The sequence below is a fragment of the Homo sapiens genome, chromosome X (assembly GCF_000001405.40).
Source record: "Homo sapiens chromosome X, GRCh38.p14 Primary Assembly".
Lineage (NCBI taxonomy): Eukaryota > Metazoa > Chordata > Mammalia > Primates > Hominidae > Homo > Homo sapiens.
Window position 1 is genome coordinate 71880310 of NC_000023.11, and position 576716 is coordinate 72457025.

The following is a 576716-nucleotide window of genomic DNA, read 5'->3' on the forward strand; positions in this document are numbered from 1 at the left end:
AAAGGAAAAGTATGTGAGTTATATACTCTTATAATTAGAGCATATAAGGAGCTCAAACTCTGTAGAGCAAAACTCTACAGGAAAAAAATCTAATAATCCATTGAAAAACTGGACAAAAGATCTGGATAGACATTTCTCAAAAGAAGACATAAAAATAGCAAACAAGTATATGAAAAGGTGCTTACCATCATTGATCCTCAGATAAATGCAAATCAAAACTACAATATCATCTCACCCTAGTTTAAATGGCTTTTATTCAAAAGACAGGCAGTAACAAATACTGGGAAGGGTATGGTGAAAAGGGAACCCATGTACATTTTTTGAGGGAATGTAAATCAGTATAACCACCATGGAGAGCAGTTTGGAGCTTCCTCAAACAACTAAAAATAGAGCTCCCATATGATCCAGCAACCCCACTGCTGGGTATATGCCCATAAGAAGGGAAATCAGTATATTGAAAAGATATCTGCACTCCCATGTTTGTTGCAGCATTATTCACAATAGCCAAGATTTGGGAGCAACCCAAGAGTCCATCAACAGATGAATGGATAAAGAAAATGTGGCACTCATACACAATGGAGTACTATTCAGCCATAAAAAGGAATGAGAGCTCGTCGTTTGCACCAACATGGATAGAACTGGAGTTCATTATATTAAGTGAAATAAGTCAGGCACAGAAAGACAAACATCTCATGTTGTCACTTATTTGTGGTATCTAAAAATCAAAACAATTTAACTCCTGGACACAGAGTAGAAGGATGGTTACCATAGGCTGGAAAGGGTAGTGGGGGTCAAGGGGGAGAGGTAGGGATGGTAATGGTTATGCAAAAATAGTTGGAAACAGTGAATAATAGCTACTACTCGATAGCACAAATAGGGACACTATAGCCAATAATAACTTAGTTGTACATTTTAAAATAACTAAGAGAGTATAATTGTATTGTTGCTAACACAAAGGATAAATGCTTGAGGGGACAGATACCCCATTTTCCATGATGTGATTATTATGCATTGCATGCCTCTATCAAAATGTCTCATGTACCCCATAAGTATATATACCTACTGTGTAGCCACAAAAATTTAAAAAGTGCAATCTATACGAAAAAAGTTTCTACAAAGAACTTACATCATATTTTGTGGAGAAATGTTGAGAGGATTTGATTTAAGATCAGGAATAAAACTAGGATGTCTGCTCTCACCACTTGTATTCAGCATTGTACTCAAGCACCTAGACAGCACAGTATGGCAAGAAAAAATACATGGAAAGCAAAGAATTGAAAAATAAAGGAGTATAATCTCTCATTATTTGTGAATGACTTGATTGTGTCAATATAAAAGTCAAATGAAATCTATGGAGAAATTATAGGAATTAGTGAAAGTATTTAGCAGAGTTGTTTCATAGTCAGTATGCAGAAATCAATTTTATTTCTAAATAGCATGAATACAAAAAATAAATTTTAAAGTCCAATTTATGATAATATCTAAATTACTTAAATTACATCAGAATAAATCTGATAAAAGATATACATGATCTCTCTGAGGAAAATAATAAAACTTTATTGAAAAATTTATCCAAAAGGAGGACTATTCTATGTCTTCAGATTGGAAGAGTCGAATTTATAAAGATGTCAATACACTCCAAATTGGTCTATAGATTCAATGCAATCCCAATCAAAACACCAACAGGATATTTGTGGAACTTGATAAGCTTATTCTAAAATGTATATGGAAGTGCAAAGAGCCAAGAATGGCCAAGATTCTCTCATGAAGAAGAACAAGGTGGGAGGACTCGCTCTAAAAGATGACAAGTTCATATGGAACCAAAAAAGAGCCCGCATTGCCAAGACAATCTTAAGCCAATAGAACAAAGCTGGAAGCATCACGCTACCTGACTTCAAAGTATACTACAGTAACCAAAACAGCATAGTACTGCTACCAAAACAGATATATAGATAGACCAATGGAACAGAACAGAGTCCTCAGAAATAATACCACACATCTACAACCATCTGATCTTTGACAAACCTGACAAAAACAAGAAATGGGGAAAGGAGTCCCTATTTAATAAATGGTGCTGGGAAAACTGGCTAGCCATATGGAGAAAGTTGAAAGTGGATCCCTTCCTTACACCTTATACAAAAATTAATTCGAGATGGATTAAAGACTTAAATGTTAGACCTAAAACCATAAAAACCCTAGAATAAAACCTAGGAAATACCATTCAGGACATAGGCATGGGCAAGGACTTCATGTCTAAAACACCAAAAGCAATGGCAACAAAAGCCAAAATTGACAAATGGGATCTAATTAAACTAAACAGCTTCTGCATGGCAAAAGAAACTATCATCAGAGTGAACATGCAACCTACAGAATGGGAGAAAATCTTTGCAATCTACCCATCTGACAAAGGGCTATTACCCAGAATCTACAAAGAACGTAAACAAATTTACAAGAAAAAAACAGACAACCCCATGAAAAAGTGGGCAAAGTATATGAACAGACACTTCTCAAAAGAAGACATTTATGCAGCCAGCAGACACATGAAAAAATGCTCATCATCACTGGTCATCAGAGAAATGTGAATCAAAGCCACAATGAGACACCATCTCATGCAAGTTGGAATGACAATCATTTAAGTCAGGAAACAACAGGTGCTGGAGAGGATGTGGAGAAATAGGAACACTTTTACACTGTTGGTGGGACTGTACACTAGTTCAACCATTGTGGAAGACAGTGTGGCAATCCCTCAAGGATCTAGAACTAGAAATACCATTTGACCCAGCCATCCCATTACTGGGTATATACCCAAAGGATTATAAATCATGCTGCTATAAAGACACATGCACACGTATGTTTATTGCGGCACTATTCACAGTAGCAAAGACTTGGAACCAACCCAAATGTCCATCAATGATAGACTGGATTAAGCAAATGTGGCACATATACACCATGGAATACTATGCAGCCATAAAAAATGATGAGTTCATGTCCTTTGCAGGGATATGGATGAAGCTGGAAACCATCATTCTCAGCAAACTATCACAAGGACAGAAAACCAAACACCACATGTTCTCACTCATAGGTGGGAACTGAACAATGAGAACACTTGGACACAAGGCAGGGAACATCACACACTGGGGCCTGTCGGGGGTGGGGGCTGGGGGAGAGACAGCATTAGTAGAAATACCTAATGTAAATGACGAGTTGACCAACATGGCACATGTATGCCTATGTAACAAACCTGCACATTTTGCATGTGTACCCTAGAACTTAAAGTATAATAATAAAAATAAAAGAAAAGAAAAGTTTATGGGGACAATATTCCAAATAAATCACCAGTTTACAAATTGATAAATCTTTTACTTATTTTTTTTTTCATTTCCATAGGTTTTTGGGGGAACAGATGGTGTTTGGTTACATAAATAAGTTCTTTACTGGTGATTTCTGAGATTTTGGTGCACCCCTCACCTGAGCAGTATACACTGTACCCAATTTGGAGTCTTTTATCCCTCACCCCCTGCCACCCTTTCCCCCAAGTCCCCAAAGTCGATTGTATAATTCTTATGCCTTTGTATTCTCATAGCTTAGCTCCCACTTATGCGTGAGAACATGCAATGTTTAGATTTCCATTCCTGAGTTACTTCACTTAGAATAATGGTCTCCAGGCCAGGTGCAGTGGCTCACGCCTGTAATCCCAGCACTTTGGGAGGCCGAGGTGGGTGGATCACGAGGTGAAGAGATCGAGACCATCCTGGTCAACATGTTTTAGTAGACCCCATGTCTACTAAAAATACAAAAATTACCTGGGTGTGGTGGCAGGTGCCTGTAGTCCCAGCTGCTCGGGAGGCTGAGGCAGGAGAATCACTTGAACCCAGGAGGCGGAGGTTGCAGTGAGCTGAGATCACGCCACTGTACTCCAGCCTGGCAACAGAGTGAGACTCCACCTAAAAACAAACAAACAAACAAACAAAAAACGAATAATGGTCTCCAGTTCCATCTAGGTTGCTGTGAATGCCATTATTTTTGATCCTTCTTATGGCTGAGTAGTATTTCATGGTATATATACACACACACACATATATATACATATATACACATATATACATATATACATATGTGTATATACACGTGTGTATATATGTATATACACGTGTGTATATATGTATATACACGTGTGTATATATACCATGAAATACTACTCAGTATACATATATACACATATATGTATATATCGACATATGTACATATATACACATGTGTATATATGTATACGTATATACACACGTGTGTAAATGCATATATACACGTGTGTATATATGTATACGTATATACATACGTGTGTATATGCATATATACAAGTATGTGCACACATATACATGTATGTGTGCACGTGTACATGTATGTGTACACATGTACATGTATGTGTACGTGTGTATATGCATGTACAGATATGTGTACACATATGTGCAAATACATGTACATATATGCACGCACATATGTACATATGCATATATGTACGTGCGTATATACATATGTACATATATACATATATGTGTTTATATGTACATATGTACATATATGTGTATATATACAATGTACATATGTGTGTATATACACATATGTGTGTATGTGTATACGTATATACATATGTGCATATATACCTATAGGTATATATGCATACATATATACATATATACATTTATATACATTTATATACATGTAAATACAGGTATACCTATATACATATATACATATGTGTGTATATATGTATATGCATATGTGTATATATGTATACGTGTATATATGTATATGTGTATATATGTATGTATATACATATTTGTGTATATGTATGTATGTACATATTTGTGTATATGTATGTATATACATATGCGAGTATGTGTATGTATATACATATGTGTGTATGTGTATGTATATACATATGTATGCATATACATATATGTATAGAAATATCCACTTGTTGGATTCTTTATCCACTTGTTGATTGATGGACATTTGGGCTCGTTCCATATTTCTGCAATTGCATATTTTGCTGCTATAAACATGCAAGTGCAAGTATCTTTTTTGTATAAAGACTTCTTTTCCTCTAGGTAGATACCCAGTAGTGGCATTGCTGGATCAAATGGTAGTTCTACTTTTAGTTCTTAAAGGAATCTCTACACTGTTTTCCATAGTGGCTGTACTAGTTTACATTCCCACCAGCAGTGTAAAAGTGATCTCTTTTTACAGCATCTCTGCAAACATCTGTTATTTTTTACTTTTTTTAGTATGGCCATTCTTGCAGGAGTAAGGTGATATCACACTGTGGTTTTGATTTGCATTTCCCTGTTCATTAGTGATATTGAGCATTTTTTTCATATGCTTGTTGGCCATTTGTATATCTTCTTTTGAGAATTGTCTATTCATGTCCTTAGCCCATGTTTTGATGGGGTCGTTTGTTTTTTCTTGCTGTTTTGTTTGAGTTCCTTGTAGATTCTGGATATTAGTCCTTTGTCAGATGCATAGATTGTGAAGATTTTCTCCCACTTTTTTGTCTGTTTACTCTGCTGATTGTTTCTTTTGCTATGTGGAAGCTTTTCAGTTTAATTAAATCCCATCTATTTATCTTTGTTTTTGTTGCATTTGCTTTTGGGTTCTTGGTCATGAAGTCTTTGCCTAAGCCAATGTCCAGGAAGGTTTTTCTGAGGTTATCTTCTAGAATATTTACGGTTTCAGGTCATAGATTTAAGTCCTTGATCCATCTTGAGTTGATTTTTGTATAAAATGAAAGATGAGGATCAAGTTTCATTCTTCTACATGTGGCTTGCCAATTTCCCCAGCACCATTTGTTGAATAGGGTGTCCTTTCCCCACTTTATGTTTTTGTTTGCTTTGTCAAAGATCAGTTGGCTGTAAGTGTTTGACTTTATTTCTGGGTTCGCTATTCTGTTCCATTGGTCTATGTCGTTATTTTTATACCAGTACCATGCTGTTTTGGTGACTATGGCCTTATAGCATAGTTTGAAGTTGGGTAATGTGATGCCTCCAGATTTGTTCTTTTGGCTTAGTCTTGCTTTGACTATGTGGGCTCTTCTTTTTTGGTTCCATATGAATTTTGGAATTGGTTTTTCTAGTTCTGTGAAGAATGATGGTGGTATTTTGAGGGGAATTCCATTGAATTTGGAGATTGCTTTTGGCAGTAGGGTCATTTTCACGATAATGATTCTACCCATCCATGAGCATGGGATGTGTTTCTCTTACAAATTGATAACTCTTTTAAAGAAGAGATGAGATGCTATCGAAGATGAAGCCTGTAATGGCAGACCATCCATACCAATTTGTGAGGAAAAAATTAACCTTGTTAGTGCCTTAATTGAAGAGAACAGACGATTAACAGCACAAACAACAGCCAACACTGTAGCTATCTCAATTGGTTTAGTTTACACAGTTCTGACTGAAAAAATAACATTGAACAAACTTTCCACTTGATGGGTACCAAAACTGTTGTGCCTAGGTCAGCTGCAGACAAGAGCAGAGCTTTCAATTGAAATTTTGAAGTGGGATCAAGATCCTGAAGCATTTGAAGATTTGTAACAGGTGATGAAACATGGCTTTACTAGTAGAATCCTGAAGACAAAGCACAATCAAAGCAATGGGCACCAAGAGGTGGAAGTGGTCCAGTCAAAGCAAAAGTAGCCTGATCAAGAGCAAAGGTCATAGCAACAGTTTTTTGTTTTTTAATTCTCAAGGCATTTTGCTTGTTGACTTTCTGGAGGACCGAAAATGATAACGTCTGCTTATTACAAGAGTGTTTTGAGAAAATTAGCCAAAGCTTTAGCAGAAAAATACCTGAGAAAACTTCACCGGAGCGTTCTTCTCTACCACAATGATACTCCTGCTCATTCCTCTCAACAATCCAGGGCAATTTTGCAAGAGTTTTGATGGGAAATCATTAGACATCCACCTTACAGCCTTGATTTGGCTCTTTCTGACTTCATTTTGTTTCCTGATTTTAAAAAAATCTTTAAAGAGCACCCATTTTCTTCAGCTAGTAATGTACAAAAGACTGCATTGACATGGCTAAATTCCCAGGACCCTCAGTTCTTTAGGCACGGGTTAAAAAGCTGGTATCATGACTTACAAAAGTGTCTTGACATTGATGGAGCTTAAGTGAGAAATAAAGTTTATATTTATTATTTTTATCTCTTAATTTTGTTTTTCCATGAACTTTGTTTTTTTGAGACAAGTTCTTTGTCTGTCACCCAGGCTAGAGTACAGTGGCATGATTACAGCTCACTGCAGCCTCGATTTCCTGGGTTTAAGCAATCTTCCTACCTCAGCCTCCAAAGTAGCTGGAACCACAGGGGCATGTTGCCACACCTGGCTAATTTTTTTTATTACTGTTATTTTGTGTGTGTGTGTGTCTGTGTATGGAGATGAGGTCTCCCTATGTTACCTAAGTGAGTCTCAAACTCCTGGAGTCAAGCAATTCTCCCACCTTGGCCTCCCAAAATGCTGGGATTACAGATGTGAGCCACTGCACCTGGTCTTCACGAACTTTTTGAAGTCTCTTGTATTTTACTTTTTACAAGCTCTTATTCTCTGTTCCCATTTTAAAGCATGTATGCAGAATCTTCTCTCATTTATCTAGGATAGCAATTAGAGGTTTTGTCATTTATGGTTTAAATTTTTTTCTATTCCCCATATTGTGTGAAAATTTCCTCTGGATTCTCCTTTTCTGTTTGTCTTGATCCTGTAATTTTGGAGACCTTCCCAAATATCATGGGATCCCTGGTATTCTACTAATATTAAAATTTGAAGCACTAAAATGCTGACTGAAAGTTCTATTAATGTATATAGTGTCTGATCACAAACTCTTCCACCACACACTGCTTAGTGATTCCCAATTTGGAGTCTTCTTTTTCTTTCTTTCTTTCTTTTACATTAAAAATTTTTTATTGTGAAAAGTCATGTGTATACAGGTGATCACAGAACATAAATTGATATATCAATGAATTATCATGAAGCAAATACCTTTGTAATCAACACACAGGTCAAGAAATAGAACATTACCAGCACTCAGATGCTTCCCCTGTGTCTCTTCTCAATCACTTCATCTTCTGCTTTACCCCAAAGTAATAACTATCCTAAAATTTATGGTTATCACTTCTTTTTTGTTCTTTAGAGTCTTACCACCAGTAAGGAGCATTTTTGAACATTACAGCAAGTTTTTATTTTTTAACTTGGAATCTTATGGCATATGTGATTGTGGGTTTGGATTGTATGGTAGGCAGAATAATGGCCCCTTAAATGTCTACATTTTAATCCTTGGAACTTGTGGCAATGTTTGGTTACCTGACAAATGGGAATTGAGATAGCAGGTGGAATTAAGGCTGCTGTTCAGTTGACCTTAAGATAGGAAGATTATTTTGGATTATCTGGGTGGGCTCAATGTAATCACAAGGGTCCTTAAAAGTGAAAGAAGGAAGCATAAGAGGGAGAATCATAGAGACGGTAGCATAAGAAAGATTCAGTACAGCTTTGTTGGCTTTGAAGAAGGAGGAAGGGGGCCACAATCCAAGGAATGCAGAAGACCTCTAGAAGCTGAAGCCAAGAAAACATACTGGATTAAGAAAATGTGGCACATATACAGCATGGAATACTATGCAGCCATAAAAAAGGATGACTTCATATCCTTTGTAGGGACATGGATGAAGCTGGAAACCATCATTCTCAGCAAACTATTGCAAGGACAAAAAAACCAAACACCACATGTTCTCACTCATAGGTGGGAATTGAACAATGAGAACACTTGGACACAGGAAGAGGAACATCACACGCTGGGGCCTGTCGTGGTGTTGGGGGAGGGTGGAGGGTTAGCATTAGGAGATATACCTAATGTAAATGACCAGTTAATGGGTGCAGCACACCAACATGTCGCATGTATACATATGTAACAAACTTGCACGTTGTGCACATGTACCCTAGAACTTAAAGTATAATAAAAAAAAGAAAGAAACAAGCAAAAAAAGAAAACATATTCTTCCCTAGAGCCTCCAGAAGGAACACAGCCCTACCAACACCTTGATTTCAGTCCAGTGAGATCAGTGTTAGACTTCTGATCTCCAGAGATGTAAGATAATAAATTTGTATTAAATACTTAGTTTGTGGTTATTTATTTATTTAGTTATTATTTTTGAGACCATCTCACTCTGTCACCAAGACTGGAGAGCAGTGGCATGATCTTGGCTCGTTGCAACTTTCGCCTGCCGGGTTCAAATGATTCTCATGCCTCAGCCACCCAATGTAGCTGGGATTACAGGTGCGCACCACCATGCCCAGATAATTTTTGTAATTTTAGTAGAGATGGAATTTTGCCATGTTGGCCAAGCTGGTCTCGAACTCCTGGCCTCAAGCAATCCTCCCACCTCAGACTCCCAAAGTGCTGGGATTACAGGCATGAGCCACTGTGCCCAGCCAGTTTTTGGTAATTTATTATAGCAGCAATAGGAAACTAACACAGGTTACTTTCTCTCAGCATTATATTTGTGAGATTTGTCCATGTTGTCAGGAGTAGCTATAGTTTATTAATTTTCTTTGATCTATAGCAGGGGTAGGCAAACCCCAAACTGTGGTCTATAGACCAAATCTGGCCTGGTGTCAATTTTTGTATGGCTTGTGACTTAAGAATAGTTTTTACATTATTAAATGGTTGGGGAAAAATCACAAGAAGAATATTTTATGATATACAAATTTTAGCATCCTTAAACAAAGTTTTGTTTTTTGGGTCTTCTTTAGAGATTGGGGTCTCATTATGTTACCCAAGCTGGTCTTAAACTCCTGTGCTCAAGTGATCTTCTTGTGTCAACCTCCCAAGTAGCTGGGATTACAGGCATGTGCCACTGTGCCTGGCCATAAATAAAGTTCTATTAGAACATTTCCATGCTCATTAACTGGGTATGGTGTTGTGTGCCTGCAGTCCTAGATACTTGGGAGGCTGAGGTGGGAAGATCGCCTGAGCCCAGGAGTTCAAAGTTACAGTGAGCTATGATGTGAAAGAAAGGAGGGAAAAGAATACAACCACAGAAATTCCTTAATGTATCATTTATGTATGCCTTCATGCTACAATGGCAGAGTTGAGTAGTTGGGACAGACCATATGGCCTACAAAGCCTAAATTATGTACTGCTAGGCCATTTACATAAAAAGGTTGCTGTACACCCATTATGAAAAGCACTATGTAGGTTCCTCAAAAAATTAAAAATACCACTACCATATGATCTAGCAATCCCACTTCTGGGTATATATCCAAAGGAAATGAAATCAGTATATTGAAGAGATATCTGTACTCCCACGTTCATTGCAACGTTTTTCACAATAGCCAAGATATGGTATCAACCTAAGTGTCCATTGGTATGTTAAAGGAGATTCACTCATTTTGTTGCAAAAGACAAGATTTCCTTCCTTCTTTTTTAAGGCTAAATAATATGTATGTCTCCTTTGGAGTTAATATTTTTTCTCTGAATTTTTTTAAATTTTAAAAACTTTTAAATTAGGGTAAAATACACATAATACAAAATTTACCATCTTACATTTTTAAGTGTACAGTTCAGTAGTGTTAAGTATTTTCACATTATTGTGTAACTGATCTTCAGAATTCTTTTCATCTTGCAAAGCAAACTGTATACCCATTAAAAACCAATTCTTCATCCCTCCACACCCCTGGCAACCTCCCTTTTACTTTCTGTCTCTGTGAATTTAACTACTCTAGGCACCTCATATAACTGGAATCATACAGTATTTGTTTTTCTTGCAACTGGCTTATTTCACTTAGCATAATGTCTTCAAGTTTCATTCATGTTGTAACATGTGTCCGAATCTTCTTCCTTTTTAAGGCTAAGTAATATTCCATTATATAGAAATACAACACTTTATTTATTCATCTATAAATGGACACTTAGGTTGCTTTCAACTTTTGGTTATTGTGAATAATGCTGCTATGAAACAGCTGTCCAAATATCTCTGTGAGACCTTGCCTTCAGTTCTTCTGGGTATATACCTTAGAAGTGGAATTTCTGGATCAATACTATTGATTAAAATACTATTTTTAATATTTTTAGAGACATAGTCTCACCATGTTGTCCAGGCTGGGTGGAAATGGGGAGTTATTGCTTATTGGTTGCAGGGTTTCTGTTTTAGATTATGAAAAAGTTTTGGAAACAGCTAATGGTAATGGTTGCACAACACTGTGGATGTGGTTAATACCACTGATTTGTACATTTAAAATGGTTAAAATAACAAATTGTATGTTATATATATTTTACCACAAAAAAATAATTCCAGAAAATGGTCTATTAACCTATGAGAAGGGAGAGAAAGAGGAAAAAAGAAACAAAGAAAAGATGGAACAAATTGAAAACAGCTGGCAAGATGATATAACTTAATCCAAACGTATCAATAATCATGTTAAATGTGAATAGTCTAAATGTACCAGTTAAGAGACAGAAATTATCAGATTAGATAAAAAAGAAAGACCAAATCATATGCTGTCTACAAAAAAAAAAATCAACTTTAAATATACAGAAATAGATTAAAAGTAAGATGGGGGAAAGATATACCATACAGACGCTAACCAAAAGAAAGCTGAACTAGCTATATTAATTTTACACAAAACTGAGTTCAAAACAATGAATATTTTCAGGGATAAAAAGGGGCATTACATAATGATAAATGTGTCAATTTTTCAAGAAGGTATAACAATCCTAAATGTGTATGCAGGAATGGGAAGTACAAATTTTGCTAGTGGATCAGTAAAATGGATCCAGTAAGAACAAAACACTGCCCCTTCCATAATGGAAGTGGTCCTGTGTAATCAGCTTGCCACCAGGTAGCTGCCTGATCACTCCAGGGAATGGAACCATATGAGAGAGTCAGTGTTGGTCTCTGTTGCTGGCAGTTGGGCATTGAGCAGTGGCTGAAGCAAAGATGGCCTTGGAGGGTAGAAATTCATGTTGCTGAGCCCATGCATTACCTTGGTCCCTGCCACCATGGCTACTTTTTTCATGAGCCCATTGAGCAATGACAGGAGTAGCTAGGGAAAGAGGCAGACTGGTATCTGTATGGCAGGTAGTCTTAGCCACTTGATCATTCAATCCTCCACTGCTGAGGTCACCCTTTAGTGAGCATTCACATAGGACACAGATATCTTCACATTCTTTGCCTGTTCAGTGAGTTCTAGCCATATACCTCTTCCCCAGAACTCATCAATTTTTCAATTACATTTCTTCCAAGTCCCTGGTCATCCATCAAAGCCATTGGCCACAGCCCATCAACCTATAGACTCTTAGCTCTGGCCATTTCTACTTTCCAGGCAAAATGAATATCTAGGAGCACTGCTCAAAGTTCTGTTTACTAAGAGGATTTCCCTTCCCTACTGTCTTTGAGGGCTTTCCCAGAAAGGGATTGTAGTGCCACTTTCTAGTGATGCCTGCATATTTTGTAGAATCATCTGTAAACCAGGCCTAAGTTGTTTCTTCCTCAGTCAACTAGTTGCAGGAACCACTCATAGGTGCAGGCTAATAGTGAGAAGGTAATGTAGAAGGAGTAGGAGCCATGGGTATTTTGACTTCTTCCTCCTACAATGTACTTGAACCTTCAGGACCTGCTTAAGCCCAATCTCATACATACCTCTTCCATTTGACAATGGAGTGCTTAATGAGCAAACTTTGTGGCTTGGTAAGTCAGACAACACTTAGTTTATAATCAGCAGCTCAGATTGCCCGGTAACATGGTGACCCATGGGTAACATTTAGTCTCCACTGAAGCCGTGTAGCAAGTCAAAAACCATTTCTCAAAATGAGTGTAGTTATCTGCAGAGGATGGTAGGCTTTGCTTCCAAATCTTAAGGATCTACACTGTGATTCACCTACAAGGGCCTGCCAGAGTTTCCAAACAGAATGTCTATCTGCCACTGACATTGAACACCCCATCAGATCTGCTGGAGTATATGGGTGAAATGGCAGAGCAGCTTGCACCTGCAAGCTTGATGTGTTGCCAAGCCTTTTCTTGTTCATGGTGTCACTCAAAACTAGCAGTTTTTTTATCACTTGGTAAATGAAGCACACCCCAATGAGGTATATGTTGCCTCCAAAATCCCCTGGATTTGGTGTTTCTTTTGGTAGTAGGATGAGCCAGATGCAATAATTTATCCTTTACATTAGAATGAATGTTTTGACATCCCCCCACACTGCTGGACCCCAAGAAATTTCACTGAGATGGAAACCCCTGAATGTTTGTAGGATTTATTTCCTATTCTCTGGCACACAAATGTCTTACCACATTGTTTAGAGTAGTTGCTACTTCCTGCTCACCAGGTCTAGTCAGGACAGCATCATCAATTTCATGGACCAGTTGATATTAACTAGAAGGGAAAGGCAATAAAGTTTCTTGTGGACATGAGAATGAATAGATTTATCCCTGAGGTACAAGAGAAGGCTCGGTAACAGGTCAAGGCTGCACTGCAAGCTGCTCTGCCACTTGGGTCATATGCTCCAGCAGATGTGATGGTATTTCAGTGGCAATAGCAAATAGACACTCTAGAACCTCTGGCAGATCCCTGTAGGTAAATCACAGTGCAGATTCTTAGGACTTGGGGAAAAAGTCTGAACATCCTCTGAAGTGAAGGGGTATTGCTGGCCTTGCCAGAAGAAAGCAAACTGCTTCTGGTGGTCGTTGTTGACAGGCATACAGAAAAGCATTTACTATATTAGTAGCTGCATACCAGGTTACCAGAGGAGGTGTTAATTTTCTCAAGCAACAAAACAACATATGAAAAAGCAGCTGCAATTGGATTCACCACCTGATTTATTTCGCTGTCATTCTCTAAGATCTAATTGTCTTCTGGACAGGCAAAATAGGTGTGTTGAGTAAGGAAGTAACGGGAATCACCACCCATGAATCTTTCACATTCCGGATAGTGCACTAATCTCTGCAGTCCTTCCAGGAATGCAATATTGCTTTTGGTTTACTATTTTTGTAGACAGAGACAGTTCTAGTGGTGTCCATTTGGCCTTTCCAAATGAGGGCTAATGTAATAGCCTTCATTCCAAAATCAGGGAAATAATGTGAAGATTCTAACTGTTGCAGAATATGTCTCTTCTAAGTATGCATTCTGGAAATGGGGAAATGACCACAGAGTGGATTTGGGAACCCAAAGGGCCCACTGCAAGTTGGGCCTTATCTAAAACCCCATCAATCACTTGACCTCCACCAACCTCTAGTCTGACTAGTGGACCATTGTGATATTTTGGGTCACCAAGAATTAGAGTCAGTTCAGAGCCAGTGTCCAGTAATCTCCCCAAAGTCTGATTATTTCTCTTTCCCCAATACAAAGTCATAGGTTTCTTACTAGGAGCTTGTGGAATTCTGGCATCCCCTCTTCACTCTAGGCTATAGTAACATAGAGGCTGGAGGATAGATCATTTTACTCTTAACCTCTCCCAATCATGAGTTGATTAAGTAAAGTGTAGTGTGAGATGAGACGAGAAAAGATGGCAAGAATTGTGAGGGGTGTGAAATTTTACTTTATTTGCAAGCTAACAAGTTAGCCTGTCATAGTTTCATATATGTTTGTAAGAGACATGAGACTGCTGGATCAGAGACAAATGACTTTATTACAATGATAGCATAGCCAGAGTATTTGTATTTTCTGATGCTGGTTTCCTGAGTACCAATTCCCATAGAGCAACACAAAGAGGCCAGGTGTCACCTGCACACATAGTGGGTAGCATTACAGGAGAGGAACTCTGAGCTTGGGGAATCTGAATCTTTTATTATAATAAGCAGTAAGCATAGTTGCCCTTTATTCTGGAGGGAGACAAGACATAATCTTTATTATGCTGGACGGTAAGCACATTTGATCTAGAGGGCAACATTTTTTGTATCTTCTAAGGCTGTTCACTATACAAATGTCCTTGAAAAGATAGTTTGGAACAAAGGCAGTCAGTGCTTCTGCTTGCAAGATATGTAGAAGCATAAGAGAACAATGGGAAATTGTTTCCCAGCAAGAAGGCTAGAACTGAAACCTGGATTAGGAGGTGAAGCTATTAGAGAGCTAGGAAGAGTCAGGATATAGTAGCATTACGAATGTGAAGGCATTTGGGAGGCTGAAGTAGGAGGATTGCTTGAGCCCAGGAGTTTGAGGTTTCAGTGAGCTATAATTGCACCACTGCACTCCAGCCTGGGTGATAGAATGAGACCCCATCTCAAAAGAAAAGAAAAGAAAAGAGAAAAGAAAAGGAAAGAGGCAGGAAGGAAAGAAGGAAGGAAGGGGAAGGAAGGAAGGAAGGAAGGGAGGGAGGGAGGAATGGAGGGAGGGAGGAAGGGAGGGAGGAAGGAAGGGAGGGAGGAAGGAAGGGAGGGAGGAAGGAAGGGAAAGGGAAAGAAAAAAGAAGAAAGAGAAAGAAAAAAGGAAAGAGAAAGAAAAAGAAAAAAGAAGAAAGAAAGAGAAAGAAAAAGGGAAAGAGAAAGAGAAAGAAAAAAGAAGAAAGAGAAAGAAAAAAGAGACAGAAAAAGAAAGAAGGAAATAAAGAAAAAAGAAAGAAATTAGAAAGAGAAAGAGAAAGAAAAAAGAAAGAAAGAAAGAAAGAGAAAAAGAAAGAAAGAAGAAGAAAAGGCAGGATGAAGTTTCAAGAATGTGGGTGTGGTCATCATTGTCAAATGCTACGGAGACGTCCAGTATAATAAGGATGGAGAAGAGTTTATTGAGTTGGTTGATTGGTGATTGTTTGAGCCTAGGTCCTCTGAGAAGCAGATATCAAGACAGGATTAGATGTGCAAGAAATGTATCAGGAAAGTTCCCGAGAAAATACGTGGAGGGAACTGGGGGAGGCTAAGAGGCCCATCAGTCTATGATTCAGGTCAGTTATGAGGAATACTTGAGCTGTCAGTTTATCCTCAAGCCAAGAATGACCATCAGAAGGGTCTCATTTCTCCCTGGAATAGACCTATCTTAGTATCCTTGCTGCACTCAGTCATTGGGCTTTCCTCCTTCCTAACAGAACCTCACTTTTTTACAGGTATCCACTCCACACCTGGCTCTATGTGTGTGCTGATTAGAATGTGTCAGTACATTCCCCTGATGACACATAATGGTTTGAAGATGGGCATCTGTCCAGTGAAAATGGGGGGGAAATATTTATTCCATGTTTGGGAGAGTGCTTTTTTTATTCTCTTCCTCTGGATGTATATAAAGAAGTATATTGCTCCAGCCCCTAAATGGTATCTAGCCTGGGAATAAACCCAACATGCCAATGATGGCAAAGCAGAAAGACAGAGAAAACCTAGCTCCTGGATGATGTTGTCAAGCATCTGGATTAACCAAACTTAGTGCCTACCCTTTATTTCTTATTTTATGAGATAATAAATGTCCTTATTGTCAACTTCGAGTTGTGTTTTTTGTTGCTTACAGCCAAAGCATCCTAGCATACACAAGGTCAAGACCGAGATGGCTGCTGTTTCTTGGGCAGATTACTTTATACCCTCTGTGCTTCAGTTTACTTATCCATAAAATGGACAAGGCAAATATTCAGTTGGTGTGCTTTGATAAAAAATGGAATCCATTTCCCTTTGGAAAAAGAAAGCTTTCACTGTATTTTGGTGGTGGATAATATTTTATTGTCTGCAATTGATAATATATGAAATTGATCCTGCAATTGCATACAGTGATGAGATATTCATTTTTTTTATTTTATTTTATTTTATTTTGTTTTATTTTATTATTATTATACTTTAAGTTTTAGGGTACATGTGCACAACGTGCAGGTCTGTTACATATGTATACATGTGCCATGTTGGTGTGCTGCACCCATTAACTCGTCATTTACATTAGGTATATCTCCTAATGCTATCCCTCCCCCCTCCCCCCACCCCACAACAGTCCCCAGTGTGTGATGTTCCCCTTCTTGTGTCCATGTGTTCTCATTGTTCAATTCCCACCTATGAGTGAGAACATATCATGTTTGGCTTTTTGTCCTTGCGATAGTTTGCTGAGAATGATGGTTTCCAGTTTCATCCATGTCCCTACAAAGGACATGAACTCATCATTTTTTATGGCTGCATAGTATTCCATGGTGTACATGTGCCACATTTTCTTAATCCAGTCTATCATTGTTGGACATTTGGGTTGGTTCCAAGTCTTTGCTATTGTGAATAGTGCCGCAATAAACATACGTGTGCATGTGTCCTTATAGCAGCATGATTTATAATCCTTTGGGTATATACCCAGTAATGGGATGGCTGGGTCAAATGGTATTTCTAGTTCTAGATCCTTGAGGAATCACCACACTGTCTTCCACAATGGTTGAACTAGTTTACAGTCCCACCAACAGTGTAAAAGTGTTCCTATTTCTCCACATCCTCTCCAGCACCTGTTGTTTCCTGACTTTTTAATGATCGCCATTCTAACTGGTGTGAGATGGTATCTCATTGTGGTTTTGATTTGCATTTCTCTGATGGCCAGTAATGATGAGCATTTTTTCATGTGTTGTTTGGCTGCATAAATGTCTTCTTTTGAGAAGTGTCTGTTCATATCCTTTGCCCACTTTTTGATGGGGTTGTTTGTTTTTTTCTTGTACGTTTGTTTGAGCTGATTATAGATTCGGGATATTAGCCCTTTGTCAGATGACTAGGTTGCAAAAATTTTCTCCCACTCTGTAGGTTGCCTGTTCACTCTGATGGTAGTTTCTTTTGCTGTGCAGAAGCTCTTTAGTTTAATTAGATCCCATTTGTCAATTTTGGCTTTTGTTGCCATTGCTTTTGGTGTTTTAGACATGAAGTCCTTGCCCATGCCTATGTCCTGAATGGTATTGCCTAGGTTTTCTTCTAGGGATTTTATGGTTTTAGGTTTAACATTTAAGTCTTTAATCCATCTTGAATTAATTTTTGTATAAGGTGTAAGGAAGGGATCCAGTTTCAGCTTAATACATCTGGGTAGCCAGTTTTCCCAGCACCATTTATTAAATAGGGAATCCTTTCCCCATTTCTTGTTTTTGTCAGGTTTGTCAAAGATCAGATGGTTGTAGATATGCGGCATTATTTCTGAGGGCTCTGTTCTGTTCTATTGGTCTATATCTCTGTTTTGGTACCAGTACCATGCTGTTATGGTTACTGTAGCCTTGTAGTATAGTTTGAAGTCAGGTAGCGTGATGCCTCCAGCTTTGTTCTTTTGGCTTAGGGTTGACTTGGCAATGCGGGCTCTTTTTTGGTTTCATATGAACTTTAAAGCAGTTTTTTCCAATTCTGTGAAGAAAGTCATTGGTAGCTTGATGGGGATGGCATTGAATCTACAAATTACCTTGGGCAGTATGGCCATTTTCACGATACTGATTCTTCCTACCCATGAGCATGGAATGTTCTTCCATTTGTTTGTATCCTCTTTTATTTCATTGACCAGTGGTTTGTAGTTCTTCTTAAAGAGGTCCTTCACATCCCTTGTAAGTTGGATTCCTAGGTATTTTATTCTCTTTGAAGCAATTGTGAATGGGAGTTCACTCATGATTTGGCTCTCTGTTTTTCCGTTATTGGTGTATAAGAATGCTTGTGATTTTTGTATATGATTTTTTATCCTGAGACTTTGCTGAAGTTGCTTATCAACTTAAGGAGATTTTGGGCTGAGACGACGGGGTTTCCTAGATATACAATCATGTCATCTGCAAACAGGGACAATTTGACTTCCTCTTTTCCTAATTGAATACCCTTTATTTCCTTCTCCTGCCTGATTGCCTTGGCCAGAACTTCCAACACTATGTTGAATAGGAGTGGTAAGAGAGGGCATCCCTGTCTTGTTCCAGTTTTCAAAGGGAATGCTTCCAGTTTTTGCCCATTCAGTCTGATATTGGCTGTGGGTTTGTCATAGATAGCTCTTATTATTTCAAGATACGTCCCATCAATACCTAATTTATTGAGAGTTTCTAGCATGAAGGGTTGTTGAGTTTTGTCAAAGGCATTTTCTGCATCTATTGAGTTAATCATGTGGTTTTTGTCTTTGGTTCTGTTTATATGCTGGATTACATTTATTGATTTGTGTATGTTGAGCCAGCCTTGCATCCCAGGGATGAAGCCCACTTGATCATGGTGGATAAGCTTTTTGATGTGCTGCTGGATTCAGTTTGCCAGTATTTTATTGAGGATTTTTGCATCAATATTCATCAGTGATATTGGTCAATTCTCTTTTTTGGTTGTGTCTCTGCCAGGCTTTGGTATCAGGATGATGCTGGCATCATAAAATGAGTTAGGGAGGATTCCCTCTTTTTCTATTGATTGGAATAGTTTCAGAAGGAATGGTACCAGCTCCTCCTTGTACCTCTGGTAGAATTCGGCTGTGAATCCATCTGGTCCTGGACTTTTTTTGGTTTGTAAGCTATTGATTATTGCCTCAATTTCAGAGCCTGGTATTGGTCTATTCAGAGATTCAGCTTCTTCCTGGTTTAGTCTTGGGAGGATGTATGTGTTGAGGAATTTATCCATTTCTTCTAGATTTTCTAGTTTATTTGCATAGAGATGTTTATAGTATTCTCTGATGGTAGTTTGTATTTCTGTGGGAGCGGTGGTGATATCCCCCTTATCACTTTTTATTGCGTCTATTTGATTCTTCTCTCTTTTCTTCTTTATTAGTCTTGCTAGTGGTCTATCAATTTTCTTGATCTTTTCAAAACACCAGCTCCTGGATTCATTGATTTTTTGAAGGGTTTTTTTGTGTCTCTATCCCGTTCAGTTCTGCTCTGATCTTAGTTATTTGTTGTCTTCTGCTAGCTTTTGCATGTGTTTGCTCTTGCTTCTCTAGTTCTTTTAATTGTGATGTTAGGGTGTCAATTTTAGATCTTTCCTGCTTTTTCCTGTGGGTATTTAGTGCTATAAATTTCCCTCTACACACTGCTTTGAATGTGTCCCAGAGATTCTGGTATGTTGTGTCTTTGTTCTTGTTGGTTTCAAAGAACATCTTTATTTCTGCCTTCTTTCGTTATGTACCCAGTAGTCATTCAGGAGCAGGTTGTTCAGTTTCCATGTAGTTGAGCAGTTTTGAGTGAGTTTCCTAATCCTGAGGTCTAGTTTGATTGCACTGTGGTCTGAGAGACAGTTTGTTATAATATCTGTTCTTTTACATTTGCTGAGGAGTGCTTTACTTCCAACTATGTGGTCAATTTTGGAACAGGTGTGGTGTGGTGCTGAAAAGAATGTATATTCTGTTGATTTGGGGTGGAGAGTTCTGTAGATGTCTATTAGGTCTGCTTGGTGCAGAGCTGAGTTCAATTCCTGGATATCCTTGTTAACTTTCTGTCTCGTTGATCTGTCTAATGTTGACAGTGGGGTGTTAAAGTCTCCCATTAATATTGTGTGGGAGTCTAAGTCTCTTTGTAGGTCACTAAGGACTTGCTTTATAAATCTGGGTGCTCCTGTATTGGGTGCACATGTATTTAGGATAGTTAGCTCTTCTTGTTGAATTGATCCCTTTACCATTATGTAATGGCCTTCTTTGTCTCTTTTGATATTTGTTGGTTTAAAGTCTGTTTGATCAGAGACTAGGATTGCAACCCCTGCCTTTCTGTGTTTTCCATTTGCTTGGTAGGTCTTCCTCCATCCTTTTATTTTGAGCCTATGTGTGTCTCTGCACGTGAGATGGGTTTTCTGAATACAGCACACTGATGGGTCTTGACTCTTTATCCAGTTTGCCAGTCTGTGTCTTTTAATTGGAGCATTTTTCCCATTTACATTCAAAGCTAATATCATTATGTGTGAATTTGATCCTGTCATTATGATGTCGGCTGGCTATTTTGCTCATTAGTTGATGCAGTTTCTTCCTAGCCTTGATGGTCTTTACAATTTGGCACGTTTTTGCAGTGGCTGGTACCAGTTGTTCCTTTCCATGTTTAGTGCTTCCTTCAGGAGCTCTTTTAGGGCAGGCCTGGTGGTGATAAAATCTCTCAGCATTTGCTTGTCTGTAAAGTATTTTATTTCTCCTTTGCTTATGAAGCTTAGTTTGGCTGGATATGAAATTCAGGGTTGAAAATTCTTTTCTTTAAGAATGTTGATTATTGGCCCTCACTCTCTTCTGGCTTGTAGAGTTTCTGCCGAGAGATCAGCTGTTAGTCTGATGGGCTTCCCTTTGTGTGTAACCCGACGTTTCTCTCTGGCTGCCCTTAACATTTTTTCCTTCATTTCAATTTTGGTGAATCTGACAATTACTTGTCTTGGAGTTGCTCGAGGAGTATCTTTGTGGCATTCTCTGTATTTCCTGAATTTGCATGTTGGCCTGCCTTGCTAGATTGGGGAAATTCTCTTGGATAATATCCTGCAGAGTGTTTTCCAACTTGGTTCCATTCTCCCCATCACTTTCAGGTACACCAATCAGACGTAGATTTGGTCTTTTCACATAGTCCCATATTTCTTGGAGGCTTTGTTCGTTTCTTTTTATTTTTTTTTCTCTAAACTTCTCTTCTGGCTTCATTTCATTCATTTGATCTTCCATCACTGATACCCTTTCTTCCAGTTGATCGCATTGGCTGCTGAGGCTTCTGCATTTGTCACGTAGTTCTCGTGCCTTGGTTTTCAGCTCTGTCAGGTCCTTTAAGGACTTCTCTGCATTGATTATTCTAGTTATCCATTCATCTAATTTTTTTTCAAAGTTTTTAACTTCTTTGCCATTGGTTTGAACTTCCTCCTGTAGCTCGGAGTAGTTTGATCGTCTGAAGCCTTCTTCTCTCAACTCATCAAAGTCATTCTCCATCCAGCTTTGTTCCATTGCTGGTGAGGAGCTGCGTTCCTTTGGAGGAGGAGAGGCTCTGTGATTTTTAGAGTTTCCAGTTTTTCTGCTCTGTTTTTTCCCCATCTTTGTGGTTTTATCTACCTTTGGTCTTTGATGATGGTGACGTACAGATGGGTTTTTGGTGTGGAGGTCCTTCCTGTTTGTTAGTTTTCCTTCTAACAGACAGGACCCTCAGCTGCAGGTCTGTTGAAGTTTGCTAGAGGTCCACTCCAGACTCTGTTTGCCTGGGTATCAGCAGCAGAGGCTGCAGAACAGTGGATATTGGTGAACCGCAAATGCTGCTGCCTGATCGTTCCTCTGGAAGTTTTGTCTCAGAGGTGTACCCGGCCGTTTGAGGTGTCAGTCTGCCCCTATGGGGGGGGGGTGCCTCCCAGTTAGGCTACTCGGGGGTCAGGGACCCACTTGAGGAGGCAGTCTGCCTGTTCTCAGATCTCAAGCTTCATGCTGGGAGAACCACTACTCTCTTCAAAGCTGTCAGACAGGGACATTTAAGTCTGCAGAGGTTACTGCTGTCTTTTTGTTTGTCTGTGCCCTGCCCCCAGAGGTGGAGCCTACAGAGGCAGGCAGGCCTCCTTGAGCTGGGCTCCACCCAGTTCGAACTTCCTGGCCGCTTTGTTTACCTAATCAAGTCTCGGCAATGGTGGACACCCCTCCCCCAGCCTCGCTGCCACCTTGCAGTTTGATCTCAGACTGCTGTGCTAGCAATGGTCGAGACTCCGTGGGCGTAGGACCCTCTGAGCCAGGTGCGGGATATAATCTCCTGGTGTGCCGCTTTTTAGCCCATTGGGAAAGTGCAGTATTAGGGTGGGAGTGACCCAATTTTCCAGGTGCCATCTGTCACCCCTTTCCTTGACTAGGAAAGGGAATTCCCTGACCCCTTGCACTTCCCGGGTGAGGCAATGCCTCGCACTGCTTTGGCTTGTGCATTGTGTGCTGCACCCACTGTCCTGCACCCACTGTCTGGCACACCCCAGTGAGATGAACCCGGTACCTCAGTTGGAAATGCAGAAATCACCCATCTTCTGCGTCGCTCATGCTGGGAGCTGTAGACCAGAGCTGTTCCTATTCAGCTATCTTGGCTCCTCCCTGAGATAGTCATTTTTAATGTAAATATGTAAACTCATCTAAGATATTTAGTGACTGTTCCCTGGGTAACTCCAGAAACTGGGCTTACTAAGGAGTTGAGTGAACATCCATTTAGACTGTCCAAGGTGATGACTCTGGGCTAGAGAGTAACCAATAGAATCCTACTTATTTTTTTTTTTTTTTTTTTTTTTTTTTTGAGACGGAGTCTCGCTCTGTCGCCCAGGCTGGAGTGCAGTGGCGCAATCTCGGCTCACTGCAAGCTCCGCCTCCCGGGTTCACGCCATTCTCCTGCCTCAGCCTCCCAAGTAGCTGGGACTACAGGCGCCCGCCACTACACCCGGCTAATTTTTTGTATTTTTAGTAGAGACGGGGTTTCACCGTTTTAGCCGGGATGGTCTCGATCTCCTGACCTCGTGATCCGCCCGCCTCGGCCTCCCAAAGTGCTGGGATTACAGGCGTGAGCCACCGCGCCCGGCCCCTACTTATTTAAGATATAGCTAAGATGATTGGGAAGTGGGACAACCCAGACATAAAGAAGCAAATAAGGACCAGCACTTGTTATTGCCACAAGTTTGTAATGCAGTTTAACCTAATAAATCTTACTAATTTGGCTGAGAAAGGTTTGATAAATAAGTTGAGACAACCTGAATGTCAGAAAGCCTATGACAAATTAAAAGCTAATTTGGCAAGAGACAAGATCTAGACTATTCCTGATTTTAATAAATTCTTCAGAAACTCTGAAGTAAGGACTTGAGGCTATGTTGACCCAGGATGGAGAAGGGAGAAAAAAAGTCCCTTCCTTTTTTAAAAATAGGAAACTACTATCTATACTACTAATAATAGGAGCTAACATTTATTGAGTGCCTCCTACGTGCCAAGCACAGTGCTAAGCACTTTATGAATATTATTTCATGTAATCCTGAGAATAATCCTATAAGGTAAGTACCACTGTTATCCCCATTTTTAGGAGTGATATTCATAATGTTTAATGTATGGCATAAGCCCTAGCCAAGCAGGATGGACACCTATAGACAATCAGTACAGCCACACTCACACACACTAATTGAATATTGGCCACGTCCATTTTATTTTATTTATTTATTTATTTATTTTTATTATACTTTAAGTTTTAGGGTACATGCGCACAATGTGCAGGTTAGTTACATATGTATACATGTGCCATGCTGGTGTGCTGCACCCATTAACTCGTCATTTAGCATTAGATATATCTCCTAATGCTATCCCTCCCCCCTCCCCCCACCCCATAATAGTCTCCAGAGTGTGATGTTCCCCTTCCTGTGTGCATGTGTTCTCATTGTTCGATTCCCACCTATGAGTGAGAACATGCGGTGTTTGGTTTTTTGTCCTTGCAATAGTTTACTGAGAATGATGATTTCCAATTTCATCCATGTCCCTATAAAGGACATGAACTCATCATTTTTTATGGCTGCATAGTATTCCATGGTGTATACGTGCCACATTTTCTTAAGCCAGTCTATTATTGTTGGACATTTGGGTTTGTTCCAAGTCTTTGCTATTGTGAATAGTGCTGCAATAAACATACGTGTGCATGTGTCCTTATAGCAGCATGATTTATAATCCTTTGGGTATATACCCAGTAATGGGATGGCTGGATCAAATGGTATTTCTAGTTCTAGATCCCTGAGGAATTGCCACACTGTCTTCCACAATGGTTGAACTAGTTTACAGTCCCACCAACAGTGTAAAAGTGTTCCTATTTCTCCACATCCTCTCCAGCACCTGTTGTTGCCTGAATTTTTAATGATTGCCATTCTAGGCCACGTCCATTTTATGGATGAGGAAACTGAGGCACCAAGAGAATAAGTAACCTGTCCAAGACACACAGCCAGCAATGGAGCTGGGGATTTGAAGTCAGATCAGTGGATCTCCAAAGCCTGTGTTTGGCTGTTATCACTGTGTTTTGCTGCCTAGCTTCCTACAGAGAGGGAAGACTGATCATGTATCTAACCATATTTGGGTGCTTGATAAAACTGACACGTTAGTTATTCAGATTCAGTATTTCTCCATAATTAATCACAAAATCCTGATCTATATAACAACCTCTTCTATGGTATGAATGTTTATGTTCCATCCAAAATCCACATGTTGAAACCTAATTCCCAATATGATGATATTGGGAGGTGGAACCTTCGGGAGGTGATTAGATCATGAGGGTGGGACCCTCATGAATGGGATTAGTGCCTTTATAAAAGAGGCCCCAGAGAGCTGCCTTGCCCTTTTCCACCATGTGAGGACACAGCAGGAAGGCAACATCTATGAACCAGGAGGTGGGCTCTCAACAGACATTGAATCTACTGTCACCTTATCTTGGAGTTCCCAGCTTCCAGAACTGTGAGAAATAAATTTCTTTTATCTATAAGCCACTCAGTTTATTATAGCAGTTAGTTATAGCAGCCCAAATGGACTAAGACAACACCCAATGTAATGCTGTACATGGACATGGTTATTACCTAAATCTAGCCTTAATATCAAACACACTGAAGACATGTCATTACGTGGCATACATAGCCCATTCTGGGGGGATTAAGGACTTTTACTTACTGCTTTGGGATTTTGTGGGGAGACAGAGGTTTGCAGAGGAGGAATGGTGGTTGTCAGGTCAAGAGTAGGATAGTCAGGGAGTGGCTTAATATGATTTTTCTTGTGTAAAGTAAGCATGTTAAGATAAAATTACCTATTAAATGCAACAACATTCGAATGTTCCTAATTATAGTCTCATCCTAACAAGACAGAGCGGGTAAAACATGACGGTTGGGTGGCGGGTGAGGGATTGGTGGTGAAGGAGGATCTACATAGGACATGAAGATGAGGGACTGAAAAAGAATTTGTTCACATTCTGCTGAAATCTCCCATAGTTTCCTTCATAACGCCACAAGTCTTTTTTCGAAGTCTCAGCCTGTGCTCAGAGTCAGGGTCAAAGTTCAAACAACGTCAAAGTTTATTTTTGAAATAAAGGTTTATTTCCTCACGGAATTCTTGAAGGGTTTGCCCCATGTGTGTGAAGCATTGAGACTGGACTGAAAGGAATTTATTTTAGGACCCTGAGCCGTCTTTGGCTCACACGCTTACTGCCCTAGGAGATGATTGATGGCCATGTAAGTTTCCAGTCCACCCTTGGAGGCCCAGCTCTGGGGTTACATCCCTCCCACTCAGCGAAGCCTCTGTTGCCTCTAGGGCAGAAGCATGCTCTTTCCTCTCAAATCTTGTAGCACTGATCCACTCAATGTACCCACTCTTTTTTTTTAACTTTGCATGCTTCATTAATAATTTATCTAATTCTATATGTTTTGATAAATTGTTAATAATCATTATAAAGATAAACTCAATCCACAAATCCCTCTCTTTTCAGAGTGTAGCATTGATTAGCCTTGATACTGTCTGCATTGTTAATTGAATTATAGGCTCTATCTGACTGAAAAGCTGGCAGTTCGATTTCTTTGGGCTACTGGGCTGCCTATCTGAGGAGAGAGAGTTTAATTGTATTCTTAACTGCAGAGCCATGCATTTATACCAAAAAGGGTAAATGACATTTAAAAAGAGAGTCGATTCAATCTAGTATTTGCCAATTCTTGTTAATTTCTCTTGGTACAGACACTTAGAACCAGAGAACAGAATGTTAGAGTTAGGATTAATGAGCAGCCTTTTCATACCCCCACTGCCTGTATATATATTTTTATTGAGTCTCATGGCAAGAGGGTGTGGGGTGAAATATATATTCTTAAAACTTAGATAAAACACAGTGCGACCCTGTAGTTCCAGCTACTTGGGAGGATTGCTTGAGCTGGGTAGTTCGAGTTCAGTCCAGGCAACATAGCAAGACGTTGTCCCTAAAACCAGAAAAAAAAAAAAAAAACTTAGATAAAACAATTGACTGTAGAGGAATATCAAAGAGAAAGCCAACATCTCTTCTTAGCCACCAAGTTGCTACTATCTGGCATATTTGAGAGGTAGCAACATGGAGGCAGTTTTCTTGTTTCTCATCCTGAAATAAGACTGAGGGCTGTACTGGGAAGCTGGGTAGGTTACATGAGGTTTGCTCATAAATTTTCATTTTGCAGCTGTGGAAACTGCCAGCTCAAGGAAGGAGAAATGGCATATCCTGTGTCACTTATTTATTCTTTCAAGTTCATTTTTATTGAAATTCTAGGTTCTTAGCAGCAGCTAGGAAGGCAGATTGGGAGATGGGAAGGAAAGCAGAGGCCTTACTGGTCTTGAGTGGTCAATGCTCCCATTTCCTCCTGCCTCTCTGGCTACTCCTTCTGTCTCTGTTTCTAGGTCGGATCCATACCTGATTCCACAGGGGCTTAGGCTTAGGCTCAGAGTGCAACTCCAAAATCTGGTGTCAGGATGAACTGCTGCAGGCCTGGAGCATGGGAGTTGGTGGGTGCGTGGGAAGCATCCAGCACTTTCAGGTCTGGCTTGGCTGTGAAGGGCCTCCCCTTCTCTTCTTTGCACCTTCATTTTCTCTCTCTCCTTCTGAATGTGAAATGCCAAGGTTTATAGGCAAATCAAAGCAAATGTTGAATTCACAGAGCACTTTCTGGCTACTTGGCTCTGGAGATGTGAGCGCAGGTGGGGCGTAGCAGCCTTGGCCTCCACATGAAAAGTTCTTAAGCACTTCCTTCCTTGTGTCAGGCAATGTTCTACTCCAGAATCCACAACGACTCTCTATAGCCCCTTCGGCTGAGTTGAATCCTTTAGTAAGGCTCTTCATATCTTGCTCTGCCTATAATCCTCCATTTATTCATTCATTCATTCAGCAGGCATTTTCAGAGTACCTGTGGTGTACCCGTCACTGGGCTTGGCACTGGGCATACAGCAGTGAACAAGACAGAAGTGATTCCTGCTGCCATGCAGCTAACAATCATGTGGGGGAGACAATATTATTACAAAGGAATATTAGTATTACTATTAAACAAGGATGTTCATATCACCCTCCAGTACACTGTGCCAGATACTGTGCTAGAGGGTGATGTGGGAGCACAGGAGAGGACACTTTACCCTAGCTGCTTTCCTGCCCAGCCAGCTTGGCTGGAGCACGGTATTTCAAGAACTCTAACTTTCCCTCCACATACCAGAGCCTGGCTCCCTACGCTCCTTCCTCTGAGGCTTTCTGCATCTCTGCTCACCTCTTGAACCCAAGGCAGCCCCTTATTCGAGGTCTCACCTTTCCTGTTGGGAAGAGACTGGATAAGAAGCAAGGTGACAACTTATATTCCCTTGGCTTCTTCCATCATACATGCAGACCCACTCTAGTCCTGGCAAGGGAGGAGGGACTCTGCTGTGAAGTGACTCCATTGCAAATACTTGATGTTTCCTTGACGAAAGCCAGGGCCATCTCATTGATGAGGCTGGAGTGAGAGCAGACTAGGCTGGGGGAAAGGGGGTAGGGCCAAAGCTGGTTTGCTTGGAATTGGGCTTGTTATTATAGATCTCTGAAAGATTCATCAGCATCAGGAATCAGAGTAGTGAGGGAGGCTCAGCGACCAGGCCCAGTCCAGGCCTGCTGTGCTCAGGCAGTGAAGCTCTGACCACACAGTCTCCTTCAATCTGCTCGTACCTCATTTCTTCTTCTCCAGAGCAGAGATCAGTCTAAACAGCTCATAGGTCAAGGAAAAGTATCCCTGGAGAGTCCAGCCAAGTCCCTGCTTCCTCCCAGTTGCTCTCTTGGCTCAGGTTTGAGTTTGCCAAATCGAGAATTTGGGGTTTTTATTCTGCAACTGGATTTTACATTTCAGAAAGGGTACAAGTCTTTTGCCCATTTGTTGATTCTTATTTTAATCAGAACCCAACTTTTCTAATATCCATGTTCTAATTTACTAAACAAGAAACAACTATATGCTGAAAAGGGAAATCGGATTACGCTTTTACTTTATTTTTAATTGACAAACAATTATATGTATTTATGGGGCACGATGTGGTTTGATGTATATATATTAATACATTGTGGAATGATTAAATCAAACTAGTTAACATATCCATTACCTCACATATTTACCATTTTTCTGTGGTGTGAACATTTAGAATCTATTAGCAATTTTGAAATATACTAGTTGTAGAACCTTCTTGAACTGCTTCAGGGACAATTAATTATCTGAAGGAATGCATGAAAACAGGCCACGCTTAGAATCATTAATGTAGATGCAGGTATTCTGTTCAAAGTATTTTACTGGCCAGTGTGGTGGCTCATGCCTGTAATCCCAGTGCTTTGGGAGGCTGAGGCAGGAGGATTGCTTGGGGCCAAGGAGTTTAAGGCCAGCCTGGGCAACATAGGGAGATTCCGTCTCTTCAAAAAATAAAAACTAAATTAGCAGGAGTGGTGGCACGTGCCTATAGCCCTAGCTACTCAGGAGGCTGAGACCGGAGGATCCCCTGAGCCCAGAGTGAATTCAAGGCTGCAGTGAGCTGTGACCACACCACTGCACTCCAGCCAGGGTGACAGTGGTAGATCTTGTCTCTTAAAAAAAAAAGTGTTTTGCTAATGGATTATAAAGGATTATAAGGATGTGAACATTTGTAAGAGGAAAAATGAGAAGAGAATGAAGAGAAGGAAGAAACCGAAGTACACCAAAGTCAAAGAAGTGGGTTAGAGGAGAGTCAGATGGGAGCTCAGTGTGTTGAAAATAAGCGTTCTGAGTGGAAAGGTCCTAAGTGCATGAGGACATATGCTCACGTACTCTGGTTTTCTGAGGACAATAATGTGCCCCCTCTTTTCTGCCTTCTGGAATGGAGAGAAATCAGGCCGTGACCACAGGGTTGCCCGCACTGAAAGCACATCTCGGCTCCTGTAACCCTCTTCGGAGAGCATCCCAGCAGCCCAGCCTGGCCAGGGATAGAGCCTATCCCAGCTGGCGGACCCTACCAGAAGGAGGCGTCCCTGGGCTCTCTTTTTGCATAAACTATGGAGTGGCGTCCCTCTATCTGAATTAAGTCTATTGTTCCAGAAAATGGGTTTGTTTCTATTCATCCACTCCAATGGCTTTACAATGTCCAGCCACTGTGGGACTCCCTAGAGACATTGTCTTCTTGAACAGTCGAATAAGATATTTGGTTTTTTGGTCCTTATTTCCAAGCTCCTGGGTGCTAGAAGGTTGTATTCACAGCCTAGTCTAGCCCGTGCGTGGCACCGAGTACGTTTGGGAAAGGAAATCTAGATCAATAAAGTCAAACTATTCGGTCGGTCTTCGCTGATTACCCGCTGGTGTGGGCGCGGGTGTGCTTGAATTTTTTTTTTTTTTTTTGTAATTATGAAGAAAAAGTTTAAGTTAAAAAAAAAAGCAAAAAATAACTTTAACCATCAGAACTGGGAGTGGAGCTCCTCAGGAGGACCGGGGCACACATTCTACACCGTACCTTACGTCCCCCCTCACGCAGACATTCCTTCTTTCACGCTCCAGCTCGCTCTTTTTACTCCTACTTCCCTTTCTCCCTCTCCCGGATCAAGCGTTAATCTGCGAATCTCTGACCGCAAAAGAAGAAAAAAAAAAAAGGTGGGTGGGGGGATCCCGAAGTAGCAGAGCTAGGAGGAGGAGGAGGAGAAAAGAGAGGAGGAGGAGGGGGGAGGAGGAGGAGGAGCCCGGCGAAGCAGAGTCAGAGGGACTGGTGGCTCCGGCGAGTGTGCAGCCCCGGGGGAGCCGGCGCTCTAGGCGAGGAACCCGTCAGCCCGCCTACCCGCCCGTCGTCTTTGGCGCCCGCACGCTCTCCGGCCCGCGCCCAGGGGCCTGCTACACCCGGAGCTGGGGCCGCCGCTCAGGGGCGCTCGGGCCAGGGGCGCTGCTCGGGGTGAGCCCGCCGCGCCGCCAGACTGGTCCCCTGCGCCCGCGCCCGCGGCCGGGATGCCGTTCTACAGGCGCACGGTGGTACCCCAGCGCCTGTGCCCGCGCAACCCGCCGCAGCAGCTGGCGGAGCTCCGCGACGTGAGCCACCTGGCAGCGCTCAGCCTGCTCCGGCAGCTCGCCGACCTCTGTGGCCACTCGTTGGCTCTGCTCGAGGACCTCGAGGGGCACCTGCTGGCCCTGGGGCGCCGCACAGACAGCCTGTACCGGCGCACCGTGCGCCTCCGCCGCCGCCTTCCCTGCCGCCTGCTTGGCCCGGAGGAGGACGAGGAAGAGCTAGGTAAAAACGGCGCCCCGGTGGCTCGCGGCCCCGCGTCTACCCCGCCTCTAGGGGCGCCGGTCGGCGCTTAGCGCTGTGCCCACCCTCTCCCCGCCTCTCTCCGCCCCTCCCCTCCCCTCCATTCGGGGAGTGAGGGGATCCCATTTCCCCGACCCCCGCCTCCGCCCCACGGTCGCCCTACCGCTGGAACTTCCTGCTCTTGGACCCGGTCGCGCCGTCCGGAGTGGCCCCGTGCCCTTGGGACTCCCGACCCTGGGGTTGGTGGCCGCCTCCTGGGGTTTTGGCTGGGGACGCGCTGGGTCCAGGACGGCTTGGGCGATACTCCCCCTACCCGCCCACCTAGCCCCAGGCCCTCGGCGCCGTCCTCATCGCCGCGTCGGGAGCTAAATGGCCGAGCCGCTGGCTTCTTTGCTCCTGTCTAGGAGCTCGGCCACTTCAGAAAGCGCGCCGCAGCCGACCGCAACCTACGCGGCGGCAGGAGCCGGCGGTGGTGCCTACAGGCTTTAAACCTGTGCAACTTCCCGCTGGAGCGTGGACGCGGCTCCCACTCACAGGAGTGTCTGAGCGTCCTCCCGCTTGCTTCTCTCCGCACGTTTTGGGCCGCTGTGCTGGGGAGTGGCCGGGAGGGGGGAGGGGAGAATGTCCGGGGCTTTGCTGACCCCCTACCCACTACCGCTAGGGTCTGGCTGTTATTTGCTGGAGAGAATCATTTAAAGAAACTATCATCAGTTTCCTGAAGCGCATTCACTTTAGGAATCAGCCATGCCTGAGAAACCAGGTTCCAGTGGTGCCCTCACTGAGCACGCGGGACGTGTGAGAGGGTAGGGGGGCTACGCGAGCCCTTGTCCTTTACTGTTTTGGATCCCAGCACTTTACACGGGGAATCCTCTGTCTGTGGAAATGCAGTGCCCCTGAGAGTGTGGGACTTCTGCTGAAAGCAAGGGGACTGAGTAGGCTGGAAATGCTGACTACAGCTGGGGCATGCCAGGTACCAGGGCCAATCGGTTCCTCCAGAAAGCTGGGGAGAGAAGGAGCAGTGTGGCCAGAAAGTTTCCAATGGGGGCAGAAGATGACTGCTGGCTGATTTCTGAGTGCAAGCTTCCAGCTAACTTGGGAAAGAATTGCCTGGGCCAGCCCCTCTTCATTGCAGACCCCACCCCATCCCCACCCCTTCCAGAAGGACTGGAGTCAGGCCCTGGCACCTCTCTTCATAAAGGTCTCTGACCTCTGAGGTAGATGGCAGAGGTCTCTGGTGGAGATAAATGAACTGAGTCCTATTGGAAAAGAAAGGTGGAAGCCACAGATGACTGCCAGATGGAATGTAGACGTTGGACCAGGAGCCTCTGCATGGCAGGGGCTCAGTTTTTTGCTGGGGTCCCACTGATTACAGGATTAGTCTAGGAGAAATTTGATAAGTCAGCTTGAGGAGTAGTTTTCAAAATCCCTACACAGTTTGCAGAGAGCCACCTACTGAGTTCAGTAGGGTAAGTTAAGGACAGTTTTTTCAACTCTACCTTCCTGTCCACTGAATTAGCAAGCCCTTTCTGTGGGAGGGAAGGCAGGGCTTCACCAAGTCACCTTTGGGACCTAACCCTCTCCGGTGATCTGCCAGGTTAGAAGGAGATGGCTTTATGCAATGGATAGCTTGCAATGGAGAGGAACAATTGTTAAGTTAAATTACCACTGGTTTGGCTTCTTGGCAGTTTTCAAGAGCAGGAAGAGTGGCCATCTCTCATCCCTGGTGTGGCCTCTTGCTTTTGAGAATGTACATGTCCCACGGCTCAGAGGCACCCAAGGGACTGCTGCATAAATGGAACACAGCTACCTTCTGTAAGTTGGTGAAAAGGTCTGATTTTCCATTTTCTGGTCTAATGCCCTACCCTAGACTCCCCTTGAAGTTCTCAGTGCACACTTTTCTCTTCAGGAGCTGTAATTGGGTAGCACTGAAATTAGGCCTTCTCAGCAATGGTCTGAACATAAGTGCCAAATGCAAAGAGAGTTGGGGAGCGTAATCAGTGCACCATCTGGCCACTCCCTTGTCGCTCAGGCATAAGCTTCAACAGGGTGTTTAGCAAGCCGAATATTAGATTTTGACCGTAAGTAAGTAAATAAATGAACATTGTCATGTCTTGCCCTTTTTTCTTCCCTATGCGTTTTCCTCCTAGGATTCCCACTCCCTTACTGACCATTTTGCTGGGGGTCAGCATTTTACCCTGCATATCCTCCATCTGTCTGGATTGCCCTCAGATTCTTCCTCTAGCTATTTATTTTGACCATGGGGCAGGAGAAACCTGGGAAGGTGGGAGGAAGGTTGGAAAGCAACATGGCCAGAGTGAATGACAGCTGACAGGCCAGCAGTATATAGCCTCCCTGCAGTGACAACTTGGCTGCCACTGACTGAGTAGTGGCAAGTCAGACTGGCCTATAGCCTGCAGGCTGGGCTGGGGCCCTGAGAAGCAGCAGGGGAGGACAGAGAGAGGAGGAGCGAGATAGAGGAGGAGAAAGTGGATGCTGAAGAAGTTGAAGGTGCTTCTCTACACAATCACAATCATGGGTCATGCCCCCACCATCTTCAAGGTTACAGGGGTGGACTGGGCTAGGCTAGTTGCCTCGCAACATCCCACCCACTCCACTGAAGGCTGTTCTTTGGTAACATGAACCCCTTTGAGACTGCCCTAAAAGCTCTTGTAACTGGTATGGTGTGGGAGATGGGGATGGAAGGAGGAGACGGTAGACCACAGGACTGCCGAAGGCCCCTGTGGTTGTGGATCTGTGGCAGTTGCCACACCCTAGGCATGGCCCTGCCTATAAGTTGAGGTTTTCCCCACATCTGGTTTTGAATGTGTCCTGTTTTATGGCATCTGTGGCCTGTACACTGGGTTCTTCATCTAAAAAATGGTGTAGTCAAAGCCATTGGGAAATAGCTCCATGCCTGCCACCATATGCTGAGTCAATCTAAGCTTTCCAACTTCTCCCTTGGAGATCTATATAATGTTTGTAGGTGCTTAGATGATAATTACAAAAGCAATCAGGCCATCCGCGTAGGGATATAATATCTCCTTTGCCATCAAGGAAGTCACTGAAGGGCTAGATAATTCTAGGTATGTTTAATAACACTGGAAAACTATCATGTTACACTAGCTCATGAACTTGCTGTGGGAAAGATGTTCTGTTGCTTCTTACAATTATTTTGGCTTGAATACAGCCAGTTGGGTCCGTGGTGAAAACTCCCTCTTCATCTTTATGTAAAATTCCTACTTCTTGATTTTCCAACTTTATGGCAACTCTGGCTCCAAATCAGAAAGGACAGCTGGTTTATTTGTGTTTAAATCATAATTCCAGTGTGAGGATAGACTGTTGTAAATCTATACGGAGATGAAAAAATGAAAAAAGCACCTCCAGACTGCAATGAGTTTGCCATTAGATGAGGTGTTGTGGACCCTGAGTCTGACCGTCCTTGCTAATGAAGAGAAGAGATGGCCTCTTGAGTCAGATGGAGTGGGGAGGGTGGCAGGAATTTGGGGACTTGGAACAGGCACTCAGCCAGGGCTTACTTTGTCTCTGTGGTACGTTTCATCCCGAGGCTCTTGGGACAGAGGGTTGACAGAGTATGGAGGGAGAAGCAAACCCATTTTCTTTTCTCTTCCCACCCCACCCTGCTTTCCATTTTCTTTTTAAATACCATGAAATTCCTGGTCTGCTTCATGGTATTTCCATGTGTTGAAAACATCTTCCCTGGAGATTTGGATACCAAAATGTCCACTAGAATTTCTTCCACTTTAGAAACAAGACATTTAATCTTCTCTTTTTTAAGACACATGAATAGCTAAAGTGATAAAAGTGTCAGGATGTTGGAATAGTAGAGTAATAGGAGAAGATTCAAGTTATGGCTCTTGGGCTCAACCTTGACCTTGACGACATTGATTAGGTTTTAGGAGGAGAGTGGTATATTTACATCATCTGTTCCTGTACCTCTCTGGTGTGGTACCAACAATTCAGTCATTAACCACCATATGTGTCATAACACTTGACATCCCGGACCCAGAAAGGGGAAGGTACCTGTCCAAAGGCACCCAGCTGGATCAAGACCTTCAGTAGTCATGAGTGCTGAAAAGATTTTAGTGCCTCCCCATATGTAATTCCAAGTGAAAGCAATACTAAACCTTTAAACAAAAATGTTACTCTTTTTAAATGGCTCAAAGCTCACATGGATGTTGAAATTAAAATATCTTACTAGATTCTTTCTCCCTTCCTCTCTGTCTTTTGTACCCCTGCTGTTGGTGGCCTAATCATGTATTTAATCTGCTGATTTGGGAATGTGGTACCGGCTGGGTCACACAGCAGGTCAGTGACAGGAGGCCTCCACCTAGAAGCCATGCCTTCTGACAACCAGACTAGTGCTCTGCCCTCTGCAGTGATGCTAAGTTCAAAGTCAGTTGTTCTTCGAGAGTCATTTTCTTGGCATTTTCTCTAGTTGGAACTTGTCCAGGATGAGAAATAACTCCTGTTACCTTTAGTAACTGAGGGCACCCTGTGGTTCTGTAGTTGTGGCCGGGGGTGAGCTGAAGCTGGAGAGGAGAAAGGAAGGTCAAACTTTCTCATATAGAGAATATAGAGAATAGGTGTGAGGCAACAGGCTCTCTTGTTAAAGCAAAACATAGTCTTCTTTGAATGGAAAATTGCTCCAGAAAAAGGATCTTCAGGTGGGAAGGGGTGGCTGGCCAGTGACCCTGACACTGTTGCAATCCCTCCTGATCCCTCTGCCATCTTTATACCTGTTCTTCTCCCTTGTAGCTTTCAATCCAGTTGTAGACACTACTTGCCACACACCTGCATCCTGACTATTTTCTGTTATTCTAGTAGAGGCTGGTTGGCATTTCAGAAGGCACCTTTTATTAAAAACCAATGGGAACAAGAAAGTAACATTATTACCAAAAGTGCATTTAGCATACACATTTACAGGGTATGGATTTCTTATCCTTCAGTGCTCAAGTAGCTTAACAGGCTCACTGGCTTTGCTGCTGTATTCCCTTTCTGAAGGCCTCAAATCGTCTTTTCCTTAGATCATTATTTTCTAGCCTCGAAAAGTGGGCACAACTGCGTCTGGACCCTGTCTGACCTTTGTGCTGGGTGCTAAAGACCCAGAGGTGAATAAGACCCAATGTCTCCATTCGAGGAGCTGCCAAGCTGCAGAGGTAGGTGCCATCTCATTCCTGACCACATCAGCATGTGGTGCCTGGGAATCAGGTCTTATTTAGGTGGAGGAGAGCTGATAACCAGAACCAGGACCCTAGTTCACATACCAGAAGATTCTTCTGCTCAGTCCGGTTTGGCGTCCAAAGATGGAATTTGGACTTTTAGAATTCCCTATGGTAAAAACAAAAATAAAAACCAATCTGTCATTCTGTTAGTGTTATTGTGAATTTAGCAATGCTTTTAAATGAATTTGCAGTTTTAAACACTATAATGTTATCTTCATGCATATGAAGAGTAGTGCTTATTCAGTCCATAGACAATGCTTGGTGGATCTGCAAACTAACAGACTTCTTGTGATAACTCTATGGTCCTCTAGAGTCCTCTACTGTCAGTTGGGAATCGCTGGCCTTCCTGGTTCAAGCTATCAGCTCTCCCCTGCTCTGTGGAACTCCACAATTTCACTCAAATAAGCCCTCATTGAAGTTTTCAAGTTAGAGGGCACAGGATGGCAATCTTAACAGTCAAGACTACTTTAATAATGCCACAAACAGGAGGTATGTTTATTAAGTGTACAGGTAGTTTGCAGTAAAGTGCTTTGTATGAGGTCATGCACAAGACCACTAGGTATCAGCCAGTTAACTTGGGAGGTTTGAGCAATTAGGCAGCTCTTCCTCCCTCCCTTCCTCTCTCCCTCCCCCCTCCCTCCCTCCCTCCCTCCCTCCTTTCCTCCCTTCCATTCCCTTCCTCCCTCCCTCTCTTTCTAAAATGTAAGCTCCTCAATAAGATATAAGCTCCTTGAGGGTAGTAGTCTTTATCTGTTTTCACTGTTGTGTCTCCAGCTCCCAAAACAATGCTTGGCACCTAATAGGCACTTAATAAATACCTGTTAGATTGAATACCTTCTTTCTTTCTTTCTAGCTATCGCACACTCTTTGAGTACTTGACTCTGGGCCCTGCCCTGTGCTGATTTCTGGGGGTACAGAGTAGAACTAGGATGCAGGCCCACAGTCCAGTGGGGAGAACAGTGAGCCATAGTGCTGTGGAGATAAGGTCTAGGCTACCGGGGCAAGGCAGAGGAGGCACACCTGACTCAGGACAGAGGCTGAGCGAAGCTTCCAGGAAGATGTGATGTCTGAGTTCTGAAGGATGATCTGGAGCTGGCCGTTGAAGGTTGAAGAAGGTGGGGGAAGGAATTCCTGGCTCAGGAAGTAGCCTGTGCAAAGCCCTGGATATGTGAGAGAGCTGGTGTGGGGGAGGAATTCACTGCCAGTGATTCAGGAGGAGAGGGAGCAAGGCACCTCCTGACTCAGAATAAGCCCCCAGGGTGGAGGTGGGGTGGGAAGTTCCTCACATCCTGTTTGTTCGTCAGGGAGTTGGATATGAGGGTCTTGAGAAGGTTAAACTGCATGGTTCAAATGAAGTTGTAATATTAACTAACTGTGGATTTTCTTTATCTACACTCAAGTTTTCATTATCCTTGGGCAGATGAGACCCAGGCAACCTCGGCTCCTTCATGCTTTGCAGGGCCAGGCCCTGGGCCCCTCTAAAAAGGCTAGACAGAGCAGGAGGGGCTCCGAGCCACAGTGAGAAAGAGAGAGAAAGCAAGAGTCTACCTGCCTGTGTGTCCCCGGCTGTGTGTATCCAGTTGCACTCCAAAGCTAAATGTATTATTTATGCCCCTGCTTTTCTGTGAGTGGGGAAATTTGAGGCTTGACGATATCTTTTATTATTATTTTTCTTTCTGAATAGCATAGATTCTTCAGAATCGTCTGTAATTCATCAAGGGGAAAATCAGAATTTTTTTTTTTTTTTTAAAATGGACTCAAAGAGGAGATGAGTTTTTAAAAAATATCTATCATCTGTTTTTATTTTGACTGGAATCATTTGCTTCCGAGCACAGTGTAATTAGCTGCCTGACAATTTATAGCCTGATCCCCAGTAACTGAAAAATACCAAACTCAAATTATTCCCCCAGACTAGGAGGCCCGGAGGTGATTGAGGTCTCCTTACGTTAACATCCTCTGTCCTTGGGGGCTGAGGGGGAGGGCAGTTCTCTGCCCTTGCAGGAGGTGGTATCTCCGAGTTGTCAGCAAGACAGGCCTTGTTGTTATACACTGAGTGTCTCCTTTGACTCAGTAATTCCATTTCCAGGATTTTATGCTAAAGAAATAATCAGATATTGTGGGGGGAAAAATGTGCAGGGAACCCCCACTGCATTTTTTGGTTATTTGCATTAGCCAGAAAAAGGAAAATAACTTACACATTCAATAATAGGGGAGTGGTTATATAAATTTTCCTAGGTCTATGTGATAGACTAATATACAGCCATGAAAAGCTATGCTCTAAATGAATTATAAGGCTACATGGAAATGCACAAAATAATGCTGAGTAAAAACCAAAGATAAAATTTACTACTATATACAATATCGTCTAAAACAGAGCACCCACACAGACACATACACATAAGAAGAAACTGGAGAAGCCTATGCCAAAATGCTGACAATGATTATCTCAGGGTGATGGGATTATGGGGATGAGTGGTAGTATTTTCCTTCTACCATTCTGTATTTGTCAAAATTTCCCCAATCAACATCTATTACTTTTAGTAAATAGAAAAGACAATGGATGACATGTTAAGGAAAAGGATCTTTGGATTTGGAATCGTCAGCTTCCAGGTGAAGTCCCACTTGCCCAGCACCTACTATCTGACTCTAGTGTCTCTGAGCCACAGTTCCTCATCTGTAAAATGGGGTTAAATACTACCCAGTTCACAGGGTTGTTGTGAGGATCCAAAATAATGTATGTATTAATGAAATGCCTGGTGCCTATGCTGCAACCATGGACACCATCACTAAATACTAAGAAGGTGAAATTCCACGAAGCTTGCTGAAATCCCTGGATGGGGGTACTGTCAAGATGAAGTTATAATAAGAATGTTCCTAGACAGCTATGAATTGCAGCCATTCTTCCCTTTTCCAGAATATGTAAAGAATGTTTGTGTGCCCACGGAGGAGCCGCATCTAGCCTTTGAGGCTGTCAGCTCATCTTTCCCAACCCGAGGATTTTCCTTTCCTCTGACTCCTCCCTTCATTCTCCCCCACTGACATCTGTTCACTGCCTCGCCAACCAAGGGGGAAAACATTCTTTGGAACTGAAGCTGAGGCACCACCAAGAGTCAAGGCAGCTATGAGATGTTTATTGTCACAGAGAATATGTGGTGCTGGCTGACCACAGAACCTGCCAGGCTGGGATGCCAAGGAGGGACTTTAATGAAGCAGCAGAGGATGGATGCAAGCCGCATAGCCAGGCAGTGTCCCCTGCCTTTGGGCAGAGCTCTTGTCCAAGTGTCTCACTGGCTCTCTGTTTTCTTCCCCTTGGGATGTCTGCATGGCTCCTGGTTGAGCTCACCAGTTTTACAGAACCAGCCTGGTTTATGGGTGAAGAAACACCTTCTCACAGAACTTATGGGGCCTAAGCGTGTTTCAGTAAAGTACTGGGCAGTTTGCCTGAGGGCCCAGCATGCCTAACTCTCACCAGCGTGGATATGAAGCGAGGAAAACCTGAGCTCACAGCCAGGCAGCCTCAAGGACATAGGCACACCTCAGCAGTGTCTACAAGATGCCCTGGCCACCAGGCAATCCAGCCATCTCCCTGGGTAGAATCCTTCACACTGCATGTCTGATTGCATTTTTCATTTTTTAATTACAGCCGTAGACTCATATAGACTCTGACTGCCAATCTAAAGCACCTAGAGAGTTTTTTTAAATTGTTAATGTTTTGCTAAATTCTTAGTAATTATACAAAATCATTATGTAGACCAATAGATATTATTGACCAAGATATAGTGATGCTTAAAACAAAGTCCTCTGTAATCAGTACAACATGTTGGTAGAATTTACCCTAAATGTTAAAAAAAAAAAAAGTACTAATGCTGTGGCTCCACCCCATACCAATAAATCCAGAATTTCTGGGGGATGAGGCCCAAGAAACAGTACTATTTAAAAGTTCCCATGTGATTCTACCGTGCAGCTTAGGTGAAGAACTCCTGTTATAGATGTTAAAGCTGGGAGAGACCCAGTTTCCTGACTTATTTGAACACGCAATCCTTTACAAATTATACTTGTGGATAATGAGCATGAACTATGATGCAGACTTAGATTAAAGTAAGTGACAAAAAAAAATGATCTCGCAGATGAATTAATTGTAAGCAGTAATAATGCGAGGTTAGGTTACATATATATTTTGTTTTTGTTTTTTTTGAGACTGAGTCTTGCTCTGTCGCCCAGCTGGAGGGCAGTGGTGCGATCTCGGCCCACTGCAACCTCTGCCTCCCAGGTTCAAGTGATTCTCCTGCCTCAGCCTTCCTAAGTAGCTGGGATTACAGGTACCCGCCACCATGCCCGGCTAATTTTTGTATTTTTAGTAGAGACGGGGTTTCGCCATGTTGGTCAGGCTGGTCTTGAACTCCTGACCTCGTGATCCGCCCACCTTGGCCTCCCAAAGTGCTGGGATTGCAGGCGTGAGCCACCGTTCCCGGCCAATATATTTTTTAACATTATAAGAGAACATAGGGGTTGGGCACAGTGGCTCATGCCTGTAATCCCAGCACTTTGGGAGGCCGAGGCTGGTGGATCATCTGAAGTCAGGAGTTTGAGACCAGCCTGGCCAAACATGGTGAAACTCCGTCTCTACTAATAATACAAAAAATTAGCCGGGTGTGGTTGCGCATGCCTGTAATCCCAGCTACTCAGGAGGCTGAGGCAGGAGAATCACTTGAACCCGGGAGGTGGAGGTTGCAGCGAGCCGAGATTGTGCCATTGCACTCCAGCCTGGGTGACAAGAGCAAAACTCCGTCTCTGAAAAAAAAAAAAAGAGAGAGAGAGAACATAGGAAATTAGAAACATGAAACCATTTTATTTTATTAATAAAAAGGATAAATATATGATGAAGTAGAGTAAAACATCTTTTATTTTACATATTTTGGTTATAACACGTCATCAAAACCCACTAACATTTTAAACAAGAATAGCATTTTTGTTTTCTTACGTCACCGCCACTTAATATCACCCATGATGTTACTGGGTTGGATCCCTACACCAGGTCAATCTCAACTTATTTTTCTTTGCAACAGAATATAACGACTCCACTATGCACGAGTTCATCGGAGTATAGGCAAGAGGAAAGAAACTTCCAGTCGTAATATTTAGTGTTCTGAAATAGGCTGTGCCAGAAATTCCAAATAGAAGTTGGAATGGTTGCCTCCAAATCAACGTCTAGATCAGACTCTGTGCTTTCCCGTGTTCTCTGATGTGGCACACTCTTTCATGCAGGTAGATTATTGTGTTAATAATACGGCATAAGAGTGAAATGTATTATCCACATTTGTATTTTGTATTTGTATCCACAAATATAATTTGTAAAGGATTGTGTGTTCAAATAAGTTGGGAAACTTTGGAGTGGTCTCTCCCAGCTTTAACCATCTATAACAGGGGTTCTTCATCCCAGTTGCACAGTAGAATGTATAAATGTATTGAGTATTTTTAATCCCATTTATACTTCAACAAATGCAATGCAGAAGAAAGAGTATTTATCTTTTTTCCCTTCATGATCGCAACAGAAATAGTTTTAGAATGTGGATCTAGGCCAACACTCACCCAGAGAAAGGAAGAGGACTGGGGCAAAGGGATCTCTGGGTAGGTGGCTGTGTGTTTGGATTTCCAGTGCAGAACCTCTCTTGTGGCTATTTTGGGGTCCTGAGACATCCACTTATGTGACCCTGTCAGCAGCCCCCCTGGGAAATACGAAGGCAAGGGGGACAAAGGGAAAGGGAGAACTATGGGGGGCACTTTTGGCATCCCTCCATAGTGTGATCAGAGAGGGGAGATGCTAAAGGTAACCCCTATAGTTTGCCTCCCAAGCAATACTGTACATCGAGGATGATAAATAAGGCATCAAGAATAGGCTGTAGGTGGGAGAGGTGGCACGGGCCTGTAGTCCCAGCTACTTGGGAGCCTGAGGCGGGAGGATCCCTTGAGCCCAAGAGTTCAAGGCCAGCTGGGGCAACATAGCGAGAACTTGACTGTATTTAAAAAAAGAAAAAGAGGCTTCAGCATCTTCAGAGGAATCTGTTTAAGAAGGCTGAGAAGGGTGTGTTCAGGAAGAGTTCCACTTGAAATGCTGAAAATTGAAGAAAAGATTAAATACTGAAAAGTGGGAAACATTCCAGCTCCCAGGAAACTTACCCATTAAGAGAACTCATTTCTTGAGGATTTTGGATAGCAAAGTCTCCCTGTATTCCAATTTCCAGCCTGTATTACCTCTTGGAATAAAGAGTTACATAAGTTTACTGCCTGTTGCGAAATAGCCCAATGAAATCTTTTTTCCCATAATTCTGAGTTAATGAAAATGGTAGATTTAGGAAACAAATGTTATTGGCTTGCACAGAAGTTTTATATTTTGTGTCTGTAGCTTCCAGACTACCTAATGCACATGGGGTGTGGGGTCATGAGGGAAGGGGAAGAGCTAGTGAAGGAGAAGGTTCTCTTTGTCCTATTAAATATTTATTTCACTCTCGTAAGATGCCAGAGGGAGCTGGTAGAAATTTGGCAAGCAGGTGTCCCCTCCAGGTAGAGGGATGGCAAAGGGTGCTTTCCCTGGGTGGATTAATTAGGAGAAGCCACTCTTTTTGGTGGAATCTTTAGACAGGCACATCCTCTGGGAACAGCAATTAGAAAAAGTCCCCTTTTCTGGTAATAAGTATTAAAATATGGAGTATCCTCTGGGTGGACCAATTTTAAAAAGTCACCCTTTCTGGGCATAGTAACTAGATAAAGGTACTTCTTCCTCCATGTGCAGTCAGACAAGGCATTGGGCTTGGCTGAATTGTGTCTCCAACTTGAGACCCCTTTGCAGGGTACCCTTGTAGGAATACAACTTGCCCAACAGTATAAGTGGTCCTGTAGTGCCAGGTGCCACCAGGCACCAGGTATACAGAAATATGTCAGTGATATACCCTGTTCTTGGATAATTTATAGGACAGCCCCTCTAAATCCCCACTGGCTTTAACTCGCCCCATCTGCTGCCAGCTCCACCCCTCCTGCGTCCCTGCTGGCAGAGCTACTCTCTATGGTGATGAAACATCCACCCTCCAGATGCCCAGGCTGCAGGCTGTTGTTTGACGTGGCTGTGCTGCTCCTGTCTGGGGATCCAGGCTAAATGTCTGCTTTCCACAATGAACAGCCAGAGTTACTGGTTAATTGTGGTGGCTCATTGCTTCTGGGTTCTAGATGGGAAAACATGGAAATCATTTAACACTTCACTATGGCTTTAAAACTTTTCTGTGTTCTGTTTAAATGGGCTTTGAAATGGTGAGTTTTGGTGTAGCTGAGATATTTCTGCCCTTTAATTTTCCTGTTCTTTAATAAAGGAAAGCAGTTTATCTTTAATCTGGTGATTTAGAGCTGACTCTGAGGGGTAATTCCTACCCCACTCATTGTACTATAACTTTGCCAGGCTTTTTGCCAGGTATTGGTGATACCAAAGTGAAAAGACTTACCTTTTGCTCTTCAGTCTTAGCATTTAGTTGGGGAGACAGTATGGAAGAAGACAACTTTGCTGCAGACCTCGCTACAGACCCTTTCACATAGGGTCCAATGTGAAAAGCACAGAGTACTGAGGCAGGGAAGGTTTTCATAGCATTTTCCTCTCGTGTCTTCCGGAAAACTCTTATTCATTCCTCCAGATTTCTATTCAGGCATTCCTTCCTGTTTACGGCCCTCTCTGACTCCCTTCACTATGTTCCTGCTATACTTTTTTCACTATGTTCCTCCAGGTAGCCTACCCTATGGGTAGGAGGCAGAGACTGCCAGTATGTATTGACCATTTTTGAATTCATGTTTATTTCCTTCTTTTACCACCTCTTGAAAAGTAATATGACCCTCTTCTTTAGAACTTGAAAGAACACCCTGGCCATCCCTTGGCCTAAGATAAACTGGAAGCTAGAAGTTAGAGGTCTCTTCCTAGGAGAATTAAAGCCCATCTTAAAGGTTGTGAGGATTTGGAAACAGAGTAGAACTATTGAGGCCTTCTGATCCCAATACATTTAGATGAATATAAAGAGTTCCTTCTAGCTCAAGGGAAATCAGAGTTACATTAGGTGGTTGTAGGCTAGTGACGGGCCTTTGAGAGTAGAAAGAGCCCTGATTATGAACTTGGCTTACTTTGCTAATTTTGCCCAATGTAAGCCCAATTCCAGTATTTGCTAATGGAGGTAATTTTTGGTGTTGAGCCTCTGTTTTCTGTTTGTCAGGAGGATCAAATGAAAGCCTGTATGGGAAAAGGCTTTGTAAACAAAAAATCACCCCCCCTCCCCAAATGTTATGTATTATCATCTTTTAGGGCAAGGATAGTGGCTGACTCATTCCTTTTTCTTCAAAATCTAGTTTGGAAGTAGGCACACTGTGAATGTTTGTTGAATGATTAACTGGCCTAGTAAGAGATGAGTTTTTGTGTTTCTTTAAAGCTCTGCATGTTATCTAATAAATCCGCTATATTAGTTAATGCCTACCCTTAGCTTTTTTGGTAATTTTTGCCATTACCAATACTGTGAACCTCGTAACACCCAAGAGGTGGTTATTGACTCCTAGATATTTTGCCTGCAATAGGATATACCAGTGCCAAATTGACAGTGGTGTCTGGGCTGATGCCTCTTGTCTTAAGAGCTTAGGTTTCCCACCAGACTCCTCAAGGGTTGTATTTTATTCCTGTCTGTTTTCCCCCACTGCCCTGGTATGCAGTAAGTGCTCAATACATATTTTCTGAGTGACTAACAGAGAGAGGGAGTGGCATGTTTTTGCACTTTTTTTTTTTTTTTTAAGACGGAGTCTCGCTCTGTGACCCAGGCTGGAGTGCTGGAGTGCAGTGGCGCGATCTCAGCTCACTGCAAGCTCCGCCTCCTGGGTTATGTTTTTGCACTTCTATTTGGCCAGCCAAATAAACTCCAGATAGCAGAAAGTGACAGATGTCACAGCTAGATCACCCTCATCTTACTTTTATACTTGAGATGACACTCCTTTTCTAATTTAAAAAACCTTTGGACAAAAACCCATGTTTTTATTGTTATCTTTAAGAGCTTTCTGTGTGCCTGACAATATATACATCATTAACTCATTTTATCCTCACAATGATTGCATGAAATAGTTACCATTATTATCTCAATTTTCTTGATAAGGAAACAGGCTCAGAGAAGAGTAAACAATTTAGAGTTATGGAGTAAGTTGAGCATCCACAATTTGAATGCCCATCCATGTTCTCCATCACAATCAATGGGGAATAGATTTTACTGAAAGCAAGGATCAGAAAAGAAATGTGTTTTTACCACTATCAGGGAGGAGATTTTGTTCAATGCACTGAGTTGGGATAGGATCTGATGGAGGGCTTTCTAGTGGATTGCAAGAGATTCAGCAGGAACATATCCAATGAGATTAAAAAAAGAGTTAAAATGTCTGGGGGGGCACAGGGAGAAAAAACAGGAAATTGAGTTTTCTCTGTGAAATTAACTAGCATTTTTGCCTTTCTTTCTAATTTATGAAGCTCTTTTACATTTGTTATCTCATGTGATTCCCATGACAACCCTGTGAGTTATTACTTCTATTTGAGAAATGAAAAAAATAGACTCAGAGATATTAAAACTGACCTGCCCACAGTGGCAAGTGGGAAGTGAAAACCAAGAAACCATTTGCACTGTTTTAGGTGGTGGAGATACAGGAGTGAACAAGAGAGGCCAAAATATTTGTCCTCGTGGAACTTACTAGGTAGATAAACTATGACTTATTTCTTTTCAATTACCCTCTGTCAAGTAATAGATACTGGTTTTGGTTTTCAACCTTAACTGTATTTTAGAATCACCGGGCACACTTTGAACAAAACATTGATGTGTGTGTGTGCACACACACTCAAATTTTAAACCTGCTCTCGGGGGTTTTAGTGTGCAATCAAGCTCAAGAACCGTTGGTTTAGAGCAGTGGTTTTCAACCTTGGCTGTTCATTAAAATCACCTTGAGAATATACATATATATACATACACCAATGTCTGGGCTTTACCTCTGAGGCTAATTAAATTAAAATCTCTGTGGTTGTGTCCAGACATGTGTACTTTTAAAATGTGCCTCCTCAAATGGTGCTACTAAGTTCAGGGTGTGGGGTTTACATGAAGCACTTGAGATAAAGAATAGCTTGGTCCCATTTCACAGACTGTGCCCCTCACCTCTTGAGCATATGAATCATCGGTCCTTCATTCTTGCAACAAAATGTTTATTGAGTACCTGCTGTATCTCTGGTGAGTTCCTTCTCTTTCCTGGGTCCTGATTCCTCCCTTTGTAAAATGAGAGACTGGGGTGTCTCTGAGACTTATTGCAGCTCGGTCTATAATTCTATAAAGGAGAGTGGGCTGGGAATGTTAATGGCTCAGAGGACCCACTCTTGGAGACCCAGGTTAAATTATTTGTCCTCTTGACAGTACTGTATGCTTCATTTGAGAGACAGAAATTCATGAAATTCCAAAAATACGCGAGCAAGCCTTCTCTCACTAAGCAGTTTGTCCACAAGGAGCAGATGGAATCTTCTTCCTTCGTCTCATTCACCATCTTGCTGACCATCGGGTTGGCAGCACAAATGTGCATATGAGGGCCGGATCAGAGGGAGGGACTCAATGGGGTCAGGCTGTGAAAGTCAGCCAGAGGGAACAAGAACCAAAAATGTGCCTTGAAGATCAAAAGCACCTGGAAGCAGCAGAAAGCGAGCTAGAGGAAAGCAGCCTACCACTTGGCCTAATTTTCTTTTGCACCTAGAGTTGGTTTAACACTGACAGAAGACGGATAATAAGGATAGCTGTTGAGAGGTAGCAGAGTTAGCATAGCAGTGAAGTGCTTGGGCCTTGGGGCCACCCTCTCTGGGTTTGAATCCTCACTCTATTACTTGTTTTCTTTCTTTTTTTTTTTTCTTTTCTTTTTTTGAGACGGAGTCTTGCTCTGTGACCCAGACAGGAGGGCAGCAGCGCAATCTCAGCTCACTGCAACCTCCGCCTGCTAGGTTCAAGCGATTCTCCTGCCTCAGCCTCCTGAGTAGCTAGATTACAGGCGCCTGCCACCAAGCCTGGCTAATTTTTTTACTTTTTTTAGTAGAGACAGGGTTTCACCATGTTGGCCAGGCTGGTCTTGAACTCCTGATCTCAGGTGATCCACCCGCCTCTGCCTCCCAAACTGCTGGGATTACAGGCCTGAGCCATCGCACCCGGCCCTACTACTTGCTTTCTTTATGACCCTGGACAAGTAGCCTGACATCTCTTTCCATTAGTTTCTCTATCTGTAAGTTAGGGATCATTATAATAATAGTACCTACTTTATAGACATGTTATGAAGATTATAAGCCTGGCAGGCATTAAATATTTGTCACACAAAATTTATAAGTAATACTTCTAAGTGTTGAGCACTTTACTTGTATTTGCTTCTTAATCTTTGCTTTATTTGAAACAGGTACTATTTTCCCAATTTTGTAGATGAAGAAATCCAGGCATGGAGATGTTGTCACTGTGTCATTAACTAAGTTAGTAGTTATTGCAAAAAATGAGCTAACTAGTAAGCCACAGAGCCAGGATTTGACCCTGGGAGAATTGATTCTTTAGTGCCCACTCAACTGCAGGATTGTATAGGACTGCACACAGCCATTATCTTAGGCTTGATACCTGAAGATAAAGGAACTGAATTGGGCCCTGGAAATCCTGAAAAGGGGGAAATATGGGTCTCACCCAGAGGAGTTGACTCTGTGGGTAGGGACAGCAGACATATGCATAAGAAGACTGCAATAAAAGATGCTTTGTGCCTAATGTCATGGGAGTTCAAAGTGGCCAGTGACAGGTTTGTTGTGATGCTTGGCTTTGGACTGGATCCTTGATGGACATACAGAGTGTGCCCTGGGCAAGGGGAGTTGCATGAGCAAAGGCAAGGAGGTAAGGCTGTGGATGGCATTTTTGGAGTTGGGGAAAGCACTGTTTCCCCTCTACCATATGGTATAGAAGCCTGGGTGGCCCCTCAAACTTGGTGCCAAGGTCGAGGGGCACCTGGTACTACTGGGCCTCTTTTTGGGACCCCAGGGAAGCAGATGGTACAGAAGCATAAACTTGGGCTGTCATAGGTGGTTTGGACATCCAGTCCAAACCCTTCATAGCATAGATAGGGAAACTAAGGCCCGGAGAAATGAAAGACTTAGCCCCAGCAAGCCAGCAGCAAACTATGGAAGGTTTTGTCAGGCCAATATTTCTGCCATGCAGTGATGCATAAGAGAGCCTGGGCCATATCCTGGAGATATAATTGAGTAGCACACAAATCTACTGTAGTACCCAGAAGTCTTCTTCGGAACTTGATTCCAAGTTTTCTTCTGCTTAACTCCCCATACTGTCATAGATGGAGTCTTAAACATGAGGTTTGGCAGACCTACCGTGGAGGCAGTTTTACAGGGCAAGCTGAGAGGAAGACAGGGCAGGGACCCAACATGATGTGAATTATCCCCTAAGACTTTGAAGTTCTCAGGTGTTTTCATAATTGTTTTTTAAGCATGAGATAAAATACCTAGGCTTACAAAGGAAAACAATGGTACTGAAAGATAGTTATCAAAATACTTTTTAAATTGTGATATATAGTAGTATATGTGCTTCTTAGCATATTTCAAATTACAAGATCTAGCGCTGGGTCTTATAATTACCAAAATATTGAATGAGTGAAATTTCAAGATACCTTCAACAACTGTCATATGATCTGTGATTTCTATTACTGACAAAGGCACAGGTATTGCTAACACTTCTGTGGTTTGTTGCCTACATTCATCATTTCAATTAGAGTTTAGTGAAAATAAACAGTTAATTATTTTCACATACAAGTTCACGGGCCTCCTGAACTCTCTTCATGTAACACCTGGTTAAGAACTTAATTTAACTCATTAAGAATCCCTGTCCTAAGGCAAAGCCGAAGCTGGAGAACTGACCCAGCATGGGATCTTAATCCTGCTCTAAGAAATTGACTTGAAGGAGGTGCTTGAGTGCCCTGAAACTCTACTCAAGATTGTAGTGTGCATGGATGGTTTTCATTAGTGCAACTCACTGAGTAGTTCTGGCTCTCTTTCTGTTTCTTTCTCTTTTTTTTTTCTTTTTGGCGGTGGGGGACAGTGTCTTGCTCTGTTGCCCAGGCTGAAGTGCGGTGGCATGATTATGGCTCGCTGCAGCCTCAACCTCCCAGGCTCAAGTGATCCTCACCCCTCAGCCTCCCGAGTAGCTAGGACTACAGGTGTGTGCCACCACACCTGACTAATTTATGTATTTTTTGTAGAGGCGGGGTTTTGTCATGTTGCCCAGGCTGGTCTCAAACTCCTGGGCTCAAACAATCTGCCTGCTTCAGCCTCCCAAAGTGCTGGGATTATAGGCATGAGCCACCACGCCCAGACTCTGGCTGTCCTTCTTCCAGGAACATGGCAGGATTGCACTTCCTCACCCCCTTGCAATTAGGGGTGGCCATGTGGCTTGAACCTCATCATATTCAGAATTGATTCCACATTCTATCTGCCCTGCCCACCTCTCTTACCTCACCTCCCACCCGTTTCACCGGGTCTACTTCAGCTGTGCTGGCCTCATTTCTGTTCCTCACCAAGCTTATTCCTGCCTCAGGATCCTTGCACTAGCTGTTCTTTTTGGCTGGAACACTCATTCCCCAACTCTTAGTATGACTGGCTCATTCTTAGCCTTTAGAACTCACTGTTCACCTTATTTTTAACAGCTTTATTGAAAATAATTCACATACCATTTAATTCCCCCATTTAAAGTGTATAATTCAGTGCCTTTTAGCATGTTGGTGGAGTTGTGCAACCATCACCACAATCAATTTTAGAACATTTTCATTACCCTAAAAGGAAATTCCATTCCCCTTACTGGTCCAATTCCCCATCTTCCCACCAGTCCCTGGTAACCACTAATTTACTTTGTGTCTCTATGGATTTGCCCATTTTGGAAATTTCGTATTAATGGAGTCATATAATATGTAGTCTTTTGTGTCTGGCTTCTTTCACTTAGCATGTTGTTTTCAAGGTTCATCCGTGCTACAGCATGTATCAATACTTCATTATTTTTTATGGCTGAGTAATATTCCATTGTATGGATGGACCATAGTTTGTTTATCCACTCACACATTGAAGAGTATGTTTCTATGGCTTGTTCCTATCCTTTGGCTATTATGAATAATGCTCCTATGAACATGTGTGTTCAAGTTTTTGTGTAAACATATGCTTTCATTTTTCTTGGGTATGTACCTAAGGAATGGAATTGCTGGGTCATATAGTAACTCTACATCTAACTTTTGAGGAACTGCCAGACTGTTTTCTACAGAGGCTGCACCATTTGATATTCCCATCAGCAATGTACAAGGGTTCCAATTTCTCTGCATCCTCACCAATACTTGTTATTTTCTGAATTTTTTATTATAGCCATCCTAGGGAGTGTGGAGTGGTATCTCATTGTGGACTAAACATCTTTTCATGTGCCTAGTGGCCATTTGTATGTCTTTTTAGATAAATGTCTATTCGAGTCTTTTGCCCGTTTTTGAATTGGGTTGTTTATTATTTTGTTGTGGAATTATAGTTCTTTATGTATTCCGTATATTAATCCCTGGTCAGGTATATGACTTGTAAATATTTTCTCTCATTCTGTGAGTTGCCTTTTCACTTTCTTAACAGTGTCCTTTGATGCACAGAAGTTTTTTAAATTTGATGATGTCCAAGTTACCTATTTTTTCTTTGGTTGCTTGTCCTTTTGCCATCATACGTAAGAGACCATTGTCTAATCTAAGAACGTGCAAATTTACATGTTTACTTTTAGGAGTTTTATAGTTTTAGCTCTTATATTTTGGTTTGTGATCCATTTTGAGTTAATTTTTGTATACGGTGTGAAGTAGTGGTCCAACTTCATTCTTTGCATGTTCTTGGATATCCACTTGTTTTAGCGCCTTTTGTTAAAGAGACTATTCCTTCCTCCATTGAATGGCATTGGTATCCTTGTGAAAAATCAATTGACTGTAGGTGAATGGGTTTATTTCTGGACTGTCAATTCTATTACTTTGATCTATATGTGTATCCTTATGCCAGTAGCACATAGTTTTGAAAACTTTGATTGCTTTAATTACTTTTGATTACTTTGTAGTAAGTTTTGAAATTGGGACGTGTTAGTCCTCCAACTTAGTTTTTTATTTTCAAGATTGTTTTGGCTATTCTGGGACCTTTGAATTTCCACATGATTTGTAGGATCAGTTTCTTCATTTCTGCAGCACTGCCTTATTTTTGCCCAGCTGTTTACTGTTTATCAAGGATATCCACATTCATTTTTTCTTTCGACAAATATTGATTGAGCACCTACCATGTGCCAGACACTGTGCCAGGTGCTGTGAACAATTAGCCATGGCCCTTGCCTTCAGGGAGCTAAGCATTTAGTGGGAGAAGCAGACATTAGTCAAATAATCACCAAAATAAATTTTAAATGAATGATAGAAATGATTGACTTAGTCGTGGGGGACCAAGAAAATCCTTCCTGGAGAAATCAATAATTAGGAAGGTGCCTGAGTTGGAGGAGATGTATGGGAAGAGTATTCCAGGCAGCAAGAACATCGTTCTCAAAGGCGAGAAAGGAGGATGCTTTTAAGGAACTGCAAGGAGACGAATTTGATGACCTACAAGCACAAGAGAAAGAGCAGCATGAGATGAGGGCGAGCTGCCTGAGGGGGACCAATTCTACAGGGTCTGTGGGCCACCGAAGCAAAGAAGTAACATGATCTGATTTTGATTTCAAAATGCTCACTCTGGCTGCTGTGCTGAGAATGGACTGGAGAGGGGTGTGCAAGATCAGTGCCAGTTAAGAGGATATTACCGTAGTCCGAGAGAGAGATGAGGGAGGGCTAGATGAAGGTGGCGATGGCAACCCTGCAGAGGAGGTGGACAGATTCACAGATGCAAGAGAAATGGAGGAGGTTTCAGAGTCAGTCCTTGGTTCTTGAGGCCTATGTGATGGTGTTGGCAGGGGTGGTCTTCACCAAAATAAAGAGTACATGAGTGTAGGTGGCTTTGGAGGAATCATTGTTACTGAGTTTGAGATGCCTTCCAGATATTATTAAGTTATCTGATCCTCACTCCAAATCATCCCTATGAGAAAGGTGTAAGACTCTTCTCTTCATTTTGCAGATGAGGAAACTGAGTACCAGAGAGGTTATCATGGTTTGCCCAGTGCTGGCCTGCCAATAAGTGGCAAAGCCAGACCAGAATCCTGTTATTCTAAGAACAACCCTTGTGCTTTTTCTTTTCCATGACACCAGAGCTGACTCCCTAGAAAGGCCCATCCCAAATAGTTTCCAATAATAAGTGAAGATCACTACTAGGACTTCTCCCACAGACACCAAGTGTTTCCCAGCCCTCCACACCTATGCTCCCAGGGAAGCATTGGCCTCCTTTTTACAGAATTCATCTCTACAGCATTGCTACCAAGCCCCTCCAGGAGTGTTTAGATCTTCCAAGTATCTGATTTGTAAACCTGGATTTGTTGTTTGTGCACAGAGAGCTACACTGCCTCTTTTCCCAGTGAGAGTCGCCCTGTCCAAAAGCCTTCCTTTTTCTCTACTGTTAGAGACAAGGGTCACCTGTCAGTAGTCAATGTATGGAAAGCTGAAATGCTGAGACATTGAGCCAGAAGATGGATGACAGAAAGACTAATAATAGATGACATGTCAAGGTGCACTTAACTTTTTTTTTTTTTTATGTTCAAGTAGAGGACTGTGAGGAGAAGGAATTGAACAGGTGGCAGGAAATGGGGTGAAATGAAAAACTAGGAGAAAGTAAAACAAATACATAAATTCGAGGAGTAGGAAAAAGAGAAAATAAAGTAGTGAAAGACATAGGTTGGGGAGGAGATATCCTAGTTTCAAATCAGGCTCTGACATTTATTAGCTGTATGATCTTAGGCAAGTTGCTCAGTGTCTCTAAGTGGACATAAAATTGCACTAACTTTATGGGGTTTGTGTGAGGATTATAGGGAGAGCATGTAATATCCTTGCCACAGTGCCTGGCACAAGATAAGCACTCGATAACTGTCAGCTGTTACTATGACGTGGAAGCCCTTCCTCATTTCTGCTGCCTCTGCTTCCCCCAGCTATCCCCAGGCAGGTTCATTTTGGCCAGCTTGGTTCACCATTCCAGCCACTGAGCCAAAATCCCAACTGAGGCAGGAAATATTGCGTTGGCTTCAGCAGACCCAGGAGCTGGGGAACTTGTGACAACAGCTGGACTCTGCATTGGTTCCTGGGGCTTCTTGCTGCCAATTTGATCTGCGATCAGGCACCTCCAAGAGCGACCCTTGGAGATCCATGCTGCCTCTAGGTTGTTTCCTCCTCCCTTCCTTTCCTTCCTCTTTCCCTACCACCCCCACCATATTGACTTCTACTAAATTCTGCCTACTCACTCTTCTTTGTATTCCAGTTCTCCTCCAGGACCAAAGTCCTGTCCTCTATCCTCGTTTTGGTACAGATTTCCTGACTGCTGAGCAGCCTACTTGCTTGACTTCTTTCATCAATACCATGCCGCTTCCCAGGGTTTACATAACTAGGTTTGTTAATTGCACACTCTGAACATTGTACTTCACTCAGCCAGCTCCCTTTTCCTTGTAGAGCAGTGGTTAAGATAATCCTTTGGGATCTCACACTTCTTTAGGACTCAGTTGAAGCCATAATGCCTGCTCCCAAAATACACGTGAATTCAATGCACGTGGATAGGCTAAGTTATGCTCCAGTGGCCACCACTATCAAATTCTCACTCGCTGGAACTGTCCGATGTGGATTGATGGGAGGGATGTGTTCTTCTTAGTCACTCAGTAATCCAGGCTGGTGGAGCTTCCCTCTTGAACATGTGCTTCCATGGCATGAAAAAGAGGTATAGGATCTGACTTAACGTTTTTAAAAGATCCCCCTGACTTCTGTGTAGAGAATGGACTGTGAGGCAGCAAGGGTGGAAGCAGGGAGGCCTGGAAGGAGGCCTGGTTCAGAGGACAGCTGACGGTGACTTGAGCCACACAGATGGCAGTGGAGGGGGAAGAAGTAGATGGATTAGGATCTGTTTTGGAGTAGAGCAGACAAGATTTTCTGCTGGATTGGAGATGGGGAGTAAGGAGAATAAAAGAGTCCAGGATGACCTCCAGGTTTTTGGCTTGAACATCTGGTTAGATGGCGTCCATTCTTAACTAGCATCAAAACCACAGAATCCTTGACTTTGTCAAGACATACCTGAGTGATAACTGAAAGGAGCCTCAGCTTGGACTTCTTTTAGGGTGCCCTTCCAGCTGTTTTGTAACAATATAACTGGCAGGACCGTTTTTTTGTTTTTCAGGCAAGCTGTTCAGTAAAGGACACTCATGCACACCCACATGTTCACAAACACACACTCACACACATCACATGTCACACACTGCTGTGGCAGCCCTTTCTGGACCTCACACAGCACCATTCCCGGGAGTCCTTCAGGGTCTCTTACATGGTCCTGTCACTATTTTTGTTTCTTATACAAATCTTTTGCTAATGATTCTCAGTTTAAAAACAACAACCATGGCTGTACCCTCAAGGAGCCTCATCCTAGGAAGCAGCCCTCTTCTGTTTTGTCCCTGGGAGGGGGTCAGCAGCAATGAGTGACCTAGGTGGTCTGAAGGGCCTTTTATCCTATCAGAGTGGTTTCCAGCCTAGGGAAATGTGAAAACCATAGTAGTAGCACACTTATTAAACCAAATGTGCTGCTGCACCATCCCAAGTGGCAATCTGTGGCTGTTAAGTGCAATTGCTAACTAAATGTGTAGCCTGTTGCCTAGGCAGCTCATTTGAAGGAGAGGGGGTTGTGGAAAACGAAATAAAATGAAAGAGTCTTGGCCACTGACCTGGTTGGTTCCAGGCGGAGTCGGTTCTGAGGTACACTCTGTAGCTTTAGTGTTTCTAGGGCCTCAGGGTGGGAGTTCACATTAGTGGTGTAAACAGGTACTAATGGGTTCCATTCAGATGCTGGTTGCCAAACTTTCTCTCAGAAAAGGCCAGCTGGGCAGCCCTTCAGGCTGTGTGCTTGAGAGGGGAAGTGGAACAAAAGGAGGGCCCTGAGGCAGGGAGGGGTGAGCCTTAGTACAGCCAGGACTGGGAAGCTGCCTGTTGGCTAGGAAAAGCCTAGGGGATTTGTGAGAGGCCAGAGGCTTTTCATAAATAGGAATTAGGGTTCTGTGGAGGGGAGTGAATCTCACTCCTGCCTGGAAAAAGGAAAAATGTGTGAGGTGCCTATCTTCCTTCCCACCACCATTATCTGTGTCCCTCCTGGAAAGTCTGAAAGCCAGGTGTTGCCTATGAGTGTTTTGCGGAGGTAAAGGCACACACAGGTAAAGTTACATAAAGCTTCTGTGAGATAGGCATCATAAGCCTATTTGACAGAGGGAAGATGGAGCTGCAGAGAGAGGGAGTGATTTGCCCGAGGCCACACAGCTACCAAGTGGCTGTGTTAGGCTTTGAGTCAACCTCTTGACACTTGATTAGGGGATACTGCTTCCTAGGCATGGTGAGAGGCAGGCTGTGCTCCCGAAGCCTAGAGATGGGAGCAGGAGGCTGGTTCCCCTGCTCTCTCCTGCTCTGGGGCCCACCACCTGTCAGTCAGCCTGGGGGCCTACGTGACCTTCAGGGTTCTTTCCAGCCCTTGGAGCCAAAAGCTCTCTGAATCTCTAGGCATGTTTCCCATCCAGAAATTTAGGCAGTGGGTCAGTGGATGGCCTCTGAGGGGCCTGCCAGCTCTGATGTTCTGAAGACCTGGAAAGAGCAAAGAGCCCAATAGTTTTTAATGTGTGATCCATTGAGCCCTAGGGAATCCCACAGAGGTGTTTCAGGGGCTGCCATGAGCAGTTCTGATTCTGTCTTTTATATATTAGAGATCTACAGATGATTTTTGTTTGCAAGGGAGTGCCACTTCTAAATACAAACAAAGAGAAACAAAACAGAAACTTTAAAGCCCCTGAACTAGATAGTGAATGAGAGACAAGTTTGAACGAAGGTGTCTGCTGTGGTGAGAGTGATGATGGTGGTGTGTGTGTGTAGTGGGGGGAGTTTGAACTGGAAGGAAAAAGAGGAAAATGAAAACAAGAGGAAAGAATGAGGTTACAGTTTGGGTCAGTGGTATGGGTCAGTTGCCATTTTGAAAAGAGGAGAAAGTAGAAAAGGGAAAGGGAAGCAACAGCTACTGAGTGCCTACTTGTGTGCCAGTTTCTCTGCTTGCATCCTCACTCATAGGATGCAGACAGCAACCCCTTGAGTTCTAAGTATTATTGTTCCTATTTTAAAGATGAAGAAATTCAGACCCAGAGAGTGAAAATAACTTTTATAAGATCACATAGCAAGTAAATTGTGTTGCTAGGATTCAAACCGAGCTCTTTTTGACCTCAAACTCTACACCCTGTCCTGTTAGGAGCTCTCTCCTAGAAGACAGTTGAGGAGTTACAGGTGGATGGGCATCAAGAACACATAGTACCTTTCTTCGGCAGCAGCAGAGGTCTGGGAGTGCTTGTGGAGAACAAAAAGGTGGAGCTCATGTTCTCAGTAATTTGGGAATTTGAGAGAGGGGGCTGTAGCCAGGGTGGAGGGAGAACCAGGGGAGACTTAGGAAGAGAAATCAGTAGTTCCACAAGGCTGGAGAGTCAAAGCGTCACCAGGAAGGGCCTAGGTTTGGACCTGGACCAAAGGACCTAGAACCTCTTAGGACTTGTGTCCTTGAATGGACAGGTTTGGACTCTTGGACTATACTGTGCATTTCAGAATTGCTGTTTGCATCCAGATAATCATCACGTTTGTAGCCAAGTGTTTTTTGCCTCATTTGTTAATGTAATAATATTAATATAACAAACATTCATGAACCCACCACCCAAATCATGATCTAGAACATTGCTAAAAACTTACCCTTACTAATATGCTTAATATTTTTTGGTAGTCATTTTGATAAATGATTGTCTGTCTTCTCAGTATGGTGGTTGTGGTTTCCTATCTCTAATAATGCCAAACTCCAAAGGAAAGATGTAGCTTGTGTTATTGGTCAGGATGAACAACTTTGTGCCGTGCTAAAAGACATCCCCAGAATCCTAGTGGGTCATGACAACAAAGGTTTATTCTTTGCCTTTGCTTTATGTCTATGATGAGTTAGCTGAGGGCTGTGCTCCTTGTCTCTTTACCTTACAGCTCCGGTGATCAGAGAACCTACCGTTGTGAACATTGCTAGTCATTATGGGAAAGGGAAAGAGAGCCCTGTCAGGCAGCATAATGGCATAGAAATATTCCAGCTTGGAAGTCACATATATTTACTTCTGTGCCGTTGGCCAGAACTCATCATATGGTTCCACCCAACTGTAATGGGCCAAGAAGTGAAATCTCACCACGTCCCTACAAGGCACAGTGCTGGGAATATTTGGGAAACAGTGCTAATGACTATCATAGCCCACTTGCCCACTGTGGTACAACATATGAACATGACTTGCTCCTAGCTGATGAAGTTGTGGAGAAGGAAGGGATTGCATGAGCAGGGTTGAGGAAGCCCACCTGAGTTTTGTCCATCCCTGTGTCCCTTTAGGTGATACCGTTAAGGCAGCCTGCCCCATTATGCACCGATTTTCCAGCCAGAGCCCCCTTCCCCTTGGAAGTTCGCCATTCTGCTCTACCTGTTTCTGTCTGTCTGTATTTCACAGGCTTCAAGGACACAGGGCATTTGACCATAGAGTCTGACTAGCAGCTCACTTGAGATCTCCTTGGCGTCTTCTTCTCCCATGCATGATTGCTCAGATATCCAAGGAGCTGCTGCTACCTCATCCAGAATGGCACTTGACTTGACAGTGGTGGGATTGGATTTTGTGCAGAGTGGTGAAGGGAGGCGAGTAGGGTTGGGTGAGTCATCATTGTTATTTCCGTTGCATTCCCATCGATCTCACAAAGCTATTAAAAGAGTCAGTAACTAAGACATAGCTCGACTCTGGTTCTAAAAGTCAAGTGATAATTGAAATTCACATTGCAAATCCTGCCCAGGAAATGGAGTGAAGAGAATGCACTGGCTCTTGGCCCCACTGCTGGGAAGGAAGGTATGAGCTGATAGCTCAGGAAACATATCCTTAGCTTGAGAGCACAGGACCTGTTCCAGGCAGCTGGCCCCAGGATGATTCCTCTGACCACTGAGTGTATGGCTTGGAGAAGGCAAGTGAACAGAGAGGGCTTTGATATGGTTTATACCGTAAGGTGCGGAGATGAGCAAAACAGACAATGTCCCTGGTCTCACAGAAATTAGAGTCTAGTGGGGGAAGAAAATGATTAAACAAATATTATAGGGCATGGCAAGTGCTCTGACAAGGCTGAGTACAGGGTAATAAGGCAATGGCAGCTAAGCTGGACTTGGGGAGCCAAGGCCAGCCTCCTAGAGGAATAGTCCTTCATCTAAACAGAGGACTGAAGGATAATTAGGTGGTAGCCAGGTGAAGGCAGGTGGGAAGGAAGGAAGTTGCAGAAAGTTAGGAGGTAGAGGGGAGTGGGAGAATCGGAGCCTAGAGAGGCAGGCAGGGACTAGATCATGAAGGACCATGTAAGCCATGTTAAGGGGCTTGGACATTATCCTGAGGGGAGCAGGGGACCATGGAATAGTTGGCCATTCAGATCACACTTGCTTTTCAGAAACATCACTGTGGAAGCAGTATAGAAGGTGGGTTAGGAAGTTGTGACATTGGAGGCTGGGAGTGCAGGTGACCTGCTTAAGATATTTGTGATGGAGATGGGAAGGAATGGATGAATCTCAGGCACATTTAGAAGAAAGAATAGACAGATGTGGACAGTGAAGGAAAGTCAGGCATCAGGGATGATGCCTAGGTTTCTGGCCTAGACAACTGGAGAGCAGTGATGGGAGAATAGGTTGGTGGTTAAGCGTAGTGGCTCTGAAGCCAACCTGTCTGGATTTTGAATTCCAGATCTGCCACTGATTGGCTGTGTGACCTTGGACAAGTTCCTTAACCTCTCTGTGTCTCAGTTTCCTTACCTAAAACGAGAATATTAACACTACCTTCCTTTTAATGATTAAGTGAAATAATATATATAAAATGCTTTGAACTGTATCTGGAGCATAGAAAATGTTCGATAAATGTTAGCTATTATAGGCAACAAGGAAGAGGAACAGGCTTCATAGGAATGATGATGAGTTCAGTTCTGAGCATGTCAAATTTAGGTTGTCTGTGGGACACTCAAGTGCAAATTGGTTATATGGATCTGAGGCTCAGGAGATATTTGGCTAGAAATATAAATTTGAGAGTTATCAGTTTATAGATGGTAATTGAGACCTTGGAAGACTGTGCAGGGAGAATTTGTAGAGTGGGAAGAAAAGAAGGCCTAGGAGCAAGACCTGAGAACCCTCAACATTTGTGGACAGAGGTAAAAGAGCCTAACGAGGAAGCTGAGCAGCAACCAGAGAGGAGGGAGAAAAATCAGGAGAGAACACAGCATCATAGAAGCCAAGCTACAAGAAAGTTTCAAGATAGAGGCAGTGGCCAATGGTTGCAGTGCTTTGGAGAGGTCAGTATAAAAGAAGATCTGATAAACAACAATGGGAGTTAGCTACGAGAAATTGTTGGTGAGACTAGTTTCGTGGAGTGGTAGAACTGTATGTCAGACTACATTGGGTTGAAGAGTGGGAGTGAGGAAATGGAGACAGCAAGTGTAAACAACTCTTTCCAGAAGTTTGTCTGTGAAAAGGAAGGGTGAGCAGATGATTGCAGGTTATGGGAGAAGAGAGGGCATGCTTCAGTGCTGATGGAGAAGAGGCTGACAGTAGAGAGGGAAAGATGGGAGACACAGGTGAGGGAGGGGACAATTGAGGCTTGAAGTCCCTGAGATGGTGGGAGGAGATGGAACTCGCAGAGTGCAGGCCAGGTTGGAAGTGTTAATCTTGGTTGGGAGGAGTCATAAGAGGGAAGGCAGAAAGTATGGATGTGGTGAGTGAATGTGCAGATTTGGTTGTGGGAAGTTGCTGCCTGGTGGCTTTCTCTCTGTGAAATTGGGTGAGGGGGATGTGGCAAGGCTGGGGGTTTGTAGATGATAGAAGTGCTCAGAGAGCCACTGGATAAAATGGAAGAGAGAGCCCAATGGAGACGGAAAATAAAAAGGGTTGCCTAGTTGTACCAGAGGCCCAGTAGGTTCATAGCGGTTCCCAGCTGCATGGTTGGAGTATTTTCACCAAGGAGTGCTTAGCAATCCTGGAGTAGGAGCAGAAAGGGTAGACATTTGGATTGATTTAAACATCACTTGTGGATTTGCAAGATGGATGAAGGATGGGCAATGGAGTAAGAAAGGTGCGGATGTCGGTAAGGGAGTAGTTAAAATGATTGACTCATAATTCTCCTACTCTCTGATTCAGAAGCTTCTGTTTCTGCTGCTGCTTACAACTTCTCTCTATTCCCCACTCCATAGCTTCTGCTCATTCAAGGCTCTTATGCTCATGGCTTCTGCCTCTTGTGTATGTGTGTGTGTCTGTGTGTCTGCTTTTGCCTTCATTACTGACTGAAGACCCTCTCCCTGTCTCACATTCAGAATCCACAGGAAAGACTATCTGAGTGATTCTATGGGTCATTGTATTCATGTTTGACTGATAGGTCAGGTCACCCCTTAGGCTGCTGGCCAACCTATGGGTTTTCTGCCCTGAGTCAGGGATCTATGTCTGGTCCAGTCAGCGTCAACATCTTTCAGAAGGTTTTGTGAGTAAAACAAGCAGAATGGTTAAGGGGCTCTGGAACCTGATGCCTAGGCTTGAATCCAGGCTGTCCCACTTATTGTGTAACCTTGGGAGATTTACTTCACCTCTCTGATCCCCAGTTTCCTCATTTCTAAAATGGGTTCAGTAAGTGTACCTGCCTCATTAAGGTATTTGTGAAAATGAAATAAGACAGTACTAAAAAGCACTTAGCACAGTACCTGGCACATATTTATTTCCCTGTAAACATTACTTATTATTACAATCATTGCTATTATGATTATTTTACTATGAAAGCAGGCACTGGGGGCCTAATAGAATTTAGAAAAGACATTAGGGGAGATGGGATCTGAACTCCATCACCATTGAATAAACACAGTCTTCTTTCCTTCACACCAGCTCTTTACCATTTTCTGGTCTTCTGACCTTTCCTCAGGGAATGTTTGTCACCTTGTGGGCTCTAAAGGCCCAAAGCCTTTGGAGTACTGAGTCTGCCATGAGCTGGGGATCGAGCTGCTGGGTCTGCTCATTGTCAGCTTGGGAGGAATCCTGGCAGCGAGGCCTCTGTTGCTCAGTCCTCGGTTTCTATGAGTCATGCTCCTCTTATGCTAAGTCCAGCTCAGATTTGGAAGGGGGCTAGAGGAGTGGGGGTGGATGAGGGAAGGAAAGGGAAGAGGAAGGCAGCAGTTTAGCCTCTTTCTGAGTTTCTTGGTTAGCTCCAGTTATGGGAATCTTTCCTTAGAGCTCTAGTGAGAGGATTTGAGGCCCCACTGTGACCAGACTGCAATGTGAGGGGATCCTTCACCTGCATGGTGCAGCCTAAGATGCCTGATGTGTGACCAACCCCTCCCCAGGCACCCTGATAGTCAGGGCATCTTCTCTCCATCTCTCTTTTCCTTACAGCTTGATACAGATGGGTAAAGATTCTTTTTCCCCTGAAGATAATGTAACTTGCTGATGTAGGGGAAGGGAATGTATTAAGAGGCCCATTGCTCAGATATCAGGCTCCTTGAAATGACCTGGTCCCTGATGACTTGTGTCTGAGCTGATGTTTTCCTAAGGGTGGTGTTTAGGTCACTAGTGAAACATGAAATAATTTCAGGTAGTACCTGGCTGAACATTTTTTAACTTTGATAGTTATGCATTTATTTTCATGTATTTTAGAAGAAAATATAACTAACATACAAAACTGGTGGTTTCAAGGGTATTATTGTTTAAAGCCATGTAAAGTTTTAGAAAAGGAAGTTTATTTAAAGAAAAATACTAAGTGAATAGTAGTGTAGGTGTTAGACATGTAGCAAAAGTCATGAAGGTAGTACACAGATGACTGAGGTTTGGGAAAGAGTGGTCTTAACCAAATGACGTTCCCTTTTCTGCTGCCTCTTTTGCCCCCCACCCCCAGACTCAGGATGTCTGCGTTGGGAATTGTCTAATAGACATAGTAATCTGTGTGGTCAACTGTCATCTGAACAGGTCAAAGTCAAAAGCCCCATCTCCCTTTCTTGACTTCCTAGTCTTTGTCGAGGGCTCTAATGCTCTCTCTCTCTCTCTCTCTCTCTCTGTGTGTGTGTGTGTGTGTGTGTGTGTGTGTGTGTCTTTCCCAGCCTGGTGATTGGTAATATCCCTGGGATCCCTCCCTCTTCCATTTTCACACTGAATCTTGAACAAGTCCTGTTAATTCTTCCTTCAGAGTCTCTCTCTCCCTCTCCCTCTCTTTTTTTTAGAGAGAGGATCTCACTATGTTGCCCAGGCTGGATTCAAACTTCTGGCCTCAAGTGATCCTCTTGCCTCAACCTCTCGAGTAGCTGGGACTACAGGCGCACGCCACCATGCCCATCTCAGAATATCTCTTGCACTGTGCTCCTTCCAACTGTCATCACCCGTTTGAATACCACAGCCTCAGTCTATACTTCACCATCCAATTCATCTTCCTTAAGCACAACTTTCACCATGAATTTCTCCTGGATTGGTTTTCCACTGAGTATCAGATCATGGCCAGACTCCTGAATGAGCAATTTTCAGTCCTTGGACTATGGCTTCAGCCTAACAGTATCTGCACATATCGCCTGTTTCCCTTCTAGGACCCATCTAGGTCTTTACTATTCCACAGATGTACTCTGCTTACCTCTAGCTCTAGCTCTGTTCTATATACCTTGACTAAAATAGTTTCTTCAGTCCTTTCCATTTGGTTACTTACTTATTTTCCGTATATTGCTTTTTGTGTTTCATTTGTGTCTCTTTAAGTAGACTCAGCTTGCTGAGGTATAGGAGTGTACTTTTCATTTCTTTTGTAACCTCTTTGGCATTTAGCAACATGCAAGGCATATGGGAGGTATAACTGGGTATACTTTGGCCTGAAAGTAACAGAAAACCCAACTTAGAGTGGCTTAAACAAATAGAGGTTTATTTTTTGCATAACAAAAAGTTTAGAGTTAGGTGGTTGCCTGCTCTGCCATCCGTAGTGAATTGGCTTTCATCCTACGCTTGTTGCCTCATGGTCACAGGTGGCTGTTGCATCTTAAGGTATCACAACTGCATTCAAGCAGGAAGAAGGAGCAAAGGTTTTCTGCTCAGGGGGCTTTGTCCTGTTATTTGGGAAGGGAGACTTCCCCAGGAGACTGCCCCTTACATTTCATTATCCAGAACCCTCTCTCCACACTCTTGAGTATAGCCTGCTAGAGAAAAGACCCAAGTTCAAGTTACAAGAGTGTGGACTGAGAGACTTGGCCAATGCCTGCCCACCTCACTCTGCTTCTGTCACATGCTCCCTCTTAGACCAGTGACTGATTTAGACCAATCATAATTCAAGCCTGGGACTGCAGTTGAGTTTTCCCTCTCTGATATGAAAGAATCTTTGCCAGCTACAAATTGGAGTTCTGTTAGCAAGGAAGAAGGTGCAGAGGATGGCTGTGAGGTAGGCAACCAGCAATGTCTACCAAAGAGCTCAATAAAGACCAGTTTAGAGAGTAAGTGGCCTGCTCCGGTCCTGAGTCAGGTTCTAAGATTTGGTAGGTCTAAGGCCAGGAGGTTTCCAGAAAGAGCCATCTTCTCTGTGCCCAAACAACTGCACCTGAATTTCCCTGACTGTCCATTGGAAGGTCAAGCTGGTCATATGGGCTTTCTCGGCTGTTTCCCTCAGCCAAAAGGAAGAGCCTGTGTAGAGCATGGTGCTGTCCCATTTAGTTACTGCTAGGTGAGTAGCTTCTGCCTGTGGCTCTACTTCAAGGACTGAGGGGAGAATGAATGGATAGGCTTGCTTCTTCATGGAAAAATCATCCCTGCCCTTGGAGCTTTGGTTTTCATATGTTTTCTGGAGTAGTTCTGGAATTGAATTTGCACCCAAAGAAAAAAATCTAGAAGAGGAAATTTCCAAAATCACATTGTGCAAAGTGTTATTTATTATAGCAAGAAATAGAAACAACCCAAACAGCCAATAATAGGGATTTGGCTAAGCAGACTGTGAGTTTTAGTATATTAGGCTACAATACAGCCACCAAATGTGACTACTTCAGGAACTCTGATGGTACAAAAATATATATGGAATAATGTTAAGTGGAAAAGGCAGAAAAAAATAGTAGGTACATACTGGCTGTGTAAAATGTACATGTGTGCTTTGAAAAAGATCAGAAGACAGTTGTCCAGTTTGAAATCAAAGAGGAATTAGGCAACCAAGATGTATTTTTTGAAATTGAATGCCAACTCTGAGGCAGTTGGGGGGGTCATCCGTTGGGGAGTCCAGTTCAGCTGAAGTTTAAAAAGTGGGAGTTAGGGCATCCAATACTATTCCTTCTTTCACCATGAAGACGGAAAGGTTAAGATAGAGCTTGAACTTGAACTTGGGTCTTTTCTCTAGCAGGCTACGTTCCAAATGTGGAAAGAGAGACTTGGCCTCTGTGGGCCCACCTCACTCTGCCTCACTGCTGAGAAGTCCCCTTTCTTCTGTCTCGCAGCTGACGAAGCATTCTGTTGGAAGACTACACTTCCATTCCAGAACAGTGTGCGTTACTGTGTGGAGACCCAGTGTGAGTTCCTTCCTGAGGTTTCTTGGCACTGGCTGTGCTCCTGCGTCCCCCCACCCCGCAACCCCTGCCGTTCATCATCCAAGGTTTACACTGTAAATATCTGAATGGGGTGAAAAGAAAAACCAGACCTCCGACTTGGGGCTGGTCTGCTGGAGGCTGAGCCAAGGGTGTGTTGTTGATATAGAAGATAGTTCTCTCCTAAGAGTTTACTGAAGGAGATTATTTTTGCTGGTTCAGGTTTTCCAACTTTATTCAAGAGCCTGAAGACAGGAGGGAAGCAGGATGGGTGTGTATATGGGCTAGCAGGGAAGAGAGACTTGTTTTTCTCTTTTTTCCTGACCAGTTGCTGCCCAGCAATAGCTGCCATTTATTGAGCGCTTACTGTGTGCTGTGTGCTTTACACATGCCATCTTGTTTAACCCTCACAAGAGCTTTGCCAAGTATTACCCCCACACACACTTTACCTTTGGGGAAACAGGCTCAGAGGGGACTTAGCCAGAGTAACTTACCCAGGGAATAATGAAATCAGGATTTGCTCAACAAAAATGTATTGAGCCACCTACTCCAAGACAAGCCTCAGGCTGACATACCGGCTGTGCGGCTGTGAATAAGATCGGCTCATTGTCTTCAGCAACTTGTACCCATAAGGGTGGGTGTGACAGATAAGCAGGCAGTGATAGGACAGGGTAGTGCCTGTTCTGATGGGGAAGAGCCTAGTGCCATGGGAGGACAGAGAAGGGGGAACCCATCACAGACAGGAGCAGGAGGCAGGGAGTCAGCAAAGGCTTTCCAGAGAAAGTGATGAGCTGTATGGATCTGGAGAAAGAGTACAAGTCAGCCCAGTGAAGGAGATGGCCAATAAGCAATTCAGGCAGAGGGCATAGCCTGCCTGTTGATTAAGTATTCAAGAATTTTGCAAGCTGGTTATCAGACCATTGGTCACTTCAAATTGGGTCATGATGGAAGTGTTTATAGCAAGGAAGGGAGTTGGGAGTTCTCAGCTATAGATGTGAATGGGATTACCGTGGCAGGCTATACAGAGTGCCAGGCCGAGGACCAAGCCTTGGTAAATGCTAAGAGGCAGGCAGAGAAAGATGAGCTCACACAGGAGACTGACAGGGAGCGGTCGTCTGGCTCCACTTTCACAACCATCTCATCATTTCCAACTCTGTTACCACTGCCTTTCTTGAAGCCCATATCATCTTATATCTGGACTATCTAGTCAGATAGTCTTTACAACTTATCTCCTGGTTTCTCAAGTCTTTTTAAAAGTTCCTTATAGCTTTTCTGCTAACTGGGTAACTGGGTAAGTAAAATAATCTGGTTGGAGCAGACAGCTTATATAGAAGAGTATGGATTTTAGCATGTTCACTCCTACCACTTGCTGGCTATGTGAACTTGGGCAAGTTTCCTGGTTTTTCTGAACCTCAATTTCTTCATCTGTAAAATGGGACTAGTACTTCCTTCTGCTGCCAGGGCTCTGAGAATCCATGGAGACTACACATGTGATAAAGGGCCCAGCACAGGGCCTGGTTCACCATTGGCCAGTGGAGAGGTCGCCAAAGATTTTCCCATATGGTAGCTGGTATCCACAGGAAGGCTCATTGAGGACTCTGCAAACCTCCATCCTCAGCTGCGCACCCTCTACCTGGGCACTCCAGCTTCTCTCACTTCCCTTGTCTGCTGCTCCTGCCCCTCTCCTCCCTTCCATTCTGGCAAAATTGAACAATGGCCCCTTCCTCTACCCTCCCTGCCTCATGCTCAACCTGTTCACACTCCAGGAGCCTGAAGAATTCCTGTTCCTCACCAGCCCATCAGGGCTTCCCTCTCCTCACTCCAGCTGATCCTTGACTCTTGGCTCCTCCTAGAAACGTCCTTGGGCCATGGGCCTCCGTTCCTAACCTCGTCCTGCAGATGTACTAACTTTAGTTCCCGGAACCGGATTGAAAGGACTAGAATGAACCGCATCAAATGTTAAGGAACACAATTCAAGAACGCTGCAGCACTTTTCATGTGCTATACAACAGATTGTGCTGAGGCTGGGGGGCATAGATGCTTGTTGGCAGCAGGGTTGTTTTCCAAATCACTCCCTGATGCTTTGAAGAGGAAAAGGAAGTAAGTTAGGAGACTAGTATTCATTGAATGCCTCCTGGGTGTCTGGCCTTATGCTAGGGTGCTTCATAAATTGTGTCATTCATTGTCACAACAACCTTGTGAGATGATGATGTTATTCAAGTTGTCTGTAGTGTCCCTGCTTCCCTGTGAGCTCTGTGAGGATATGGAACACACTGTCTTCGACACTGCATCTGGCAACCTGGATGGAGTTGGAGACCATTATTCTAAGTGAAGTAACTCAGGAATGGAAAGCCAAACGTCGTATATTCTCACTCATAAGTGGAAGCTAAGCTATGAGGATGCAAAGGCATAGAATGACACAATGGACTTTGGGGATTCGGAGGAAAGGGTGGGAGGTGGGTGAGGGATAAAAGACTACATACTGGATGCAGTGTACACTGCTCTGGTGATGGGTGCACCAAAATCTCAGAAATCACCACAAAAGAACTTATTCATATAACCAAACACCACCTGTTCCCCAAAAACCTATGGAAATAAAAAAAGAAAGAAAATGGCCATTAAATAAAATAAAAAGCAAAAGAGATCCAAGAGAGAAAAATAAAAATAAAATAAAATAAAATAACAGGTGTCAACACACCTAAAAAGAAGAAGAACATGGAGTCTGTGCTCAATAAATACCGGTTGAATTGAATTGCTGACACTGTTGTGTTGAGGCAGTTTGGCCCAGGCAGGCAAATAAGCCCAGGATTTGCAGTCTTGGCCTGTGTGGCTTTGGGCAAGCTATTTCATTTTTCTGAGCCTCAGTTTCTTCATGTGTAAAATGGGAATAATGACACCTATATCCCAGGGGTTGTGAGCATGTGCAAGTGGTTTGGTAAACTCCAAGTGCTGCCCAAATTAGTGTGTGGGGTGCATCACATGCGCTCTAAGCTAGGCTTTTAGTTATCCAATTATCATCTAGGTCTGCAGTTCCCAAATGCAAATCAGCACTCATCCTTCGTAAAGTTTTTACTCTTCTGAATTAAAAAATGATGATGTAGGCCAGGCACGGTGGCTCACGCCTGTAATCCCAGCACTTTGGGAGGCCGAGGTGGGTGGATCACGAGGTCAGAAGTTCGAGACCAGCCTGACCAATATGGTGAAACCCCGTCTGTACTAAAACTACAAAAATTAGTCGGGCATGGAGGCACGCACCTGTAGTCCCAGCTACTCGGGAGGCTGAGGCAGAAGAATCGCTTGAACCTGGGAGGTGGAGGTTGCAGTGAGCCGAGATCATGCCACTGCACTCCAGCCTGGGCGACACAGCAAGACTCTGTCAAAAAAAAAAAAAATGTAGTTTTGTTTTTTTTTTTTTGAGACAAGTTCTCTGTCACACAGGCTGAAGTGCAGTGGCATGATCATGGCCACTAATTTTTGTACTTTTTTTTTGTAGAGATGGGGTTTCGCCATGTTGCCCAGGCTGGTCTCAAATTCCTGAGCTCAAGTAGTCCTCCCACCTCGGCCTCTCAAAGTGCTGGGATTACAAGCATGAGCCACCGTGCCCGGCCGATGTAGTTTTTATGAAGCCAAATTTGTTCAGTTTTTTAAATTCTAAAATTGTCATTCCAATTGTTTGATGTTAAAACATCATTTTGTTGTTTATGACATCTTGGTTTTAGTATATGGCAGTTTTTAAAATTAAAAAATGCTCTTACTTGATCAAATAAAATGTTGGCACAGCTATGCCAGATCCCCCAACAAGAAAAGTAGCATAGAGGGGCTGATAGAGAGGAACCTGGGCTGGGCGTGGGTGAGAAGGCATTTGAGGTGGGCTTCCTGAAGGCAAGGGGGCCTGAGGAGAGTTAAGAAGGGTGAATAGGAGAACATTCAGCAACAAAGGGTGGGAAAGACACAAGCTGGAGAGCTGGGCCAGGATGAGTCCAGACAACCTCTAGAAATCTGTGAAGTCTGGGCCGCCACCCAGCAGGTGAGCACCTCTGAGCTTCCCTGTGGAGTGTTAGGGTCGGGGAGTGAGCCGATTTGTCCCAGACCCGCCTGGCTCACACACGGGGATGAAAAAGTCCAGGTCACTGCATTGGACAGCCACTGAGCTCCCCCACCACAGCCCAAAGGGGTGCCTTGCGGTCCGTCCAGGCAATTGCTGCCACACTCTGCATCAAACCCCCAACTCCCCGTCTGACTTTGCCTATCCTCCACCTCCTCTCCTACTCTGGCAGCTTCAGTAAAGCAGGAATCACTCAGCTCTGTGTGTGGGAAAGCACAGAGCCCACAGCGCAAACATACAGGCTCATCGGAAACTCGAAATCCCCCCTCTGCCTTCCACATACCAAGCCACACACAAGGAGTGGCAGTGGGGTAGAGGCTGGTTCCTTTCTCCAGAATGCCACAGGGCTGGCCTGAGGTTGTGGTGGGGGAAGCACTTCCCCCTGGCCAGCTGTATGACCTCTGGATTCCCCAGACCACACGGTTGGCAGCAGGAGGCCCCTGGCGGCTGGGAGCGCCAGACCCATCCGCTGGGGCAGAGAGTATGACCACCTGAGCATGCGCTTTCGCATTCCAAGTGGTGGGTCTGGATTATCCATTTCTTGGTTTTCTCCAGACCTCTGCTCCATCCATCAGAGTATTTTTTTTTCCACCTGGAATCCTTTGGCCAGTGGGTGCAGCCATAAGTTTGTCCAGCCAGGGGCATACGCCAGGTGCCTGCCGAGCTGTCCATCTGGCCCAGGCAAGAGGCAAAGGATAACTTCCAGAAAAAGAGAAAGCCCATGAGGGCAGGGCAGAAGGCAAGGCTAAGGAGTGGAAGTAACAGTCCCAATGCCCAGCCCAAAGACCTAAGCCTGGCCAACAATACTCGGCAGGCATCCCTCGCTCCCTGTTTAGGGCAGGTTGCCATGGTATTTTGCCTGCTGGTGCACTGGGACTGGAAAAAAAGCAGAGTGAGCCTGAGGGTGGAGGATTGGGAGGATGGTTAATAATGGGAGGAGAGCTGGACTTTTTGCCCCAGTTCTAGCTGGAGTTTGCTTCAGCAGCAGAGTATTGTGGCTGTTTCAGGGAGAAGCCCTTGTGCCTTTATGACCCCAGGGATTCCTGCTGCTATAAGTGCCCAAGAATGGCATATGCCTTACAAGCTGCCCAAGGGCCGGGCATCTATGCCATGGCTCTGCTCCCACTTGTGACATGGTGGGTCTTTCTTATGGCTTGTAAACTCTCCCCATCCCTGTGGCTGGACTTAGACAGCTCTGTTTATCATTCTCACACTGAACCAACTAGCCATTTCTGTGGGTGGGTGTCAGTCACACCCTACTGATTTCTGGTATATCCTGACATTGAGTAGCAGCCTGTAGCTGTGATGGGGAGAAAGGTTAATGCTCATTTTGACAGAAGCATTAGAGTTAAGTCCAAACTCCCGGGCTTGGCATTCAAAGACTTCAACAATTAATCTTCTATAATGCTCAACATTCCAATGCCACATATTTGGACCCCAAAATACAAAATACACACACACACACACACACACACACACACACACAAATACCTGGCATCATGTTGAAAAAAAATAGTGGATAGAACCTTTTCAGTTTTCATTTGTGTGTTTGCCATCTCACAGTTACAGGTATGGTGTCAAATTTTATTTGCAAATTGACAATCTCCAACTCTGTGTGTCTAAATATATTTGGATTATCAGTACTTGATATAGTGATTGGTGTCTCTGTGTTTATGTGTCCAAGTCTTACCTGCACTGACAGGCCAGGCAAACTAATTTGTTCTCCCTAAGATTTTAGACATAAAGCTAACATAAAGCTTTGCTATAAGAAATAGGTTGAGGAGAATCAGCCAAGTCCCTGCTTTCAATTCTTCTGGATATATATCCAGAGGTAGAATTGCTGGATTATATGGTAATCCTGTGTTTAATTTTTTCAGGAACTGCCATACTGTTTTCCCTACTGGCTGCACCATTTTGCATTCCCATCAACAATGCATAAGGGCCCAATTTCTCTGCATCCTAACCAACATTTGTTATTTCTTGTGTTTCTGGTAATGTCCAGCCTATTGGGTGCAAGGTGGTATCTTGTGGTTTTGCTTTGCATTTCCCTAATGACTAGTGATGTTGAGCCTCTTTTCATGTGGCAGGCATGTAAGTTTTTGACCTGTTGATGAAACTGCGCATTTAGTCTTGTTTTCCAAACACTCTTGGACACTGGATATGGCCATTGTTTTATAGGTTAGAATGACCTTTACTTAAAGAATGCTTTGTTGTGCAGTTACCTCTGGACTCTCCACATGCTTTGAAGGCTGCAACCTTACAGCCAGTCAGCCCTGTGGCTTCTCTATACTCTCTGCCCCTCACTGTAGACTTGGCTTTCCATAAGCCCTAAGATTTCTTCGATTCTCTGTTTTCTGTTGTATTTAACCCTTATAGTCCCACCCTGCTGTGATAGCCAGCCAGCCATCCTGAAGAGGAAAAGATTCAGGGAATGGAGAAGAGGGGAAAAGGAAGGAGGTGACAGATTTCTCTGAACCCATTATCTGGTCAAAAGAGTAAGTGAATCTGGTCCTCCTTCTATGCAAAAACAAAACCAAAAACACCCTATTTTGTCTGTCTATCAAGCAGTTCTATGCCTTCTTAGAAACTTGCCTATTCTCCAATATGGGTTGAAGTATAGAAAATGTAGCTATGAGAGGGCAAGTGTCAAAATGCCTGGATTTGTCACTAAAAATGCTATCTAGGGATTTCCTTTACTGATTGATCTCTTAGTGAGTGTAAAGAGCCAGTGAACCTCATGGAAAACAAAAGTAAGAACAAAAAGGAAGCCCCTCCAAGTTCTTAGCATTACAGTAGGAGTGTTTACAGTTGGAGAAGGGATGCTGTCTTAGTCAGCTTGGGCAGCTATAACAAAATGCCATAGACTAGGTAATTTATAATGAATAGAAACTTATTTTTCACAGATCTGGAGGCTGGAAAGTCCAAGATAAGGCGCCAGCAAATTTGGTGTCTGATGAGTACCTGTTCCTCATAGATAGCACCTTCTACGTGTCCTCATGTGGGAGAAGGGGTAAACAGGCTCCCTTCCCTCAAGCTTCTTCTATAAGGGTACTAATCCCATTCATGAGAGCTGAGCCCTCATGACCTAATCATCTCCTAAAGGCCTCACCTCTTAATACTATCACATTGGGTATTGGGTTCCAACATACGAATTTTGGGGGGCTACCAATGTTCAGAGCATAGCAGACACGTGTCTTCAGTTTCACCTTCCTGTTGGGGTCCTCTCCCTGATCCCCACTGTCCACACTATACCAGGTGGCCTGGGTTAACCCACCTGGGGACCAGATCCACATTCTTCTCCTTTGGACTCCTGAGATATCTTGCATTCTCATCAGGAAATTTGTCAAATACTACAGGACAGCAAGGAGGAAATCATTGCAAAAATTACAATGAACAGCATATTAAATAGGCAGGTTTCCTGAGTGTAAGTTTTGGGTCCAACAGTGAATGCAGTCTGAACCACCAAGAGCCAGGGCATCGTGGCTGGTCCCTTGCCTGACGTCCTTCTGGCCCAGCTCCCAGCCTGTCTCTGGGGAGTGGGTGCCATCTAACTCTCCACTGTCTAGGAGAAGTTTCCAGGATAAGACCAGAAGAGACCATATTCCAAATTAGCTGTTCATTTGGGCCCTCTGGCTCTAAACCTGGATCCCTGTTTGGGAAGTAGCTGTGCCTCCCTGTATACATCCTCAAGGCAAATGGTCTTGTTTTCTAGAGCTGGCTTCCCAAGGTAGACCTGTGTCCCCCAGAGAGTGGGAGTCCATCTCGTGCTTTTGGATGGGACACGAATTAGTATTATGTTTTTAATAGCAATGTGTTTACTTTCGTAGTTTCCTTCTATTTAAGTCATGTGGTAGTGGTTTTCCATTTACATCAATGAGTCACAGATTTTTTAAGTAAAAGAGTAAGAAATTGAAAAAAAATTAACTAAATAATAGTTAAGGGGGTATGTGGATGTGACAAAAATTGTGAAGGTAGCCCCCAAGTGACTGAAGATTGGGACATACTTCCTTAGAGTGACTTGCCTCTCTAAAAATAACCTTTTAAGAGACAGTTGCCAGGAGGACTGTGTGAAAGAATTACCAACTTTGGGTTCCAGGGATCTTTCCCTTTCTGGATCTCTGATGCTCTCTGGTGAGAGCAAGGAAAGCCTAGAATATAATTTTCTCTCCCCTTTGAATAGTTCTACTAATAGGCTCCTCTGTGAGCACAGATAAAGGGGCCATTGACCATATTTTATTTCTTCATTAGCTTCCTGTAATGCTTTCCTTGCTGAAATTCAAGGCAGAAATGGTGTGCCTAAACCTCAGATTACTCTTCTTCAGAAGAATCTCTTCAGCTCAATAGTTTACCTTCTATCCCCAGCCTGCACCTTCGAGAAAGAGGATTTTTCAAATCTTTTCTCGTTTTGCTCCTCACTCTCCCAGCACATATTTTCCAGAAGCATTACATGGGAAGCATTCATAAACATTTTTTGCACTGAAGAAATCTGCACTAAGCTTGACTTCTGCTTATAAAACTACTCCTTGCTCCATTATGTTACAGGCATTCCCTGGGGGGCTGTCCCTGGCATGCTAGGAAGGGACTGAGGCATCTGGCGTTTATCTAGTCCCTGAGCCAGGCACTACATGAGCCAGGAGCTACACTAGGCCTTCTATTTGTTTGAATTCTGGCTGAATTCTCAAACCAGCCCAGTAGGTGTCATTTGACATCTGAGGAAACTGAGCTCAGAGAAGCTCAGTAACTTGCCCACCATCACACAGCAAGGAAGGGGCAGAAGCCAGGAGGACTTGCCCCCGGTTTCCTGACTCTCATGCACTGTGCACTGCCTCTGTGGGGGCTTGCTCTTTTCTGCCTGGCGTGTGCTGCTGCGCTGCTGTTTGGACAACTAGCAAAAGGTCTCAACACAGGGGCTTTCTCTTTTGCCTGCAACAACAATGAGCTCAAGGGGAAAACAGATTGATTAAAGCTGATTTTGCCCTAGTGAGAAACTGGCCAGAGCATCTCTGGAGGGCCTCGGGCTGGGCCCAGTTGGCTGTCAGGATGTGGCCTGGAGCCTCACTTCCCTTCCTGGCTCTCCCTTTATCTTCTACACTCTCCCATTGCCTTCTGCGCCCTGACCCTGCTGCCCTTCCATGGGAGCTGAAAAGCAAGCTGCTCAGAAGGAAATGGCTTTTGTTATTTAACCTGAATAAGTGTCACCATGTGCCTTCTCTGGAAATCTACTCATGGCTGAAGAGGGGGACCAGGGTTACCCTAGTGTCCTTTGTTTTGTTAGGGGCCTAAAGCAGAAGCAAAGGCAACCCTCATGTATACCACTGCTTTTGTCCCCACTTCCTTTCCAAACACTGATCTTAACCCTATTCCCCTAAAACATAGCTGATAAATGATAAATATTCAGGCCCTTGCCTGGCATTGCAAGCTACAAACAAGCTGGTCTCAAGCAGCCTTTCCAGTCTTGTGACCCACCACTTCCTTATACAATCCTCACTTTCCTGGTGGCCAGAATACCCACCATGCCCTAAACGCTCCTGGCTTTCTGGCCTCCTTGTTCCTCCCACCTCTGCCTATTAAGCAACTTCGTGAAGTAGGAACGAGCTCACATCCGAAGCGCCGGAGAGAGTGGCATGCCTACCAGCCTCATCTTCTATGTGCTTCAGTTTCCTTCTCTCTCGAATGTGCCTGATGGTGTAGCCCACTTACCTTGTCAAATGGTTGTGATGAGATTGAATGCTATGAAAAACCCTTAGTAAAATGTGAAACACCATCCAAATGCTGTTTTGTATTGGTAAAGGAAAATGACCCATCCTTTAGGGCTCAGCTCAATGGCACCTCCCCCGTGAAGTCTCCCCTGATTCCCTGGAGAGAGTGATCACTCTCTCTTTGTGCAGTGCTGTAGCACTTGGTGGTTCTTGGTGGTATGCATCACTTTTTGCCCAGCACGAGAGTTATTTGTGTCCAAGTTTGCCTATTCTGTCTTCAAGGCCGGGAGTTTATGTGGAGGGCAGAGAAGTGCTTAGGCATCTTTGTTTCCCACTAGGCCTAGCCCACACGTCTCAAAAAGCACTTATTGAACTGGGGAGGCAAAAAACAAAGTCAATTCTTTGACCTGGAAGCTCATCTGAGTCCATGTATGTCTCCTCTGGGAGCTGTGAGAGGAGGGAAAATGACAGAGGATGGGGTGGGGAGGGTAGGATGGCTGTAGAGGGAAGTGATGGGAAGCTTTCGAATGACTTAAATTGACTTTTTTTTTTTTTTAGTTTTCATTCAATTCTGACCACATGTTTCCCATGAATCCTTAGGGAGAAGGAAGTCAGAAAGTTAGTCCTTCGCCTCTCCCTGGCTCGCCCTGGAGTACCACATGGATGAGCCAAAGAGCAGGACAGCCTGAGGAACTTGCCTCGTGGGCCTCACGCTCTGTAGCAACTCAGAGGCAGAGAGAAGCTCCTGGGAGGCCCCATATGTGACAGCTTCTAAGGAAGCTGCTTGTGGTGCATCCATGAAACAGGGTGGAACAACTGCTGATTTTGAACAACAAAGCTACTTGGAGGCCACATTAGACTCAGACCCTGCTCAACATTTGGGTTCTCCCCACCCCGCTCTTCTTTTACATTATTGAGGTAAAATTGGCATTCACTAAATGGCACATATTTGAAGTATACAGGTTGATGAGTTTGATCATATGTATGCACCTGTGAAACCATTACTACAATCAAGATAATGAATATTTCCATCACCCCTAAAAGTTTCCCCTTATTGATCACCTTTAATCTTTCTTCATAGCCTAAGTAAGGGAAGAACATGGTTTTATTGTTGATGGGTTATTCTTATGTTAGAAAACTATCAGGAGCAGTGGCCTTGGGGACCTGAGTCCAACTTAACCCTCTGTGAGCCTCAGTTTGTCCATCAATAAAATGGGATAGTTGGACAAAAAAATTGCTAAGGTTTCCTGTCAGTCTGAGTGACAGGACCTTTCTATGATACAACCTTTCTAAACAGCAATTTTTAAAAAACATAAAAGAAGTGTAATCTACTTTGCTTTCTCATGCCCCCAAGTTACATTCTGGCAGGGTCATGGCTGATGGTCAGAGTGATGTCGGGTTCTGAGGGTTCTGGGTGGATTATTAACTACATTTTACAGATGAGAAAACAGGCTAAGAAAGAAGAGAAGATCGGCTCAAAGTTACACAGCCAACACGTAACTGAGCTGGGATGCAAATCCAGCAGTGACTCCTAATCTAATGTTCTTTGCACTGCCCCACACTCCATTCCCAAGAATACAGGCCTAGTTCCATGTTGCTGTCATGACTAAGGGTCCTTGCATCCAACAGATAGTTCTACTTTCCTCCTGGTTTAATCTGGGGACCATAGTTCACCTCCTCAGATCTCTGGTAGGTAAGGAGGCAAGAGAGGAGGCTCCCCTGCCCTCCTAAATCAGACCAAATCAGGCCACAGAACAGGAGTCTTAAGTTTTCTTAGACTGGAGGTTTCCAGAAAGCAGACGCTCTCTGGGCATGTAATTCATTGTATTCAGCCTCCTAGTACCAGGTACGGACAAATGTTCAGTAAACCCCATGGCGGGAACACAAGGTCAGCAGGACAGGATAGAAATCTTGGGATTAGGAGGGACCTCTACCTGGCACTTTGCCTCATGTTTGCCCTGGGGTACAATCCCCCAAGGGGACCTGTTATGGGCTGGGGTTGGGGCAGTGCTGGGCTGAGCTGAGTTGCACACAGTCATTATGGTGTGAGCACGTGCCCCAACAGTGCAGTGGCACGATCTCGGCTCACTGCGAGCTCCGCCTCCCGGGTTCACGCCATTCTCCTGCCTCAGCCTCCTGAGTAGCTGGGACTACAGGTGCCCACCACCGTGCTCAGCTAATTTTTTGTATTTTTAGTAGAGATGGGGTTTCACCGTGTTAGCCAGGATGGTCTCGATCTCCTGACCTCGTGATCCGCCTGACTTGGCCTCCCAAAGTGCTGGGATTACAGGTGTGAGCCACAACAGCTGCATCTTTTATAACTCCCTGGAGGAAGGGAGGGGGGCCAGTTACTTTCCCTGCCCTTTTTTTCAGACCCCCAGTCGGCCTACTGTGCCTCAGCGTAAGGTAGGAAAGAGTGCCTCCATGGGGAATTTGTGGTGGTAGCAGGGTTCTGAGCAGACCCAGGGTGTTTACTCCCTGAGTACTCAGGAAGTACCCAGAGTAGGTGCTCAGTAAATATCTGCTGACTGACTGAATGAACTCTAACTCCATGTCAAGCACTGTAGGGGGTACAACGATGAATTGGCCTCCATCCCTGACTGTAGCAGAGAAAGAGGGATAAGACAAGCACATAAATAACTGTTACACACGACAGAATGTGATAAATGCCTTGGGAGATGAACAGCCAATTGCTCAAAGAGCTTGGAGGAGGGACGCTCACATCTGGCAATGGTGGGGGGAAGGGACTCTAGAGAAAACTTCCTGCTTGAGGTGACATTCGAGCTGGTTTTGAATAGGGACGGGGTTTCTACAGTGGCTCAGGAATGTTTGTGTGGTGGGGGTGGGGAGTCAAGGCAGGCTGCATTCCAGGCCCCAGCAGCAGACTTAGGGCCAGAAGTCTCCCTTAGTATATCCTCAGAGAGCACAGAGAACTGCAAATCAGTGATAGTCCTAGAGCCTCACTATAACTGCGTGTTTTCAACCTCCATCCCACCATGCCTTGATTTGAGACCCCCTACAAGTGGCCAAATGGACTTAGCTGGGCTGCTTGCTGGCTCATGGGCTAGCTAGCCCAAACCAGAAGTGAGAGCCAGTCCTGGTGGCCTTGCAGACATTTCCTCATGAAAGCCTTTCTTCCCAGCTCAGCTCTTATCTGGGAACAATAAAGGTCCTCAACTCTGGGAGAAGGCCATGCAGGGAACAATAGTTTCTGGCTCACTTCATCCATCATTCATGTGGCTCAGATAGACCATTGCTGAGCAGCAGTGGGGACGAGTTGGGGGAGGGGGAGGGCACATTATTTTGCATGAGATTGTTCATTGGGCTGCCCCAAAACTACACAGTGGGGAATTGGGTAGCGACATTCCTGGGTGTGCTATACATAGGCATGAGCCTGGGCATATAATCCAGCCCTTTCTCTTCTCTCTGCCTCTTTGTTTCCTAATTTCTGTCCAGAGGCAGTTGGTTGCTGTTAACTGGTAAACTGAATGGTTTCACTGGACATGGGACAAGATATTGGATTCATTTCAGCAGATATTTTCAAATATATTATCTCATTGAATCTTCAAAACAATTTTATAAGTTGGAATTATTATTTTCACTTTACAGATGAGGAAACTGAGGGCCAGAGAAGTTAAGCAACTGCCAAGGATGCAGATAGGAAGGTGAAATTGGATATCAGGACTCCTAACTGCAAGTGACCTCAGCTGTACAGTCTGAAGGCTGGCAGTTACAAATTAGTTGCAAACGATCCAGGGACTGAACAAAGGAGAAAAAAGGGGAAATGCGAGAGTTAGGCAGCTACCAGTTAGGCAACCTATTCTCCTTGTGCCACCATGAAGAATAAGTTGATCAAGGGTGGAAAAGAAAACTCAGGGCTTCAATTCCAGTATGGAGGGGTCTAGAAGTCTCCAGAGGATAGGAAAGAGGATGGAGATGGAGCCCCCACTCATCTGGCTCTTGCCTGCCCAGGGTGCTACAGCGATGCAGCCACAGCCTGTCGGCTCTGTTCACCTCTTTAAGGTTGATGTCAGCCAAAGGCAGCCCCCAGAGAGGGACCACTTATCCTGAACAAATTTATCGTATGAATATTTGTTAATGTATACAACAGTAAGAGTCTTACTAGTATATTTCTGAAACAGATTTATACCAAAAATTAGTCTGGTTTTAATTAAAGTATTTTAACAGCTTTTTAAAAAAGATGTAATTTAAATACCACAAAGTTCACCCATTTAAAGTGTACAATTTAATGGTTTTTATTATATTTAAAGAATTGTGCAATCATCACTACAATCAATTTTAAAGATTTTCAGCTTCAAACCCCCAAATCAATATTGTACCCTCAAGCTGTGACCCCCCAATCCCTCAGCCTCTCTTACTCCTCCACTCCCCAGTACTAGGAAACGTCTAATCTACTTTTTGTCTCTAGAGATTTACCTACTCTGGACATTTCATATAAACGATATTATATGTCTTCTTTTTAAAATAGCTTCTTTTACTTAACATACGGTTTTTTGAGATTTATCCATGTTGTAAGATGTATCAATATATCATTCTCTTTTTTTTGTGGAAAGATATTCAATTATATGGATATACCATGTTTTGTTTACCCATTCATCAGTTGATAGACCTTTACATTGACAAGTATTTTTGCGGAGCCTAGGAGTGGAATTTCTGGGTCATATGCTAACTCTATGTTTAACCTTTTGAGGAACTGCCAGACTGTTTTCCAAAGTGGCTATACCATCTCTCCACATCCTCATCAATACTTGTTCTGCAATGTTGTCTTGCTTATAACCATCCCAGTGAGTGTGAAGTGGTATCTCATTATACTTTTAATTTGCATTTCCTTAATGACTCATGATGTTAAACATCTTTTGATGTGTTAGTTGGCACTTTGTATATTTTCTTTGGAGAAATATCTTTTCAAATCCTTTGCCCATTTGTAATTGGGTGATTTGTCTTTTTATTGTTGAGTTATAATTATTCTTGATATATTCTGGATACTAGGCCCTTATCAGATATCTGATTTACAAATATTTTCTCCCATTCTGAGTTGTCCTTTCACTCTCTTGATATTATCTACTAATGCTCAAAAGTTTTTAATTTTTATGAAGTCAAATTTATAGCTACTATGTATTTCTTTTGTTGCTTATGCTTTTTACTTCTTTTGTTGCTTATGCTTTTGGTATTATATCTAAGAAAGCATTGCCAAATCCAAGATCATGATGATTGACTCCTATATTTTCTTCTAAGAAATTTATTGGTTTAGTTCTTACGTTTTGGTCTTTGATCCATTTCTCTTTTATTAGGGTAGGAATCCAACTTTATCCTTTTGCATGTGGCTATCCAGTTGTCCCAGCACCATTTGTTGAAGAGACTGTTCTTTTCCCATTGAATGGTGTTGACACTCTTGTAGAAAATCAATTTTCTGTAGATGCATGGGTTTATTTCTTCACTGTCCAATTTATTCCATTTGTTTATGTCTTTCTTTATGCCAGTACCATATGGTTTTGATTACTGTAGCTTTGTAGTATAACTAGAAATCTGGAAGTGTGTGTCTTCCAACTGTGCTCTTCTTTTCTAAGAGTAATTTGTCTATTTGGGGTCTGTTGGAAGACCATGTGAATTTTAGAATTGGCTCTTCCATTTATGCAAAAAGGGATATTGGGATTTTAATGGGAATTGCATTAAATTTGTAGATTGTTTTCGGTAGTATTGACATCTTAACAATACTAAGTCTTCCAGTCCATGAACTTAGACTGTATTTCTGTTTATTTATTTAGGCTTCTTTAATTTATTTCAGCATTGTTTTGTAATTTTCAGTGTATGAATCTTGTACCTCCTTGGTTAAACTTATTCATAAGTATTTTATTCTTTTTGATGCTATTGTAAGTGGAATTGTTTTCTTAATGTCATTTTTGATTGTTTATTGATAATGTATAGAAGTACAACTGATTTTAACATATTGATCTTGTACCCTGCAACTTTGCTGAATTCATTTATTAGCTCAATAGTTTTTCTAGGATTTTGTATATATAAGATCATGTCATATGTGAATAGAGATAGTTTTACTATTTCTTCCTTAACTATGTGAATGAATTTTTCCTTCCTTCTGTTCTTCTTTCCTTTCTTCTGTACTTTCTTCCTCCCTCCCTCCCTCCCTCTCTCCCTCCCTTCCTCCCTTCCTTCCTCCCGCCCTCCCTTCCTTTCTTTATTCCTTGTTTTTCATTTATTTTATTTTTGCCTGAATGCTCTGTCTAGACGTTCCAATACAGTATTGAATAGAAGTGTCAAGAGAGGGCATCCTTGTTTTGTTCCTGATTTAAGGAGGAAAGCTTTCAGTCTTTTACCATTGAATACGATGTTAGCTTTGGGTAGGTTTTTATTTTATGCCTCTTACCGTGTTTTTTGTTTGATTTTTGTTTTTGAGACAGAGGCTCACTATGTTGCCCAGGCTGGAGTGCGGTGCCACGATGATCTCAGCTCACTACAACCTCCGCCTCCTGAGTTCAAGCGATTCTCATGCCTCTGCCTCCCGAGTAGCTGAGATTACAGGCATGCACCACCATGTCCAGCTAATTTTTGTATTTTTAGTAGAGACAAGATTTTGCCATGGTGGCCAGGCTGGTCTCGAACTCCTGGCCTTAAGTGATCTGCCTGCCTCAGCCTTCCAAAATGCTGGGATTACAGGCATGAGCCAGTGTGCCCGGCCATTTATCCTGTTTTGAAAATTCCCTTGTTTTCCTCATTTGCTGAGTGTTTTATTATGAAAGGTGTGAATTTTGTTTTTTGTTTGTTTTGCTTCATTTTCAAATGATCATGTGGTCTTTTTCCTTTATTTTATTAATATGACATATTTCAGTGATTGATTTTCATATGTTAAACCACCCTTACTTTCCTGGGATAAATCCTAATTGGCCATGGCATATATTCTTTTAATATGCTGCTATTGAATTCAGCCTGCTAATTTTTTCTTGAGAATTTTTACATTTATATAAGGGATATTGATCTGTAGTTCCTTTTCTTGTGATATCTTTGGCTTTGATATCAGGGCAATGCTGCCCTCAGAGAATAAGTTAGGAAGTGTTCCCTCCTCTTCAATATTCTGAAGAGTTTCAGAAGAATTGGTATCAATTATTCCTTAGATATTTTGTAGAATTCACCAGTGTAGCCATCTGATCTTGGACTTTTCTTTATTGGGAGATTTTTTTATTACTGATTCAATGTCTTTATTTGTTATAGGTCTATTCAGATTTTCTATATCTTGAGTTCATTTTGGTAGTGTTTTTGTTTCTAGGAACTTGGTTCTCTTATAATTTTTTTAAAATTTCTGTAAGGTTGGTAGCAATGTCCCCACTTTCATCTCTTTCCTTTTTTTTTTTTTTTTTTTTGAGACCAGATCTCACTCTGTCACCCAAGCTAGAGTGCAGTGACACCATGATAGCTCACTGCACACTCGATCTCTTGGGCTTAGACAGTCTTGTTGCCTCAGTCTTCTGAGTAGCTGGGACTACAGGCATGTGCCACTATGCCTGGCTAATTTTTTTTTTATTTAATTTTTTGTAGAGACCAGGTCTTGCTATGTTGCTGAGGCTGGTCTCTAACTCCTGGCCTCAAGTGATCCTCCTGCCTCAGCCTCTCAAAGCATTGGGATTACAAGCATGAGCCACCATGCCCATCCCCTACTTGCATTTCTGATTTTAGTAACTTGTGTCTTCTCTTTTTTTTTCCTTGGTCAGTCTAGCTAGAGATTTGTCAATTTTGTTAATCTTGTCAAATAACCAACTGTCAAGTCATTGATTTCCTCCATTTTTTTCTATTCTCTACTTCATTTACCTCTACTCTTTGTTACTTCCTTCCTTCTGCTAGTTTTGAGTTTAGTTTCCTCTTATTTTTCTGGCGTCTTGAGGTGTAAAGTTGATCTTCTCCCTGGTTCTGTCCATTATTGAAAGTGGTAAATTAATCTGTTTATGGTAAGCCCTAGAGCAACAGTTAATATGTAAATAATATAGTAAAATATTTATTTTTATTATTCAAAATAATTTTAAAAATCAAAGTGCTATGATAGAAAACATTCACTTAATGCAAGGAAAGCATAAAGGAGGAATAGAGAATAAAAAGCTATGAGACATATAAAAACAAAAAATAAAATGGCAAATGTAAACTCAATTATATCAATAGTAATCATGATATTAAATATAAATGAATTAAACAATCCAATCAAGAGGTAGAGATTGTCACACAGGATCCAAAAAACAGTGTAACAGTATAACTACATGCTGTCTCTAGGAGACACTCTTTAAATTCAAAGATACAAATAGATTGAAAGTAAAAGGATGGAAAAAGATATGTCATGCAAACAGCAACCTCAAGAAAGGTGGAATGGACCAGGTGCAGTGGCTCACACTTGCAATTCCAGCACTTTGGGAGGCCGAGGTGGGAGGATCACTTGAAACCAGGAGTTTGAGACCAACTTGGGCAACATGGGGAGACCCCAGCTCTACAAAAAATAAAAAATTAGCCAGGCATGGTTGCACACTCCTATAGTCCAAGCTATTTGGGAGGCTGAGGTAGGAGGATCACTTGAGCCCAGAAGGTTGAGGCTGCAGTGAGCCATGATCATGCCACTGCACTCTAGCCTGGGCAACAGAGTGAGACCTTGTCTCTAAAAAGAAAGAGAAAGGTGGAGTGGCTATATATATACACATATATATATACATATATATATATATATATGTATATACATATATATATGTATATATATATATGTGTATATATATATATATGTATATATATATATGTGTATATATATATTATTATTATTATACTTTAAGTTCTGGGTTACATGTGCAGAACATGCAGTTTTGTTACATAGGTATACACATGCCATGGTGGTTTGCTGCACCCATCAACCCATCACCTACATTAGTTATTTCTCCTAATGTTATCCCTCCCCTAGCCCCCCACCCCCAACAGGCCCTGGTGTGTGATGTTCCCCTCCCTGTGTCCATGTGTTCTCATTGTTCAACTCCCACTTATGAGTGGGAACATGCAGTGTTTGGTTTTCTGATCTTGTGATAGTTTGCTGAGAATGATGGTTTCCAGCTTCATCCATGTCCCTGCAAAGGACATGAACTCATCCTTTTTTATGGCTGCATAGTATTCCATGGTGTATATGTGCCACATTTTCTTAAAACCCAAAATCCTGTGTTTTGACAGGGCTCTCTTTGACTGAACACAGCCAGCTGTTAAACCCCACTAATTGCTGGCTGATTGTTCTATTGTTTTCAAAAATCCTTAAGGGCCTAAATTGTTCCAAAAACTGGTCCAATCAAATTCTGGCACCTTTGAAGCATAGTTCCCTAGATCAGTATTTGAGATTTGTTCTGATACCAGGAGGGCTCTTCTCAGCTGTCTCTTCTCTGTTTCTCTCCAGTGAACTAGCCAGCTTACAGTTAAGCCTGTATCTCCAATGAATATATTATTCTCCTACCAATTACCTTTTGCCACAGTCTCCACTGTTTTTGAGAACATCTCCAAACTCTTACATCTTTCATTCTCTTGATGGTGTCTTTCACAGAACAGAATTTTTAATTTTAATGAGTCCAGTTTATTAACTATTTTTTTTCATGGATTGTGCCTTTGGTGTTGTATCTAAAAAGTCATTGCAATGTAAGTTCATAAATTTTAACAAATGTACCACTCTGGTGCAGGATGTTGATAGTGGAGGAGATTGGTTGCATGTATATGGAGACAGGGAGTGTAGGAGGTATATGGAAACTCTGTACTTTCTACTCAATTTTTCTATGAACCTAAAACTGCTCTAAAAAAATTTTATTAATTTAAGAAAAGTTTAAATCCCTAGATGAAGATAAGGTGTCAAAATTACAAATAGACTAATAATCGAAGTTTTCAAAAAGCCATCACCATACACCAGGTCATTTACATGTTCTCTCTCGTGTTATTGTCTGGGAGTTTTATAGTTTTGCATTTTACATTTAGGTCTGTGATCCATTTTGAGTTAACTTTTGTAAAGAGTATAAAGTCAATGTCTAGATCTATTTCTTTTGCATGTGGATGTCCACTTGCTCCTGCAACATTTGTTGAAAAGACTATTTTTGCTCCATTGTTTTACCTTTGCTATTTTGTCAAAGATCAGTTGAGTATATGAGAGTATATTTCTGTGCCTTTTATTCTGTTCCATTGATCTACTTGTCTGTTCATTTACCAATAACACACTGTTTTGATTCCTGCAGCTTTATAGTAAGTCTCAAGGTTGGGCAGTGTAAGTCCTTCAACTCTTCTTCTCCTTCAATATTGAGGCGGTTATTCCATGTCTTTTACCTCTCCATATAAACTTTAGAATCAGTTTGTTGATATCCACAAAATAACTTGCTGGGATTTTGATTGGAATTGTATTGAATCCATAGATCAAGTTGGGAAGAACTGACATCTTGACAATGTTGAGTTTTACTATTCATGAACGTAGACTATCTCCCCATTTATTTAGTTATTTGATTTCTTTCATCATAGTTTTGTAGTTTTCCTCACACAGATCTTGTACAGATGATATTAGATTTATACCAAAATATTTCATTTTCTGTGAATGCTAATATAAACAGTAATTTTTAAAAACACTTTATTGATGTATGACATACAAAAAGCTGTGCATATTTAATACACGCAACTTGATGAGTTTGAGATAAATATACACCAAACATATGGAATGCTTCGCAAATTTGCATGTCATCCTTGCACAGAGGCCATGCTAATCTTCTCTGTATTGTTTCAATTTTAGTATATGTGCTACTGAAGCAAACATAATACTAATGAATTTTTAATTTCAAATTCCACTTGTTCATTGCTGGTATATAGCACCGCAATTGACTTTGTATATTAACCTTGTGTCCTGCAACCTTGTATAATTGCTTATTAGTTCTAGGAGTTTATTTATTGATTCTTTCAGATTTTCTGCATAGATGATCATGTCATCTGTGAACACAGACAGTTTTATTTCTTCCTTCCCAATCTATTTACCTTTTATTTCTCATTGCATTACCTAGGCCTTCCAGTAAAATGTTGAGAAGCAAGTGGTGAGAGGGGACATCCTTGCCTTGTTCTTTGGGAAAGTTTCAAATTTCTCACCATTAAGTATGATGTTAGCCATAGGTTTTGTGTAGATGCTCTTTATAAAGTTGAGGATATCCTTTCTATTTCTAGTTTGCTAAGAGTTTTTATCATGAATGAGTGCTGGCATTTTTGTCAAAAGCTTTTTCTGCATCTATAGATACAATCGCTATTTTTCTTTACTAGCCTATTGATGTGATTGATTACATTATTTGATTCTTGAATCTTGAACCAGCCTTTCATGCCTGGGGTAAATCCCACTTGGTTGTGATGTATAATTATTTTTATACATTGCTGGATTCAATTTGCTAATATTTTGTCGAGGATTTTTGCATCTATATTTATGAGAAATATTGGTCTGTGGTTTTCTTTTCTCGTTATGACTTCATCTGATTTTGGTCTTTGGGTAATGCTGGCTTCACAGAATGAGTTAGGAAGTGTTCCTTCTGCTTCTATCTTCTAAACCAGATTGTAGAGAATTGGTATAAATTTTCCTTAAATGTTTGACAGATTTCACCAGTGAACCCATCTGAACTTGGTGCTTTCTGTTTTGAAAGGTTATTAATTACTGATTTAATTTATTTAATAGATATATGACTATTCAGATTATCAATTTCTTTTTGTGTAAGCTTTGGCAAACTGTGTCATTCAAGGAATTGGTTCATTTCATCTAGTCTATTGAATTTGTGGGCATAGAGTTGTTCTTTGTATTCTTTTATTATTCTTTTGGTGTCCATGGAATTTGTACTGATGTTCCCCCCTCTTTCATTTGTAATATTAGTCATTTGTGTTCTCTTTTTTTCTTAGCCTAGCTAGAGGCTTATTGATTTTATTGATCTTTTAAAAGAAGCAGCTTTTGGTTTTGTTGATTTTTTCTCCAATGATTTTCTGCTTTTGGTTTCATTGATTTCTGCCCTAATTTTTATTTCTTTTCTTCTGCTTACTTTGGGTTTAGTTCGCTTTTTCTTCTATTTTCCAAAGGTGGAAGCTTAGGTTTTTCTTCTTTTCTAATATATACATTCTTCATTTCTAATATGTACATGCTATAAATTTCCTTCTAAGCACTGCTTTTGCTGCATCCCTCAAATTTTGATATATTTTCATTTTCATTTAGTTCAATATATTTTGTATTTCTCTTGAGATTTTTTCTTTGATCCATGTTTTATTTAGAAATATATTGTTTAATCTCCAAGTATTTCAGGATTTTCTAGACGTCTTTCTGTTATTGATTTCTATTTCAATTCCATTGTAGTCTGAGAGCAGACATTATATGATTGCTATTCCTTTAAACTTGTAAAAGTGTGTTTTATGGCCCATAAAAAAGTATTAACTGTTGTCAGATTTATCCTCACTGAGCATCCAACAATTCATCAATTACAATTCAGGTTTTCCTACTCCAGTACTGATTTCTGTTCATGAGTTTCTCTTCCCATGAGTTGTGATTCTCTGTGTTCATCTGTCTGTCTCTAATTTTGAGGGCAGAGGTTTGCCCTGTGACCTCATTTCTCTGATTAATCTAAGAAGAGGTATTGATTTTTCAGTGTGTTCAGCTTTTTACTTGTTAGGATGGGGAGCGACTTCTAAGCTGCGTGCATGTTAACCGGAAGTCAATCTTTTTTTTTTTTTTTAAGAGACAGGGTCTCTGCCCCATTGTCCAGGCTGGAGTGCAGTGGTACAATCATAGCTCATTGTAACCTCATATTCTTGGGCTCAAGCAATGTTCCTGCCTCAGCCTCCCTAGTATCTGGGACCACAGGCACACACCACCATGCCTGGCTAATTTATTTAATTTTTTGTAGAGATGGGGGTCTTACTATGTTGCACAGGCTGGTCTGGAACTCCTGGCCTCAAGCAGTCCTCCTACCTTGGCCTCCCAAAGTGCTGGGATGACAAAGAGCAGTGGCATGAGCCACTGCTCTTCACACTGTCATGCTTGAAGTGGAACCTGCCACTTCATTTCATACTGCTGAATAATATTCCATTCCATCTTATAGCTATACCACATTTTATTTATCCATTTACTAGTTGATACACATTTGTGCTGTTTCTACTTTTTGGATATTATGAATAATGCTGCAATAAATATTTATGTAATGTGAGCTCTTTCTGCCCTTTTTTGTATGGCATCCTTTGATGCACAAAAATTTTTCACCTTGATTAAGTTTAACTTGTCAATCTTTTTTTTTGCTTGTGTTTTTGGTGTCATATGTAGGAAATCATTGCCTAACCCAATATCATGCAGATTTTCTTCCATGTTTTATTCTAAGAGTTTTATAGTTTTAGCTTTTACATTTAGTCTATAATCTTCTTTAATTTTTGTGTATAATCTCAGATAGAGGTCCTACTTTATTCCTTTGCATGTGGCTATCCAGTTGTTCAGAATTATTTGTTAAAAAGACTTTTCTTTCCCCATTTAATTATCTTGATATCTTTGTCAAAAATCAGTTGACCATAATTTTAGGGTTTCTTTATCATCTCTTGCTTATTCAGTTGATCTAAATATCTAGTCTTGTGCTAGCACCATGCAGTCTTGATTATTGTAGCTTTGTGGTAAGTTTTGATATTGGAAAGTATAAATCCCCCAAGTTTGCTGTTCTTTTTCAAGAACATTTTGGCTATTCTGAGCCCCTTTCATTTCCATATGGATTGTAGGATCAGCTTGTCAACTTCTGCCAAAAAAGATAGCTGGGATTTTCACAGGGATTGTGTTGAATCTGTAGATAAATTTGGGCCATGTAGCTATCTTAACAATATTAAATTTTCTGATATATGAACATGAGATGTTTTCCCATTTATTTATATCTTTTAAGATTTTTTCAACCATGTTTTCTAGTTTTCGAAGTAAGAAATTTTTACTTCTTTTGTTAAATTTATCCCTCCTTTTTTTTTATGCTTTTGTAAGTTGAACGGTTTTCTTTTTTTCTTTTTTTTTTTTCTTTTTTTTTTTTTGAGACAGTCTCGCTCTGTTGCCCAGGCTGGAGTGCAATGGCGCAATCTTGGTTCACTGCAACCTCCACCGCCTGGGTTCAAGCGATTCTCCTGCTTCAGCCTCCCCAGTAGCTGGGATTACAGGCACCCACCACTGCGCATGGCTAATTTTTGTATTTTTAGTAGAGACGGGGTTTCCCCATGTTGGCCAGGCTGGTTTCGAACTCCTGACCTCAGGTGATCCACTCGCTTCAGCCTCTCAAAGTGCTGGGATTACAGGCGTGAGCCATCACGTCCGGCCAAATGGTTTTCTTAATTTCATTTAGCAAACTTGTTGAATTTGTTTATTAATTCTCATAGATTTTTAGTGGTTTCCTTAGGATTTTCTATATACAAGGTCATATTATCTACAAATAGAGATAGTTTTACTTCTTCCTTTTTAATCTGTATGCCTTTTGTTTCTTTTTCTTTTTAAACTAATTGCTCTAGCTAGAACCTCCATTACAATGCTGAACAGAGGTAGTGAGAACAAACACCCTTGTCTTAGGGAAAAGCTTTCTGTTTTTCACCATTAAGTATGGTATTGGCTGTGGGTTTTTCGTAGATGCATTTATCAGGTTGGGATGTTTCCTTCTATTTCTAGTATGTTGAGTGTTTTTATCATAAACAGGTGTTAGATTTTGTCAGATAGTTTTCTGCATCTGTTGAAATCAGCGTGTGGTTTTGGCCCTTTATTCTAATGATTTTTAATTCATTTTCAGATGTTAAACCAACTTAAAATTCCTGGGATAAATCTCTTTTGTTCATGTATAATCTTTTTTATATATAGCTATATTTGATCTGCTAGTGTTTTGTTGAGGACTTTGCATCTATATTTATAAGGCCTGTAGGTTTCTTTTCTTGTGATGTCCTTTTCTGGCTTTGGTATCAGAATAATGCTGGCCTCACAGAATGAGTCTGGAAATGTTTGTTTCTTCCCCGTTTTTGGAAGAGTTTGTGAATTTTTCTTTAAATGTTTTGTAGAATTCATCAGTAAAGCCATCTGGGCCTGGACTTTTTTATGGGAAGTTTTAAAATTATTAATTCAGTCTCTTTGTTTGTTATAAGTCTATTCGGATTTTCTATTTCTTCTTGGGTCAGTTGCTAGAAGCTGTTCTTTCTAGGAATTTGTCTATTTTATCTAAGTTACCGAATTTGTTGCCATATAGTTGTTCATAGTATTTGTTTATTTCTCTTTTTATTTCTGTAAGGTCAGTAGTGATGAGTCTTTTCTAGTTTTCTTTTTGTCAGTCTAGTTAAAGATTTGTTAATTTTGTTCTTTTTTTTTTTTCAAATAACCAACTTTTGGTTTCTTTAATTTTCTCTACTTTTCTAATATTTATTTCATTTATTTCCTCTTTTATTATTTCCTTCCTTCTTCTTGCTTTGAATTTAGTTTGCTTTTCTTTCACTCGTTCCTTAAGCCATTTTTGCTTTTTGAATTTTCTCTTGTAAAGAGTATCACTCTGTCACCCAGGCTGGAGTGCAGTGGTGCAGTCATTGCTAACTGCAGCCTCCAACTCCTGGGCTCAAGCAATCCTCCTGCCTCAGCCTCCCTAGTAGTTAGGACTACAGGTGTGCGCCACCATGCTGGGTTAATTTTTTAATTTTTTGTAGAGCCACGGTCTTGCTATATTGCCCAGCCTAGTCTCAAACTCCTGGCCTGAAGTGATCTTCCTGCTTCAGCCTCAGTTTTGCTTTTTGTTTTCTATATGTTTCACATCTTTTTTTTTTAACCTCTGTTCCTCTTTTACTGCCTTGTTTTGCATTAAGTATTTTCTAGTGTAGCATTTTAATTCATTTAATTATTTTTTAACTTTTTAAAAAAGTTTTTTTCTTAATTGTTATCCTAAGGTTTATGATATACACCTTAACTTGTCAGAATCTACTTCAGATTTGTAGTAAGTTAATTCCAGTGAGACACAGAAACTTTATTTTTATATAGCTCCCTTCCCCATTTTTGTGCTATTGTTATTATATGTATTATGTCCATGTGTGTTACAAATCTAACAACACTTGGTTACAGTTATTACTTTATGTAATCTTATGTCTTTTAAAGAAGCTAATAGAAGAAAAGAGAGCATGGATATATTTATAGAGTTTAAAAAATACTAACCTTCTTAATTACCATTGCTGGTTCTCTTCATTTGTTCCTGTGGATTTGAGTTACCATCTAGTGTCATTTCCTTATTCCAGTGCAGCTCTGTTCCCAACAACCTCCTTTACCCTATTGTTGTCAAATATATTATATTTTTATATATTTTATGGAAAACAATGCAATTTTATAGATATTGTTTATGAAATTGCTTTCTAAATTATTTAAGAAAATAGGAAAAATATGTAATTATTCTTATATCATTACCTACATAACTACCTTTACTGGAGCTCTTTGGTTATTTGTGCGAATTTAAATTGCTGTCTCAGCCAGGTGTAGTGGCATGCACCTGTAGTCCCAGCTGCTTTGGATACTGAGGCAGGAGGATGGTTTTAGCCCAGGAGTTTGAGGCTGCATTGAGCTATGATTATCCCACTGCATTCCATCCTGGGCAACAGAGCGAGCCCCCATCTCTTAAAAAAATTGCTATCTAATGTCACTCCCTTTTAGCCTGAGAAACTTCCTTTAGTGTTTTCTGTAAGTGACAATGGATTCACTTAGTATTTGTTTCTATGGGAATGTCTTTATTTTACTTTTTTTTTTTTCTGAGATGGAGTTTCACTCTTGTTTCCAGGCTGGAGTGCAATGGTATGATCTCGGCTTACTGCAACCTCCACCTCCCAGGTTCAAGCGATTTTCTTGCCTCAGCCTCCCAAGTAGCTGGGATTACAGGTGCGTGCCACCATGCCTGGCTAATTTTTGTATTTTTAGTAGAGACGGGGTTTCACCATGTTGGCCAGGCTGGTCTCAAACTCCTGACCTCAGGTGATCTGCCCTCCTTGGCCTCCCAAAGTGCTGGGATTAAAGGCATGAGCCACCGCGCCCGGCCTATTTTGCTTTCATTTTTAAATGATAGTTATGCTGGGCTTAAGGGTTGACAGTTTGTCTGTTTGTTTGTTTACTTTCTGCATTTTGAATATGTCATCTCAATACCTTCTGCTCTCCGCTGTTTCTGTTGAGAAGTTAGCTGTTAATCTTATTGAGGTTTCCTTGTACATGATGGATAAGTTAAGTGTTTCCTCCTGCTTTCAAAATTTTCTCTTTGTCTTTCAATACTTCATTATTTCAGCAACTGTGATACATCTGGGCGTGGATCTCTTTGTCTTTATCCTGCTAGAAGTTCATTGAGCTTATTAGATGTGCATATTAATGTTTTTAATCAAATTTGAGTTGTTTGAAGCCAGTATTTCATTAAATATTTTGTCTGTCCCTATCTCTGTCATCTCTCCTTCTGGTACTACCACTATGTATGTAATATGTTGGTGCACTTAATGCTGTCTTACACTTCTCTGAGGCTCTGTTCATTTTGTTGTTGTTGTTGTTCTTCAGACTGAAAAATCTCTATTGCCTATCTTTATTGTTGTGTGTGTGTGTGTGTGTGTGTGTGTGTGTGTGTTTGGCTTGGAGACTGCTTTCACAGGTCAAGAAGTTTACAATTTTGCTCCATGTTCAACAAGAACTATTACTTTAGTTTTCTCTCCAGTCATTCCTGAGAGGGCCTAGTCTTAGGCATATGTACAGTCTTTCAGACCTCCAAGGATGAGTGTGATTTAATTTTAAGCCTGGCTGCCTAGGAGTGGGCCCTGGTTTAGGGTAGCTTATTGTTCAGTCAGTGATTTGTCACAGGTTGTGAGCCAGTAAGGCTGTCCTTTGTTGCTTGAATTGTGTGTGGCTTGAGGAATGTTTTGCAGTCTGTCCCACGTCCTGCCTTGATTGCTCCTGAAGTAGGTGCAGCCTAGTGCATGTGCACAGCCTTCCAAGTCCATAGGGATGAGTATGATCCCATGAGGTGTCTTCTTAGCTGTTTCTTTCCATGGTTTTCTCTGGCAACCTTCTGGCTGGTCTGCCATTTTTCTTGTTGCTACTAGTTTCATGAAGCTACCAGCCGTCTTAACTGCTTGCCGTGAAGATCTCCATTGTTTTCGACAGTGCCCTCAGGCATGAACTTCTCCATGCTCTGTTCTAAATAACGAGCCCCCTTAGGACAGAACTGTGGAGCTCTCCATCCTTAAGGCTTGCCTTCAGGGTCTGCCTCTAAGCCACTGCCCTGGAGCTGGGGGTGGGGAGAGTTCCTGGTTCTCCTGGAGTGACACCCCTTACTCTAAGAGTGGGTACTGGGGAGGTGGGGAGGGGATAGGAGTCCCTGATCTTCTCAGCTTGCCTCTCCCAGTATGGAGCTTGCATCCTATTAGCCAGCTGTGGTAGGATGATTGAGGCCTAGCATTCTTGGCCCGTTGTGCCTGGGGTAAAGATTCTGCCCTACAAGCTGGGACTGGGTGGGAGAAGGAAGCCCAGTCCTCTTGGCCACTTTCACCCAGAATAGAACTTCTGCAATACTGAGCTGGGAGAGATGAGACATGCTCCTGGAGTGAAGCTGAAACCCGTAGACTTGGAGCTGGGGAAATAGAGAACCTTGCTTTCTTGGCCACACCCATCCAGAACAGCGCTTCTGTAACATGGAGCTGGTGAGGGGCAGAACTGGAGCAGGTCATGGCTCAGATGTCACAGACTGTATCTGTTCTTACCAATATTTAGTAGATTTTCTTGAATAAATGTTTCTCCACTTACTGTGTGCTCTGAGGAAAATTTCCAGAGACTTTAAATGGTTATTTAAAAAACTTTCACCAGCGAAATGATTGTTTCACTGAGGAAAAGCATCTACTTCCAACACAGCCATTCTGTAAGTCCTGTCCCCTTACTGAAAATTGTGACAGTGGAAAAAAATTTTTTGGTGTGGGCTTCTCTGTATATCATCTCTACTAGAACTCAATTAAGCCCAAACTCAAGATTTTATTCAGGAGGAAAGAAAGCATATAGAACAGTGAAATGGTGTTACAATGTGAGGCTTACTTTAAAAAAAATAAAGAGTTTCAGACTTATCACATAAATGTTGACGTTTTGCAAAGTAGCTATTCTCCAGAATAAGGCATTAATCAGAAGGGGAAACAGTAGTAATTATGTGTAAAACATTCTGATCCCTGGAGCAGCAGAAATAATCTCATCCCTGGGAACCCTTGTGGGTTAAGTAGGGCCTTCTCTGCTGTTGCTCCAGCTATGGTTTTGATATTTCTTTCTAATTTTTTATAGAGAAAAACTATCATCAGTAAATATTGGCAAGAGCACGCAAAATAGCCCCTCATCTGGTCTCTAGAAACATACAGGCTGGGTCCACAAATGCAGAAAAGCAGATTGTGACATTGCTGTGACTTTGAACTGCTTTAGTGATCCCTTCCATGCTGACTGTTGGCAAAAGCTCGTTTTCCTTCTCTCTGCCTTGCTTTCTCCCTCCCTGAACAATAGCAAGGCTGTGGAACTCCTACCTTAATGGAAAGTGTGATAGCGCTGTGCCACTGGGACAGATACCTCCTTTGGATTTGATACCCTCTCCTCAATTGTATCTCTTCTTAGCCTGCTCATCCCCACCATTTTATCAATGGAATAGTCAATTTTAAAGAAGTATGGGACTCCAAAGAGAAGATTCAGCCATGGCAGCTGTCACTTCTCTTCCCCCTTGTTCAGCCTGTTTGTGTCTTGTTTGTGGACATCCACTGCTCCTTAGTGCCTAAAGCTGGCAACCTCATATGCTGGCCGCAGGACTACTGGGCTGGAGAGGCAGATACCAACCCATCTGTGCCCTGGCGACACTCCGCTATTTGCCTTTGCAAGAGAAGTTCACACCGAGGAGTGACTGCTGGAGACAATTACCACCACAGTGGTGACCTGGCCTTTCAGTTTCTTACCCTGAACTCCTCTGATTTACTCTCTCCATCATTCATACACCCATTTTTATCAAGATATCACTCTTTAAATCTCTGTTGGGAGCACAACCTCTCTCCTCCCACAGCTTCCCAGCACACCTGCAGTATGGTCTCTTGGCTTTTGCCCAAACATTTGTATTTTAGACACTGCTTCTCCACACCCCACACTTGTCTCTCCGTCTCTCTCTTCCTTTCCCCTCTCTCCCCATCAGTAAATGCTTTCAATTGCTTCTCTAAAGAGCCTATACCCCGTGATACCCTCCTTTCCTTGACCTTAGACCCTTCTTATTATGACAATTATTATCTCCAGGCCCATTCCCTGCCCCTTCCCCTGGCTGTTTTCTCTCCTCCTCCTGTTGGCTCTGAGCTTGCTTTCTTTATAGTGATGGTACTTTTTTTCTCTCCCAAACTAGCTCCTTCCTCATCACCATTCCTCCCAGCATCCTGGTTTGCAGCAGTCAGGTGAAAGAGAGAAGCAGGTCCCGGAGGGTCTTGGGGCATGTCCCTCTCTGTCTCAGGGAGAAAGCTGCTGCTGGCCCTACCACTAGTATCCTGTGAGAATAACAGCCCAGTGCTGCCAGAACCTATAGGTCTTCAAGAGAAGATAGAAACTCCAGATTTTAATGTAAACTGTCTCACTTTTAAATGTTGAAAACTATTCTTTTTTTCCCCAAGAACCTGGGGAAAGTAGCAAAACCCCCCACATCTCTGGGCTAGATTTAACTCCCCTATCTCCCACATTAACTCAGTTGCCCAGTTCTGGAAAGCTGCCTGCTAAGGACATATCCTCCATTTCACTGGCCCACTGTGGTCCCTGCCTTTAAGCCTTGTCACCTGGATGACTATAATGGCCACCTAACTGGTCTCTCTGCTTCATGCCCCTCCCCGCCCAGTCTACTGTATACAACATAATTGCCTCAAAATAACAGAGTCTTGTGGTGAAGGGCTTGTACTCTGGGATCTGGCTGTGTAGATTTAGTCCCAGCTGCCATTTATAAGCTAGGTAATCTTGGGCAAGTTAGTTCACCTTTCTGAATCTCTGTTTCCTTACCTGCAAAATAGGAAAAATAGTTATACCTCCTCATAGGCCTGTTGTGAGGACTTAGTAAGCCTGTTGTGAGGACTTAGTAAAGAACCATGCCTAAGCTGGAATAAGTACTCAATAAATGTTAAACAAAATTGTGTCATCCCCTGTTGCAAAGACCTCCAAAGGCTCCAATGCCTCTTAAATACAGTTTAGCCCCTTTGTCTAGACATTCAAGACCCTCTTGATCTGGCTTCAGCCACACTAGGCTCCTGTCTTATTAATTTTTTTCTCCCCTGCAGTGCTATATGTTCTCACTACCTCTACACTTTCATCCCCCGCAGTAACCTGTGAGGCAGCTGCTATGATTATCCTCATTTCACAGATGAGCAAACTGAGGCTAAGTGTCCTGCCCAAGGCCTCCCGACCTGGAAGTGGAGGAAGCAGGATTTGACTCCAGATCTGTCTGACTAAAGCCTGTTGTCTTTCCACTAGACCGTAGAGAGGGAAAAACACACAGTGACAGGAAGACATGAGAGAGACTTGCGATTCACTTCTCCCTAGGGAAAACCACAGAGCATTGTTTTTTCTCCATGAGAAACCAATCTGAAAGAGTGGTGTAACCATGTGAGAATGATACGGGGTGGGTTGGGGCCAGGATATGCTGATGCTTGTGAAAACTGCTGAAGTCAGCACAAGGGACTTTTAAAACTAGATTTAGAACAAGTTGCAAAGCAAGAAAGGATTGGCCAGCTGCTTTGGGGCCAACAGGGTAATATTACTTTTTGGCTCCTTTTGTAACAGGTGTGGTTAAGCTCTCCCTTAAAGGCTTTGGCAAGATGAGGTTAGCATAGCAGTTAGGTGCCCCAGATGGAGAAACAGAATTCTCAGGTTCAAATCTCCATTTTGCCACTTAAATCTGTGTAACCTTGGAAATGTTATGTCTCGTTTTCTCATCTGTAAAGTGGCAGATAATAATAACACCTACCTCACAGGGTTGTTGTGATGATTAAATAAAATAGTACATGAAAGCTCTCAGAACATTGCCTCACACACAGTAAGTTATTTTATAAACAGTAGCTAGTATTTGTCCTTCATGAATATATGTGCTCAAACTTGGTGGCAGTCTCTCTCTCTCTTTTTTTTTTTTTTTTGACAGCGCCTCACTTTGTCATTCAGGCTGGAGTGCAGTGGCACAATCTTGACTTACTGCAGTCTCAACCTCCTGGGCTCAAGTGATCCTCCCACCTCAGCCCCCCAGTAGCTGGGACTACAGGTGTGTGCCACCATGCCCAGCTAATTTTTTGTAGAGACAGGCTTTCGTCATGTTGCTTAGCCTGGTCTCAAATTCCCGAGCTCAAGCGATCCACCCTCCTCGGCCTCCCAGAGTGCGAGGATTACAGGCATGAGCCACCGCGCCTGTCTGGTCTCTCTTCTTTCTTGACCTATTCCAAAAACCAAGACCATGGCCGCACCTTCTATTTGTAGACATTTAGAAACTTTCCAAAGTGCTCCAGACACCTCATTAGGAGGATGGTGGAAAGTTTCTGAAATCTTAAACAACTTTCTAGAAGGAGGTGACCATACTCTTTTATCCCACCTCCCTTATTACATACTGCTTGCATTTGTACAGCCCACTAGTATAAGTGCACAGACTCTGGAGAGGGGTGGCCTGGGTTCAGATTCCATCCTTGCTACTTACTCTCTGTGTGGCCATGGGAAGTTACCTAACCTCCCTTGACCTCAATTGTCTCATGTGTAAAAAAAAGAGATAAGAATAACAACTCTATCATGGGGTTGTTATGAGGATTAAACAAATTAATTCATCTAAAGTGCTTAGCGCAGTACCTACCACATAAGAAGCCTTAATCAAAGTAGCTGTTCTCATTACTATTAGAAAATAAACTAAGAAATCATTAGGCATCCCTTAAACTTCTCTTTTAGGTTTTCCTTTACTAGCTAGTTCTCACATCACCTTACATTCTCAGCCCCTGATTAGAGCACTCGCCTTTATAAGGGAATCTTGGACTGCCGTCATATCCCTCCCTTGGACCTGCCAACCCCTGCCCTTGGGTGGTGCTTTATACCCAACTGCAGCCATAAGGCTCTCATTTGGTGCCAGGACTCTGCACAGAACAGCTTCTGAGGTAATCCTCCATAGACTGTCAAGCCCAAAAAGCCACTCGCTATAGGTCCTTAACCTCATTCTGCATAGGACTAGAAGAAAGATGTTTCCCAGCCAGACACACTTTATTCAGTCATGGAGGAGTTGAATGGCACCCCTGCATCAGATCAGAAGCTGCTGGCACATTCAGTACTGCTATTCAGGCTACTGCTTATATTTCTGTTAGGCTGGCCCTGGCCCTGGCATCATTTAGCCTATCTTGGGCTCACATCTTTTTTTTTTTTTTTTGAGATGAAATCTCCTATATCTGTTGCCTCTCATTTTACTACAGAAACTTGTCAAGGTTTTTTTTTTTTTTTTTAATTATACTGTAAGTTTTAGGGTACATGTGCACAACGTGCAGGTTTGTTACACATGTATACATGTGCCATGTTGGTGTGCTGCACCCATTAGCTCGTCACTTACATTAGGTATATCTCCTAATGCTATCCCTCCACCCTCCCCCCACCCCACAACAGTCCCCAGTGTGTGATGTTTCCCTTCCTGTGTCCAAGTGTTCTCATTGTTCAGTTCCCACCTATGAGTGAGAACATGCGGTGTTTGGTTTTTTGTCCTTGCGATAGTTTGCTGAGAATGATGGTTTCCAGCTTCATCCATGTCCCTACAAAGGACATCAACTCGTCCTTTTTATGGCTGCATAGTATTCCATGGTGTATATGTGCCACATTTTCTTAATCCAGTCGATCATTGATGGACATTTGAGTTGGTTCCAAGTCTTTGCTATTGTGAATAGTGCCACAGTAAACATACGTGTGCATGTGTGTTTATAGCAGCATGATTTATAATCCTTTGGGTATATACCCAGTAATGGGATGGCTGGGTCAAATGGTATTTCTAGTTCTAGATCCTTGAGGAATCACCACACTGTCTTCCACAATGGTTGAACTAGTTTACAGTCCCACCAACAGTGTAAAAGTGTTCCTATTTCTCCACGTCCTCTCCAGCACCTGTTGTCTCCTGACTTTTTAATGATCGCCATTCTAACTGGTGTGAGATGGTATCTCATTGTGGTTTTGATTTGCATTTCTCTGATGGCCAGTGATGATGAGCATTTTTTCACATGTCTGTTGGCTGCATAAATGTCTTCTTTTGAGAAGTGTCTGTTCATATCCTTCACCCACTTTTTGATGGGGTTGTTTGTTTTTTTCTTGTAAATTTGTTTAAGTTCTTTGTAGATTCTGGATATTAGCCCTTTGTCAGATAAGTAGATTGCAAAAATTTTTTCCCATTCTGTAGGTTGCCTGTTCACTCTGATGGTATTTTCTTTTGCTGTGCAGAAGCTCTTTAGTTTAATTAGATCCCATTTGTCAATTTTGGCTTTTGTTGCCATTGCTTTTGGTGTTTTAGACATGAAGTCCTTGCCCATGCCTATGTCCTGAATGGTATTGCCTAGGTTTTCTTCTAGGGTTTTTATGGTTTTAGGTCTAACATTTAAGTCTTTAATCCATCTTGAATTAATTTTTGTATAAGGTGTAAGGAAAGGATCCAGTTTCAGCTTTCTACATATGGCTATCCAGTTTTCCCAGCACCATTTATTAAATAGGGAATCCTTTCCCCATTTCTTGTATTTGTCAGGTTTGTCAAAGATCAGATGGTTGTAGATGTGTGGAATTATTTCTGAGGGCTCTGTTCTGTTCCATTGGTCTATATCTCTGTTTTGGTACCAGTACCATGCTGTTTTGGTTACTGTAGCCTTGTAGTATAGTTTGAAGTCAGGTAGTGTGATGCCTCCAGCTTTGTTCTTTTGGCTTAGGATTGACTTGGCAATGCAGGCTCTTTTTTGGTTCCATATGAGCTCTAAAGTAGTTTTTTCCAATTCTGTGAAGAAAGTCATTGGTAGCTTGATGGGGATGGCATTGAATCTGTAAATTACCTTGGGCAGTATGGCCATTTTCACGATATTGATTCTTCCTAACCATGAACATGGAATGTTCTTCCATTTGTTTGTGTCCTCTTTTATTTTGTTGTTGGGCTCACATCTTGCCCAACATCAGCTGTTGTCAACAACACCTGTGCTCATCTAATCATTTAGCTCAGGTGTCTCAAGCACTTTTTACATGCCAAACAGTGTGTGTGTGTGTGTGTGGGGTGTGTGGGGTGTGTGTGTGTGTGTGTGTGTGTGTGTGTGTGTGTGTAGTGTGTGTACATATGTGCATAAGGATAAGTTGAAAGAGTCAATGAACAGAATGAAGCCTACTTGCAATCCAGTGCAGCACTGTGAGTCTGGGCTTTGGAGACAGATGGGCCTGATGCAAATCCTAGCTCTGCTTCTTGTCAGTTGGGCAATGTGGGACAAGTTAATCTGTCTTACTTTGATCAGCTATAAAAGGAGGATAGTAGAAAGATATACCGTGAAGAGTTACTGCAAAAATAAGAGGTAGCATATGTGAGTGCCTGATAGAGACCTAATCAATGATTTTTGTAATTATTATTTTCCCTAGACCCAATTCTCAACTAGGGTGTTGCCCCTTGAAATTAAAAAGGAGAATCTACATGCAAAAATGAATAATTTGGACTCCTAACCTTATATCATGTACAAAAGTTAGCTCAAAGTGGATCAACGACATAACTGTAAGAGCTCAAGCTGTAAAACCGTTAGAAGACAGTGTAGTTGTATATCTTTGTAACCTTGAATCAGGCAATGGTTTCTTAGATATAACACCAAAGGCACAAAAGACAAAAGAAAAACTAGGTAAATTGAACTTTATGAAAAGTAAAAAACTTTGTGCTTCAGAGGTTACCAAGAAAGGGAAAAGACAGCCCAAAGAATGGACAAAAGTTTTGTAAATCTTATGGCCAGGTACAGTGGCTCACGCCAGTAATCCCAGCACTTTGGGCCAAGGCGGGTGGATCACTTGAGGTCAGGAGTTCAAGACCAACATGGCAAACATGGCGAAACCCCATCTCTTTTTAAAATACGAAAATTAGCTGAGTGTGTTGGCACACACCTGTAGTCCCAGCTACTCAGGAGGCTGAGGCACAAGAATTGTTTGAACCCAGGTTGCAGTGAGCAGAGATCGTGCCACTGCACTCCAACCTGGGCAACAGAGCAAGACTCTGTCTCAAAAAAAAAAAAAAAAAAGAAGGTTTGCAAATCATATATCTAGTAAAGAACTTGTATCCAGAATATATAAAGAACTCTTAAAACTCAACAATAAAAAGACAAACAACTCAATTTAAAAATGAACAAAGATCTGAATAGACAGTTCTCCAAAGAAGATATACAAATGGCCAACAAGTACATGAAAAGATGTTCAACATCATTATCCATGAGGGAAATTTAAATCAAACCACATGAGATCCCACTTCCCACCCAATAGATTTGTTGTAATCAAACATACAAATAATAAGTGTTGACAAGGATGTGGAGTGACTGGAAATCTCAAATACCACTGGTAGGAACATAAAATGGTGCAGCCTCTATGGAAAACAGTACAGCAGTTACACAAAAGGTTAAACATATGACCCAGGTTACCGTATGACCCAGTAATTCCACTCTTAGGTACATACTCAAGAGAAATAAAAGCATATGTCCCCATAAAAAAAAGCTTGTACATAAATGTTCATAGGAGCATTATTTGTAATAGCCAAAAGATGGAAACAACCCAAATGTCCTTCAATGTGTGAGTGGATAAACAGTTGTGGTATATTCATATGATGGAACCAGTCATAAAAATGAATGAAGTACTGATATATGCTACAACATGGATGAACCTTGAAAACACTAGGCTAAGCAAAAGAAGCCAGACACAAAGCCCATATACTGTATGATTCCATTTCTATAAAATGCCCAGATTAGGCAAATCCATAAAGACAGAAAATAGACTAGTTGTTGCCAGGGGCTGGAGTGGGGAGGATAATAGAGAGCTAATAAGTTAGGGTTTCTTTTGGGGGGTGTGATGTTATGAAATATATATTTGGTCTTTGTCTCCATTTCCTGGCATACAACTCCGAAAATCCTTGGAGTCTCCAAAGTGATGTCTTTTTGTATGCCTATGAGTTGACTGATGGTTGGGTAGCCCAAGAATAGGGACTGGTCACTGGAAAGACCAAGGCATGAATAGAGGGTTGGGACTTTCAGCCCAACCTCCAGGGACGGGAGAGGGGCTGAAGGTGAAGTTGATCACCAATGGCCAATCATTTAAACAATCATGCTTACATAATGAAGCCTCCACAAAAACTCAAAAGAACAGGGTCCAGTGAGCTTCTGGATAGCTGAACACGTGAAGATTCATGGAGGGTGGCCTACCCAAGTAGAACATGGAAGTTCTGTGCCCCTTCCCACATACCTTCCTTGCTTGATGCATCTCTTCATCTGTATCATTTTTTATGTCCTTTATTATAGACCAGTAAATGTCAGTAAGTGCTTCCCTGAGTTCTGTGAGCTGCTTTAGCAAATTAATAGAAGAAAAGAGGGGGTAATGGGAACTCCAATTTGAAGCTGGTTGTCCAGAAGTTCCAGAGGCTAGAACTTGCAACTGGTGTGTGAAGAAGGGGGGACGCAGTCTTGGGGACTGAGCCTTCAACCTGTGGGATATGATGCTATCTTCAGGTAGATAGTATCAGAATTGAACTGGAAGACATCTGTGTCTACTGTAGAATTGATTGCTTATTTGGCGAATGGGGAGAGAAAATCCCACACATTTGGTTACAGAATTTTCTGTGTTGATTGTTGTTGTGGTGTGAGAACAGAGGAAAAACAGTTTGTTTTTCCACTATCACCGGGAAATGATCTAAAATTCACTATGATGATGGGTATACAACTCTGTGAATATACTAAAAAGCCATTGAATTGTCTGCTTTAATTGATTGAATTATATGCTACGCGAATTATATCTCAGTATAAATTTTGCTTGGTGCTATGTCTCACGCTGGTAATCCCAGCACTTTGGGAGGCCGAAGTGGGAGGATTGCTTGAGCCCAGGACTTCAAGACCAGCCTGGGCAACATAGTGAGACCCCACCTCTACAAAAAAAAAAAAAATTAAAATTAGCCAAGCCTGGTGGCACACACCTGAAGTTCCAGCTACTCTGGAGGCTGAGGTGTGGAGATTACTCTAGCCCAGGAGCTTGAGGGTGCAGTGAGCCATGATCACGCCACTGTTCTGTAGCCTAGGCAACAGAGTGAGACCCTGTCTCTAAAAAAAAAATAAAACTGTTAAAGGAAAAAAAAGGAATGAGAAAGGAACTACCCAGAGCCACCACAGTGGACTTGAAAAAGTTATGGTTATTTCTTGATGATAAGCTTAACAAGGGGTGGATTATTCATGCCTCCCCTTTTTAGACCTTATAGGGTAACTTCCTGATGTTGCCATGGCATTTGTAAACTGTCATGGTGCTGGTGGGAATGTAGCAGTGAGGATGACCGGAGGTCACTCTCATCGCCATCTTGGTTTTGGTGGGTTTTAGCCAGCTTCTTTACTACAGCCTGTTTTATCAGCAAGGGCTTTATGACCTGTATCTTGTGCCGACCCCCTATCTCATGCTGTGACTAAGAAGGCCTAACTTACTGGGACCGCAGCCCAGCAGGTCTCATCCTTATTTTACCCAGCCCCTATTCAAGATGGAGTTGCTGTGGTTCAAACACCTCTGACATTTCCCCCCTCACTTTTATAAGAGAACCCTTAATCCTAAGGGTTGCAGAGGGACAAAGATCCATCTTCTAATGAATAGCGGTGATGATATTCCTGTCTAACTATTAGATCTCTTGCAATCAGGGTAGAGAGGAGCTCAGTCAGAAAGCATTGGTATGTCATGGGCCATTCACAATTCTGAGTTCTGACAAAAGGTGATATCTTGAAGATTAATAAGTATTCAATGTAAGAAAACATTCGGTAAGCTTATCCTGCATTCCTACACAAAGAGTACAACAGCAATATATTCCACAATAGTAAAGCAAAATAAGTAAAATTGTCCCTAGTAAACTAAATTAGAAAGCTTTCCATGAACTAGGCATTTGTTGGAACCAAGCTAATATGGGGTTGCTAGCCAATTTCAATATGTGCCCAGAATTGGAATACTGATCCAGATTTTTACATTACCCATCCCTCTTGTTTCTTCTGAGAAGCAGTCAGAGATCACTGGATGATTCACAGGAATAAGCAGAGTCAGTATAAATTGCAGAAAAATACTTAAAAACAACTAATGAGACTAAAAGCTAATAACAGGTATACCACAATTCTTGAAACATAATTTTTTCTCTCTCCAGTCTCCCATTTTTACTAAAGGTAAATCATGGTAAGACTGATTTGCTTTATTATACCTGGTTGGACTGTTTGTATAAAGTGCAGCAAGAATAATTATTTTTCACATAAGCCCTTTTTAAATTGGCTTTAATGGAGCTCTATTTCTTTCCTTTTTTTTTTTTTTTGAGATGGAGTCTTGCTCTGTCGCCCAGGCTGGAGTGCAGTGGCACGATCTCGGCTCACTGCAAGCTCTGCCTCCCGGGTTCATGCCATCCTCCTGCCTCAGCCTCCTGAGTAGCTGGGACTACAGGCACCTGCCACCATGCCCGGCTAAGTTTTTGTATTTTTAGTAGAGATGGGGTTTCACTGTGTTAGCCAGGATGGTGTCGATCTCCTGACCTCGTGGTCCGCCCACCTTGGCCTCCCAAAGTGCTGGGATTACAGGCATGAGCCACCGTGCCCGGCTGATGGAGCTCTGTTTCATAGATGGAATCTCAGATCTTTTTAAAGCCGAGCCCAGCCATGGATTTGTGCCCTCAAATACCCATAAGTTGAGTAAATCCCTCTCCCCTTGAGGTCCCAAGATAACTTGGGGCTCCTGGGCCTGTCAGAAGGTGACATTCTTTAAACTTACCACAGGTCAGGAACCTTGTACAGGAACTGTGTAGACAAGGTATGAGGCCAGTTTCCCAAGGGGCTTTTATTGGCTCTATAAGTCAAGTTTGATTCCTTAAAGGAAAGCACACCATTCCATTCAAAGCCTTGGTAAAATAACCAGTTTCTCAAATTGTGTCCTGTTGCAAAAGAAAACAGATTCTTATTGCACTTATGCAAATAACTATTGCTATAAGTTAAGAACACTCACAACTAGTTTCCAAATTCTGGAGAAATCAGGTAGAGAGAAACAAATATGCTCCAAGTTTTATTCCCAGGAATATACTTTACTCAATTGTTAAAAGCTGTAAATAGCTTAAAAGAAAAGTTTCTTTGACTCTGAAAAACAAAACAAAAGGATCCGCAATGCTTTAAGCTAAGTTAAAAAAGATTGCTTCAGTCTTCTATTAGGTCAGTCCATTCAGTCAACTCCTGTTCTGCTTTATATTCATGAACATTTCAGCTTTCCATGAGTCTTGAAAGTTTTTCCTCTATTCTAATGTCATAATCTCCAAAGTTATTAGAAACCTGCATTCAAGAACACCTGTTAGAGTCCTGTAGCTGATTATAAACCACCTTTTAAAGAGGATCAAAACAAGACAACAATTGCCTGTGGATGACAAAATGTCTTAGGGCAGCCACAGCCAAAAACATGATTGACAAAGAAATTTGGTTACCTCTACGGCACACAATGATTTTATGTAATAATTATAATTATTACTGATAATATATGCTAAGTTATATTAGGATTATAAGAGTTTCCCATAATTTTGAACACATACCAATAACATATTTCTAGAAATACAGCCCAAAAAAGCCAAACACCATCTTATATTTGAGAATGTTTCCTGTATGACTTTTATACCAAATAAGCCAAATGTCACTTTTGGACTTTAGGCAACCTAATATCTAAAAGATTAATTAGGTCAGAAAAAGTCATAGTTTATAATTTCACTTTGGAAAGCTTATCAAATATTAAAGGCTTAAGTCACTTGATATTATAAAAAGAATCCCAGGTCACCGTAAGTCACTCATTTAACCAAAATGATAAATATTTTAAAAAGGCAAAACCCCATACTCACTAAGAGAGGAGAGAATCAGCTTTCTAAACAAGACCCAATAAAGACAGCATGAGGCCAATTGAATCTTGAATCTGTCTTTTCTTTTTCCCCTCCCTTTTTCCCTGCCATTTATCCAAAGTCATAGACAAAAACCTTTCATTATCTTTTCATATTATGTAAAAATCTTTTTTGAAACAGAAAACCAAATTTCATATTTGCATTAGTGCATTTTTCATGCCAAAGCTAGTTTTAAATAACATTTTATAAGTTTATCCAGTTTTAATTAGTTTGACCATAAGGTATGATTTTCATAAACCTCTTATAACTCTTTATAATTTTTGTTAAACAGATCAATCTTCTAAGAAAACCCTGTTATTTGGACACGTGGGCCCAAATTCTGGCACCAAATCAGTATGCTTTTAGTCCAATGTTCAGTTTATGGAAAAACTGAATACCCCTTTAATTTGAGCGAATATGTTCACACACAGAATTTCTTTTACAAGATTAATTTTTCACAAACCTTCCATAACTTGCTCAAACCTTCAGCTTTATCTTATCTAACTTAAAACAATCCGTTAACCCTTTAATCTAGGCAAGAAAAAAAAATCCACATTCCCATGCCTTTTTATAATCTTTTACCAAAAACACATTTCACTTTCTTTACACACTTTGCATGTAAAACTGTTTCTTTAAGCTGGGCGCGGTGACTCACGCCTGTAATCCCAGCTACTCGGGAGGCTGAGGCATGAGAATGGTGTGAACCCAAGAGGTGGAGCTTGCAGTGAGCTGAGATCGCACCACTGCACTCCAGCCTGGGCGACAGAGCGAGACTCCGTATCAAAAAAAAAAGAAAAAGAAAAACTGTTTCTTTAGTAGTCTCAAATACGTGTTACACGGTTAATTCTTAGCAACTTTTACTTTTGGTGAAAAGCTTGGCTAGTAAGCCATTGTAGTTAGGTACCAGGTCTGGAGTCTAGAACATCAGACAGAAGTACAGATAAAGGCTGACTCTTTCCAGCATACGTAGGGGGCATGGCTGTCCATATGTCCCCAGGCCTTATCTAGAATCTAATGCTCCAAGGTAGTAGGTAAATTGAACAATTTTCAAAAGTCAAAGAAGCAGTTTATGACCTTAAAGCATTTAGCAAAGCTAGTATGTGACCGAATTTAGACCAAATGTCTAAATTTTGAAGACATTTTTATTTTACCAGTAACCTTTAAAACTGTTTTTATTTCCCAAAGATTACTAAAGTCACATGAACCAAAAGGCTTTGTACTTTTACTTTTCTGATAAAATATTTGATTTAAGCTCTTATTTTTAAACCAATTAATCAAAACCCTTTTATACTACACACACAACACATATACATACACAGACAGACAGAAGATAAAAGAGTCATTCCCTAAGCCAGGAATTGAACCCTGAAGCCAGGCCACCACGGTGAAGACACAAAGCCTTAGCTACTGAGCTACAGCACTGGGAAGTTTCCATTTCTCTTCCTAGAAGGAGCCTAGAACAGCCAATTTTGAACTTGCAAAAGCTTTTAACTGCTTGAGATAATTTTAAGGGCTAACTATAACATGAAACCCCAAATTCCTGTCCACTGGATGATGGCAACCAAGAGAAAGTACTGCCACGTGGTTACAAGGTTAAGCTCCCAAGGACATTTTTCAACATGTAGTCTCTGGCGAGACAGTCGCCCTGAGTAACAGACAAGATAAGAAATGGAAAAGAGAGAAAGAAAGAGAGAAAAACATTGCTGCGGCAGGATGGGGAAGGCGAGTTGCTCACGGAGGCCAGAGAAAGATCCACCCATTGCAATGCCACTGAAAAGTTCAGGTTTTGTTGAAGGGATCTTTTTTGAAGGTTTTGTTTGTCAAAGGGATCTTTTCCAGCATTCCCATCAGCTCTCAAGTTTCCCCCTTTAGGGAGGAAAAAGCTCCCCATGTCCAATGATCCTGTATATACCTAATCTTGTCACCTACAGCCATCAGCAAAGGCAGATTAATTCAAAGAGAATAGCAGTTAATAGTAGTGCCAAACTCGTTCTTAGTCGAGAGGGACTTTACTGAGAGGGATCTCCAACCCCCTAAATCTTAGAAGGGACTCTAACGCTCCTAAGTTGGGCTTCTAACCCAAGGTCAGTCAAGCGTCCTTGACTTTTATTAAGAGGGGTCTTTAACCTTCTCTGTCTTAGGAGAGACACTAACTCCCCTAAATTGGGCCTCTAACTCAATCCCATCTTTTACACTGGTAAATGCACCCCACTTACCCAAAGTCGGCCAACTGGTGCTGCAGACTATTTCCTTTGGGTTGGGGGTCTCCTCAGTATCGTTCCTTCAGGGTTTGCCAGAAAGATGTTACCAGAAAAGGGTCCAGATCCAGACCCCAAGAGAGAGTTCTTGGATCTCGCGCAAGAAAGAATTTGGGGTGAGTCCATAGAGTAAAGTGAAAGCAAGTTTATTAAGAAATTGAAGGAATAGGAGAATGGCTACTCCATAGGCAGAGCAGTCTGTTTACCAATTTCTGGTTATCTGTTGACTTCCTGCCAAGCTAGTTAAAGATTTAGCACCATTGTCTAACTCATCACTATTTTGTATTCTTTTTTGGTTACCCCAGTAAGCTATGCAATATACTAACACTTTCTATGTTTTTGTTCCATCAAGTATGAGCTGCATCTTTTGAGTCCCCACTTGGTAGGCTAAGGTAGTGGCACCCTTCTTCTTCCCCTCAGCTCTGTACCCCACCCACCCTTCTCACCAGGTGGTGCTTTGGCAAAACACTTGGTCCTTATTTTGAAAGACCTTGTCTTTAAAAATACAAAAAATTAGCCGGGCGTGGTGGCACGCGCCTATAGTGCCAGCTACTCGGGAGGCTGAGGCAGGAGAATGGCGTGAACCCGGGAGGCGGAACTTGCAGTAAGTCGAGATCGCTCCACTGCACTCCAGCCTGGGCGACAGAGCAAGACTCCGTCTCAAAAAAAAAAAAAAAAAAAAGGTGGAAGATGTGAAAGATAAAACTAATTTTTATTAAGCATTTACTATGTGCCAGGAACTATGCATGCATCATCACATTTAATCCTTATCGTAGTCCTGGGAGGGAAATATCATAATTGCAATTTTAGAAATGAGAAAACTGTGACCAGACCATGCATCTGGTAGGGGGTCAAGCTGAGATTTGAAGCAAAGTTGAATCCAAAGCCCCTACTATTTTTTCCAGAGCCCCAAGCATCCTTCAACTTCAGTTTCATCTGCAGATTTTCAAGTCTCTTTTCTGTAGCGAAGGCTTGGACTAGCAGTCTTTAGCTATTTTTAGAACCCCACAGTGATTCCTGCTCATTCACCAATGCTGCAGCCTCTTCCCAGAGGGCAAAGAAAAGGGTGACTTGAGAGGAACCTGAAGGCAAATGAACCATCCCTATGGGGTGTGGGGAGAGTAGATCATCTGGATGGGTTTGCTGATTCAGTTGCATGCCTGGCAGGCTTCTCTCTACCTCGTGGCTCGGGCATTGAGCTTTGGAAGCCAGTACAGAAGTCCCACGTGGTCCCTGAGGTGACATGGGAATCATTTTACCGCATCACCAGGGCTCCGCCTGCCAGCATGCTGCCTTTGATTTGAGAAGCAAATACAGAATTTTGAAGATTGTAGCTGACTCAGACCATTGTTCTGGCATTGCGGTCATAGACACATGTGGGAAATTCCCAAATTGACTTTCCCACAGAGCTGCTTTGGAGTGGGGGACAAAAAGAGTTCGGGGGCGGAGAATGTATTTTAGTTATTTATTTGATTAGTGCTTGTTAAATCTTTGGACTGTTTCAACTAGAGGCACTGAATGGGATTTCCCCAGGGGTCACTTCTGGGCATCTAGAAGAGTCAAGAGGTCAAAAGGCCCAGACTCAATTTTCCATACTGAGGAAGGAGAGGCTAATAACATAAAACAGACAGTCCCAGATTCTTTCTATTGGTCTACAGGCTGCTGTCACAGAAAAACATTTGGACGTTCCCACCCACATACTTTCCCCCAACCCATGTCCTCTGGGTTCTCCCTCTCTGTTGGCGATCCAGCCATCCAGCCCACCTAGGAGTCATCTTCATTCTACCATCTCCTTGCCTCATAACAACCCTTCTCCTTCACCCGTGGGCCACCCCTTCTACACACACACACACCCATACCCAAGACCACCCCGCTCACACTGTTGATTTGCAGGGTCTTACACATTCACCCTTTCTCCTTTCTTGTTAGTGACCTCCAACCTCATCACCTCAGGCCTACTACTTTCTGTGCCTCCAGTTACACCTCCCACAACACTGGCCTGGCCCCAATCCATCTTGTCAACACTGCTAGATGAATCTTCCTGCAGAACAGCTTTCCAAGGCCTGCTCAGACTTCCCCAAGGCTTCTCTGCTGCTTCCAGCATAAAATCCAAATGCCTCAGCCTGGTTTTCGAGACCCCATTCTACCTGCTCTCTATTTCTATTTCCAAGCTCTGTTCTTGCCACTTCCCTACTGGACTGAGAACTTCTTGAAGATGAAGAACAAGCCTGGCTAACTACTGGGGCTGTGACAGGACAGGAGAGTGTCTAGGACATTGGGAGTCAGGACCTGTTTGCTGAGGGAGTGAAGGAATGAAAGAATGAGCGTGGTTAAGCCATCACAAGACTCATTTTGCCAAATAGTTGTGCAGGGTCCTCTGTCACTGACCAGTTGGGTGACCTTGAATAAGTCCCTTCCTCTTTCTGGGCTTCGTGTCTTCAACAGGTGTCTCAAACTTGCAGCTCTTGGGCCCAAAGGGCCTGCAAACATGTTTTGTTGGTTGGCACATTAACGTGATTTTGAATGCCTTTCTGGAAAGCGTGTGTGCTGTGGTTCCCCACTCTTCTCCCATTTTCTTACACCTCCCCACCTCCCTTATTTTCATTAGCTGCTTGGTGCCTAAAGGCATTTACATTTGTGACTCTTGGATTAGGTGGTGTTTACTCACCTTTCAACTCTGGCGTGGCTGGAATTCTCTGTTTGACCTGCTTTGAAATGAAAATTGCAAGTGCTTTGCTTAAGTGATTCCCAGTGTCATCTAATATACAGCAGTCAGGCCAGACTAACTTTGCCTTCCCAAAACAGGCCACCAAAGAACAGTGGAATATGCCGTTAGTATTTCTGACTTTGGCAGTCAGCTGCAGAGGGAGATTTTATTCCATTGAAAATAATTGTCTTTACATAGCCCAGCACAAGTGGTGCCCATTTATAGACTAGAAAGGACCAAGCACAGCGTGCCTATTGGCAGCCAGCTGGGCCTATACAGAGGGCACTGGTTGCAGGCACAAAGTGTGAATTTAGCCCAAGTTGCCTAGCCCAGTCCTTTCCAGAACAAAGTGCTGAATGAGGGGTGTGTGCTAGAAGCATTTCTCTCTCTCTGTCTCTCTATGTCTCTCTGTGTGTCTTTCTCTTTCTCTCTCTCTCTCTCTCTCTCTCTCTCTCTCTGTCTTTGGCTGTCAGTGGCCTAGTTTGCACTAAGACTCCATAGAGATACGCACAGAGGGCAGGGAAGATCAAGGAGGCATTCTCATCACTGGGTTCCTTTGCATTAGCCAGGCCCAAGGGCCACATGAGTTGCAGATCTGCCTGGCCACAGGCAGGCAAGGCACAGCTCACTGGGAGATGCTAGACAAACACAGCAGCTGCTGGAAGGCACTTGCGTAGTCTGGACAGCAACTGAGTCCCACACATTTGGGCAGCATCTGGGTGAAAGGTACTGGGAGGTGGGCAGAGAGGGCTGGTGTGGGTGTATGTGCCCATCACTGGGCATAGTCAGGCACTGGGTCAAAGTGGAAGCACTGATGACCTGTGGAGCCAAATGGCTGCAGTCACTGGGTGTATGTAGAGCCTGGGTGTCCCCAAAATCAGTGTGGAGGGCGTAGAGGGGCTATTCAGTTAGGGACACATAATAACATATCCACCTGTATGTAGCAGTTGTAGGCATCTGAGATAGTGGGTGGGGTGGGGAGGTGAGGAAGGAAAAGGGGAGAAGAAAGACTGTTTCTGACTAAGCTGTTTCATGTGTCCAGAACAACTGCAGGGAGCTTCCTGGGGGAAAAAGATTGACTATGTATCTTTGTCTCCCTGTTTCTGCCCTTTCCTGCTCTGCTGCTTAGGAACTCAGGGAGACAAAGCCCTAGTACTGTTTGTCAAAGTCAAATAGAATGGATAAAGCAAACTTTCCAAAGAAACTTTATGGAACACATTTCAAAGCCCTGGAGAAGCAATTTTAGGGTTTTTTGTTTTGTTTCTTTCTGTTTTTGGTTTTCTTTGCATGACTGCCACTAACTTATGTCAGCAAGGCGTTAAGTGAGACACTTAAGATCATTGCGGCTGCCAGGGGAAGTGGGTACACCCGCTTGTGGGGCTGTAAGACAGCACAGTCGCTGAAGGGCATTAGAGCTGGGCTGGGTTGGGCTAGGCTGTGGCTGGGACTGAAGACCGTGAACACAGCGGGACATGATGTGGTGTTGGTATGACTGTGGGTGTGCTGTGTGTTATGTACATGTTTGTGACAGCACTGAGGGACCTGGCTGTAGCTGTAGTGTGTGGATTTGTTCCGTGTAGCTTGAAACCAGGGTGCTCTGGCAGCGACAGGAACAAGTATGGGCCACAAAGCCAGAGAGCCCCAGTGTCAGCTAGATGGGAGGGGCGGGAACTTTTCTCACCTTCATTTCCACATAGCCAGCTGGGCCTGTGTCTCTGGCAGTAGTTGCTGGTGTCTGAAGGCTTTTATTCCACCTCTAACTGGCCTGCAGTATTCCAGCTGGAAGCCGTGGAAGCCCACACATTGACTTGTGCCGTTTCTGGCACACTCAGCTACCCCCAGTGGCCTGGAAGCCCAGCTTTTCCTGCATAGCCCTTGGTTGAAGACCCATACCTGAGCCTTATGTTCAGCGAAAGGCCTTATCATCACACAGTGAGGCTTCCTGCTAAAATGCAATCGCCTACTGAGATGGGAGCCATGGAGGGGATTCTGGGGTTGCTGTTCTCTATCTTTTGAGTAACTGGGGGTCAAGGTAAGCCAAGCCCTGGCCTGGTCTGCAGCTGCTGTCTGCACACTGCCCAGCCTCTCCACCCACTTCCACCATCACAAGGAGAGCTCTTGAGTACCCTGGAGGGTCTGAGGTAGACATGATGGTCCTGTAGGTGGTGGGCATTTGGGTTGTCATCCCCATAGCTACTAACCAGCTGGCCAGGCCTGGCATGGTATGGAGGCTCTGTCTGAATGAGCCAAGGATGCTCCGTCTTTAGCAGCAGGACTTTTGAGCAGTGAGAAGGCACTGGGGTTCCCTGGCCAGAGGAGGCAAATCAAATGCACGCAGGGCTACACTCCCCACCTGCCTCCCAGCAGGTACCATAAGGGTGAGAGTCGGCCAAGTGTAAGACAAGTCACGGTGTGACCAACCATAATGCCTGTCTTTTTACATTACTTTTGAAAACACTATGCAGGCCAAAACCAAAAAAAAAAAAAATATATGGCCAAACCAAAAGCATCTGCAAGCCACATTCAGCCTTCTGGCTGCCAGTTTGTATCAAATGTGAAAAGCAAAATTTAGTTGTACATCACTGAGAATTCTTTTGGCCTGGTGAACTCTTTCTTGGTCTTCCACATCTAGCTCCAATGGCATCTCTGAGCCACTTTCTCTGACCCTCTCCTTAGGCCAAACAAATGCTTCTCCTCTCTCTGATCCCTTAGTATCTATTGTAACATATTAGTATATTCATTCATTCATTCAATAAACCTCTATTGACTACTCTGGCAAAGGTAGTGCTGGGGTTACAGAGATGAACAAATAAGAAATAACCCCTGCCCTCGAGAAGCAACCAGCCTGATTGGAGGAAAGATGGGAGGGCAGACAGACTGAGAGATCCCTGAGGGAGGCTCCCTCTGTGTGTGTGTGTGTGTGTGTGTGTGTGTGTAAAAGTTGAGGAAGGTAGGCTTCGGGTGAAAAGGAGATGGCTCAGCCAGGTGCTGGAGGAACAAAATGAGTAAATCAAGCTGAAGAGGAGGCAGGGCCTTACTGGCGCAGGGAGCCCCTGAGCAGACCCCTGGAGTTATGGATACCAATGGCATGTTCACGCCCCAGTGTGTTGCCCTATGTGACTAGTGTTTAAGGAATGAGGACAAAATAATCTATACCTCAAACCCCTGAGGCATGCAGTTTACCTGCATACCTGCACATGTACCCCTGAACCTAAAATCAAAGTTTAAAAAAAGGAATGAGATGCTGTAAGTGGCTGTGGATCTTGGCTTTTTGTCCTCTGAAGGCAATGGGGAGCCACCTGTGGGTTTGGAGCTGGGGAGTGATGAGTCTGATCTCAGCTTTGCAAGGCCCACACTAGAGCCTCCACGTGTTAGACAGTCAGGAAGTGGGGCGAGACTGGTGATGGGGGGCCAGCCAGGGAGCTGTGTCCCCAGTGCCTGGACCTGCCCACTGCATACTTGCTGAGTGAGTGAGTAGATGAATGAGGTAGGAAGGGATGTGGAGAGTGGCTGCTGCCCCCACCCCTGTTTGGCAGGGGTGGCTTTCATAGGCATCCACTTGGGCATCTCATAGGCATCTCAGACTTGACCTATTCAAACCAGACCCCTGGCCTTGCCCCCCAAACCTGCTGCTCCTGCAGTTTTCACCATCTCAGTTAATGGCAGTCTCAACTTTCCAATTGCTCAAGACCCAAACCTCAAGGTCATTTTTGACTCTCATACTCCACATCCACTCCATTAGTAGTTTATGTTGTTTCTACATTCCAAATATATCCAGAATCAAACCACTTGTTACCACCTTCAAGATCTGTTCTCCTGTCATCTCTCACCTGGGTAATTATTTGCAGCAGCCTCCTGACAGGTCTCCCTGCCTATTCCAGCTTGGATCCTCTATGCTCTACTCTCAGCACAACAGCCGGTGTGATTCAGCAAAAACATAAGTCAGGTCATGTCCTTTCTCTGCTCAAAACCCTCTACTGGATCTCTATTTCAGATGAAAAGCCAACGTCCTTACAATGGCCCACAGGCCCTGCATACTCTATCTGACCCCCTGACCTGTAGGACCTCACCTCCTGCTCTCCTGCTACTCCTTCTGCACTCTGCACCAGCCACACTGGCCTCCTCACTGATCCCCAAACAGCCTCCAGGGGCTTTGCATTTGCTGTTCCCTCTGCCTAGAAATCTTTTCCTCTAGGTACCTGCGTGGTTCACTTCCTCACTTCAGGTCTCTCTACAAATGTCACCTTCTCAATGAAGCTTTCATTGACCATCTTATTATAGAATAACACCCCCAGCCCTGCTGGTCCCCTGAGCCCCTCCGTTGTTTCATTTTTCTCCAAGCCAGTTATTGCATTCTAACTTACTACATATTTTACTCATTTGTTTTATTCATTGTCTATCTCTCCCCACAGAATGTAAGCTTAATGAGAACAGAAACTTTTGTCTGTTTTCCCCTGTGGTATTCCTAGTGCCTGGACCAGTGCCTGGCGCATGGGAGACACTCAGTAAGGACTTATGGGATCAATGAATAGGTGGACTGTGGGGATCGGTGAGGTTGTCCTGGGCTATCTCAGGGCCATGTGATCTGGGATTCTCAGGAACAGATCACGTAGGGGAAGGAGAGAGCCACTGGACTGTAGGAGTTAGCAGGTCTAGCCAGGGTGACCTTGGGCAAGTCCCTTCCCCTCACTGTCCTCAATTTGTCCATTTATAAAGCAATTTATAATTTGATGTGATTGTCTCTAAGGACAAGCATTATGAGCCTCTGGGGGCAAGGTGGGGGCCTGGCCAACTGGGCTGCCATTCATGCCCCCTGGGCATGAGGGCAGAGATCCTCACTCCTGCAGTTCCCCATTTCTTTTTTGACTTCTTTCAAAGCGCCATCTTATCTTCACCCCACATCTATAAACATACCATGTCACAGCTGTTCAAATAGTGATGGGGCGGTGGCTGCCAGTCAGCTTCATTCAGCCAGGCCAGCTGTGCTCCCTGCAGTATGCCTCACTCTGGCTTGAAGGCCTGGGCAAATCCAGCAGTGGGATAGCATCCACCCCATTTTTCAGAGCAAACAATTCTATCACACCTGCCACACAGGTAGGCCCATCGCTGGAGCAACCTCACCTCCTCTCCTAGACCAAACTCTGTAGAAGAGTCTGGTCTGGTTTGGGCCAAGTGTTTATCAAGCATTTGTTACATTAAATTTTAATCCTTATGCTAACCATGTGAAGTAGGCATTATTAGACTCATTTTCAGAGGAGAACATTGAGTCTCAGAGGGGTTAAGAGTGCTGCCCAAGGTCCCATGCAGGACCTCTTCCCCCATGCAGGAGTCTCTTGGAAATCTGCTGACCAAGGTCTAGGAGGCTCACCCATGGTTGGAGCAATGAGACAGGCAGAAAGGATGCTTCGTTCTTCCTTCAGCTCCATCCAGGCCACAGGTGGAGCCTAAGTGGTGGAAAACAGGCCAGCCCAGATGGAAGTCATCACTATCCCACTGGTTCCCTGAGGGCTGAGCAGGAGGGAGGCGCCTTCCCGTCTTGCCCTGCCAGGAATGTGGGGCGTCCTGAGAGGCTGGGACCAGTGAGCAATGGGGGCGGTGTGCGAGTTACTCCATGTGATAAACTATTTTCCTTTCTCATTCCAAGGATCAGAGAGCACTTGGTGAGCTGTTCTTTGTTCCAATGGAAACAGAATATCAGAAAAGCCCAGTGGGGGACAGTCAAAGTTTCCTTTGTCTTCTTGGGCTAGGAGGCTGAATGGGAGGACTGTGGCAAGGTGGGTGGGGCAGGGCCACTACAAGGGCAACAAATCGGTAGAAGGGGGATCAGGACAGGACTCTACGACAACAATGGGGGAAGAAAAACCCACAAAGAGCTAAGAACGTGCCAGTGGGGAGGCCTTACAGCCTCCCTCGTGCAGCCTTACTCTATGTGGATCTGCTAAGTCTGACAGTCTCCAGCAAGGGGCTGGGGAGTCACAGCACAGCTAGTGCTCTCCTGGCCCAAGATGTGCCAAAGGCCACCTCCAGGACCACTGCCCTCCACACGTCCTCTGAACTCCCTGGCCCAGTCTCTTTACTGCCCCCATAACACAATGTGCTTCTACCAAGAATGATAGGAATTCAAATTTATCGAAGTCTTTGAAAGTTTGCCAAGCACTTTCCCATAGCTCTCCAGGAGGCAGAATAGCCTACTGGTTAGGAACACAGGCTCAGGGCCCATACTGCCTGGCTCTGCCATTCCACTGCTGTGCGATCTTGGGTAAGTTACTTAGCCTCTGTGCCTCAGGTTCCTCATCTTTAAAATGGGAATAATCACAGGATCTACATCTTAAGGCTGTTTTCAGATTAAGTTGGCTAATGTTTAGGCTCCCTAAAAGCAGAGATTTTTGTCTTTTATTCATTGCCATGTCCCTAGGGCCTAAACAATCCCTGGCACCTGGCAGGTACTCAACAGATATTTATTAAATATATATAAAGGGCTTAGGATGGGAGCTGGCACTTAGCACAACAAGTGTTAGTTTTTGTTGTTATCTTTTGCATTCTCACAATAGTTCCAACAGGAGCATTCTGAATTTCATGCATGTTAGTGTTGCTCCTCCTTGTAAGGTTCAAGTTCTAAGTCAAGGTACTGAAGGAATATGCAACAGACTTAAAATGGAGGGCAAAAGTTTGGGCCACAGAGGATTAGGAGTACAGCTGTCAAATATTAGTAAAAGCATTCGTTCATCCATTCATTCAGTCATCTATTCTACAAATATTTCACAAATACTCCTAAGGGCCAGGCCCTGAGCTGAGAGCTGGGGATGTATTGAAGACAAGATAGACAAGGGTTTCTACATTTGAGGAGCTTAACTTGTAATGGAAGGAGACTAGCAAAAACAAGTAAAGATCTAAAAAGCACTTATTAGCACTTATTCAGATAGCAATAAGTGTTATGAAGAAAATCAAGTAGTATAATGGGATAGAGAATGGCTGGGGTTGTGTATGTGTTGGGGTTGCTTTAGTTTATGGTCAGAGAAGGCATCTGAGGTAGGAACACTGGCACTTTTCTGGGGCGTCTTGGTCTCAGGTCAAGGACCTCTGTTGAGAGTTGGCCTGTGACACCATATCATCACCACCTCATCCTTCTGCCTAAGGCAGGGGTAAGCTGCTCAGTGTAGTTCTGGGGATCTTTACGTGGAGGTTTAGTGTGAAGGGCTGGAGAGAAGGGGGCTATGAACATGTGGCGCCTGCATAGGAAGGTTCTGGCATTAGTTGTCCTCTGGCAAAACCTATTGGTTGCTCTAGGTTAAACGATGGTCAGTGGCCTTTCAGCTCCCCCTTCATCTTTCTGCACTCTCAGGGAGGAGGTGTCTGGCCGTGGGGTCCTCTCCACTGCTGATCTATACTCAATGCCCTCATGCCCCATGCTCATTCATGACACCACCTTCACACATGCAAACACTGCCTCATCTTTCAAGATAGCTCAGACACCATCACCAGTCACACTGGAGGGCCCTTATTCATTACCTGTTTGAGCATCTCCAGAGCATAGTATGGAATGGATACCTAATAGGTGCTTAATAAATGAAGGAATAAATGAGTGACTGTTGTTCCTTCTGCTTCCTCAGCTGACTGGCTCATTCCCACTCATGCATCAAGACTCAGCTCACACATCATCTTACATGAGAAGCCTCCCTCAACCTCCTTGTGTCTGACCTGGGGAGCTCTTGTTCATCCTTGATGTTCCCCTTGACTTCCTCAGCCAGAATTTGGCCCTCCCACCTCTGAATGCTCCACCACATTCTATTACCCTCTATCGTATCCATCGCTCTACAGGCACTGTCTGCTACTGTCCTGTCACCTCCCCTAATCTCTGATTTTCTCAGGCAAGGACTGTGTTTTGGTCATCTCTATATCCCCAGCACTAGCCCCTAGAGGGCGCTCAATAAATATTTGTGAAATTAATGGGGAAAAAACCGTGAATGAATTGTTTGTCAATTTTGCTTAGAGTGGTGTGCTGGGGCTGGCTTGTAGTGGTTTGCGAGAATCAATTGTTAAATATTTAGGAAACGTATGAGCCAGTTGTTAAATACAGCCATCATTAAAAATTAAATTATATGAGAAAACAGAAGACAAACTGAAATTGAGAGACATTCTACAAAATAAATGACCAACTAAATACAATATGGGTCCTGGATTGGATCCTAGAATGGAAGAAAGACTTCAGTAGAAAAGCTGGTGAACTCCAAATAAGTTTGTACTTTAGTTAATGTTGTACTAAGTTTAATTTCTCAGTTTTGATCAATGTTTTATAATTATGTAAGATGTCAACATAAGGGGAAGCTGGGTAAAGGGTACACAGAAACTCTCTGTACTGTTTTTACAACTCTTCTATAAGTCTAAAATTATTTCAACATTTAAAAAAAAATTGTCAAGTTCCAATACTTCTTGGTTGTTTCACTTTCTTCTTACTCATTAACATAAATGAAAATATCAACCATCATTCATTTAGGAACTGCACTTGCTCTTCTGTTATGGCCGAAGTTTGGCTATTGATATGTGTTCAGCAAAAATCAATGAAAGCATTATGGGAGAATCCATTGGTTATATGGAATTTATAATAAAGAGTATTATATATTTCAGTATTATCTGTAAATTGAGCACTTCACATTCTTATATAAGTAAATTTATAATAAACCTATGTATGTATGTGTATATTTATATATACGTTTGTGCATTTTTTTTGAGAGCTGGTTGCTGAACACTTACCAGAACACCACCGGTCCTACATATGAATTATGATCTCATCAAACACATTGAAGGAAAGAAAAGAACATTGCCCAGCACCTTCTCTGTGCGAGGCTGTACTATCCCTTTGTGTTCATCATTACAGGTGCTCTTTACCTCAACTCTATGAAGTGAGGGTATTGTGGTCTCCATTTTACAGATAAGGATATTAAGGCTAAGAGAGGTTAAATGACTAGACTAAGGTCAAGTATTGGTATACAGTGAGCCAGCATTAAACTACATTCATCTGAGTCCAAAGCCAATTGTATTAGTATCATATTGCTGCTGTAACACATTACCGCAAATTCAGTGGCTTAAAACAACACAAATTTATTATCTTACAGTTCTGGAGGGCAGACGTCTGAGATTGGTCTCACTGGACTAAAATCAAGATGCTAGCAGGGCTGCATTCCTTCTTAGGACTCTACGGGACAATCCTTTTCCTTGCCTTTTCCAGCGTGTAGTGGCTGCCTGCATTCCTTGACTTCAAAACCAAAAGTGGCCATTCGAGTCTTTCTCACATCCCATCACCCTGATTCTGCTTCTATACATCTCCTTCTCTGACTCTGACTCTCCAGCCTCCCGCTTTCACTTTATAAAAACCCTCATGATTACATTGAGCCCACCCAGATGAGATGGGCAGCTTCTCCCCATTTCAGTCAATGTCAGCTGATAAGTAACTTTAACTCCACCTGCAAACCTTAGTTCCCCTTGTTATGTAACTGAACACATTCACAGGTTCCAGAGGTTAGGATGTGGACATCGTTGTGGGGGCTATAATCCTGTCTATCACCCTTGTGCTTTTTCCATGACCTTCTCCTGCCTCACCTGTCATTTTAGTGGTCACAAAATCTGATGTGGGGCCTATGGAATTCTTCCTGACACCTGCATTGCCACACATCTCTGTGCTCTCCCTTTGGAGTAAGATGCCCCTTTCAGTCATTCACCCAGCCAGTCAGACAGCCTTGTAGGGGAATGGCTTCTAAATCCTGGGGCTTTTAATCGTGGACATATATTTTACCTATGTTCTTACTAAAGTGTTTTAAAAAAATACTTTCCAAGATTTTTGTGCATTCCTGGCTTTTTACTTCCTTTCCACAGTGCTTATATGGTGCCAGAGCCCTCCTTTCCAACATGGCTGGTTTCGCTGTGCTACGGTTTACCCATTCCCACCTTCTGGACCTGTTTCTAGTCAGCAGCTAGGATCATGCATTATTTATTTGTTCTTCTCATAGACTTTTACATTGCCTTCTTCTGGAAATGGCCCTGGACTTAACTAAAATGTACTTTTCCCACCCCTGCCAATGAGGTATATGTCTGTCTGTGTTTACTATTTCTCTCTGACTGGCTTCTCAGAAACAGACTCTCTAAGTAACAGTTTCCCATCTTCCCTTGTTTCCTCCACACTGAGATCCCTAATTCTTGTCACGAGAAACCTCCTCCACTGAGACCAACCGAATGGCCAGAAGTTGCCCCTCCCCCCAGGAAGCCTTAACAGCCAGACCCATCTCTTCACCGCTTGTGAGCTCTGACTACAACATTCTTGTCTCTACCTTCAGTCTTGTCAACAGCTCTTTGCTCCTCCTTTCTACCTGTCAGACTTACACCCATACTTTGGGGCCCAGTCTGAATCCTACCTTAAGGTAGGCTCACCTTGAGGAAAACTTTCCAGATCATCCCAGCCCAAGGGACTCATGTCCTCTGTATGTGTCTAGGACTTATTGTCAGCAGCACTTATTTTGACAAATTTATCATCTACCATTATGGAGAGGTTGCAAACTGTTGGCTGGTGAGCCAAATAATAATGCCCACAGGTGTATTTTGTTTAGTCTGCATGTGGTTTGTTTCTTTTTAAACTATGTGCTAACATGTAGCAATTAGTAATCTTTCCATACAATCTGGATTTCTAGCTTCTTTGAAAAACAGAAAAATCTGGTAATACTGGATCTGTATGCCCCCAAGACAGTAGTTAGCTAGATTGGCATGGCCGGGTGGCAGCTTCCACTTTAGATGGAGTATGTGCTCTCCAGCTAGACACAGTCCCCACTACTCCGTATTGTCTCACTCCAACCTCATTCACTCATTTATAGTACCTTCCTGGCTCCTAAAGGCATTTGAGTTATCTGACATATTTCACACCTGCCTAAGTTTCCAGCTATATTACAGTCTCTTAGAGGAAAGAAACTTTATTTTGAATTTATTTTGCTTCTTTTATGCTGCTGTGGACATAGTAGATGCTTGATCAATATTGAGAGAAGAAATAATTTTACTCTAGATAATTCTACAGTGTGTTAGAATTTACTTTTGCTGCAAGATAAAGCTTTATAAATGTAACATCTATTAAGAGAGTACCATGTACCCGACTCAGTGTCAGATGCCTCGGAGCAACTTTGTGATTAGTGATATTGTTCTCATATCACAGATAAGGAAACCGAGGCTCAGAGAGCCTATCCAGTAGGACTGGAGCTGTAGATCTGGTAGTCTCTGTGGTAAGAACCAAAGCCTTTGTTCCATGAGGAAACCTTCCTAAGTATCAATGCTGGAAGCAGAGAGGAGCTTCCCCTGAGGCTCTCTGGTAAAGTTTGTTTACAAACTCACAAACTCTGAGACTTAATTTGGTTTGGATAGAGATTGAGCATTTATTAAATGCTTATTGTGTGCTGGGTATTTACCAAATAACTGCACTTATTTTTGGACTATCAGGAATTCTGAGCATCCTAGGTAGCCCACTGATAAGATGAGGGAAATACACATAAATAGACCCTAATTGCTGATGGGATTTGGAACCCATTTGGTGAGTCACATTCAATTGACAGAGTGCCCACTGGTTCCCTTGTCCATATGCGCACAGAGATTGTGCTATTCCCTCATGCTGTCACTGGTGGTACTGACGTGTGGTGCGGGATGGGAAAACATGGAGAAATTATGCGTGTTTAATTGCACAGCAGCAAGCAGAAAGGAATGTGAGTGCCAAAGACTCCCACTGAAGCAGAAATCTGGTGTCGTGTGTTGCTGAACAGCTGCAGGAAAATTTGTCTGGACCTTTGGAGGCAGAGAGGTGGGTTTGCCATACTTTGGTTCTGAGTAACTTTGAGGGCAACGAGGATTTATAGGCAGCAGATATGTACATCTAGAAGTTTCACTCTGGAGCTTTCACCTGGTTTCTTTGCTACCCTATCCCTTCCAGCCACCACCAGTTCAAGCCATGGCTAGGAGCAGAGGGAGATAGGAAGGCCTCAGCCCCAGGGCCACTAGGTTACTCCAGGTTTCATGTGTCCACAGCCCTGCTTAGGGCCACCAAAATGCTCAGGTTCAGCTGGGTGGGCTAAACCACCTAGAACTGGGTTCAACTCTCTCCTCTATTCCTACAAGTATGGCCTTATGCAAGTCACTTAATCTCTTCAGGCCCAAGTTTACTTCTATGTGTGAGGAGTCAGAAGGTGATGTTGCGTGGGGCCTGGCCCATATCTTAAGAGATGGATCTATGTCCATAACACCCTGAATGCTCCCAATCTCATCAAGAGATGGGATCTGTAAGCTCTATAATGATTCAGTTGAACAATAAACTATCATAGTCGTTACTCTGTATTGCGGGCCTGACAGACCCTATGCTAAGCCATTCATCATCTCTTTAATCCTTAAAGGAAAGATTAAAAAAATCTTGAGTTAGGAGAGGAAGAGTGACTCATGGAAGGTCACCCAGCTAGTAAATAACAGAACCATCATGAGCTCCAAGCAGAGCCACTCTAGAGCCAACGCTTCTAACCACACCACCTGCCTGGCATTAGTTCCACTTCACACATGAGGAAACTGAGGTTTAGGAGGCATTATTATCAGGGGCAGGACTTGGGTTTGCAACTTCTGTCTCTTTTGTTTAACTTGCTGTGTCACTTTGGACAAGTTGCTCAACCTCTCTGAGCTTTGGTTTCCTGATTTGGAAAATGTCAGAGTCCAAAGCCTCTGGCAGCAGTGAGAAGCAGTATCCTGTGGGAGATGGTGGAGGGGAGGGGCTAGGAATGTCCCGGAGACAGAGAATGAGAAGACATGGGTGTGACTGTGGCATTATGAAGTGGAGGCAGATCTGGAACGGAGACTTGCCAGAGTGAATGTGCCTGGCTCGCACTGCCTATTTAGCAGCCGTCCTGTGAGAGCCCAGATGGGCCAGGTGGGCAGGAATCTGGCCAGGCTCCACAGGCACACCCACACCGTGAGCTGCTGTTGCCACCTAGGGGACAGGCAGTGACCAGGGGCCCAAGTTTGGCTGTGGCTGTGGCTCAGCGGCTGCACATTCCCAGTCTCCTGCTGGTTTCCGGAGCGGAGAGGGATGGCCACGGCTTGCTCCAGGAGTGGGGAGGGGAGTAAGGAAAAGCAGTGAGGAGTGCTGCCTCTGGTTTGGGAGTTATAAATAAATCCATCTGGAAGTGTTTGGGGCTGTGGGAGCCTGAGGTCGGCCCTGCAATTCAGGCCATGTGGTGCATATTTCCATTCACACCAGAACCACCCCCGCAGCCCCCTACCGCCCCGCCCCAGTCCCAGGGGACTGTCTGCTAGGACCTGTCCGCTCCGGCCCAGGAGAGCTGGGCGAGAACCTTTCAGGCCCCAGTTTTCAGCCCCCACCCCCACCTTCCGCTCCTGGCAGCCCAACTTCAGCAAGATAATGTCTGAGAAAGTGCTTCAAAAAGTTTTATGTGCTATCCAAGTGTTGGTTGAATGAATGAATGAATTTTCAATTCAGCATTTAGCTTGTAAGCTCCCCTTGCTGGGAAGGGGCCCCTTGGTAGTTATGGAAGGCGAGGCATTCTGGACTTTTAGCCTCCATCTCAGGATCACGTTTCCCACCCACCGAGCTAAGGCAGGCTGAGATACAAATGCATATTGCCCAAGTTTTGTTCATCTTTCTATCCTCAGCACCAAGGGTAGCGCTCAGTAGGCATTGGTTATATGAATGAATGAGTATCTATATTAATTTTTTTAAACAACTTTTGTAGAGACAGAGGTCTCTCTTTGTTGCCCAGGCTGGTCTTCAACTCCTGGCCTCAAGGGGTCCTCCCGCCTTGGTTTCCCAAAGTGCAGGCATTACAGGCATGAGCCACTGCACCTAGTCCAATTTGTTAATTTAAGCAGCACTTATTGCACATCCTCATGTGCAGTGCACTCTGCTGCATGCTGAGATCACAGTGGAGAACAACATAGAGTCCCTGCCTCATTGAGCTAGTGGTCACTGTGTTTCTTGGTGAAAGTACTATTGTTGCTTGGGGTGAGTCAATTCTTTGCAGGGTGGGATTCTGTGCATTGCAGGATGTTTAACCTCATGATTCCCTGACTCTAAAGGCCAGTAGTTCCCCGGAGTCATTTTGAACAACCAGAGATGCCTCTAGACATTTCCAAATACTTCCAGGGGACAGGAGAGTGCAGCCCTGGTTGAGGGCCACTGTGGAGGAACTTGACAATGGGGCGTGAAGCAAGGCAACCTCCAAGGTGTGAATGTGTTGAGTCCTCTGAGTTCACTTATAAATTGGTGGTTTAGAACTGGGGAATCACGTTTGCTTTATAGAGATGTAAGATGATTCATCAGTGGCTGGATTAGGCCCAGAAGCCCATAATGTAGCTGAGTTACATGGTTCTACCAGACTGGGTTAGTGCTGAGGGGCAGGCATCGAGATGGCAATTTCGGACATGTTGATGAGATGATTACTTGAAAATGTCCAGAAAGTAACTAGAATCTGATCCCAGGGGCAAGTGAGAGGTCAGCTCTCAAGATATAAATTTGGGATAAGCCCACGTTGAGGTAGGAGTTAGACCTGAGGCCCAGGTTCCATTAAGGTTATCCAGGGAGAAGGTGTTGGGAAAGTTGCAGAATGACTCCAGGATAAGTCCAGAGGTAGAGAAAGTAGGCCCCAGTGGTATCTCTTCTCTGCCTCCTCATTTCTGTTCCCATGGTTAGCACCCTGTTTCAGGACTTCAATTTGTGACAGGACCACTGCAGCAATCTCCTTACTGGCCTCCTTTCTGCTTTTGGTCTCTCTGCCTGTCCGAATTTTCTTTTTAAAACATGGCTTTCATCATGTCCCTTCCCAACATTCAACAAGTCCAAACTGCTTAGCCTTGCATTCTCACCCACTGCGATCCAGCTTCCCACCAACCTGACACATCTTTGGTGAGTTGGCTCCGCGTTCCCCTTTCCAGGTTCATGGTTTATCCGTCTCTCAGACCTTACTGTGTGGCTACACAGAACCCCAAATACACACTGCCTTCCTCTCCTCCATGCTATCTCCACCCCTGGGATGCTCTTTGACCCTCTTTCCATTTGGAAAAATCTCACTCAGGCATCAAGGCCCAGTGCAAGTCTCCTGCATTTCCCCAACCCCTCAGAGGCAGGCAGATGCCTTCCCACCTCTGTGCACCCTCCTCTCCAGCTCTCGCTCTGTTGCCCAGGCTGGAGTGCAGTGGTGCCATCACGGCTTACTGCAGCCTTAACCTGCTGGGCTCAAATGAGCCTCCTGCCTCAGCCTCCCGAGGAGCTGGGACCACAGATGTGCCACCATGCCTGGCTAATTAATTTTGTAGAGAAAGGTTCTTGCTCTGTTGCCCAGGCTGGTCTTGAACTCCTGACCTCAAGAGATCTTCTCACCTTGGCCTCTCAAAGTGCTGGGATTACAGGTATGAGCCACTGCTCCTAGCCATCCAGTTTTTCGTATACACCATGGGACTGCAAGTCTCTCCCACAAGACTCTGAGGGCAGTGACCATGACTCGTTTTGCTCTGCAATTCCATTGCCCAGCCCAGTGTGAATGGACAAGAAAGTGGGGCTGAGGATGGGCTGGTATGGCAGGGCAAAGAGGAAGTGGAATGGTCTCTTTCAAACCTCACCATGGATCTACTTGAGCCACTTTTACCTGCTCTCTCCCTACAAGTACTGTCTTTGGATGAGGGTTTGTGGAAGAGCTAGGAAAGAGAAGGAGCCAAGGCAAGGGACAGGCAGAGGGAGCAGCGTGGAGAAGAGAGGAGATGCTGAGAGGATGAAAGAGAAAGAAAGTGGGGGAGAGCAAACGTCTGCATTGGTGGTTCACATACATAAAGGATTCAGGTATGGTAGAGTGGAATAAGAAAACATTTGGGATTCTGAAAATAAAATCAGCTGCTTTGGCAGGTCAGCTGAATGTACAGTTAATTAATAGGCATTAGTGCCCTTTGGTGCTAAGCTGTGCATGGAACCATGTCCTGCTGGGATCAAATGGCAGCTACCCGGGGATGCCCTTTTAATAAAGAGCAGAAAGCAGCACTGCCATGTAAGAGCTGCAGAATCCCTCAGAGAGTTCTTCTTAAGGGCACCAGGGACCACTGGAACCCCAGAGTTGCCCCACATCACTGGCCTGGCTCTTGCCAAAGAAAGGTGGGCATGAGAAGAGAACTAACACATACTGAGCAGCTAGTATCCCAGGGGCTATGCCAGACACACAAAAGCTCATTTGATCTTTACTGCAACTCTGTGAGGTAGCAATTAGCCCTGTTTTACAGATTAGAAAATCAAGGTCCTAAGGAGGGTTAAGAATCTTGCCCAAGGGCACACCGCTTGAAAGTCTTGGATCCCAGATTCCAATGAAGGTCATCCTCTCCCCTTGATGAGCGGGCCAGGACCCAGAGGTTGGCAGCAGTTTGCTCTCCATTCTGGCTGACTTTGGCTGTGGGGCTGATCTCTTTGGATTGATTTCTTTGAACATAAACAAAATACCATCAGTTTTTCCTGGCTTTGGAATGAGCCCTCAGAATCATGTGCTTTTCTCCAGTTTCCAGCTGGGTGCCTTTGCTGGGGGAGTTCGTGAATATGAAGCAACAGGTCTCATTCTGAGAATCAACACTGTGCACCAAAAAATACCAGGGTACTTTTGCTCCCAGGAGGTATTTCAAGCTGGAGGCTTTCAGCCTATGGGGCCAAGTTTTCCATTTTTTCTTCCCTTTCAATGACCTGCATATGATTGACAGTTGCCTGTTTTCCCAGGAAAATTATAAAATCTTTATCAAAATATTGGCACCTTTGAGTTGTTGCCCACACTCTGTTCTGACTGACTGTGTGACCCACGTCCCTATCTGCTCAGTGGTTGGACGTGTTCTGTCTGCTGTCAACCTGTGAGTCGGTGAGTAGAGGACAGGAGGTATGGACAGGACAGGCTGCGGACAGTGTTTTCCAAAATTCTGATGTGACATGTTTAAGCCAATTCGTGGAGGAGCCAATGGAGGTAGAGTGGCTGGAGCCAATAAGGGGTTTAGAGCAGGGGACAAAATGGCACCCAGCACCACCCCATGGAGATGCGGCTTTGGGGTGGGGTAAGTTGGCTAGAAAACCGATGATGATCGTTTTCTGGAGTTGTTCTGGAGTCAGGAACAGTCTAGAAACCCTTTGAATTGAACCTTGGCACAGAGTTGTATGTCCCACACATGTGATAGGGTATTAGGATTATCATGCTGCATGCAAGACCTTCTGAAATCTTGCTGCATAACAGAACTTTCAGTCATACATAATGACATGCTGAGGAATAAGTTGCTCGTCTTGAGTTTGGCCTTTTGCCCTGGTCATTGTAGTGGAACAGGATTTTTCTTCACCACCTTCAAAATCGATTCAGAATCTGGCTACTTCCTGCCACCTCCACTGCTATCACCCTAGTCCATGCCACCATCGTCTCTGGCCTGGATTATTTTAGTATCCCTGTCACCAGTCTCCCAAAGTGATGCTGTGAAAACATAGTGTGAGCATGTCAGTATCTGCTCAACATCCTCCACTTGCTCCCCATCTCACTCAGATTCAAAGTCAAAATCTTTATAGTAGTCCACAAGGTCCTGCATAATCTGGTCCCCCTTACCTCCTTGACATGATCTCCTACAAATCCCATCGTCTGCCTCTCCATTCCAGCCACACTAGCCTCCTGATCATTCTTTAAGTTTTCCAGGTACATTGTATTTGCTTTTCCTTCTGCCTGGAATGCTTTTCCCCAGTATATCAGGAAGGATCCCTGGAGGGAGTGCTCACAGGAACTGGGAAACGGTTGCTGTGTGGAGAGAACCACCTGACGGGAGCTATGGCCTTTGGCAGAGGGATGCCGCCAACTCATGGTGACCCTGAACAGAGAGAGTGGATGACTAAATACCCCAATCTCACTTTTCCTTTTTCTTCTGGTTTCTTTGCAGGTGCTTCCCATTGGTCAAACCTAACCCGAAGCCAGAGGGCAAGGGAGCCTGTTGATGCCATCCACACAGGTCAGCCTACCAGGGTACAAGCTGTGTGGAGAAGGGTGGAAAAGATGTGGACAGACAAATGGAAAATGTCCAGAACAACTGGATATCTTTGTAGTTGGCTCCCTCACTTCCTTCACATCTCCACTGGAATGTTTGTTACCTTTTCAGTATGTTTCAGTTTGTTACCTTCTCAGTTTGTTACCTTCTCTGGCCACCATTTCTAAAATTTCAAGCCCCAGCCCTCAACACCTCATATCCTCCATCCATGCTGTTTGTTCTTCCTAGCACTTAATACTATCTGACATGTACTTTATTTATTTCCCTTGCCTATCGTTGGCTCTCCCACTAGAATGAGAGCTCCATGAGGGCAGGGACTTTGTTCTGTTCACTGCTATAGTCAGTGCCTAGGACAGGACCTGGCACAGAGTAGGTGTCCAATAAATTGTGAATGGATAAATGATTCACAATGGATAAATGATGTACTCTCTGGGGCCACTCTAGTGAGTCTGCTCTCAGCCAGGCACAGCTGGATGTAGGTTACCAGTTGTTACTCATTCCTGCTGTTCACAGTTTCCTCTAAAGAGGCTCAACTGCTGCCATGTTTTCAGGTCAGCGGGTGGCAAGGCCTTTGCTGCCTCCGGTATTGAAACTTGCACAACAGTTTGTTGACTTGAATCTTATGGAAATTGTTGCTGCATTAATTGGCATGGACTGAGCTTTGTGTATTATTTAAGTTGTCATCAGCCACAGTGGGTAGATTCATAGTCATAGGGGCACTGGTTCTTCCAGGTGGTTCTTCCATACCTCAAAGGTAGCCTTGATTGCTAGTGGGCCTATTTCCAAATTAGGAGGCTCAGTAGCCACTTCCTTGAGGCTCACGGGCAGGGGACCTGTGAACTGGGTCCTATGACCACAGTGTTGGTGACACAGGGATAGGTGAAATCAGGATAAGCAAAACAGATATGCATTTCTAGAACAATGTAGTTGTGTCCAGGCTGATGTTTTTATTATACAAATAACATAGGAATAATATTCTTGTTGTGAAAAAAAATCAATTCAGCTACAATTCAAATCTCTATCTCTCCGGTCCCACTCTGCTCCCCGAAGGTAACCACTGTTATCAGTGGAGAGTGCCCACTTTCTTCCAAATCTCTTTCTGTGCATACACAGTTTGGTTTTATGTGGGTACTTAAAAATAAATGGTGTCACACCATATATACTAATCTGCTTTTTTTCACTTAGGAATATGTCTTGGAAACCTTTCTGTTTTAGGAGACATATGGATCTAGTTCATTCTTGTTTTCTTAATTAAACTTTTAATTGTGATTAAATTATGGATTCACATGCAGTATAAGAAATAATACAGAGAGGTCCCATGTACCCTTCACCCAGTTTTCCTCAATAATCACTTCTTGCAAAACTATAGTACAATATACAAGCAGGGTGTTGCCTTTATACAGTCAAGATACAGAATATTTCCATCACCACAAGGATACTTCAAGTCATCCTATCATAGCCACGCCTATTTCCCTCCCACCCTAACCTCCTACTTAACCCCTAGCGACCACTCATCTATTCTCCATTTCTAAAATACAGTTGTTTCAACCAGGTTATGTAGTAAAATAGAATCACACAGTATGCAAACTTTAGGGATTTTGTTTTCAGTCAGCATAATTTTCTGGAGATCCATCCAGGTTGTTGCGTGTATCAATAGTCTGCCCCTACCCCTTTTCCAATAATCTGCTCCTTTTTATTGCCGAGTAGTCTTCCATGGCATGGATGTATCAAAGACCGTTTATCCATTCACCCACTGAAGGGCATGTGGGTTATTCCCAGTTTTGGGCTCTTATAAATAATGCTGCTATAAACCTTCACGTAACAGGTTTTTATGTGGAAATAAGTTTTCATTTCTCTGGGATAAATGCCCAAGAGTACAATTGCTGAGTCATATGGTAATTGCATGTTTAGTTTAAAAAACAAAAAACAAAAAACTGACGGCCAGGTGCGGTGGCTCACACCTGTAATCCCAGCACTTTGGGAGGCCAAGGTGGGCGGATCACGAGGTCAGGAGATCAAGACCATCGTGGCCAACACGGTGAAACCCCATCTCTACTAAAAATACAAAGATTAGCCAGGCGTGGTGGTGCGCACCTGTAGTCCCAGCTACTTGGGAGGCTGAGGCAGGAGAATTGCTTCAACCTGGGAGGTGGAGGTTGCAGTGAGCTGAGATCTTGCCACTGCACTCCAGCCTGGATGACAGAGCGAGACTCCATCTCAAAAAAAAAACAAAACTGGCAAACTGTTTTCCAGAGCGGCTGTACCATTTTACATTCCCACCAGCAATGTATGAGGATTCCAGTTTCTTGGCATCCTCATCATCATTTGGTGTTCTCACTGTTTTCCCTTTTAGCCGTTCTTCTCTAGGTGTGAAGTAATATCTCATTCTGGTTTCAATTCTCATTCCCCTAAGATTAGTGATGTTGAACATTGTTTCATGAGCTTCTTTGCCATCTGTATATCTTCTTCAGTGACTTGTCTATTTATGTCTTTAGCCCATTTTCTGGTTGAGTTGTTTGAATTTTTAACTGTCGAGTTTTGACAGTTCTTTATACATTTTAGATACCAGTCCTTTGTCAGACATATGGTTTGCAAACATTTTCTCTTGGTCTGAAGCTTTTTCTCATCCTCTTAACAAGGACTCCATAGAACAAAACTTGCTAATTTTGATGAAGTCCAATTTATCAATTTTGTTTTTTTGGATGTGTTTTGGTTTTCAAGTATAAGGTCTGGCTTATATGGCTAGCTTTAGATTCCAAACACTTTCCTGTTTCTTCCTAAAAATTTTATAATTTTACATTTAAGTTTCTGATCCATTTTGTTGATTTTTTTTTTGTATAAGGTGTGAGATAGATTATATCATTTCCTGAGGCTGCCGTAACAAGTAACTGTAAACTTGGTAGCTTTAAACAACAGAATGTATTCTCTCATGATTGTGGAGGCCAGAAGTCTGAGCTTAAGGTGTGGGCAGGGTTGCACTCCCTCTGGAGGCTCTAGGAGAGGATCCTTCCTTGTCTAGTCCCGCTTCTGCGGGCTGCCAATACTCCTTGGCTTATGGCCATGTCACTGCAATCTCTACCTCCATCTTCACATCATCATCTCCTCTGTGTGTCCGTCTTATAAGGATACGTGTCATTAGATTTAGGACTCACTTGAATCCAGAATGATCTCCTCATCTTAATTATACTTGCAAAAGCTCATCTTCCAAATAAGGTAACATCCCTAGGCTCCGGGAATCAGGACGTAGACGTATCTTTTGGGAGGGCACCATTCAGCCCACTACACAGGTCAAAGTTCATTTTTTGGTCTATGTCCAGTTGCTCCAGCACCATTCAAAAAGGCTATCTTTCTTCCATTGAATTGCTTTTGTACCTTTGTTGAAAATCAGTGGGGCATATTTGTGTGGGTCTATTTCTAGGTTCTCTACTCTGTTTCATTGATCTGTGTGTCTGTCCCTCCACCAATACTACATAGTCTTGATTATTGTAGCTACATAATAAGTCCTGAAATTGGATAGAGTGATTCCTCCCACTTTATTCTCCCTTTTCAAAATTGTTTTGGCTATTCTAGTTTCTTTGCCTTTCCATATAAATTTTGGAATAAACTTGTCTATGTTTAAAATATCCTCCTGGAATTTTGATAGAGATTGAGCTAAAACTATACATAAATTTGGGGAGAACTAACATCTTTACTATGTTAAGTCTTCTGATCCATGAATGTGGCATATTTCTTTCTCTATTTAGGTCTTCTTTGATTTCTGTCATCAGCATTTTGTAGTTTTCAGCATATAAGCGCTATACATATCTTGTTACATTTACACTTAAGTATTTTGTTCTTGAGCAAGTGTAAATGGCACTGTATTTTTAATTTCAGCATCCATGTGTTCATTGCTAGTATATAGAAATACAATTTATTTTTGCAAGCTTATCTTGTATCCTGCAACCTTGCTAAGCTCACTTATTAGTTCTAGGAATTGTCTTGTAGATTCCTTGGGATTTTCTATGTAGACTATAATGCCGTCTCCAAATAGGAGCAGTTTTATTTATTCTTTTATAATCTACATGTTTTATCTTTTCTTTTTTCTTCTTTTTTTTTTTTTGCCTTATTACACTGGTTAGAACTTCCAACACTATGTTGAATTAAGGTGGTGAGAGCAGAGATCCTTGCCTTGTTTCCAATCTGAGGGGGAAAGCATTTAGTCTTTCAAGCATTGTGTTTAATGTTAGGTATAAGTCTAATATTGCTTGATCCAGAAAAAAATATATATATATTTGGTGTAAGTTGTATGTAGATGCTCAAGTTAAGGAAGTTCCCTTTTTGCCCTATTTCTCAGAGTTTTTTTTAACTTATAATAAGTGTTAGATTTTATCAAATGCTTTTTCTGCATTGATTAATATGATCATGTGATTTCTATTAGTTTGTTACACTGATTGTGTAGAATTAGCATACAATTCTTTAAACATTTGGTAGAATTCTCCAGTGAAACCATCTGGACCTGGAGATTTTAAAGGGAGTAGTTTTAAAATTATGAATTTCATGTTTTTAATAGTTATAGGGCTATTCAAATCATCTATTTCATATTTGGTAGATTTGGGAAGTTTATATTTTTCAAGAAATTGGTCTGTTTCATCAAAGTTGTCAAAGCATGTAGCATTGTTCATAGTATTCCCTTATTACCCATTTGATGTCTGAAGGCTCTGTAGTGATATTCATTTCCTTCCTGATATGAGCAATTTGTATGTCTTGCTAGAGGTTTGTCAATCTTACTGATCTTTTCAAAGAAGCAGCTCTTTATTTCATTGATTTTCTCTATTTTTCTATTTTCAATTCTGCTTATTTATGCTGTTATTTTTATTATTTTCTTCCTTCTGTTTGCTTTGGCTTTATTTTGCTCTCCTTGTTCTAGTTACTTGAGGTAGGAACTTAGATGATTGATTTGAGACCTTTTTTCTTTTATAGTATAAGCATTTGGAGCTATAAACTTCTTTTTAAGCATTGCTTTAGTTGCATCTCATAAATTTTTCTATGTTGTATTTTCATTTTGATTCAGTTCAATGTATTTTTAAAATTTATCTTGAAATTTAAATTTTCATATTTGACCCATGGGTTATTTTAAAGTGTGTTGTTTATTTTTCAAGTTTTAGATATTTTCTTATCTTTCTGTTATTGATTTCCAATTTGGTCACAGAATACATTTCATTTGATTTCAATTATTTTAAATTTGTTGACATTTGTTTTATGACACAGGATATGTCTAACATGTTTTGTATTCCATGGGCACTTGAAAAGGATGTGTACTCTTCTGCTGTTGGATGAGATGTTCTATAAATGTCAAATCAAATCCTGTTGTTTGAGGGTGTTGTTGAGTTCCTATATACCCTTGCTGATTTTCTATCTAGTAGGTCTATCCCAGATGCCTGCTCAGCCTTCTCTGACTTCACCCCAGTGGGGAAATTTGGGGCACCTGGTTATAGCTTAGCAAGGGTGAAAAGCTATGTTTTCAACCCCTCCTTTGCTGGTGGGGTTGGGAACGGGACCACATATTTTTTTCTGTGGTATTTGGCTAAAGAATTAGTGTATAAAAATTTCTGTCTTGGTAAGAGAGCATGATTTTTAAAAAATCTGCCCCTGTTGGTATTTTCAGTTTGCAGACTTTTTCAGCTTCAACTCTGGGATATATGAGGCAAAACAAAAATCCAGGGAACTCACCACATGCCGTTCCTTGAGTCCTGAGGTCTCTTGCAGGTGTACATTCTTCTCTCCACCTCCTCTCCAGTCTTTTTGTGTTCATTTTATATATAATGCTCACGGTTTTTTGTTGTGCTTTAGAGGGAGGACCAGGGAAAAGTATGTCATTCCATCTTCCCAGAAGCAGAAGTCCTAACTTATTCTTTTAAAATGTTATGTAACTTTGCAGAGTATGACTTTTATCAGGATTTATTTAACTATTCACCCATTGATGAACTTTTAGGTTGTTTCTTAATTGTGGTGGCTAACACAATCTTTCAATAAACATCCATTCAATAAACATTTGTGTACACGTGCAGGAGTTTCTTCATGATAGATGCTAAGTGGCGTTGCTGGGTAATAGGGGATGCACATTTTCCATGTTAATGGGTGTTGTCCAATTTCTACCCATAATGGCTGTGCTCCACCCAGCAGTGTATGAGAGTAGCAGTTTTGCTCAACTTCTTGACAACACTTGATAATAGTCAGACTTTGAGTTCCGAATGTAATGAGTGAAAGATGATATCTGGTGGTTGTTATCATTTGCCTTTCCTTGATTCCCAGAGGCTGAATATCTTTTCAAATGTCTGTTGGCCATCTGTAACTCTCCTTTTGAATTACCTGTCCATATACTTTGCCCATATTTATTTTGAGTTGTTTACCTTTTTATTGATTTACAGAAATTCTCTATATATTTTTATTGTTCTTTGTCTAATACATACATTTCAAATATATTTCCCCAGTTTATTATTTGTCTTTTAACTTTATTGATGGTGTCTTTTGCCTAAAAAAAAATTATTCTTTTGTGTAGATTCAAATTTGTCAACCACTCCCTCCTGGCTTTTGGGTTGTGTTTGTGTGTTGTTTAAAATGACTTTCTCCATACCAAAGTCACAAATATATAAATCTCTATTTTTCCCATTACAGGTTTCTATTCTTTTTTATATTTAGTTGTTTGAGCTATGTGGAATATGTGTGTGTATAGTATGAGGTAGGGATCTCATTTAATTTTTATCAAATGGAAAGCTAGTTACTTCAGCACTATTCGTTGAATAGTCCATTCTTTCACCACTGACTTATAAATGCAGCTTTTATTATTTTATTTAACACCTTTACATGAGTTGGCTTGAGAGCTCTCTGTTCTCTTTCACTCATTTGTCTACTTCTGTGCCAATGCCACACCCTGTTAATTACTGTAGATTTGATACCTTGTATAATGTCATCCTTCATTTGTTCTTTTCCCCAAAAAAATTGTTTTGGCTCTTCTTATACATATTCTTTTTCACATGGATTTTAGAATCAGTTTGTCAGGTTCTGTGAAAAATTCCTCTGGAGATTTGATTGAAATAGCAATGAGATTATAGATTAATTTAGGGAGACATCTTTTCTCCTTTTCTCCACACAACTTTTTCTCCTTCAGAAAGACCACTGGGGCCTGCACGAAAGATGTTCAGGGGTCAAAGAACCCACATAACCCATCCCCAACACACACACACACAAACACACACACAGAGACACACACATTTGTGTCTGTGTATTTGTGAGGACCTACACTTCAGGCTCTGAGGGTAAATATTTATTATAAACAGAGGCTCTGGACACTTGCTCTGCTGTTCAGTGGTACTTCCAAAGTAGGGGCAACTCTTCCTTTTCCTGATCACAAACAAACCAACCCACCAAAACTCTGGCTTGATTACATACCTTGTTGAACTTCACAGAAGGGAGTGAAGAGTGGACCAAGTAGAGAAGCAGCATATGGTAACATTAGGAGCCAGTGGGGCTGTGCTGTTTTATCCAGGAGAGCCCAGGGTGACAGCAAGTTATCATGAATGGTGGAGGATGGGAAGTACCAGAAATTAGGAGTGGCCCCTGTTCCATGCTGGTGTCTGTGGGTTGGGGTCCTGTGGAACTAGGAAACAACCCACCCCAGAAGGGTGCACTCATTCATCATGCCCCTCTATATAGGGGAAGACGGGCTGGGTAGCAGGGCCTATTGGGCCTGAATGTTCTGGATAGACCAAATTGTGGGTTCAGAGGAAGTTCTAGCTACCTTTGGGTCCACTGCTGACATAATACTCTCCAGTTCTGTGGAGATTTTGTCTTTGTGGGGTGCTGACACCTGGATACATTACCCTTCTACAATACAGCCATGCTACCTGCCCAGTGGTGTGTCCCTTCAATGTTGCCAGCTGGCAGCAGGTGCTCGCAGCCAGCTGCACAGGTGTTGATGCCTGGCCTCAAGGTGGGACTGCCAGAGCAGCTCAAGCTTCCCACTCAGGTGCTCCAGCAAATTGTAGGCCCAGAAAGACATTCAGTAGCGTGAGGCAGCCTTGGAGTTAAGCTGGAGCCCTCCAGACTTTTCCCAAGGAGGAAGTAGGGGCTGGCTTAGGGGTTCTGTGGTATGTGCAGATGCTGTCTGGGCAAGCAGCACTGCCCTCACCTGTGTTCCAGCTAACAGGATGGACACTGCACCCAGATATCTGCGTTCTCCCCCTACAAGGTCATGGTCCTCAAGGCAGGAATGGGGTCTGAGCCACCAGCACTACTCTATGGACCTAACTGTCTAACAAAGCTGGCAAAATATTACTCAGATAGAAGGCAGAATCAATTGTAGTAGATACCTGAGTAGAAGTACAAAGTGATGTATGGATTTTAATTGCCCCACTTTTTGAAATCCGATCTATCACTAAGTCCTTCCCATTCCCAGATCTGTAATCTTTTTTTTTCCCCTCATTTTCCTGACTCTAATTTAGACCCTGCTGAGCCTGCTGGGGTCTCAGGTGCTACTCCTCCAATCTGTTTTCCTTTGGTGCAGCTTTCGAACTCACAGCTCTGATCACTGCCCTCTGCCCTATATAATCTAAAACATATTTACAGAATCAAGCCCAATGCTTACCTGACTTTCTTCTTAAATGCCATTTATAGCTTTTCTTTTCTTTCTAAAATGGTAAATGTTTATTATGGTGCTTGACTTTCAAGGACCTCTATGAGGTGGTCCAACCTACCCTTCCTTTGCTTGTGTGGGGGTGAGGACCTGGGAGGTTAGGGGGACCATGCAGCTTGATGCTATGGAAAGCACACCTCGAGCTCTGGAATCAGAGGTTACTGGTTAATCTAGGCCCTCCCCTGCTTCTTATCTGCTTGACCCCGGCCCTCGCCTCACCGTTCCCCCGCCCAGTTTCCCTCTTGTTAAGGTGGTGTGATAAAAACGACCCCTATCCCGGGTTAGAGGTGAAAACTCAACGCGACAAGTGGAGGAGAGCGGGCTTTTAGCGCCAGAAGCTTCCATGATGCCCAGGTCCGCGGGCAGGGCGAGGGCACGGGCCGGGGAAGCAAGCGTTGCCGCGCCGCTACCGTCGGGGGCCGGCCCCCGGGCTGCTTTTCGTGCGCGGAGCAGCTCGGCCAGTCACCAGGCGCGTGCGGAGGCGGCGAGCCTGCGAGGGCGGCCGGTGCGGGCGCAGCCGGCGCGATGAGTCACCATCCCTCAGCACCTCCGGAACACGAGGCTGCTTGGAAGCAGCCGGGCCCCCGCCCGCCCTCCTCCCCCGCCCCGCGGAGTGGCGGCGCCAGCCCGATGCCCGGCAGAGGGCGCTGCAGTGCGGCTGCGGGGCCACCGGCCCGCGCTGCTCTGGCTGCCAAAGGCCGGCGCTGCCTTTGGCTCAGAGGGAAAGATCGGGGCCCAGGGATGGGGTGCGTGAGGAATGAATGTTTCTGCAGTGCCAGAGGTGGCTCTGTTTTTGATCCAGAAACGAAATGGACTTCAAGATTCAGACACTGGGCAGAGTGATGGGGCCGACACGGCCCCTACTGGAGAGTGTCCAGTCTTGATCGCCCCAAGCTTTTGAGCAGGGATGTCCTGTCCGAGGCTGGTGTCGTCCCCACTCTCGCCAGAGAGGATCTGTGATAGGATGAGTCTCGCCTTTCCAAAATGAATCTGCCTAAGGACCCAGTCCTTGATCTCCTCTGTGACCTCTTTCACCTGAGGTGATGGAGGTTACGAAGATTGGAGCTGTCTGCAGTGGAGCGCAGGAGAAAGTGCACAAGCTTTCGGGTGACCAGGGTTTCAGTGCCAGCTCCATCATGAGATTGCTGTGTGACCTTGGTCATTTCATTATTCATTCATTCATTCAGAAAACACTCACTGTGTCACAAGGCACTCACGGTGAAGGGAAGAGAAGGAGGCCAAGCCTGTGGAGACAATTGCCCTGACCATAAAATAGCTTAGGCCAGGTACAGAAACCCGACACGTAGGTAAACACTGGCTGAATGAACAAATGCGATGATTTAGTCACCACACACTAGGGCAGAGATTTTTGGTCACTTATGCTCCCGAGTACATGGAACAGTGCCTGACACACAGTGGGTGCTCAGTAATTTGTCGAATGAATGACAGAGGAATGTACTGAGTGTTCTGTGAGCACAGCAGAGGCCACCTAACTCACAAGATTCTGTGCTGTTTGAACCGAGTCTTGAAGGAAGGGTTGGGATTAGTTAGGCAGACAAGGGCCAGATGGAGGGTGATACAGGCAGAGAACAGCCTGTGCAAAAGCTAGGAGTCCTCAGAGTTCTCACCTCTCTGAGCCTCAGTCCCTCCTGTGAGAAGGAAAGGATAGGGCTGGCTCTGTAATTTCTCAGATTTTTCTAGATCTAAGGTTCTCAGATTCAACAAATGAATCCAGTTACCCTAGTCAGAGCCTGACCAGTGCTGGGCAGTCCAAGAGACTCAGGTTTTGACTTTTGACTCAGCCCATCTGCAGAATAAAGGCCTGGTGATCTCAGGCACCCCTTCTCCATCTGCTTCCTCTGTCTTTCACCTTAGAAATCTCCCCTGAATCCTATCCCCATAGGATAAACTATCTGCAGCACAAAAGTCAGCACTTACTTGTATTCTGCCATGATTTTTCTTCGTGTTATTTTTTGAAATAGTCTTTATTTACAGATTTTTACACTAACACAGGCTAATTGTGAAAAAACAGGAAAGTACAAAGAAGAACATAAAAACTCTCCGTAATTTCACTACCTGGCATAGTTCCTTGATTTTTTTATGCCTTCATTAAAATACACACACACACACATACTTCAGCTCACACAGCAGCACTGACACAGATCGCTGTGAGTCTTGTGTTCCCAGCAAAAGCATGAGCTGGGGACAGTTCTCTCTTTCTCTCCATTAGTTTGTCTCTGATGGGAAGAGATGTTGGCTGGGACCCCAAAACTCTGACTCTTTAACCAGCTGCAGATCATCAGGCTAAATCCTCAAAGAACATACTGCTCAGAGGACGTTTCAGTCTGAGGCAGGGCTCTGGACGCAAACCACTATATGGCCTCTTCTTCCTTCCTGGAGTTGGGCTAGGGTTAAGCTAGATTATGTGGGGGCCACTAGCCCTGCTTTGGTCCAGACCAGAGACAGTGCTGAGCAGCTTTCTAGGGAGGGGGGAAGGGAGTGCTCTGGGATTTACTGCCCCACCTGTCTGAGAGAAGCCCCCAAAATAAACCCATAACCCTAGCTGACTTGGTTTCCCTTGGCCCCTGCCGTTTTAAAGCTCCATCCCCAACACAGTGGCTCCTTTTTTGCCCTGGTTCCTTGCTTTTCAATGTGTAACCCATGGACCAGTGACATAGAAAACAAGATCTCTAGATGATGGTTTGTATGTTGACTCTGAGAAGCAAAGTGCAGATTCTGTTTCAGAAGGTCTGGAGAAGAACCTGAAATTCTTCATTTTGTAACAAACTCTCAGGTAATGGTGACATAGCTGGTCCACAGACCACACTTTGAGTAGCAAAGATCTAGATTCCTCTTTTGACCTTGTCTTCTCTGAAAGTGAAAGGGCAGGGGAAACTCCCTAGAGGTGAGGGTGTGTACACACACACACGCGTGCGCATACACACACACACACACACACACACACACAAATATTGAGGACTATGTTCTGGGTGTTCAGTGAATGCTTGCCCTGTTAATGCAGAAAGCTGAGGAGTGAGAAGACTTAAAGCTGTGTTCCCACCTCTCCAATCACTTATTCATTTCAGTGATGATAGCATCAGTTTCTCAGTCACCAAATGGAATTGGTTCCTTAGACATTTTTGCCCTGGCTCTGCCTCTATTTTCTTATTGCTTCTATTCTCAGACACTTCTCATCTATCCCCTGCCTTCCTGTCTGTGGTCCCTTTCCCTCCAGTTCACTGCCTGTCACCCAATTCTTGTTACCCAAATCCAACTTAAAATCACTGGACGTGTGTGCTTCAAGGGAGAGTAAGTGGGCAGAGAAAGGGAGCTTCTCCTCAGGGCCCAGGTAGGCCTTCAAACTTCCCTTACTCTGAATCTATACTGGGGTAGCATTATTATTCCCTAGGAAACTGAGGCTCAGAGACATTGAGTAACTTGTCCAAGGTCACACAGTGAGGAAGTCAGAATTGAGATACGAATCCACATCTCTTTAGTTTTAAAGCCTGGGCTCTCCACGATATCATCCCTTCATCTTACTCAGGGGGAAGATGAAGATTGGGTGACTTAAGGTCATTCAGGGAGTCAGGGATGGGACTGAGGCTGGAAACTCCCTTCTTCTGACACTGTAAGTAAATTTTCATTCGGTAGCTCCTCTGCTCAGAAGCCTTCAGAGAAACCCTCTTGCCTATAGAATTGAAACTTCTGAGCCTGACAGCCAAGGCTGTCATGGTGCCCCTGCCTCAGCTCGGCTTCTCCTTCTTCCCCAGCACTTTACTTGGCATGTGGAGGTGCTAGACCATCTCTCTTTTCCTCACCTACCAGTGGGGTTCTTCCCTGAATCCTGTTCCTCCCTAGCCTCAGTCATGCCTTAGAATTCCTCTACCATGGTGCCTCTGCTCTCTGGGATATTTTCTCGACCTCAAACACCCAGGCACTCTACCTGCTTCTCAGAATCTTTCCCATGCTTCAAGAGCATAGGTTCTCACCCCTCTGGGAAGCCCCCCACCCACCAAAGCTGCCCTGAGCCCTTAGAGCCTTGAGCTAGGAGCCTGTCACTTTAGCAGTGCTGCCGCCTGTTGGTGGTTTGAAGAGCTCCACCCCAACTCACAGATGAGGCCAATAAATATTATTATACTATAATAAGCCTCTGCAGCTATACCCCATGGCTTGAAGAACTATTTCCAGAATCTTTCTTCTCCATTCTGAACTTGCTTTCATTACTTTAATGTCTCAACCCATTTGGGCTGCTGTAACAAGATACCATGGACATGTGGCTTAAACAACAATTTTTTTTTTCTTACAGTTCTGGAAGCTGGGAGTTTTAAGATCACTGCACCCATAGATCCGGTGTCTGGTGAGGGTCCTCTTCCAGGTTTGCAGATGGCCCCCTTCTCCTTGTGTCCTCACTTGGCAGAGAACAGAGAGAGGAAGCAAGCTCTCTGATGTTTCTTTTTGTAAGGGCACTAATCCCATCATGAGGGATCCACCCTCAAGAACTAATCACCTCCCAAAGGCCCCATCTCCCCGTACCATCTCACTGGGGAGTAGGGTTTCAACATATGAAGAAGGGTGCACAGACATTCAATCCATGACACTTAGTGTGTCTAGGTCCTAGAGACCGTATCTGGTTTTCACAACTTTCCCAGCCCTGTTAGAGTCTGAGGCTTAACTTAATCCCCACTTTTTGATCCTAGATGCTGCTTCAGATCACCCCACCTCCATGACTTACCTATTATACCTTGCACCCAACAGCTCTTTGCATTCCAGCCTGGATACAGTACCCCAGGTCCCTGCTTGGCCTGAAAGGAAAGTCAAACATGGCTGCCTGGTTATCCATTCACTATTTCTACTACTTTCTAGATCTTGTCTTCATAAGTAAACTCTAAGCTCCTGGAAGGCAGGACTGTCTGTGTCTTATTCTTTTCTTTATCCTTTGCAATACCAGCATTTTCTTTTATTCATTCATTTATTTCTTAAAGACTGAATGTTCATTCTCTGCCAGGCTTGATACTAGGTGTTGGGGCAGCAGAGGGGAGACAAATATGGTCTAATATATTCTAGTAAATTCAAGGCAACAGGGAAGTCCAATGACATAAGATTGGCAAATTGACTTTGGGCCCAGGCCAGTAGAAATACGTGTGAAAATGGTTGGGGAACAGGCAGGGCCTGCCTATGCCTAGAACAGATAAGGAAGAAAATCAGGCTGGCGGATGCTGGAGGCCTGCTTCAAGAACCTTGGGGAGAAATGGGAGAAGGAGATGGAGTATTGTCTGCTTTTTCCAAAATGAGTGCCTAGAAAGGGAAGTGGCAATTATGGTCCTGATGAAAACAATATTTCCAGTTGTTACCTGAAACAATAGGATCTGGGGGTGTGATTCTCAGAGGTGGGTGATGTAATGGGAATAGCACTAAACTAAGCTTTCTAGCCCTCAAATTCCATGACCCTTTGACCTGAGTTTTGGTTTCAGCTCTACCTCTTGTTCACTATCAGACTTGGCTAGCTCCATTCCCCTGGCTCAGCCTCAGTTTCCTCCTCTATGACATGGCAGGATGTGGAGTGGGGTGGTGAGTGAGGAGCTTGGACTCAGGGACTGCAAGCTTCCTCTGAGCTCTTGACATTCTTGGCATGCAACAGGAAGAGAAGCATGGATTAGGAAGGTTCTATTGGAGGTTGAGACTGGAGGCAGGGAGGCTGGTGGGGAGGCCGAGGCAGCAGTGCCAGTAGGAGTAGAGTGGGAGAGGGCCTGAGCCAAGGCAGGAGCTGACAGATTGGTGACATATTTAGGAGGAAATGGAACCGACGGGAACTGTCAACTGATGAGATGGTGAGGATGAAGGAGGAGGAACCAAAGAGGATGGAGATTTGACTGTGCCCTAGGAGGCCTGAGGGAGAGGAATCTTGGGTCCCAGGCCTAACACTGCCAACAAGCTTCCATGTGACCTTAGGGTCTCTTTCTGTTTCAGTTGCCACATCTGCACAGTAAAGAGATGGCTCTGATGCTCCCTAAACCCCTCCCTGACCCCTAACAACTATAACAAATTAGGGAGCGCTGTGGGTTTCCAAATCAGTCTTTAATTTGTTAGAAGTTTGTAGGAAAATTCTGAACTCTTACACAGGAAGCTGAGATCTATGGTAGGGCTTGTAACTATAATGGTTTGGTGGTGAGGTAAGGACAGCGACTGAGGCTACAAATGGGGCTACCAGGAGAGGCCCTGGGGACTTCTCCTCAGGTGAAGCCCAAGAGTTGGCAGTCCTTGAAACACGGGCTTACTTCTTGACCTAGGAAGATGTGGCCTTGGCAGTATTTTAAAGGAGACATTTGAAGATCCCAGATCCCAAAAGAATACAAATGGCACAGTACTCTGCATGGTGTTTGAGCCATTTTTGCTGGTTCATTAACTCATTTCATCCTCACAGGTACCTTCATTTCACAGATGAGGACGGGCACAGAGAGGCTGAGTGGGTGGTCTAGATCACATAGCTAAAGAACAAAAGAGCACACAAAGCTGTTTCTGGGGCAGTAAGCCACAGTGCTATTAGCAGCATCTGTGACTGTCACTACTAGAATCACAGCTATTTTCATATCACATTACGGTTGTGGCAGGGATCTCAGAAAATCATCTATGCTCATCACCACTTCAAAATGATAATAGTCATTAGACCCACTGCTTGATCGTGTTATATTGAAGGTGTTAATCAAGAAGCACATATGACTATATTGTAAATTGCATCTCAAGATACAGTAATCAGTTTCCTTTATAATCCTAGGTAATTTATCTAATACATTTAGAAGCATTTTTTGAAATATGCAATACATTGTTATTAACTATAGTTGCCTATGTTGTGCAATAGGACACCAAAACTTTTTCCTCCTCTCTAACTGTAACTTAGTGCCTATTGACCAATGTCTTAGATTTTAAATATTCTCACACATAATAAATGTGTGATAAATGATCATAATGATACCTATTTGAGGTCATGGATATACTAATTTCCCTGATTTGACCATTCCACAATGTATACATGTATCAAAACCTCACAATGTACCCTATAAATATATACAATTATTTGTCAATGAAAAATAAAATAAAACTTTAAAAACACAAAATAATAGCTACTATTTTCTACCCCCAAAGATCTCCCACCTATTTTTTTCCTAGAAAGGGTCCCTAAGCCGTGCCAGACTGCCAAAGGCATGACAAAGGGGTCCACGCCATGGCCTAGAAGGCACTCCTGATAGAGGGTGGGCTGGAGGCTTGGCCAGGCTCTGTACCAGGCACCTCACCTATGCACTCTCACCTCACCCTCCCAACTCCAGGAACTCGGTGTGATTATCCCACTTGACACACAGGAGACCAGCGCTAGACAGGAGGGAAGCCTTGTCTACAGTCACCAGCATGTAAGTGCGGAGCTGGGACACACATCCAGGTCTGTCCGACCAGAGTCCATTTTGTAACCACTGCAGCTCTCTGTCTCCTCTGGAAGGTGACTGCCAGCCCTTAAATGGAGTTCCCTCAAAAACAAATGACCCATTTAGGGCAAAGGACACCTGAGTGGAAACTAAGTGACACCATTTTTTTCAGCCCCAGTGCACATTTCCAGACCTGGGGTGTGGAATGAGGGCTCTTCCAGGTATGAAGGGAACGTCTTAGAGCAGTACTCGGTTTGATGCTTGGCAGCCAGGGCATAGTGGTTGATGGCCAGCTGCATGCCTGAGTTCAAATCCCAGCTATGCCACTTGCTGTTTGTGTACTCTTGGACCCATTGCTTAACCTCTTGATGCCTCAGTTTCCTCAATGTAAAATGAAGTTACTGATAATATCTCCTAAGGTGGTCCTGAGGATTCAGTGAAGTAATACACATAAAGCACTTGGCACTGTGCCTTGAGCTGTGGTGTGAACCAGTGCCATTATTTTCTCCTAAGAGAGTAATGCATGAAGGAGACTCAGGGCTCCTGGAAGACCTTTGACGTCTATTAACCCTTTGTCCCTTCCCCGTCTGTTATCAGGGTCTCCCCTGCCCGATTCCCTGATGTATAGACAGCAGGAACCTTTAAATCCAATGTTCCCATCTGTGGCTGCACATTAATATCACCTGGGGAGCTTTTGAAATGGCGCTGCCCAGGCCTCATCCCAGACTATTGGAATCTGACTCTAGGGATGGGGATGGAGTTGGAGTATTTTTTCTGCAGCTCCTCAGGAGATTCTAAAGTGGAGACAAAGCTGAGAACCATGGCCTCAGAAGGAAAAGGGCCTGTGTGCTGCTCTTTGGGGACAACAAGGAAGGAAGAAGAAACTCAGAGATCATGCCCTGCTCTGCAGACAGGATGAAAAAGAACAGAAGCCCAGGCATGGGGAGGAGGTGGGCAGCTTTAAGCTTTAGGAAACAGTGGGAGCTGGAGCCTGCAGCAAGAAAGAGCTATGGGGAAGGCACCACAGCCAGAGGCTGTCCCAGGCCCTGCCAGGCCAATGGCCTAGGTGGTTTTCCTGCAGAAGGAAATGGGAAATATGGAGGTGAGGGCGAGATAAGGTTGTAAGGATGTACTCACAGCCTCTTTCTGCACCCTCAAATGGCAGATCCTGATAAGTTGTTAACACCTTGTAAGAAACACGAGAGACAGTCTGTTCCACCTCCTCCCCTGGCACACATACAAAATGACTCCCCATCTACCCACTCATAAGATCACATCCGGATTCCACCATCACCCAACCCAGCAGAAAGTCCCACCTCTGGTCTCTGTAAATATCTGCCAGCCAGAGCAGTACAGCATGCCAGGGTCAGACACCAGTTCCCCAAGTGTGCTACCTTTTGTTATAAGAGGAGACTTCAGCAACTTGGGAGCTGGGCAGGGCTGCAGTGATGATCTTTTCAATGTGTGAAGAAGGGAAACTGTGTTTGAGAGGAGAAGAGGAAAGTGGTTGGCCTATGGTGCCACAGGGAGTAGCAGAAGAGACAGGATTCCCTGTCCAGTGCTCCCTTCCCTACACACCCTGAGACTTCAGCTTTGGTCCCTAATCTGCCAGTGCCAGGAAACTGGCCCACTTCCCACTACAGCCCTGTGGCTCTGACAGGGTCTCTCATGATATCCAGCAGAGATCTTGAGTCAGCTGCTCTGAAGGAACTTCCAGTAAGGCTCCAGCTTGGAGTCTGGATCAGGAGTTGGGGCATGGGGCATTTTGAGTTTCGTGCTTATGTTGCCTTCCCCCCATCTTTTGCTCCTGGACATCTTTTGGCTAGGTGGGGTTTTCCTCACTCCCCACCTCCAAAGCGGAGACTATGTCTTTAAGAAAGGACGAGTCAGAGCCGCGGGGATCAGTTTCAAGCAGCCCTCAGAAGGCGAATCTGGATTGAGTTTAGGAAGAAAAAAGAAGGGGTTAGCTTTGGTCCTGCCTCCTTTCCTTTCTCTCATTTGCTCGTCTCTCCTCCGTCCTTCGTCTGGAAATTTGGTGAACTTGGCCAGGAGGTTCCAGAGCCCAGGGCTTTCCCCAGCAGCCTCGTCCTCTCACCTGGTCCCTCCTTCAGCTCCTGAGCACACAGTTTGGAGGACAGCTGGACAAGTGGCTGGAATGAGTAGGTACGTGGTCTGGACATTTTAACCTTCACCCTGTCAGGGAAGTCTGGGGAGTGTCCAACACAGACCCTGTGGGAGGCGGAAGGGAACTCTCAAGACCTCCGAGAACCTTGGTAACCGAGGCAGGAAGGAGATGGGTGGGCTTTGGTGACTCCACTAGGGGTTTTGTATTAAGGGTCAGAAGGAGGCTTGGTCCATGCAGCCTGGCCTACCTCCACCCTCGTGAGTTGCCTACCAAACCCATGATGGGTGGGAGTTTAGGAGTGTGAGGTGTTGAGTTTGCTGCTGCTGCTGCTGCCGCTGCTGCTGCTGCTGCCACTGCTGCTGCTAGAGGAATGGAGGCCAGAGGGTGCTAGGAACCCTATGAGAAAAGCAGATGGCAACATGTCCAGCCCCAGCCATCTGTGACTCTGGTGGCATGGAACCACTCAGCTAAGGTGAATGGGATTCAGTCTGCTCCAGCTGCATGTGCAGTGGGCCAGGAGCCACTCAAGGTCTTCTTGGGCTTACTTTTTTCAACTTTGTTGGATGACTACAAGCAAGGCTTTTAGCTTTTAAGGACTTCAGTTTACACTTCAGGGAAAATGACTTAATGCTACTCAGCTGAAAGGGGGAAGCACAAAGGAAGAGGTAGAGAAGGCAAACTGGGTTTGTGATAGAGATTCAAGGAGAGCTCGAGATTTCTGTGAGCTCAAGGATGTTTTCCCCTATTATTTTAGGAATAATTCATTCATTTATTTGTGTATTTAATCAGCAAGCATCAGTTAAATGCCTATTGGTGCCCGTCACTGGTGTCAGGGAACCAGCAATCCAATATGGCAGCAGGTCCTTCCGCCTGGCCTCCTTCCCCAGATCTCTACTCCTCCCTTTCCCTCACCCCTCAGCTGATTTGAGAGAGGAAGGGGCACTAGCTTCTAGTGTACTGAGGTGACATGATAAGGTCATGATAGGTGCTGACATTGTTGGCACTAGAGTGGGTACATCTCATTTGACAACACTCTCTCTTGAAAGAGATTTGGGCCTGGGTCCCAAACATTACCTCAGCCACTGGGAAGGATTTTGAAGGTCAGGAAACAACAGGGATCCACAAGTTCAGCCTAACCCCTCCCTGACAGAAGGGGTGGCCCAGGCCTTCTTTGGACATTGTCGGTAGAGCTGGGCCCCTGGTTGGGTCCTCAGCATCATATGTGGACCAAGCGTTGTTTGGATTTGCCAAGAACATCTAAGGACTTTGGTCTTTGTGATTTAAGTAAGTTGTCATAACTTGGGCAGGAGGCATGCTGGGATCTCAGCCACCTGGCTGTTGGGGAAGGGATAGGGTTGGGAATACTGGCTCTTGGGTGGTCCTTTGGGTGTGGAAAGCTTAGGCATGGCATAGACAAGCATGTATGTGTGTATGATATAGGAAGTATCCCCCAGGAGAAAAGGCCCGGCAAAAGCAAGGCAGAGTCTAACCCTGTCCAAGTAGGGTTGGGGTTCAGGACTGGAGTCATAACTGGCAGCTCACACAAGGACCTAATGCATACAGAGGAAGGGCAGTGAGACCAATGCCAGCGCCTGTGTACTCTGCTCTCACCCTGCTCAAGCAGAAATGGGAGTGGTGGAGCCAATGGGTGAGCTTCATGACTTCAGCTGAGAGGGCTGAATTGGCCTGCTCGGGGCTGCCACCACCCTACTTAAAAACAAATCCTCATAGCCCAGCTACCACTGCACTGGGTGTTTGCGACTGAACTGGGCTTATCTAAAGGGTTATTTGTGAGCCTGGAAAAGGGATAGGGAATAGGCCATGATGTCCTGAGGCTATGACAGTAGCACTTTGCTAACTTATCCTTGTCCACCCTTCCAATCCCACTGTGGCTGCTCCTGCCTCCTCAGGAAGGGATACCTCCAAGCTCAACTGCCCACTCCTGCAGGTAGGCCTACTGCCCTCGCACATGCTCTGCCCACTTCTTGGATTGCTGGGCTCTGGCTGCAAGCCCTCAGAGCTCCTGTCATTCCTTTGCAGAACAAAGCAGCTACTCCAAGCAAGTGGTGCAGAAGGGTGGCTGGTGGAGGGGAGGCGGAGAAAATGTCAGGGGCTTATGTCAGGAAAGTTGAATGCTTGCCAGCAGCTGGGCCTTCCCATCTAGGGTGACTTCATGAAAGAAGCCCTTGAAAGATTGTTCCCTCTCCCTTGTAAGGGTGCATTTTTGGGAATCACTTTGTTTTCCTCTCCATTTTCTCTGCAAGTCTGATTGTTTGAGGAGAGCTAAACGTTATGTGTACTATTAAAGAAAAAAAAAGTGGAGAAAACCACCCCTTAAATGTAAAGCTGAGTAATTTCAGGAAAGGAATCCAAGGGAATGAGGTTTCTGCCCAAGTATGGGAAAATATCCATCCATCTCCCCACTTAATCAGAAAAATGATCTGCCGAATAATGAGTCATGCTGCCTGTCAGCAAACAGCACTGACCCTAGCCACAGAGCCAGGAATAACAGAGGTGAGAGATGACAGTAGCTATGACGAAGAAAAGACATGAAGGGAACTGGATTCCTGCTGCCAGCAGCTGTTTGGCTCACCTTTGCCCCGTCCTGTGCAATAAAAAATGCACTGGACTGGGCTGTGTTATTGGTGACACTGATCAATACCACTGGGGTTCATCTGTGCATTCTGATAAGTGGGGTCTCCGCAGGGGGCACTCAGAATCAATCACAGCTTTGTGCACAGTCTGGGAGTTCTTTTTTACTGAGGAAAGCATATATACAGTAAATTGCATAAAGCACACTGTAAATGTACATTTCAATGAAGTTGTATATGTATATGTGTGTGTGTGTGTGTGTATACATCTGTGTGTAACCACCACCCAGATCAAAATATAGAACATTCGCAGCACCCCAGAAGGCTTACTTTTGCCCCTTCCATTTGGTATTTACACGCACCAAGTGCTGCAATCAAATGTTTGTGATCAGTGGCATGCTGGTAAATGTTTAACAACCAGTTCTGGTGTGTGTAATGGGGTGCCCTGCTTTGTAGCTTTTGCCAATTTTGTGGTATAAATATTCCTGCTATGGCTAATTTCGAGCTACCAACAGTTTAACAACTGGCTCACAAAATTATGAAAATTTAACAATTGGCTCTGGTGAGCCAAGCAGACTGGCTCCAGCACATCACCAGTTGTAACAAAGGATTAAAGAGAGCCAAGTCCACCCAACTACCCAATGCAGGTAGGAGTGGGCTCCCAAATACTCCCAGTTCCAGCCCCCTTAGTGAGGAGAGAATCGTTCATAGGATTTAAAGTGATCTCCAGCTTCTTTTATGCAGCAGACATCGGTTGTGTCCCTACCTTGTGGCAAGCTCTAAGGTCACGAACATGAGTAAACCATGGTTCTATCCCTCAAGGAGCTTACATAATTTAACACTCGGAAGGAGAGGCGGACGTGTGAAGGTATATGTGCAATAAAGAGTTCTAGGGTCTGTGTAGGAGACTGCATGGGGCTTAATTGAGGGCACCAAGGAGGGCTCATTTCTGCCTTTGAATCAGAAATACATCTCTTATTCCACTTTGCTTTGGGAGGTGTCTTGGGGCCGAGGAAAAGAGCATCAGACTCCTACACACCTGTTTTGGATCCTGGTTCCACCTCTTCCATGCTGTGTGATCTTGGGCAGGTCACTTAACCTCTCTGAGCCTCAGGTCCCATATCTATAGAATGAGAGTAATTGTAGTACCTACCTTACACAGCTATTGTGAGTATTAAATGAGCTATTTCATGTGTAGCACTTAGCACACATAAGCACTTACTAATTATTAGCTTTAATTAGGAATTATTAGCTTCAATTAAGAATTATTAACAACTAGCTTGGACAAGCTTTGAACCTCTCTAGGACTCATTTTCATCTGTGAGATGGGATTAAAGTGCCAACCTTGTCAGTGTTGTCATGAGAATTAAATTAGATCATGTATGTGAATTGTCTGGCCCAGAGCTGGTTCTCAGCAAATGCTGGTTTGCCCCTTTCCTGCTTTCTCGCTCCTTTCCAACACACTGGCTTAAGACCTCGCTTGGAAAAAAAAAAAAAAAAAACCAGTTCTGACATGTTAGGAAATAAATATATCAAGTGAACACATTAACCCTTTTTAAAAGCTTTTTATTTTGCAATTTTAGACTCAAGGGAAGTTGCAAAAAAATTTACAAGGTGGATCTGGTGACCCTTTACTCAGTTTTACAATGTTGACATCTTACACAACTGGGAAAGTGATGTTGGTACAATCCGCAGAGCGTATTCAGGTTTCACGTTTTACATGTCATGTACTCTGTATATGAGTGTGTATATCATTTCAAACAATTTTATCACATGTATAGATTTGTATAACCATCACAATTGGGATGCAGAACTTCTAGTAACTGGCCACTGAAGTAAAAAAAAAAAAAAAAAATAAGCCAGGCGCGGTGGTTCATGCCTGTAATCCCAACACTTTGGGAGGCCAAGTTGGGCGGATCACCTGAGGTCAGGAGTTCAAGACCAGCTTGGACAACATGGCGAAACCCCATCTCTACAAAAAAATATAAAAATTAGCTGGGCGTTGTGGCAGGGACCTGTAATCCCAGCTATTCGGGAGGCTAAGGCAGGGAGAATTGCTTGAACCCGGGAGGCGGAGGTTGCAGTGAGCTGAGATCATGCCACTGCACTCCAGCCTGGGCGAAAGAGCGAGACTCAGTCTCAAAATGGTAATAATAATAATAAAAAGGAGATGCAGAACTGTTGCATCACCACAAAGATCTTCCTCATGCTACCTCTTGGTATTTGTACCCATCTACTACCCACTCCCCTCATCAGCTAACCCCTGGTAAGCAAGAACCTATTCTTCATCTATATGACTTTTTTAATTTCAAGAATGTTATGTAGGCCGGGCATGGTGGCTCACACCTGTAATCCCAGCACTTTGAGAGACAAAGGTGGGCAGATCACTTGAGGTCAGGAGTTCGAGACCAGCCTGGCCAACATGGTGAAACCTCATCTCTACTAAAAATACAAAAATTATCCTGGCGTGGTGGTGCTCACCTGTAGTCCCAGCTCCTCGGGAGGCTGAGGCAGGAGAATTGCATGAGCCGTGGTGTCAGACGTTGCAGTGAGCTGAGATCACACCACTGCACTCCAGCCTGGGCGACAGAGCAAGACTCTGCTCTTAAAAATAAATAATAAAATTAATCAATCAGTTGGGCATATTTTGTGGGTCTATTTCTGGATTATCTGTTATGTTCCATTTATCTGTTTATCTATCTCTCCACCAATACCACACAGTGTTGATGAGTGTAGCTCTATAGTAGGCTTTAGCACTGAGTAATTCCTCCAATTATTCTCCTTTTTCAAGATTGTTTTAGCTGTTTTAGGGCCTAGTGCCTTTCCACGTAAATTTTAGAATATAGTTGTCTATATCTATAAAAAGAAAAACGTTGTGGGATTTTAATAGGAATTGTATGAAGCCTATAAATCAATTTGGGAAGAATTGACTTTTTTTTTTTTTTTTTTTTGGGAGACAAAGTCTCGGTCTGTCACCAGGCTGGAGTGCAGTGGCGCAATCTTGGCTCACTGCAACCTCCGACTCCCGGGTTCAAGTGATTCTCCTCCGTCAGCCTTCCAGGTAGCTGGGGCTACAGGCGCACGCCACCACGCCCAGCTAATTTTTGTATTTTTAGTAGAGATGGGGTTTCACCATGTTGGCCAGGATTGCCTTGCTCTCTTGACCTTGTGATCCACCCACCTTTGGGTCCCAAAGTGCTGGGATTACAGGCGTGAGCCACCGTGCCCGGCCTCTGAATTGACATCTTTACTACGTTGAGTCTTCCAATCCACGAACATAGTATGTCTGTCCTTTATTTAGGCCTTCTTTCATTTATTTCACCAGCATTTAGTCATATTCAGCATAGATATCCTATACAAGTTTTACACATAAGTGTTTTATTTTCTTTGGAACAACTTTAAATGGTATTATGTGTTTTTAATTTGGTTCCCACCTGGTTAGTGCTAATATATAGAAATGCAGTGGTCTTTTCTGTGTTGATCTTTTATAGTGCAACCTTGCTGAAGTCATTTATTAGTTCTAAGAGTTTTTGTGTAGATTGCTTGGGATTTTCTATATATATATAATTATGTCGTCTGCAAATAGGGACAGTTTTATTCCTTCCTTTCCAATTTGTATGCCTTTTCTTTCTTTTTCTAGCCTATTGCACCAGCTAGAGCTTCCAGTATTATGTTGAATAAGAATGGTGAAAGTAGACATCCTTGTCTTCTTCCTAATTTCAAGGAGAAAACAGTCTTCCACCATTAAGTTTAATGTTAGCTGTAGGGTTTTGTTTTTGTTTTTTGTTTTGTTTTGTTCTTTAATAGATGTTCTTTACCACGTTGAGGAAGTTCCCCCACTCTTCCTAGTTTTCCAAGAGTTTCTATCATGTATGGGTGTTGGATTTTGCCAAATGATTTGCTGAATCCATTGATTGGATTATATGGTTATTCTTCTTTAGCCTGTTGATGTAGTAGATTACATTGATTTTTCAAATATTGGGTAAGCCTTGCATTCTTGGAATAAACCTCCACTAGAGTAAAATACCCACTTGGTCATGGTGTATAATTCTTTTTATATGTTGCTGAATTCTATTTGCTAATGTTTTTAAAACATTTTTGTGCCTATATTCATGAACTATATTGGCCTGTAGTGTTTTTATTTGTATACCGTTTTTGTCTAGTTAGGTATCAGGGTATAATACCTCATAAATTAACTGAGGAGTGTTCCCCCCTTTTCTATTTTCTGTAAGAGACTGTGTAAAATTGGTGTTAATTTTTCTTTAATGTTTGGTAGAATTCTCCAGTGAAAGCACCTGGGCCTGGACATTCTTTTTTGGAAGCTTTTAAAAATTGTAAATTCAGTTTTTGAAATCACTATAAGATTTCACATTCAGATTATTTATTTCTTGATTGAACTTTGGTAGTTTGTGGTTTTGTGATATTGGTCTATTTCTTCTAAGTTGTTGAATTTATGAGTGTAAAGTTGTTTATAATATCCTTTTAAAGGCTTCAGAATCTGTACTGATAACCCTGTTTCATTCCTGACATTGGTGATTTGTGTCTTCTCTCTTTTTATCTTTGTTATTCTTACTAGACATTTATCAATTTTATCAATTTATTTGAAAATGAACTTTTGTTTCATGGACTTTTCTCGATTGCTTTCTTATTTTCAATTTCATTGATTTCTGCTCTCTTTATTTCCTTTATTCTTCTTACTTTGGGTTTATCTTTCTCTTCTTATTATTATACATTCTTATAGATATGAAGCCTTTCTTCTTTTCTAATGTAAGGATTTGGTGCTATAAATTTTCCTGTCAGCATTGCTTTAAATGCATCCCACAAATTTTGATATTTGTATTTTAATTAATTTTCATCCAGTCCAATATATTTTTAAAATTTCCTTTGAGTCTTTCTCTTTGATTCATGGGTTGTTTAGAAGTGTGTTGTTTAATTTCCAGGTGTTTGGAGATTTTCCTTTTATATTTTAAAAATTGACTTGTAGTTTGATTCTCTATGTCAAGAGAACAGACTCAGTGTGACTTCAAATATTTTTAAGTTTATTGAGATTTTTGCCTTGGTGAATGTTCCATGTGTATTCTGCTCTCGTTGGGTGGAGGGTTCTTTGTATATGTCAGTTACATCTCTCGGATTGATTGTGTTGTTGAATTCTTCTTCTCTTTGATGATTTTCTGTCTAGTATGTCTATCAATTACTGTAAGTGGAGTGTTGAAGAACCCAACTATAATTGTGGATTCATCAATTTGTCCTTTCAGCTCTCTCAGTTTTTGCTTTTTTATTTTTATTTTTTGACACGGAGTTTCGCTCTTGTTGCCCGAGTGAAGTGCAGAAACTTTATCTACCTTTATGCCCTTTTAGCCTCCCTTATTTATAATTATCTTAAATATTTCCTCTACATACATTTAGAACCACATAAGATAGTATTTGCTTCAACCATCAAATATAACTTAGAAAATTCAAGTGGAAAAGAAAAAATCTATTGTATTTACCCATATTTTTGCTTACTGTGTTATTTCTTCCTTCCTGGTATTCCAAGATTCCTTCTTTATTGTTTCATTTATGTTTACAGCAGGGGTCCCCAACCCCCAGGCCATAGATCGATACCAGTCTGTGGCCTGTTTGGAACCGGGCAGCACAGCAGGAGGTGAGCGGCAGGGCAAGGAAGTATTACCACCTGAGCTCCGCCTCCTGTCTGATCAGTGGGGCATTAGATTCTCATAGGAGCATGGACCCTACTGTGAACTGTGCATGCAAGGGATCTAAGCTGCATGCTCCTTATGAGAACCTAACTAATGCCTGATAACCTGAGGTGGAACAGTTTCATCCCAAAACCATCCCCCTGACTCCCATCTGTGGAAAAATTGTCTTCCATGAAACCAGTCCCTGGTGACAGAGGATTTCCTTTAGCCATGTTTCCAGGGTAGGCCTGGTAACAAAGTTTCTTAATTTTTCCTTCTCTGAGAATTTTTTGATTTCCCCATCATTCCTGAAGGATATTTTCACTGGATATAGGATTCTGGGTTGACAACTCTTTTATTTCAGGATGTGAAAAATGTGTCATTTTTTTCTGGCCTCCATGGTTTCTGATGAGAAATCCACTGTCAGTTGACTTGCTTTTCCACTGTGAGTAATCATTATTTCTCTCTGACTGCTTTCAAAAGTTTTTATTTATTTTTAATAAAGAAAGTTTAATTATGACTTGTCATGAATTTCTTCGGGTTTATCTTACTTGGTTTTACTCAACTTCTTGAACCTGGAGGTTTGTGTCTTTTGCCAAATTTGGGAAGTTTTTAGCCTTTCATTAGTCAAATACCTTTTCAGTCTCATTTTATTTCTCCTCTCCTTCTGAGGCTCTGATCATACAAATCTTAGATCTTTTTTTTTCTGTCCCACAGCTCTCTAATGCTTTGCTCATGTTTTCTTTTCAGCCTTTTTTTCTCTCATGTTTATATCATGTAATTTCTGTTCCTCTATCTTGAAGTTCACTGATACTTTCCTCTGTCTTATTCTTTCTGCTGTTGAGCCCATCCACTGAGTTTTTAATTCTGTTATTTTATTTTTCAGTTCTATAATTTCCAGTGTGTTCTTTTTGATATCTTCTATTACTTTGGTGAGCTTTCCTATTTTTATTTTTTTCAAGAGTATTTGTTGAAGCACTTTATGATGAATGGTTTAAAACCTTTGCCCAATAATTCCAACATCTGACATCTTGGTGTTGATATATGTTGACTGTCTTTTCTCATTCATGTTGTGATTTTCCTGGTTCTTGATATGATGAGTGATTTTTAAATTTTTATCCTGGACATTTTGGATATTATGTTAGGAGGCTCTTATTTCAGTCTCCTATTTCAGTAGGCAGGCTGTTTAGGTTTAACATGTAGGATCGGCTGGGCACAGTGGCTCACGCCTGTAATCCCAGCACTTTGGGAGGCTGAGGCAGGCAGATCACAAGGTCAGGAAATCAAGACCATCCTGGCTAACATGGTGAAACCCCGTCTCTACTAAAAATACAAAAAAAAATTAGCCAGGCCTTGGTGGTGGGCGCCTGTAGTCCCAGCTACTTGGGAGGCTGAGGCAGGAGAATGGCATGAACCCGGGAGGTGGAGCTTGCAGTGAGCCGAGATGGCGCCACTGCACTCCAGCCTGAGCAACAAAGTGAGACTCTGTCTCAAAAAAAAAAGAAAAAAAAACATGTAGGATCTGGCCTACTTTTGTGGGCTGTGGTTCCAATGACAATTTAGTTTTTGGAGTCCTTGCAGTGCTATTCTGGTCTCCTTTGTACATCTGGTGCAGCTGCAGCTCCCTAACTTGGTCCCTACTGATGCTTCACACAGGGGCAGAATGTACTTACCCAGGACTGATGCTGGTAGGTGGGGGTGGAAGATACCAGGCCTGTGAGGGAAGAAAGCTCTTCCCCTGGCCAGGTGCCTGTGAAACTGTCACTTGATTTCTACCAGTGCCCCCAGTGTTGGCAGAAGGTTCTTTCCTAGGCCTCTCACTGAGTTCCTCTAGGTAAGGGATGAGAGATACCGTGTTGCAGGGCAGAGGGTGCCTCACCTGGCCAAGTCTCTGGATAGCCTGGTGCCAACAGAGCTCCCATTCTATCTCTGCCAGTGCCACCAGGGAAAGAAAGGCCACCTTCTGTCACTGGGTGGAGGGCTGGGAGACATCAGATCTGGGTTGCCTTCTGCCAGTGAGTGGAGGGTCGAGAAATGTTGATCAACCCCCTTTTTAACACAGAATCCAAAATACCAAAAGCTCAAAGAATCCCTATTTGTTTCGGCAGCACAGGACTCATTTCCAGGTGCAAGGTATGAGAGTGGGGTCTGGGAGTCTGGGACCTAGTCACATTTCTTGTCTTTGGACAAGTCACTTTGCTTATCTAGGCTCAAGTGTCTCTCCTCAGCAGAATAAGTTGCAAGTGGCACCTCCTTCCCACGGTTGTGTAAAGGTTTAAATGAGCTGTGGTCTGAGATGCCGCAATCCCTATGCCCGCTGTGCAGGCCCTTAACAAAGGGGTATGGGTAAAAGGTTGAGGCAGGGCAGCCTGAAACATCTTCTTCTCCACATTTTCAAAATTACAAACTCTTTCAACTCTTTATAAACAGTCAATTATAAACTCTTTCAAACTCTTTATAAACAGTAAAGTAGGGAGAAAATGTCAGATCTTCACATTTTGCCACATTTGCTTCAGATCTTTTCTAAGAAACAGGTCATTATACATCCAGTTGTGAGCTCTGCCCCTACCCTGGCCTAGAGGTAGCCAGTGTCCCAAACTGTCTGTTTCCAATTCCCATGCATGTATTTATATTTTACCACATACATATACATCTATAAACAGTATATAATATTGTTTTGCATGTTTTAAGCTGTATATAAATGGCATCATACTGTGCATACATGTTCTGCAAATTTCTCTTTTTATGCAAATTTAGAGTGTTATGATTGGTCCAAAAGAAGACTGGCCAAGCAATAGAGATTAGACATGATATTCATGTAAAGGCATTTGATATGAGTAGAGAGCAGAAATGTGTGAATAAAGATATATAATAATATAAGAGATAAAATAGGACATAATGGTATATATAGGAGATAAAGATATCAAGGTATATAACAACATAGGAGATAAGACTAAGTAAGAGAACCAAGAAAGCAGAGAGGGTGATTAGCTGTGAGAAAAAAAACATACAGAGGCCAAGATACCAGTTTGTAGAAGCAGAAGTGGATTGGCTGCCCAAAGAAGCCCTTAGTTGAAGGACCTTTTCTCCTCTGCTTTCCTTTCCTTCCCTTCCCTTTTCCTTCCCTTCTCTTTTCTTTTCCTTTCCTTTCCTTTCCTTTCCTTTCCTTTCCTTTCCTTTCCTTTCCTTTCCTTTCCTTTCCTTTCCTTTCCTTTCCTTCCTTGTCTCTCTTTATTTCAATTAGGAAAGGGAAAGTGATCTTGTGCAACACGACTCTTAGGGATAGTTGGGAGGATTAGAGTAGTCTCAACCTGAATTTGCGGCTTGTGTCTGAACTTTCTCTTTTTAACATTATGCTTTTGAGATTTATCCATGTTGATACACGAGTTAGAGTTTAGTCATTTTAACTGCTGTACACTATTCCATGTAATGGCTGTACCACAATTTATTTAACCATTTTCCAGTTGTTAGACATTTAGGTTTCCTCCAGTTTTTCCCTGTTTATAAACAATGATGCTATCAAATGCCTCTTGAAGCATTTGAGAAAGTCTACAACTTCAAGTTCAGTCAAGTGTAGTGGCGTACACTTCCAATCAATAATCCCGATGATGTGGTGTCTGTAGGAAATCTTGGTAAGGTCCATTAACCACAATCTGGCCCATTTTGGTTGGATGGGAGCTCGTTGCACCAGGTCAGCTGCGTCCTGTGTGGAGTTGTGGGTATTGAGGACTCAGCCAGAGACCCCATGATACGTTTAGGACTCATGTGTGCATCTTCTTTACTCATTCTCAATCCCTTGGCCTCATCTCATCTCATTGTGGCCTGTTAAAAGTCCTTTAGTCCCTGTCACTTTCGTGTCCACAGTCTGCAGTACATGACATACCCTTGGTGTCCCTCCCTCTGCCATTCTTCATTTGTTAGCCTGCAGCCCTGTGGCCCCAGGAAAGGGGAAGGGCCTAACATTTATTGAGCTCTACTCTGTACCCCAACACCAAGTTAAGTGCTTTTAGATACCTCGTCTCATTAATGGTCCCAGCCACCCTTCCAAGTAGTTATTATCATTTCCATTATAGAGATGAGGAAACTGCCACCAAAATAGGTTCAGCAAGTGCAACATTCATACCTATGGGATGGGGATTGGTGTGAGGCAGAGTTCAGCTTGGGGCTACAGGCAGCCTTTGATCGAGGAATTGAGTTTATCTCTCTCTTTGGGGTTTTGTTGACCATCCTGTAACAGGAGACACTCCTGTTAGGGAATGTGCCCTAATGTTCCCTTGACAGGGTAAGCCCAAGGAATCAGCGCTGGATGGGAACACAGATCATATCCATGCTTTGGGATCACAGTTCCACATTTCATTTACCATACCCTCCCACTCTCTCACACACACATACTCTCTTACTAACTCAGACTAACAAACGGCCCTAACACTTATTAACTGTGTGAAATATGTCACTTGACCTAGAGGTACCTTGTTTAATCCTCATTCACACTCTGTAATGAAGTATCGTGATTTCCATTTTTTTCAAGTTTGGACATTGAACCTCAGAGAGGTTAAGTTACTTGCCCTGGATCCCAGAGCTAGGATGTGCTGGAGGCCACATTCTAAACGAGAATGATGTGGGTGGTCCCTGGAGCACTCCAACCACAAACTGAAGTTCAAGTGTCACTCTCCATGGTCAGATGAGCTTCGTTATTTTATTCCAGGAGCATCCCCTGAGCACGTGCAGTGTGCCAGGCTCTGTGCCAAGCACTCAGTGCCAAATGAGATTGACTCCACAGAGCTGTCACTTTGGGGAAATTAGAAATGCTCTGATGCCACCCAACTTGCTTCTGGCCCTCATAAAAGAAAAGTGCTTTATAACTCCCTGTTCATCCCTTGAGTCAGTCAGTCATTGTATCACTTACTCAACAAGCATTCGAGTGTTCCCTGTGTAAAGGCCCTGCGCTAGGAGCTGGAGATTCAAAGATGAGGAATGCCCAGTCCCTACCCTTGAGAAACACATAATTTAGAAGCAGAAACAGACATATAAACACATAATTATAATGCAGTGGATAAATGATGACAGAGCGTTGGGCTAGATGTAGTGAGAATTCAGAGGAGGAAGTCCCTAACTTTGCTTGCATGAGTTAAGGGAGGCTTCCAGGGGAAGGGAGGTTTCAGTTGGGTCTTAAAGGATGGATAGATGTTTTCTAGGTAGGCTGTAGGATGGCATTGCACACATAAAGGCGAATATGGAAGTCTGTTTTGGGAACAGTAAGTAGCTGATATAAATCAGGGATCTCAGCTGAAGGCTAAGAGGGCCCAGGAAGTTAACATAAGTGAGTGAAGCAGGTCACATACAAAGATCCACACGAACATTATCAGTGGCCCTCCGTGCTCAGAGTACCATAGGGATGTGTGCGGACCGTGGGAAACTGGAGAGTCTGCACCCTGTCTAAGGGAACAGCTGCTGCTGAGCTCTGCTGCTAGTTGTCATATGGAATTACTGGCCCAGTGTTGCTACATTTTCCAGTTTTACAAGAGATGCCAGAAATCCAGATTTCTAAAATGTAAAATATTGTCGCTTTTCAACATTGACAACGATTTCACATTTGTAAGCTACACCATCAAAACATGTCTTCCAGCCATTCCTCTGCAGCCTCAGGAGAGTGGAGGGGGCTGGAAAGAAATGGAACTGGGAAGGGAACCAGGGCCAGGCACCCTGCTCTTCTCCTCCGCACACAGTCCAGACCCTGGGTGATGCAGAAGTTCAGCCACCTGACTTTCAAAATCTGCTTTTGAACAGAAGACAGCACAAATAAGGTTTAAGAAACTGGAGAAGAAAACAATCAGGGGAGGGTTTCATGGCATGTCCCTCTTTCCCTTTCTGGGTCCAAATGTTTTATGTATGGCTCATTTACTCATTGGATTCTGGCCCCCAGCTATAAATTCTCTGCAGGCCATGGCTGGGGTGGGATGAAAGCTAAAGGAACATGAGAACGGTGAGGTGAGGTCGTGCGCTCGGGAGCCACCCACGCTGGATGCTGCTAGCCTTCTGTTTTCCCGCAACCCTCAGGTCTGGGTTTCCCTACAAGGTCTGCCAGCCCTGACAGAAACAGCTGCTACAGATCCCAAGTGCTTTCTCTCTGCAAAGCAGGAATACACTGGCCTACAGTGGAGACTGGAAGTGTCTGGAGGCCTTGTCTGGGGACAAGGGCCTTGCAGGCATCATGGATGAAGCCACCCTCTCAGGCCCTGCCCCCAGATGTTCTACTTTTCTATCCCGATCTCTCTCTTCAATCCCTAGTCCCTGTGATTTCAGCAGGAAAATATCTAGAATTGTGTTCAAACCACAGGGTCAGGCAGAGTGAACTTGTTTTTGAAACAAAAACCTGAAGCTCTGCTCTTTGGGCTCTGAGTGAATGTGGCTCTGCAGTGGCCGGCAGCCCGGTGTGCTACCTCTGCGAGAGATTGGCAGTCCCAGTTCACCCCCATTGGGGTCTAGGATGAACCAGTCACCAGCTAAGTTTCTGGCCTCACTGCTTCCTCACGCCCTACCCTGCCTCATGTCCACTTCCTCTCTGAAGACAGGACTCAGTTGTTCTCTGTCTTCTTTGCTTGTGAGTTGGTCCTAGCTCCCCACTCTTTTTCAGGCCAGTAGCTGCCTGGGGTGTAAGGGCTAGACTAGGGTGGTGTGTCCTGGAGCTAGAAGGGGGGTTAGAACTGGACCACACCTAATTGTCGGCAGTAATGGGAGGAGCTTGAGGCAGAGGATTTAAGAGGCAGACTCTTGGGAAGAGGCTGAAAAGCAGAGTGTCTGGCCAAGAAGACAATCCCTGAGCCAAAAAAAAAAAAAAAGGAGCTGCAAGGACTTTGTAGAGTAAGCAAGGAGCCTTGGGCCTGGATGGAAGATGTGGGCCTATATTGTGTGCCCGGTGCATTGTAGGTGCTTTGTTGAATAAATAAATGAAGGAAGGAATGAACCAGGTGTAGACATGTAATTTAAGGTTCTCCCACACCCAAGTCAGGTAGCTTTCCTGTTCAGAAGTTTTTGGTTACCCTCTCACTCCCCACACATCTGTTCTGTGCCAGGCCTGGACTAGGTATGTAGGGTGGCGAGGCAAAGAGAGAGGGGAGTGGGACTCAGTCCTGCCGCTGAGGTTCCCACAATTGATGTGGGGAAGATGGGCATGGCCACACACAGCTGCAATGCGCTGTTTCCTGACTTTTGTGAGTCTCAACTCCTGCAGACCTGCTACCTCTTTCTACAGCCAACTTACTAGCACTTCCTTTACTACCCTAAAATGAAACTCCTAGAAAATATAACCCATGCACACACATAATTTCACCCTGAAGACACTGCTTGAGGTCTCTGCAAATTGAACTAGGTTAAACTTTGGACATCAGTATCAATCACATGCTAAATGTTATTAATGATATTATTAATATTAATATATATTGCTTATTGAGAATGTCCTGTGTTGCCAGGTACTTTCTACATATTGTTTTAATCTTTGTACTAACTCCATGAGGTAGACAATGTTACCATCCCCATTTTACACACAAGGAAAGAGAGGTAATGAAAAGTTTCCTTAGGAAATTGCCTGAAGCCACACAGTAAATGGCTGAGCCGGGATTCGACCCCAAGCACTCTAGCCTCAAACCCGTACTCTTTCCATGATACTTTGCTCCCTCAGAAACAGCTTCTTTAGTACAGACCCTTTTCTTAGGGGCTGCCATGCATCAAAATACCCTGAGACCTCCTCTTGGCCGATGTGGTCCCTGTCCCTCTTGAGCCACACATGTTGATTATTCTGGCAAATATTTACCCTCCATTTTACCTGGGTTCTACTTTCCTGAGCCCTTGTTTTTCCCCCTCTCCAGGCAACTGGAAATTCAAGTTTTAGGTAGGCTATTTCTTAGACAGGAGTGGAGATTCTGCAAGTACTAAATAAACTGACCAAGCCACGAGGAAACCGGCTGAGTCCTACGTGAGAACATGAAGGTGTGGGTTTGTTCTGCCAAAGTTTATTGGACTCCCCTTTATGTCATACACTCCCTGTGTTATATTGGGGATACAGAAATAAATGAAGCTTGGTCCCTGTCCTGAAAGCTACCAGGCTAGTTGAGAGGACGGTGGGGAGTTATTTTCAGAGGGACATGGCCAGTGCTGTGGTCACGGGAGAGAAGAGGATGGAGCTGAGGAAACACAGGTCAATGTTAAGCCCAGCAGACTAGAACCCAAGGCAGGATTACTGGCACAGTGGGCAAAGCGAGTGCAAATCAGGAACCTAAAGAAGTGGAAGCAGATGTTCAGGGCCAATATGGCTACAGTGGAGGACATTGTGGCTTTTTGGATTCTTGCTTGCTTGGGGCTCACTTGAGACAACCAGATTTAGGGCAGCTGACTGAATCCAGATTCCACCCAATTTTTGGAATTCTTCCCCCTAATCAAGTGGCAGGGAAGGTCCTGCTCCTAAACAAGAACTTACAACCACTTCAGCATGAGCATCAACCAGTATCCTTGTCAGGTGGCCCCCATTCCTCTACATTCCTGGATGGTTTGGGATCCCACAGAACTCTAATGATTACATAAGAAGAGTGGCCCGCTCTCTCCGGTCCATGCCTCCAAGATGACAAAGAAAAGAAGGAACAACAGTCATGCCAAAAAGGGCCGCGGCCACGTGCAGCCTATTCGCTGCACTAACTGTGTCCGATGCGTGCCCACAGACAAGGCCATTAAGAAATTCGTCATTCGAAACATAGTGGAGGCCGCAGCAGTCAGGGACATTTCTGAAGTGAGCGTCTTCGATGCCTATGTGCTTCCCAAGCTGTATGTGAAGCTACATTACTGTGTGAGTTGTGCAATTCACAGCAAAGTAGTCAGGAATCGATCTCGTGAAGCCTGCAAGGACCGAACACCCCCACCCCGATTTAGACCTGCGGGTGCTGCCCCACGTCCCCCACCAAAGCCCATGTAAGGAGCTGAGTTCTTAAAGACTGAAGACAGGCTATTCTCTGGAGAAAAATAAAATGGAAATTGTACTTAAAAAAAAAAAAAAAGAAGAGTGGCCCAAGGTAATTTTCTAACTGATGTGGCACTGGCTGCATAGCATGCTAGAAGCCCCCACGTGGAGCTATCTGGCCATCAGGGTCCAAGCTGACACTGGGAAGAGGAGCTGGAGACAACTAAGACCCAGCAGCCTTCCCAGCATCTAGCACACATAACAGCCCAAGTCAGGGCATGAGAAGCAGTCTGAATACAATGTCAAGAGTCACAGGGGTGTGGGAAACACTCAAGGCAGGTCTGCTACAGATGACTGTACTTGGGGAGTGCAGGGGAGCAGGGTGAAATAGCAGTCCTGGGCATACAATGGGAGGGATTAGCAGAGTCCCAGCAATGAGGGAAGGAGGGGCTGGCAGGAGCCAGACAGACCAGCGTGGCTCCCCAGCTGCCAGCTGAGGCTCAGGACTAGGTGCCAGGTCCCTTGTGGTGGGGTTGCTGGAGAGACCAAGGATGTTGGCCCGACACACAGTGGCCAGTCAGGAAAACCAGCCCCTCGTGGCAGGGGTGGAGGGGTGGTGGGAGGTGGGAGGCCCCCGTGGCCTCTGGGGCTCAGCTTGCTTCCAGGCTCAGAGGCATCACCCAGGGCAGCATACACTATTTGCAGTCCCCCTCTTATACCACTTTCTGAGGAGGGAACCCCCCAGTCCCCGGTCAGACTGGATTCACTCTGATTCCAGAGCAGGGCCAGTTGAGCAGGAAGAAGGGCTTTGACCTTCCCTGCTTACGGAGACAGGCCTTGGCCAGGCAGAGACTGACATATAAATAGCTTTTTATTCACTCAGAGCTTTAAGATGACCATGTGTGCCTTTTCGTATTGTGTACAGACCGCATACCTATGGCCCGCACAATTTGCATTTGTGCAGGGATATGGCAACAGTAAAAGTCTGCCAAACTGCTTTCATTTTTCTGATATGACTGAGAACTTCCCAGTGCCAAGGGCCCAAATGGGAACTCCCCCAGTTTTCTTAAGCTCCCTTCATAGACAGGTATAAACACCTAAACAGAGCTGCAGACAACCCCCACTCCCTCACCCTCATTCAGGGAGACAGTATCATGTTCATGGCCAATGAAAATCAAGACTGTCTCATGGAAACAGAGGGGCTCACCCGCATTGGTCCTGGGATGTTGCTAAGCACTTTCATTGGTCTGTTTCCCCGAATTCCCTAGGTCCTGCATTTCTAACCTTTTAAGGTTTGGAGTTTCTTTGCTCCTAGGCCGGCCCACAACCTCGTCTGATAGGTAAAGGACAGAATCTCTTAGACAACACCAGGCAACCTGTCTTCCCAGAAAAGTACTAAATGGCACTAGACTCTAAAATTCATCCCTAAAATTCTAAGAGCCATAAGGCAGCTCCATATACTGAGTAGAGGCATTGACCAGGCCAAGGGCTGCAAGTGGCAGACAGCTTGTGCTTCCCAGTTCCTGCATCTTTAAAACAAAGAGAAAAATACTCCTTGTACCTCCTGAGGGCTGATATGAGAGCAAACTAACTAATCAGAGTGATCACGATGCACTTTGCCAATATAAAAGTGAGCCGGCAGTGCTCATTATCGCTAAGGAATCTAGCCCATTTCCTCCTCTTCCTGTGGTTACTAATGCAGAAGGCTTATTAAAGTTGAGAGTCTGGTGGTGCTGATAAATGGGCCATGCCATCTGGATTCTGGCTCCCAAGTCCTAGACTGAGGATTATGCTCTCTTCCCTGGGGACATTTCAAGGACGGACACTGCAGAGAAAGGTTTCAGGGATCACCTTTGCCATGTGTTTCTGGTTCTCGGTGTCTTTACATTGCTGGCAAAGCACCTTTTGCTGGCCCAGAGCAAGATTCAGATGGAGCAGATAAATGAGTTGCCGCTGTGCTGCACTGGGCTGGTTTCTCTTGTAAGTCTTTTTTCATTTAAGCCCCCAAACAACATTATTAATTTGGTATTGTTATTAGTAACAACAGAGTTGTGCAGATGGAAAGACTGAGATTCAGAGAGGTTAAGTGACATCTCCAAAGTCACAAAGCTAATAAGTGGCAGAGCCGGAATTAAAACTTAGGTTTGTTTAACTCAAAATGCACTGTGATGAGCACACACAATAGCTGTCATTCACCTTGAAGGTGGTGAAGTTAAAACATGGTTGCACCCTTATTTCCCCTCCCAGCACCCCCACCCCTGGCCACAACATACACATCTCACTTCATCATCCTCTTCAGCCACCATCCTGAAACCATACCTAGAAGCCTAGTGCCCTCAGCTTTCCCCAAAGGGTCTCCACACTCATGCTCTCCTTACCTGTATTTGAGTTTTTATTTCTCAGTGGTTGTTGTGGCAAGGAGGCAAGGGAAAAGGGAGCTATTACCTATTGTGTTTCCCAGTTTTGCAGACTTTGCTCAGTAAACTGTTCCACGGAGGCCATCGACATTGGAGGCTGACTTACTATGTTCCCATTCTCAGGGACTTTGTCTTCTCACAGGGAGCAATGGCTATGGCCCAGGAATGAAGCTTTCCAATAGTGGAAGTTTAGGCAACAGCCACTGGGTGACAGAGAAGACACTCTGGAATCTTTCTCTTGCTCCCCCAAATCCTATCTGCCTATACTGAGACTGGTCCTGACTGTGAAATTTTTAGCTCAATAGTTGTCTCCCTAAATTGGGTTCCAGGGAGTCCATATGCAAATGTTTCCTGATGAGAACCATCAGGAGATTTCTCCCAAACATTGTGAGGCCCAGAGTGCTGGGCTGGGTATAGAGAAGGGTGGCCTCATGCTATGGTACAGCATTGTGCCAAGGCCAGCTCCTAGGGCTAGCAGCCTTTGAGACTGCCCAGTCAGTTCAGATCAGTGGAGCAAGTCTAAATAGGGCAAAGAGGAGGCAAGATGGGAAGCCAAGAGTGTCAGGAGGTAAGGGTTGCCAACTCCACTAAGCAGAGGGATGTACTCTGAGGGCTCCAGGAGCCAGCCAGGCAGTGGCCAGAAGCCTTCTTGGTAGGGCCTCCATCCTGAGACAAACCTTGGTTCCACAGATAGCTAACCCAGACCTGTCTGTCCACACTGGTTCAGTGCCATTAAGAGTTCACTGCCCTTAACTGTGCCTTTCACACTCATGATGATAACAATAATAATAATAATAATAATAATAATAATAATAATAAAGCAACATTTTGAGTGCCTACTATATGGCAGGCATTACACTAAACATTTATTGGATTAACTCACTCAGTCCTCACAATAACCCCATAAGGTAGATACTATTTTCTCCCCCTAATAAAGATGAGGAAGCTTTTTCCTAATTCTCCTATGCATCCGAGGAGGCATGGAGAGATTAAGTGAGGTTCCCACACTTGGGTTCAAGGAAAAGGTGGTTATTAGGAAGGAATGGGAGCCAGAGTGCGTGTGGGTAGGGGTAGCCTTTAGAAAAGTTGAAGGACATGTTGTCACGAAGGGGAAGATGCAGATAACTTTATTGTTTGGGGAAAAGTGACAGAGCTCCTGTCCAATGGCCACCACTTTCTCGGAATTCAAGAGGCTGCATTCTCCTGCTTGAGAAAAGGTGACATAATGCCACTGGGGTCCTGAGGAGAGTGCTGATGCTCTATCCCCACTGTTTGCATGTGTCCCAGCCCAGCAGACTCAAAAACTCTCTCTGGGATGCTGGAGTTGGGGTTAGAGGGCATTTCTCCTCCATGGTGACAGGAGAAATGTTGTCAATATTTCCTGTAGGCAACACCAGGGCGGGGCAGCAGCTTGTTTCTGGCTTCAGGCTTCTTGGACTTTACTCGACCTGTTTCAGGAAGGTAGAAAAGCGTGTGCCTCCCTGTCTGAAGCAGTCGAAATGTTCCTGATTAGAACACAGAGTCTTTGCACACAGAATAATATTCAAGGCCAGGCACAGTGGCTCATGCTTGTAATGTCAGCTACTCAGGAGGCTGAGACAGGAGGATTTCTAGAGGCCAGGAGTTCAAAGTTATAGTGAGTTATGCTTGCCCCTGTCTGTAAAAATGAGGAAGAAGGAGGAGAAGAAGGAGGAGAAGAAGAAGAAGAAGAAGAAGAAGAGGAAGAGGAAGAGGAAGAGGAAGAGGAAGAAGAAGAAGAAGAGGAGCAGGAGGAGGAGGAGGAGGGGAGGAGGAGGAGGAGGATTCAAAATTCACCTGAGAACTTGTTGCTGTCTGTTGGCTTCTTGCCAGGGAAGGCCCTGCTGTGATCCAGGGCAAAGTGGACTGGCAGGGGCTATGAAGCAGGGATGGCAGCCAGAGTGATAACAGAGTGCTCCCAGCAGGTGGCGAGGGGCTGCAGAATGATGAGAGACTAGAAAGAACCTGGTGGCCCAGAATGCGGATCTGGGGGCCAGGGCCTCGGTGTGTGGTTCTGCAGGTTGTGCCCTGCGCAAGCTCACCCAAGTGAGTGGGGACAATCCAATAGTCAAGACCTTTATCCTGGGGCCACTTTTTCCTAATTCTCTCAAAGGCATTGCAGCTCTCCAAGCTGTACATCTAGCAGGAGGAGGCACCTTATGAATTCCCAGTGCCCGGAGTGGGTGAGACTCCCCCCAATTCCCTTCTTTATTCTCTCTGGTGTCCATTTTGCTTCCCCAAACCCCCTCATACCTGTTCCTACTCATGAGATTTTCATGTTTTAGGGGCATGTCTTGCCTAAGCCTCCTGACTCTTTATTCTTCCTGGAGCCTCACTCCTCTATAACTCCATCACCCTTTTACTGCCAGTGTCTCAATCCAGGCCCCCGGTTCTTACCTCAGGCAATGATAGAAATTATCTAGAAAACATTGTGAGTGCCTGCTTTGGCACACCTGAAATCTGGTCACTTAAGCAATCAAGATGAGGAAGAGCTGGGAACGCTCAAGGCTCCTCCCATCCACCTCGTGTCACTCACTGTTCCCTTTCACTTACACATGTTTACTGAGCATCTAGTATGTATCAAACACTGTTCAAGGCTTTGGTGACACAACAATTCACAAAACAAGCATAAATAAATCCTCTAGCTATAACTAGCTTCTAGTTGTAGTTATAGTTCTGGTTTTGGTAGGTTATGTTCCCTTCGATTTCACCATTCTTCTCTCTTGGTCTGATGCCCTGAAAACCCTCCTCCTCTCTCTCCCTCCAGAAGGCCTCGTGGTACTTAGACACCCTGCAGGGATGAACTGTTTCTCACATGGGGAACATATGTGTAAATTTTGCTCTCCAAGTGCCTTTGCATCCGGGTCTGGCAAGAGTTCCAAATCATTGTTCTCCACCTTGGATCCACTTTCGTGTACTATTTATTGTTTTTTTGACTGACAGCCAGCAAAGGCGGGTAGGGGCAAGGGTGGCAATGAGCCCAGGCTCTGAAACATAGCATTTATTAGGAGCTGTGGGGTCATTTTTCCTGTTATTTTTCTTGATTGTGGCTGTGTTGTCCTTCAGTAAGTGTCTGTAGGCTTCTATTTGCTAGATGAGGTAGTGGCCGGCTCTGTCTCTTTCATTCCTCCCCTTTTTTCCTTTTTTCTTTTTTGCTTAAAAAACACTAAGGAAAAATGTCAGAAGATAATGTAGCAAATGCCTATGATAAACATGCATATGAACCACCCAAAATGAACAAATGTTAACATTTGCGTCATGTTTGCCAGCAACTTTTTCTAGCAAAAGAAAACATTACAGTCCAGGCCTGGTGGCTCATGCCTATAATCCCAGCACTTTGGGAGCCTGAGGTGAGTGGATCACTTGAGGTGAGGAGTTTGAAACCAGCCTGGCCAATATAGCGAAACCCTGTCTCTACTAAAATACAAAAGTTAGGTGTGGTGTCACACGCCTGTAATCCCAGCTACTCAGGAGGCTGAGGCAGGAGAATTGCTTGAACCCGGGAGGCAGAGATTGCAGTGAGCTGAGGTTGCGTCACTGTACTCCAGCCTGGGTGACAGAGCAAGACTCCATCTATCAAAAAAAAAAAAACAAAACAAAAACCAAACCAAACCAAAACCACGTTACAGATGCCACCGACGTCCCTGCATTCTCCTCCTCAGTCCTATTTTTTATTGTCTGGGCTGTGATGCAAATCCAGGCTATGTTTATGCATCCATAAATGGTATGTACTATTTGGTTTTGCACTTTTAAAATTTGTCATAAGTGCTATTATACTACATGAAGTAACTCTAAAATGTGCTTTCTTCACTCAGTGTTATGTTTTTTGGTATCTGTCCCTTTTACACCCATAGATGTAGTTTGTTCATGTTAACTGCTATATAGTATTCCATCAGATGAATAATAAAATTGATTTCTTAATCCACTACTGATAGACACTTAGATTATTTCTATTTTTTACCATTACCAACTATGTTACAATGAACATTCTTGTAGATATTTCCCCATGCATGTACAGAAATTTTCAGTTGTATGTACCTAGAAAGAAGTCAAATTGCTGAGTTGAGGGGTATCTGTAGATATTGCAAAATCGCTCTTTCAGATGGCTATACCGATGCACAGTTCTGCCAGAAATATCTGAGAGAATCTGTTTCTCTACAGCCCCATCAACATTTCACCCTAGGCCCTCCCACTCTGTTCTCACAGTGACCGAGTTTCCTAGACACTGTCATACCAGGTGATCATCTCCTATCCAGCCCTCCTTCCTCTTGCTTCTCCTACCTCACTGCCAGATCAACCCTATTTAAGGTTTCCTTCTCCACAACATGTTCCCGATCTACTCCTCTGGCTGGAATTTAAGGCCCTCCACAGATGGATCCAGGCAACCTTTCCAACATCATCTCCTGCTGCCTGCCCTCAGCACACACTCAGGAAGTCTTTGGTTCCTCCAGATTCTTCCACTTGCGGGTCTCTCTCCAACATGTCCCCACCTGTTGCCTGCACACCTCTGGTCCTGCCACCATTCTCTACACCTAGTCTCAGTGTTCACTTCCACCTAGGAAAACCTCATTCATTTCTCACAACTTGCCTCAATGACAGCTTTCTTGGAAGCCTCTCCAGATAACTCCAGGCAGAGTCCCCCTCTCAGCTCCCACTGTACTTTATATAGCATTTATTTCTCTATTATAGTATTTATCCCAGCAGCTTATACAAATCAGACATAAAGCCTCTTGACTCTTTTGCTTGGAAAGTAAGTGTAACCAAAATGGATCTCGTTTTCCTTTGTTGCTTAGAATTCCTTCAACAAACTAAACAAATGTGTATTACATACCTACTCTGCACTAGGTGCTGAGTGGTGGCTGAGCCAGATGAGGCTCCTGGCTTTGTGGCACTTCCAATGTGATGGGGTGAAGGGTGACATGCGTGGTTATCATCCTCTGAGAAAGTTGCCCTCCTCAGTCCTCCGAGGCACACCTGTCTGACTGGATGCTCAATTCCTAGTTTCTGTCCCCAGTGCCTGGCACCAACTAGGGGCCTCAGGGCGAGCTTGCTTGCATGGCAGGTCGGGCATTAAAAGTCTTGGACAGTTGAAGGAGGAGAACCATATTTCAGATAAGTCACAGAGGTGCCAAGAGGCCAGGAGCCTGTGACCTTCAGGCCAACCGCCCTGGGAGTTGCCTGGGAGGCCACATGATTTCTGGAACAAGGCAAAGGGTCTCAACTGAAAGAGATGGGCTTGGGGATGAGGGAGGAGATGGAGTAAGGACCTGGCTACATTGCAGTCCTCCCCATTCCTTCCTCTTCCAGTCCAGCTTCCCCCATGTCCCTCTCATTCCTCCAGGAGCACACGACACTCTCGCCTGGTCTATCCAACTTAGGCTGACCACCCTGGTGGTTTTTAAATGAGTCATCTTCCTGTGTTTGGGAAGGGAAGACCCCCTCCAGGTTGCAAATGAAAAGGGTAGGTGGGGGCCTCTCCTGAGCCATCCCTCTCTCCACCCCTTTCTTCACCCTCTGCTCCCCCCAGCCCCTCTGTAGACATTCTCTGGCCAAGCTGCTAACAGAAAAGGAGGATTTTCTGTGTTACTAATATGTTAACGGTGCAGCTGTGACTCAGCCCTCATGCCCTCTGTAGAAGGAGGCTTGATTTCCATTTGCAAAAGGCAATAGGGATCTGATGAGAGTCTTTCCTGTGTGGAAACATTTCCTGCTCTTGCCCAGTCGGATTGGCACCTTATTTAAACAGCCATAACAATACATCCTAAATTGGGTAAGGGAAATGGAAAACAATGTTGAGAAGAACATAATGACCAGAATTGAATGTGAGCCTTGCCTCGTTAGGATTTGAGTGCAGCAAACCAGGAATTAGGAGCCTTCTCTCTGGTCTAATCAGCTGCTTCACCCCGCGCACCCCAGGCTTCTCAGCCATTTCTTCTGAGAAGTTAGGGGGCCCATCCTCTCACTGGATTCTTGCGACAGTCGCCTGACCAGTTTGCCTGTCTCCATTCTCTCCACCTCCAATCTTCTCCATTCTGGGGACAGGACGCTCCATAACTCCTTATGACCTCTGGCACAGTTTCCTAGAACTGTGTAAACTCCACCACACTAATTGAAATGCCTTCAAGAGGTACAGATGAACTTTTCTTTTTACTTGAATGCTTGCATATTTATTTTTCTATATATGAGAGAAAAGTATAACCAGCATACCTGTGAAATCCATGATTTCACAGAGATATTATTGCTGAGAATGAGGCTGAAGTTCAGAATCGTAGACTGGCAGAACAGAAAAGGGCCCGAGGGATCATCTCGCCATGCACATGTCTTTGCCTTCAGTTCCAATTTTTGTATGCTGTCTGACTACATCTCTGCGTGCTGACCTCCTACCCAACCTTCAAAGCCCATCTCAAAAGCTGCTTCTTTCATAAGTTACATGTTGTCTCTCCCAATAGACTGGGAACTGTTTGTAATACGCTCCTCATTTTGGGGTCCACTCCTCCACCCCCATCTCATTCCCAGCACATAATTGGCCTCAAGCAATGTTTGTGGAAGAAATTAATACTCCTACCATCTACAGCAACACAGAATAAGTCTGCTTCTCCTTCCCAGAACCTGAGCTTGGGATAGACACTCACAGCGAGCTCCTTGGTGGGGTCTCAAAGAGAGTGGGTGAGTTCCTTGAAGGCTGCTTGGAACCAAGGACTCCACCTAAGGACTTGGCCATCATGAAGAGAACCTCACAACTCTTCAACAAGGCCTCACTGAACACCTGCTTACTCTGGGCCAGCTCTGCTGTAGGTGCCAGGGATACTCCATAGCCCTCTCTTCCAAGGAGATGCTGCAACGCTTTCTCTGCCATACTCCTCTGTCTACACTGTGTGGGTGGGAAGTAGAGCCTTCCTGCTTGCATATGTCAATGACAGGTTCCAGTACTATTTTGACAGGTTGTTCCAAAATGATTGCTTTTTGATTGGTGCAGTAAGCTTTAGGAAACCCCCCAATCTCCACTCCCATCTCTCCAGTGCAATAAGCAGAACATTTTCAAACTCTTCCCTGGGCCACTTTAGCTGTTGTCTGAGCTGATCCGCATTCTGTCGTTCTTAATAGCTTCCCTTTCAGAGAATGACATGCTCTTCTGGACTCTTTCTCTCTCTTCTGAAATAGAGTTGGTTTTTTCTTGATTAGAAAAGTAAAATATGTGTGTCTGTTTACTTATTGGTAAAGAGTTTGTTACTTAAAGCTCTTTATATAGTAAAGATATTAACCCTTTTCTGTCCTATGCTGCAAATATCTTTTTCTTTCCCAATTTGCTATTTTCTCTTTGATTTTTGGTTTGTTGTGCTTTGGGATGTGCTAACATTTTTTTAAATGATGCTGCCAAATATGTTGACATTTTCCTTTGTGATTTTAATGCTTAGAAAGTCTTGCCTCCTCCCAGACCAAATAAATACTCATCTATATTCTCCCCAAGTGGCGAGGATGACATTCATCGACCTCACCCCATTTGAGTTCTTTTGGGATCCCCTTTTCTAGCCTCCATGATGCCCCTCCCCCTGCAGTTAGCACAATTTTTCTTCAGTTGAGGCACAAAGCAGTCATTAGGCTGGAGCTTTAAATATGCTAATGAGATCACCCTTTCCCCCGTCACTCTTTCAGCCCCTTTGTAAAAGGACAGCTTGGGGTGGATCCCTTTGCCTGTTGTCCCGTCTCCCGCTTCCTAACCCCCTTCTTTAGCAAGCGGGGAGAGAAAGAGAAAAAGGAAAGTGCTAACTAACTTCAAGTATTGGAGGCTACCTAGATGTCACTCCATTTCCAGTGTACACTTTTCACCTCTCCTCAGCAACTACATTTTCAGTTAGGTCCGAATCCAGAGCTCCCAGTTAATGGAAAGTCCCTGCGCATCTAAACACTCAGACTTGAGCAAAGTCACGCAGCCAACAGCCCGAGTTCCCCAGCAACCGCCAGGCCGGGCTTGCTGCATCTTCTCCATCACTGGCACGGTTGCCATGGGAACGCGAGCGCTAAATTACTTTGCGTGTTTGGAAGCTGAAGACCTCAGCTTTGACGCATGTAGCCCAGAAATCGATTGACCTCCAATTAGGTTTTTGTTGTTTTCTTGAGGCATCTTTCTGTTTGTGTCTTGCCTATGCCTCTTGAGGACTGTGTTGGAGGGAGATCTGAGCATTTAGCTTAATTTTTGTAAAAAATTATTTCCACCTTGACTTATTCCAAAAAGGGTTTAAGGTGGCTTATAAGATACATCCTATACTTGGAGAGAACCTAAATTAGATGTAAGGGAGGAAGATGAGGCAGAGAGAAAACAAGGGTAACTTGTGAAGAAGTCGTGATAGAAAGTGAATTTCAGGAAGTCCCCTCTTGATAAATGTGGGTCCCAAATTTGACTTTAACCTTTCATGGCAGATAACAAAAAGGGAGGTATGATCAGTTATAAGATTCATAGATAAAAGCAAATCAACTGCTTAACAGAAACGCAAATGTTCCGAACCTTGAGACTAAAAATCTACTTCTTTACTGGAGATTCTAAAAAAGATGTCACCTTTTTAGTCCTATCACCTAGCATATTACTTGAACAGATGAAAGCATATTCTAACCTTGGTAGGTGGTTTCTTTTATCAAAACTTTCCACTTTTGTTATTGTTGTTGTTAAATAAGTAAATTGCTTTTTTTGTAATGGCAAAATAGAAAAAAATCGTGTAAATAACCATGGAATACTATGCAGCCTTTAAAATTTTTTACGGAATTATTACCACCTAGATTTGGCCACCATTAACCCTTTTTTTAAAAGCGGACATTTTCCCATGTAAATCAGTACCTCCTTTCTGCAGGACAGTTGGGCAATATGTTTCAAAAGGCCTAAAAATGTATACATCCTTTGATGTGGCAATTCTACTCTTAGAAATGCATACTAAGGGAATAATCAAACGAGTGCTAGAGATGCATGTACAAAGATGTGCATCAAAACATTGGTTATGATGTAAAGAGAAAGGGAGAAAATTCTGTGTTCCCTACAGTAGGTGACTGGTTATGTAAACTATGGAGCATCCATATAGTGGGGCATTATGCAGCTGTTGAAAACAAAGATGGAAGTGTCTATTTACCAACAGGCCTCCTAGACTATATCAAGCCTCACCAATATACTCTCTCAGCACCCTGTACCCTTTATTCATTGCAGTTGTTATTGCTTCATAATATATGTATTTGTGTGCTTATTTAACGTCTGCGCACACACACACACACACACACACACACGCTCACACACAGACTGGCATGTCCATGAGGATGGAAACTAAGCCTGTTTTACTCCTTATTGGTATCCCAAGTACCTTGGTATGTAATAGATAATAAATATTATATTTGTTGACCAATGGACTGGCTGAAGAAATGAATGAAAAATCAAGGCCACCAGGCATTCAATTCTTCAATTTCCCTCCCATCCATCCCAGACTTCCCTCAATCTCCAGCTGAGCCATCAGTGCTGCCTACAAATACTTTTACTTTTGTCTGGTCTCTATGGCAGCTGCTTTACGCCTTCCCTGGCTCTTGAGGCCGGACTACCTACCATCTCCTACTTTTAGACGATGATATCATCTCTTACTTCCCAGAGAAATTGGGAGCCAGCAAGTATGGAGTCCTTCAGTGCCCTTCCCTACCAGGGCCTGATTCTGTGAACTTCAGACACCAGGAGGCCATTGGGAACCCAGGCTGGAGCACGTTGGGTAGATTGCTAGAAGGCAAAGCCAGACATCCCTGCCCACTTCTCTCTGTGAACCTCTCTCTCTAGCAATCCCCTTTCTTTCTGCCATCAAGCCTCTTGAAAAGGTACTTTATTTTCTGCCTCCCATTCATTCTGTCCTTGTTTGCATTCAAGGGCACAGTTAAGTATACTGTTGTGCACACCATTATCTATCCATGCAAGGTCCTTAAATTTTTTTATCTTATTTTTCCTTTCATCTCTAATCTCCACTCCCAGTTCCTCTTTAATGGTTTGATACATGCTGTTGGAAATGTCTTTGAAAATTACATAGTGTTTTCTGTGTTTATGTGCTTTTAATTTACATAAATAGTATTGATCCATAGATCATATTCTGTTTCTTTTTTCCCTCAACCCTCTGTTTTGAGGCCTTTCGGTGCTGCTATGTGCACATCTCGTTGATCACTTCTGTCTGACTTGGCACTCATCCACCACATTTTACTTCTCCCTTCCTCTGAGACTGTACATCTTGGTTCTGCCAACTGTCCATGACCACAAATAATGCTGCAATGAACCTTCCTCGACTTGCTCCTAGGGACCTGGGCAAGAATTTCTCTAAACCAGAGATTTTCAGAGTACAATTCACAGACCCCTCAGAGTTTCTGAGACTCTTTTGGAGGATGCTCAAGGTCAGAGCTGTTTCTACGATAACACTAGGACACTATTTGCCTTTTTCATGAGGTTGATTTTTGCACCATTTGCAAAACTGTTGCCACCTTAGTGTGAATCAAGGCAGTGGCACCAGCCTGTACTAGCAGTCATTGTATTTTGTATTTTTCACCACTACATACTCAGAAAAAGGGGGGAAAAGCCACCAATCTTACTGAAAAGTAGCTTAGATAAAGCAGTAAGAAATGGCAATTTTTATTAAATCTCAAGCCTGGAGTTGATGTCTTTTTAATATCCTGTGTGATGAAACAGGAAGAACACAGAAAGCACTTCTGCTGCATGCTGAGTGAGATGGTTGTCTAGAGAAGAGCACTGTGCAATTGTTTGAGGTGTGAGCTCAACAGGCCTCCTTTTTCCTGGAACGTCATTTTCACTTGAAAGAACAATTGACAGGTAAACTATGGTTAGTCAGACTTGAGTATTTGGTGGACATTTTTCTCAAAGATGAACAAAATGAGCCTGTTGCTTCAAGGAAAACAGCTCACAGTATTTGTTACCAAAGATAAAACTTGAACTTTCAAGTGAAAAACAGAATTTTAGAAAACTTGTTTCTGGCACCAGGGGCTTGACAGCTTCCCAGTTCTTTTTTTTTAAATTGTTATTAATTTTTTTTGAGATGGAGTCTCACTCTGTCACCAGGCTGGAGTGCAGTGATGCAATCTCGGCTCACTGCAACCTCCGCCTTCCCGATTCAAGCGATTCTCCTGCCTCAGCGTCCCGAGTAGCTGGGATTACAGGCACGCGCCACCACGCCCAGCTAATTTTTGTATTTTTCATAGAGACGGGGTTTCCCCTTGTTGGCCAGGATGGTCTCGATCTATTGACCTCATGATCCACCCATCTCGGCATCCCAAAGTGCTGGGATTATAGGCGTGAGCCACCGTGCCCGGCCAGCTTCCCAGTTCTTAAAGGCTTTCTCTGCCTGCCCCTTAACTCTTTATGATCTGTTAGGATTCTCCAGTTCCTTGTCCAGAAAATCCTCATTGTAAAGGACACCAGGATTGCTACCTGACCTGGCTTGCTAAGGCCCTATGCATGAGAGTGGACACTGTCTTTGTCCATCACATTGCAGGAGTGATTTGGTCTGCATGTCAGGGAGCTGCACAAATGTTGGACTACTGCACAGGAAGGCTGCCATTGCAGAGCAAGGCAGAGACACAGAGTTGTGACACAGAGTTTCAACATCAGTGCTCCCTGTTCTTCCCATTCTCCCCACTCAGACTGGACCATCTCACCTGCTTTTTGGCTTCATATACTTCCAAGACCTTGTGACTGCTCCATTTGTATTTATTTCCAGCTCTGAGCTCTGGATCACATATCTTTACCACCCTCTAGACACACAAACTGTGTCCCAGGCAAGCTCTCTCCTCCTCATCCCTGCACCTGCTGGTTTTCCAGGGTTCTCTAACTTAAGGAATGGCACCACCCATTCTATCTCCATATCACCACCATGGTCTATTCTCCCTGTCTGGCCCCACCGCTCCACCCTGAGGCAAGCCTTCATCATGTCTCATCTGGGCCCCTTCCAGAGCCTCCTAACTGGTGTCCCGGCCCCTCTCCAATCAGCCTTCCACATTGCAGCCACCCTACTGATCTTCAGGTCACTCCCTTGCCCAAAGCTTCTGTGGCTCACTATCACCTTCAAGATAAAATCCACACCCATTCTCATGACATTTAAGGCCTCCCTGGTCTAGTTCCAACTACCTCATCTTCTACCTGGCTATACCAGATCACTTATTTTTCTTCCCAAATACGAGAAACCCTCATACCTTTATGCTGTTGCTCAAAACGTCCTCTTTGCCTAGAATGTCCTCTCTCCAAACCTCATTTTACTGGCAAATGTTGCTTCATTCTTTTCGAGTTCGACATCACCTTTTCTTGATGCCCTTCCCTTCCTCTGAGGGAAGGAATTCAGTTCTGGGTGCTGACAACTGGCAATGAATGGATGGCTGGGGAGTGAAAGGGGATTGCATCAAATGATGGCTGGGGTGGTTGAGGTTGCAGAATTTGAGCTGATCCCTAAAAGGAATAATCTTAATGATAACTAACATTTACTGAGCACTTGCTATGCACCAGACCTTGCTCTATGCACTTTCTATGCATTCTCTTTCAGTCTCATTCTCTAGCAACCCCAAACTCACTGTATCCTCACTTTAGAGATGAAAAAACTGAGGGCCAGGGTTCTATCAGCGGTTATGAAGCTTTACTGAGGGGCGGCTTGGTGATCTGCAGCAGAACACTTTCTTACCATAAATAGCAGAGTAGGGATAGCATCTAGAATCACTTGCAATTATGTCTGTCTTTCACACAAAGGGGAAAAAAGTGCATTTGACCTCAGAAGCATGAGGCCATGTGGTGAAGCACAAAGACTAGTCTTTGAAGTCCATCTAGCTGTGTGACCTTGAGCCAATTTCCTGATCTCTCTGAGCTTCAGTTTCCTAAAGTGCGAATTGAGGATAGTAATAGCTCCATTGCAGGTTTGTGGTGCAGATGAGCTATGAGGAATGCCAAAGAATCCAGCATGGTGTTAGGTACATAGAGGGGCTCTGTCAACATCAATTCATTTTTCTCCCTCCCCAGTGTCTAAGGAAAGAAGTGTAGTATGGTGAAACTCACACTACCTCAGAAGTCAAAGGAGTTGTGGTTTGACTCTGGCACTAGTAAGGCTGTGCAACCCTCAGCAAGTTACTTGCCCTCTCTGGGCTTTGGTTTCTTCCTATACTTGTAACATAAAGAAGTTTTGTTTTACAGCAGTTGGGTGTTTCCATTTTCTGTCATTGAATTGGGAAAATGATCAGGTCATGCCAACCTGGGATGCTGCGTGTTGTGGAAGTTAGGCATATCTGACAACGGGAAATACTTCCTGAAGACACAGCCTTCGGACCCCTGGTTACCTAGAAGGGAGCTCAGGACTCCTCATCGACAAACATAAAACCAGCTCCCTGCCCACTGCCCAACCTCCAGGAGATGCCCCCACAGGCTTGTGTGAGCCCAAGGCAGGCCTCAAGCTGATTCAAGGGCCCAGCTGCCCGTTGCCATGGCAACATTCCAGCTCGCTTTGCATAGTGACAGGGATGCTAGGCTTTGCTAACAAAGTGCTCTGTAAAGGACTTCATGTCTTTGGCAGGGACAATTCCGCCTTCTTTTTCACATGAATAACTCTGGGGGCTGTGAGGAGGGATTTGGCAAGTCACTTCCCCTGTCTTGGCCTGCGCCCTTGGGTTTTCCTTGAAGGCACAAGTTGGCAGCTTTTTATTTTTCTATTTCCAAATATACCATCACTACCCTCCTCCTGACCACTCCCCACTCCAAAGGAAAGAATGGTTTTTCCCTTACTTAGAGCTCTGGTGAACTCGGTGTGTTTATGAAAATGGAAGGAATGGACTGTTCGAATCACTCACATACCCTTGGCTGATTGCTGGATCAAATTGTCCTCAATCCCTTTTTCTTTTTTCGGAATGCCCAATGTTTTTCAGGATTGAAACAGGAAGACCCTATATTGTCCTGGTGAATTACTCCCTGGAGCAGGAAACATATTTGGAATCCTGAGTAGGCTGGGAAGGAAGCCAGGCAGACCTGGGTGAATCCTGCTTTCATCACTTACAAGCTGTGTGATCTTTGGCAAGTTACTTAACTTCCCCTAATCTCAGTTTTCTCATACGTGCAATGGGGATGGTAATACAGCCTTCATGGGTATGATGGTGAAATTGTTATGAGGTTTAAATATATCTTATGCTTGCCTGCTTCTCTCTGTTTCCGTCACCCTGATCCTGGCCCATCATCTTTTGCCTGGACTACTACGATAGCCTCCTGCCCATTTCTACTGGAACTTCCCTCCAGCCCTTTGTTTACATAGCAGACATGGTGGTCTTTTAAACATTTAAATCATATCCTGTCGCTCCCTTGCTTAAAATGCTCTAATGGTTTCCCATTGCACTTCAGATAACATCCACCTCTTACCCCCTACCTCTTCCACCCTAGACATGCTGGCTTCCTTTCCATTTCTCAAAGACATCGAGGTCCCTCTCACTTCGTGGCCTCATGGCCTTGGCACTTTCTGTTCCCTCTGCCAGCTCCTTCTCAGGCTCAGTTCTTAGCTCGGAGAGAACTTCTCTTACCACTCATCCAAACTAGCTCCCCATGCCTGCCCCATCCCTTGCCATCACACATCACCATGCTGATTTCCTTCATGGCACTTCTCAGGAACTAGTCCTACCTTGATTATTCGTGTACTTGGTTATTGTCTGTCTCCTCTGCCTGGATTGTAAACTCTTTACATCTGCCTCATTAACCTCTATCACCCACTGCCCAGCACAGGGCCTAATATAATAGGCTCAATAAAATCTATTGAATGAATGAATGAGGTAGGTAGAGCATTGAGAACAAAGCCTGAAAGATAATAGAGTGCAATACATGTTTGTTACTTTCTTTTTGTCTTCTTCCATCATCTGGTTGTAAGGCAGAGGGTGGTGTGCTAGACCTGTGGCCTCCAAAGTGGATATATCGTCTATTAGGGTGCAAGGAGAAAATATTAGAATTTCTATTAACAGTCATCTTTATCATATCCTAATTTCCATGTTTGTTTATGTTTTAAATTTTATAAAACTGATTAGCACAGTAGTACATATATATGGTTTATACATAAATATGTATATATGGGAGTATAGGCTCAAAAATACTTGGAGACCACAGCTGGTGGGAAGCAAACTGGCAGACTGTTGGCAGAATGTGAACTACAGATAGGTTGGGTTGAGTCAGCAGAGAGGTTTCCCAGATTGGAGGTTGAGTGCCTTGGGAACAGGGTTGGGGGTGGCCAGCATGCATGCTCCAGGTCTCCACCACACCCTGTGGCTTACCCTAGCCTACTTCATTCATGGCCCTGTCCTTCCTGACCATTACAGGCGTGTGCATTTCCAACCCTAGAGAGGGTTTCCTTTGCAAGTCTAGAGAACCTTCTATTCTGGAAATTGGTGCTGGTCGATCCCAAGGGGGAGGTATGTGGGAAAGACTGAGGCCTAGGAGCCCCCTGTGGGCAGCAGCTGGGGCTTCTCATTCTTGTGTCCTCTGTAACCAGAATAGTACCTGGAACAGAGTGGGTGCTTGGATCATCAGAGAACCTGCTTGTTGACTAATATCAGTGCATAGGACAACCCCCTCTGAGTGTCTGAGCTGAGAGGACCCTCAGGAGGTAATTAGGTTCATATGTTTCACTGTCCGGATGGAAACTAAATGGGGCTCAAAATGGCCAGGGCCTGCCCAAGGTCATAGAGCCTCCCGCCAGCACTCTTTCCCTTGTGTCTGCGTCTCTGCTTAGCCTCTGGGGTGTATGCTTATTCACGATCCAGGCCTTGGCTGGTTCCACCCCCTTGGCCTTGGCCTACTACTCTTAACACCAGCTCTCAGAAGGCGTTCTGGCTTCTTACTGGGATAGGGGCCAAAAAAGAAAAACATTTCCCAAATCATAATTCTACAGCCTCCTGCCTCCCCCAAACTCACTTTCTATGTAACTAATCCCCGTGTTCCTTGGCCATTAATGACATCACTGCCTTTCTGGTCACTTTGGCCCAAAATACAAAGTGTTCTACCTCCCTTGAGTAGGGGCTACTATGTGTCAGGCACTTTCTAAAAAATAAACTTTGTATGGGCAATTAACATACAAAAAAGCCACACACGTTGATGAATGATCACAAATTATACACACCCATGTACACACTTCCAAGGCCAAGAAGTTGACCATGCCCAGGACTACAGAAGTAACCCCTCAAAGCAGTTTTTAACCATCACTGCAGATCTTTTGTCCAGCAGCCTTGAGGAAGGTATGAGTAATTCAATCCAATTCACAGATACCAAATTATTTTTCTTTAAACCAACTCATTCCATTCTGCCTCGAATAGTCAAGAAATTACTTTTCATGCACTCAATTTTCCCCTGTAATTTTTATTAGAATCTAGTATACATTAGAATAAATATGTGACTGTTAAACTTTAAAAGATCATCCATGTATTTCTAAAATTCCTCATCATACTATCACCTCACATACCACTAGCACAATGTGTACTGCATTTGGGGGAATACTGTACCGTGGGAATTAACTCAAGGGGAAGACTATTTACGTTTGGGAAGATCAGAAAAGGCTCAAGATGGACCTGAGATCTGTAGAGAGGATATGGCTATGCAGAGGTGAAGTCGATTCTGGCTGTCAGGCTCAGAGAAAGCTTCATGGGGGAGGAGACATTTGGGCTGGGTCTTGAGAAATAAGTCTGACTTTTCACAAGCAGAGATGGAAGTGGAAGGAAAAGCATTCTAGGCAGAAGGAATAGAACCTAGAGAACACTTCATCAGGGCTAGAAGAGAAGTTTATGTTTCAGGCTTGAGGGACTGTGCCTGATGTGCAGTTGGAAAGTGTCTCCGGGCCCAGGGTTGAGTGAGTTTGCTCTCTTGGGGCACACAACACACAAGCACTATGAGGGGTAGCCGCTGGCAGGCTACAGCCCACTGGAGTCAGAGTCAGAGTGTGTATTAGAATTCACTTTTCCTTATGGAACTTGCACCTGGAAATTCCCCACACCAGATTAGAGCATGTGCAGGTTATGGCAGATGGGATCAGCAGAATGAAAAGGAGACAGGCTTGGAGTCAGCCTAACTTGGGTTCAAGTCCCAACCCTGCCACTTACTAGCTCCATTTTTTTATCTAATGTCTGTCTCCGCATCTTCAGCTTAGGTCCTAATAATCCACACCTGACAGGGTGGTTGTGAGGAGTAAGAGCATGACTAAAGTGACAGGGGTAGTTCTTGTCCCAGCTCTTGGGTTCCGGGGGGCAGTCCAGAGATAGTACCACCTGCCGCACTTCCCTGTCCACCCACTTTGACATCCCTGAGTACAGAGGGGTACAGCCAGTGAGGTGGTAATGATGAACCTTAAGCTGTTTCACTTTGGGGACATGGGCCCCTGAGTTGCTTCTTTCGGGCCTCAGACTTCTCTGTCTCCTCCCCTGGTGTGCCTAAGGCACCAAGTAGGGTGGGGGACCAGCCAAATGGTGAGGCCTGGCCCTCCCTCTCTCTTTGATAGAACTGGGTGCTCCTGGCTGGGCTTAGCTTGAAACACAGGCGAAAAAGAAAGAAGCCATTCTTCCCCAAACTCCAAGTGAAGACACCACAGGGAGTTCAGCCCCCCTCCTAAAGCCACCATGCCTCCCTCCCTGAGCACAGTGCTCAGTGAAAAGGCTAGCCAGCCTTTCCAGACCCTCTCCATAGGCAGTGATCTTACAGCAGTGAACCCATCAGAACAGCGCCTCCAGCACCCTACCCAACCTGGATGTGCACCTTGATGAGTAGAAAGGGATGAGAAAAATTTGAGAAGACTCTTGGGTTGGTGGGGGAACAAGGACCAAGCATGTGGAGCTTTCAGAGGGATCATCAAGGAGCAAAGGAGGGCTGGGAGGAAGGAGAGGAAGGAAGGTCTGCATGAGCAGGGTAGCTTGGCCTGTGCCCATGAATGGGCAGACACTAACTGAGTCATCCTCTGTGCAAGGCCCTCCACAAGGCACAGCTTCAAACACCCAAACTTTGGCCCATCCCGCAAAGAATTCATAAGTTGCTGGGGCAGAGAAGGTTCATGAATACGTGGAAGATTTGGAACAATTCCAGGACATCTATGTTTAAGGACAAATGAGAGGCTCAGCCAGCCAGAACTGAAGGTATTGAGAGGAATTATCCCTGCAGACTGCTAGTAGGGATGTGTGTAAAGAGGGCTTTCAAGGGGTGATGGGATTTGGGCTGAAGCTTAAGGAGCAGCCTGTAGGGTTTGGGAACAGCAGGTAGAGGCGGTGAGAGGGGATGGGAAGCACTGTTTAGCAAGCACCTACTATGGGCCTGGTGTCGTTTAGCTCATTTCAGCATTATCTCATGAAAGTCTTACAGCAGCTTACAAGTTAGGTGTTTTCATTCCCCCATTATACATGGAAAATGGAAGCTGGGGAGGTTAAGTAAGTTGTACAAGGTTACACAGGTAGAAATGGCAGCATGAGGATTTGAATCTAGGCTTCTCTGACCACAAAGCTTTTCCCTGGTGGCTTTACCATGAAATGATAAGCCACAATGACAAGATAAAGAAGAGAATGAGTAGCCCAGATTGAATGGGCAGAGGGGTCTGTTTCAGGGAATCAAGAGAGAGGAAGCAAAGAGGTCAGATGAAGCCGGTTCTGAGTATAGGCTGGAGAGTGTGGACTTGACACTTTAGACAACAAATCATTGGAAGGTTCCAAGCAATGGAGTGATGTGGTTTGATTTATGTTTGTAAAAGCTCACTCTGGCTGCTGTGTCATGAACAGATTTTAGGATGCAGAGGTGGAATCAGGGAGCCCACTGAAGAAGATATTCATTGAAGGGGTCTGGGGAAGGATGATGGTGACTGGGACCAGGGTGAGGGAAGTGGAGATGATGCCGTGAAGTGCTCCAATTTGAGACAGTTCTAAGGAGCAATTTACAGGACTCAGTGAATGCGTAGGGGAGGGAGAGGAAAGCATAAAGATGTCTAAAAGCATTCCTCATCCAATTTAGATTATTAAAAAAGGATATGGTGGAGAAAGCACTGAATGTGGAGATAGACGGGGGTCCAAAACCTGGCTGCACCATGTACTAGTTGGGTTCATTTAGTCCAGAGGGAGTATGTGACTCCCAGCAGATCCTTAAGCATCTAATGGGCTATGGCCATGGGGACACTGGTGCTTGGGTGAGAAAAGCTCCAGGGGCCACAATGGGGCTTACAGAGAGGAGGAGGTGAGGACATGGGACACGAGATATAGGCTTCCCAAATAAGAAGCTCAGATGAGAAGAGGAGAAGAGTGGTGAGGCAGAAAGGACAAGGGAGAAAGGAGGGGTTCCGCGTCTGCTCTTCTCTTTTGTTGTTCTTCCTCCAATGGGAACATCTTGAGCATGGGTGTAGGCCCAGTGGAAGAAGCCAGTATGGACCTTGGCTAAGCTGCCTCCCCTGTCTTAGCCTGTTTAAGTATCTGTGGAGTAGATTAAACTAGTATTATCTACCTGACAGGGCTGGTGTGAGAACAATATGCAATGATGGTTAAAAAAACTGCTTTGAGGCTGGATGTGATAGCTCACAGGTGTAATCCCAGTACTTTGGGAAGCCGAAGTGGGAGGATCACTTAAGCCCAGGAGTTCAAGACCAGCCTGGGCAACATAGTGAGACCCCATCTCTACAAAAAATAAATAAATAAATAAGGAAAATTAGCTGGGAGTGCTGGGGTGCTCCTGTAGTCCCAGCTACTCAGGAGGCTGAGTTGGGAGGATCACTTGAGCCCAGGAGGTTGAGGCTTCAGTGAGCCATGATCATGCCACTGCACTCCAGCCTGGGTGACAGAGCAAGACCCTGTCTCAAAAAAACAGACAAACAAACAAACCGCTTCAAGAAGGGCTTCTGTAGCCCTGGTCATGTTCAACTTCTTGACCTAAGTAGGGGTACACAAGTGTGTCCAGGTTGTGATCATTCACTCATTCCTCCTCCCCACCACCCCCATGCCTTTACTCCCCAAACTCTTCCAAAACATACCTGTTCCTATTCAAGCTTCCTCATGTTCCTGGAAATATAATCCAGGGTCCCAAGTGCACAACCCAAGCAAATTCAATTCTATTTTCACTTTCAGGATGTCCCATGCATTCTAGAATCATCTCAAGTTGTCATGGTCCTGTCTTTTCTAGCCTCTCTGAGCTTAAAGTCCATGTTTACAACCTTGAAGCTACCAAGACTCATACCTAGGACCCATCACAAATGGATAAGAGGTCAGGAACCAAACATTCTCCAAGCTTCAGTTATTCACTTATCACCTTGAAGATTTTTGCTGTGTTCAATCTTCATGATTTTTATCATATTCATAAATGTATTTTCCCAAGATGCTTCACTTCTGGCCCTTCATGCTTGCTCTGGGACCTCTATTTCCCAAGCCCTCTTTTCTGGCCTCAGATCGATCCCCTTGGAAGCCTCACATTCCACAGTGAGCTGCAAAGCCCAAGCATGGGTCACACTATCCTGTGATTCCTCTCTATAATTATCTGTTGCCCCCACTAGGCTGAGACAGCCTGAAGTCAGTAGCTTGAGAGATGTTTGTGGAATTGTTGAAGAAAACTGAAGAGACCCTTGAAAGCTGGAGACTCAACAGGAGAGGTTCCTAGCAGGGGTAATATTCCAAACAGTTAACAGTGTGTCCTTCCCCTTTCTGTTTCTGGCCAACTGTTCTTCATCTTTCATGACCCAGTCCAAGCATCACCTCCCCTGGGAAGGTATCTCTAGACCTTCCAGACTGAAGAAGCTTCTCTTTGATAGTCTCACAACATTATTGATCCTTCTCTGTATTGTCATGGCCTTTGGACATGTCATTCACACCCTCCTAGGCAATGACTGGCACCTCTATCTCCCCAACGCTCACACAGAGCCTGGCCAGAGCAGATCCCTGGGAACTGCTGAAAGAATGACTGAATGACTGGGCAGGTGAGTGGGCAGATGGATGTGGTGATCCCACTTTAGATCTCTTGCCCCAAAGTCAGAAAGCTCTGCTTTCTGGATGGCACAGTGCCCCAAGTCTTCCAGGCTGAAGCTCTAGCCAGACCCACACCCACAGTGCTTTGTGGCCATGACTATTACAGACAGGCCCCCTGTCCCAGTGAGCAGAAATCTGATGACATCAGCATTGAGCAGTACCACCACTCGCCTGAGTGAAGGCACTTGAGGCTGTCTAGCTCTGGCAGAGTTGGTTCCAGGAGCCACAGCCCTTCCTCACAGCCAGGCTGCTGGGGCTGGAATGGGCTGCTGAGCTAGCACCACCTGCCCGGTGTCGCTTATCCCAGAGGGCTGCAGCACTCACAGTGAGCGGCTGCGTAAGTGTGTCCGTGTGTGTGTGCGTGTGTGTGTGTGTGAGAGAGAGAGAGAGAGAGAGAGAGCGCATGTATTTGCTGTGGGACTCATGGAAGGAGCCCTCTCATTGGCTGCCAAGGGTCCCAGTTCCAGTCTGTGAATCTCTGGGCTGCCAGCTCTGCCCTCCCCTGGGAAGGCAAAGCAGGAGAGGGAGGGGAGAGTGGAGTGAGGCTTCAGGTGTGTCTGACAAGGAAGCAGGTACACCTGGTGGCCACACTGGGCATTCTTGTGGCATCTGGCTGTGCTAGCTCCAAGTCTGCAGCCTGACAGCTTTGTGCTCTGCCCAAATTTTCCCAGATTTCTGTTGGGACTGGAGCCCAGAGCTCATTGGCAGCTGTCACTTACAGAACTGGATCCATCCCCCAGTGGAGCAGGGAGCTGTGTCACTTAGAATTCCTGGGTAGCACATTCCTTCAGTAGACCCTGTCACACTCCTGGATTAGGCTCTGTTATTGGCCCCGCGCTCCTGCAAGCTTCTGCAGACAGAGTGAGCGAGTGAGCGAGTGAGTGAGCCAGCGAGCGGCAGCAGGAATGACAGCACTGAGAGCAGAGACAGCCAGGGACGGTGAGGGCGGGCGAGTCGGGTCCCGGGGGGTGCCTGTGCTGGCCCTTTCTGCAGAGGCAGATGAAGTGGGGGCCACTTTCAGGGCTTGCTAGGGTTTCTCTTGGAACCTGGGCTGCTCGACCCGAGTGGAGCACTGAGCAAGGGGGAGGGGGAAAGGGAGGGGGAGAGAGAGGGAGGAAGAGAGAGAGAGAGAGACTGAGAGAGACTGAGAGAAGCTCCTAGCAGGCTCTAGTCCAAGTGAGAGGCTCAGATCTGTACAATTCTGTGCCAGGGGCACAAGTGGGATTTGGAAGAGCCATGTGTGTGAGAAGCAAAGCTGAGGTGATGTAAGCACCTGGGGAGGAGCACAGGCAGAGGAGGAGGAGGAGGAGTAGGAGGAGGAGGAGGAGAAAGAGGAGGAGGAGGAGGTGGCAGCGGCCGCCGCGGTGGCTGCCAGTCCAGAGCAGAATGATGGGCAACTCTCACCACAAGCAACCGAGGAGTAAAAGCCAAAGCAGGATGCATTCAGCAACAGGTACTCTTTTCCCTTCCCTCCTTTTCCGGGGCTCCTACAGCCAGGGCCTCCCAGCTGCTGCCATGCGGGGCCCCTGACCCTTGGCGTGACTTGCAGGGGCTGGCAGGGGGCAGGGAGAGAACCCGAGGGAAATGAGGGTGAACTTCCAGCTCCCCTGCTCCTGTGACAGGCTGAATTGCATAAGTCAGAGCATCCTGAGCTGGGAGGGGCCAGCCCCTTCGCCGGCAACCCTGTGTAGCCTCTGGAGGGTGGCTGGAGTGTCAGAGAAGTGAGCAGCGTGCCAGTGACTGAAGTTCATGGCTAGGACTGTGCTTTCTCCCTGGATCCAGTAGGCAGAATCTTGGAACCATGCATGGCTTATCCTTTACTAGCCGAGCCTCCTTTGTTATTCAAACCTTCGTCTCCCCCCACCCCAGCCCCCATACCCGCCCTGAACATGTACACCTACACCTCTCCTGGCTCTACCTCATATGCTGCATGCATGGAATGATCCAGACAAATCTGTTTCTTGCTGTGTAATGCCCTGCCCCCCACCACCCTGCCCCAGCCCTGACAGAGCTCTCCTCATGCATGGGCGAGAAGAGCATTTGCCGGCCTTGAGTTTGTTGTTCCCCTACCTCTGGGTGTGCTCTGCTTTGCCCCTTCCTTGCCCCTCTCCAGATATGGACTCAAGGGTGCTGGCATAGTTCTCCCCAACAACTCCTTCCTGGATGCTGACACTGTGGAAATCAAGGTCTGCAGACAACTTTTCCTAGCTCACCTTCCCAGGCGGTGCAAGAACAATTTGGAAGCAACTTCTCTTCATCCATTCACCCATTTCCACCAACTCTTACCCTCCTATCTACCCCTTGGCCACTTGAAAGTACCTTCCACTGCTACCTGGGGTTAGGCTTCATGCAGTAGGGTCACAAGTACTTTCTCTCTGTGCCCTCCTCCCTCTGTCTTGGTGGAGTTCCCTCTCCTCCTTTGTCAGCACCCACCACCCCCACCACCACCACCACACACACACACACCCTTCGCATCACACAGAGTCCAGGAGGAGCCTGCAGTTCCCTCTGTGCCTGTTTGGGAAGCTCTCATTCACCATTCGGGCCTGTGAGAAGGAAGGAAAAGTTTTTGCCAAGTTTGACTCACGTTTACCATAAGAAAGCAATAAATGGATTGTTGTCTTGCCAAAAGTGTGCCATGCTCCGGCCCAGAGGGTTGCCTCTGCCTCCTTCTGGGGACTCAGCTGGCTATGCAGTTGAGGGTAGTTGTCCAAGGCCAGCCAGTCCCAGGGGCAGCCCTACAATGGGATTCTTACAGGGCGTGGTGGGGAGAGAAGCTACAGGAAAGCAACTTGGGATATGCTGGCACGCAGGGTAACTGTTTCTGGAGCCCGCCTGTCAGAGCAGGGCTTTGTTTGGCCTCCTATATGGGCTGAATTTGGGTCTCTGTGGTGGACTGAGCCAAAGAATAAAAATTCTGAGCATTGAAGTTTCTTTGGAATCTTTCAGGGACATACTCTTCCAAGGCCACCATTAGGTGAATGGCCCAAACACCACCTCAGAGTCTCCTGCTTCTCTGCCTTGGAGCTGAAGGCTTAGGACCTGCTGGTATTACATGGAGATGCTCTGTGCAGCCCAGTACAGAAGCTTGAAGATAACTTTTTACATAATTGCTGATGTGACAACTTGGGACAGTTACTGGCTATTGTGTCATTTCTTAGAAGTTGCTTTGTATCTTCAATGCCAGCTCCAATCCAGGGTCATCCTAGACGTAGTAGCTATGGGAACAGCCTCTGGCAGCACGAGGAGGTGGCCTCATAACTGCTTCTCCCTCCCTCTCCCTTCCACCTCTTGGTCCTCACCTTACCACAACACCACACCTTCTCACTCACAATCCCTAGGTGATCCCAGAAGCCCCGATTGAACACTCACTCCCACTGGGCTAAACTTGTGCCACTCTTTCTCTTCTTGCTCGCTTTTCTCTCTTCCATTTTCGCTTAGTGACCCCACTGTCTTTCCAGTAACCCAAACTAGCATCCTGGTAGTCATCCTTCACTCCTCTCTCTCTCTCCCTCACCACACACTTTACAGTTTTCACTCATCCATCTATCTGCTCATTCATTCAAAAAGTATTCATTTTCGAGGCCTCCTCTGAGACATCTGAGCCCCTCTCTTATCCTACTGTCAGTGTCCAAATCCAGGCCTTTGGTCACTCTCGCTTATTCCAGAATTGGGCTGTCTGCTTCCACCTCTGACCTTCTCCTGGGCACGCCCAACACAGCCACCAGAATGAGCTGTCCCTGTGCTCCCTTGCTATGAACTCAAGTCTTACTAATTGGGGTACGAGAGATTACGATTGCTCCCCAAGTGTGGAGTGGATCTCAGGTGGCCCAGGGGATCATTGTAGTTGTAACAGAGAAAACTCTTTTTGCCTTTCAAGTTCTGTATATATTTTAATGTGTATTCAAAAAATATATAACTAATACATCAAACCCATGATTTCTCATATTTTTTTAAATTAGGGTAAGGTTAAATGTTTTTAAAGCGAGTCTTTTTGAATAAAATGATTAAGTAAATAGTAGAATAGGAAGCACATGGAAATGGCAAAAGTTGGGAAACTGAGATACCAATGCCTGAGGCTTGAGAAGCACCCATTTCTAGGATAAAGTATGTTTTCCTTAGCACAACTTAGAGATCTTTCATGATTGGGCCCCTCCTACTTCTCCAGCCTCACCAGCTATCATTTCTCACCTTGAACTTGATCCAGCCATATTGAATGAGTTGAAGGTCTCCAAATGCTCCCATTCAGCATTACCATGCTTTCACTAATGCACTTTTCTCTGCCTGGAACACCTCCTCCACCTGCTATCTTCTCCTGACAGTTTTCTCTTCAGCCTTCAGAATCCTGATCCTGTGTTTCCTCTTCTCTGAAACTGTCCCTGACTGACCGCCTTCCTTCATACAAATTAATTAATAAAGTTCATCACCCCCTCCTCGGTACTAAATTGATACCTTTTACATAATTTTATCATTGCTGGTATTATCATTTTTATACTTGTTATTGCATGTTTATCTCCTCCTAGTAAAATGTAAGCTTTTCTAGGGCAAGGGCTACAATTTGTATACCAAAGGGTGGGAAAGAACCCTTGACCAAGACTCAGAAGACTTGGGTTCCGGTCTCTCTTACCCAGTAACCTGCAGGGTGATCTTAGGCAGCTCATCCACCTCTGCTACCTCTGTCCTTTGGCTATAAAAAGCTACAAATCCTCAGGGGGATCCTTAGCACATTCCCAGGGTAATTGGGAAGATGCGATGTGAGATAGCTAGGAAAGCTTTTGAAAGTTGAAATTGCTTTTCAAACGAAGAAGGGTGATTATGATTGCAGAGGGAGGAAACTTTTCCCAGAGGCTGGAGCCAGAAGTAAGCCCCACAGGTTTAGGAGACTGTGGAGGAGCAGCCAGGCTGAGCTGCAGCAGGGAAAGGATGAGCAAAACCAGCCACACAGCCAGTAAGGGTGAGGGTGGGGGCGGGGGGGAGCGGGGCAGTCGCAGCACGTGGAAGCCCAACAGGACCTTAGAGCATAGGTTGCTTTAAGACTGGAAAGCCTTGTCTGCCAAGCTCATGAGTTGGGATTGAGTTCTCACCAACTCTCACCTTTCGCCTATTGAGTGAGTGTAGCCCTGTCACCCTGTGAATCTGTATGTGGTGGGGAGGGGGATGCATGCTAGCGCCACCATCACTATACAGCATACGCATAGCTGTGCATATATGGACCAGCTGTTTGAACTAGCATCCCATAGAGAAGAGAAAGAGAGTTAATATCCATCATGCACCTATTATATGCCAGCACTTTTCATCCACAACTTTACTTAGCTCAGAGAAACCACCAGGCAGGGATTATTGATGCCATTTTACAGATAAGAAAACTGAGACACTAAGGGAGAGCTGCCCCATGATCCAATAACAAGGAAGTTGTAGAGCCAGGATTTGAGCCCAAATCTGCCTAATTCTCAAGCCTGTGCCTATTGCACCATACCATGTGCTTCTCAGCATCTTTGCATCTGTGACAGGCATTAGTAACCCTGGAGACTGGATGTGGTGGAAGGAGGGGTCTGGGCTTGCTTGTGGTAGGGCTAGCAAATCTCTATGGCAACAAGGGCTGCAATGCCCAGCCTTGTAGAAGTCCCACCACATATCGTTTGATGGCATATTTGTATTATTGGAATAACTGAACTCATTGGGGACTCCATGCTGGGTCCAGAAGCTAGAGCCAGGGATTCCTGAGGTAATAAGAAAGTAGAGGATTCTTGAATTTAAGCCTAAACCAGGTTAGGCTGAGAGAGGCTTCAGATCCAGACGACTGGTATCATGCTGGTTTCCAACATCCCTCTCCCCGCAAGCAACCGAATCAGCACTGTAAATACGGTGGCCTGTGCTTCAGGATGAAAATGAGTCCACCATTCTCTTCTCTGTACCTAAACAAAATGAGGAAATCATCTCATTACATTTGCAAGGCATTTTTATAGTTGACCTGGCTCTTTCATCTTCACAAGTTTATTGAATTCTCACATCCTCGATTTCAGTATGGTGGAAGCTAAAATGGCAGAGACTTATAAGGGAGTCCATTGACCCCTATCCCCCTGGGAGCTTCTTCCTAAAGACCTATTTTCTAGTCAGACTTAATGAGTCCATTGGAAGGTATGGAAGAAGTTAAAATTCTAGGCCACCGAACAAAATATTTCCTGGTGCCCTCCTCCCATGACTGAGAGATGTGTTGGAGGCAGAGGCACAGGCCCTGGGGATTGGGGCCAATCGTGATATGCCCACATTTTCTGGGCCAGAACATAGAAGGAAACAAAAAGTAGGTGTAAAAAGAAAGGTACAATGGCCACCCTAATGTCAAATACAAGGGGAATGGCAAAATAAAGATGTTGCATCCAACTTCACTGAAATATGGTAGACCATGAAAGCTAATTATGAAGACTTGAGCAACATGAACAATGCTTATAATAAAGTGTAACATGCAAAAGGCAAAACACAAAACTGTTTCTATGCTGAGCTTCACAAACCCTGCAGAAAGTATGTCTGCACATGGCCAATAATTGGAAGAGAACTGTGGAAAAATCAAAACTTGATTTATTGTGGGTGGCAGGCTTGGTGGATTTTTCTTTCCCTTAGATTTCCATTAATGTTGTTATAATGTTGTTTGTGCAAAGAATAATAAAAACCATTAACACATACAACAATTACACTGGGAAATCATTCTGTCAAGCTGAGAGACCAAATCATATCATTTCCCTGAGCCAGCAAACACACTCGGAAGACATAAAGACAAAATTAGGTACCTTTTTGGAGAGAGGCAGCTACAAGGAATGGGGAGAGATCATGAAATTAGTGTGGGAAGCTGCACGTTTGAACTCAAGTTCAGATCCTTATGTTAGAGAAAGCTGTTTCACCCCTGTATCCTCAGTTTGTTCATCTGCAATGTATGAATGTTGATAATAATAGCCTGAGGAGCAAATGATCTGGGACATTCTCAAAGACCTTGTGAAGTGTAAAATGCTGCATATTGTAAAACCTTATCATGGCATGTGTATGGATGCTTTGAAACAAGAGTGTTAGATACTGTTTTCCACTGTCACACCCAGTTGACAACAAAGCCAGCCTGGGCCTGTGCTGCTGGGTGGCTTCAGTTAGCAACCACCTTGTCTTCTCTCAGTGCTGGGTGCCATTGAAATCTGATTAAGCAAGCAAAGCTTTCTAGTTTTCGCCTTGGATGGGAAATCATCAAGAAAATGTTGTGGGTTTTTCTCTTCCTCTAAAATGCTTGAACTCTGAACATGGTGAAGACCTCCACAGCTCTTGGATTCTCAGCTAGACTTGGCCAGTTACAAGCTGTGTGTCTTCAGGCAAGTGACCTAAGCTCATCGAGCCTCCTTGGTCAGTTGGAATTAATAGTGCCTACCTCATGGGGTGGTTGTGAGGATGAAATCAGGTGCTGCATGTAAAGCACCTGCTATGTAGTAAGCAAGGAGCGTGTGTGAGCTGCTCTTGTTATTGCTCAAGATGATCAGGGTAAGAAGGGTCTCTAAAAATCACCTGAACCAGGGGTTCTCAATGAGGCGGTGAGAGGGATGTGGAGGGGGTCTTGGGGGAGCACAGTGTGTGTGTGTGTGTGTGTGTGTGTGTTGTGTGTGTATTTTTTTTTCTGAGACAGAGTTTCACTCTTGTCACCCAGGCTAGAGTGCAATGGCACGATCTCAGCCCACTGCAGCCTCTGCCTCCTGGGTTCAAGCGATTCTCCTGCCTTGGCCTCCCAAGTAGCTGAGATTACAGGCATATGCCACCACGCCCAGCTAATTTTGTATTTTTAGTAGAGATGGGGTTTCTCCATGTTGGTCAGGCTGGTCTCGAACTCCCGACCTCAGGTGATCTGCCTGCCTTGGCCTCCCAAAGTGCCGGGATTATAGATGTGAGCCACCGAGCCCAGCCGAACACAGTGTATATTATATATGGTCATGCATATTATTATTTTTGCATGGCAACATTGAAAAGTCTTCCACGAGAAAAGCAGATTTTTTTGTCTCCATTATGGTGAGACCCAGGTATTTTAGTAAAGGTGAGGTGTGTGCTTAGAAACCACTAATCTCCCACAAACCTTTCATTTTATGGATCCACAAAAGTAAGGTGACATTCCCAGGGTCATGCAGCTACAGAGATCAATAGGGGCAACAGTCCAGTTTCTTTCCCCACCACTGCCACCACCACTGCCCAAGAGTTGTTCTTATGACCTCTGGGATTTCCTCATTAACAGAGTAGAGACACCCTAGGCCACATGGTCATGGCCGTACAGCCATTATCAAGCTGGGAGAAACCAGACAAGGCTCTGACATTGAAAAGAGGCAAAAATGATGCTTGAGACTACAAGGAAAGATGTCCTTGGTAGGAGACCCTGCACACTGATGTGTCAGCTCCTCATCACCCCTAGGCAGTACTTTCAAACAATCTGGGCTAACGTGGCCTCCTAAGTGCCATCTCCAGTCATGTGGAGTAAATTGTCTTTGATGAAACCTTCATTTCTCTCAATAGCAGATTTTCTATTTCAAAAGTCAGTTTCCTGTCAAAATCTCCCAGAGCACAGACAGAGGGGTGTGGGGGTCCCAGGAGCAGGGTGAGGCTCCTAATTGCTCCCCACCATTCGGGTGGAGTGTGTTCTCTGAGTTTTGTTTTTGGCATTAGGGAGGGTAGCACAGAGCCACCTCTATCAATTCCTTTTGTGGAATTCATAGGCCTGGTCAGGGTGGGGTGCAGGTGGGGTGCTCTTTGGGCCCTTTAAGCTTGTCTCAGAGATGTGCAATCCCCTCCCCGATGCCACACAGGAGATAAAAGTCATGCACTGCCCCTGTGGAATATTCTGACCCACCTAGCAGCCTGGGGCCCTGCTTCTGCTTCTGGGACCTGGCTTTGGGGGTTTCTAGCTTCCCAGGCTGAGCTCTTCACACTCCCCCCACCTCCCCACTGTTGAACACTGCCACTTCTGGCCTCTCCCCTGCCAGAATCTTGACTATCCCAACCCTGCACCATAACCGTCTTCCTGGCTGGCTTGGGGGATGGGAGCTGTCTGCCCAGGGTACAGAGCGAGGTTGGAAAGGTTGAGAGTCATGATGCTCAGAGCCAGAGGTCACACTGCTGGTTCTGAGGATGAAGATGGCTCCCCACCGCCCTCAATTACAGGTCTCCAACCCCAGAAACATGAGGTCTGTGTCATGGAAACTTATATACACAGCCGTTTCCCCACCCAGGGACAATAGCTTACCATGACTCCAGCCCAAAGAACGCCCAAACCTGAGTTGGGGGAACAAAAGACAAATATGGACTGGGACTCTAATTTGTGGAGTCTTCCCATCTCAAATAACATGTGGCTCTGGCCATGTGCAATGTGCAATGGCAGCTCCTACCACAGCAACAGAAGCCACCTCCAGCCCAGAGGGATCCGGGGTGAGATGTGACTGTGAAACAGGATGACAAACTCAGGTATGTGTGAGGCAGGCCAGAGACAATAGCCAGTGGGAGAGCCAAGCCCAGAGTAGGAGCAGCAGTGTTTTAGAAAGGTGGCCCTCCTGCGCCTTAGAGGGAAGGCCCAGGGTACCGGTCAGAAAGGCCATAGGAGGACTGCTAGGAAACACGGGCCAGCTCCAGCAGGGCTTCTGTGGAGCCAGGCAGTAGCTTGAGCAGTGGGCAGATATTTACTCACAGAGTCAACATAGCAACTTTATGGCACAGGTCCTTTTATTAGCTCCTAAAGGGCATATATAAATGAGAAACCGTAGACTACATAAGTGATCTATAGATTAGAAACTGAGGCTCAGAGAGGTTAAGTGACATGCCCAAGGGCACACAGGCTGTAAATGGTGAGGCTGGGATTTGAGCCCAGGCAGTAGGGCTCCCAAGTCTGTCTTCTTAGCCCCTATGCTAATCTGCCAATGTGAGGGGGGTAAGAGTCAGGCTGTCCTTGCTTTTAGCCCACTAGCTGGGCTTTAAGACTGGACTTTCCTAAAAACTGGTGCAATGGTTCTCCACCTGGGGAGATTTGAAGCAGTATCAATGCCTAGGCTCCACCCCTCAGAAGTTCTGGTTTAATTGGTCCGAAGTGAAGTTCAGCCTTCAGAGAGTACAGAGGGTAGGGTGGAACTGCAGTTTTCACAGAAGCTCCTCAACTTAAAAACACACAGCATCTCTCCCATCCTGACAAACATCTGACTCCCTTCTCTAGTTCTGCCTCTCCCTCCAGCTACGGCCCTCTTTCCTCTCTAACCACAGCCAGACTTCCTGAGAGGTGTCTCCCCTCCCCTCCCATTTCCCTCCTTAACCTGCTGCAGTCTGGCCTCCGTGAAGCCATCCTTGCCAAGGTCACCCTCTGAGTGGTGCTAAAGTGAACAGTGCTTACGCCTCGGACTACTTAACTTCTTGAATGCATCTAACCATTCCTTGCTCCTGGAAACTAACCCTCTTCCCAGCTCAGGGACACAATGCATTCTCCTTGTCTGGGGATTTCACCTCAGTCTTTTTATATGGCTTCTGTACCATGCTGTACAAATACATTCTGAAGGTAGGGTCTCCAGAGACCCATGCATGAGCCCTGGCCCTGCCCTCAAAGAGTTGAAAGTCTTTTCAACGCAGATGGCTCTGGCCATGTGCGAAGGTAGACCTCCATCTTGAGCCTTCCTTCAAGCTGTTTCCTTGTCTTTCTGTGTCCCTGGCAAAGATAGAAAAGAGAGTAAGTCTCACGCTGAGTCTCTTTCCACCCTGTGAGCAAGAGCCAATGATTCCTCTCTTCCGATTAGAAGACAGTTACTGGAACGAGGGCTCAATCCATCGCCCATGCTCATTTTGCCAATGTAGTCATTTAGTAATGAAGAACAAAGAAGTCCCTTTGTAAGGAGCTTCTCCCACATGCGATTTGTTTCCTGGGTCCTTGTCCTTCCAAACAAAGAGAAACAAATTGGAACAAGATATGTTTTCAGTGTTTGAAAGCCAGTGATTCTCTTGTGCTTTGTGCACCAGGAAATAGGCTTTGCTGGAATCTGCAGTCTATTGGCGGAAGTGTAGGTAGGTGAAGAGGTAGGGAAGATCGGCAGGGTTCTCCTGATGCCACGAAGAGCAAGCTGGATGACCCCAAGTCTCATCCTTTAGCTGTTGGGCCTTGGGAAAGCCCCTTTCCCTTTCTGAGCCTCAGTTTCCTCCTGGATTAAATGGAACTAGTTGTCTTTAGCTCCTCTGTGGTGAGGATGATAGGAGATGACCTCTATGTGCTGTAGAGTAGGCCATTGCTAGGCGTTGGGGGAAATTGAATGGAATTGCATCCAGCCGTAGTTCACAGACTCGTTCCAGGCCAAGAGAGAAAGTGTGTGTGTGGAAGAGAGACTTGCAAAAAACAAGGCCTATCCCTGTGCACGCCTCTCCTCTGGGAAGGAAGGGGCCTGCACAGTGACAATAGACCAGGGGCGCTGACTCAGACAGCCAGTTCCTGTTCATTTCCCCTCACTGCAGGACAGCCGCTGAGCGGGAGGTCAGCCCTCTGAGGGGCTCTGACTCGGGCCTTTGGCTGAGAACCTTACCTAGAGAAAGACAAGCCCAACTCACAGTAAACTTCCCTCGCCTGTCCGCTGTGACTGGGCCGACGGGTCCAGGGTGGCTGTGGGTGGAGTGCAGCGGGGTGGAGAAAGAGAGAGGAAACTCACTTTTGAATCCTCAGTTGCTTTCCCTAGGCTGGGCTGCCCAGGAACAACTTCAATGGGCAAAGGAGTATGTGATCGATGGGACCAAGGTGCTGGGAAACGGGGTTCAGGAAAGTCCCTGGGCACCCACTGAGGAGCCTAGGGACAGGGTTTGGGACAGTGTGGAGCCCGTCGGCTCCCTGCCCCCAGTGTGGGCTCAGCACACACTTTTCTCATGTGGATTCTTGGTTATCCACACCGCTGGGATGGAGAGAACTGACTCTGTCACCCTCTTCTGGATCCGGGGAGGTGAGTCGTTGGGGGAAGAAGGGTGCATGCTCAGCAGAGGGGAAAAGGGAAGGAACTGGGGCTCATGGAGGAGGAGGAGCTTTCTGCACTCACAGCTATGCTGAGGCAGCCTGGGCTGCTTTGGGAGGGAGTGGGACTGCGTTCTAGAGGTGTGCACAGAGGGGCAGGATGGCCACTTAACCGAGATCCTCTGAAGGGAATTCATAATCGGATGGCTTTGGAAGACAGGGTGGATGTGATCACATCCCAACCCTGATATTCTGGGATCCTAAAGGATTAATAAAAGTGATGGAGGAATTCTGCACGTGTGTGTGTGTGTGTGTGTGTGTGTGTGTGTAAGAATTACTGCACCTCTTACTTCCTCTACTCTTGTCCCAGATTCTGAGGCCTTGTCCCTTCGGTGGTAGAAAATTCCATCTCATTCAATCCATCTCATTCAATCTTGGGGCTTTATTTGCCTCCTGGACTCCTGCTAAAATGCTGAATTTATTTTTGCAATACCAAGGCATGTAGGCAAGGAGAGGCAGGAAAGGGGTTCCTGTCACTGGTCTTCTGTACACACAGGTTGCTACCAAGGGACCAAGAGCTTTCTAATTGCAGTTCAAGCCAGACCTCCTGGCAGTAAGGCAGAAGCAAGTACAGGGCCCTGTGCCACACTAGGACCCCTCTCTGGCTTCTGTGAAGAAGACTAGCCACGTGGTGGTGGGGGAGGGGGCGCGTGATGCCACAGTGACATGCCCTTGAAAATGTCTGGAAGCTACTGCTTGTGGAGGTAGCTGGCAGGACAGACTGAGTCCATGCTGTGTCTCTGGAGTTTTAGTTGGCCCTTTGCATCAGGCGTATGCTCAAAAGCAGTTTATGAGCTAAAGTGGTGACGGGACCAAAACCGAAGTCCCATGAGGACCACGTGCTGTTTGGCATGGAGAAGAATCAGAGGAAAGTGATCTTTGGTCTTCAGGTCTTTGAGGGACTGTCACTGGATGATGGGAGTAGATGCGGTCTGCGTGGGGCCTCAGGAGGCAAAGCTGAGGTCTGTAGACAAGGAGGAACTTTCCAACAGACCCTCCATGGGTGCAGTGGCCTGCCTTGAAAAGGAGCCAAGGGTCTTGGTAACTTTTGCAGGTTACTTTTTTCACAGAGACACAGAGTGAGCCCTAGAGAAGAAGGGCATGTAGGAGCGAGCTTTCTGCTTCTGAGGGAGAGAGAATGGGAAGGAGGGGCCACCCTCACCTGGGATGAAGGCCCAACACCCCCCTGACCTCCACCTTCACAACTTCTCACCTGGTTTGGCCTCCCTCATCTCTCTCCCTCCTATGGGGCTCCCTGCTTCCACTCTCCAGCCCATTCTCCACTCTGCAGCATGAGCGAGCCTTTAAAAAACAGACGCAGCTGCTCAAAATCCTGTGATGGCCTCCCATGGCCCACTGGTGAAAGTCCGGATTTATTTCTCTTCTCTATTGCCTCCTTTCTACTCTCTAAAAACAGAGCTGAGATAAGATCGTTTCTCACTCTAACACAGCTCTGACATTTCATAAATCTTTGTCCTAGACAACTGGAAAGGGCTATATTTAACCTTCCGTCCTGTAGCTTTTAATGGAGGGACTTGCTTCAGGCACTGCCTTCTAATGCCACAGGAGACCAGAGTTTTTCTTTGTTCTCTACCAGCAGAGCCGCGACCTCGACAGACAGAGGCCACAGCTGGCCTCTCCCTCCAGTGAGACGCACAAGTTGCTTGGCCAGGCATCGGCCCTAGAGCATCCACCTTCCCCTGTCTCTAGGTGAAGGAGGTCCCTGTCCCACCCTGTGAAGTGTGACCCTTCAACTTTCTTATCTGCATATACTTGAAAGACTCCTCATTAACCCCATAGCTGAGATAAGTGGGCCAGGTGAGCACAAGAATAGGTCAGACAGGGCCTGGAGGTATGGGCTTGGGAGTCTGGGCTAGGGGAGGGAGCCAGAGAGAAGAAAATGTATGGTCAGGAATCTGGTTGCGCAGGGTGCAGGGGCGAGGGTGGGGAAGGAAGCAATGCTAAGTAATGTACCAGGCCTGTGCTAGGAGCTTTGCATTAATTGCCTCCCCTTTCCTGCCTCTCCTTGCCTACATGCCTTAGTATTGCAAAAGTAAATTCAGCACTTTAGCAGGAGTCCAGGAGGCAAATAAAGCACCAAGATTGACTGAGATGCATTGTCTTTGCATTGATTGTATTGGTTGTGTGATCCTCACAAAAACCCTGTGAGGTGGGTACCATCCTTACCCACATTATACTCCAGTGAGGAGGCTTAAGTGACTGAAATGACTTACCTTAAGTCATACATAGTTAGGAAGCGACAGAACAGGGATTGAACCCAGGCCCATCAAACTCCAAAGCTTAGTTGCTTTGCCCAGTCCCAGGATGTCCCTGGCTGACCTGGCACTGCCCTTTGGAGCAGCTCTGATGTGCTGGCCTCTCTCATTTCCTTGGGTTTCTTTTATAAACACTTGAGCCTCTGGTAGGTTCTTTCCACACTGCCCATCACACAGGCCTCAGGCCCACCGCCAACCTCGGCCAGGCTGAAGAGCGCAGCAGTTTGATATCTCTGATGGTGCCCCATGCTCTCAGGCCTCATGGGCTGGCTTCTCCCACATTCTGTACTCCAGCCTTGCAGATAACAGCTACTGGGATCAGTAGCCTAAAACAATGAACTATACTATTGTTTTTTTTCATGTTAACAGTTCCCTAGACTGCTAACACTAACCACCTCTGTGGCCTTGGACAAATTGTGTCCCTTCTGTGGTCCCAGCTTCCCCAGAGTGGGAAGATAAGACACTCTCTCTGGCCCTTCTGATTCAAAGAGTCTAGGATTCCCAGGGTCCCCCTCTCTCCAGCCCCACCGTTGCTGGTTCCCCCCTACAGTGTTGGGATGAGGGTAGCCAAAGGCACTGGTTTGGAAACCTTCGCTGAGCCAAGCAATGGCTCCAGAGCCAATGGCCACAGCGACAGAGTGGCAATAACAACCACATTTGTAGGCTACTTTAGTGCTTACCAACTGTTTTCACAGTCTGCGAAGTGGCAGGGAGGGAACTCCAAGGCGATTTTAATGGCACATAGTACATCTTTAAAGAACATTGAATTACATGGTGAGAAAATGATTCTCTTTTCCTTCTCTTTCCAGCTTTCTGATTACATCAAGGACAAGGTCTCAGTGTGGTGCTATTCTTCAACTTCTGTAATGCTTACTAATCTTCTTTTGTAACAAAGCTAGAGCAGGCCTCAGGCTCAAAGACATGGACAGGCAACAATATCTACATAGAATTTAATTACTCTCTTCTGTTCTCATTGTATTTCTTTATACAGCCACTTTCTATTTATGGCAAGTGATACTCCTTTTGGTTTTGGTTATGGTTTCCATATAGAATTTCTTTTAATATAGATTTATTTGTTTAAGAAAAAAAAACAATTCACTTAGAGAAAAAGATTAAGTGAATTGTAAATAGAACCAGTGGTGCCTACATACAGCAAAACTTGTGAAACTGGTACCCTAATGGCCAAAACTTGGGGAACACTGGAATGTGGCATTCACTCAGCAGGTGTTTTCTGAGCACCAAGTTCCTAAGGCCTAGAAGGCCCTGCACGATCTGTCTCTACTCTTGTCCCAGATTTTATTGCCCCTTACTCCCCCTGCCCACACACTGTCGTGCCTTCCAGCATGTTGCATCCTTTTTCTGGAATGTCTTTCCCATATCCTTGCCCACTCATCAAACCTCAGCTTATCCTTCAAGACTCAGTTTAAATGGCACCTCCTCCAGGAAGCCTTCCTTCAAATCCCCCAGGTTAAGTTCAGCTTAGCACCAGGTTCATGTCTCTATTGTAGCATCTCTCACATTCCCATCATTCACTTACAGGCCTATATCCTCCACCCTTGGTTGCCAATGCATTTTATAAGAAAAGCTTGAGAAGAGAGGGGGAGAGAGAATATAACTGTGAGTGAGGCCTATGTCAGTGACTGGTCCTGGGGACTATCACAGCTCCTGGTGTCACTTGGAATTGAGGCTTTCCAGATGCCAAGCCAGAGCCTGCACAGGCCACAAACCCAGCCTGGGGTCTGCAGGTCACATGCGGGAAGTTTATTGGGGTACTGCTAGGATCAGCATCTAGAGTCTAAGGGAAAGATGCAGGACTGGTTGGAGGGAGAAATTGGACTATGATGCTGTCCTAATGACAGCCTCAGCTGACACTTGGGGAGCTCTGGAGCTGGGTTGGTCCTTTAGAGTTGTTCTGAGTCAGGGTGAGGGGACCAGTCCTTAGATGCAGGCTGCCCCCAGGAGGAAGCATAGCCTTGAGCAAAGCATCTCTGTCTGAGGAGGTAGCTGGGCACTTCCCAAAGAGGGCCGTCAGCCAGCAGCAGTTCCGCGGCTGAGGGAATAAGGCCTTCAGTCCTGAACGGGAATCTGGGCACACATCACAGTGTCCACCACACGGGTCTGGTCAGAGCCTCTGGGGCTTCAGTGCTGAGGAGGCAGCGAGGAGAGAACAGTGGTTTGGAGGGCAGAGTGTGGCTATCAAGAGCTGGCAGCTGGTAGGACCTAGTAAATGTTTGCTAAAAGACAGAATGGCTGGGTATGATGTTCCAGTCACCGGGCTTACAGGCAAGGAGGTTACAGAGGCAAACAAGTCACAGGGAACTTCTGGTATCACCAGGGCGACAGATATAAAAAGGGACTATTCCAGAACAGTGCAGTAAGTGATGTGATGTGTACCTGTGATGTGTACCAAAGACCAGGTTTCCACAGCACTTTGTTCGTGCTTTTCTTGGAGGCCTTCTATTATGACCCTTCTAACAACCCTCTAAGGCACGAATTATTGTCCTCACCCTAAACATATGAAAACAGAGATCCAGGGTTTGCTTTAGACCTCACTGCAAGTCAGACCCCCCTGGCTGGGATGACCCCCAGCACAGCCTGCCTTCATAGCCCAGGCCCTCTCCCCTGTACCACCCAGCCCCTCTCAAAGACACATGCAGTTCTTTGCTTATTACATATATTTCATCTTGACCTAGCCCTGCAAGATAGCAAAATAAGGGTGTCAGAAGAAAGTAGGTTTTTACCTTTATTTTCTTAACCTGCCCGGTATGCTTTCAGAAATAGATATATTCGGATCATATTTATAACCATGACATTCTTTTTTAATCTGGTTTTCTTTTTCCTGCACCTTCTTAACCACCTGTGAAATTCATCCATTGCACTCATCTGCTCTTCCATATCTTGTCTCAAACTTGAGAAAACTGGGATCAAAATCCAGTTAGTTCCTTTTGAGCTGTAAGGGGGGAAATACAGGTATTTTAAAATGTCAGCCTTATTCAAAAAAGCAAAACTTTCTTGGTTTGAAACACTAAAAATGTGTGAGACCAAGAACACCTCTGATTTTCTGTATGATCACTGCTCTAGGAGAAATTCTTTGTTTTTTTTTTGTTTTTTTTTTTTGTGGGGGGGTATAGTTTGAAGAAAATACCACATAGAGGCAACTAAAAATCCTCTTTGAGGAGTTGGGTCCCAGGCAGTGCAGCTGCTCCCTACTCCCTCCCTACCACCCGTATGCTGCGCCCTCTCCCCCACCTTTGTGCCCACCCTCCTCCTCAAACTCCAGGCCAAGTCCTTTTTCTCCTCTTCCTTCCCTGCCTAAAAGATTCCTCGGGGCCTCCTTCCCTGTCAGATGCCAATGAAGACAAATTTTGAGGCTGAACAAAAAGAATTCTAGCATCTCTCCCAATGGGCCTCCTTGTGGTCTGCCTGGTCCCAGAGTTCACCTAAAGCACAGCTTTTCTCTAGAGCTTTCCTAGCAGAAGTCATAATGCTGTAGGGAACCAACAGTTGTTTTGTGTTCCAGAGGAGAAAGATGTTCCAGCTTCATATGTTCCCAGCAATAATAAAGATACACATGTTCTGTAGCCCTCACATGACTTCATTTCCCATCACTACCACAGGACCCTAATTAAAAATTTCCTTTCTCTTTGGATCTACCAAAATATCTTGCTGGCCTCGTTGGTTAAACAAGGGGGCCCTCATTTCTCATACTTCCTTATAGGGAGATGCAGTAAGTAATGGGGGTCACAGGGAGGCGCAGGGGTCGGCTTTCTGCTGTAAGGGTTAGCAAGGTAGGCTGGGCTTGGTGGCTTACGCCTATAATCCCAGCACTTTGGGAGGCCAAGGCGGGCAGATCACTTGAGGTCAAGAGTTCAAGACCAGCCTGGCCAACATAGCAAAACCCTGTCTCTACTAAAAATACAAAAATTAGCTGGGTGTGGTGGCAGGTGCCTGTAATCCCAGCTACTCGGGAGGCTGAGGCAGGAGAATCACTTGAACCTGGGAGGCAGAGGTTACAGTGAGCTGAGATTATGCCACTGTACTCCAGCCTGGGAGACAGAGTGAAACTCCATCTCAAAAAAAAAAAAAAAAAAAAAAAAAGCAAGGTAAATAAACCACCCTTATCAAGATGTAATTTTCAAAGGGGTAAAAACATGAGTCTCATTCAAATGTATAATGATCACGTGTCAAAGATTTATTTAACTCATTACAGTAAAGCTGATTTTTTAAAAAAGATACGAGAGTTAAACATAGAATTACCTTGAAAAGTTAAACATAGAATTACCATATAACCTATCAGTTCCACTTCTAGGTATATACCCAAAAGAAGTGAAAACAGAGACTTGAACAGGTATGTTCAGTTGCATGAATGTTCATAGCACTGGGCTGTGAGAGGGCCTGGGCTATGAAGGAAGGCTGGGCTGGGGGTCATCCCAGCCTGGGGGGTCTGACCTGCAGTGAGACATTATTGACAATAGCTGAAAGGTGGAAACAACCCAGATGTCCATTGGCAGATGAGTAGAGAAATAAAATTTGGGATATCCATAAAGTGGAATATTATACAACCAAAAAAAGGAATGAAGTTCTGACACATGCTACAATATAGTTTAGTCTTGAAGACATTATGCTAACCGAAAGAAACCAAACACAAAAGAACAAATATTGTATGATTCCACTTATATGAAACATGTAGACCAGACCAATTCAGAGAGACAGAAAGTTGACTAGAAGTTACCAGGGCCTAGGAGAGGGAGAAATAGGAAATTACTACTTATCAGTTACAGTGTGTCTGTTTGGGGTGATGAAACATTTTGGAAATCCATAGTGGTGATGGTTGTACAACATTGTGAATAGGTTTCATGCCATTGAATTGTACACTTAAAAGGGCAAATTGTGTCTTACGTATATTTTACTGCAACAAAGTAGTTTTAAAAAGGTGTGAGAGACTTCACAAGAATGCTGGAATAAGATTTAAAAGTTGGGGCCAGGCGCGGTGGCTCACGCCTGTAATCCCAGCACTTTGGGAGGCCGAGGTGGGCAGATCACGAGGTCAGGAGTTCAAGACCAGCCTGGCCAACATGGTGAAACCCCATCTCTACTAAAAATACAAAAAAATTAGCCAGGCGTGGTGGCACGCACCTATAATCCCAGCTACTCGGGAGGCTGAGGCAGGAGAATCGTTTGAACCCAGGAGGCGGAGGTTGCAATGAGCCAAGATCGCGCCATTGAACTCCAGCCTGGATGACAGAGCAAGACTCCATCTCGAGAAACAAACAAATAAACAAAAAAAGTTGGATACAAAACTGGTTAGTTCTGGCCGGGTGCAGTGGCTCACTCCTGTAATCCCAGCACTTTGGGAGGCCGAGGCGGGCTGCTCCCCTGGGAGGCCGAGGCGGGCTGCTCACCTGAGGTCGGGAATTCGAGACCAGCCTGACCAACATGGAGAAACCCCGTCTCTACTAAAAATACAAAAATTAGCTGGGCATGGTGGCGCATGCTTGTAATCCCAGCTACTCGGGAGGCTGAGGCAGGAGAATAGCTTGAACCCGGGAGGCAGAGGTTGTGGTGAGCTGAGATTGCGCCATTGCACTCCAGCATGGGCAACAAGAGCGAAACTCCATCTCAAAAAAAACAAAAACAAAAACTGGTTAGTTCTACAGAGTAATATAACGGTAACCTTTGTGGCTGCCTTTTCTACCGGACAGAATTAATTTTCATTTCTACCAGACAAAAATCATTTGCAACTTCTCCTTCTTCTACAAGTTAACTTTTAACTTTACCGAGTCTGGAACTTAATTAATAGGGAATTGTAAGTCAAACAGCTGCATGGATGGTGCTCTCACATGCTCCTAAAAGGGTATCAGTGATATTTTTTGCCTTGTGGTTAAGTTTTAGATAATTTTTCTTAACACCTTAAATAACACATGACAAAGCACAACTCCCACATGGGTCTCCGTGAAATGGCCTTGACTTTGGCTTCAAGGCCTGACTCTTCTGGGCATTAACACCTTAGTGACATTTTCTGGGGTCCCTTATGAAGCCTACTTCAGTCCATACTACACATCACCACCAGACTGACCAGGCTGCAGTAATCTGTGATTGCACCACTGCACTCCAGCCTGGGTAACAGGGAGACCTTGTTTCAAAAAATCATAATAAAAAAAAAGAAAGGAAAAAGTTCGTCTGGGTACCACCTCAAATCGCTTTCATTTCATATTTGATTGTGTTCTAATTCATTGGTGCGTTGGCCTCACATGAAGACGGCCTTTGTCTCCTTCCAGCATGCAGCCCTGACCTAAGCACTTGGCAAGTCCTCACTACATACCCTTCGGATGGCCGATTGTCCTGTCCTCTTCATAAGCTTGCCATCAGAATGCTGATGACTTTCCCTTTGCCCCTTTACTGTGCACAGAGTCATTGAAAACACATTTCCTGTCCTCCAGGGACTTATATTCTGACTGGGGGAACAAAAGCAGGTGTCCTAGACTAGTCAGGAAGATCTAGGTTCCTCTAGATCACTTTCTACTTGTGTCACCTTGAACAAGAAGCCTCCCTACCCCTCAGTTTCCTCATCAATGAAATGAGAATAATAATGTCAATACTTGCCTTGCCTACCTCGTGAAATGGACAGGAGGATTTGTTAAAAAAAAAAAAAAGTAATAATTGTGGAAGTGCTTCGTAAACAAAAGAGTGATTATTCACATTATAGTTAAATGATTCTGTGGAAGTTAACTAGCAATACAAGATAGCCCAATAAAGAATGTCACAAGGCAGCTTCCCAAGCTCAGAATGAGTCCCTGGGGTACTCACTCGCTAATGGGCAAGAGGATTCCAGAGGGCTTGTAGGAGGTGGCTGGGTCTATAGCGTGAGTGAAAGGAAGTTCAATATACTAGGGGTGGAGTGGGGAGGAAGCAGTATCTAGGTGCATAGAGCATGAGGGAAGCAAATTGAATAAGTGAAGAAAGATGAACACCTGCTTGGGGCTGGGGAGGCATCCCAGTGGCCTTTCCAGAGGAAAGTGTGAAGGGGCAGTGGGAGAAAAGGTGAGATGCAACCACAGCAACACCCAAGCCAGGCTTGGGAGCTGGGTCTGTCTGCTCTGAGAAGCCACTGGGGGATCTGGGATGGAGGAGTGTAGAAGGAAACCAAGTTTTAGAATGCAGATCCCTCTAAGAGTGGGACTTGTTATCCTGCCTCTAATTTATCATTTGTGCATTTTATTGTAAAATAAAATACTAACTTATTGTACAAAAAAAAAATCTAAAGTGAATCAACAAGTATTTAGGGTAAAAAATGAAAGTCTGCCTTTAACTTGACCAATTCTAGTCTTTTTCGAAGACTACGCACAGTAACAGTGGGGCTCATATCATCCCAGAACTTTTCCTATGAATATGCCTGCATGTGTGTTTGTATTTATATCTTGTTTTTGTCGTTGTTGCTGTTTGTTTGTTTGTTTTGTTTTGTTTTGTTTTTGAGACTGGGTCTTGCTCTGTCACCCAGGCTGGAGTGCAGTGGTGCAATCATGGCTCACTGCAGCCTCGAATTCCCAGGCTCCAGTGATCCTCCCACATCAGCCTCCCAAGTAGCTGGGACCACAGGCACACGCCACCTCACCCGGCTAATTTTTTGTATTTTTTGTAGAGACAGGGTTTCACCGTGTTGCTCAGGTTGGTGTCAAACTCCTGAGCTCAAGCGATCCTCCTGCCTCAGCCTCCCAAAGTGCTGGAATTACAGGTGTGAGCCACCGTGCCCGGCCGTATCTTTTTACATAAATGGAATTATTTATGTATTTTACACCGAGCCTTGATTTTTAAAACTTAATATGTCTATGGACATCTTTCTATGGCAGAATATATCTTCTTTTCAATAGTTGTATAGTATTCCTTAGTAAGAACGTACCACAATTTATTTAACCAATCCCCTATTGATGAGGAATTCTGCAATTAATTTTGCTTTTGCTTATTACTATTACATTTTTAAAGTACTATATGTCTGTGGAAAGAAATTCAACAGTGTAAAAGACTATTTCATGAAAAAAGTCATTCTCCTGCCTACCCCTAACCCCCCATCCCCACTTTAACAGCTCCTCCCTCAAGAGGCAAACACAGATACCAGTTTCTAGTGTCATTCCCAAAATGACCTGTGCATATACAAGTGTATGTGAGTGTGTGTGTGTGTGTGTGTGTGTGTGTGTGTGTGTATGGAGAGGGGGTGGGGAAGAAAGATAGAGAAAGATTTTTAATGTAACTGATGACATACTATACACAACATTCTGCACCTTACTTTTTTCACCTGACATTGTATCTTGGAGAACATTCCACATCAGTACATATCTTAGCTACATAATTATTATTAGTGGCTGCAGAGAATTCCATTATATGGCTGAACCACAATTTATCTGACCCGTCTCCTACTGGAGTTGTTGCCAGTATTTTGCTGTTACACATAGTACTCCAATGTTCATGTGTTCTTTGTTCATGTATCTTCATATGCACTAAATCTATACTGGAAAGAAGTGGAATTGTTGGGTGAACAGGAATGTGCATTAAAATTTTTGACAGTTAGCCGGGCGCAGTGGCTCACGCCTGTAATCCCAGCACTTTGGGAGGCCGAGACGGGTGGATCACCAGGTCAGGAGATCTAGACCATCCTGGCTAACATGGTGAAACCCCGTCTCTACTAAAAATACAAAAAAATTAGCCAGGCGTGGTGGTGGGCGCCTGTAGTCCCAGCTACTCAGGAGGCTGAGGCAGGAGAATGGCGTGAACCCGGGAGGCGGAGCTTGCGGTGAGCCGAGATCGCGCCACTGCACTCCAGCCTGGGCGACAGAGCGAGACTCCGTCTCAAAAAAAAAAAAAATTTTGACGGTTAATGCCAAACTGCCCACCAAAGAAGTTGTTTCAGTTGACCCTGCCACTAGCTGTATATAGGAGTGCCTATTCCTCCATATCCTCTCTCCGCATCACAGCATGTGATAAGCCTTTTAAATGTGTGCTTGGAGAGCAGGATGAGAACCTGAGGTGGTGGGGGTGGGAGTGTGGTCAGGGAAGGCAGAGATTTTCCAGTTGTTCCCCATGAGTATGGTTGAGGCTCTCACAATAGCCCAGCGGTGGATGTAGCCCACAAGTGTTGTGTCCCCAAGACCTTAGGTGTCTAGCAGCACTCCAGGATACCCATGATCCACAAACCCACGTGGTGCAAGTCCTAGAGTGTCAAAAGAGATTCTTTGATCCTTACTACCCTCTTTCAGCTTCATGCAGAACCATTTCTGAATCTCAAGCCAGGACTAGGAAGCCTGGATTGGAAGCCAGTTTGCTGGCAGAGGGGGGCCTCCAGCAAAATGTATTTTAATTCACTGTCACCACATGCATGCACACATGAACACACACACACACACGCACCAAGAGGACCAAATACAGAACTCAAGATCCAGGTTCAGAAGTGCAAGCTTGTGCCTTGTGAAGCACAGCTCTTCATAGTATGAGTTTCCAAGAGCTGTAGGTTAGATGGCCTGTTTCAGGTTGCGAGAACAAAGGTGTGCTTCCGTTTCCTTGGGCGATGGGACATAAGTGTAAGAATTAATGCATAAGTGAACCCCTCCCTGGCAGCCACTGCTCTTCACAACTGATGTCTCAGGAGTGCTGGACAAGACTGCTCCCCACGACTTTGCTTTCCCCATTCTCCATGGCTCTGCTACTGCTGTCTCCCTGGGCTTCTCCTGGGTTCTGGGCCACCTCACTGCCTGTGCTCCTCTGTATGTATCTGTCACATACACGTTCCCCAAGAGAGGGGTTCTTATTGGGTCAATTGGTCACTCCACCTTCTGGAACATTCTTATCAGCCTGAGTGCTCAGTGCAAAGCACCTCACGGGCCTCTGGGCACCCTCAGACCCAACTGAAAGATGGCTACCCTTGACTCAGGCCCAGGCTGTCTGGTGTGTCCATTTGTGACCTAAAGAACAGTGCCCGGCACAGAGTAGCCACTCAACAAAATATTTACTGAATGAGTAAATAGTGATCCAAGATTGAGGAATCCCTCTGTCAACTCTGTTCAGGAGGAGGCTGTGAGTGAGGGAGGCATGGGGAACATTGTTGGATTCCTCTTTGATATTTTAGACTTAAGGCCAAATTCAGCAAATTCATTAACTGCATTAATACTTCTATCTCCAAAGTGAAGTATTGAGAAGAACACAGGCTTTGTAACCCAACAGATCTGAGTTCAAATCCTGACTATCACTAACTGTGGTGACCTTGGGCAAGTTTCTTGACTTCTCCATTTCCTTACCAATAAAATGAGGCTTATAGTATCTCCCTTGCAGTGTTGTTATGAAAACTAGTCCAGACAAAGAATGCAAAGCACCCACCTCAGTGCCTAATGCATAAAGACATTCAAGAAGTATTATCTGTTGAGAGGATTCGTGTCATTTTTCAAGTTAAACTTCCTGACTTGTGTCTGCTAAGCTCCTGGTAAATGCAAGTGTGCTTGTGTTTCTAGAGATAAGTTTGGACTTCTCAAGTCAACACACAGCCAGGTACCACAAATATGTCTACTTCTTGATGTTCACAACTAAAGGAAAAAGCCTTTTATTTCTCTTGTTCAATTAGCTTTGAGACAAGGCAAGCCATCTCATCAATTTGCTAATATTGCTTTCAAATATTTATAAAGTCTGTCTCCTTATGATGGTTCTATAACCTGAGTTCTAATCTATTCTCTGGACTGTTTACCCAGATATATTGGAATTTGTTGCCAGGAAAGGTGGTTTCTCTGCAGATGTAGAACCTTGGCCAGGTCCCTACATGGCAGTAGTCAGGTTATCTCCATCCAATACACAAGCAGTTACCAGTCATTTCCTGAATACCTGGCCTTGTGCTGTGAGCAACATTATTTCTTCAATCCAGGAGTCAAGGAGATGGCTGAGAAAGGGCCTGCTTCCTTCCAAAGTCCAAGGTATTCTATAGGGTGGGTGACCCACAGGTTGTCTGCCTCACCTTCCATTGATAGATGTTGAGGATGCTTCCATTTTCACCTTATTACTAGCAATGGAGCAATGAACATCCTTGGACTTATATCTGTGTGCGTGTGTGTGAATATTCCCCTAGTATAGCTTGCTTGCTTTCTTTCTTTCTTTCTTTCTTTCTTTCTTTCTTTCTTTCTTTCTTTCTTTCTTTCTTTTCCTTTCTTTCTTTCTTTCAAAACCTACTCTTCTCTGTTGCCCAGGCTGGAGTGCAGTGGCATGATCTCAGCTCGCTGCAGCCTCTACCTCCTGGGTTCAAGTAATTCTCCTGCCTCAGCCACCCGAGTAGCTGGGATTACAGGTGTGCTCCACCACGCTTGGCTAATTTTTGTATTTTTAGTAGAGACGGGGTTTCACCATGTTGGCCAGGCTGGTCTGAAACTCCTGACCTCAGGTGATCCACCTGCCTTGGCCTCCCAAAATGCTGGGATTACCGGTGTGAGCCACCGTGCCCAGCCCTAGTATAGCTTTATGAAAGTGCAGTTACAGCATCCAACAGTGTATAAATAGTTACTTTAAATAAGTACCAGAATATTACCCTCAAAAAGGCTTAAGAAGTTACACTTCCACCCTTTACCTCGGTTATTGCACTCCTAGGTCTATACCCTAGAGAAACTCTGAGACAGGTGAATGATGGCATATATGCTGTGAATGTTCATGATGGCAAAGAATGGTATGGACAATTTGATGCAATTTATACAGTTTAAGAACATACAACCCATACTGTATAGTTTATTGTTTATGAGCACATACATAGCACATTTCAAAACATGCAGGGGGCTTTGACTCAAGCTGTAGTATTTTATTTCTTTAGGAAAAATGTTCTGGGGCAAATAAAGGGAAATGAATTTGTTCCTGATATTTTTTCATATGCTTGAAAGAGTTCGTCATCTAAAAAAAAAAACAAGACAAGAAAAAGGCAGGGCAGGTTCACAGCCCCTCCAGAGCCCACCCTTTTGTTCAAGGGCACCTGGTACATCAGAGAGATGGATAACCTCCATGGGAAGAGACTTTGCACCCCAATTCACTAAGAGCCCCTTCTCTCCCAGACATCAGTATAAATCCTTAGGATCTATTGCTTGAGTAACCTTATGATTCTCGACTTCCAGGCCCAAGAGAATGATAACCAAATTTTTGCAGTTGTCACCCTAACACTGGGACCTGCCTGCCTGTCCATCATGGAGCTCTAAGTATACTTGAACCACATGTGAGGAGTAATTGGGGCAAATTTTAGATTCAACCCTGGATTTGGCAATGCCCTTTACCATGAGCCCACCATTGCAACGCAGGGTGCAGTAAAGCAAGAGCATTGCAAAGCTCTTTCTGAAACCAGAATTTTGCCATAATGCCTCCTGCTAACAGTGTTGCCTGATTAGCAGACACAATGGGACCATCAGGCCTTATCAGCACCACTTGGTCTAAAACAGAAACCAGGAAGGGCTGTCTCTCAGTGCTTGGCCCCTGTTGCCATGGCCCCTGTTGCCATGGTTCCCAAGCACTTTTGCTTATGATTTCTCTCAATCGCTTATAGCATCCATCAGCAAGCAGGACCTAGAAGCTCTTTCGGGCAGACTGAGAAGAAAGCTGTAAACAGGAAAGATAAGAGCAAGTAAGGGAAGTAATTAAACGAGCAAACAAGAAATGTAGATGGAAAGAATTTGGGGTGAGGCCCAGAAAACAGCTTTTGTTATGTAAAAGAAATCTTCTTGAGATGTGATAGACCAAGGTGTCTGGGTCAGAATTTGCCAAGAAGTGCCCATTATGTAGCTGCCATGTGGTATAGGTACAGCAACTCTGTGCCCTGGATTTTCCAGAAAAGTCCCAGTTTCAAGTATTTTATTCTGTTTGTCAGACCAAGAATTCTGATTTGAGATTCAGAAAATAAGGTCACTGTAGTTAGAGTAGTCATCCAGGAAAGCCTGATTTAGAATCCATTGTCCTCCCGGGCTGGTTGGCAGGGAATCCCCACAGGACTTGCCTCTAGGGCCCTGAAGGCCTGAGTAAAGTAGCCCCTTATACAGCCAAGAAATATCAAAGTGCCTCTCAACTCCATGCCCTCCACACTCCCGTAGCTCTCTGAGGGGTTTAGCCAGAAAGGCATGGGCTTTTGACCCCCATAGACCTGGATTTCAATATGCTCTGCATTAACTCTGCCAACATAGGCAATGCTCTGAGCCTCAATTTCCTCATCTGCAAAATGAGAGCAATAACACAGGGTTATGACAGGGTTATTCTGAGCATCAAATGAAGTTTTTGTTACCTTTAAAGCACTGTACAAATGTGCACTGCTAAAATCCATTCCTTCATTCAACAAATAAGTGTCTACTACATGCCAGGCATGAGGCCAGGCCTGAGATTACAGTGGTCATCAAAACAGACAGGGTTCCTGCTGGCACCCTGAGCTTTCAGGTCACAGGGGTAGACATATTAGCCAAAGATCTCCTCATCCGAGGTCCAAGCAGAAGGGAGATGCAGTAGGGCTGCTCTTTTAAAAAGCTGACTGTGGCTGCTTCGTAGAGCCAGAGGGCAGGAGAGGGGGCTGGGAGGCCACTTAGGAGACTTCTGCCTGCAATAGTGGCTTGGTCTAGGGTGGTGGCAGTGCTGATGGTAAGAAATGGCCAGATTCTGGACAGATTTGGTAAGTAGAATCAACGGAACTTGGTGACGGACTAACTTTTGGGAGTGAGGAAGAGGCAAGGAGATATTTTAGCTAACTGTGTCCCCAGGACTTGGGCCACTGGAGCCCATAAAGCCAATCCCAAGGCTGGTGAGGTACAATGTATGGAGGGTCCATTTCTCCTTATCTCGCCTCTGTAGAGCAGTATGATGTCAGTCCTTCAGTCCAGAAATCAGCTTGCTAGACTTAATCTGAAAAAAGCATTTAGTACTTAAAAATTGTATAGGATAATATATGGCATTCTAGCTTTATGTTGAACGCAGAATTCCTCTTAAAGGTAAATTGTTTGCTTCCAATTTTTAAGTTGTTTTAAAATTGACAAATGTAATTATTTGTACATATACATGGGGTATACAGATAATGTATAGTGATCAGATCAGGGTAATTAGCATACCCATTATCTCAAACATTTATCATTTCTTTGTGTTGGGAACATTCAGTATCCTCCTTCTAGCTATTTGAAACTATATATTATCATTTGGGTTTTTTAATTCTTTCTTCTTTTAGAGACTGGGTCTCACTGTGTTGCCCAGGCTGGACTCAAACTCCTGGGCTCACGCGATCGTCCTGCCTCAGCCTCCCGAGTAGCTGGGACTACAAGCACATGCCACCATGCCTAGAAATGATACGTGATTTTTAACTATAGTCATCCTGCAATGGCATAGAACACTAGAACTTTTTCCTCCTCCCCAGCTGTAATTTTGTATAATTTAACAAATCTCTTCCTAGCCCTCCAATTTTTGAATGGGATATTACTTTAAAAATAGCTGAGTTACCATTAACTTAGGATGCTGAAAACGTTCTTCAGTCTAGGTGATCTCTTCTGGGACCAACATATGTTCTTTGAATTGGATTCCTTTCAAACCTTGGGCCCAGTAGTTTTTGTACCAACAGGTTGGAAGAGAAGAGGGCCCAAAAGGGGAAGAAATGGGAAGGGCCACAGACAAACTTAAGTTTCATAACAGTTAACCACACTTAACCGCAGTTAACTATGCTTTACAGCTTCCAGGGGAATTTCACATATATCATTTGTTGTCATATTCTGCAAATTCAGGACCATGGCTGTCTCCTGACTCCCCGTCCAGTGTTCCTGCTACTGATTGCACTGCCAGGTTCTTAACTTTTTGGGGGAGAAGGGGGAGGGGAAGGTCTCTCTGTGATAAACAAAAAAGTTCCAACAGACATTCAAAACCCTTCTTTATTCTAAAGAATTTATTCCATTTGCATTGAGAAGGAGTGTAAAAGAAAATTTGGTATTTTCCCACACCACTTGTCCCCTACACACATCAACAGGTCTTTCATTTCTCAGTTCTTGCAGACCCACCCTTCGGAAGCTATTATCTGCTTGACAGTCTGCTGAGACCTCTTGTCTTTCTTCCTCTCTCAATTAAACTCTAAGGACTGAGGTTCCCATCTGCCCTGGAGCAAACACATCTCTTGTTATACCTGTTTTCCAGAAGCTGGAGAGCTTTTTTCCTTTCTCCAACCGCTATAGTTCTCTTTTCAAAACACTTAAACCCTCTTAGTGATTTTTAACTGCAGGTGGCAATTAAATTGGTTTCCCAAACATGGACCAAACCTTCTCTCCAGTGCCTCCTGCATTTACCCTGCCTCCACCCACCCTTGAACCAGGAAAGAAAAAAACACACAGACACAATTTACTGAGTTATTGTCCTCTCTTCTGTGTAGCCCTCTCTTAACATGAATGTGGCAAAATTGCTAGGAAGAAATGGTAGGATGTATTTCCACTAGGTAGGTCTCTTTCTCCACAGCGGCCATCTTTGATTATTGTGTCTGGAATCGAGCAGTACCCAACCAACATGGTGCCCTTCCTCAGGCTCTTCCTTGGCGGGAAGACAGAGGCAGCAGTTGAGCAAGGGGAGCCAACAGAAGTGGAATGGCTCCTCATTCATAGACCCTTGTGGGTTTTGAAGGAGAGAGGAAAGAGAAGGTTTGGAAAGAATAGGACAGAAAGGGAGGAATAAGAAAGAGGAAGTTGGCCGGGCGCGGTGGCTCACGCCTGTAATCCCAGCACTTTGGGAAGCCGAGACGGGTGGATCACGAGGTCAGGAGACCGAGACCATCCTGGCTAACACGGTGAAACCCCGTCTCTACTAAAAATACAAAAAAATTAGCCGGGCGTGGTGGCGGGCGCCTGTAGTCCCAGCTACTCAGCTGGCTGAGGCAGGAGAATGGCGTGAACCCGGGAGACGGAGCTTGCAGTGAGCGAAGATTGCGCCACTGCACCCCAGCCTGGGTGACAGAGCAAGACTCCGTCTCAAAAAAAAAAAAAAAAGAAAGAGAGAAGAAGTTGAAAGGGGTGTTTACAAGTGGAGGAATAGAAATAAAGCTATGAATTGAATAATAGAAACTCTGATTTTTAAAATTTTATTTTATTTATTTTTTATTTTAATAGTTTTATGTTACGTAAACCATTATATGTTATTTTTAAATATATGAAAATAAATATATTTAATGGTTTGTTATTGTAAAATGACACGTTTGTTGTTAAAATTTCAAATAGTACTGGAGAGTTTCAAGTGAAACATACATGTCAAAATCATCTAGAATAACAGTTACTTGTGTGTCCTTGCAAACTTATTCCGTGCATATATAAGCATCTGTGTGCTTTTGATACACAAATGAGATCATACAATACATACTGGCCCATTCCTTGCCCATTTTTTTCAACTTACCAATAACTCTGCAGTTTTCTAGTTTCTACTCAAAGAGATATCCTTCATTCTTCTTAATGGCTGCATATCATCCCCTTGTGTAGATGCACCATGATGTGTGGAACCCATCCCTTGTTAATGGACATTTAGGTAAAATAGAAAGTCTAGCACCACACTATCCAATAGAAATATAATGTGGGCCACAAATGCCAGCCACTTATGGAATTTTGAATTTTGTCTTAGTAGCTACATTCCCCTCCCCAGCTGATTTGAAATGCCACCTTTATTATATCCTAAATGCTCATATATACATAAGTTTGTTTTGAACTATTTTATTTCATTCATCTATTTGCCAATTTTGGCACCAGTATCCCCTTGTGTAGGAATTTTTTTTTTTTTTTTTTTTTTGAGACGGAGTCTCACTCTGTCACCCAGGCTGGAGTGCAGTGGTGCATTCTCGGCTCACTGCAACCTCTGCCTCCCGGGTTCAAGCAATTCTCCTGCCTCAGCCTCCTGAGTAGCTGGGATTACAGGCCCCCACCACCACACCTGGCTAATTTTTTATTTGTATTTTTAGTAGAGATGGGATTTCACCATATTGGTCAGGCTGGTCTCAAACTCCTGACCGCATGATCCACCCACCTCAGCCTCCCAAAGTGCTGGGATTGCAGGCGTGAGCCGCCACGCCGGCCACCAGTATCCCCATTTCTAGTAGCCACATTTAAAAAGTAAAAAGAAAAAGGTGAAATTAATTTTAATAATATATTTAATTTACTCCAATATATCAAAAATAGTGTCTTACAATGTAATCAAATATTAAAAATTATTAATGGGATACTTTACATTCTTTGTTTCATATTCAGTCTTTGAAATCTGGTGTATGTTTTACACATCCAGCACATTTCAGTTCAGACTGCCAATTTCAAGAGCTTAAGAGCCACATGTGGCTTCTGGCTACCGTATTGAACAGTGGAAGTTGAGCAGGCAGAGAGATTCAAAATGTCACCTGAGCTGTGTGTCTCTGTGGTTGGTAGGAATGGATTAGAAGGTCAGACATTGAGGACAAAATCCTCAACTTCACCACTCAAGGCAACTCATGAAGCTTCTCAGGGTCTTGGTTTGTGGACTCCAATAAATTCAACGTATGCTGGTTGAGTGCAGACCAGAACAGCCGAGCCAAGTACAGTCAGGCCTCGCTTCACAATGGGGATACGCTACGAGAGAAATGCGTCATTAGGTGATTTCCTCATTGTGCAAACATCATAGAGTGTACTTACACAGACCTAGATAGTGTAGCCTGCTGCACACCTAGGCTATATGGTACAGCCTATGGCTCCAAGGCTACAAACCCATACAGCACGTGACTGTGCTGAATACTACAGGCAGTTGTAACACGATGGTACTTATCTGTGTATCTAAACATAACTAAACCTAGAAAAGATAGAGCAAAACTATGGTATCATCTAATGGGGCCACTGTCATATATGCAGTTGTCATATATGCAGTCCATTAAGCAGGGGTCCTCAACCCCTGGGCCATGGACCCGTACCAGTCCATGACCTGTTAAGAACTGGGTCACACAGCAGGAGGTGAGTGGCAGGCGGGCGAGCATTACCGCCTGAGCTCCACCTCCTGTCAGATCAGCAGCGGCATTAGATTCTCATAGGAGCAGGAACCCTACTGTGAGCTGTGCATGTGAGGGATCTCAATTACTTGCTCCTTATAAGAATCTAACTAATGCCTGATGATCTGAGGTGGAACAGTTTCATCCTGAATCCATGCCCCCACCCAAGTCCGTGGAGAAATTGTCTTCCACAAAACCAGTCCCTAGTGCCAAAAAGGTTGGGGACTGCTGTGTTAACTTACATGCCATTATGTGGCATATTGCTGTACAAATGGCCCTGGCCTTTCCACAAGCCGTAGCATGGCCACAGAGATATAGAAAGAGCCTGAGTGCTCACGAGGTGATTATCTGAGGTCTGTCACAGGTTCCCCTTTCTTTGCTTTCAGAGGCATCTCTGTTCACAGCGTCTCATCACACTCAAAACCCAATGCCTGTTTCCTTTTTTTTTTTTTTTTCAAAAGCAGAGTGTGTGGCAACGGGGCTCTGAGGAAATCCCTACCACTGTGGTTGGGGAGGGTGTGGTGTGAAGAACCCACATTGTGGCTTACTCAACTGTGAGATCTTAACTCTGTGGCCCCAGAGCCACTGTGCTCCTGGGCGGCAGTGGTGACAGCCATGGCGGCACAGCTTAGAGCCTGGAATGGTAAGCATGGGCTCAATTGCATCCTGCAAGAAGACTCGCATCAGGGTTTGAGCTCGGGGTTTGGTGTCTGGGTGGGTGTCGGCAGAATGGGAGGAGGCAGGTGGCTGGAGAGCACTGGGGACAGGTGGAGCAGCCAGTTTTGCCCTGGCCTGAGTCAGGCCAGGTTTGGGAAGCATTTGGACTCCACAGCAGGCTTGGGTGCTCGGCCCCTGGATTGACAGGAAGCTGAGAAATGTGATTATCTCCCACGGGACAACATGCTGTCCCCAAACAAAGGTGGCGGTCGCATGCCCACTGCCTAAGTTCTAAACGAGCCCTCCCCCAGCCTTTTCTCCCCAAGCTGGCCAGCTACAAGACCCAACCCCATGGTGGAGCCGAGGGTTCAGAGCAGCTAGGCACAGGAGAAAGGAATTTCCTCCTGTGGCTGCCTGGGAGGGAGCTCTTTTTCATCGGCCCCACCTGCCAGCTTCCCCATTACCAGGCCGAGGAGTGGAACACCAGCATTCCTTTTCCCTTCCTACTGCTGCCTCCTCCAGCCCTGCAGCCTAGAAACTCTCAGTGGTATCAGACTCCTGAAGCACCAGGCAACAGCCCAGCTTCTTTCTGCTTGGTCACACAAGCTGTGGCCTCCCAAATCATGCCTGGGCTAGGAAGACAGAGCAGTGTCACAGGAAATCTAAGTCCCATGCACATGGTGATCTCACCCCAGCCTCTACTGCTTCAGCCCCCTCCTGAGGCTGGCCAAAGCGTAGAAGCCCTGCTGATTAAGCCTCTTCCCTGAATGTTGGCAGCCTAGGCTCTGCACTAACTTAGCACCTAGTGCAGAGCCTGTCACGTGCATGGGAGCTACCCAGTAGCATTCTCTTGGACGGATAAATGCATGGGTGAATTAACATGCTTTGGATATTGTCTTTGTTGTACCTCCTCAGGGCTCCCAAAGCCTTAAAACTAGAACTTGTCACCTCATCACTTTAGAACCTTCTATTTGCAGGCATCTATGCACCTGCTGATCTCTCCCACTAAGAAAAGGTGACAAGAGAAACCAGCCAGGGGATTCCTGAGGGTAGTCTAGGAGTCTCGAAGCCTTGCAGTGGTCTTCCAGGCTGAATCATCCTACCTCGAGAACCAAGAGCATGAGAGTTGGCATCAGACAGACTTAGTTCAAGTCTCAACCCTGCTATTTCCTGTATATATAATCTTAGTCAAAAGTCATTTCACCACTCTTAAGATTTAGTACTCTACTCTGTAAAATGGGGCTAAAAATACCTACCCAGCATTATGGTGAGGAATAAATGAGAAAATGTGTTAGGTTGAATCCTATGAAACTGTCCAAAGCATTTAAATGCCAGCAAATTTGTATGGTTCAACCTAATATATAAAGTAGCCTTTATAAACTATAAAGTATAATAAATAGCCCTATATAAGTATTCATTATTCTTAACAGATATAATTTGTAAGTCACAGAATATTGTTTCTTGCAGTATTAGTAATCCCTTTCATCAGAATACAGGTCAAACTAACAGAAGAAGCCACTTATCTGACAATCGTGGGCTGCAGGCATTTCCTGGAGCATTTTGGCCTGGGAAATAGGGAGCAGGTATTTTTAGGAAACTAGACTGGTTCATGGAAAGCAATGGAGGTGAACACCAGGGTGACTCGTGACAGCTCCTACCTGGAAATGATTAACCCGCAAAAGCACAGTAGGAGTTGGCACATTCTCTTGCCCCAGATGGGAGTACCCACTCCCTAGCTCCAGTAGCAAAGCAGAGGCTGCCTAGGACAAACATTCCTTCCCGGGGGACAGAGCCAAAGGGTCCTAGGCCAGCAGACATCTGGAGGAAACTAAAAACAGCTTCTTGCCAACTTTTCCCTCCCTAGTGGCAGCTATCAAGCCCAGGTAGCTCCTCTTGACCTAGCAAAGTCCCACGCCTGGGAAAGCTTGGATTTGGAACTGATAGCTGCAGTGGCCACAGTGGAGGGAGTGGGGGAAGGTTCTCACCATATTATGCATCGCTCCCTCAATCCCAATCCTAGATGTAAAGGTCACTGGGATTTCAGGCCAGAGGGGACTGGGAAGAGTCCAGAGAAGTGCCCACAGATTTGCTCTGCCTCCGTTGCTGGCACCCCAGGCCAAGGACTACTGAAGCACTAAACAAACAGTTATAAACTTCCTAAGCAGTGTTTCTCACCGAGGGCATCATGGCCCTTGTGGGTAAGACAATTCTTCATTGTACAGGACAGTCCCATGCATTGCAGAACATTTAGAATCTGGTAGCAAGGTAAGAGTAGAGCTGGATGAGTCCCAGGTCCAAGGTTCAGGAGAAGGATCCAAGCAGAGTAGTGGCCTCTTCACAGCTCCAAATGGCACCTTGGTGAAGGCATCTTCAACTAGATGCTCTACAACTAGCTTGATGGCTGTGCACTACCCCATGAGCCAACTGACTGGGTAATCTTGGTTGGGCCATCAGAAACATGTAAATTCACTCAGACAGGGCCTGGGACTTGAGAGGAGAAAAGCCAGAGAAGATACCCTCCCAGGGCTGCCCATGGGCAGGCAGTGCTCTGCACAGCTCTTAGCCCCAAGCCCTGGCCAGCCTGTGGCAGAAGGTCCATGTGGAGAGTGAGGCCGACTTGACCCAGTGCCCGAGTACCAGTTTCCAGCATCAGCCAGGATGGATGTGGGATGCGTGACATTCATTCAGGGAAGTGTGAATATCCAATTTGAGCTACAATGTGGACTCCCCATAGCACAGAAGTGCTTGACCAGGAGTTCATTTACTTAAATGAGAAAAAAATTATAACTTTGTCTTCATTAACCTGTAATTGAAAGTTAGCTTTCCTTCCATTATGAACACAGGCCACACATCACAGTGGCATTAGCCTGTGACTTTGTCTCGAACAGGAGCCACAGATGTTTTTATATCTCATTACTGCTGCTGCAGGTGCCTTAAATTACTGTCCCATTCACGACTACTTCAAAATCATGGCAGTCACTGGACCCGCCACTAGCTCATGTTACTTAATGTGTTAATAACGAAATGCATATTACTATGTTGCAAATTTTAAGACATATATAGATAACTTTAAATGCAATTGACTTCCTTTGTAATCCTATGTATTTTATTTTGTGCTTGTAGAAACATTCCAAGTAGAGGCCCATAAGTTTCATTAGGCTCCTGATGGAGTCCAAGCCATTAAACTGTTAAGAAATCCTGGATTAGAGGGTTGTCAGGAAATCGGCCTCATTTGAGTCAACAAGGAAGGCCTTGAGTATGAAGATAAGGAGCATGGGCATGTGTTCTGCTCACATTGAGGGGATGCTAAAGGTTTCTGAGCAGGAGGTTGCCCAAGGTGACGCTGAGGTCTCCAGCCTGGGATTCATTAACAGAAATACAGAAGTCAGGAGGAAGAGTGGATTAGGATAGCAGGAGAGGTTCTATTTTAAGTATATTAAATTTGAGACTAAAAAAGTGGGTATCCAGGTGAAGATGTCCACCAGGCTCTGAGAAATGCAAGTGGGCAGACTGGGAGAGTGGCTGTGGCAACAGGAAAGAGTTGAGGATCATCCTCTGAGATGATCTTGGGGCGTTTGGAGTGATTGTGCTCAACAAGGAAGAAAAGGCAGGGAGAGAAAAGAGGCCAAGGCAGGGAATTGTCATAGGCTGGCATCTCCAAGAAACAGATTTGGAGATATTGATTTGCCTGCAAAAGGTTTGTTGGGAACTGCCTTCTAGAACAGCACCTGTGAGGGAGCAGGATCGGTCAGAGACAGGAGTTCACCTGCAGTGTGGGCACACTGGAGACCTCAGTTGATAACATGGGAAGCTCTGGAGCTGAGATGCTCTTCAGATGGCCCCAGTTGAGGCCAGGCAGCTGGGCCTTTCTTCCCCCACCTCCCACCCCACCCCATCTATTAACGAGATCTTGGATGCAGGCTGCCCCCCAGGAAAGGGGTTGTTACCTTGGAGAAGAGACTCAACCGTGAGCCATGGACCAACACCTCTGGTAGCTGGGGGACTGAGTGCCTTGGTCCTGAATGGGGGATCAAGCAGCTCAAGGTCTGGTGTTCTAGTCACTCAGGAAATGCAACTGGCTCCCTCCCACCCTGCAGGCCTCTGGGCAAGTCCCTCCCTGCAGCCCAAAGCCAGGTATAGGAGTCCCAGGGACAGGGAGTCAGGACCTAAAAGGAATTTGAGTCCTTGATGCCTGTAATTCAGAGTCCTCAGTCTTTCCCCCAACCTCTCTCACTTGGGGCTAAGATAAGTGGGATGAGGTAGGCGGAAGTTGGAGGGAACCGTGCCGTTGTCATCTTCTGCACAGTTTGTTTATAAGAGGTTACCAAACTAAGCAAATCAGCCACCATGGAAACAGTCTCTGTGGCTTTCACATCCCTCCCTTCCTTCTGGGGTGACCTGCATCTCAAAGAGGGATGTCACCACAGTTGAGGTTACAGGTCTGCTCACAAGGCCTGTGAGCTACCCAGGAAATGCAATACTGTTATAGCCACCAGGTGAAAGAAGGTTGGGCTTCATTTTTAAAGAGAGAAATATAAAAACTTGACTTTCGATTTTGACGTTCATGTCCTTACGCCAAAAAATCAAACCAAATAGCAACTGAACTGACTACGTGTAATTTCCCCCAAACCTTTGAAATTTACAGTAGCTCTAGGAAACTTGAATCCATGAGGCCGGGCGCGGTGGCTCACGCCTGTAATCCCAGCACTTTGGGAGGCTGAGGCGGGCAGATCATGAGGTCAGGAGATCGAGACCATCCTGGCTAGCACAGTGAAACCCCGTCTCTACTAAAAATACAAAACATTAGCCGGGCGAGGTGGCGGGTGCCTGTAGTCCCAGCTACTCAGGAGGCTGAGGCAGGAGAATGGCGTGAACCCCGGGGGGGCAGAGCCTGCAGTGAGCCGAGATCGCGCCACTGCACTCCAGCCTGGGCGACAGCAAGACTCTGTCTAAAAAAAAAAAAGAAACTTGAATTCATTCATTCATTCCCTCATTACACACACACACACACACACACATACACACACAAAGGTTCTGAGTTTGCAAGATGATAGGCTGAAAGACCAAGTGTGGCCTGAAGTTCAGGTTTTTTTGTTCTGCATGGTTTAAAAAACGAATTTTCCACACTCAGAAGTGCAGCTTAAAAATAAATAAACAAATACCATCTCATGCCAGTTAGAATGGCGATCATTAAAAAGTCAGGAAACAACAGATGCTGGGGAGGATGTGGAGAAATAGGAATGCATTTACACTGTTGGTGGGAGTGTAAATTAGTTCAACCATTGTGGAAGACAGTGTGGCGATTCCTCAGGGATCTAGAACTAGAAATACCATTTGACCCAGCCATCCCATTACTGGGTATATACCCAGAGGATTATAAATCATGCTACTATAAAGACACACACACAGATATGTTTATTGTGGCACTATTCACAATAGCAGACTTGAAACCAACCCAAATATCCATCAATGATAGACTGGATTAAGAAAATGTGGCACATACACACTATGGAATACTGTGCAGCCATAAAAACAAATGAGTTCATGTCCTTTGCAGGGACATGGATGAGGCTGGAAATCATCATTCTCAGCAAACTATCACAAGGACAGAAAACCAAACACTGCATGTTCTCACACATAGGTGGGAGTTGAACAACGAGAACACATGGACACAGGAAGGGGGAACATCACACACCGGGGCTTGTCGGGGGGTGGGGGCTGGGGGAGGGATAGCATTAGGAGAAATACCTAATGTAAATGACGAGTTGATGGGTGCAGCAAACCAACATGGCACATGTGTACCTATGTAACAAACCTGCACATTGCACACATGTACCCTAGAACTCAGAGTATAATAAAAAATAAATAAATAAAATTTTTTAAAAGGCCGGGCGCGGTGGCTCATGCCTGTAATCCTAGCACTTTGGGAGGCCGAGGTGGGTGGATCACGAGGTCAGGAGATGGAGACCATCCTGGCTAACACGGTGAAACCCCGTCTCTACTAAAAATACAAAAAAATTAAATAAATAAATAAATAAATAAACAATAAATAAATAATGTAAGTTAGTTCCCAATGCACTTTCTTAAAAAATCTTAAGATCTGGTCCCAATGGATGAATCAGCTAATACTAAGGGGTTTGGCCCCCTTGTGGGTAGGCAGGGAGTTCCACGGTTCACGGCAGGGCCCATTTAGCCTGCTTCTCTCTTTGGTGTTACCTGCCTGGGCCCTGCCAGTGTTTGTGCTCATGAGCCCTTGATTTGGCTAAGCTGGGTGCTGAGGTTACACAATGATAGATGATGTCATTGCTCTGCTCTGCTGTCTCCTCTGCCCTCAGGGCTCACCATCTCGTGGGGAGGACGACTCATGTGCACCAACAGACAGAAGACAGAGTCCCGGGGGGGTGTTGGAGGAAGGAACAACCCATGAGGAAAAGCGAAGTTGGGACAATGTCATAGAGACTCTAGGAGCAAGGGTAGACTTCTACTAGGTGGAAAAGAGGGCAGGGGTGGGAGAACGGCATTCTAGAGCAAAGGAACAATTCAGCTGATGAATGGTGCTCCTAAAGGAAGTGGCGCATGTGAAGCGGAGAAGAGGCAGGGGCCAGAATGGGAAGACCCTGTCAGCCAGCCTGAGGAACTGGCATTTTATCCTGATGGTTTTGAGGCAGAGGGAAGAGCTGATATGACTTGTGTGTGTCTAGAAGATGACTCTCTTGGCCCCGTGGAGGCTGGATCGTAAGAGAGCAAGATCTGAGGGAGGAAGAGCAGCAGGTAGGAGGTTCTTGTAATTGTTTAGGTGAGAAGTAACAGGGCTTTGATTTGGAGAGGTGCCAGTGAGTGGGAGAAGGAACAGATTTGAGAGGGAGTTAGGAGGTCAGATTGACAGGTCTTGGTGATTCCTCAAGGTGGAAAGTAAAAACCGGGACCCAGTGGCACAGTGGTGTGCAGTGTTATCCTAGCCATGGCAGTAGCTGCCCTTTGTTAAGGGTTCTGGAGCATTTGCAGTACTTGCCCTTACATTAACTCACCCCAGCCTCAAAGTCAAAGACACCAAACTTCTGCCTGTCCACAGGCTTCGTGCAGCACTTCCTAGGTGCCAGGCTGAAGTGTTGCCTTCACATTCACTCACTGCGTCATCACAACTTCCCTAGGAAGTAGTTACTATTCTTACGTCATTTTACAGATGAGGAAACAGAGGCCCATAGAGGCAACGTGAATCTCCCAGGGTCACACAGCTGATAAGCGACAGAGCCAGGATTTGAACCCACATCGTCTGCTCCAGAGCCTTCGCTCTGCTGCCTGGGGGCGGGACCAGAAGAGTGGTCACTGAGCACAGAGACCTTCTGCACACAGAGCAGCCTGAGCAAACTGCAGCAGGCTAGTAGTGTGTGCATCCCACACATTTCTCCAGTGAGCATCTAGACGTGAAATCCCGAGGCCTTGGATGGGCTTTCTAGTTCCAGAAATTTGAGGACATGCGGGTCCGGCAGGGAAGAAGGAAACGCTGAGCCCAGGTTGCCGGCACTGTAGGCAGTGAAGGAGAGCAGTCAGGTCACACCACACAGTTCCCTTCCCCGCCCCAGACCATAGACCCTCCAACAGCTTTCAGGTATGTCGAGCATCAAACCCCAATTCCTGACCGCAGCCCATAAGACTCTGAAGTAATATGGCCCCTGACCACCTCTGTGACATCTTTTCTTGCCATGCTCCCCTCATACATCGCACATACACTGGCTCCTTTCAGTCATCCTTTTCCACCCCAGGGCCTTTGCATTTGCTGTTTCCCCTGCCAAGTGTGCTCTTTTTCTCTTTGTGCGGCTGGTTCCTTCTTATCATTCAGATCTCCTCTGCTTTAGTGTGAACTCCGTGAGGGCATGGACTGTGTCTGTCCTGTTCACTGTTGTATTCCCCAAGCTTATGGGCCCAGTACACAGAAAGGGCTAAGTATTTGTTGAATGAATGAGCTATTTTGGTACCTGCTGTGTGTCAGGCACTTTACAAACATTAATTCGTTTAATCTTCAAAACAACCCTGTGAATTAAGTGTGATTGTTATTCCCATTTTATAGATGAGGCACTGGGAGGTGACTTGACTTGCCCAAGGTCACAGGGCTTAGGAAGAAACAGAGCTGGAACTGGAACTTGACTCTTGACTTATGCTGGCCCCCCTAAACACATTGCTCCAAAGTGTGCATTCAGGCAGGTTTTGTTGTTGTTTGTTTGTTTGTTTGGGAGACAGAGTCTCATACTGTCGCCTGGGATTGAGTGCAATGGCGCGATCTCGGCTCACTGCAACCTCCGCCTCCCAGGTTCAAGCCATTCTCCTGCCTCAGCCTCCCAAGAAGCTGGGATTACAGGTGGCACCACCATGCCTGGCTAATTTTTGTATTTTTAGTAGAGACGGGGTTTCACTATGTTGGCCAGGCTGGTCTCGAACTCCTGACCTCATGATCCGCCCGCCTCAGCCTCCCAAAGTGCTGGGATTACAGGCATGAGCCACCTCACCTGGCCCAGGCAGGGTCTTCATTGAGAAAGGCTGGGGCTCTGTCCTTCCGTGTGCTGCTTTATATGGCTAACTTAAACTTCCCCAGAAAGGAATTGAAGCAATTCTGGTGGCCTCTCAGCTGGGGTTGTTAAACACCCTGGTTGTTCCACCTTTTCATTCTTATTTATTAAAAACTCCACAGAGTTAGAGAAGTTCTTCAGAAAGCAAAGCAGAGTTCTCTGCTCAATGAGAAAGTCACCCCATTCCAGTAGGAGATGCAGCCAAAACCCACAGGACGGGGCATCACCCCAAGGATGCCGGGAACAGAGGGGTGAAGTGCTTTTCTCTGGTCCCATATTTTCTCCACCAGCTTCTTAGTTGCCTAGATCCTTGCTGCTCAAAGTGAGGTATGAAGACCAGCAGCAGCAGCAGCATCACCTACGAGAGTGTTAAGAAATACAGAATCTCAGCACACACACCCCCGCTCCACCTACTGCGACAGAACCCGCGTTTTAACAACATCCCCAGGGGATTTGGTGATTCATGTGCAAAAAAAGTTTGAGAAGCACTGGCCTAGAAGACAGCCTCTGAGAATGACCTCCTCATCACCAGACTGGGAGCTCCCTAAGGACAGGGACTGTATCTCGTTGTGTCCTCAAGGTCCCCTGCACAGTACCAGCCACCTAGTAGGTACTCAGTCGTGTTTCTTGAATGAGTAAATTTATGAAGGAATCTAGTCACATACAGCCAGCTTAGGCACAGATAGAATCATTTACTATGCATGTTTGCAACCCTTTCCCCTGCCGTGACCCCCTCCAGCAAGCTTTCCAACAAAGAAACCCAACCCCAGCCCCGGGACACTCCTTCTAGCCTGTGGTCTCAAGAGGGAGGCCCAGCAACAGGGAGTTGGTTTCTGTAGGCCCTAGACTTTGGACAGGACGCTGAACGGCTTGTCCCCTCCTTGTTTCTTCCATCCTCCCACCTAAAAAAAAAAAAAAAAAAAAAAAAAAAACCCAAAGAGGAACTTCTAAGGTGCCCACACTGTTTATTGCTCTCTTTACTGAGGCCATGGCCTCCTCAGCACACACGGCCACCACAGTCCCTTTCCCACATCTCAAATGGCCCCCTGGAAATTCGAGTTCCTCCCAAAGTGCAGAAGGTGCTGTCAGGTGCTGGCTACCAAGCCCTTGCTGCATGTGGAACCAAAATAAACCCCTGTTGATATGGAAACGGGTTGAATTATTTTAAGAAAAAAAAATTGCTCCTTCATTAAATCGCGTTGTTATGGCAACCGGAATTAGGAAAGTAACTTGGCCATGGAGGTTATGTGCAATGTTTTGGGACTGAGAATTTTCAGAATAGTGGAAAACAGTTTGTGAGTGCATCTCCCTGCCCCGGACTCTGCCTGGAAGAGGAGGATGAAGGCCAGTTGAGCATCTGGCCGGCCACCCTACCTGGGTGGACTTGTGCAGGGTGGCTGGGGGCTGCTCTCAGGGGCCGAGCCTGCAGTGATGCAGGCTGAGGCCATAAAGGTTTATGTGGGAAAGACAGCTAACTGGGCGGAGGATGTCCGGACCAGAGGTCCACCACTGTCTGGGTGTGCAAGTAGTCCTCCACTCTGCTGCAAAAAGAGTGTCCCAAATTCCTGGAATTAAAGAGAGGTGGGAGGCTCAAATAATAATAATAGCTACTCTTTATTGCGTCTTTACTGTGAGCCAGGCACTGCACTAAGAAGTACTGGACACACTCATAGCAACCCAGTGAGACATTATTATTATCTCAGTTTTGCAAATATAGACTGAGTCTTAGCTCAGTGAAGAGACTTGTCCAAAGTCCCACAGTAAGTAAGTATAAGGTAAATTAAAGAATTGCAGCCATAGCAGCAGCAGCAGTAGCAGTTCTGTAGTAGCATTTTAGCAGCAGGGAGGGGCTACACAACCCCTTGACATACTCACACTCAGTCCTCCTCAGAAGCAGGAGTGGATACTTGCAAAGACAGTAGGTTGAAGTGAGATTCACTCATTTATTCATTCAACATGCATTTAATGACCACTTGCCATGCGCCAAGCACTGTGTATATGCTGGTGACCAAGACAGACAAGATCCTTGACCTCAGGGAGCTTACAGTCCAGGATAAGGCAAACAGACAGTCATCAATGAAACCACTTACCAAGAAAAGCTTCAAGTAGTGGTAAGTGCTATGAAGAAAAGTAAGCAGAGTGATGTGGCTAGGGTGACTAGGATCAGGACACCATAGCAAGATCAGGGGTCTATCTGAAGAGGTGATATTTGAGCAGAGACCCAAATGAAGGAAGGAAGCAAGCCATGTGAAAATCAGGGAAAAGAGTGTTACAGGCAGAGAGAACAGCCAGTTCAAAGGTCTTGAAGTAGGAATGGACCTGGCATGTTTGAGGAGCAGCAAAAAGGCCCCTGTGATAAGAAAAGAGCCAGCAAGCAGGGAGAGGCAGAGGCCGGATCATTCAGGCCTTATAGATCATGGTAAGGACTTTGCATTTTAGTCCTGTGTGATGAGAAGCAATGGGAAGATGTGCTGGGGAGCAACGGGATGTGATTTACTTCTTTCTTTACTAATAGCTTTCTTGAGATATAACTCACATACCATGCAATTCACCTATTTAATGCATACAATTCAGTGACTCTTAGAATATTCCCAGATATGCACAACTGTCACCATTTAATTCCAGACCATTTTTATTATGCCAAAAAGGAGACCTTTTTCTCATTAGCAGTCACTTTCCACTTTTGCCAACCCCTACCTCTCCCCAGCCACTAGTGACCACTAATCAACTTTCTGTTTTGATGGATTTGCCTAATCTGGACATATCATAGAAATGGAGTCATATAATGTGTGGCCTTTTGTTGCTGGCTTCTTTCACTTAGTGTAATGTTTACAAGGTTCATCCATGTTGTAGCCTGGATCAGAACTTCATTCCTTTTTTTTTCTTTGAGATGCAGTCTCGTTCTGTTACCCAGGCTGGAGTGCAGAGGTGCGATCTTGGCTTACTGCAACTTCCACCTCCTGGGTTCAAGCGATTCTCCTGCCTCAGCCTCCAAAGTAGCTGGGATTACAGGTGCGCACCACCACATCCAGCTAATTTTTGTATTTTTAATAGAGACAGCATTTCACTCTGTTGGCCAGGCTGGTCTCAAACTCCTGACCTCAAGCGATCCTCCCACCTCAGCCTCCCAAAGTTCTGGGATTACAGGCATGAGCTACCATGCCCAAACTTTATTTGTCTTTTTATTATTGAGTTATAAGAGATCTTTATTATATTCTAGATACAAGTTCCTTAACAGATACATGATTGGCAAATATTTTCTCCATTTCTGTGGGCTGCCTTTTCATTTTCTTGATGGTGGCCTTTGAAGTGCTAAAGTTTTCAACTTTGATGTAAGTTCAGTTTATTTTTTCTTTTGTTGTCTGTGCTTTTGGTGTCATATCTAAGAATCCATTGCCTCATCCCTGAGTGACTTTTGAGGATGATTCCTCTGGTTGCTGTGTGGGAAACAGATGGGAGGTGGGGTTGCTCAGTAGCTGGCAAGAGGAGGGGTGCCACCTGCCGTGAGGGGTGCTCTGTACACAGCTTGCCGACTCCCCTGTGGACCAAATGCTGAACCCTGCTGTTGTGCTAGACCCCTATTGACTTCAGTAGGGATGGCACCAGGTTCAAGAGGCCAAAGAGGAGACCCATAGCCAGCAAACGAGACATAGGGTTTTATTAGAGGGAACTTACTTACAGAGATGATCCAGTGGGAGCAGGCTGGACAGGAGAACCACAACGTCTTGCAAAAAGCATGCAGTTTATATGGCACCTTCACTTAGCACCCTCCCCCAGCAACCGCTATGTGACAAACCTCATTTCTTAAGTTATTGCTGTCAGGTGCGCCTACCATACACCTGCAAAGTGGCCTGGACCCAGGCACAGACATCAACAGGCTGGTTTCGTTTTCCTACATTTCTCTTATGCCAGTCCCATTTTCTGCTCCTCTCCTGGTTTGAACCTGATTGGGCAATTCAGACATTTGGAAAGAGGCTCAGAGCCAGGTCAGAAGGTGATCTGGATGGTCTCTTGGTGCCTGGGGAGGAGCCCCCGTCTGGCTCAGTGTGGGGCCTGAGAAGAGGTCCTTCCTCTTTCTGACCCTCAGTTTCCACATCTCTTCTGTATGAGGGGCTGGACTAGGGCCTCTGACTGCCCACAGGCTTCTGAGTCTTCATTTTCCCATTCTCATAGGGAGGCTGAACATGGCTGGCAGAAAATAGTTATTGTGGTAACGAGAGAGAGTTGAAGTAAACCACAAAACAATGTTTACAGTATGATTCCATCTTTGTTTGGCATAGGAAAATTTCTGGAAAGATATACCCAAGGTATCAGCCGTGGTTGCCTCTGGTGTGTAGGATTATGAATGTTCTTTCCCTCTTTCTGTTTGTTTGTACGTTCTGATTTTTAACTATGTTAAGCATGTTTCGCTTTTGTAATAAGAACAAAAAAGAAAAGCATAACAGAAAAGCATGACAATTTTTAAAAGAGAGAATTGCCTAGAAGCCATTAGGAAACAAAGGGAGTGGGAAAGGTAGCAGCGGCCTCCTCTCTGGAGCAGGCCTCTGAGCCATGCCCGAGCCCACGAGAGAGCATATGTCAATGCGCCTCTCACACTGCAAAGGGCCCTTCCTGCCAGAGGAGTTTGGAGGCCCCAGGAAGCCGACCCTGAGGCAGAGATTAGTGTGCAGGAAGTTTGTTAGGGGGCCCTTGGGATCAACAACTGTGGAAAGTGGGTGAGGAAGCAGGATTATGCAGAGGGAGTAACGTAAACTGCAACAAAGGTCACAGTCAATCCAAAGGGGAAGCTCTGGAGGTGAGAAAGCCCCACAGAGCTGCCCTGAGTTGAGGTGAGGGAGCCACCCTGGCAAGATGTGACATTGGACAAAGTAATCCCCAAAGAGGGCTAACAACAAAATGCCTTCTGGCAGCTCAGCCAACATTTAAGAGAATAAGTTGTTTATCCCTGAGGTGGAACCTTGGCGGCACATCACAGTGTCCACTATAAGAGGACTGTTTGGCAGAGGTGACCTCCATAAAGGCAAGCCAATAGGCAGATATGAGGGGAATTTGGGAAGAGGAAGAACTCATCTTTGAACTCAGAAGCCTGGCTTCATCTTCCACTCCGAGCTGTGATCTCCATTCCTGATTTGTCTCCTCAGGCAGTGACCTTTGAAGCAGCGATAGGCCAATTTATGATTCTTTAATTGCCCTGGAATGCAGACAGGGTGGAATTATTATTGGCCTCATTTTGTTAATATAGAAAGCTAAGTTCAGAGGGAACACACAGCGAGGTCGTGATGAGGCAGAGTCTCAAAGCCAGGTCTGTCCAACTCCATGTCCCAACTTCTTTCCCTGTTAACACAGCTGCCCAAATTTTCAAGCAATTTGGGTTGTGGTCAGATGGACAAATCCGTTCCTCCTCGTTAACACTGAACCAGTTTGTTCTCCATGTCCGGCAATCAATTTTCAGATGAGCTGGTCCCAATCCTGCAGATTACAAAGTCAAATTTGACTCAGTTGATGCAACCTAAAGGGCCCCTTACTGTCCTGAAAAGCTGCTGTCTTTGGAGGAAGGTAGAGCTGCCTCCCACCAAGAACAATCCTGAACCTCCCGAAGTTTGGTGGGGGCGGGGGGGGGGTGCGGGGGGCGTGAGAGGCTGCAGGGAGACTGACTGAGTTAATCCTGAGTTAATCTTATTAACCTATGAGATCAATTGGCTACAGGCGCCAGGCAAGTGACAGCACAGGCATTAATTCAGCAGCGGCCAGGGCAGCCTGACAGCCAGGAACTGATTTATCAGGGCTTTTAATGGATGGGATTGCATTTAGCTAATTGAGTCTGGGGCTGGCACGGATAAGACAACCCCCTTGTGATATGCAACTGCTCAGTGGATGTCCTGCCATTGTGGGGGGAAGGGTGACAGAAGGAAATAAGAAAGCACATGACAAGGAATGCTCCCTTCCTGGCCACTGTAAGGGCTGGTGTTGGGTTCCAGGTATCTCTAACATGTGAGCCACTAGTGTAGTGTAGGGCAGTGATTCTCAAAATATGATCTTTGCACCAGCAGTATCCCTTGGGAACTTGTTAGAAATGTAAATTCCTGGGCCTTCCCCAGGACATTCAAACTCCTAGACAGTTTGAATGTCTAGGAGTGGGGCCCAGCAATTCGTGTTTTATCAGGCTGTCCAAAGAATTCTGATGCACACACTCAAGCTTGAGACCCCCTAGAGGAGTTATGAGTGCAAACTCTAGTACCAGGCAGCCTGGGTTATAGTAACTGTGATGTCGGACAAGCCATCTAACCTCTCAGTGTCTCAATTTCTTCATCTGTAAAATGAGGGAAATAATAGTACCTGCTTCATAGGGCTGTCATGAAGATTAAATTTGTCAAGTGCCTAGAGCAATGCCTGTAGTAAGGGCTATATATATATAAATGTTAACAACTGTTATCGTTGGAAATAATGGAGCCTGGGACTTCTGTCTGCTCCCTTAGTATGACAGTAATTCTAACTGGATCATAAAGTTTCCTGTGATTTGATAAGTAAAAAAATATGGCACAAAATTTTATCTTCACTGCGATTGTACTTATGTAAAAATACTTATGCACATAAACAAGGTGAAATTATGGATGGTTTCTTTCTCTAATCACAAACCTTTGAAATGTGGTTAAATATAATAGATCTTTGAGATCCAAATATTAAATAAATTCAGATGGACAAGAAAAACATATTGAATCACAAGATAAGCAATGGACAGAGTTGAAGTAGAGGCTACTATAGAGGACTCATGATAAAGGACTGCGTGCGTGGGTCCCCACTCCACTCAGGGGCAGGGGCGTGGTTCTGGGCTCATCAGGTTACACTGGAGAAAATCAAGCTCAAGTTTCCTCAAGGTTAGAAGGGAGGAGACGTGAGCAAGAGTGTGGTCCACCTGAGGATGCTTAATAACAGTAGCAAGGATGGCTGGCCCCAGTGAGGACAGCTAGGGGGTGCTCATGGGGTCTCCCTCATCCTCAGGGAGGGAGAAAGAATCCAGCTAAGAACCAGGGTGGTCTTGGAAGCTGAGAAACTTGGCTAGCTGTTATGGGAAAGTCTGACTATTTTTTGAGAGTGCCAACTAAATCTCCATCTATAAAGGATAAGTACAACTAGTCAGTAGGTTTTTATCTCCATTTTGCCACCTACATATCTATAGGTACCAGGGTCTTACAGATTGGGCTGTGAAATCCTGGCATAGGGCCAGGAGAGCTGATTTCAAGATCAAGACCCAGGTCAGATGATTGGGGTGGGCATGTGGTGAGCTTGAAACTTCACATAGGCATGCTACTCTCAGCCCTATTTTCCCCTTTAAACTAGAACAAAGACACTCTAGTAAGAGTTTACTGAGGTCTGAGTATGGGGCTTGTCTCTATAGTATATATCTTTGCATCCCAGTAACCAGTTTACTTTTAAATGGTAGCATATCTGTTGATACATAGTCACTATAGGATCTAGTATGATGCACTAGAATTTCTGCAGTTTATCACAGCTGCCCTGATCACATTTTGTGGCCATTCTTTTGATGCTTGAGTATGATATTGTGGTATGTTTCTGACTTACCAAGGTTCTTTTCTGATAACAACTTTATTAAGACATAAAACATGTGCAAACCACACAATTCATCCATTTGAAGCATACAATTCACTGGGTTTTAATATATCCAGAGTTGCACAGCCATCACCACAATCCATTTTAGAACAATTTTTCATCCCAGAGAGAAACTCTACCCATTATCAGTCACTCCCCATTTCCCCTCAATCGCCTCCCCAGCCCTAGGCAACCACTAATCGACTTTGTGTCTTAATGGATCTGTCTATTCTGGACATGCCATAGGATCAAATCACTGACTATGTGGCCTTTTGTGACTGGCTTCTTTCACATAACATGATGTTTCAAGGTCCATCCATGTTATAGCATGCGTCAGTACTTCATTCCTTTCTGTGACTGGATAATTCCATTGTATGGATAGACCACATTTTTATTTATTTATTTATTTATTTATTTATTTATTTATTTATCCATTCACCAGTTGATGAACATTTTGACTGCTTCCACTTGTTGGGTATGGTGAATAATGCAGCTATGAACATTCATGTTCAAGTTTTTGTGTGGACATATGTTTCCAATTCTCTTGGGTACATGCCTAGGAGTGGAAGTGCTGGGCCAAATGGTAACTCTGTGTTTAACATTTTGAGGAACTGCCAGACTGTTTTCCAAAGTGGATGCATCACATTACATTCCCATCAGCAATGTATTAACACAAGGGTACCACTTCCTCCACATCCGCACCAACATTTGTTTGACTTTTTTATTATAGCCATCCTAGTGGGTGTGAAGTGGGATATCATTATGGTTTTTATTAGCATTTCCCTAATAACTAATGATGTCGAGCATCTTTTCATGTGCTTGTTGGCCATTTGTATATAGTACTATCTTTTGAGAAATGTCTGTTCAGATCCTTTGCCCATTTTTGATTTGGATTATTATTTGTCTTTCTCCTTTGATTTGTAAGATATTTTTATATGTTCGGACACAAGTCTCTTATCAAACATATGATGTGCAAATATTTTCTCTTATTTTGTAGGCTGCCTTTTCGCTTTTTTCTTGAGATAGAGTCTCTGTCACCCAGGCTGGAGTGCAGTGGGACCATCATGGCTCACCGTAGCCTCGAACTCTTGGGCTCAAGCAATCCTCTGCCTCAGCCTCCCAAGTAGCTGGTACTACAGGTGCACATCACCATGCCCAGTTAATTTTGTCTTCCTCTTGTAGAGACAGGGTCTTGCTATGTTGATCAGGCTGGTTTCAGATTCCTGGCCTCGAGTGATCCTCCCATGTCAGCCTCCCAAAGTGTTAGGATTACAGGCATGAGCCACCGTGCCTGGTTTCTTTACACTTTCTTGATGGCATTATTTGTGAACAAAAGTTTTTAATTTTGATGAAGTCAAATTTGTGTTTTTCTCTTATGTTATTTGTGCTACTAATGTCATATCTAAGAAACCACTGCCTAATCTAAGGCCTTAAAGATTTATACCTGTGTTTCCTTCTATGTTTTATAGTTTTAGCCATTACATGTGGGTCTTTGACCCATTTTGAGTTTAATTTTGTCTATATATGAGAATGAATTCCAACTTCATTCTTTGGCATTTGGATATTCAGTTGTCCCAGCGCCACTTACTGAAAAGATTATTCTTTTCAGCATTGAATGGAATTGGCACCCTTGTCAAAAATCCATCAGCCATATATGTATGGATTTATTTCAGGACTCTCAATTTCTTTCCACTATATGGATCTATATGTCTATCCTTATGTTAGCAACACACTATTTTGATTACTATAGCATTGTATAAAGTTTGACATTGGGAATTGTGAGTCCTCCAACTCTGTTCTTTTTAAAGATTGCTTTGACTGTTCTGGGTCCCCTTAATTTCCATATGGATTTTAGGATCAGGTGGTCAATTTCTACAAAGAAATTGGAATTTTGATAGGGATTGCATTGAATCTGTAGATCAATTTGAGGAATATTGCCATCTTAACAATATTAAGTATTTTGATCCATGAACATGTCTTTCCATTTGTTTCCACCTTTAATTTTGTATCATGTTTCATAGTTTTTAGCATACAAGTTTCACGCCATGTTTGTTAAATTTATTGTTATGTGTTTTATTCTTTTGATGATATTGTAAATGGAATTGTTTTCTTAATTTCATTGCAGGTTGTTCATTGCAAGTATACAGAAATATAATTTTTAAATTGATTTCATGGCCTTGCAACCATGTTGAACACAATTATTAGTTTTAATAGTTTTTTAGTGGATTCCTTAGGATTTTCTATGTACAAGATTATGTCATCTCTGCAAATATGGGTTACTTCTCCCTTCTAATCCATATGCCTTTTATTTCTCTTTCTTGTCTGACTGTTCTAGCTAGAACCTCCAGTATAATGTTGAACAGAAGTAGGGAAAGTGGATACCCTTGTCTTGTTCCTGATCTTAGGGGAAAAGCATCCAGTATTTCACCTTTAATTGTGATGCTGTTGTTGGTTTTTTATAGACGCCCTTTGTCAGGTGATGGAAGTTCCCTTCTATTCCTAGTTTGTTGAGGGTTTTTATCATGAAAGAGTGTTGGATTTTATCAAATCATTTTTAGTCTATCGATATGGTGTATTACATTAATTGATTTTCAGATGTTAAAACAATCTTGCATTCCTGGGATAAATCCCACTTGGTCATCGTGTATGATCCTTTTTATATGTTGTTGGATTTGGTTTGCTAATATTTTGTTGGGGATTTTTGCATCTATACTCATAAGAGATATTGGTCTGTAGTTTTTTCGTGATGTTTTTGTCAGTTTGGGTATCAGGGTAATACAGGCCTCATAGAATGAGTTGAGAAGTATTACCTCCTCTATATAGCTTGTGAAGAATGGGCATTAATTCTTCTTTAAATGTTTGGAAGAATTCACCAATGAAGTCATTTATGTCTGGGCTTTTCTTTGTCAGCAGTTTTGATTACTACTAATTCAACCTCTTTGCTTGTTATTTGTTTATTTGGGGTTTTGATTTCTTGTCCAGCCATCTTCAATAGTTTGTGTCTTTCTAGGAATTTAAGCATTTCATCTAAGTTGTCTAATTTAGTGTCATACAGTTGTTCATAGTATTCCTTTATAATCCCTTTTGTTTCTGTAAGGGTGATTATAATGTCCCCTCATTTACTTCTGATTTTTGTAATTGGGGTCTTCTCTCTTTGATTTTTGGTCAATCTAGCTAACCAAATTTCTTTTGAATTCCCGTTTGGCCCTCCGCCTCCTTCTGCCTATACTTGAGAGCCTTGGCCAACCTAAGAACATACATATATGTCTTTTACAGTCAAGAAAATGAGTCTTTTCTACACTCCTGCATGTGGAGCTCTCAGCCTGAACCTCCAAAGCATATTGTTATGTCTCCTCAGCTAACTGAGGCAGATTCATTCTGAACCAGCTTCTTTATTAGCCAGTGGCTATGGTGCATGAGGCTGTCAAAATTCTACCCTCTCACTGTGGAAATTAAGCTGCAGCCCTTTTAGTATATGGCCACCAGCCAAGTGTTGCTCATTTGTGACTAAATATGAGGGCCTGGGGAAGAGCAGAAGGCAGCAGGCCCTGGCCAGCCAGGACCCCCACGCAAGGCATTGTGGATACGCCTGGGGCCTGCTCTTCGTGAGTGCCACTCGCTTTGAGTCTTGAATGGGAACAGAGGCAAGTTAGAAAAGCAGAGGCCTACTGCTGTTTGGGCCATATGTCTCCTTGGTCACGGCACCCAGGACTGTGCTTCTCTATTTGGCAGGGACTCAGCTGACAGACGGTAAAGTCAGGAAGTCAGGAAAAAGAATTGGGGATTTTGGGCAAGTGCTAATTCTGGCTAGTGTTTTGGGGTCCCTGGCCCAGTTGGTCATCTTTCCCCTTCCCTCTGCAAGCCCTAAGCCTGGCTAGGGTGCTAGTGTGGAAACATTCATTAGTTCTGAAGATGTCTTAGAGCCACATGTCCACTTAAAGATTATTTCCAGACTAATGAAAAATCTGTGTGTGCAAGCAGGTCCCCATTTTAAAATGGAGCAAAGCCCACCAACATTTCCATGGTAAGGAAATGGCAACAAATCAACTCTTTGGGATGAGTATGTAGTGAGCTTGAAACTCAAACCAAGTGTGACCGCCTCAGCCCCACCCTGGGCTGCTGACTCAGGACCAAGAGGAAGAGGGAGCTGCCAGACTTCACAATTTCTGTAAACAGTTCTTGAAAAAGAAACCACACACTTGTCTTTCTGCCAGCCCCCAGCTTGTCCCCGTAGCTGACAGCGCTGCCATTGTCTTTTCTCTGACACCCTAGGGCAGGGCTTCTTAACTTGAGCTCCATGGACCTCCAAGGGGTGTGTGGAGAGAATTTAGAGGGTCTACAAACTTGGATGGGAAGATTAGTTGATCTTTTCTCCATGAACCTCAAACAACAATTTAGCATTTTCTCAAATTAGGAATGTAAGTGACAAACCACAGTAGTGTTAGCGGTATCTGTGACTTTATCACCAACAGAAATCACAAATATTTTCATATCACATTACTGTTGTTGTAAGTATCTCAAAAAATCATTTGTGTTCATCACCACTTCAACATTTCTAATCTATAGAATTGCCACTAAATCTTGTGATTTAGCGCATTATGAAAGTAGTAACACAACTAGATCACAAAATTTAAAAAATATTTTTCTAACCATTTCGGTATGATTGTTTGCCTTTGTGATTCTATGTATTTTATTTTATGCACGTGAAAACATTATTCTGAGAAGGAATCCGGAGGTTTCACCAAACTACCAAAAGCGTCCATTACCTAAAAAAAGACCAAGACCCTGCCCTGGATCTTGGAACTCTCCTGCTCCATGGGCCTCACTTCTGATCCACAGAACTTTGCCTATCTTACTGGAGGGGTCAAAAGCACTTGCATGTTAGTGCTGTGACACTGGTCAGGAGAAACTTTCTGTGCCTAGTTTCTTAATCTGCAAAAGGCAGAACAATAACACTACCTACCTTATAGGGTTGTGATGATTCAATGGGTTAAGAAATGTAAACCACTTAATGCCCAATACACGGTAAGCACTATTAGCTATTTTTGTTGTTATTGCTGGTTTATATCAATCATCTCATTAATATATGCTATTATTATCTCAATTTTCAGAAAAAGGAAACTGGGGCTTAGAAAAGTGAAATTACTAAGTCAAGGGAACACAGCAAGGGAGTGGCAGAGCCAGGGTTCAAAGCCAGGTCTATGTGACTCTCAAGCCCAGTGGAGGTCACTCTTTAGCACACTACTGAGAGGAGGTGATGTCCCTCAGAGAAATGGAAGCCATCAACAGGGTGCTCGCTGGGAAGGAGCAACTCTGCAAGTTCCTGCTTTGTCTCCCCTGCTTTCCCTACTGTCCACACCTCCAACCTTATCTGGGGGGCTCCTAGCTCCACGTGCATACCATCAGTCCTCAGTCAGGTCTCAGGGGGCCAGTCCTCTTTCCAAAGGCCATTGCCAATGCAGCCTTCATCTGCAAAGAGGACAAGTCCATGTTCTCCCACTGAACCACAGTCTTGCAGTAACAAATTCACTTTGGAGTCATGGACCAGCCTCTGCTCCCAAGTAGATCTCAAGCCTCACAGGCCAGTGGGGTCGGGGTTAGAGGGCCTGAGGGGAACTCAGAAGGGCAGGGGCTTGTCTGGGGAGTGGAGGCAGTTTCGCGGAGGAAGTGGTCTTGGAACTGAGGAGAACATTGCCAGTTGGAGTGAGGCCAGGAATGTTCATGAATTTTTAAGGGAAAGGGAATGGAGTGTGCAAAGGCCCAGAGGCATGCAAGGGCCTCGTATGTACAGAAAAGCAGGAAGTAATTCAAGATGTCTGAAATTTGGGCTAAGTAGAAGAGGAAAGAAGGATAGCATAGGCAGATGAGATGGCATAGATAATTAATGAGCAGATAGGGAAGAAAATGCCAAAAGCAGGTCTACAAGTCTTCCCACGAGGAAGGAGAGCCATTGAGGGGTTTTGTAGAGGAGCAGCAAGGCCAGGTGTGTGAATTCAAAGGCCCACGGCCCCCACCCCCAGGCATGTTGAAGGTGGACCTATTAGAACAGGTAGAGACTAGAGCCTGCTTCAGTAGCTCAGGTGAGAGAGGAGGAAGGGCTGAACTGTGGGTGGAGAGGTCATCAATTTGGGGACACTCTTTCTGGCAAGCCTCACAGCCAACAGGCCTCATCTGTATGATGCAAGAGGTGAAGGAGACCACAGTCGCTGGAGGCACCCGCCCTTCTCTAGCTTGGTCATGTGAGGAGATCCTACAAGGCAAGGCTTCCCCAGGCCGTGGGACCTTCGCCATGAGTTCACCTGCTGACATCTTCCCTTTTAGCCTCTTTCTCACCCGAACAGCCCACTGCAAGAGCAGAATAAAAAGCCTGGGCCCTACTTTCCCACACAAACACACCACCCCCACCCCCCATCAGGAGAGTTGCTGAGGCGAGGGGCCCCGCTCTACCCCATGTGTGGCAGGCAGGAAGGGGAGAGGGGACACAGGGAGCAGGTCAGGGCCTGCTCTCTGTCAAAGGAAATATCCACCCTCCTAAGCCTTTAAGAAACTGTTTTCTTCCAAGTAGGTCCCGCTGTTACCAGGGCAACCGAGAGCCCTGGTATTTGTGTTTCTGTCTTTGGAGTCCCTGGGGAGAAGTGGCCTGCCGAGCTTTCCCTAGTCTGGGCAGGATACAGGAAGTGCTGGCCGGAGGTGGAGCCCACTCCCCACCTCCCATTAAGGGGGTGGTCTCTTGCCTGATTAATGCCTGTCCTTATCCCCTGGAAGAGTCCACCCCCACCCTCAGGAGCCACTTCTGGCGGTCAAGGGCACAGGCTTTGGCTCCTATGGACCTGGTTTCTCGGGGGCAGAATTCTGCACCTACCTTGTGGCACATCTCTCTCAAATGGGTGTCACCTGCTGTCTGAGGCAGGTATCCAGGAGGGGCAAGCTCACATCAGACCATGGTACCTGCTGAGGGATCGTCACGCATGCTATGTTTCTTGATCACTTACTTTGTGCTAGAACTGGATCTGTGGGTCGGTTCTTGCTCCAGGGAGCTCTAGGGGAAGGCTCAGAACCAAACTGGCCATTAAATGTCACACGGGCTAGTTAGTTCCCAAAGCTCTATGCTGCTCTAGGCTGGGCTGTGTTGGATGTTAGAATTGCCTAGGGAGCTTTCTAGATGTAGACATTCCTGGAGATTTTGTTTCCAACGGCGTGGGTGCAGGTGGGGAGTAGAGGTTAAGAGCATGGGCTCTGGATGTCAAACTGCTGGGGTTCACAGTCAAACTCGGCAAACAGGGCAAGTGACCTCAAGCCACTTGCCTGATTGGTTTCCTCACTTACAGAATGAACGTGGGGAAGTCACAGCTGTTTCACAGGCAGCAAGATTTTCCTTGCCTTCCTCCATCGCTCAGCCCAGGAGAGGGTTTTTAGGACCCTCGCCATCCTTGTCACCCTTCTACTGTCTTCCTTCCTTCCTTCCTTCCTTTTATTCTGATGTTTTCTTACTCCTGGCAAGCCAAAGGGCTTCTGTGAGGTGCAACTTTGTCCCCTTCCACAGGGCAGCCAGGGCCCCAGGTGGGCCCTGCCCATCTCAAGGATTTCACATTGCTATTGCAGCAGCCCAGGAAAGCATTGGCGCATCTGACAGCCAGGTCAGTCTGTGATTCTGACCGATCTCCTGTCAATTCACATCCTCAGATTTTCATTTTCACAAGCTTCTTCTAAGCCACATCTCCCCCACTTAGGCTTCTGCAGTTGCTTTTCTGAACCTGACTGCAGGATCTCAGATGAGCCCCTAGTAAAGGTCATTTCAGTGCATCCTTCCAGGTTAGGGAGAGTTTTTTGGCCCCTCATTCCCTTTTAGAGGACATTAGAGGACATCTTCTAGTCCTCCAAGCTTTGTACCACCTGCAGATGCCCTTAGCAGGCTGCCTCTAGGTCTCCATCCAGTGGCCCATTTATTCACTCACTTCTTCATTTATGTACCAAACTAGGATTGAGATTCTACTGTGTACCAAGTAGTGTGCTGGGCCCCAGGGACTCAACAGTGACTAGACAGATCAAGAAGCCATGGCCCGAGAGGGGATGAGACTCATGCCAGAGCCCATATAGAGTCAGCAGCAAGGCTGGACTGGAATCCAGGGTTCTTTTCCCCATTCCCACAGTGCTTCCTGCTTCAGGGTTGGGGCAAGGCTGACTCTGTTTGTCTTTTTTTCCACCTTCTCTGGCCATAACACAATCTGGGCTCACCTATCACTACTTGTGATGTCATAAGAAATCCCCTGGGTGCTGGAGACCTTGTCAGGCACCCTGAAGAGTACTGGGGAGTCCTAGTGCTCACTGATGAAGCCCACGACCCCATAACCCTGTTCCTCCCTAGAAGGGGCAGTCAACCACATACTTAGAACTGCCACCTGGCTGGTTCCCCCAGAGCTTCCAGAGATGGTGCACCTGATGCGTGCTTCGTTGCTTTGGCAAAGACCCAGAATCCAGGCAGGTTGAGACTTCAAGCTTGTCAGGAGTCTCTCCTGGGAGATAGCAAGCACGGTGTATTTGAGTTAAGAATGTATATGGGTTTGGGAGTCACGAAGACCTGGAGTCCCCCATATGACCTAATATCTCTGAGATTCAGGTCCCTCAGCTCTAAAAGGAGACAGCATCACCTGCCTCACTTAATTGTGGAGATGAAATGATGTTGGCGAAAGTCCCTGGCACATGGTCAGAAATACCATGGTTTCCTCCCTCCCTCCCTTCCTCTTAAAGGGACAAAGCAAATGTGCCTCTGAAACCAGGGTTTGTTTCCCCCACGGGAATCCTGCAAGCTGGAGGCAGGGGGGGTAGGACAGGGCAGAACTAGGAGACCAGCCTGGCCTGTTAGACAGCAGGGCCAGCGGAGTGGGGGCAGAGAGGTGCTAAGTGTCCCCAGAGCTAATGGGCAGCTGCAGGGCTGTGACAGAGCCACTCACTAGCTGTCAACCTTGGGCCAGTGACTTCTCTCTAAGCCTCAGTGTCCTCATCTTTAAGATGAGGGTAAGGGTAGTTAGTTCTTTCCCCCCAGGATATCATTATCAGAATGAAATAAGATAACAGATGTGAAGTGCCTGGCACAGCACTCAAAAGCAGCAGAGGCTTAATGAATGTTCCCACCCACTTCCCCTGGAAAAAAAAAAAAGTCCAATTCATGCTGGGAAACTTGGGCAAATCCCAGAATGGGATTCAGTTTCTTCTGACCCCACAGTCCGTGAGGAGCCATGAGATCTTGCTTGGAGGGCCTCTTACATGGACTGCTCTGGGGACTTGTGATTCATCACCAGCTAACTCACTGGTATCCCATAGCGCCACCTAGTGCCAAAAAGCGGAAGGGCCCTCCCCAGCCAACCTGGCCTCTTTCTCTTCCTTCACTCAAAGTCCCATGCATGCCCGTGCGTGCCTGTAGGGCTGGGCCACCCATAGTCCCCGGGAGAACGAATGCTATTTTTCAAGATGCCCAGTGCTTCCACTTCCCTCCCAACAATTTCTTCCATCCACAAATGCACAGAACTGTAGACAGGTCCCTTGAGCCTCACCGGCCCTTGGTTTCCTTGTCTAAGGATTTCAAGACTTCAGGGTAGGGTTGACTCCGGCAGGGGACCTTGGAAGTACCCTATGCCTACTCTGTACCCATCTATGCTTGCTCAATAACAAAGAGGCACAATCTTTACACACCCTTTATATTTTTATTGAGGAGAGAAAGCTTTAGCATACAGAGCAGCTTCTTATCTTCACAACACAGTAATGCAACAATAACACATGTATTCCAAAAGGGTTTCCTCCCGAGCCTCTGGGAGACCTTGGGCTGCCTTCATACCCCTGCATGCATCCCCTCCCCCCACCCCTCTTTCAACCCAAGAAAGCTCCCAAAGCCCACAGTTCCTCTTACAGCTCTTATGGCTGTTACATCACAACAAATATTGAAGATCTGGGAAAGGAAGGAAGAGGGTCAAAGGGAAGCCCAAGCCCCTCCTGCCCCAGAGGGTGGAAACCAGCTCACTGCTCATCTGCTCTATCCCTGGCTGTAGCTCTGAGGGTTCAGGGTGAGAAGCACCATGGGAACAGGCAGGACCTGTGCTGAAGGGTCCCTGGAAGTGTGGGTTTAAGGCACCCGTCCTTCACACTTCTCCACAGGGACATGGGGCAGCAGGGCCAGAGTGTTGACCATCAGCAAACAGGGTCCACTGCCTCGAAGAATAGCAGGTCCCCTCGAAGAATAGCAGGTCCCCTTCTGGAATGCACTCTTGAGGAAATCAGATAAAATCAGCTGAAAAACAGACAAAATTTTCTTTACAAAGTTGTTTACTCCTGCCCTGGTGGGGATGGGGAAAACCAGACAATTGAAAGGTCCAACAAATTAGGAGAATGCTTAAATGAATTATTCAGTATGCATGACTGCACAGGTGGCAGCCATTTTAAATCCTGCTGATCAAGAACTGGCAGGGTGATCTCAGCTTTGACAAGACATAGCAAGAACACACTAGAAAGGAAAGCAGCAAAGTGTTAATAGTGCTTGCCTCTGTGTGGTGGGACTCTGAATGGCTGGGGGGTTTTTGTCCTCATAGTTTTCTCTATTTTCCAAACTTTCTTTAATGATTATGTATTACTTTTCTCTTTGGAGAGAGGGGATCTTTTTAAAAGGTAGCAACAGGTTATAGGAATCCAAATCCACTGATCCCCAGGCTGAGAAACAAAAGCGCTAATGAAAAGGGCATCTTACCTCCCACTGATGAATAGAGACCTCACCAGAAACCAGTCAGAGGACTGGGTTTCTCTGCGACTCCTCTTCCTCCAGCTTTTTTCTCTTGCCTCCAGGCCCAAGATCCTAAGGTCCGCCTGAGATTATCGGTCAGACTCCCATGAGGAACAGAGGTTGAATTTACTATGCTTTCTTCCCTTTGGCCACAAACCCTGGCTGCACTTGCTCTGCTGCCAGTCACTGTGCAGAAAGTCCAGTGTCCAGGGGCAGTTCAGGCCAGCAGTGGATTTGGCTGGCATTTTATGGCCAAAACTGACATAGTAAGTGTGTGTTTTTCACTGCAGAAGCAGTGCTTTCTGGACTCAAGGCAAGCAGTGGGTCTCTTTATAAGGGCACCTGAGTTTGTACCTAGAAGTCCCAGGAGTTCCTAGGAGGCAGCCACCCTCTTAAGCTTTACTGTGTCACTGAAGCACAGCAGCAGGCCAGGGGTTGGCCCCCATGAGGGGTCCCAGCTGTGAGGCCACGGTAGGTGCAGCCTTCCTCTCTCCTCTCAGAACTAAGGGTTCCTTGAAATTGAAGGGAGCTCAGAGCAGGCCATGGGCCCTCTCTCTGTCTGTCCCAGAAGGAATGGCCAATCAGGCCTCCTCTGCAACTCCAAGGATAGAAAGTGTCCTGCAAAGACCTTTGACTGGGGGCTGCAGTCCAAGGCCTGGCAAGGGGAGAAGACCACCATCCCTAAGGAAAGAGTCACTCTTTACAATGGCAGAATGATCGTTGCTGCTTCTTTCTCCTCCTCCTCTTCTTCCTCCTTCTCCTCTCCGGAACCCTAACTGGCTACCCTTTAGGCAACATCAAGGAAAGTTGTGGAGCCTGCAATGTTGGGCGCTGTCCACCGGGGGTGCCCAGGAGGGCAATGTGGTGAGAGGAAAGGGCTCCAGATGTGTGGCAAGTCAGTCCAAGAGCCCTGATACAGGAATCTGTGCAAAGGTAAACTCAAGTGCTGTAAGTGGAACCAGCCTGCACAGTCAGTCAAGGGCAAATCTCCGTCAAGTTGTCCATTTGACATGTGGCTTTGCACACTCTCACTGGGCTAGATGTCGGGTCCTCTTCCAGGCCCTCTGCTGGAGGTGTGGCATGAAATGAGTGTAGGATTCTAGGGACATTTCTGGATACCATCCTGCTCACCATCGATTATATCTAGCAACTGGCCTCAGTGGCTTTAGGAGTTCAGGGTAGCCTGTCCTCTTGCTCATTGGGGCAGATCAGTGAGGCATTGGGTGAAGTCCTGGTGGGTCAGTCAGAGAATAAAACTGTAGAACATAGGGTGAAGAAACGCAGGAGAGGTGAGGGTTAGGAACAACCAGAGGGGAAATACAAGAGGGTGACCAGTTCATTTATGGGAACAGGCCCAGAAACTTGCTCTCCAGCTCGTGGCCGGACTGAGCAGAGTACATGCCAAGAGGGCAGCTATTGCTGATCCCTCCTTTCCCAGGTGGCCCTGGTTGGGCACACGTCGCTCTCTGGTCACGGTTGCAAGATGGTCTGGAATTCTGCAGGTCTTCTTCAGGTTCTGCAGGTCTGAAACTCCCTGAAGTCCTGGTCAGCAAATGGGGCAGGTATGGCAGCAATAGCAGGGGCGGGGGATGCAAAAGAAGGGTGTGTTCTGGGTGGCCATCTGGCCCCAGCACTCAAACTCGAATTCGGCCACGAGCAGCTCGGTGGCCCCCCTGTCTCGGAGTGAGGCGGAAAAGCACAGGGGGGCGTCTTCGAACTTGGCGTTGTCCTAAACGACCTGTGCGGCGAATCAGTTGGGGGGAGCTGTAGAATGGTGAATTGGTGCCTGGAAGGCCTTCCAGAAGTGGGACTCGATTCTGGTTCCTCCGTCTGCTAGGCTGTATTATGGGAGGTGATGCACCCAGGAAGTTTTCGGCGTGGTAACCACTTGTGGGGCCAGAAGTCTGGGATGACGCGTGAACAAAGGTCGGCTCCATCTCCATCAGCTCATCTAGGTCATCATCTTGGGCCTCATCCAGTGGCTCCTCCTCCACCTCACCATAGGTCTCCTCAGTCCCTGGATCCTGCTGTGGCTCTCCTTCTGGTTTCTGGCCCCCATCCTCATCTTCATCTTCTTCATCCTTACTCTCTCCTTCCTCCTCATTCTTGTTCCTTATCTCCTCCTCCTCCTCTTTCTGTTTCATTTCCTCTTCCTCCTCCTCCTCCTTCTCTTCCTTCTTCTTCATTTCTTCCTCCTTCTTCATCTCCTCCTCCTCCTTCTCCTTCATCTCTTGCTGAAAAGCCCTCATGCGCTTCCTCTGGTCCTTGGAGTGAAGCCTGTGCCTGCGTGCCTCTTGGTCTTCATCTTCACTGTAGTACTCTTCATCTTCACTTTCTTCCTCATTGGGACTCGGAGCAAAAGGGAAGATGATATTTCGAACTCCAGGGAGCGGGATAGGCTTGGGAACGCGCACTTTTCTTTCTATCTCCACACATTCGAGAATCAGCTCATCCAGGTCGGCCATTTCTGTTGACCATAAGAGCTCTTTGCGGAAGAATTCCGACAGGCCTTTGAGGAATTGGTTTTGGAGGCGGCAGTCATCCCAAGACAAGAATTGGGCCAGGAACTGAAAAGCATCTGCATAGCTGCCGAGGGTACAGTGGCCCTGCTTGAGCTTGCGAATGGCCTTTTTAGCCACACGTGGGGGGATGGGGCCACAGAATTCCTTACGGATTTCATCCAGGAAGCGCGGGAAGTTGGCATGCAAGGGGCTTCCTTCCTGGGTGACCGAGATGGCCCAGTCCTTGGCTTCGCCAGTGAAAAAGGAGATCAGAAAGGCCACCCGCTCGGCGCCCCCGGGGAAATGAACCTCATGGTCGGCTATGAAGGTCTCTAGCTGCATCAGGAATTCAGCCAGGTAGACTGGGTCTCCTGAAAAGGGCTCTATCTCAGGCCGCTCCAGCGGTGCCAGAGGGGGTTGCGGGGGCGGTTCCTTTGACGCGGGCGGAGGCAGCGCCGGCGGGGGCGGGATGGGCAGCAGAGGGGGGTCAGCGGGCCCGTCGGGGGTGCTGCGATCCTGGATCACGTTAATCAAAAGATCATCCGAGATACAGTCGGGCTCCGCGCGTGGGGGAGGCCGGCACAAGAAGGGCAGTTCTCCCCCGGGAATGACTTCGATCTCACTGAGCGCGAACTCCAAGTTCTCCTCCGCAAGGACGGGCACTATGGGTACTGGCCAGCGGATGTAGCTGGAGACATTGCCCCGCAAGGAATTAACCTCGGCCAGGGCTCTCCCGAGCTGGAGGCCCAAATTGGCATTCTCCCCGCGAAGGGCATTTAATTCTTCGCGCAGGGCCACATTCGCCATGCGGAGGCTGTTGAGATTTCCTGACGCCTCAGACATCTCGACAAGCCCAGGGGCCCTGGGGCTCCGTGGTGGGGAAAGGGGAACTGGAACTACGGGCGGCCGGAGGAGGCCGAAATGCGGCGGCGGGGCTCGGGAGGGACCGAAGTGCGGCAGCGGGGCACGGGCCAGGCCGGGCCACACCCACCGGGGCGAGCTCGGAGGGCGGCGCTCTGGGCGGAGGGCCCGGCGGCTCGGCCCAGGGCGCGTTACCTCGTCGCCGGGGCCGGAGAGGGCGGGCGGAGGCACGGGGCCCGGAGGCGCCAGGCGGAGGATGCGGGCGACACGGTGGCGGCGGCGACCGCGCGACCGGGCGGGCGGGCGGGCAGGGGCGAGCGGAGCGGGAGGGAGCGGACTGCGGCAGGATCTGTCGAGGAAAAATCTTGCGGCCGGCGATTCCCCGCCTTTTAAGCGCAGCCTCGCACTCCCCCCACCCCACGCAGGGGCGGGCCTTGGGGAACCGCGGGCGCCCACTGGCCGCCGCGCGCCGCTCCCCTCCAGCTCGCCTGCGCCTCTCACTGACTCTCTCCTTCCCTAGCTGCAGCTAACTCGGGTCGGGAAAATGCGACAGCGACTGCCCACTCGAGGTCGTCATGGCGACAGCCAGTGAACGTGTTCCTCTCCTCGGGCAGGCCCCCGAGTGTAGAGGAGCTGCTTCGGGAGGCGCAGCTCAATCTCCAGAGCCTGTTGCAAGGTACCGAGAGGGAGGGGGGCTGCGGCCGGAGCCCAGAAGCGAGATGCGCAGCGGCAGGAGGGAGGCAAAGAAGAAAGAGGACAGGGACCAGCAAGATAAAGACAGAGAGTTTAAAAACAATCGACAAAGCAGTTTCCAGCTTTCACCTTTCAGCCTAATGATTCTGAAAGAGGCTATTTCCAGGGCTGTTTCCCCCCATCCCCAGCCCCTTTTTTCAGCTCAGTAGCCCATGGGGAAACAAGGACAGAGACTGAGGCAGGGCCATAAGTTATGCCATTCACCGAGAGCTGGGTGGGAGACTCCCACAATGTGGGCCTACATTCCCTCCAGCCCCCCTCTTGCCACATCGCCCATGCCTTTGGGATCCTGGCACCAGAAGACAAAGGGGGCATCTGCAGGATCTCCCACTCTGGGCTTCACTCACTCTGCTCTTGCAATAACCCCTGGATAGCTACTGCCTCACCAAAGTAAGCCCAATACACAGCACCCAGAGGTCACCTATTTTGTCCCCCCTAACCAAGCCTGAGCTTCTCGATGTAAAGAATCACATCTTGCTACCCTTAGGTTTCCAGAAGCACCTGGCACAAGGCTGGATTCCCTCCCCACCTGCCAAGAGGTGCTCAGTGGATGTTGAGCATGAAAAGAGGTCTTGTCAGCACTCCTTTATCTATACTAATAAAGGTTAACTCTAATGGCGAATAGAAAACTGCTGATGGGCCACCAACAGGATGACAGCCATAACCCCCACCCCCTACCAGGGCAGTGGTGACCTTGGAAAAGCAAGATGCCAAGGGACACCATGAGCCTTGTGTTCAGATAACAAAGGACTTGCCACACAGAAAAAGAGTCGATGTGCTCTGTGTTGCTACCATGGCAGAATTAGGACCAGTGGGTGGAAACCCAGAAGGAGGCACATTCCACCTCCAGATAAGGAAGAACTTTCTGACACACCTGACAGCCCCAACTGTCCGTGGAAGAAATGAGCTGCCTTGGGAGGGAGGGAGCTCCCCTTCCCTGCAGGTGTGTGCGCTGAGGCTGAAGAAACACCTAGAAGGGCTGCTGAGGAGGGAGTCTGGGCACAGAATGAGGCGTTGGACCAAAGAACCCCAAGAGCAACCCCAAATCTCTGTGATTCTGAGTCTTTGTTCAGTGTACATACAGCATGAATGTCCCTTCTCTACTCTCACTTTCTTCATGTATTCTCATCAAATTCATCACTTCAATCAACCCTATTCAAATCTTGTGCATCCTTACTCACTGATGATGCCGCTGAACTTCTGCCTCTTTTATGCTGTTACCTCCTCCTTCCCTCTCCTTCACCTTAGCCCTCCTAGACCTGACATCACTTACAGCGGGACTAAGGTGCAGGGAACACGGCCCACAAAGGCTCAAGTAAAAGTTCTTGACATCCAAGAAAGAACTCCAGATTGGACTTCCTGGTGTAAATCTCTTCTTGCTTCACACAGGTCATTTCCTTGGTAGGGTCGCAGAAAACCTTAAGAGCTGCAGGGCTTCAAAGAGAGGAACTTGCAGTCCAAAGTAGCAAAAGGTGTCTGCATTCTGAGCCTCTTTTCGTAACTGAGCACTCAAGGTGGGGATCATTGAGATAAGGGCTTGGTCCCCAAACCACCACAGCATGAATTTATTGACTTTCTCTTCTCCTCGATCCTCATGGTCCTGGGAAGCAAGCACTTTTCCATTTCCAAATCCAGTGGCTCAAACACCTGGAAATAGCCTAAAGAAAATGCAAGTCAGGCCTGGCAGCTAGAGCAGGAGTCCTGGCTCATGGCCCTTCCCCGGCCCAGCGCTCGGCCATGGCACCCTAGAGTGTGTGTCTCCACTGTGCTATTTTTCAGAAGAATATGAGGAACAGTACTCGGAGGCCAGACTTGTGGGGCAGACCTTCCGCTCTTCTGATGAGGCCACTAAGCCCACCCCCAACCCAAGGCCCCAGTCTGCCAGGCGTCTGGAGTTTATATTGATGGTGAGTTGCCTCATCCCCCACCTGGGAGAGCCAGCATGCACCCACTGACAAGAGACCTCCAGCTGCTTACTTTACCCACTGGAAGCTGCTCAGCCCTGCTCACCAGCAGAGCTACCCTGAGGCCCCACTGGGATAGGCCCTGCACAGCAGGTGCCTGGCCTGGTGGCCTGTCCACGCTTTCCTGCCTCCCAGACGAAGCCTCCAACTACCCAGCCTAAACAGCCACCCTATGGGCACTGGCTCATTGCCAGGCAGGAATACACCCTTTCCATCACCTTCTCTCCCAACAGCCTACAAAACGGCAGCTGAGCGAGGATGAGACTACCACCCAGGGTGTGAGGGCCCCCGAGGCCTCCCTGAGCCTGTCTACCACAGCCGACAAGCAAACTGCCTGGAATAGCCTTTTCCCTCTGCCCATCCTAGAGGAGAAGCGGTGGCCTCAGCTTTGCTCCACGCAGTCTGACATTGTGCCCATCAACATCTCTGGTAGAGTTGCTTAGCACCGCCTTTGTCTTCTTCCCTTCATGCCTCTACAGACCATCCTCTTTGATGCACTGGGTATTGGGGGAGGGAAGTGAGACTTTCTTTGCTACCGGCTCACCTTGCGCTGTCACGGTCATGGCTCTTGCCAGGGAACGGAGGCATGCAGAAGAGGGGGCGCTGGCTGCTCTTTCTTCACCCCCTCCTGGCACTGCCACCCTAACTGAGACCATTTGATAGCAAGCAAAATTTTCTTAACAGAAAGCTCCAAAGCCTTATGAACTTCTGTGCTCTTCAGAGCACTTATGGAAACTTAAAGTTTGTGAGTTCTGTTTGGGTCAGGGCAAGACAACTTCTTGTGCCCAGAGCTGGGTTTGGAGTACACTGATAAGAGTCGGAGCAGGAGAGTGGGGTTTGGAGTGCTGGTGGTAACAAGGGAGGAGTACACCTGGGCACAGACCAAAGGCCTGGTAGCACTTTCACTGGACACTAGTCTTCTAGCAAGGTGGGCTTCTTCAACTTGTTTGGCAAGTTTTCAAGAAAAGAAGTGGTAGAAAGGTCCTAAGGCCAAAAAGACCAAAAGGGGACCCAGTACAATTTTAAGAGTGGGGAACGTGCTGTATTATATGTAGCCCAGCTGGCTGTGGCTCTGGGGGCATGTGGCACACTATACCATGCTCACTATTAATCCATGATCTACACTCCATCAGCTGTAAGGGGAAGAGAAGGAGGGCCAGTCATTTGAGAAGGAGATAGGGCCAGCGACATGATGAAACCATGATCTCAGTAACCTAAAGGGATCAGAGGGGTCCTGTGAGCCAGCGCCAGCCTGTGCTCTGCTGGGAAATGTTGATGAAGATGATGAGGACAGCTCTGGCCACATGTGGCAATGCTCCCTGGATATGGGGTCCTCCACTGTCACTGGCATCATTTCAGAAAATCAGAGGCAGGAAATACAGCCCACAGCCTAGGGAAATATACCAAAAGGAGTGAGGGCTGATGAGGAAAGACTCCAGAAGTGATGTTGAACATTTTGTGTCTAAATGTCTATCTTGGCCAGGCACAGTGGCTCACGCCTGTAATTCCAGCACTTTGGGAGGCTGAGGTGGGTGGATCCTTTGAGCTCAGGAATTCAAGACCAGCTTGGGCAACATGGTGAAACCCCATCTCTACCAAAAATACAAAAAAATAGCCAGGCGTGGTGGCGCACACCTGTGGCCCTAGCTACTCGGGAGGCTGAGATGTGAGGATTGCTTGACCCCAGGAGTCAGAGATTGCAGTGAGCCGAGATCACACCACTGCACTCCAGCCTGGGTGACAGTGAGACTTTGTCTCTAAATAAATAAATAAATGTCTGTCTTCCTCTCAATGAGGCTGTCCCTGAGCATTGCCCACAGAGCCACTTGCTGAGGTGTCTGTGAACGTGTGCAGCTGTGTGGCTGGCTGAATGAGAGAAAGGGAGGGGGAATCACAGACCTCGCCCCACCACCCTGCCTTGCCTTGACTCTGACCCAGCCATTTCCCAGCACCCAAAGACTGACCTAGCACTTTAAGAGAAATACAGCTCTAAAAAATTTTTTTAATAATATTAAGTAAGGCATATTATTGAGGAAATATTCCATTTTAATTGTGTTGAATTTGAAAACATTATCAAGTCAGTAAACAAACTGAATTAACAGATATTTTGAAAGTACCATGTAACTCAGATGAAGTGATAACTATAATCTGTGTCAATAATTTTCCTAAATTGAAAAGCCAGTGCCAGGAAAAAAAGAGAGAGAGAGAAAGAGAAAGAAATAGAGCTCAATCACCATGCTGTGAGCCAGCTTTGGTAAAATGTGACCAGGTGACTGTAGGACAGACTATCAGGCATCTTCCTGGATGGTGGAGGGCAGTAGGGCAGCCTCTTGGAGACACTGGCCTCACCTGGCCCATATAAAGGCCTTCTCTGAGAAAAGATCACAGTCAAGCAGCATCTAGTCCCAGTCCGCTGCTCTACACCAGTGGTTCTCACCCCTGGCTGTACCTCTGAATAATCACTTGAAGACTTCTAGAAAATGCTTCTACCTGAGCCCTACTCCCAGAGATTTCAGTGTTCTGGGGTAAGGTCCAGGTGTTGCAGTTTCAAAAGCTGCCCAGTTGAGTTTAATATGTAGCCCAGGGTTGAAAACCACTGCCCCAGGCCACCTAAAACTTACAGGCAACCTGGGTGCAGCCTGGGAAACCCAGCATGCATTCCCAGGGCCAAGTTGGGAAGGATGAGGAAGAAGTGCCACCTGCCTTGGATGCTATTCATGCTTATCACGACTGCCATCATTCTCTTCTCTCAGGCCAATTTCCACCGTGCTTTAAACAGAAACCAGGATGCACCCAAGTGTCTTTATTTTGGCTACAGGGCAGCAGTTTGATAAACATGCAAGTTTGCGACACTCGTTGTTTAACACAGAGACAGCCGTGAACCCCAAGTCCACCCTGAGGCGGAGGCGGACCATTATTGGATTCTCTAACTTTTCCCAGCGAGACCAAGGTGACCCCACCACAGCTGATTCCCCAGTCCCTTCCCCTTACCCACTCCTGCCAATCCTGCCACCCAGGTGGTACTGTGGTGATGGGGAACAGGAATAATTGGGTGGAGGAGGGGGCCTCCGGATGTCCTGAAAAAGCCAATATGGTAATTAAGAATAGCTAAGGGCCTCTTGTCAAGGGTGGCAACTGAATATGGAGAGTAGGTCTTCCGGGCTAATGAATCCATTACATTATTGTTTCCCATTATAAATGTAATACAACCAGATATGCCAAATTTAGGCAAATAGATGAAGAGAGAGGGTTCCTCACCATCATCTTAACAGAACCATTACTACCATTAAGTGAATGCTGGCCAGGAGCACAGACCAGGGAGATAGCAGAGGGTAAGAGCCCTGGTCTTTCCGCTTACTAACCAGGAGACCTTGGCCAAGTGACATAACCTCTCTGAGCCTCAGCTTCTTCATCTATAAAGTGGGGATAATGATACTGACATGGTGGAATTAGCATGAAGATTAGCGTTATTGTATGTAACTTGCCTACCATGTGCCTGGTACATAGTCAGTGTCCAATAAATGGTGGCTATTGTTACAAATTCTCATAGCAGTAGTAGTTATAATAATAATAATAATGACATGACAGTATTAATTGTTTGTGTGTATGAGAAAACCTTTGGGGATTTGGAACATCCAAACGGTTTCCTCACATCCGTAGATTATCCTCAGCCTCTTATGTTGCAAAGCCTAAAAGTGATGGGTGCGAACAATGCAACCAGACTCTTAGCTTTGCATCTTGGGCATGCTCCAGAGTCATTGCTGGAGCCAAACGTCACACCATGCCGTCCTTAGTTCGGAAGCCTCTACTCTCATCTCTAGATGGATGAATGCTGAGGTCTGTGATGGTTTCATGAGCCTGGGGTGAAAGTATGGGGAAAATGCAAGGTAATCCCACGTGACACTTCAGCTCTAAGAGGAATAATCAAAGCTGGAAAGTATTTGGCAGCCATCTGGACCATTCAAGGGCACCGTATGTCTCACTGTGGGGTGATGGGCAAGGACCCAATTTCCCCAGCATCTTCATCCATGGAAGGGAAGAACCAAGGAATTCTGACCAAGCTGTTGGCAAATGCTTCTTGGCAAAAAGTTGGTGCTCCTGTCTCAAAACAGCTGGTGGGAGATCCCTTGCTGTAGCACTCATGTCCTGTGTTTATTTCCTCCAGGTCACAGCAACAGCCCAGCAGGCAGTGTGGCCCACTCTACCACCTCCGACATCAGGCCCAGTCACTCAGTTCCAGAAGGGGTTCATGGAAGAGTTGCAGTTGGTCAGGATGCTCGGTTCCCAAGTCTCACCTCGCCAGTACTGAGAACTCCTTCCAGTGAGCCGGACGAACCTCACCAGGCACGGAGTGGCCCAAACCCTCCTGGCATGGAGAGCATGGGAATGGTGTACAGTGTCCCCAGTTCTTGCAATGGACCTACAGAATCAACCTTCTCCACTTCCTGGAAGGGAGATGCTTTTACCTACATGACTCCAAGTGCCACCAGCCAGAGCAATCAAGTCAATGAAAATGGGAAAAATCCTTCCTGTGGGAATTCTTGGGTCTCTCTAAACAAAGTCCCACCTCTGGTTCCTAAGGAGGCTGCTACCCTCCTTGTCGCTCGTGATAACCCAGCAGGATGCAGTGGGTCAGCTGGCTACCCTGAGCGCCTTATTCAGCAAAGGCACATGCCCGAAAGACCCTCCAAGATTGGCCTTCTGACCAGTGGGACCTCGAGGCTGGAGACAGGCCCCGGTGGGGCCAGCAGATTCCGGGAGCGGTCACTGTCTGTGCCCACAGACTCAGGCACCACAGATGTGGACTATGATGAGGAGCAGAAGGCCAATGAGGCCTGTGCCCTGCCTTTTGCCAGTACGAGCTCTGAGGGCAGTAACAGTGCTGACAACATTGCCTCCCTTAGTGCCCAGCAAGAGGCCCAGCACAGAAGGCAGAGGTCCAAGAGTATCTCACTTAGGAAGGCCAAAAAGAAGCCTTCCCCACCCACACGCAGTGTCTCACTGGTCAAAGATGAGCCAGGCCTCTTGCCTGAAGGTGGGTCAGCACTACCCAAGGACCAGAGGCCCAAGAGCCTTTGCCTCTCCTTGGAACATCAAGGACATCACTCGTCCCACCCAGATGCTCAGGGTCACCCAGCTATTCCAAACCACAAAGATCCAGAAAGTACACAATTCTCCCACCACTGGTATCTTACTGACTGGAAGTCTGGTGACACCTACCAATCCCTGTCCAGCTCCAGCACTGCCACTGGCACCACAGTCATTGAGTGCACCCAAGTTCAGGGCAGCTCAGAGTCTCTTGCCTCACCTTCCACCTCCAGAGCCACTACACCTTCCCAACTCTCCATTGAAGTGGAGGCCAGGGAGATATCATCCCCGGGAAGGCCCCCTGGACTGATGTCACCCTCCAGTGGCTACTCCAGCCAGTCGGAAACACCAACACCCACTGTTTCCATGTCCCTGACCCTGGGCCACTTACCCCCTCCAAGCAGCAGTGTCCGGGTACGTCCAGTGGTACCTGAGAGGAAGTCATCACTACCCCCGACGTCACCAATGGAGAAATTTCCCAAGTCACGGCTATCATTTGACCTACCACTGACCTCTTCACCCAACCTGGATCTGTCTGGGATGAGTATCTCCATCCGAAGCAAAACTAAGGTGAGTCGGCACCACTCAGAGACAAATTTTGGCGTCAAGCTGGCCCAGAAAACTAATCCCAACCAGCCAATCATGCCTATGGTTACTCAGTCCGACCTACGTTCTGTTCGCCTGAGGTCGGTCAGCAAGTCTGAGCCGGAAGATGATATTGAGAGCCCTGAGTATGCCGAGGAACCCAGAGCAGAAGAAGTCTTCACCTTGCCAGAGAGAAAGACAAAACCTCCCGTAGCTGAGAAGCCTCCGGTGGCCCGGAGGCCTCCAAGCTTGGTCCACAAGCCACCATCTGTTCCTGAGGAGTATGCACTAACTTCACCAACCTTGGCTATGCCCCCCAGGAGCTCAATTCAACATGCGAGACCACTCCCTCAAGACAGCTACACGGTAGTGCGGAAACCAAAGCCCTCCAGCTTCCCAGATGGCAGAAGCCCAGGGGAGTCAACAGCACCCTCATCTCTTGTTTTCACGCCTTTTGCCAGTTCCTCTGATGCTTTCTTCTCAGGAACACAGCAGCCTCCCCAGGGAAGTGTAGAGGACGAGGGCCCCAAGGTGAGGGTTCTGCCTGAAAGAATTAGCCTCCAGAGCCAGGAAGAAGCTGAGAAAAAGAAAGGCAAGATTCCACCTCCCGTACCAAAAAAACCCAGCGTGCTGTACCTGCCTCTCACTTCTCCCACAGCTCAAATGGAGGCCTATGTGGCAGAACCAAGGCTGCCTCTCAGCCCCATCATCACCCTGGAGGAAGACACCAAGTGTCCCGCCACCGGCGATGACCTGCAATCACTTGGTCAAAGGGTGACTTCAACTCCTCAGGCTGACAGTGAAAGGGAGGCAAGCCCTCTGGGTTAGTAAACTGTCTGCTGGCTTTTTCCTTCAGTCACAGGAGAGATGAGGGTGAGAATGGAGTGCCAGAGATGGAAGCAGATGCCCCAGAATAATTATCCTGATCCCAAGTCAGTAGCGGGCACCCTTTGAGGGTTTGAGTTACTCTAAATAGGAACCACGGGCTGGCCTTACTGCCCTTGAGATCAAGACTAGCCCGAGGCAGATCTCCAAGGCCCAGTTTAGGCCACTCTCCCCTCTAAATCTCTAGTGCTGAGATAATGAAATCAAACTAGGTTCTAGCACCCTAGGACTTCAGCATCCCACATCCCTAGCCAAGCATGCATCCTGTCTTGGGAACTACTCCACCTCACTGTACAGTACTTTTCATTGGCTGCAGTGAATTTAGTTCCCTACATGGGACCCAGTACCCCACCAGACTGAGTTCAAGTGCCATGGCAGGCTCGGAGCCATCTGAAACAACGGAATATGTTGCCACCAGCAGCCTCTTTTTGTGCCTTCCGGAGGAAAGGGAGCTCACTTTCTTGGGTGGTTTGAGTTCTTTGGCTCTTCCTGGAACCATAAACATAATACATAATGCTTCTCATCCTTTCTTTTTCTGTCTCTTTTTGTTTTAATTGTGGTAAAGTACCCATAACATTTACCATCTTGACCATTTTTAAGTGTGCAGTTCATTCGTGTTAAGCACATTCACATTGTTAAGCAACCAATCTCCCGAACTCCTTTCATCTTGCAAAACTGAAACTCTGTACCCAGTAAACAACAACTCCTCCTTCTCCCTCCCCGCAGATTCCTCCCTCCAACCACCATTCTACTTTCTGTCTCTATGAATTTGACTCTAGACACCTCATATAAGTGGAATCATACAGTATTTGTCTTTTTGTGACTGGCTTATTCCACTAAGCTTAATGTTGTCAGGGTTCATCCATGTTTCTCATTCTTTTCTGAACCCTTAACACCAAAAATCAAAATCTCATGGCCTTCTATATGCAAATTTGGACTTTCAATATGAGTCAATTATGACTAAGTCAAGTAAATAAATCAAAGCCCCAGGTAGTTGTAGAAAACACTTCCTCAGACTCCACAGGCTCCCCTCTGAGATTCAAATAGGTTCCACTCTCACCCACTGGGTGGGAGTCACTAGTTTAGATCACTCCCAGCTCCTTCATTTGGAGAAATGATATACAGTGTTTAAAACAAGAGAATGCTCGGGCCACCTGTTATAATGACAAAGACATGACAGAATAGGGACCCACGCTGATCTTCACCACTCACTCCACCTTGGGCAAATCATTAAGCTTCTGAACTTCATATTCCTCCTCTGCAAAATGGAGGTATTAAAAATCTCCACCCTGCTGCCCTCACAGAGTTGCTTTCACCATCAAATGAAATAACATATGAGAATGTGCTTTGTCCTATCTACTGTGGTCAAAGTCATTCCTTTTGGTTTTTTATGTCTAGGGAGTTCTGTGGAACCAGGCACCGAAGAAAAAAGTTTAATCAGTGATAAAACAGCTGAATGGATTGCAGAGGATGATGATGACGTGTTTGTGGCTTCACGCACAACTGAAGATTTATTTACTGTGATACACAGGTCTGCACCAATTTCCTTAATTCTAATTGCAATTGCCTTCCCTTTTTGTACTTAAAGAAAACCTGCTATTCCACATTGAAATCCTAATTGTAAAAGAAAAAGAAAAAAATTAAAAATAAGAAAAACTGCTACCTTTAAGCAGCCATTAGAATTGCACCTGGAGGCTAAGTTCAGATACCCACATATGTGAGCGCAGTCCAGGGCCTCGCATCTCAAATTCACTGACATCGTTGGGTAAAGTGGAGGAAGGGAGGGGAGAGGAGGACCAGGTGCCGAGTGAGAGGCCCCTCGTCTCCTAGCAACCACTTGGCCTATTGTGGCTCCATCTGCTCTCTCTTAGCTCTGTCTATAGTCAGAGACATTTAACCCTTCACAGAATTCCTTGTATCAAAAAAATCCCATCAAGAGTTGAAGTGGGGCACCAGGCAGCATATCAAAACAGGAACTTAGGAAAAGAGGAACCAGATGGGGACCAGTTATTGGACAGGGTTACAAGGCAGGGGTTCAGTGACAAGAAAACTGGGAAGAGTTTATTATTGGAGCTAGACCACCAGTCCAGAACAGGATCAGTCCCCAGGCTGTCCTGATTCAGAGTCACTGAGCTACTAGCCTTGACTCCTGAAATTCGTCCTTGGTCCCAGAACCTGGGCAGGACTGAGGCTACAGGCACAGGACAAGTGACTCCAGCTGGGGGCATTGAAAGGAATATGGGGACGGGAGGGCCCAACAAGGGACTCTGAGGATTTAGAGGTGAGAGAGAGAGAAAGCAGGTCAATACGGCTGCTTGCAGGGCTGCCGCCTGGATTGTGTCACAGGCATGGGGGTCTGTGAAGCACTGGTAAATGTCTGCTGCATTAACTCACTCAGACCAAACTTTCTCTTATCTAGGTCCAAAAGGAAGCTGCTCGGCTGGAAGGAACCTGGTGAGGCCTTTGTGGGTGGCAGAACGAGTTCCCACTCACCAATAAAGAACACAGCTGAGTCTCCAATCAGTGAGTCTACCGCCACTGCAGGGTCAGGCAGCAGTGCCAACCTAGATGCTGGCAGAAATGACGATTTCAAGGCCTTGCTACAGAAGAAGGGAAGTAAGGCAACTCCAAGGTCTCGTCCCTCAGCAGCTGAACTTCTGAAGACCACTAACCCACTGGCTCGGAGAATTATTGCACAATTTTCAAAAGACTATGAAACCACCGATAACCCCAGTACCTAAGCCCTGGGCTCAACAAGCAGGGTTTACTTACTAAACTTGAGTAGAGAAGGGGGAAGAGAAAGGGTCTTTAAACAGAACCATGGGAACAACAGAGCCTACATTTCTTTTATATTAACTCACACTCTGGACAGCAGGAGAGAGGCTACTTCATCTAGAGCTAAAATCATCTGGCACTTAATCATCTTCAGACATTTTTATGTTTTCATACTTATAAGCTTGTCATGACTGACTACCGAGTTTCTTCTTATTTTCCCCCAGTGGTGTGCACTAACTAAGAAGAAATTTTCAGATGTCAGGGCACATGTGCCACTTTTTCAATTCAGTGACCCGGCTGCTCCATCCCTGGCTCCTGTCACTGAGGAGTGCAGTGTGAGAGCAGATTGGAGGCTGCCAAACTTGGGGGGCATAGGGTGCCATTGCTTATTATTCACTTTCCTAGGGAGGCTCTGATGGCCCTGTGTGCAAACACAGAAAGACTCTGATGCCTCCTCAACCACAGTTTAGCTTTCCCCTGCGCTCACAAGAGGTTTGCAGGGTGCACTTATTTCGGCATGAGGTTGATTGGATGGCTTTTGTGGTGCAAAATATGACTGTGACTCTGTCCTGAAACTTAATGCCTTTTTCAGTTTGATTGTCTACATGGAGATCAGGGTGATAAGTTTCAATAAACATATAGACGCCCCCCCACCCACCCCCATTAGCTAGAAAAGACCAGGACTGGGTTGCTTTAAATGAACCAAGCTTGACCAACAAACAAGACAGCCATTTGTTCACTCAGATCTAGCCGAGGTAACTCACAAGTGCACCTTGAGATCCTCCATGTGTCTGTCAACAGCGATAGGCAGGATCTGCGCCCAGCTCATGCTGCATTCTAAGAACTCTCATTTCATTTGCATATAAAATTCATTACAGGAAGTAATTAACTGAAGGAACAGCATCATCAAAGGCTCAAGGATAATGGAAAGTAAGTGCATCTTGCCCCCCACCAGTCAATTCAGATCGTGGTTTGTGGTTGGTTTGGTTTTGTTTAAAGGAAGTCCGACTCTGTTCCAAAAACCAAGAACATATAAACTAAAAGGATCTATCCAAAATCTAAAAGGCAGTCTTGCCAGTTGCTATGGCCCATAATGCACACACACACACACACACACACACACACACACACACACACAAAAGGGCTACTTTTTGCCATTTAGGTTCTGTGTTTGACCAGCTTTCAATTAACCTTGCTGGGGGAGAGCATAAGAACCTGGGTAAATGGCATACTGAAAGAGCTTCAGAATAATCATTGCGACCCCTCCCTGCCCCCACCCCCCACGAAGCTTATAGGCACTAACTATTCTTGTCAGCTCAATTTTCTAAGCAGAGCAAGAGCAGTGATTCATTTGATTTTTGTATGCCTGATTTCTGGGAGGTTGGGGAGGAAGACAAAGCACTGAGCAAAGAAAACCTGCTGACCAATGATGGAAAGTTAATTGTCTACTGTCTTCAAGAGGCAAAAAGAACAGTTGAATGAAATTGTAGCCTGCTTCACAAAGAGAGTTCCCCAGCCCCTTCCTACTTCACCCCTCACCCAATAGATTCAATGGTCAACCTCCTGGAGGATGCAGTAAGGTTCCAGAGACAAGCAGATCTCAACTTTGATAGGTCGTATTGCCCAATGAGAAGCCACCTTTTAGCTCAACTGCCCACACTCCAGCTGGACAGAGCAGCTGAAAAACCACACTAAGTACTGAGAAAACTTGGGCCTCTCACAAGAGAAGCCCTAGGCCTAGGCCCTTTGTTGTTATAGTTCTGAATCTGAGACTTCTGGAAACAGGCCAGGCCCACCAACTCCCTTGCAACCAGCACTTCGACACTTAAAATAATAAAACAGCTAGGCTCAGTTGCTTTTGAAAGTACTAGAACTACTTGGTGTGAAGTTCTTAACCAAATTCCAAATTCCAGGGATTTTGCCCAAAATAAAATCAATTCATCCCTGGCCTCAGTTTATATATGAATGCCACATTTGTCTGCTCCAGACTTAGAATTCCAAAAAACAGACATTTTCCTCTGTAGTAAATGAAGGAGCGTTTGTGCTTTTGCTTAGCAAAAATGAAAGGACACCAGGGTCTCCTTGGGAACCATTATGACTGGTTGAACGTTAAAGCTGAGTATGGGACTCACATAGTATAGGCCTTGTTACTTCTGTGGACTTTTCTGGAAGTTTCTTGTTTACTACTTCTAATGGGTTTTGCCTCTCCCCTCACCTTGCTACCTCTGGAGGTTTTCCCAAAAGATTCTGAACCTGAATTCTCAGACACCTTGATGTTTGTCAGTTACCTTTAGTCTTGTTTTCCTCTACAATACTCTATATGCCTGGAATTTTTAGAATATCTTCTACATCATCACTGTGGCCCACGCAGTGGTGTTCCCATTAGCACAAGAGGATTTGGGGCAGAAATCATATGGTCAGAGAGAACATTTAAGACCGGAAGTATTCATTTAATTTTTTAAATTAATTTTTTGTAAAGATGGGGGTTTTGCTATGTTGCCCACGCTGGTCTTGAACTCCTGAGCTCAAGCGATCCTCTCGCCTTGGCCTCCCAAAGTGCTGGGATTAAAGGAGTAAGCCACTGCACCTGGCCTCATTTAATATTTTGCAACAGGTAGACGTCCCAAATAAACAACCAAACTGTAAAATTTCTACTAATCACTAATTAACAGAACACAAAGCATCTTCCCCACTCCTAACACTCAACCTCTCTCCTACCTTTGATTATCATAACTCCACTCTCTCTCCCACCCAGGCACTTACCACAATGTTTGCTGCCTTCTGCACCTACGCTGCTGAGACTGGAGAAGAGAGGCTGAAAGCCCCTCTCAGAAAGGCTTGCAGAGAACCCACCACTACTACAATTACTAGTATAAATAATAATGATAATAATTTTTGAAGGTGGAATAGAGAAGAGATTTGAGTGAAATGAAGTTGGCCCTAGGAGCTCAGCTTCCATTTCAAGTCGTCCCTATCCTCTTTTTTCCTCCCCATTCCAGTTAGTAGCAACAGATGGCTCTGCTAGCCTGACTTTGATCTAGTCACCATCCCCAGGAGCGGAGGTTAATTGTTAACCAAGGATGCTTTGCATTTGGTGGGTAGTCAGTACATGTTTTTGAGGGTAGTTATTCTTGGTACAATAGCAAGCTTTGCTGGTGTCTCCTCTCCTTATCCTGTACTACTTGGCCTGCCTCAGCTCCTGACTGGGCCTCCCCCACCAGCCCCAACTTATTCCTCAGCCCCAACTTATCCCTCAGCCCCAAATCCCATGAACTGCATCCCTAGCACAACAACTCACCCATAAAGGAAGTGAGACAACAGGAAGCAAAATAATTAATGTTAGCTTAATGACCACAAACTGACCAGTTGATCTGGATAAATTACCTTGAACGTGCAAAGACAGAGGAGATCCTACCAGGCTCTCCTAACAAGCACTGCACCTGACATCCAGTGTAACTATCTGGACAACACAGACCCGATTGCAGTCTCTCTGTACCTGTCAGTCTGAGCAGATCTGTCCACGCACCTGCCCTCTTCCTCATCAATGAACAAGTTGGGAAAAAGATGAGTTCATGCTCAGTGCTCTGTTCCTCACTCGTTCCACCTTCCATTATCAAGTCTGTGACACAATGGTGAGCTTTCGCTTTAATATGATTTGCTAGGGCCAGGACTAGGGTGAGGTGAGCGAGGCACCTAGGGCGTAAAATTCAAAGAGGTGCCCGCTCTCAGGGCCATGCAAGTGCCTTACCCTCGTCCCAGCCCTGTGATTTGCACTCTTTAAAGTAATATCAGTTTATCTTCTTCCTATGAACAAGTATAGTCCTTCTGATTTGGGGTCGGGGGTTAACTCCCTATCTCTTGTTGCACCAAATATTTTATTGCTACCTATTTTTCCATTGCTATAAGTCTTTGTGTGCCTATACATTAAAGAATCTTTAATAGTGTTAATATCGGAAAACATAGTTGATTTCTAAGTAATATGCTCCAGGTGGCAAGTTAACACCCATTTCAGCAGGGATGCTCCCAAGGCCAGCCCTTCAACAAAAGAGTGACTGAGTTGACGGTCTGTCACCAGGATCCTCCCTCTCCTCTTTCTGCTCCATTCTCCTAAACCTTGCTTCCCAGCACCAACTCTCTTCAGTGCCTCCTACTTCCTTCTCCTCCTAAGAAAAACCTGCTCTCAGGAAAGGGATAAATTCATTTACTTTGAGATTATAAGGCTTAATGCTACCTCTTTTGAGGGTCAGTTGCATTTTAACAAGGGAAAAGCCTTAAGCCAATGGAATGAAGTTCTACTTGCAGAATGTTAGGCATCAACTAGTTGTAGAAGTGTATTTTTCACCATGGAAAGGCCAAATTCCCTGACGCCTAACTCCAGAATATAGAAAATATCTTAATCGCCTGGAATCATTTGAGTTACTAGCTGATGGTCAATTAAATTGTCCTGATATCCAATGCTATTCAATATGGTTACTACCAAGGGACTCTCAGAAATGGCTACTAAAAGCCACTGAGAAGGCCTAGATCATTCATATTGTACATTGACATTTTTACATAAATGGAATTAATACTACTTACCATTTGAGTAAAGAACACAAGGAATTGAAGAGTCTGTGAAAATATGTCCTGTTTGTGAAAGGTGAAACTGTCCAATCCATGTCCAATCAATGTCAGTCGTCCAGTATTGGTGGTGATTATTAAACTTATTGGAGGTACAACTTTACCTCCAATAAGCTTACCTTTACAAGCTTCTGCTTTCCCTGCTTCATCTCTGTTATGGGCTATCAGTCCAGCTTGGTGTGAAAATGAGACTATATCTATACCACAGCCCCCAATCCTTTCAAAGGCTTTGCATGTATTTCAGCTACAAGTGACAAGGATATTAGGGATTTAAAAGGATAAGAGAGTGGGAAAGATGTATAAGGAAGTGCCTTTGTCAAAAGGCAGCAAAAAGTATAATGATATAAACATAATATGAAATAAGCAAATTTTAGAATACTTTGAAACAGATTTATAGAGGAATACATAGTAAATAGTTATAGACACACATTTGGGGCATTTTTAATAAGGTTAGCAAGAAGAAATTTGCATGAGTAATGAGCAATGTGAAATGGGCATTATACTTTTGTTCAGTAAAGCCCAAAATCTAGGCCAATGGTTCTCAAAGTGCAGTTCCAGGAGCAGCAACAGCAGCATCCCTGGAGAGGGAGAAAGAGAGAGAGAGAGAGTGTATGTGTGTGTGTGTGTGTGTGTGTGTGTGTGTGTGTGTGTATGTGCATTCCAGTGATGTTACTCCTTCAAGCCCCTGAATCACTATAGCCACGACTCTCCAACTGATTCCAACCTTTACCATTATTCTGGCTCTCATCATAAGGACCAGTCTCTGGCCAAGAGGTGTATATTGTTATCTTGGTCAGGCATATGTTTGCTTGGTTTTAAGAAATTATCAGATTGAGGAGTCTCATGTTTTATGGGACTCCGGTGCATATGCTCGAAAAAAATTAAAAAGAACTTATCATATTGGATCAACAAATTGCTCAACCTGCAAAATCTTTGATTAGACTTAGCCAGCCCATCTGGCCTGCTTTGGGTTTAAAAAAAAAAAAAAGATTTTTTTTAACTCACAAATGGAAAAAAGGGAAAGGTGTTAAGTTTGTTTGGTATTGCCAGCTCTTAAATACCTGTCTTTACCGTGGTGGCTGTTCTCCAGTAAGGCTCTGGCAGAAGTATATTTGATTTTAAGATTTTTGCCTAAATAGTAGAATTTGATAGCAACGAACTCCAAAACAAAATCTGAACTGGAACAACTAGTTAACCCCTCTCAGCCTCTTTGTAATGCCAAGCTTTATAGACATTTATTCCTTAGGTGGTCTTGAGCTTTTTCTAACATCCAATTTTATAAAATGTTGTGCATGCAAACGCAGCATTGTGCTCATTGTACAAGTCACCTCAAACTCATTCCTTCCCCCATGTGTATCATGGCGAAGAAATATCAATATATGTATGTGCTGAGGTCTTCTGATGAATTGTAAATTACAAACCTTTTCATTCATTTTTAAATGAGATATATTTACCCTGGCTAGTGGTTAAAGTTTTATTCTTTTTATTATATTTCACTGCTACTTTTTTCTACTGACTCCAAAGCTTACTTTGGGCTATATTTCTTATTTCTAGATTGTTGTATTTATCTTATTTCTATATTTATCTGCAGTCTTGGAATGTTAGAGCTGAAAGGGACCAACCTCTCTCATTTCACACATGAGGAAGCTGAGGCCCAGAAAGGTCAAATAACTTATATACAAGGTCACACAGTGAGTCAGTGGTGGGGCCCAGCCTCAATTCCAGGTCTCCTGCCCTTGGGCCCAATCTGGTTTCATTTAAAGCACTACAATTTATAGAAGACCCACAGCTGGCTTCTACTTTTATGACACATGAATTTCCCAGGTATTTCAATGAACTAATATATATGCTTTAAGGGAAAATGTTCAAGAGTTCTTTAATTCATTAATCCAAAGACAAATTGGATTTTCAGTTTATAAACATTAGTTTCCCTCCAAATTCAATATGTGCACCCTACTTAGTACAATGGATGTTTTCCCTAAAAGTTGTGTGAAAAATGAGTTTTTTAGATATCAAGTATCATTTTTTAGAGGTAAACTTCCTATGTAAGGGAACCTTCTGGTGACTTCTTTTTGAAAAACCGAGATTCCTCTTGTCATTGTCCCATAATGTCTCTACTTTTTTTAGTGCAAACTTTTGTATTTGGTGTTTATTTAAAAGTAGGGTACAACCCAACCAATATTAGCTTTCCCAGAGTCTACTTTAGCCTTCCCTTCTTAATCTTTATGAGAAATTTTCAGACTGTTAAATGCTCATGAGATATTTAGTTGTGTTCTAGAAATTTCACCTGGCTTGATATTCTGTCAATCCCTGGGCTCAAATTCCAGCTCCATCTTATCAAACAATAACAGAATTCCCTAATCAGTACTAAGCTCCGCATGCAGTCTCTTTTCCAGAACATTCTTTGCCTAATGTTCCTTAGTGTGGCTCTCTCTTTAGTTGGGGCCTCCTTCCTTAGTACATGCATACCTTACTATTCTGTGGAATTGCAAGCCATGCATCTTTTAGAGCCACACTAGTCAAATTGATTGGCATTTCCATTTATTTTCCATTGTTCCCTTGTTTCTCCTGGACTTCCTCTCGTTTCTCTTTTCGAGGATGCTTAGAGGCTTCTCACCAGAGATTGGTGAGGTTTCCCCCATCATCTAGATGGGAGATTGACAAATTCTGTAAAGGTTAAGACAGTAACTATTTTAGGCTTTGTGGGCTACATGTGGTCTCTGTAGCACATTCTTCTTTGTTGTTGCTGTTTGTTCATTCGTTTGTTTTGCAACCTTTGGATAATGTAAACCACTCTCTTTTTTTTTGACAGAGTCTCTCTCTGTAGCCAGGCTGGAGGGCAATTGTACAATCTCGGCTCATTACAACCTCCACCTCCCGGGTTCAGGCAATTCTCCTGCCTCAGCTTCCCGAGTAGCTGGGACTATAGGTGCGTGCCACCATGCCCAGCTAATATTTTTTTTTTTTTTGTATTTTTAGTAGAGGCAGAGTTTCACCATGTTGGCCAGGATGTTCTCGATCTCCTGACCTTGTGATCCGCCCACCTCGGCCTCCCAAAGTGCTGGGATTACAGGTGTGAGCTACCGCACCCTGCCAATATAAACTATTCTTAGCTCATGGGCTATGCAAAGCCTTAGGCTGACCCCTGATCCAGACTGTCTTCTGAGACAAGCATTTCTGTGAGCTGCCCCATGTGATAACTGAGTTGTGCAGTAGCTGATGTGGTTTATTGCCTTCCCATCTACTGCATTGTCAGACCAGACTGACTGCACAGGAGCAGGTGGAGGGGGGCTGCATATGCCAACCATTACTCTTCAATAGAGTGTCCTTCATGAGCTCTCTCTCTCTCTCATTACTGACTACCTCAGTGTAGAAACCCTCATTTTTTTCCCCAGACCTATCCTTGTTACCCAATGTGCCTCTGCTTCCCTGGGTTTGGGATAAACTGGAAGGAGAGAATTTCTGAGTTCTCTTACTTATTTTGTTCCATAACTTCTCCCTCATATCTGTGGTTGGAGACTCCCACCCTTGTCCACCCTTTCCTGCCTCATACTAGTATCATGAGTTTAGGGCTGTCGTTGGAAAGTCTGGCAGCCCAGGCCATAGGATTCCAGTTCAGCCTACGATTTCCTAGGGAAATCACCAGGTTCCAAAGGCTGGTTTTTAAACCTAGAATATCCATGTATCCATTTCCTAATGCAGTTTGGACCTGTTCTAGACAGAGCACTCAGCCTTAGCAAGAAAACCAATGAGGTGCAGAAGATATTCTGTGCCCACAGTTTTTCCCTGCCTTCTGGACCCTCAGCCCCTGGGATGGGCTCCTTGGGATTGCCCATGCAACAACACAGCCACAAGACATTCAGCACACCACCTCCTCCTGTGTTTTGAATCTCTAAATGAATTCTGTTCTAAAGCTTCTTCACGTCTCTCTCCATCCTGCTCCCATCTCCACCTCTAATGCTTCTTGGGAGTCTGAAGCTCAGATTCACATTTTCACATTTTCTCGTATAAACGTTGTGGGATAAGAATGGATGATATGTATGTGTCTGTGTGAGTTTGGTTTCTCAACCTGGACTGTGAGGGCTAATTCACAAATCACACCATACATGCGTGTGTGCATGCGCGCGCGCACACACACACACACACACACACACACACACACAGTCCAGCACCCTCATCAGTTCTCTGGTTTAGGTCCAGATCTGATGGGACTGGTCAAGAAGGGGATGGTGGGGGCTCCTGAAGCATTTGCCCTTTCTTGCCTCTTGAGACCTTCTTTCCATTGGCAATTCAAAACAGGCTGACATACAGAGGGCTAGCACTCTAATTTGATGTGGACTCAGCCACTCAGACCTAGGTCTCAGGCTGCAGCTTATCCTAGCTCAGCAAATTGCTTCTTAGAATCTTTAGCTTGATTTCTGTCATTTGAGCCCAGGGATCTACCCACTTACTGAAATCTAAATTTTAAAAAATCAGTGATGAAAGTAATTTTCAGGATTTCCCTATTTAAAAGCATCCATGAAACAGTTCCTTTATGCCTTCTGTTTAGGATTTCCAGAATTAGGAAGGGAAACCAGGCTTGTGCCTTGGATCCAAAAGCAGCAAAAATACTACACTTGCCAAAAGCAAACTGAGGAATGAGCATTGGCCAGTCCTAGTATGCAGTCAAGAGGTGGACTTTTGTTAAGTTAGCCCTTACCATTTAGTGCTTACTGAATGCCAACAATGCACTTAGAAAAATAAGGGAGACAAGAATTTACAGACCATACCCTAAACTGGAAGGTACAGGAAAGACACATCTCCTAGAGCTGGGAATGTGTCCCTAACATTTCAAGAAGAAGCAGAAAGTAGGAGAGATCACGATCTCAGTCTTTTTAGGATTCCAACACAAAATGGAAGGGAGCCCTCTGTGGGGTGATATTACAAAGGGTTTTTCTTGTCTTTCTTTAAAAAAAAAAAGGCATTCCTTACTGGCTTGCTACCAGCAATTGAACTGTATTCTTTATATAGCTAGAGCTGTTTGTGTCTTCTTAAAATAAACTTTTTCTGTTAAAATCATTTTCTGTTTCACCCTCTGGTTTTCATTGTAGCAATGATACTTTTATTCAGACACTCAGCCCAGTTTTGAGCATGTTTAACCATCCACACGAGTATGGGGCCCACACACATTGGCTTTGATGCTCACGAACCTGAGAGCTCAAAACAGCTATGTGGCACAGAATGTCCTGCAGAAACCTGGCCCACTGAGCCATGGGCCTAAAGGCAGGTAACCCATGTTCTGGGACTTCATTTCAGGGATTTGAGTCCAGCTGTTCATGGAGTCAACAAGGGGGAGTGAGCAGCCATCACCAGGCCTGAGGGGAGGAGGCAGCCTTAGCAACTATCCCCAGGGCAAAAACTCCCTCTGTGTTCTCTAGCTCAATAAAGTCACCCAGCAAGGCAGACCAGAGTGAGTCTGGGCTGGGAGGGAAAAATCCCAAACCAAATGTGGTCCAGATCATTTCCATCCCTCAAGAAGGGTATGGTCCCACCATGCAGATGGTGACAGCCATATTTGAGAGTCAAATCTCATCAAAAGAAGAAAGGAACTTTGTTCTCTATTCCCAACTGTCCCAGGCCTCTAAGGCTGAGGTTCTTGTAGCCAGCATCCCTGTCTCCCCAGGCCCCTGACACCACCCGGCTGCTCTTCCAAAAGATACACCAGAACTGGAAATAGCTAGAAAACCTACAAGGGAAGGGAGAGGGGCCAGGGCCACCCTCAGACAATAGCATGTGTTTAAGTTGGAGATGAAGGTCAGAAAAGGAAGCTAGCTTGAGGTGGGCCTCATGGCAAGCAGTCCCTTGGTAGAACCCTGCAGTTCAGGGTCTGGTGTTCACTCCAGCAGGTTCAGAACTCCTTTGTACCTGTCTTAGTTCATTTTCTGTTGCTATAACAGAATACCATAGACCGAGTAATTAATAAAGAAAAGAAATCCACTTGTTTCTTACAGTTCTGGAGGCTGAAAAGTCCAAGGACACGTTGCTGCATCTGGAGAGGGCCTTCTTACTGAGTCATAACAGGGTGGGGGACATCACATGGCAAGAGAGCAAGAGCATGCCATCCTAGGTCTCTCTTCTTCTTATAAAGCCACCAGTCCATCATGCCCGCACCACCCCCCCGCACTGCCACCGAAGACCAACACACAAATTTTGAAGGACACATTCAAACCACAGCAGTGCCACACCACCATAAGCTGATGAAGCTTTTAAGGATTTACTCACACTGACCAAACTCACAAAAGACAGGTCCTGGTATGTTAATTAACAGAAGAGAGAATATACCTCTCAAACAAAGGTCATAAACAGGAGGGCTGCAGGCTGAATTGAATTCACATACATTATCTAGAGTACACAGTGCTGTTTGTCAATTTTTAAAAATTTAGGGGACTGGGCATGGTGGCTCACACCTGTAATCCTAGTACTTTGGAAGGCCGAGGCAGTTGGATCACCTGAGATCAGGAGTTCGAGACCAGCCTGACCAATAAGGTGAAACCCCATCTCTACTAAAAATACAAAAATTAGCCGGGTGTGGTGGCAGGTGCTTGTAGTCCCAGCTACTCGGGAGGCTGAGAGAGGAGAATTGCTTGAACCTGGCAGGTGGAGGTTGCAGTGAGCTGAGATCACGCTGCAGCATTCCAGCCTGGGTGACAGAGCAAGACTCCGTCTCAAAAAAAAAAAAAATTTAGATGGAGCACAGTCTCTCCAATTTACCTCCCACCACTCTCTGTTGCATCAAACCCAACCAGCTTCATTCCCTTATATTATCTGTCAGGTCCCTGAAGGCATATGAGTTTTTGACCCTTACATTAAGTTGTCATCACAGGTTGAAGTACCCAGGAAGCACATGCTTAGATGGAGTTTACTGTGTGGGATGTTTACTAGGGAATGCTCTAGGGATCAATATCTGTGGAAGAGAAAGGAAGGAAACAAGATTAGACAGGAGGCAGCTGGGCAAGGTGGCTCACACTTGTAATCCCAGCACTTTGGGAGCCGAGGCGGGCAGATCACCTGAGGTCAGGAGTTCGAGACCAGCCTGACCAACAAGGTGAAACCACATCTCTACTAAAAATACAAAAATTAGCCGGGTGTGGTGGCAGGCGCCTGTAGTCCCAGCTGCTTGGGAGGCTGAGAGAGGAGAATTGCTTGAACCTGGGAGGCAGAGGTTGTAGTGAGCTGAGATCACGCCACAGCATTCCAGCGTGGGTGACAGAGCAAGACTCCGTCTCAAAAAAAAAAAATTTAGATGGAGCCGTCTCTCCAATTTACCTCCCACCACTCCCTGTTGCATCAAACCCAACCAGCTTCATTCCCTTATATTATCTGTCAGGTCCCTGAAGGCATATGAGTTTTTGACCCTTACCTTAAGTTGTCATCACAGGTTGAAGAACCCAGGAAGCATATGCTTAGATGGAGTTTACTGTGTGGGATGTTTACTAGGGAATGCCCTAGGAATCAACATCTGTGGAAGAGAAAGGAAGGAAACAAGATTAGACAGGAGGCAGCTGGGCAAGGTGGCTCACGCTTGTAATCCCAGCACTTTGGGAGCCGAGGCGAGCGGATCACCTGAGGTCAGGAGTTCAAGACCAGCCTGGACAACATGGCGAAACCCCATCTCTATTAAAAATACAAAAATTAGCCAGGTGTGGTGGTGTGCACCTGTAGTCCCAGCTACTCGAGAGGCTGAGGCATGAGAACTGAACCCAGGAGGCAGAGGTTGCAGTGAACCAAGATTGCACCACTGTACTCCAGCCTGGGTGACTCAGCAAGACTCTATCTAAAAAAAAAAAAATTAGGAGGAGAAAAGAGTAGCAATGCAGGTGTCACAAAGCTTCTGCTCACTCAATGGCTGGCTCTGGCATTCACATGACCTGTCCATTGTCCTGCATTGGGCCAAAGGGCAGGCCTTCATATCTCCGCTTCAATAAGTCATTGGCTCTAGGCCATGCCATGAAGGGCTTGACCTTGGGTGAGATGTCTGTCTCAAGCTGAGGCAATCTCTGAAGGAACTGATAGCTGAAGAAGGCTCTTTGCTGACACCACTTTCAGCAGCTGGCAGTAAATCCTCCCTTGAAGGGGGATCTTGGTGACACAGTTCTTTGTCCATCACAGGTGTCTTTCTCCCATGAATAGTGCAGGCGAAACACTTACAAATCCTTATTCTGATTCCACCCCCACCTTTCTTTTTTTGAGACAGGGTCTTGCTCTGTTACCCAAACTGGAATGCAGTGGCACAATCATGGCTCACTGCAGCCTTGAACATCTGGGCTCAAGCAATCCTCCCTCTTCAGCCTCCTGAATAGCTGGGATCGCAGGCATGCACCACTACACCTGGCTAATTTTCAAATTTTTTTGTAGAGATGGAGTTTCGCTATATTGCACAGGCTGGTCTCAAACTCCTCGGCCCAAGTGATCCTCCTGCCTCAGCCTCCCAAAGTGCTAAGATTACAGGCGTGAACCACCACGCCCATCCCAATTCCCTCACCTCCTCCTTACTTAAGACCAATTACACTTCATTTTATTAGGTTTGTAGCTTTCTTCAATTGTCACCATCTTAGGACACGTGCTAGTAGACTTTAAATAGACTTCAGTGTTTCATAAGCCTCATTAGTGCCTATTAATAAACTCTCTCCAAGGACATGTCATGTCACATATGCAAATGGCTAAATCAGTCCATCACAAAATACCATGAATAAAATGTCACTAGCATCTATCAGGCACCTACAATTGGCCAGGCATCGTGTGCTCCTCCATCCACTTGTTTTATGCTTCCATTCAACAAACGTCTAATGAGCTCCTACAACATGCTGGGCAGAGCATTAGGAGCTGAGGGTAGAGTAGTGACTGAGGGAGACACCATGCCTGCCTTTATGGAGCTTACCATCCAGTGGAGCCACTGCTGAGACCAATTCACATGGCATCCCTGGGAACCAGGACCAATGGTCCTCATGTTCCTGTTATCTAAGGGCCACTACCCTGGCTATGAACTCCTCTGGTCAGCACTTACTTCGTACTCTGCTCTGCTACCCAATTTTCCCTGCTCCTCTTCCTCCCATCGTTTTCAACTGTGCCTTCCTGGAACCCCAGTTCCAGGGTGTCTTAGTCCATTTTGTGTTGATAGAATATATGAGACTGGGTAATTTATAAAGAAAGGAGGTTTCTTTAGCTGACAGTTCTGCAAGCTGAGAAATTCAAGGGCATGGCCTTGGCTTCTAGCAAGGGCTTTTGTGCTGTGTCACAACATGGTGAAGAAGGTCCAAGGGGAAGTGGATACGTGCAAAGAAGACAAAACCTGAGTGGCATCCTGGCTTTATAACAACACACTGTCACAAGAATTGATCCATTCCTGAGAGAACTCATCCAGTCTCACCAGAGTGAGAACTTACTATCACCAGATCAGCACCAAGCCATTCATGATGGAGCTGCTCCCACGATTCACACACCTCCCACTAGCCCCACCTCCCAACATTTGGAGATCAAATTTCAACATGAGTTTTGGTGCAGACAAACAAACTACATCTAAATCGTAATATTCCAACCCTGGGCCCCCCAAAACTAGTGTCCTTCTCACATGCAACCTACAATAATTCTATCCCAATAGCCCCAAAAGTCTTAACTTGTTCCAGCACCAATGTAAAAGTCCAGTCTCATCTGAGACCCAAGGCAAGTTCCTAACAGCTATAAGTCTGTAAAATTAAAAATCAAGTTATTGGCCAGCCGCGGTGGCTCACACCTGTAATCCCAGCACTCTGGGAGGCTGAGGTGGGTGGATCACGAGGTCAGGAGATCGAGACCATCCTGGCTAACATGGTGAAACCCTGTCTCTACTAAAAATACAAAACAAAATTAGCCGGGCATGGTGGCAGGTGCCTGTAGTCCCAGCTACTTGGGAGGCTGAGGCAGGAGAATGGCATGAACCCGGGAGGCGGAGCTTGCAGTGAGCCAAGATCGCGCCACTGCATTCCAGCCTGGGCGACAGAGCGAGACTCCGTCTCAACAAAAAAAAAAAAAAAAAAAAATCAAGTTATTTACTTCCAAGATACAATGGTTGTACAAGCATTGGGCAAACACACCCATTCCAAAAGAGAGAAATTGGACCCAAAAAGGGGGGTAACAGGCCCATACAAGTTCAAAATCCAGCAGGGCAGACATTAAATCTTAAAGCTCCAAACTAATCTTTTACTCTGTGTACCACTTCCTAGGCACACTGGTGCAAGGAGTGGGCTCCCAAGGCCTCGAGCAGCCTTGCCCCATGGCTTTGCTGAATACCACCCATGTGGGTGCTCTCACAGGTTGGAGTTGAATGCCTGTGGCTTTTCCAGGCTGAAGTTGCACACTGCCAGGTGGGTCTATAATTGTGGGGTCCCCATGGCAGCCCTACTCCCATGGCTCCACTAGGCATTGCCTCATGAACACTTTCTGTGGAGGTTCTGCCCCTGCAGCAGTCTTCTGCAGAGGCTTTCCAATACATCCTCTGAAATCTAGGTGGAAACTGCCAAGCCTCCATGGCTCTTGCATTCTGGGCTCTCACAGACTTAATACCACATGGAAGTCACCAAGGCTTATGGCTTACACTCTCTGAAGTGATGGCCCAAGCAGTACCGGGAGCCATTGAACTTCAACCAGAGTCAGAAACAATGTAGCAGTGATGTGAGGAGCAGCGTCCTGAGGTGGAGCAGGGGCAGCAGTGTTCAGGCCTTACCCCAGAAACCATTCTGTCCTCTTAGGCCTCCAGGCATGTGATGGGAAAAGCAGCCTCGAAGATTTCTGAAATGCCTTCAGGGTCTTTTTCTCCATTGTCTTGGCTTTAGCACCTGGCAACTTTGGTTTCCTCTCCTGAAAATGCTCTTTTCTTCTATGCCATTTGGCCAGGCTATGCATTTTCCAAATTTTTCTGCTGTGTTTCCCTTTTCTCCAGAAATTCACCATAAGCAGTTGGAAGTAATCATGCAGCAGCCTGAATACTTTGCTGCTTAGAAATTTCTTCCACCAGGTATTCTATTAAATTCCATCTGAGATGGAGCAGGGATTTCCTGCCCCTGCCAGTTCAATTCTATAATAAGCCTTCCACAGAGCATTTGGGCATAGATGTAGTTCGTCCAAGTTCTTTGTCAATTTAAGACAAGGATGGCCTTTACTCCAGTTTCCAACATGTTGTTCCTCATTTCCATCTGGAACCTCACTAGAATGGCCTTTACTGTCCATATTTCCATCAACATTCTGGTCAGGACCATTTAACCAATCTCTGAGGAGTTCCAGACCTTCCATAGTCATCTTGTCTAATAAGCCCTCATCAGAATCTTGGTTTTTTCTAGCCTGCTCTTCCAAATTCTTCCAACCTCTGCCCATTACCCATTTCCAAAGCTGCTTCCACATTTTTAGGCATTTCTTATCACCAACACTGTACTTCTCAGTATCAATTTTCTGTCTTAGTCTGTTTTGTGTTGCTATAAAAGAATACCTGAGTTTTTCCGTCCACTACCCCCATCCCCCCAGCACCACTTTGGCTGCCCTGCGCTCACTCTGAGCTCTGGGCTCCTGCTAATCTAGCGCCGCCATTGTCTCCCTTCAGCCGTCATCATGATTATCTACTGGGACCTCATCAGCCACAGTGAGATGTTCTCTGACAGTTACATGAGCCAGGAAATTGCAGACGGGCTGCGCCTGGAGGTGGAAGGGAAGATAGTCAGTAGGACAGAAGGTAACATTTTTGACTCGCTCATTGGTGGAAATGCCTCCGCTGAAGGCCCTGAGGGCAAAGGTACCGAAAGCACAGTAATCACTGGTGTCGATAGTGTCATGAATCATCACCTGCAAGAAACAAGCTTCACAAAAGAAGCCTACAATAAGTGCATCAAAGATTACATGAAATCAATCAAAGGCAAACTGGAAGAACAGAGACCAAAAAGAGTAAAACCTTTTATGACAGGAGCTGCAGAACAGATCAAGCACATCCTTGCTAATTTCAAAAACTACCAGAAAACATGAATCCAGATGGCATGGTTGCTCTGCGGACTACTGTGAGGATGGTGTGACCCGATATATGATTTTCTTTAAGGATGGTTTAGAAATGGAAAAATGTTAACAAATTTGGCAATTACTTTGGATCTATCACCTGTCATCATAACTGGCTTCTGTTTGTCATCCACATAACACCAGGACTTAAGACAAATGGGACTGATATCATCTTGAGTTCTTCATTATTTTGACTGATTTATTTGGAGTGGAGGCATTGTTTTTTAGAAAAACATGTCATGTAGGTTGTCTAAAAGTAAAATGCATTTAAACTTAAAAAAAAATACCTGAGACTGGGTAATTTAGAAAAACAATAGATTTCTTTATCTTGTGGTTCTATAGGCTGAGAAGTTCAAGGGCATGGCCCTGGTTTCTGGCAAGGGCTTTTGTGCTGTGTCACAACATAGTGGAGAAGATCAAAGAGAAAGTGGACACATGCAAAGAGGGGAAAACCTGAGTGGCATCCCGGCTTTATAACAACCCACTGTCACAGGAACTAATCCATTCCTGAGAGAACTAATCCAGTCTTGTGAGACTGAGAATTCACTCACTCCTGCAAGACTGCCACCAAGCCATTCACGAAGGATCCATCCCCATGACCCAGACACCTCCCACTAGGACCCACCTTCCAACATTTGGGGATCAAATTTCAACATGAGTTTTGATGGAGACAAATAAACCACATCCAAACCATAGCACAGGGACTGCTAAATACCCCAACAACAGAAATAGAAAGCTCCCCTAAACACCTTCTTTAACTGAGACCTGGCTGTCTCCTGAGAACCCCACTTCGCCTGTAGGCCTCTCCTCAGAGATTCTTTCCCTCCCGCAAATACTTCTGCATCTGGAGGTGGAGTGGGCCCCTTCTTTGCTCCCCACTGCACCTTCCAGACCATGACCACTGTACCTCTCAGGCACTTCCCTCCATTCTATCCTTTTGCCCACCCCCTAGTCTTGCCCAAATCCAAATCACTTCAACATTCATGTGAAAGATCTATCCCACTTCCCACACTTCTTGTTTCTTCGGCCTACTCACCTCTGTTGCCCTCCCTTTCTGCTCCAGTCACCCACTCTCAGGGCCCCAAGTGGATCTTGCGATGGCCCAGAACTGCTGCACCATTGAAATCTTAACTTCAATCCCCACAACCTCACATCTTTCTAACTTTCCCATCTGATTACTTCATTACACTGTTCAGCTTTGTTGAGACTTGTATGAGCTCATCACAAAAGAAGAAATCCCAATGTCCAATAAACATGGAAATGTGCTTAACCTCATCTACTGTCAGGGAAACGAAGAATGAGGGAGAATGGGGCATGAGGAAGGAGCATGAGAAAACTTTTTGAGGTAATAGATATGTGCATTATCTTGATTGTGGCTCTGGTTTCAAGGATGTTTACTAATCAAATCGTCACTTAAAACGTGCAGTTTGTTGTACATCAATTATATATCAATAAAGTTGTAAAATATACACACACGTATGGCCCGGTGCAGTGGCTCACACCTGTAATCCCAGGACTTTGGGAGGCCGAGGTGGGTGGATCACCTGAGGTCAGGAGTTCGAGACCAGCCTGACCAACATGGAGAAACCCCATCTCCACTAAAAATACAAAATTAGCCGGGCATGGTAGTGCATGCCTGTAATCTCAGCTACTTGGGAGGCTGAGGCAGGAGAATCGCTTGAACCCGGGAGGCGGAGGTTGCAGGGAGCCGAGATAGCACCATTGCACTCCAGCCTGGGAAACAAGAGCGAAACTCCGTCTCAAAAAAGAAAAAAAAAGTTATATACACACACACACACACACACACACACACACACACACACACCAACAACATACCATTTCACATATGCCAGACAGGCAAATTTTTTAAAGTCTGATGATAATTAGTGTTGAGGAGCAGAGACCCTCATACACTGCTGATGGGGCTACTGATTGGTTCAACAACTTGGGAAAACAATTTGTCATTATCTATTAAAATTGAAGATACACATCTCCAAGAACCCAGCAATTCCATTCCTAGGTATATATCCTACAGAAAAGTGTACATAGCTTTACCGAAAGATTTATAGGCCGGGCGCGGTGACTCACACCTGTAATCCCAGCACTTTGGGAGGCTGATGTGGGCAGATCACCTGAGGTCAGGAGTTTGAGACCAGCCTGGCCAATATGGCGAAACCCCGTCTCTACTAAAAATACAAAAAAAAAAAAAAAAAAAAAAAAATATATATATATATATATATATATATATATATATATATATATAGCTGGGATTACCGGCGTGGTGGCACGTGCCTGTACCCAACTATTCAGGAGACTGAGGCAGGAGAATCGCTTGAACCCGGGAGGCGGAGGTTTCAGTGAGCTGAGATCACACCACTGCACTCCAGCCTGGGCAACAGAGCGAGACTCCATCGCAAAAAAAAAAAAAAAAAAAAGAAAGAAAGAAAGATATATAAAGGTTCAAAGCATCATTATACATAACAGCCCTAATTGGAAACAATCCAAAAGTCCATCAAGAGCAGAATGAATAAATTGTGGAATGCTATACAGAAACGACAATTAAACTACAGCCACGGCCAGGCTCCGTGGCTCACGCCTGTATTCCCAGCACTTTGGGAGGCTGAGGCGGGCGGATCACCAGGTCAAGAGTTAGAGACCAGCCTGGTCAACAGGGTGAAACCCCATCTCTACTGAAAATACAAAAATTAGCCAGTCTTGGTGGCGGGCACCTGTAGTCCCAGCTACTCAGGAGGCTGAGGCAGGAGAATCGCTTGAACCCGGGAAGCAGAGGTTGCAGTGAGCCAAGACTGTGCCACCGCACTGCAGCCTGGGTGACAGGGTGAAACTCCGTCTCAAAAAAAAAAAAACCTACAGCCACACACAACATGTATAAATCATGCAAATATGAAGTTGAGTGAAAGAAGACACAAAGGAATACATACAGTGTGATTCCATTTATATAAAGTTCAAAAACAAGCAAAACTAAATTATTGTTTAGGAATGCACATATAGCTAGGTGCATGGCTCTGCCAGTAATCCCAGCACTTTGGGAGGCCGAGGCAGGTGGATCACTTGAGCCCAGGAGTTCAAGACCAACCCAGGCAATGTGGCAAGACCTCCATCTCTACCAAGAAAAATACATTATTTAATATATTTTAAAAAGTGAATGCACATGTAGATGATAAAACTAAAGAAAAGCAAGGCTGGGCACTGTGGCTCACACTTGTAATCCCAGCACTTTGGGAGGCCAAAGCAGGAGGATCACTTTGAGGCAGAATAGGGTCTGGAGGCAGGAAACCTAAGGGCATTTCATGCTGACTTCCTAGAACTAAATTGAAAGGAAAACCCTAACTTTCCACGCCTAACTAACAAAAGTACCAGAGGCTATACCCTTTGCAAACCTCCACCTTTTCTGCAGACGGAAAATTGAAAGTACCTCTGATTAGCTGCTTTTTGCAACCAATCATATGTTTGCATAGGAGTATAACTTTGTGACTTTACTTCAGCCTCTGATTGTTTGCTGTCCACAACCAATCAGACTGACTGTGGGCCAAGTCTTCATTTGCATAGACATGCAACTTTGTAACTTCACATCAGTCTCTGATTGCAGGCCACCACTTCATTTACATGGGGTAAACAACAAGTGACCAATGGGAAACCTCTAGGGGATATTTGGACCCCAGAAGATTCTGTATCCAGGGCCCTTGAGCAGCTGCTCAGGCCCACTGCCACCCTGTGGAGTGTACTTTTGTTTCCAATAAATCTCTTGTTTTTGTTGCTTCGTTCTTTCCTTGCTTTGTTTGTGTTTTGTCCAATTCTTTGTTCAAAACGCCGAGAACCTGGACACCCTCCACAGGTAAGAACTTGAGCCCAGGAGTTTGAGACCAGCCCAGGCAACATGGTGAGACCCTGTCTCAGTAAAAAGTAAAAAAAAAAAAGGCCGGGCACGGTGGCTCACACCTGTAATCCCAACACTTTGGGAGGCCGAGGCGGGTGGATCACGAGGTCAGGAGTTCAAGAACAGCCTGGCCAACATGGTGAAACCCCGCCCCTACTAAAAATATTTTTAAAATTAGCTGGGTGTGGTGGCACATGCCTGTACCCCAGCTACTCAGGAGGCTGAGGCAGGAGAATTGCTTGAACCTGGGAGGTGGAAGTTGCAGTAAGCCAAGATGGCACCACTGCACTCCAGCCTGGGTGACAGAGCAAGACTCTGTCTCAATTAAAAAAAAAAATTAGCTGGGCATGGTGGCATGTGTCTGTTGTCCCAGCTACTGGGGAGGCTGAAGCCAGAGGATGGCTTGAGCCCAGGAGGTTGAGGCTGCAGTGAGCCTTGATCACACCACTGCACTCCACCCTGGGTGACAGAGTGAGGTCCCGTCTCAGAGAAAAAAGAGAGAGAGAGAGAGAGAGAGGGAGAAAGAGGCAGAGGGAGAGAAAAGAAAAGCAAGCAAGTTATTATCATAAAAGTTAAGAGATTGGCTACTTCTAAGGATAAATTGTAATTGATAAGGACACATGGGAGATTTTGGGGGTGCTGGCAAAGTTCTACTTTCTGACCTGCATGGTAGTCACACTGGTGTTCACTTGTAACTAATTTTGCAAGTGTACAAACTATACATTTGTTTTAAGCACTTTTCTGTGTGTATATATGTATGTATGTATGTATGCATGTTATATTTTACAATGATAAATATTCTTTTTTTTTTTTTTTTGAGATGGAATTTCGCTCTTGTTGCCCAGGCTGGAGTGCAATGGCGCGATCTCAGCTCACCGCAACCTCTGCCTCCCGGGTTCAAGCAATTCGCCTGCCTCAGCCTCCCGAGTAGCTGGGATTACAGGCATGCACCACCACGCCCACTAATTTTTGTATGTTTAGTAGAGACAGGGTTTCTCCATGTTTATCAGGCTGGTCTCGAACCCCCAACCTCAGGTGATCTGGCCGCCTCGGCCTCCCAAAGTGCTGGGACTACAGGCATGAGCCACCGTACCCGGCCTACAATGAGAAATATTCTTGAGGACCCAGGATACAATTCTGAGTAACACCACATATCAGAGAAGGCTGCAGAAGACATCTCCTTAGGAAACAGACAGGGAAGGGGCAGCCAGAGGCGGACGGCAAACCAGTAGAGCAGAGTGTTAAGGAAGCTCAAAACAGAAGCTTCCAAATTCTCAAAAAGAGAGTGGACAACCGTGTCAACCCTTATGCACCCCTGCTCTGTGGGACACATTAGAGCACAGCCAACAGTCACCAGCCTGTGTCCTTGCAGCTATGACAGGAACACTCTTGCATCATAGAAAAATGAGCAAAGGCACAAACAGAGAAGAAGAAATACTATTAAGAGGCAAACATATGGGAAAATGTCTACACTTCCTAATGAGCAAAGACACACTAAATTGTAAAAACTGAATGGCCAATTATAGTAGCAAAAATTAAGGGGAGGCAGAAGAAATTGCAATATGTCAGGCTGGAAAGAATACCAAATTGATGCACGGTTACTGGCTGCTAACACTATGAATAAATACCACCCCTTTAAAATAAAATCTGGCAATATGCAATAGGAAATTTTAAATGCTCATGCCGTTTTACTCAGTAATCCTACTTCTGGGCCTCTATACTAGGAAAATTACGCAAAGGAAAGAAAAAGTCGGTGTGAATGAGTTTAGAAGTGACTCCCAAATCTCTTTCTCCAGCCCCAACCACTGTCCTGAGCCCAATCTGTGTATCCAGAGGTCCACCTGGCATTGCCACTCGCATGGCTAGTCTGCAACTCAGAGTAAATATATATAAAGTGTAAAATGAACTCCTTTGTCCCTCTCAAACCTGCTCTTTCTCAAATCTTTACCTCCCTAATAAATGGCACCACCATCCATGCAACTGCTGAAGCCCAAAACCGAAGAGTCATTCTTGATTCTTCCTTTTGCTCACCACCCACTTCCAATTTGCCACCAATCTTGTTGGCTCAATGATTAAAATAAAAAACTGTGATAACACAAACTGCTGGCAAGTAGGTGGAGAAACTGGATCACTCATACATTACTTGTGGGGATGTGAATTAGTACAGCAACTCTGAAAAAAGTATGGCAGTTTGTTTCAAAACTAAACATGCAATTACCATACAACCCAGCAATTACACGCTTAGGCAATTAACCCAAAGAAATTAAAACTTATGGTTGGGGGGGAGTGGGGGTTTGAAAGAAGGTCTTGCTCTGTCACTCAGGCTGAGTGCAGTGGCACAATCACAGCTCACTGCAGCCTCCACCTCCTGGGTGCAAGCGATCCTCCCACCTCAGCCTCCCAATTTTTAATTTTTTTATTTTTTAGTAGAGAGTAAGGGTCTCACTATGTTGCCCAGGCTGGTCTCGAAATCCCGGACTCAAGCAATCCACCCACCTTGACCTCCCAAAATGCTGGGATTATAGGCATGAGCCACCATGCCTGGATGAAAATATGTTCACACAAAAACTTGCACATAAATGTTTATAGCAGCTTTACAGCCAAAAATGAGAAACAACCCAAATGTTTTTTTAACAGGTGAATGATTAAACAAACTGTGGCACATCTATAGCATGGAATACTAACTAGTCAGTAATAAAAAGGAATGAACTGCTGATATACATAACTGGAATGAACCTCCAGAGAATTATGCTGAGTGAAAAGGTCAATCTCAAAATATTACATATTGTATGATTCCATAACATTATTGGAATAACAAATTTACAAGGATGGAAAACATATTAGTGGTTGTTAAAAACTAGGGAACGAGGGAGGGAGGGAGGTGCTGTGGCTATAAAAGAATATCATGAGGGATTCTTGTAATGAGATTATTCTGTATCTTGATTGTGACGGAGGTTACACAAATCTACAACATGGTAAAATTACATCGAGTTAATACACAAATATACATTTGAGTGCATGTAAAACTGGTGAAATCTGAATAAGATAGACGGATTGTATCAATGTTAATTTCTTGTTTGTGATACTGTACTATTGTTTTGCAAGTTTCATTGAGTGAAACTAGACAAGGGGTACACATGGACTCATAATTTCTAACAACTGCATGTGAATCTACAATTATCTTAAACGGCATTTTTTTTGTTTTTATTTTAAAAGTAGAGGTGGGGGGGTTCCACTATGTTGCCCAGGCTGGTCTCGAACTCCTGACCTCAAGTGATCCACCTGCCTCAGCCTCCCAAAGTGCTGGCATTAAAGACGTGAGCCACTATGCCCACCCAAGACAATGATTATTAAAATGCAATTTGAAAATGGGCAAAGAACATGAAGGGACAGTTCACCAAAGTTATCTACAGATGGAAAATAAACACATGAAAATATGTTCAACATCACTAGCCATTAGAAAATGCAAATTAAGAACGCAATGAGATACTACTACACACCTATTAGAACAACAAAAATTAAAAATAGTGGCAATACCAGTTGGGTGTGGTGGCTCATGCCTGTAATCCCAGCACTTTGGGAGGCCGAGGGGGGCAGATCATGAGGTTAGGAGATCAAGACCATCCTGGCCACCTGGCCATCGAGACATGGTGAAGCCCCGTCTCTACTAAAAATACAAAAATTAGCTGGGCATGGTGGCATGTACCTGTAGTCCCAGCTACTCGGGAGGCTGAGGCAGGAGAATTGCTTGAACCCAGGAGGTGGAGGTTGCAGTGAGTCAAGATCATGCCACTGCACTCCAGCCTGGGCGACAGAGTGAGACTCTGTCTCAAAAAAAAAAAAAAAAAATAGTGACAATACCAAATGCTGGTAAAAATGCAGAGAAATAGTTCACTCACATAATTCTGGTGGAAATGCAAAATGGTACAGCCACTCTGGAAAATAATTTAGCATTTTCTTTAAAAACCAAACATATACTTACCGATTGACCCAGCAATTGCGCTCTTGGTTAATTAGTCCAGTAAAAAAAGTTTATGGGCTGGGTGCGGTGGCTCATGCCTGTAAGCCCAGCCCTTTAGGAGGCCAAGGCTGGTGGATCATTTGAGCTCAGGAGTTCGAGACCAGCTTGGCCAACATGGTGAGACCCCATCTCTACTAAAAATACAAAAATTAGCCAGGCGTGATGGTGTGCTCCTGTAATCCCAGCTACTCGGGAGGCTGAGGTAGGAGAATCGCTTGAACCCAGGAGGTGGAGGATGCAGTGAGCCGAGATTGCACCACTGCACTCTAGCTTGCGCGACGGAGTGAGACTCCATCTCAAAATAAAATAAGTACATAAAATAAAAGTTTATGTCCACACAAAAACCTATACATGAGTGTTCACAGCACTCTAATTTGCAATAGCCAAAAACTGGAAATAACCAAACTGTCCCTTAATAGGTGAGTGGCTAAACAAAGCGTGGTACATCCAAACCACGGAATACTACAGAATGAAATATTAATATGTGAAACAACTTGGACAGATCTCAAAGGAACCATGGTGAGTGAAAAAGGGCAATCTCAAAAGGTAACATACTGCATAATTCCATTTATGTAACATTCTTAAAGTGACAAAATTATAAAGATGGAGAACAGATTAGTTATTTCTAGGGTTTAGAGATGAAGATGATGGGATAGTTGTGTTACTGGTGGAGGGTGTCCAGGTTCTTGGCATTTTGAACAAAGAATTGGACAAAACACACAAAGCAAGAAAAGAATAAAGCAACAAAAGCAGAAATTTATTGAAAATGAAAGTACACTCCACAGTGTGGGAGCAGGCCCCGAGCACAGGGGCTCAAGAGCCCAGTTACAGAATCTTCTGGGGTCCAAGTACCCCCTAGAGGTTTCCCATTGGCCACTTGGTGTTCACTCCATGCAAATGAAGTAAGTACGCAATCAGAGGCTAAAGTGAAATTACAAAGTTGCACTCCTATACAAAAGAAGACTTGGCCCACAATCAGTCTGATTGGTTGCAGAAAGCAACAATCAGAGGCTGAAGTGAAGTTACAAAGTCACACTCCTATGCAAACATCTGATTGGTTGCAGAAAGCAACCAATTAGAGATACTTTCAATTTTCCATCTGCCGCGCAGAAAAGGGGCACGTTGCAAAGGAAGTAGCTTCTGGTCCTTTTGTTACTTAGGTGTAGAAAGTTGGGGTTTTCCTTTTGATTTAGTTCTAGGAAGTCAGCGTGAATTGGTCTTAGATTCCCTGCCTCCAGACCCTTTTCTCCTGCCTCAGTTTTGTATCTTGATGGTAGTTCCATGGACCTACACGGGGCATCAAATGACATAAAACCATACACACATATTATGTCAGTGCCAATTTCCTGGTTTTGATATTGTACTATAGTTACATGAAATGTAACCATTTGGGGGAACTGGGTGAAAGATACCCAGAACCTCTCTGTAGTATTTTATAACTTCCTGTTAATCTATAATTCTTTTAAAATAAGAATGTTTAAAATGAAAAAGATAATTGACTATTTAAAGCAAAAATAATTACAATATATTGTGAGGTTTATGACGTAGATAAGTAAAATATATAACAACAATAACACAAAGGTCAGAGGAGGGAAATGGAAGTATACCTTTGTAAGGTTCCTATGCTGTAGGTGAAGTGGTATATCATTTGAATGTATAATATGAAAAGTTAAACATTAATTAATTAATTGATTGATTGATTGATTTTTGAGATGGAGTCTCGCTCTGTCTCCCAGGCTGGAGTGCAATGGTGTGATCTTAGCTCACTGCAACCTCCGCCTCCTGGGTTCCAGCAATTCTCCCACCTCAGCCTCCTGAGTAGCTGGGATTACAGGCACGCATCACCACGCCCGGCTAATTTTTTGTATTTTTAGTAGAGACAGGGTTTCACCATGTTGGCCAGGCTGGTCTTGAACTCCTGACCTCAAGTGATCTGCCTGCCTCAGCCTCCAAAAGGGCTGAGATTACAGGCATGAGCCACTGCGCCTAGCCAAGTTAAAGATTTATAATATAAACCCTAAAGCAACCTCTAAAATAATAGAACAAAAAGTTATAGATAATAGCCAACAATGGAGATAAAAATGAGTCATAAAAATACTTGGCCAGGCATGGTGGCTTACACTTGTAATCCCAGCACTTAGGGAGGCCAAGTCGTGATGATTGCTTGAGGCCAGGAGTTTGAGACCAGCCTGGGCAACATAGAAAGACCTCATCTCTACAAAACATTTAAAAATTAGCAGGGGGTGGTGGTATGTGCCTGTAGTCCCAGCTACTCAGGAGGGTGAGGTGGGAGGATCCCTTGAGCCCAGGAGTTTGAGGCTGCAGTGAGCTATGATTTCACAACTGCATTCCAACCTGGGTGATAGAGCAAGATCCCATCTCTTTATATTAAAAAAAAAAAAAGAAGAAGAAGGAAGAAAGAAACTCAATCTGAAAGAGGGCAAAGAAAGAGGAAAATGGAACAAAGAACAGATGGAACAAAGAGAAACCATATAGAAATCTAACCATATCAATAATCACATTAAATGCAAAGCATCTAAACACTCCCATTCCAAAGGGAAAGACTGTCATATTAAGTAGAAAAAGCACAGAGGGCAGGGCACAGTGGCTTATGCCTATAATCCCAGCACTTTGGGAGGCCAAGGTGGGAGGATCATTTGAGCCCAGGAGTTCGAGATCAGCCTGGGCAACACAGCAAGACCCCATCTCTACAAAAAATGTTTAAAAAATTAGCCAGGTGTAGTGGCGCATGCCTGTAGTCCTAGATACTTGAGACGCTGAGGCCAGAGGATCACCTGATCCCAGGAGTTCAAGGCTGTAGTGAGCTGTGATCACACCACTGCATCCAGCCTGGGTGACAGAGTGAGACTCTGTTTCTTAAAAAAAAAAAAGTTAAAAAATAAAAAATAAAAAAAAATTTTTTTTAAAAGGAAAAGCACAGGACTCAACTATATGCTCCCTGAAAAAAAAAGCCCTCACTTTGGTATAATGACACAAACAGGTTAAAAGTAAAAAGATAGAAAAATATTTACCATGCTAACATGAATCAAAAGAAAGCTGGGGCTGGGTGGCAGTGGCTCATGCCTGTAATTTCAGCACTTTGGGAAGCCAAGGCAGGTGGATCACTTGAGCTCAAGAGTTTGAAACCAGCCTAGGCAACGTGGTGAAATACCATCTCTACCAAAAATGCAAAAAAAAAAAAAATATATATATATATCCTGGCGTATATATATATATATATATATCCTGGCATATATATATATATATCCTGGCATATACATACATATATATCCTGGCATATATATATATATATATATATATATATATATATATATATATCCTGGCATATATACATATATCCTGGCATATATATATATATATATATATCCTGGCATATATACATATATCCTGGCATATATATATATATATATATATATATATATATATATATCCTGGCATATATACATATATCCTGGCATATATATATATATATATATATATATATCCTGGCATATATATATATATATATATATCCTGGCATATATATATATATATATATATATATATATATATCCTGGCATATATATATATATATATATATATATATATATATATACCCTGGCATATATATATATATATCCTGGCATAGTGGCATGCACCTGTAGCCCCAGTTACTCAGGAGGCTGAGGTGGGAGGATAGCTTGAGCCCAGGAGACAGAGGTTGCAATAAGCTGTGATTCTGTCACTGCACTACAGCCTGGGCAACAGAGCCAGACTGTCTCAAAAAAAAGAAAAAATCTGGAATGCCTAGGTTAGTATCAAAGTAGATTTCAGAGCAAATATCACCAGGGATCAAGAAAGTGATTTCAAAATGATCAAATGGCCAGTTCATCAAGAGAACATAGCAATCCTAAACATTTGTGTGCTTAATAATACAGCTTCCAATTATCTAAAGTATCTAAAGTAAAAACTGATAGCGCTGAAAGGAGAAATAGGCAAATCTACAATTACATTTCGGGATTTTAATACCCCTCTGTTACCAAATGATGAAATAAATAGACAGAAATTTAGCAAGGCAGAGTTTGGTTAACAGACACTGAAGTACAGCTAGATAGGAAGAATAAGTTCTAGTGTTCTATAGCATTATAGAGTGACTACAATAAACAACAATTTATTGCATATTCTCAAATAGCTACAAGAGCAGATTTTGAATATTCTCAACACAAAGAAATGATAAATGTTTGAGGGGACAGATATGCCAATTACCTGATTTGATCATTATACATAGTATGCAGGTATAGCAATTTCACACTGTACCCCATAATATGTGGAATTATTATGTGTCAATTAAAAATAATTTTTTAGGCCGGGGGCAGTGGCTTACACCTGTAATCCCAGCATTTGGGAGGCTGAGGCGGGCGGATCACGAGGTCAGGAGATCGAGACCATCCTGGCTAACACGGTGAATCCCCGTCTCTACTAAAAAATACAAAAAAAAAAAACAAAAAAAAAAAAACAGAAAAAAATTAGCCAGGCGTGGTGGCAGGTGCCTGTAGTCCCAGCTACTCGGGAGGCTGAGGCAGGAGAATGACGTGAACCTGGGAGGGGGAGCTTGCAGTGAGCCGAGATGGCACCACTGCACTCCAGCCTGGGCAACAGAGCCAGACTCCGTCTCAAAAAATAAATAAATAAATTAATAATAATAATAATAATAATTTTTTAGGCCAGGCTCATTGGCTCATACCTGTAATCCTAGCACTTTGAGAGGCCAGTCGGGCGGATTGTCTGAGCTCAGGAGTTCGAGATTAGCCTAGGCAGCACGGCGAAACCCCGTCTCTACTAAAAATACAAAAAATTAGCCAGGTATAGTGGTTCGCACCTGTAGTCCCAGCTACTGGGGAGGTTAAGGCAGGAGAATCGCTTGAACCTGGGAGGCGGAGGTTGCAGTGAGCCAAGATCATGCCATTGCACTTCAGCCTGGGCAACAGAGCGAGACTGTGTCTCAAAATAATAATAATAACAATAATAACTTTTAAAAAGGCAAAAAAGGCCAAATGAATAAATTAAAAACAACAACAAAAATAAATTTACGAAGGATATGAAAGAATTCAACAGCACCATCAGCCAAAAGGATCCAACTAACATGTACAAAACCTTCCACTCAACAACGGCAGAGTACCTATTCTTCTCAAGTACATGTGACGCATTTACCAAGATAGACCACATTATGGGCCATAAAACAAAACTTTACAAATTTAAAATAATAGAAATTATACATCGTTGGGGATAAGCATAGGGTACTTCGGGAGCACAGAGGAGTGTCTAGCCCAGCCTGGGAAAAAGAAGAGAGTCAGGGAAGGCTTCCAGGAAGGAGGTATCATCTGAGCTCAGTCTTGAAAGGTAAATAAGAATTAGCCAGATCAAAAATAAGGGAAAGCATTCCAGGGAGAGAGATCAGCATGGAGTCTTAAGATAGGGCCTGTAAATAGTAACTTTATATGGTTGCGCCCAGTGGAGACTAGCAAGAAATGAGGCTGCAGATGTCAGTATAATGGGCCCTGGGCCTCCAGGTTACAAAGTGAGATAGTGTCCTATCAGACAATGGGGAGTCACTGAAGGGTCTTAACTGGGAGAGTCACAGTATCAGTTCTGTGTTTCTAAGAGCTCCCTCTGAGATGCCGCAGAAGGTAGTTTGAAGAGAAGGTGAAACTGGCAGCAGAGGGATCAATGTTCCGATGGTCTAGAGAATATGCAGAAGGCTATGGCAGTGGCGGGGAGGGCAGGGGACAAGCCAGAGGTAATTAGTGACTCCTAGTTAACATTATGACAACTGAAGTGTTTAGGGATGGAGTGTGCTGATGTCTGTAACTTGCTTTGAAATGCAACAAAAATAAGAAAAATTGATGGGTGAATATGTGATAAAGCAAATCTAGCAAAATGTTCACTGTTCACCATAAAATTATGGGGGGCAGGGAGAAGTGTTGTTTAGGAGGCAGAATCCACTGAACATGGAGACCAGTGCCCAAGGCTGAGGATGCAGAAGACCTCTTCCCCAGCAGCTCCCCTCTTCCTTGTCTACAGTACCCTGCCCACTGTCCCCCACCCATACTATGTTCCTTCTCCTTGCCTCTGTGCTTCTGCAGCCTGGAAGGTCCAGCACCGCAGGCAGAGGAGAGCACATTCCAGGTTACTCATAATAACATACTGATGCATAAACCAAAGCTTATTTATGTCCCATGTTGGGGGTATAACTTGACCCTGTGGCCTCTTGCACAGTGTCCCTAAATGCCTCAAGGTCCCTGGAGGGCTGATTTGGTGAACATGCTCTCAGAAAAAAGAGAACTGGATGTTCTTAGATTTCATTTAGGGGATGGCAAAGCCTGGAGTAGCATGGCATCATGGAGAGGGTACCAACTTGGAAGTCAGACAGACGAGTTCGTTGCCCAACCTTACCACAGACCCTAGCTAGCTGTGAAACTTGGGGCACATTTCTTAACTTCTCTGACCCTATTTCTTCAGCTTTAAGGTGGTAATAGAGCTGGGTGGGGTGGGTCACACCTGTAATCCTAGAACTTTGGGAGGCCGAGGCAGGCGGATCACTTGAGGTCAGGAGTTTGAGACCAGCCTGGTCAACATGGTGAAACCTTGTCTCTACTAAAACTACAAAAATTAGCCAGGCATCGTAGCAGGCACCAGTAGTCCCAGCTACTCGGGAGGTGGAGGCAGGAGAATTGCTTGAATCTAGGAGGCGGAGGTTGCAGTGAGCCGAGATTGTGCCACTGCACTCCATCCTGGGTGACAGGGCGAAACTCTGTCTCGAAAAAATAAAAATAAAAAAAGATGGCAATAGTAATATTTTCCAAATAAGGCTGTTGTGAACTCTAAAAGAGATCACGAAGGGAAAGCTCCTGGCTCATAGTACGTGTGCAATTTGTGTTGGTTGTTTTCCACTGTCTTAAGTGAACACTGCCTCTAAAAAACAAAATCTACCTCATGAGATACTGGTATAGTAAGGTCTTCCAGAAACTGTAGTTCTTTTGCTTAGATAATGCTGGACAAACACAGATGGAGCCTTCTTCTCTGAAGTCCTTTTTGAAAAACCAGTCACTTAAAGCTTCATTACCTAGTATGAAGTGGGTTAGAAAATTCTTTGGCCACTCATCATGCTACCTGACTTCAAACTGTACTACAAGGCTACAGGAACCAAAACAGCATGATACTGGTACCAAAACAGATATATAGACCAATGGAACAGAACAGAGGCCTCAGAAATAATACCACACATCTACAACCATCGGATCTTTGACAAACCTGACAAAAACAAGAAATGGGGAAAGGATTCCCTATTTAATAAATGGTGCTGGGAAAACTGGCTAGCCTAATATGTAGAAAGTTGAAACTGGATCCCTTCCTTACACCTTATACAAAAATTAATTCAAGATGGATTAAAGACTTAAATGTTAGACACAAAACCATAAAACCCTAAAAGAAAACCTAGGCAATACCATTCAGGCCATAGGCATGGGCAAGGACTTCATGACTAAAACACCAAAAGCAAAGACAACAAAAGCCAAAATAGACAAATGGGATCTAGTTAAACTAAAGAGCTTCTGCACGGCAAAAGAAACTACCACCAGAATGAACAGGCAACCTACAGAATAGGAGAAAATCTTTGCGATCTACCCATCTGACAAAGGGCTAATATCTAGAATCTACAAAGAACTCAAAACGAATTTACAAGAAAAAAAAAACAACCCCATCAAAAAGTCGGCAAATGGTATGAACAGACACTTCTCAAAAGAAGACATCTATGCAGCCCACAGACACATGAAAAAACGCTCATCATCACTGGTCATCAGAGAAATGCAAATCAAAACCACAACGAGATACCATCTCATGCCAGTTAGAATGGCAATCATTAAAAAGTCAGGAAACAACAGATGCTGGAGAGAATGTGGAGAAATAGGAAGGCTTTTACACTGTTGGTGGGAGTGTAAATTGGTTTGACCATTGTGGAAGACAGTGTGGTGATCCCTCAAGGATCTAGAACTAGAAATACCATTTGACCCAGCAATCCCATTACTGGTATATACCCAAAGGATTATAAATCATGCTACTATAAAGACACATGCACACGTATGTTTATTGTGGCACTATTCACAATAGCAAAGACTTGGAACCAACCCAAATGTCCATCAATGATAGACTGGATTAAGAAAATGTGGCACATATACACTATGGAATACTATGCAGCCATGAAAAAGGATGAGCTCATGTCCTTTGCAGGGACATGGATGAAGCTGGAAACCATCATTCTCAGCAAACTATCACAAGGACAGAAAACCAAACACCGCATGTTCTCACTCGTAGGTGGGAATTGAACAATGAGATCACTTGGACACAGGGCGGGGAACATCACACACCGGGGCCTGTCATGGGGTGGGGGGCTGGGGGAGGGATAGCATTAGGAGAAATACCTAATGTAAATGATGAGTTGATGGGTGCAGCAAACCAACATGGCACATGTATACCTATGTAGCAAACCTGTATGTTGTGCGCATGTACCCTAGAACTTAAAGTATAATATTTAAAAAAAGAAAATTATTTGGCCACGGACTGGACTCACGGAGACACATCAGTCATATCAGCAATATATTTAATATTAATACCTATGTCCATTTGCCACGAAGAGTAGTTATTTTTATAGGTGGCTGATTTCATCCACTATGTACTGATTTTTTTCCTGTCTTCATTTTCCAAACATGACCTTTTCCTGTCCTTGTTCCCAGAGTCTGGGGCCTAGAGCTGCCTATGCAATGACCATCTATGAATGGGATCAACTAGATCTCTGTGTTTTGTTGCTTCAAGCTTTCCCCTGCAGAATAAGCTCTGCTGGGATCCCAAATAGGAAAGAAACTGTGGTTCTTTGGCTGTGGAGCAGGTCAGGTGGGGCAGTGTGTGAGTCTGGGCCAAGGTCTGTGAACCTCTGTCCTGGGAAGAGGGCTGCCAGCTTCTCTTCCTGATTTTCCTCAAGTAACGCATAAAAGAATGAACCTGATGAGGTAATTAGTAGAAAATACAACTGGCAGCCATTGCTGGCTGAGTCGCAGTGCACACTCCAGCAGATGTTACCATAGTTTCAAGGCTGAATTTTTCTCCTCTTTTCTCCCCCTGACCTCTCTCTTCAGTTAATTTGTCACTCTGCTCCACAGACCCCTCCACAGTCTGCCTCCATAGACTGGTGCAGACTTAACCCTGAATAGAAGCTGGCTTTTCTATGATTTGCTTTTCAAATTACGTTTATTGTCTTTTTCTCTTGAATAAAAAATAAGTGTCAAGTGATAGAATATAATATAAACTGAAGAAAATGAAAGTTAAACTCACATTTCAGAATACTTAAAATTGTATCCTAATACCTGCCCCATCTTTTTGTAATCATACTGCATAGTTGAGATCTGTCTTAAAGTGCTCCTGACCTTGAAACCTCCAGCAGGCCTATGCCCATTCTTTTCCCCTTGGAGCTGTTGGCCTTCAGTCTTGCTTGAAAAATGCAGCCATGGACACAGGCTTATTATCATTGTTGCTGTTATTATCTGCTGGAATGCACAGAGCTCTCACAGTGTTCCAGGCACTAAGCATTTGCTAGGCACATCAGCCATTGACAGACATTGGCTGTTCATTGGGATCGGAACTCTAGTTTGCTTCATTCCTACTTCACAACTGCCATAGCCAGTGGTCACAGGAAAGGCTCTTCCCAACGAAAAATCAAAAGTAGGGTCTCCCTCTGATGCCGAGCCAAGGCTGGACGGTGCTGCTGCCATCTCGGCTCACTGCAGCCTCCCTGCCTGATTCTCCTGCCTCAGCCTGCTGAGTGCCTGCGATTGCAGGCGCACGCCGCCACGCCTGACTGGTTTTCGTTTTTTTTTTGGTGGAGACGGGGTTTTGCTGTGTTGGCCGGGCTGGTCTCCAGCTCCTAGCCGCGAGTGATCCGCCAGCCTCGGCCTCCCGGGGTGCCGGGATTGCGGACGGAGTCTCGTTCACTCAGTGCTCAGTGGTGCCCAGGCTGGAGTGCAGTGGCGTGATCTCGGCTCGCTACAGCCTCCACCTCCCAGCCGCCTGCCTTGGCCCCCCAAAGTGCCGAGATTGCAGCCTCTGCCCAGCCGCCACCCCGTCTGGGAAGTGAGGAGCGTCTCTGCTTGGCCACCCATCGTCTGGGATATGAGGAGCCTCTCTGCCTGGCTGCCCAGTCTGGAAAGTGAGGAGCGTCTCTGCCCGGCCGCCATCCCATCTAGGAAGCGAGGAGCGCCTCTTCCCCGCCGCCATCCCATCTAGGAAGTGAGGAGCGTCTCTGCCCGGCCGCCCATCGTCTGAGATGTGGGGAGCACCTCTGCCCCGCCGCCCTGTCTGGGATGTGAGGAGCGCCTCTGCTGGCCGCAACCCTGTCTGGGAGGTGAAGAGCGTCTCTGCCCGGCCGCCCCGTCTGAGAAGTGAGGAAACCCTCTGCCTGGCAACCGCCCCGTCTGAGAAGTGAGGAGCCCCTCCGTCTGGCAGCCACCCCGTCTGGGAAGTGAGGAGCGTCTCCGCCCGGCAGCCACCCCGTCCGGGAGGGAGGTGGGGGGGGTCAGCCCCCCGCCCGGCCAGCCGCCCAGTCCGGGAGGGAGGTGGGGGGATCAGCCCCCCGCCCGGCCAGCCGCCCCGTCCGGGAGGGAGGTGGGGGGGTCAGCCCCCCGCCTGGCCAGCCGCCCCATCCGGGAGGGAGGTGGGGGGTCAGCCCCCCACCTGGCCAGCCGCCCCGTCCGGGAGGGAGGTGGGGGGGGTCAGCCCCCCGCCCGGCCAGCCGCCCCGTCCGGGAGGGAGGTGGGGGGATCAGCCCCCCGCCTGGCCAGCCGCCCCGTCCGGGAGGTGAGGGGCGCCTCTGCCCAGCCGCCCCTACTGGGAAGTGAGGAGCCCCTCTGCCCGGCCAGCCGCCCCGTCCGGGAGGGAGGCGGGGGGGGGGTCGGCCAGCCGCCCTGTCCGGGAGGGAGGTGGGGGGGTCAGCCCCCCGCCCGGCCGGCCGCCCCGTCCGGGAGGTGAGGGGCGCCTCTGCCCGGCCGCCCCTACTGGGAAGTGAGGAGCCCCTCTGCCTGGCCAGCCGCCCCGTCCGGGAGGATGGTGGGGGGGTCAGCCCCCCGCCCGGCCAGCCGCCCCATCCGGGAGGTGAGGGGCGCTTCTGCCCGGCCGCCCCTACTGGGAAGTGAGGAGCCCCTCTGCCCGGCCACGACCCCGTATGGGAGATGTGCCCAGCGGCTCATTGGGGATGGGCCATGATGACAATGGCGGTTTTGTGGAATAGAAAGGCGGGAAGGGTGGGGAAAAAATTGAGAAATCAGATGGTTGCCGGGTCTGTGTGGATAGAAGTAGACATGGGAGACTTTTCATTTTGTTCTGTACTAAGAAAAATTCTTCTGCCTTGGGATCCTGTTGATCTGTGACCTTATCCCCAACCCTGTGCTCTCTGAAACATGTGCTGTGTCCACTCAGGGTTAAATGGATTAAGGGCGGTGCAAGATGTGCTTTGTTAAACAGATGCTTGAAGGCAGCATGCTCGTTAAGAGTCATCACCACTCCCTAATCTTAAGTACCCAGGGACACAAACACTGCGGAAGGCCGCAGGGTCCTCTGCCTAGGAAAACCAGAGACCTTTGTTCACTTGTTTATCTGCTGACCTTCCCTCCACTATTGTCCTATGACCCTGCCAAATCCCCCTCTGCGAGAAACACCCAAGAATGATCAATAAAAAAAAAAAATAAAAAATAAAAAATAAAAAAAAAAAAAAAAGAAAGAAAAATCAAAAGTAAATGTTCCTCTTGGGCCTCTTGGCCATAGATAACCTGATGAACACAAGGCTACGCTGTCATCGTCAACACCCAATCCCAACTCCCCCGCCCCTCCATCTCGCAGCCGAACTTGGAGAATTAGTACAGGTGCGGGATCCACTTCAGAAGTGGCAGAGCAATGATCCCCTCACCACTAGATGTGTCCTCCGCAGTTGATCACTCCCAATCCGAAAACAAGGAGTGCCCAAAATGTGTCCAGAATTTAAAGCAGCCAAACATAAGAGGGCTCCATGTTATGTCTTGAGTAGGGAATGAGCACAGTCTCAGAAACACCTGATTCCCTGGTATGAGCATGAAGCATCTCCAGGTCCAGCAAGGCTGCATCCAAAAACTAAACTCTGAGCTGGAAGACCTCTATATTCTGGCTGGTAGTGGCAAGCTAGGACAGCTCTCTCATGGACTGGAGGAAACGCCCTGACATATCATATACAAATTATTGATGGTGGGAGGGATTGTAAGGGGAGAAAAAGTGTGTGGGCACAAATTCAAAAATCATTTATCTTAGGCAAACATTATTAATATGAGCAAGCCATCATTTTATGTGCTTTACAGATATGAACTTGTTTAATTCTCTTAACACCTGATAGGATAATAGTAGGTACTATTATCATCAACTCCATTTCACAGATGATGAAACTGAGCCAAAGAGAGGTGAAGTAACTTCCTCAAGGTCATGGAGCTAGTAGACAGATGTGGAGCAGGGATTTGAAACTGGGCAATCTGGCTCCAGAATCCATGCTTTTACTACACTATGCTGCACCATTATGGAAATTTTGGAAAATACACAGAAACAAACACGATGACCTGTATGCACTAGCACCACTGGCCACATCTTGCTCTATAGCTTTCCTCTCCTTTATATTCATATAACATACAATACATTACATATACTTCTTTTACAAGGAATCATATTCTTTATCTTGGTCTTAAAAACATTTCCCCTATCTGTACACACAGCCTTACAATCGTTATTTTGAATGTTGTATAATATCTTCTTGTGTGGCTAAAACATTATTTAAGCAGTACCCGACTGAGGAGCACTCAGACTGCTTCCAATGTTTCTCCATGACTGAGCTCTGCAAGACGCAAAAAGGTGACAGGCTTTTTTAAAAACTACCTTTTGAACCTAATTAGCTACAACTGCAGAATAAAATTAACAAACGAAAAACTGCCAGGGAGGGCAGCCCTGTGTGTAGGAGGAGACAGCGGAAGTTGGCCGCCACCACAGTACTCCTGCTTCCCTTTGTCTGGCGGCCCCGCGGGATTGGCCAGAGCTGGCGCCGAGGGACTGCAGAGCCACCCACCCCCGTGGCTCCTACTGCGCACGCGTGAAAAAAGCCAGGTTGAGGGGAACGGGGGAGCTTCGGGCGTAGAGTGTGGGGAGTGGGGGATCTGGTGCAAATTAGGGTGCGTGAAAGAAGTCACAAAAAGCGCAGAGGCCAGGCTTCCCGCCCTAATCCGGCCTTTGTCTCCGCCCCTCTGCCTTTGTTTCGGCCCAAGCGTCTTATTGGTCAGACATCTTCAGCCCCATTGGTCCAAGAGCCAAAGGACGGGGTCTGCCCCAAGCTGTGCCTGCTTCCGGAGCCGCAATAAGAACGGTCAATTGAGATGCGGCTTTCAGGCATTTGTTTAGGACATGCCCATGGCGGGGCTTCTAAAGGGGCTTGTACGGCAACTGGAGCGGTTCAGCGTTCAACAACAAGCTTCCAAGATGCCGCCCAAAGGAAAAAGTGGTTCTGGAAAAGCGGGGAAAGGTAGAGCGGCCAGAGCGATCAAGGAGAATGGGGGCGGGTGAGGAGCGAAGGGAGGGAACAGACAGTCCATCTCCGGAGTCCGGGACGGACGCAGCAGGTAGCCAGTGGCCCCACAGTGCTGCCATCGATTACATCTGTAGGAATACATTGGGCTACGGTTCAGGGACCGTCCTAGTGGGTAATGGAATCTGATGGGGATAGTTCCTCGGAGGCGATGACTTAGGGCTGCTATTTCAAGGGGTTATTAGAGCTCTAAAATTGGGTCTTATCAAAAGCCAGCAATAGGAAGTACACATTGGTTATGGTCCTTAAAGTTCACTTTAATGCTTACAGAATGACATGCCCACCATCGGGGAAGGAATCATTCATCCATTGAACAGAAATGTGTCAGGCAGAGTGCTAAGCGCTGAGGATACACAAATAAGACAGAAGGCTGGGCGCGGTGGCTCACGCCTATAATCCCAGCACTTTGGGAGGCCGAGGGAGGATGGATCACGAGGTCAGGAGTTCGAGACCAGCTTGGCCAACATGGCGAAACCCCGTCTCTACTAAAAATACAAAAATTCGCCAGGCGTGGTGGTGGTGCGCGCCCGTAATCCCAGCTACTCGGGAGGCTGAGGCAGGAGAATCGCTTGAACTCGGGAGGCAGAGGTTGCAATGAACCGAGATCGCGCCACTGCACTCCAGCCTGGGCGACAGAGCGAGCCTCTGTCTCAAAAAAAAAAAAGAGATTTTGGCCTTAAGGAGCTCCCGAAGTAGTGAGGAAGATAAAGGCTTAGTGATCATAAAGCACTGTACTAAATGTAGTGTTGAGGGATGTGTATGGGATATAATAGAAATTGAGGGAAGTCCTTCATTTAGCTGGGGAACAGGGAACGGAAGACTTCCTGGAGATGAATTAGGCAGGTCAAGATGTGCATTGAGGGTAGGTTAAAGCATTCCTTACTTGGGGTCCAGCAGCAAAAGCACTGAGGTGAGAAACAGCATGATGTGTGCAGCGTAGTGTTGCTGGAGCAAAAACTCAAGGCAGAATGGCAAGTGGTGAGAATGAAAACAGAAACAAAGACGAGATCATGGAGAGTGCTATATATTCTGCTAAGAAGGACAGTTAAGGATCAGAAAGACCTGTAAGGAGATTGTTGTGGTAGTCTTGGTGAGAGATGATGGTGGACTGACCTAAGGGAGTGGCTGTGGGAACTGAGAAAAGAGAAAAGATTCTGTAAATATTAGGATGTGAAATAGTCAAGACTTGGTGATTTATTGGGTTGGGGAGGGGTGGTGAGGGAGGATCAACGATCATTCTGTTTTCTGGATTGGATTTCTAACCTGTTGCTGGTCCTGCAGGGTAACATCAAGGATACATGAGGAGCGGGGATGAGATTGATGAATTCACTTTCAGATAGATTGGCTTTGAGGTGTCTGTGGGACATCTCAGTGGAGATGTAGTCAGGAAGTGGTTGGATATTTGAGTCTAAAGTTTGAGGGAGAGGTCTAGACTGTACATGTAAGTTTTAGGAGTCGCTAACTTATAGATGGTAGTTGAGCCCATTAGAGTGTATGCAATTATCCATGGAGAGTTTATAGAATGAAAAGAGCAGAGAGCAGAGGATGTGATCCTAGGACAGGCAGAGAAAGAGGCAGACAGATAGAGGGAGTGCAGAATGGTGGCCAGAGGCTGGAGAGACCAGAATGTTTTAAAGAGAGAGGGTATAGTCTATCAAGAACAGCAGATTTGGAAATTAGAGGTGGCCTTGGGTAAAAGTGGTTTCAGTGAAACAGAAGCCAGATTACCGTGACTAGAGAACTGACTGGGAAGTGGTAATTTGGACTTCTTGGAAAGTTTTAATTGAAAAGCATGGAAATGGGATGGTAGATAGAGAAGGACAGAGGATTAAGAGAAAGTTTTATTTTCTTTGCTTCTTTGGAATGGGGAAAACTTGGGAGTGAAGCTGAAGGATCCAGTAAAGTAAAAGAGGTAAAGGTACAGAAGAGTGAGATTTAGGAGAAAATGGAATCCAGGACCTAGGGGGAGCAGGGACACCTTATGCTTGAGGTCATAGGAAAGGAGATGGAGGGGCAGGGACTCAGTAGGCATCTTGAGGAGAGTGGTAAAGGTCTGGAATATCGTAATGGAAGAGGGAATGAAACACAAAAGAAGTGCCTTCAGGGCTAGGAGCCTGACTAAGATCAAAGGCCATGAATTTGTAGACTACATAATCTTCACAGTCTGATTTACCTAGTACTATGCAATTGGCACAATATAGGATTGAAAAGAGCTAGGTGCAGCCTTAAGCCATGGTTGAGGTTTTGTTAGGCAGTTATGATAGGAGGATAGCAACACCAGGGAATTACAAGGGCCAGTGGGAATGCAGTTCAGATGAAGGAACATGGGGTCCAGAGTGGGAAGGGAAAAAGAAGTCTGGTGGCCTAGGTGAATGTAGCAGGACGAAGGGACTGGGGTCAAGGGAGAGGTTCTGTGAAGTTAAAGAGCAAGTATTGTGGGAATGAGACATGAGGAAGCTGGAAGAACAGGAGGTTATAGCCAGAGACTGAACTAGTTCTGAGTGGCACAGTTCCATCGTGTGCCCCCGGGGCAGGTAGCTTGGAGTAGAGAGCATGACATTCGGGAAAGAGACCTAGAACTGAGATTCCCCAAGATAGATGGTGAGGTCACTCAAGGTAATGGCAGGAGTGAGGGTGGAGAGGAAGCCCAAAGCTGATGCCAGAGTCGTCAGGAAATCAAAGGCAGTGAGGTGGCAGTCAGAAGATGACAGCATCCAGCAGGGAAGAGGATGGGATAACTGGAAGGCATCATCATTCAAGAATGGATCTATAGCAAACCCAGTTAGGAGTTTGATTTAATAACACTCCTTTGGCAGTAACATTTTTTTAGGGTTTTGGTAGTCAGTATTTGGGGTTTTCAGTTTAATCAAACATTTATTAAAACACCTTTTGTGTGCCAGGCATTGTGCTAGGCTTGGAGATACTAAGACAAGCAAGATGGAGACTCTTGCTTAAAACTTTTCAATGGCGGCCAGGCGCGGTGGCTCACGCCTGTAATCCCAGCACTTTGGGAGGCCGAGGCTCGCAGATCACGAGGTCAGGAGATCGAGACCATCCTGGCTAACAGGGTGAAACCCTGTCTCTACTAAAAATACAAAAAAAATTAGCGGGGCGTGGTGGCAGGCGCCTGTAGTCCCAGCTACTCGGGAGGCTGAGGCAGGAGAATGGCATGAACCCGGGAGGCGGAGCTTGCAGTGAGCCGAAATCGCGCCACTGCACTCCAGCCTGGGCGACAGACAGAGCGAGACTCCGTCTCAAAAAAAAAAAAAAAAAAACAACTTTTCAATGGCTCCCTATTACGTCTAGGATAAGTCCCAAGCTCCTTAATGGGGCCAAAAGGCCTCAATGCCCTGACCCTCAGCTACCTCCCTCAGGCAGGCTCATCTGAGTGCACTCCCACCTCAGATTTGGCTTCATCCATACAATTTCTTACACATACCATGTCGTTTCCCCCATTCTGGAGTGTCTCCTCATCCTTTCTTTGGCTAACCAGCTCCTACTCATCCAGGAAACCTTCCCTGGCTGGCTCCAGTGTCCCTCTGTGCTTCCACAGCCCCCTGTCCATAACCATCTCTGCATCTCCTGCATTCTCCTGAAATGATCCGTCTTCCTCACTAGAATATGAGTTTTCTGAAGGAAGGTACATGGCTTGTTCATCTTTGTACTCCCAGTGCCTGGAACTCAGTAGTTGTATAGGAAATGTTTATTGAACTGAGCCCTTAATTCAACTGTAATTCTTAGGAACATCAGCCTCTAGCAGTATGTAGGCTGCCATTGACACAGAAGTTACCATAGTAGTAAAATGACATACTAGTAAAATGTAAGATGCTGCTAATGGTTCTAGGAAGACATCAATAGGCAATGTAGTAGACTCTAGAAATTTGGACATGAATGTATTCTTTAGCCAAAAATGGGTAGTGGGAAATTTGATCTTTTTAAAAAATGTATTCTTAGAGATTTTACTTACTGGAATTGTGATGCTTGAACACATAGTTGTGGTACATGATAGAACTCTTACAAGAACTTAGGAGTCTGCCCTCAGAAGGCAGGGTGTTAAATTGGATGCAAAGAATCTGGGCCAGGCTTCCGGAGCTTTCATTCACCTATTAGCACACTCATTTGTGTATCCATTTTCTGTGAAGGGTTTATATAGGGCACAGATTTCCTGTTTGAAGAAAGATGGGTCAGATTAATTTAGCTTGATGTTGTAAAGCAAGCTTGTCCAACCCACGGCCCACGGGCTGCATACGGCCCAGGATGGCTTTGAATGCAGCCCAACACAAATTTGCAAACTTTCTTAAAACATTATGAGATTTTTATTTGTGATTTTTTTTTTTTTTAGCTTGTCAACTATCATTAGTGTTAGCGTATTTTGTGTGGCCCAAGATAATTCTTCCATTGTGGCCCAGGGAAGCTGAAAGGTTGGATACCCTTGTTGTAAAGTGTCTGGCCGAGTTCCCTTTTGAAGTGTGGCGTTATGATGGAAATATCCACTCCGGTTGTGTGTTGGACCTTTCTGTAAACATGGAGGTGCAGTTTAAATGAGTACCTGTCATCTCTTCTCTAAAGGGGGAGCAGCCTCTGGGAGTGACAGTGCTGACAAGAAGGCTCAAGGTCCCAAAGGTGGTGGCAATGCAGTAAAGGTGAGTTACTGGTTCCTTTTTTTCCATGTTAAATATAAATTCTGTTTATGTGTTAGTACACATAAAAGACAGAATGCTTAACTCATTCTAACAGGCTAGCCTAACACTGGTATAAAATCAAAATAACACAAAATTGTAGCTGGGCGCACCTGTAATCCCAGCACTTTGGGAGGCCAAGGCAGGCAGATCAGCCTGGCCAAAATGGTGAAACCCTGTCTCTACTAAAAATACAAAAATTTGCCTGGTGTGGTGGTGTACACTTGTAATCCTAGCTACTTGGGAGGCTGAGGCACGAGAATCAAGAATCGCTTGAACCAGGAGGCTGAGGTTGCAATGAGCTGAGATTGCACCACTGCACTCCAGCCTGGGCAACAGAGTAAGATTCCATCTCAAAAAAATAAATAAATAAAAATAAATTTTAAAAAAATGGAAAATATAGACCAGTCTTGCTTATGAAAAGTAATTCCCTTTAAATATTTTGTCATGTACTTTCTCAGATACCCAGAATTTCTTTATAGTTTTTTAGTATTGTTCCTTAAAATGCATTAAGTTAGATCTTCCCAGTAATTGAGTTATTTCTTAGGACAAAATAATATTTTATAAAACCAAGAGATTAGATAAGTGTTAAAAGTCCTCTGCTGAATAAACAGGCAAGGGTGCAGGTCTCTTTAGAAAGCTTCCCCACTGGTGAGCCACAAACCAGGGTCTTGACCATGAAAATGGGGGCAGGAGAAAATCAGCAAATAATTACTTGAAATACTTAACCTAGCCCCAGAGGAGTATCTGCTGGGAGAAAATTTAATCTGCAAACTAGTAAGTGCTATGTAACAAGGCAATTTCCATGTTTTAGTCAGGATATGGGAGGCTGTACTTTGATTCATTCATTCAGTAAGGACTTAGTGACATCTGCCCTGTGCCAAGCAATGTATTAGGCTCTGGGGATTTTTTATCATGTATTTATTTAATAAAAAAGTAAGAGATGGGCCAGGCACAATGGTTCATTCCTGTAATCCCAGCACTTTGGGAGGCCAAGGCACGAGGATCACTTGAGCCCAGGAGTTTGAGACCAGCCTGGGCAATATAGCAAGACCCTGTCACTAAAAAAGTAAAAATAAAAAATCAGCCAGACGTGGTGGTGCACAACTGTGGCCCTAGCTACTCAGGAGGCTGAGGTGGGAGGATCGCTTGAGCCCGAGAATTTGAGGCTACAGTGAGCCATGATTGTGCCACTACACTCATCCTATGCAACAGAGCGAGACCCTGTCTCAAAAAAATAAATAAAAAGTAAGAGATGGTCCTTGTTATCACAGGCTACTTGGGAGCAGTTAGGTAAAGATATGTATTTCATTGCTGTATGATAAGCATAGCAGTGGAACTGCATCATATAAATTCAGCCATACATGTGTAGCCTAAAAAAGAGAGATCATGTAAATGGTGTGGACTGTTCTGCCCACTCTTCTATTCAATGAACCTATGCCCCACAGAGAGAGAGAGAGATGAGAGACATGCACCTGCTTTTCTATAGTTGCCCTGAATTCTTGTGTGAGCATCCAATCATGTGAAGTGGGGTTCTGGTATCCAAAGATAAGTTTTCATAAAACATAGCCCCTAAATACAACCCAGTTACTTCATGTTACAAACGGAGTACAGCGTTCCTGGCTATGTCTGGGCTTAAATGAGAGCTGACATGCTGGTCTCCCATATGACATCTTCATAAAGGGATATTCTAGGGTAATTTTGGCTATATGCAGTTTTCACCTAATATGTTTTCACAAGCATCTAACCTAAGAGACTGTTGCACTGCATATGGCTTTAGCTACTTTTTTTTATTTTTTTTTTTGAGACGGAGTTTCACTCTTGTTGTCCAGGCTGGAGTGCAATGGCACGATCTCGGCTCACTGCGACCTCCGCCTCCCAGGTTCAAGCGATTGTCCTGCCTCAGCCTCCCAAGTATCTGGGATCACAGGTGCCCGCCACCGCGCCCAGCTAGTTTTTTGTATTTTTAGTAGAGATGAGGTTTCACCATGTTGGCCAGGCTGGTCTTGAACTCCTGACCTCAGGTGATCCATCTGCCTCGGCCTCCCAAAGTGCTGGGATTACAGGCATGAGCCACCGTGCCTGGCGGCTTTAGCTAATTTTTTAAAAACTTTGTTTTGTTGTTTTTATCTTTGTAGAGATGGAGTCTCGCTATGTTGCCCAGGCTGGTCTTGAACTCCTGGCCTCAAGCGATCCTCCCGCCTCAGCCTCCAACAGTGTTAAGATTATAGGGGCATGAGCCACCACACCTGGTGCATGTGGCTTTAAAGAGGCACCTTACCCTCTCTGGAAAAAAAATAAGTTCAATGTGGCCACTCATGAGATATATGGAAAGGAGTGGCACGTTATTCACTAGGAAAGTAGATTAGGGTTAAATTTGTTTTTATAAAGCCTTTTATTTTGAGATAATTATAGATTCACATGCAGTTTTAAGAAATAATACATCTAGCTGGGCATGGTCGTGTGTGCCTGTAGTCCCAGCTACTTGGGAGGCTGAGGTAGGAGGATTGTTTGAGCCCAGGAGTTTGAGGCGGCAGTGAGTCAGGATCACGCCACTGCACTCCAACCTGGGCAACAGAATGAGACCTTGTCTCTAAAAAAGAAAAAAAGAAAAAGGAAAAGAAATAATACGTATTCCTTTGTTTCTCCCAATGGTAACACCTAACAAAACTATAGTACAATAGCACAAACAGGATATTGACATTGATGTAGTCAAGATACAGACAATCCTACCACTACAAGGATCCCTCCTCTTGGCCTTTTATAACTATACCCGCTTCCCTCCTGCCCCACCTCTGCCCTCTTAACCCATGGCAGCAACTTATCTGTTCTCCATTTGTGTAACTTTATAATGTCAAGAATGTTATATGAATGGAATAATACAGTATGTAACCTTTTGGGATTGGTTTTATTCACCCAGTATAATTCGCTGGAGATTTCATTCAGGTGGTTTTGTTTATCAATAGTTTATTCCTCTGTATTGCTAAATAGTACCAGTTGAGTATCCCTAATCCAAAAATACAAAATACAAAATGCTGTAAGATCTGAAACTTTTTGAGCGCTGACATGACACTCAAAGTAAATGCTCATTATAGCATTTCAGATTTTGAATTTTCAGATTAGGGATGCTCAACTGGTAAGTTTAATGCAAATATTCCCAAATCCGAAACACTCTGGTCCCAAGCATTTTGGATAAATGATATTCAACCTGTATCCCATGATGTGGAAGTGCTGTAGTATGTCGAACCATTCACCTGTTGAAGGACAGCTGGGTTGTTTCAAGTGTTTTTTGAAGGCACCAGTCGGTGAGGGACCCTGGGACCCTCTGGCCTTTTAGGGTTCAGCTCCTTTCACATTCTGTCATTCTGCTTCAGACCCCACCCCTGTGCCCACACCCTGCCCTTTTGTCGCTATAAGCTCTGCAGATTCTGAGACCCATCCACTGACCACAGCTTCCCTCCTTCCCCTTCCCTTCCTGCCTCCGCCAATCCTGTTCCTCTGTTCTTCTCCTCACAGACCCCCAAGCCCTCAAGCCCACCCTAATCTCCCCACTTTCTCCTAGGCTTCATGTTTGTTTTCCTATCCCCTGCACACTCAAAATTAGGCCTAAGGGCTTGATCATTGGATTGAGGAGGTCCAGTTTTTCTTTTGGCCACCTCCCTGCATCCACCTCCCTGCTACTCAGGATCAATCCAATGGTCTACTTTCTATGCACTTAAAATTAGATCTATAGTTAGAAGAGAAGAATTCGAGTGGTTCTAGTATAAAGAAAAGACAAATATTTAAGGTGATGGATATTCCAAGTATACTGATTTGATCTTTACCAATTATATGAATGTATTAGATTATTGCATTACCTTGAAACTGTACATCTACTATGCATCAATAAAAAAGAAAGGAAGGAAAAGAAAAGAAAAGAAAAGATTTCCTTGAAAACGTCTAGCTGGGGGCAACTTAAATATTAATACTTGATTTTTAATAAGTATGTAAATAAAGTATTTACTAATAATTCCAATATGAGTATTATATTTGCTTATAGATGAACTTATTTCAGTAGCTTGGCTCAAATTTGAAACAGTTACTTAAGAAAGAAAAATTCAGCCGGGCGCCGGTGGCTCATGCCTGTACTCCTGGCACTTTGGGAGGCCAAGGCTTGCGGATCACCTGAGGTCAAGAGTCCAAGATCAGCCTGGCCAACATGGTAAAACCCCGTCTCTGCTAAAAATACAAAAATTAGTCGGGTGTGGTGGCGGGTGCCTATAATCCCAGCTACTCGGGAGGCTGAGGCAGGAGAATCACTTGAACCTGGGAGACAGAGGTAGCAGTGAGCCGTGATCACACCACTGCACTCCAGCCTGGGCAACAGAGCGAGACTCCATCTCAAAAAAAAAAAAAAAAGCTCCCCAGAACTGCTGGGCCCTACTGGAAAGTCACACAGCCTTGGGGATTGGGACTACTAATACTTGGTCTCTGACTTTACCTAGGCCCTCAGTGCTGCTCAGCAATCCTTTACCGCCCACCTGTAGCCATCCACCACCCCACTCCCATCAGTCAACAGAGAACTTCATTCCATGGTTCTCAACCCTAGACGTACATCAGATTCGCCTAAAAAAATACGAGTGCCTAGGGTCTCATCCCAGACCAACTGCATCAGAATCTCTTGGAGGGGGGCCTGGACTTTGATAACTTTTTTAGAAGGGCTGGGCTCTGTGGCTCATGCTTGTAATCCTAGCACTTTGGGAGCCCGAGGTGGGTGTATCACTTGAGGTCAGGAATTCGAGACCAGCCTGGCCAACATGGTGACACCTTGTCTCTACTGAAAATACAAAAATTAGTTGGGCATGGTGGCATGCGCCTGGAATCTCAGCTACTCGGGAGGCTGAGGCAGGAGAATCACTTGGACCCGAGAGGCGGAGGTTGCAGTGAGCTGAGATTGCGCCACTGCACTCCAGCCTGGGCGACAGAGTGAGACTCCATCTCAAAAAACAAAAACGAAAAACTTTTCTAGAATTTCTGGAGGTGATTCTAATATGCTGCCAGGGTTAAGAAACACTCATCTAGTCTCACAGCGTTAGTGTGAGGATTTAATGAGATAAGTACTCATCAACTTTTAAATGTTTTTATTATTTTAACAAGAAAGTGGAAACCAGACCCATTGTCAGGAACTCATTGGCTTTCAGCCCCCTAGCAACAAAGTTACCTCCTCACCTTTTTTCCTTTAAGGCTAATTTTTCAAACCGTGTTCTGAATACCAAACCTTGCTCCTTCATTTATCTCTACCCTCTTTTTTGTTCTGTCTTCAACCGGTTTTTTTTTTCCTAGGTCTTTCCCTTCATTCCGAAAATATGCCCAGGGACCTTTAAAATTCGTGGGTTTTTTTGTTTTTGTTTTTGTTTTTGAGATGGAGTCTCACTCTTGTTGCCCAGGCTGGAGTGCAGTGGCGCGATCTTGGCTCACTGCAACCTCCATCTCCCAGTTTCAAGCGATTCTCCTGCTTCAGCCTCCCGAGTAGCTGGGATTACAGGCATCCACCACCACTCCCGGCTAATTGTTTGTAGTTTTAGTAGAGATGGGATTTCTCCATGTTGGCCAGGCTGGTCTCCAATTCCTCACCTCAGGTGATCCGCCCACCTCTGCCTCCCAAAGTGCTGGGATTACAGGCCTGAGCCACCTCGCCCAGTGTAAATTTCGTATTTACATGTCTTCCACTTTTTGCCTCTAGCCAGAGCCCTTTCTCCTTTTCAAACAAAGTTAGTTTGTTTGAATTACCCTCCCACTTGACATTGTTTCCTCAGTCAGCCTGCTGTATTCTGGCTTCTGCACTTAAACTCTTCTGAAACTCCTTTTTCTGAGATCATTGTTCCATCATTGCACAATGTATTATACTTCTTACCTGATGTCTCTGCAACCCTTAACCCTTGTTGACCATTTCCTCCTTGAAACTCTCTCCTGCCTTGGTTTGTTAGCACACGCTTCTCTCCTACCTATATGGCCTTTCCTTTTTATTATGCTTTTTTCTTTTTTCTTTTTAAGAGACAGGTTCTTGCTCTGTCACACAGGCCGGGGTGCATGACATGCAGTGGCATGATCATAGCTCACTGCAGCCTTCAATTCCTGGGCTCAAGTGATCCTCCTGCCTCAGCCTCCTGAGTAGCTAAGACTACAGATGTGCACCACCATGCCCGGCTAATTTTTTTTAAAGTTTTTGTAGAGATGGGGGTCTTACTATGTTGCCCAGACTGGTCTCAAACTCCCATCCTCAAGGGATCCTCCCACCTTGGCCTCCCAAAGTGCTGGGGTTATAGGTGTGAGCCACTGCGCCTCGCCCCTTTTTATTACACTTTTTGAGTTCTTTACTTGTTGCTTGAACATTGATAGTCTCCAAGGTTACTTTAGCTTTCTTTCCTCCTCTTCTCATTTTCATCTCCTTCCTGGTAACCTCATGAATTCCACACTTCAGCTGCCACCTCCATAGTCATCACTCCCAAACTCTTTCTGTAGCTTGGCTCTCCAAGACACAGCTGCACTGTTGCCAGTTCGTTGGTCACACTTGCAGACCCCACAGGAATGAAAAACTCTTTGTCGCACTGTCTAAACTAGAATACTCGTTTATTCATTTATAAAATGGTGGACGGTATCCCCTATCTGTGACCACGAATGCAGTGTACATTTTCCCAGGAATTGTATCAGACAATCACTTTGTGAGTATGGAAGCAGAAACAAGGAGGCAATCTAGAAGCTGTCTCTTAAAAAAAAAAAATTAACTGTAAAACAGCCTCAGGCAGGTCCTTCAGGAGGTATTCCAGAAGAAGGCATTATCATAGGAGATGACAGTCCCATGCATGTTATTGTCCCTGAAGACCTTTCCATGGGACAGGACATGGAGGTAGAAAACAGTGATATTGATGATCCTGACCCTGTGTGGGCCTAAGCTAGTGTGTGTATTTGTGTCTTAGTCTTTAATAAAAAAGTTTAAAAATTAAAAAAAAAAATTTTAAATAGAAAAAAGCTTATAGTGGCTGGGCGTGGTGGCTCACACCTATAATCCCAACATTTTTGGGAGGTTGAGGTAGGCAGATCACTTGAGGTCAGGAGTTCAAGACCAGCCTGGCTAACACTGTGAAACCCTGTCTCTACAAAAAATACAAAAATTAGCTTGGCGTGGTGACACGCGCCTGTAATCCCAGCTACTCAGGAGGCTGAGAGACACAAGAATCGCTTGAACCTGGGAGGCGGAGGTTGCAGTGAGCTGAGATTGTGCTACTGCACTCCGACTTGGATGACAGAATGAGACTTCATCTCAAAAAAAAAAAAAAGAAAAAAGCTTATAGAATAAGGATATGAAGAAAGAAAATAGTTTTGTACAGTTGCACAATGTGTTTGTTTTTTAAGCCAAGTGTTATTAAATAGAGTCCAAAAGTTTAAAATTTTTTAAATGTATAAAGTTAAAAAGATATAATAACCTAAGGCTAATTTAATATTGAATAAAGAAAAGTGTTTTATAAATTGTAGCTTACATGTATAGTGTGTATAAAGTCTACAGTAGGGGACGGGTGCGGTGGCTCATGCCTGTAATGCCAGCACTTTGGGAGGTCAAGGCGGGTGGATCACTTGAGGTCAGGAGTTCGAGACCAGCCTGATCAACATGGTGAAACCCCGTCTCTACAAAAAATACAAAATTAGGCCGGGTATGGTGGCTCATGTCTGTAATCCCAGCACTTTGGGAGGCCAAGACAAGCGGATCACCTGAGGTCAGGAGTTCGAGACCAGCCTGACCAACATGGCGAAACCATCTCTACTAAAAATACAAAACTTATCCAGGTGTGGTGGCGCGTGCCTGTAATCCCAGCTATTAGGGAGGCTGAGGCAGGAGAATCACTTGAACCCGGGAGAGGGAGGTTGCAGTGAGCTGAGATCGCACTGCTGCACTCCAGCCTGGGCGACAGAGCAAGACTCCGTCTCAGAAAAAAAAAAATTAGCCGCTAGCCAGGCGTGGTGGTGCATGCCTGTAATCCCAGCTACTCAGGAGGCTGAGGCAGGAGACTCACTTGAACTAAGGAGGGGGAGGTTTCGGTGAGCCAAGATCGCATCATTGCACTCCAGCCTGGGCAAAAGAGCGAAACTCCATCTCAAAAAAAAAAAAAAAAAAAAAAAAAGTCTACAGTAGTGTACAGTAATGTCCTAGGCCTTCATATTCACTCACCACTCACTGACTCACCCAGAGCAACTTCCAGTCCTGCAAGCTCCATTCATGTAAAGTGTCCTATATAAGTGTACCATTTTTTATCTTTTATACTATATTTTTACTGTACCTTTTCTATGTTTAGATACCCAAATACTTAAACCATTGTGTTACAGTTGCTTATGGTATTCAGTACAGTCACATACTGTACAGGTTTGTAGCCTAGGAGCAATAGGCTATGCCATATAGCCTAGATATGTAGCTGGCCATACCATCTAGGTTTGTGTAAGTACAGTGTTATGTTTGCACAAAAACAAAATTGCCTAATAACTCATTTCTCATGTTTCCCTGTAGTTAAGTGACGCGTGACTATAAGTGATTCTATTTGAATGTGAAATGAGAAATCCTGCGAAACAGCTATCTTGACAAAATCATTTTCAAGGATAATAGTGTTTTTTTAAATCCATGGCTTTATGTAAACATAGGTCAAATTTGAATACTTCAGTAGGGTTGGGCGTTCTTAATATTCAACCTATGATACCTTTTCAAAGTGTGGAATTGTGGGGAGGCTTATACATTGGGTCTCTTTTAGTAAGAAATACTTCCTGGCCAGGCACGGTGTGCTGACACCTGTAATCCCAGCACTTTGGGAGCTGAGGTGGGCAGATCACTTTAGGCCAGGAATTTGAGACCAGCCTGGCCAACACAGTGAAACCCATCTCTACTAAAAATACAAAAAGTTAGCTGGGCGTGGTGGTGCGCACCTATAGTCCCAGCTACTTGGGAGGCTGAGGCAGGAGAATTGCTTGAACCCGTGGGTGGAGGTTGCAGTGAGCCAAGATCGGGCCACTGCACTCCAGCCTGGGCAACAGACGGAGACTCTGTCTCAAAAAAAAAGATAGAAATACTTTCTAGCAGGTTTTTTCTTATCCTCACTCTGATGAAATAATAGCTAGCCGTTGGTCAATGGTAGCTGCATTATCTCAATCTTCACAATCCTATGAGAACACATAGGTCCCGTTATCATTGCATCTTGATGTACAAATGGAGAAACACTTGGAGGTTTAAAAACATGCGTAAGTTCAGCCAGGCATGGTGGCTGACGCCTGTAATCCTAGCACTTTGGGAGGCCGAGGCGGGCAGATCACTTGAGGTCAGGGGTTCAAGACCGGCCTGGCCAACGTGGTGAAACACCATCTCTACTAAAAATACAAAAATTAGCTGGGCGTGGTAATGGGTGCCTGTAATCCCAGCTACTCGGGAGGCTAAGGCAAGAGAATTGCTTGAACCCGGGAGGCAGAGGTTGCAGTGAGCTGAGAGCACACCACTGCACTCCAGCCTGGGAGACAGAGTGAGACTCCGTCTCTAAATAAATAAATAAATAAAGCCTAAGTTCATACAGCAGAGTTGGGATTTGATTCTAGGACCACAGCTCTCAACCCGTATCGTGTTTCCTCCTCCTGTTAGCATGAAGGTATATGGTAAAAGATGGGAGCTTCCCGGCCGTGAGCGGCGGCTCACGCCTGTAATCCCAGCACTTTGGGAGGCCAAGGCGGGTGGATCACGAGGTCAGGAGTTCAAGACCAGCCTGGCCAACATGGAGAAACCCCATCTCTACTAAAAATACAAAAATTAGCCAGGTGTGATGGCACATAGCTGTAAACCCAGCTATTCAGGAGGCTGAGACAGGAGAATTGCTTGAACCCGGGAGGCAGAGGTTGCAGTGAGCCGAGATCACACCACTGCACTTCAGCCTAGGTGACAGAGCAAGACTCCTTCTCAAAAAAAAAAAAAAGGCGGAGCTTCCCACAGCCAGGTGCCTATTTTCCATCTAAATCAGGACTCTGAGACATTGTCTTAATATGGGGAATGGGATTGTGGTTGTTGTCCTGGGCAAACTTCCAGGATTTTTACTTGCTATGAACTAATGTGTTTTTTTTTTAACTGGTGGGGGTAATCCAAATGTAACCACTGTACTTTAAGGAGTCATTTGGGTCTCCAAGTATTACATGAATGTACTTTTTCCTTGCAGGTCAGACACATTCTATGTGAAAAACATGGCAAAATCATGGAAGCCATGGAAAAGTTAAAGTCTGGGATGAGATTCAATGAAGTGGCCGCACAGTATAGTGAAGATAAAGCCAGGCAAGGGGTATGTTGCTCTTATTATTTATAATTTTCTCTCAAGGTAAGAAAGCAAAGTAAAAATGACAAATAATAAAATAAGATAAAAATTCTCCATCCTCCACAGAAGAAACACAGAAGTAGGGATCATTCCTTTGTTCAACCATTGGTTGTAGCGATATTTTGGTTTAAAGATCTCAAAAGCAGAAATGTCCAACTTGTAAATAGTAGAATAAGGGTCATCTATGTCAAAACCTATGCATGACCAAACTTGCACGGCTAACTTCAAAGTCCAGCAGTGTTGAGAGTACTTATGTGTTCAGTCTAGTTAGACTTCTTCTACCTATTTGTCCTTATTGAGCCTATTCCTGTATTGCTCTTAGGAATATACCTCGTAACCTTAGCAAAATGTTGGGAAATTCTCTCAAGCTACAGTAGAACTGTTCCCTCTTCTGGGCCACTTGATATCACTTATCTTTTGGGTTTTTCAGGGTGACTTGGGTTGGATGACCAGAGGGTCCATGGTGGGACCATTTCAAGAAGCAGCATTTGCCTTGCCTGTAAGTGGGATGGATAAGCCTGTGTTTACAGACCCACCGGTTAAGACAAAATTTGGATATCATATTATTATGGTCGAAGGAAGAAAATAAAATCATATGAAAGACTGAATAAGTTTTATACATTTTGTTTCTTTAAAAGGTATTACATATTCTTTTGAGCTGGAGCTGCAAGGAAATACAAAAATTTTTAAAAAGAAAAGATATTGGATGCTCCTTGTATTCTGTGAAAGCTCTAAGTATGGGTTTGTAGGTGTAAGAGAGGGTGGGGCTAAGTGAATGTCAACTGTAGTAGGTATTCAGTCAGTCTTTCTCAAAGAGAAGTCAAGCAGACTCCCTTTAACCTGTATTCTCTTTCCTCCCAGAACTATATCTGACTCTCAGTCTGTCCCATAAATTAATTCAGAAACCATCTTCAGGGGAAGCAGATATCAACTCACACTATTCACACAACTGAAAATATTGGGCATCAAATAGATTAGTGTGTGAGAATCATAAAATAAGTTCCTAGACAACATTTGTTTTACATGTTAGTCAACTCTGATCTTCCAGGACAGGTGGTATTAGCTCCACTGTCTTAACATAGTACGTGGCACGTTATGCCTTTCAGTGTTAACTCCTTTCTTTTTAAATAAATGTTTATTGGAGGAAAAAAGCACTCAGTTGTTCCATGAGTTGTTTTGTACTAGACTAACCGAGTGCTGGTTAAAGGGAGGGATGTCAGCATAAAAATGTCATTCCCTCATCTTCAGTGTATGGGTTACATTAAGACTGTCCTTTCCAGGGCCAATGTTCTGTGCATCTAAATTTTTAAAATTTAAAATGCCATATTTATGACATATAAAAAAGTATAAAGATTACTAATATAAATACTATACTGCTTCAAAAATAAAACTTTGCCAACACAGCTATGTGATTCTTAACAGATTATTTTAACACACTGCCTTCTCTCCCTCAGCTGCATTTGATATTATACCCACTTATATAATGGGAACTTTACCTAGATACCTGACTTTCCCACTTGAGAAGAGTTTCTGAGCACCTCAGTAGGTTATGCCTCCATGAGATTTTCCCCACGGAGCAGATATGCCAGTGTATACAGAGAAGTTCAAATAGATATAAGATGAAACTATGGCTGGGCCCAGTGGTGTGCGCCTGTAGTCTTAGCTACTTGGGAGGCTGAGGCAGGAGGATCACTTGAGCCCAGGAGTTCTGGGCTGTAGTGTCCTATGCCAATCGGGTGTCAGCACTAAGTTCAGCATCAATACAGTGACCTCATCTGGGCACAGTGGCTCAGGCCTATCATCCCAGCATTTTAGGAGGCCAAGGTGGGAGGATCACTTGAGCCTTGGAGTTCGAGGCTGCAGTAAGCTATGACCATGCCCCCTGCACTCCAGACTTCAGCCTGGGCAACAGAGGCCCTGCCTCTTAAAAAAAAAGAAAGAAAAACATGGTGACCTCCTGGGAGTGAAAGACCAGCAGGTTGCCTAAAAAGGGGTGAACTGGCCCAGGTTGGAAACTCAGCAGGTCAAAACTCCGGTGCTGATTAGTAATGGGATTGCACCTTTGAATATCCACTGCACTGCAGCCTGGCCAACACAGTGAGACCCCGTGTCTAAAAAAAAATTTAAAGCTGAAACTACATGTTATTGATTGATTTTTTTTTAATGATTTATTGACATGGGGTCTTGTTACGTTGCTGAGGCTGGGCTCAAATGACCCTTCTGCCTCAGCCTCCCTAGTAGCTGGGACTACAGGCAAGTGCCACTGCACCCTGCCTACGTGTACTTTGAAAACTACATTAAAAACAATGTCTCTAGGCTGGGCACGGTGGCTCATGCCTGTAATCCCAGCACTTTGGGAGGCTGATGCAGGTGGATCACTTGAGGTCAGGAATTTAAGAAGACCAGCCTGGCCAACATGGTAAAACCCCGTTTCTACTAAAAATACAAAAATTAGCTGGGTGTGGTGGTGCACACCTGTAGTCTCAGCTACTTGGGAGGCTGAGCCACAAGAAATGCTTGAACCCAGGAGGTGGCTGCTGCAATGAGCTGAGATTATGCTACTACACTCCAGCCTGGGCGACAGAGCGAGACTCCATCTCAATAAAATAAAATAAATAAAATAAAACAATGTGTCTAAATAAGGGCAGTAAATTCTGAAGAGCTGTATAGGCATGAGACACTACCAAGCTAGAGTCCTTTGCTTGGGACATTGACTTGCCCAGGATACTAAGTGAATACCTATTGCACAGATGTCACCACAAAGGAAAGAAGCGAGAGTGCTGAAAGGTGGACTAGAAAAAGCAAACTAAATTCTGTGGTATGGAGAGAGAGCAGTTATAGCTAGCCTGTGAGAAAGTAAGGCAGGAATGGACCTCTGACACCAAGCGAACCTTTGGGAAGTTAGCTTTTGATTGACAACTAAGATTCTGAAAGAGTTGGTAAACGGGCCAGGCAGCGCGGCTGACGCCTGTAATCCCAACACTTTGGGAGGCCGAGGTGGGTGGATCACTTGAAGCCAGGAGTTCAAGACCAGCCTGGCCATCGTGGTAGAATCCTGTCTCTACTAAAAATACAAAAATTAGCTGAGTGTGGTGGTGTGTGCTTGTAGTCCCAACTACTCGGGAGGCTGAGGCAGGAGAATTGCTTCAACCTGGGAGGTGGAGGTTGCAGTGAGCCGAGATTGCGCCACTGCACTCCAGTCTGGGCAACAGCAAAACTGTCTCAAAAAAAAAAAAAAAGAGTTGACAAATGAAAAAAATTAAGGATTTATACAGATTTATATACATTATAGCATATGCATTTAATTCTGCTTTAAGACATCTCTGATTAAGTTCAGTGTTTACAGAACAAACCTTATTCATTGTAAAATAATTGCAAATTAAAATCAAAATAAGATACAAGTTCCCTCTTTTTATGTGTCAGATTGGTAAAGTTCAGAAAGTTTAACATTGTTTGGTAAGGGTGTGGGGAAACAGACATTCATCCATTCATTAATGGTGGAAATGCAATTATATCCTCTGGAAAATAGTTTGGCAATACCTGTCAAATTTATAAATATACCCTTTGACCCAGCAACTCCATTTCTAGGAAGGTATACTATAATCATATGTATAAAAGATACAAGGATATTCATTACAGCATTATTTGGAAACAAACTGAACACTAACAATAGATTATGATAAATTATGGTATATCCCTCAATAGAATATCATGCAGTTATTTTAAAATTTAAAATGAGGTACAGAATAGTGTACACAATACACTATCACTTGGGTAGCAACATAAATATATACACATATGTACTTGTGCTTGTACATCATAGACTGTCTCTGGGAATGGGAATCCAGAACTCCAGGACAGGAGGGCAAGAGATTTTTCACCTCACACCCTTAGATCAGGGGTCTTAACCTTTCATTTGTGCCTTGCAGCCTTTGGCAGTTTGCCCAGCCTATGGATCCCTTTTCAAAATGTTTATTTTAGGCTGGATGCGGTGGCTCACACCTGTAATCCCAGCACTTTGGGAGGCTGAGTAGGGCAAATCAGTTGAGGCCAGGAATTCAAGACCAGCCTGGGCAACATAGTGAGACCCTGTCTACAAAAAATTTTAAAAATTAGCTGGGCATTGTGGTGTGTGCCTGTAGTGTCTGCTCTTCAGGAGGGAGGCTGAGGCAGGAGGGTTGCTTGAGCCCTAGAGTTAAGGCTGCAGTGAGCCGTGATCTCACCACTGCACTCCAGCCTGGGTGACAAGAGCGAGACCCTGTCTCAAAAAAGAAAAAATGTTGACTTTAAGTGCTTAAAGTAAAATACATAGGATTACAAAAGACAGCAACTATGTTGAAATACAGTAGTCCAAAGTTTTTAAATTGTGGCTGGGCACAGTGGCTCACGCCTGTAATCCATCCCAGTTCTTTGGGGGGCCGAGACAGGTGGATTGCCTGAGCTCAGGAGTTCGAGACCAGCCTGAGGAACATGGTGAAACCCTGTCTCTACCAAAAATACAAAAAATTAGCCAGGCGTGATGGTGGCGCACACCTGTAGTCCCAGCTACTCCTGGCAGGGGCAGGTAGGGCTGAGGTGGGAGGATTGCTTGAGCCCAGGAGGCGGAGGTTGCAGTGAATCAAGATTGTGCCACTGCACTCCCACCTGGGTGACAGAGTAAGACCTCGTCTCAGAAAAAAAAGTTTGTAATATGTGTGTGTGCCTCTTTATTAAATACCTGGTAGTAGGTCTAAAAAGCACTGTGACTTTGCAGTAATGAATATCAATGGCATTTTGAGATATCTGCAATAACCCCAAAGTCTATGTGATTTCTACTGGTGACATAACATGTACTGCTAATATTTCTGCAGTTTATGCGTACATTTGTTAACAGTGGAGGATGTCCAGGTTCTTGGCATCTTGAACAAAGAACGAAACGCACAAACAAAGCAAGGAAGGGACAAAGGGATTTATTGAAAACGAAACTACACTCCACAGCATAGGAGCTCAAAACACCCTGTTAGAGAATTTTTGGGAGTTTAAATATCCCCTAGAGGATTCCATTGGTTACTTGGGGTATACCCTGTGTAAATGGAAAGGATGACGTGAAGTTACAAGTCATTTACTTGGCCTACGCCCTGTGGAGAGGATATTTCCTGTCATAGCTTTAGTGTGAATCAGCCTTATGTTCCCTGCCTCCAGACCCTATTTTCCTGCTTCACATTCATGATGAAAGGAAATGCTATATTTCAGCTACCAGACAGAGAAAAGATAAAACTTTTTTTCCTATCCAAATTCAGACACCTGACTTCTTCTACCCATGAACCCCAGGTTAAAAATCCCTGCCATGGATACTGTTTGAATATGAGCATGTATTTTTTTCCCCAAACAACAGAATTTGTCATAGTACACACACACTTGAACAGAAAGAGCATTGCTATTTTCAGTGAGAAATATTCCTAGGACTTAGACGCTTCACTGTTCAGATCAAATGGATATAGGCCGCTAAAGCTTCCTTGAAGGCAAATACATTGTGTGGATTTTTTGTTTTCTACATCAGGGAAGAAAGAAGTTTATTAGCTGAATTTTCACAAACATTTTTGTGTGTGGTAGAAGGGACAGAAAAACAAAGATGTGTAGGGCGCAGCTACTCCCTTCACATCATGGTGGGAAGCACAGGGAAATGGTAAGCTGAACTCAGATGCAGACTGTGAATTGCTTCACAGTTAGTTACACCAGTATTTCAAAAATAATGATATATATTCAATCGTATTACCCTAAAATAGTAATAATTGCTTTTAGTAAGAGCAAAATTTTGTTCCATCAATAACCTGAAATTCAGCTTCTTTTGAACTTCTGTAATCTCTTGTAATATACATGAGATTATTAATGTGTATATACATATAATTTACAAGTAACTTTTATATGTATGGGATATAATAAAAATAAATATTTGGTCTTTGTCCCTGGTTCCTGGCATATAGTTCCTGAAAGCCTTGAAATCTCAACTGGTGTCTTTTGTATGCTAATGACATAGCTTGTGGCTGGAGGCCCCTAGTAGCTTCAGGATGGGGGCTGGTCACCAGAAACAGCAAGGCATGATTAGAGGGAACGTTCAGCCCTAACTGCAACCTCTGCAGAGGGGAGAGGGGCTGAAGATGAGTTAATCACCCATGGCCAATTATTTTATCAATCATGCCTCCCTAAGGAAACCTCAAAAACCTTAACAATGGAGTTTGGAGAGCCCTGGATTAACATCAAAATGTTGGGAGGGTGGTGTGCCTGGAGGGCATGGACGCTTAATGCACCACCCCCATACCTTGCCCTACACATCTCTTCCATTTGGGTGTTCCTGAGTTGTAGTCTTTATAATAAGCTGGTAATAGTAAGTAAACGTTTCCTGAGTTTTATAAGCTATTCTAGCAAACTATTAAACCAGGGGGTGGGATGGGACGGTCATGGGAACCCCTAATTTGTAGCCAAGTCAGACAGAAGTGTGGTTAACATGGGGACCGAACACTTGCCACTGACGTCTGAAGTGAGGGCAGTCTGGTGGGACTGAGCCCTTAAACTTGTGGAGTCTGATGCTAACCCTGGGTAGTGTCGAAACAGAATCGTAGGACACCAGTTCAATTTTGAATTGGAGAACTGGAGAACTGCTTGATGTGGAAAACCCCCACATTTGGTGTCAGAAGTGTTTTGAGTAAAAACAGCTCAGTGTATTATAGTGTATTCATTTACACAAGGTTAAAAATCGGTTTCACCCCAACCATGTCACCACAGGGAAGTCACGGCCTCACTGATCACTGAGCCTGTTTCCTCACATGAAAAATGGAAATGCTATTCTCCCTTCACCTCAAAAGATTATGGTAAGGCTGAAATGAGAAACCTGTGTGGAGTGCCCAACACATAGTACGTCATCAAGGATAGTCCACTTCTCTGGTGACAGAGTGCAGCGTGCTATACTGCAGTTTATCTTTCTGCAAGGGAACCAAACTCCTTTTCAGTCTACAATCCAAAGATAGACTGTGATAATATGTGTCAGAATAGACGAGATACCTGGTTTGGTGAAAGGGAGAACACAGTTAATGGTGCATTAAGAATGGCTAAATGGTCAGCAGTGACTCCAGGGCAAGCTACCAGTGATAAAGAATCCTAGCACCAGGTACCTAGCTCAGCTTTCTGCTGTTCCAGTTTAGTACTCTATCCAAAATGCTGGGGACCAGAAGTGTTCTTGATTGTGGAGAATTTCCATACACATAATGAGATATTTTGGAGATGGGATCCAAGTCTAAACATGAAATCCATTTATGTTTCATACACACATTATATACATAGTCTGAAGGTAATTTTATAATTACTTTTAACGATTTTGTGCATGAAACAAAGTTTGTGTATGTTGAACCATTTTATTACCCTTTGTAGGCAGGCTTGCATGGGAGAATCTGGGCCTGTGTGGAAAGGATATATAGTAGCTGAAGGGGTCTAACAGAATCTCTTTTCTCTTGGGGATGCTGAGTAAACAGTGTGTTATACACCTTCATTTTGACTGTGACATGTCACATGACATCAGGTATGGAACTTTCCTCACTTGTGGCATCATGTCAGCACTCAGAAATTTTCCCCATTTTGGATTGGATTAGGGATGCTCAACCTGTATTAAGCTGAAAGCATGAAACAGCATGTTCACAAGCATATCTTAAGATCTGCCAGTATCATCTCAGTGAAACAAAGTGGATGGAAAACACTTGAGAAAAGTAACTTTAATTTTCTTATCTGAACTGTTATATACAAAGATGATCACTTTCAGAGTAAAATTAAGAATGACCAGAATAATTTTACAAAACTTTCCAAGAAACAACACAGTTAAATTTATAGAATATGCCTAAAATATAAGAATATTCAAGTGAAGAAATATTAAGCTAGTGCTCAGAATACCAGACTATGGAGTGGGGGGCGTTGCAGGGCAGAAGTTGCTTTTTGAGATCTTTCTTGCCTTAAGCCTGAATGCTTCATGTTCCCAAAGAATCCAATTATGGGAACAAAAATTCCCTCATATTCAGTTTCACTTTAAAATACAATAAACAGGTTACATTCTCAATTGTTATTAAGTTGCTTATACAAACTTAAAGTCAAGAGCATAACTTCAGGATCTGCACTTTTTATGTCAAGCGCTTTAACTAAGCAGTTTAGGGCCTCCTGGATTTTTCCACACTCTTTTAGTTCTTTTCCACGCTTTACAAGAGTCTCATAGTCATTTGTAGCCTCTGCCGCCTTATCCTGGGGAGAACCAACCAACTGTTCACCAGACAAAGGCTCAGGGGCACCAAGAGAGGTCTCTTGAGCTAGAGCACTAGGCTTAGACGTCATTAACCAGCTGGACTTGTTTTCTGAAGACAGTGTTTCTCCGGAAGGATCCTCTTCTGTATACTTGGAGGCTTCGCCACTGCTTTCCTCCACCCCTTCTTCTGGATAATCTTCAGGACCCTTTGCTTCACTGCTGTCGTCAAGTCTTTCCTCCATGTCCTCCACGTGGTCTAAAACCATATTAATAAGAGACCTCCTAGAAGCCAGAGATCTTCTAGAGTTCATAGACTTATTTACACTACTGGGTATTTGAGATGAAAAGAACCTTCCTGGTGGACTGATGTCATTTTTGGGAGTTGAAGCATCAAATTGTTTCACAGATGAGAATTGAAAGAGAGATGTGTTGAATGGATTTATGCTTGAGGTATCTTTAAAAGAATCATCTTCATCTTCGCCATCTGAAACAATCCTTCTAGCTTTACTTCTGATTTTTGCTTTAACTACTACTTCTTCTGGTTCATCGTCTTTCTCAGAAAACTCCCAACTGAGACATGTTTTGCTATGCACAAACCCTGCTCTGGAATTAGGTGCAGAGCCACACAAGCTATTTTCTTTCTCAACATGCTCTAAAGACTGACTGGAAAAATTTTGTCTGTTGTCTGCTGAGTCTTCCAAGAAAAGATTGAAATCACATGCATACTGTGGTGAAGATGCTGAAGGTTCCTCTTCCAACTTGGCCTCACTTGCTTGAGCATCCTGCAGTGCACTATGGGATGCTGAAAGGTCATCAGCTATTTCAATAATGGATACATTTGATTCTGCATTTTGACTTTCATTTGTTATGGAAATAATGGGCCAAGGATTGCAATGACGTAAAATCTCATCATCCTTTAGTTGATCTAAATTTGGCCCAATATCAGCTTTGGTTGATTTGCTAAGTACATAATTAAAACTTTCCAGAGGATCCTCTTGCAGTGCCTCTTGCTTAGGCCCCTCTTGTAATGTCTCTTTTTGTACAGCTTCATTTTTAGTTGCAAAGCTTTTTTCCATTCCCAATGAAGAGTTAGTACAAAGTTCTTCTACACTTCCAAACCCCTTTGGTAAAGTAGCTATAGAGTCAGCACTACCTGTACCTTTACCATCTTGCAAGGTGGTAACATTCACCTTTATACTGGAGAGATCTTGTTTCTCACCCTCTTTGGGCAGATCATCAATGACTACACTTGCCATTTTGGAACTGATATCTTCTTCCTGAGTATGATGAGTACTTAGAAGAGGTGAAGGCTGAGGCTGTGGTTTATTCAATTTAGGGCATTTCTTCTTTGTTGAAGAAGGAAATACAGGTTCTCTTAGCCAGGCCCCCTCATTTCTAGTTCTTTGTTGTTCCATCAGGAACTCTTTATTTTGAGACTCGAATTCAACGAGGAATTGAGCTTTCTGAACCCTTTGTTGAATATAGTGAGATTCTTCTACCACATCAAGCTCTTCTTTAACAGACAGATCACATGTGTACATCAAATCATGGTCTGAGATTCCAGCTATCCCCAAAGACTGCAGGTAGGCAATATGTTCATCTAGTTTTATATCAGATTTCCTCTGAGCAGCATGCAAAGACTGAAGCTGCAGCTGGGTTACAGAGTTCTGAAGATCCTCGATTGTAAAGAGCTCTCTTAATTCTTGTTTACTAAAATATCGGAAAGGGTTCTTTTTTTCACCAGTAGTTTGTCTTATTAATGAGTCCTTGAAAACCTGTCTTCTGTATATTTTTTCCTCTACAGTCCCACAAGTGATTAGCCTATAAACCACAACATTCTCTTTTTGTCCAATTCGGTAAACTCTATCCACAGCTTGAGCATCAGTTGCAGGATTCCAGCTAGGGTCAAAAATGACCACTCTAGTTGCTGCAGTTAATGTTAAACCGACACCACCTACTTGAGTGGTAAGCAGAAAAACAGAGTAATCTTTATTTTGCTGGAATAAGTTAATTCTTTTTTCTCGTTCCAAAAGATGAGTAACTGTCCCATCGATTCGCAATGTCTTAAAGTGCCTATTCTTTAAGAGGCGTTCAATGATGTTTAGAATTTGCCTCGATTGAGAAAACACCAGAGTTTGATGTCCCTCATCTCGCAGCCTCTTAAGTAGGTCCATTAGGAATATCATTTTTCCAGATTCTTCCATCAATGTGTCATCAGTTACTTGATCAATATGGTCCACATCTGGGGAATCTTCCCCCTCATTTCCATCTTGAGCAGAGAATGTCCCAAGATTTAGCAAACAACAAGCCCGTGCAGACAGCAGCCTAGGATGATCACACAGCTTCTTTAAGACACCTAGCTCAGCCAAAGGTGAGCGCGTCTCCATTAGCAACTCCTTGATATGATCTAAAGACACAAATTTCCTGTATATTTCTTCTTGTAAAGGCACAAGTCGTATCCAAATAATTAAATCATTTTTCCTGGAAAGGGAAGGCATTTCACAAATGGCATCAACATCTGGATTCTTTTCATTAAGTCTGGCCTCTGGGTTGCTTGACTTTTTCTTCTGTACGTCTTCTTTAGTCCTCCTGAGAAAATAGGGTTTTATGATTGCCATTAAGTTTTCAGATATTTTAAATCCCAAGGCTTTTTCTCCTGGGGTAGCATCCTTCTCTCTTGCTCTAGTAATAGGATTTTCATACTCCATCTTAAAAGTTTTTAATGTTCCCAGCAGGGACCCTTGACAAGCAAAATCAAATAGGGACCATAGTTCTTGTAAATTATTCTGGATTGGGGTTCCTGTGAGGAGGAGGCGATTACTTGCAGGAATAGCACGAGCACATATTGCTGACTTAGTAGATGAGGTTTTTATTTTATGTGCTTCATCGAGGATGACATAGTCCCACACAAACTCTTGGCCCCTAAAGCTTGAAAGTTGCTGCCAGTTATTGATTAACATTTGGTATGTAGTGATAATAACACCATTCCTTTGCTGAATCCGATTGAGGTTTCTGGTCCGTTCATCCTTGCTAGGACCATGAAAGGTTTTGACTCTCATTCCTGGAGTCCACTTGATGAATTCTTTTACCCATGTGTTAATAAGATTGGTTGGCATGATCAGCAGCACATGATTCACAAGTGATGCATCAAACATACCGGAAAGGAAAGCAATGATTTGAACAGTCTTCCCTAATCCCATATCATCAGCCAATATACCACCTTTTCTTCCATCCCTATACAGGCTATAGAGGAAAGCTATGCCTTCCTTCTGGTGCTCAAAGAGTTGGTTGTGCAGTTCTCGATAAAGTAGCAAGCCAGAGTTGCACACATCTGTAAATTCATCATCTCCCTGTTCTGCCAACTCCTCCAAGGCTTCCTGTATTTTTTGGATTCTGCTCAGCACTTTTTCATTGGGAAAAATGTCCTTTGCCAAATTGAAAAGTTTAAATGCTTCTTCCAGGTCTCCATTCTTAGTTGCTTCTTTGGCCTCTTTCACATATCTATAGAAAAAAAAAGAAGAAGAGGAGAAAGGAAACATTGAACATTCAGTCTAAGAATGCTTTAGAGTTCATTTTAGAATCCAAACTGCAGCTGGACTTTTAATATCCTCAATTCAGGATGGGAAAGATTAGCACACAAGATGCCAATGAAAGCTGGCGTCACTTGAGACACAAACAAATATCCACCAGATGCTGCCAGCAACACCTTCAGGCACTAGTTGTGGAAAATGAATGTGCAAAGGTTATTGGTTCCACAGTATTTTTTTTTTAATTGGCACCCATAAGAAGTATGAAGTGATATTTTTTGTAAAACAAACCTCTATGTGTAGGGGCATGGAAACATGGGAACCTCTCTGGCCTTATTTTACTGGACCTCCATTTAACAGTATTGATCACTCCCCTCCCCTCTTAAAATTCCCTCCTTTCACGAGATTCCTATAGATTCCTTCTGGTTTTCCTCCTCTTCACTGACCATTTCTTCTGTGTTCTTCCTCCCAGAGGACTCAGTCCTAGGACCTCTTCTCACTCTTTTTAATCTCTCCTCAAGTTTTCCCAGAGCTTCCGCTCCCACCTATGTGCTCATGACTCTCAAATCACTCTCTCCAACCTAGAGCTGTCCCTCAAGCTCTACTCTAGACCCATATTCCAGCTGCCTTCTGGACATCTCCACTTGAAATCAAATTCAATTCATCCCAAACTAGACTCATTATTTCCCCTCTAAAAACGTGCTTCTCCATTTGTATGGTACTAAATAACACTACCATCTATTTAGCCACCCAAACTTCAAATCTGAAGAGAATCCTTGACCCCAACCTAAATAGGAGTCATCCTTGTCCTTTCTTTTTATGCCCCACCCCCAGGCCAGGCAGTCCCAAGTCCTACTAACTTTATTTCCCAAGTTATAACCACCTTCTTTCCATCTCTACTACCATTACTGTGGCCCAAGTCACCATCATCTCTGGCCTGGATAACTGCAGCTTCCTACATAAACTGCTCTCCCTACATAAACTCTTGCCCCTCCAATACACACTCTATATAGCAGCCAGCAATACTGTCTTAAAGCATAAAAGAAATCATGTCACTCCTCTGCTTAAAATTCTTCAGTGGTTTATGGTCAATTACTTTCAGTAAGGGCGCCAAAATAATTCACTGGGGAAGAAGTCTTTTCAACTGGATATCCATGTGCAAAAGAATGAAATTGGACCCCTACTCATACCATACACAAAAATTAACTCAAAATGGATCATAGATCTAAATCTAAGGGCTAAACCTACAAAACTTAGGAAAAAATATAGGTGTAAAAATCTTCATGACTTGGATTTGGCAATATCTTAAATATGATGCCGAACACACAAGCAACCAGAGGGGGGGAAGAGATATACAGGGCCGGGTGCGGTGGCTCATGACTGTGATCCCAGCACTTTTGGGAGGCCAAGGCAGGAGGATCGCTTGAGGTCAGGAGTTTAAGACTAGCCTGAATAACATAGCGAGACTGTCTCTTAAAAAATAAATAAATAAATAAATAAATAAATAAATAAATAAATAAATGGAAAAAAGATATACAGATGGGCACATGAAAAGACTCTCAACATCATTAGTTGTCAGGGAAATGCAAACCAAAACCACAAGGAGATACCACTTCCCATTAGGATGGCTATAACCAACAAGTGGGAAAATACCAAGTGTTGGCAAGGTGTGAAAAACTCCCACTATTGATGGGAATTATTAAGGGTTCAGAGCTGCTTTGGAAAGCGGTCTTGATCTATGTTCTAGAGCTTGAAGGAAAAAATAACATTCTTAAATTATTAGATTATTTCCAAGTTCCTGAACTGGTAACCTACCCAGTATCCTGAAACCCCTATGAAACCTGGGGTTCTGTGTAACTCTAGCCAGGCGTCTTTCCCAGAGACTAAAGTGCTGTCCCTGATCCTTAGCTCTGGGCCAGAGTCCCCACTAATCACACACGCCAGCCTTTTAAATGGCAACTGTGTGCCTAGACTTCTTAGCACCAGCCTAAAATACTTATTGCTGTGCTCTACCCACCCTCTGGAACCCCCATTTGTCAACCTCTGCCTGAACCACAACGAGAGTTTACAGTATTCCTTGGATATCACTGCTTTCTGGCTGGGTTAAACCGCTGCTGTGAGCCAAGCTGCCTTCCCCAGTCCCTGGTCCACCCTAGTTAGCAGGTCTGTCTAACAACTGCATCTCAGCTCTTCCTTTCCCCTCAGTCTATTCCACCAATTAAGTTGGACCTAGGATGGTATTCTTTCCCTACAATGGAATCAGGAGGAAAAATAAATGCTTTTAATAGCACTGCCCTGGATATCTGATTATTTGCAAGACTAGAATGCTTTTTACAATGCAGTTTGATTTAGCCACTTAACTTCTAATCACTTCCATTTTTCAGGGCTTGGAGGGAAAACATGTCCTTTTTATTGCTAATGTAATGATTTATCCATCTATAGCACACAGGATCCCTAATGATCTGGATAACTTAGCTAACACTTCATGGGCTCAAGTATTTTTCCAGAATTGCTCCCCTATTTTCCTTGAACATAGGCAGGGAGAAGCCAGGCCTGCTTGGGAGCCAAGAGGACAGGGAGGAGTAACCAGTTCAGGACAAAGAACCATAACCCTCAAGCAAGAGAACAAGGAGAAGAATAGTGCTAGAGTATGGGGTGAAATGTCAGTTTTTAATTCCATAGGAATGGACAATAAAAACAAAAATTTTATGTTTAAATGGTTTTACCTGAAATTATATGACTAGAGCATGTTTCTCTTTAAGGATTATTTTAAAGGACATCTAATCACCTCCCACAAGGTGTCTCCCCAAACACGTGAGGATTACAGTCTGGATTACAATTCAAGATGAGATTGAGGATTACAATCTGGATTACAATTCAAGATGAGATTATGGGTGGGGTCACAGCCAAACCATATCAGTGGCACACACCTGTAGTCAGTCCCAGCTATTCAGGAGGCTGAGGCAAGAAGTTCGCTTCAGCATGGGAGGTCTAGGCTGCAGTGAGCCATGATCGCACCACTGCACTACAGCCTGGGTGACAGAGCAAGACCCGTTTCAAAAATAAAAAAAAAAAGAAATATTATATACAAACAACTCCTGGAGGAAGGTGATACAACAATTAAACTTGGGCTACAAAGTCCTGTTACCTGGAAAGCTACACTTTCGCTGGCAAAACTGCCCAGTTGCTAACCCCCTGGGTCATAACCCCACCTAAAGGTCTCTCTATAAGAAGCCCTGCCCAAGTGGCCATATAAAATCATCTCTGTGGCTGGGCATGGTGGCTCATGCCTGTAATCCCAGCACTTTGGGAGGCTGAGGCGGTTGAATCACCTGAAGTCAGGAGTTCAGGACCAGCCTGGCCAACATGGTGAAACCCCGTCTCTACTAAAAATACAAAAAAATTAGCCGGGCATGGTGGTGGGTGCCTGTAATCCCAGCTACTCGGGAGGCTGAGGCATGAGAATCACGTGAAAGGCGGGGGTTGCAGTGAGCCAAGATCGCACCACTACACTCCAACCGTGCACCACAGCGAGACCCCATCTCAAAAAAAATAATAATAATAATAATAAAATCATCTCTGCCCCAAAGCTATTTCCTCAGATGCAAACATTTTCCTTGACCATAGCCAATTAACCTCTCAACATCTAATCCACCTCCCTTTGGAACTGGCTGATACCTTGAGAAACCTTTCTTCTCCACAGAGGGTCTGCCAGTTCAGATGCTGAAAAGTTTTTCTATCTGGAGAAACCCATAAGCCATACTATTAGACCTATGCCCCAAAGAGCTAAGCTAAGTTAAACACACAGTGTTTACAAATGAGCAGCTGAAAAGGCACACAAGCTTAAGTTGCAGAAGACACACACTTGATTTTCCTTGCTATGGAGGGCCCTTTAGAACATTCCCTACAAAGTTATTTTAGAATGTGAAGAGACAGCTGGGAGCGGTGGCTTGAGCCTCTAATCCCAGTACTTTGGGAGGCCAAGGCGGGCAGATTGCTTGAGCCCAGGAGTTTGAGACTAGCCTGGGCAACATAGTGAAGCCCTGGTCTCTACAAAAAATAGAAAAAAAATTAGCCGGGTTTGGTGGCATGCGCCTAGACCCAGCTACTGGGAGGCTAAGGTGGGAGGGATGGCTTGAGCCTGGGAGGCAGGGGTTGCATTGAGCTATGATCGTGTCACCACTGCACTCCAGCCTGGGCTACAGAGCCAGACCCTGTCTCAAAAAAAAAAGAATGTGAAGAGACAGAGAACTGAATGCAAAGACCCTAACTCAATAAAACTTTGTTTTCTTCACATGCAAAACAATCAGAAATGCTCTTTGTTTTGTAATCTGGCCACCAGCCACTAGGCCCATATAGGGGTGGAGGAGCCTAGACCTGCTAATCTCGGCGCATGTGAGTGGGGTTATTGCTGTCCTCTCAACAAGAACCCAGTTTTGAGAGACAGGACTTGCTGGATTTCCTAGGCTGACTAAGAATTCCTAAGCCTAGCTGGGGAAGGTGACTACACCTACCTTTAAATACAGGGCTTATAACTCAGCTCACACCCAACCAATCAGGTAGTAAAGAGGGCTCACTGAAATACAAATTAGGCTAAAAGCAGGAGGTAAAGAAATAGTCAAATCATATATCGCCCGAGAGCACAGGGGGAGGGAAAATGATCGGGATATAAATCCAGGCATTCGAGCCGGGAGGGGCAACCTCGTCTGGGTCCCTCCCATTGTATGGGAGCTCTGTTTTCACTCTATTAAATCTTGCAACTGCACACTCTTCTGGTCTGTGTTTGTTACGGCTCGAGCTGAGCTTTCGCTCACCGTCCACCACTGCTGTTTGCCACCGTTGCAGACCCATCGCTGACTTCCACCCCTCCAGATATGGCAGGGTGTCCGCTGCGTTTCTGATATAGCAAGGCGCCCATTGCCGCTCCCAATCGGGCTAAAGGCTCGCCATTGTTCCTGCATGGCTAAGTGCCCGGGTTCGTCCTAATCCAGCTGAACACTAGTTGCTGGGTTCCACGGTTCTCTTCCATGACCCACGGCTTCTAATAGAGCTATAACACTCACCATGTGGCCCAAGGTTCCATTCCTTGGAATCCGTGAGGCCAAGAACCCCAGGTCAGAGAACAAAAGGCTTGCTGCCATCTTGGGAGCGGCCCACCACTATCTTGGGAGCTCTGAGAACAAAGACCTGTCCGTTAACAGTTTCCCTATACTGATCCAGCTCCTGGAGTATCTGCTCCCTGACATGTCTCTATGTCCAGTCCCCTTGTCAAGATGCATGTAGATGCATTAGACACAACAGATGTCTTTTGATTCTCCATCAAAATCAATAAAACATAAAACATTTGGATAACATAAAAATTGCAGGTGACCTGAATGCCAGTATTGAAAACAGGTCCATTTAAAGCCCAAGTCATGGCAGAGTAGGCTAGGAGGATTCCTTCCTTTTGGCTTCACTTTCAGGGATGGTCATTTTAATTAAGGTGGGGATCATTTTAAAATCACATATAAACACAAACAATATTATTAAATAGTGATTTCTGACATAAATTAGGGAAAAATGTGGTTCACATTTCAGTCAAACAATATTTAATAATTAGCTTTTCCCTGCTTAGCGCCATTTATAAGACAGGCATTTAAGAGTCAAAAAAACAAACAATGTTGCTTTACTCTTAATAGCCAAAAACTGGAAACAACCCCAGCACTTTGGGAGGCCGAGGCGGTTGGATCACCTGAAGTCAGGAGTTTGAGACCAGCCTGGCCAACATGGTGAAACCCATCTCTACTAAAAATACAAAAATTAGCCAGGCATGGTGGCAGGCACCTGTAATCCCATCTACTCTGGAGGCAAAGGCAGGAGAATCATGTGAACCAGGGAGGCGGAAGTTGCAGTGAGCCGAGATCATGCCACAGCACTCCAGCCTGGATGACAGAGTGAGACTCCATCTCAAAAAAAAAAAAAAAAACAAAACAAAAGTTTAGGCCAGGCACGGTGGCTCACACCTGTAATCCTAGCACTTTGGGAGGCCGAGGTGGGCAGATCACTTGAGGTCAGGAGTTCGAGATTAGCCCTGCCATCATGGTGGAACACCATCTCTACTAAAAATACAAAAATTAGCCAGGTGTGGTGACGGGTTCCTGTAATCCTAGCTACTTAGGAGGCTGAGGCAGGAAAATCGCTTGAACTCAGGAGATGGAGGTTGCAGTGAGCCAAGATCAAGCCACTGCACTCCAGCCTGGATGAAAAAGCAAGACTCTGACTCAAAACAAACAAACAAACAAAAAAACCCACCAATCTGTGATATATTCATACAAAGGACTCAATAATAGAAAAGAACAAACTACTACATGTATGAATTTATACATGTATGAATCTCAAAAACATGCTGAGGAAAAGCCAGGCATAAAAGAGTAGCAACAGTGTGATTTCACTTATATCAAGTTCTAAAATAGGCAAAACTAACATATGGTGGAAAACATCAAGACAGTGGTTGCCTCTGGAGGTGGAAAATGCCTGGGAAAGGGCGTGAGGGCACTTTCTGGGGTGATAATAGTATTCTATATCCTGATAGGGGTTTGGGTTACACACGTGTATGCACTTGTCAAAATTCACCAAATGTACACTTAAGATTTGTGCATTTCTTTGTATGAAAATTTTACTTTAAAAGAAAAAAACTAAACAAATATTGAAATCCACTTAATAGTTTATATGCTGAAGTGTTTAGGGGGAAGTACCCTGATGTCTGCAATTTACTTTGAAATGTATCCTAAAAAAAGAAGATGGATTGATGGAATAGATGCAAGAATAGGTATGTGATAAAGTGAGTATAGTAAAATGTTAATAACAGAATCTAGGTGGTAGGTGAAAGAGACTAAAAAGACTGCTTTGCCAATAGACTGCTGCCTATCAATTTGAAGGCATACAAAAAGCAAGATTCATAACACGCTGCGATTTGGCTTCTTACCTAGCACTCTAATGTAACTGTTCTCACCAAGGACACCAACCTCCATATTGCCAAACTCCATGGACAGTTCTTAGTCTTTATCTTTCTGGACCTTTCTGCTGTGCTTAAAACCACTGATAACTACATCCCTCCTGAAGTTTTCCCTCCCGCTTGGGTTCAGTGGCATACAACCCTTCTCCTAGATTTCTTCTACCTCACTAACCATTCAAGATGCTCAGTCTGCATCTTGAATTCCTCTCCATCCACATATCCCCTATAAAATGTTGGCATTTCTGGGGATCTTTTTGTTGTCAATGTCCTTCTGATTCTATGTACATTTCCCAGAAGATTTTATCCACGGGAGTGCCCTGTACTAGGTTAAATAGAGTCCTCCAAAATTTCATGTCAACCTGGAGCCCGTGAATGTGACCAGGACATTGCAGATGTTATTGATTTAAGATGAGATCATACTGGATTAGGGTAGGCCCTAACCTCATATGACTAGTTTACTTATAAGAGGTAAACTGAGACACCGAGACATAGAGAGGAGAATGCCACATGAAGATGGAGGCAGAGAATGGAGTGACGCATCTACAAGCCAAAAAGCTCCTAGGATTGCCAGTACCACCATAAACTAGGAGAGAGGCTTGGAACAGATTATTTCTCAGTCTCCAAAAAGAAACCAACCCTGCTGACACCTTGATTTCAGACTTCTAGTTTCCATAACTGTGACAGAATGTCTAGGTTTTTTAAAAAAATGTGGTAAAATACATATAACATAAAATTGCCATTTTAACCATTTTAAGGGTACAATGGCATTGATTACATTCACAACGTGTAATCATCACCACTATCCTTCTCATGATACCAAACAGAAACTCTGTACCCATTAAGCTATAACTCCCCATTTCTCCCACCCCTCAGTGACATCTAATCTACTGTTTGTCTCTGTGTATGTGCCTATTCTAGATATTTCATATAGGTGGAATCATATAGTATTTGTCCTTTTGTGTTTGGCAGGTTAACCAGATAACCTTGGGCTAGAAGATTAAGGAGCTGGAGGTACTAAAGGTCTATACCCATTGTAAAAACCCCAAAGTATTTGTCCTTTTGTGTTTGGCAAGGTTAACCAGATAACCTTGGGCTAGAAGATTAAGGAGCTGGAGGTACTAAAGGTCTATACCCATTGTAAAAGAAATTAACTGTCCCTGGAGAATTTTTCATTTTTAGTTAGACTTTATTCCAAAGGGTCAGTCAGGATGTTAGCCACCAAATGCTCCCCAAAAATAATAAAACTTCTTTCTGCTGAGGAACATTGGCTGGTAGGATACCCTCTAGATGCCAAAGCACATCTGCTATGCCAGAAAAAAGGATAATTTTGGTTTTGGCATAATTACTGTTATGCTGTTTTTTTCCGGAGTGATTAGCCAGCAGGTTCAGCTGCTTTCTGAGGGCATGTTGTTAGCATGTAGGAGGATGCTTCCTTCCTGTTTATTCTGGCAGAAGGGTATTTGCCCAGTTCAACCAAAAGCAGCACTAAAATGTTCAGGTCTGATTACAAAGGAGGAGTTCAACAACCCTGCCTGCTTTTACTCACTTTGAAATCAGCTTTGCTCTTCCTGCCTGCTTGTATTCTCTTTATGACAGGGTATAAAGGACCTAAAAGAGCAAGAAGAACCTTGGGTCTCTTTTGAGCCATATAGTTTGGTCCAAATAGTTCTTGTCTGAGGAATCCAAAGCCAATAACCAGATAATAAATATTACAGAAAGCCTTACGCTTTTTTCAGTGATTGCTCTTGTAGGTGAAATAGAGTACGGAGCTGACAGTGTCAAGCCCCAAACCAAAACTTGTGTAGGCTCCTATCCTAAGAGGCCCAGGCCACCATTAAATTGAATATTCATGTTTTATACATTTTATTTATGCATATATTGTGAAATATACATATCTTATATTTCACAATAAAAGTTTTAAAGAATGTTACTTGCCCACCCTAGTGGCCAGGGGATAAGACCATTACCAGAAGGTGGACATGAAAGCTTACTGAGCAGAAAAAAAAATAAAAAAAAACACAAAAAGAACAAAATACAACAGCAACCATTATTCCCTACACATAAGCAAGTGCCTGAAATATGGGCACTCCATGCTGTTCCAGGAAAGAACAGTGTAGAACTCTTGCTTCTATTCCATTGATCTATATCTATACTTATGCAAGTACCACACTGTCTTGACTACTGTAGCTTTGTCGTAAGTTTTGAATTTGGGAACTATGAGTCCTCTAACTTTGTTCCTTTAAAAATTTTCTTTAAATAATAGAGATGGGGGCCGGGCGCGGTGGCTCATGCCTGTAATCCCAGCACTTTGGAAGGCCAAGGCAGGCGGATCAGGAGGTCAGGAGATCGAGACCATCCTGACTAACACGGTGAAACCCTGTCTCTACTAAAAATACAAAAAATTAGCTGGGCATGGTGGTGGGCGCCTGTAGTCCCAGCTACTCAGGAGGCTGAGGCAGGAGAATGGTGGGAACCTGGGAGGCGGAGCTTGCAGTGAGTCAAGATCGCACCACTGCACTCCAGCCTGGGCGACAGAGCGAGACTCTGTCTCAAAAAAAAAAAAAAAATTAATAATAGAGATGGGGTATTGCCATGTTGCCCAGGCTGGTCTCAAACTGGCCTTAAGTGATCCTCCTGTCTCAGTCACCTGAGTAGCTGGGATTACAGATGTGAGGCACCACGGTCGGCTAAACTACTCTTTTTCAAGATTGTTTTGGCTATTCTGGGTCCCCTGTATTTCTATATGGCTTTTATAATAGTTTGTCAATTTCTTTCTCTTTTTTTTTTTTTTGGAAACAAGAGTCTCGCTCTGTCACCCAGGCTGGAGTGCAGTGGCACGGTCTTGGTTCACTGCAACCTCTGCCTCCCAGGTTCAAGCGACTGTCCTGCCTCAACCTCCCGAGCAGCTGGGATTATAGGCGTGCACCACCCTCACCTGGCTAATTTCTGTATTTTTACTAGAGACGGGGTTTCACCATGTTGGCCGGGCTGGTAGCTCATCAATTTCTACAAAAAAGCCAGCTGAGATTTTCTTAGATGTGGCATTAGAATCTGTAGAACACTTTGGGAAGTATTGCCATTTTAAAGATATTACATCTTTCAATCCATAAACACAGGATATCTTTCTTTTATTTAGGCCTTCTTAAATTTCTTTCAACAATGTTTTATAGTTTTCAGTATCTAAGTGTTGCACCTCCTCGTATAAATTTACTCCTAAGCATTTATTTTTGTTGCTATTGTAAATGGAATTGTTTTGGCTGGGCACAGTGGCCCACGCCTGTGATCCCAGCACTTTAGGAGGCTGAGGTGGGCGGACCACCTGAGGTCAGGAGTTCGAGACCTGCCTGGCCAACGCAGTGAAACCCCGTCCCTACTAAAAATACAAAAATTAGCTGGGTGTGGTGGTGGGCACCTGTAATCCCAGCTACTTGGGAGACTGAGGCAGGAGAATCGCTTGAACCCAGGAGGTGGAGGTTGCAGAGAGCAGAGATCGCGCCATTGCACTCCAGCCTGGGAAACAGAATGAGACCCTGTCCCAGAAATAAATAAATAAGGCCAGGTGCGGTGGCTCATGCCTGTAATCCCAGTACTTTGTGAGGCCAAGGCGGGAGGATCACCTGAGGTCAGGAGTTTGAGACCAGCCTGGCCAACATGGTGAAACCCCATCTCTACTAAAAATACAAAAATTAGCCGGGCGTGGTGGCCTGCGCCTGAAATCCCAGCTACTCAGGAGGCAGAGGCAGGAGAATCGCTTGAACCTGGGAGATGGAGGTTGCAGTAAGCCGAGATTGCGCCATTGCACTCCAGCCTGGACAACAGACTCTGCCTCAAAAAATATAAATAAATAGACTAGGCGTGATAGCTCATGCCTGTAATCCCAGCACTTTGGGAGGCCAAGGCGGGCAGATCACTTGAGGTCAGGAGTTCGAAACCAGCCTGACCAACATGAAGAAGCCCCGCCTCTACTAAAAATACAAAAAAATTAGCGGGCGTGGTGGTGCACGCCTGTCATCCCAGCTACTCAGGAGGCTGAGGCAGGAGAATCACTTGAACCCGGGAGGCAGAGATTGCAGCGAGTCAAGGTTGCGCCACTGCACTCCAGCCTGGCGACACAGTGAGACTCCGTCTCAAAAAAAAAAAAAAAAGAACCTCCACTATAATGTTGAATTATAATGTGAAGAGAAGTCGCAAGAGCAGACAAACATCCTTGCCTTGTTCCTGATATGAGCGGGAAAAGCCTTTAGTCTTTCACCATTAAGTACAATGTTAGCTATGGGATTTTTGTAGATACCCTTGATCAGGTTAAGGAAGTTACCTTTTATTCCTAGTTTGTTGAGTGTTTTTGTATCACGAAAAGGTGCTGGATTTTGTCAAATGTTTTTTTCTGCACCTATTGAGGTAAGAAATGTGTTTTTTGTCCTTTAGTTTTTAGGCATGTTAAATCTGATATGTCTATTATCAAGCAGAGATGTCAACCAAGCAATCACATATAGGAGTATGGAGTTCAAGAGGTCAGGACTAAAGATAAAAAATGTAATAATCATCAAAGAAATGCAAATTAAAACCACATTGAAATATCACCTCATTCCTGTTAGACTTTCTATTATCAAAAAGATGAAAGATAAGTGTTGACAGAGCAGGAGCATCGGCATCTTGGACAGGCCCCTCATTCAGCGGGAGCATCGGCATCTTGGACAAGCCCCACATTCTAAAGTTCACCTTAATAAAAAACCACCTAAATCTAAAGGGCATCAGCCTAATGGCTAAGGTCAGCATGACCATAAACCACAATTAACATCTCCAACCAGAAACATTCCAAACTCCTCCCTGACCAGAGACATGCTAGCCCCAAGATAACCCCCCTCTGGCCAGGAGGATGCCAGCCTTGAGATAACACCCCTCTGGCCAGAAAGATGTCTGCCCCAAGATAACCTCCCCTCCTCCCAGAGAGATTCCAACCCCGCCATAAAACTTCTCCCTCACACAGAAACATTCTAAGCTTGTGATAAGCCCCCTCACCCTAAAACCAATATATACTGTTAGTCTGTAAGAGAAAGCACTCCTGACCAAAATTGGCCAGAAACCCCTCTCAGGTTTTATCTAAAGTAAACCTGCCTCTAACTGTCAAGCATTTGTGTTTCTTTTCTCTTTCTTTAACTCTTATATTTGGTGCCGAAATCTGGAACAGGTGCTGGGGGCAGAGGCTCTCTTGCAACCCAGGAAGCAGTGGGCAACGGCAGCTCATCATAAGTTAATTCCTGGATCCTGAGGGTCTCTGGTCACCTGCCCCGTCTTTTCTCTCACTTCATTTTTGGAGCGATTTGCATGAGGACAACTAACCTGAAGGGGACTGCAAGGCTCTGGCCGGGGCTACTCCCCAACAAGTCTTTAAACCTTCAGATCTTGGGAATCCACCTCCAACTTCCCACAATGGGTATTTTGCCCTCTCCCCTCCTCCTCCCTTCTCTCTTTCTCTCTTCCTCATGTGGCTCTGGTTTAAGGGGCCCTTTGCCAATTCCAACTGGAACATCCAACATTGGACACTAATCCAGCCAACTGCTAAGATCTGCCCTCCTCTGGCTTTCTCACGGTACCAGGAAAAGTTAGGTCTGCCATCCCGGTCCTCAGAGGACCAGCAGGACTAAAAAGCTAGAAGAAATCTTGGGGATGCCCAGTTTTCATCTCAGCTTGACCATCCTCTTTAGAAAGAGGACGCCGGGTCTCTGTCTTTCATCTGGGGATGCCTAGAACAAAAACAGACACCCTCGGCTTCTTCTCACCAGTCCACATGGGTGCCAAACAATCCCACATTCCTACATCCTCCCCACTGGGCTGCCTCCTTCACAACCTCACCAAACTTGGCTTACCGGGAAGCATAAAGCCAAAGCATTTAGTCTTTTATTGCAACATGGTCTGGCTGCAATACACATTAGATAATGACAGCCGATGGTTGGAAAATGTCACCTTTTACTTGCAAATTCTTAGGGACCTCGACAACTTTATAACCAGGAATGGCAAATGGCAAGAGGTTCTCTACATTCAGGCTTTCTTCTACCTTAGCTCCCAACCCTCCCTATGTCAAGCTTGCACCCCTCATGAAGTCCTTCTTCTCAATGAAAATGCTGTCTGGGTCTCTCCCTCCTCCAAAAACCTTTCCTCTGAGATCCCTTCCCGCGAAAACCCTTCCTCCAAAACCCCTTCCCTCGAAACCCCTTCCTCTGAAACCCCTTTTGACCCTGCAGATGAACCCCCTTCGTATTCCCATCCCCCTGGTTCTGCTCCTCATCCTTCCAAACCCTCCACCCCAGGGGGCCCTCCTGCCCTCAAGCCTCCAGCCCCAAACCCCACTCCTCCTCCTTCTCCACCTGTTACCCGTTCAAAAGCCACCAGTCAAACCACCCCAGCCATTCTCCCTCTCCGGGAAGTGGCTGGGGTTGAAGGCATTGCTCGTATTCACATCCCTTTCTCCAAGTCTGATTTGTCACAAATCAAACGGCAGCTAGGATCCTTCTCTGACAATCCCTATCACTATCGCAGGGAATTCCTGCACGTAACCCAATCCTTTAATTTAACTTGGCATGATATTTATATAATTTTAACCTCCACCCTCACTCCTGATGAAAAGGAGAGCATCTGGTGTTCAGCTGAAGCCCATGCAGATGAACTCCATAACCAAGCCCCTATATAAAATCCAGTGGCCAATGATGCAGTCCCCCATAGAGACACAGACTGGACTTACCAACAGGGAAACAATGGCATCAGGCGACAGAACCACATGATTACCTGTCTCCTCACGGGCATGAACAAAAATGCCCATAAGGCAGTTAATTATGAAAAACTCAGAGAAATTACAAAGGAGCCCCAGGAGAATCCAGCCTTTTTTTTTTTTTTTTTTTTTAGATGGAGTCTCACTCTGTTGCCCAGGTTGGAACGCAGTAGCGCGATCTCAGCTCACTGCAACCTCCGCCTCCCAGGTTCAAGCGATTCTCCTGCCTCAGCCTCCTGAGTAGCTGGGATTACAGGCGCGTGTCACCACGCCCAGCTAATTTTTGTATTTTTAGTAGAGACAGGGTTTCATCATGTTGGTCAGGCTGATCTCGAACTCCTGACCTCGTGATCCACCCGCCTCGGCCTCCCAAAGTGCTGGGATTACAGGCATGAGCCACTGCGCCCGGCCTGAATCCTGCCCTTTTCTTATCACATCTCACTGAAGCCATGCTAAAATATACCAATCTGGATCCAGAATCTAGAGAAGGGCAAACTTTTCTCCACTTCCAATTTATTTCCCAATCTGCCCCAGATATCCAGAAAATATTACAAAAATTAGAGGAAGGTCAGCCGGGTGCAGTGGCTCACGCCTGTAATCCCAGCACTTTTGGAGGCCGAGGCAGGCGGATCACGAGGTCAAGAGATCGAGACCACCCTGGCCAACATGGTGAAACCCCGTCTCTACTAAAAATACAAAAAAAAAATTAGCCGGGCATGGTGGCAGGCGCCTGTAATCCCAGCTACTTGGGAGGCTGAAGCAGGAGAATCACTTGAACCTGGGAGGCGGAGGTTGCGGTGAGCTGAGATCACGCCATTGCACTCCAGCCTGGGCAAAAAGAGTGAAACTCTGTCTTAAAAAAAAAAAAAAAATTAGAGGAAGGTCCCCAAACATCTCAGCAGGACCTCCTAAATGCGGCCTTTGGAGACAGTTTTGCTCTTGTTGCCCAGGCTGGAGTGCAATGGCGTGATCTTGGCTCACTGCAACTTCTGCCTCCCAGGTTCAAGCGATTCTCCTGCCTCAGCCTCCCGAGTAGCTGGGATTACAGGCATGCGCCACCCCACCCAGCTAATTTTGTATTTTTAGTAGAGACGGGGTTTCGCCATGTTGGTCAGGCTGGTCTCAAACTCCTGACCTCAGGTGATCCACCCGCCTTGGCCTCCCAAAGTGCTGGAAGGCCTTCCGTGTCTTTAACAACAGAGACAAGGAACAAAAAATTCAAAAAGACAAACATGTCTGGTTAAAATACCAGATGCTCACCTCTGCTGTCCAAAGGTCAGTTACACAAAAGCCTCCAGACAACCCCAAGGGAAACTCCGTCACCTCTCTGGAAGTGTCACCCTGAAGTGCCACATCAGGGTTCCAATGTGGCAACCCTGGACACTGGGCAAAGGCTTGTCCTAGCCCCTGGCCCCCTACCAAACCGTGCCCAACTTGTGGTCTTTGGGGACACTGGAAAATGGACTGTGCCCAATGGATACACCCTCCCTGTTCAAGTGTAGCCCTGTGAGGCCCCCTGACCATCACAGGAGGAAATATCTTCACTGCTGGTACTGACAACGGAAGACTGAGGGTGCCTGGAATCCTTCACCCCCACATCCAGTGAGTCCATGGAACCCAGGGTAATTGGGACGGTATCCAGTAAGATTATTTCCTTTCTCCTGGATACTGGGGCGAGCCTATCAGTATTAACTGAATATCAAGGCCCACTAGAATGTTCATAATTTTCTGTTGTTGGCATGAAGGACATACAAGAACTTCCATACAAAACACTGCCTCTATACTGCTCATTTCAGGGAGTCACTCTCACTCACTCTTTCTTGGTCATTCCTCATTGTCCCACTCCTTTACTAGGAAGGGACATCCTACACAAACTAGGGGGAATCATTCATTCATCGGCCCTACATCAAAGCCACCCTTACTTATTATTATGTCAAGAAAAAAACCCCTCCTCAGACACTCCACATCAAATAGACTTAAAACCCAAATTCCTGGCTCACGCCTGTAATCACAGCACTTTGGGAGGCCGAGGCAGGCGGATCACCTGAGTTTGGGAGCTTGAGACCAGCCTGACCAACATGGAGAAACCCTGTCTCTACTAAAAATGCAAAATTAACTGGGCGTGGTGGTGCATGCCTATAATCCCAGCTACTCGGAGGCTGAGGCAAGAGAATTGCTTGAATCCGGGAGGTGGAGGTTGCAGCAAGCCAAGATCACGCCATTGTACTCCAGCCTGGGCAACAAGAGCAAAACTCTGTCTCAAAACAAACAAACAAACAAAAAACACCCAAATCCCTCAGCCAGGTAAATCCTATAGTATGGAACACTGACTCCCCCATAATAGCTACCCACCATTCTCTAATTCAAATCTCACTAAAGGATCCTAAGCGCTACACAGTGGTCCCACAATATCACCTCAACCCTAATGGATTACAGGGACTCAAGCCCATCATCTACTGACTTTTGGCTGCCAATATTTTAATCCCCACCCATTCTCCCCATAATACTCCTATTCTCCCAATCAAAAAACCAGATGGCTCCTATAGACTGGTTCAGGATTTGTGATAAATCAACTCCACTGTTGTTCCTGTTTATCCTATTGTTCCCAAACCCCTACACCCTCCTATTGCAAATTCCTCCCAACACTAGCCATTTCTCAGTATTGGACCTCAAAGATGCTTTTTTTACTATTCCTCTACATCCCTCCTCTCAAAACCTTTTTGCTTTCACTTAGACCGACCCTGACATAGGCTACTCCCAACAACTTACCTGGACTGTCCTCCCCCAGGGGTTTAGGGACAGCCCTCACTATTTCGGTCAGGCACTTCAATTAGACCTCTCCCAGCTACATCTACAACCTAGCATCTTGCTTCAGTACATGGATGATTTACTTCTTTGCAGCCCCTCTCTAGAACATTGTATTCAACACACCACCAGGCTTTTACATTTTTTGTCTGAATGCAGGTACCAGGTGTCCAAAAAGAAGGCCCAATTAACCTCTCCAAAAGTCTCATACCTAGGATTAATGATAACTCCAAATACTTGAGAAATTCTGCCAGCATGAAAGCAAAGCATTCAACAAATCCCTTTTCCTAAAACAAAAAGGGACTTACTTTCTTTCCTCGGATTAGTGGGATATTTCTGATTATGGATAGCAAATTTTGCCATTATCACTAAACCCCTTTATGAACACACAAAAGGCAATCTTGACCAACCACTCACTCCCACTCCAGCCCTTTATCATGCTTTCTCTCACCAAAAACGTGCCTTATTACAGGCCCCTGCTCTAGGCCTTCCAAACCCCCTGAGATCCTTTCGTCTATATTTACACAGTTCTCATAATCAGGCCCTTGGACTATTAGCCCAACCCATGGGAGACTCCCTCCAACTGGTAACATATTTTTCAAAACAACTAGACCCCATTTACAAAGGTTGGCCCCTTTGCTTAAAAATTTTGGTCACAGCCCCTCTAATTATCCCTGAGGCACAAAAACTCACATTCTACAAACCCCTTCAGGTATTTTCTTTTCACAGTCTGCAAAATATACTCAGCCATAAGGCGCTAAGCTCCATCTCATCCTCCTGCATGCAGGCCTTACATTCACCTCTCCTTCAACACTCTATCTCTCTTCATAGATGCTCCCCCCTTAATCCTGCCACTCTTTTGCCTTCAGGACCAATTTTAGACACTGACCAACACTCATGCTTGAATTTAATTGAAAGTTCTCTCACCATGTTCTACCCCCTTACTTCCACTCACATAAAGCAAGCCCCAGATTGGTTTATAGATGGCAGTGCATCAGAAAACCCTTCCCTCCAAGCAGGGTATGCTATCATTGAGGGATATCATGATGATACCCACCTAGAAGAGTCGTAGAGGCTGCCCCCTTGCCTTTGGGCATATCCTCCCAACAAGCAGATTTATTTGCCCTAATAAGAGCACTAACCCTAGCAAAAAGTACACAAGTTAACATATACACCGATTCTAAATATGCCTATAACACCATCCATTCCAATGCCCAAATTTGGAGCGAGCGGGGCTATGTCACGGCTAAGGGATTTCCTATCATTAATGGAAAACTCATCACTTACTAAAGGCAGCTTTACTTCCAGAAAAGGTTGCAGTTATCCATTGCAAAGGACATCAATCAGATAAAAACCACATTCCAATAGGAAACCGTGAGGCTGAGTATTGGGCAAAACAAGCCTCAACCAACCATCCAATCCCCCAATACCTATTAAGCCTCATACAACATATCCCCTCCTTTTATCCAGAACACCAAATACAGCAACTAATCACAGCGGGGGCACAAGTCAAACCCCCATACTGCTTTGTACAAAACAAATTAGTCCCATCTGACCCTGAAGAAACTGCTCTTTTATAGGACATTCACAACCTCTTCCATACTAGCCATTCCCCTTGACAACATTTCTTAAGCTCCCATATACACATAACCCCAGATATAAAGGAACAGCTAAAGGCCATTTCCCATCAATGTTCTACTTGCCAAAAGGCTTCACCCTACTCCAACACTAAATCCCTTTCTTTCCCAACCCATCAAGCCAGGGGACACCTTCCAGGACAGGACTGGCAAATTGATTTTACCCATATGCCCCCAGTTAAAAAGGTTCGGTTTCTTCCAGTTCTCATCAATACCTTTTCAGGATGGGTCGAGGCTTTTCCCACAACCAACAAATGGGCTTCTACTGTCACCTCCAAATTAATAATGGAAATCATACCCAGGTTCAGGGTGCCTCTTTCTTTTCAATCCGACAATGGTCCTGAATTCATCTCTCAAATTACTCAACACTTGCACCAGCTCTACATATCACCTGGAAGCTATATATCCTCTATCGACCTCAATCTTCAGGAAAGGTTGGAAAAATGAATGGCATTCTAAAAACCACCCTCACCAGGTACTCACTCCAAACTCTTAAAGACTGGGTTACACTTTTGCCTTTGGCCCTTCTAAAAATTTGGGCATTCCCACATAAACCCTTAATGCTCAGCCCCTTTGAACTCATGTATGGGAAACCACTGGCCCCTTTTGTTCCACCTCAGGGTCAAACACCACCTCTACCAACTCCCCTTGTTTCCCCTCTTCTGTATATTATCCGCCATTTCATTTGGGAATATGCTGACAAATACCTGCCACAACCCATCACTGACTCCTCTAATCCCTTCCTATAGCCAGAAGACTGGGTTCTCATAAAAGATCCCAGTCCTACCCCCAATTCCCCCCTCACACCTAAATGGAAGGTGTAAAAAGTAAAGTAGAGGTTCCTCTTCAAAGACTTTCCTCCCCACCTAATTAGGAATAAATAGTAACTTCTCTTAGAAGCAAAATTTATTCAAAGACCTGTGCTAACATCCTTAAATATCGGCCAGCCGTAATAAAGAAATCAATGTACTTTATGTTCTTAGCTCCTACAATTTAGCCTAAATATTTGCCCTGGCATGCTTATACTAGTCCAAGCAAACATTAGGTCATAGCCTGTTCCTCTTCCTTATTTGAAGGTGTTTTTACCTTTCTCAGCATTCCACAAGTTACTTCCTCCTTCCTTTGTTCTCCTCTGTCTTTGCCTCTTTTAAAAAGTTCTAAGTTGCTAGCCAATCGGGACAAATACAGAATGTGAGGTCCCGTTCCAGCCAATGGAAACTGGACACAGCAGTAGGGTGGAAGCGTCAGTTTATAAATGACCCTGTCTCCTTTGTTCGGTGTACTCTCATGGCAAAACTGCTGGCGAGGGTGCTCTTTCTGCAGAAAGTAAAAATGGCCTTGCTGAGGAAATTAATTTTATGTTCAAGTGCTATTTCTTTATGGCACCAGGGAACAAACATTTCTAACAAAGGGACCTTACCAAATCATTCTTACCATACCCACAGCAGCAAAACTCCAGGGACTCCCCAACTGGTTTCATTATACTTCTCTCAAGAAAACAGACTTCCCTTTGCCACATACCCAAACAACCAAATCCAAAACCCCTTCAGCCTTCTCTTGTGTCTCCACAGGACCCACTTCCCTTTGCCTCACCCGAATCTTGGAAGAAAAGGAAGAGAAATTCACCTAAACCACTTATGTCTCTTTCTCTCCCAAACTTTCACTGCTTCCTAATCAACCTTGTTACAGTCCTTCAGCGGTACCCTTACGAAACTCCCATTATATATCCTGATCAGCTCTTTACTGTTCTATGGGACCTATGGCTTCAAGGAACTTTCCAGGACTTTACTCTTACCCAAATAACCTTTTTCGCTTTTTGCTTGTTTTTTTTTCAATACAAATACCCTAAGTACATCAACCTCACCAATACAACCACTTCTCACTGCTCTCAAGCTCGAACTATAAACCTTACACAATCCCTCTTGCTGCGAACTAACTCTTCCTTTGCTCCTGAATGCTGGATGTGCTTATCGCTGTCTTCCTCAGCCTACACAGCCCTTCCTGCATCCCTTCATGACCTTTTAGCAGGGAGCATAACCCTAATTTATACACTCCAAAAGGGAGCTTCCTTTCTTGAAAGAGCTGACACCCTGGTCGGCAATTATCCTACTTCCAGGGCCAATCAGGCTAACAAATTATTTCAAACCTATTACAACTCCCTGCAACGCCTCAAGCCTCAAGACTCTCCCATTAAAGGGCCTATAACTAAACACACCCCCCTTTTACAACAAGCTTCACTTTGCTTTTCAGCCTCTGAAGGAAATCTCCCTGTAGGATCCTTAACACCTAACCAACGCAACCGTACTATCATTATTAAACACCCCTCTGACCATCAAACTAACCGAGTTAACTACCCAGTATCACCTGAAGCAAATGGAGCATTTCCGCAACTGGCTCGTTTGACAGCCTCTCTCTCAGCCAATGCCTATGGCCTAACTTGTGCTGTGCCTGGTGCCCACCTTTTTCCATGGCTCAATATCAATGGTGCAACATCCTATTGCATTAAATGTGTAAAAAGTAACTCTTCCTATATTTCTACTATAGTAGGTGTCTCCCTGGCCTCCTCCTTGTCCATTTGGAGTAATGAACCACAGGAAAGAAAAAACACCCCATGTTTAGTTCACCTACTGTCTTTCCATATCTCTGCCTGTATACACGACAAAGGCCTGTTCTTTTTGTGTGGCACCAACACATACCTTTGTCTCCCTACCAACTGGACTGGAACCTGTACCCTAGTTTATCTATCTCCCTCCATTGGACTTGTTCCTCCTGATCGACCTTTGCCCATCCCACCCATCCAATATGTTAGAAAAGGAAGGGCCATCCATGTCATTCCCTTAATAGCCACCTTGGGTATAACCTCTGGACTTGGATTGAGAGCAAGCAGATTAGCCACTTCCATAACATACTTTAAGGCTGTTTCAACAGAACTACAGAACTCATTAGAAGACACAGCCCCAAGCCTTATAAAAGTCCAAGACCTTGGCCAGGCACGGTGGCTCACGCCTGTAATCCCAGCACTTTGGGAGGCCGAGGCAGGAGATAGAGACCATCCTGGCTAACACGGTGAAATCCCATCTCTACTAAAAATACAAAAAATTGGCTGGGCGTGGTGGTGGGCGCCTGTAGTCCCAGCTACTTGGGAGGCTGAGGCAGGAGAATGGCATGAACCCGGGAGGAGGAGCTTGCAGTGAGCCGAGATTGCGCCACTGCACTCTGCTCTGGGAGACAGAGCAAGACTCCGACTCAAAAAAAATAAAAAAAAAAATTAAGAATAAAGGATTGATCAGGCTATTTGAAGAGCAACCTCATCATATCCCACAATTCCAAACTCCTCCCCAACCAGAGACATGCTAGCCCCAAGATAACCCCCCTCTGGCCAGGAAGATGGCAGCCTTGAGATAACCCGCCTTGGCTGGAAAGATGTCTGCCCCAAGATAACCTCCTCTCCTCCCAGAGACATTCCAACCCTGCCATAAAACCTCTCCCTCACACAGAAACATTCCAAGCTTGTGATAAGCCCCCTCACCCTAAAACCAATATATACTCTTAGTCTGTAAGAGAAAGCACTCCTGACCAAAAATCGGCCAGAAGCCCCTCTCAGGTTTTATCTGAAGTAAACCTGCCTTTAACTGTTGAGCTGCATTTTGTTTCTTTCCTCTTTCTTTAACTCTTACAAGTGTTGGCAAGGATGTGGAGAAAAGGGAACGCTTGTATACTGTTGGTACTATTATAAATTAGCATGGACATTCTGGGCTGGGCATGGTGCTTCACGCCTGTAATCCCAGCACTTTGGGAGGCCTAGGGTGGGCAGATCGCTTGAGCTCAGGAGTTTAAAACCAGCCTGGGCAACATGGCAAAACCCCATCTCTACCAAAAATACAAAAAATTAGCCAGGCATGGTGGTGTGCACCTGTGATCCCAGCTACTTGGGGGGCTGAGGTGGGAGGACTGCTTGAGCTCAGGAGCCCCAAGCTTCAGTGAGCCGAGATCGTGCCACTGCACTCCAGCCTGGGTGACAGAGGGAGACCCTGTCTCTAAATAAATAAATACATACATAAGTATGGCCATTCTGGAAAACAGTGCAGAGGTTCCTCAAAAAACTAAAAATAAAGTTACCATATGATCCAGCAATCTCACTTCTGGGTACTTCCAAAGGACCTGAAATCAGTATATTGAAGAGATACCTGCACTCCCGTGTTCACTGCAGCATTATTCATAGTAGCCAAGAAAAGGAAACAACCAAAGTCACCATCAACAGGATGAATGGATTTTTAAAATGTGGTATATACACACAATGAAAAATTATTCAGCCGTTAAAAGGCAGGAAATTCTGATTTGCAACATGAATGAACCTAAAAGACATTTTGCTAGGTGAAATAAACCAGGCACGGAGAGACAAATACTCCATGATCTCGCTTATACATGGAATCTAGAAAAGAAGTAGAGAGTAGAACAGTAGTTACCAGAGGCTGGGGGGATAGGGGTAGATGGGGAAAGGAGAAATGTTAGTCAATGGTACAAAGTTTCAGTTAAACAGGAGGAATAGGTTCTAGTGATCTACTGCACATCATGGTGACTATTATTAATAATAATGAATCATATATTTCAAAATAGCTAAAAGAATGAACTTTTTTTTTTTTGAGACAGGGTCTCCCTCTGTCACCCAGCCTGGAGTGCAGTGTGCCATGATCTCAGGTTACTGCAGCCTCCGCCTCCTGGGTTCATAGGATTCTCCTGCCTCTGCCTCCCGAGTAGCTGGGACTACAGATGCGTACCACCACACACAACTAATTTTTGTATTTTTAGTAGAGACAGAGTTTCGCCATGTTGGTCAGGCTGAAGAATGGATTTTAAATTTTTTCACCACAAAGAAATGATAAGTATTTGAGGTGATGGATATGTTAATTAGCCTGATTTGATCATTTCACAATGTATACGTGCATTGAAACATCACATTGTACCCCACAAATATATACAATTATTGTTGGTCAAAAATAAAACTGGTCAAGTGCAATGGCTCATGCCTGTAATCCCAGCACATTTGGAAGCCAAGGCAGAAAGATCGTTTGAGTCCAGGAGTTCAAGATTACGGTGAACTATGATGGCGCCACTGCACTCCAGCCTAGATGACAGAGCGAGACCCTGTCTCTAAAAAAACAGAAATAAAACTGTACTCCATAAACATGTATAATTATGTGTCAATTATAAATAAACCCAAAAACTTTAAAAATAAAATAAAATAATGCCAAAGTAAAAGGTTTACTAAAAAAATGTGAAAGTTCTCAGCACAGAGATGAGATTTAAAGCCAAGAACCTGGATAAGATCACCCAAGGAAGGAGTATTAAAAAAAAAAAAAAAAAAAAAAAAAGACAGCTGGGCATGGTGGCTCATGCCTGTAATCCCAGCACTTTGGGAGGCCAAGGCAGGTGGATCACTTGGGCTCAGGAGTTCGAGACCAGCCTGGGCAACATAGCCAGACCTGCCTCAAAAAAAAAAAAAAAAAAAAAAGACATGGCATTCCAACATTAAGATCATCTATAGAATTCCAGCTAATGAATACACAAAGAACGGTGAAACTAGAAAATCACGACTTTGCAGCCAGGCTTGGTGGCTCACGCCTGTAATCCCAGCACTTGGGGAGGCCAAGGCAGGCAGATCACCTGAAGTCAAGAGTTGGAGACCAGCCTGGCTAACATGACGAAACCCCGTTTCTACTAAAAACACAAAAAATTAGCCGGGTGTGGTGGCACCCACCTGTAATCCCAGCTACTCAGGAGGCTGAGGCAGGAGAATCACTTGAACCCGGGAGGTGGAGGTTGCAGTGAGCTGAGATCGCGTCATTGTACTCCAGCTTGGGCAACAAGAGCGAAACTCCGTCTCAGAAAAGAAAATCACCACTTTGTAATCTCTAATAACTGATTTGACACTTTGGGAGGCTGAGGCAGGTGGATCGCTTGAGACTAGGAGTTCAAGACCAGCCTGGGCAACATAGGGAGACCCCATCTCTTTAAAAAAAAAAACTGATTTGAGCAATAATTATCAATGGTTGAAAGCCTGATGGGTTGGTGGGGAACTGGATATTCACAGAATACTAAGCTATCCTGAACGTATTACTTCCTCATCATAAGGGGGAAATGCAACTTTGCAAAGGAGGAATCAGATTGTAATCACTGAACCCATTGATCAACCTTTCAATAGCATTATTGAAAGTAGGAAAGTCAGATGTTATATACTTCCTGATATGACACAATATAGCTACACAGCCTTCCCTATAAAGTATTCATGCCAAAAATATTGAAGCTTAATCTTATCAAGCCTTTAGTTTAAATTATAGGAGACAGAACAAACTAATGACACTACAAGGAAGACATCACACTAATTCAAATCATTGTCATAGAAATAAAAGTGGAGGGGAGGGGAGAACTGTTCTAGATTAGAAGTTCAAGAAACATAAAACCCAAATGAAGTTGTAGACCTTCTTTGGATCCTGATAAACCATTCAAAAATTTGAGGCTGGGCATGGTAGCTCACGCCTGTAATCACAGCACTTTGGGAGGCCGAGGCAGGCGAATCACTGGTCAGGAGTTCAGGACCAGCCTGGCCAACATGGTGAAACCCTGTCTCTACTAAAAATACAAAAAATTAGCTGGGCATGGTGGTGGGTGCCTGTAATCCCAGCTACTCGGGAGGCTGAGGCAGGAGAATCACTTGAACCCAGGAGGCGAAGTTTACAGTGAGCCGAGATTGCGCCACCACACTCCAGCCCGGATGACACTGCAAGACTCCGTCTCAAAAAAAAAAAATTTGAATATGGACTATGTATTAGATAATATCAATGAATTCATTTATTTTGTTAGGTGTGATATGGCATGGTGGTTTTGTAAGAATATGGTTTTTTTTTTGACCGGGCAAGGGGGCTCATGCCTGTAATCCCAGCACTTTGGGAGGCTGAGGCAGGTGAATCACCTGAGGCCAGGAGTTTGAGGCCAGCCTGGCCAACATGGTGAAACCCCATACTAAAAATACAATAATTAGCCTGGCGTGGTAGCAGGTGCCTGTAATCCCAGCTACTTGGGAGGCTGAGGCAGAGAATCACTTGAACCTGGGAGGCAGAGGTTGCAGTGAGCTGAGATTGCGCCACTGCACTCCAGCCTGGGCAACAGAGCAAGACTCCGTCTCAAAAAAAAAAAAGAATATGTTCTTTTTAAGGAATATATACTTAAGTATTTCAGCGTGAAATGTCATATCTGGGGATTTAAATTATCTTAGAAGATATGAGGAGGAATATCAACAGAATCTGAAGCAGCAGTCAGTGAAGTAAGAAGAAAATCCGGAGAGCAAGGGCTCCTTGGAAGACTAATGAATCATGTGTTTCATGGAGAAGTGATTAACTTCGTCAAGTACTACTGGTCGAGGTAGATGAAGATTGAGAATTGACTGTTGGATTTAGTTATATGAATGTCATTGGTGACTTTGATAAAAGCAGTTTGTGTAAAGTGATGGGGTGAAAACCTGATTGGGACGAGTTCAACAGAAGTTAGGAGAAAAGAAATAGGAAATGACAAGTGTAGACAATGATATGACACCTGGAATTTTGCTGTAAAGGAAAGAGAAGAAATGGAGCAATAACTGGAAATGAAAATAGGATCAAGAGAGGATTTTTTTTTTTAACAATGAAAGAATTGGTGGGCTGAAGTCCTTATACCAGTGAGTGACAAGGGATGAGATCTTTTGCACAAATGGAGGGGTTGTGCCTTAGCTAGAAGCATGGAGAGTTCATCCATACTAACAGGACAGAAGGCAAAGAACACAGAGGGAATAATGCTGGGAAGTAGGTTGATATGGAAGAAGCTTCTGGAAACTGTCTTCTGATTGCTTCTATCAACCCAGTGAAATTGGAAGCAAGAGAGATGAGGGTGAGATGTTGAGGGTCTGAAAAGCAAGAAGGCATGAAACAGGCATCTAGTACAATGGATGAGTGAATACATTAGAGAAATGTACTATGATTGCCAGGCAGCATGAAGGGCCTGCTTGACATCGATATTGATGGATTTCAAGTAAGACCAGTCACATGATTGTTTCTTCAACCATGTTCATCTGAGAGGGCCAGAGTTGGATTTAGCAAAATGTATTAGTTTCCTATTGCTGCCGTTACAAATCATCACAAATGTTAAAACAACACAAAGTATTATCTTTTATCTTACAGGTTATATCTTGCAGGTTATATAGGTTAGAAGTCTGACACAGGTCTCACTGGGCTAAAATTAAGGTTGCAGCAAGGCTGTGTTCCTTTCTGGAGGCTCTAGGGGGAGAATGTGCTTCTTGCTTTTCCAGCTTCCAGAGGCCATACACATTCCTTGGTTCATAGCCCCTTCCCCCATCTACCGAGCCAGGTAGGATAGGTTGAATCCTTCTCACACTGAGTCACTATGACCTCCTCTTCTGCCTCCCTCTTCCACTTTTTTTTTTTTTTTTTTTTTTGGAGATGGAGTTTCACTTTTGTAGCCTAGGCTGGAGTGCAACGGTGCGATCTCAGCTCACTGCAACCTCCACCTCCTGGGTTCAAGCAATTCTCCTGCCTCAGCCTCCTGGGTAGCTGGGATTACAGGCGTGTACCACCACGTCCAGCTTATTTTTCTATTTTTGTAGAAACGGTTTCATCACGTTGGCCAGGCTGGTCTCGAACTCCTGACCTCAGGTGATCCACCCACCTTGGCCTCCCCAAGTGCTGGGATTACAGGCGTGAGCCACCACACCCAGCCCCTCTTCCACTTTTAAGCACCCTGTGATTACACTGGGCTCACCCAGATATTCCAATTTCCCTATTTTAGGGTCAGCTGGTTAGTGACCTTAATTCCTCTCTACCATATGAGGGTAACATATTCACAGGGTTCAGAAATTAGTATGTGGATATCCTCGGGAGGCCATTACTCTGCTTACCATACGAAGGCTATGGTCTTGCCAAGCCAGTATAATTAAGTGTGAAAGAGAAAAAAAATAAGTTAAAGTTGTATACAAGGAAGCCTCCACAATTATTGACTCTGAACTTCAAACTATGTAAGGAGAGAAGTGAGAACCTGAGGGGTGTGCAACAGTGAAAAGATGGAATCAATGAACTATAGGTCCCAACAATATCAAACATTTGTTGGAATTGGTATTCTAGAGGGAGTAAGGTAGAAGATGGAGAGTAGAATGCTTGAACGGTGGTGTAATAATGTAAGTGTAATAAAAAGTCTGATTCTGCTGGGCATGGTGGCTCACACCTGTAATCCCAGTGCTTTGGCAGCCTGAGTTGGGAGGATCACTTGAGTCTAGGAGTTCAAGACCAGCCTGGGCAACACAGTGAGACTTCATCTCTACAAAAATCTTTTTTTTCTTTTTTTTCTGAGACGGAGTCTTGCTCTGTTGCCCAGGCTGGAGTGCAGTGGCGCCATCTCAGCTCGCTGCAACCTCCGCCTCCTGGGTTGAAGCAATTCTGCCTCAGCCTCCCAAGTAGCTGGGATTACAGGTGCCCGCCACCATATCTGACTAATTTTTGTATTTTTAGTAGAGACGGGGCTTCACCATGTTGTCCAGACTGGTCTTGAACTCCTGACCTCGTGATGCACCTGCCTCGCCCTCCCAAAGTGCTGGGATTACAGGCATGAGCCACTGCACCCAGCCTACAAAAATCTTTTAAAAATTAGCCGGGCTTCATGGCACACACCTCTGGTATATGTTTATATGTACAGTAAGTCCTCAGTTAACGTGGTCAGTAGGTTCTTGGCAACTGCAACTTTAAGCAAAATGACACACAGCAGGCCCTTGAATGACACTGGTTCATTCAATATCATTTTGCTGCAACACTGATGAGAAAAAAATTGGTTTTGCTACGTCATTTCACTTAAAGTCAGTTTCCAAGAACCTATGGACAATGTTAAGTGAGGACTTACTGTATACACACGCACACACATCTTTGCTCACTCATGTAAGTGTATCTGTAGAAGAAAATACTACAAGTCTTAGCTTCAAAAGTAAAACTATGTATCTTAACTTTTGAATTGACTCATATAGCTCATCACACACCAGCCTGAGAGAATATAAATAAATGCTTACTCACACTATTGACTTTATTAAAATCTGGCATGGTTTTCTTGAATGGCAATTTTAAATACACATTCCCTAAGACCCAGCAATCGGAATTCCAAAGTGTACACTCAGTTACGAAGTGCACAAAAATTCACACAAAGGCTGCCTATTACAACAAAAGTATAATGGCAAACAATTGGAAAAATCTAAATGAAAGGCCTGGCATGGTGGCCCACGTCTGTAATCTCAACACTTTGGGAGGCCGAGGCAGGAGGATTGCTTGAACTCAGGAGTTTGAGACCAGCCTGGGCAACATGGCGAGACCCTGTCTCTACTAAAAACACAAAAAAAATACTTTGGGAGGCCGAGGCGGGCGGATCACGAGGTCAGGAGATTGAGACCATCCCGGCTAACACGGTGAAACCCCGTCTCTACCAAAAATACAAAAAATTAGCCGGGTGTGTTAGCGGGCGCCTGTAGTCCCAGCTACTCGGGAGGCTGAGGCAGGAGAATGGCGTGAACCCGGAAGGCGGAGCTTGCTGTGAGCCCAGACCGCGCCACTGCACTCCAGCCTGGGTGACAGAGCGAGACTGTATCAAAAAAAGAAAAAAAAAAAATAGCTGGGTGTGGTGGTGTGCGCCTGTGGTCCCAGCTACTCCGGAAACAGGTGGGAGGATCGCATGAGCCCCGGGGGATGGAAGTTGCAGTGAGCTGAGTTAGAGATCGCGCCACTGCACTCCAGCCTGGGTGACAGAGCCAGACCCTGTCTCTAAAAATATATATAAAACAACAATAGTAAAATAATAAATTGGCTGGACATGGTGGCACCCACCTTAAGTCCCAGCTACTAGGGAGGCTGGGGCAGGAGGACTGCTTGAGCCCAGGAGTTCGAGGCTGCAGTGAACTATGATCAGGCCACTGAATTCCAGTCTGGGCGACACAGCAAGACCCTGTCTCAAAAAAAATTAAAGCAGTAAAATTCACAGAGACAGAATAATGGTTGCTAGGGGCTGAAGGGAGGGGGAAATGGGGAGTTTGTTTAATGGGAGTAGTTTCAGTTTTGCCACATGAGAAAAGTTCTGGAGATGACGGACGGCTGCACAACAATATGAATGTAGTCAACACTACTGAACTGTACATTTAAAAATGGTTAGGATGATAAACTTTATTTTTCATAAAACCCAGTTTCTGCACAAAAAGATAAAATTTATGTTATGTGTACTTTACCACAATTTAAGAAAAAATTTAAATTCTCATCCCAACATTACCACGCCCCCCACCCTTAGCCAACTGGTGAATGTTTACTCATTTTTCAACGCCTAGCTCAAATGTCTCCTCTTGCCACGCCATCCCTTAGCTGACCACCCTTGTAGTTGGCCATTCCCTCTTTTATGCCAACACTGTGCCCTGCACGTACATTATACCTCTTACAGCACTTATCAAACCTAGTAATTATTGCTTTACAGATCCGTTTCCACTACTAGATTACAAACAATTTGGGGGCGGGGACCTTGTTTTACTCATCTCTGTATCCCCTAGACTTAGGGCTTGATAAGCTGAAAAGAATCAAGAAGGGCTTGATTAATTAAGGCTCCTCTGGCTTTTAAGGAGACCATACTGGAGGGTCATTTGCCCAAAAGAAGAGGCATCGGGGTCTCCTCAGGTTTTAGAAATCTGGTCAAACATCCAGAGCTGACTCCCACACCCTACTGCGAGAAGAGCGCGAGCGCGCGTCTCAAAAGGCTCCGCCTCAACAGTTCGGGTCCCCAGGAGGATCCGGGGGCCACCCCACCTCCACCCTGGGCCAGGTCGGTTAGCTAGACCCGCCCAGCGGTCCAGACATACCTTAGGTAATGAGCAGCCTGCTCTGGGCTCAAGGCCTCGGCTTCCGGAAACCTTCGGGATGCCTCCATGACCCTCGGATTGGGTTCCAGTTACCCCGGCGGGAGTTTGGAGCTTGGAGCTTGGAGCTTGGAGCTTGGAGCTTAGAGTTTGGAGCTTGAATTTCGCTCACTCCCGCCCCGCGCATGCTCTGTGCGCCGTGGAGAGGGACACAGCCAACCGACGGCCTCGCGGCCGGCCAATCCGCGACCACGCGCTGCGACGCCTCCGCCTGAGCCCCGCCCATGACGGTGGGCGCCTGCGCCTACGCGCGCCGGGAAGCAGAAGGTGATCTCTGCCTTCGAGACACGGAGTGTGCTGCCTCAGTCTGTGATCCCTCGCGTTTCAATCCAATTCAAACCATGCTGCAGCCAATTCGTTCGCGCGTGCGTGTGCCATCATTGTGAGTGGAGGAGACTGCCCGATATGATCCCAGTCATTGCGGCGACCCCTGGAGATCTCCAACGCCTGCGTCCCCCAACCATACCCTGCCCCGCATCCACAGATATCTTCCCTTCCTTGATCGCCAGTACCTGGCACTGACCGTGCTTTGAATTCAAACACCCTGGGAGGCATAGTCCCTGTGATTTAAACTAACATTGAAGAAGCGACCAGACGCGGTGGTTCACGCCTGTAATCCCAGCACTTTGGGAGACCGGGGCGGGCGGATCACGTGAGGTCAGGAGTTCGAGACCAACCTGGCTAAAATGGTGACACCCCGTCTCTACTAAAAATACAAAAAATTAGCCGGGCGTGGTGGCGGGCGCCCGCAGTCCCAGCTACTCGGGTGGCTGAGGCACGAGAATCGCTTGGACCCAGGAGGTGGAGGTTGCAGTGAGCCGGGATTGCACCACTGCACTCCAGCCTGGGTGGCAAAGCGAGACTCCATCTCAAAAAAAAAAAAAAAAAAAAAAAAGGCTGGGTGCAGTGCCTCACGCCTGTTATCCTAGCCTTTTGGGAGGCTAAGGTGGGAGGATCACTTGCACTTAGGAGTTCGAGACCAGCCTGGGCAACATGGTGAGACTCCCGTCTCTTTAAAAAAAATTTTTTTCTTCTCCACAGGGCGTTATGCTGTATTTATTTTCTTAAAAAGAGAGAGAGAAAGAGAGAAGGGTCTTCAAGAATCTCAAACCCTGGAGGTGGAGGCTGCAGTGAGCCAAGATCATGCCACTGCACTCCAGCCTGGGTGACAGAGAAAGACTCCATCTCAAAAAAAAAAAAAAAATTAAAGTTCTTATTTAAGAAATAAGTAACTAGGTTCACATACTTGGTATAATAAAAGGAAGACAAAAATAATTTAAAAAAAAAGAAGTAGTGCTGTGGTCATCATTTCTTCAGAAGCACCAACTAAGATACAGTCATTTTCAAATGCAGAGCCTAAAAAGAAGGCAGAGCCTAGAGCTTAAGGAAATGTGATTGAGTTTAAGTGGCTTGCTTGGGTGACACTAAATAGGAGGTTGTGGGCCAACAAAAATTGTCCTTGTTCATATACTGTTAAGAACACAGACATGACTCCTCAAGACACTAATTTAGCATTCAGTATTGGAAAACTCACCTATTGGCCCAGTCATACATCATATGTCCAGAGAATTTTAAGCTTTTCATAAAATTTATAGACCGTTATGAGTTAAAAGGAATGTTGGAGGCCGGGTTCAGTGGCTCACTGAACCTGTAATCCCAGCACTTTGGGAGGCCGAGGCGGGCGGATCACCTGAGGTCAGGAGTTCAAGACCAGCCTGGCCAAATGGTGAAACCCCCGTCTCTACAAAAATTAGCTGGGCATGGTGGCGGGTGCCTGTAATCCCAGCTTCTCGGGAGGCTGGGGTGGAAGAATCGCTTGAACCCAGGAGGCAGACGTTGCAGTGAGCTGAGATCGTGCCATTGCACTCCAGCCTGGGCGACAGAGCAAGACTCCATCTCAAAAAAAAGAAAAGGGTTGGGGGGAGGTGGGGGATCTTGGAGAACATGGGCTATTTTCCTGGTTTGTATGACTTTAAGGCCTTTATTAAGAGGCCTTTTAGTATACTATTATCCACATTTTTCAGATGTGGAAACAGGCTCAGAGAGATAAATTGACTTCATCTAAGCTTCCTGAGCTAGGAAGCAGCAGAGCCAGAATTCAATACTAGGTCCATATGGACACAAATCTGTGCCGTTTCGCTGTGTCACACTGGAAAGAAGAGGGCAGTGGCGGGAAATGAGGTTGATGAGGCAGTTGAAGGCCAGGTTATGAAGGAACTTGTTTACTCTGCTAAAGTGTTTGAATCACATCTTTTCCTGGAGGCAAGCTTGGATTGGGCTGTGCTATGGTCTGAATGTCCTTCAAAATTCTTGTGTTGAAACTTAATCCCCACCATGGTGGCATTGAGAGGCGGGGCCTTTTAGCAAGTAATGTCATGAGGGATCCTACTTCATGAATAAATTAGTGCCTTATGAAAGGGCTGGAGGGAGCTAGTTTAGGCCCTTTTTGCTCTTCTGCTTTCCTACCATGTAAGGACACACTATTCCTTCCCCTCCAGAGGATGCAGCAACAAGGCACCATCTTGGAAGCAGAGAGCAGCCCTCACCAGATACCAATCCTGCTGGCACCTTCATCTTGGACTCTTCAGCCTCCAGAACCATAATAAATACATTTCTATTGTTTATAAATTATGAGTTTGATGGCCAGGTGAGGAGGCTCACGCCTGTAATCCCGCCCTTTGGGAGGCTGAGGCGGGCAGATCATCTGAGGTCGGGAGTTCGAGACCAGCCTGACGGAGAAACCCTGTCTCTACTAAAAATGCAAAATTAGCCGGGCATGGTGGCACATGCCTGTAATCCCAGCTACTTGGGAGGCTGAGGCAGGAGAATCACTTGAACCTGGGAGGCGGAGGTTGTGGTGAGCCAAGATCACGCCATTGGCACTCCAGCCTGGGCAACAAGAGCGAAACTCCGTCTCAAAAAAAAAAAATATGAGTTTGAGTCTATGGCATTTTATTATAGCAGCACAAAGGAGCTAAGGATGAGTTGAGAGTCCAGGCGCCCTGGATACCCAAAGGATGAGTAGGATGAGAAGAGCAGAATAGGGGAGAAGATGTAGGAGAGAATTCTGCAGAAAGGAAAAGAGAGATGAGAGCACAAAAATCTTCATCTTGAGTCTGGGGAAGGCCATGTCTGGTTGTGCTTTGGCTCAGGGTCCACCATCATCGCTCATATCCGGGGAATTGTTGAGAACTGAAGATGAAGCAAAGCAGGCCCCTGGTGGTTGTTGTAGGCATGCCCCATTGTGGGCTGTGAAGAAAAGCTAAAGAGAACTCCCTCAGGAACCCCGGCTACCTCCTCTCTGCTTCCCAGCTGGCAGTGATGCCTAAAGGCCCTGATCACCGGGAAGGAAGGACCAACACTCGGCTTGCCTGCCCTTTGGCTATTGGATTTTCTAAGCCCCATTTTCACACAGCTGTAGGGCTCCTCCTTTAAACTCCCCAGCTCTGGCTGCTCCTCCCCTCCCCTTCGGTCCTGTAGTCTGCTTCCCTTGGGCCCTTCTTGGTGCCTTCTGGAGTCCCAGGTCTCAACCCAGGGCTCTGATGACCCAGGAAACTCCCCAGCCCAGGCTCCTAGTCCTCCTTTATAAATGGTCACCCAGGCTCACAGCCTGAAAATAAGAGAGAGATTGGGAGGATTTTGAGTGGGTAAATGGAGAGAATCAAAGAGAGTCAAAATAATAGTTACTACTATATCCCTCTTATGTGACAGGCCCCATTCAAAACACTTTACATCGATTAATTATCTGCTGTTCCTCATTATGCATCTACCCCAATCAAGGGCTCCCATTCCCCCAGCGTCTCTCAAGGGAATGGGGTTTATAAAGCTCTCCCAGCTGGGCTCAGTGGCTCACGCCTGTAATCCCAGCACTTGGGGAGGCCGAGGCGGGCGGATCACAAGGTCAGGAGTTCGAGACCAGCCTGACCAACATGGTGAAACCCCGTTTCTACTAAAAATACAAAAATTAGCGGGTGTGATGGCACGTACCTGTAATCCCAGCTACTTGGGAGGCTGAGGCAGGAGAATTGCTTGAACCCAGGAGGCGGAGGTTGCAGTGAGCCAAGATCTCACTACTGCACTCCAGTCTGGGCGACAGAGGGTGACTCCATCTCAAAAAGAAAAGAAAAGAAAAGGAAAAAGCTCTTCCTAGGCTGGGTGCGGTGGCTTACATCTGTAATGCCAGCACTTTGGGAGGTCGAGGTGGGTGGAGTTCAAGACCAGCCTGGCCAACATGGTGAAACCCCATCTCTACTAAAATACAAAAATTAGCCGGCCATGATGGTAGGTGCCTGTAATCTCAGCTACTCGAGAGGCTGAGGCAGGAGAATGGCTTGAAGCCAGGAGGCGGAGGTTGCAGTGAGCCAAGATCATGCCATTGCACTCCAGCCTCTACAAGAGCAAAATTCTGTCTCAGAAAAAAATAAACAAAAAAAGCTCTCCCTAATTATTGTTAATTTTAAAAGGGTGATAATGGTATTGCTGTTTTTTTTTTTAAGGTCCTCATCTGTTAGAAATACAAGTTGGAGTATTTTCAGACAAAATGATATGACATCTGGGACTTACATTAAAATACTCCAGTACAGAGGGAAAAAAAAGGAGAGTACAGATGAACAAAGATTGGCAAAATGTTGATAATTGTTGAAGCTTGTTACAGAGGTTCATTATCCTCTTCTCTGCTTCTGTGTATGATTGAACATTTCCATAATAAGAATTTTAAAAAACAAAACTTTTCAACCTAATCTTCAAATTACACTGAGTCATCCGCACTCACAGGCCGGAAATATGATAATGAGGCTTTGTGGGAGGGTTCAGAATGCATAAATGGAGAGATGGATGAGGCCGAATAAGAACAATAGCTATTACTTAGATAGCACTGAAGTGCCAGGCCTTGTTCTAAGGACTTTACATGCACTGTCTTTTAATCCTTAACAACAACCTTGTTAGATGGTGTATACTATTATCATCCTCCTTTTACAGATGAGGAAACTGAGGCACAGAAAGATTGAATAACTTACACAAGTTTACACAGCTTGTGAATGGTGAAGCAGAATTCCAAACCCAGGCAGTCTGGCTTTCGACTTTTTGCTCTTTAACATGATGCTAGTTAGATATAGAAAGCAGCTGACAGGTGAAGAAAAGGATTAATTCATCCATTTACTTATTCATTTATTTAGTAAATATGTGTTGAGCCTTTACAAGATGGTCACGTAAGGATCCAGGTGCTGGGGGTAGAGTGGTGAGAAAAACAGACAAGTCCTTGCTATCAAAGAGCTTAAAGTTCCATGGTGAAGATGGACTTGAAACAATAATCACACAAACACTTGGAAAATTACAGACATGAAGAGGTCTCAGAAGGAAAACTACAGGCAATTATGACAGCATACCATGAGGTATCTGACCCAATCTGGAGGGCTGGAAAAGGTTTCTCTGAGGAAGTAGCATTTGATCTAAGAGCTGAAGGGTAGGGAGGAGTTAACCAAACAAAAAGGGAAGGGAAGGGCATTTCAGGCAGAGGGAATAGCATGATCAAAGGCCCTGAGGCAGGAGAGGGCTTGATGTGTATGAAAACTAAACAGGCTAAGATGGTTGGAGCAAGCCTAGAATGCTGAGTTGAAACGGTTTTTTGGACTCCAGTCTAATGCCACAGGTAAGGGAACTGCCAATGGGAAAGAAGGAAGTGACCAGTCCAAGGTCAGACCCTGAACCTGTGACAGAAACAGTACTCAAACCTAGGTACCTTCAATCCCAACCCAGCGTTTTTTCCAGCACACATCATGGCTTCCCTGCATATGAGGAGGGAGTGCCAGCAAAATGTTGCTCTTGGGGACTGAGAATGGAAGAGTGTTTTTGATAACCAAATGAAGTATTCATGCACAAGGAGATCAAAAGTGGGTTTGGGGCCAAGTGTGGTGGCTCACACCTGTAATGCCAGCACTTTGGGAGGCCGAGGTGGGAGGATCACTTGAGCCCAGGAGTTTGAGACCAGCCTGGGCAACATGATTCATCAGACAAAAAACACAAAAATTAGCTGTGTGTGGTGGTGTGTGCTGTAGTCCTAGCTACTTGGGAGGCTGAGATGGGAGAATCTTTTGAGCCCAGGAGTTCGAGGCTGCAGTAAGCAGAGTCACACCACTGTACTCCAGCCCGAGTGACAGAGTGAGATCCTGTCAAAAAAAAAAAAAAAAAAAAAAAAAAAAAAAGGAGCCGAGAGTGGGTTTGGGGCAGGAAAAAAGATGAAATTGATTAGAAACAGTAATAATGTATTTATGAGACAGGGTCTCACTCTGTTGCCCAGGCTGGAGTGCAGTGGTGTGATCTCGGCTCACTGTAACCTCAGACTCCTGAGCTCAAGTGATCCTCCAGGCTCCAGCGATTCTCCAACCTCAGCCTCTTTAGCAGCTAGGACTACAGACATGTGCCACCACATCCACCTAATTTTTTTAATACTTTGTAGAGACAGAGTCTTGCTATGTTGCCCAGGCTGTTCTCCAGCTCCTGGGCTCAAGCGATCCTCCCGCCTCAGCCTCTCAAAGTGCTAGGATTACAGGTGTGAGCCACCAAGCTCTGCCAACAGTAAGAATTTGTGTTTCCCAGATACCTAATTAGGCTTCTCCCACCCCATTTCTAGCTAGGGTTCTTATAAAGTAGGTGGGATTTGGGGGTAGGGGATAGAAGATTGAGACTGAGGGTTTAATCTCCCAGGGGAAGCAGGAAGGAGGAGGAAAGCCATGGGATGGAGGCTGCCCCAGCCAACAGTCATCTCCAGCTCTGCCAGCAGAGGGAGCCAGAAACTGAATTTCCTAAGAATGGCAGCTGGCCTGGCCCCTGGGATGGATAAACCCTTCTTGGAAACTAATCAAGTCAGCCCAGGATGCTGTGGAAATGACAGGGACTGGGAGGAAGGGAGGGAGCCAAGAGTTAGGATTACCTGCAGGGTCTTTGCCCTAAGTTTCACAGTCTTTGATGAAAGCCTTCTAAACCTGCCTTTCGGGGTTTGGGTGAAGTGGGCACCAAAGGATAGAGAAACCTTTGACAAGGCAGTCCCACTGCACAAAACATGGCATCCTCCACTCCCTTTGGGTTACCTCAGTGGCTCTCAAGGCCTCACAATTCTGTCTCTAGCCTCATCGTCTCTCCTGAGATTTGGACCTAGATGGCAAAATGGCTATAGGACATGTCACCCCGGAAGCTCAAACTCAACATGGCACCGAACTCACCCTCTCTCCCCTAGACCTGCTCTCTCAATATTTCCCATCTCCATGAATGGCACTACCAACCCCCAAAGTGGTCCAAGTCAGAAACCGGGAAGTGTCTTTGAGGCCTGCCTCATATTTGCCCCTCAAGTTCAATTCATCAGTGAGTCGTGTTGGCTCTACCTCTAAAATACATCCCAAATCCAATCACTTCTCTCCATCTCCACTGCCACCACGGTAGTCTATGCCACCATTCTGTCTCACTTGGACGACTGCACTAGCCTCCTGGCTTGTCTTCCTGCTTCTATTTGTGCCTTTCCCCCACTATCTGATCTCTACCCAAAAACCAGAATCATCTTTCAAAAATACCAAACTGATCATGCCATGGCCCTGTCTAAATCCTTCAAAGCCCCCTCGTTTCCCTCAAGATCAAGTCCTGCCTCCTTACCATGGCTTACAAGGCCTTCCTGATCTGGCCTCTGACTACCTCTCTGGCCACGTCTTACTTCTTCACAACCCCTACACATACATGCACACGATCTCTTCTCAAACTGAACAACTTCCAGCTATTCAGATCTTGCCTCCAGGCCTCCCCACATGCAGTTTCCTCTGCCTGGACTCACCCTTTTCACCTCACTATTGTCTATTCACTCCTCTTGTCTCAGTGCAGGTCTCCCTGCTTCCAGGAACCTTCCCTGATCCTTCTCAACAAGTCATCCTCTGTGATCCCACATCCTGCCTTTATCATTGGGTTTATTCCATGGAATGTAGCTGCCTGGTTACCTGTCTGGCTCCCCCGTGATCATGTGAGCTCTGTGAAGAACATTTCTGTCTTTTTCACAGTTATACCCTCGCAGAGCTCAGAATGGTCCCTACACATAATGGCTGACCAGTAAATAGTTGTTGGATGGATGGATGGATGGATGGATGATCTGTCAATTAGTAATCCTAAAGGAGAGCACTGTGTGCTCTGTTAGAGAACTAGAATGAGGCCTTGGGTGGGAATGATATATCCAAAGACATAATGAGGACCAGAAATCAGGGAAGTGGGGAGGGCCAAGCATACCCATCCCAGCCACTTCTCTTGCCAATACTACCCCTGTCTCCCTTTTATACCTGCCTCCAGATGGACCTGGAAGTAACACAGAGGATTCTGAGTTACACCCAGGAACTAGACAGCCCTCTTCTAGTCCCTTCCCAGATCTTGTGCTAGGACAAAGCCACCCATGCTTGGCTGTGAGATGAACAGGCTCCAGCCAGAGCCCAGTGTCGCTGGACTCTCCAGATGCCCTGTACCCACTTGTTCCCCAAGTCAAGGACATTTCTGGGAGCTCCCCATGAGCTCTCCTGTAGCTTCCTTATCCTCCTTCTGCAGCAGCAGAGAAACCCTCCCTACATAGCATGGGTGCCTCTCACAAAACCTGGGGTCAAGGCTTCTCCCTGGTGCCAGCCCAAGAAGGGACTCCAAGTGGGCATCTAATCCAAATAGGCGTGGCCTTTTTCCCTTCCTCTTTGGCACTAAAAGAGACAGGTAGTAAAAACTACAAGCTCTTGAGGGCAACAGGAGGGAAGTGGGGGCAAAGGTGAAGTTTTTCTACAGCCCTTCAAAGGTCTTGGCCCCTTGCCCAGATCCAAGTCAAGAACTGTTTGTTTCAGAGAACTGGCTTCCCAGCCATCTGCTCAGAGCTTAAAGAGCCTAGGGGCCCTCATGGGATGTTCTGTTCAAATTAGCCAAAAAAGGCAGGGTGAAGACAACACAGCAGGAGGGGCCTTGACCAGTCTGGGCCTCTGAAGGTGTGGAAGGAAGGGGCAGGTATATGGCACTAGGGCACATTGAGGGTATGGCAAGTCCCAGAACAGAGAGCTCTTCTCACAGCCCAGTTCCACTGATCTTAGAACCATGTCTTCCATCCTTTGTGAGCAGCTAATTTATGCCAGGAACTTTCCCCACAACAAACAAGATGTTCTCTTGTACCAGTTGAAGGAACCAAGGATTAGAGAGGTTAATTGCCTTGCACGAGGTCATGCAGCAAGTACACAGCAGGTTCAATGAGTGTCCTCTGGTGATTGGTTGCCAAGGCTGCTAGAAAATGATTCTTCCCTTCAGTGAGCAGATAGGCAGCCTGAGGATAATAGCCAGGAGGGGATACAGAAAGTCACACTCCTTTTGCGCCTAGGACATAGCTTGCTCCATCCAGAAAAAAAAAAAAAAAAAAAAAAAAAAAAAAAAAAAAAAAAAAAAATGTCCTTATTCCTTTGACACACACTGTCTCTGGGTTGTAGAAATGGGTCAGGCACTAAGGTCAGGTTTTACATGTGGAAAATCTTAGGGTGAAGACAGGAAAAGACTTTCTCACAGTCAGAGTGTAAGAGAACAGTTCAGATGAATGGAGCTGTCCAAGAAGCCAGGCAGATATGCAGGAGAAAGACTGACAAGGAAACCCTCTCTCCTAAAATCCCCCACAGCCATGAACATTCACATGAATTGAAAAACCAATCCTCAGCCAGGTGCAGTGGCTCATGCCTGTAATCCCATCACTTTGGGAGGCCAAGGCGGTGGATCACCTGAGGTCAGGAGTTCAAGACCAGCCAGGCCAACATAGTGAAACCCTGTCTCTACTAAAAATACAAAAATTAGCCAGGCGTGGTGGTGCACACCTGTGATTCCAGCTACTCCAGAGGCTGAGTCAGGAGAATCTCTTGAACCCAGGAGGCAGAGGTTGCAGTGAACTGAGATTGCGCCACTGCACTCCAGCCTGGGTGACAGAGCAAGACTCCATCTCAAAAAAAGAAAAGAAAAAGAAAAAAAAAAACCAATCCTCAGGCAAAATTGCTAGGGGGTAAGTTTGAGGACTTGCAAAAGTAGGGGGCCTTTGGGGCCAATCTTTAGTTCACCAGGGGTTCTCAAGTCTGCATTCATGTGAGACTCACTGGGGATATCTTAAATAATAATTATGTTTGCGATATATTTATCTGACAAAAGACTGATACCCAGAATATATAAAGAGCTCCTACAAATCAATAATAAAATGACCACCCAAAAATATGAGCAAAAGAGTGGAACAGACACCTCATGAGACAGGATATATGAATGGTCAGTAAGCACATGAAAAGATGATCAACATAATTTTCCATTAGGGAAATGCAATTTAAAACTAAAAGGACATGCCTCTACATACCCATGAGAATGGCTATAATTTAAAAGACAGACAATACCAAGTGTTAGCAAAGATATGGAACAACTGTAAGTCTCATCTTTTGCTGGTGGGGGTGTAAATTGGTACAACCACTTTGGAAACCAGCAGTTTCAAATAAAGTTAAACCCAGGAATTCCACTCCAAGAGAAATGAGTATATGTGCTCACAGAGAGACTTGTACAAGAATGTTGATAGCAGCTTTGTTTCTAATAGCCAAAAACTGGGACCAATGCAAATGTCCCTGGATGCCTGAATGGATAAACTTTGGTGTATCCATACAAGGGAATACCACTCAGCCACAAAAAGAAATGAACTACTGATCCTCAGGGCAGTAGGATGAACCTCAAGGGCATTATACTAAGAGAAATAAGGCAATCTCAGAATGTTACATACTGCTTGATTCCATTTCTATGAAGTTCAAGAACAATCAAAATGAATCTATGATAGAAATCAGAACAGTGTCTGCCTCTGGCAGGGGTGAAGGGCAGTGACTGGAGAAATGGAAATGTTCTATGTTTTAATGGGGCAGTGGTTACACAAGCACCCACAATATCACAATTCACTGAACTATACATTTAAGGCCTATGCATTTTACTGTGGGTAAATTATGCCTAAATTTTAAGACTCATGCCCAGGCCTCACCCCTAATTAAATCAAAGTATCTAAAGGTGGGGCCTGGGCAAGGGCATTTTCAAAATCTCCTCAGGTGATGCTAATGTGCAGCCGGGGGTGAGAACCGCTGATAACATTACCACCACCTTTCCCTGGCAACAGTCCCTCTCAGCCTCCTGTGTTCTGGAGACTTTTCAGAGATGCCCATCAGAAAAAGTCTCTCCCACTATCACAAGCAGAGGTAGGCAAGTGGGGATAGAAGGCGAGTGAGGGTAAGTGCATACCAATATATCTCAAAGGTTGTTTCATATCAAAACATAAAGGCACTGAATTTTACACTTTAAAATAGTTAAAATGGTCAATTTTATGTTATGTAAATTTCATCTCAATTTTTCAAGTTAAAAAAAAAATCAGCCGGGCATGGTGGTACGTGCCTATAGTCCCAGCTACTCAGGTGGCTAAGGTGAGAGAATCACTTGATCCCAGGAGTTCAAGACCAGCCTGGGCAACACAGTGAGACCCTATCTCAAAAAACAAAAAAATGACCAAGAACTTCCTTAGATTTGATGGCTGCACATATTCCATTGTAAAGGTGTACTTTATTTAATCAGTCCTCTATTGAAGGATATTTTTCCCAATCTTTTGCTGTTAAAAACATAGTGAGAGCTAGGCATGGTAGCTCACACCTGTAATCCTAGCACTTTGGGAGGCAGAGGTGGGAGGATTGCTTGAGCTCTAGAGTTTGAGACCACACTGGGCAACATAATGAGACCCGTCTCTACGAAAAATAAAAATAAATAAAAACATAGTGACAATAAATATTCTGGTATATGGTTTTTTTTTTTTTTTTTTTTTGAGAGGGAGTCTCACTCTGTCACCCAGGCTGGAGTGCAGTGCCGCAATCTCGGCTCACTGCAACCTCCACCTCCAGGGTTCAAGCAATTCTCCTGCCTCAGCCTCCCAAGTAGCTGGAATTACAGGTGCCCACCACCACGCCTGGCTAATTTTTGTATTTTTAGTAGATATGGGGGTTTTGTCATGTTGCCAGGCTGGTCTTGAACTCCTGACCACAGGTGATCCTCCCACCTCCATCTCCCAAAGTGCTGGGATTACAGGCATGAGCCACCACGCCCGGCCTGGTACATGCATTTTTTTAAAAAATATGTGTGAGTGGGCCGGGTGCGGTGGCTCACGCCTGTAATCCCAGCACTTTGGGAGGCAGAGGCGGGCGGATCACAAGGTCAGGAGATCGAGACCATCCTGGCTAACACAGTGAAACCCCGTCTCTACTAAAAATACAAAAAAAAAAAATTACCCGGGCGTGGTGGCGGGCGCCTGTAGTCCCAGCTACTCGGGAGGCTGAGGCAGGAGAATGGCCTGAACTCGGGAGGTGGAGCTTGCAGTGAGCCAAGATTGTGCCACTGCACTCCAGCCTGGGCGACACAGCGAGACTCTGTCTCAAAAAAAAAAAAATATGTGTGAGTGTATCTGTAGAATAATTTCCTAAAATTGGAATTGTTGGGTCAAAGTGTATATGTCTTTCTTATTTTGCTAGAAACTGCCAAATTGCCCTACATAAGGGATAAATGAATTTACATTCCCATAAACAATATATGAAAGTGTGTGTTTTCCCCACCTTTGCTAACAGTGTTTTCCAACCTTTTGATCTTCACCCCTCTGATTATTAAAAAGTGGTACCTTGTAGTTTTATTTTGCATTTTCCCTGAGAGTAAGTCTTAACTGACTCAGATAAAGACGTTCAAGTGGAGGAGAGGGGTGTTTTTTTCGAGGTAGGGAAGAAGGCAGCTGTTTTAGTTCTGGCTGCTATAACAGAATACCATAGACTGAGTGGTTTAAACAACAAACATGGCTGGGTGCAGGAAGCTCATGCCTGTAATCTCAGCACTTTGGGAGGCTGAAGTGGGAGGCTGAAGTGGACTCACTTGAGTCCGGGAGTTCGGGGCTGCAATGAGCTATGATTGCACCAATGTACTCCAGCCTGGGTGACAGTGTGAGACCCTGTCTCTAAAAAAAACCAAAAAATTAAAAATAAAATAAAAAAAACAAACGAACATTTATTTCTCAGTTCTGGAGGCTGGGAAATCCAGGATCAAGGTGCAGGCAAATTCAGTGTCTGGTGAGGCCCTCTTCCTGGTTTGCAGACATTCACCTTCTTGTTGTACTCTCACTTGAGGGAGAACAGAGAGAAAAAGGAAACAAGCTCTTGGAGTCTTTTCTTTTTAATAAAAAAAATTTTTTTTTGAGAGACAGGGTCTTGCTCTGTCACCCAGGCTGGAATACAGTGGCACAATCACGGTTCACTGTAGCCTCAACCTCCTGGTCTCCAAGCCTAGCTATTTTTATTTTTTATTTTTTCGTAGAGGTGGGTTCTTGCCATCTTGCTCAGGCTGGTCTTGAACTCCTGGCCTCAAATGATCCTCTCATAGGCATGAGCCACTTAGTGCCTGGCCTCCAGGTCTTTTCTTTTCTTTTTTTTTTGAGACAGAGTCTCGCTCTGTCACCCAGGCTGAAGTGCAGTTGTGCAATCTCAGCTCACTGCAACCCCTGCCTCCTGGGTTGAAGCAATTCTCCTGCCTCAGCCTCAGCCTCCCAAGTAACTGGGATTACAGGCACGCGCCACCACACTCAGTTAATTTTTGTATTTTTAGTAGAGACAGGGTTTCACCATGTTGGCCAGGCTGGTCTCGAACTCCTGGCCTCAAGTGATCTGCCCGCCTTGGCCTCCCAAAGTGCTGGGATTACAGGCGTGAGCCACCGCGCCCGGTCCCTCCAGGTCTTTTCTTATAAGACATTAATCCTATTCATGAGGGCTTCACCTTCATGACCTAATCACCTATCAAAGGCCCCACCTCCTAATACCATCCCGTTTTGGGTTAGAATTTCAACATACGCCTTTAGCAGGGACACAACGCATGGTTCATAACAGCAGGTATCTTACCATGTTTCTGTTATAGTTGTGTTAGCTTTGAGCAAGTCACCAAGAATCCAAGGGCTCTTAACTGAATATTAAGGACACCCAAATGTCTTTCTTAGGTCCAAACCTCTCACTGGAGTCCCAGACTCCTATATCAAGTCCCCCTCGACATCTGACATTTCACTCTGAAAACGTCCAAAAGAGAATTATTGGTTCCCAACCCACCCTCAAACTTGACCTGCCCTGGTTTTCCCCAGCTCTACAAACGGCACCACTCAGTTGCTCAAACCAAAAACCTTGAAATTAGAAACATCATCTCTTTCCCTCATCCAGTTCATCACCAAGCCCTGTTGGCTGTCTCCAAAATACATCCTGAATCTCTCCACCTATCCCCACTCCACTGCAACTACCCAAGCCTAAGCCACCTGGAATTTACCAATGGTTTCCTAACTAGTCTCCCTATTCCCATTCCTGTTCCCCAGTCAATCTTTCTTATTAGAAAATCAGGCCGGGCACGGTGGCTCACGCCTGTAATCCCAGCACTTTGGGAGGCTGAGGCAGCTGGATTGCCTGAGGTCAGGAGTTCGAGACCAGCCTGACCAATACGGTGAAACCCCATTTCTACTAAAAATACAAAAATTAGCCAGGCGTGGTGGTGTGCGCCTGTAGTCCCAGCTACTGGGAGGCTGAGGCAGGAGAACTGCTTGAACCCGGGAGGCGGAGATTGCAGTGAGCCGAGATCACACCACTGCACTCCAGCCTGGGCGACAGAGCAACACTCCATCTCAAAAAAAGAAAAAGAAAAAAGAAAATCAACGCGGGGCGTGGTGGCTCATACTGTAATCCCAGCACTTTGGCAAGCTGAAGTGGGAGGATCACTTGAGCCCTGGAGTTCAAGACCAGCCTGGGTGACATAGTGAGACACCATCTCTACAAAAAAAAAAACAAAAGAAAACAAAACAAAACAAAAAACAACTAGCTTGGCATGGTGCTGCATGCCTGTAGTCCTAGGTAGATGGGAGGCTGAGGTGGGAAGATCACTTGAGCTTGGAAGGTTGAGACTTCAATGAGTCATGATCATGCCACTGCACTCCAGCCTGAGCAACAGAGTGAAACCCTGTCTTAAAAAAAGAAAAAAAATAAAAGAAAAAGAAAAGAAAAGAAAAGAAAATCCATTCCTCAAACAGTACCCAATAATCCTTTCAAGAAACACATAAAGCAGATCAGGTCACTCCTTTGCTTAAGACCTTTCATTGAGTTCACAACACACTGGAAATACTATCGAAACTCCTCACTGAAGCCTACAGGTCCCTGTGTGATTTCCAAATCTCACCCTTTTTCTTCAGGCACATTGGCCTTCTTTCTGTTCTTTGAACAACCATGCCCATTTCCACCACCAGGTCTTTGCTTTTGCTGTCCCCTTGGCCAGTAACACTTTCCCCTAAAATCTGAGCATGGCTGGCTCCTTCTTATCATTCAGAAATCAGCCATCTCTCCTGAGACCTTCCCTGACCCACCTTCTTTAAAGTAGCTACCCCCACCACTCTAATCCTATTTATATATTTCAGAGCCCATACCACGATTTAAAAGTATCTGTTTCCCTGTTTACTTCCATGTTGTTTGTTTCTCCTGTAGATATCAGCTCCATGTCTGTATTTTCAAAAGCCGCAATCGTCCTAGCACATAGTAGGTGCTGAAAAAATATTTGGAATTAATGAATAGTTTAACAGTACTTTCTTGTTTTCAAAGCCTTCACCTGGTAAGGATCTCAGATTTGGGGAGAGGAAGGGTTGTTTTTCAAGTCCCTGAAGGAAACAAAGCTGATTTTAAAAACTTGAGATCTGTGTCTATCCAAATAATTAGCAAAAAGTCTGATCTATTCGTGAACTAAGCTCTCCTTGACCTGCTGAGCTGCCTTTGAAATATCCTGTGTCATTGCAGGCAATAAAACAGCCTTTCTTTGTCAATATTCTCTGCTTCAAATTTCTCACTAATTCCAGCTGGCCTCATCCCAGCCAATCTGAATGACTGAAAGGCAGAGTGAATATAATTTAATCAGCGGCTCTGCCCCTGCAGGATGAGCTTGAGGTGTCTCTGTGGGCCTCATCTCCAAAAGGTGTCCCAGGGGCTGTGATTTTGCACGGAATAAAGGAGGGCCAGCAGGAACCCCGCTCTGGCGGGGGATTCAGGCAGGCACCGGCTCAGGGCGGGGGTCCGGGGAGGTGGGAGGAGTCGGGGTGGCGGCGAGGCGGGTGGGGGCAGAGCCGCAGAAAGGCAGGGAGAAGGGGAAAAGAAGACAATACCGGGAAAAAGAATAGTCGTGGTAATAATAGTCCATTGGCGGATCGCTTGAGCCCAGGAGGTCGAGGCTGCAGTGAGCCATGATCACGCCACTGAACTCCAGCCTGGGCGACAGAGCAAGACCCCATCTCTAAAAATAATAATAATAATAATAATAATAATAATAGTAATAATAATAATCATTGTAATGCCAGCTGGCCGCCGTTTTAGTTTACAAACTCTTCAAGCCATTATCTCGTTTATGCCTGTCAACAGCTTGCTTGCAGGTTCTCATCCCCGTGTCACCGACAGGGAAATCAAGGCTCAGACAGGTGGCGGCTGAGAAGGCTGCGGCCTCCCTGCCGCGTGGTGCCCTCGGCCTTTCCTGCCGCCTTCCCGCCCCTCTTCCCGCCCACGGCGCACCGCTCCCCCACCTGATCTCCTGCCATCAGTGAGCCCGGCGGCGCCCGGCCGTTGCTATGGCATTTCTGGAGTGTCAGAAGTGCCCAGGAAGCATACAAATCGACCTGCGTGAGACAGCTCTGTGCAAAACAACTTCCAATTTACTCGCAATAATTACCACCCCCAGATAATAGCCTGTACTCAGGCGGGCGAGCAGGGGGCGGATGGGGGAAGGGAGAGAGGACTCTGAGAGGCAGGGAAGGAGGCCGGGCACAACAGACAAACAGCCACGGCAAGGCTGGGGTTTCAGGGAGAGGTGGGGGAAAGCAGAGAGGTGGTGCTCCTGAATTAGGGACTGAAGAAGGCTCAGTCCTCCTAATTTGGTTCTGGAAACTCCAACGTTCTTCTGGACGGATCATATGAAGGCATTTCATTCGATATTTACTGGGCACCTTTGGAGGTGGGCACTTTGCCGGGCACCGGGAATGCAAAGGCGAAGACTCCAAGTTCTTGTAGTGAAGTGGCTCACAGACTCCTGGGAGAGTCAAACATAAAGGGCCATGATTCATTCAAGCAATACTTACTAAGCACCTACTATATGTCAGGTATTGTGTTGAGGAAAAACCGGAGAGCAAAACACACAAAAATCCTTGCCCTCATGAAGTTTAACTTAGAGTAGGGGCAGACAACACATTTTTAAAAAATAGCCAAAGTACTGTTAGTTGGTGTGTTCCAGAGAAATCAAACCAACAGGATCTCTAGATTTATACACATATGTGACATACATGTATATATTTACTATAAGGAATTGGCTCACATGATTATGCAGGCTGAGAACAAGTTCTGCAGTTGGCAAGCTGGAGACCCAGGAGAGCCAAGGTATAGCTCCAATTTGAAGATGGATGTCCCAGCTCAAAGTCGGCAGAGAAAAAGAATTCTTCCTTACTCAGCCTTTTATTGTATTCAGGCCTTCAATGAATTGGATGAAGCCTGAGGGCACCCTGCTTTACTCAGTTTACCAATTCAAATGTGAATCTCAACCAGAAACACTCTCACGACCCACCCAGAAATCATGTTGAATCAAATATCTGAATACCCCACAGTCTAGTCAAGTTGACACATAAAATTAACCATCACAGTCAAAAGGGAGAAAAAAAACAAAACAGGAGAGCAGGAATAGCAAGTGTTGGTGGAGTAGGTGTTGCAGATTGAAACAGGATGATGGGGAGAGTTTCACTGAGAACGTATGTTTTGAATGAAGACCTGAAACAAGTCGGGCAGCAAGCCATGCAGACTTCCAAGAATGTTCCAGGCAAAAGAAACAGTAGGTACAAAGGCCCTCAGGCTCTGGCATGTTGGAGGAATAGCAACTAGTCCAGGGTAGCTGGAACAGAGCAAGGGAGAGAATAGGAAAGAGCTGGGAACAGATCATCTAGGCTATATAGGCTGACATTAAGGACTTAGACTACAAATGAAACAAGAGTCACTGAAGGACTTTGAGGTAGAAAAGTGACATGATAGCTGGGTGTTGTGGCTCACGCCTGTAATCCCAGCACTTTGGGAGGCCGAGGTGGGTGGATCACGAGGTCAGGAGATCGAGACCATCCTGGCTAACACGGTGAAACCCCGTCTCTACTAAAAATACAAAAAAATTAGCCGGGCGTGGTGGCATGTGCCTGTAATCCCAGCTACTCTGGAGGCTGAGGCAGGAGAATGGTTTGAATCCAGGAAGCGGAGGTTGCAGTGAGCCGAGATCGTGCCACTGTACTCCAGCCTGAGTGACAGAGCGAGATTCTGTCTCGAAAAAAGAAAAGAAAAGAAAAGAAAAGTGACGTGATTTGACTTGTGTTGTAACAGAATCCCTCTGGCTTCTGTGTGGTGAATAGACTGTGTGGGGCCGGGGGGAGGGCGTGATGGGCAGGGGCAAAGTCATTAGGAGCACTGCTAGGAGCAAAGGAGCAGTAGAGTACCATTGCTGTAACCCAGATGAAAGCTGATTGGAACTTAGACCAGGGTGGCAGCTAGGGAGATGATGATAAGTGGTGGATTCTGGATATATTTTGAAGGTGGAGCCAAGAGTATTTGCTGATGGATTGGACATGGGGTGGGAAGAAAAACAAAAGGAGTTGAAGATGATCAAGGAGGAAGGTGTCTTGGGGCAGGCAGTGTGGTGTGAAACAGAGAGTTCAAGTTCATAGGGACTCGGGAGTTAAGTTGGGCTATACCCCTGCCCTTCTTAGCTGTATGACCTTGGGCAAGTTGCTTTCCATTTCTGAACCTGAGATTCCTCTTCTGTAGGAGTACACAGGGCTGTTGTGAAGATTTAATGAGGTGATTATGTAAAACCCCAGTTCCACGGCTGGCACAGACTAGGTGCTTCCTGAGCACTTGCTGCTCCCTTGACCTTCCTTTTCTGAGGAAGCTGGAAAAGCCTCGTAGCAGAGCTGAGGTTGGAGGCAGCTGGGAAGGATGAGTGGGGCTCTGTTAGGCAGAAAAGAGGTGCATGGGGCTCATCCTTCACAACAGGCAGGAGGAAATGAAGCCAATGGCCAGGCAGGCCTTCGTGGAAGTCTCGGGTTGGGGAAAGCTGCAGGAGGACAGGGTGTGGAGACTGTGGACTGTGTGATGGAAAGGAAGTCCTGTGCAAGGAAAGGAACCCCAACAGAGAGGCGTGAGGAGATGAGAGGTCCACCTCCTGCCTCCCCAGCTCTGCCTTGGATCGGCCCTGGCCCAGAGGACCTTTGAAACCTTCTGAGTTACCGGATGAAGCAGGTCATAACTATGGCACACAAAATTCCCAGCATGCCGAGGAGTTACTGAGGTTTGTGTTTGTGTGAATCACACAGCAAACATCTGTCTTGGCCACTGGCCAGAACAGGGCTCCCCCCACAGCCACACGCACACTGATTGCAAACATATGGCCCCCAAGGAAGAGACTCTCCAAAAGGCCTCGTGAACCATCTTTGCATTCTGGCCTGAATCGCCCCAGCCCTTACTCCCTTACTCCTTGTACAAAAGCATGAATCCCCTTTATATGGGACTGTTAGACCCACACTGAGGAAACCCTACCCCCACCTCCAGAACCACAAACACTAACTCCTCACCTCATGAGGGGCTCTGACATCAGAATGCCTGGGTTCCCATCCAGCCCATCCCTATTAATTGTGTGAACTTGGACCAGGTTCTTGACCTCTCTGAGCCTCATTTTCCACCTCTGCGAAGAAGGATGTAAATGATACCTCCATCACAGGCTTGATGCAAGGCTCAAATGGGATTATCTGAGAGTAAGACTCAGGGGCTCTAAAAAATTTGGGTTTTACCTTGTCCCCTGCACCCCCTACTCAATACTCCCACTACCATTACGTGATTCAAAATAAAAATTATACCAAACTGTAAAGAGGGTAAGAAATGCTCTATAAGTTCCCGCCAGAAAATAAAAAAAATTTTTTTACAAAAGGGTAAGAAAGTCTAACCAAGGTCTGCTTTTTCCTGTGATGACTACTTTGATGGAGTTATTTGAAATCTCAATTATCATATTATTTTCCAAAACACTTTTGTTGTCATCCCTGCTTTATGAATGCCCTAAGCATTTTTAGTGAGCAGTTAGGCCCCAGAGAATATGGACTTGGAAACTGTAACTGGAAACAACACATTCTTGTTGGCCAGGATCAGCTAACACTCAATAGAGTTTACTACTTTTTTTTTTTTTTTTTTTTGAGACGGAGTTTCGCTCTTGTTGCCCAGGCTAGAGTGCAATGGCATGATCTTTGCTCACTGCAACCTCTGCCTCCCAGGTTCAAGTGATTCTCCTGCCTCAGCCTCCCAAGTAGCTGGGATTACAGGCGCCCACCACCATGCCCGGCTAATTTTTTATATTTTTAGTAGAGGAGGGGTTTCACCATGTTGGTCAGACTGGTCTCGAACTCCTCATCTCAGGTGATCCACCAGCCTCGGCCTCCCAAAGTGCTGGGATTTCAGGCATGAGCCACCATGCCTGGCCCAGAGTTTACTATTAATAGTCGCCAGGGAGTGTTCTAATACAGTTTATCCTCACAACAAAACCTATGAAGTTGGTACAATTATTATCCCCTTTTACAGATGGGAAAGCTGAGAATCAGGGGTGTGAATTGACTTGCCCACTATCACAGCTAGTGAATGTTGGTGGGGGTTTTGAACACTGGTACTCTGGCACAGAGGCCATATCCTTTTTTTTTTTTTTTTTTTTTTTTGAGACAGAGTCTCGCTCTATTGCCCAGGCTGGAGTGCAGTGGTACAATCTTGGCTCACCGCAACCTCCGCTTCCTGGGTTCAAGCCATTCTCCTGCCTCAGCCTCCTGAGTAGCTGGGATTACAGGTGCTTGCCACCATACCTGGCTAATTTTTTTTCTTTTTTTTTTTTAGTATAGACGGGGTTTCACCATATTGGCCAGGCTGGTCTTGAACTCCTGACCTGAAGTGATCTGCTTGCCTCAGCCTCCCAAAGTGCTGGGATTACAGGCAGAAGCCACCGCGCCTGGCCCAGAGGCCATATCCTTAACCGCTATGCTGTAGTGTCTCTTCAACAGTTGGATCAAACTACTGCCACACATATAAGAGCCTTGTATTCCAAAGGGGCTGGGCTGGGTTAAGAGAGTGGGATTGGTTGTTTGGGTAGCTCTCCCCACAGCTGGAGACCCAGCCCCAAGTCTTCATCCTAGCTGCAAAGATACGAGAGTGCTCAAATTGGCAGTGGTGCCGCCCGGTGTCCTTCCGAGGGGAGGCATCTATAAATGAGACGTTTGAATCAAATGTTTTCCAAAGGTCCTTTCAGTTCAAGGAGCTGAAGGCCCAACTTTCCCTTGGGCCTGCCAGCTATCTTCTCCTATGGGAGCAAGCAGGCCCTTTGCAGACCCTTTCACTCTGTCCTCCCTCAAATAGTGGTGTGCATCAGGGTATCCTTGGCCCTTGCCTATCTTACTTGGAGGCATGGCACGCCTGAGAGACCTCATCCCTCCAGGGCTCCAGTTACCTTCTTTATCCTGATGCCTAGTCCAGACCTCTCCTCTGAGGTTGAGAACCATCTCTCCAACTGCCTCCCAAGGCCCTCCTCCTTAGTGTCTCCCACGTATGTACCTCGCCCTCTACCTGCAGTGTGAACTCAGTGGGTGTCTCTCCCCGGACCTCTTCCTTTTTTCATGTTCTTTTCTACAACTGGCTCTGCCACCTACTCATCCATTTGCTTAAGCCAGAATTCAGGCAGTCATTCTCAAGTTTTCCTTGCTCTCACTCTCCACATCCCATCAGTCACCAAGGCCTGTCAATTTTACCCCCTACAAATTGCATGAAACCAATCCCTTCTTTCCGTCCCCATGGCTGTCTCTCTAGGCCAAGCCACACTACCTGAGAGCTGAAGTAAAAGGCAAAAGCCTTCCGCGGCCCTCTCTGCCTCTATTCTCTGCTTCCATGAGCTGCTTTCACCGTGCAGCCAGAGAGAGCTTTTTAAATTAAGCAAAATTTAGCCGGGCGCGGTGGCTCATGCCTGTAATCCCAACACTTTGGGAGGCCGAGGTGGGTGGATCACCTGAGGTCAGGAGTTCGAGACTAGCCTGGACATGGTGAAACCCTGTCTCTACTAAAAATAAAAAAATTAGCCGGGCATGGTGGCAGGCACCTGCAATCCCAGCTACTCGGGAGGCTGAGGCAGGGAGAATTTCTTGAATCCGGGAGGCGGAGGTTGCAGTGAGCCGAGACGTGCCATTGCACTCCAGCTTGGGTGACAGAGGGAGACTCCGTCTCAGAAAAAAAAAAAAAAAAAAACCAAAATCTGGGTGTCGACCCCCCTGTCCAGAACTCATGGATGACTTTATTTCTGTTTGGATTAAGTCCAAATTTTTGTACATGTGTAATGAGACCTAGTGCTATTAGGCAAATCATTTTACAGGATGGGTTCTGGAGTCCCTATAAGCCTCGATTCTAATGTAAGGCCAGCCATTTCATAGCGAATGCGACTTTCGGTATGCTTTTTAACATCTTGAATCTTCAACTTTCTCATTTGCAAAGTGGGAGAACAGTACCTCCCTGGTAGCGTTGTTGTGAGGGTGAGAGAGGAGAGAGGGCATGTAACCTGCTCAACTTGGTGCCCTGCACCTAAGCACTTTAATCACTTGCTGCCAATTAGACCTGGTTATTATAAAGTTGTCAGTACCAGTAATATGATTTATTGATTTAATCAACTAACGATTACTAATTGTGATATGATGGATTTGTTATATTGTATTATAAGTTATTATTGTGAGGTTATGATGATATTAATTTGGATTCTGTGATGATCTCTCCAGCCTCGCCTCTCACAACTTCCTCCCACCCCTCTTCCCTTGCCTTTACTTGTCATACACCCTCATTCCCAGGTGTTCTTGTTTTCTGCCATCTCTCCCTGGAAAGTCCTTCTCTCCCCATCCTCTGAGTCCTCCAGCCCCCTTTTATCTCTCTAAGTCCCTTCAGATGCTTAAGTCAGCTCAAGGCACCAATTCCTCTGTGAAGCCTTCCCAGACCCTCCCCCCAAGACCTGTATAGGTGTCTCTTCTATGGGCCTCCAAGAGCACCTCGTGCTTCCCTTCTCAGACCACCTATCACAACATATTTGTGATTATTTACTTGTCACAGTCCTGGACTTAGGTCGTCAGTTTGACAAAGAGCTCTTATCACTGTATTCCAAGTTCTTAGCGCTCTGCTGAGCACGTGGTTGTGGTTCGATAAATGTTTGCTGAATGAACAAGAGATCAACCTGGCAGCATTCAGCGCCCCACCCCATGACAATCTGCCCCCTTCAAGGGGGTCTGAGGCCCCGAGCCAAACCTCTTCAAAGCCAAAAGCTGCTGTGTCTGCCCTAGAAGTATTTCTGTCCTTCAGTTCATAACCTTCTCACTTCCTGTGGGCTTAGTGAAGGTGTGGGCATTTTTCTTCACCAGTAAAATGGCAAATAAGCCCAATTTTTCAGGGTCGTGGAAATTCACTGCAAGGAGGAGCTCTGTAAACTGCAAAGGGCTGCATGTAGCACTTAATGATGATCAGACACAATAAATGTGTTGCTCTTTGGCTCAACTCTTGTCAAGACCCCATGCAGACAAGGGCCCTCCTGTTTATACAGCATTATCTCTAGCAATCAGGTTACAATTGATTGACATTATCACTTTCTTTATGTTTGGCAGATTCCCAGCCTGCAGCAACATGCTGGTCACCATAGAGACCTGAGAAGCACCCTCATCTCATTGGTATCATATTTACAAACCACCCCTTAAAGTGGATTATTTTGCAGATGGCTGATCTCATCTATTCAATGTTGATTCTATTAGTTCCAATTTCAGAAGGTGACATTTTCTGACTTTGTCCCCTTAAGCACAAACAAAAACTATGGATTTTTGTTTTTGTTTTCAGAAAAGAGAAAGTACAAGGTGTGCTTGGGGAACAGCAAGGAAACCAGACAGATGTGGGGGCGGGTTTGTAGGGGAACTGCTGGATGTACCTCATTAATTTGTTCATTTGTTCAGCACCCACAGGGTGCCAGTGAACGGGCTAGGTGCTGGGGATAGAGTGGTGAACAAGATGAGCCTTATGCACCTCACAGTCTCCTGGGGGAGACAGCCAAATAGACAATTTTAATACAATGTGGCAAATTCTATGATGGGAAGAAGAGAGAAATGGTGTGTGTGAGTCCCTCACCTTCCCAGAGGTTTCCCAGGGGAAGCAACGTTTCAGCTGAGACCTGAAGGATGGATGACAGTCCACCAGAAAAAAGTTAGTGGAGCGGGGACAAGCAGGGTTGCAGAGTGGAAGAAAAATGTTCCTGTGAGAAGAAACTGTCCAAAGAGTCTGAAGAGAAAAGGGAACAGGGTGAATTTGAGGCCCTACAAGAAAAACAGGAGACCATTCAACAGGAGACGCCCAGGGAGCAGGTGGCTTTGTGGGCCTGATGTCCAAGAAAGAAGTCGTGGTGGTAAACAGAGACTTGGGATTGCAAGCTACTGTTGTCTTTCTATTGAAAAAATAGCTGAGCACCACACTAGGGAGGCCTTGCAAGGACAGCCCAAAGAATTTGAACTTGATTCTACAGGCAGTGATTTTGAACAAGAGGTTTTGAAGAGAACGTGACACACGTCAAGCTGAGCTCTAGGGAGTGGGCAGCAGCCTGCAGAAGAGGGACTAGGCTAGGAGCACAGAAAGTAGCCCACGGCAGAGGTAGCAGAAGGAATGGAGGAGTGCCCATGTGAGGGGTACTGAGGTGGCACACTTGCCAGAATCAGGGCAGCCTGCTTGGTCTCATACCAGCTGGAACCAGTTCCTACCAGCTCCCAAGGGCTAATTGTTAAACTTTCAGGAATTTTCTCAGCATTCATTAAAAATGAAAAAAAGTATCAATATTAAAAATATTTTTGCTGGACATGGTGTCTCAGGCCTGTAATCCCAGCTACTCAGAAGGTTGATGCAAGAGAAACACTTGAGGCTAGGAGTTCAAGACCAGCCTGGGCAACATAGCACAATCCTGCCTCTTTTTTGTTTGTTTTGTTTTTAGAGACAGGGTCTTGCTTTGTCACCCAGGTTGGAGTGCAGTGGTGCAATCATAGCTCACTGCCACCCTGAACTCCTGAGCTCAAGGGATCCTCCTTCCTCAGCCTCCCAAATAGCTGGGAATACAGGCACATACCCCCTTGCCTGACTAATTTTTTTTTTTTTGAGACAGAGTCTTGCTCTGTCGCCCAGGCTGGAGTGCAGTGGCGCGATCTCAGCTCACTGCAAACTCCGCCTCCCGGGTTCATGCCATTCTCCTGCCTCAGCCTCCCGAGTAGTTGGGACTACAGGCGCCTGCCACTGCGCCCGGCTAATTTTTTGTATTTTTAGTAGAGACAGGGTTTCACTGTGTTAGCCAGGATGGTCTCGATCTCCTGAGCTTGTGATCCGCCCACCCCGGCCTCCCAAAGTGCTGGGATTACAGGCGTGAGCCACCGCGCCCAGCAGCCTGGCTAATTTTTAAAAAACATTTTGGCTGGGTGCGGTGTTGCATGCTTGTAATCCCAACATTTTGGGAGCCCGAGGTGGGCAGATTGCTTAAACTCAGGAGTTTGAGACCAGCCTGCACAACATGGCAAAACCCCGTCTCTACAAAAAAAAAAAAAAAAAAAAAAAAAAAAATTAGCTGGGCATGGTGGCGTGTGCCTGTAGTCCCAGCTACTCAAGAGGCTGAGGTGGGAGGATTGCTTGAGCCCAGGAGGTCAAGGCTGCAGTGAGCCGAAATCAGTGCAGTGAGACCCCGTCTCAAGAAAAAAATTTTTTTTTTTTTTGTACAGGTGGGGTCTTGCCATCTTACCCAGGCTGGTTTTGAACTCCTGGGCTCAAGCAGTCCTCCTGCCATGGCCTTTCCAAAGTGCTGGAATTACAGGGATAAGCCACCATGCCCAGCCAAAAAATTCAAAAAAAAAAAAAAAAAAAAAAAAAAAAAAGCCGGGCGCGGTGGCTCACGCCTGTAATCCCAGCACTTTGGGAGGCTGAGGCGGGCGGATCCAGGGGTCAGGAGATCGAGACCATCCTGGCTAACACGGTGAAGCCCCGTCTCTACTAAAAATACAAAAAATTAGCCGGGCGTGGTGGCGGGCGCCTGTAGTCCCAGCTACTCGGGAGGCTGAGGCAGGAGAATGGCGTGAACCCGGGAGGCGGAGCTTGCAGTGAGCTGAGATCACGTCACTGCACTCCAGCCTGGGCGACAGAGCAAGACTCCGTCTCAAAAAAAACAAAAAAAAACAAAAATTCAAAAAAAAAACCCCACAAAAAACATATATATGTAAGTTTTGACAGAGCGAGACTGTCTCAAAAAAAAAAGGTAATAAATACTAAAATCTCATCACTTCCTCATTATTTTACTACATTTTACTACTCTCTATGATGCCCTTGAAGTTATTCACACCTGCTGTATCTGCATGGTGGAAATGCTATGTAATGGTGTGCTACGTTCATCTCCTCCCAACTCCTTGTTCAGTGACATGTTGGTAGCCTCAAATCAGCCATGGAAATGGGCAAACACTACAAATCAGAACTTGGCTAATTGTTTTGGTGATTGTCTAGTGTTAAGGAAGTGATGGAGAAAATGTTTAAAAATGCAGGTTAAACTTAGAAGTGTGCTGTCACTGTAGCCATTACATTGTGAATTGTACAAAAAAATTGCCAAGGGTGATGGCATGTGCCTGTAGTCCCAGGGGTATCACTTAAGCCCAGGAGTTCAAGGCTGCAGGGTGTTGTGATTGTGCCTGTGAGTAGCAGGGTGCACTCCCACCTGGGCAACAGAGTGAGACCTTGTCTCTAAAAATTAAAAAAAAAGTTAAAAATTAAGGAAATATTCTTTCAGTATTCAAGAACTATTCTCCAAGTCAGCAAAGAAGCTGCTCACATCATTGACAGATGAGTTGAAGTTCCAACATATATGTCTTTGTTGTTTCACTTTTGTCTTATTTGTTAATGCAAACAAAAATATCAACCAATACTCTCATGGGAGCTAACATTCTTTTGTCGATTGCAACCATAACCATAGGTTGGCTATGGATATGAGTTTGGCAAAAGTCAATAAAAGCATTCTATGAGAATCAACTGGCTACATGGACTTCACAATAAAGAGTTTTTTTAAATTTAATAATATTTTATTTATTTTTGAGACAGAGTCTCGCTTTGTCACCCAGGCTGGAGTACAGTGGCACGATCTTGGCTCACTGCAACCTTTGCTTCCTGGGTTCAAGCGATTCTTGTGCCTCAGCCTCCCAAGTAGCTGGGACCACAGGTGCCAGCCACCATGCCCGGCTAATTTTTGTATTTTTAGTAGAGATGGGGTATGGCCTTGTTGGCCAGGCTGGTCTCGAACTCCCGACCTCAGGTGATCCGCCCACCTCCCAAAGTGCTGGAATTACAGGTGTGAGCCACTGTGCCTGGCCCCTTTGGGCTTTAAAATTGATCTTTGTGTTTGGGGAATTTTCCAGGCTAAACAACCTGGAGCAGATGAGTGGATTTCGAATTTGGGAGAGAAAAGTCCTACCTGAAAAGATAGCATCACTCTTGGATAGCCAGTTTATGTTCAAGGGAACATGGAAATTAACTCCTTGGGTGGAGTCCCTCAGACCCAGCACTTGCCAACTTTTGGTACCAGGAACCCGAGGTCATGTCTGCAATGTACTTTAAAAACTTTTTTTTTTCCACGACACAGCCCTCAGGAGGTCCTGAGAACATGTGGCCCCCCACCCTCCCTTTTTTCTCCCAAGATGGAGTCTTGCTCTGTCACCCAGGCTGGAGTACGGTGGCATGATCTCGGTTCACTGCAACCTCCGCCTCCTGGTTTCAAGCGATTCTCTTGCCTCAGCCTTCTGAGTAGCTGGGATTACAGGCGCCTGCCACCACACCTGGCTTTTGTATTTTTAGTGGAGACAAGGTTTCACCACGTTGGCCAGGCTGGTCTCGAACTGCTGACCTCGCGATCTGCCTGCCTTGGCCTCCCAAAGTGCTGGGATTACAGGCGTGAGACACCGCACCCAGCCACCCCTTTCTTTTTTTAAAAAACTTTTGAGGCCGGGAGTGGTGGCTCATGCCTGTAATCAGAGCACTTCAGGAGGATGAGAAGGGCGGATCACCTGAGGTCAGGAGTTCGAGACAGCCTGGCCAATATGGTGAAACCGTCTCTACAAAATTACAAAAATTAGCCGGGCATGTGGCTCACGCCTGTAATCCCAGCTACTCGGGAGGCTGAGGCGGGAGAATCGCTTCAATCTGGGAGGTGGAGGTTGCAGTGAGCAGAGATTGCACCATTGCACTCCAGCCTGGGAAACGGGAGCGAAAGTCCATCTCAAAAAATTCTGAGACGGTCTCACTCTATCACCCAGGCTGGAACGCAGTGGCATAATCTTAGCTTACTACAACCTTCACCTTCTTGGCTCAAGTGATCCTCCCACCTCAGCCTCCTGTGTAGCTGTGACTAGATGCCAGTGCCATCACACCCAGCTAATTTTTTGTATTTCTTGTAGAGTTGGAGGGGTCTCCCTATGTTGCCCAGGCTCGTCTTGAACTCCTGGGCTCAAGAGATCCTCCCACCTTGGCTTCCCAAAGTGCTGGGATTTCAGGCGTGAGCCATCCATGCCCGGCTGCAATTTACTTTCAAAGTGTTCAGAAAAATAAGATGTTTGTGTACATATACAGGAATGAAAATAAAGCAAATATGGCAAAATGTTAACCATTATTGAATCCAGCTGGTGTCTATATAGGTAATCACTGTACTGCTGTTTCAACTTTCCTGTATACTTGAGAAAGTTCATAATATAAACTACAGTAAGAATCAGTGCAAAGTTCTGAGGCAAGAGAATGCCTCTTGTGTTCAAGAAACATCAAGGAGGCCAGTGTGGCTGGAACAGATTGACTCAGAGGGAACAGGTAGATGAGGTGAGGCCAGACTGTGAGGGCCTCGCAGGTTCTTATGGCTGTGGCTCTTAGTCTGAGTTGGGATAGATGGGAGCTCATTTAGGAGCATGAGTGAGGAGTGACCTGACCTGTCTTAAACAGGATCCCATTCGGCAGCTGGGTTGAGACTGTAGGGGTCAAGAATGGAAGCCAAGAGACCCGTTATGGGTTGGTGCTATCTATAATCTAGAGTGCAGGTAAGAGTTGTTGGTGGCTCAGACCAGGGTGGTAGTGATGCAGGTGATAAGTGGTCTGATATTATCTGGGAGGAGGGCATACACTGTGCTATTTATTTGTTCCTTTATATGTTTATTATGAAAAATCTCAAAGATATATAGGAGTAGAGAGCGTAATGAATCCCCTCTATCCATCGTTCACCTTCAACATTATCAGTACATGGCCATTTTTATTTATTTTTGAGTCAGGGTCTTGCTCTGTTACCCAGGCTGGAGTGCAGTGGCAATCATAGTTCACTGTAGTCTCAAATTCCTGGGCTCAAGCTATCCTCCCACCTCAGCCTCCCAAGTAGCTTCAACTATAGGTGAGAACCAACATGCTCAGCTAATTTTAAAAATTTTTGTAGAGATGGTGGTGTATCTCTCTACATTGCCCAGACTGGTCTTGAACTCCTGGCCTCAACTCCCATCTTGGCCTCCCAAAGAGCTGGGATTACAGGCATGAACCATTGCACCCAGACTTGAAGCAAATTTCAGATTGCTTGTCATTTCTTCTGCAAATCCTTCAGTATGTATCCTCAAAGATAAGGACTCTGTAAAAAGCTGTATGATTGTGCAAAATTGAGCAATTATTTCTAAGTATCACTAAATATGGATTCTGGACATATTTTGAAGGTAGAGTCACCAGGATTTTCTGATAAAAGGAACAGGAATCAAGGATGTGTCCAAAGCTTTTGGCTGGAGCTTGATGGGGACACTATAAACAGACTGACAGGCCAGAGGGAGGTATCACTCTTCTCTATCTGGTTTAGGGAAAAGAATACAGGATTTGGGTATCAAAAAATCAAAATGGCTTTGTAAACTATCAAGTACTATATATGTCCTAGCTATTTGTTATTCTTCTTATTCAAAGCTGTGCTGCATTGTGCTGCTCTGACTCAGATGTGAGGCCTAGCCTGCTGGAGGCACAGGGATGTAAACTAAACCCGGTGAATTTCTGCTAGCTTCAGTCTGTTTCATCTCAGGACTTCTGTTTGGCTCCCTGCTGAGATGATCTCAAAGGTTTCCTTCAGCTCTAAGAATATGAAGCAAATTGGAAGGCTTAAAAAGCCTTACAAAGACACAAGCTATTTTATTTGGAAATTTGCAGCTCATTTAGATGATTCAGGGCCCTTGCGCTAAGTCCACTTGCCTGGTATTAGAATGGAAATCTTCCCCACTATGGGAAGTTGCTAGTAAAAAAAAAATTCCCGGCCGAGTGCCGTGCTCATGCCTGTAATCCCAGCACTTTGGAAGGCCAAGGTGGGCAGATCACCTGAGGCTGGGTATTCAAGACCAGCTGGACCAACATGGAGAAACCCCATCTCTACTAAAAACACAAAATTAGCCAGGCGTGGTGGCACATGCCTGTAATCCCAGCTACTCAGGAGGCTGAGACAGGAGAAACGCTTAAACCTGGGAGGCGGAGGCTACCCTGGGCCGAGATCACGCCATTGCACTCCAGCCTGGGCAACAAGAGCGAAACTCTGTCTCAAAATAAACAAAACAAAAAAATCCCTGTGCTAGTTTAACAAATACATTAAAAAATCACAAGTTTAAAATGTTGAAAAGAAATCTCCCAGGCTAGGCTCAGTGGTTCTTGCTTGTAATCCCAGCACTTTGAGAGGACCACTTGAGCCCAGGAGTTTGAGACCAGCCTGGGCAATATAGCAAGACCCCAATCTCTACAAAAAAACAAAAAATTAGCCAGGCATGGTGGTGTGCTCCTGTAGTCCCATCTACTCAGGGAGCTGAGGTGGGAGGATCACTTGAGCCTGGGACGTCAAGGCTGCAGTGAGTCATATCCTGCCACTGCACTCCAGCCTGGGTGACAAAGTGAGATCCTGTCTCCAAAAAATAAAATAAAATAAAATAAACAAAACCCCACATCTCCCTGTGATACGAGACCACAGCTGAACACACCAATTCTCCAGTTGTGCTGACTGGCTCACCAATTAACATCTAGGAAACCATCATATATGTGAAAGGAACTCTGAGGCTTCTCATTTTCCTCCATATTTGCTTTGGTCCCTTAGCTAAAATTCACATTTCTATCATCTGCTGAGCAGAGATTTTAGTACCTAGAAAGGTGCAAAGTGTAGCCAAGGATGTGTTGAGTAGTGTAGCACCAAGAGCCTACCAGCATTCAGGACCCTGCATCCAGGTGACTGGCTGGAGTCCTGCCCTCTGGCCTTTCATAGTCTCGCCTGTCTGTTTTAAGACAGGGTTTCACTCTCACCCAGGCTGGAGTACAGTAGCACAATAATGGCTCACTGCAACCTCCATTCCCCAGGCTCCAGTGATCTTCCCACCTCAGCCTCCCAAATAGCTGGGACCAAAGATGCATGACACCATGCCCGGCTAATTTTTGGTAGACAAGGTTTTGCCATGTTATGCAGGCTAGTTTCAAACTCCTGGGCTCAGTCGATCCACCTGCTTTGGCCTCTCTCAGTGCTGGGATTATAGGTGTGAGTCACCACGCCCGGCTCACCTGCCTGTTTCTGAAGGGCACCATAAGGTTACTTCTGACCTGGCCTCAACAGAACAAGGATGAGCTCCATTCTCTTGACAAGAGAACCATTCTTAAAGCAAGATACCTGGCAAGCCCACTTACACACCTTTCCCATCCCTGATTCAGGGGGGCCCAGTCCCTGCAGAAATTCCTTTTCTGGCCCAGGTACAGTGGCTCACACGTGTAATCCCAGCACTTTGGGAGGCCAAGGTGGGAGGACCACTTGAGCCCAGGAATTCAAGACTGGCGTGGGCAATGTAGCAAGACCTTCTCTACAGAAACAAATTAATTAAATTAATTTGGCATCACAGTGCGTGCCCATAGTCCCAGTTACTCAGGAGGCTGCGGCTGGAGGATCGCTTGAGCCCAGGAGTTTGAAGCTGCAATGAGCTATGACTGAACCATTGCACTCCAGCCTGGGTGACAGAGCAAGACGCTGTCTTTAAAAAAAAAAAAAAAAAAAAAAAAAAAAAAAAAGTGAATGGGACCCCAGCCAGTCATGCTTTGGCGTCTGCAATATGAATGGCAGAGAAGCCCTATGGGACCAAATCTGGGCTTCAGGGACCCCTGGGCATGCCTCCTTTAGCTGATTTTCTCTGGCAAGACCAAGTAGTCTGCTGACTCAAAGTCCAGGATGCTGCCAGGGGTAGAGATACTGCCCTAAGCCACAGTGCCTCTACAGGCCTCTTATCCACTGCTAAACCATACACCTGGGAAACAGGGACCATTTAACATTCCCAGCTAAATATGCCAAGTGACTTCACATGTTTATCTTAAAGATGTCCAAAACGCAACTGATTTTCTCCCCTAAACCTGTGATGGTGGGATGATTAAGCCTGAGTGGTCTACAGCAAGTTAAGTGCAAGGTGCTAAATGAAGGTGACCTGAGATACAGCATCTACAAGGCAGTACCTCTCAACACAGGGCAACTTTGCTTCTCAGAGGGCATTTAGCAGTGTCTGAAGTAATTTTTGTATTACAACTCAGGGGGTGGGGGGTGAATATCTAGTGGATAGAGGCTAGGAATGTTGTTAAACATTCCACAATAAACAGGACAGCTGCCCACAAATTATGTAGCCCCAAATGTTAACAGTATCAAAGTTGAAAAGCCCTGCTATAGGTGGCAAGGGAGGTTTTCGTTTTTAACAGGAAGACATGCTTTATAGGGTAACAGGAACAAGAGAGTTGGTTGAGAGAAGGTTGAAATCACAAGGTAGGATAATTGACACTGAGACTGGAGGGACTGGATTGAGGAACAGGTGTGTAACAGCAGGCCCCATGAAGCAGGGGCACATCTTCCTGAGACTGGTAAGCAAGCCTGACATGACCCGACACATTTGGACAAGCAAGAACAAGTTTATGTTCTACATCTCTGTCCTCTGAAAAACAGAGTTGAGGACTGCAGCGGCAGCTGGAGAATAAGGGCACTAAGTCCAAGGAACTGCAATGCTTTGCAACATCAACAGCCCATTTATGACCACCTTTAATGGCAACTGGAGATTTTCATCCTGCGTTTGGCAAGATGGGCACAGGAGTGGGAAAAACAGATGAGCCAGGCTTGTGGATGGGCTAGTGCAATACAGACTGGAGAAGAAAATGAGGGCAGATTTTTAGAAAGCCAAGGGAACTTAACAGGGCAGAGGGGTCCACTGTGTAGAGAAGTTCTTGGCCAAGTCAAGGCGGGGGAGATAAATACTCCGGGATTTCTTGGCTCTTTCTACTCCTTGGTTAGTTGCTGTTCCTTTCCCAAGTCTGGTATCTTCTACTTCCCACCACTAACTAAGCCCAGCCAATAACAGACTGCCTAAGCCTGCCTGAGAACTTAATCACTGTTCATGTTATACAGTAAAATAGCAGGAAACTGAATTAAAAAAAAAAACAACCCACAAAACCAAAATGCTATTAATCCTGCCACAATATTTTTAATTACGTACAAAGATCTGACATGTCACCCAGGGACCCATTTCACCCACTGCTCTGTTTGGCCGCCAGTCTTTTGTCTCTCTCTTCAGCAATGGTGAGGCGGATACCCTTTCCTCGGGGAAGAGAAATCCATGGTTTGTTGCCCTGGAAGAGAAAACAAGCAGAATCAAAACCCACCACACACCAACTCATAGTGGCTTGGCACATGCTACATTTGTCACCTCACTTAACAGAACTGAAGCCTGTTTGTGAGAGTGCTTGGCATCAGCTAGGCAGTTGCAAGACACAGATGCTGGTTACCAAAAGCACCCACTGCTTGGGTTTCTGGGGCTGTCCTATGAAACTCACCGTATGCCCTTCAGAATTAATGTCTTAGAAGTTTATTGTGCATAGCAGGCACCTACCATTTATTCAAGTGAGTCAAAGTTTAGTAGTACCTAAGGCTAATCATTATGACTCAGCCCAGCTCTGCGTGAGTCCTATCCAGAAGAGGCTTTGCACTAGGTTCAGCAGAGCCAGCCAGGAGCCTGGATGCTACAATCCCAGCAGCCACCTGCATTTACATATTTCCTCAGACTAGAGAGAAGGAAAACCCAGACTTACCTTGCCAATAACAAAAATGTTGGAAAGTCGAGTGGCAAAGCTGTTGCCATTGGCATCTTTCACGTGAACCACGTCAAAAGATCCAGGGTGCCTCTCTCTGTTGGTGATCACACCAATTCTTCCTAGGTTAGCACCTCCAGTCACCATACACAGGTTACCTAGGCAGGAAGAAATAATCTGCTTCAACTCAATATAACAAATGACAAGCAGCTCAGAGATGGGTCCAAACAAATTTTATTCCTCCTTTCCCCCCATTTGAATTTCCTCATATGGAACTGCTGCCTATGCTAGGACTCCCGGGACTCTCGTAAGAAATTTTGTGGCCAGGCTTGGTGGCTCACACCTATAATCAGTTCGAGAACAGTCTGGGCAACACAGTAAGACCCTCCTCTATAAAAAACAAACAATTTAAAGAAAAGAAATGAGTATTCTGAGCATTTGTGCCTCTGGCTATAAACACACCTGGGCGATTGGAGCAGATGGTTTTTAATAAAGATACCCAGACCCTGTGCAATTCATAATGATCTAGGCCTTAAAGAGGGTGCCCAGGTAGCACAGAGGATGCTTACCAGTGTCGAACTTGATGAAATCAGTAATCTTGCCAGTCTCCAAATCAATCTGAATGGTATCATTCACCTTGATGAGGGGATCGGGGTAGCGGATGGTGCGGGCATCATGAGTCACCAGATGAGGGATTCCTTTTGTGCCCACAAAGATCTTTCTCACTTTGCACAACTTGTACTAGAAAAATACAAGGGTTAGCCACATTCAATCCATCTCACATGTACTTTTTAACCCTATACAGGAACCATGGGTTCCCTAACTGCTGCAGATTAATTGTGACGCTGATCGTTCTTTCCACCCTCAAGTGTATGTTGCATAAAGCCCTTCTCTAGGCTCGTCCTCCTAACATCCACCATTGCCCTCCACTCCTCCAATGTAAATGCCACTCCAGTTTCCCAGGCTCTTTAAGCCTTATGGGGCCCTGGGAATTCTTCCCTTCAACTCAACTTTATCTTAATGGCTCCCTGTACATCACGACTGAGTTTTGTCTCACAAACAGCAATTACATTACCAGTTCATCCAATCAACAAATACTTCACATAGCATTTCAATTTTGGATCTCTACTCCCTGATATCCTTGAAGTAAATCAAATAATCACAGATCCCACTGGACGTGCCCTCCAGTCTGCTGTTAACAAGGCTGTGCAAAAGGAAATTAGGAGCCACATCAGTCAATTAAATTAACCTTCATTTACAGCCAATAATCCAAACAGCCCTAAACTTTTGTGTAAAACCATCAAAACAAACTGGATTAAATAATCAAAGACTGTAATCTTTTTTTAAACCTCAAACTAGTGCCTCAAGGACTGTCTGTTTCCTCCATCGACACCTTCCCCTCCCCAAAGTAAAGCTACTCCCACAAATGGAGACATGGCAAAGGGCTCCTACGTCAGGTACCCAATAAACAAGTTCCCAGAAATCATTCTCCTTGACTCTTAAGAGACACCAGGAAGTCGCGGTTCAACTGGAATTCATTTCTACCACAAAAAAAGAAAATCTGCTGAGGAAGTTAACTTCAAATGGGGGCCAATTTTAGGTATCCATCAATGCCCTACAGCTATCAGCCAGACTTTTAATAACATGACAAAAAGTTACATGTAAGACAGAATCTCATCGAATTGTTAGCTAGATATTTCCAGGTATGAGATTTTAACTAATCAATACCCACCTCATTGCAAGCAGCACTCGTACTCAATGCAGGCCCTTAGAACAAAGTAACTATACTGAGTAAAGACCCAGCTTGCTTGCCACACTCACCTTGGCCTCCTCAGGTGTAATACGATGTACAGCAAAGCGACCCTTGGTGTCATAGATCAGACGGAAATTCTCTCCCGTCTTGTCAATGCTGATGACATCTGAAATCAAGCAGTAACCGGTTACTACATACAGTGATCCCCACTACCTCATGCCGAGCAACAACCATAGCTCTCTACGAAACAAAAAGAACCCCCATGTGCCTCCCAGTTCTAATCCAACAAGGATTCTGAAGATTAAAGATCACGGCCAGATCTTCAATATTTCAAAACCCCATGACTGCATGTAAAATTTAAAAGTGAATCGAAATTTAGTTTTGAAAAGCGTTTCATGATTATTTGCATGTTTTTTATTTAAGTAAAAAACAGAGGGAAGGTCAGGCTTTGTTTCTGAGACTTGACAGATTACAAAGGTTAGAAAAATGATCAAGACAGTATTTGGATACCATAGGGCTGCCATCAATATGCGTCTCCAGAGTATTTAAAACTTCTTACCCATGAATCCAGCAGGGTAGGTTATATCAGTTCGGACCTTGCCATCGATTTTAATGAACCGCTGCATGCAAATCTTCTTTACTTCATCTCCTGTCAGGGCATACTTAAGTCTGTTCCTCAGGAAAATGATGAGGGGGAGACACTCTCTCAACTTGTGGGGACCGGTGGATGGACGAGGAGCCTGTAACGTTAAAAATGATAATCACTGTTGGGATTCACTAAAGCACTCAAACCTACCTCCTAGTCCACCAGATCCACTAACTGAACACCAAGACCGTCCATATTACACCCAACTTGGACTTTTACACAGGAGGTGTAAAAAGCATCCAAAACTATTTCATACCTTAAAGTTTTATAGCATCTTCCCTGTCAGAGGACCAGGATCATTAAGAACATGAATCCTGAGTCCATGTAAATGTACTATGTGGTATGTGGAATAAATGAGGCACAAAAATATTAAATCGATTGGAAGTGGAGGACAGCTAGATAGTATAGCTCCTTCAAGGGCAGAGGAAGCCAAGAATAGATATTCCTCCCCTAGCCTGGTCCCCAAATGAGTCCTGGGAGACACTTAAAAACAGTGGCCACGGAAATATTTATATAAGATACTTACAAACACACCGGTCAATTTATCCAGCATCCAATGCTTTGGAGCTGCCACCCGCTTCAGATGCTTCTTGGGACCACGAGCCTGAAAGTTTTAGATTGCAATGCTGTTAATCAGGTTTCAGAACAGCTTATAAAACCTAGTGTGAAACTAAACTCTTAGTTTAGTTTCATCTTCAGCAAAATGTGGACAATATTAAAGTATAGTGTTCCGATAAAACAGAAACAAACACAGTTATTTAACAAACACCGTGAGATCCATAAGCTGCAACAAGCCTTCTTATTGTAACAGAGAATATTCTTGGTTACTATGTTTCAGAACGTTTACTGATTACTATCTTTCAGAACCTTGCTAAAGTGTTTCCATGTTACTGTTTGAAACTGTATCTGCTTAGAGGTTAGGGTCTTTCAAGAACACCATACTAGTGAAACGCACAGCAACAGAAATGAGCCAGGAGTCTACCTGTGTTTCTAAAGTTTTCACAATTTATTACCGTCTGTTTTTGACACGTATGGAACAAGATTCTGACATCCGCACAAACACATGTGCTGCTCCTTCGTACACTAAAGCCAAAAGCTGACACCAATTTTACTTTAAAAAGAGTAAGGAAGCCTTTTTAATGCTGTGTCCAGATGCTTACCGGCCACGTATGGTAAAGTCAGGCCGTGCCAAAAAGGCAATGACAAAGAAAACCTTTCTCCGCCGGGCACCCCCAGCGCCCACCAACCTCGGGCTCGCAGTCTGAGCTCCTGGCCCAGCCGCGGCTCCGGCCCGGGAGGAAAAGCAGCTTCTCCCGGGATCAGGACGTATGGCCGGGTCAGAAACCGAGGCCTTCCCAACAGCAGCACCAGATCTGCGCCTCCCCAACCCTAGGCCAGCGTTCGCCCTTCGCCCTGGAGCCCGTCCCGGCCTACCACGGAGGCCGTGATCCCTTCGCCTCTGCCCGGCCATCCCCAGTAGGAATCCCGAAACCTCGGGCAGCCCCGGCCGGGGGAGGATGGAGGCGGATACGTCCTAAGAGCTCGCTAACTAAACGGCTTACCATGGCTGCGTTAGGCAAGGAAAGAGGACCTCCGTCTTCCGGTGCGCGTAGAAATTGGGGCTGGAGACTGCGCGCGCCGGATTTTCAGCTGCTCCGCCCAGCTCAGCCCTTTGCTGGCGCGCCGGGACTCTTTCTTGCCATCTGCTGGTGGGAGGTCAGAAGTCCCGAGTTGAGGAACCGCCGCGGAAAGAGGGTGTCTCCTAAGGGCGATTTCCTCCCTCCCCTTTTTCCGCCCTTCCTCCTCCCATATTTGCTGAGCGCCTCTTGTGTGCCTTATTCTGTGCTAGGTGCTGGGAATACAAAGATGAGCTACACAACATCCCTGGCCTCAAGGAGAGTTCAAAGTGAGCTTACTTCCAGTCTCACGTACAGATGATTCTACGCCTGTAATCCCAGCACTTTGGGAGGCCGAGGCGGGCGGATCATGAGGTCAGGAGATCGAGACCATCCTGGCTAACACAGTGAAACCCCGTCTATACTAAAAAAAAATACAAAAAAATTAGCCGGGCATAGTGGCGGGCGCCTGTAGTCCCAGCTACTCGGGAAGCTGAGGCAGGAGAATGGCGTGAACCCCGGAGGTGGAGCTTGCAGTGAGCCGAGATCGCGCCACTGCACTCCAGCCTGGGCGACAGAGCGAGACTCCGTCTCAAAAACAAAACAAAACAAAACAAAACAAAGAACTTGTATATAATCAATAGAATACATTTTAATAAATATTTAATGTTATTTCTTAAACGTATTTTGTCTGTCCCTTTTTTGTGTTCCCTTGAGCCAGCCAGGCAGCCCATACTGAGTTGGGAAGAGCCAACAACGTTTTTAACCCCCTCTTGCTTCTCTGCTTGAACTCTGACATCCTCCCCCTTGCTTCCTGTACAACGCATTTGGCACTTATAGAGACTCAGGGAGGAGAGAGGATATTAGAAATCGTCTGGTTATATCTAACTAAAATGTAGATCTGATCCTGCTTCGAAACTGCCCTTGGCCCTCTGTTTCCTGCCGTAAGGGAGCAGGTCTGAACTTTATCTGGCTCCATTGCTCTCTCTCCCCAATCCCAAACTTCAAAGCTCAAGCCCCACCAAGCTAGTTTGTTCCGAGGGAGTCAGCTCTTTTTGTTTGTTTGTTTGGGAGACAGGGTCTCACTCTGTCACCCAGGCTGTAGTGCATGGCTCACTGCAGCCTCGACAGACAGCCCGGGCTCAAGCGATCCTCTCACTTCAGCCCCCACGAGTAGCTGGGACAACAGGCGCACGCCACTGCACCCAACTAATTTTTTGTAGTTTTATTTTTTTGTAGAGACGGGGTTTCGCCATGTTACCTAGGCTGGTCTCAAACTCCTGGACTCAAGCGATCCGCCCGCCTCGACCTCCCAAAGTGCTGGGATTACAGGCCTGAGCCACTGCGCCTGGCTAGAGTCAGCTCTTTCAAGACTGCTTGTGGACTCGATTCCTTAGCTTGGAACTGCCACAAACAGCCAAACCCCCTTCCTGGGTACCACCTAATCCCACACCTCAGCCTTGGAAATGCACAGTTCAAGTCCCTCTGGTTCTGTGGGCTCGTGGTCCCCTCAGTCAGGGTAAATCCCTCATTCTTGCCCCAGAGGCTTGTGTTCAAACTTGGTGAGGGCACACAGCACATTAGGTAGCAAGGACAAATTTAGTTACCTGGCCTCCACCAAACTGAGCACCTCCAGGATGGAGCCTGCCCTAATTCATCTGGGCAGGCCCCTTGCCACTGAACAGAGAGCTCGGCACTGTGTCCAGCACTTGATAAATACTTGTTGAATGAATAAACGGAGTCAGCATCCCACTTATTGTGCCAAGTCCTACTGTACTATCCCTGAGAGCATCCAGCCTGTGCCTGAATTCTTCCCACCATGAGATCAAGCTCCTAACTCATGAGGTTCCATTTCACAAGTCTCTATCTGTACCATCCACTTTACCCCTCAGCAGTCTGCAGAGGAGCAAGAGAGGGAAACATTGTTGGCTCTTCTCAAGCAGACAGTATTAACCAAGCAGACAGTATTAACTAAGAGGGCAGGAACTCCTCCTTGTCTAAAACTGGGATACAATCCACAATAAAGCATGTTATAAGTGATTATTGGAAAGGATCGATTAATTGGAGGTGAGGAGTAGAGAGAAGGTGAAGGTGATGAGATAATGGAAGTTGGTTCTGAGGTTTTTAATCTGAGAGCACTGGGAAGATGGTGGTACAATTAACAGAAATGGTGGAGAAGTTGCTGTGGGAGTGGGGGGATAACCATGTGCTTTCCAGCTAGAGAGGATAGGAGAAATGGCTGGTTAGAGCTGCAGATCTCACTTAATCAAGATCACACAGCCCGTTTGGGGATGAGGGGACTTGTCTCTTGCCTCCCAGGTGAGTGGTTTGTTTTTATGCCATAGGTTATCAAAGGACTTGAGGAAATCAAAGCATCTTTTTCAGTATATTTCTCTCTCTCAATTTGTATTTATGCACAAATGACATTCTAACAACAATAAAGGAAATTTGGAAAGAGCTAAGTAAATCGCAAACAGTACCTCCCCAAACACCCTAAACACATCATCTGTATTCATTTGTTCCTCTTCCTGTTCTCTTTCTGATCGGCTTGTGTGCATGCATACTTTTACATAATTTTAGTCCTAGCATACAGACCATTTTGTATTCTGTTTTTATTATATTAGAAACACTTTCCAAGTTGCTGCATAATCCTCATAATTACTACTTTAACAGCTGTATCATATTCCATTAAGTGGATGTCCCACAATTAATACAAGTTCTCTGTTGTTGGACATTTAGTTTTCTGTACTTTTTCTCTATTATGCGTGTTGCTACAGTGAACAGCTTTTTCCTTCAGTTGAATATTTTCCTTAGAATAAATCTATTCCTTCAACCAACACTTATTGAGTGCTTACTCTGTGTCAAGCTCTGCATTATGAACTGAGGATGCAGAGATTATTAAGATCTAGTTCTTGCTCTCAAGGAACAAATAATAATATGAGAAGCAGGCTGCGGGGGTGGGGAGGGAAAGCTAGGAGAAGCTTATCGGAGAAAAAAATGGTGGTGAAGCGGGTTGTAATACAGAGGGCAGCTAAATCTTTAGGATCTTGGACTTTAGCCTGTGGGTAGACAATGGAGAGCTGTTGAAAGATTTTAAGGAGGACAGAATCAGTGTTGTGCTTTAAAAAGATAACTCAAACTCCTCCACGTAGAATGGTTTGAAGGAAATGTGAGTGGCTTGGAGGACATGGGTCAGGTCTCTGTCAACAATACAAGCAAGAAACTGAAGGCTGCTGAGACCTAGATTTGTGACTCTGGGGCTGAGGAGGAGGGGGCTCAAAGACTCAAAAGACATTGCAGATGGAGTATTGGCAGGATCTGACTGGGAAATGATGAATGTGCAGGGGTGAGGGACAACGAGGTAATTAGGATGACTCCCAGGTTTCTGGCTTGGTGACTCAGTGATGCATTCACCGGAACAAGGAGGAGGCAGAGGAGTGTGCTTGAGGAGAAGATGAGGAGATGAGTCTGAGACACAGGGCTGAGGGTGCGGGGGAACATCAGCCTGGAGATATCTTATAGACCCAGTCCTGAGCTCAGGCGCATGATCTGGGCTGGAGACTCAGATGTGGGAGAAGTGGTGCATCTGTGATTAATTCAGGGGAGTGGTTGGCAGTAACCCTTAGAAAGAGAGCACTGTGTCAAAGAGTCTGAATCCTTTTGTAGTAGCATATGTGTATTGCCAAAAAGCCTTTCTCGGAGGATTCTTGCAATTTTACTATACTCGTGCCAGCCTGGTAATCACCTATTTTTAACTTTTGCTAATGTAATTATTTTAATTTACACTAAAAAATCTCAACTAGGCCGGGTGCAGTGGCTCATGACTGTAATCCCAGCACTTTGGGAGGCCAAGGCAGGCGGATCACTTGAGGTCAAAAGTTCGAGACCAGCCTGGCCAACATGGTGAAACCCCATCTCTACTAAAAATACAAAAAATTAGCAAGGCGTGGTGGCATGCACCTGTAATCCCAGCTACTCGGGAGGCTGAGGCAGGAGAATCGCTTGAACCCTGGAGGCAGAGGTTGCAGTGAGCTGAGATCGTGCCACTGCACTCCAACCTGGGTGACAGAGTGAAACTCCATCTCAAAAAAAAAAAAAGCCACTAGTGAGGTTGAATATTTTGCCACATGCTTGTTTACTCATTCCATTTCCTCTTGTGTGAAGTATCTCTGGCCATTTATCTTTGGGGACATGTTTTTTGGGTAGATTTCCATGAATGCTTTATAAAATATAGACATTAATCCTTTGTCATACCAATTGGTTATTTTCTTTTTGGTTGTACTTTTCAGTGTACAAACTTTCAGGATTTTATATAGCCAAATCTGTTGATCTTTTCTCTTGTAATCTCTTCTTGTTCCTTCAAAGCTTAGAAAGCTGCTATCAGTTCAAAGATCTATTAGATACTCAATTCTATTTAATAACATATATTTAATTTTTTATTAACTTGGGGTTGATAAAGATAAATAGAATAAATAGAAAAAAATTATATTTCCCCCCAAATGTTAGCTAACCGACATTCTTACTATAATATATTGAATGATCTTTCCTCTGTTGTTTTGTAAAAACCGCTTTAGCATATAATAAATGAAATCACAGAGTACATGGTTCTAGTTCTGTAAGTGTGGGAATGGGAGATGAGTCTTTGAAGAGAGAACTGAGACACACGTCCCCAGCATCCTGTCCCAGATTACTAAGGAGGATAGACGTGTATGAGCAGTTCATGGTAGTAGTGTTGGAATTACAGGCCTATGCCACTACATCTAGCCTTAAACTTATTTTTAAAACAGCTTTACCAGCCAGGTGCGGTGGCTCATGCCAGTAATCTCAGAACTTTGGGAGGCTGAGGTGGGCAGATCGCTTGAGCCCAGGAGTTTGAAACCAGCCTGGGCAACATAGCAAGACCCCATGTCTACAAATAAAAATAAACAAAATTAGCCAGGCATGGTGGCCCACACCAGCAGTCCCAGCTACTCTGGAGGCTGAGGTGAGAGGATCAAAAAACAAAACAAACAAACCAAAACACAAGCTTTACTGAAAAATACTTGACATACAATAAATAGTAAGTGTTTAAAGTACACAATTTGACAATTCTGATGCATGTATACACCCAAAGAAACCATCACAACTATGATAGTGAACATGTCTATCACCAACAAAAGTTTCCTCATGTGCCTTTGTAATCCCTCACTCCAGCCCCTCCCATCCCCACTCCTATTCCCAGGCAACTGCTGATCTGCTTTCTCTGACTATTGATGAGTTTGCATTTTTTAGATTTTTAAATAATAGAAATAAATAGAAATCAAACAGTATGTACTCATTTTGGTCTAGTGTCTTTCACTCAGCATAATTATTTTGAGGCTCATCTATGTTGTTGCGTGTATCAATAGTTTAGCTTCTTCTTTTTATTGCTGACTAGTACTCCATTGTATGGATAAACATTAATTATTTACCCATGATAGACATGTGGGTTGTTTCCAGTTTGGGGCAATTACCACAATGCTGCTATGAATGTTCACATACGAGTATTTTTATGGACAATGTTTTCATTTCTCTCGGGCAAATAACTAAGAGTGGAATGGCTAGGTCATATGGTAGGTGCATATTTAACTTTTATAAAAATTGCCAAAATGTTTTTCAAAGTGGCTTGTGTCATGTTACACTCCCATCAGCAGTGTATGAGAATTTCAGTCGCTCCACATCCTTGTCAACGCATATTAAGGCCCATCTTTAGAAAACATTTTTATTGTGATGAAATATACATAACATTTTTTTGAGGCCTGGTGCAGTGGCTCATGCCTATAATTCCAGCACTTTGGGAGGCCGAAGCAGGCAGATCATGAGGTCAGGAGTTCGAGACCAACTTGACCAACATGGTGAAACCCCGTCTCTACTAAAAATACAAACGTTAGCCAGGCATGGTGGTGTGTGCCTGTAATCCCAGTTACTCAGGAGGCTGAGGCAGGAGAATAACTTGAACCCAGGAGGTGGAGGTTGCAGTGAGCCAAGATCATGCCACCGCACTCCAGCCTGGGAGACAGAGCAAGACCCCATCTCAAATAAATAAATAAATAAATAAATAAATAAATAAATAAATAAATTTATTTGCCATTTTGGCCATTCTTACATATACAATTCCTTGGCATTAAGCACATTCACAATGCTGTGCAATCATCACCACTAGCCAGTTCCAGAATTTTTTTTATTTTCCCAAGCAGAAACTCAGTACCCATTAAAAAATAACTCCCCATTTCCCATACCCTTAACCCCTGGTAACCTCTATTCAACTTTCTGTCTCCATGAATCTTCTCATTCTAAGTATCTCATATAGGAGGAATAATAAATATTTGTCCTTTTGTATCTGGGTTGTTTCACTTATCAGAATATCTTCAAGGTTCATCTACATTGTAGCATGTATCAGAATTTCATTTTTATGTCTGTTAATATTCCATTGTATGCATATGCCACATTTTGTGTATCCATGATCTGTTGATGTACACTTGGGTTGTTTCCATGTTTTGGCTATTGTGTATAATGCTGCTATGAATGTTGGTATACAAGTATCAATTTGAGTTTCTGCTTTCAATTCTTTTGGATATAAACCCAGAAGTGGAATTGCTGGATCATATGGTAATTGTATGCTTAAGTTTTTGAGGAACTGCCAGACTCAGTGGCTGCATTATTTCACATTTCCCCCAGCAATGCACAGGGTTCCGAATTTCTCCATGTGCTCACCAACACTTGTTATTTTCCATTTTTGTTTTTCATAATTGCCATACTAACGGGTATGAAATGGTATTGCATTGTGGTTTTGGTTTGTATTTCCCTAATGAATGATGTTGAGCATCTTTTCTTGTGTTTATTGGCCATTTATATTATACTTTCTTTGGAGAAATATCTATTAAAGTGCTTTGCCCATCTTTAAGCTGTTTCTTTTTAATTGGTGTTGTTGAGTTTTAGGAGTTCTTTATATATTCTGGACATTAATCCCTTATCAGATATGATATGGTTTAGCTCTGTGTCCCCACCCAAATCTCATCTTGAATTATACTCCCGTAATTCCCATGTGTTGTGGGAGGGTCTCAGTGGGAGATCATTTGAATCATGGGGGCAGATTCCCCCATACTGTTCTCGTGGTAGTGAATATGTCTCACGAGATCTGATGGTTTTATCAGGGGTTTCCGCTTTTGCATCTTCCTCATTTTTCCCTTGCCACCCGCCATGATTCTGAGGCCTCCCCAGCCATGTGGAACTCTAAGTCCAATTAAACCTCTTTTTCTTCCCAGTCTCAGGTATGTCTTTATCAGCAATGTGAAAATGGACTAATACAAGATATTTGATTTGCAAATATTTTCTTCCATTCTGTGGGTTTTTTTCCTCCACTCTCAAGTCCTTTGATGCACAAAAGTTTTACATTTTGATAACGCCCCATTTATCTTTTTCTTTTGTTGTCTGTGAAGGTCAGTCTTTGGCAATTTGAACACATACGTAGTACTATCTTATTGTGGTTATACTTTGCATTTCCTTCACGGCTAATAATGCTTAAAATATTTTCATGTGCTTTTTTTTTTTTCTCCTATGTATCTTCTTTGGTGAAATATCTGTTGAAATGATTTGCCCAGTTTTCAAAACTGGGCTGTTTATCTTCTTCTTATTGCATTTGAGAGTTGTTTATATATTCTGGGTGCAAATCCTTTTTTTAAAAGGCTAGTCAAGTGAAGCAGTAAGAGTGGAGAAGGAACAAAGGAATCTGTAACTGGTTATGATCAATTAGTTGTGAATATCACTGCACTCGGACTACCATGGAAGCAAATCCTGTATCATGTGATTTGCAAGTATTTTCTTCAAGTCTGTGGTGGTTTGTTTTCATTTTTTAAAGTGTCTTTTTTTTTTTTTGAGACAGAGTCTCACTCTGTCACCCAGGCTGGAGTGCAATGGCACCATGTCAGCTCACTGCAACCTCCACTTCCCAGGTTCAACTGATTCTTTTGCTTCAGCCTCCGAAGTAGCTGGGATTACAGGCGTGCACCACCATACCTGGCTAATTTTTGTATTTTTCGTAGAGATGGGGTTTCACCATGTTGGCCAGGCTGGTCTTGAACTCCTGACCTCAGGTGATCTGCCTGCCTCAGCCTCCCAAAGTGCTGGGATTACAGGCATGAGCCACCGCACCCAGCCTGAAGTGTCTTTCAAAGAGCAGAAGTACTTAATTATGATGAAGTCCAATTTATCCATTTTTTTCTCATATTGATTTTGCTTTTGGCATGGTATGTAAGAAATCTTTGTCTAATCTAAAGTCACAGAGATCTCCTATAATTTCTTCTGGAAATTTAATAATTCTAGATTGTACATTTAGGTCTACAATCCATTTTTGTGTTAACTTTTGTATATAATGATGGGTGTGGATAGAGGTTCATTTTATTATTTATGGATAATTGTTTTAGAATCATTGTTGAAAAGACAGTTCACTTCTGACCATTTAATGATACTTCCTTATTATAGGAAAAATTCATTTTAATCGCATAAGTTGGAGATGAATATGTTCTTGTAAAATATAAAATCATTTTTGACCACTTTCACAGCCGATCGTGCTTTCTCCTGCACGTCCTATCAGGTAACAACTCTAACAACATCCCTATGAAGTGAATCTTTCCGGATTTTTTTCTATGCATGGATATATGTATCCATATATACAATATTGTACATTTTATTTTGTTTAGATAGGATCACCCCATATGTATTATTCTGCAACTATGTTTTTGTTACATAATAGCACCTCTCAGAGATCTTTCCTTGTCAAAACATAGAGATCTACTTAATTCTGTTTAGCTGTTTCGTAGTACTGTATTCCATAGTACCACTATATCTTACTTTGTTTTACCGTCTCCTTTTTAAAAACATTTTTATTTTTTTTGAGATGGAGTCTTGTTCTGTCACCTAGGCTGGAGTGCAGTGGCGCGATCTTGGCTCACAGCAACCTCTGCCTCCTGGGTTCAAGCGATTCTCCTGCCTCAGCCTCCCCAGTAGCTCCTGGCTAATTTTTGTGTTTTAGTAGAGACAGGGTTTCACCATGTTGCCCAGGCTGGTCTCGAACTCCTGAGTTCAGGCAACCCACCTGCCTTGGACTCCCAGTGTTAGGATTACAGGCGTGAGCCACCGCACCTGGCCCCATCTCCTTATTGATGGATATCTAGGTTATTTCCTTTTTTTTTTTTTTTTTTTTTTTGAGACGGAGTCTCCCTGTCGCCCAAGCTGGAGTGCAGTGGCGCGATCTCGGCTCACTGCAGGCTCCGCCCCCCGGGGTTCACGCCATTCTCCTGCCTCAGCCTCCCGAGTAGCTGGGGCTACAGGCGCCCGCTACCTCGCCCGGCTAATTTTTTGTATTTTTAGTAGAGACAGGGTTTCACTGTGTTAGCCAGGATGGTCTCGATCTCCTGACCACGTGATCCACCCGCCTCCGCCTCCCAAAGTGCTGGGATTACAGGCGTGAGCCACCGCGCCCGGCCCTTTTTTTTCTACTATTATAAACAATGCTGAACATCTCTGAGTCTACTTTTGGTGCACATGTGCAAGTGTTTCTCTAGGTAGATACTGAAAAGTGAGATTTATGCAGCAAACACATTTATAACATTTTAATGCTAAGTGCTGTTTTTAAATGTTTTACGTATGTTCATTCATTTAATCTTCACAGCAACCTCATGGTTTTGTCCTTGAGGACAGATGAGGAAACTAAGGCGCAGAGAAGCAACTTGTCAGAGGTCACACAGCTAGTCAATAGCAAGGTCAGGATTTGAACCCAGATAGACAGGCTCTAGAGTGAAGTTTGCTGGGTTATAGGGCATAGGCATTTTAATTTTTTTTTTTTTTGAGACAGCATATTGCTCTGTTGCCCAGGCTGGAGTGCAGTGGCGTGATCTCAGATCACTGCAACCTCCACCTCCCAGGTTCAAGCAGTTCTCGTGCCTCAGTCTCCTGAGTAGTTAGGATTACAGGCATGCACCCCATGCCTGGCTAATTTTTGTATTTTTAGTATAGACCGGGTTTTGCCATGTTGGCCAGACTGATCTCGAACTCCTGACTGCAAGTGATCCACCTGTCTCTCTTCCCAAAGCGCTGGGATTACAGGCGTGAGCCACCGCGCCCGGCTGGCATTTTTAATTTTAAAGGACCTGCCAAATTGACCTCTAAAGAGGCTGTAATAAGTTGCACTCTCACGAGCAGTGTATGAGAGTATTAATTTCCCTTCACCCTCTCCAACAATTTAATCTTTTAAAATAGCATTTTTTGTGGTTATTAATAACAATGTGTAATGACACTAATATTTTTGCACTTGATCTTAACCAAAAGGCTGAGAAGTGATACACTAATATTTTTGAACTCTTACTACATCCTAGCTAAAGTTTCTATGCTTTCTCTTTCATCTCACTTTGCTTTACTTTTCCTCATACTACAATCTGCTGATATATATTAATTTCTATCTTTGTTTATTTCCTCTCTTACCCATTAGAATGTCAGCTCTATAAGAGCAAAGATTTTGGGCCAGGCACGAGGGCTCACATCTGTAATCCAGCACTTTGGGAGGCTGAGGCAGGAGGATTGTTTGAGTTCAGGAGTTCAAGACCAGCCTTGGCAACATGGTGAAACCTCATCTACACTAAAAATACAAAAAATTAACCAGGCATGGCAGTGTGTGCCTGTAGTCCCTGCTACATTGGAGGCTGAAGTGAGAGGATCCCTTGAGCCTGTGAGGTTGAGGCTGCAGTGAGCCATGATTGCTCCAGCCTGGGTGACAGAGCAAGACCCTATCTCAAAAAAAAAAAAAAAAAAAGATTTTGTTTGTCTTGTTCACTGCTATCCTCGGCACCTGGAACTAAATGTTTATTGACTAACTGAATAAATGAATTTGAAAACCATTTTACACATGAGGAAATCAAGGCTCAGAGAGATTAAGCAACTCACCCAAAGTCACACTAGCACATGGTGGAGCTGAGTTTAGAAGCCAATGTAGTTCCAGGGCTTATTTGTGCTCTTAACCATTTAGTCTCCAGTTGATATGGTTTGGCTGTGTCACCACCCAAATCTCAACTTTAATTGTATCTTCCAGAATTCTCACATGTTGTGGGAGGGACCCAGGGGGAGGTAACTGAATCATGGGGGCCAGTCTTTCCCGTGCTATTCTCGTGATAGTGGGTAAGTTTCAGGAGATCCAATGGGTTTATCAGGGGTTTCTGCTTTTGCTTCTTCCTCATTTTCTCTTGCTGCTGCCATCTAAGAAGTGCCTTTTGCCTTCTGCCATGAATCTGAGGCCTCCCAAGCCATGTGTAACTGTAAGTCCAATTAAACCTCTTTTTCTTCCCAGTCTTGGGTATGCCTTTATTAGCAGCGTGAAAACGATCTAATAGGCCGGGCGCGGTGGCTCACGCCTGTAATCCCAGCACTTTGGGAGGCCGAGACGGGCGGATCACGAGGTCAGGAGATCGAGACCATCCTGGCTAACACGGTGAAACCCTGTCTCTACTAAAAATACAAAGAATTAGCCGGGCGTGGTGGCGGGTGCCTGTAGTCCCAGCTACTCAGGAGGCAGAGGCAGGAGAATGGCGTGAACCCAGGAGGCAGAGCTTGCAGTGACCCGAGATCACGCCACTGCACACCAGCCTGGGCAACACAGTGAGACTCTGTCTCAAAAAAAAAAAAAAAAAAAAAAAAAAGGAACCGAACTAATACACCTGTGATCTGTTTTCCACTCCTATAATTACGCTATTTCATGAATGTTACATAAACAAAGTCATAAAATATGTCTCCTTTAGATTTTGGCTGGTTTTTACTCAGGATAATTTCCTTTATGTTAATTCTTTTTTTATCGCTGAATAGTATTCCATGGTATGGCTGTACCACCATTTGTGTGACCCATGGAAGCATATCTGGGTGGTCTCCAGTTTGGGACTCTTAGGAATAAAGATGCTAGGAACATTTGTGTACAGGTTTTTGTGTAGACATAAGTTTTTATTTCACTGAGGTCAGTGTCCAAGAGTGTAATTTCTGGATTGTATGGTAAGTGCATGTTTAGTTTTATAAATAACTGCCAAATTCTATGCCACAGTGGCTGTACCATTTCACATTCCTACTGGTAATGTACAGGTCATCCAATTTCTCTGCATCCTTGCCAGCATCTGGTGTTGTCAGTACTTTTTATTTTAGCCATTCTGATAAGTGTGTAGTGATATATTATTGTGGTTTTATCTCCCTAATAGCTACATGGTGTTGAACACCTTTTCATATACTTATTTGCTATCTATATATCCTCTTCAGTGAAATGTCTGTGCATGTGTTTTGCCCATTTTCTAAATGGATTTTTTTTTTTTTTTGAGACAGGGTCTTGCTCTGTTCCCCAGGCTGGAGTGCAGTGGCACAATTATGGCTCACTGCAGTCTCAAACTCCTGGACTCAATCAGTCCTCCCATCTCAGCTAGAACTACAGGTGTGCACCACCATGCCTGGCTAATTATTTTTATTTAAAAAAAAATTTGTAGAGACAGAGTCTTGCTATGTTGCGCAGGCTGGTCTTGAGCTCCTGGCCTCAAGCAATCCTCCCACCTTGACCTCCCAAAGTGCTAGGATTACAGGCATTTCCGGCCCCCTCCTCCTTTAAATTGCTTTTGCATCTTTGTAAAAAATCATTTAGTTATACTTATGCGAGTCTATTTCTGGGATCTCTATTCTGTTCCATTGAACTATGTCTCTCCTTCCACCAGTATCACATTTATTGTAGCTACATAGTAAGCCTGAGCATGGACTAGAGTGATTCCTCCCACTTTATTCTTCTCTAACAAAATTGTCTTAGCCACTCTAGTTCCTTTGCCTTTCCATAGAAATTTTAGAATAAGCTTGTGTATGTCTACAAAGAACCTTGCTGAGAGTTTCATAGAAATTGCATTAAACCTATGGATCATTTCAGGTGTTCTTTGAATTTTTTTCTTCGGCATTTTATAATTTTCAGCAAACAGACCCTGACCAGGTTTTATACATAAGTATACATACATTTTTAGTGATGGTGAATGGTATCATGTTTTTATTTTGTTTTTTATGTGTTCATTGATAGTACAGGAATATAGAAATGTGATTGCTTTTTGTGTGTTGATCTTGTATCTTTTGACCTTGCTGAACTCACTTATTAGTTCTAACAGTGTTTTTGTAGATTCCTTGGGATTTTCTACATAGAGCATCATGTCTATCTGCAAATAGAGAAAGTTTTCTTTCTGATCTGTATAACTTTTATTTCCTTTTTTTACCTTACCGCAGCAGCTGGGACTTCTAGTACTAGGCTGAATAAGAATGATGAGAGTGTATGTTCTTATCTTGTTCCCAATCTTGGAGGAAAAACATTTTGTTTTTCTTCATTGAGTATGATGCTGCCTGTGGGGTTTTTTTGTTTGTTTGTTTGTTAGTTTTTGGAGATGGTTTTTATGAGACTGAAGAAATTCCCCTCTATTGCTGGTGTATTGAGAGGTGTTTTGGTTTTTTTTTTTTTTTTTTTTTTTTTTTTTGAGACAGAGTCTCATGTTGTCGCCCAGGCTAGAGTGCAGTGGTGCAATTTCAGTTCATTGCAACCTCCCCCTCCCAGGTTCAAGTGATTCTCCTGCCTCAGCCACCTGAGTAGCAGGGATTACAGGCACCCGCCACCATGCCTGGCTAATTTTTATATTTTTAGTAGAGACGGGGTTTCACTATGTTGGCCAGGCTGGTCTCAAACTCTGAACCTCAAGAGATCCGCCCACCTTGGCCTCCCAAAGTGCTGGGATTATAGGCAAGAGCCACTGTGACTGGCCTGTATTGAGAGCTTTTTTTTTTTTTTTTTTTTTTGAGGTGGAGTCTTGCTCCATCTGGAGTGCAGTGCGTGGCTCGATCTCAGCTCACCGCAACCTCCACCTCCTGGCTTCAAGTGATTCTCCTGCCTCTGCCTCCCGAGTAGCTGGGATTATAGGTGTGCATGCCACCACTCCCAGCTAATTTTTGTATTTTTAGTAGAGATGGGGTTTCACCATGTTGGCCAGACTGGTCTCAAACTCCTGACCTCAAGTTATCCGCCCGCCTCAGCCTTCCAAAGTGCTGGGATTACAGGTGTGAGCCACCACACCCCGCCTATTGAGAGTTTTAATCATGATCTGGTGTTGAATTTTGTCAAATGCTTTTTCTGCATTAATTGATATAATCATGTGGTTTTTCTTCTTTAGCCTGTTGATATAGTAAATTATTTCCATTGAGTTTTGAATTTTTTTTGTATTTTGAGACACGGGTGTTTTTTGTTTTTTGAGACCTCTGGTACCCAGGCTGGAGTGCAATGATGCAACCACAGCTTACTGCAGCCTCAAAATCTTGGGCTCAAGTGATCCTCCCGTCTCAGCCTCCCAAGTAGCTGGGACTACAGGCACCAGACCATCACGCCTGGCTAATTTTTCTGATTTGTTATAGAGACGAGGTCTCACCATGTTGCCCAGGCTGGTCTTGAACTCCTGGCCTCAAGTGATCTTCTGGCCTTAGCCTCCTAAAATGCTGGGATTACAGGCATGAGCTACCATGCCTGGCCTCGTTTTGAATGTTGAACCAACCCTGCATATCTAGAATAAACCCCACTTGGTCATGGTACATTATTCTTTTTATATATTGTTGGATTGGATTTGATCAAATTTTGTTTAGAATTTTTGCATCTAAATTCAGGAGAGAGAGTGGTCTGTAGTTATATTGTTTTGTATGTTGTTTTTGTCTGGTTTTGATATCAGGATAATACTTGGGAAGCATTCCCTCTTCTTTTGTGTAAAATTGGTCCTAATCCTTCTTAGAATATTTCATAAAATTCCCCAGTGAAAAAATTTTGGCCTAGAGATTTCTTTTCTGAAAGCTCTTTAATTATACAAATCCAATTTATTTAATGGTTGTAGAATTATTCAGATTATCTATTTCATCTCGGTAGAGTTTTGGGTTTTGAAGAATTGATTCATTTCTTTTAAGTTGTTGAATTTATTAGCACAGGAGTGTTTGTGGTATTTCCTTATGATTCCTTTAATAGCTGTAGGATCTGTAGTGATAGCCTCTCTTTCATTTCTGATGTTGGTAATTTGTGTTTTCTCTTTTTATTTCTGTCAGTCTTGCTAGAAGTTTGTCAGTTTTATTGACTTTTTTTCTGAAGAACCAGCTTTTTGCTTCATTGATTTTCTTTACTGTTTTCCTGCTTTCAATTTCATTTATTTCTGCTCTTATCTTTATTGTTTCCCCCTTTTCTAGTTGGTTTTGGTTTATTTTGCACTTTTTTTCTTGTTTTTTTTACGTAAGAATTTAGATTATTGACTGGACTTTTCTGGTTTTTGTTTTCTTTTTGTTTTTTGTAGAGATGGGGTCTCTTTATGCTGCCTAAGCTTGTCTCAAACTCCTGGGATCAAGTGATCCTCCTGTCTTTGAGTCCCAAAGTGCTGGGATTACAGGGGTGAGCCATTGCTCCTGGTCCCTTTTCTGTTTTCGAAATGTAAGCATTTGGTGCTATAAACTTCTCTGCTTTACCTGCATTCCACAAGTTTTGATATGTCGTATTTTCATTGTCATTCAGTTCAATATATTTTTTAGAAATTTCCTTTGAGACTTCCTTTTTGACCCATGGATTATTTAGAAATATGCTGTTCAGTTTTCAAGTTTTAAAAGACTTTTTTGTTATCTTTGTTATTGATTTCTAGCTTGATTCCATTATAGCCAGAGAATACATTCTGTATGATTTCACTTCTTTTAAATGTATTAAGGTTTGTTTCTGAACCCGCATATGATCCATCTTGGTCAGTGCTCCATGAATACTTGGAAAGAACGTGTATTTTCTGTTGCTGGATAAAGTATTCTATAAATGTCAATTAGATCCTCTTGGTTGATGGTTTTGTTGAGTTCTTCTATATCCTTGCTGAATTTGTCTAGTCATTTTACCAATTGCTGAGAGAGGGAGTTGAGCCCTCCAACTCTAACTGGGGATCTATCTATTTTGTTGTTCAGCTCTCTTGGTTTTCGCTTCATGTATTTTGAAGCTCTGTTGTTTGACGCAAACACTTAGGATTGCTACGTCTTTTTGGTGGATTGATCCTTTAAACACGTCTCTTTTGTCCTTAGTAACTTTCTTTGCTCTGAAGTCTATTTTATCTGATATTAATATAATCATTTTTGCTTTTTAAAATTAATGTTTGTATGATATATCATTTTTCCATCCTTGTGCTTTCAACCTACCTATGTTGGCATGTTTGAAGTGAGTTTTCTGTAGACAGCGTATAGTTGAGTTGTGCTTTTTAGACTTTTTTCTTTTTTTTTTTCAGAGATGGTGTCTCGCTATGTTGCCTAGGCTAGGCTTGAACTCCTCCTTCCTCAGCTGGAATTACAGATGCGCACGACCACACCCAGCTGGGTCGGGCTTTTTTTTTTTTTGGGAGACACTCTCACTTTGCCACCCAGGCTGGAGTGCAGTGGTGCGGTCTTGGCTCACTGCAACCTCAGCCTTCTGGGTTCAAGTGATTCTCCCGCCTCAGCCACCCGAGTAGCTGGGATTACAGGTGTGTGCAACCATGCCCAGATAATTTTTGTATTTTTAGTAGAGATGGGGTTTTGCCATGTTGGGCAGGCTGGTCTCAAACTCCTGGCCTCATGTGATCCACCCCCGTCGACCTCCCAAAGTGCTGAGATTACAGGTGTGAGCCACCATGCCCGGCCAGGGTTGTGCTCTTTTAAATTCACTCTGCACCAGGTGCGGTGGCTCATGCCTATAATCCCAGCACTTTGGGAGGCTGAGGTGGGTGGATCACCTGAGGTCAGGGGTTCAAGACAAGCCTGACCAATACGGGGAAACCCCGTCTCTACTAAAAATACAAAAAATTAGCCGGTCGTGGTGGCGGGCGCCTGTAGTCCCAGCTACTCCGGAGGCTGAGGCAGGAGAATGGCATGAACCCGGGAGGCGGAGCTTGCAGTGAGCCGAGATCGCGCCACTGCACTCCAGCCTGGGTGACAGAGCGAGACTCCGTCTCAAAACAAAAAACAAAGAACAAAAATTAGCCGGGCATGATGGCATGTACCTGTAGTCCCAGCTACTAGGGAGGCTGAGACAGGAGAATTGCTTGAACCCGGGAGGCAGAGGTTGCAGTGAGCCGAGATCATGCCACTGCACTCCAGCCTGGGCGACAGAGTGTGATTCCAACTCAAAAAAAAAAAAAAAAATGCACTCTGCTTATCTCTTTCTTTTAATTGGTATATTTAGTCCATTAACATTGAAGGTAATTTTTATTATGTCAGGGATTCAGTCTGCCATTTTATATTATTTGTTTTTTGTTTGTTCTTTTTTTCATTCTGCTTATTTTTGCTTGCCTTCCTGTAATATATTTTAGAATTTCATTTGGATTTATTTATACTGATTCTGAATATATTACTTCGTATAGTTTTCCTAGTGGTTGCTATAGGTATTACCATATATATATATGTGTGTGTACATATATATGTACACACACACACACATAATTTATCATAGCCAAGTGGTGTTCAAATGAGTTCAGATTGAGTAAATTCTATTGATCTGTCTTCAAGTTTACAGAATCTGTCCTCTGTCATCTCCACTCTATTATTGAGTCCATCCAGTGAGTTTTAAAATTTCAGTTATTTTTTTCATTCCATTATTCCTTTTAGTTTTTTTTTTTTTTTTTTTTTTTTTGAGAGAGAGAGGGTCTCACTCTGTCGCCCAGGCTGGAGTGCAGTGGGGTGATATCGGTTCATTGCAACCTCCACCTCCTGGACTCCTCCCACCTCAGCCTCCTGAGTAGCTGGGACCACAGGCATGCACCACCATGTTTGGCTAATTTTTGTATTAATTTTGTATATAAATTTTATAGAGTTGCATTTTGTATTTCTTTGTAGTTGCATTTTGTATTAATTTTTGTAGCTGCATTTTGTATTAATTTTTGTAGCTGCATTTTGTATTAATTTTGTATATAAATTTAATTAATTTTGTATATAAATGTTGTAGAGTTGCATTTTGTATTTTTTTGTAGAGACAGGGCTTCACCATGTTGTCCAGGCTGAGTTCTATTTTAAAGTATCTATTTCTTTGCTGAGATTTTCAATTTTTCATTTATTTCAAATGAATTTGTAATTGATTGTTGAGAAGCTTAAAGGCCCTTGTCAGATAATTCCAGCATTTGATTCATCTTGATGTTGGTATCAGTTGACTGTCTTTTCTCATTCAAACTGTGGTTTTGCTGGCTCTTGTTATGATGAGTGATTTTCGATTAGTATCCTGAACATTTTGGTATTAGCAGGTAGTTACCCTACTTAGCATGTAGGTTCTGGTCTACTTTAGTGGGCCAGTGACAGTTTAGTCATTGGCCAATGACAGTTTAGTTTTCTGAGCCCATGCAATGTTACTTTGGTCGGCTTGATTTTTCTGCTATTCCTGGGGTTTCTGCTCAATCCTTGCTGGTTCTGTCTACAGGGGCAGAAGGTCCTTCCTTCTTTGAGCTGCATATTTTTGGTGGGTGATCTTCCAGGGGAGAGAGTTGCTGAAGCCACTGTGTGTGAGTCTCCTTATGCCATTGGGTGGAGGGAAAGGAGACACAGGGCTTTGTTCCTGCTACCTATGCAGGCAAATTGGGTTGCCTGCTGGTACCCCAGTTCTGGAGGGAGCCACTGAGACAGCCCAGGACTTTGCTTGCTGCTACAAGTAGATTGGACCACTTTCTGGGGGCTTTAGTTGTGGAGCAGGGCTTAGATCTCCCCACTAGGTGTGTGTCTGGCTTCATCTTTCCCCGTCCTTTGTGTGTGCATGCGTGCATGCTTGCACGTGTGTGTGCGTGCGTGCATGTGTGTGTGTGTGTATGACTGTTGGTTTTAGGTTGCATGCCTCTTTGGCACCCAGTCTAGGAGTATACAGGAGATAAAAAGAAAACTGAGGAAGCTCACCATGTCCTGAAGTTCCTGACCTGTCTGTCTTCTTTCCTGCTTTCAGTGTCCTTTTATCATTGCTTATTGAATAATTTCTAGGGTATAGAGTTGCATTTGAAGGAGAGGAGCAGTCATTTTGTTCCAGAATCAGAAGCCCCTAGTGTAGTTTTAAATTACATTTCTTGTAGTGTGAGTGAGGTTGAGCATCTTTTGATAAGTTTTTAAACCATTTTAATTTCTTTTTCTCTATTTCATTTTCTGTGAACTGTTAATATCATTTGCCTATTTTCACATTGGGCTGGGGGTCTTTGATGTATTGATTTGTAAGAGTTGTTTTCGTATTCACTAGGAATTGCAGATATTTTCTCTTTTTATCTCAGTTTATCTTTTGACTTTGACTTTGACTTTGTTTATGGTATGATTTTTGCTTTGCAGGTTTTTTTGTTTGTTTGTTTATTTGTTTTTTTGAGACAAAGTCTCACTCTGTTGCCCAGGCTGGAGTGCAGTGGCATGGTCATGACTCACTGCAGCCTCAACTTCCTAGGTCCAAGTGATCCTCTTGCCTCAGCCTCCCAAGTAGTTGGCACCACAGGTGTGCGCCACCATGCCCAGCAAATTTTAAATTTTTTGTAGAGACAGGATCTCCCTATGTTGCTTAGGTTGGCCTTGAACTCCCAGGCTCAAGCAATCCTTTCACCTTGGCCTCCCAAAGTGTTGGGATTACAGTTGTAAGCCACCATGCCTGGCCTATTTTTTTAAATGCAGTTAAATATATCAGCCTCTTCCATAGCTTCTGGGTTTTGTGTCATTCTTAGAATGGCCTCCCTATTTCAAAATTTTATTTTTAAAAATCTCCTTTTTGGTCTTCTACTACTTTCATGATTTTAATTTTTATTTTTAAATCTTTGGCTTATCTGGAATTCATTTTGGTGTAAGTTTGGGTTAGTGTATCCAGTTGTCCCAAAGCGTTTATTGAGTAATCCATTATTTCCTCACTGCTTTGGAATGCTAATTCTTGTTTTTTTTTTTATTTTTAATTGTGGTTAAAACCACAACATAAAATTTACCATCTTAACCATTTTTATGTGTACAATTTAGTAGTGTTAAGTATATTCACATTGCTGTGCAACAGATTTCTAGAACTCTTTCATCTTGCAGAACTGAAACTCTATACCCATTAAACAACAACTCTCCATTGAAATGTTACCATTTTATCATAAACTAATTTCCCATCTTCTTTATTCTTCCTGGACCACTGTCACAGCTTTCTAGAATCACCATAATTCCAATTTGTCATGCACACCATTGCCCGATTAATTTTCCTCATGCAAGCTCTGACCTCAACTCTTCTTCATTTAAAACCTTCAGAGGCCCTCTCTGACACTGCAATTGAGATTAAACCCCCATGATACCCTTTCATTGTGCCCTGTACCTTTTCTTCCTATCACTTCTCATGATTTGTAATTTTAATTATCTGCATGATCACTTGACTACTGGCTATCTCCTTGCTAAACTTGAAGTTTCATGAGAGCAAGGACAATGTGCTTACCACATATTCCCAGTGCTTAGCATTGTTCCTGGCACAAAGTAGGTGCTCAGTCCTTATTTGTGGAATGAGAGATTGTCCCTTACCTGTGGAATAAAGTATTAACAACTGCAGGATCTGATTTTACCCTACCTCCTCTCGGTCCTCTGCTCTTTGAGGAAGTCAAGCTGTGGGACTTCCTTGACAGAGGCTTGGGTTTTCTAACATTTTGTTCTGGTTTACATCATGCCCTGATTTTATCTTTGTATTTGTGCTCCAATTGCCCCCTCATCCTGGAGGCCATGCCATCCACTCAAGCCCCCACCAGCATTGCTGCTTGATGGAAATACAGTTCATCTTTCAAGGCTATGGCTATCTCCACCACTGAGCTATGAGTTCCTGGAATGCAGGAACGGGGTTCTCTCTAGTTTGTCCCTAGGGAGCAGCACTGCTCCTGGGCTCTAGGAGGTGCTCTTGGCTACACATTTGTTCTGAGCAGCAAGCTCCTTGCGGGTAGATAGTGTTCTTTACTTGTGTACATCTGGGTACCTTGCCTCCTAGCCCCCAGGGCCTATTCCAGGCCAGGACTTGGAGTTGGCTTCAGGAATCTTCTAGTAACCTAATGAATGACTGCGTCTGGTGTGAATATGACCTCTATGGCAAGGACTGAGACTTGCCTGCCTTTCTTCCACTGTGCCTTGTGGGTTCCCTTACTCCCTCTCCTTCTCTAGCAATAAAGTTACTGACCCATGCCCTCCACATCTGCCCCTGTGCAGGGCCTTGACTCTCCCTTCAGGATGTCCCATGTCTTCTCCCTCCAAGCTCTCTGGAGAGGAGGCTGCTCCGTTGGCCACATTTCTGGCCACTGGCACCAGGAGGCAGGGTTGCCATGCCAAAGTTCCTGCTCTCCCTCCCCATTCAGAAGCACCTTCTCTAGGTTTGATGGGTAATTTTGTATGTCAATTTGACTGGGCTAAGGACATTGATTGCTGATCAAACATTTCTGTGTGTGTCTGAGAGGGTGTTTCTAGAAGAGATGAGCATGTGAATGGGTAGACTGAGGACAGAAGATCACCCTCAGCAATGTGGGTAGGCATCATCTGATCTGTTGAGGGCCCAAGTAGAACAAAAAGACAGAATAAGGGTGAATTTCTTTCTGTCTAAGCTGGGACATCATTTTCTCCTGTCGTTGGACCTCTGTGCTCCTGTTTCTCAAGCCTTCAGACTCAGACCAAGGCTTACACCATTACTATCCTCCACCTTTTCAGGCCTTCAGACTCCGATGAATTACACCACTGGCTTGCCTGGTTCTCCAGCTTGCAGACAGAAGACTGTGGGACTTCTCAGCCTCTATAATCTTGTGAGCCAACATATGTATATCTGTATATCTCTATCCTATTTGTTCTGTTTCTCTGTAGACTCTGGTTAATATACTAGAGATGCTCAGGCCATTCCCCACCATCATCTGCCTCCCAGCCACACTCCTGTCACTCCCATGATTCCAAAGCAGCCCATCCCCCTCCTGAAGGCACTGGCCCCTGGCTCAAGCTTCTCTCCACCCCAAGGGCTACTGCCATCCTGGGGGTCCCAGAGCTTATACTCATAGAGATTAGGGGTGGCAAGCTGGGGATCAGGCGCTGAATGCAGCCTCCTGACCTGTTTAGTTTGGCCAGAAGTGCGTTTTTTGAAGGCCCCAGCAGGGGAGGGACCCTGGGATCCTCTAGCCTTTCAGAGTTCGGCTCCATCCACATCCTGTCATTCTGCTTTAGCTGCCATGCCTGTGTCCACACTGCCCTTGTGTTGCTAGGAGCTGTGCAGATTCTGAGACCCTCCTTCACCTCCCTTCCTAGCTCCCCCAATCTTGCCCATGTGCAATAGATAGATAGGGCCGAAGAAGGATCCTATGACCTGGGAAGTCAGGTCCCTCCTTCCTCTCCCTTCCTAGCTCCCCCAATCCAGTTCCTGTGTTCTCCTCAGAGACCCAAGGCCCTCAAGCCTGCTCTGCTCTCCCCACCTTCTTCCAGCCTTCGTTTCTTCCTTTTCCGTTTTCCTACCCTTGCCTCATCAGCCCCCTCAAAACCCCATGTCTCCCTGTTCCCAGCCTTAGATGAATCTAACCATCTACCTTTATTGAAATCATCTTAAAAACAAGATGTTAAAAGTTGGTTAATTATTTGCTTTCCTACAAACCTCCAGAGATTCTTCCAGAGCCACAGGACTGGTGGCACTAAGGCGAAGGCTTGTTTCCAGAAGGCCCTATGGACTCTGCCTTTTGTGAACTTCTCCAACCTCATCTCCTCCCGTCCCCTCTGCCAGCCCTGTGACATAGCCTGCATGCTGAACTCCTGGTTTTCAGCCACTGTCACCCCTCTCATGCACCTGTGCCTGTTTAACAGCTGTTCCCCTCACTCATTCTTCCCTTGGCTGATTCAAGTCTTATTTCGAAAGCCAAAACTTTCTTCTGGTGGATCTACCTTTATGTAAGGACAGAGAGCAAGGCCAGCAAGGATGCACCACAAACAGATAAACAGTTGCTACCTCCGTGGAGAACCAGAGGCAATCAGGATTGAGGGGGAGATTTGGTCAAAGGGTACTTTAGCCTTATCTGCAAAGCTTCTACTTTTTACAAGGAGATTGGATAATGGATTTATTGCTTGTGAAATATGAAAACAAATAAAGCAGTTCAATACAAGGAGCCTTCCCCAGACTTCCCAGGCAGATGGAGCTGTTTCCTTTTCTGGGATTGAATAGCACCTTCCCCCTCTGTTCTAGGAAATGCTGTTTTATTATAATTTGTTTGTGCCTGTCTTTCTCCTTCTGAGATGAGGAACTCCCTCAAAGGTAAACTTCATCTAATTCATGCTCCCAGTGTCTAGCAAAGTGCCTGGCCCAGAGCAGGTGCTCAGGGAGTGCTGAATCCAATCAACGCCCCTGCTAGCACACTCTTTTGAAAGTGCTTGCTAGGGGGCAGGCCTGATGCTAGTCCTGAGAGGCTGATTAGAGTCGTTTTCAGCATTCAAGGAAGAAGGCTGTCTGGGAGTCCGAAACATGGACAGAGTGTCCAGGACATTGGGTTGTATCAACATGAGGACAAGGCTTTATCAGTGTATCACAAGGCCAGGATCCAGTGCAGTGCCACTGCCTTGCCACTTGGCATGCTTCTGAAGCCACTGCTTCCTCAGCAGTTAATTGAAAGGCAAGGGATAGATCGCCAAATGTTGAACTTGTCAAGCCTAGTTCTGATCTGTATCTCTAAGATGGAGAGGCCAGCTCAAACAGGGTGGGTCAGGAAGGTAGGAGTTAGGGACACTCAAGACCAGCTCAGAGTGTCCCAGGCTGGGAGGACTGAGCAGCTATGTGAGGAACCTGGAGAAGGCACCTCAAACCCCAGTTTAATGATGGGAGTCTCTTGCTTTTGCAATTTTCCAGAGAAATCTGAGCTCCCAGGTCACAGGATCCTTCTTCAGCCCTATCTATCTATTGCACATGGGCAAGAGGGCAAAGGAAAGGCCTTAATGGGTCAGTTGGATTGGGGCTAGAGAGTGGGTGGGGGTGGCTTTTACAGTTGGTGAAGTGTGTGCCACGTGGCCAGGAATGTGCCTTTAGACTTGGATGTGCATGTAGCAAGGAGGCTGCACAAAGGTCTGATCAGTCTCTCTTCCAAGAAAGCCCCCAACCAGCCCCTGTATGCCATGGTGTTCCTGGAGTCTTAGGGCAATGAGACCAGGTACTCCTGAGGAGATAGCCACAGTGGTGCTGGCAGCAGGAATTCAGTGAACAGCCCCCTTCACCCTCCCTTCTCCTTCCATCCCATCCAGCTCCTTCCCAGCTAGCCACTCACAACCCCGCCATGGGCCTCAGAATTGCTAAAGGGACATCAGACCATACTACACATCATTAGATCTCAATGAAGAACACCTCTAGTTGGCCCGTCTCTTTGTAAGTAACTTTATTTTTATTTACAACAGAATTGGTGGCTTTATTCCTCCATCTTTAGGGACACTTGGCATTAGCAGCTAGATGGAAAGTCCGCAGTGAAGTCAAACTCATTCTGCCCCAGCCACAGCTCCGGAAGCTCATTGGCTCGGTCCAACCCCAGTTCCACCACCAGCGACATCAGCACTTCCTCATCCACTGGGTCCGAATCGATGATAGCAGGGCTCTGGGCACCAGCAGAAGGAGAGAGTGATTCTGCCCCTCCCGCCTGGGCCCCAAAGTCCCAGTTTTGCAGGGGTCCTGCCTCCCCGGGTTGGCCTGGAGTGGCAGCAGCCATCCCCTGATACTGGCTATTAAGTTTCTGCAGGTGCATACTAGCCAGCAAGTGAGGGGCGGGGTGCAGGTTGAAGGATGGGGGTTTAGTGGGAGGGGTGGTTGTAGGAGAGCCTATTGGAGATCCCGAGGAACTAGTGGGAGCCCCACTGGCCTTGGTTCCATTTGAGGCTACCCCAGGGTAGTGCAGAATGGCCACTGCTTTGCGATCTTTCACCGCAAGGTTGGAGTAGGCCACGGAGCTCATCTCTTGGTTGGCATCCTAGAAGACAGAGAAAAGCACACCATAGTAACCCTGCTCCTGGCTTGTCCTTCACCATTCAGCAGATTTAGAAGGTTCCTACCTGCACTTCATTTGGGACTAGAGGTGGAGAGGTAGCAAGACGACCCCCTTGAAAATTAGGCTCCCACCTCAAGCATCCTTTTGCTGCCATGGCTCTGAGCACTGAGGCCAGAGCCCAGTTACAGTGCTGGAGCACCTGCCATCCTAAGTGGGTTCACTGCTTTCAGCTCCTTCCCCATAGCCTCCACCTCACCATCCTAAAAAGGGCACCTCCTGTCCCTCTTCTCAGCCTCACTTTAGTCTCTTCAACAGAGTGGTTTTGCTCCTACTCAATTTCTCTGCTCCCTTCCCTGCCATCTTTCAACACCCCTAGTGGGTTCAATCTGACCACAATTTAGGCAGAAGCTGTTCTCATTCTCCCCAGAGATAGTCCTGTTGTCTCCTCTCTGCTCAAGGACACTGGGTAATGCACCTAGGAGGGCCTGGCCCATGACCCCGGAAAATTTGTCTTTCCCTGCCTCATCTGTAAAATGGCAAAAATTACCTCCTTCGCAGGTGAGGTGCCACCCTTGACATCAAGTGCAGGCCTCGACGTTGTTGGCATTTCAGAGCCTTGGCAGAAGTTGGATAAATTGGCGGGAAGTGATGCTGCCAGCTGGAGCTGTTGTGCTGCAAGTGAGGAAGAAGCAGTGGTAAGGGCAAAAGGCTTCACTGACCAACAAAGCACTAGCAAAGCCCAAAGCAGGGCAATGCCACGCAGCTATGAGGCAAGGATGGTGACTGAGTTAGAATCAAGACCAGAGATCACCCGAGCACAGGGAGGAGATCAAGCTGGAACTTTTGCCTGAGGCAGGAAAGGTGCTTGATTCGGCCAGGTACTGCCCAGGCAGCCACCTACCCATATCACCAAGATGGGACATACTGCTTCCTCATGCAAGTGACTTCACAGTCCCAAGGTGTATGTGTGGGGGTGAGGGTGGCACTGTTCCTGGTTCAGAGGACAGGAATGTCCCTGAGTAAGCAACATATTGTCTCAATGGGCTACTAGCATCCAGGCTGGAGAGTTGGGGCCTCCACTGGGACTGGGAGAATGTGAGAAGAAGTCAGGGCAAGGAAGACCTAGAAAGCTAGAGGCTGCAGCACAGGGAAATAACAAGTCTCTAGCGCAAATGTCATGGAGCTCCAAAGCATGACCTTGGGCATGCCTGTGAGAAGCCAGGCTGATTAGGGTGGTCTGGGGGCTCTGAGGCAGCTGGAGCCAGAGAAGCTAGGAATGTGTCACTTTCCTCCATGTCTCAAGCCCCCTCCAAGACAGCCCCAGCATTGGGCTTTCCTAGGATGCCTACCCCAGAAACCTGAGTCCAGCCATTCCCATCTATAGTGACAAGTGAGGCACAGAGATTCAATGCCTTTTTAGTCAGGTAGCAGCGGTTCTGGGAGCAGAATCTAGCACCCCTATGGCCACATGCCTCACCTGACCACTGGCTAAGTCATCATACCTAGCTGGATTCAAAAGGCTTCCAAAGAAGTGATTTCCTGGCTCAAGTGCCAAAGGATAAGGGAATGAAGGCAAAAGAATACCTCCAAACCAGAAAATAAACAAACCTCTGAAAATCTCAACTTATTTTCCTGGAGGCCTGTTTACAAAGAAGAAAAAAATGTCCCATAGCTAGGCACAGTAGCACCCTCCTGTAGTCTCAGCTACTCAGGAAGCTGAGGTGGGAGGATCACCTGAGCCCTGGAGTTTGATACCAGGCTGGGCAACATAGCGGGACCCTATCTCTTTAAAAAAAAAAAGCCCCATATATTCTAGCTTTCATGATCAATTAGAGATGTAGAATTTCATATTTATAAATACCTCTTGGTCCAAAGAATCTTGAGGACCTTAAAAAGAGTCTCTAATCTTTCCAAGGAGGCTAGAATTCTCCGTGACACTCTCCACTCCGCAGCGGTCATTAAGAATCTGCTCAGACACTTCTAGAAAGTGGCCACTTACTACCTCTCTGTATCATCTTTGCATTGCTTACTTGGGTGGATGGGGGTAGGGGAGGGAAAAAATAGAGAAAGGGGTAAACATTTTTTTAAAAACATGAGGAAAAAATATCAGCTGTTGGGTCCCGCATCATTGCTTGATTGAAGCCCTGCTCCTTCTCTGAGGCAACCGTAGAAAAATATTTCAAAAGCAAGTGATCACCAGACAAGAAGTCTAACACATGTCGTCTTCAAGAGCCCTAGCACAATCAGTATCAGACAATTTTCCTGTCCTAAGAAAAATGTCTGGGGGCCCTGTCCATCTTTTCCTGTTCCTATCCAGCCTTCCCTCTCCTTTTTGCCGCTTGGTACCCGAATGTACAAAACGAAGAAAAAACAACAGGAGCAGCAGCAACAACAGCAAAACCAAAAGAGAAACATTAGAAAAATCAAAAGAGAGAACGAGCAAAAAAACTCTCTCTATTCTGATATCAGTTCGTGGGGGAAGACCATTTTACCGCGCCTCCCTCTTCAATCTGGGAGCTCCCCCAGAAGAGGCCCTGTGTCCATTCAGATCTTCTGCCTTCCATTACTGACCCACCACCCACCCTGACCCCAGCCTGGGTCTGCGCTCAATAGGCGCTCAGTAAGTGTTGTTGAATGCGTCTGAAGAAGCAATCGCATTTCCATCGGCATCCCTGGCTCTGCTTCCCCGGCTTTCTGCCCTCCTCCACCACCCTCTAGCCCGTTCGTGGGCAAAACTTGGCAACGCGGAAACGTCCCAGCCCGCTCTCCAAGCCGCGAGCTGACCACTGCGAAACGGCTGCGACAGGCGGCTGGGAAACCTAGAGCAACAAGTGCCTTCTCGCCGGCTGATGCCTGGCGGCCCCCCGGCCACCAGTTCCCAGTCCCGCTGCCCGCTCTTCGCTTCAGGCCTTCCCTTGGGCGAGCAGCCCCCTCCCGCCTAGACAGGGGTGGGAAGGGGAGAGGGAAAAGAGAAGGGAGAGGCAGGTGGGGGCCTCATCTTTAACCTGTTGGGGGACCAAAAGTTAAAATGGCACCAACCGGATGGTTCCATCTCGATTGCTATTTTCTCACTCAGAAGGAGAAATTTAAAAATCCAAACAGCACTGCGGCTTGGCTTGGACGCGCTCTAACCAGACCAGTCAGTTTCGCCACCTGAAAACTAAAGGCCCGTTGTTTGCGGACAGCTCGGCTGCCCTCCTCGCCGCATCCCAGATGGAGCCGCGGAACCGGGGGCGGCCGGGAGCATCCCTTGCACGGCGGGCGCGTGCACCCAGGCCACCGGGGCCCTGAGCGTCCGTTCCCGCAAGTGCTGTATCAGGAACTGATCTTAGAGACAGGATGGACAGGCAGGAAGGGGCACGGGGTGTCGGCCTCCGCGGCGAGTCCGCACTCCGGCGCCGGCTGCTGCCACTCTCGCGCCTGATCAACACTTACTGAGCGCCCGCTGAGCATCCGACGCGGCAGCAGGCTGAGCCTACCCCCTAGCCAAGCCGCCTGCGGTCAGTGCTAAAACCCCGCTAGGAGAAGAGTGAGAGAGGCTCGGAGAGGTGCGGTAACTTGCCCAAGGTCACAGCGCTAGAAAGTGGCGGAGCCGGGATTCGCAGCCAGGTCTCTCTGACTCCAAGTCCGGTGCTCTGCGAAGCAGGGACTCGGCGCGCGGCTCGCCAGCCCGCGTTTATAGGGAGAGGGGTGTGCGCGTGGGTGTGTGTGTGTGGGCGTGTGTCGGGGGAGGGGAGGGCTGAGGTCGACTGGGCAGTAGAGGCAAGTTGCCCAAATTCGCTAACTTCCATCCCGCAATTCCGCTGAACTCGGCCCGAAAAGCCCCCTCTTGCCTCAATTCCCCGAAGTAAATCTGAGCTTTGTGCAGCTCCGGAGCCAGAGCGTCCAGATGCGGTCCGGGAGATTAGCAAAGTCGGTGGAAGCCAAGCTGGAGAAAGCGCGGGCGCAGGGAGAAAAGGTGCTGCCGTCTCCCCGGGAGAAGCGGGCACCCGGCCCCGCTGGCCGGCAGGGGGGCGCGCTGGCAAGCGAACCCGAGCGCTGGCGGGCGGGCGGGCGGGCGGCCCCTCGCCCCCAGCAGAGCAGCTTTCCAACAGAAAGCAAGTCTCCCCAGAACCCTCCGGCCCGCCTGGCGGCCGCCCACTCCCCATACCCGCTCCACGGGAGTCCTCGGCCCCGCCGCCCAGCCCGGCGCCCAGCCCGGCGGCCCGGCTTACCTCTGAGAAGCCGCCTGCCCTGGAGAGAGGGAAGCGCGGAGCTCGGTGAGCCGCAAGAGAGGCGGCGGAGCCCCCAGCCCCTGGCACGCACGCCGCCGCCACCGCTACCGCGAACCGGTCGCGCTCAGCGCCCGCGGCCGCGCCGTTGGCCACCCGACCCCGGGGCGCCTGGGAAAAGCCCGCACCGCGCCGCGCCGCCGCTGCACCGCACAGTGCCGCGCCAAGCAGCCCCTGACCGAGCTGGTGCCCGCCCGCCCGCCCGCAGCTTCGGCGCCGGACTCCGGGGCGGTGGCGGTGGCGGCCACCGCGCTCCCTTCCCGGCGCTGGGGACCCGGCTCTCAAGCCCCCATTGCCGCCCGGAGAGCCCTGACGCACACGCACACGGCAGCAGACTGGCCTCGGCTAGGAATCCCAGGAAGGACAGACCCTTTTTTTCCCTTTTTTTTTCTCCCCTCAATTTCCACGTCTTTATAACCGGCTTAGGGCATTATTAGCACATGTCCTGGCTCGTGGGCGAGTTGGTGGCAAAATCTGAACTGGATACTCACGGAGGGCCCGCGCGGGTGCTGTGCCGTCCGCTGCTCTCTTCCTCCTCACCGAGAACTGCCCCTCGCCGGCGGACTACAAGAGGGCAGCCGGGCAGAGCGAGCTTCCTCTCGGCAGCTCAGCGGTGCCCCTTCTGCAGCTTTGCCGCCGGGCACATTTTTATAGCAGCGGCTGGCGTCTGTGGCCCTTTAAAGGCGCTCGAGCTGGTGCAGTCACCGCGGATCGTGTGAAAGCAAAGGGCCGGCTGGGGAACGGAGTCCACGCGGCCACGCGAGTCCGGCAGCCCTGTGGACCGGCCAAGGCTCCCGGGGTGGGGCTGGCGAGTCCGGGCTATGGGCAGCCCTCGCCCGGAGCCCTGGCCAGTGCCCGGCTTCTAAAGCTGTCGGGGGCCAGGGCCCGGGACACCGGCTCTCCCCACCGCCCTGCGTGGACTTGCCCAATAAATTCCACTTAGTAATTTCACTGAGGCAAAGGAGAGCCGTTAGTGTCTGTTTTCTGACCTAAATCTAGTCGGGGGCCAAAACGGGCTTCAGGGGTTTTGGGAGAGAGCTGTGGGCTCAAGGAGTGACCTGGAAGAGCGGGGCGCACACGAGACGGGGGAATGGTCATTAGTTTTCTGCAGGGCTGTCTTGGAGCCTGTCTGCCTTTTGGGGGGGCTGTACTATCTCATTCGTTGAAGAGCTGAGGCTGGGGGCTCCTTTTCCTCTTAAAGTCGCCAGATTCTGGGCAGAGTCGCATGGGGGGCCTATATGGCAGCGGTGGCTCTTCTAGAAGTTCTGAGCTGGGGTTGGGTTCGAGGGTTTCTGTTCTGTGGTCATCCAGGGCAGGAGGCTGGCAGGATGCGACCCGGAGAAATGCTACTCTCCCGGACCGTGGGGCCAGGTACAGCTCACTAGGCTCGCCGAAAAGCCAACAGTAGGCAACGGGGTACGAAGAGCTTGCCCCAGGGTTCGCGGAGATTCCTCCTGCCTTCCCACGATGTCAGGTTGTTTTATTGTAACTACATAATCATTCCCGTCTAGCAAGAATAACGTTTTGCATTTGGAGTTCGTCTTTCTTAGGTAGAGATGTTGTCTTACAAATCCTTACTGGAAAGAGGTCTGGGTCTTCTCCTTCACCTCAATTCGGATTCTTTGTGGCCAAGAAATTCCCACCTTACCACTTACAGGGAGGCCATCGGGATTACCCCTCTGTCACCCCCCCACCCCGCCCCGGCCCCGCCGCTCTTTTTTTGCTGCCTTTCAGCAACAGCGACTCAGTTTACACTGTTTATAAAACATACTCTTTAAGAAAAGGTCCTGATGTTAAAAAAGGGGGGGAGGGAATGTCACGAAGTCATTTTCACTATGTATGTGTTCTGTCTTCTTAATTGGATTTGAAGACCTGAAGTTCTCTTTTTCTTTTCTTTTTCTTTTTTTAGTAGCCCCAAGTGCCCTGCATTTGCTCTTCTAACAAAGTTCTGTTTGTTGACGGACTGACCGGCTTACCGACACAAAGATGGGAAGCAAATGGAGAGACGGATCAAGGCCCTTCCTCGGCATCTGGAGGAAGCTTGGGCGAGTGTCTTGGTCGCCAGGTAAACCCATTCTCCAGCCCTCAAGGCTGCCTTGCACAGCTCCAGTCTTTTCACTTACCCTGTCCCAACACAAACCCCGGTAGCATCCACACCCCACACATCTTCGCTGCACTTTCTCACTTTGCTTGCCAGATTGTGGGCCCTGCCTAGTCTCCCTCTGATAAAAGGCGGGATCTGTCGGCACCCTAAAGCCTTACTGCAAACCGCGTGTGAAATACACTCTCAAGTTCTCTTGGTGTTTGCCTGGGATGAAAAAAAATGTTTCTGCGAAAACTAAGTGGTGGAGAATGAGCGACTCTAGGCTTTCGAATTGCATGTTACTAATTTGAACCCCTGACCCACCCTCCCCGTCAGCCCCGGCTTGGCTCGGGAGCAGGTCTGGCAACAGCGGCAGCTTCTCCGCTGCAGGCTCCGGATCCGGGAGGTGTGGATCCGCCCTCCATCTATTGGATGGCTCCCAGGCCAATTGTTAGAAAGAGGCATATGTTCATCTCGGCTTCTGGAGTGTCTCCGGAGCAGTTGCTCAACAGCCAGCCCCCTCCCCCATCCGGACCATTGAAGGGCAGAAAAAGGAGCGCCCTCCACCACATTTCTCTGTGCCCACATGCCAGAAAGGGTCTCCCCCCTGGTGACTTCCTGTCATCTCCACTGCTTACCTCCTGGGGAGCAGGAACGAGAGGGGCTTCAAGCACTCAGCTTTGAAGCACAAAAGCCACCCCTTTCCTTTTTGGGGAGATGGGAGAGGAGGTTAGTTGCAGAGGCTGAGAGGGAGCAAAGGAGACATTTGCATTTCTCGGCAAAAATGCTCTGATCACTGACTTCCCCGTTGGCTCCAGCAGAGCTCAGAGCTCTCCGCTGAACTCTTATCTCCAACTTGGCAACTAGACCGCGAGCTTGCGAAGCAAGGAGAGGACAGGGATGGTCACCTACCGAGAACCTCTGTGCTCCAGCGCTGGGCCTGGCATGTTCCCCATCCATCATCTCATTTAATTCCCAGGACAGCCCTTTGAGGTAGGGTTTACCAAAGGTGAATGAAACAGAGCCTCGGGAAATTGCCCAAGTTCACATAGCCACGTGGCTGAGTGTTTGAATCTGGATCAGGCTGTCTGCAAAGTTTTTACCCTCAGCCCTAATCCCCGCTGCCTAGGAGGGTAAGGAGGCTGTCTAGAGTGCAGGTTCAGGGGTCAGTAGGCCTGGGTTTAAATTCCTACTTTGCCATTTGTTAGCGGTGAAGTCTTAGGCCAATGGCTTCATGCTTTGGTCTTCAATTTTCCCATCTGTTAAATGGGGATAACAATGGTACCTAATCTGTGGGGGTTGCTTAGCCTGATTGGTGCCCGCAGTGTAGTAAATGGCCAATAAATGCTGTTATCGTACTGGACCTTCTGATTATTTTCCTTTTGCCTCCCGTCCCTGCCTCAGCTCACACACTTCAGATTCAGTAATACTTGCTGAATGATTAATTTTAAAACCAGACTGAGAGGGGATGAAGGAGGTCTATAAACTCAGGGAGGAGAGAGAGAGAGAAAAATGCAGATTTCTTCTTAAAATCCCACCCTCCAGAACCAAGGACTGCCTGAGCCATATGACAGGAGTAAATTTGGGACCAAAAAAAGGTGACCACTTTTTACAGGTCAGCCTATAAACTTACAGAGTGGTCTCCAGAAACATATACTCAATACGTGTGTAGAAAAAACTTTAAAAGCACAAGTTTTTATTCAAGAATATTTACAGCAGAATTGTTGATAATAGTGGAAAATGAAAAGGAACCTAAATGTCTATGGTAAGGGTGTGTCCCTTGGTACCTTGACACACACACACACACACACACACACACACACACAATCCTGACTTTGAAAACTCTTATTCATAGGAAAATATTCATAACAAAATATGAAATAAAAAATGCTGGGTACAAAGTTGCATAAATATGATGCCAAGCTGCAAAGGGCACAAAGGGAACAAAATTAAATACTCACTATGTTTCCAATCATGTATGAATATGTACAGAAAGCGACAGTCTGGAAAATACCAAAATGATAACAGTGCCAGTAGAGTGGTAGGATTATGAGTGATTTTCTTCTCTTTTCCCCATATTATGCAATATTATTCTTATAAGTAAATATGAGTTTATAGTTAATAAACTCCATAAATATTATGTTCCCACTTTTGTTAAAATATATGTGCATAGAAAAAATATCCATAATCTCACTACTCAATTATAATCACTGTTAACACCAAAAATTGTTAACGGTGATTATAATTGAGTAGTGGGATTATGGATAATATTTTTATTTTGCTTTTCTTTTTCTGCAGTATGATTATATTACTTTCTTACAATTAAAACAGATTCATAATTTGAAAAGTACATAATCAGAGGGATCCCACTTGGGTTAAGAGTATGAATGTAAATTGAAAAAAATGAGAAGGAAGAATACTAAAATATTAAGAGTTTTATATTAGGTGGTAAGGAATTATGGGTAATTTCCTCTCTATTTTCTGTAATCTGCTTTTATTATTTTTACAATTAAAATAAAATGTACCTAAAAATAACATATACAATATGATCCCACTTTTGTTAAAAACGAATATGTATATAGAAAAAAATAATAAACTACTCCAAAATGTAGTAGTCTCTGGGTGGTGAGTTTATTAGTGATTTTTGTTTTCTCTTTCATACATGATTTCTTCATATGCCAAATTTTCTACAGTCATCATGTATTAATTTTTTTAAAAAGTGTAAAGTACTTCGGTAATGAAGTTTTTATGGAAAAAAGAGCATGTCTGGGATTTGCTTTAAAACATTCCAGTTGAGGGTGGGGGGAAAGTGGACAGGGGATATAGATTAAATAAGATGATAATTGTTGAAGATGGCTTCATTATAATGTGTTTTTGTTTATTTGTTTGTTTGTTTTGAGACAGGGTCTCACTCTGGCACCCAGGCTGGAGTGTAGAGGCGCGATCTTGGCTCACTGCCACCTCCACCTCCTGGGCTCAAACAATTCTCCCACCTTAGCCTCCAGAGTAGCTGGGACTACATGCGCGTGCCACCATGCCCAGCTAATTGTTTGTGTTTTTGCATTTTTTGTATTTTTTTTTGTAGAGATGGGGTTTCATGATGTTGCCCAGTTCTTGAACTCCTGAGCTCCAGTGATCAGTCTGCCTCGGCTGCCCAAAGTGCTGCGATTACAAGTGTGAGCCACCGCGCTGGCCTATAATGTGTTCTTTACTCATGTATATGTTTTTTAATTTCCATAATAAATTTTTTACAACTATTTTTCATATACATTATCTCTTTTAATCTTATGCTACCCCTGTGGGGTCAGTTATCTCCATTTTATAGAAAATTGAGATTCAAAGAGGTGAAGTCACTGGACCTGTAACACAACTGGGAGGCGAGACTGGGTCTCCATACTCCAGTTCCAATTCCAAGAGCCCAGGGCTCTTCTACATATCCCAGTTGCTGCTGCTCTTTAAAATAATTAAAAATAATTAACACTTTGTCTGACCATAAATGTAATTGTTCACTGCACAGAATTTGCAGGTAACAGAAAAGCACTAGGAGGAAAACATAATAATCAACCCAACTGCATCCTAGTTAACCCTCTGGTGTCTGGCGGTGCAAACTTCATCTCAGTTGCCTCTTACTCCAGAGGTATTGTGTGCTGCAAATTGTCAGTAAGAGTGGCTAGTCTTTCCTGATGGGCCACCGAGTGAAGCTGCAACTCTTTGGGGCCCCTGTCACGTGTGGGTTCCTGGGAGATGGTGGGTCCTAACTGCCCCCCCGACCCCCCTTATTTCCCAGTGTCCCCTTTAGATACTTCAGCCAGGACCACGGTTTTAGGGGAAGTCCTGGTGGCCCTTTTCCTCTTGCTCCATGTGGAGACTCTGCCCAGAAGCCCCCTTAGGATTCTGTGAGTTTGCAACCACTGTGAATATGCCTGTGCCTCCATTTCCCCATCTGGAAGATGCTAGTGAGAATAGCAGATGGGTCAGCCTCTGCCAGGGAGTGATGAGCTAACGTCTGTAGTGCTTTCCAGCCCCTCGGAGCAAGGTGCTGGATCCTTCCCGGCTCTGCGCCTGCCCCTGCCAGCCTGAGTGAGCGCCTGGGCGGCTCTGCGCCTGCCCCTGCCAGCCTGAGTGAGCGCCTGGGCCTGGCCGCTCTGCGTGGAGGGAGTGGCCGCATTCCTCTGACCCAGGCCAACAGGCTTGGACAGGCACTCACTTTTGCTTCTGTGTTTAAAAAAAAAGGGAAGAAGAAGAAAAGAAGAGAAGAGAAGATGAATTGAAGAAGAAGGGGAACAAGATCAGTTACTAGGGGAATGGGCCTGGAGAAATAGAAAATTGAGAAGAGAGCAGAGCGATCACAGGGCATCCTTGGGCACCCCAATCAGCTTCGTAGATTCTAGCCCTGGTTTCCTGTTTACACATGGGGTGGGGGAAGTTTGGAAAGGGCCAAGAATTGGGTCTAGTTGAATTGATTCCCTACTTGATTTCCTGTTATTTATGCATAATGGGAAAACCGCAAATATACAAACAGCTCAGGCCACCCGGCCTCTTGAATCCTTAGGGGCCATCTTCACAGCTCTGTCCACCCCAGCCTTCAGAGATGTCATTCCAGTGTATGTCCCTTCTCTGTGCCCCCTTCTGGCATTCAACTTCATAAGAACCCTAGCCAGTCAACGCTATCATCCCCATTTTAGGAAGAAGGGCATCGAGGCACAGAGAGGGGAAACAAGCCTAAGATGACACAAAGGGTTAAGTGGCAGAGCTGGGATTCACAGCCGGGTCTGGCTCACTCCTGAGGCCAAACACCCCCCGCTAGGCTACCTTGTTATCGGTGTCCCCCTGTTATTGGTGTCTATGCTTTTCTTTCTTCTAGAATGGATGGTTCACCACACTCATTGCAGTAAATAGTCAACGCGTATGGCCAGAATGGATGCGTGGCCCAGATCTAGGGAGAACTCTTGAGGGAGGAGTCCAGTTAGGGGCTGGGGCAGCAATCTCCAGGGATGAGGTGCAGGTGGGAGAGGGCAGCAGCAAAGATGACTCTGAAAACTTTACCCAGGGAGAAGCCCAGGGTTCAAAGGCAGGGAGGGAGAGAGGTGCTGGTGTAGAGGAGAAAGAGAAGCAGCAAGCAGGCCTGGCCCTGGGCTGTTCGGGTGTCAGCAGTGAGGCTGGAGGCCTTGGGAAGGTGTGAGGCTTTGTGGGGGAAGAGAAACTCTGCTTTAAGCATGTTTAGTTTAAGCTGTTGGCAGAACATCCAAGTGGAAATAGCTCACACACAGCCAGGAATATAGGACTGGAAAGAAAGTGAGGTTGTGTCAAAAAGAGCAATCGGCAGGATGACTTTCGGCCAAACTGTGGGGAACTTTCCCCTGCTTCTCTCCATGGCACAGAGAGGGGCTTTCTCCTCAAGGGGCCTGGGGGACACTGGCTTTTCACTGCAGCCATCCCTCTCCCCTCTCCAGCCCCTCCAGCTCAGCACAATCATGGACACGTGCTTCAAATCTCTAAAGGGCAGTGTGAGAGGATCTCAGTCCATAAATTTCCCCATGCCAGGGAGTGATAGGGGCCTCATCTCACGTTGCTAAATACATTTGGCTAGGCCTCAAGCATGCCAGGCCTTCCCTGGTTTCACGTTAGCTTCTAGAACACAGGCCTTTGGGGTCTTGTTTGCTCTCCTTTTTTGGCCACATGCCATTGTCAGGTCAGCACAGTGTCTCCCAGCTTACTTTGTCCTTAAGAAGGTGAGGCCACTTCAGTCTGGCCCTGCTCCCTGCAACAGCAGGCTGAAACTGCTCCCTTGGCCTAAGACCTGAGAGATTTTGCAACCCTTTGCCCTGAGTCTCATCTCCACGCTACGGGGATTTCCCTGGACTCCCCTTTCTTGGGGCCCAGCCCTCCTAGTCTCCCAATCCCATCTCAGCTGAGGCCTCACACTTCCATTCATCCATGGATCCCACTTTGCCCTTAGTAAGAGTCTCCACTGGCATGGAGAAGTCTCCCAGCTTGGACCACTGGCCCCTATTGCCTCTCTTGGCCCTTAACTTTGGGGCTGGGAGGCTGGCCTGGGCAAACATGGCTGAGTGAACATGGTTAGGAGTCATTTCACATGCACAAACTGGGGGACTGGAAAGATTTCCACAGATCCCCACAGCCACAGAGACTTGTCCCCCTGTGTTCCCCGCAAAGGCCTGTGCTCTAGAAGCTAAAGTGAAACCAGGAAGGCCTGGCATGCTTGAGGACAAGATCAGTGCTGAAGATGGATTGAGGATCTGGGGTATCTCAGGGGGTCAAGGTGCAGACTGCCGCCAGGCAAGCAGAGAGGACCACAGGCCTGGTTATACAAGGTAAAACTTTCCTGCCTAGATGCAGGGAGAGTGCCTCAGCTAGCACATACAGTCTGCTTGTACTAATTACAAAAAGGCACCTCCTCTGGGAGGAGCAATTAGAACCAGGTGCTGCTTCCTCTGGGCTTTGCACAACCCTCACCCCTGGGCCCACGGCTTTGCAAGAGGAACACAAGCTGAATTTCAGGGCACAACCTGCACAGACTTTGAGGCCTTGTAAAGAGATGAGTCTGGGTCACCACATGGCTTGCTTAGGTTCCTGCAGTGGCCCGGCACCCCTGAATATACCACCTCAAGGGAGAATTCTTCCTACTAGCTCTAAATAATAACATCAGTGGGAATGGTCACTGAACACTTATTAGGAGACAGATCCTCTCTGTTCCTAGTGCTCTGTGCTTATTCTCTCATTAAATCCCCCAATAACCTTAGGTGTTAGGTCAGTACTATTATTACCTCTTCCGTATTTTGCTGATAGGGAAATTGAGGCACAGAGATATTAGGCAGCTTGACAAGGTTATACACTTTGTATGTTTTGGGCCGAGAATCTTAACCAGGCTGACTGGCCCCAGAGCCTCTGCTGGTGACCACTGGGCCTCACTGTCCCCTAAGTAACGCCCATTGCCAGTAGGGACCTGCCCCTTGTAGTTCATAAAGACCTTTCCCATCCATGAGTAAAGTCAATTCTCACACAGCTTCCTCACTCCTTGGAATGTTGTCACTGTTACTATCAGGTCTTCCCTGATGACTTTTTTTTTTTTTTTTTTTTTTGTGGAGACAGAGTCTCGCTCTGTCGCCCAGGCTGGAGTGCAGTGGCACCATCTCGGCTCACTGCAACTCCGCCTCCTGGGTTCAAGCAATTCTCCTGCTCCGCCTCCCGAGTAGCTGGGATCACAGGTGCGCACCACCAATACCCGGCTAATTTTTTATATTTTTAGTAGAGATGGAGTTTCACCATGTTAGCCTGACTGGTCTTGAACTCCTGACCTCAAGTGATCCGCCCACCTCGGCCTCCCAAAGTGCTGGGATGACAGGCATGAGCCACCGCGCCCAGCTACTGATCACATCTTACAGATGAAGGGAGGAGGCTTGGAGAGGTGAGATGGCCTTGCTGAGGTCAGACAGCCAGCAAGTGAGGATGCTACCATTTGAATCTGTTCTTCCAGGTTCAATCTTTCTTTCCCCACTCTCTGACTGTGTACCCCATCTCCCTGCCTTCAGGTTCTCACCTTTCCTCAAAACTGAATGTCCGAGCTGGTAAGGACTGGAGAGATGACCTTATCTGACTTGTCACTCAGCGTTACAGAATAGAAAGTTAGCGCTCTATTGATACCTGGTTGGACTGGAGTCAGGGTAAAAAAGACAGACCTGAGCAGAAAGAAATGTATTCAATGCAGAGAGAAAGGAGAACCAATGAGAGGAAGAGAAAGATAACAATGGGTGGGGGGATGGGGTGGCGTGGAGGGAAAGAATACGCAGATGCCTGGGAAGAAAACAAGGTAAGGAAAAGAAATCAAATGAGAAAGAAAAAGGCCCAAAGTGGGGTGAAGGCATAAGTGACCAGCCATCTGGAAGCAGCACTGAGCTCGGCGGGGGCGTGTGTTTGTGAAGCAGGGGAGCTGGACCGACAGGTGCGAGGGCCCAGCTGCAGCCAGCCAGGAACTCTCCAGGCCCAGCGCCCAACCGGAAAGAAGGCATGGCCCCCGCAAGAGACTTCTCAAGGGAGATTTTGGCTGCAGGAATACGGGGAGGAAACTGCCTTCTTCTAGAGGCAGAGTAGACCCTCAGCAGGTCCAAGGTGGGGAGGCTTGCCTCTGAAGAGCTCCTGGGGTTCCAGGGGAGGAAGGTTCCCATGGCCTATCTTTGCACTTCTCTTGCATTTTTTTCAAGCCTCTCCCAAGTGTGACCTTTGGAGTCTGGAATATGGATAATGCTCTGCTATGTTTGTATCTCAGGCTGCCTTGTCCTGGCCTTGAATGGTCCGAGGGGATTAGTAAATGCCAATTCGTGCTACCAACAGCTGAAACCCAACAGGAATAGGTAGGGAGGGGAAAAGGGCTGCCAGACCCAACTGGCCACTCTCCCTCTCAGCTCCAGCTGTGGCCTAGTCTGATAGTGAGAGCACAGGGCTCCACCATCAAACTGTCCCTGGTTCAAGTCCTGAGGCTACCACTTCCTAGCTTTGTCTTTGGGCAAGTGACTTTGGCTCTTTGGGCCTCAGTTTCCTTACGTGTCAGGTAGGGGAAAATAAGAATGCCTACGTCATGAGGCTGTGCCAGGGTTGAATGACATAACGTCTATGGCTATAAACTCTCAAGTGCTGTACACATGTAAGTAATTACTCTTCCCTGATCCCTCTTCCCTGCTGCTTGGGGGATGGAGTCAGCTTTTCAATCTGAGTCCAGTTCCAAGCCTGACTTCACCTCTTTGGCCCTGTTTTCCTCATTGTCACATATAACTGTGTGGGAAGTCAGGCCTCTCTGACCCACTGGGGTGGGATCAGGGCTGGCTCTTCTTCCCACACAGTTTTTCATTCAGGCCACAAATGTAAGCTGAGCCCCTACATGGCCCTTCTTCAGTCACCGAGGCCTCAGAGGGACCAAGGCACCACCTCAACCCTCAAGGAGTTCCCAATATAGTGGGGGAGATAGAAAAGCAGACCTTAAAATGAAGTGGGAGATAGGTGACATCTGAGCTGAGGATCAGCATTCTCCAGGTATTGGGGACAGCATGGGCAAAGGTGCTGATGGGAGCTGGGAAACAGCACAGGATGGGATCTATGAGGTTGCAGGAGCCAGACTTGGATGCCACGTTAAGAAATTCAGCCTTTATATTGTGGTCACTAAAGATGATGTGGGCAGATAAGCGTGGAGTCTGGTACAGACAGTTACTCAGTAAAGCATGCTCATTGCCTTGACTTTCTCTCTCCATCTTCCATCTCCACCAGTGAGCAAGCGAGCCAGCCCTAGGCTTCCTGGAGGGCTCCCAGGTCTCTGCCCTGAATATGGCCCCATAAGGGCTCTTGAGCCCCCTGTTTCCCTGCACATTTTCCCAAACTCAGTAAATGGCACCTCTGTTCACCCAGTTTCTCAGGCCCAAAACCTTGCTTTCATCTTTTTCTTTCTCTCTCTCCCTAGATCCAACTGATGAACAAATTCTGTCGGCTGTTTCTGAAATACAGCCAGAGGCCAGGTGCAGTGGCTTACTTCTGTAATCCTAATACTTAGGGAGGCTGAGGCAGGAGGATTGCTCAAGGCCAGGAGTTGGAGACCAGCCTGGGCAATGTAGCAAGACCCGGGTTGTAAAAAATAAAAATAAAAGAATCAGCAAGGCACAGTGGCTCTTGCCTGTAGTCCTAGCTACTCAAGGGGCTGAGGAAAAAGAAACACTTGAGCCCAAGAGTTCAAGGTTACAGTGAGCTATGATCACAACACTGCACTCCAGCCTGGGTGACAGAGCGAGACCCTGTCTCTAAAAAATTTTTTTAAATGCAGCCAAAATCCAAACCACTCCTCACCACTTCTATAGCCACAACCCTGGGCTGAGTCACTCTCATCTCTTCCCTGCAGTCACCCTCTGACCAGCTCTCTAGCCTCTGGCCCCTATTCCTCACACAGCAGCCAGAGGGGTCCTGTCCCCTCTGCTCAGGAGCCTCGAATGGCTCTCCATCCCATACAGGGTAAAAGCCAAAGTTCTTACAGTGGCCCATGTCACTTGATCCTTCCTGCTTCTCTACACTCATTTTCTCCTACTCTACCCTCATTCCCTCAGCTTCATGCACATTGGCCTCACCATTTCTTGGATATGACAAGACAGTTCCTGTCTCAGGCTCTTTGCATTTGCTGTTCCCTCTGGCTGGGACACTCTTTCCCTGATGGCCACCTGGCTAGCTGTTCAGGTTTTTGCTCACTGTCACCTCCTCAAATGGGCCTTCCCTGGGCACCCTTTCTAAAATAGCCCTGTCCCACTCAACTTTTATCTTGTTTGATTTTCTCCATAGTACTTACCACTGCTTGCCATATTGTATTTATTCTCTGTCTCTCCAACTAGAGTAAACACTCCATGAGAGCAGGCATTTTGTTTTTTGAGACAGGGTCTCGCTCCATCGCCCAGGCTGGAGTGCAGTGTTGTGATCACGGCTCACCACAGCCTGACCTCCTGGGCAAAAGGATTCTCCCACCTCAGCCTCTCGAGTAGCTGGGACTACAAGCATGTGCCACCATACCTGGCTAATATATTTTAATTTTTTTTTTGTAGAGATGGGTCTTGCTATGTTGCCCAGGCTGGTCTTGAATTCCTGGGCTCAAACAATTCTCCCGTGTCGGTCTCCCAAAGTGCTGGGATTATAGGAATGAGCTACTATACACCCTATCCTTTTAAGTCTCTGGTAACCCCAGGACCGTGCTATGGGGCTAACTGGTGGGCGCCTTTGGAGGAAGCATTCCAGTCTGGCAGGAAAGCTGCAGAGTAGTGAGCGGTGCCTACCAGCCTGGGAGTGGAGTGGCCCAGAAAGGATGGCCACAGTGTGGAGGGGATTAAGGGCAGATGAAAAGTGCTGAATACAGGGCATTAGTAGGCCTAAGAAATGGCAGTACCCATCCACTGTCCCCACCAGTCTACAGCTGTGATTTTGTGGTTTCTCTTCAGCCTGTCTCCTTTCACATACATATGTGCACATTAGTACCAATCCCCAGCTCACCCCTCATTCCCACCCTTATTCTACCTTTATCTTCACTTTCAGCTTGTGCAAACCCATGCCCTCCATGCTGCCCACAGTGTGACTCCCAACAGGGAATTTTTTGTTGTTGTTGTTTTGTTTTTGAGATGGAGTCTTGCACTGTCGCCCGAGCTGGAGTGCAATGGTGTGATCTCGGCTCACTGTAGCCTCCGCCTCCCAGGTTCACACCACTCTCCTGCCTCAGCCTCCTGAGTAGCTGGGATTACAGGTGCCTGCCACCATGCCTGGCTAATGTTTTGTATTTTTAGTAGAGATGGGGTTTCACTGTGTTGGCCAGGCTGGTCTCGAACTCTTGACCTCATGATCCGCCCGCCTCGGCCTCCCAAAGTACTGGGATTACAGGCCTGAGCCACCACACCCAGCCCCCACAGGGAATTTCAAAAGGTATTTAGGTAGCTTTTGGGGGAAGATACGTTAGGATTGCACTGTATGTCTAGCACTAGCCTGAGCCTCTGGGAAAATTAGGATGGGCTCATGGTCACTGCTATTCCCTTTAATTCCTCCCAGCATTTACTGAGGTCCTACTACATGCCTGTCATGAGTGCTGGACCTGAAGAGATGGGAAAAGTCAATGAGTGTTGTCAAAGAGACAGGTAACTAAATAATAACTTACTATTAAGCATCTGAAACATGCCCAATCTCACTAATAAAACAAAAAAAATGAAAATTCAAACAATGAGATAGTTTTACTTTTTAGGTGGGAAAAGAAGTTGTAGGGAGGGTGTGGGGGCAGCCACATTCACACAGCTTTAGTGGGACTGTGAATTGGGACAACACCTCTGGGAATCAAAACCTATAATCTCTTTTGTTTGTTTTAGGTTACATGCCCTTTGATCCAGCAGTTTCACTTCTACAAATTTATCATGAGGAAATAATGCAACAAATGTGCAAGGGTATAGGTAAGAGGATCTTCGCTGCAATTTTTTTGAGGTGAATTGCGCACAATGGAAATTTAACAGTTTTACCCAATACAGAGAAAAAATAAATGTTTGAGGTGATGGATGTTCCAGTTCCCCTAATTTGATCATTACACATTGTATACAGCTATCAAAATATCACACGTACCTCCAAAATATGTACAACTTTTATATATCAATTAAAACATAAAAAAGTAAATTAACCATTTTGAAGTGAAAATTCAGTGACATTTGGTACATTCACAATGTTGTGTAATCACCATTGCTATCTGGTTCCAAAACATTTTCATTACTCCAAAACAAAACCTGTACCCTTTAAGCAGTTACTCCCAATTTTCCCCTCTGCCCAGGCCCTGGTAACAACCAATCTGCTGTCTTTATGAATTTGCTTATTCCGGGGGTTTCATGTAAATAGAACCATACAATACGTGACCTTTTATGTCTGGTTTCTTTCACTTAGCGTAATGTTTCTAAGTATTGTGTCAAGTATCAGTGCTTCATTCCCTTTTAAGGCTGAATAATATCCCTTATATGCCCATGTCACAATTGGTTTATCCATTCATCCATTGATGGGCATTTATTAGAATATTGTGGCATTTATTTCACTACCTTTTGGCTATTGTGAATAGTGCTGTGATAAACATTCATATACAAATATTTCTTTGAATACCTGTTTTCAATTCTTTTGGATATATAGCTAGGAGTGTAATTGCTGGGTCATATGGTAATTCCATGTTTCACTTGTTGAGTAGCCACCAAACTGTTTCCCACTGCGGCTGCACCATTTTACATTCCCACACCAAGGTACAAGGATTCCAGTTTTTGTACATGCTCATCAACACTTGTTATTTTCTGTCTTTGATTATAGTGATCCAAATAGGTATAAACTGACAAGTGATTGCGATTTTGATTTGCAGTTCCCAAATGACTAATGATGTTGAGCATCTTTTCGTGTGCTTCTTGCCCATTTGAATATCTTCTTTGCAGAAATGTCTAATCAAGTTCTTTGCCTTTTTTTTTTTTTTTTTTTTGAGACAGTGTCTTACTCTGTTGCCCGGGCTCTGGAGTGCAGTGGCGTGATCATGGCTCAGTACAGCCTCGACCTCCTGGGCTCAAGCGTTCCTCCTGCCTCAGCCTCCTGAGCGGCTGGGACTACAGACGCAGGCCACCAAGCCTGGCTAATTTTATTTTTTAATTTTTTTGTAGAGACAGGGTCTTGCTATGTTGACCAGGCTGATCTTGAAATCCTGGACTCAAGAGATCCTCCTGCCTTGGACTCCAGAAGTGCTGGCCTCTTTCACTTTCTCGATAATGTTCGCTGCAGCAAAAAAGTTTTTAACTTTGATGAAGTCTAATTTATCTATATTTTTCTTTTGAGACAGAGCCTCATTCTGTTGCCCAGGCTGGAGTGCAGTGACACAATCTCGGCTCACTACAACCTCTGCTTCCCAGGTTCAAGTGATTCTCCTGACTCAGCCTCCTGAGTAGCTGGGATTACAGGCGTGCACTACCACGCCTGGCTAATTTTTTGTATTTTTAGTAGAGATGGGGGGTCTCACCAGCTTGGACAGGCTGGTCTTGAACTCCTGACCTCTGGTGATCTGCCTACCTCAGCCACCAAAAGTGCTGGGATTACAGGCGTGAGCCACCACACCTGGAAGGCTAATTTACCTATTTCTCCTTTTGTTGCTTGTGCTGTTGGTGTCATAGCTAAGAATCCATTACCAAATCCAAGGTCATGATCTACCCCCATGTTTTCTTCTAAGCATTTCATAGTTTATCTCATACATTTAGGTCTTTGATCCATTTTGAACTCATTTTTGTGTATAGTATGAGATAGAGTTTCAACTTCATTCTTTTTTTTTATTTTTCCTAGATGGAGTCTCGCTCTGTCGCCCAGGCTGGAATGCAGTGGCACGATCTTGGCTCACTGCAACCTCCGCCTCCCAGATTCAAGTGATTCTCCTGCCTCAGCCTCCCGAGTAGCTGGGATTACAGGTGCATGCCACCAAGCCCGGGTAACTTCATTCTTTTGCATGTTGAAATCCAGTTGTCTCAGCAAAATTTGTTAAAGAGACTTCTTTTTCCCCATTGAATGGACTTGGCATCTCTGTCCAAAATCAATTGGCCATAGGTGTATTTCTGTACTTTCAATTCTGTTCCATTGTACCTATATGTCTGTACTTATGCCAGTAACACAATGTTTTGGTTACTATAGCTTTGTGGTAAGTTTTGAAATAGGGAATCATGAGTCCTCCAACTTTGTCCTTCTTTTTCGAGATGTTTTTACTACTTGGGGTCTCTGGAAACTCCATATGAATTTCAGGATGGATTTTTCTATGTCTGCAAAAAAGTCTTTGGGATTTTCATAGGAATTGCTTTCAACCTGTAGATCGTTTTGAGTAGTATTGACACCATACAACATGAAGTCTTTCAATCTATGAACACGTTTTTCCATTTATCTGTGCTTTGTTTAATTTCTCTCAACAACATTTTATAGTTTCAGTGTACAAGTTTTTTGCCTCCTTGGCTAAGTTTATTCCTAAATATTTTATTCTTTTGGATGTTATTGTAAATATAACTGTTTTCTTTTTCTTTCTTTTTTTTTTTTTTGAGATGGAGTCTCACTCTGTTGCCCAGGCTGGAGTGCAGTGGTGTGATCTTGGCTCACTGCAACCTCTGCCTCCTGGGTTCAAGTGATTCTCCTGCGTCAGCCTCCCGAGTAGCTGGGACTACAGGTGCGTGCCACCACGCCTGGCTAATTTTTTGTATTTTTAGTAGAGACGGGGTTTCACCTTGTTAGCCAGGATGGTCTCGATCTCCTGACCTCGTGATCTGCCCACCTCAGCCTCCCAAAGTGCTGGGATTATAGGCGTGAGCCACCGCGCCTGGCCAGAACCGTTTTTTAAATTTCCTTTTCGGATTATTCATTGTTGATGTATAGAAACACAATGGATTTTTTTTGGTTAACCTTGTACCCTGCTACTTTGCTGAATTCATTTATTAGCTCTAGTGGTTGTTGTTGTGCAGTGTTTTTATTTGTAAGGAAAATTGAGAAAATTCTGAATGTTGAGCAATAGGGGACAGGTTAAACAAATTTTGAAGCATCCATATAATAGGATCATTTCAAGCATCAGGTGTGCCTTCCTTTTTGGTATGTCTGGCATATGTTATAATGGAAGATGAATAAAGTAGCTGTTTCTAGATTGATATGGAAAGCTGTCCACGGCGTATAATTAAGTGAAAGAAAAATCAGGTTGCAGAACAGTTTCATTTCATTTACATAAAAGTCAAATGGTCATATATGCATAATGCCAGCTCCATTGAGACAGAGATCGTTGTCTGTTTGTACACAGATGTAACCCTAGTGCCTGGCACGCTGCATGGCACATAGTAGGTGCTCAATAATATTTATGGAGCAAATGAAAAAAAGTCTGGAAAGAAAAACACTAAATTGCCAATAGTGGTTATCACTGAAGTATAGGGATATGAGGGAACCATTATCTGTATTATCTGAAAGTTTTTACCTGAAGCATATATTGAGGGGAAATATTTCATTACACACACACACACACACACACACACACACACACAAACACACACACACATTCTCTTACCAAGTAAGTGGTTAGGAGAAAGGCATAGTGGGCCAAAGGAGGAAGGTGCCAGGACTCCATCTGAGGTAAACAGAGGCTTCTCACAGGCAGTCACTTTGGAGCTGGGCCTTACCAGGCTCCTTATTATTTATTTATTTTTTTGTCCACACAGTAGCCAGAGCGAGCTTTTCAGAATGCAAATCTGATCAGACCACTCCTTGGCTTAAAACTCTGATGGCGTCCTTACCTGCAGGCTCAAGCCCAGCCCCCCAACCTGGCACAGGAAGCCCTTTGTGATCTGGTCCCTGCTATCTTTACTTGCAGCAACTCACCAATATAGATTTTAATGTTTTATTATGAAAATTGAAAAACCACAAAACCAGAGAGACTATATAATCAACTCCCATATTTTCATTCAATCCACTTTAACAGTGATCAACATTTTAAAATTTTGTTTTACCCACGTCCCCCTCCCTCCCCACCCTCCATATACATTTTCCTCCTCTGGAGCATCCAGATACAGTTCATCTATAAATACTTCTCTTTATCTCTCTATAAGATGAGGATATAAAATATATGTGTATATAACCACCATGCTGTTATTGTACTTAACAAAATTATCAATAATTTCTTAACATAACCTGTCCAATGTTCCCTCATTGTTTTAATAACATCTTTTTACAGTTGGTTTGCTTGGATACCGTCAAATATCCTGTGTTCCAGCAACACCAAGCTGCTTATTGCTTCCCTAAATTTCCTGTGCCTTCTTGCCTTCATGTATTCCAGTCCCTTTGCCTGGAATGCCTCCTCCCATGCCTGGCCCAAGATTCAGCTTGAGTGTCACCGCCTGCTTGTAGCCTTCATGGTTGCCCCAGTCTAGATTGCTTGTCTCCTCCTCTGTGTTAATAATACCTAGAATAAGGCATTGCTCTGTCTTATTACATAGTTCTACCATTCTCTAAGTATGTATTGAGAGAGAGAGAGAGAGGAGACTGGGCGCGGTGGCTCACACCTGTAATCCCAGCACTTTGGGAGGCTGAGGCGGGCGGATCACGAGGTCAGGAGATCGAGACCATCCTGGCTAACATGGTGAAACCCCGTCTCTACTAAAAATACAAAAAATTAGCCGAGCGTGGTGGCGGGCGCCTGTAGTCCCAGCTACTCGGGAGGCTGAGGCAGGAGAATGGCGTGAACCTGGGGGAGGCGGAGCTTGCAGTGAGCTGAGACTGTGCCACTGCACTCCAGCCTGGGCGACAGAGTGAGACTCCATCTCAAAAAAAAAAAAAAAAAAAAAAAAAAAAGAAAGAAAAAGAGAGAGAGAGGAGGAGAGAGAAATAGATAATGATAAATGATAGATGGTATCTGGGGATTGCCAGGACAAGATGGCTACTTTAGTTAGGGTAGGGTGGTCACAGTATTATTATTATAACTTATTTATTTATTTAATTTATTTTTTTTTGAGATGGAGTCTTGCTCCCGTCGAGCAGGCTGGAGTGCAGTGGCGCGGACCTTGGCTCACTGCGACCTCCACCTCCTGGGTTCAAGCGATTCTCCTTCCTCAGCCTCCTGAGTAGCTCGGATTACAGGCATGCGCCATCACACCCAGCTAATTTTTGTATTTTTAGTAGAGACGGGGTTTCACCATGTTGGCCAGGCTGGTCTTGAACTCCTGACCTCAGGTGATCCACCTGCCTCGGCCTCCCAAAGTGCTGGGATTACAGGCATGAGCCACCGCACCCGGCTGTTTTTTTAAATTTTTTGAGACAGAGTCTCACTCTGTCACCCAGGCTGGAGTGCAGTGACACAATCTTGGCTCACTGCAACCTCCATCTCTTGGGTTCAAGCGATTTTCCTGCCTCAGTTTCCTGAGTAGCTGGGATTACAAGCATGCGCCACCAAGTCTGGCTAATTTTTTTGTATTTTTAGTAAAGACGGGGTTTTGCCATGTTGGCCAGGTTGGTCTCGAAGTCCTGACCTCAGGTGAATGGCCAACCTCTGCCTCCCAAAGTGTTGGGATTACAGGCATGAGCCGCCACACCCAGCCATATTATTATTATTATTTGAGACAGGGTCTTGCTCTGTTGCCCAGGCTGGAGTGCAGTGGTGCAATCATGGCTCACTGCTGCCTCGACCTCCAGGGCTCAAGGCATCCTCCTGCCTCAGCCTCCTGAGTAGTTGGTACTACAGGCATGTGCCACCACGCCTAGCTCATTTTTGTATTTTTAGTAGAGATGGGGTTTTGCCATGTTGGCCAGGCTGGTATGGAACTCCTGGGCTCAAGCAATCCTCCCACCTCGGCTTCTCAAAGTGTTGGGATTACTGATGTGAGCCTCCGGGCCCGGCCCTAGGGTATTTAATTGAGTCAGACAACTGAATGAGGAGAAGGAGCCAGTCTAGGGAAGATTGGGGCATTCCAAGCAGGACTAGCGTGTGCATAGATCATGAGGTGAGGGGCCCCTGTCTTAGACAGCTCTATTTATGTCTGTCTTTACCTCTACGTCTGTAGATCTCATCCTTTTTGTAATCACAAAACTCCTTTGAGTGTTGAGACTCTGATAATAGCTATGGCTCTGTGCCCCAGAAAAATGTACATATGTACAGTCACACAAATTTGCATACTATTTCCCTAATTCCTGAAGCCAGGGAACCCCAGGAAGTTTCCTTACCCACAGCGTGTTCACATTTAGGGCAAGAACAGTGTCTACTACTAATATATAACATGCGCTCTACTACATGCTTTTCTGCATTATCTCTTTGGTCCCTCGCAACCACCCCCATGAGGTAGGTACAGGTAAGTGTCGCCATTTGATAGACAATAAGACTAAGGCTCAGAGAGAGGGAGTTACTTGGCCAAGGTCACACAGCTAGTAAGTGAAGGGAGAGGCTTAAACTCAGGCAGTCTGAGGCTGAAGTGTGTTATGTTGCATGCCAAGGCACTACCGGTCAGCTTTGGGCCCAGCACTGAGCAGGAGGTTTGGGGATCTGCCCCTGGCAAATGCAGAGAAGGAGGAGCTGCAGGAGCTTTCTGTATAGGGGCTTAGAGATGTCAAAACACACTTGTTTACGTGGTTGTTTTCTTTCATTCTTCTGCTTTTCTCTTCCTCCTTCTTTTCCTTCTCCTCTTCCTCTTTTTCCTTTTTTTTTTGTTGAATGACAATATTTGATTTTCTTATAAAGAAGTCTTTCTGCCTTAGAGTCTTTTAAATATATAATTGGAAATATACTACTGCTGTCTCTGTGACAGCTAACATTGAATGCAGCAGAGGCAGATCCACCCTCCCCAAAGGAAAACTGGTGGGAATTTTCCATTGACTTAAAAACAAATGTTATGTATTAACTTTTTTGGGACCAGGTAATACATTCACATGGTTCAAAAATCAAAAGGTACAAAAAGGAACTGAGTGCAGGTCGCCCTCACTCTGCCACTTGCCATCTGGTTCCCTTGCCCAGAGGCAACTGAGGTGTCCCAGTTCCTTGTGTATTTTCCCAAAGGTGTTTTATGCACATATATGCATATCCAATATCGATATTCCTTTTTAAGTGGTTATTTTCTTACCCCTTGAGTTGGAGACATAGTCTACACTTCTTTCTTGGTCTCTTTGGCCCTTGTGAGTGCCCTGGAGACAGAGGGGGCTGGTGGGTTTCCTATAAGCACTGGGTTTTCCTCAGAGGTGAGCCTTCCCTGGACCATTTCCAAGGCAGGCCCTCCTGTCCAGAATACACGCTTTTCAAAGTGCTTCCATCTTTGGTAATTCATCAACCACTCACAATAGCCCATGAGGTGCAAGAATTATTCACCCCATTTTATGGGTATGGAAACAGACCCAGAAAGGTCAAGCAACTTGCTGAAAAGCACACAAACGAATGAATGCTACTGTGTGGTGAGGGCCCAGAAGCAGCATGTGGCTTGGTCCAGCTTGGGCTTTGGAAGCAGTAAGAAAGTTGTTTACTTCAAAGTCACAGTTTAAAAATATTCTAGTGGCACTAGTGTGGGACAGTGGAAAAAGTAAGGGAATTTGCAGTTCCAGCCGGGTTTTTCTTCCTGGCTCTGCCACTTAAAAAGGGGCATGTTACTTCATCATTCTTAGCCTCAATTTTCTAATCTATAGAGTGGGGATGATAATACCCACTAGCAGGGTGGATAGTGACGTACAAGTGAAAATGATCTGTAAAATGGGGCATATGCCAATGCTTGCTTTACCATTGTTGTTATAGTTATTGTGGCTGGTCCCTTGCAGACACAAGGGGTGGGTGGTGGCGGGGTCGGCAGCAATTTCCTAAAGGTAAGACAGGCAGGCTTATGGTGGGGACAAATTTGCCCCACCCTCAAGCCAACTGATCTAAAAAGCATCCCCCTCCCCCGCATCCCCCTCCCCGCCATCGCCCCCACTGATCGGTCTTCCAGGCAATTAGAACAGCCCCAGGGCCTGAGCACAAAGTCTTCCTCAGTGGGTGTCTTGAACTGACTTTGATCTGTAACTACCCCCTAACTCCCCGCGGATCAATTGTTTCTTTTTTTTTTTTGGGGTTTATGTATTTATTTTTTTCTATTATTAAAGTAAAATGTGCCCACTACAGAAAATTTGGAAAATACTGAAAAGTAGAAATGTGCTCCCACAGCTCTGAGCTCATGTTGATAACAGAGCTGGAAACATGTTGGGATCTGCTTCTTTTTCTCCTCCCTTGCCTTGTCTGGGAATTCCTAGACAGCCAGGATGGATGGGGCTGTGTGCTTGTCTGCCGTCCCGGTCCCAGTAGTTAGTTGAAGGAGCTTTGTAAATATTTGGTAAATAAAATTACAATATCATGACATTTAGTTGTCTCTTCCTCATCTCTCCCATTATCTCCCATCCCCATTTTTCCATGTTGCCAACTCCCCAGAGGTTGCAGTAACACCACACATTACAACTTCCTCCCCTTTTCATTATGTGCCAATTGTCTACTGGGAAGCATCCTTTCTATCCATGGAAGTGCTCCTCTTGGATCTGACATGCCAACACACCTTTTCCATCCCTAAATCACTCCCTGGACAGGGACAGCTCCTCCCCAGGGTGCCAATAAGCCCCTCTCCATGACTGCAGTGCCAGTATTCCTACCCCACCATGGACAGCCCCAGTGCAACACAGAGCTTGGCCTTCTGTCCCAAGAACTTGGGCTAGGGACACACTAGTTCCCCAGTGAGGTCAGACTCTCAAGCCGGGCCAGAGTAGAGATTGGAAGGAACAGGGTTATTCTTGACACTTCAGCGAGAAGAAAAGTTCAGAACTGTGTGTGCTGTCAGTGGCGCTTTACAATGAAGACAACGGGACAAAGAGGTAGGTTTTCAAAGATTTTATTAAAAAAACCAAAGATATATAACACTAAAACAACACCAGCGGACTTCTCCCCACCTCCCAGTCTGCTGATCAGTACCCTCTCTCCCAGGGCTCCACCTGGATGGTCCTGAGGCCCAAACCCTGCCTGTCAGCTGCCTCCTGCCCTACAAACTGGTGACTGCTCTCATCCAGCTTCTGATCTGTTTCATTTAAGATGATTAAAATACTCCCCTCCCCAATTCGCTTAAAAATAATTTTCAAAGATTAAAAATTTCATTTGTGTGTGTGTGTTTTTTTAAATAAGAACTTTAAATGTGGGATATCTCCTTCTTCCCCTAGGTCCAGTTGAGGACTCTGGGGTGCCTGCCTCTTCACCCCAGGAAGCCAGCTGCCACTTGATGCCCCTTGGAAATTTTCAGGAAGTAATTTCTTTCAAATTTTCCCTGCAGTCACAAATTCCACAAACTGCTTGCATAAACACGCTGTCTTCATTATAGGCACCACTCCTCAGCTCTGGAAACCTGATCTCTTTCTGTCAACTAGACCACATGCTTCAGATTCCCTGCAAACAGGGGAGAAAACAAAATTCAAAGTCAGGTAATGTATGTGAATTATACCCCAATAGAGCTATTTTTTAAAAAGCACTTATATTTTGGGGCTTATTCTCTGCTGCTCTTGGGAACTCTGTGACCTCGCCATAAGGAACAAGACCAGAATAGCTTGCTGGATGATGAGAAACAAATGGCCCAGAGATCCCTGTCACCCAGGCAACCACCAGCCAATTACTGGACATGTGATCGAGGCCTTTGACAGCCAGCTGACTGCAGATGCTGGGTGTATCCAGCCAGAACCAGAAGAGCCACCCAGCTGAACTCAGCTCAATTGCCAATCTATAGAGTCATGAGCTAAACAAATGGTTGTTTTAAGTCTCTCTCTCTCTCTCGTAACACTTTTCAGAGTTCATTCTTTACTAACTGCATCAAATCTCATGCTCCCCACCCCCAACTTTTCTTCCTTCCCTTAGCAAGGCACAACCCTCCTAGCATTTTCTCTTGTGAGTACCTGTGAAACACGGATTGGGGGCTTTCCTCTGATCTCAGGCCTAAGAGTCTTTGAGGGAAAAGTGATCATTTGAAATCCTACCGGACTGGGCTCTAGGAATGAAAAGTTGCTCACTTTGTCCCTCCGTAGTCTTTGCCTTGCCACACTTCCCCAAGTAGAAACACTGGGCTCCAAACCCTACTGGCCACTTCTCTGAAACAGAAACAATGCTCCCTGAGGGCAGGGCCTGGCTGTCTTACTTTTGGTTGATTTCCAAAGTCTTGCACAGTGCCTCACTCATAGTAGGTGCTCAGTAAATGGCTGAATGAATGGACGAATGAAAGGAAGGAAGGAAAGAAGAAACAAGTCAGAAACAAACTACTTGCCTATCTTTTTTTTTTTTTTTTTTTTTTTGAGATGGAGTTTTGCTCTTGTTGCCCAGGCTGTCGTACAATGGCGCGGTCTCGGCTCACTGCAATCTCCCGGGTTCAAGCAATTCTCCTGCCTCAGCCTCCCGAGTAACTATGACTACAGGTGTGTGCCACCATGCCCAGCTAATTTTTGTATTTTTAGTAGAGATGGGGTTTCACCATGCTGGCCAGGATGGTCTCGATCTCTTGATCTCGTGATCCACCCGACTCGGCCTCCCAAAGTGCTGGGATTACAGGTATGCCCGGCCTTGCCTATCTACTTTTATTTTAAATTTTATTCTGCAGTAAAATTGACATTTGTGCATGTGCAGATCTGATTTTAAACATATGTATAGATTCATGACAGAGAGGAGTTCCATAACCCCTCAAATCTCCTTGTGCTATCCTTTTGCAATCACATCTTCCTTTCTCCCCCACACCTAGCAAGCACTGATCTGTTCTCCATCACTGTAGTGTTGTCTTTTTGAGAATGCCATATAAATGCAATCAAACAGTCTGTAACCTTTTAAGATAGGCTATTTTATTTTTTTACTCAGCATAATGCCTTTGAGGTTCATGCAGATTTGTGCATGTATCAATAGAAGTTCATTCCTTTTTTGTACTGAGCTCTTACTTTTAAAATAATTATAGAATAACAGGAAGCTGCAAAAAAAAAATAGTGCAGAGAGGTTCTACACACCCTTCCCCAGGTTTCCCCACATGTTAACATCTTACATAATTACTGTTCAATATCCAAGTCAGGAAATTGACATTGGTACAATTCACAGATCTTATTAATATGTCACTAGTTTTACAAGCACTCATTTGTGTGTGTATAAGTGTATAATTCTAGGCCATTTAATCGCAAGTGTAGATTCATGTAACCTCAACCACAATCAAGATGCGAAACTATTTTATCACCACAAAGATTTCCCTCCTCTACCTCCTTTACAGTCATTCCCATCCCTCCTCCTTCACCATCCCTAAGTCCCAACAACCATTCATCTGTTATCCTTCTCTAAAATTTGGTCATTTTGAGAATGTTATAGAAATGGAACCATACAGTATATAAACTTTTGAGATAGATAGGCTTTTTTCACTCAGCATACTGCTCTTAAGATCCATCCAAGTTGTGGTGTGTATCAAGTTTGTTGCTTCTTTTTGCTGAGTAGTACTCCACAGTATGGATGTAGCACAATCTGTTTAACTACTTATCTGCTGAAGGACACCTGAGTCATTTCCAGTTTTTGGCTATAGAATCAAGCCACTATGAACATTCACATACAGGTTTTTGTGTGAACATAGTTTTCATTTTTCTGGGACAAATGCTCAACAGAATAATTGCTGGGAGGTATGGTAGTAGCATGTTTAGCTTTATAAGAAATTGCCAAACTGTTTTCCAGACTGGTGGTACCATTTTACTTTCCCTCCAGCAATGTTTGAGTCATCTGGTTTCTCAGCATTCTTGCTGGCATCTGGTGTTGGTTTTTATTTTGGCCATTCTGATAGATGTATAGTGATATCACATTGTGATCTCAATTTGCATTTTCCCAATGGCTAATGATGTTGAACATCTTTTCATGTGCTCATTTGCTGACTGTATATCCTTTTCATGTCTTGTCTTTTGCCTACTTCCTAATTGTTTTTTTTTTTTTCTGTTGAGTTTGGAAAGTTCTTTATATATATTTTTTATTTTTATTTTTTGAGACACAGTCTCACTCTGTCACCCAGGCTGGAGTGCAGTGGTGCGATCTCGGCTCACTGCAAACTCCGCCTCCTGGGTTCAAGCGATTCTCCTACCTCAGCCTCCCTAGTAGCTGGGATTACAGGCATGTGCCACCATGCTCGACTAATTTTTGTATTTTTAGTAGAGAGGGGATCTCACCATGTTGGCCAAGCTGGTCTCAAACTCCTGACCTCAAATAATCCACCCGCCTCAGCCTCCCAAAGTGCTGGGATTACAGGTGTGAGCCACTGCACCCAGCCCTTTATATATTTTAGATACAAATCTGTTGTGGGATATATGATTTGCAAATATCTTATCTCAGTATGTAACTTATCTTTTCATTCCCTTAACAGGGTCTTTTGTAAAGCAAAAGTTGATTTTGATGAGCTCCAATTCCTTATCAATTTTTTTTCTTTTTTTGGATCATGCTTTTGGTATTTCAACCCCCTAACCTCAAAAAAATCTCTGGATAATCTTTGATCCTTAATTTCTTAGTTCACGCCTTCTCCACATCTTATGAGTTGTGAAGCCTAACCTCAAGATGTCTCTCCAATCTATCCCCTTCTTTCTGTTCCACTGTCTCTGCTTTAGTCACATCTCTTGTTACTCAGGTCACTGCGACAACCTCTTATCTGGTCCTCCTGCTTCTAGAGCTATTCCCTGCACAATTGCTAGCTGTGATCACATTCCTTCTCTGCTCAAAAAGACTTCAGCAGGCTGGGCGTGGTGGCTCATGCCTGTAATCCCAGCGCTCTGGGAGGCTGAGGTGGATGCATCACCTGAGGTCAGGAGTTTGAGACCAGCCTGACCAACATGGTGAAACCTCGTCTCTACTAAAAATACAAAAAAATTAGCCAGGTGTGGTGGTGGGCGCCTGTAACCCCAGCTACTGGGGAGGCTGAGGCAGGAGAATCGCTTGAACCTGGGAGGTGGAGGTTGTAGTGAGCCGAGATGGTGCCATTGCACTCCAGCCTGGGTGACAGAGCGAGACACCATTTCAAAAAAAAAAAAAAAAAAAAGACTTTAGCAGTTCCCGACCTACCACCTATGAATGAAGTCCAACTCCTTAGCGTAAATGGGCCCCATCCATGCTTTCCTGTTTCCACACCTTCGCTTGTGTTGTTGCCTCAGCTGAGGACAACCTACAGGGGACACTGGTGTGAAGTGAGAGTCCTTCCATCTGTAAGTATAGCCAGAGCTAGGGGAATGACTGAATGCAAGGATGAACAAAATTCCATGTCAAAGCATTCCAACAAGACATGTTCGCAGGGAGGAAAGGTGGGTGCTGTACTCCTCTGCTGCTCTGCCTCACTCTCCAGTTAAATTTGGAGGCAATTAAGAAAAACAACAGAAATAATTTTCACCAAGAAGTTGATGATGAGCAATGTTGAATTGGGGTAACAATAAAAATGCAAGCTTAAATAATGCCCATTGTTTTCCCCTCACATCTAGCTTTTCCAGCAGTGGGTGGCAGCCTGAGAAAATTCTAAAGGCTAGCACAGGCTGGGGCCTAGGGAGACAAGAAGTTCAGACCACAGCGGGCAGACTCAACTGCCTAGAGAGGCCAAGAATATACTGTTTGTAAAGCAGGCTGGGGGCAAGACACAAGGGGCCCTCTTGATCCTTTTTTCATTTTCTTACTTTGAATCATGACATAAGTGTAAGAAATATTTCCCTTTTTTCTTAACTCTGCCACAGAAGAAAACAAAACCAAGACAGTGTAAATGGAAACTCACACTTGGCCTAGAGTAAGAGATACAAAAGGGACTGGTGGGGCTTGTGGCAAAGAGGAAGGTACCTGCTGGCAAAAGTGGGCAGCTGCTGCTCAGCTCCAGCCACTCACCACTGTGCAGTCCTGTCGGCCCCATGGGACCGAGTCCTTCCATTTTCCAAGAGAAGTCCAAATTTCACATTTTTATGCAGTTTCCACTGTGTTAAATTTGGGCAAATGACTGACATTTTAAAAGAATATCATATGAGGCATTAAGATGAGTGGCCAAACAGAACAATTTTGGAGGCGAGATGTAGCTTATGGACTGCCAGTTTGTGATTTCTGGTTATCTCTGAAACAGTCTTGATTTATACCTAAGGCACCCCATTTCACTCTCAAATATCCTGGTTTGGACAATAAACTATACTGTTACTCTAGCTCTGATGTACAAGAAGGAGTACTGAACTGGGACTCAGGGGGCCTGGGTTCTACTGAACCACTGGTTGACTCATTTGTTTATCAATTTATTCAATAAACATTTATGGCGTGTCTACTCTGTGCCAGGTATTTTGTTAGGTGTTGATGAACAATCTCTTTAGTCTTTCTTTTTTAAATTAATATATTTTACTTTTAGAACAGTTTTAAGTTTATAGAAAAACTGAAGAGAAAGTACAGAGAGCTCTCATATATTTCCTTCCCCTTCCCCTACAGGCAGTTTCCCCTATTATTAACATCTTGCATTAGTGTGATACATTTATTATAGTTAGTGAATGGATACTGATACATTATCATTAACTTAAGTCCACTGTTTACGTTAAGATTCGCTTTTGGTCTTGCACAGTTCTATGAGTTTTGAAAAGTATATAATGTTATGTATCCACCATTAGAGTATCATGCAGGAATAGTTTCACTGCCCTCAAAATCACCTGTGTTCCATGGACTCATCCCTCCCTTCCTTTCACTGAAGCCCGGCAACCATCATCTTTTTACAGTCATATGGTTAGAATCAAACAGTATGTAACCTTTTTGGACTGGCTTCTTTCAAGATGCATTTAAGTTTCCTCCATGTCTTTTTGTGGTTTGATAGCTCATTTTTTCTTAGTGCTGAATAATAGTCCATTGTCTGGATGTACAACGGGTTTATCCATTCACCTATTGCAAGACATCTTGGTTGCTTCCAAGTTTTGGCAATTCTGAATAAAGCTGCTATAAACATTTTTGTGCAGGGCTGGGCACAGTGGCTCATGCCTGTAATCCCAGTGTTTTGGGAGGCTGAGGCGGGAGGATCACTTGAGGCCAGGAGTTCAAGACTAGCCTGGGCAAAATAGTGAGAAACTGTCTCTACAAAATAAAAAAATTAGCTGAGTGTGATGGCACACCCCTGTAGTCCAAGCTACTCAAGAGGCTGGAGCAAGAGGATTGCTTGAACCCAGGAGGTCAAGGCTGCAGTGAGCTATGATTGTGCCACTGCACTCTGGCCTGGGTGACAGAGTGAAACACTGTCTCTAAAAAAAAAAAAAAAAATTAACAACAACAACAACAACAACAACAACCCAAACAAACAACAAAAAAGACCCCCAAACATTCATGTGCAGGTTTTCGTGTGGACATGAGTTTTTAATTCATTTGGGTAATTACTAAGGAGTGTGATTGCTAGATCATGTGGTAAGAATATGTTTATTTTTGTAAGAAAATACCAAAATGTCTTCCCAAGTGACTGTACCATATTGCATTCCTACCAGCAATGAATGAGAGTTCCTGTAGTTCTACATCCTTAACAGCATTTGGTGTTGTCACTGCCTTGGATTTTAGCCATTCTAATAGATATGTAATGGTATCTCATTTTAATTTGCAATTCCTTAGTGACCATGATATTGGGCATCTTTTCACATATAGTCTCTGACTTAAGATGTTTCAACTTTATGATGGTACAAAAGTAATAATGCATTCAGTACACTCCTCAACTTGAGATGGGGTGACATCTAGATAATCCCATCATAAGTTGAAGATACTGTAAGTTGAAAACATACTTTCCACTTATATTTTCAACTTACAATGGATTTATTGGGACATAACCCCACTGCAATAGGCAGAGGAGCATCTGCACTTACTTGCTGTCTGTATATCTTCTTTGGTGAGGTGCCTATTAATATCTTTTGTCCATTTTTATTTTTTTAAAATATTTTTAAATTTTTTGTAGAGATGGGGTCTTGCTATGCTGCCCAAGCTGGTTTTGAACTCCTGGCCTCAAGCAATCCTCCCTCCTAAGCCTCTCAAAGTTCTGGGATTACAGGCAGGAGCCACCACACCCCCAAAATGGGCTCGCTTTTGCCCATTTTAATTTTTTTATTTAATTTTTTTTTTTGAGACAGGGTCTCGCTCTGTTGCCCAGGCTGGAATGTAGTAGTGTGATCACAGCTCACTTCAGTCTTGACTTCTTGGGCTCAAGTGATCCTCCCACCTCAGCCTCCTGAGCAGCTGGGACTACAGGCACATGCTACCATGTCTGGCTAATTTTTAAATTTTTTGTGGAGACAGGGTTTCACCATGTTGCCCAGGCTGTTCTCAAACTCCTGGACTCAATCGATCTGCCCACCTTGGCCTCCCAAAGTGCTGAGATTACAGGAGTGAGCTACTGCACTCAGCCTCTTTTGCCCACTTAAAAATTGAGTGTTTTCTTATTGTTGAGTTTTAAGAGTTCTTTGTATATTTTGGATTGAACTCCTTTACTGGATATGAATTTTGCAAATATTTCTCCCAGTCTGTGGTTTGTCTTTTTATTCTCTTAATCTTTTTAATGTGGAGCAGTGCGGTCCAATAGAACTTTCTTGGATGATGTGACCATCCTACAGCTATGCTGCTCAATATGGTAGCCACTAGTCACATGTGGCTATTGAGCACTTGAAATATGTCTAGTGCAAGTGAGGAACAGAATTTTATATTTTGTTTAATTTTAATGAACTTAGCCACATGTGGCTAGTGGTGAGACTATAGTGGACAGAGCAGACATAGAACAGTCCTCTTGTGCTTTTTTTTTCCTTCATGACGTTGACTAGGGGTCATCCTTACTCCTCCTTTGTTTACAACCTTCCTTTTCAATCTATTAGCAAGTCCTGTGGATTCTACCTCCAAAATAGATTCCAAATCTACCTCTTTTTTTCCCTCCTTCACTGCTGTAACTGTACCCCAAACTATTCTTACCCTTTATGTGGATGATTCTAATAGCCTCAAGACTGGTCTCCTTGCTTCCTTCCTTGTCTCCTACAACCCTGTTCTCTATATAGCAGCCAGAGTATTTTGTTAATACTTAGGACAGACCACATCACTCCTATGCTCAAATCCCTCTAACAGCCTCCAATCACAATAAAATCTAAGTTACTCACCTGCAGGGGCCGGTCCCTTGCCTCCTGTCTCCTACCACCACCCTCCTTGCTCACTTGAGTCTTCTTTGTGTGGCTTGAGCACAGAAATCATTTTTCCCTCTTAGGGCTTCTCCTGTCTTTGAACTTGCTCTTCCTTCTTCCTGGAATGCTCTGTCCTGGCTATCCCCATTTCCAACTCTTCTCATAACCTTTGTCACCTTGAGTCGACGAGTCTCAACCCCAAAGTCACTTCTGAGAGACCTTAGGACCACCCAAGCTAAGAAGCCACCCCCTCAGTCACTCCTTTTCTGTCACATGATTCTGTTTTATTTTCTTCAATCCACTTAGCGCACAGAAAACATCTTGTGTGTTTGTTTCTTTATTTGCTCGCTGTTGGCTTCCTCTCACCAGCTCTATGAGGGCAGGGACCTTGTCTGCTGTCTTGGTCATTACTCTACTGTTAGCACCCTCAGTAGTGCCTGACACCTAGTAGGTGCTCAGTACCTATTCACTGAAGGAAAAGACATCTGTAGACTACAGGGCAGTTGATCAAGCACTTTCCCATTAAATTCCCAGAGGCTTAAAGCTTGGTCATTGCTCTTAAGGACCTTATAAGTGTGGGTAAGGTGAGCAAACACATGCTAACAAAAGGAGAACCAGGCTAGGATACATAAGTTCTGAACGCAATCAGCATCACAGCAGTTTGGAGGGATGCTGGTGTGATCTCAGGAACCCTTGGAGGTTGGGTGGCACCACAAAGGAACAGAGAAGTGAATTTAGGACTGTTGAAAAATGTTTCCAAAACTTCTGTCATATGAGTACCTCTTTTAGGAATGTTTTTATATCTACTTAACAGCTGTATTAATAGTCACCTTGATATATATATATATATTTATAAATATATATAAATATATATATACAAATATATATATATATATTTATATATATATAATTTTTTTATTTTTTTATTTTTTGGGTTATTAACTCACTTTTAAACCTTCAGGCCAAGCCCAGTGGCTCACGCCTGTAATCCCAGCACTTTGGGAGTCTGAGGCATGAGGATCCCTTGAGCCCAGGAGTTCGAGACCAGCCTGGGGAAAATAGGGAGTCCCTGTCTCTATTAATTTTTAAAAAGAAATTTTAAAAAATAAGAAAAAAACTTTAATACCTATTTTGGCCTCATCTATCATAAGCAGCAATAATAATAATAATAGACAACTTGCTTATTACATTTTAAAGCATACGTTAAAATAAATATGACTATTAAAATTAAAAATGTCTTTGTGTCACCTCAGATTGTCTCTCATATAGAGGAACATGAGGCACATCTTGAGAAAAATCATTGTAGGGATTACCCTTGGCCAGCCGGTGTCCAGGCTGTCCTGCTGCTGGCAGGCTCTGGTATCTGAGAATCTTAGATGGTATGCACCCCCGCTCTCATCCAGCTATCCAGCTCCCTCAGCCCAATCTGGTCCATTTTTCTGTCCATTTATTGCCTAAGCCTTTGCTGATGTCTACAATGGCCTAGGCCCTGTGCTGGGTGCTGGGGTCACAGAGGGGATCAAGACAGTTCTTGCCGTGAAGGAGTTCTTGGCCTCGTGAGGAAGACATATATGGAGGCAAACACATTATAGTCCACAGCAGCAAGGTGATACAATTCTAGTATGTACAGAGTGCTGTGGGCAGAAAAAGAGGGCATAAGAGGCTTCACAGAGTAGGTGGTTTATTGAAGGGCAAAGGAGGGAAGAATGTTCCAGGCAGCAGGAACAGAGCAGGATATATAAAGCCAACTGCAAAGTTTTTGAGGTCAGGATACAGGATGAAGTTCAGGGAGGGGAGCAATGCAGCTGGAGAGGTGGCCAGAGGCCATATCAAGGCCAGGGCCTTATCTGAGAGGCCATGGGGAGCCTCTGAGAGATTGTCAGGGAGCAGGGGATCTTGTGGGATCCAGGGCTAGAGCAAGATTTCCAGCTGCTGCCCCATCATGGCCAGGTTCAAGGACCTCATTTTCTACCTGGGAACAATTGCAGTACCAAGGGTTCCTATGAAGCCTTGGGCATGTGATGATATGGATGGCTGGTTTAATTTTTAGCTCTTAATTGTCAACTGCATTGCTTGCCTTGGAATGTCGATCCCTCCTGTCATCAGAGAGCCTTTAATTGACAATTAAGTAAAACTGCCAATCACCACTTGTCTGCCTCTGACCTGAATTAGAACCTGAGGTTGTGGATTAATCCCACCAGGCTTCTGACATTTACAGGACACCAGCACTTAGAGGATATTACCCTGATGGTTAGGGTGCTCTCGTCTTAGTTCTCAAGGCACTACTGCAGTCTCAAACAGAACCGAAGCAATTTCTAAAATAGCCTATGATTCATTTTTTCTCCCCTCCTGTGCCTAAATCTGCTGGCTTCATGTGGAAGGATGGGCGCAAGTAACTGTAGAGGTGACATCACAGGAGTGGGCTGCTTGCCTGCCAGCCAGCTTGTGGAGCTGGGCCCCGGCAGTTGTCTATCTGCTGGGCTGGGCAATGCCTCCCAGCCGTTTTGGAGACAGAGCTCCGAGGTTCTTTGGTCGATGTGCCTTCTCCACATTTCTTTTTCTCAGAGAAAAATTCTGGGCTGGGAAATCCAGGATAATGGGAATAGCAGTGGTAGGAGGAATAATACAGCCTTACATCTGTATAATGCTTTAGAGTTTGAAAGCTATTTGCTCTATTTTGCCCCACCCAAACACCAGTGGGAAATGGAAGCTGGGATTTTTGACTTGAACTGGAGACCAACTCTCGCTCTCTTGCACAAAAAACCTAAATGCTAATATCCCCTATTCACCTCAAGGCATATCATGATTAGGCCTTGGACGCCACCAGAAGGTCAGAGAGGCTCCCTTCAGCTTCTAGGTGCTTCCTGGAAGATAAATTCTCCAGGACAAATTGCCTGGCAGGCACAATCTATTAACTATGCCATCCTGACTGAGCCAACAAGTAATGCCAGTCTCAGCACTGCCAACTCCTTCTGCACACCCTGGTTTACAGTCCCAATGGTCCCAAAGACCTTTACTGGAGCCAAAGAAACAGTCGCTAACTGTGGAGCCCTGAAGGTAGGGTGTGTCACAAACATCTAGAAGTGCCAACAGCTGCCAGAGAGCTCAAGGGCCTGTGAAAGGAAAACCCACAATTCAAGTCACATTAGCTATCACTGTGGATCCTGAAGTGAAGGGTCACTGAGCCCAGCCGTGAACAGCTGAAGAGTGGGGTAGAGGGATTCTTTTCTTGGAGGAGCCATAAAAATGGTTCTGTGGTGGTCTCATGATTGCTCTGTGATCATTCAGCATGTGAGCCCAGCATGGCTTGGTGTCCCCAGTTCCTTATTGCCATAGTGAACATGAGAAGTCTCCTCTGGCCCAGCTCCCCTCCTGTGATCTTCCCCAGGATCATGGTCACCAGGCTGGAAGCCAAAAGAGTGGTATACTCTTGACTGGCCTTCCTGGTTTTAGATTAGATTTCAGTGTCACTAGTGTGCACGTATGTGTCAGGGGATGAGGGTGGGGGTTGGAAGCAGTGAGCCATAGATGCTCAGCAGTATTGTGAGAGCAGCAGGTGCTCCTGCTATTGTTGCTGCCATAGCTGCCACCACCACCACTATCACCAAATGAATCCAGGATGACCTTGTGTAAGACCACAGTTGCTGGTCAGTGCCATGAAAATGTCATCTATGTAAACCAAGATGCTTGTACTTGGGTAGTTCTCTGTCAGAAATTTTGGCGGGGTATAAAAGTGACCCTTTTGAAAGTTGAATCTGTAAGTCTATATGTGGAAAGTGACTGTCAGAACAGAACATCACCACCTCCAAAGCAGACAGACCTCCCAGAACTTGTTTTCCAGCTCATGGCAGAAATGTGCACCTATGAAAGTAGATTAAGAATCACCACCTCAGCCTGTTTTAGAGATGTGAATAAAAATCTTGGCTTGGGACTGCCGTCTCTCTGGTTGACTGATTTTTCAATTGATTTGTATTTATTAGCTAATGAAATTAAAGTTGTAAAAATGATAACAGAAACACAATAAATCTCTCCCACAACTGGCTGTTTCTATGTCACTATGGTGCATTCCTCACTTTGATTACTTCAAAGTCTATTATTTTGTTTTCAATTATTCTGTTTTTCTGGCACTGGAGAAAATCAATTTGTTTTATTTTCTCTTATTCATGCACTCAATTATGCTCTTCGGGCACATTTAATCACTTTGATGTTTCCATTTTATGGCCCGTCTCTAGGCACTTCAGCTGCATTGCTGCCAATGGGCAAGCAGGACTAATTTGCATGTCACAATAGACTTGAAATTCTAACTCAATTTAGAAATCTTTGTGAAATCTCCCTCCAAAATGTGCTTGGAGCTGCAAAGAGGCAGAAGAATGTTGGCAAACCAGGAGCCTGTAAAGATACTTTCCTTTCTCAAAAGACTGTGAGCTCCTTCATGACCCGACCATGGCTTGGGGAAGTCCCTGTCCAGGTACAGCAGAAAACCATGGGATGGGAGGTCTGCAGACCCTCCTCTGGAACTCTGTGGTGAGAATCCTGCAGCAGCTGCCCCTCAGTGGCAAGGCCAAGGAGGCTAGGCCCACTTACCCTGGCAGAAAATGACCCTTAGCACTGCTGGATTTGGTGGCTGTGCTCAAGACAGCACCTGAATCTCAGTTGTCTAAAGAGCCTCCAGGTAGACTGACAAAGTTGTCAACAGTTAGGCATTCCAAAACCCTGAGTGGTTTACCTTATTTTTCCTAATAATTTCCAACCTTCCTTCTACCCCTTGATCATTTTAGAACTAGAAGCTGGAGGGAAATGAGCAATACAATCGCTTTGGGCATGTACTTCGGGCACACAAGAAAAAAATGCTTAATTAAACATATTAGAGGCCTCCAACTACTCTTTGAATATTATTGGTTTGTTTATGCAACAATCAGCAGCTCTGCCAGGCAGAAGGAAAATTCCTTATTTCCTCTTCTAAGCTTTGAGTATGATCCTCAGCGTCTCAGTTGGAATCCTATCTTCCGCACTTACCTGCTGTGTGACTTTGTACAGGCTAATTAACTCCCCTAGGCCTCAGTTCCTACATCTATTAAATGGGGCTAATAATATTATATACATTAGAGACTGATCTGCTTCCTAAAGTTCTATACTGTCAAGAGTTTGGCCATATTCACATACCGCCTATGTGGACTTTTCTTATATAGACATAAAAAAACCCCAGCCTCATCCTAAGTAATATCTTTGAAACCAAAGAGTTTGATCTGATAATTATATTTCTTTTTAATACACATTGAAACATATATCTATATTGAACATACTAAATCCATTTCTCTTGGGGTCTTTGATATTGCTTGTCTCTTCATCTAGAATGTACTTCACTACCATTTTTTTTTTTTAAGACAGGGTCTCACTCTATTGCCCAAGCTGGAGTGCAGTAGTGCAATCATGGCTCACGGCAGCCTTGACCTCCTGGGCTCAATTGATCCTCACATCTCAGCCTCCCAAGTAGTTGGGACTACAGGTATATGTCATCACACCCAGCTCAGTTTTACATTTTTTTTGGTAGAGACAGGGTTTTGCCATGTTGCCCAGGCTGGTCTCCAACTCCTGGGCTCAAGTGATCTGCCTGTCTCGGCCTCTCAAAATGCTGGGATTACAGGCGTGAGCTACCATGCCCGGCCGAACTCAAATTTTGTAAATCTCCTTCCCTCATTTCATTAATCTCTGTTCCCAAATGTCACCTCCTCCGAGAGGTCTTTACTGAATAGCATCCCTCAGAATTTATCAGTAAACAACATTAAATTTTTATTTAGTTGTTTATTGTCTATCTTCCACACTAGAATGTAATCTCCATGATGGGCAAGGACTTTATTTGACCTATTTCCTTTATTATTTTAAGAGACAGGGTCTCACTATGTTGTCCAGGCTGGTCTCAAACTCCTGGGCTCAAGCGATCCTCCTTCCTCAGCTTCCTAAGTATTTGGAACTATCAGCCCACATCACTGTGCCTGGCTTATCTATTCTATTTAATTATGTATTGCCAGTGCCCAGAATAGTGCCTGGCACATATTAACACTAAATGGTTACTGTTAGGCTTCCCTTCCATTCCACCAGGGTGGTGTCAAAGAAGGCAGAGTAGAAAGTCAGGACTTTCCATCTTTGCTTAATGGCAAGGAGGCCCACCCACTGCTATGTCAGTAGAGGCCAAATGCGGAGCAATAAAAAGGTGCCGCTCCCATTTTTGGCCAGAGTGGTATCAGTGGAGGTCTATTGGAGAGCCTGAATTCTACTCCACCCAGCAATACTGAGGTGCCCTTCTTCTCCCCAGGGTGTCAATGGTGGCTGAGTAGGGAACCTAGACTTTTACTCCCCACCTGGAGGTAATAGGGTAGTGCCCTCTGCCCCTGCCAGCATGTATTACTTTTTTTTTTCCTGACTACACGTTCATGGTAGAAATTTTGAAAAATACAGAAACAGCATAAAAAAATAAAAATCATCTATAATTCTAATTCTAGATAACTACTGTTAAGGTATATTACTTTGGTAAAGTATCATCAAAGATGACTACTGTTAGCACTTAATTCTTGTGTTTTTCTGTGCATATCCCCTCTCCCAAAACACACACTAAATATAGTTACAAAATTGAGACTATATGGTAGTAAGCCACTTTGTATCCTGTTCATATTCACTTAACATTGTAATCATGAGCATATTCTCATGTCATCAAATTATCTTTTAAAATTTGCTTTTTAACTGGCTGCAACAAATTTTTTCATGTAGATACACTGTATGGAATTCATAAGACACTTCAAATTCAGTACATCAAAAGAGAACACATCAAGTATATGTTTCAGTAAAGCTATGTTCCCTCCCCCAAGAGCTTCCCATTTCAGTCGGTATCCAGGCTGGAAATCTCAGAGTCACCTTTACTTCTTCCTTTCTCCCTGATCCTCTATAAATGGCCTACCTCCCAGTGCTGGTGATGATACTCTCTTCATAACAGCTCTCAGTCATTTCTTCTATTTTACCACCACTATTCTAGTCCAGGACCTTGCAGTCTCAGTCTTGCACTACCATCACCATCCATCCCAAATATCACTGTATCATGTGGTGCTCTAATTTCAGAACCTAGAATGACTTCCACTTTACTGTGGATATGAACTAGTCAGCCTGAAATTCAAGGGAGCCTGCAATCGGCCCCCCATCCCCACCCTTCTGAATTTCCCTCACTTACAAGTGCATCCCTACTCTGATCTATTCAAATCCTCCCTAACCTAGATTTCTCAACTATTTATCAGGAGGAGGGATCATGTCTTAAACACCTCGTATATCTCCCAATGGCACCAACATGAGGGGGGTGGGGTTCAAAAATATATGTGTTGATTGCTTGAGCTGGGCTTTAAAGTGGAGACACAATCATATCTCTTAAAATTAAACTGCTTCTGAAGCTCACTTTGGGAACCTGAGCAGGGGGAGAGGGTTTACTAGGGGAAAGGTTTACTAGCGACTAGAAAAAAGCAGAGGAGATGGATGTTGAGTAGGTGTCACAGGGCAATGCTGCCACGGAGAAGAGGGCCACCAGGTCTGGGTTCAAATCTTGAGTTTACCACTTACTTCTTGCGTGATTAGGGCATGTTACACAATGTCTTCGGGTGCCAGTCTCCTACCTCATAAGGAAATTGTGAGGTTAAAAGAGATCATGTATGTGAAGTACCCAGCACAGGGTGTTGTGCTGTACCCTGTCAATATCAGTAGTTCCCACTTCACAGATTTAGGTAGAAATTCCAAGTCTTCATGAGTAATATGCCAAGGGTTTTCATGGTTTCTTAAAAGTTGCTGTCTAAGTTACTGTAACTTTGGGGAGCAGTCTCCATTTTTATTTTAGGATTAAAAAAAATTTTTTTTTGTAGATAGGGTCTGGCTCTGTCACCTAGGCTGGAGTGCAGTGGCACAGTCACAGCTCACTGCAGCCTCAACCTCCCTGGGGTTAAGCAATCCTCCCACCTCAGCTTCCAATGTAGCTGGTACTACAGGTATATACAACCACATCCGGCTAATTTTTGTATTTTTTTTGTAGAGATGGGGTTTCACCATGTTGTCCAGGCTGGTCTTGAACTCCTCGGCTCAAGCAATCCACCTGCCTCAGTCTCCCAAAGTGCTGGATTACAAGCTCGAGCCATGGCGCCCGGCCCAGAATTTTTAAAATTTTCAGCATGACATTTTTGTAACTTATTTTTCTGTTTAACAACAGCAATAACAACGATGACAAGAAGCCTTTCCATCTCTTATACTCTTTAGTGAAACAAGAAAGAGAGGAACTTGCTTGATGAAGAAGCCCAAGCTGGCAGTAGGCTCCTGGAAAGGACCACAGGGAGATGAAGAGGAATAAAGAGCCAGCAGGGGACAGGAAAGAGAGATAAAGGATGGACATCACAGAGATTTTCACCTGAAGTCATGCAAATTGGCTCAGGTATCCTCCAAAACCCTACTCTGAAGTCCTTCCAAGAAGCCCTAAAGCAAATGGTCAGTTTATCCTTGGGACCAACCCTACCTTTCAACTTATCCTCATGGCTTCTCAAGAAGAAAGAGACAGTGTGGAAGGAAGCCAAGTTTCCATGGTATAGAGTCCCACCATGCAGGAGCACTGCTTCAAGCCTGGGGCTCCAGCAGGCCTTGAATATGCGCAAACCTGAGCTCCAATTGCTAGCCCCTAGAAGGATGCCAATCCCGGATGTCAGGCTGCCAGAGGAAGTGCTGCTTATACGCAGCACAATGGTTCTCCTAAGAATATTACCAGTAGATGTGCAAAGGGTCTCAGATTGGGGCTGTGGAACTGCAAATGGCAGACTGGGTCTGGTGGCTACAGCACATTTCAGGCAGCAGGAGCTGGGTGAGCTGGCTTCTCCTACCTTCTGTCCATTTCTTTTCCTTCTCTACTAGGGAAAGGGAGCTAGAAGCTTCAGATTACACTATGGTGGGGGAGGGGGCGGGGCCTAGGGAGGGCTACAAAGCCTATGTCAGGGGCCAGAATTTCAAAGGTTGCCCAAGGCTGTCTTCTTCCCATTTCCAGGGAGTTTAGTGTTTAGGATTAGCCACATGGAAGAAGCTGGGCATGTAGTGTGAGGTAGGAGGGTTTACTAGGGGCGATCGGAAAGAGCAGACGGGATGATGAGCAGATTTGACAGAGCAATGCTGCCAAGGAGAGGAGGGAAATAAAGGTCAAACAGCCTGACTCTGAAGCTCCACTCCAGGCCTGTGTTCCAATGTCCACTCCACTGCTTATTAGCACAGTGTGTGGCACACAGTAGGTCCTCAGTAATTACCACCTGCTGAATGAATAAAGGCGATCTTGGCCAAGTCACCTATCCTCCCTGAGCCTCAGTTTCCTTATCTGTAAGATAAATAGTAGCTATTCTTCTTATTATTTCATCTGTGTTGTTTCTGTCCACACCCGTATCAGTTTGTTAGGTTGCCATCCTAAGGCTCCTTCAGTAAGGGGAAGAAAGGGCAGATGCATGCAAGGCCTTTTTCTTCCCTTGTGTCTTCTGCCTCCCCCTTCCCTCCTCCTCCTCCTTACTTCCTGACCTTGTTTGTTTCTTTTTCTCTCCCAGTCAAACCTGGGGAATAGTTCTGGGAACACAGAGCAAGTGTTGAAACCTCCAGTTACAACTGTAACACATTCTCACAAATGCACAACTCCCCCACTCCTGCTCCCCAAGAGGATTGGGCCTGGGCTGCAATGTGGAGCTCTGAGTCTCCTAGGGACCTCCACTTGATTCGAATGTCATCAGTACCAGAGACCAGAAAGCCTCCTACCTCTATCTGCATTTCCCCATGCAGAGCTAGCCAGGCTTGAGGAGCTAGCCCTCCCTGGGGATTAATCATATCAGCATTATTCCAACTCTGGAAGGTTCACCGTGAGCCAGTTCCTCTGGAGTACATTCACCAGAGGAAAGGCAACCAGCTTTAAGCAAATGAACATGGTGCAAGGATGATTTTACAATAGTAGTCATGAGCTGGACTAAGCCATCTGCTCTCTAACCTGTACTTTCTTATGAACAACGACACATGCCTTCAAGACAGCTCATTGGCACGAGAGGAGCTTTTCTCTGTGTGAAGCTAAGAGCTTGAATGGACTCTCCATGGTTTTGTGGGTCTTTTTCCTCTCAGAAAGACTAATGGGCAGTAAAGATGGGATAAGTTGAGGTCTAAATTTGCCTGTCCCTTCAGTCATCCTGTAGCATGCGGAACACATCTCTGTAAGATGAATCTTCTCAGGTTTGGTTTCCAATAGGCTACAGTCTCATCTTTTGTGCCTCTAAGGGATGTGGCAAGAAAGAGAAAAAGCCCAAGCTTAAAGGCTGAACAAATTCAACCAGATATGCTGGCTGAACTCCCACACATAGAGTGGAGCTGAATCCATTCATTCCCTCATTGCCATCTTACCTCTCCAAAGCAATCTGTGTCACATCCTACTCTTTGTTTTTCATGGGGTGAGGGGAGGTGGAGGGGAGGTACAGAGAGAAATGACCAGCTTCACTGAGGTTTTTATAAGCAAGAACAAATAACAGTCTTGTAGACAGGTTCAGGAAAATTTTTCAGAATTCAGAAAATTCAGCAGCCTTTCCACGCTGACCATTGTCATGGCAACGCACTATCTGATGGCAGCATGCGTCACCATGCTGAAGGGGCACAGTATCAGTATAGCAGGTTAGCCTGGCCATTTTTAGCAACATTTGGACTTCTTTCTAGCCTTGTTTCTTAAAGGTTTAGCTGAATTTCTCTTTGGTTCTGAGCTTGTGTGTTCCGCTAAATTTGCATGGCTAGAAAACAAGACTTTGTCAATATGAAAGGGATGGCTAAATGGAAAGTCTGAACATTCCTAGTATTCTGTAGCCACTCCACTTGCTGTCTACCCTCTCTGGCTCCTCCTCACCCACTCTTAGCCATGTAGTTTCTCTTCTTCTCTGCCTCAATTCTTTCCTATACACGGCATCACCTCCCCACACCCAACAACTGTGACTCATCTGCCAACCCCTGCACTCTCACCATATTCTTTCTTTTTCTATTTTCTCATTGTAATATACAGCATCCTAGAATCTTAGGGTTGGAAGGAGCCTTAACAGCAATTTAGTCCAATCACCCTCCCCCAAGGAAGGGGCCCTTCTACAATATGACAGCCTAGGGATTGTCTAGCTTCTATTTGTATATCTCCAGTGACAGAGACCTCATGCCTTTCTAGGCAGTCTGTTCCACTTTGGATAGTTCTAATTGTTAGAAAATGTCTTCCTTCTATTGAATGAAAATCTGCCTTTTTAAAATATCCATCCATGGGTCCAGCTCTATGCCTTGTGGCCACATAGACCCTGTCTATGCCCTTTGCACTGTGACAGATATATGAAGTAGAGACCACATCCCCGAGGTCTTCTCCAAAAGGTTCCAGCACCTCCAACCAGACCTTTTGGAGCCTGGGCTCCAGTCCTCTCCCCAGCCTGACTGACCTCCAGGAACATGCTCCTATTTGTCTAGAGCCCTTTAAAATGAGGTCGATACTGCATTAGCATCTCTGGAGGCCACCTTGCCCTGGTGACTCATACTGAGCTCCGAGTTGACTCAAATCCCTAATTCTCTTTTAGCAAAATGCTGCTAAGCCATGTTGCCCCAGTTTGCATGCATGTAGTTGCTTTTGTAGGACCCAATTTCTGGTCCATATGTTTTCCTCCAGTTTGATTTCATTGGGTTACAATCAGAATATTGCTTTAACCTGTTAGGATCTTTAAAAAGCTTGACTTCCATGTAATTTTCATGTCCTTTGAGATCTGTTATTTTTTTCACCAACCCTCGTCCTAGCCTTTTATCTCAAATCTCTTTTTGATTTTCTGCTCTTTTAGGGTTCTTACCTTTCCTCGTTCTCTTCCCTTTGCATTACCTTCCTTATGTCTTCTCTCACTTGTCATTTCCATTTCCTCAATAGCAAGATGCCACCACTCTCTGGAGCTATGTCCCTGGGTATGTGTGCAGGGAAGCAAGGGCATACACATATCTGCACATATGGAGGTGTGAGCGAGTAGCTGCAAGGCTTGCTTGGTTTCCCTGTTTCTATTGCTTTGTCTGTGCTCTACCAGGATTTAGAGCCTGGATGGGGGAAAATGGCAGAGTTGAAGGAAGAAGGGTAAGAGAAGCCGGTCCAGGATCAGTTCTGAGGAACACAGGACATGCGTACCAGGTTTGAGGGGAGCAGGGAAAACGGGCTGGATGGCTAGTGTTCATCAAGGCTGCAACACCATGAGAAGAACTGGAGAAGGGCCAGGAGTGGAAGGATTTTGAAGGCCTTAAAAGTTGGATAAGGGAGGAGGATTTTGTTAGGAAGCAAGGACTTGTGGGGTCAGTAGCCACTGAGAGGTGAGAGGGAGTTAGCTTGAAACTATAGGGTCGCGAGAAGGCTGAGGGCTAAGGGACGCCTCAGAGGGGACAATCAGCAATGCTGTGAGAATAACCTTGAGAGTCTATGACTTCTTAGCTTAAAAACTTTTCTCTGGCTAAATGAGCTCAGGACATGAAGACTTTGCTGCTGTCATTTACTGGGCTCTGCTAGTGGATAGGGGCATTAATGTAACTCACAGCAAAGACTCTCCGAGTGTAGTGTTTCCTCAGACTAACTCCAGCATAGAACAGGCCTCCTTTTTGTGTTGGATTATATTCCAGCGAGGGACTCAAAGGTAGGAGAACTGGTGCTATCTTGGTCATTTTATGAATAAACATGAGAATTTCCCTGTCCAGGTTAGGCAAAAAGATACCCTTGGCCTCTTAACTCTGGCAAATAATTAGGATCTAAAAAATACACATATGTATATGTACATTTAATTAAACAGGAAAATGGGTGCCAAAAATACGTAATGCGAATGGTGGATAAAGTGAGTTGTGAAGAAGCAGCTGGAGTTCAGAGGGGGCGCTACTAGAATGCTGAGGACAGTGACCCCAAACAGCCAGTGGACAGTGGGATCAGGAGGGAAATGCCCTGATGGCTGCCACTTCCCCTCTACCCCGAGGCCAGAATGATTCCAGGCCAGCCTTGGGGAAGGGAAGGAGGCTAGGCCGGGAAGGAGGCTAGGCCAGCAAGGAGGCTAGGCCAGCAGCCCATCTGCAGCACTCTGGCTGAGTCCAGGTAACCCACTCCCAGGGCATCAGAATCCCTGACTACTCATTGTAGTTCCACATTCTTTCAAGGCTCTACTGGATCAAGGACTCATACATACTGGAAGAGAATGCCTGTGAGCCCCCTCCCCACCCCTGCTAAGTCTGAATTGACTTGAATTTTCCTCTTTTTTTTTTTTGGGACAGGGTCTCGCCCAGGCTGGAATGCAGTGGTGTGGGCATGGCTCACTGCAGCCTCAACCTCTTGGGCTCAAGGGATCCTCCTGCCTCAGCCTCTCAAGTATTTGGGACCACAGGCATATGCCACTATGCCTGGCTAATTTTTAAATTTTCTGTAGAGATGGAATCTCGCTGTGTTGCTCAGGTTGGTTTTGAACTCCTGGGCTCAAGCAATCCTCCCGCCTCAGCCACCCAAAGTGCTGGGATGACAGGCGTAAGCCACGGTGCCCGGCCAACTTTTCTCATCTTAAAGAGTGCTTTACTATTGGCCTTTTGAAAGAAAAAGGGTCTCAGGGAACACTTTAGAGCTGATTTTCCCCTGGCAGTGCCAAAAGCTGAACCCTTTGTCCTTCTGAGGTGACATTAGCCAGCCAAATGACAATCCCAACCAGAGTGGCCAGTGTAGAATTCCAGCTACAAGCTGTCAGGCCAAGAAGAGGTTTCCTTTCCAAGTCAGTGAAATGATTAGCTTACCAAAAGGCAAATGGTATTTAAGGAAGCCCCCACTGATGGGCCACCACAAACTGGGTGGAACAAGGAGGGCAGGCCTCGAGGGGCGGTGCTCACCTTTGATGTAGTTGAGGATTTGTTGGATTCGGTGGGGCTCATTGCGGTCTGGCCGGCAGCTTGGCGTGATTTCCAGCACATAATCAGGACCATATGCTGTGAAAAACTGTAAGGAAAAGGGAAAGGCCAAAAAACAAATTAAGCCACATAAAACCTCCAAACCAACCACATACAAACAATCAAAAGAAACTCATACTACCAACAAGGCAAGGGAGGCCTCCTTGGGCAGAACAGGATGATGCAGCAGGAAGCCCTGCCTTGGTGGTATCACTACTCCCCTTGCTCAGACCTTCAATGATATTCCCCTGTGAAATTATTTAGCTTGCTGTCCAACGGTCTCTCTGCTTAGGTCTCAACTTTTCTCTCCAACTTCAGCTCTTACTGCTTCCTTGTCCTCTGGCCACACTAGACTGCTTGGTGCTCTTCCAAATCACACCGTGCTTTCTCTTTCCTTAGGATCTTTGCCATTGCTCTTTCCTGGGGACTGCAAAGGCCCTCCCCCAGTCCCCACTGCCTGTGAAAAACCTCCCCATCCTTCCAGGCACAGCTCAAATGTCACCTCCTTCACAAAGCTGTCCCTCCTTCTCCACCAACCCCAAGAGCATTCTGTTGGTACTTCTTTCAGGGCCCTTAAATACACAGTACTTGCCTGCACATCACATGCAGGTCATTGTGCTTGTTGCAGAGGGACTATAAAGATGGATGAGACCTCCTCTGGGGTCCTCTAGGTGTTCACAGGCATATTCTGCATTGGGTAGAGATTTTTCAACAGTGACCCAATCGCCCCACACTGGACTGTCAGCTCCCCGAAGGCAGGCAGCACCTGTGTCTTATTCATTTCCTTGGTCCCCACAGACCATGGCAGCTGCTTTGTTAGTTTTGGTTGCCTTGAATTCCCTGGCCCAGGAATGGCAAAGAAGTCTAGTTTCTCTACTTTAATTTTTCTTTCTCTATAGTAGAGTTTATTTGTTTTTTAATTCAAAGAATCAAAATAAATGTTTGTGGATTCTATTTCTAGCTTGGTAGATGACTCCTTGTGACCACTGGGGAGTCACAATATCTGATTCAGCTTCTCTGGTAGGGCTGACTTGGGGAAAACCACTCCACGACAAAGGGAATCATTCAATTGGGATAAGTCTTTGAATGGGAAATATGCAAAGCTACTATTTCTGTTTAGTTTTTAACAGAAATAGTATTTGTGCACACTCTCCAGAGGGAGAGCATATGGTCCTTAACATTATGTGCTTTCAATAGTGATATTGTTAGGTGGTAAGTAAACCAGGGAAATTCAAATTCCATGAAAACAAAATGGTACAGAGGGCATGAAAAAAGGATCTTGATATACGTCATGACTTTGATGCCATTCAAAGAGCTTCTTAAAAATAATCCAGAGTTATTGCCATTGTCACCAAATTATCCTTGTTAAGAGTCTGAATGTACATCTGGCACCGTGGGAGATGTTGTGGAACAATCTCTAGGGATTCTAACAGTGTCTTTGTAGATTCCATGGAAGTAACTTGATTGGGAGATGGTTTTGCATATCCATGACAGAAAACTCTACACATTTAATTAAAAGAAAAATGGCCAAGACTGTGCCAATGTTTATAATGCCCTTTGTGTGTGTATATGTGTGTATGGACTGATCTAGAAAGAGAGAGGGGCTTAGGTCCTTCCTGCTGGAGTTATTACTCTCTGATACCTGAAGCCCTGAGTTCCAGAGATAGAAAAGGCTTTGAGTAGAGATTGGCTTTACCAAACCCATATGTGGAACAGACAAGAGAGGTTACCTGGGGGACACATCCAGAACCATTACCCCCTTTCCCCTGTATCATGGTTGAAGAAACTTGAGAGGCTTGTATTTTTAGCTAAGGAGGGCCCCTCAGTCCAAGTTTGAGGAATTTGTGGGCTTGGCTATGGAAGAGAAGGTTTTAAACAGGTGTGACACTCTCTCCTTAGGCAGCCTCTTCCCCAGAGTGTGTCAAGTGGTACACTCATTTCATGGGTATGGAAAGACAGGCTTAGATAGCGCAACAGAAGAAAGGCAGCTGCAATGAAGAAGCTCCTCTTGGAGACCTGAAGCCCTGGCATCAACGTGCTATAAAGATCAGGTGCAGGGTACCTAGCTGAGGTATAGGAGGAGGGAATGTTCTGCCTCCAGGTGCGAAGATGACACTGCTGATTCTCTGTCAGTGACACATCATGAGCTGCTTGATTAGGGCTGAGTGTTTGGAACAACACGTCCTCACTTATGTGTGCCTATTATGCACTTACCCTCACTCTCCTACTTTAGCTCCCTCTTTGACCAAGAGCATATGGTTGCAAGATGGTCAGCTGGGACCAGGACTGGCTGCTATGTGACAGAACTCAATTCTACTGGGATTAAGCCTGTTGTCCTGGTTTCATTAGCACCTGGTTTTAACTAACTGAGCGACACGGTAGGCACAGTCATACATAACCCATTCTTTGCTGAAGCAGGCTGGCTGCTGGTAATAATAGCAAAGTCTGGGTTCCTCAAGTTCTCCCCACCTTTGCCAATCAGATGTTATTCCCAGGTCCTGCTTATTTGCACTGTTCTTAGGTTAGGGGACTCAGATTGTTTAAGAAAGTCCTTGTGTTGTGAGCCAGTTCTACATGGCAGCTGGCTGGCCTGCAAAGGTAGAAACTTCTGTCATGTTCTGTTTGCATACCCTGCAGTGTCCAACTCAAGTCATCACGGGTTTCCCTTAAATGTATGTTGAATTAAATTAACTCACCAAGGGTTTAGCTAGCCATATAGCTAATTGTGTGAAATAATTCAAAGAATCAATTCATAGCATTAACAGTTTTTCTAGACTCTTGAGGCAGCATGATGAAGTGGAAAGAGCACTGGCTTTAGAGTTGGGGGAGCTAGATTTTGGTGCCTGGATTTAGCTTGTGTGTCTCAGGTAAGCTTCATTTAAAAAAAATTTTTTAAATGTCAATAGCTTTTGGGGGTACAAGTAGTTTTTGGTTACATGGATGAATTATATAGTGGTGAATTCTGAGATTTTAGTGTACCTGTCATCAGGTAAGCTTTTTAATCTCTGTTTCATCATTTCCACCTGACGATGACAAATGCTGACCTGGTTGGGCTGTTAGGAGCCAATGAGATAATATCTATAAAAGGGCCTAGCATAGGGCCCAGCACATACTAGGACTTCAATAAATGTGAATTCCCTTCTCCTGGGGCAAGAGGCCCTTGCCTAACCAAGCCTCATCCACACCCTGAAGGATGTCAGGTGAAGCGCTTAGGGCCGAGATGTAGAAAGATGAGTCTGTTCTTCCTGCCAGACCAAGCCCAGCAGCCTCAGTGTCCCTCCCCGCTTGCTTAAGCCATTAGCTTAGCCTAGGAGAAACTGACTAGCCTGTGGAGAAACTGACTTCTCTCATAGTTTTCTGCCCTATGGTCCTGCCACTTGTTACTTACTGGCGAGGTGGAAAGGAAATATGATCACGTAAGGCAAAAGAGATGTTGGAGTGGAGGGATTTGGCTAGAACTAGAAATAGCTTGAGGCCCCTCCAGCCCCGAAGAGGAAAGGAAATGGGCAAGCAGCAATCCCATTCCCAGACAGGTGGAGCAGGGGATGAAAGAGGCCAGCTGACCTTCAAGGGAAAATGCTGGCTTTGATCTCACTGAAGGAAAGAGGGAGGTGCTAACCTCTCTCCACCCCTTCCCCTTTCCCCCTCAGCACTTCTTTTGCTTTCTGGGCTTCAGTTTATGCACTTTTGAGGGGGAACATGGTACTGAAAAGGGGGCAAATGGAAAGTATGAGATGGGGCAGAGGGATGGAAGTGAAAGGTAGTGGCTATTCTAGGGTAGTTGGTCCCTTCTCAACCCTAGAGTCAATGAAGAAAGAAATGTAAATAGCTCAGCTTGAGTTCAGATCAGCCCAAGCTTGAGTTCAGTTCAGCCCACCTCAATGCTCTTTTCTTGTTCATGTCTCTCCAGGTCTTACTCACACAGTGAAAGCGGCATACAATTAGATAGTTGGTCAAAAAGATATTCAGAAGAAGCCCTAAGGTTGCTGTTATTCCTCCATAATCATGTTTGATTAGAGGAAACCAAGCAACGAACCTGAATCCACCAATCCTTTTATCCTTGCTTCAACATTTAGTAAGTATCTACTATGTGCCCAGCTAGGTTAGTCATTGGGGTACAAAGACAATAAGACACGTTTCATAGGAGGGATTATTATAGAGCAGTGTGATGAGTGGTATAATATTAACAATACTACACGTATTACAAGCTTATTATGTGTCAGGCACCTAAAGTGTCTAAGCATTTTTAATAGATTGACTAACTTAATTCTCACAACCAACCCATGCAGTAGGTACTACTATTGTTTCCATTTGAAGCTGAGGATCTGAAGCCCAGGACAGTAGGATAACTTGACAGAAGTCATGCAGCTGGTATGTGTGGAGCGGAGATTTGAACTCACGTCATTCTGAAGATCAGCACTAGCTATGGTAGCCTATACACTACCCAGAAAAAGTGACTGTGGAGTAGAGTCTGCAAAGGGGGTATAGAGGATGGGAGGGAGGCAGAGAGTATGAAACATAAGGGGCACATTTCAGGTATTGAAGTGAATTAGATATGACTAGGGGGCACGGACAAGGAGAAGAAGGACACAAGGCTAGGGAGGCAGGCATGCATTTCATGATGGGCCCTGCTAAGGCATTTGGCTTTATCCCCGACTAGAAGGTCCGTGAAGGCAGGACATTGTTTTGTTCCCTGCTGCATTGCCAGTTTCCAAAACAGTGTGTGCACCTAGTAGGTGGTAGATATTTGTGGGATAAGTGAGTAGAAGCTTGTGGGAGATACTGCAAGCTTTTTTTTTTTTGGGGATGGAGTCTCACTCTGTCGCCCAGGCTGGAGTTCAGTGTCGTGATCTCGACTCACTGCAGCTTCCACCTCCCCTCCCGGGTTCAAGTGATTCTCCTGCCTCAGCCACCCGAGTAACTGGGACTACAGGAGCACACCACCATGCCCAGCTAATTTTTGTATTTTTAGTAGAGACGGGGTTTCACCATGTTGGCCAGGATAGTCTTGATTGAATGCCTGACCTCAGGTAATCTGCCTGCCTTGGCCTCCCAGAGTGCTGGGATTAGAGGCACGAGCCACCATGCCCAGCCTTCTGCAAGCTTTTAAATGAGGGAATGAAGAGATCAGCTGTGCATTTTAGAGGGCTCAGAGGCTACAGCGTGGAGAAGGTATCGGAATTTGAGGAGAGGAATGCAAGTAGGGACACCAGTTAGAAGGCTGCTGCTGTAGCCCTGTGGAATGGTAATAGGGCTTGAACCAGGAGAGGGTGGAAGGAATAGAATGATAGAAAAACTTCAAAGATAGCATCAATAGGGTTAAACAGTAAATTGCATGTGGGGAATAAGGAAGAGGGGAATGGCAAGGATTTCTGGCTGTGTGGGAGGAGCATGAACGGGATGAAGGATACAAGCAGAGGAGAAGGTTCGGTGGTAGGGTGTACGTGTGTGAGAGGGGAGTTCAGTTAGGAGCATGTTGAGGGTCAGGATGCTGATGACAGAGTGGTCTCTTAGTTTAGGAGAGAGGTTGGGCCTACGACACAATGCATGTCATAGATTTAGGAGTTACCAGCAACGTAAAATCAAGGAATTGGACAAGATTGCCATGGTTGCTGGGGGTGGGGGGAGCTTACTACAGAGTAAGAAGAGGGGAGAGGCAAGGAAAAATCATGGGGAACAGCAATACTTCAGAGGTGGGCACAGGAGTGGAAACAGTTCTGGCGACAATTTGAAATCTTGCTGAGAGGGTAAAAAAGAGGGAGGCTGAAAGGTGTCTTCTGATTTGTCCATTGGAAAGAGACCTTTGCTGCAGCAAAGTCAGTGGAGGGTGGGCAGAGGCCTAATGGGAGTGAGGAGGCAGAGATGAGAGTGATGACGGGAATACAGTAGTCCCCACCTTATTCCCGTGGGATAGATTCTAAGACTCCCAGCGGATGCCTAAAACTGCAGATAGTACCGAGCCTGATTGCTGTCAATCAGAACAGGTTTCTCTTGTCTTCCACCCACAGATTTAATGCCTTTTCCTTCTTAACTAGGCATTTATCCTTTACTGTGGCTTAACTTTTGCAGTTTGAGGCGCGAAAGCAAACCTAGCACAGAGCACAGATTTCTTTTCTTTCTTTCTTTTTTTTTTTAGACGGAGTCTCGCTCTTTTGCCCAGGCTGGAGTGCGGTGGCATGATCTCGGATCACTGCAACCTCCACCACCCAGGTTCAGGCGATTCTCCTGCCTCAGCCTCCCGAGTAGCTGGGATTATAGGCGCGCACCACCACGTCTGGCTAATTTTTTTGTATTTTCAGTAGAGACAGGGTTTCACCATGTTGGCCAGGCTGGTCTCGCCTGGTCTCCAACTCCTGACCTTAAGTGATCCGCTCGCCTCAGCCTCCCAAATTGCTGGGATTACAGGTGTGAGCCACCATGCCCGGCTCTTCAGGATTTCATGGATAGATTTGTTCTTATTGTAGATCTTAGTAACCTCAGCATATGATTTTTTTCCTTCCTTAAGTTAAGAACTTTCACCTTTTCACTAAAGGAAGTACTTTATGGTTTCTCTTTGGCATATCCGAACTGCCTGCATCACTACTCTTGTGCTGTGGGGCCATTATTAAGCAAAATAAGGGTAATTTGAACACAAGCACTGTGATACTGTGACAGTTGGTCTGATAATCAAGACAGCTACTAAGTGACTAATGGCGGGTAGCATAGATGGCATGGATACTCTGGACAAAGGGATGATTCACATCCTGGGTGGGAGGGAGCAGGACAGTGTGAGGTTTTATCATGCTATTCGGAACAGTATGCAATTTAAAACTTGAGAATTGTTTATTTCTGGAATTTTCCATTTAATATTTTTGGACCACAGTTGACACAGCAGGTAACTGAAACTAAGAAAAGGGCGGTTAAGAAGGAGACTAGTGTATACCAGCAGTCCCCAACCTTTTTGGCATCAGGAACCGGTTTTGTGGAAGATAATTTTTCCACGGACCAGGGAGGTGGGGATGGTTTCAGGATGAAACTGTCCCACCTCAGATCATTAGGCATTAGTTAGATTTTCATAAGGAGTGCACAACCTAGATCCCTTGCACATGCAGTTCACAATAGGGTTCACACTCCTATGAGAATCTAATGCTGCCCCTGATCTGACAGGAGGTGGAGCTCAGATGGTAATGCTCACTTGCCTGCTGCTCACCTCTTGCTGTGTGTCCCGGTTCCTAACAGGCCACCAGCCCCGTGGCCCCAGGGGGGTTGGGGACCCCTGCTGTATACTGTTTTTTTTTTTTCTTTTTTTTCAGGAGTTTGATACGGGGGTAGGGCTGGGGTAGGTGGGTGTTTTAAGATGGGAGGATATTAAGTATGTTTATGGGCTGAGGGAAAAGAATCTATAGGATGGGAGTCAGGGGCAGCATAATAGGTATTTCGAGTTAGTTATGTCTGTATTTCTGGCCCATTAGACAGAGATCCACAAGGGAAGAATACTGTTTTTTTTTTTAAATCTCTATATTATCCACAGCTCCTAACATAAGGCCTGGAAAATAAAAGGCACCCAATTCATGTTTGCTGAATGAATGAAATAAAATGATTGGGATTCTGAACAGATTCACATCCAGTAGGGCGAATTAGGTTCTTGAAGGATGGGGTGATTCTAGACAGGCAGGCATGGAGTGTGTGTCGGGGGATAGTTAGAGGAGGCAAGAGAATGCAGGACAAGTTTGGGGAAGAGCAAGTGCTGTTAGTGGGCTAATGTTGGAAAAAGAGAGCACAGGAAGCCTTGATTCCCATGTTGAGGAGACAGGACATGATGTGACAGGCAATGAGGCAGGGTCAGGACTGAAGCTGTGCCTTATGGGAACTGAGAGCAGCAAATGCAAAGCTGGGTGACTGATGTAGAGGCACCTGCAATAGTACAAGGTGGGGGACAAAAAAGGCTTGAACCAGAGTGATTGCTGTGGGGATGGAGTGGATGGGAAAGAGATACTGTGATGGGGCTGAGCGTGGTGGCTCTCTCCTGTAATCCTAGCACTTTGGGAGGCTGAGGCAGGTGGATCTCATGAGGCCAGGAGTTCGAGACCAGCCTGGCCAACATGATGAACTCCCATCTCTACTAAAAATACAAAAATTAACTGGGCATGGTGGTGCATGCCTGTAGTTCCAGCTACTTGGGAGGCTGAGGCATGAGAATCCTTGAACCCAGGAGGCAGAGGTTGCAGTGAGTCAAGATTGCACCACTGCACTCTAGCCAGGGTGATACAGTGGGACCCTGTCTCAAAAAAAGAAAAAAAAAAAAAGTCTGGGCGTGGTGGCTCACGCCTGTAATCCCATCACTTTAGGAGGGTGAGGCGGGCAGGTCACGAGGTCAGGAGTTCAAGACCAGCCTGCCCAAAGTGGTGAAACCCTGTCTCTACTAAAAATACAAAAATTAGCCAGGTGTGGTGCCGCACACCTGTAATCCCAGCTCCTAGGGAGGCTGAGGCAGGAGAATCTCTTGAACCCAGGAGGCGGAGGTTGCAGTGAGCCGAGATTGCACCACTGCATTCCAATCTGGGTGACAGAGCGAGACTCCGTCAAAAAAAAAAAAGAAGAAGAAAGAAAGAGCTTCTGTCCAAATCCCTTTCTATAAAAATCCAAGCAGCTCTCACATTTTTTATTGTTAACTCACAGTCTACTTTTTCCTAAAAATTATACTTGCTTCTATCAGGGCAAGCCCAAGGTCAATGCCAATCTCTCTTGCAGACCCCTGAGGCTTTACTGTTTTTAGTTGGGGAAGTCATGCCTGTGACGGTAATGTGGGTTCTGGTCAGGAAGAGCATTTCTTGTCCTGAATCACTGTTTGAAAAGAACTCATCATGACCAGAATAACACGGCACCAGCACTTTGAACCATAACATGGTCTTGAATGATGCTTCTCAATCTTTCCTATATCACCAATTACTCCATCAAAGAACTTAGGCTCAACCATGATGGAAACAAAAAAGCCCTCTTTTTTCCCAGAAAAACATTTCTGTTTACAGGAAATTCAGTGAATACATATGGCATTTATGGTACATTTTAAGGACATAAAATTGCAGTGATATTATTGGGAGTAGATTTTATTGCCATGGCTTTACAACACAGACAAACAAAAATAATAACTCCATTAGTTGTTGAATTGAACTGGCAGGAAGCAGCACATCAAAAGCGCTTGTGAGCAGGCAGGAGGATGGGGGATTGGGAGTGTCCAGAGCACAACCAAAAGGTCAGGGAGATAGGGGCTATTGAAGATAAGATGCTACATGTGGAGGTGAAGATGGGGATGGAAAAAAAGTGAATTCTTAGTTGCTGGAATAGAAACCTGGTGTCCTGTCTAGACTACATCTGTATCCTACCTGTGGTACTCATTTTACCTCTGAACACAGAGTTGGCACTTAAGAACTGCTTGGTGGTGAGGCTTATACACCAGTGCATGGTCGTGCCAAGAATTGTTTGAGTGAATGAAGAGGGCATGGAAATGGTTTTATTTTTCAGATATTTTAATGGTTTTACCTATTGGTATAAAAAAGTTTATTAAGCAAAATAATCAAGTAAACCTGGGAAATGTTATCTTAATGGAGCACTAATTATTATAATTATTATTATTATTTAGAGGCAAGATCTCACTCTGTCACCCAGGCTGGTGTGCAGTGATGCAATCATAGCTCACTGTAACTTGAGCACTAATTACATTTAAGCAAAGAATATGCTCAATATTAACATCTTATTTCATTAGCTAAAGTACTTAGAGGCTTTCATGAACACATATATATAGCCCATTTGCATGTCATCTAATTAGTAGGTTCTTATGTTAGTCAATCCACAGTAGTGTGTGTGTGCGTGTATATGTTTGCATGTGTGCACATGAATGCATTGTACTAGGTGCTAAGCATCATTCTAGGCCCTGGGGGCAAGCTGAGTACCAAAAAAAAAAAAAAATAAGGTCTGGTGACTGCTCTCAAGGAGATGACAATCAAATAGAGAGGGAAGATATAATTATAGCAAAAGCAGAGGAATAAATCCAAGCTAAAGTATGTGGTATTGGTTAGTGTACAATAAAATGCCCTCACATGTGGGGGGCACTGGACAAATTAGGTGACTTATCCAAGATCATAACCTTAACACTATGTAATACAGTTAAGAGATATGAACTTGAACCAATGACTTTGAACTTCCCATTTTATAGGCTTCCACTATGTCATGAAGCAATACGCACAGCAGTTAAAGACTGAGATTTCTGGAGTCATATGGGATGAGCCCTACATCTTTGCTCTACACTGATGTAGTTTGGATGTGTGTCCTCTCCAAATTTCACATTGAAATGTGATCCCCAATGTTGGAGGTGGGGCCTGGTGGGATGTGTTTGGGTCATGGGTGCGGATCCTCATGAATGGCTTGGTGCTCTCCCCATGGTAATCAGTGCATTCTTGCTCTGAGAGTTCATGTCACATTTGTTGTTAAAAGAGTCAGGAACCTCCCCCGTCTCTCTCTTGCTTCCTCTCTGGCCATGTGACATGCTGGCTCCCCTTTGCCTTCCACCATGATTGAAAGTTTCCTGAGGCCTCGCCAGAAGATGTTGGTGTCATGCTTGTACAGCCTGCAAAACTGTGAGCCAATTAAGTCTTTTTTCTTTATAGATTACCCAGCCTCAGGTATTCCTTCATAGCAATGCAGATGGACTAACACAACCACCTACTAGCTGTGTGACCTTAGGCAAGTGACTTAACTGTTCTGTATTTTGGTATTCTTGTTTGTAAAATGGGAATAATAACAGAACCTACCTTTTAGGATTGTTGTGACAATAAATGAGTGAATTCATGTAAAGAACTTAGAACAGTGTGCTTGGCTTATTATAAATGCTCAGTAAATACTATTAAATGCTGAATATTATCATTCTTTTTCTTGTGCTTTATCAACTGTACAAAGAAACAGAGCTCTGAATGTAATGGGCAGTAGTAAAATTGGATTTCTTTACAAATGTCCATTTAGACTGAATGAGGGTGAATTCTTAAGAGCTTACCCTGTATCCCAAAACCCTGAAGCCAGAAAGAGTGGCAGAGAGATCAAGAAGAGAAGGATTCCAAGTGAAAATGACTATTAAGAAAGATGGAAAAGAAGAGGAGGGAATGAGAAACTTGAAGTGGTAGGAGAGAGAGGCACAGGACAGAGGTGACAGAAAGGAGTAGAAGAGATAAAAATGAGAAGGGGCTTAGATTGGGAAGGGGAAGAAGGAGGTCTAGAGGAGGAGACAGGAAAGACAAGGGCAGGGTGGCAGGGGTCTCCCTGCAGGCCAGAATTTTCCTTCAGGGTATGGTTTCAAGAGTTTTAGGGAAGAGCCCTGGCCAAGACTAATACCTTGCCCCATCACTGCTGATCCTCAAATTTCCACGATTAGAGACAATTCCTTCTTCATACTGTGTGCAGAGCCAACTCTGGTTATACCATATGTCTCTGTTAATCAAATGAATATTTTGGAAACAAGCCTACACACGAAGGTTTTTTACATCAAATTTTCCTTAAGCCAAGGGTGGGGATGGAAGAAGGAAGGGTATAGGGATATTGCTTTACCTGGCTTGTTGCTGGACAAGTACTAAGATGACTTTGAAAACTGCTTCTACTGGAGGATTAATAAGAATTGATCCTTACACTACTCCAAACAACTGCCCTCTCTCTATCCCTTCACTTCTGAACCTCTTAAAATTTCTCTTTTCTTCAACACCTTGACCTCCTCATTTCTCAGACACTTCAACTCACTGCAACCCACACCTCCAATGAACTTTTTTTTTTTCTTTTTGAGATGGAGTCTTACTCTGTCACCCATGCTGGAGTGCAATGGAGCAATCTTGGCTCACTACAACCTCCGCCTCCCAGGTTCAAGCGATTCTCCTGCCTCAGCCTCCCGAGTAGCTGGGATTACAGGCGTGGACCACCACACCCAGCTAAATTTTTTGTATTTTTAGCAGAGACAGGGTTTTACCATGTTGGCCAGGCTGGTCTTGAACTCCTGACCTCAGGTGATCCACCCGCCTTGGCCTCCCAAAGTGCTGGGATTACAGGCATGAGCCACCGTGCCCAGCCTTGAACTGTTTTTTAGAAGAGAGATGGCAAAGAGATTTCAGCTTCTTGACAACTCGGATCAATTGGTAGTAGCTGCTTGGGGTACTGTGTTGAGAAAGATTCTGAAGCTGTGCCTTGGTTCAACAGGGAAGCAGGCCATGATCAATTTGTAATGTATCCATAGGAGTACATAGACCCCGGCAGGGTGGGGTCTGAGGGCACGTAGTCATATGTGCCCTACATTTGCTATTCCTGCTTTAGGACATCAAGAGTGACCTCCTAATTGCCCAACTAAGGTCTTCTTTTCAGTTATCACTCATCCTATTTGATCTCTCTCCAGCACATGTCATCACACTATCTTCTCTCTCATAACCACTGCTCTCCCTGTTCCTTCTCAGTCTCCTTCCCTGGATCCTCTTCTTTCATCTGTCTCTGAAATGTAGGTGCCCTCAGGTTATATCCTCAGCCTCTCTTCTTTCTCTTTGCAGGAGTTCGCGCCCTCTGTTGGTGTTGTAATCACGCCTATGTGGAGATCCTACATCTCTGGGTCCTGTCAGTGTTTGTCACCAGCCTCTGACGTGCATTTATAATCATCTGCTGGACATTTCTACCTGGAAAATTTGAATTCTTGGTATTTTGCATAATGTGTTCCAAGTAGAGCTAATTGTAAGTCCTTCCAAAGAGAATGCTCATCATCTTTTTTTTGTTTACTCAAAAAGTCCCACCATACAATAAGCTCTTCAAGAAAGATTTGTACTTATGACCCTGAATGGGTTAGTGTGTTTATGCTTTGTTTAGAGGCATTGAATTTTGTGCATTCAAAATACCTGAAATAATACCATCCTGAACGTTCCTGATTTCATCAAAATACCCGAAATAATGGGTGATGGGCCCAGTAAAAGCCCAGACTTCACCACCATGCAATATATGCATATAAGAAGCCTGCACTTGTACCCTCTAAATATGTACAAAAAAAGACCCCCGAAATAATATGGTTTAGGAGATCTCTATCTCTGTGATATTCCCATTGTTTGATGAGCAATGATTTTTTTTCCTCATTACTTGTTAAACAAAGAAAACTATATCTAACCGTGTGCAAGAAGATAGAAAGAGGCATAGAGTACTCCCAAGACTGGCATTATCTCTCAGGGGAGAGCCCGATAGAAAGCACTATGCTTTGGGTATTACAGGTTGAATATCCCTTTTCCGAAATACTTGGGACCAGAAGTATTTTGTATTTTGAATTTTTTTTCAGATTTTGGACTATTTGCATTATATGTACTAGTTGAGCATGCCTAATCCCAAAATCCGAAATCTGAAATGCTCCAGTGAGCATTTCCTTTGCACACCATGTTGGTTCTCAAAAAGTTCTGGATTTTGGAGCGTTTTAAAGTTCAGATTTTCAAATTTGGGATGCTCAACCTATATTTGAAAACACTCACTGGTTATCTGCTGGGGCAGGATTCAGTGTGGTAGGTGCTGGGGAGATGATAATGACACAGATATAATCTCTGGTCTTGAGGAGCTTACAGTCTAGTAGAGAATGCAGACAAGTACAGGAATAACTATAATGAGAAGAATGTCAGAGGTAAGTCATTTCTCAAGGGAAATTCTGAAGTGGGAATTCTTAATTCTGAGTATGGGGGCTGAGTAATGAATAAGGCTTCATGGAGGAGATGGGAGGCAATTGAACTGGCCTTGAAGGATGAGCAAGATTTAAGTAAGAAGGAAGAGAAGGTATGAAATGCACAAGAAGTGGAATAAGGACAATGAAGATATACTGTAAACAAGTCATCAAAAATTAATTTGTAGAGAAAGAACAGAGTACTGGGTCAAAACCAGCACCAACACAGCTCTGTAAGCAACTTTCTTGTCTGCTTTGAATAATGCATCTTTCTTTTGTGATGGACCACGATAGAATGATGGGCTTGGCAGAGAGGGGAAAAGCCATGGATGGAATTGCTACTCCATCAGAGTAGGATTTATCTCTGATATACCCATCAGAGAGGTTACTTGGGGCAAACTGGAGTTGCACTTGCTCAGCACCTATTGATTCATTTATTCACTCATTCACATGATACCAATGTTTCTTGAGCACTCCTGTGTGCCAGGCTCTGGTCATGAAGAGATGCACAAGACTTGGCCCCTGCCCTCAAGGAGTGAATGGAGATACAGCTATGCAAATGATCAATTATAATGCACTGTGGGAAGAACCATAATAGAGGTGCAGGCAAGGAGCTCCTGCAATCCAGACGGAAGACAAAGCAAAATCCTAGTCAGCCTCTAACTGATTTCCCTGTCTCCCCTCCCTTCCTGAGCTTTCCATCAGAAATTCAGATCTGATCATGTCATTCCCTTGCTTAAAAACCATGGTCGGCTCCCCACTGACTGCAGGACTGAGTCCAAACTTGAAAGCAGGACATACAAAGGCCTTCACAGTCTGGCTCAGCTGACTTCTCCAGCCTTATCGCACACCACGACCTGGGCTACGGCCCCTAAACTGTAGCCACATTGACCTGAAGTGTCTCTCCCCACTCCTCTTTATCTGGTCAATTCTTCTGTTTCCTTTGAGCCCTTGCTAAATGTTGCCTCTCTACTGTGCCATTCCCAGCTCCCCCAGATGGAGTAAGTTCCTCCTCTGTGTTCCCACAGCTCACTGCCTCTTGATTCTATCACTTACACATTCTAGTGTAACTGTTTTTGTGCTTGTCTCCTCCACTGGGCAGTGTTCTCCTCAAGGGTGGGAACTGGGCCTTATTCTTTTCTTTGTCCCTAAGATTTGGTATGGGCCTGGCACATAGTAGGCGCTCCATACATCTTTGCTGAGTGAATGAATGACTCTGACATGTGGCCAGTCAGGCCTGGTCATTGTCAGCAGCTGGCATTACTTAACATGAGAGATGCATACAAAATGAAGGGCAGCCAGAGTAGCTGAAAAACAGGCGGCTCTAGTGACATCATGAAAAAAACAAACCAAAACTGGGGAAGGCTGAGACAACGCTTCCACTCACGCTTTAACAAATGACTCTCGTTTCTGAGCAGCCCCTTTTTGTCTGCTCTCCCATTCACTTCCCAAAACCCAGTCATTGAAATGATTCTAATTATTCATGGTCAGTGGCATATACAGGAAACACTTAGTTTACAAGCAATTAAAATACACTAAAATAGATTTATGTAGGTTGAACCTGATCCTGCTGGTAAGAAGGGAGTAAATGACATAGATCTTGGAGGGGTATTTGCTCTCCAAGGTTGCTTTTTGTCATTCTTTATCTACCTTACACTAGTTTGGTGCTAACATGGCAAGCATCCAGAGGTGTTTCTTAAGGCAAGGGTACTGTGAACATAGCGGGGAGCCTGTTCCACAGTTGTAGACTTGGTGCTTCCCGGCAGCCAGCTGTCCTGTAAATGTGTGAGTGCCTCCTCTGCCCAGGCCCACATGGCACAGGGGAAAGGCTGGCTCAGCAGCAGGCAGCACGGAGTAGTAGGAAAGGTCCCCAGCACTGCGATCAGGGGCCTGGTTTCCACCAACACTTAATTCTTCAAGGCTCTGTCGCCACGTTGGTCAAATGGGGCATGAGTTCCCACCCCACCAACCTTAAAGGGTTGTCTATGAGGCTCACAGGAAGAAATTGTGTGAAAAGGTCTGAGGCTAGATAAATGAAGGGGGTTTCATTTTCATTACAAAAACTCTAACTTATGGCTGTTGGGCCCCTCCAAGGCTCTAGATGTGGCTAATGCTCACCAACAGATTAGCAAAGGCATACTTAGGTTTGTCCCCTAATAGTTTATTTAAGAGTCCACACAAGGATGATTTATCACCTTGCCACACTCAAACCAACAGCATTTTAATGCCCCTCTAATGAAGAGAGCAGTCACAGCTAAACAAACACACCATTCAGCTGACAACAGACATGGGCGGCAAATGCCTAGCCCATGGAGTTCAGGTGTCCTCAAAGATTTTGTGCCATCCTTTCTCACAGCAGGCTCTGCTTCCTTGAGTTTGACTCTAGGGAGAAAAAGGCTTCCTTTTGCTGCTCCACAAAACCTAGAATAACATATAGCTAAGCCATTCAATGGGCCAGTGTGATTGGCACAAAATATAGAATGAACAAAATGAAATGGCATATTTCAGCATAAGCTTTTGAGCTAAATTCAGAGCTACTGCAAAAAGGCCAAAAGGCTGGCACAAAAGCGGGGCAGGGAAGCAAAGGTCATGGAAAACCAGTCAACCAGGTCTGACCTTAAATTATTAAGGCCATGAGATACATTAATGGAAACTCGTTTCCTCTTTATCTGCAAAAGGATCCTGGGTTCCTTCATGCTCTGTCACACCTGCCTGCCTTTCCGTTCACCATTCCCTTTGCAGAGAATGCCCAGCCCTCCCTTCTCAGCCTAGACCATTCCTACTCAGCTTTCAAGACCCAGCTCAAATGTAACCTCTTTGAAGTCTTTGCTAACTCCCCAAAGTCAGAGTTCCTCATTCCCTCCCGTGTGTTTCCACAAGGCTTTTTTTTTTTTTTTTTGAGATGGAGTCTCACTCTGTCGCCAGGCTGGAGTGCAGTGGCGCGATCTCGGCTCACTGCAACCTCTGACTCCCTGGCTCAAGCAATTCTTCTGCCTCAGCCTCCCGAGTAGCTGGGATTACAGGCACGCACCACCACATGCAGCTAATTTTTGTATTTTTAGTAGAGATGGGGTTTCACCATTTTGGCCAGGATGGTCTCGATCTCCTGACCTTGTGATCTGCCTGCCTCGGCCTCCCAAAGTGCTGGGATTACAGGCATAAGCCACCACGCCTGGCCATCCATAAGGCCTTTTACAGCCCTCTGGCCTACTCTGGCATCTTTGTTTACATGCTGTCCTTCCCCATTGGGCCGTGAGTGCAGCTCTTAGGAGCAAGAACTACATTAGCACAAAGATGCTTTCTTAGCACAACGCAGGGCACAAAGACGGCCCTCACTCAAGGCTGGCTGAATAAATGAGCATTTGAGCAAACATGCACTGAACTCACTTGTTAGGTCTGCACAGGACCCAGAGGAAAGGCTCATTAGGCAATGATTTGATATGTTACACATGCTTCTTCAACACTGGTTTATCTGATTCGTGACGACCTTGGTTCTGGCAAGCTGCAAGAAGTCTGCTGGCAGAGGCAGCCTGACAATGTACCAGTGAGGCAAGGTGTAGGGTGACCTCGTCCAGGCTCTCAGTTTGGTTCTCACAGCACGAAAACACGAGTTGGAAAAGTACTGCTCCCCGCCCCCACACCCCTCAACTCTCCTGTGCTTGCTTCTCAGGAAGTTGCCCAGCAGCACAGATAGCATCGTTTAGTACATTTGAAAACTGAAAATGCATCCACTACCAGAGACGAATGCCTAACGCATGGAGCCTGACCTGGCCAGGGCTCCCACAGAAGCTCTGGCTCAGCATCATAGCTTCTAGTTCTTTTTCCGGTTCTGCTAATGATGAACCCGATGACTTTGGACATATCAGCTCATTTCACATTCCCTATCATATAGGGAGAATAATGAAGATGTTGCATGGATTGAATCAATGAGAAGCTTGACTGAGATCCTGGTGGACAGGGGAAGCAGTGGTTGATGCTGGCAGAGCCTGAAGGGTTTTGTTGTTTTGTTTGTTTCTGTTGTTTGTTAAGTGCAAATCACTCTGCCTTAAGCCCAGGTGTGCAGTCCATGCAGCAGAAGGGCAGACAAGCAGGCAGGCAGGCACCTCCGAACTGGGCTGCAGCAGAGCCAGTGCAGGTGGCAGTGTACAGGACTGGATGGGACAGGATGGGATGCTCAGATGCAGGCTGGCCAACAGCTGGTCTCCTGCTCCCCAGTAGGGACCAGGAGCAACAAGCTCTAAAGGCTGTGCCTACTGGAGCAATTTAGTATTGAAATAAAATAAAACTCATGGCAAAGTCAATCTGACACATCTTTAATGATACACATAATGATTATTGTGCTGTACTGTAATTAGGCATAATGATAAGCAGCTCCAAAGAATGACTGTAATTACGATGACATTTACGCAGCTGAACCAAATATTTCTGAGGTCAGCTAGGATGGAGGTGGGGATTAGGGGTGGTTGGACAGGAGACAGACCAAAAACTTGCTTGCAAGGCATTTCTTTGGTTCTCCTTGTCTCCCCACTCCACCGCAAGGTGACAGTCCCTCCACCCCTTATTGGGGAACAGAAAAAGGATCTGATGAGGAACCTGGGGCCTGAATGGCTAGCTCCTTTCTCCAGCCAGGGAGAGGCTATCCTGAAGCTCCTAGGGTTAGGGAATCTGGGATGTCCAGAGGGGCTTCAAGCTGATTAGTCCCCACTTTTCCATAAGGCCTGAAATTTTATCAAGTAGACTTAAACCTAAAAGTATATGCCTAATGTATGGGCCTTCTTTGGAGCCTGATTTGAACAAATCCATGTAAGGGATATTTTGGGGACAACTAGGTAAAATTTAACAGAGATTGGTATTAGCTGATGTATTAGGGTTCTCTAGAGAAACAGAACTACATGGTTTTTTGAGACGAAGTTTCATTCTGTCGCTCAGGCTGGAATGCAGTGGCACGATCTCGGTTCACTGCAACCTCCACCTCCCAGGTTCAAGCCATTCTCCTGCGTCAGCCTCCTGAGTAGCTGGGACTACAGGCATGTGGCACCACACCTGGCTAATTTTTGTATTTTTAGAAGAGATGGGGTTTCACCATGTTGGCCTGGCTGGTCTCGAATTCCTGACCTCATGATCCACCTGCCTTGGGCTCCCAAAGTGCTGGGATTACAGGCGTGAGCCACTGTGCCCGGCCAAAGGGGAGTTTATTAAGTATTAACTCACATGATCACAAGGTCCCACAATAGGCTGAGGAGCAAGGAGAGCCAGTCGGAGTTCCAAAACTGAAAAACCTGGAGTCTGATGTTCGAGGGCAGGAAGCATCCAGCATGAGAGAAAGATGTAGGCTGGGACGCTAGGCCAGTCTCTCCTTTCACATTTTTCTGCCTGCTTATATTCTAGCTGCGCTGGCAGCTGATTAGATTGTGTCCACCCAGATTAAGGGTGGGTCTGCCTTTCCCAGCCCGCTGACTCAAATGTTAATCTCCTTTGGCAACACTCTCACAGACATGCCCAAGATCAATACTTTGTATGTTTCAATCCAATCAGGTTGACACTCAGTATTAACCACCACAGATGATAAGGGATTATTAATTTTGTTGAGTTTGATAATGGTATTGTGTTTATGTTAAGAAAAGGTCCTTATCTGTTAGAGATACATACTAAAATATTTATCAGCTATGAAATGGTATGATACCTGGGATCAGCTTTAAAATTCTTCAGAAAAAAAATGGGGGATAGAATAAATAGGAATAGTAATATTGGCAATTGTTGAAGCTGGGTGATGGGTACATGGGGGTTCATTATACTCTTCTCTCTGCTTTATTTATGTTTGAAAGTTCCCGTAATGAAAAGTTAAAAAAGTAATATACCCTAGATTACTCTGGAAGTGAGTCATACATTAGTGAAAATTAGTTTGAGCATGCTAACAACATCTAGTAGACTCGGACAGCTACCAGGAATGAGATTTTGGATGGGCAGAGCCAGGAAGGAGGGCAGGTGTATGTTGGAACATGAGCCACTTTTGGGAACTAGGAAGTCCTGGATGCGGTGGAGAAATATTTGTGAGGGATGGGGAATTTTGAATGGTCAGACAACAGTCTGAAAGTTCTAGGAGAGAAAGCAGGAAGTGAAAGAAGAGAGGAGACAGAGTGCAATAGGCACTCATGTTCATGTATTAGGTCTCTCGCTAAGCCTATAAGTTCCTGGAAGTTGGGTCCTGTATCTTAATCATCACTGTCTTCCCTAGAGCTCTCAGGACATTAGTTTATTGATTTTATTTCATTCATTCATTTATTTAAGAATACTTATTGAGTGCCTATGAATGCAGGCAATCCAAACATGTGTATGCAGTAGTCAAAGGAGATATAGCAGTGAACAAAACAAAGTCTCTGCCTTCAGGGAGCTCACATTTTAGTGGGAGGGGACAGATAGTAAATAAACAAGCATGTACATGTCAGATGGTGATAAGTGCTGCAGAGGAAAATAAAGTAGGGTAAGGGGTTGGGGAATGCTGGGTAATTAGTTGCTCAGGACCAAACTTGAATGGCACTTGGGCCCTTAGGAGCTTTTTCAGGTCCCCTCTGCCACCTGGCTTTTGGTCATGTTGGACTCTGTGCCGTTTGTTCCCTGGGTTTCACCAAGGGCTCCTGGGCCTTTCAGTCTATATATATATGCATATTTTAACCTAATCTTGACTTATTTCTCCCTTCCTACACCCAACTAATCCACATTCCTTTTTGGGAACATTCTCCAGGTACCACTTCCTCCAGGAAGTGTTCACAGGTCCTTCCTTCTTCCTACCTCCACACTATTCCCTGCTTGGGTCTTCTCTGCTTCCATAGCACTCTTGCATAATCTCTACTACAGCACTTTTCACTGTGGATTATAATTGTCTTCCCGACTAGACATTGAGCTCTTTCAGGATAGAGAGTATGTCTTTTTTATCTCTATATAGCACGGGGCCTAGAACACAGTAGGGATCCTGTACATGCTTGATAAATACATGAATGAACGGATGGATGAAAGAATGAACATGTTCTCTAGCAGAACATCAGAGACTTGGGAAGCATCCTCACCCTAAATCAAACACTGAGGAAGTAGAGTTGTTAGTATGTGCTTAGATACCAAAAGGAGAAAGGAGATCTGTATCCTTGGATATGTTTTAAACTCTATGATGATGATGATGATAATTGACATTCAATATTTATTGCATAGACTTATGAGCACAACTGCCTGGGTTTTAATTTTAGTTGTACCATTTGCTAGCTGTATAATTTGGGGCAAGTTACATAATTTTTTTTGTACCTTAGTTTCCTCATCTGGAAAATGAGGATGATAATAATACTATGTATTAAATGAAATAAAGTTCTGCAAAGCACTTAGAATAGTACCTGTAATACAGTAAATACTGTATAAGGATTTGCTATTATTTATTACGATGAGTCAGCGACTGTGTTAAATCCTTTAGTTATTCATTCATGTATATTGAGAGCCTGCCAGTTCTAGGCCCTGGAGATTGAGTGCCTTCATGGAGCTTACATTTGACCTAACTCCACCCTCACACAATACAAGGGAGATACTATACATATCCCCAACATATAAAAAAGTGAGGCTTAAAGCTATTAAGTGACTTGTCCAAGGTCATAGAGCTCATAAGTTGAAAATTAGGATTCTAACTCTGGTCTGTGTGACTCCAAAAATCATTGCTTTAGACCAGGAGTTGACAAACTATGGCCCATGAGCCAAATCTGTCCCTCCGCCTTTTTTTTCCTTGAGATATAATTTACCCTTTTAGAGTGCATTGTTTAGTATATTCACAAGTAGCATATTTACAAAGTTGTGCAACCACTATCTAATTCCAGAACATTTTCATCACCCATGAAGGAAACCTCATATCCACTGAGCATTCACTTCTTGTTCCCCTATCCCCTGGCAACCAGTAATCTACTTTCTGTCTTTATGGATTTTCATATTCTGGACATTTCATACAAATGGAATAATAGAATATGTGGCCTTTTGTGTCTTTCTTTCACTTAGCATAATGTTTTCAAAGTTCATCCATATTGTAGTACGTATCAGTAATTTGTTCTTTTTATGGCTGAATTCCATTGTATAGATACACATTTTGTTTATCCATTTATCAGTTGATGGACATTTGGGTTGATTCCAAGTTTTTGGCTGTTATGAATAGTGCTGCTATGAAAATCTATGTACACATTCTTGTGTGAAGATATGTGGTTATATACCTAGGAATAGAATTTCTGGGTCATTTGGCAACTCTATTTAACTTTTTAGGGAACTGCCGTGCTGTTTTCCAAAGTGGCTGCACCATTTGATATTTCCACCAGCAATGTATGAGGGTTCCAATTTCTCTGCATTGTTGCCAACATTTGCTATTATCCATCTTTTTGATTATTGTCATCCTAGTAGGAGTGAAGTGATATTTCATAGTGGTTTGGGATTTGCATTTCCCTAATGACTAATGATGTCAGGCATTTCCTCATGTATTTATTGACCAGTTGTATATCTTCTTTGGAGCAATGTCTATGTGTATCCTTTGCCCATATTAAAACTGGGTTATTTTGCTCTTGTTATTTAGAGGTAGGGTTTCACTCTGTCACCCAGGCTGGAGTGCAGTGGTACAATCATAGCTCACTGCAGCCTCAAACTGCTGGGCTCAAGCAATCCTCCCCGCCTCAGCCTCCCAAGTAACTAAAACTACAGGTGCACACCAACATGCCCACCTAATTTTTTAAAAAAGTTTTTGTAGAGATGGGGGTCTTGCTATGTTGCCCAGGCTGGTCTTGAACTCCTGGGCTCAAGTGATCCTCCTGCCTTGGCCTCCCAAAGCACTGGGATTACAGGCATGAGCCACTGCACCTGGCCTGCTAGGTGAGTACTAAGGGTTTTAAAAATGTATTCTGAGCCTGGGTGCCATGTCTCATGTCTGCAATCCCAGCACTTTGGGAGGCTGAGGTGGGTGGATCACTTAAGGTCAGGAGTTCAAGACCAACCTGGGCAACATGGTGAAACCCCATCTCTACAAAAAATACAAAAATTAGCTGGGTGCGGTAGCACACGCCTGTAGTCCCAACTACTTAGGAGACTGAGGCAGGAGAATCGCTTGAGCCCGGGAGGCAGAGGTTGCAGTGAGCTGAGATCACGTCATTGCACTACAGCCTGGGTGATGGGAGTGAAACCCTGTCTCAAAAAAAAAAAAATGTATTCTGGATACAAGTCCTTTATATATGATTTGCAAATATTTTGATTCACAAATTTTTTTTCCCCATTCTGTGAGTTGTCTTTTACTTTCTTTTGTTTTCTTTTTCTTTTCTTTCTTTCTTTCTTTTTTTTTTTTTTGGAGACAGGGTCTCACTTTGTCACCTGGGCTGGAAGCAGTGGTGTGATCACAGCTTGTTGCAGCCTTGACCTCCTGGGCTCAAACAGTTCCCATCCCACCCTCTCCACCTACTGCCTCCCAAGTAGCTGGACCACAGGCATGCACCACCACACCCAGCTAATTTTTAAATTTTTTGTAGAGACGGGGGTCCCATTAAGTTGCCCAGGTTGGTCTCAATTGAACTCCTGGGCTCAAGTGATCCTCCTGCCTTGGCCTCCCAAAGTGCTGGGATTATAGGCGTGAGCCACTGTGCCCAGCCTGTTGTGATTTCTTTATCTGGTTTTGGTATAAATGTAGAACTGGCTTCATAGTTGGGAAGTTTTATTTGTCAGGGTTCTCCAGAGAAAGAGAACAAATAGGATATCTCTCTCTCTCTCTCTCACTCTCTAGAAATATATGTAAAAATAAATATCTAGATGAATAAATCTATCATTTATCTACATAAAATAGATTTATTGTGAGGAACTGGCTCATGCACTTATGGAGGCTGAGAAGACTTTTGACCTGCCATCTGCAAACCGGAGTCCAAGGACAGCTGGTTGTATAGCTCTAGTCTGAGTCTGAGGGCTTGAGAACCAGGAGAAATGATGGTGTAAGTTCTAGTCCAAGTCCAAAGGCCTGAGAACCAGAGGGCTGATGGTGTAAATCTCAGTCCTAGGGCAGGAGAAAACTGAAATCTTAGCTCAAGCAGTCATTGAGAGACGGGAGGGGAGGATTGGGGAGGGAAGGGAAGGGAGGGAAGAGAAGGGAAGGGAGGAAGAGAGAGAGATAATTCTTCCTTCACCTTTTGTTCTATTCAGGCCCTCAACAGATTGGATGATGCCAACCCATACTAAGAAGGAAAATCTTCTTGATTTAGTCTACTAATCCAAATGGTAATCTCTTCTGGAAACACCCTCACACATACAACCAGAAATAATGTTTAACCAGGTATCTGAGCATTTCTGTGGCCCAATAAAGTTGACAAATAAAATCAACCATTATTGGTATCAATCAGTAGAATTGACTAGTGAAACCATATGTGCCTGGGGTTTTCTTTGTGGGAATTCAAAAAATTATTAATTCAATCTATTTTACTTGGTTTAGGTCTATTCAGATACTCCATTCCATTTTTTCTTGTTAGTTTTGGTATTGTGTGTCTTTCTAGGAATATTTTCATTACATCTAGGTTATAAAATTTGTTGGCATACAGTTGCTCATAGTATTCCTTTATGCTCTTTTTTTTTTTGAGACGAGGTCTCACCATGTTGCCCAGGCTAGTCTTGAACTCCTGAGCTCAAGCGATCCTCACGCCTTGGCCTCCCAAAGTTCTGGGATCACAGGCGTGAGACGCTGTGCCTGGCTCTTTATACTCCTTTTTATTTCTCTAAGGTGGGTAGTAATATCTCCACTGTCGTTCCTGATTTTCATAATTTGAGACATTTTTTTCTTAAGTCTACCTAAAGTTTTGTAATTTTGCTGAGCTTTGCAAAGAACCAACTTTCGATTTCACCAAATTTCTCTACTGTTTTTCTATTCTTTATTTCAGTTCTTCTTGCTGTAATTTTTATTTTTAGTTTATTTAGTTTTTTGAGACAGAGTCTCACTCTGTCGCCCAGAGCTGGAGTGCGGTGGCGCAATCTTGGATCACTGCAACCTCCATCTCCCAGGTTCAAGTGATTCTCCTGCCTCAGCCTCCTGAGTAGCTGGGACTACAGGAGCATGCCACCATGTCTGGCTGATTTTTGTATTTTTAGCAGAGACAGGGTTTCACCATGTTGGCCAGGCTGGTCTTGAACTCCTGACTTCAGGTGATCCACCCGCCTTGGCCTCCCAAAGTGCTGGGATTACAGGTGTGAGCCACCATGCCCCACCTAATTTTTATTATTTCTTTTCCTCTGCTTGCTTTGGGTTTAGTTTGCTCTTCTCTATTTTCTTAAGATGAAAGATTAAGTTATTAATTTGTAATCTTTCTTATTTTTAAGCAGACCTTTGCAGTTACAAATTTCCCTCTGAGTACTGCATTCATTGCACTCCATAAGTTTTGGCATGTTTTGTTTTTGTTTTCATTCATCTTGGAGTATTTTATAACTTTATTTGTGATTTCTTTTCTTTTAATTTTTTTTTCTTATTGGGAGGGGTGCACCATTTCTGGAGGTACTGCAATACCAGGTTGATGCATGGAGTGGAGGAAACTAGTCCTTATTCCATCTCCCTGCTCCAAAAATCCCTTTAATGTATTGTCCTCAGATAGAGGATGTATCAGATATTAAACTGATAAGGACAGATACTACACTTGAACTTAGCCAAAAGGCCATGAAGCAACGTGATTTCTTCTTCAACCTATTTGTATTAGGAGTGTGCTGTTTAATTTCCACATATTTATGAATTACCCAAATCTCCTTCTTTTATTGATTTCTAATTTCATTCCTTTCCATCTAATTTAATTCCAAAGTACTTTGTATGATTTCAATCCTTTTAAATTTACTGAGACTTCTTTTGTGATTTAACTTATGTTCTGTCCTAGAAAATGTTCCACGTGCACTTGAAAAGAATGTATATTCTGCTCTAGTTGGTTTATCACGTTGTCCAAATCTATTTCCTTGTTGATCTTCTCCCTAGCTGTTCTATTTATTATTGAAAATGGAGTATTGACATCTCCAACTATTATTGTTAAATTTCTTATTTCTCTTTTTCACTTCTTTAGTTTTTGTTGCATATGTTTTGGTGCTCTGTTGTTAGGTGACATATATTTATAATTTTGTCTATTAGTATAGCCACACCAGCTCTCTTTTTGTTACCGTATGCATGCTATATCTTTTGCCATCCTTTTACTTCCAACCTACGTGTGCCTTTGAATTTAAAGTATTTCTTTTATGAACAACATATAGTTGAATTATGTTTTTAAAATCCATTTGACCAATCTCTAATTTTTAATTGGAATGTTTAATCATTTACATTTAATATAATTACTGATAAGGCATAGTCTATGTATGCCACAATGCTACTTGTTCTCCATGTCTTAGGCTTTTTTGTTGCTCGATTCCTCCATTACTGCATTCTTTTTTTATTAAATAGATATCTTCCACTGTACCATTTTAATTTTCTTGTTAGTTTACATATATAAAAATGTATTATATACATGTATAAATATGTGTATATATATGTATGTGTGTGTATATATATGTATATGTATATTTTTTTTTTTAGTGGTTGCCTGAGTATTATAATTAACATCTTAACTTTTAACAATACAGTTTGGATTAATATCAACTTAATTTCAATAGTATATGTTATGGTTTGGATATGGTTTGTTCATCCCCACCAAAACTCATTTAAAACTTGATCCATAATGTGGCAGTGTTGGGAGGTGGGCCTAGTTGGAGTTGTTTGGGTCATGAGAGAAGATTCCTCATGAATGGCTTGATGCCATTCTCATGGTAGTGAGTTCTCACTCTGGCAAAACTGGATTAGTTCTTGCAGAAATGGATTAGTTCCTGCAAGAGTGGGTTGTTATAAAGCCCCTCAGATTTTGCCTCTTTGCATGTGCCTTCCTACTCTTTGACCTTTTGCCGTGTTGTGACACAGGACAAAACCCCTTACCAGAGGCCAAGTTAAAGCCAGCACCGTGCTTCTTGAACTTCCTAGCTTCCAGAACCATGAGCTAAATAAACCTCTTATTTATAAATTACCCAGCCTGAGGTATTCTGTTATAGCAACACAAAATGGCCTAAGTACATAAATACTTTTTTCCCATATAGCTCCATTTTCATGCCTCTCCTTTGTGTTGTTATTGTCACACAAATTATATCTTCACACATTGTGCACTTATCAAAGTGGATTTATTGCTTTATGCAGTTGTGTTTTAAATCATATATAGAAGAAAAGAGTTCCAAAGAAAAATATATTTGTACTTTGATATTTACTTATGTAGTGACCCTTACTGGTGGTCTTTATTTCTTTATGTGGATTCAAGTTGCTGTCTAGTATCCTTTCATTTCAGCCTGAAGGATTCCCTTCAGTACTTTTTTTTTTTTTGAGATCAGTCTTGTCGCCAAGGCTGGAGTGCAATGGTGCAATATTGGATCATTGCAACCTCCACCTCCAAGGTTCAAGCAATTCTCCTGCCTGAGCCTCCCGAGTAGCTGGGATTACAGGCACCCACCACCACGCCTGGCTAATTTTTGTATTTTTAGTAGAGACAGGGTTTCGCCATGTTGGCCAGGCTGGTTTTGAACTCCTGACCTCAGGTGATCCACCCGCCTTGGCCTCCCAAAGTGTTGTTTTTACAGGTGTGAGCCACTATGCCCGGCCACCATTTAGTTATTTTTAATATAATTTCTATTTATTGATATTTATTGATATTGGTGAGACATGTCATACATTCCTTTAAATTTTGGTACATATTTAAAATACCTAATTTAAAGTCTTTGTCTAGTAATTCCAATGTTTGGATGTCCTCAGTGACAGTTTATGTTGATTGATATTTTTTCCTATGTATTCACCTTTTCTTGTTTCTTTGTATATCTTACAACTTTTGTTAAAAATTGAACGTTTAAAATTATATCATGCGGTAACTCTGGAAAACAAATTCTCCCTCTCCCCAGAGTTTTGTTGTTGTTGCTGCTGGTGTTTATTTGTTTAGTGTTTTTTTTTTTTTTTTTTTTTTTTGGAGACGGAGTCTTACTCTGTCACCCAGGCTGGAGTGCAGTGGCGTGATCTCGGCTCATCACAACCTCCACTTTCTGGGTTCAAGTGATTCTCCTGCCTCAGCCTCCCAAGTAGCTAGGATTACAGGCATGCGCCATGACGCCCGGCTAATTTTCTTTTGTATTTTCAGTAGAGATGGGGTTTCGCCACGTTGGCTAGGCTGGTCTCAAACTCCTGACCTCAGGTGATCCACCTGCCTCGGCCTCTCAAAGTGCTGGGATTACAACCATGAGCCACCACACCTGGCCTGTTTAGTGGCTTTTCTAAATTAATTCTGCAAAGTCTGGATTCTTTGTCACGTGGGGTCACAGAAGTCTCTGCTTGGTTAGGTTAGTCGTCAGCTAATGATTGTACAGAGAATTGCTTAAATTCATGGAGCCAGTAAGTCTCCCAGTCTTTACCAAGATGCTCTGTGTGTATGTTGGGGGCAACTTTGCCTTAGCACTTCACTTGTACAGAGCTTGAAGTTCAGCCATAGGTGAGAACTTTGGCCTTTCTTAGGTGTTTTCTGAGCATGTGCACAGCCTTGGGAATGCCTATCATCCTGTGCATATGCATAGCCTTTTAGATTCCCAGGTATTTGTTGGAGGTTTTCTAAGCTCCATATGGACATCTCATTCCCCAGCATTTACTTTTAAGCTTTTTGGTTAGCTTAATGTTCACCACAACTGTTACCTATTACCATAGGCAGCTGTAAAGTTAATCATTTGTCTCTAATTATTTTTGACAAATACCCCAAGGAAAAAGTTTTTCACACTGAGCACACTCTTGAATCATGCCTAATAAAAAAAGCCTTGCAAGTGGGGTCTTTCAAGGAACCACTAGACAGGCCAAATATTAATTGTTCAGAAATGAGGCTTGGAAGGAGCTCCAACATTCTAGTCCATATTCTGTTCCCTCTGGTGGCTGCCAGGCTGCTGGTTTTCACCATGATTGTAGGCTGTTGGTTTTCAAGGCTACCATTTCTACTTGTTTTTGTAAGTAAAGTTTTATTGGAACACAACCAATACTCATTCATTTACATACTGTCTATGGCTGCTTTTGTGTACAACAGCAGAATTGAGTAGTTGGGACAGAAATCATATGGTCTGAAAAGCGTAAAATATTTATGGCCCAGCCCTTTATTCTAAAAGTTTGCTACTCCTACTCTAGACCAGTGCTGTTTAGTAGAAATATAATGTGAGCCAATATATAATTAAAAATGTTCTGAGTAGCCACAATAAAAATAAAAAAAAAACAAGTGAAATTATTTTTAAGAATGTTTTATTTAACCTAACATATTCAAAATATTATCAATTTGACATATAACCAATATAAAATTACTAATAAGATATTTCACATTTTCTTCTTACTAAGTCTTTAAAATCTGGTGTGTACTGAACATTTACAGCACATCTCAATTTGGACTAGCCACATTTCAAATGCTTACTAATCACTAGTGGCTACTGGTTACCATATTGGATAGCATAGCTCTAGATTCTTGGTGCTCAAAATGTGGTACCTGGTTTGGCAACATTATATCGTGCAGGAGCTTGCAAGAATGGCAAAATCTCAAGCTTCAGCCTGGAGGAACTGAATCAGAATTTGCATTTAACAAGCCCTAGGTAATTCATATGCATATTAAACTTTGAGAAGTAGAGCTCTATACCATTTTGCTATACTACCTGTCTTTGGGATAAAGACCCAGTATACAGAAGGCATTATTCTAATATAAAATATAACCCTCTGGTTGTCATTCTATCATAGATCTTGGTGGAATTGTTTGAAAATGAATTAACCAAGATGACAGTGTGCTAGGTGCTGTGCTAGGCACTGTGGGGTTTGCTGAGTTGAAGAGGACATGGTCTCTTCTTTCAGGGAACTCACAACTGCCCAAGGATGCCTGGAGAATAATACTCTGCATACGAAATCCAATCTTCTGCACTAAAATCCTCTAAACAACTTCTCCATCTCAAATGTAAATGTGGCAACCAGGCACTGGATTGCTCAAGCAGGCATTCAACTCAAGAGGTTCATGGGACAGAAACAAAACAGTTTCACTCCATTTGAAATTGGCTCATGGCAATGGTCTGAAGCAAACACTCAAGCTTTAGGATATGAACTCAATGGGTCATTCTGAAAGGGTAGCAACCCTGTGTTTGTATAATAGGAAAGTTATAACATTCATCATGCTCAGATTCAGGAACTGTGCACTCAAGTCAAGAGAAATCTGACAGTCTGATTTCCAGGTTCCAGTGACTTGGAATAGAAATTCCTATTTAAAGCAAAGAAAATAAGAAATGAGGAAGTGCCAGTCCTTGTTTCTCTGTGTAGGTGTTGACAAGCTATTAAATCATTAGGCTGTCCCTTGCCAGAAGCAACAGAATAAATCTTGGAAGTTGACAAATGGTCAGCAGCTCTGTGTGTGCCTGCACACTCAGAAGCACACACAAAGGGCACACTGTTTCCCTTGGTTTATCTCCTGGCTGTGTAAATATTTCATCTGACATTTGGATTGGATTCTGAGCTAGTTTCCCACCAAGCTGATGGTTTTTTAATCTGCTTTCATCAGCCTACAATAAACTGTCTAACCTGTCTGCACAGTGCAGTGTACTCTGCCCACTGGCAAACAGAACAAATGCAACCAGGAGATCCCGACATACTTTTCTCAGATGTCTGAAGACGAGGAATTGCACCCAAGCTCTGCCCAAGCCAGAAACACAAGCTATGAGGCACTTGCCTCATCCTGTTATACCAGCACCTATGAGCCCTTCCTAGACTAGACCAGTGCCACCAGGAGGTCACAACGCATAACTTGGGCCTGCCATCCTATTAAGACAGATCTTTGGCTCAGCACAAATATGCCACTGCCAAAGATGAGGGTGGCTGTAATCTCATTCACTCTAGGTTGTATTCATGCTGGCTTCCTTTCAGTTTCAGATGAGTTCCCTCAGTTGTCCAAATGTAGGAAACGCTGTGATAACCCAAACCACAAATTACTGGCTCAGAAAGCTCCTATGCGGTAATAAAAATAAAGGAAGTACTGATACATGCTGCAACATGGATGACCCTTTAAAACATTCGGTTAAATGAAAGAAGCCAGTGATAAAAGACCACATATTGCAGGATTCCATTCATATGAAATGTTCAGAATAGCAAATCTATAGAGACAGAAAGTAGATTGGTTGTTTCCAGGGGGTCGGGGGAGAGGAGATTGATTGCTAGTGAGCATGGGATTTCTTTTAGGGGGGATAATAACATACCAGAATTAGGTAGTGGTAATGGTTGCATAACTTTGTGAATATACTAAAACCCACTGAATTGCACTCTTTAAATGGGTGAATTTTGTGATATGAGAATTATATCTTGCTAAAGCTGTTTAAAAGCGATTGAGTTATTAGATGATTTTTCCCTCTCCCCCTAAAAAAGCTCCCATAGATCAATCTTCTCAGCCTTGCTATTTCGTATTCTACTTATAGGAGAAGGATGTAAAAGAAAAGCATACAAACTGGTCCTAGGAAAGCTATAGGATCAGAAGGGTCTACCCAGTCTACTGCTACAGTCCTCTATCATTCATTCACTTATTCATTCATCGAAAGTCTGCTATGTACTAGGCACTGGGGATACAGCATTAAGAAACTCTGCCCTATTAGGAGCTTATGATAATGATGTTTCTAACATTGACCTTGAGATCCCCAGATTCATGAATTCCCTTCTGAATAATCAAAGATTAAAATGTATAATTGCATTAATTGTACAGTGCTATTTGTATTCTGGTTTTTTGAAATTGGGAATTCATGGATTTATGGATGATACACCTCTCTAAAAGTTTCTATACCTGAGGTATAAACTATATTGGATAATTTACACTAATAGTAAAGCAAAATATTTAAAGAACAAGGCAGGATACAAACTTACTCTTTCCCCAAGGAAGTTTCCCCAAGATGTTGTAAGCAAGAATTCTTGACAAAAATAGCCAAACCATGTACTTTGAGGTTTCGTTCTTCACAAAGAATTGCTTTTGTGAATCCACAGGCTTTATTAACAGGTAGTTTTGGCCGGGCACGGTGGCTCACGCCTGTGATCTCAGCACTTTGGGAGGCCGAGGCGGGCGGATCACGAGGTCAGGAGATCGAGACCACCCTGGCTAACACAGTGAAACCCCGTCTCTACTAAAAACACAAAAAATTAGCCGGGCATGGTGGCGGGCACCTGTAGTTCCAGCTAGTCGGGAGGCTGAGGCAGGAGAATGGTGTGAACCCGGGAGGCGGAGCTTGCAGTGAGCCAAGATCACGCCACTGCACTCCAGCCTGGGTGACAGAGTGAGATGCCATCTCAAAAAAAAAAAAAAAAAAAAAAGAGGTAGCCTTTTCCCCTTTGTCTCAGTGTAGATAAAGACATATATCTGCTGGTGTACTTCTGGCATCAGTGTGGGGAAAGCTGGCACAAAGAAACTCAATTGTTCATTTCTTCAGGCAGTGTGTTAGATGGAGAAATATAATAACATTTGATTTTTGGAGTCAGGCAGGCCTGAGTTCAAATCCTAGCTCACATTTTAAATTCAGGCCTGCATCATCTCTTAACAGCTTCTGAGTTGCTCTTCCTATCTCCAGTCATGTCCCTCTCAAATTCATCCTTTACACAGCAGCCTAAGTAAATTCAAAAATACAAAATGGATCTTGTTACTCCCTTACTGTAAAAGTTTTAGGGACACCACAACTTTGGTAGGAGGGTCTAAGCTATTTAGCATGACTAATAAAGAGTTGGCTCCACAGCTTGGCCTCCAAACACCTCTCTAGCTGCATCTCTTACCATTTTCCACCTTACAATTTTTACACAATTGTTTGTAGTTGCACACAGACAGAAACCCACATGCATCCACTCTACTCAGGCTGTTATGCTCTGCTGGAATCACTTTCCACCCTTCTGTGCCTGGTTAACTTTTGAATCATTCTTGCATTGGGGTGGGGGGTACAACCAGCTGGTAAGAGGATAGACTCTAGAGCCAGACACCAGGGCAAACAAGGGCCCCAATTTAGCCTGCCCGCCCTAACTTTGGAGGCTAGATTAAAGGTAGTTGAGGAGATACTGACAATAATTGCAAAAAGTCTGTTACATTCTAGCATAAACTACTTTAAAACCATTGTATTGAAAAAGTTTGAGTAAGTAATATATGTATTTAGTTAAAAATTCCAAAGGCAGAAAAGGATATTTTGTAAAAGAATAAGTCCTTGCTGTGTCCTAGATACCCAGTTCCCTTACCAGTGTTTTTGTAACTCTTTCAAGAGACAGACTGCATATGTAAGCATAAAAATATCATTTTGATACAATAAGAAAACACATTGTACACGGTGTCCTGTAATTCCCTTTTCATTTAGATACCTTATCTTGGAGATTCTTTCACATGTATCATATGTTGCCAATCTTCTACTGGTAAACATTTACATTGTTTTTCAACTTTTACAAAGCTATTTCTTAGGACCTCTTTTACTATTCTTGCAGAGCTCCTGCTCACCAGAAAGAAAATTCTTTTTTTTTTTCCAAAAATCTCAGTTACTTTACATTCTTTTCCATTAAAAATTGCATTTATTGTGATTTTGTTTTTTACTTACAAAGTTAATACATTTCATTTGTAGGAAACTTGGAAAAGGCTGGGTGCAGTGGCTCATGCCTGTAATCCCAGCACTTTGGGAGGCCGAGGCAGGAGGATCACTTGAGGCCACCAGTTTTAGATCACCTGGGCACCATAGCAAGATCTTGTCTCTACAAAAAAATTAAAAAATTAACCAGGCATGGTGGTACATGCCTGTAGTCTCATCTGCTTGGGAGGCTGAGGCAAGAGGATAACTTGAGCATAGGAGGTCGAGGCTACAGTGAGCTATGATCACGCCACTGCACCCCAGCCTGTCTGCAGAGTAAGACCTCATCTCAAAACCAAAACCAAAACGAAAAAACAAGCAAACAAAAAACTTGGAAAATAAAAAAGCACAAAGAAAAAAGATCACTCCTATTTCCAACACTGGTTAACATTTTGATGAATGTCTTTCTAGTATTTTTTATATTCACATATCTACACTTTACAAAAGGTCTACTCTCAAATTTGAGGGGGAAATATGTGATAAGACATAATAAAAAAGAATAATAGCTTACCATGTTTTGCTCAGTAGCCTACCTTAAATGCATTATCCCATTTAATCCACACAACAACCCTATGAAATATATACTGTTCTCCTCATTTTACAGATAGAGAAACTGAGGCACAAAGAATTGCTGAGTCACACAGTTTGGGGAGTAACACAGCTGGGATTTGAAGTTAGATATATCAGACCTCAAGTCACACTCTTACTCACTGTACTCTACCGCCTCTGCCAGGTCCACAGTGTCTAGTAAAATTGAAAAGGCACAGACCTCATGATCCAGCAATTCCATTTGCAGGTCTGTGTTCTACAGAAACTTGCACATGTGCCCAAGGACCAAGTGTAAGAATGCTCATTGCAATGGACTGTGGTGGTAAAAAATTAGGACCAATCCAAATGTCCATAAAGATGTGGATGGTTAAATAAAACACAGAATATCCACAGGATGAGATACTATAAAGCAGTTTAATGGCCTGAAATGGATGTATGTGGGTAGATCTTAGAAACAACATTGAATGTCTCTTCACTGAATAAAACAATAAAAGGAGAAAAAATATTGAATGAAAAAAGCAGATTGCAAAACAATATGTACAGTATGGTACTATTTGTCCCAATTAAAAAAAATCATTTCCCCCAAATTCCAAATCTTGTTTATGATCATGGTGAAAATGAACTGGAAAGATACACATCAAATTTATGACAATGGATGCCTTGGGGGCATTGGGAGAGGAATAGGACTGGGAATGAAGGACACAGGATATTCAACTTATGTATGATTTTTTTTTTAAGGATTTAAAGATAAGATAAAATCTTAACACATTTTAATTCTGAATGGTGGGAATAAGTGTGTTTGTTATATTCTCTGTTACTATACTATATTTAAAAAATAGTATCAGCTAATGTTTACAGAGCACTTATGAACCCGGTACAGTTCTAAGCATTTCATGTGGATCAATTCATTAAATCCTAACAAGCATCCTATGAGGCAGGTACTATACTAGCTCCATGACAGATGAGGAACCTAACAGATAAGACACAGGTTAAATAACTTCCTTGCCTCACACAGCTAGTAAGTGGTGAAGCTGGACTCCAAACCTGGGTGTATCCGGCTTCAGGAACCCTATCTTTACCCTGTGTCATCTCTACTCTTCAGAACATTCTCAAAATCTAAACAAAACAGCACAAAGCCAAGTCCCTAAATGCTGAGGGAATGCGAAGTGGAGGAATGGACACAACTGTGCAGTTGTTGCCCTGATTGCCACCTTCTCTTTCTATTTGCTATATTAGCCTGAGGGGCTCCACTCTGGAGCTGAACTAGCTCTAGTTCAGAGTAGAACAGCAGGGACCTCTCTTTCTTGAGGGAATCAAAACCGAAAACTCTACTCTTCCTCAAAAACAAAAGAAAACAAAACAAAATCATAGGCAGAGCACAATGAGCTAGGCCCCACTGGGGATATTAGAGGGCACACACTCAATTTAAGCCTGCGTGTGAACTGGAGTTCCCATGGGTTAGCTAAGCCTAGTTCCTTGGCTACAAATGGTTGGGGCAGGGAGAAGCTGGGAGCCATGTAGGGTAGAAAAGTGAGACTTGGAGGGAAGAGGGAAATCCTTTGGCTTCCTCCAGTGGCTGCTCCTCTCCCTGCAGAAGGATGTGCTATCTCGTGCTTAAGGAGTTTAGTAGCAGGAGGAAAGGGAAAGATGGAGGCCAGCAGGGCGGGTTTCTGTAGCTCTCTTCCTGCTATAGCCTCTGGTTTTAGTAGAGTAATTCCCTCACTCCCTGCCGTCATCATCAAAGCAGCTCCCAGGCTCCAAGTAAATAACAGACAGGAAAACAGTGGGGTGGCAAGAGAGGTTGTGTAGGGTAGTGGTGAAGAGCTCAGACTCCAGAGCCACCCTGCCTGGGTCTGAATCCTAGCCCTGCCACTTACTAATTCTGTCAACTTGGGCAAGCCATCTATGAAATGGGGATAATAATAGTTGTTGTGTTGTGAGGATACAGATAAATAACGCATCTAAAGCACTTAAAACAGTGCCAGGCACATAGTAATCACTCCATGAGTGCTTGTTGTACTTCTTCTTTCTGAGTACCTGCTTGTTTCCAGGGACTGTGGTAGGAATTAGGGATGCAGGGGAGGATCAGACAGTTTTTGCCCTTGAATTTAGTATAGTTGAGGAGACAGATGAGTAAATGAATTACAATACAATATAATAAGGTCTCAAGTTAACTATGTGTGTCAGATATTATAGGATCGCAGGGAAAGGAGTGATAAACTATGGAGGGGAGGGGTGGCCAGGGAGGACTTCACAGACAGATGACATGGGGATTGGAATTTGAAGGAAGAGTAGGACTTCATCCAGCAGGCAAGTAGGAGGAAGGATATTCCTAGTAGAAGAAGTACCTTGGTCAAAGGCATAGTGGAATCAGAGTTTAGGGCAGGAGTAGGGATAGCATAGTGGGAAAAATAGATTAGGGCCCAATCTAGAACGATCTTGTGTTCTCCGCTAAGAATTTCAGACTTATAAGTTCTGGGAGGGTGTGTGTGTGTGTGTTTGTGTATTTGAAGCAGGTAGATAACATGATTAAAGTTGAACTGTTACAAAATAACTGATATGAAGGATGGATTATGGGTGGAAGACTGGAGGGATACCAGTCTAGATGCGCTGATCCCCCAAGTCCCACCCCACAACTCCTCCCTCAGTGTTCCCTTTATTAATCAACCATTCACCCACTTGCCCAAGAAAGAGCCTTGGGGTCTTTGGTAAGCCTTTGCTCTCCTTCACTCCTATATCTACTTCATCAAGTCTTGTTGGTCTACCTCCAAAATGGATCTGGAATCTAGAGGACCACAAAGGCCTCCTAACTGGCCTTTCTAGTTCTCTTGGTATCTCTCTGTAATCCTTTGTCTATACAAATGCCACAGTGATTACACACACACACACACACACACACACACACACACACACACACTGCTATGGAATGAATTGTGTGTCTTCCTACCCCAATTCACACGTTGAAGCCCTAACCCCTAATGTGGCTGCATTTGGAGCAAGGAAGTAATTAAGGTTAAATAAGGTCATGGTGAAGGGGGTAGCTGATCTGATAAAATTAGTGTCCTTATGAGTTTTCTCTCTGCAAACACACCAAGGAAAGGCCATGTGAGAATGTGGCAGGAAGGTGGCTGACTGCAAGCCATGAGGTGCACCTTCACAAGAAACTGACCATGCTGGTGCCTTGATCTTGGACTTCCAGCCTCCAGAATTGTGAGAAAATAAATTTCTGTTGTTTAAACCATCAAGTTTATGGTATTTTGTTATGGCTGCCTGAGCTGACTAATACAATTAGTTTTAGCTACATTATTAATACTTGTTTATGCACTGTCTTGTGTAATTTTTCTCTAATTGGTTGTCAGGTGCAGCTTTTGCCTTTCCACTAGTCTATAACTTCCTAGAAGTCATGGATCATGCCTCTTAAATCACCAGAAGCACCTAAACCAAGTCAGGCACACAGTGGTAGGCAATAAATGCTTATGAAAGGAATGGACACAACTGCACAGGGAGACACGCTGAGCATTCATAGCTAAAAAAGGATACTGAGTCTCTGGAGTTGGTGTTAGCTTTGTCACAGATATCCTAAGTGTCTCGAAACAAATTAGCATCTTCAGCTGTTTTGTTTCTTCCCTCCATTATGGAGTTTTGTGAGGCTTAAATATGATCCGGTATTTTCAAAGGCTTTGTGAGGAAGCAGAGAGCCTAGGTTTTGAGTCAGCAAGATCTGGGTTCAAAATATGGCTTTCTCACTTACTAGCCCTGATAAGAGCACTGACCTTATGAGAGGTGCTTTGTACACACAGAAGCATTCAATCTTCACAGCCACCCTGCAAGGTGGATAATGAGGATCGCCATTTTAGGGATGAAGAAACTGAGCTTCTGAGAGACTGGGGAAATTACTCAAGATCACACTTCTAGTTAAAGGATCAGAACCCCAAATTGTTTGGCTCAAAAGCTCATGTTCTTTTTACCCAGCCACAGGCTCCAAAAGAAAACAAAGCTTAACCTCTAGGAAGAATGACTTCCTATACTGGATTTAACAAGATCCCATGTTCTAGGGACAAAAGTTCTTGGCTTTCTTTAGGGAGACAGGAAGCTGCCACCCTAATATTTAAGTAATATAAGAACAGTCGGAATCAGATTTTCAAAAGGGACCATGATCCCAAAGGAGATTATGAGCTATTTTACCAGGCTGAGGGTACCATGGGGGGCAGGGATGTGGATGCCTTATTTTTTATTATTTTTTTAGTTGACAATAACTATACATATTTATGGGTACAGTGTGATATTTCTTTTTTCCCTTAATTTTTTTTAATTTTTAATTTTTGTGGGTATATAGCACATACACATATTTGTGGAGTACATGAGATATTTTGATACAGGCATACATGTGTAATATCACATTAGGGTAAATGGGGTATCCATCACCTCAAACATTCATCATGTCTTTGTGTTATGAACATTCCAGTTGTACTCCCTCAGTTGTTCTAAAATGTACAACAAATCATTGCTGACTATAGTCACCCTGTTGGCTAATTTGATAGCCAGATCTTATTCATTGCCTCTAACTATATTTTTGTACCCATTAACAGTGTGATATTTTGATACATGTATATAATGTATAAAGATCAAATCAGGATAATTAGCATATCCATCATATCAAACATTTATTATATTTCTTTCTGTTGGGAACATTCAAAATTCACTCTTCTAGCTATTTGAAAATATATAAGAAATTGTTGTTAATTATAGTCACCCTATAGTGTATAGCTATTTTATTTACTTCAGGCACACTGAACCTAGCATTGTGCTTGGCTCAAGGAAGCACTCAATGACTATTTGTGGAATGATAATTTCACAGTGTAGCTCAGAGGATGAAAGACATTACATTCTGTGGCCTGGTATAGTGGCCACCAGAAAAGTGTAGCTATAGAGATTAGGCCTGAAAGAGCCAGTCACATAGCTGCCAAGATTTGGAACTGAAGAAGTATATCTTTAATATGTTTTAGAGTCACAATGAAACAAGATTCCCTGATGGGAATTTTCCCAAAGACTGGATCCAGACACCCAATAAAAGGGTTACAAGTGTACTTGCATATAATTTGCAAATGGTTTATGTCTAACTGCATTCTCTGTCATCTATTCCCTGGTGATTTTCAAGGCAAAAATTTATCGTTACCCTAAAGGTTATTGCATAATTTATAAAAATAATAAAAGTTTATCTTCTCTTCCTTAAAAAAACAGAACAGGCAGTACCATATTTTGCTGTCAAGGCTGTTCAGCACAGACAACTCATATCTTTATTATTGCCATAGAAAATGTTTGATCAATCACATTTAGGCTGTACTATAAAATTTAAAATGTGAGGTGTACCTGTATTAGCCAGTATCACTAAAGTTCCTTGGACATCAACTCCTATGTCATCAACATGAGGACTGTCCCATTCAAATGGCACTTATCTGGGTTTCAGTGATGTAGAGGCCCTCCATGTAGGAATCTGTGTTACTGAGGACTCAAAGCAAGAGCAGTTTTCCCCACTTCTCAGAAACACAGTTAAGGCCCAGTGGCAGAGTCACTCTTCACAAGAGTAGGGGAGGCTGGGGTGACAGAAAGCAGAACTGTGAATACCCATTCCTAACTCACAGGCAGAAGTTTTGCTTTGTAAGCTGATCCTTGACAGTGCAGTAATTTATAAATGGAAAGAGATAGGGAACTCATCATTCAGTAAGCATTTATTGAGGGCCTGCTATATGTGCAAGGCACTAACTAGATAAAGCATCACAGCTTAATAAGGAGAGCTTTCAAATGTATCAGGCCTTTTCTTGTCATTGCCTTAAAATATCATGTCCTGTATTTAAAAATGGCAATGTAATCATGAGGAAAAAATCCAAACTCAACATTAGTACAACTTATATTTGCCCTCTCAAGTGATGGTAAAAAGAACTCTCTAAATGCTTTAATGAGCTTTTGCACACACTGTTCCCTCTGCTTGGAATTCTCTTCCCCCTCTCCTGTCTGCCTGGTGAAATTCTACCCTCTCTTTAAGAAACAGCTCAAATATCATCTCCTTTGTGAACCCTTCTGACACCTCCTGAGCGAATTAATCATTCCCCTCTATACATTCGCAAAGCTCTTTGCAAGGAACCTCTACTCTCACACTGTACCATAATTTTTTCTTTCTCACACTTTACCCTGAGCTCCATAAATCAGGGCACACCTCTGATTCATATTGGTATCCCCAGCACAATGCCTGCATATAGCGGTAGTCAGTAAATGATTGCTGAAATTCCCTGACCACTTTGAAAAAGAAATCTATTAATACATTACAGAGAACTTCACAGAAACTTAACAAGGCTTTGCACATAGTATGTGCTTAATAAAGGGCTGCTGACTCTGAATGTAGTAAAAATGGTACATCTCTTAGGTCAAGTCTATATATAGCAATTCTTGCTAGTCCCTTCATGCCACAATAGTAGGTACCAACTCTACACAGACAGACATCCCTGTGATGTTTCAGGCACTGAATATTACACTTGCCTTAAACCATCCACCCCTGCCAGCTTACCAGGTGGCACAAATGTCTCACTATTAGTCACTTCTTGGGGTTAAGGCATTAGCTACAGAAGTGCCCTACTGGACTGCTTTCAGATGGAGGAAAAAATACACCAGAAGCCACCTGAAAGACTTCACATCTTTCAGAGGACCTGGAGATCATTCATGCCCCTCTCCTTCCAACTAAAATCTGTACTCCAGAGAGAACTCAGAACACAGGAAAGGATCCCAAAGAGTCAGTGTTGAGCACAATTCAAATGGTACCCTGTATTCAGAGTCGACAGTACCTACTAGCTTAGAATTATACACTTGCTGTTTGTAAAAGTGCTGTGAGGCACAAATCTAAAGAGGGTAAAAAATGAGTAAACATTATTTATATCAAAGCACTAAAAAAATTCCAAACTTTGGCATTTAATAGTAGCCATTTGAAAAATTCTACTATCTTTTCTCTGGGTGTGGGAGAATAAAACCCTTTTTCTGTTCTGAAAAGAGATGTGTAGAAGGGAACTCATTTTGTAGTTTGAAAGTTCTACTTTTACTGGAAATACACCTATCTTGTAGTTCTTCAGCATATAATCACCAAAGACTTTAAAAAATTATTATTATTTTGGCTAACACAGGCACAAAATTGTCAATTAATACTATGTTAGCTAGAAACCAGTTGGGCAAATACCAGATTTCCTGGGCATTCTACTTAAGAGTAATGGAGATGATCTTTCCCAAATTTTCAAAATCCAGGAATGTTCTGTGACTCATTGATTGCTTAGGGAGTTCTTATTCAGCGTTGGTAGTTTAATAAATTAGGCAGAAGGTCAAAGCTAAAATCCGTTGAATTTAGCTGAAACAAAGACTAGTCTTGCTTCCAAATCATTGTTAGTATAATTTGAGCAGTAAAATACTGGAGAGCCCAGAGGTAAGCAAAGTTTCTCAGTGTAATCCTCTTCTGCCTCTGTTAGCTTGGGAGGCATGGGTGAGAGAGGGACAATGCCAACACAAACGGAATTGTACAGTGAAGAAAGAAAAGGAGGGCCAGAACAGTGGGTGAAAAGTTAACTTACTTCACTTAGACCACCATATTAAAACCAGATGTGTCTAAAATGTTGGATGAGGAAAAACTGGTGTTACTGATAGCGTGAACAAACCCTTTGTGCTTTCCTCCCAATACAGTATCATTACAGGGTGCCAGAGGTGTCATTTTCTTTCATTCCACATGTAGCACATTCTCAACTCGTTAAACCGTTTCTAATCTTATGTAATTAGATAGGTCTCGCTACGTCCCTCAGTTGAAGGATTTTATGAGCTGCCTTGTTCTGTCTCCCTTTTGTGACAGCTTCTTTGGGGCTGGAAACTAACATTTGCTAACATTTCTTCGCTTCTGGCACCTGTCAGCTGGATGGGCTTTGGGAAAAGGAGGATGGGGAGGGAAGGAATGTAACACCCCCCACTCCCCGATGCCCTGGTATTAGAGGCGTCTTTGTCTCTACTTAGGGATTACTTTGTTCTGGAAAGTGCTGTTAAGCACACACTCAAAATAAACAATGGGCAGATGGATGAATGTAATGATGAAGTTCTTGTTTTTTTATTTAATTTCATCACAAATTTCGAGTTCCTTTGTTTACTAAATGTAGAGCCTAGGGGAGGTACTAACCAGAGGTAGAAGTCCTTTAATATGGCCCAAGGTTGACCCACCCTGCAAAGTGGATGGGGCTTGGCTCTTTGATCTTCCTAGTCCAGTTACTCTGTGCAGAGCCCCGCCACTGGATACAGAGACTCCAGTATGACTGCCTTCTCCTCACTTCAGAGCAGAGTTGTGGGGAGTCATCAGATATCTGACATCAGAATCAAAGGCTATATAAACACAAGGGTTTTTACTTCAATGCAGAAATAATAATGGCATTTTGGAATTGAGAGTCTTTCCTTCAAAAGGCTTTAAAGCAATCCCCCCACCAAGAGCTTTCTTAGGGTCATTTCTTGACCATTCTATGATGTCTTTGTGAGGTCGCTGACTGGCAAATTCTCTCCATGTGTAGACGGGGAAATCCAGAATTAAGGCCGATTTATGCTTCTATCCCTTGGGACTTGTGCATGATTGATTATATGCAGGGCCTGACCTCTCACCACAAAATTCTGTGGTTTTTGTCCAATAATGGTAAAAGACAACTGAAAGAGTGCAGCGTACAATAGAAATGGGTGAGTGACAGGGCCACCTGACGTCTCCTAGTACTTTACAGTTTATAAATCGCTTTCAGAGTTGCCCTTTCATGGATAGGCAGCGTACACTCCTATTTCACCAAAGCAACTGGACTGCGGAAATAAGAGCCAGGGTGCTGGCACAGTTATGGAGCCCTGAATTTCTCACGCTGGGGGCGGGGCAGTGCGTGGGTAAGCACTTTGCCTTCCAGGAATAGTACTGCTCTGAGACGCCTCTGTAGACTGCCTGGAACGAAGATTAAGCCCAGGGTTCTCTTTGCATTCCATTTAGCAGTTTGCTCATGCTTTCACTACAGATCAGTCTCAAGAATTCCTCTGCCAGCTGAGAATCTGAATGTTGCTTTGGCTGTAAGACAGTATCTTATTTATTCTCATAAATCCCCTCCTCCTCTTGTCCTTGATTATTTTCACCATAAAATGGAAACAGGGGCAAATTATGTGAGCATTTGGGTGCTGGACTGCAGCCACCCTTGGCAATCTTTGTCAACCCTTGAGATTCTCACCAGCATCGACTAAAGAACAGTGACTCACCCAGAGTAACACATAGTCCCTCTTGCCTTTAAAAAAGGAGTTCCTCAAAAGTGCTGCTAAAAAACAAAACAAAACAACTATAGTTCAAGGGGGGAAAAAAGTGCTAAGAGCAAAAGATTAATTTTAAACAAGGTCAGAAGATTTGGAAGAAGGAAAGGGTGATTATCTGCAAGTGAAAAAGTAGTTTGTACATTTTAGATTTCCTTTCCAGTTCCAAATTTGAGGCTTAAACATCTTTTGTCTGGGGGAAGTTAGGACATAAGGAAGTTAGGTCACCTCAGCTCCAGCTTCCTATTGGAAAATGCCCAGGAGCTCTGTCTGAGCAGTTTGCTGCTCAGCACCCCTGGCCAGAGGGGTGGAAGGGAGACAAAAATTGGGAAGGAATAAAAGTGAGAGGCAGCCAGCCCAAATGCTGCCTAGCACTCTTCTCATTCTAGCCAGCTGTATAGACAGCTGTCCCTTTAATTTAACCCTTAGTCCATCTCCCAGGGACAAAGCTCATTTTGCATACTGAAGTCTCTTCTTAGCTACTGTGGCTGTTTTAAAGCACAGGGAAAATGCAGAGGTAAGGGAGGTTATGTGAGGAAAACTTGACAAGGAAAGTTTTTTCCCCCTCAAAATGCGTACGCAAGGAAGAACTCATGAGGGCTACATACAGAGAGACAGGAAGCACTGTAATCAAAGGCAGTCTGGAGGAGGAAGGACAGACTGCACAGACTTGAAGGACAGTTTTGCTTAAACTTCTATCTACATTCTCAAGGCTAATTGTGTGAATGGGAGTTTCTTATTCAAGAATGGCCATTTGTAGATGCACGTGGGTTTGTTTTTCTATACTTCCAGAGAGCCAATTCAGCAATACTTTCAAAGGCTCTGAACAATAGAGAGGAGCTTAGTTACTCACTAACTTGGAGACTAGGAGTGTAAATATGCAAACTGTTTTCCCCTTAAGCAGACTTAAAATCAGAATCCTAGGGTGTTCAGGCTGGAAATGATCTTAATGTGTGTTCTAGTTAAACCTTGAAGAGGACTGAGGAGAAATTTGAGTGTGGAGAAGGGAAGTCAATTGCCCAAGGTCACACGAGCTAGTAGAAGATGCCATTAGAAAGAAACTAGGTATCTTTCTACTAGCCCAGTGGTTTCTGCCCACCCTCTCACTTCCCACCTTCAGATACCCCAAAATTTACCCACCGTGGCAAAGTCTGTTGGTTTTTCCCCTGGCTATTTCAATTGCTATCCCATGACAATGTTGGCAGGCTCAGTGACTGAGCACACCCTTGATCATAAGAGAGGGCATGCTTTTTCCTGTACTCCTGACCTAGCTGGGGAAGAGCCATGTTGCTGTCTGCAGCCTGCCTTTGGCTCAATGGGGTGTAATGGGGAAACCAGGGAGACTGTGTCTCTAAAGGCAACACTGCTGCTGTGAAGGGTTGTATCCTCTTAAAAGAGTTTTTAAAAATTTTTTTCTTTCAAAAAAAGTTAATTATTTAAGTTGACAAAAGTGTATATATTTATGGTATATGATGTGATGTTTTAATATATACATACATTGTGAAAGGATTAAATCAAGCAAATTAACATATCCTTCAGGGCTGTGGGGAGGAGAGTGGGGAGATGTTGGTCAAAGGGAACAAAGTTCAGTTAGATGAGAGGAGTAAGTTTTGGAAATGTACTGTACAGCACAATGACTATGGTTAATTATAATGTACTGGCTGGGCATGGTGGTGTGTGCCTTTAATCCCAGCTACTTGGGAGGTTGAGGTAGGAGGATCACTTGAGCTCAGAAGTTTGAGACCAGCCTTGACAACATAGTCAGACCTTATCTCAAATAACAACAACAACAAAAACAACAACAACAATAATGTACTGTGTATGAAGCTGTTCTTGAATTGCTACAAAGAAATATCTGAGACTGGGTACTTTATAAAGAAAAGAGGTTTAATTAGCTCACAATTTTGCAGGCTGCACTGGAAGTATGGTGCCAGGCATCTGCTTGGCTTCTGATGAGGCCTCAGGAAGCTTACAATCATGGCAGAGGGCAAATGGGGGGCTGGCACATCACATGGTGAAAGCAGGAGCAAGAGTGATGGGGGGAAGTGCCACATACTTTCAAATAACCAGATCTCATGACTCACTATCACGAGGGTGGCATCAAAACATGAGGGATCTGCCCCCATGATCCAATCACCTCCTACTAGGCCCCATCTGCAACACTGGGGATTACAATTCAAACTGAGATTTGAGTGCGGACAAATATTCAAACTATATCACACTGTATACTTGAAAATTGCTGAGAGTAGATTTTAAATGTTTTCCATTATAAGAGTCTTTATCTCTTCTGCAGCTCCTACTCTGAAAGTGTCAGAGAGTATTCCTCTCCATTCTTCATTTAAAAATGATATTGATACATACAAAATTCTTAATATATGTAAATCATATTTGTATGTAATTTCTACATGTAAAATACTTAATACATACGTAAGTTATGAAGTCTAATAATAGAATAAGCACCTGTGAACTTACCATTGACCTTCAGCAATAGAACATGACCAGTGCCATTGATGCTCCCTGCACACTTCCTCCACCCTAGAGGTACCCTGCCTTTCTCCCAGAGGAAGCCACTATTGAGAGCTTCTAAAAATCACTCCCTTGCATTTCTTTAGTCTTCCCACATATACAAGTATCCTTAACAAGATACTTTTTAGTTTTGCTTGGTTTTGAACTGTAAATATTGGTATCACACTAAACTTCTTTTGAAGTTGTTTTTACACAAAATTATGTGTCTGAGAATCTTTCACATTGTTATTGGCATCAGTTCATTCATTTTAATTGTTTCATAGTATTTCACTGTGTTACCATACCACAAATATCTGTTGTTTCTAGTTTTCTTGCTATTCTGAACAATGTTGCTATAAACTTTCTTTATAGTACACCTGTGCAAGTTTCTCAAGTCTATTTATAGGGGTGGAATTAATGAGTTGTAAAGTATACACATGTTGAAAGTTATTAGATAATGCCAAATTGTTTCCCAAGTTGGTTGTTTAATATATACTCCCATCAGAAGTCTTCACTAACTGCTCCACATCATCACTAACACTTAGTGTTGTTTAAATTACATTATTTTTTTTCCAATCTGGTGGATTAAAATGGAATCTCATGTTGTTGGTTTCTTTCGTCATTTATTGTGGTTTTAATTTACATTTCCCTGATTACCAAGGAGGTTGAGCATCTTTTCATGTTTCTTGGTCATTCAGGTTTCCTCTTCTGTGAAAGGCTTGTTCATATCTTTTACTTGCTTTTCTTCTGGATTATCTTTTTTTTTGTTTGTTTTTTTGAGATGAGGTCTCCAATCTGTTGCCTAGGCTGGAGTGCAGTGGCGCAATCATAGCTCACTGCAGTTGCAAACTCCTGGGCTTAAGTGATCCTTCCACCTCAGCCTCCTGAGTAGTTGGGACTACAGGCATGAGCCACCATGTCCTGATAATTTTTTTTTTCTTTTTTTTTTTCTTAGAGATGAGGTTTCACTATGTTGACCAGGTTGGTCTCAAACTCTTGGCCTCAAGCAATCCTCCTGCCTCGACCGAGATCTCTAAGTGTTGGGATTATAGGTGTGAGCCACCACGTCTAGCGGGATTGTCTTTTTATGTATTGGTATATAGAAGTTTGTAGATTCTGAATGTGAGTTATATGAGTACTAAAGATGTTCTTCCACTTTGTGGCTTTTTCACTTTAGGGTTTTTTTTTCTTTTTTTTCTTTCTTTTTTTTTGTGAACAGAGCCACTTCATTTTAAGGTAATTGAATTTATTACTCTCTTCTTTTATAGTCGGTACTTTATGTTTTTTTTTTACAGAAATTATCCCCTATCCCAAGACTAGAGAAATTATCCTGTATCAGTATTTCTTTGTGAGTAGGGAAGTTACTAGCATTTGGGGCAGGACAAATAATATGGGGCTGGCTCTTACGTCTCAGGACACCTAGCATCCCTAGACCCTGAGTACTAAATGCCTCTAGCACTATTCCTGTCATCATAACAATCTAACATACTCTATATATTTTCAAATGTTCTGTAGATGGTGGTACTGCAAGTTGAGAACCACTGAACTATGTTTTCTTCTAAAAGTATTTAATATACCTAGAATTGAGTTTTGTGTTTGGTGTGAGGTAGGAATCTAATTTTATTTTTTCTGTATGGATAACCATTTTTCCCCAACATGATTTATTAAAGAATTCACTCTTTCCTTGACCGATCTGCAATGCTACCTGTCAGATATCAAATTTCCAAATAGGTATAGGTCTATTTTCAGGTTTTCTGTTCTGTTCCATTAGCCTATTTGTCAACCTGTGCACCAATATTACACTGTTATAAATACTATAGCTGTATGATAAATCTTAATATCTGATAAGAATAAGTTATTGTTGCTCTTCAAGAATGCCTTGGCTTTTCTTGCACTCCCATGTCAATTTTAGAACCAGCTTGTCAAATTTCATAAAAACACCCTGTGGGATTGTTATTGGAATTACAATGACTATATTGATTGATTCAGACTATATATTGATTGCAAAGGATATCTTTACAATACTGAGTCTCCCTACCTGTGAACAAGACATAGCTTCACTTTGTTGCCTAGGCTAGTATCAGATTCCTGGCTTCAAGTGATTCTCCCACCTTGGCCTCCCAAAGTGCTGGGATTATAGGCATGAAGACACTGTGCCTGGCCTCTCCATTTCAATAAAGTTTTATAATTTCTTCCTAGCACATTTTTGTTTGGTTTATTCCCAGACACTTTATATTTTTATTGTTATATTTTTAAACTGCATTTTTGATTTTTATTGCTGTTGTATAGAAATGAGACTTATCTCTTTACATTCTTTCTTAAATGTATATCAATCAGACCTTTTCACCTAGCTCCATCAAAACTGCTCTTGTCAAGGCTACCCATGACTACACTGTTGCTAAATCCAATGGTCAATTCTCAGTTCTCATCTTACTTGATTTCTCAGCAGCATATGACACAGTTGGCCACTCCCTCTTCCTTGAAACACTTTCTTCACAAGAGGACAACACACTCTTCTAATTTTCCTCTTACCTCATTGGTTATTCTCTCTCAGTCTTCTTTGCTAGTTCTTCCTCATTTCTCCAACATTTTAATGTTGGACTGTCCTAGGGATCAGTCTCTAGATATCTTCTCTTCTCTTGCTATACATACTTCTTTGGTGATCTCATCCATACTCATAGTTTTAAAGTCTACCCATATATTAACTCCCAATTTTGTAATGCTAGTCTAACTTACCATCAGGATCAATCTATCCATCCATCCACATTCATTTATCTTTTTTCCTTCTACTTACTTGACATTTCCAACTCAACATGTCCAAACTGAACTCTTTATCATCTGAAACTGCACCTCCCACAGCATTCTCTCAGTTGCTCACGCCATCATTCCAGTTGCTCAGAACAAATCTTTGAGTCCTTGTGTTCCCTCATCCCACACACAATATGTGAGAAAATCCTACTCACCTTACCTTCAAAATACATACAGATTCCTACCACTTCTCACAGTCTACACTGATATTATCCTAGTTGAAGCCACTACCATCTTTTAAAAAATAGCTTTATTGAGATATAATCTACATACCCCACAATTCACCCATTCATAGTATACAATTCAATGCCTTTTAGTACATTCATAGGGTTATGCAACTCTCAGCACAATCTAATTTTAGAATATTTTGGTTTCCCCTAAAATAGACCAATACTTATTAGCAGTCATTCTCCATTACCCACCTCTCACCCCCCTGAATGTTGCCCTCGGCAGCTACTAATCTACTTTCTGTCTCTATGGATTTGCCTATTCTAGACATTTCACATGAATGGAATAATACAATATGTGGTCTTCAGCTTCTTCACTCCTGTTTATTGCCAAATAATATTCCACTGTATGAATATAGCACATTTTATTTACATATTGATCAGTTGATGGACATTTGGGTTATTTCTACCTTTTAGCTAATATGAACAATGCTACTACGAACATTTGTGTACATGTTTTTGTGTGAACATATGTTTTCATTGGGTATATACTTAGGAGTGGAATTGCTGGGTCATAAGGTAACTCTATGTTCAACCTTTTGAGGAACTGCCAAACTGTTTTCCAAAGCAGCTGTACTTTTACATTCCCATGGGCAGTGTATGAGTGTTTCGTTTTCCCACATCTTTGTTCCACTTGTTATTTTTTTATTTTTTGAGATAGGGTCTCACTTTGTCATCCAGGCTGGACGCAGCAGTGCAATCTTGGCTCACTGCAACCTCAACCTCCTGGGTTCAAGTGATTTTCCTGCCTCCACCCCTCAAGTAGCTGGGACTACAGGTGCACACCACCATGCCCAGCTAATTTTTTTTGTAGAGATGGGGTTTTGCCATGTTGCCCAGGCTGGTCTCGAACTCCTGAGCTCAAGTGATCTGCTGCTTTGGCCTCCCAAAGTGCCAGGATTACAGGCATGAGCCACTGTGCCCGGCCACCACTTGTTATTATCTGTCATTTTGATTGTAGCCATCCTGGTGGGTGTGCAGGGGTATTTTATTGTGGTTTTGATTGTATTTCTCCAATAACTAATGATGTTGAACATCTTTTCATGCCCTTGTTGGCCATTTGTATATCTTCTTTGGAGAAATGTTCATTCAGGTTCTTTACCCATTTTAAAATTGGGTCATCTCTCTTTTGAGTTGTAACAGTTCTTTACATGTTCTAGATACAAGTCCCATATCACATATGATTTGCAAATATTATCTTCCATTCTGTTTTGGTTACTGTAGCTTTGTAGTAAGTTTTGAAATCTGTAAATAATAACAGCCTCATAGAATTATTAGGAAGTGTTCCTTCCTCTTTCATTTTTTGGAAAGAAAGTGAAAGAATTGCATTTGATTTTTCTTTAAACATTTGGTAGAATTAAGCAGTGAAGCCATCTAGTCTTGTGCCTTTCTTTGGTGGCAGGTTTTTTTTGATAACTAATCCAATTTGTTTAATTATTGTAGGTCTATTCAGATTTTCTTTTTCTTCTTGAGTCTTAAGTTTTGGTATTTAGTGTGTTTCTAGGTATTTGTCCATTTCATGCGGGTAGTGTAATTTGTTCACGTACAATTGTTCATTGCATTCTGTTATAATCCTTTCTATTTCTGTAAAATCGGTGGTAATTTTCATTTCTGATTTTAGCAATTTGAGTCTTCTCTCTTTTTTCTTAGTCAATCTACCTACAGTTTTGTTAATTTTGTTGATCTTGTCAAAGAATCAATTTTTGGTTTTATTGATTTTTCCTTACTGTATTTTCTATTTTCTAGTTCACTTATTTCTGCTCTAATCTGTTATTTCCTCCTTCTGCCTGCTTTGGGTTTAGTGTGTTCTTTTCTTTTTTTTTTTTTTTTAAGTTTCTTAAAGTAGAAAGTTATCAATTTGAGATTTTTCTTTGTTTTAACATAGGCATTTATAGCTACAAATTTCCTTCTGAGCACTGCTTTAGCTGCTTCTTGGTATGCTGCCTCTTCATTTTCATTCATCCGAAGTATTTTCTAATTTCCTTTGTGATTTATTCTTTGACCCATTAGTTATTTAGAAATGTGTAGTTTATTTTCTGCATATTTGTGAATTTCCCAAATTTCCTTCTGTTATTAATTTCTACTTTTATTCAATTCAGAGAACATATTTTATATGATTTTATTCCTGGCCTATGGTGCATTCTGGAGAATGTAATATTCTGTTTGTCTATTTCTTCCTTTTTCTGTGTCCATTCTGTCAGTTATTGCATCATGTATCTTGGGGCTCTGTTGTGAGGTGCATACATGTTTAAAATTGTTATATCTTTCTGACAGATTGACCCTTTTACCATTATGAACTGTCTGTTTCATCTCCAGTAATTAATTTTGTTATAAAGTCTATTTTTTCATATTAGTATAGCCACTCCAGATTTTTATGGTTGTTGTTTGCATGACATATCATTTTTCATTCTTTTACTTTTAACCTATTTGCATCTTTGAACATAAAGTTTGTTTTCTGTAGACAGCAGATTGTTGGATCTTGCTTTTTTAAAAAAATCTCATCTGACAATATTTACCTTTTGATTAGATTGTTTAATCTATAATCATTTAATGTTGTTATCGATATGTTTGGATTTGCACTTCCATTTTGCTTTTGTTTTCTATATGCCATATACCTTTTTTGTTTTTTGATGATCTTCTTTTGTATTAGGTGGTTATTTTTTTCTGTAACATTTTAATTCATAATTTAAAAATTACTTATTTTTGAGTTATTTTCTTAGTGGTTTCTCTAGGGGTTACAATATATATCTTAACTTACTAGTATCTACTTCAGATTTATACTGAGTTCCAGTGAAATATAGACACTTTACCTAGCTTCACTGCCTCCCTCTCTTTTTGATATTATTGTCATACATACATATACATCTATATAGGTTATGAACATAAAAATACATTGTTATAATTGTTATTTTATGTAATTTCATCTCTTTTAAAAAGGCTGAGAGAGCTAGGTGTGGTGGCTCATGCCTGTAATCCCAGCATTTTGGGAGGCTGAGGCGGGAGGATCACCTGAGGTCAGGAGTTTGAGACCAGCCTGGCAAATATGGTGAAACGCCGTCTCTACCAAAAATACAAAAATTAGTTGGTTGTGGTGGTGGGCACCTGTAATCCCAGCTACTTGGGAGGCTGAGGCAGGAGAATCGCTTGAACTCGAGAGATGGAGGTTGCAGTGAGCTGAGATTGTGCCACTGCACTCCGGCCTGGGCGACAGAGCCAGATTCTGTCTGGCTGATGTGGGAGGATCACTTGAGCCCAGGAGTTCAAGACCAGCCTGGACAACACAGTACCTGGGTTATGGGATCAATTGTACCCCAAACCTCACCATCATGCAATATATCCAGGTAACAAACCTGCACATGTACCCCTTGAATTTAAAATAAAAATTGAAATTTAAAATATAAATGAATAAATAAAATTGTTTAATGAATAAAATAAACAAAAACCTTTAAAAATATGTTTTTAAAATTTCCAAAAGTGTATTTTAAAGAAAAAGCTATATATTTAGATTTATTTATTTTTGTCCTATTTTGGGCTATATGTTCCATTTCTACCATGTTTTGCTGTGCTGTGTTTTTGCTGCTTTATTGACTTTTTTAAATTAATTAAGGTTTATTTTTCCTCATTCCATTTCCTCTCTTCTATCAGTTTGGAAGATACTCATTCTTTTTCCTATTATTTTAGGGTTGCCCTTGGAATTTTAACATGCTTACTTAATTTAATAAAGTTTAGAGTTAATATATTTGTCCCCTTTTCAAACAATATGGGGACCTTTAGAATACTGTGATTCTAATCCATGACAACATGACTTGCTATTGTAAAGCCTTTAAATTCCATGCTTTTTGTCTTTTTTTAATCCCACAAATTAGAAATTATTAATATCACCCACATGCTTAACTTTTTTTTTCTTAGCCAAAGTCTTTTCTTTCTTGTATCTCAGAACTTGCTTTTTGGATAATTTTCCTTACTTAGTGAGGAAGTATTGGTGGTAAACTCTTTAAATATTTTTTATATTAAAATGTTTTATTTTGCCTTTATTCCCCAAAGAATATATAATTTTAGGATGAAATTATTTTCTCTGAGCACTTTCAACATCATATTGTAATCTGGCTTACATCATTGCTTATTGAGAAGTCAGCTATCAGTCTAATTGTTCTTTTGTTCATGATCATTTTTTTTCTTTCTAGTTTAAGATTTCGTCTTTGTCTTTGTTGTTCTGTAGTTTGATTATAATGTGTGGAGATATTAATTTCTTTTTTATTTACCTTATCTGGAATTTCTTAGGCCTGAATCTGCAGATTGTTGTTTTCAGAAATTCTGGAGAAGATTCAGCCATGGTTTACTTTAATATTCTTCCTATTATTATTATTATTATTGTTATTTGAACTTTTAAGTTCAGGGTACAAGTGCAGGTTTGTTATTGAGGAAAACTTGTGTCATAGGGGTTTGTTGTACAGATTATTTCATAACCGAGGTAATTAAGCCTAGTACCCATTAGTTATTTTTCCTGATCCTCTCCCTCCTCCCATACTCCACCCTCCATCCTCTGATAAGCCCCAGTGTGTGTTGTTTCTCTCTATGTGTCCATGTGTTCTTATCATTTAGCTCCCACTTATAAGTGAGAACATGTGGTATTTGGCCTTCTGTTTCTGCATTAGTTTGCTAAGGATAATGGCTTCCAGCTCCATCCATGTCCCTGCAAAGGGCATGATCTCTTCTTTTTTATAGCTGCATAGTATTCCATGTACCACATTTTATTTATCCAGTCTGTCATTGCTGGGCATTTAGGTTGATTCCATGTCTTTGCTATTGTGAATAATGTTGCAGTGAATATACACGTACATGTGTCCTAGAATGATTTACATTCCTTTGGGTATATACCCAGTAATGGGATTGCTGGGTTGAATGGTATTTCTGTCTTCAGGTCTTTGAGGAATCGCCACACTGTCTACCACAATGGTTGAACTAATTTATACTTCCACCAACAGTGTATAAGCATTTCTTTTTCTCTGCAACCTCACCACCATCTGTTAATTTTTGGCTTTTTAATAATAGCCATTCTGTGTATTTTTTCTTTCTAGAATTCTAAGGAGATAAATGTTGAATCTTCTTTTTCTGTCCTCCATGTCTTTTAACCATTCTTACTTTTTTCATCTCTTTGTACCTCTGTGCTGTATTTTGTGTAATTTTTTTCAGACCTATTTTCCAGTTTACTAATTTATTTTCAACTGATGTATAAAGCTTCATTGAGGTTTTTAATGTCAATTACTGTATTTTTCATTTCTATGTATTCTGTTTAGTTATTTTTCAAATCTACCAGGTCATTTTTGATAGTCTCTTGCTCTTTGCTCTCTACCCTTATTACTTTAAACATATTTAGCATAACTGTTTTATATTCCATATATAATTTCTGTATCTAAAGTCTGGTTATATTTTGTCTTTTTTTTCCTGTTGACTTCTCCTTCCTGGTAGTTAGTTTTCTTGTGTAAATTGTGATTTTTCATTGTGAATTAATTTTTGTCAGAACCCTCTGTGGGATTTCCATGAGGTCTGGGAGGGGTACATTCTTCCATGAAAGATTTCTATTTGATTTTTCTTGGTGCTTGAGGCATTACACAACTAGGTCTACTTTATTTATTTATTAATTTTTGAGACAGGGTCTATCTCTGTTGCCCAAGTTGGAGTGCAGTGGTATGATCATGGCTCACTACAGCCTCCACCTCCTGGGCCCAAGCAATCCTCCAACCTCAGCCTCCTGAGTAGCTAGGACAATAGGCATGTGTCACTACACTGGGCTAAGTTTTGTATTTTTTTTGTAGAGATGAGGTTTTGCCATGTTGCCCAGGCTGGTCTCAAACTCCTGACCTCAAGCGACTCTCCTGCTTCAGCCTCCCAAAGTGCTGGGATTACAGGCATGAGCCACTATGCTCTGCACAACTAGGTCTACTTTAAATTAAAATTCTTGGCTTGTGGCTTTTTGGACTATTCACATAATGTATATTCAGACTCCAAACCTAGTTGCAGGCTGGTGCCACAAAATCTCAGTAATAATTTTTTTGTTTTGTTTTTAATTCTACCCAAAGCTAAAGCCAAGACAAAAACTTTCCTTGCTGTCAGTCCCCAGGCCTGTGCAGTCTAACATAGTAACCACTAGTCACATGTGGCTATTAAAGTTAATTAAAACAACATTAAAAATTCAGTTCTTTAGTTTCACTAGCCACATTTCAAGTGCTCAAAAGTCACATATGACTAGTGGCTACTGTATTGGACAGTGTAGATATGGAACAGTTCCATTATCACACAAAGTTTTACTGGATAGTGTTGCTCTAGATCATCTGAAACTACATATGCCCCCAGGGTATGTAGTGGCTTCAGAGCTAGGTTACACCCTTGAACAAAGTTCTGTCAATCTTTGTCTTAAGTCAAAATTCTACAAGGACCATGTGGTAGACAGAATAATGGCTCTCCAAAGATGTCGAAGTCCTAATCCTCAGAATTTGTGGATATGCTACTTTACATGGCAAAAAAGACTTTGTAGATGTGATGAAGTTAAGAATCTAGAGATGGGTAGGTTACCCTGGATTACTTGGGCGAGCTCAATGTAATCACAAGCGTTCTCATAATGAGACAGCCAGGTGAGAAGGGGTCCTAGAGAAACTCCAGCTGGCCTGCGCACTGGGAGGAGTGTGCACCGGGGTGAAGCCACAGAAGCTCATGCTGTTTGCAGCGGGGAGGAGCCTGGTCCCTATTCTTCCTTGGTGGAACCTGAGATTTAATCTGTGAGGCAGGAAGCCTATACTAGAAGGACTCTCACTCTGCTGAGTCCCTGTTCCCCTTTTTTTCCCTTTTGCCCAATAAATCCCATTATTCTCACCCTTCAAATTGTCTGTGAGCCTAATCTTTCATGGCCATGTGACAAAGACCCCATCTTTAGCTGAACTAAGGAAAAGTCTCACAACAATAAGGGAAATAGGGAAGCAGGAAAGACACAGAAATGCAATGCAGTGACAGAAGCCGAAGTTGGAGTGATGCAATTTGAAAATGGAGGAAGGAGCCATGAACCAAGGAATGCAAGAGTCCTCTAAAAGGCAAGGAAATAGAGCCTCCAGAAGGAATGTAGTCCGCTGACTGATTTTAGATTTCTGACCTCCAGAGCTGTAAGAGAATAAATGTGTATTGCCTTGAGCTACGAAGTTTGTGGTAATTTGTTGCAGTAGCAATAAGAAACTAATACAGACCATGAAAGGGACCAGTTAACAAAGACTCTTTTAATATATCAGAAACACATGGGTGCCCAATGGTACTGAGTTATCATTCTTATATCTTCTCATTTCCCCTTCTTATATTTTTATTTGGCTCTAAGAGTTTCAAGGCCCATGGCAAGCAGAAAGTTTAGGAGAGCAAATGATGTGAGAACCTACACTTTCATTCATTTGTTTGACCAATATAAATATATACTGAGTGTTTATCATGCTCCAAGCACTGTTCCAGGTGCTTAATATATATCAGTGAATAAGGGAGAAAAAATCCTGCCCTTTAGAATCTCACATTCTAGGGGAGGGACAGAACTGATAAATAAAAAACATAATAAGTAGGTAAATTATACAGTATGTTTAGACGCTCATTAGTGCTATAGCTGAAAAAAATTGAAAAAGAGTGATTGGGAGTGGCCAGGGAAGCGAGGATAGTCAGCTGTAGGATTAAATATGGTGGTTAGAGTAAGTCTCATTGAGAAAGCAACAACTGAGCAAAGACTTGAAGGAGGTTAGGGAGTTACTTATGTGAACATCTTGGGGAAAAGGATTCTTTCTTTCTTTATTTTTTTTTTGAGAGGAAGTCTCGTTCTGTCGCCCAGGCTGGAGTGCAATGGCACTATCTCGGCTCACTGCAACCTCTGCCTCCCGGGTTCAAGTGATTCTCTTGTCAGCCTCCCGAGTAGCTGGGATTACAGGTATGTGCTGCCACACCTGGCTAATTTTTTGTATTTTGAGTACAGATGGGGTTTCACCATGTTGGCCAGGCTGGTCTCGAACTCTTGACCTCAAGTGATCTACCCGCCTTGGCCTCCCAAAGTGCTGAGATTACAGGCGTGAGCCACTGTACCTGGCCGGGGGGAAAGCACTCTAAGCAGAGAAAACATCCAATGTAAAATATGAAAGTGGGGGTATGCCAGGTATGTTCCAGAGACAGCAAGAAGGGCCTATGTGGTTGGGAGAGAATAGTAGGAAATGAGGTTAGAAAAGTGATAGGAGCCAGATCATGTAGGGTGTTGTAGGCCACTGCAAGGACTTAAGCCTGGTATTGAGGAGGACCCCTGATTTTTAGGGCAGACAAGAGTACAATTAGCATAACACTCAGAATATAGGGAAAGAAATATAGGTATTAGAGAATGGATGAATTTCTACATGCTGAGTGGTGAGCTGACTTCCTTCTGAGAACCACACTTTCACATTCATTTGCTTTTGAACTTTTCTACGTGTATATTCGTGACTCAAACTCAAATTGCTCTAACAGAAACTAAAGTATTTTCTTTCTTCCTCTTCTGTTCTCTGTCCCAGTTAATGGTATCCTAAGTCAGAAATCTTGAGAGGCATCTCTCTGCTTTCTCTTGCTCCATCATGTCTAATTAGACTCCTAACACTGACAGTTTTACTTTATAGATGTCTTCTTCTCTCTTCCCTCTGCCTTCACGTTGGTTCAAGCTCTCATCTCTCACTGGACCATTTTAATCACCTCTGCAATCCTACAACCTGTCTACCAACTTTACTGTAACTGCCACAGGTCCAAAACAGATCGAGTTACTCCCTCTTAAAGATCTCTACAGGCTCCCTACTGCTTATAGAATCTTGTCCCAATCTCTCCCTCCAGCCTCGTTTTTCTAATAAGCTTCTCCACCTTCTCCATGCTCCAGCCATACTGAATTTATCATTGTAATTCAAACATATTCTGCCCTATCACATGTACTTGAAAAACCAACATATGCTAACTATTACTTTTATATAACAACGGGTTCCTTCTTCCAAGAATGCCCTTACTCCTTTCTTCAACTGGAAAACACTTAGACACCTTTCTAATCAATTCAAATGCCACTTCCTCTGTGAAGTCTTTCTCAATTCGCTCAATAGGATTTGTGGCTACTTTCTATGTGTACCTCCAGCATTCTGTAAGTGTACAGTCCCTGTAACACTTCATGCAATGCATTGTGATTATTTGGTTACAGGTCTGTCTCCTCCATCAGACTGTAAGCTCCTTGAGGGCAGAGACCTTGTCCTACTGATTGTTTTTCATCCCCAGTGGCTAGTACAATGCCTAGCCCAAAAGAGGTATTCAATCTTTACTTGTTGAAATAATGAATTAATAACTAAAATGATTCAGGACAAATATCTAACTGTGCTAGTCAATTAGAAAGAACAGAAGAAGACAGAATTTTAAGCACAAGGGAGCTGGCTTAAACTTTCAGAGATGGGAGGGGTAGCTCTGACTTTACTGAGCTACAAAGGCTAAAGATTGAAGGTGTGAGCTAGGTTACAATGGGAACAATGGGAGACAAGGGCAAACAGGAAGGTCTGGGTGGAGCTAGCTGAGGAAGTGCTATGAAGCCACTGTCCAAGTCTGGATTTTCATTTTAGTGAGTAGAGAGTTGCTGAAGGGTGATTGGAAACACCGTTAAAGTGAAGCCATAAAAAAATGACCTGTTCTGAGAGCTGGGAGGAGGCAATGAGGCCAGCCAGAGAGCAGTCACAATAACCCAGAGCAGACTGGGCATGGCAAGCAGAGGCAGATTTAGGGAGCTGTACAAAAGGACCAGGCTGGATGTGGCTGATGATCCCATATGGGAGAAGACACAAAGGTAGTGGGAATTTCTAAAGATTATGAAAAGTAGAGTAGGTGCAGAGAAAGAAGATGAAATCAGTGGTTGGGAAATCAGCATTCAATTATAATACAAAAATGACCTCTTATCAACCTGGCCTCTCTGTGCCTTAGTTTCCTCAGCAGTAAAACAAAGAGGTTCCACATTCAAAAGAGTCATAGATCTGTCAATTCTACTGCAAAAATGTTTCTTGAATCACTCTCACCACCTTCCTTGCCACTACCCTAGTCCAGGGCCACATCTGTTCCTATCTGGACTACTGGATTAGCCTATATAGTGGTCTCTTGTCCCAGTACAATATGGTCTCCACACAACAGTCAGCATCATCTTTGAAAAATCTCAGTTAGATTATATTACTCCTCTGCTTAAAAACTCTGGCTGCTGCTGAACTTAGAAAGTCAGAATCATGCTCTGGCCTACATGGCTCCCACATGATGAGGCTCTTGCCTACCTCTCTGACCCTTTCCCACCTCACTCTTCTCTCACTCAATATGCTCTAGTCACACTGGCATTTTTGCTTTTCCTGGAGTGTGGTCAGCTCTTTCCCACCTTTTCTTTCTTTCTTTTTTTTTTTTTTTGACAGAATCTTGCTCTGTTGCCCAGACTGGAGTGCAGTGGTGCAATCTCGGCTCACTGCAACCTCTGCCTGCTGGGTTCAAGCAATTCTCCTGCCTCAGCCTCCCAAGTAGCTGGGACTACAGGCATACACCACCATGCCTGGCTAATTTTTGTATCTTTAGTAGAGACGGGGTTTCAACCTGTTGGCCAGTCTGGTCTTGAACTCTTGACCTCGTGATCCTCCCACCTTGGCCTCCCAAAGTGCTGGGATTGCAGGCATGAGCCACCGCTCCCGGCTGCTCTTTCCCACCTTTTCATATGCTGTTCCCTCCGCCTGGAATGCAGCTCTTTGTTTGGCAAAGTTCTTTACGTCTTTCATACTTCAGACCTAGAGTTGACACCCTCAGAGGGGGAAGTTCTGACCTCTGCATCATCTGTTTATTGTCTTCTTAGCACTTATCACAATATGTAATTATTTTATTGTGTTTAGTGTTACTCTCCAATTAGATTACAAATTCTAAAAAGTAGGGACCATCTGTGTACTGTTGTACCTCTAGTATCCAGCAAATAGTGAGAGGTCAACAAACATTTATGAATAAATAAATGAATAAATGAATGAAAAGGGCAATGGATGCAGAGTCAACTAGAAATGGAGTAATGAAGAAAGAGAAGGAAAATAGATTTTAAAAAGCATTTGATTGAATTTTGAGAATAGCATATCTAGTTTCACTGAGCTTGTAGTATAAAATATTAACAGTGATTGCAGACAGTAAGAGGACTCATGCTCCAAATCAGGGAGAATCGCCAAAGCTTGGGCCAATGGAATTCAATTCAATTCATCAGACACTTGTTGAGCATTTACTATATGCTAGGCTCTATGCTGGGCACTCATTGTGGGGAATATAATGATGAATACATTTATACTTTAAGAATTTTATTCAAGAAACTAGAAATATGGGATAAGGATGTACAAATGATAATAAAAGACAGAATTTAATCTAACAAATGGCTCCAAGAAATGGCTCTGGGTGTTCAGAGGAAGAGGTTTAGGGAAGGCTTCAAGGAAAGTTATTTTGGCTCTGAAGTCAACAAATTTCAGTCCACAATGAAATAAGAGCACAGACAGTTTCTTCTGTTCTTAAATACTTCTTAAGAGTAGGACGGAAAGCAAAATATTTTTAAAGACGATTTTTGAGGTAACATGTTAGAGGGGAAACAACTAGACTTGGAAGTTTTGACTCTGTCACTCACTATTTGGGAGACCTTGGATACTTTGCTTATTTCTTATTACAAATGGTTATTGAGGGGCTACTATGTGCCAGGCTCTGTATGTATACCATTTTATTGAGTCATTTATCTTTCATAAGCTCCAATTTTCTCACTTCCCTTTGAAATGTAGCAGCCTAGATTTCTGGTTCCCAAACAATTGGTACTGGGTACAAGCTTATAGGTATTCCTTTCTGCCTTCAGGTAGCACCCACACTTCTGCACTAAAGCAACAGACTAGGTTTTGATAATATCCTACAGGCACTTTGGGTAGGGCCTTTAGGATAGTGCACTTAGAATGTACTTTGGGTATTTATGAGATGGGGAAAATGGGTGAAAAAGTTTAAGAAATGAGCCATAAATTTATTTTTGGCAATGTTGGATGAGCAAATTTTGAAATAGAGAACAATGGGTCCTGCCTGCCATGGTACCCATTATATATTGGGAAATGGAGATATTAAGGTATCAAGAAACGACCTCACTAAATTGTTACAAATGTTAAGATAAACTATGATGTGGGAAATTGTAACATGACTGTCTTGAGGTAACCCTGTACAGACAGATGCTTTAGATGATGGGCAAAGTGAGCTGTGTAGACAAAAGAAAATATGTGAGTGTGTCTTCAGGAATGACCATGGAGAGGGTTGTCTATTTCTTGATGATGGCTTCTTTACTTCTTTAGTCAGAACTATTCTTAGTATGGAGGAGAGCAAGTTTATCGGGTACCTAGGTTTGATTTTTAAAAAAATCTCTGGAGAACATCCAATTCCTTTTGTTTTAATTGTGTGCTTACCAAGCAGCCTTCTGGTCTGTGTAACTGGTTTTTTTTTTTATTATTATTATACTTTAAGTTTTAGGGTACATGTGCACAACGTGCAGGTTAGTTACATATGTATACATGTGCCATGTTGGTGTGCTGCACCCATTAACTCATCATTTAACATTAAGTATCTCTCCTAACGCTGTCCCTCCCCCCACCCCCCACCCCACAACAGGCCCCGGTGTGTGATGTTCCCCTTCCTGTGTCCATGTGTTCTCATTGTTCAATTCCCACCTATGAGTGAGAACATGCGCCACGTGGCACATATACACCATGGAATACTATGCAGCCATAAAAAATGATGAGTTCATGTCCTTTGTAGGGACATGGATGAAGCTGTGTAACTGGTTTCTTGACTGGAATGACCTGCCAGCCTGGAAGGCCTTATGCAGATAAGGAAAGCTTTGTCTTGCCAAATATATTTGATATGGTTTGGCTGTGTCTCCACCCAAATTTCATCTTGAATTGTAGTTCCCATAATCCCCACGTGTAATGGGAGGGACCTGGTGGGAGGTAATTGAATCATGGGGGCGGTTACCTCCATGCTATTCTTCTGATACTCAGTTCTCACGAGATCTGATGGCTTTATAAGGGGCTTTCTCCTACCTTTGGTCATTCTTCTCCTTCCTGCTGCTGTGTGAAGAAGGATGTGTTTGCTTCCCCTTCCACTATGACTGTAAGTTTCCTGAGGCCTCACCAGCCCTGTGGAACTGAGTCAATGAAACCTCTTTCCTTTATAAATTACCCAGTCTCAGGTATGTCCTTATAGCAGTGGGAGAATGGACTAATACGATATTGCTTACGATAAATCACCTTCTTGAGGTCTGCTTTATAAGTCAGTCTCTGTGACATTGGAAGCATGGATTCATCCCCCAGAGACTCCTCATCTCATGATGGGACTGAGAATGGGAGAGAAATGTGTAGTGGCAAAACTATAGAGTGGACTGGCCTGGGTTATCTATTGGTAAGTGCTGCTCTCCTATGAGGTCTGGCCTGAAGCAGCCACTGGTTTTACCCATTAAATTACAGCAATAATAACCCCTTACATTTGTTCAGTGCTTTTACCTTTCAAAGCACTTTCATGTATTTTATGTAATTTTATCATTTAATCTATTACATCTTCTTTGGGTCACACTGCTTGTAAAAATACATTTGTAGAGCAGTGGCAAAGAGACCAAGAGAAGCAGTAATATTGTCAGTATGTTGAAAAAAAGTCTGTCTATGATGGGGCCTTGACAAAACAACTCAAAGGAAATAAGTGTAGTCGGAGTCTAGGCTGCAGTACGGTGACCCCAGAATTTGGAGCTAGGCTTAGAATGATTGTTAGAGCGAAATAACTAATACAAAGGCATTATTGTAGATGTGTTACTGATAGAGACTTAGGAAATCTCAAATGTAATCAAGATAATCAGGGTGTATCTGTAGGATCAGAACGTACTTGAAGAAAGTTGCAATCTAATCAGCTTTACTGTAAACTGTGTGAAGAATAATGTGTTAAAGAAAGGTGGTGCATGAGTTATTTGAAAAAGAAGAATTAAGAAGTAAACATATGTTACTGTTTGTCCAACACCTCCCACCCCTAACTGTGCAGAGAGGTGGGGAGGAATGGGGGAGGGAGGTGTGTCCACTTGTGCAGTGGCTGGAGAGCAGAAGGAGCCCAGTAGACCATACACATGATGGATGCAAATATTGTGGTCCTTAAGGCTGTAGGCTCAATTATGAAGCAGATTTCTCTATGCATGGGCTTCACCATTGCACTTCCTTCACTCTGACTCCATGTTTATCAAGTAACTTTCTGATTTTCTATTTTAGTTTCCTAGGTTCCTTGATCCTGGGAAAGAAATGCATTTACATGAGCTCAGACTATTGTTCGGTTACCTTACAGGTATATCTTCCATTGTAAATTAATGTAACTGCAATATAGTTTATATGTCTTTTCCTCCCAATTGTTTTTATTTTGAAAACTTTCAAATCTATAGAAAAGCTACAAAAACAATATAATGAATTTCTACTTACTCTTAAACTAAATTTACTAATTTGCTGATAGATATCAAAATGCTTCAGTACTATTTATTGAAAAGGCTGTCTTTCCTCCATTGAATTGCTTTTGGACCTTAGTCAAAATTTAGTTGGCCGTATTTGTGTGGGTCTATTTCTGGGATCTCTCTTCTGTTCCTTTGATGTGTCTGTTTCTTTGCCAATACCACACAGTTTTGATTACTGTAGCTACATAGTCTTAAAATTGGTAGAGTGAGTCCTCCTGCTTTATCCTTTTTTTACAAAATTGTTTTAGCTATTCTAGTTTCTCTGTTTTCCCACATGAATTTTACCATAATCTTGTCTATATCTTCAAAAAATCATGTTAGGATTCTGATAGCAATTGTCTCAGACCTGTATAAATTTGGAGAGAACTGAAATCTTTACTATGTTGAGTTCCAAACTATGGCCACAGTATGTCTCTCCTTGTAGTTAGATCTTATTTGATTTCTTTGATCAGTGTTATAGTTTTCAGCATACATATCCAGTACATGTTTTGTGAGATTTACACATAAATATTTCAGTTTTTAAAATCCAATTGTGAATGGCTTTGTATTTTAAATTTTGGTTTCCATGTGTTTGTTAATAGTACATAGAAATATGTTCATTGATAGTATATAGAATTGATTTTTGTATGTTGATATTGTGACCTGCAACCTTGCTGAACTCATTTATTAGTTCTAGAAGGTTTTTGTTACATTCCTTGAGATTTTCTATGTACACAATCATGTTATTTGCAGATAAGGACAGTTTTATTTCTTCCGTTCTGTTTTTTATGCTTCTGAGATGCTGCCTGCTGTGTCTTTCAGATGTCAAAGCTGAGAGCAGAAATACGGTCTTTCTTTTTTTGGTACTATCTTTGTCTGGTTTTGGTCTCAGGATAATACTAGCTTAATAAAGTGAGTTGGGAAGTGTTTCCTCCTCTTCTATTTTCTGAAAGATTGTGTAGAATTGTTGTGAATTTTTCTTTAAATGTTTGGTAGAATTCTTCAGTGAAATCATCTAGGCTTGGAGAGTTCATTTATTGAGGAGTTTTTAAATTACAAATTCAATTTCCTTAATAGCTACGGGGCCATTCAAATTATTTCGTATTTGGTGAGTTGTGGTAGTTTGTGGCTTTTGAGGAATGAGTCCATTTAATCTAAGTGGTCAAGTTTATGTATATAGAATGCTGTATTTTGCTAGTATTGCTTTGATACCTGTGGAAGCTGTGGTAAGATCCCATTTCATTCCTGATATTGGAAATTTGTGTCTTCTCTGTTTTTTTTTTTTTTTTTTTTTTTTTTTTTTTTTTTTGGTCACTCTTACTAGAGATTTGTAAATTTTTTTCATGTTTTTGAAGAACCAACTTCTTGTTTCATTGAATTTATTATTATTCTGTTTTCAATCTCATTTGTTTCTGTTCATTATTATAACCTTCCTTCTACTTGCTTTGGTTTTATTTTGCCCTTCTTTTTCTATTTTATTAGGGTTGCAGTTTAATTATTGATCTGAGACTATCCTCTTTTTAAAATTAAGAATGTAGTGTCATAAATTTCCCTCTCAGCACTGTTTTAGGTGTGTCCTACATATTTTGACACGTTGTCTTTTCATTTTAATTGTTTAGTGTATTTTAAAAATTTTCCTTGAGATTTCCTCTTTGATCCATGTATTATTTAGAAGTGCATTCTTTAGTTTCTAAGTGTTTGGCAATTATCCTGTTATCTTTCTTTTATCGATTTCCTGTTTGATTTTATTTTGGTCAGAAAATACACACTGTATGATTTCTGTCTTTTAAATTTGATGAGGTTTATTTGATGACCCATGAAATGGCCCATCTTTATTCTTTAATTTTTAATTGTTTTAATATTATTGTAATAAAATGTATAAAACATAAACTCTACTACTGTGACCATTTTAAGTGTACAATTCAGTGACATTAGTTACAATTACAACACTGTGCAACCATCATCACTATTTATTTACAAAACTTTTCTGCTACTTCATGGGAAAAAGCTGGAAGCATTCCCCTTGAGAACCAGAACAAGACAAGGATGCTTACTCTCATCGCTCCTATTCAACGTCATACTAGAAGTCCTAGCCAGAGCAATCAGGCAAGATAAAGAAATAAGAGACATCCAAATAGGAAGAAAGGAGATCAAACTATCTCTGTTTGCAGATGATATGATTCTATACCTAGAAAATGCCACAGTCTCTGCTCAAAAGTTCCTACATCTGAAAAACAATGTCAGCAAGGCTTCAAGATACAAAAATCAGCAGCAATTCTAGACACCAACAGGTCCAAGTTGACAGCCAAATCAAAAACGCAATCCTATTCACAATAGCCACAAAAGGAATAAAATATCTAGGAATACAGCTAACCAGGGAGGTGAAAGATTTCTACAATGAGAATTATAAAACACTACTGAAAGAAATCAGAGATGACACAAACAAATGGAAAAACATTCCATGCTCAGATAGGAAGACTCAATATTTTTAAAATGGCCATACTGCCCAAAGCAATTTACTGTTTCAATGCTATTTCTATCAAATTGCCAATGTCATTTTTCACAAAATTATAAAAACACTGTTCTAAAATTCATGTAAATCCAAAAAGGAGCCCGAATAGCCAAAGCAATCCTAAGCCAAAAGAACAATGCTGAAGGCATCACATTATCCAACTTCAAACTATACTACAAGGATATAGTAACCAAAACAGCATGGTACTGGTATAAAAACAGACATATAGACCAATGAAACAGAATACAAACCCCTGAAATACAGCTGCACAACTACAACCAACTAATTTTTTACAAAGTTGACAAAAATAAACAATGGGGAAAGCATATCTTATTCAATAAGTGGTGCTGGGAAAACTACTTGCAGAAGAATAAAATTGGACCCCTATCTGTCACCATATACAAAAATTAACTCAAAATGCATTAAATATTTAAATGTAAGATTCACACTATAAAAATCCTAGAAGAGAACCTAGAAAGTAGTCTTCTAGTCATAGGCCTACACAAAGATTTCATGACAAAGATGCCAAAAGCAATTGCAATGAAAACAAAAAATTGACAAGGTGGAACCTAATTAAACCAAAGAGTTTCTGCACAGCAATAGAAACTATCAACCAAATAAACAGACAACTTACAGAATGGGAGGAAATATTTGCAAACTATGCATCTATAAGGAACTTAAACAAATAAGCAAAAAACACCCAAACCCATTAAAAAGTGGGCAGAGACATGAACAGACACTTTTCAAAAGAAGACATACTAATGGCTAACAAACATAGGAAAAAATGCTCCACATCACTAATCATTAGAGAAATGCAAATCAAAACCACAGTGAGATACCATTTTATACCAGTCAGAATAACTGTTATTAAAAAGTCAAAAAATAACAGATGCTGGCAAGGTTGTGGAGAAAAGGGAATGCTTATACACTGTTGGTGGGAATGTAAATTAGCTCAACCATTATGGAAAGCATTATGATGATTTCTCAAAGAACTTAGAACAGAACTACCATTCAACCCAGCACTCCCATTATTGGGTATATACTCAAAGGAATAGAAATCATTCTTCCATAAAGACACATGCATTCATTGTTTTCTTCTAGGATTGTTATGGTTTTAGCTCTTATATGTAGATTGTTGATTTATTGTCAGTTAATTTTTTTGTATATGGTGTGAAGTAGGGGTGCAACTTAATTCTTTTGCATGTGGATATCCTGTTGTCCAAGCACCATTTGTTGAAGAGATGATTCCTTCCCCATTGAATGGACTTGATACCCTTGTCAAAAAACAATTGGTTATAGAGGTAGAGATTTATTTTAGGATTTACGACTCTATTCCATTGGTTTATATGTCTATCCTTATGCCAACACCATGCTATTCTGATTACTATAGCTTTGTATTACGTTTTGAAATTGGATCTCCTAACTTTTGTCCTTTTTCAAGAATGTTTTGGTTATTGGGTTTCTTGCAAGTCCATATGAATTTGAGAATTGGTTTTTCCATTCGTGTCAAAAGGGCTGTTGGGATTTTGATAGGGATTGCATTGAATATGGAGGCTGCTTTGGGTAGTATTGACACCTTAATAATATTGTCTTCCAATCAATGAACATGAGATGTCTTTCCATTTATTTAGGTCTTAATTTCTTTCAGCAATGTTTTGTAGCTTTCAGTGTACTAGTCTTTCACCTCCTTGGTTGAGTTTATTCTATTAGATGTTACTATAAATGCAATTACTTAAAATTTTTCTTTTGGATTGTTCATTATTGGTAGATAAAAGCACATCTGATTTTGTGTAATGACATTGTAACCTGCAATGCTGCTGGTTACAGTGTGAACCAATGGTAAATATGACTTCAAAGTTTAAAATGTTTGTGCTATAAAAGACATATCAAGAAAACGAAAAGACAACCTACAGGATGGTTTTACTTCTTCCTTTCTAATTTGGATGCCTTTTATTCATTTTTCTTGTCTAGTTGCTCTGGATAGACCTTCCAGTACAACATAGAATAGCAGTGGTAAAAGTTAATATTCATGTCTTGATCTTAGAGGAAAAGTTTTCAGTCATTCACCATTGAGTATGACATTAGCTGTAGGTTTTTCATAAATGCCCTTTTTCATGTTGAGTAACTTCCCTTTATTCCTAATATTTTGATTGCTTATTTATTATGAAAGGGTGCTGATTTTTGTCAAATATTTTTCTGCATCTTTTGAGACAACCATGTGTTTTTTTTCTTTGTTATATTAATGTGATGCATTTCATTGATCGATTTTATTACGTTAAATGAACTTTGCATTCCTGGGATAAATCCCACCTGGTCATAGTGTATAATGACGTTAATATATGGTTAGATTTGGGTTGCTAGTATTTTACTGAAAGATTTTTGTGTCTATATTCATAAGATACATTGCACTGTAATTTTCTTGTGATTTTTTTTCTGGCTTTGGTATTATGGTAATGCTGATCTCATAGAATGAGCTGGGAAGTGTTCCTGCTTCTTCAGTTATTTGGAAGAGTTTGAGAAGGATTGGTGTTAATCTTTAAATGTCTGGTAGAATTCACCAGTGAAAGTTTCTGGTCCTTGGCTTTCCTTTGTTGGGAAGTTTTCATTACTGATTGAATCTCTTTATTTGTTATAGATCTCCTGACATTTTATATTTCTCCTGAGTCAGTTTGGGTAATTTGTTTGTTTCTAGGAATTTGTTCATTTCACCTAGGCTATCTCATTTGTAAGCATAGAATTGTTAATAGTATTGTCTTACAAACCTTTTTAAAATTTTTATCTCTGTAAGGTTGACAGTAATGTCCCCACTTTAATTTCTGATTTTAGTTATTTGCATCTTTCTTTTTTCTTTGTCAGTCTAGCTCAAGGTTTGTCAATTTCATTGATCTTTTCAAAGAAACAAATTTTGGCTTTGATTCTCTGTACTATTATTCTCTGTACCTATTATTGTACAACTATTTCTCTCTTCAATTTTTTCAGCGTTTGCTTCATATATTTTAAGGCTCTGTTGTTTGGTGTATATGTGTTTATGATTGTTATACCGTCTCAATCAATTGATCAGTACATAACGTCTGACTTTGACTTTTATAACATTTGTTGACTGAGGGTGATATTAGTAAGCCACCCCACCTCTTTTTGGTTACCACTTGAATAAAATATTTTTTCCAACTCTTTCACTTTCAACCTAATTGCACCTTTGGATCTAAACTGGGTCTCTAATAAATTGCATGTAGTTGGATTATGTTTTTTTTTTAAATTCATTCTGCCAATCTCTGCCTTTTGATTGGTCACTTTCATCTATTTACATTTAATTTGTTTACTGATAAGGATGGATTTTTGCAATTTTTCGTTTTGTTCCCTCTTTATCTTATACCTATTTGTGTCCCTCATTTCCTCCATTACTGTCTTATTTTGTATTTAGTTAATTATCTGTAGTGAACCATTTTGGATCTCTTCTCATTTCCATTGGTACATTTTAAACATATTTTTGTGGTTACCATGGGATTACAATCAATATCCTAAGCTTATTACAATCTAGTTTGAATTGATACCAACTTTTTTTTTTTAATTTTTAAAATGTTTCTTCAACTTTTATTTTAAGCTCAGGTGTACATGTGGAGGTTTGTTACACAGGTAAACGTCTGCCATGCTGGTCTGCTGCACAGGTCATCCCATCACCTAGGTGTTAAGCCTGAATCTATTAGCTTTCTTTTTGATGCTCTCCCTTCCCCAACCCCCTCCCGACAGGCTCCAGTGTGTGTTGTTCCCCTCCATGTGTCCACGTGTTGGGGAAAAAAGTGAGAACATGTGGTGTTTGGTTTTCTGTTCTTGTATTAGTAAGCTGAGGATAATGGCTTCCAACTCTACCCATGTACCAACTTTAATAGCACATGAAAACTCTGCTATTATTCAGTTCCACTGCTTTCTTTATGTTGTTGTTGTCACAGATCATATATTTATACACTGTGTGCCCAGTAACATAGATTTATAATTTTTATGTATTTGTCTTTTTAATCATGCAGAAAATAAAGAGTCAAGTTACAGACCAAAAATTAATAAGACTTGCTTTTATGTTTGCCCATGTAGATTTCTTTACTGGAGATCTTTATTCCTTCATATAGCTTCGATTTACAGTCTAGTGTCCTTTCACTTCAACCAGAAGGACTCCTTTTAGTACTTCTTCTAGGATAGGATTAGTGGTAATAGACTCCCTCAGCTTTTGTTTATCTGAGAATGTCTTACATTTTCACTCAAGTTTGAAGTGCAGTTTTGCTGGATATAGAATTCTTGTTTTACAGTGTTTTTCTTTCAGAACTTTAAATATGTCATCCCATTGTATTCTGGCCTCCATGGTCTCAGATAAGAAATCAGTTATGAACCTTATTGAGAATCCCTTGTATGTGATGAGTTGTTTCTCTCTTGCTGCTTTCAAGATTCTCTCTTTGTCTTTGTCAACAGTTTGATTATAATGTCTCTTGATGTGGGTCTATTCTACTTGGAGTTATTATTCTACTTGGAGTTCATTAAGCCTCTTGGATCCTTATGTTCAATGCTTTTCATCAAATTTGGGAAGTTTTTGGTCATTATTTATTTAAAAATTCTTTCTATCCCTTTCATAACCTCTTCTCTTTTTTCTGTTACTCCCATAATGTGTATGTTGGACCACTTGATGGTGTCCCACAGGTCCCTTAGGCTCTGCTAATTATTCTTCGTTCTTTTTTTTCCTGTCCCTCAGATTGGTTCATTTCAATTATCCTATCTTCCAAGTGCACTGATTCTGTCTTGTGCCTGAAGCCTCTAGTGAATTGCTATCCTTGAATGCCAGGAGCTAAAAAAAAAATCCAGACAAGTAAAACACCTCTCCCAGTCTTTAAGGTCCTCTCAAGTCTTTCCTGAACATGCAAGTTTCCCTGGCAATTTATTCACATATTTTTCTATATTTTCCCGTATACATGGATACTTTTGTTTGCCCTAATTTCCCAAAGAAGCTCTCCCTATGGCTTTTCTTCTCAGGCCTTAGGTTGTCTCTTGTAAGCCTCAACTGTAACCCTTTGCCTCAGGCATCTGGGTTGTTCATCCATCTTAGGGTTTTTGAGCAATGCCTGGTAATTTTCTGGCTTGGGTGAGTTCTGAGTTAGGTGCAACAGAGATAAGTTCTTTACATCTGTCATTTAGATAGCCCTCTGACAGGTTAGAGCAGACCTACACAATAATTTTTGAATAAGGTCTGCTGTGTTCCCCCTGGAACCATGGTCCAGGGTCCCACACTGCAAACACAGGCTGCTGTCTTCAATACTGTTGCTGAGCCAGAGCAGGGGCTTAATATAATGTGGATGATGAAATAATCTGTATAACAAACCCCCATGACAGAAGTTTACCTATATAACAAACCTGCACATGTACCCCTGAACTTAAAATAAAAGTTAAATTAAAAAATTATAACTTTTTTTTAAAAAGGAATCTTTTTAATTTTACCCTGAGATGCTTTTTCCTTTAACAGTTCATCCTAGTGGGCATCACACATAGGCCAGGATTACATGGTGCACCTTTAGATCTGACACTGAACTTTTATTTAATTTGAATTTTGTTCCAAGTAGTAGTTTAATAACATGCACATAGTTTACAAAGTCAAACATTAACCAAGTCTTACAATTACACACAGAAGTTCTCTACCTCACCCTTTCCTGTTTCCAATTTTTACTCCCCAGAAATAGCCACATACCACTCTTTTAGCTGCTGCTTCTAGTATTTCCCTCCATATGTTTGAATAACACAGGAAGGCTGCTAGTTGTTTTTCAATTTTTTATATGCTCTACCAACTTCCTTCTAGATTCAGTCTCACCACAATCTCCCACATCCATGCACAGTTCACCTTGTCTCATTCTCTCAATTTAATTATTCTAAAATTTTTGGCTAAATTAACATTCAATGTTTAAATTATGATGACAACAAATACTGTTCACAGCTCAGCTATGTACTGTATTATGACTACTTTTACTTCCTTGGACAATTTTTTTGAATTAATAGTTGCCTCACCTTAGAAATGTTGCTTAGCTTTCTATGTACTTATCACTAACTCATACTACATTCTTTGACAGAATTATTAGTCCTCTTAGTACTATCAACCACACCAGGCAATCTGTGAATTCCATATTCACCTGAGAGTCTTCCCTCTGGAGCCCTCCAATCTGAACTGTTTGACTTCTGGCCCTTCTACAGAGCTGGTGTCTTGGAGTTTCCTTTCACTGTCATCCTGAGAAATCTCTGCTGTTCTCTCCTGCATTGGAGCATCTGTTTCCTGTGTCCCATGTCTTTCTCTTTCCTGGCTTATTATCTTCATTCTGGTGGACATCTACTCCAAGTTTCCTGACCTTGGCATGTCTGAAAATATCTGTATTTGATCTTTCCAATTGCTTGGTAGCTTGGCTGGGTATAGAACTCAAGGTTGAAATAATTTTTCCTTTACAATGTTAAAGGAACTCCTCCAATGTCTTGAAGTATTCAATATTGTTGTGGAGAAGTCCAATGCCATTCTGATTCTTGAAGCTTTTTATGTGATCTTCAATTTTTCTCCTTACAACTGTTTACCTTTTAGGATAGCTTTTTTTCTCCTTTGTTGTAAAGTTTTATGATGATAATGTCTTTGGATCTTTTTTCCTTCATAATGTTGGGCAACCAGTGGGCCCTGTCAGTCTGGAAAGTTGTATCCTCAGGATTTGGACAGATTTTCTTTAATTATTTCTTTGATAATTTCCTAGCCATATTTTTCTTCTCTTTTCTTTTTCAGGAATTCTTATTGGCTATTGGACCTCATCTGTTGACTATAATTTTCTTGTCTTTTATCTTTCCTATTTCTCATTTCCCTATTTTCAAATTCTGTTTTCTTAGAGATTTCTTCATCTATATCTTCCAACTCCTTGTTGAAATTTTTAAAAACCATTTTAAAGTGTACAGTTCAGTGGTATTAAGTATTTTCATAACACTGCACAACCATTACCGTTATCCACTTCCAGAACTTTTTCATGATCTCAAACAGAAATTCTACACCCATTAATAAATAACTCCCCAACCCCCACTTCTCCAAGCCCCTGGTAACCTCTAAACCACTTTCTGTCTCTATGACTTTGCCTATTGTAAATATTTCATGTAGGTGAAATCATACAATATTTGTCCCTTTTCATCTGGCTTATTTTACTTAGAATAATGTTTTTGAGGTTCATTCATGTTGTTGCATGTATCAGAATATTATTCCATTTTAAGGCTGAATAATATTTCCTTATATAGCTATACAATATTTTGTCCATTCATCTGTTGATGGTTATTTGGGTTGTTTACACCTTTTGACTATTTTATTTTGCATAATGCTATAGTTAACATTGATATACCAGTACCCACTTTTGATTCTTTTGGCTATATATCTAGAAGTAGATTTGTGGGATCATATGGTAATTCTATGTTTAACTTTTTGAGGAACTGCCAACCTATTTTCCATAGCAGCTGCACCATTTTACATCCCCACCAGCAAAGCAGAGTTCCAATTTCTCCACATCCTTGACAACACTTTTTATTTTCCATTTTTTAATAATAGACAACCTAATGGGTGTGAAGTGGTATCTCATTGTGGTTTCTAATAAGTTTTAAGTTGACTTTTTTTTTGATTTGGCATTTGCTCAGTTGCTGTAAACCTTTGATTGTTTTCTAGAGTTCTGTTCTGACAAAGTTGTTTCTGACAGTTTCTGCTTATTTTCCTGTGTTTCTGTGGGGTAACAGGAGCTTGTGGTTGCCTACTCCACCATTTTCTGCTGTGGTCTATCTTGGTATGTTCCATGGGTGCTTTAAAAGAATGTGGATTCTGTTGTTATTTGGTGGAATGTTCTGTAAGTGTCAATGAGATTCTCTTGGTTGATGGTGTTGTTGAATTATTCTTTATCTTTACTGATTTTCCATCTAGTTTTTCTATCACACCCACAATAACAGATAAACTAACTACTTCCTAATAAGTGTCAGATCATTTAAGGTAGCTCAAGAAAAGATGAAAACAGAGGTTTCTATGGATTTCCAAGAGTCTGATGTCTTTCAGTTGCAGGTCAACCTCTGCTGCTTCATTTCCCCCCCATCCCCTTAGATGCCCCTACAGACATAGTAAACTATTTACAATTCTACAAGACCCTGTGTTCCCTCTAGAGCATTGCACATGCAATGTTCCTTTCTGAAATGTCCTTCCTCTTGAGTACTTTTAAAGATTTAGCTCAAATATTACCTCCTTTGTGACGTGTTCCCTGATTGTTTGAGACAACCTGCACATATCTTTCCTTAGAAGCTGATTCACCATGAAGCTAATCATAAATCTTCAAAGCCCCTCACTGGACAGATCCCTCTCAAGGTCCAGGGAGGGGTACCACCACTGGTTTTTTACAAGGTTATATTTTTCCCCTAATTTTCAAAGTAAGGTATTTAACCACATTCATTTAAGACAGCTCTCTCTTTCCAGTCTGACTTTTCCATCAGACTTCTCCCTTGTTTTGAGTGTAACTGGAATGGCGAAGAGGAAGTTGAGGTGAGGATACATTTAGTTTGGGTTTAGAGAGATACATTTATGTGGCTTGCAATCACTTATTGTGTATAGTTAACTTACTGCTAATGGTGTAGGAATGGCTTCAGGAATGGTCCTATAACCTAAGGTGTTTACTCATCCAGCATCCTTACACAAAAAGGACAGAGCCAGAGGTAGCATCATGATATAAATGTGTCCTATAGCATCTGGGGTTAGATACATTGGATAGTAGAGGAGAAACAAAATTTGAAATGTACAGAGTTCAAAGTTTGTGTAAAATTCTTCCAATGAGCATATTAAAATTTTAAGTGGAGGATTTGGTTTTTAACAATGCCTAGTCAAAATAAAATTTTCTCCTTTAAAAAACAGAGTCAATAGTGTAGCATATATGAGTATATACAAACTGTATTTTTTCTTTTTTCATAAAAGTTGTGCAAAATGGCATTTATCATAATTCCTGTTTTTGAAGGGTCCAAACCTCCTAGCAGTATTATAAACAGTGAGTATGGCTGTGTATGCAGTCACAAGTTTTATGCATCCCATCTACTAGACTGAACTGTGTTATCCCGGAATTCATATGTTGAAGCCCTAACCCCCACTGTGACTATACTTGGAGATAGAGCCTTTAGGAGGTAATTTAGACTAAATGAGGTAATGGGGGTGGGGTCCTAATTTAATAGGATGGGTGGCCTTATAAGAAGAGGAAGAGAGAGAGATTTTCTTCTCTCTCTCTGCACACATTAAGTGGAAAGGCCATGTGAAGACATACAGAGAAGGAAGCGAGCCCTCACCAGAAACTGTGAACGCTGCCAGACCTTTATCTGGTACTTCCAGTCTCCAGAATTGTGAGAAATAAATTTCTGTTGTTTAAGCCCTCCAGCCTGGGGTATTTTGTTTTGGAAGCCTGAATAGATTACTATACCACGTATCAATAATAAGAAATACATTTTGATCAAACATGCTAGGGGATCCATTGAATTATCTTTCTATTCTTTACATAGAAAATGACATTACATACCATTTGACCCAGCCATCCCATTACTGGGTATATATTCTAAGGATTATAAATCATCCTGCTATAAAGACACATGCACACGTATGTTTATTGCAGCACTATTCACAATAGCAAAGACTTGGAACCAACCCAAATGTCCAACAATGATAGACTGGATTAAGAAAATGTGGCACATATACACCATGGAATACTATGCAGCCATAAAAAATGATGAATTCATGTCCTTTGTAGGGACATGGATGAAGCTGGAAACCATCATTCTCAGCAAACTATCTCAAGGACATAAAACCAAACACCGCATGTTCTCACTCATAGGTGGGAACCGAACAGTGAGAACACATGGACACAGGAAGGGGAACATCACACTCTGGGGCCTGTTGTGGGGTGGGGGGGGGGAGGGATAGCATTAGGAGATATACCTAATGCTAAATGACGAGTTAATGTGTGCAGCACACCAACATGGCACATGTATACATATGTAACTAACCTGCACATTGTGCACATGTACCCTAAAACTTAAAGTATAATAATAATAAAATTAAAAAAAAAAGAAAATGACATTACAAAATCATGGTCAAATGAAAGGTGATTAGAGCACATGCAGCCAAAAAAATGTAGGAAAAAAGTACTATAGATGTGTCATGCATTTAAGTAATAAGACATGTTAAAATTGTTTTGAATTTTGTGAGGTTTGTAATATCTTTCAACTTGCACCTAATTTTATATTCAAAATTTTATGTTCTTTTTCTTAAATAGTTCCCTGTCCTTGCCTGTACAATTGCATAAGCTCAGGCCTACAAATCCTGGATCTGCCACTGCCCTTTGCAATAGGATTTAAACCAATGATTCCATGTCTCTGGCCCCCCTTTAGATTATGAATCCTTCTTTTTTTTTTGAGACGGAGTCTCGCTCTGTCACCCAGGCTGGAGTGCAGTGGCGCAATCTCCGCTCACTGCAACCTCCGCCTCCCAGGTTCACGCGATTCTCCTGCCTCAGCCTCCTGAGTAGCCGGGATTACAGGCATGCGCCACCACACCTGGCTAATTTTTGTATTTTCAGTAGAGACGGGGTTTCACCACGTTGGTCAGGCCGGTCTCGAACTCCTGACCTCGTGATCCGCCTGCCTCGGCCTCCCAAAGTGCTGGGATTACAGGTGTGAGCCACCGCGCCCTGCCGATTATGAATCTTTCCAAAGCAGGAATAGGGTTTTTACTTTTGCTTTCCTGGTGCCTGGCAGAATGCTGACACATAGTAGTCATTTAATACATGATTGTTGTTTGAACTAATGAACCAACAAGGGAGTAGAAAGAACAGAGGATGTATTCTAATTAATTGAGGAAGTGAGTGGTCTGAAAGATTAGCTTGGAGGATTTAAGAGAATGAGCATAGAGGTAAGAGAGGAGTACTGAAGGTGAGGAAAGAATGCTAGCCCCTTTTTAAAAATGACAATTAACCTTCCAGTCTAAGGTCACTCCAGGAATAGAAAAGCACTGCCTGCTGATACAATGAGTCTTAAAGGAAACCAGTTCTCTAGTTTCAAAATGGAAATGACAAAGATCTCCTCTCTTGTCCAAGCATCTTCACTGCTCTTCCCTTGCTCTCCTATCCTACTCACTTGGTAGCTGTGGGACCTTAGGCCAACCAGTTAACCTCTTTGAGACATAATTTTCTCTCCTATGGACGTAGATAAGTTCCTCACAAGGTTATTGTAGGATTAAATGAAATAAGTCCTGTGAAAGCAACTAGTAAAGTACCTGGTAAATAGTAGGTGCTCAATAAATGTTTGATTCCTTTCTTTCTTTCTTTCTTTTTTTTTTTTTGCTTCTTTTCCATGCATTCTGCTAATTTCCTTTGAAGAGGCAGAGTCTCCTCACCTTCCTGTGCCCTTGTCCTGTTGTACTCCTCTAAGGAAATATTATTTTCTTCCTTGCCTTGGAAGAAACCCTATTTCCTTACAGGGATACTCTTTCTCCCTTGGAGTATCTTTCCTGGTTATAAAAAAAGTTTATAAGGCCAATGGGTGACCTAGCAGGAAATATAGACATGTTTTACATTAATGGTAAAAGGACAAGAAATCCAGTTTCAATCTGTACATTTTGCTACCTTGGCATGTGCTTAGAGCATAAGCAGGAAATCAGCAATTATATGAAGGTTTCTAATATGGTTTTTAATTAATTCCTCTGATTTTATCAAATGGTGCAACTTGACGAGGTATTAGGCCTAAAGCAGCCGGTAAATTCCCAGTGCCCGAGTCTATCTTTTGCTATTGGGCTAGGCAGCGATGCTATCTCCATACCAATGCCAGAAACCCACATTTCAGAAGGTGTATTTCCTGGAGGTGCACGCCAGTGAGAAGTGACTGTGGGATATTCTCCCAGAAATGGGGAGGTGCTGGCTGCAAAGGTCAGGACAGAGAATAATGCAGCCAAATGCTACTGGGTCCTTTAAGCCAGCACAGCTGCCTTGTGGGCTGCCAATTCTATTCATCAGTGGGCAAAATTCAGGTTGGAAAATTTCTTCATAGAGTGTGTGTGTGTGGACTGGAGCAAAAGAAGATTGGAGTGGGCAAAAGAGGCTTATCTAGCAACGATTTAAGAACTCAAGGTGAAAGCAACTGAGAGGAGGTTGCTGCTCCCTGTCACAGTTGCCTGCTGCTGCAGCAATCAGAACCACCTCTTCCAGGTGCAGAAATGAGGGCTTGGAAGCTCTTTATTTCTGTTGCCTCCATTTCACCAACATTTGGCAGCTCCACCAGTTGTAGGAATCAGTTCCCTAAACAGGCTGCTCTCATTTCTTGTGAATGTATTAAGGAAATATTCTTGGTTTCTAAAAATCAAGAAAAATTGTATACAGATAAAATGCAATTTCCAGACATTGACTTCTTTCCTCCTTTTGGATGTAAATATCTATGTCTACTTTTCTTCTTTTCTTTTTTCCTCTCATTTTAGAGAAAGGGTTATTCTGCATACTATCCAGGAGCAAACCCTTGGCGTAGGCTCCGGATTTTACCTCCTCTTGCCTCCTTCTCTAGAACCTTGAACTCTTGATTATTTCCTTTTCTCTCAATCACCTTAGACATTTCTCATTTAATTATGTATTTCTTCTCCTCAGTTAACAAACCATCACAAGTCATTTTCCTTAAAACAAATAAACACCTTCTTGTGAACCTATTGCTCCTTGAAACGCCGTCTAGAAAAATAAAAGCAAAAGCTTCTTTGCTGTTCCCCTTAAAATGTTATCTGCTCATTTCCCACTAGTTTCTTTCAGCGTTAGAAACTAAAAATTGGGTTGTCAATAGCTTTACAGGAAAGCCTCCCTCACTCTCTCAGGCACTATTAGTCATACCTCTTCTGGGTTCTCATAGCACATACTGCTATTATTGTACTTAGCAACTTGAACACTAGTTTATCTGTTTATCTTGTATTGCCATTTATTTCTTTGTGTCCCTTGTGCTAAACCATGAATCACTAAAAGGAAGTAAATTGGCCTTTATCTCAGTGTCCCCAAAATAGAATGTTTCATATTAAGAGCCCAATAAATGTTGAGTGGGAGAGAAGGGGACTAACAGCTATTGAAGCTGACCATGTGTTAGTTTTTCTGTGACTCAGGTGTCATTATACTTACTTTACAGATGAAGAAACCGAAGTTCGCAGAGTTCAAAGAAGTTACCTAAAGTCACATAACTAATATTAGAGCTGTAATTCAAATTCAAATGTGTTTGATTTCAAAAGCATGTGCCCTTTCTACTTCGCTGCCTCTATTGTCTTACACTGAGTCCAAGTGCTAGTCCTACCAAGTCTCTTCACCCCACTATCTCTGCTCTTCTGACCTCGTGTAGACACCCAATCCCCTGATCCCTGCCTTCTCCCTGTTTGTCTGCTGTCTTTTGGCCTCACAACCAGCCTAGACCACATGATTACACACTTGAACCCTCTTTCTCCATCACCTTCATCACCTTTTGCCCCACCTACCTGGAAAAATCACCACTCCAAGTCAACACCACCTCCCGCAACGTGCCTTCTCTGTTCTGTCACTACTGAAGAAAACTGTATCACTGGACAGACGAGTATCATGGGCCAAAATCCATGGTTTCCAACTTCACATGCACTTGCAGGTTTCTTGTTTATCCTTTTACTTGTCTCTGGTCAGCTTCCTCTCCCATGCTGCTGAATTACTGTTCTAACATATACCACTTTCCCCAACCCTCTCTGTTGACCTGTCATCCCCTCATTCTTGGACATTTAGGACAGTTCCACTTTTTTGTTATCATAAACAAGGCTAAGGTGAACATTCTTGTACATCCTTCTTTTTTTTTTCACTTGATTGTGATTTTTTTTCTTAAACAACAAGCTTCTTGAAAAAGTTAGTCCTACCTGTTGCTGCCATTTTCTTTACCGTCTATTCACCAATCAATCTATTATTATCTGGCTTCTGCCCCTCCACTTTGTTGAAGTTCCTCTCATCAAGGTCAACAATGGCTTCCATGTTGCCAAATCTAATGAATAAGTCCTTAGCTTATTGGAACTCTTAGGTGCATCTGACACATCTCAGCATTCTCTCCATCTTTTAAACTTTTGACATCTGGTTTTCTTTCCATAAATATTAGCTAATACTTACTAAGCATTTATCAGCCACTATACTAAGGGCTTTATATGTATTACAAGTATATTTAATCCTCAAACAATCGAGGCTTAGAGAGGTGAAGGCATTTGCCCAATGTCACACGGCTGATAAGTGGCAGAGCCTGGAGGATATAAACACACACAGATTGGGTCTGAGTTCATGATATTAATCATTGTGCTGGAGTGCAGCGGCATGATCATAGCTCACTGCAGCCTCAAACTCCTGGGCTCAAGTGATTCTCCTTCCCCATCCTCTTGATTAGCTAGGACTACAGGCATGTACCACCTCACCCAATTAATTTTTTATTTTTTTTTTGTGGAGACAGGGTCTCACTATGTTACCCAGGCTAATCTCAAACTCCTGGGCTCAAGAAATCCTCTTGCCTTGACCTCCCAAAGTGTTGGGATTACAGGCATGAGCCACTATGCCTGGCTCAGAGTAGTTTTAAAACACACATCACATCCTGGTACCTCTCCTGTTAAAAGCCTTCAGTGGCTTCTGACTCTAAGAATAAGATCCCACTCTCTTCACCGTGGTCTACAGGGGCCCCTGAGGGTCTGGTCCCGGCCCATTCCATCTCTTACCTCTTATCCTTCACTCATTAGCCTTAGTCACAGTGGCCTCCTTTCAGCACCCAGAATACACTGAGCTCTTTCTTACCTCAGCATCTTTGTACATGGTTGCCTACTCTGCCTGGAACACTTGCCCTTTAGTTATTTTTTTTTTTTTCACCTGGCTGAGTCTTTCTTACCCCTGAAGTTCTGGCCTTAAATGTCACACCTTCAGAAAGGCCTTTCTTAGAGACCTGATTTAAATCCCTTTGATAGTTTCTATCTCCACTCCCCATATGCTTCCTTTATGGCACTTATTACAGGTTAAAATTCTTTTGACTTATGTTTTGCGTGTTTTTTAGTGCACCTTTCTTACTGGATTATAAGTTCCATGGCATGGGGACCACATCTACACTGTTCACCATTGTAGCCCCAGCACTTGGCAGTGTCTGGCACATTGTTAGTATTCAATAAATAGTCACTGAATGACTGAATGACTTGATAAGTCAAACATCCAATCAATAAAGCAGAGGGGCTATATAAACTTTATTTTTGGCCTTTTAGGTAACAACAATTTACATATTCAGCTAGTAATTTAATTGTTGAGACGAATTCATCTTGCTCAACCCAGTTGAGCAGTTTTGTAGGAGACTTTAATCAAGCAAGAAAAGGATATACTTCAAGAAATGTTGGTTCTTAGGCCCTTTATACTTGTGAGTGTCTCATGTGTGATGATTGTAAGTATATAAACCAGTTGTTCTCAACAGGGGCAATTTTGCCCTGCTCCCCAGAATATCTGGCAATGTCTGAAGACATTCTTGGTTGTCAAAACTGGAGAGGGGAAGTAGGGAGTGTTCTACTGGCATCTAGCGCATAGAGGCCAAGGATGCTGCTCAGCATCCTATAATGCATAGAACAGTCCCCCTACTCAACAAAAAAAGAATTATACTACCAGAAAAGCCAATAGTGCTTGTGCTGAAAAACCAAAAGAGAAACAGGAGTACTATCTACTTTGTGAAACATAATAGAATGGTCAAATATGGGTGTTAGTGTTCTAGAGGATTTTTAAAACTGAATAATGAAGGATTAATAAGCTCTCTTGTTTTCTAAGATTTACTTCTGTTCTTTAGAGCAAGTTTCTGTTTTGAACAGAGTCCATTGATGTGCTTTAAGAGATTGCTGAATGGTCTGAAATTATACCCAATATCGTGTGTATATAAGTACTTATCTGGGAGGAGGAGCTGTGAGATTCTCAAAGGGGTCCATGGCCACCCAAAAGATGAGAAACCACTTGTTTGGAGAAACCTTGTGCTTCTGGACTGTACTTTTAAAAATGTCATTTTGTGGAATGCATGTTCTGCAAAATGTTTAGAAACATGTGTCCTGGAGGTTGTCCTTTAGAATGGCCTTGCAAGGCAGCTAAGTGTGGTGAAAGCTTAGCTTGGCCTCTTCCTGGTTGTCAGGATTATACCAGTTTCATTGGGTTGTTAGGAGACCATGTAAGGTAACTTACATAAGCCTCACTGAAGTGTTAGGCACATCGCATGTGCTCAATAAATGTTAATTCTTTTCTTTCTCATAGGATTTTTGTGAGAATTGAATACAATAATGCTTTGAGAACTAAATAAACTAATGCATGTGGCACAATGTCTGGCAGCAGTAGATGTTTAATAAATGTTTACTTTTCTCTCATGTATTCCTTAAACCAAAATCCCGGACCCTGCTGAAAGTAAGGAAAAGAGGATAAGCCCAGAAATCACACAGGTTTGGGATGGAATCCTGACTCTACTACTTTACTAGTTGATCCTGGGCAAGTTACTTTCTGAGTCTTACTTTTCTCATTGGTAAATGGGGTATAATGCCTACTTCCCAGGGTTGCTGACAGACATATATGAGATAATATATGTAAAGAACCTAGCATATATACACTAGGGATATAATTGGTGCTTCATAAATGTTAAGTTCCTTTTGTATTTAAAGAGTTCCTAAATCCTACCTATATGAAGCATTTTCTACAGTAGGAAGATAGTTTGCTGAATGCCTGGTACTATGACTTTATCTAAATATAAAACTCAAATATACAATTTCTATTGTTTTTGCTCATACTCACCTTCATTCATATATGATAATATTTAATTTTGATATTTTTCAATGTTTTGTTCCATGAGCTGTCAGTATTATTAGCAAGAGCTGTGAGGCTAAAATCACATAGTACCTAATACAGCACCATACTCAGTTTCTACACTTATTAGGCACTCACTGGGTACTAAACTGTCAGCATTTAGGGACTAAGAGGTAATAGGTCCCTGGCTGTGATATTTTTACCAATATTTATTAACAATTAACAATAATATTAATGATATCTAAAATTTATTGAGTGCTTACTATATGTCAGCCACCATTCTAAACACTTTACTTAGACCAACACATTTAATACTCACATTAATCTCCATTTTATGGGTGAGAAAACTGAGGGACACTGGTTAAATGATTTGCTCAACTTGCCTAGTACATTTTGTTACTATGATCCTTCCCTAGAGCTGGTCAATAAAAGTAGGTCTGTCTGATAAATATATTTATTTCATTTTTAAAGTTTTAGTTACAAAAATGTGTTTACATTCTTTTAAGATGTCATATACACATGGTAAAAATTTCAAAAGGTACCAGAAGGAATATAATGAACAGTAAGTCTTGACTTCTGGCTTCTGGTAATGGTGGAATAATTTCTATCAGACTAACCTTTATGATAAATTGTTTAAGGGTATTGGAGAATAATCAAAATCAGGCAGAAGTAGAGGGAATTCAATCCCTGAAAGAAGGGAACCACACTGGGTGAGAGTCACATTTACGTGTATTTTGTGTGATGGCTGGTAGAGCTCAGGCAGAAAGCTATAGGCTTTTTAGCCTGAAGCGTAAGAGCACAGAGTTCAAGGTCACCAGAGTCTCAAAAGACCTAAAATCTACAGGTCCCAATAAAAATTCCTTAATTATACCAAGAATCAGAAAAATATCAATTTGAATGAGAACAGACAACAAATGTCAACACCAAGATGACACACGTTGGAATCACCTGACAAGAGCTTTAAGGCAGCCATCATGAAAGTGTTTCAATGAGCAATTATAAGCACACTAGAAACACAATGAAAAAAAGAGAAAGTATTAGCAAAGAAATAGAAAACATAATGAAAAACCAAATGAAAAATTTAGAGCTGAAAAATACAACAACCAAAATAAAAAACTCACTGGATGGGCTAAATAGAAGAATGGAGATGACACAGAAAAGATCAGTGAACCTGGCTAGGCACAGTGGCTCACACCTGTAATCCCAGCATGTTGGGAGGCTGAGGCAGGCAGATCGCTTGAGGTCAGGAGTTCAAGACCAGCATGGCCAACATGGTGAAATCCTGTCTCTACTAAAAATACAAAAATAAGCCAGGCATGGTGGCACATGCCTATAATCCCAGCTACTTGGGAGGCTGAAGCACGAGAATCACTTGAACATGGGTGGTGGAGGTTGCAGTGAGCCAAGATTGTGCCACTGCACTCCAGCCTGGGTGATGGAGTGAGACTCTGTCTCAACAAAGAAAAAAAAATTAGTGAACGTGAAAACAGAGCAACAGCAATCACCCAATCTAGACAATGGAGAGAAAAGAAACTGAAAAAAAAAATGAACAGAGTCTCAGGGTCCTGTGTGACAAGAAAAGATCAAACATATTTGTCTTCAGAGTCCCAGAATGAGAAAGAAAGTGGCACTAAAAAATATTCAAAGAAATGGCTGAAACTTCCCCAAATTTTATGAAAGACATAATCCTACAGATTCAAGAAGCTGAATGAGCCCTAAACATGATAAACCCAAGGAAATCCACTCCAATAAAAATAATAATCAAATGTCTGAAAAATAAAGACAAAGAACAAATCTGGAAAGCAGCTAGAGAGAAATGATGCATTACACATGAGAATAATAATTTAAATGACAGTGGATTTCTCATTAAAAACCATGGAGGTCAGAGGGAAGTGGCATATTTTTTAAGTGCGGAAAGAAAAGAATTGTCAGTCCAGACAATTCTATACCCAATTCTATACCCAGTGAAAATATCCTTCAGGAGTGAAAGGGAAATCAAGACATTCTCAGATGAAGGAAGACGAAAAGAACTTATCAGCAGATCTAACCTATAAGAATAGAAAAAGTAAGTTCTCTAAACAGAAAGGAAATGATAAAAGAAAAAAAAGAGCATCAGGAAGGAAGGAAGGAAGGAAGGAAGGACAACAGAAAGAGTTAAAATATGGGTAAATAAAACAGACTTTCCTTATCCTCTTAACCTTTCTAAATTATGTTTGATGATTGAAACAAAAACTATAAGACTGATGTGATTATTGATATGTGTAGAGGACACATTTAAGATGTACTATAAAGGGAGGAAGGTACAGAAACATAAAGGGAGGTAAGGTTTCTTTACTCAAAGAGGTGAAATGTTGATACTAGTAGACTGTGATAAATTATACATGTATAATCTAATACCTAAAGTAACAATTAACAAACTATACAAATTGATACACTTAAGAATACTATAGATAAATAAAAAATAAAATTCTTTAAAAATGCCCAAGTAACCCACATGAAGGCACTAGAAAAAAATAGAGGGAACAGGTAGCTGGCAAGATGGCTGAACAAGAACAGCTCTGGTCTGCAGCTCCCAGCATGATCAACGCAGAAGGTGGGTGATTTCTGCATTTCCAACTGAGGTACCTGGCTCATCTCAATGGGACTGGCTAGACAGTGGGTGCAGCCCACGGAGGGTGAGCTGAAGCAGGGTGGGGTGTTGCCTCACCTGGGAAGTGGAAGGGGTTGGGGAACTCCCTCTCCTAGCCAAGGGAAGCCATGAGGGACTGTGCCGTGAGGAATGGTGCATTATGGCCCAGATACTACACTTTTCCCATGGACTTCACAACCCACAGACCAGGAGATTCCCTCAGGTGCCTACACCACCAGGGACCTGGGTTTCAAGCACAAAACTGGGCTGCCGTTTGGGCAGACACTGAGCTAGCTTCAGGAGTTTTTTTTTTCATACTCCAGTGGCACCTGGAATGCCAGCAAGACAGAACTCTTCACTCCCCTGAAAAGGGGGCTGAAGTCAGGGAGCCAAGTGGTCTAGCTCAGTGGATCCCATCCCCACAGAGCCCAGCAATCTAAGAGCCACAAGCTTGAAATTCTCGCTGCCAGCACAGCAGTCTGAAGATGACCTCAGATGCTTGAGCTTGGTGGGGTGAGGGGTGTCCACCATTACTGAGGCTTGAGTAGGCGGTTTTCCACTCACAGTGTAAACGAAGCCTCTGGGAAGTTTGAACTGGGTGGAGACCACCACAGCTCTGCAAAGCCGCTGTACCCAGACTGCCTCTCTAGATTCCTCCTCTCTGGGCAGGGCATCTCTGAAAGAAAGGCAGCAGCCCCAGTCAGGGGCTTACGGAGAAAACTCCCATCTCCATGGGACAGAGCACCTGGGTGAAGGGGCGGCTGTGGGTGCAGCTTCAGCAGACTTAAACGTTCCTGCCTGCTGGCTCTGAACAGAGCAGTGGGTCTCCCAACACAGTGCTCGAGCTCTGCTAAGGGTCAGACTGCCTCCTCAAGTGGGTCCCTGACCCCTGTGCCTCCTGAATGGAAGATACCTCCCAGCAGGGGTCAACAGACATCTCATACAGGAGAACTCCGGCTGGCATCTGGCAGGGGCCCCTCTGGGACAAAGCTTCCAGAGGAAGGAACAAGCAACAATCTTTGCTGTTTTGCAGCCTCCGCTGGTGATACCCAGGCAAACAGCGTCTGGAGTGGACCTCCAGCAAACTCCAGCACACCTGCAGCAGAGAGGCCTGACTGTTAGAAGGAAAACTAACAAACAGAAAGGAATAGCACCAACACCAACAAAAAGGACGTCCACACATAAACCCCATCCAAAGGTCACCAACATCAAAGACCAAAGGTAGATAAATCAACGAAGATGAGGAAAAACCAGTGTAAAAAGGCTGAGAATTCAAAAAACCAGAATGCCTCTTCTCCTCCAAAGGATCACAAGAATGAGTTTGATGAATTGACAAAAGTAGGCTTCAGAAGGTGGGTAATAACAAACTCCTCCAAGCTAAAGGAGCATGTTCTAACCCAATGCAAGGAAGCTAAGAACCCTGAAAACAGGTTAGAGGAATTGCTAACTAGAATAACCAGTTTAGAGAAGAACATAAATGACCTGATGGAGCTGAAAAACACAGCACGAGAATTTCGTGAAGCATACACAAGTATCAATAGCTGAACGGATCAAGTGGAAGACAGGATATCAGAGATTGAAGATCAACTTAATGAAATGAAGTGTGAAGACAAGATTAGAGAAAAAAGATTGAAAAGGAATCAACAAAGCCTCCAAGAAATAAAGGACTATGTGAAAAGACCAAATCTATGTTTGTTTGGTGTACCTGAAAGTGACAGGGAGAATGGAACCAAGTTGGAAAACACTTTTCAGGATATTATCCAGGAGAACTTCCCCAACATAGCAAGACAGGCCAACATTCAAATTCAGGAAATACAGAGAACACCACAAAGATACTCCTCGAGAAGAGCAACCCCAAGACACATAATTGTTAGATTCACCAAGATTGAAATGAAGGAAAAATTGTTAAGGGCAGCCAGAGAGAAAGGTCGGGTTACCCACAAAGGGAAGCCCATCAGACTAACAGCAGACCTCTCTGCAAAACTCTACAAGCCAGAAGAGAGTGGGGGCCAATATTCAACATTCTTAAAGAAAAGAATTTTCAACCCAGAATTTCATATCCAGCCAAACTAAGGTTCATAAGCAAAGGAGAAATAAAATCCCTTATGGACAGGCAAATGCTGAGAGATTTTGTCACCACCAGGCATGCCTTACAAGAGCTCCTGAAGGAAGCACTAAATATGGAAAGAAAAAACCAGTACCAGCCACTGCAAAAACATACCAAATTGTAAAGACCATTGATACTATGAACAAACTGCATCAATTAATGGTCACAATAACCAGCTAGCATCATAATGACAGGATCAAATTCACACATAACAATATTAACTTTAAATGTAAGTGGGCTAAATGCCCCAATTAAAAGACAAAGACTGGCAAACTGGATAAAGAGTCAAGACCCATTGGTGTGCTGTATTCAGGAGGCCCATCTCACGTGCAAAGACACACATAGGCTCAAAATAAAGGGATGGATGAATATTTACAAGCAAATGGAAAGCAAAAAAAAAAAAAAAAAAAGCAGGGGTTGCAATCCTAGTCTCTGATAAAACAGACTTTAAACCAACAACAATCTAAAAAGACAAAGAAGGGCATTACATAATGGTAAAGGGATCAATGCAAAAAGAAGAGCTAACTATCCTAAATATATGTGCACCCAATACAGGAGCACCCAGATTCATAAAGCAAGTTCTTAGAGACCTAAAAAGAGATTTAGACTCCCACACAATAAAAGTGGGAGACTTTAACACCCCACTGTCAGTATTAGACAGATCAACAAGACAGAAAATTAACAAGGATATTCAGGACTTGAACTCAACTCTGGACCAAGTGGATCTAATAGACATCTACAGAGCTCTCCACCACAAATCAACAGAATACACATTCTTCTCAGCACCACATTGCACTTATTCCAAAATTGACCACATAATTGGAAGTAAAACACTCCTCAGCAAATGCAAAAGAACGGAAATCATAACAAACAGTCTCTCAGACTACAGCACAATCAAATTACAACTCAGGATTAAGAAACTCACTCAATACCACACAACTACATGGAAACTGAACAACCTGCTCCTGAATGACTACTGGGTACATAACAAAATGAAGGCAGAAATAAATAAGGTCTTTGAAACCAATGAGAACAAAGATACAATGTACCAGAATCTCTGGGACACAGCTAAAGCAGTGTTTAGAGGGAAATTTATAGCACTAAGTGCCCACAACAGAAAGCAGGAGAGATCTAAAATCGACACCCTAACATCACAATTAAAACAACTAGAGAAGCAAGAGTAAACAAATTCAAAAGCTAGCAGAAGACAAGAAATAACTAAGATCAGAGCAGAACTGAAGGAGATAGAGACACAAAAAACCCTTCAAAAAAAAATCAATGAATCCATGAGCTGGTTTTTTGAAAAATCAACAAAATAGATATACCGCTAGCAAGACTAATAAAGAGCGTGAGCGACGCAGAAGACGGGTGATTTCTGCATTTCTATCTGAGGTACCGGGTCCATCTCACTAGGGAGTGCCAGACAGTGGGCACAGGACAGTGGGTGAAGCACACTGTGCGTGAGCCGAAGCAGGGCGAGGCATTGCCTCACTTGGGAAGCACAAGGGGTCAGGGAGTTCCCTTTCCTACTCAAAGAAAGGGGTGACAGACAGCACCTGGAAAATCGGGTCATTCCCACCCTAATACTGCGCTTTTCCGATGGGCTTAAAAAACGGCGCACCAGGACATTATATCCCGCACCTGGCTTGGGGGGGTCCTACGCCCACGGAGTCTTGCTGATCGCTAGCACAGCAGTCTGAGTTCAAACTGCAAGGCGGCAGCGAGGCTGAGGGAGGGGCGCCCGCCATTGCCCAGGCTTGCTTAGGTAAACAAAGCAGTCGGGAAGCTCGAACTGGGTGGAGCCCACCACAGCTCAAGGAGGCCTGCCTGCCTCTGTAGGCTCCACCTCCGGGGGCAGGGCACAGACAAACAAAAAGATAGCAGTAACCTCTGCAGACTTAAATGTCCCTGTGTGACAGCTTTGAAGAGAGCAGTGGTTCTCCCAGCATGCAGCTGGAGATCTGAGAACAGGCAGACTGCCTCCTCAAGTGGGTCCCTGACCCCTGACACCCGAGCAGCCTAACTGGGAGGGACCTCCAAGTAGGGGCAGACTGACACCTCACACGGCCGGGTACTCCTCTGAGACAAAACTTCCAGAGGAACGATCAGACAGCAGCATTCGTGGTTCACGAAAATCCACTCTTCTGCAGCCACCGCTGCTGGTACCCAGGCAAACAGGGTCTGGAGTGGACCTCTAGCAAACTCCAACAGACCTGCAGCTGAGGGTCCTGTCTGTTAGGAGGAAAACTAACAAACAGAAAGGACATCCACACCAAAAACCCATCTTTACATCACCATCATCAAAGACCAAAAGTAGATAAAACCACAAAGATGGGGAAAAAACAACAGAAAAACTGGAAACTCTAAAAAGCAGAGTGCCTCTCCTCCTCCAAAGGAACACAGTTTCTCACCAGCAAAGGAACAAAGCTGGATGGAGAATGACTTTGAAGAGTTGAGAGAAGAAGGCTTCAGACGATCAAACTACTCCCAGCTACAGGAGGAAATTCAAACCAAAGGCAAAGAAGTTAAAAACTTTGAAAAAAATTTAGACGAATGTATAACTAGAATAACCAATACAGAGAAGTGTTTAAAGGAGCTGATGGAGCTGAAAGCCAAGGCTCGAGAACTATGTGAAGAATGCAGAAGCCTCAGGAGCCGATGCGATCAACTGGAAGAAAGGGTATCAGTGATGGAAGATCAAATGAATGAAATGAAGTGAGAAGGGAAGTTTAGAGAAAAAAGAATAAAAAGAAATGAAAAAAGCCTCCAAGAAATATGGGACTATGTGAAAAGACCAAATCTACGTCTGATTGGTGTACCTGAAAGTGACGGGGAGAATGGAACCAAGTTGGAAAACACTCTTCAGGATATTATCCAGGAGAACTTCCCCAATCTAGTAAGGCAGGCCAACATTCAGATTCAGGAAATACAGAGAACACCACAAAGATGCTCCTCGAGAAGAGCAACTCCAAGACACGTAATTGTCAGATTCACCAAAGTTGAAATGAAGGAAAAAATGTTAAGGGCAGCCAGAGAGAAAGGTCGGGTTACCCACAAAGGGAAGCCCATCAGACTAACAGCGGATCTCTCGGCAGAAACTCTACAAGCCAGAAGAGAGTAGGGGCCAACATTCAACATTCTTAAAGAAAAGAATTTTCAACCCAGAATTTCATATCCAGCCAAACTAAGCTTCATAAGTGAAGGAGAAACAAAATCCTTTACAGACAAGCAAATGCTGAGAGATTTTATCACCACCAGGCCTGCCCTAAAAGAGCTCCTGAAGGAAGCACTAAACATGGAAAAGAACAACTGGTGCCAGCTACTGCGAAATCATGCCAAATTGTAAAGATCATCAAGGCTAGGAAGAAACTGCATCAACTAACGAGCAAAATAACCAGCTAACATCATAATGACAGGATCAAATTCACACATAACAATATTAACTTTAAATGTAAATGGACTCAATGCTCCAATTAAAAGACACAGACTGGCAAATTGGATAAAGAATCAAGACCCATCAGTGTGCTGTATTCAGGAAACCCATCTTACATGCAGAGACACACATAGGCTCAAAATAAAAGGATGGAGGAAGATCTACCAAGCAAATGGAAAACAAAAAAAGGCAGGGGTTGCAATCCTAGTCTCTGATCAAACAGACTTTAAACCAACAAAGATCAAAAGAGACAAAGAAGGCCATTACATAATGGTAAAGGGATCAATTCAACAAGAAGAGCTAACTATCCTAAATATATATGCACCCAATACAGGAGCACCCAGATTCATAAAGCAAGTCCTGAGTGACCTACAAAGAGACTTAGACTCCCACACAATAATAATGGGAGACTTTAACACCCCACTGTCAACATTAGACAGATCAGCGAGACAGAAAGTTAACAAGGATACCCAGGAATGAACTCAGCTCTCCACCAAGCACACCTAATAGACATCTACAGAACTCTCCACCCCAAATCAACAGAATATACATTTTTTTCAGCACCACACCACACCTATTCCAAAATTGACCACATAGTTGGAAGTAAAGCTCTCCTCAGCAAATGTAAAAGAACAGAAATTATAACAAACTGTCTCTCAGACCACAATGCAATCAAACTAGAACTCAGGATTAAGAAACTCACTCAAAACCGCTCAACTACATGGAAACTGAACAACCTGCTCCTGAATGACTACTGGGTACATAACGAAATGAAGGCAGAAATAAAGATGTTCTTTGAAACCAAGGAGAACAGAGACACAACATACCAGAATCTCTGGGACACATTCAAAGCAGTGTGTAGAGGGAAATTTATAGCACTAAATGCCCACAAGAGAAAGTAGGAAAGATCCAAAATTGACACCCTAACATCACAATTAAAAGAACTAGAAAAGCAAGAGCAAACACATTCAAAAGCTAGCAGAAGGCAAGAAATAACTAAAATCAGAGCAGAACTGAAGGAAATACAGACACAAAAAACCCTTCAAAAAATTAATGAATCCAGGAGCTGGTTTTTTGAAAGGATCAACAAAATTGATAGACCGCTAGCAAGACTAATAAAGAAGAAAAGAGAGAAGAATCAAATAGATGCAATAAAAAATGATAAAGGGGATATCACCACCGATCACACAGAAATACAAACTACCATCAGAGAATACTACAAACACCTCTATGCAAATAAACTAGAAAATCTAGAAGAAATGGATAAATTCCTCAACACATACACCCTCCCAAGACTAAACCAGGAAGAAGTTGAATCTCTGAATAGACCAATAAGAGGCTCTGAAATTGTGGCAATAATCAATAGCTTACCAACCAAAAAGAGTCCAGGACCAGATGGATTCACAGCTGAATTCCACCAGAGGTACAAGGAGGAGCTGGTACCATTCCTTCTGAAACTATTCCAATCAATAGAAAAAGAGGGAATCCTCCCTAACTCATTTTATGAGGCCAGCATCATCCTGATACCAAAGCCCAGCAGAGACACAACCAAAAAAGAGAATTTTAGACCAATATCCTTGATGAACATTGATGCAAAAATCCTCAATAAAATACCGGCAAACCGAATCCAGCAGCACATCAAAAAGCTTATCCACCATGATCAAGTGGGCTTCATCCCTGGGATGCAACACTGGTTCAATATACATAAATCAATAAATGTAATCCAGCATATAAACAGAACCAAAGACAAAAACCACATGATTATCTCAATAGATGCAGAAAAGGCCTTTGACATAATTCAACACCCTTCATGCTAAAAACTCTCAATAAATTAGGTATTGATGGGACGTATCTCAAAATAATAAGAGCTATCTATGACAAACCCACAGCCAATATCATACTGAATGGGCAAAAACTGGAAGCATTCCCTTTGAAAACTGGCACAAGACAGGGATGCCCTCTCTCACCACTCCTATTCAACATAGTGTTGGAAGTTCTGGCCAGGGCAATTAGGCAGGAGAAGGAAATAAAGGGTATTCAATTAGGAAAAGAGGAAGTCAAATTGTCCCTGTTTGCAGATGACATGATTGTATATCTAGAAAACCCCATTGTCTCAGCCCAAAATCTCCTTCAGCTGATAAGCAACTTCAGCAAAGTCTCAGGATACAAAATCAATGTGCAAAAATCACAAGCATTCTTATACACCAATAACAGACAGAGAGCCAAATCATGAGTGAACTCCCATTCACAATTGCTTCAAAGAGAATAAAATACCTAGGAATCCAACTTACAAGGGACGTGAAGGACCTCTTCAAGGAGAACTACAAACCACTGCTCAATGAAATAAAAGAGGATACAAACAAATGGAAGAACATTCCATGCTCATGGGTAGGAAGAATCAATATTGTGAAAATGGCCATACTGCCCAAGGTAATTTACAGATTCAATGCCATCCCCATCAAGCTACCAATGACTTTCCTCACAGAATTGGAAAAAACTACTTTAAAGTTCATATGGAACCAAAAAAGAGCCCGCATCACCAAGTCAATCCTAAGCCAAAAGAACAAAGCTGGAGGCATCACGCTACCTGACTTCAAACTATACTACAAGGCTACAGTAACCAAAACAGCATGGTACTGGTACCAAAACAGAGATATAGATCAATGGAACAGAACAGAGCCCTTAGAAATAATGCCGCATATCTACAACTATCTGATCTTTGACAAACCTGACAAAAACAAGCAATGGGGAAAGGATTCCCTATTTAATAAATGGTGCTGGAAAAACTGGCTAACCATATGTAGAAAGCTGAAACTGGATCCCTTCCTTACACCTTATACAAAAATTAATTCAAGATGGATTAAAGACTTAAATGTTAGAGCTAAAACCATAAAAACCCTAGAGGAAAACCTAGGCATTACCATTCAGGACATAGGCATGGGCAAGGACTTCATGTCTAAAACACCAAAAGCAATGGCAACAAAAGCCAAAATTGATAAATGGGATCTAATTAAACTAAAGAGCTTCTGCACAGCAAAAAGAAACTACCATCAGAGTGAACAGTCAACCTACAAAATGGGAGAAAATTTTCACAACCTGCTCATCTGACAAAGGGCTAATATCCAGAATCTACAATGAACTCAAACAAATTTACAAGAAAAAAATAAACAACCCCATCAAAAAGTGGGTGAAGGATATGAACAGACACTTCTCAAAAGAAGACATTTATGCAGCCAAAAAACACATGAAAAAATGCTCACCATCACTGGCCATCAGAGAAATGCAAATCAAAACCACAATGAGATACAATCTCACACCAGTTAGAATGGCGATCATTAGAAAGTCAGGAAACAACAGGTGCTGGAGAGGATGTGGAGAAATAGGAACACTTTTACACTGTTGGTGGGACTGTAAACTAGTTCAACCCTTGTGGAAGTCAGTGTGGTGATTCCCCAGGGATGTAGAACTAGAAATACCATTTGACCCAGCCATCCCATTACTGGGTATATACCCAAAGGACTATAAATCATGCTGCTATAAAGACACACGCACACGTATGTTTATTGTGGCAATATTCACAATAGCAAAGGCTTGGAACCAACCCAAATGTTCAACAATGATAGACTGGATTAAGAAAATGTGGCACATATACACCATGGAATACTATGCAGCCATAAAAAATGATGAGTTCATGTCCTTTGTAGGGACATGGATGAAATTGGAAATCATCATTCTCAGTAAACTATCGCAAGGACAAAAAACCAAACACTGCATGTTCTCACTCATAGGTGGGAATTGAACAATGAGAACACGTGGACACAGGAAGGGGAACATCACACTCTGGGGACTGTTGCGGGGTGGGGGAACGGGGGAGGGATAGCATTAGGAGATATACCTAATGCTAAATGACGAGTTAATGAGTGCAGCACACCAGCATGGCACGTGTATACATATGTAACTAACTTGCACATTGTGCACATGTACCCTAAAACTTAAAGTTTAATAAAAAAGAGACTAATAAAGAGGAAAAGAGAGGAGAATCAAATAGACACAATAAAAAATGATAAAGGGGATATCACCACTGATCCCACAGAAATACAAACTACCATCAGAGAATAATATAAACACCTCTACACGAATAAATTAGAAAATCTAGAAAAAAAATGGATAAATTCCTGGACACATACACCCTCCCAAGAGAAAACCAGGAAGAAATCGAATCCCTGAATAGACCAATAACAAGTTCTGAAATTGAGACAGTAATTAATAGCCTACCAACAAAAACAGTCCAAGACCAGATGGATTCATAGCCGAATTCTACCAGAGGTACAAAGAGGAGCTGGTACCATTCCTTCTGAAACTATTCCAAACAATAGAAAAAGAGGGACTCTGCCCTAACTCATTTTATGAGGCCAGCATCATCCTGATACCAAAACCTGGTAGAGACACAGAAAAAAAGAAAATTTCAGGCCAATATCCCTGATGAACATCTATGCAAAAATGCTCAATAAAATACTGGCAAACCAAATTCAGCAGCACATCAAAAAGCTTATCCACCAAATCAAGTTGCCTTCATCCCTGGGATGCAACGCTGGTTCAGCATAGGCAAATCAATAAACGTAATCCATCACATAAACAGAACCAACGACAAAAACCACATGATTATCTCAATAGATGCAGAAAAGGCCTCTGATAAAATTCAACACCCCTTCATGCTAAGAACTCTCGATAAACTAGATATTGATGGAACATATCTCAAAATAATAAGAGCTATTTATGACAAACCGACAGCCAATATCATATTGAATGGGCAAAAGCTGGAAGCATTCCCTTTGAAAACTGGCACAAGACAAGGATGCCCTCTCTCACCACTCCTATTCAATACAGTATTGGAATTTCTGGCCAGGGCAATCAGGCAAGAGAAAGAAATAAAGGGTATTCAAATAGGAAGAGAGGAAGTCAAATTGTCTCTGTTTTCAGAAGACATGATTGTATATTTAGAAAACCCCATCATCTCAGCCCCAAATCTCCTTCAGCTGATAAGCAACTTCAGCAAAGTCTCAGGATACAAAATCAATGTGCAAAATTCACAAGCATTCCTATACATCAACAACAGACAGAGAGCCAAATCATGAGTGAACTCCCATTCACAATTGCTACAAAGAGAATAAAATACCTAGGAATACAACTTACAAGGGATGTGGAGGACCTCTTCAAGGAGAACTACAAACCACTGCTCAAGGAAATAAGAGAGGACACAAACAAATGGAAAAACATTCCATGTTCATGGATAGGAAGGATCAATATTGTGAAAATGGCCATACTGCCCAAAGTAATTTATAGATTCAATGCTATCCCTGTCAAGCTACTATTGACTTTCTTCACAGAATTAGAAAAAACTACTTTAAATTTCATATGGAACCAAAAAAGAGCCCTTATAGCCAAGACAATCCTAAGCAAAAAGAACAAAGCTGGAGGCATTACACTACCTGACTTCAAACAATACTACAAGGCTACAGTAACCAAAACAGCATGGTACTGGTACCAAAACAGATATACAGACCAATGGAACAGAACAGAGGCCTCAGAAATAATGCTGCATATCTACAACCCTCTGATTTTTGACAAACCTGACAAAAACAAGCAATGGGGAAAGATTCCCTATTTAATAAATGGTGTTGGGAAAACTGGCTAGCCATATGCAGAAAACTGAAACTGGACCCCTTTGTTACACCTGATACAAAAATTAACTCAAGATGCATTAAAGACTTAAACATAAGACCTAAAATCATAAAAACTCTAGAAGAAAACCTAGGCAATACCATTCAGGACATAGGCATGGGCAAAGACTTCATGACTAAAATACCAAAAGCAATGGCAACAAAAGCCAAAAGTGACAAATGGGATCTAATTAAACTAAAGAGCTTCTGCACAGCAAGAGAAACTATCATCAGAGTGAACAGACAAGTTACAGAATGGGAGAAAATTTTTGCAATCTATCCATCTGATAAAAGGCTAATATCTAGAATCTACAAGGAACTTAAACAAATTTACAAGGAAAAAACAAACATCAAAAAGTAGGTGAAGGATATGAACCGACACTTCTCTAAAGAAGACATTTATGTGGCCAGCAAACATGAGAAAAAGCTCATCATCACTGTTCATTAGAGAAATGCAAATCAAAACCACAATGAGGTACCATCTCACACCAGTTAGAATGGCGATCATTAAAAAGTCAGGAAACAACAGATGCTGGAGAGGATGTGGAGAAATAGGAACGTTTTCACACTGTTGGTGGGAGTGTTCAACCATTGTGGAAGACAGTGTGGTGATTCCTCAAGGATCTAGAACCAGAAATACCATTTGACCCAGCAGTCCCATTACTGGGTATATACCCAAAGGATTATAAATCATTCTACTATAAAGACACATGAACACATAGGTTTGTAGATGTTTATTGCAGTACTATTCACAATAGGAAAGTCTTGGAACCAGTGCAAATGCCCATCAATGATAGACTGGATAAAGAAAATGTGGCACATATACCCCATGGAATACTATGCAGCCATAAAAAAGGATGAGTTCATGTCCTTTGCAGGGACATGGATGAAGCTGGAAACCATCATTCTCAGAAAACTAACATAGGAACAGAAACCAAACACCGCATGTTCTCAGTCATAAGTGGGAGTTGAACAATGAGAACACATGGACACAGGGAGGGGAACATCACACACTGGGTCCTGTTGGGGTTGGGGGCCTAGGGGAGGGAGAGCATTAGGAGAAATACCTAATGTAGATGATGAGTTGATGGGTGCGGCAACCACCATGGCACGTGTACACCTATGTAACCAACCTGCACGTTCTGCATGTCTCCCAGAACTTAAAGTATAAAAAAAAAATTAGAGGGAACAAACAGAAAACATACTGTTTAAATAAAATGGCAGACTTAAGCCCTAACATATCAATAACTACATTAAAAGTAAATCGCCTAAACACACCATTGGAAAGACAGAGATGGCAGAATAGGTTAAAAAAAAACACAATCCAATTATATCCTGTCTACAAGAAACTCACTTCAAATGTAATGATATAGGGACATTTTTTAAAGGGATGGAAAAGATAAGGTATGTAAACAGTAATTAAAAGAAAGCACTTCTTTTCTTTAGTCATTTCCTTTCTGTTTAGTTTCTTAAAAACAACACACCTATTCTTACAATATGATATAGCATTTGCATTCCTAGGCATTGTTCCCAGAGATATGAAAACTTATATCCACACAAAAACTGTATATAAGTGTTTAATTTTAATAGCCAAAATTGGAAACAACTCAAATGGAGAAATGATTAAACAACCTATGGTACATCTATACCATGGAATACCATTCATCCATAAAAAGGAATGAACTATTAATGTATGGAACAAATTGGATGGATCTCAAGGGAATTATCCTGAGGGCAAAATCCAATCTCAACAACTCACATAATGTATCATTCCACTTATATCACATTGTCTAAATGAAAAAGTCATAGAGATGAAGAAAGGTCAGTGATTGCCAAGGGTTCGTGATGGAGTAGGGGAAAAGAAGGCAGCAGTGGCTATAAAAGGGTAGCACAAGGAAGGTCTCTGTGATAATGGAACAGCGCTGTATCCTGACGACGGTAGTAGTTACATCAATCTATACATATAATAAAATTGCCTATGCACACACAGGCACACACAAATGGGCTCATGTAAAACTGGTCAAATTTAAATAAGGTCTGCTGTACCAATGTCAATTTCCTGGTTTTTTTACTGCAGTATAGTCATGTAAGAAGTTACCACTGGGGGGAACTGAGTGAAGAGTACATGGTACCTCTTTGTAGTACCTTTACAATGGTCTGTGAATCTATAATCTTTTCAAGAAAAAAGAAGCTAAGGAAATCATTGGATGAGATGAAATAAAAAAAATTCATTGGATGGAATGAATAGTAGATTGTATACTAAGGAATCAGTAAACTTGAAGACTGATCAATAGAAATCAAACAAACTGTAGCCTGGAGAGAAAAAAACTGAAAAAAATAGTAAGCTCACTTCAGTGTCTTGTAGGACAGCATCAATCAAACATATTTGTAATTAGAGTCCCAGAAGAACAGGAAAGGGAGAATAAGTTAAAAAAAAAATAAAGAAATACTGGCTGATACTTTTTCCAAATCACAGGTTGAGTATCCCTAATCTGAAAATCCAAAATCTGAAATGTTCTAAAATATGAAACTTTTTGAGTCCTGATATGATGTTCAAAGGAAATGTTCACTGGAGCATTTTAGATTTTGAATTTCCAGATTGCAAATATTACAAAATCTGAAAAAAAATCTGAAATCCAAAACATTTCTGGTCCCAAGTGTTTTAAAAAAGTGATACCCAACCTGTATATAAAAATTAGCAACCCACAAATCCAAGAAGTTAGGGAATCCCACATAGGATAAATACAAACAAATGTACACTGAGGCATATTACAGTCGATGTTCTTTCTCTCTGTTTTTTTTTTTTTCCTTTTGAGACAGAGTCTTGCATTGTTGCCCAGGCTGGAGTGCAGTGGTGTGATCTCAGCTTACTGCATACTCTGCCTCCCAGGTTCAAGTGATTCTCATGACTCAGCCACCCGAGTAGCTGGGATTACAGGCATGTGCCACCACACCGGGCTTCTTTTTGTACTTTTAGTAGAGATGGGGTTTCACCATGTTGGCCAGGCTGGTCTCAAACTCCTGGCTTCAAGTGATCTGCCTGCCTTAGCTTCCCAAAGTGTTGGGATTACAGGCATGGGCCACCGTGCCTAGCCCACAGTAAAGGTTTGAATACCAAATATAAATTTATAAAGGTAGCCAGAGGGGAAAAGATACATTATATACAGGGAAACAATAATAATAAGACTAATATCCATCAGAAACAACAGAAGCCAGAAGAAAAGAAAAACTGTAAATGTAGAATTTAAATCCTACAAAAATATTCTTCAAAAATGAAGGCAGAGAAAATGAAGGCAGATAACTAAAGGACTTCGGCTTCTGGCCATGAGGGCGAGATTACTTTCTCTCTAGAGACAACTGGAAAATTAACAAATTACAGGAAACATCTATTTTCAGAAATTGGACAATAAACAGTACAAGATACTGATTCCTGAAAGACAGAGGATACGAATGAGGTGAACCCTACTTTCACCCAGGCTTTCTACCTGGAAGTAATCCCTGGACTGTGGTGTAGGAAGGGGGAATCCAAACAGAGCCCAGCAATCTCACTGAGTAGAGGAGATGGATATTGGAGTTCAGAGAGGCCAAGGTGGTTAGAAATTGTAGAGATGGAGCTAAGCCAAAAAAAGAATACTAGAAATATACGTAGAAGTCTACTTGAGTCTTTTGAAGAATACCAGTCTGAACATGTATAGGGTACAACTTCACAAGAGTAGTCCTGAAAAACTTACAGAAAAACAATTATTGTGGTGTTGTAAGATGAACAATTCCTGGCTGGGTGCCGTGGCTCATGCCTGTAATCCCAGCACTTTGGGAGGCTGAGGCTGGCGGATCACTTGAGGTCAGGAGTTCGAGACCAGCCTGGCCAACATGGCGAAACCCCGTCTCTACTAAAAATACAAAAATTAGCTGGGCATGGTGGCACATGTCTGTAATCCCAGCTACTGGGGAAGCTGAGGCAGGAGAATTGCTTGCACCTGGGAGGCGGAGGTTGCAGTGAGCTGAGATCATGCCACTGTACTCCAGCCTGGGTGACAGAGCAAGACTCCATCTTAAACAAACAAACAAACAAAAACCAACCAAACAAAAAAAGAAGAACAATTTCTAGAGCTCACAAAGGGCCAAATTGAAGAGATCTCACTGAATACCTGGGGTAACAGTATAGGCTTCACAGGGGTAGTACATTCAAAGCAGGCTAAATTAGCCCTAGAATAAAAAGGCTAGTCAAGACCTACTCTAAATTAATTTCAAAACAAAACTGGAAAAGGATCAAACTGATCCACAATAACTTAATTATCAGGAAAAAAGTATAATCCTCTTGAAATCCAATTATTTAAAATCCAGAATTCAACAATATAAAAGTCATGACATTTGATATCCAATAAAAAATTACTAAACATGCAAAGAAGTAGGCAAATGTGACCTATAATCTGAAGAAAAATCAGTTAACAGAAACAGACCCAGAAATGACAGAAATGATGGAGTTAGTAGACAAGGACTCTAAAACAGCTATTATAAATATGCTCCATATGCTTAAGGAGGTAAAAAAAATATGAACCTAGTGAGGAGAGAAATTAAAAATATTTTTAAGAATGGAAATTCTAGAGATGAAAAACACAATATTTGAAATGGAAATTTCACTGGATGAGATTAAGAGCAGGTGTACTGCAGAATAAAAGATCAATGAACTTGAAGGCAAAGCAATGGAAACTCTTCAAAATACATCACAGGGAGAAATAAAAGACTGAAAAAAAAAAAAAATAGGCCGGGCATGGTGGCTCATGCCCATAATTCCAGCACTTTGGGAGGCTGAGGCAAGAAGATTGCTTGAGCCCAGGAGTGGCAGATCAGCCTGGACAACAGCCTGGGCAACACAGTGAGAGCTTGTCTCTACAAAATAAAACAATTAACCAGGCATGGTGGAGTGCACCTGTAGTCCTATTTACCTGGGAGGGTGAGGTGGGAGGATCGCTTGAGCCCAGGAAGTTGAGGCTGCAGTAAGCTATGACTATACCACTGCGCTCAAGCCTGGCTGACGGAGTAAGACTCTGTCTCTTAAAAATAAAGAAAGAAAGAAAGAAAGAAAGAAAGAAAGAAAGAAAGAAAGAAAGAAAGAAAGAAAAAGAAAGAAAAAGTAAAAAGGTCACAGTGAATGATGCATGAAACTTCAACATAACTGGTCTAACTAGGTTTAGCTGGAGTCTTAGAAGTAGAAGAAAGAAAGAAGTAACAGAAAAAAATAGTGGTTGAAATATTTCCAAATTTGATAAAAACTATAAACCCACAGATCCTAGCTCAATGCATCTCAGACAGGATAAATCCAAAGACAACCACATGACAGCATATTAGAATCCAGCTGCCGAAAACTAGTTATAAAGAGAAAACTTAGCAGCCAAAGAAATATGACACATATTATACAAGGGAACAAAGATGAAAATTTATCACAGACTTCTCATGAGGAAATATGTAAGCAAGAAGGCAATGAAATAATATCTTTGAAGTGCTAAAAGAAAAATTATCAACCTAGAATTCTACACCTAGTGAAAATATCTTTCCAGAATTAAGACAAAATAGAAACTTTTTCAGACAAACAAAAGCTGAGAATTTGTTGCTAGCAGACCTACGGTATAAGAAAAATGAACTGAAGTTCCTAGGCAGAATGCAGTTTGTGCCAGATGGAAACCTGGATCTACACAAAATATTGAAAAATGCTGGAATGGATGAATATAAAAGATATTTTCTTACTCATAATTTCTTTAGAAGACCATGTAGGGTCATGTTGGAATCAGCAGATCCAGTGGTGGCTGCCTATGTACTGAGCTCAAAGGACTGCCACCGAAGGCCAGAGAGGAGCAAAGCATGCTGTTACCCTGGTGGCAGACAGGAAATGGAGTAACACGGTCCAGCCAAACACAGCCCAATTAGGGATATAAGGGGTGTTGTCCAGAGCTAAAAGACTTGCTTTCTCAAACCAGGGCCACAACATCTATGTTTATAGAGCTGAAAAAGATGAAACTGAAACATCAGTAAGGGTTCTGACCCATGGAAGGAAGAACTTTACTTAAAAAAACTGGGTGAAATTGTAAATAAGAAATGAAATATGATTAAAATTATCTTTATATATGTAACGAATTTACCTTATAGTGTCTTATGCAACAGAACATTTTTGAACAGTTTCAAAATAATTCGTCATTTAAATTGTAGCATCATTTTTAGACCATTCATTCATAGTTAAGGGAAAAGGAATTGAATATATTAAGTGTAGACATGATGAACTCAAATAGCCAAGAATTGTTTGTTGCACCTTTTCAAACTAGAAATTAAAAAGTCATTGCAGCATGTTATAGGTAAGTTATTTTACTGCATTGGCTAGAGAATTCCACATTATAGCTTGGAGACCAATAAAGCCTTGGACAATTGACATTGCTCACTGCCTATTGGATGAAAAGTTAGTAAAATAGCTTACAGCATTGTCTTTTCTCAATGGCACAGTAACTTGTTTATTTAAACATTTAGCTGTAATCATGAAGACTTAGTTAGCATCTCATTTACAGAATTTATTCGCACCTTACAAACAGACAAATCTACAAATATGGCTGGGCTTACAGTTTTGCTTGTAGTCAGTCATGTGGTATCAGCACTAACTAATCTTTGAAGACGATCTTCTTTTATGTGAATGGTTGGCAACAAACATGAGTAGTGCTAAAATGTTCAAAGTGCTGAATAACTTTGAATCTCATGGTTTATGCTGGAGCAACTTTGTTTATATTTGCATGGAGGTGCAAAAGCAATGGTGGGTAAAACTGCAGATACTATGGTACAAATTAAGGCAATAGCACCAAAGTATACCAGCAGTTATTGTATTATTTACTGACATGCACTTATAGTAAAATAAAATCCAATTTGACCTAAGAATGTCCCTGATAAAGCACTAAAAAGTATTAATTTTATTAAATCCTGATGCTGGATTTAATATTCTGTGTGATGAAATTGGAGGTATACGTAAGGTGCTTCTGGTATAAACTGTGCTATGGTGGTTGTCTTGAGGAAAAGCATGTCAAGTTTTGAGCTTAACTAGCCACATTTTTCATAGAACATCATTTTTGCTTGAAAGAATGATGGATAAGGCATGATTAAATACTTGGACATTTGGCAAATATTTTCTCAAAAATGAAATAAGTTTGTCACTTCAGGGCAAACAACTGACAGCATTTCTTGCCAATGATAATATTCACATTTTTTGAGTGAAAATTAGAATTTTAGGAAACTTCATTCTGCCACTGGGAGCATAACAGCTTCTCAATACTTAAGCTTTTTTTCCAGTGAGATCGGTGGTGAGATCAATGACTGATTTTTTGATACTGCATAAAATGTGTTAGCATTTGGAATATTTGCATAACTTAGTGAACTAATATTTTCCAAATAACCAATATGTATAAGATGGGTCAAATATCCACTCAAAGAATAAGATGACCAATGAGTTTTAATGTAATAGTACATAAAAAGTTCACTGATACGGTTTCAGATTCCACACTGGATTAACCTTTAAGAAACTTTCATTTGTGAAGTTTTAGTGTAGTATCGAAGAATATCCATAATTATCTGAAAGTGTATTAAAATACATTTTCCCTTTTCCAATTACATATCTATGTGAAGCTGGATTTTCTTTATATATTTTTAAAAAAACAACATCTCAAAACACACTGAATGTAGAAGCAGGTATGAGAAGTCAGCTGTCTTCTATTAAGCCAGATGTTAAAGAAATGGGCAAAAGGGTATAACAATGACATTTTTCTTAAGAAATTTCTTTTTATCTTTGAAAATACAGTTATTTTTCATCAAAACATGTTATTTGTGCTAATATATGCTGGATTTATTCTACTTAAAATGAATTAGTAAATATTTTAAAAACTAAAAAAATTGTTCAAAGCAAAACAATAACAATGTATCAAGAGGTTTATAACATATGCAAAAGTAAAATATATGACTACAATAGCACAAAGAAAGAGAAAGGAAAAAAATGGAAGAACGCTGCTGTAAAGGTACTATATTATATGTGAAGTAATGTAATACTATTTAAAAGTTGACTCTAATAAGTTAAAAATGCATACTATAGGCTGGGCATGGTGGCTCACACCTGTAATCCCAGCACTTTGGGAGGCCAAGGCAGGCGAATTACTTGAGGTCAGGAGTTCAAGACCAGTTTGACCAACATGGTGAAACCTCATCTCTACTAAAAATACAAAAATTAGCCGGGTGTGGTGGTGCGCGCCTATAGTCTCAGCTACTGGGGAGGCTGAGGCAGGAAAATCGCGTGAACCCGAGAGGCGGAGGTTGCAGTGAGCCAAGATTGCACCACTGCACTCCAGCCTGGGCGACACAGCAAGATTCTGTCTCACAAAAAACAAAAAACGAAACAAAAACAAAAACAAACAGATGCCCAGATGTAAACCCCAGAGAAACCAAAGATCAGCATTGCCCTGATATCAAAACCAGACAAAGACACTACAAGAAAAGAAAACAACAGGCCAACATCCCTTATCAACATAGACACAAAAAAACCTTGACCAAGTTTCAGCAAAATGAATCCAGCAATACATAAAAAGGATAATATAACATGACCA

The 576716-nt window shown here is 44.0% G+C and overlaps 7 protein-coding genes, 1 long non-coding RNA gene and 5 pseudogenes across 43 annotated transcripts in view, besides 24 other annotated features; 6 read left to right on the plus strand and 7 right to left on the minus strand.

Moving 5' to 3' along the window:
* Positions 30536-272977, plus strand: NHSL2 (NHS like 2). 12 transcript variants are annotated; one of them, NM_001438805.1, is made up of 9 exons: positions 30536-31058; positions 129037-129105; positions 251770-251925; positions 253782-253909; positions 254200-254395; positions 256785-256916; positions 258132-260462; positions 261923-262055; positions 262944-272977. In NM_001438805.1, exons 1-9 carry the CDS (start codon positions 30779-30781, stop codon positions 263263-263265), a joined length of 3747 nt encoding a protein of 1248 aa, NP_001425734.1. In that variant the 5' UTR covers positions 30536-30778; the 3' UTR covers positions 263266-272977. The 12 variants fall into 12 exon arrangements, with proteins under 12 accessions (NP_001425734.1, XP_047298021.1, NP_001425735.1 ...); XM_047442065.1 differs by lacking the exon at positions 256785-256916; NM_001438806.1 differs by lacking the exon at positions 251770-251925.
* Positions 39612-40112: an enhancer, noted in NCBI's record as "H3K4me1 hESC enhancer chrX:71139771-71140271 (GRCh37/hg19 assembly coordinates)". NCBI's record gives its function as "activates a minimal SCP1, AML or CMV promoter by ChIP-STARR-seq in primed H9 embryonic stem cells {active_cell/tissue: H9 hESC(primed)}" and the evidence as "EXISTENCE:reporter gene assay evidence [ECO:0000049][PMID:30033119]".
* Positions 55074-55773: an enhancer, noted in NCBI's record as "OCT4-NANOG-H3K27ac hESC enhancer chrX:71155233-71155932 (GRCh37/hg19 assembly coordinates)". NCBI's record gives its function as "activates a minimal SCP1, AML or CMV promoter by ChIP-STARR-seq in naive H9 embryonic stem cells {active_cell/tissue: H9 hESC(naive)}" and the evidence as "EXISTENCE:reporter gene assay evidence [ECO:0000049][PMID:30033119]".
* Positions 76495-77057: an enhancer, noted in NCBI's record as "NANOG-H3K27ac-H3K4me1 hESC enhancer chrX:71176654-71177216 (GRCh37/hg19 assembly coordinates)". NCBI's record gives its function as "activates a minimal SCP1, AML or CMV promoter by ChIP-STARR-seq in naive H9 embryonic stem cells {active_cell/tissue: H9 hESC(naive)}" and the evidence as "EXISTENCE:reporter gene assay evidence [ECO:0000049][PMID:30033119]".
* Positions 77058-77619: an enhancer, noted in NCBI's record as "OCT4-NANOG-H3K27ac-H3K4me1 hESC enhancer chrX:71177217-71177778 (GRCh37/hg19 assembly coordinates)". NCBI's record gives its function as "activates a minimal SCP1, AML or CMV promoter by ChIP-STARR-seq in naive H9 embryonic stem cells {active_cell/tissue: H9 hESC(naive)}" and the evidence as "EXISTENCE:reporter gene assay evidence [ECO:0000049][PMID:30033119]".
* Positions 77620-78181: an enhancer, noted in NCBI's record as "OCT4-NANOG-H3K27ac-H3K4me1 hESC enhancer chrX:71177779-71178340 (GRCh37/hg19 assembly coordinates)". NCBI's record gives its function as "activates a minimal SCP1, AML or CMV promoter by ChIP-STARR-seq in naive and primed H9 embryonic stem cells {active_cell/tissue: H9 hESC(naive and primed)}" and the evidence as "EXISTENCE:reporter gene assay evidence [ECO:0000049][PMID:30033119]".
* RNU6-1078P (RNA, U6 small nuclear 1078, pseudogene) lies at positions 85663-85765 on the minus strand (annotated as a pseudogene).
* Positions 116462-117063: an enhancer, noted in NCBI's record as "OCT4-NANOG-H3K27ac hESC enhancer chrX:71216621-71217222 (GRCh37/hg19 assembly coordinates)". NCBI's record gives its function as "activates a minimal SCP1, AML or CMV promoter by ChIP-STARR-seq in naive and primed H9 embryonic stem cells {active_cell/tissue: H9 hESC(naive and primed)}" and the evidence as "EXISTENCE:reporter gene assay evidence [ECO:0000049][PMID:30033119]".
* Positions 138171-138550: a silencer, noted in NCBI's record as "silent region_20900". NCBI's record gives its function as "represses an Ori minimal core promoter by ATAC-STARR-seq in GM12878 lymphoblastoid cells {active_cell/tissue: GM12878}" and the evidence as "EXISTENCE:reporter gene assay evidence [ECO:0000049][PMID:35858748]".
* Positions 138531-138580: an enhancer, noted in NCBI's record as "active region_29753". NCBI's record gives its function as "activates an Ori minimal core promoter by ATAC-STARR-seq in GM12878 lymphoblastoid cells {active_cell/tissue: GM12878}" and the evidence as "EXISTENCE:reporter gene assay evidence [ECO:0000049][PMID:35858748]".
* RPS26P11 (ribosomal protein S26 pseudogene 11) lies at positions 164100-164665 on the plus strand (annotated as a pseudogene). The gene has a single exon (NR_002309.1). The product of NR_002309.1 is annotated as a ribosomal protein S26 pseudogene 11 (transcript).
* Positions 180310-180604: a silencer, noted in NCBI's record as "tiled region #1584; HepG2 Repressive non-DNase unmatched - State 24:Quies, and K562 Repressive non-DNase unmatched - State 10:DNaseD". NCBI's record gives its function as "represses a minimal TATA promoter and a strong SV40 promoter by Sharpr-MPRA in HepG2 cells, with weak repression in K562 cells {active_cell/tissue: HepG2 | K562}" and the evidence as "EXISTENCE:reporter gene assay evidence [ECO:0000049][PMID:27701403]".
* Positions 189500-190057: an enhancer, noted in NCBI's record as "H3K4me1 hESC enhancer chrX:71289659-71290216 (GRCh37/hg19 assembly coordinates)". NCBI's record gives its function as "activates a minimal SCP1, AML or CMV promoter by ChIP-STARR-seq in primed H9 embryonic stem cells {active_cell/tissue: H9 hESC(primed)}" and the evidence as "EXISTENCE:reporter gene assay evidence [ECO:0000049][PMID:30033119]".
* Positions 220808-220927: a silencer, noted in NCBI's record as "silent region_20901". NCBI's record gives its function as "represses an Ori minimal core promoter by ATAC-STARR-seq in GM12878 lymphoblastoid cells {active_cell/tissue: GM12878}" and the evidence as "EXISTENCE:reporter gene assay evidence [ECO:0000049][PMID:35858748]".
* On the minus strand, positions 246801-251606 carry RTL5 (retrotransposon Gag like 5). 2 transcript variants are annotated; one of them, NM_001024455.4, is made up of 2 exons: positions 247855-251606; positions 246801-247401 (listed from the first exon to the last, which is right to left on the minus strand). In NM_001024455.4, exon 1 carries the CDS (start codon positions 251229-251231, stop codon positions 249522-249524), a length of 1710 nt encoding a protein of 569 aa, NP_001019626.1. In that variant the 5' UTR covers positions 251232-251606; the 3' UTR covers positions 246801-247401; positions 247855-249521. The 2 variants fall into 2 exon arrangements, with proteins under 2 accessions (NP_001019626.1, NP_001392080.1); NM_001405151.1 differs by having other exon boundaries at positions 246801-251606.
* Positions 251397-251466: a silencer, noted in NCBI's record as "silent region_20902". NCBI's record gives its function as "represses an Ori minimal core promoter by ATAC-STARR-seq in GM12878 lymphoblastoid cells {active_cell/tissue: GM12878}" and the evidence as "EXISTENCE:reporter gene assay evidence [ECO:0000049][PMID:35858748]".
* Positions 251627-251686: a silencer, noted in NCBI's record as "silent region_20903". NCBI's record gives its function as "represses an Ori minimal core promoter by ATAC-STARR-seq in GM12878 lymphoblastoid cells {active_cell/tissue: GM12878}" and the evidence as "EXISTENCE:reporter gene assay evidence [ECO:0000049][PMID:35858748]".
* Positions 261601-261650: an enhancer, noted in NCBI's record as "active region_29754". NCBI's record gives its function as "activates an Ori minimal core promoter by ATAC-STARR-seq in GM12878 lymphoblastoid cells {active_cell/tissue: GM12878}" and the evidence as "EXISTENCE:reporter gene assay evidence [ECO:0000049][PMID:35858748]".
* LOC121627959 (TPT1-like) lies at positions 279536-280040 on the plus strand (annotated as a pseudogene).
* Positions 301367-383655, plus strand: PIN4 (peptidylprolyl cis/trans isomerase, NIMA-interacting 4). Of its 3 annotated transcripts, none has more exons than NM_001170747.1 (4): positions 301367-301519; positions 306152-306225; positions 316476-316595; positions 382398-383655. In NM_001170747.1, exons 1-4 carry the CDS (start codon positions 301402-301404, stop codon positions 382485-382487), a joined length of 402 nt encoding a protein of 133 aa, NP_001164218.1. In that variant the 5' UTR covers positions 301367-301401; the 3' UTR covers positions 382488-383655. The 3 variants fall into 3 exon arrangements, 2 of the variants coding, with proteins under 2 accessions (NP_001164218.1, NP_006214.3); NM_006223.4 differs by lacking the exon at positions 382398-383655 and adding an exon at positions 317059-318031 and having other exon boundaries at positions 301448-301519; NR_033187.2 differs by lacking the exons at positions 306152-306225; positions 382398-383655 and adding an exon at positions 317059-318031 and having other exon boundaries at positions 301448-301519.
* Positions 301488-301707: an enhancer, noted in NCBI's record as "active region_29755". NCBI's record gives its function as "activates an Ori minimal core promoter by ATAC-STARR-seq in GM12878 lymphoblastoid cells {active_cell/tissue: GM12878}" and the evidence as "EXISTENCE:reporter gene assay evidence [ECO:0000049][PMID:35858748]".
* On the plus strand, positions 318403-318741 carry RN7SL388P (RNA, 7SL, cytoplasmic 388, pseudogene; annotated as a pseudogene).
* On the minus strand, positions 324356-358718 carry ERCC6L (ERCC excision repair 6 like, spindle assembly checkpoint helicase). Of its 2 annotated transcripts, NM_001009954.3 has the most exons (3): positions 358535-358718; positions 357522-357639; positions 324356-328389 (listed from the first exon to the last, which is right to left on the minus strand). In NM_001009954.3, the coding sequence occupies exon 3, from the start codon at positions 328086-328088 to the stop codon at positions 324705-324707; it is 3384 nt and encodes a 1127-aa protein (NP_001009954.1). In that variant the 5' UTR covers positions 328089-328389; positions 357522-357639; positions 358535-358718; the 3' UTR covers positions 324356-324704. The 2 variants fall into 2 exon arrangements, with proteins under 2 accessions (NP_001009954.1, NP_060139.2); NM_017669.4 differs by lacking the exon at positions 357522-357639.
* Positions 358500-358649: an enhancer, noted in NCBI's record as "active region_29756". NCBI's record gives its function as "activates an Ori minimal core promoter by ATAC-STARR-seq in GM12878 lymphoblastoid cells {active_cell/tissue: GM12878}" and the evidence as "EXISTENCE:reporter gene assay evidence [ECO:0000049][PMID:35858748]".
* Positions 391733-396939, minus strand: RPS4X (ribosomal protein S4 X-linked). Its single transcript, NM_001007.5, has 7 exons — positions 396884-396939; positions 395848-395925; positions 395235-395415; positions 394744-394841; positions 393492-393663; positions 392923-393080; positions 391733-392463 (listed from the first exon to the last, which is right to left on the minus strand). Exons 1-7 carry the CDS (start codon positions 396884-396886, stop codon positions 392362-392364), a joined length of 792 nt encoding a protein of 263 aa, NP_000998.1. The 5' UTR covers positions 396887-396939; the 3' UTR covers positions 391733-392361.
* Positions 396439-396518: an enhancer, noted in NCBI's record as "active region_29757". NCBI's record gives its function as "activates an Ori minimal core promoter by ATAC-STARR-seq in GM12878 lymphoblastoid cells {active_cell/tissue: GM12878}" and the evidence as "EXISTENCE:reporter gene assay evidence [ECO:0000049][PMID:35858748]".
* Positions 396689-396758: an enhancer, noted in NCBI's record as "active region_29758". NCBI's record gives its function as "activates an Ori minimal core promoter by ATAC-STARR-seq in GM12878 lymphoblastoid cells {active_cell/tissue: GM12878}" and the evidence as "EXISTENCE:reporter gene assay evidence [ECO:0000049][PMID:35858748]".
* Positions 421337-426848, minus strand: CITED1 (Cbp/p300 interacting transactivator with Glu/Asp rich carboxy-terminal domain 1). 4 transcript variants are annotated; one of them, NM_001144885.2, is made up of 4 exons: positions 425516-425605; positions 424993-425113; positions 422501-422625; positions 421337-421935 (listed from the first exon to the last, which is right to left on the minus strand). In NM_001144885.2, the coding sequence occupies exons 2-4, from the start codon at positions 425003-425005 to the stop codon at positions 421414-421416; spliced, it is 660 nt and encodes a 219-aa protein (NP_001138357.1). In that variant the 5' UTR covers positions 425006-425113; positions 425516-425605; the 3' UTR covers positions 421337-421413. The 4 variants fall into 4 exon arrangements, with proteins under 4 accessions (NP_001138357.1, NP_001138358.1, NP_004134.2 ...); NM_001144886.2 differs by lacking the exons at positions 424993-425113; positions 425516-425605 and adding an exon at positions 426716-426848; NM_004143.4 differs by lacking the exons at positions 424993-425113; positions 425516-425605 and adding an exon at positions 426168-426561.
* Positions 425793-431432, plus strand: LOC105373250 (uncharacterized). Of its 2 annotated transcripts, none has more exons than XR_938441.2 (3): positions 425793-425911; positions 428134-428289; positions 431393-431432. It is a non-coding gene; the product is annotated as an uncharacterized LOC105373250 (long non-coding RNA). The 2 variants fall into 2 exon arrangements; XR_938442.2 differs by lacking the exon at positions 431393-431432 and adding an exon at positions 429129-429459.
* Positions 426590-426884: a silencer, noted in NCBI's record as "tiled region #2135; HepG2 Repressive DNase matched - State 4:PromP, and K562 Repressive non-DNase unmatched - State 4:PromP". NCBI's record gives its function as "represses a minimal TATA promoter and a strong SV40 promoter by Sharpr-MPRA in HepG2 and K562 cells {active_cell/tissue: HepG2 | K562}" and the evidence as "EXISTENCE:reporter gene assay evidence [ECO:0000049][PMID:27701403]".
* Positions 426611-426660: an enhancer, noted in NCBI's record as "active region_29759". NCBI's record gives its function as "activates an Ori minimal core promoter by ATAC-STARR-seq in GM12878 lymphoblastoid cells {active_cell/tissue: GM12878}" and the evidence as "EXISTENCE:reporter gene assay evidence [ECO:0000049][PMID:35858748]".
* Positions 428577-429078: an enhancer, noted in NCBI's record as "NANOG hESC enhancer chrX:71528736-71529237 (GRCh37/hg19 assembly coordinates)". NCBI's record gives its function as "activates a minimal SCP1, AML or CMV promoter by ChIP-STARR-seq in naive and primed H9 embryonic stem cells {active_cell/tissue: H9 hESC(naive and primed)}" and the evidence as "EXISTENCE:reporter gene assay evidence [ECO:0000049][PMID:30033119]".
* Positions 428805-428854: an enhancer, noted in NCBI's record as "active region_29760". NCBI's record gives its function as "activates an Ori minimal core promoter by ATAC-STARR-seq in GM12878 lymphoblastoid cells {active_cell/tissue: GM12878}" and the evidence as "EXISTENCE:reporter gene assay evidence [ECO:0000049][PMID:35858748]".
* Positions 431923-432423: an enhancer, noted in NCBI's record as "H3K4me1 hESC enhancer chrX:71532082-71532582 (GRCh37/hg19 assembly coordinates)". NCBI's record gives its function as "activates a minimal SCP1, AML or CMV promoter by ChIP-STARR-seq in primed H9 embryonic stem cells {active_cell/tissue: H9 hESC(primed)}" and the evidence as "EXISTENCE:reporter gene assay evidence [ECO:0000049][PMID:30033119]".
* HDAC8 (histone deacetylase 8) overlaps positions 449207-576716 on the minus strand; it is a 243328-nt gene continuing 115818 nt past the window's right edge. For 7 of the 16 annotated variants that reach the window (NR_199815.1, XM_017029644.3, NM_001410728.1 and 4 more), the window contains 3 exons: positions 471424-471529; positions 450382-450459; positions 449207-449767 (listed from right to left, as the gene is read on the minus strand). Coding sequence is in view for 11 of the 16 variants with exons in the window: in XM_017029644.3 (XP_016885133.2) it covers positions 449745-449767; positions 450382-450459; positions 471424-471529 (207 nt within the window). In the remaining 5 variants the exon portion in view is untranslated. Of the gene's footprint in view, positions 449768-450381; positions 450460-450506; positions 450568-471423; positions 471530-472072; positions 472169-576716 lie in introns of all 16 variants that reach the window. The other 9 variants (NR_051952.2, NR_199814.1, XM_047442255.1 and 6 more) reach the window with 3 other exon arrangements.
* Positions 468958-469017: an enhancer, noted in NCBI's record as "active region_29761". NCBI's record gives its function as "activates an Ori minimal core promoter by ATAC-STARR-seq in GM12878 lymphoblastoid cells {active_cell/tissue: GM12878}" and the evidence as "EXISTENCE:reporter gene assay evidence [ECO:0000049][PMID:35858748]".
* RNU2-68P (RNA, U2 small nuclear 68, pseudogene) lies at positions 496670-496860 on the minus strand (annotated as a pseudogene).

Bases quoted from the DNA above. Each gene is read 5' to 3' on its own strand.
- CITED1 (NM_001144885.2), bottom strand. The intron at 421,936-422,500 runs GTAATTTTTGCC...TCTGTCTTCTAG, and splicing joins GCACCTCACCTGCGAAGGAG to GATGCCAACCAAGAGATGAG.
- ERCC6L (NM_017669.4), bottom strand. From the start codon at position 358,602: ATGGAGGCATCCCGAAGGTTTCCGGAAGCCGAGGCCTTGAGCCCAGAG. The intron at 328,390-358,534 runs GTATGTCTGGAC...TTTTTTCTATAG, and splicing joins CAGGCTGCTCATTACCTAAG to ATATGTGAAAGAGGCCAAAG.
- RPS4X (NM_001007.5), bottom strand. The intron at 395,416-395,847 runs GTAAGTATCTTA...TTAACGTTACAG, and splicing joins ATAAATTGACCGGTGTGTTT to GCTCCTCGTCCATCCACCGG. The intron at 393,664-394,743 runs GTGAGTGTGGCA...GTATTTTTCTAG, and splicing joins TTACACCTGAGGAGGCCAAG to TACAAGTTGTGCAAAGTGAG.
- PIN4 (NM_001170747.1), top strand. From the start codon at position 301,402: ATGCCCATGGCGGGGCTTCTAAAGGGGCTTGTACGGCAACTGGAGCGG. The intron at 301,520-306,151 runs GTAGAGCGGCCA...TCTTCTCTAAAG, and splicing joins TTCTGGAAAAGCGGGGAAAG to GGGGAGCAGCCTCTGGGAGT. The intron at 316,596-382,397 runs GTATGTTGCTCT...TATGTTTGGCAG, and splicing joins AAGATAAAGCCAGGCAAGGG to ATTCCCAGCCTGCAGCAACA.
- NHSL2 (NM_001438805.1), top strand. From the start codon at position 30,779: ATGCCGTTCTACAGGCGCACGGTGGTACCCCAGCGCCTGTGCCCGCGC. The intron at 31,059-129,036 runs GTAAAAACGGCG...GTTTCTTTGCAG, and splicing joins GGAGGACGAGGAAGAGCTAG to GTGCTTCCCATTGGTCAAAC. The intron at 129,106-251,769 runs GTCAGCCTACCA...CTCCTTCCCTAG, and splicing joins TGTTGATGCCATCCACACAG to CTGCAGCTAACTCGGGTCGG.
- RTL5 (NM_001024455.4), bottom strand. From the start codon at position 251,231: ATGTCTGAGGCGTCAGGAAATCTCAACAGCCTCCGCATGGCGAATGTG.